The sequence below is a fragment of the Mustela putorius genome, unplaced genomic scaffold (assembly GCF_011764305.1).
Source record: "Mustela putorius furo isolate JIRA1106 unplaced genomic scaffold, ASM1176430v1.1 tig00003962_pilon_pilon_pilon, whole genome shotgun sequence".
Classification (NCBI taxonomy): Eukaryota; Metazoa; Chordata; class Mammalia; order Carnivora; family Mustelidae; genus Mustela; species Mustela putorius.
In genome coordinates this window covers 15,079,075-15,634,931 of record NW_025422106.1, presented here as the reverse complement: position 1 = coordinate 15,634,931, position 555,857 = coordinate 15,079,075, and the positions used below count along the sequence as shown (strand labels likewise).

The 555,857-nt window shown below is 40.9% G+C and overlaps 7 protein-coding genes, 1 long non-coding RNA gene, 2 other non-coding genes and 3 pseudogenes across 38 annotated transcripts; 7 read left to right on the top strand and 6 right to left on the bottom strand.

Moving 5' to 3' along the window:
• Positions 1–8,042: 8,042 nt before the first annotated feature.
• LOC101678033 lies at positions 8,043–8,428 on the bottom strand (annotated as a pseudogene).
• A 5,384-nt stretch (positions 8,429–13,812) lies between these two features.
• On the bottom strand, positions 13,813–14,322 carry LOC101692778 (DNA-(apurinic or apyrimidinic site) endonuclease-like). Its single transcript, XM_004747392.3, has one exon. The coding sequence runs from the start codon at positions 14,320–14,322 to the stop codon at positions 13,813–13,815; it is 510 nt and encodes a 169-aa protein (XP_004747449.1).
• A 5,791-nt stretch (positions 14,323–20,113) lies between these two features.
• On the top strand, positions 20,114–20,220 carry LOC123389216. Its single transcript, XR_006603814.1, has one exon. It is a non-coding gene; the product is annotated as a U6 spliceosomal RNA (small nuclear RNA).
• Positions 20,221–30,549: 10,329 nt separating this feature from the next.
• Positions 30,550–31,294, bottom strand: LOC101693077 (annotated as a pseudogene).
• A 14,623-nt stretch (positions 31,295–45,917) lies between these two features.
• On the top strand, positions 45,918–67,891 carry DDX52 (DExD-box helicase 52). 2 transcript variants are annotated; one of them, XM_004747168.3, is made up of 15 exons: positions 45,918–46,042; positions 47,352–47,550; positions 50,324–50,454; positions 52,020–52,205; positions 54,157–54,300; positions 54,898–55,009; positions 55,876–55,948; positions 56,457–56,660; positions 59,227–59,317; positions 61,707–61,829; positions 61,963–62,113; positions 62,312–62,387; positions 63,850–63,921; positions 64,474–64,566; positions 67,427–67,891. In XM_004747168.3, the coding sequence occupies exons 1-15, from the start codon at positions 45,956–45,958 to the stop codon at positions 67,482–67,484; spliced, it is 1,800 nt and encodes a 599-aa protein (XP_004747225.1). In that variant the 5' UTR covers positions 45,918–45,955; the 3' UTR covers positions 67,485–67,891. The 2 variants fall into 2 exon arrangements, with proteins under 2 accessions (XP_004747225.1, XP_012909063.1); XM_013053609.2 differs by having other exon boundaries at positions 45,959–46,042; positions 47,386–47,550.
• Positions 67,892–70,750: 2,859 nt separating this feature from the next.
• SYNRG (synergin gamma) lies at positions 70,751–155,578 on the top strand. 15 transcript variants are annotated; one of them, XM_004747160.3, is made up of 23 exons: positions 70,751–70,939; positions 78,721–78,761; positions 81,841–81,962; positions 97,286–97,416; positions 98,060–98,165; positions 98,687–98,798; positions 104,208–104,510; positions 105,424–105,657; positions 106,587–106,664; positions 109,029–109,225; positions 109,828–110,076; positions 111,780–111,913; positions 118,107–118,225; positions 118,445–118,507; positions 124,068–125,015; positions 134,051–134,509; positions 136,072–136,235; positions 137,018–137,071; positions 137,581–137,677; positions 139,165–139,313; positions 153,416–153,526; positions 153,888–153,923; positions 154,908–155,578. In XM_004747160.3, exons 1-23 carry the CDS (start codon positions 70,863–70,865, stop codon positions 155,037–155,039), a joined length of 4,116 nt encoding a protein of 1,371 aa, XP_004747217.1. In that variant the 5' UTR covers positions 70,751–70,862; the 3' UTR covers positions 155,040–155,578. The 15 variants fall into 15 exon arrangements, 14 of the variants coding, with proteins under 14 accessions (XP_004747217.1, XP_044926119.1, XP_004747212.1 ...); XM_045070184.1 differs by having other exon boundaries at positions 70,752–70,939; positions 81,844–81,962; positions 104,208–104,417; positions 133,916–134,509; XM_004747155.3 differs by having other exon boundaries at positions 70,752–70,939; positions 81,844–81,962; positions 133,916–134,509.
• Positions 155,579–158,848: 3,270 nt separating this feature from the next.
• DUSP14 (dual specificity phosphatase 14) lies at positions 158,849–187,629 on the bottom strand. Of its 3 annotated transcripts, none has more exons than XM_004747171.3 (3): positions 187,502–187,629; positions 162,695–162,783; positions 158,849–160,169 (listed from the first exon to the last, which is right to left on the bottom strand). In XM_004747171.3, the coding sequence occupies exon 3, from the start codon at positions 160,076–160,078 to the stop codon at positions 159,482–159,484; it is 597 nt and encodes a 198-aa protein (XP_004747228.1). In that variant the 5' UTR covers positions 160,079–160,169; positions 162,695–162,783; positions 187,502–187,629; the 3' UTR covers positions 158,849–159,481. The 3 variants fall into 3 exon arrangements, with proteins under 3 accessions (XP_004747228.1, XP_044926125.1, XP_004747229.1); XM_045070190.1 differs by lacking the exon at positions 187,502–187,629 and adding an exon at positions 186,723–186,849; XM_004747172.3 differs by lacking the exon at positions 187,502–187,629 and adding an exon at positions 185,070–185,646.
• Positions 187,630–198,422: 10,793 nt separating this feature from the next.
• TADA2A (transcriptional adaptor 2A) lies at positions 198,423–248,171 on the bottom strand. Of its 3 annotated transcripts, none has more exons than XM_045070188.1 (16): positions 248,073–248,171; positions 244,709–244,833; positions 237,684–237,790; positions 236,318–236,377; positions 227,973–228,064; positions 225,900–226,057; positions 224,523–224,611; positions 223,235–223,307; positions 213,435–213,498; positions 212,047–212,090; positions 209,240–209,350; positions 207,060–207,131; positions 203,947–204,079; positions 202,793–202,836; positions 200,640–200,713; positions 198,423–199,296 (listed from the first exon to the last, which is right to left on the bottom strand). In XM_045070188.1, the coding sequence occupies exons 2-16, from the start codon at positions 244,731–244,733 to the stop codon at positions 199,111–199,113; spliced, it is 1,332 nt and encodes a 443-aa protein (XP_044926123.1). In that variant the 5' UTR covers positions 244,734–244,833; positions 248,073–248,171; the 3' UTR covers positions 198,423–199,110. The 3 variants fall into 3 exon arrangements, with proteins under 3 accessions (XP_044926123.1, XP_004747226.1, XP_044926124.1); XM_004747169.3 differs by lacking the exon at positions 248,073–248,171 and adding an exon at positions 247,589–247,795; XM_045070189.1 differs by lacking the exon at positions 209,240–209,350.
• Positions 199,292–213,433, top strand: LOC106005322. The gene is made up of 4 exons (XR_001178595.2): positions 199,292–199,569; positions 200,661–200,731; positions 201,728–201,823; positions 213,180–213,433. It is a non-coding gene; the product is annotated as an uncharacterized LOC106005322 (long non-coding RNA).
• Positions 248,172–248,545: 374 nt separating the features above from the next.
• ACACA (acetyl-CoA carboxylase alpha) lies at positions 248,546–532,456 on the top strand. 8 transcript variants are annotated; one of them, XM_004747174.3, is made up of 56 exons: positions 248,546–248,722; positions 309,444–309,490; positions 313,151–313,403; positions 342,759–342,891; positions 344,151–344,289; positions 352,125–352,234; positions 353,042–353,123; positions 354,308–354,406; positions 355,883–355,989; positions 359,962–360,072; positions 365,605–365,814; positions 369,535–369,705; positions 370,597–370,758; positions 371,123–371,286; positions 375,577–375,727; positions 376,938–377,041; positions 379,749–379,830; positions 380,250–380,395; positions 381,239–381,389; positions 383,097–383,231; positions 383,595–383,741; positions 384,076–384,264; positions 384,979–385,079; positions 385,831–385,919; positions 390,550–390,674; positions 398,222–398,335; positions 399,536–399,649; positions 400,677–400,766; positions 402,330–402,448; positions 413,608–413,631; positions 416,254–416,397; positions 417,186–417,282; positions 418,202–418,309; positions 422,426–422,482; positions 422,729–422,773; positions 429,568–429,609; positions 430,685–430,900; positions 431,690–431,845; positions 434,170–434,373; positions 439,529–439,684; positions 441,442–441,588; positions 456,253–456,522; positions 460,070–460,167; positions 464,534–464,654; positions 465,237–465,347; positions 490,541–490,684; positions 491,224–491,344; positions 494,901–494,997; positions 498,292–498,388; positions 499,257–499,392; positions 506,196–506,373; positions 507,956–508,068; positions 520,848–521,002; positions 521,675–521,845; positions 528,179–528,315; positions 530,132–532,456. In XM_004747174.3, exons 1-56 carry the CDS (start codon positions 248,685–248,687, stop codon positions 530,253–530,255), a joined length of 7,152 nt encoding a protein of 2,383 aa, XP_004747231.1. In that variant the 5' UTR covers positions 248,546–248,684; the 3' UTR covers positions 530,256–532,456. The 8 variants fall into 8 exon arrangements, with proteins under 8 accessions (XP_004747231.1, XP_004747232.1, XP_004747233.1 ...); XM_004747183.3 differs by lacking the exon at positions 248,546–248,722 and adding an exon at positions 295,299–295,465; XM_004747182.3 differs by lacking the exon at positions 248,546–248,722 and adding an exon at positions 295,322–295,470.
• Positions 266,702–286,168, bottom strand: CUNH17orf78 (chromosome unknown C17orf78 homolog). Of its 3 annotated transcripts, XM_013053610.2 has the most exons (8): positions 285,956–286,168; positions 283,349–283,545; positions 281,800–281,886; positions 280,849–281,094; positions 271,723–271,875; positions 270,637–270,761; positions 269,902–270,018; positions 266,702–266,846 (listed from the first exon to the last, which is right to left on the bottom strand). In XM_013053610.2, the coding sequence occupies exons 2-8, from the start codon at positions 283,404–283,406 to the stop codon at positions 266,769–266,771; spliced, it is 864 nt and encodes a 287-aa protein (XP_012909064.1). In that variant the 5' UTR covers positions 283,407–283,545; positions 285,956–286,168; the 3' UTR covers positions 266,702–266,768. The 3 variants fall into 3 exon arrangements, with proteins under 3 accessions (XP_012909064.1, XP_004747241.1, XP_004747242.1); XM_004747184.3 differs by lacking the exon at positions 266,702–266,846 and having other exon boundaries at positions 269,592–270,018; XM_004747185.3 differs by lacking the exons at positions 266,702–266,846; positions 285,956–286,168 and having other exon boundaries at positions 269,592–270,018; positions 283,349–283,548.
• LOC101685949 lies at positions 307,454–308,952 on the top strand (annotated as a pseudogene).
• Positions 514,037–514,228, top strand: LOC123389208. The gene has a single exon (XR_006603806.1). It is a non-coding gene; the product is annotated as a U2 spliceosomal RNA (small nuclear RNA).
• Positions 532,457–555,857: the final 23,401 nt, after the last annotated feature.

The window sequence follows — 555,857 nt, the reverse complement described above, 5'->3', positions numbered from 1 at the left end:
TAGTCTTGATGTGGAATTCTCCAAGCCGCACATTCACTTGCAACTGAAAACCCCCATTCTTCCTCCATTCCATCCATCCCATTCCACTGACATTTCCACGTTCTCTCCATATACCTGGAGCCTAGACTAACAGACCGATGGACCTCTTTTTTCCATGACCTGCTGTCATTTTCTAGGGTGAGCCCCGGGGAAGTAGATACCATTTTAACACCCATGGACAAGGAACAAAATCGGTAATGAAGACCTGCCTTAACCTATTCCATGCGGAACAGAGGAGTATCCCCCACCCGAAGCAGAGATAACTGGGGGGTTAGCTGCTAGATTCAGGTGGATAAGAACACAATGCAGACACCCAGGGAATCCCAGCTCTTGGCCCCCAGCTGGTGGGGGGGCAAGTCTTTGATATTCCTTTTGGAGCCAGAATGCCTTGATTAGAATCTCTAACGCCAGCTCTTAGCCTCATCCTCATTGTCCCCCTGCATAAAATTGAGTGATGATAATAGTTCCTCCTGTATAAGGTTGTTTGAGGAGTAAATGAGTGGATACCTGCCCAGCCCTTGGAGGCGTCTATGCCTGCTACATTGCCTTAGTATCCTGTCACCCCGCGGTGCCTTCTCCTGCAGGCTTCTGGGCTTTGTTGCTATTTCCAGATATTTCTTATCACAAATTTGATGCTTGGTCAAGAAAGCCACCAAATTCCTGGGAAACTGATGTTGTTCCTTTCTGTGGTACATGGCAAATCCAGCAGGGAACCAAGGATGAGTCCAGGTGGGAGGTCTGAGGAGAGGGCGAAGGCTTGACTGGGGGGAGTCTTTGTCTCCTGAGGGAAAGAAGAAGGTAAAATGTGGTGACTTTGCAGGAAGTGTGAGAGCCAGGGGGCCCAGACCAAAGGTGGGTGGGGGCCTTGGAGGAGGACTGCCCAGAGCAACGAATGGCGTGGGTCAGGAAAAAACAGGAGCAGACACCTTCCCAAGGAAACTCAGGGCTGATGTGGCCCCTTTGAATTAGGAATTCATTCAAACACATTACACCATCGAAATCTCCCAAACATAAGATGGCCAATGCAGTGCCATAGGACATGACCATGTTTTAAAACTTTAGGGGCGCCTGGGTGGCTCAGTTGGTTGGACGACTGCCTTCTGCTCAGGTCATGATCCTGGAGTTCCGGGATCGAGTCCCACATCGGGCTCCCAGCTCCCTGGGGAGTCTGCTTCTCCCTCTGACATTCTCCTCGCTCATGCTCTCTCTCACTGTCTCTCTCAAATAAATAAATAAAATCTTTTAAAAATAAATAAATAAATAAATAAAACTTCAAACACACCCCAATTGCCTCAAACAATTGGGTGTTGAATATTCATTCACTATTCATATTGGCTGAATATTCATGAGAAGCTATAATCTGCTGAAGCAAATTGTATAAAGCCTGCCCCTCCCACTTCAGCTCCCCCTTCTTCCTCTCCCCCTCTCCACTGCCTCCCCTCCCCCTCCCTCCTCTACCTCTCCCTCCTTCTCCCTCTCTTGCCCCCTCTCCCTACCCCCAGTTATGGTGCAGAGGTCATTCCGACTAGGCAAATATTAGATTGTCAGCCAAGATTTATAACATGACCGTATTTTTTAAATGAATCTTTGGGGTATGCAGGACTTCACACACACCTGAATGACCATTTTTTCTTGGGTGCGTGTACAGTGCTGTGCTCATAGAGAGGAAACACATTCTAAGGGAAAGCAGTGCAGAACAAAAGGTGGGGGGTGTTTACCATCAGGAATCATCAAAGTGGTTTTCCCACAGTCTGCATGTGTATGTTTACGCCAACAGATCCCACAACACAAACGAGATATTTCTTTACAGTCTTCACCTATTTAATGTTCTTAATACTGTTGCATTCCCAAAAGGCAGGTTTCTCTTCTATGCCCTATTATGCAGACAACCTTAATAAGTCAATTATATTCAATTAGTCTCAATTAGAAAAGGTATAAAAAGAGAAAGCTAATTTTTTTTAAGACAAATTCCAGTATAAGGAAAACCTGCCTGATTTCCTGAGCTACCGTAAGACCTTTCGCGTATCCCTTTGCTTTTGGAAACATCCTCTAGTCCACAATAACGTCTCTCGTTTATTTATCCAAGAAATATTTACTGATACCCTTGTGTGCCGAGCACCATTGTTCTGAACCCTGAAGATACATCAATGAATCAAATACATAAAAATCCTTCCCCCCTTGGGGCTGGCTGGCTCAGTCGGTGGAGCGTGTGACTCTTGATCTCGGCGTCATGAGTTCAAGCCTTGCTTGGGGCGTAGAGATTACTTAAAAAAAGTCCTTCTCCTCCTGCAGTTCATTGTGGTGGGGGAGACAAGCAGTAACTGTGAATGGTGCGTGATGACAAAACCAGGAAAGATCCAACAGGGAGGCTAGAGGAGCTGGAGCTGAGTGACAGAACTATGGGTCAGGGAAGAGAGCAGGTGTGAGGCATGACAACAAGTGACAGAGGGCCTTGTCGCCACCTGAAGGGACTGCTGTAAGTTGCCGTGAGGACCTGGCTTTTACCCTGAGGGAGCTGAAAGCTGTCTGTTATGAACGGAGCAGAGACAAGATGGAACATCTGTTTTCAGAGGATCCCTCTGGCCGCTGAGTTGTAGGGAGAGGCCAAGAGTGACAGCAGAATACCAGAAGCTGCTGCTGTTGTCCGCCTGAGAGCCCGGGTGGTGGTGGAGGTGAGCCGGGGTGGTGGTGGAGATGAACAGAGGTGGTCTGATTGTGGATGTCCTCTTGAAGGGAGAGGATTTGGAGGCACTAAGATTTCCTGGTGGTTTGCACGCAGAGTGTGAGAAAGGGAGGCGCGGAAGGCGGTTGCTAGGTTTGGGGGCTGAACAAAGGAGGAAATAGCAACTGATGTTGTAGAAAATGAGACAGGGTTGCCAGACCATAGACTCTACCTCAGATATTTTTTATTTTTTTTTAAAGATTTTATTTATTTATTTGACAGACAGAGATCACAAGTAGGCAGAGAGGCAGGCAGAGAGAGGGAAGAAGGCTCCTCGCTAAGCAGAGAGCCTGATTCAGGGCTCCATCCCAGACCCTGGGATCATGAACCGAGCCGAAGGCAGAGGCTTTAACCCACTGAGCCACCCAGGCGCCCCATACCTCAGATATTCTTTAAAGTGGCACTTTAGGAAGCAACTTGGTAGCAGGTCATGGGGTTGTGCCTGCTATCATCTGACCCTGATGCGATGTTGGAGCTCTCCAGGGGCAAGAAAATGACATTCAGGCATTCATCCTACCGATGTTTATTGAGTACTTACTATGTGCTACATGCTCTTCTAGGCATGGGGGAGGAAAACCATGGAGAAAAGGGTCACTTTCAGGGCATCTTGGTGGCTCAGTCAGTTGGGTGTCCAACTCTTGAGACATTACCTAGGACCTCCATCTTTTATCTATTTCCTCCCTTATCCCCATTTATAGAAGTAATAACTGTGAGGAATGTCTGGGTGGCTCAGTTGGTTGGGTGTCTGACTCTTAGTTTTGGCTCAGGTCGTGATCTCAGGGTCCTGGGATCGAGCCCTATGTTGGGCTCCTCACCCAGCAAGGAGTCTGCTGGAGATTCTCTCTCTCTCCCTCTCTCTCAAATAAATACATAAAATCTTTAAAAATAATTTAAAAAATGACTTGATCCTTCCTCAGAAGTTTGAGGAGTTTGGGATTGTGGTAGTGGTAGGTGAACACTGGGTCATTTTCCAGACATTTGACTAGTAAACTCCATGACATACATGCACACATTCATTCATTCCAACATTTACTGAGCACCTAATAGGTGTCAAGTGCTGAAGGATGGGGTCCAATTGGTGAACAAAACACCAAGTCTCGGGCACCTGGGTGTCTCAATGGGTTAAAGCCTCTGCCTTTGGCTCAGGTCATGATCCCAGGGTCCTGGGATTGAGCCACATCAGGCTTTCTGCTCAGTGGGGAGCCTGCTTCCTCCTCTCTCTCTGCCTGCCTCTCTGTCTACTTGTGATCTCTATCAAATAAATAAATAAAATCTTAAAAAAAAAAAAAAAAGCAAAAAGCACCAACTCTCTGTGCTCATAGAACTTAGATCCTAGTCAGGGGAAGACAGTCAGGGACAGTGGGGTTGGGGCCCAGACTGGAGGTTAATAATGAACAATTATTTCATTTTCTCTATACCAGACAAAGGGCTTGAGGCACCCTGCATCTCCTTTCATCCTTATGACAACCTTATTTGCAGATATGGAAACAGAGAGCCTAAGTGGACGTCCCAAGATCACACATCTAGTAAGTGGCAGAGCCAGGATTTGAACTTAGATTTTTACTGTCCTCCAGCCTGAGCTCTCCACCACAACTTTATACGGCAGTAGCAAATGTTTATTAGACGAACAAAGAAGTGGGTGAATGGTTAACCCTAACTACAGTGGTAGCCTGTTGCTTTGCTTCCGTGATACAAACGTGAGCATAAGTTTTTCATTTACTTATTAAGTCAAGCTTCTCCCAAGTATGGCTCCTGCTGAAAACAGATTTCCTGAAGATTGAGAAACAAGCACCTTTCTCCTGACCATTCATGTTTCCTGGGCAAGGCAATCTGTTTTAGGGATAAGACTTTTTTTCTTTCAGTTTTATTGAAAAATAATTGACATATAAAACTATATAAGCTTAAGGCATGTAGCAATGTAATTTGATTTATACATATTGAGAAGTAATTACGAATTAAAAAAATATTTATTTATTCGCAAGACAGAAAAAGAGAGGGCAACCAAGAGCGGGGGTAAGGGGAGGGGCAGAGGGAAAGGGAGAAGCAGACTCCCTGCTGTTCAAGGAGCCTGGCGGGACTCGATCCCAGGACCCAGGGCATGCTGGGATCATGACTTGAGCCAAAGGCAGACGCTTAACTGACTGAGCCACCCATTCAATTAAAATCATGAAATTTAATTGAAAAAGTTGTACAAAAGAAGCTATCACCTTAAGTTCTCTTCTGGGTTTGTGGCAAAGTCTCTGTATTTGGCTATAGGATGATGCCCAAATATATCAGATCTTAATTCCTGGAAGCTGTAAATGTTACCTTAAAAGGAAAAAAAAAGTCTGTGCTGATTTAATTTAGGGAGACTTAGATAATCCAGTGGGCCCTAAATGTGGTCACATGAATCCTCATGAGAAGGGGAAGGGGGAGATCGGATGCTGTAGAGAAGGAAATAGGACCTCGGGGGCGAGGGCTGGGGACGCTTCCACCAGAAGCTGGAAGAGGCAGGCAAAAGAGCCTTCCCTACAAGCTCCAGAGGGTGTACAACCTGCTGACATCTTGGTTTTGGCCCAGTGATACTGCTTTTGGACTTCTGGCCTCCAGAACCGTGAGAGAACATATTTCTGGAATTTCAGACAGACACAGGAGACAAATACAGTATCTCACAGGGATCCCTTGACCAATGAATCCTCCTCCTTCCCCACCCCCTTTCTTAGATACTTGTTTCGTCCTAGTACCCATCCACACCGGGCATAGTGTATGTCTGTGTATCATCATTGGCTCCTCCCTGAGGACCCTGAGATCACGACCTGAGCCAAAACTAAGAGTCAGACACCCAACCAACTGAGCCACCCAGACATTCCTCACAGTTATTACTTCTATAAATGGGGATAAGGGAGGAAATAGATAAAAATGGAGGTCCTAGGTAATGTCTCATGGCTAATGTAGTAGTTAACTAGGGCTAGTTAGGCCAGCTTGGAACCCCTTCTGACTCCTGACTGTGGCACTCAAGAAGGAAAACCAACAACAAACCCATTTCCATGGGCCCAATCTCTATACCCCATCTGCAAATATTCCTGTCGGCCACGGGAAGATGACCAGACTGCAACCTTCTCAAGCATGGAACTCCTAGGCTATGCCTTTCTTCACAAGCCCAGCCTAGGTCTTCATTCCTCTAACTATATTCTTTGCACGTTTTCATTACCCAAAGCATCTAAGTATGGTGGAGAGACATGTCATAGATTCCCATTCACTCATTCATTCAACAAACCTCTTGCACACTGACTTTGAGCCAGTTTAGTGTGGTGGGTACCAGGGGTTCCAATGTGCCCTGAGGGTGTTCTCAACATGGCAGGGGAGACAGACAATTAGTGTGATTAAACTGCAGTGTGTAGGTGTGAGAGGGCAGAGTGGTAGGACAATGGAAGCAATTCTATTTAGATAGAAATCAGAGAAGGTTCTTTGAAAGACACTTGAACTACGTCATAAAGAATGAGTGCCAGTTCACCAGATGGAGGGGGCGTGGGGGAGACTTTCCACATCGAGGGACGACAACATGCAAAATGAGTGTCCAAATCAATGAGTTCCCAGTGTTGTCTGAGCCCAGACCTTCTGTCTTCTGCATGCCTGGGACACCTGCCTGAACTTCTCTTGCCCTGGTTCTGTAAATGATGATCTGACACTGTGAAATATGTTCTCCAGGCTGCAAGGTCCTCAGGTCAAGGTAATGGGTCACTAGCCAGCCAATGCCTCCAAGGAGTGGACCAGAGTCTGAAAATCAAATATGCGGACCCCACATCTCAGATGAGCAGAGGGAAGGCATGGGGTAAGACATGTGATGTTTACGTTCAGAAACTGCACAGCCACTAGCTTGCAAATTGTCATTACGTCTGCAGGTGGAGGGTAATTTTCTCGTTACTCAAGGACTCTTGATCAGGCTCAGATTGGTCTCTGGGGAATTGCTTTATGACCCAGAGCCGGGCAGCGGTAGATAGGAGATGTGGTTTGCTGGGCAGAAGTTTACAAGGCAGGAAATTGCTTCACTGGGCACAACCATTCATAAGAAACACCTCTGGGAAAAGGAGACTGGGCTCCTGGCAGGTCTGGCCCTGGCCATGTGTTTACATCAGCAACAGCCCATGTTCCTGGTTACACAATGTGGCAGCGTCACTTCGAGTTGGGGGATCTTTGCCCCATGGAGGAATAAACACATTCCTCACTCACGGTGTAATTAGCAGACCTCACAGACTTTGTAGGGACTCTCCTAGAGGCCCTAATGTCATTGGTAGGTGACCCTAAACATGATTAGCTAGACACCCAAACTTGAGTCCAAATTTGGTTGAATTCCCCTGTAAGTGGTAGCACAGGTTCAGATGAAGATACTGCAGAACTGAAGGGTAGAAAAGTGTGACACTCTTTTGTCAGGCAGTCGCCAAAGCCACACTGGGTGTCTTAGGAACAATCCAGGTGCTGGCAGAGGGGTCATTGGTCAGTCTTTGGGGAGGAGGGAGACAGGGCTATGGCTTGTTTGCATACATTCCAAAGCCCATGTGTCCATTGTCGCACGAGCTCGGAGCTGAGGTTTGGAGCCCAGAGCTTTTCTGCACAGGAGCCATCAGATCTGCACCTGTCATGGGGAGGGAAGATAAGGAGCAGTGACCAGTGTCTCCAGAACCGTGGGGGTCTGTCTGGCAAGTTGCTGGAAGCCTCCAACCCAGCACTGCTCATCAGAATCAAGGGTCACACCCTCCTCGGCTCTACTCCTACCCACCCCCTTGGTGACCCCATCTCAGTCTGGTTAGGGGAGCACCAAGGAACTGCTTCCCTTCTCTGAGGCCTCAGTTTGTATATCTGTGAAATGGGGGACTTCTGGTGCTACTAAGTGTTGCAGCTTCAAAGTGAAGATCCAGTGAGACTGAATTTCCTTGCTCTCAAGTGTGTTTGCACACCCAGGTTTTGGTGCATTTTTCTGGCACAGCTGGGCAGGCAGGCGGACTTGGAGGAGAATCTTGTATTATGTTTTCTTACCTTCATAGGAGAAGGTGAGGATGGTAAATCCGCCGTTACCTCTGACGTAGTCCAGAACCCGCTATTCGTGTACTTATCCTTCCAGACAGAACATTCCAGGGCAGGAGCAGCTAGCAGGCTGCAGAAGACCCTGGGCCGGCCCTCTCTGAGGTTCTTTCGCTTCCTTGGAGATTATTTGTTTAATTCTGTCTGCCATTTGTAAGTTCCTCTTTTTTGTAGCTTTATGGTTTTATTAACATAAATATGACATGTACATAAGATAAGCTGTCTATTCATTTTCTTGGCTGCATAGCCTGGCATTGGGATTAGTGACTCTGATGGCCAGCTGGGCTTCTCTTTCCATAGTGGCTTTGCGGTTCTTGGAGGAGACGTTGTGAGCAATCTCTGCACAGTAAAATTTGTTCTGCGTGATATTGTGGAGTAGGAACTTCAGGAGCCACTGGGCAGTATGTGCTTTGTTTTCCTGTTGCTCCCATTACCATCATTGGGCATCAAGATCTGGTCCTTGAATCTTCTGTGCACCCTATTGTCAGTGCCTCTGGATTTCCACCAGTTGAACTTAATTTTGACATATTGGTCTGACTGGTGCCAGACAAACGGCTTGGTCCTCTTTCTAACAAGCTTGGGCTTCTCCAGAGGTCTGAGGGTAGCCATGTCACCCTAAAGAGGCCCGGACCATGTCCCTCTTAGTCACTGTTCTAGCTCCACTATTTCACGTGTGTAAATGCAGGTATGAATAAATCAATGGGCTGTATTTTTTTTAAATCTGAAAACTACTGATATCCTGAATCCATAACAACGTACAGCGGACTTCGGATCACCTAGCTTCTACCTTGTCAGATGAACAGCAGCCTTGATTCCTGGTTCCCTTTTACAGACGGAACAGATGTGTCAGGGAAAGCAAGGTGGGGTACAGAGCTAAAGCCCACCAAGGGCACAAGGGCAATTCTAAGCCCGTTGGGTAATTAGGTACTGAAGTATCCACTTTAGGAGTTGTTTTCAAGCCCCTCAGGATCCCACGCAGATGTTGCCTGCCCTGCCCATTCCTGGTGAAGGACACTGCAAAAAGGTTTAGAGCCACTGTCCCTAGATATTTGGGGAAGAGTGTTACAGGGCACCTGACCTCCAGATCCTGCAAGAAGAACCAGGATAAGTCCAGAAGGGAAGGGATGATCCTATGGGTCAGTCCAGAAGAGTATGTGGCCAGGGCAGCATAGGACAAACTCAGAGGAGTGTTTTGGTATCAAGGGCATGGCCATGCAAGTATGTCAGGGACCCACTTCAGGATGGTACCCCTGAATCTGGTGTGTGTGTTTATGGGTCTGAAAAAAAAGGCATGCTTCACAAACTGGGACACAGGGAAGTGAGCCATAGGGAGTACAAAAGGCCTTAGGAAAAACAGCTCATCTTCTCCAAGCATCAATTTTATTCAGAAATAAGTAATTGTAACTGCATTTTTTTTATATAAAAGCAAATGCATGATCATGGTGCAAAATTTGCACACAATTTTGAGATAAAATATGGGGCTTCAAAGAAATCTCCTGTTCGCAGTTACCTGAAACCCCACACTGCTTGTGAAGCGCAAATTTGCTCTTTTCTGCCATTAACAGGGCTTCAGTAGAAACAGTTTCAGAAGCACCCCCCCAAAAGAGCTGTGCAGAAAATGTCACCCATTGATGATAGCCCCACCATCCATGCATGATGCTAGACCCCCCTCCAAGCAGAGAGGGTGACCATGATGAGACAATGGCATTGCTACAGCAACAGCCTCTCCCATCATCTGGGCTGACCCTCGGATTCCGAGAGATCAGCTTGCTGTCCTTCTTCTCCCAGGTTCTCAGAGACATACATCGCCTGTTCTAGAAGAGGAGTTACACTCCCATTATCGTTGCCTCTCTTTCCCGAGGCCAGCACGGATGAGCGACCCCATTAAGGTGGGTTAGGATGAGCTGAACTCCAGACTGACACCTGCACCTCCTCCTTCCTTCCTCCTGAGGGCAGTGGCAGCTCTGGCTGCAGATCCATGGGGAGCCCAAACCAAACCGCAAGGCCCACCTAACATGTGGTGGGGGCAAGTTTTACTTCCTCTGTGCCCAGGCTACCAGATTAAGGAATTCATTACAAATAGAGACACTACTTTTTTTTACTTTTATTCACCTTTTTGAGACGAGGACACTGACATGACACAGGAAAAAGCTAGACAGGCAGATAGCCAGTGAGTTAATATCTCTACTCCGAATATGCAGAGATCCCCAGTGAACCGGGTCTGGGTCTGGGGTTATCTGCTTAAGTTTACTTTTTGTCAAACTTTGGTTACCAAAGCAGATTCCCTTGGGCTCCCAGCTCCAGCTCCCTCCTGTGACCTCCTGGCAAGTGAACTCTTCTAGGTCTCCCTGACTCCGGGGCACGCCCCTGAAAGTGGGAATGATGTCTAATTAATCCTTGTGCTGCCTCCTGCTTAGCAGGGCCTTTGCACATGAGACTCCCCCAGTAAATATTTCCTGGTGATGAGTATGACAGCAATTTACCAGATAGTTCTGAGTCTTTTACCAAGTAATTGTGTTCTGCGCAGTCTGCTGGGCATAGAGATTCAATGACAAATAAGAAACACTCTCTTCCCTCAAGGGGCTTGTGGCTTAGCAGGGAAAGCTACCCTCCCAGACAGTACAAGCACTTCCTGCGCTGTAGCCAGAGCACCCAGCAGCTAACCTGGAAACTTCTAAAGCCATTGAGGTGGGCTTGGCCTGGCACCATTGTAATCAAGGGGGAACCAAAAGGAGAATGGCTTCAGCCGCCCTTCCACAATCACAGGTATGCCCAGAGCGGGTGGGCTAGAGGGTGACCTCCCCATCACCCTGTAGAAAAGTGAGACCAGGCTCACACCTGTTGAGACAGGTACCTCCCATTGGCTCATTGGCCCATGTTTGCAGAGGACAATTGGAGAATGCCGGGGAGGAAGGGGATGGGTCACAAGCAGGTGAGCCTCCTTTCTGTGGCACCACAAGCATCAGCATGGAGATAGGGCGGCTGTGCTAGAAGGATTTATAACTCCAGATTTCCAGGTCTTATCAAAAAGCTCTTTCTCAATCGTGATATTGGGGGGAGGGGCAAGAAGGCAGCGACAGACTGGAGAGGGGCATTGTGGGGAGGGGAGAATCTGGCAGAAGTGTGCACATCTGGATGTAGCAAATAGAGGAGTTCAGAAGGGAGGGAGAGCAGGAAGAATGAGGAGAGAGGCAGGGGCAGGGGAAGCTGTTCATGGCCAATATTCATATGGGATATTGAACCGGTTAATAATAATGCTTGATCCCTTGTCTTGTTTCCTGTGGCCCAGGCCTGAAAGGCCATAAACCTGCTTTGGAACGCAGTGAAATCCTGAGGCAAGCCCAGAGAGCCAGCCCAGGGGGAGCACTGTCTTACCCAGGTTTCTACTCTCCAGAAGTTTCTCCCCACCCCCCAGAGGTCCTCACTCAGTGCATTTTATTGCTTGGGGGAGGGGCCAGGTGGGCAGGGTCTCTGGTCATACCTGTAGCTTCTGAGGCAGAGGCACAGCAGAATGGGGAAAGGCAAAATGGCCACCTTGTTCTCCTTTGGTGGTCAAAGGGGGAAGGGAAGAAGGAGACTCTGTAAGTGGCAATGGCGGGCCCGAGGCCACTGAAGGGACCAATGCTCCCTTTAGGTGCCTCTTTCTCCCTCCAGTCTTTCCCCTGCTGTTCATTCTTACCTGATGCCACCTGAATAAAAACATGGCCCAAGGAAAGTAGCACATTCTGCGGTTTGCCCGTGGCCGCACCCCAGCTGACTGCCTCGAAGGGCAGGGACTTCCCTGGCAGGCCTCCTCTGGACTCAGCCCCTAGTCTGCATTCAGCTCCCAAGTAGGCCCACAGGCTCAGCAACACTTGAAAACAGCCCTCTGAGGACTCCGGGAGTAGGCCTCCCTCCTCCGGCTTCCCCACTGAAAGAGCAAATGCAGCAGACCTGGGTGGGAGGGTGGAGTTAACAAACACAGCCAGGCTTGGGGGAGGCAGCGCCTTCAGACTCCCCATTCCAGCCTGAGCACATCCCCCCTGGGACTTCAAAGCCATCGGCTTGTTTGCCTGGCCACAGAGCAGCAATAATGCTTTCCCTTTTGACCTAAGAAGGCATCCCTCCATTGTTGCAAGAGGACGGCTGGCCAGAGGGGGCAGCAGAGAGCACCGGGACCCTTCCTTGGGGGCTGAGAAGTGGGCACTGCTGCTGCCTGACCTGCAAGTCCCAGACCAGGGGATGTGTTGAGAAGGCCTGAAAGGACCCTGGATACACCTATGGAAGGACTGTCCCAGCCAGGAATGCGTCTGAGAGAGCAGGCTCCACCCCACCACAGGCTGGTGGGACTGGCCATACAAATGTCCCCCGGAATGGAGACTGCAGCCCCATGCACTAGCCGCTCACTTGAAGGCAACCCTTGGTTCCAGGAACTGCTCGCCACAAACGTGGTGGTATAGTGTGTATGTGCTTGTTCATGCCGTGTATACGTGTGTCCATACACATATGTGTGCTCAGGAATGTGCATAGCCCAGTGATCCCAGACACCAGCCTGTGGTTCTCTGGGAATCAAGCCCTTGACTCACATTCTGAAAGCAAACATTTATGCTTGATCTGAATGCAAGACCAGAGAATGGTATATGAGAAACAGTAAATTAATCCAGCCAATCAGCTCAAGAAATGGAGAAACCCATCTTAGGACTTGCTGAAGCCTTACTTACCCTTTAACTTCCTTCTGCCAGGTCAATGATGAAAGGTCAGGGATCCTCAAAGACGCGTGAAAAGTCTTCCCAGACTGTAGCATCTAGCATACTGGTCGACCTTTAACAAGATGGTAATAATAATGACAAAGATGATTTTTGATTATAATGATCACGGTGATTATTTTTTTCCTGAAGAATGCCCCCCACCCCCACATTCTCCATCCCCTATGGAAGAAGATACTGAGAGTGTCTAGGCTCTTTCTGAAGAGATGGTCCCACAGTAGACACACTATAGTGTAAGGGAAGTTGAGGGGACACTAGAGTCACCCAGAGCTGAGTTCACATCCTAATTCTGTCACTTATAGCCTGCATGACGCTGAGGTCATGATTTAACACTTAGATCTCACATTTCTTCATCTATAAAGGGGCTGAAGCCTACTGGAAGATCTTACCCTTGGAAAGGAATTTCGCTGGAGATTATGACTACAGGAAATTATTTGGTGAAGGAACCAAGGGTGGGAACTCAGGTCTGAAGCTGCAGGTCCCATGCATGGGGCATCCACAGCAGGTCCCTTCCCCATCTAAAGACGCAGCACCTATGGTGGTTCAGAGCCCAGACACCACAAAGGGGCTGCCAGAGTCCAATCCCACACACGGCTTTCAGCTGAATGACCTTGGGCAGACACCTAAACTCCATGCCTCAGTTTCCTTACCTGTAAAACAATGATAATAGTGTCTACCACAAAGGATTGTTGCCAAGACAAAAAGAGTTAAGATGTATCAAGTACTTAGTACTTAGAAAGTGGATGACAGGTACCTTTTTTTCTTTGAAACTATGGCTCTCTGTTTTCATGTGGACAGTTCAAAGGAAGTCAGCAATAGTTTTTGTTTAAGGCAAAAAAAAAAAAAAAAGAAAGAAATAAAAGAAAAGAAAAACTGGGGGTTTAAAGAAAAGCATTAGTAAGAGCCTGGTTGAAGGATTTATATTTTTAGAAGGAAATACAGTGCAGATATCTATATCTTTTTTTTTTAATATTTTATTTATTTATTTGACAGAGAGAAATTACAAGTACACTGAGAGGCAGGCAGAGAGAGAGAGAGAAGGAAGCAGGCTCCCTGCTGAGCAGAGAGCCCGACGCGGGACTCGATCCCAGGACCCTGAGATCATGACCTGAGCCGAAGGCAGCGGCTTAACCCACTGAGCCACCCAGGCGCCCCATCTATATCTTTTTTTAAAGAAGTTTGGGAAGGTTAAGTTTTAAAGCTAGCTTGGGGCTCATTTCCCAGGTTTAAAGTAATTTGGGGGTGGTGTCACAGTGCTAAGTGTAGGGTGATAAGACAGTGGTCACTGCTCAGGGCCTTGGAATGGATCTTGCTGTCACACAATGCAGGTAACAGAGAGTGAGACAACAAAAAGTAATGAAGGTGCCAACTGACATTTTTGAATTGAGCATTCATCATGTAGGTCCAAAAGGTATAGGCATAGGCTGTGTTGGGGTAGAGGTGCCAGAAACTGTCAACCAGTGGCACAGCCTGTAGTAATGCCCCAAAGCCTTGACGCTCTTGTGGAGTGAAGCCAGCATTCTTTTTGTTTCCCTTGGGGTTGCGAAGGTCGATTTCTTCATGAGCCACATTGAGGTCCCCATATGGCACAAGGGGCTTCTGGGAAGCCAAACCCTTCAGGAACTTGCGAAAGCCTTCATCCCAGTGCTGCCAGTACCCCAAGCGTAACAGACCTTGGCCTGCATTAGGTACATAGACTGTTACCAGCACAAATGCGTCAAATTCAGCCACAATCCCTGAGACCTCCTGCCATCTCATGTTTGCAGTTTTCACTATTGTATTGTCAACACTGGAGTCACATGATGCTGTCCTTGTAAATACTGTCTAGGCAAAATTACAACTATTTGGTGAAGACAAGGAACATATATTGGGGTAGGAGGAGGCTTATTGATTTGTAAGTACGGGTTTGTAAACAGGACAGGAGCAAGGGAGATTTGGGCAGCTAGAATTTCCATTTCAAAGGCATGTTGCTGAAATTCATTTGTGTTAGATAGAAGGATAGATGGATGGTAACCCCACTAAACCAATGTTGGGTATTGCATCCATGAACATGGTATGTTGCTCTATTCATTTAAACCTTCTGGCCTGTCAATAAAGCTGAGCAGAGAACTCTGATTCCTGCTGTCCCTTCCCTTCCTGGGGTTCTTCTATCATCTCTTAAGAGGTTTTATTTTTTTTTTAAGATTTTATTTATTTATTTGACAGAGAGAGGATCACAAGTAGGCAGAGAGGCAGGCAGAGAGAGAGGGGGTGGAAGCAGGCTCCCTGCTGAGCAGAGAGCCCAATGTTAGGCTCGATCCCAGGACCCTGAGATCATGACCCGAGCCGAAGACAGAGGCTTAACCCACTGAGCCACCCAGGTGCCCCTCTTAAGAAGGTTTTTAAAAAATCATGAGATTTCTGGTTTCTTGTAAGAAATTTAAACTCTATAGCAAAAATCTCAAAGTACTGATGCTCTGAAATTTGACTTTTATTCTGTACCAGGACAGCAGCTCCAAATGAATTCACCTATTCCTGACTAATCAGGTGTTTCTGGGTTACCTGTTGGCAACCTCCAAATTGCAGATCCTTCCCCTTTTGTCCCTGTCACAGAGTAGATTTCTGTCCTAGCTGCCTCCCCACAGACCTTGCCCTGACCTAGAGAGCTCTGAAGCTACAGGAAAGGATACAGGGGATGAAATGGGAAAAAAGCCAAAAGGGGAACCCTAAACTTAAATCAGCAATGTGCCATAATTACTAAGAAGACAAAAATCTAGAGTGCATCAATAGAAGTGACTGTGTCCAGATCATGTGACAAAAGAGCCCCACTTGTTTGCAATCAGACCCCACCTTAAAGTCTGGGTGTCAGTTTCAAGAGGGACAGTGAGCAACTGGAAAGCATGGAGACGAGAATAATCAGAAGAGTGAAAAGTCTGGAAATAATCTCATGTAGACAATAGCAAACATTCTAGAGATGGGTAGTCTCATAGGGAAGATCTAAGGAGAACAAATACTTGAAGAGGTATAATGTAGAGGAGAAAATGGATTGCTCTCTGGACCAGACTGTGGGGAGAGTGTGGATCCACACGACCATTATTCAACTGTTTGTCAAGGAAGCAAACCTACCCTAGCAGTAGGTAAAGGCTGGAGGGTGATTTCAGCTATGGGGTATAGGGATAACTACATTAAATAGGAGGTTGGAAAAGATAAGAAGCCATTCAACTCTAAGAGTCTGTGAGGTTTTATTTTTTTATTTCTTTGCTAAGTTATAAGTAGGACAAGTCTTCTGTTTAGGCAAAACAGTATCTGTCCAACACTCCCACTATTAGAGGCATCTAACTGGGTAAAAGCATTGTTTGTTCAGAAACAATCTCTTTTAAGATGCAGTGTGTTGTCTGAGAAAGGTGACACATTAGCACAGATAGGGAGACAGAAGGAAGTTTGGAATCACGGAAATAGCGTTTCACTGTGAATCAGAAGAGTTTGGTTTGAATCTTCCACTTATTAGCTATGTGGTCTTAAGCAAGTTATTTACCTCTTTGAGTTTCTGTTTCTTTGTCTATTAAGTGAGAATAAAAATGCCTATTCTCAGATACCAAAGACATATACCTTTTGCTGGTACAGACCCACCAGGCACAGCATAGTTTCAGAGCCAGCGGCTCTAGTGACATATCATAGTAAAGGTGACATGTTCCTTTAACTAACATCTATCAAATTTCACCACTTTCATCCATATTCTACTGGCTATTCCAGGCAATGCCACAAGGCAAGAAAAGAATTAAAAGGTATAATGATTGTAAAGGAAAAAATAAAGTTGCTATTTGTTAACAATATGATTGTCTTCATAGAAAATCCAAGGAGATTTATACACCGATTATCATAACTATCACAAGAATTATGATTGCTGATTTCAATCTCAGCATATCAAAAAATCAAAAGCATTCTTATATACCTGTAATCTTTAAGGGTTCCTGTCACCATATGTATAAAAACTAAAAGGTATATAGGTACTAGCAATGGATCTAATAAAAGAAGTGTTGATTCAAATGGAGAAATTATAAAACCTCATTGACAGTCAGAAGGTCTAAATGAATAGAGCAATATACTATGTTCATGGATGGAATACCCAATATTATTTTTTAAATCCCAAATTGCCCTATAAATTCAATTGAGTTCCAATAACAATCTCAACCTGGCCATATCTGTGTATAGGAAACTTTCAAGCTAATCCTAAAATATGACAGAAAAGAGCCAAGAATAATAAAGACAATTTTGAAGAAGGATGAGGCAGTTGCTTTACCACAAGTGAAAAATTTAATAAGGCTATGGTAATTAAAATAGTGTGATTCTGACACAGAAAGCAAAAAGTAACTGCGATGAAATGGAATAGAGAGCTCAGAAATAGACCCATGCATTTAAGAATTATAGCAATGGCATCACAGATGACTGGAAAAATGATGGATAGTCAATAAGTGATGCTAGAACAATTGATTATCAATATGTAAAAATAACAATAAAATTACCTTCTTATCTTATACCGTAGATAAGGAGTAACTTAAAGGCTTTGGGTTCTTTGGCCTTGGAGTAGGGCAGGATTTCTTAGGTAAGACCCTAAAAGCCAAGAATACACTTGACTATATTAAAATGGAGATTTAATATACTAAATGTGCTTAATATATTAATTATTTATTTTTTAAAGATTTTATTTATTTGAGAAAGACAGCATGAGCACAAATGAGTGGGGGGAGGGGCAGAGGGAGAGGGAAAAGCAGACTCCCCACTGAGCAGGGAGCCCAACAGTGGGCTCAATCTCAGGACCCTGAAATCATGACGTGACATGAAGGCAGATGCTTCACCAACTGAGCCACCCAGGCGCCCTATATTATATTGAAATAGGGAAGAAAAAAAAAAAAAAACCACACAACAAAGTGAAAAGCCAAGCTCCAAAGTGGGAGAAAATGTCTTCAAAGAATATTACTAACAAAGGGCGAGTACCAGGTTATATAGACATTCTAACAAATCTATTTTTTAAAAAGGACCCACAATCTAAGAGAAAAAATACACAAAGAATATGAACAAGCAGATCACAGAAAAAGAAACACAAATAGACAAGAAACAAATGCAAAGTTACTTGACCTCACCAGTATTTTGAGAAATGCAACTTAAAATTACAATAAAAATGACTTTCCGGTAAAGACGTGGCATATTGAGCATTCTGCCATTTCTCCAAAAACCTCACAAAGATGACAGCAGGTTCTTCTTATAAAAGGCATAAACTCACAAGGATAATGGGAGAGAAGGCTATAGTACTAAAACTTTGGAAGCCAGAAAGCAAACAAATGGGAGATAACTGACTCAGAAAACCAAAGAAAACTGAATCTCAATCTATAAGTGGAGAGAACGGGGAAGTAACCCAATTTGGTCTACCAGATACCTCGGGCAATGAGGATGAAGATGGAGTGGTAAATAAGACTGAATAGAAACCTTTAAAAAGCCAATAGGTTCCTAGATTTCCTTTCTTGCTTCATGCAGCCAGAACTTTTAAGAGATTAAAAAAAAGAGTCTGTGGAAAAGAAAAAAGCAGACAAATGTGAGAGCAAGTGGGTTAAAGCCTCTGCCTTTGGCTCGGGTCGTGATCCCTGGGTCCTGGGATCGAGCCCCACACTGGGCTCTCTGCTCAACGGGGAGGCTGCTTCCCCCCTCCCTTTCTCTGCCTACTGTGATCTCACAGAACAAGAGAATTAAGTGAATGTTTATATATTAAATCCTGATAAAGTGAAGGGAGCCTGTACCCTCCTTCCCGGGAAGGCAAAGCATTGGGAAATGCTTCTAAAGGATTCTGACTAGTCCAAGGGGAAAATCTTGGTACTTCTGACATCAGGTTTCCCCAAGGACATGGCCCAGCCCAGCCAAGTGAGCACCATAATCTCAAACTCAGAACTTTCAGTTTTTTAGTGCCCCATGTTTAAATATCAGTGAGCATTTAGCATCACCAGACTCCTAAGGAAAGACCTCTAACAAAGACAATAAAGACGAAAAGAAACAGGAAAAAGGCAACCTGGAGAAAACAGATTCTAAGCAGGAAAAGAAAACTAAGAACAAACAAAAAAAAATCGAAACAAATAATAAAAGGACTGTAATTACTATTCTTAGAGGGGTAAGAGTAGATATTACTACATCCATAGAACAAGATGGGGGAAACATTAAAATGAACAGTTGAGGAATAAAAAAAGTTAGAAATTTAAAATTAAAAAAAGAAATTAAAAACATATGACAATTTCAATGGAAAACTTAATAAATTGATTGGAAAATAAAGCTGAGAAAATTCCCAGAAAGTTGAATTAAAGACAAAGAGAAAAAAAAAATAGGAGAGAAAATAAGACCAATGCAGGTGGCCCAATATCTAAATTATAGGAGTTCCAGAAAGAACCAAGAAAGCAGAAGAGAGGAAATGCTCAGATAAATAATCCAAGAAAAATTTCCCAGAAGTAAGACCTGGCCCTCTGGATGGAAAAGGCCCACCAAATGGCCACCACATTAGATGAAAACAGATCGAGCCATACATGCATATTCTTAAATACATAAAACCACAGAATGAATTCAAACCAACCTCAGAACAGTGGATACTGGTGAAGTATGAGAGGGGTGAAGAAGAGTGGGGAGAAATACAGAGTGGGTTTCAACTAAATCTATAAACTTTCTTCAAAAAAGAACGGGCTATGGCAAAATGTTAACTTTTATTAAATACGGGACATAAACATGAGTATCTGTAATATTCTCTAAACTGCTCTGTATCTGTTTCATAATTAAAATATAAATGCAATGAGGCTCAGGAAAATATATAAGAATATTCATAGCAAAAAAAAAAAAAAAGAGGGACACCTCAGTGGCTCAGTGGGTTAAAGCCTCTGCCTTTGGCTCGGGTCGTGATCCCAGGGTCCTGGGATCGAGCCCCACACTGGGCTCTCTGCTCAACAGGGAGGCTGCTTCCCCCCCCTCTCTCTTTCTCTGCCTACTTGTGATCTCTGTCTGTCAAATAAATAAATAAAATATTTTTAAAAAAAAGAATAATCATAGCAGCCAAAAACTGGAAATAAACTAAATGTCTATTCAAAAAAAATAGATAAGTTGTGGTATATTCATACGATGGAGTATTATTCAATAAAAAGGAGTAAACAGCTAAGTCATGAACAATGTGAATGAATATCAAAAATATGTTTAAAGGAGCCAGATACAAAAGCGTGTGGAATCCAATAACAAGCAAAATGAATGAAGGGTGATAGAAGGAGTAGCCTAAAGAAAAGAGAAGGATTAGGGATTGACTGGAAAGGACAAAGAGAGTGATAGACGGTCCTATACCTTGCTGTAAGTGAAAGTTACATGAGTATATGTAATTATTAAAGCACACTGAGCTGAATACTTGAGATCTGTCATATTATTGTCTGTAAGTTGTACTTCAATGATGAATGAATGAATGAAGTGGGAAAACAGGTGACCAAAGGGAGCTTCAAAGTTAAATTTTGGGTTGAACCAATGGAATACTAGTCAGCAAACAAAAAATGAAAGTTTGGTGCTCACTTCGGCAGCACATATACTAAAATTGGAATGATACAGAGAAGATTAGTATGGCCCCTGCACAAGGATGACACGCAAATTTGCGAAGCATTCCATATTTCAAAAAAACAAGAAAGAAAGAAAAAAATGGAAGTTTTCCATTTGCAATGACATGCATGGAACTAGAGGGTATTACACTCGGCAAAATAAGTCAATCAGAGAAAGACAATTATCATATGATATCACTCATACGTGGAATTTTAGAAACAAAGCAGAGGATCATCGGGGAAGAGAGGGAGACAAACCGTAAGAGACTTAATCATAGGAAAAAAACTCAGTTTTGTTGCAGGGGAGGGGATTGGGGGGATGGGGTAGCTGGGTGATGGACATTAAGGAGGCCACGTGATTTAATGAGCACTGGGTATTACATAGGATTGATGAATCACTGACCTCTATCTCTGAAATCAGTAATACATTGTATGTTAATTAATTCAATTTAAATTTTTAAAAAGGAAAAAAAAATAAAAAATTTTTAAATTTAAATTTAAATTTTTTAAAAAAGGAAAAAGTAAATAAATTTGGGGTTGAAGCTCATGGTCTGCATTCTGTGACTCCAGATGTTCCTAATGTAAAGTCCCAGGTGGGGTTGGAGAGCCCATTGTTTATAGAAGGTCCACATCTCTCCTGTATTTTCATCTCTTAACCTGCTCCAGAATCCACATGTAATGGTATCAGAGTGATGGTCTGCTTCAGAGCTCTGGGAAAGAGGTAGGCAAAAAGGCTACGAAGAAAATTCACAAAGCTCAGACCTCATCTTGGCCAAACTTCCTTCCCATCTGTGAAGCTCCCTGACAACGTTCCTGACCACGGGTCAGCCAGTCTTCACGCTTGAACCTCTAGTGACAAAGAGCTACCCACCTCCCCAGTAACAACATCCATAGTAACCACAAGCCAGCTTGAGTGAGTCCTCTCCATGTGCCTGGCGCTCTTCTCAGCCCTCAGCCTCAGCATGTATTGACTCACCGCAAGTCTGCTCGATCCAAATTTGGACAGATCTGCCTGCAGAAAGTTCAGACGGGTCCCCCCAGTTTCCCTCTGATCCTCATGAAGTCTCTTAACTGAAGGGGAATGAGGAGTTCCATGGTGGAACAGGTTGCCGTGGAGACCGCAGGGGAGGACAGATGGGTGTGCAATGGGCTTCATGCTTATCATTGCAAGCCCGGTCTATCCTGGGCTCTCAAGTCATGGCAGTAGTTATAGTAATAGTTAACTTTTATTGAAGCACGTGCTTGCTTTACATGCATTTGCCTCATTTAATCCATAGAACAACCCTCTTTTTCTACAGATGGGCCACCTAATGCTTTGCAATGCTAAGTCACCCTCTGAAGGCCCCAGAGCTGGTTGCTAGTGTTCTAGCCCCGGCTGTTAGCAATACCCGTCCGTACAAGTTTTCAAAGTTAATGTGTTTCTGCGAAGAATGTGATAGAAAATCGCTGAACAGCGTGAGAAGGCTGCGGCTCTGCTCCCCCTTCTGCTACCTCTCTGTGAGCCTGAGCAAACTGCTGTCCCCTGTTCCTTCGGTATGAAACATGAGAGCGGTGTCAGATGATCCTGAAAGCCAGGCCTCACTCTGATAATCTGTGTTCTAAACTGTAGGTGTCTACAGTTCTTTCCCGTCGGGAGTGTGTCCTGAGACACACTCTAGTTAACTAATGTCTAGTTAACATGTGGAGGTGAGGAGGAAGGGATGAGTGGTCAGATGGAGTAGAATCTAGCATTTTTCTTTGCAGAAGGCTGTTCCTGGTCAGCTGATCCTGGAGAAAAAAAAAAAAAAAGAGGGTCCTTATCTCACTTTTCAGTTTCATTGCTTTCCTCCAGTCAGCTTCAAATCTTGGCTGATGAATAAAGCCCGCTTCAACCCCAGGGCTTTCTCTCAAGACCCAGCTGTAGGCTAGAAGCAGAAAGTGAATATGCACAGAGTCACCAATTAGTTCGCTCACTGCCCTCATGACCTCTGACCCCTGCTGGGCCACCCCATCCATTAGCTGTCCTCTTCCCCTCTGCCCTCCTCTCTCCCAGTTTGAGCGGTTGTCGGGCCATTCTCTTTCAGCAAAGAAACATGCTCAGGCATTCAGCCAGCCGTTTCCACTTGTTGTTCTTTTGTCTCCTCCCTCTGTTGCCCTTGTTGCTAACCTGGTCACCACTCCTTGACCCTTGGCTGGGCTCTCGCCCCTCCTGGGGACAGGGAGGGGCAGTATTGCAAGGCAGGGCTCTCTGGGAAGAAGAAGGCAAGTCCTTGCTTTTCCTTTTTGTTTGGATTTCATTCCACATGCTTGAGGTTTTTTGTTTTGTTGTTTTAAAGAATTTATTTATTTATTTGACAGACAGAGATCACAAGCAGGCAGAGAGGCAGTGGGAGAAAGACAGAGAAGCAGGCTCCCTGCCGAGCAGAGAGCCCGACTCGGGACTCGATTCCAGGACCCTGGGATCATGACCCGAGCAGAAGGCGGAGGCTTTAACCTACTGAGCCACCCAGACACCCTCACATGCTTGAGTTTTAATCCTAGTCCTCCTCACAAGAGAATCCCTGTAATGCTTTCCCTGGGATGATGGTTTCTTTTAAAGGTAAGTGTTTTGAAGGTTTCTGTGAGTTGGGAAGTCATCAATATGTTCCTTTGAGATGCTGGCTATTCTATGAGTTTGGGGGGAAAAAACTATATTAAATACACACACACATATATATATATAATTTATGTGTATATGCATATATATAGATAAGACATATATATAGTTGATCAGGACAGGAAAGCCTAGTTCAAGATTATGGGTGTGCAGATGCAATGAACACCTATTTGTGAAATAAGGTAAAGCAGTCATCAAAAGAGGAATATAAGCCCATTTTATTGCACTTGAGAAAAGCCTTCTAAATGTTCATTGCATCTGTTAATTCTTTAGAATTCTAGCTCAGACAGCGAGGGAGCTGGTAGTGAGTTTTTCTAATGAAAAGCCCAAGGTTGGTGGAGTCCAACTCATTGCATTTAAATCCAGGTCCCGCCACTTGTCATCTGGGTGACTTTTGGTGAAAAATAGTGGCTTTCAATTTTCTGAGAGCATCCCATGTGCCAAGCTCTTCACATCCATCATCTCCTTTAATCCTCATAATGTAAGCAGTGGGACAGATGTTTGAAGTCACCATTGTCGTCACTGCACACACAAAGAAAGGAAGGCTAAGAAAAATGAAATGATTTGTCTCAGGGTTGTCTACATCGTAAATGGCAAGAAAGGAATGTGAGAGAGCAGGGCCATACTTCCTCCCCATTATAATGCAGCTATGTTATGGAAGCTTCATGAGCTTTGGTGTCCTCATCTGTGAAGCACCTAACAGTAATGACAAACTGCTCCCAAATGCTTCTTATTATATTCCAGGCACTTTTCTAAATAGCGACACACCATATCTTGTTTCATCGTCACAAAGTTCTAAACATAGGAACTAGTTTTATTCCCATTTTACAGAGGAGTAAGTGAGTCTTAGAGAGGTTGAGAAACTAACCCAGATTACATGCGGCTGATAAGTCGTGGAGCCAGGATTCTATTTTGAGCCTGTTTGGCTCCAAGCCCAGGCTCTTTCTACTTTCTGCCCTAGGACGGTGACCTCCAAAAGGCCTGCTGACGGAGATACGGTATGTACGCAAAGAGAGGATGACAGGAATGTGAGAGGGAGGAGGAAACGAATTCCAACCGAGAGGAATACAGACAGCTTTATGGAGAATGTAGAGGAGAATCGCTGGATGGAAATTGACTTTAATGAGGCTCAGAAATCCATCTGTTTTACAAAGGGAGGCACGCCCTCATTACGGACCAGTGTTTATGCTAAGGGCTGGACAGAGTCCTTGCCATAGACATGTCTAATAAATCTAAGACAGGTCCTGTATCTTATCCATCTCGGTCCTACGTCCCCCCTCCCTTCCGCCTCCCACTCCAATAGCATCTAGCATGGGTGCTTGGACTACAGTACATACTACACAGTGGAGATGTCCTTGTCCCTATCATACATTCCCTAAATGAATAAATGAATAACCTCAGGAAGGATTTGGTTGGGAGCAAGTGGCTCTCCCGGTTTGGGGGACACTGCCGCCCCACAGTGGGAAGACCCTATCCCTCTTCTCTTTCTCCCTGTAGCTCCTCTGACAAGAAGCCCACAGGCTGAATGATAGGGGCTCACTGCACCAGAGATGATTTATGGTTCTTTGTTCTACTAACCCTTTCACATTCCTCTCCATCCTCTTTCTGCAACCAATTCATCATGATTTAAATGAAACTTTGGATGGGGAACTATGGCTCAGTCCTGAGACAATTGTTCAAGACACTTGAACAACAATAGGTCTAGCATTTGAATCTATAAAAGATCACTTCTCCATGGGATTATCTTAGATTTCCCTGCTTTCCCCAAGGACCCAGGGAAATGCCTTTCTTTCTATCCTAAAGAATCCCTGGTACTCAAACTGAACAGTGAAAAGAAAGGGGCGACATGGAGCTAAGTGGCTGTTGAAGGCAAGGTTCTATAATTTCTCCATAATTAGAATAAAGGAGGCCCCAAGGAAGATCTCAGTCTGGGCTGCAGAATAGCTTTGTGAAGATGCTTCGGAGTTCTTTTACTCAGTGCTCTGGGAATCCCAGGCTTGTTGGGTCAATCTGCCATCAAAATGATGATAGCCCAGTGAAGCGAAACTTCCTTGGTTCTTCATGCTATTAATACACTCTGATGTCACACTAATCAAAGTAAACTCATTATCATGGCTCTAGGAGTGATCTAACAGTGAACATTTTGCTCCTCTGTCATTAAGCATACGTCAGTCACATCATTCATGAGATACCCAAGGCTGGTGTTACTTTGACTATGTCAGCATAGTCAGAATCAAGAGTTAAATTATTGAGCAAAAAAACCCACATATACTGAGTTTAATAGAAAAATCATTATAAAAATGGGCATTTAAAATTTTATTGATTGTTTCATATCATCACCTTATTGTGAAAAGAACTATGATGGTTAGAGACTAAGATCCTAACATCATTTTTTATAATACAGATAAGTAGGTGATGCCTTCTAATTTTTTACTGCGTGATGCTTAACTCTTCTTCTGTGTCTCATTTTTTCTTTTTTGTACACAATTAGGAGATAAATGTTTGCTTCCTATCCTCCTCAAGACAAAACTCAAATGCAATACAAACAAGATATTTTCTATAATAATGTGTTCAAAAAAGTTAAAAAACATCTTAATTTCAGACTTTAAAAGCACAAAGGAATGTCAGGGAACCTGGGTGGCTCAGTTGGTTAAGTGTCTGCCTTCAGCTCAGGTCATGATCCCCGGTTCCAGAATAAAGCCGCGCCCCGCCCACCACTCCCCCCACCCCCGTGCACCCCCGCAACCCCAACCGTCAGGCTCAGCAGGGAGTCTGCTTCTCCCTCTCCCTCTGCTCCTCCCTCTGCTCATGCACAGGTGCACTTGTAAATAAATAAATATATATAAATAAATGAATAAAATCTTTTAAAAAATATAAGTAAATAAACGAATAAAAATACTAACTTCATATACAATTTGTTAACATTCACACTAAGTAATATAAAATATGAGAACTGGGTTTTATTTTTCCTCAAGAGTTTTGTCCCTCAAAATAACTGTCCCTGAAAATAATTCTGTGTTAGATCCATAGTTCTCAAACTGTGTCCCAAGGCACCACAGGGTACCATAGCAGCAAGCCTATGGAGGAAGATAGAATATTTTATTTATTTATTTTTTAAAAATAATATAGTTAACATACAGTGTTATATTTGTTTCAGAGGTACAATATATAACATTATTATAGTTCAATAATTCCACAGATAAGTCAGTGCTCATCACGACAAGTACACTCCTTGATTTCTATCGCCTATTTCACCCATCCCACTACCCACTTCCTCTCTGGTAATCAACAGTTTGTTCTCTATAGTTAAGAGTCTGTTTCTATTTGCTCATTTGTTTTGTTTCTTGAATTCCACATATGAGTGAAATCATATGGTATTTGACTTTCTCTTATGGACTTATTTCACTTAGCATTATATTCTCTAGTTCCATCCATGTTGTTGCCAATGTCAATATTTCATTCTTTTTCATGGGTGCATAATATTCCATTGTATTTGTTACCATCCCAGCATCTTTATCCATTCATCTATCAATGGACAGCTGAGCTGCTGCCATACTTTGGCTGTTGTAAATAATGCTCCTATAATCATAGAGGTGTATATATCTCTTTGAATTAATGTTTTTGTATTTGGGGGGTAAATACTCAGTACTGTGATTACAGGATTTTAGGGTAGGTAATTCTATTTTAATTTTTTGAGGAACCCCCATACTATTTTCCAGAGTGGCTGCACCAGTTTGCTGGTGCAACAACAGTTGCAAGAACTTCCCAACAACAGTGCAAGAAGGTTTTTTTTTTCTCCACATCCTCACCAACACTTGTTTTGGTTTTGATTTTAGCCATTCTGACAGGTGTGAGGTGATATCTCAAGGTGGGTTTGATTTGCATTTCCCCGATGATGAGTGACATTGAACATCTTTTCATGTGTCTGTTGGCCATCTGGATGTCTTCTTTGGAGAAATGTCTGTTCATGTTTTCTGCCCATTTCTTATTTGGATTCCTTGTTTTTCAGGTGTTGAGTTGTATAAGTTCTTTATATATTTTAGATACTAATCTTTTATTGTATATGTCATTTGCCTCAGGAGACATATCTAGAAAAATGTTGCTACAATCAATCTCGGAGACATTACTGCCTGTGCACTCTTCTAGGGTTTTTATGGTTTTAGGTCTCACATGTAGATCTTTAATCCATTTTGAGTTTATTTTTGTGCATGGTGTAAGAAAGTAGTCTAGTTCCATTCTTTTGCATGCTCCTGATCAGTTTTCCCAACACCATTTGTTGAAGAGACTATCTTTTCCCATTGGATATTCTTTCCTGCTTTGTCAAAGATTAATTGGTCATATAATTGTAGGTTTATTTCTGGGCTTTCTATTCCACTGATCTATGTGTCCGTTTTTGTGTCACTACCATACTGTACTGATTACTACCACTTTGTAATATAAATTGGATGTCTAGAATTGTGATACCTCTGGCTTTGCTTTTTTTTTTTTTTTAACTGCTCTAGCTATTCAGGGTCTTTTGTTGTTCCCCACAAGTTTTAGGTTTGTTAGTTCTAGTTCTGTGAAAAATGTGTTGGTGTTTTCATAGGGATTACATTAAATCTATAGATTGCCTTGGGTAGTATAGACATTTTAACAATATGTGTTCATTCAGTCCCTAAGCATGGAATAGCTTTCCATTTCTTTGTCTCATCTTCAGGTTTTTTTCACCAATGTTTTATAGGTTTCAGAATACAGGTCTTTCACCTCTTTGGTTAGGTATATTCCTAGGTATCTTATTATTTTTGGTGCAAGTGTAAATGGGATTGTTTTCTTAATTTCTCTTTCTGCTGCTTCATTATTAGTGTATAGAATATGCAGCAGATTTCTGTACATTGACTTTATTATTTTATAATTTTTAAAAAATTTTTATAAACATATAATGTATTATTAGCCCCAGGGGTACAGGTCTGTGAATCGCCAGGTTTACACACTTCACAGCACTCACCATAGCACATACCCTCCCCAATGTCCATAACCCCACCACCCTCTTCCTACCCCCCTCCCCCTAGCAACCCTCAGTTTGTTTTGTGAGATTAAGAGTCTCTTATAATTTGTCTCCCTCCCAATCCCATTTTGTTTCATTTATTCTTTTCCTACCCCCCAAGCCCCCCGTGTTGCATCTCAACTTCCTCATATCAGGGAGATCATATGATAGTTGTCTTTCTCTGGTTGACTTATTTCGCTAAGCATAATACCCTCTAGTACCATCCACGTTGTCAAAAATGTCAAGATTTCATTTCTTTTGATAGCTGCATAGTATTCCATTGTATATATATACACCATATCTTCTTTATCCATTCATCTGTTGGTGGCCATCTAGGTTCTTTCCATAGTTTGACTATTGTGGGCATTGTTGCTATAAACATCTGGCACAGGTGCCCCTTCAGATCACTACGTTTGTATCTTTAGGGTAGATACCCAGTAGTGCAATTGCTAGGTCTTAGGGTAGCTCTATTTTCAACTTTTTGAGGAACCTCCGTGCTGTTTTCCAGAGTGGCTGCTCCAGCTTCCATTCCCACCAACAGTGTAGGATGGTTCCCCTTTCTCCGCATCCTCGCTAGCATCTGTCATTTCCTGACTTGTTAATTTTAGCCATTCTGATTGGTGTGTGGTGGTATCTCATTGTGGTTTTGATTTTTATTTCCCTGATGCCAAGTGATGTGGAGCTCTTTTTCATGTGTCTGTTGGCCATCTGGATGTCTTCTTTGCAGAAATATCTGTTCATGTCCTCTGCCCGTTTCTTGATTGGATTATTTGTTCTTTGGGTGTTGAGTTTGCTAAGCTCTTTATAGATTTTGGATACTAGCCCTTTATCTGATATGTCATTTGCAAATATCTTCTCCCATTCTGTCAGTTGTCTTTTGGTTTTGTTGACTGTTTCCTTTGCTGTGCAAAAGGTTTTGATCTTGATGATGTTCCAATAGTTCATTTTTGCTCTTGCTTCCCTTGCCTTTGGCGATGTTCCTAATAAGAAGTTGTTGCGGCTGAGGTCGAAGAGGTTGCTGCCAGTGTTCTCCTCCAGGATTTTGATGGATTCCTTTCTCACATTGAGGTCCTTCATCCATTTTGAGTCTATTTTCATGTGTGGTGTAAGGAAATGGTCCAATTTCATTTTTCTGCATGTGGTTGTCCAATTTTCCGAACACCATTTGTTGAAGAGGCTGTCTTTTTTTCACTGGACATTATTTCCTGCTTTGTCAAAAATTAGTTGACCATAGAATTTAGGGTCTATTTCTGGGCTCTCTATTCTGTTCCACTGATCTATGTACATTGATTTTATATCCTATGACTTTACTGAATTCACTTATCAGTTCTAGTAGCTTTTTGGTGGAGTCTTCTGGGGTTTCCTATGTATGATATCATGTCATCTGCAAATAGTGAAAGTTTTACTTCTTCCTTACCTGTTTGGATGCTTTTTATTTCTTTTTGTCATCTGACTGCTGTGGCTAGGACTTCTAGTATATTCTGAATAACAGTGGTGAGAGTGGACATCCTTGTCTTGTTCCTGATCTTTGGGGGAAAGCTCTCAGGTGTTTCCCCATTGAGTGTGATATTTACTGGGGTTTTTCATAGATGTCCTTTATTAGAAACATAGAATATTTTAAAATTTTAAGGGCATCACAGTGAAACTCAACATCTGTTAGAAATTATGTGAACTTACGGGATGGGGTGCCTGGGTCTTACAGTCAGTTGGAGGTCCAACTCTTGGCTTTGGCTCAGTTCCTGATCTTGAGGTTGTGAGATTGTGCCCCATGTTGGGCTCTGTGCTCAGCATAGAGTCTGCCTAAGACTCTCTCTCCTCTGTCCCTGGCCCCCACTTTCTCCCTCTCTCTCAAATAAATAAATCTTTCTTTTTAAGATTTATTCATTTGAAAGAAACAGAGAGAGAGAGAGAGCGCGCACAAACAGGGAGGCAGCAGGCAGAGGGAGAAGAAGGCTCCCCACTGAGCAGAGAGCCCAATGTGGGGCTCTATCCCAGGACCCTGGGATAATGACCAGAGCTGAAGGCAGATGCTTAATTGACTGAGCCACCCAGGCACCCCAATAAATAAATCTTTTTTTAATTATGTGAACTTCTTTAAAAAAAAAGAGTTAAAAAAAAAAGGGGGTGCCCAGCTGGTTTAGTCAGTACAGCCTGATCTTGGGGTTATAAATTTAAGCCCCACATTGGCTGTAGAGATTACTTAAAAATAAAATCTTTAAAAAAAAAAAAAAAGAAATTGGGATGCCTGGGTGGCTCAGTTGGTTGGACAACTGCCTTCGGCTCAGGTCATGATCCTGGAGTCCCGAGATCGAGTCCTGCATTGGGCTCCCAGCTCCACGGGGAGTCTGCTTCTCTCTCTGCCCTTCTCCTCACTCATGCTCTCTCTCCATGTCTCTCTCTCAAATAAATAAATAAAATCTTTAAAAAAAAAAAAAAAAGAAATGTTGTCACCTTCTAGTATGAGGTGGATCATGGTTTTGGTGTCATATCTTTGCAAAGCTGGGTTCCCTGCAGTTGCTCTGATGAAATCAAGAACTGCATGCATATCAGGACAGAGCACTCTCTCTTTCTCAAATAAATAAAATCTTAAGAACAAACAAAAACCAAGGAGGCTTTAAACAAAACAAAAACCAACAAGGAGGCTTAATAAACATAAGCAGAGAAACTATTTTCTGTTCTTTCTCAAACCCCCAAGACATAAGGAATAAGGCCTAATGGGTCCCCAACCCCAACAAGTCTAGGATCACTCAGACAGACAGCCCTACACAAAGCACAATAACGAAGGGTATGAACAGAAACCACGAGTATATTTTTCTGTCACCTTTTCTTAGGGTACCAATGCATTTCAAGAATCTTCTGTTTCCTTGCAATGATTCGAAATCCCTAGAAGACAAATGGCCATTTGCAGCAAAAATGTACTCCATGTACCAAGCTTCCACACTATGTCCCTTTTTTGTTTTTTCAACCTCAGAGCTTGCCAATGCAAGAACCTTGTCTCCAGAGCCAAGGTCTGGAGATACTTTCTCAAACTGGCCAAGTAGAGCAGCTGCATTTGCTGACAAGAAGGCCTCGCCATCTGTACTCAGCTTCCCTCCACATGTCCTGAGAGCTGTTAGTATCTCCCCCTTTCTGTTGAGAGTAGAGGCCTCTTTCCAGCTTTACCACCACGAGATCTCTATCCATCTCTGCTAACCTTGTCTGAAGCTGACCTGTTTGTTTCTTTCAAGTAATCTGATGACCTCTGGGGTTTAAAAGGCCTGGTTAGCCAGTTGCATTCAGCTTGGCTCATCTCCCGAAGTCATATTTCCAGGCATAATTTTCTTCAGTAAATCATTAAATTCACTTAGTTGCTGCAGTTTCCTTTTTGGTTTCTTCATAGTCATCGGTATCAAGTTCCTCTCTGCATTTCCACCAAATCTTGTAATTGCTGTCTAACCATTCTTCTAAATTCTCCTTTAATTTGCTTGTCTCTGTCTTTCCATTGAAAGCCATTTGGATCTCTTGCCTCCTAGCACTTTGAACTCTGCACAGTGTTGACTGGTCCCAAAGTGCGTAAACCTCCAACTGTTGAAGTTTCGGGTGTCATAAACTTGAGGAAAGTGAAATTGTTCCTCAGGACTACAAGAGGCTCAAAGTTCAAACCATTTGGAAGTGCAGTGGGCTCCTCAGGCCCTCAGGGTCCCTTGTCCCAGGACAGTTCTTTTTAATGATCTTATATTTACTAATATGTAATAGAATAGTATGTAATAGGAAAAAAAACAGTTTTGGAGTATGAATATGCATCAGTCACATGAAAACTTTATAACTGCCATAATAATCATAAATTTCTATTTAAATTTACCATCTTGGAGGAGAACATAAACTATTCCATTCCTTTACTGTTTGATATCTTTGATTCTTAGGTCTCCTGGGATTGAAATCTTCATCCAACTGTTTGGTTTTTTTTTTTTACTAACTAACTAGAAATAAATTTGTACCTGGTACATAACAGGGAGTTTTAAAAATTGCTATAAAAAACTCTCTTTGAACAGACTTACATCTTTTTAAAAACAAAATACTTTTAAGGATGTCTGGCTGGCTCAGTTAGTAGACCATGCAACTCTTGATCTCGGGGTTGTAATTTCAAGCCCCATGTAAGGTGTAGGTAGAGGCTACTTTAAAAATATAGTAAAAACTTTTAAAAAAAGAAAAAAAATTAATTTTATTCAGGAAACATCTAATAGAGTTTTTGACCTCGCACTACTCCCTTCCCCCCAAATGATGGCTTTTCATAAGCTATTCTGCTAAGGAGGCAGGCAGAATCAACTCACTATACATCGATGACAGTTTTGTCTTGCTGTAGCTTAGGAAACTCCTTAAATACCACTTCCTTTTAATTTTTAATTTTTATATAATTAAAAATTTTATATAATCTCAAACTTACCAAAAATTGTAAAAACAGCACAAAAGTATTCTTGTACACCTCTCACCAAGATTTCCCATTCATATTTTACCACTATATAATTTACTACTTTTCTTTTTGTAATTAATAAATATCTTGTGAGAACATACTTTGTGACTATATATATATATCCTGTTTCTCATCCAAATTTCACCCACTAGCTTGGCAAAGCTAAAAATCACCCACTTATGATTCAATTATTACAATGATAGTTGCCAAATCATGATTTTATTTTTTAAAAAATATTTTATTTATTTATTTGACAGAGAGTGAGAGACACAGCAAGAAAGGGAATACAAGCAGGGGAATGGGAGTGGGAAAAGCAGATTTCCTGCCAAGCAGGGAGCACAATACGGGACTCAATCCTAGGCCCCTAGGATCATGACCTTAGCTTAAGGCAGAAGCTTAACAACTGAGACACCCATGAATTCTGCCAAATAGTGATTTTTCTAATCCCATCATTCCTTATACATTTATTAGCTGACATTCTAGTGTTCGCTTTGGCAGCACATATATTAGCTGACATTCTACTGTAAAGACTTACTTTCCCTTCTCACACATTTCTTATTTATTTGTTTGTATATTTTTATTTTATTCCACGGGTTATAATGCATTACTATCATTTTTATTTTTATGCTTAATTGTCCCAGATTTGGCTGGTAGGAGACTTTCAGTATGACTCTTTTTTTTTAAGATTTTTTTTTAAAGATTTTATTTATTTATTTGACACAGAGAGAGTGAGAACAAGTAGGCAGAGAGGCAGGCAGAGAGAGAGAGGGAAGCAGGCTCCCCACTGAGCAGAGAGCCTGATGTGGGGCTCGATCCCAGGACCCTGGGATCATGACCTGAGCCGAAGGCAGAGGCTTTAACTCACTCACTGAGCCACCCAGGCACCCCTTTTTTAAGATTTTATTTATTTATTTGATAGACAGAAATCACAAGTAGGTGGGGGGGCAGGCTCCCTGCTGAGCAGAGAGCCTGATGTCGAGCTTGATCACAGGACCCTGGGATCATAACCTGAGCCAAAGGCAGAGGCTTTAACCCACTGAGCCACCCAGGAGCCCCTCAGTATGACTCTTTATCATCTGGACATATCCCACCATTCTTCGAGCATTTGCTAACTTAGCAGCTTAATATGAGGCATAATATGACATTAAACTTATTCTTTCCCAGCTCTAGCTCTGGAATCAGGCAATTCACCAAAGAGCAAATGGAATTTAGAAACCATGTTCTGGGTTCTAGGTGTGCTTATTGCTCCTGGGGTATCATTGCTTCTGCACTTTCTCAGTAGACAGGGATAAAAATTATATGCATATATACACACACCCATATCTATCTATATTAAAAGCCATGAGTTCAGGGGCACCTGGGTTGCTCGATGGGTTAAAACCTCTGCCTTCAACTCAGGTCATGATCCCAGGGTCCTGGGATCGAGCCCCGCATTCAGCTCTCTGCTCAGCGAGGAGCCTACCTCTCTGCCTACTTGTGATCTCTCTCTCTGTCAAATAAATAAATAAAATCTTTTTTAAAAAAGCCATGAGTTCATACTGTCTTGTCCAATTCTAATCCAGTACTATAGAATATATTCCACTCTTCTCTCTCTTCCTATTTGTACCCCTTTTCTTTCAGTGAGAAGTTTGAATCCCATTGTCTATTATATTTTTACTTATTTACCCAACCCCAGAATACACAGAAAGTAGTTATAGAATTGCTACCAAAAACAAACAAAGACAAAAAACAACCACTGTTGGTTTTATAGTTCTTTTTTTTTTTTCCTTTAGTCTGAGAGTATATAGTTTAAAAAATATATATTCATGGCCGCCTGGGTGGCTCAGTGGGTTAAGCCACTGCCTTCGGCTCAGGTCATGGTCTCGGAGTCTTGGGATCGAGTCCCGCATCGGGCTCTCTGCTCAGCAGAGAGCCTGCTTCCCTCTCTCTCTGCCTGCCTCTCCATCTACTTGTGATTTCTCTCTGTCAAATAAATAAATAAAATCTTTAAAAAAAAATAAAAATAAAAAATATATATTCTCAAATTATTTGGCTTGAGTTATCTCCCCTTCCCTCCCACCACACCTGCATTTCAGTGTCATTATATTATTCATTCAAAACTTAGGTTGATTTGTTCATATTCCATTATTAGGATTTTCCCCTAGTTGTGTGTGTATATGTGTTTTTTAAATATATGCATCATTAACATGGCTCTAAAAGATAGAACTGTACAAAAAGTAACATGCAGGAAAAACATCACTTTCCAACTTCTTCTCAGTATCCACACCCTTCACCCTTTCAGCCACATTCCCACCCACCTCCTGTAAATAACCAGTCTCTTAGTCTCTGGTTTATCTTTGCTGTTTTCCTTTTTGGTCAAAAAGCAAGCTCATGCCTACTTTCTCACTTCCCTCCCCCCCCTTTTTTCCTTACAGAAAAGGTAGCATACTATATTCTTCTGTTCTTTGCTTTTTTCATTAAACAGTATATCCCTGGAAATCATTCCATATCAGTTTGCAGACATGTATCACATTCTTTCTCACATAGGTGCTCTGCTATGTGCTTGTACCAGAGTTGATTCCACCACTCTTTTCTACATGGGCATTTAGATGGTTCCCAATATTTTGCAAATACAAACAGTGTAGCAATAATTGACCTTGTGCCCACGTATTTCCATATTGTTGGAGGTATAAATTTAGGGTGAATTCTTAGAAGTAGGATTACTAGGCCAAAAGTAAACACTTTTGAAGTTTTTAGAGAGCTAATAAGTTTTTATTGTAGAGATTTAAAGTCATTTTTATGATAATATTCATTATGTACTTATCCATATAGATATTCTTACGTTAGATTCTGGGCTACTAGACTTTTATGCCTTTTTGCTGCACAATTATATCTTAACAAATGTGTCCTAGAAATTATAAGCTATTGAATGACAACATTCTTCTTAAGTTGTATTAGATTTTGTATGTGTGTATTTAATTAGATATTTAGCACCAAGGGTAGTGTCAAAAATAATCAAGGAAAAAATCCCTTAGATCTGAAAAACAATAGGTATATAAGGATAGATCACATTCTGTCGATGGGGGTGACATAATATTTTTACATCACTAAGGAGGAGGGGTTTCCTCCCAGCAGAGTTGATGATCTGAAGTCACTGGGAACATGATGAATCGTGAGGGGAGCCAGTTTGCTGGTGCTGCAAGGCTGGTTAATTACACTGTAAATCATGCAAACACCGACATTTTGAACAAAAAGCTCTTCAGACACCATTTCCTTCTCACTAGAAGAATAGTTCTTTTAAAAGTAGGCAGATTGGTAATTATCTTAGACTAAGAATACACAAAATGTGGGCATGAATGCTCAGAGATGCAGAGAAGCTTTACAGCTTTGAAGTCTGTAAGGCATTTTAAAAATGCTTTAAAAATATGATTTGATACTCTTGATTAAGCACTGTAGAAGTCAGGACAACCAACTCCCACCTCTGTAGTCTATGGTCAGTATAAAACCATTATTCTGGAGTTTTATTATTTATGTCTTTCTTTTGGGAGTCTTCCTTTATATAGAGTCTAGGATTCCCCAATAATTCTCTACCCCTTAAAAAGGTAAATGTTTCATTTGGAAACCTTTGTGGGATCTGAGCTTTCACAGATGAAGATCAAAGATAGAAATTATTCCTCTGCTCCACTGCTGACTGATGTCAACAAATCCTCCCTTGTCCCCCCTCTTTTTTTCCACTATAAAAGGAAAAGAATTTCTTTATGGCACAAATATTGGTATTTTACCACATTTGCTGAATCATTTATACTTTTATGGTTTTGTTGACGTAGTGTCCACAAGGATTCTCTACAGTAAATTTATCATTTGTCTCTTTGTAATTAATAAGTACCTTGTGGGACACACGTGTGACTCTAAATATCCTTGTATGTTTCTCATATGTGGGGAAGAGTTTCACGAAGAGGCTTCAGATTCACAACAGGGGTCCTCACCAGACCCCCTTAAATAGGGTATCCCTGAAATCACCTCGTGCCAAACATCTATACCCAAAGAAAACCACATTTCATTTGTTATTGCTCTTATCTTGGCATCACTAAGATGAAGGAATGCAGACTTGCTTAAAGAGCACAGGTTTTGGAATCACACAGATTGGGTTCAGATCTGGCTGCATACTATCTATAAAATTTCAGATGCCAGCCACTTAACGTCTTCGAGCCTCAGTTTCTTCTTCAGAAAAACAAGAATAATTATTAATCTCATAGGGTTGTTGTGAGGCTTCAGTGAGCTCTTCTAATATGCAAAGTACCAGACCTGTGTGCAGCCTACAATAGGCACCGATCAATGGTAGCTATTTAAAACGGATAATGTGGATATTATTTTGCTTTGTCGTAAAGTCTGATGGAATTTCTGTTTTTGATGGCTACCTTCTGCTACATTATACACCTATAATTATTGATTCAACCTGAGGTCAGAGCTGATTTAAAACCAGAAAAGCAGGGGTGTCTTGGTGGCTCAGTCTGCCTTTGGCTCAGGTCATGAACACAGGGTTCTGGGGTTGGACTCCCCAGAGTCCTTTGCACCACCCCTCGCTCGTGCGTGTGCACTCTCTCTCTCTCTTTCAATTACTCTCTTTCTCTCAAATAAATAAAATCTTAAAATCAGAAAAGCATATCCTCCCCTGTAAATTCTCCCCAGGAAGTTTGACTGGGGAGTCTATGGACCTAGTGTTTATGCCAACTCTTGACTTCAATGGGGACCATCCATTTACATGTTAGTGACATGATTCCAGAGGCCTTTATTCTGGTAAGTCTGGAGTGCCACCGTGAGGTCAGCTTTGGTCCTGGTGATATTTACTTGAATTCTGTCCTGCTTACAAGAGTATTTGAGTGGTTGCATTTACATCGCATTATACTTGCATTAAAGACTGAAAAGTCACTCCGTTGACTCTTGATGGCAAAAAAAAAAAGTACAAAAAGTATAAAAATTTGAATTTCTTACAGTACTTGATTTGGATTTCCTTCCTTCCCTCCTCTTCCTCCCTCCTTCTCTCCCTCCCTCCCTTCCTTCTTTCCTTCTTTCTTTCCTTCCTTTCAACTAGGCTTCAGTCCCAGCTTGGGGCTTGAACTCACAACCCTGAGATCAAGAGGTCCATGCCCTACCAAGTGAACCAGCCAGGTACCCCCTTGATTTGGATCTCTAACCTGCTATAGTATTGTTGAATCTTGAGAATTGGACATCGAAAATTTAGCTCCAGGGAAAGTGAGATTTTCATCTAAGTGTGAGTGGCTGCTGATTTGTTATCTTTCTCCAATCACCGTCTCCCTAACTTTTATTTTTTTTCTTCCCCCACCCCAACTTATGTTTTAATTAAGCCCCTGAAGCTGTGATTTAGAAGTCTCTAGTTCCCTTTGCAAAGAAATAATTCCCATTTCCACATGACCTTTAGAAACTCCACTCAGGTATCCCACAAAAATCTCAAACTCAGCCTACTCAAAATTAAACTGATTATATTGTCCTTACACAAACCTAGCCAATATATCCAATATTCTCCATTTCCACAAACAGAACCATCCTCACTCAGTCACAGAAATTTGAGACATGGAAGTTATCTTAGGTTTTTCCCTCTACCCATCTGCCTACATCTATCTAGTCACTAAGGGATTCCTATCAATGTTACCTCCTTATTGTCCCTTCGTTCTGCCCCTTTAACCTCTTCCCTTTTGCTACTGCCTTAGCCCTTCACTAGACTAACTATAGCAATATTCTTCTGGTCTCTGACTTCAGATTTGCCTCCCTTCCATGTTGCTGCTAGAGTGATCTTGTAAAATTAAAAATCATTTATATCACTTGGTTAACATCCTTTAATGGCTCGGTGCCTACAAGATCAAGTCAACACTCCTTGGTATCCTATAATGGACATGGAACCAAGTCGTTACCCACCATCCAACTCCATCTTTTGCTTCATTATCTGCTTCCACCTTTTGTACTTAATACAAATGCATGCAAATTATTCATATGAACTTCTTCATAATTAGAATTTATAACCTCATGTTAATAAGTGACTTATGTCATGTGTCTTTCCATCCAGAAGTAGGGCAATTTAATATATTTTATATTGATAACAAAAAGATTTGTTGTTTGTCTTATTTTGGTCCCAACTATGAAATTTCTGTGAAGGATATAAAGAATGAAAAGACTTCTAGGATAGCCTTACACTTGAGGTTCATTAGAGGAGGTGTATTAGAATGTAATAGGCTGATCACTTTCTTCTGTGTGACAAACCACTAGATCTCTGCACTAAGCTTCTATTTTTTTATTCCAGTATAATTAACATACAGTATTATATTAGTTTCAGGTATACAATATAATGATTCAGCAACTTTATATGTTACACAATGCTCATTATGATAGTATAGTCTTCCCATTCACCCGTCCCCCAACCCACCTCCCCTCTGGCAACCACGAGTTTGTTCTCTGTTTTTATTCACTTCTGGCTTTGTTGAACCACTAGCAGATCCCCAAACACAACAGGATTTTTTTTTTCATACCTCTTTATATTTGTTGCTTCTGTTCCCCTTACTTAAAATAACTTGACCTGTCTTGTCTAAGGGTCGGCCAACTTTATCTCCTCTATAAACCTTTCCTAACTTTCCAGAAAGCCCGTGCCATCCTGCCATTACAAAGAGGCTACTCCCTTACCTGCTATAACTTACACTACTGTACCTACAGAATCTTCTTGCTTTGTCTGAAAAGAGCTCTCTACCCTTAGACTTGAAGTTACCGGAGAGCAAGGACTGTGTCCAATCCTTCTATGTATTATAAGCCCTTGTCCATGCCAAGCACACTGAAAACAACAACCACAAAATTTGGGGTATGATAGGTGGGGAGTGGAGAAGAAAAAAAATATTTTAAAAAACATAATTTTAAGGCATGGTGTGATCACGCTGTTCATAAAAACAAGATATCCCAAGTAGCTCCTACTATAGTGCTGTCCAGACTTCGTGTTCTCACTTGCTACAGTTGAGAAACCATGTGTGTCTACCAGTCAGACCATACTGGTTTTTGGAGAAATTCCAGTTATACAAAACATGATTCAATTTCCTTGCCACTTTTATTGACAATGGTTCTAAATTGTTTTGTTTTGTTTTTTTCCCAAGAGGAAATGGTCCCTTAATGAGTCACCTGGACATGTCAAGATCAGAATTGATAGAAGTCCAACAATTTCCATTTGACTTTATTTATTCAACCCCAATTTATTACAAAGCACCAAGCAAAAGACATAGGTCCACTCATAAATCCGCAAGGTTGGCAATTTCAGGGATATTTGTCTATTTTATTTCATCTCATTAACTCAACAAGATTTATTGGGCACTTAATATGAAATAGGCTGCATGCCAAGCAAACATAATATGAGAATAACTGAGATACAGGCCCAGTCCCCCCAAAAGCTTAAAGTCTGATGTGGGATAGATGTGGAAGCATAATTACAATGCAACAAGAAAAGAGCTAAAATAGAGGTATTTATGAAGTAGCATGAGAACTTCTGGAAAGAAGATAGACTATGTCAAGGAGGGGACGTTCAGGGTAAGCTTCACAGAGGGGAGGAGATATAAAACTGAGTTTTGTTTTAGATATAAAACAAGGAGTTTGTCATGGAGGAAAAGGAGAAAGGACATTCCAAAAGGAAAGAAAAAATACACACAAAGGTTCTGAGTTAGAAGAAGCAAAGCCAAAATAAGAAGATAAAGTTAAAACTTAGAGAGGATAACTTGCCTAAGGTCATATGGCTGGTAAGTAAAGGGGGGGAAGGGAGGGAGCTGAACCCAAGCTGAAATTATTCATGGGAGTGTGTCCTATTTCTTGAGAGGATAGAGAAGCATTGCTCAGGGCCTGGCATACAAGTTACAGGAGTACAGACTACATTCAGTAGACAATGGGCAATTATGAGAGGTTTTTAAGCAGAGAAACTACATGGTTGGGGCACCTAGGTGGCTCAGGTTATAATCTCAGGGTCCTGGGATTGAGCCCTGCATCAGGCTTCCTGCTTGGCGGGGAGTCTGCTTGTCCCTCTCCCTCTGCCCTTCCACCTGCTCATGCTCTCTCTCTCAAACAAGCAAATAAATAAATAAATAAATAAAATCTTAAAAAATAAAAGGAAACAACATGGTCCCATTTGGGCTTCAAGAAGATAATTCTAGCAGTGATTACTTTTTCAAACATTAAATGTAAATTTATTCATTAATTTTTTTGAGCAGTGCTATTATGAACTTGTATATATTTGAGTAGCTGTTTAAGTACCTGTTTTCAGTTACTTTAGCTATGTATCTAGGGGTAGGATTTCTGGGTCATATGGTAATTCTATGCTTAGTGTTTGGAGGAACCAACAAATTTTTTTCCACAGTAACTGAATCATTTTTATGTTTTTATTTTTAAGATTTTATTTATTTATTTGACAGAGAGAGAGAGAGAGATCACAGGCAGGCAAGCGGGGTGGGGGGGCAGGAAGCAGCCTCCCCACTGAGCAGAGATCCCAATGCGTGGCTCAATCCCATTGAGATCATGACTTGAGCCGAAGGTAGAGGCTTAACCCACTGAGCCACCCAGCACCCCCATTTTTATGTTTTTAACACAAATTCCTATATTTTCAACACAGTGCATGAGAGTTCCTATTTCTCCACGTTCACTAATTTGGCAAATACATACTGATTACTTTAAATGTTCAGAATAAAGTGTGGAGCTATAAAGAGAAAAGAAGTGGAACTGGTATTTTAAGACATAATGAGACCAGATGTTATCTACTTGATTGAACTATGAATGTATAAGGTATTCGATTATATTACATATATTAATATTTCTTTAGATATTTTAATATATGTTATATATATATTAAATTCTTCACATCTCATGATTTTAAAAAATTTCTTGAAAATAGTTGACACACAATATTATGTTAGTTTCAGATATAAAACATAGTGATTCCACAAATTTACGTGTTACCCTATGCTCACAAGAGTATCTGCCGTCTGTCATCATACAGCACTGTTATAGTATCATTGACTATATTCCCTATGCTGTACCTTTTATTCCCATGACTTACTCATTCCATAACTGGAAGCCTGTATCTCCCACCCACTTTCATGCCTTGTGCGCATTCCCTCCACCCCAGCAGTGAGTCTTAACCCTGACTGCAATTAGAATCACTTGAGGAGAGGGGAACCTGGGTGGCTCAGTGGGTTAAGCCTCTGCCTTTGGCTCAGGTCATGATGTCAGGGTCCTGGGATCAAGCCCCACATCTAAGCCCCGCATCAAGCCCCGCATCAGGCTCTCTGCTCAGCAGGGAGCCTGCTTAACCCACCACCTTTCTCTGCCTGCCTCTCTGCCTACTTGTGATCTCTCTCTCTCTCTCTCTCTCTGACGACAAAAATAATAATAATAATAATAAATCACTTGAGAAGCTTTCAGAGATTATAGGCCTGCTACACTAAAACAATTAAACCAGAACTTCTGGGACCTTGTTTTCTTTTGTTTTTCCTTTTCCTTCTTTTTTTTTTTTTTTTTTTTTAAGTAGGCTCCCAGTGAAGCCCAGTGTAGGGCTTGAACTCATCACTCCAAGAACAAAAGTCTGACGTTCAACCAACCAAGGCACCCAGGCACCCCATCTTTTGTTTTGTTTTTTAAGCCCCTCAAAGGATTCTAATGTGCAGTGAGGGTCAAGAGCTACTCAACTAGGAGAAAGGGCCAAAAGATGGGAAAGAGCTAATATTTACTAAACACCTACTGTATATGAGATTTTGTTCCAAATGCTTTATTCAATGGCTATAATCTCTCTATATTAGGAAATGTATATATATAGTATCCTGACCCACTTCTACCATGTTAAGCCCTATGTGGTGAACAATCATATTATTCCTAGCCTTCAAGGTAGATATTATAATTGTATAATCCCTATTTTACCAATGAGGAAACTGAGGCACAGACCAGTGAAATAACTTGTCTAAGATTATCACATCAGTAACTACAACTAGACTCACCTATAAGTCTTTCTGATACTCCCAGTTCATGCTCTTTGCACTATACACCATTGCCTACTAGCCTAAGTTAATTCTAGAAGAATCCTGAAGTAAGTCTCATGATCCTCATTTAACAGATGAGGAAATGAGTTCTGGACAGGTTAATTTGAATAAGTCACAGCTATTAGGTGGAGAGGCTGGGAGGTCTTTAAACTCAGACTTGTTTAACACCAACTACATGCTCGTGAATGTAAAATATATAGCATACACTCAACATTCTATACAATTCATTGCTCTGCAAAAATAGAGGTGTGAAGGATTATTAATATAATCCAGAATAATATTTTTTAAAAATATTTATTTGTTTGTTTGTTTATTTATTTGATAGAGAGAGAGACAAAGAGAATGGGGGAGGAGCAGAGGGAGAGAGTCTTAAACAGACTCTGGTTGTGGACCCTGACACTGGGCGTGATCTTACCACCCTAGATCATGACCTGAGCAGAAACTGAGAGCTGGAGGCTTAATGATTGAGCCACCCAGGTGCCCTCAGCTAAACCTTTGTAAAGCGTTGGCTTCATCACAGTTTCCCCCCACCACCATTATCAATTCAATCATCTCCATCCACCATGCCATTAAAACTGATATTATCAGGGTCACAAGTAACCTTCTCAGCCTCTCAACAGCCTTTGAAACAGCTTATCACTACCTTCTTCCTGAAAGTTTCTTCTGGCCTTGGTAATACAATGTTCCATGTCTTCTGTCACTGATTGCTTCTTCTCAGACTTTTTTTTTTTTATAGGTTTATCCTCCTCTACCTGATCTCTAAATATTGGAGTATTCTTAAGGGTCAGTCCTGAGTCTCCTCCTCTTCTCTATTCACACAATATTTTTAAGTGATTGCCTTTTCATGATTATGCTTTTTTTTTTAAAGATCTTATTTATTTATTTGACAGAGAGAGATCACAAGTAGGCAGAGAGGCAGGCAGAGAGAGAGGAGGAAGCAGGCTCCCTGCTGAGCAGAGAGCCCGACTCGGGACTCGATCCCAGGACCCTGTGATCATGACCTGAGCCGAAGGCAGCAGCTTAACCCACTGAGCCACCCAGGCGCCCCATGATTATGCTTTTTTATGTTTTATTTTATTTTTTCATCATAACAAGTTTACTCTTTAATCCCCATCCCCTATTTGTGCCATCCCCCTTCCCTACCAACTCCCCTGTGTTAACATCAGTTTGTTCTCTATAGTTAAGAGGCTGTTGGGTTGCCTGGCTGGCTCAGTTGGTAGAGCATGCAACTCTTTTTAACTAAAAAAATATACCCCCAAATTTAAAATATATATTTAAAAAATAGAGTCTGTTTCCTGCCTTATCTCTCTGATTTTTTTGCCTTTGTTCATTTGCTTTTTAAAATCTAGCATATAAATGAGATCATATAGTATTTGTCTTTCTCTGACTGACTTATTTTGCTCAGCATTATACTCCCTAGCTCCATCCAATGCTGCTATAAACAGGTGCATGTATCCCTTTGAGTTAGTGTTTTTGTATTTGGGGGGTCAATACCCAGTAGTGAATTCCTGGATCATTGGGTAATTCTATTTTTAATTTTTTGAGGAACCTCCATACAGTTTTCCACAAGGACTGCACCAATTTGCATTTCTACCAAAAGTGCAAGAGGGTTCCTTTTTCTCCACATCCTCACCAACACTTCATTTCTTGTGTTTTCTATTTTAGGAATTCTGACAGGTATAAGGTAGGATCTCACTGCAGTTTTGATATGCATTTCCCTGATGATGAGTGATGTTGAGCATCTTTTCATGAGTCTGTTGGCCACATGATCATGCTTTTAGATATGTCACCACTGACATAGGGATTGGGTTCTTAAGTCAGCGCATAAAGAGAAGAAAACTCATGAAGTAGAATTATTCTTGGAAATTCCTTAAATCACTTACAAAGTCTGGTAGTTGTGGTTTCAAACGTGTTGATTTTATACATGATTGTCGCCATATTTATGTGCTGAACTGCCAACACTTCATTTCCTAATAAGCTTTAAGTCAATTCTTTTCCTCCCATGTTGAGATAAGCTGTTTTTATGAAGCAACGGGTGAAGTACTTGGGGCTTTCACTTAGGGACTGTGTTTCATGAAAAATACTTATTCTTCAGACTAGACACAAATGGAACAGCAAGATTCTCCCACTAGGAGAGGGAATCAGGAGTTGAATCCACCTGAGAATACAAGAGATTTACATTTCCCATCCTGCACTTACTCCACACTTTTCTTGAATGTAAAGGAATTACGCACACTATTTAAAGTATTTCTAAATTAAATGCCTTTTAGATCGTATTCCATTGTACCATTTATATTTTGACAGCTCCTCAATTTATTTCTCCAGACTTGACGTTTTCCCTTGGGATTCAGACTTATAGAACCAACTGCCTGCTTGGACTTCTCCATATCACATCAGCTAGGCATCTTCACATGTCCAAAACATAGCAGTTGATTCCTCACCACCACCACCACCACTCCCGTGCCTCATCCTCACCAAAAAGCTGTTCTTCCATGATGGTTCCTAGCTCAGTAAATGGCATACCATCTACCCGGAGTTTTAAGCAAAACACCTAGGAGTGGTCTGTGTGATTCCTGCCTTTCCCTCACCTCCACTTAAAATCAATCTGGTGCATTTAGCTCCACCTCCAAATATTATCCCAAATCTATCCATTCATTTCCATCAGCACAGAGACCCACCCTAAACCAAGCCAACATCATAATTTTCTACTTCAACTAGCTTCCCTCTTTCCACTCTTAGCCTTTCTACAATTAATTCCCCAAATAGCCAGAGTAAACTTTTATAAAACATTCACTCATTCAGTCACCAAATACTTATGGAAGAGTGTGCAGAAACTGGGAATACAGCAGTGAAGAAAATTAGATCCCTGTGCTCATAAACTTTCATTCTAGAATGGGGAGAGGCAATGCCTGAGTGAATAATTTTTTACAGTACAAATACAGTGAAGAAAATAAATATTTAGTGATATGCTAAATTATGTTGTTCTCTCAGTACAAAAATAAATTAATACCTTCATAGTGAGCTTAGATTAAAATCCAAATTCCTTACCACGACCTTGTTATTAGATTCTATGGGATCTGATTTCTATTTGCCCCTTCAACCTTATCTGTACCACACTTCCTCATTAGAACTTGGCTCTGGTCACCTTGGCCTTCTTTCTACTTCCTCACTGTTCCAAACTTTTCCCCCTCTTATGGGTTTCCTCTTTGTGGAATGCCATTTCCCAGATGTGGGAAAGGCTTGCTGCCTTCTCTTAGCTCAAATATCACTTCTCCAGAATGGACCTGACTAATCAACCTCAAAGTGGATGCCCATCCTTTCTCTATCAATAACACCGTTATTTGTTTCAAAGCACTTTCCTCTTTCAGAAATGATCTTGCTTAACAGTATCTTTGTCTCCACTAAAATGTTAAGTTTCTTCAAGCGAGGAATCTTAAGGTGTTGTTCACCGCAGTACAGAATAGTGCCGAGCATAAGAGGATCTTCATAAATATTTCGTGAAAGAACAAATGACAACAGGGTAAAACCGTCCGGTTTCTCACAACCGCCAGACTCCGCCCCCCAGAACCACTTCCGCCCACGGTCCGGCCCCAGACCTTCTGGGGGAGGAAGTCCTCTGCGCAGGCGCCGTGGGACCGCGGTGCTTTCTGGGTAAAAATGGACGCTCACGATCTCTTCCGCCGGCTCGGCGTGGGGGCCAAGTTCGACGTGAAACGTTTCTCTGCGGACGCCGCGCGATTCCAGGTACTGTACGTAGAAGTCAGAAGCCCGAGTAACTGCGAGGCGCAGGAGCCAGAGAATGACCTGGCTTCTGGGAGAGCCGGCACTAGGAGACCGTGGCCTAGTCGTGGGACATGTTCCTCTGCGGTTGGGCTCGTGCGCAGACCTACCTGGTCCTGTCCTACCTTTGGAGTGAACTCTTACCCTTGTTTTGTAGACTTCGGTGGGCCTAGCACAGAATTCTTCTCCCTGCCCGCTTTTTAGTTTATTCAAAGCACAGTTAGAATCCTTTCGAAAAGGACCTTTTTCTCTGAAACAGGTAGGAAGGGATCTCGAAAACAGAATGAACCCAAAATGAAGAGAACAGATTCTTTCACTGTAGTGTACCCAGTTGGCTTGGCATATACATATACCTTTAGTGGGCATGGGTCTTTTTATTCCTGTAACCTCATGACATGTGAAGTAACCAATGAGAAGAGTGACTTAGAAATGGAGACTCTTATATAGGAAAATAGTGGGTGAATGATAAACCGGGAGAAGTTAGTTGGGGCCCAGTTATGGAAAAATCTTCAATATCAACCCTGATACTGAGCAACACGTCTGTTTCTCCTTTCTCTGGCGGTAGGTGTAGTTGTTAAGAGTCTGAACTCTGGAGCCGGATTATTTGGGTCCAAGTACTGGGTCTGTCAGTTACAACTTTGGAGACCTTAAATAAGTTATTTGACCTTCTAATGCCTTGATTTTTTTCATCTGTAATATCCATATTTTTTTTTACTTTTTTTTTTTGTAATTTTTTTTCAGTGTTCCAAGTTTCATTGTTTATGCACCACACCCAGTGCCCCATGCAATGCTAACCCACCACCAGGCTCACCCAACCCCCCCCCACCCCCGCCCCAAAGCCTCAGTTTGTTTCTCAGAGTACACCTTCTCTCATGGTTCCTCTCCCCCTCTGATTTCCCCCAACTCACTTCTCTCCTTCTCCCAATGTCCTCCGTGTAATATCGCTATTTACCCCCTAGCACTGTCGGAGGACGAAGTAATTTAATATATATAAGCAAGCTTAGAAGTCTGCCTGACAGCATGTAGGTGTTAACGCTAATAAGCATATAGATGGTAATTGCTTTCATGATTATTACTGCTTTGAAAAGGTCAGAAAAGTTGTCGTCTTATATTTCATTTACTCAGACACACTTGGCAGCTCAACAAATACTTGGTGAAAGGGTTAAAAAAAAGGTGGAGAGTTATTAGATTCATGCCCCTACTGCCAGTACTGCTTGGGTGAAAGCAATGTCAGTCTGTCAGTAGATTGCATTTTAAATTTTTTGGGTTTTAGGTAGGAAAAAGGAAACATGATTTTGATTCTTCAGAGATTCTGCAGGGACTGGACTTCTTTGGAAACAAGAAGTCTGTCCCAGGTGAGTGTGGATTATCAAGAACTCATCAGGAGCTTCAAGATGAAGAGAAAAAAGAAGAGAGTCTAACTGAAAAGAAGAGGGAACAGAACAAGAAAAAGAGGAAAATGATGTTATCAGGTTTGTTCTTGGGGTTTATTTTCCTTTTTATTTCCTTTTTAATTACAAAAATAATACAGGCTTAAGGTTACAAATCAGACAGTATTCTGTCATTCATTAGTTAATGGCATTCAGATTGTTTCTAGATATTTGCCGTTACAAATATAGCTACAATACAGATAGATATTTGTGTATATATCCTTTTGTACAGGTCCTCTTATTTCTGTAATTAGCATCCCCAAAGTGGAATTACTGGCCGAAAGGGTATGCACGCTTCTGTCTTTGAACAGATAATGAAAAATGACAACCTAATGAATGAAACTAATTTTTGTTTATATTTTCTTGATAACTGGTAAGGTTGAGCATGGTTTCATATGCTTTAGTCGATATTTACATCTCAGCATTTGTGAATTGTCTATTCTTACTCTTTACCTATTTTTCACAGGGTTTTTTTCTGTACTTTAGGGATATTGATCTTTTACTTTGTTTTATCTATTAAGTTTCCATTTGCCATTTTCAGTAAAGTAAATACTTACACCCTGTTTTTAAATTATAAAGTGGTAAAAAGCAAGTTTTCTTCCTACTATTTCTAGTCCCTTTTTTCTCCAGAGGCTACTGCTGTTAATCATTTTCTTAAATATTTTTATTAGCACCATGCTCTAACCAACTGAGCTAACCAGCCAGCTTTCTTAAATATTTTTAGAAAGATACCTATTCACTGTATTTATACCTCCCTTAAAAAACCTGAACCATAGCATACAAATATGTGTTGTTCTATTCTGAACCTTCCCTCCTCCTCCACTACACACACACACATATCTTGGAGATTGTTTGGAATCAGTAGGCAGTGCCCTGCCTTTTTCATCTTAACACTAAATATATCCCATTATACATTCCATAATGGATTTAACAAGTTCTAGAAATGGAATTTCAGAGTTAACCAATAAGTTTATTTTAGGTTTAGGTATTTTAGAACTGTCCATCAGGAACATTGTATCAGTAGGAAGTCCAGTGCTTTTTTCATTGAATCATAGTGTAGCATACCATTATACATTATAAGAATGTTCTGTAATTGACTTGACAAGTCCATGTGTTATGGACATTGACTTCAGTTCCACACTTTTGCTGTTACAGTGTTTCACATTTTACTTCCCTGACTTTAATAAAGCCTTCCACCAAGATTAGGGGAAAAAAAAACCAAACAAAAACCTGCCACAAACTCTGGAAAAGGATTCAACTGTTGGGCAACCAGAAACACACAGATATGTACTATAATGTAGCACATACGTGGCATAGAACAGTAATGTGGCATACCATGTTTTGATTGGTCAACTTTTCTCCCTTACGTGATCTGTAGAATCAATGCATATCAAACTCAATTAAAATTCCAGAGGCTTTCAGAGTAGAAATTGACAGAGGATTTTTTTTAAAGTTAAGACATACACCTACCATATAACCCACGTATTCCATAAGAATGTACCTAAGAGAAAGGAAACCCTGTGTCCTCACAAAGACTTCTACACAGGTGTTGATAGCAGCTTTGTTCTCAGTAGCAAAAACTGGAAATGACCCAAATGTCCTTCAGTAGGTGAAGGGTAAACAATGCATATAGCCATACAGTAGAATACTACCTTTAAATTAAAAGGTAACTATTGATACATGGTCCAACATGGATGAATCTCAAAATAGTTATTCTGAGTGAAAGAAGCCAAACTTAATTTAGTATATACTACATGATTCCATTTATATAAAATTCCAGAAAAAGCAAATTGATCTACAGTGACAAAAAGCAGATAGGTGGTTGCTTAGGGACGAAGAAGTGCATTACAAGGGGCCACAAGGAGATTTTGGGTGGTGATGAAAATAAACTTGAATGTAGTGATGATATAATAGATGTATACATATGTCAAAATTCCTCAAGCTGTATGCTTTAAATAAATGCAATATATTGTATATCAGGGGTACCTCAGTGAAGTGAAAGAAATTTTAAAGAAATATCAGAAATGGTCTTGCTTATTGTTCTTAGAATTTTTAAGGTTATTCTTACATATTTACTTTGCCGCTTGAACTTTATTATTTTTTTTAAGATTTTATTTTACCCATTTTAGAGAGAGAGGAAAAAAGAAAAGTGTGAGTGGGGAGGGGCAAAGCGAGAGGGAGAAAGAACCTGAAGCAGACTCCATACTGAGTGCAGAGCCTAACTTGGGTTTCAGTCCCACAACCGTGATATCTGAGCTAAGACCAAGACTTGGATGCTAAACTGACTGAGCCACCCAGGCGCCCCCTACACGTGTACTTTTCAGGTCAGCTAGTCTGGTTTCCAAAACAGTCCAGCCATGACTTTTCATTGAACTAATTTATAGCTTAGTAAGAATTGCTATCTTTATATTAGTGACTAGTCCTGAAGTTCTGTGCTATGTTTATCACTATTATAAGTGAAATCTATTCTTTCATCATACTTATTTTATAACTGGTTCAGTATGGAAAAGCCAACTGCCTTATTGAAATCTATTAAGTATTTTCAGTTTAATCTGTTACTGTTTTCAAGTACACAGTCCTCTACATATCACACAGCTGAAATAATGGACAAAAAGAAGAGAATGAGCTTCAGAGCTTTGATTTTACCAACAGGGAACTTGCCTCTCCTTTTCCAATTGTTATTCCTCCTTTTATTTTCTTTTCTGTATTGTATTAGTTAGTACTTTATTTTTGTTTAGTGTGATGCTATGGCCTGTTTGCTACTCTCAAGAATGTTGCACTTAAAAATCTTTTAATTTTTTAACATATATTTTAGAAACTACTTCTCAAGAAGAAGGTTCTACTATACAGTGGATATCATCTGTGGAAGCAAAGATTGAAGATAAAAAAATTAAAAGAGAAAAGAAGCTAACTTCAGGAAAGTTGGAGAATCTTAGAAAAGAAAAGGTTAGAAAAATGTCTTAGCCCCAGTTGCTTTTCTGACCTACTGAATTTTTCCTTGTCCTTGGGTTATTCTCTTGGTAAAAGTGAATATAGTTTTGTGAAGATAGAAGATTAATTGTATTCATTTAGATATCACTTTAATGAAAAATCAGGTATTTGCGCTGTGGCTAAAAATTTTAAAGTTTAAAAATTTTTTTCTTAAAGATTATTTATTTATTTATTTGAGAGAGTGAGTGAGAGAGAGAGCACAGGAGTAGGGGCAGAGAGAGAGGGAGAAGCAGACTCCCCTGCTTAGCAGGGAGCCCAAAGTGGGGCTCGATCCTAGGACCAGGATCATGACCTGAGCCCAAGGCAGATGCTTAAGCAACTGAGGCACCCCTTAAGTTTAAAGTTCTTGAAAGTATCTTAAAACTTGAACAGGTCAAAAGAGGGGTGTGTGTGTGTGTGTGTATACACACAATTCTCATATAATATATAGTGTGAATTTTTGACCTGTCCAAATTCCAAGATTGATGATTTACTTGGAATGAAATTTTTTAAATAATCCTATCCCCCTTGATAAACATAAAATTTGCCCCCTTTTCTCCTCTTTGTTAAGCTCACTGGTTCATTTATTCATTTTTTTAAACAATTTTATTTATTTGACAGAGAGAGAGCACAGAGAGAGGGAGAAGCAGGCTCCCTGCTGAGCAGGTTGCTTATTGGTTTAGAAAGATTTCCTCTGACAGGGATTTGAGAGTTAGAATGTTTTTTTTTTTTTCCTTTTAAGATTTTATTTATTTATTTGAGAGATCGAGAGCAGAAGCCAGGTGGAGAGGGAAAGGGAGAAACAGACTCCCTATTGATCAAGGAGCCTAACTCTGGGCTCCATCCCAGGACCCGGAGATCATGACCTAAGCCAAAGGCAGATGCTTAACAGACTGAGCCACCCAGGTGCCCCAAGACTTACAATTCTTAAGAAATCTATGTTATACCTTGGGGGAGTAGAATACAGAAGAAATAACAAACACATCATTGTCATGTCTGCTGCACACCTGCTGTGTTGCAGTTGGAAAAGTATTGTTCAGCTCCCTTCAATAACCCTCTATCCAGAATTTGGCTGTCACTCACACAGAATAGGAAAATAAACCAAATCAGCCCTGGACTCTGCTTTTGGCCCTCAATTCTAATAAACAGAGTGTAGAGTAAATCATCAAGAAGTTTTGACACTTGTGTGCTACGTGTCATATAAAGAAAAAAACCAGATGGATTCAATGTCTGCCTTGTAGAAACTTATATAAAATTCTAAGTTATGATTATCATCGTGGCACATTAATATAAATAACCATTACTCGTGTCATTGACAACATTAATGCAAGGAAGTGCATAGATAGGTTTTATTGTTATGAAGGTCTTCTGTCTATGAAAGGGCATGAAGTGTATTTAATATCTGTACCTTTTAGGGCCTGGGATTTAACCAGAAAGTTTCATGTTATTAAAGCTTATCCTAGAAACTGTTACTTTTACCTTATAACGTCTGACAATGTATGTGACCATATCTATGGGGACCTCTTTATCTCACTTTTCAGATAAACTTCTTCCGGAATAAACATAAAATTCACGTCCAGGGAACTGATCTTCCTGACCCAATTGCTACCTTTCAGCAACTTGACCAAGAATATAAAATTAGTTCTCGACTGCTTCAGAACATTCTGGATGCAGGCTTCCAGATGCCTACACCAATCCAAATGCAAGCCATTCCAGTTATGTTGCATGTGAGTATGAAGGTCTAGAATGCCTCTAACGTTCCTCCTCTATGTGTTAGCTCATTCTCTTCCCTGTGTATGAAGTCTTCTTTTTTACCTTATCTCTCCCTATTGAAACCTACCTTTGCTTATAAGGTCCATCTCACATGCCTAGGGCCTCATATCACTACAATTAGATGTGATCTTTTTCTTTTACTAACACTCTTTTCTCTATTACCAGTTCTCCAAGGTATTTAGTGTGTTCTTTTTTTGTTTGCAACATTTATCTTGCCCTTTATACTACTGTGTAGTTAGACTAGTTGTGTTTACCTTTTACATTATACTAGCGTGTAAACCCTCTGAGGATAGGGACTATGTTCTGTTTATTCATCTGTGATTTAGCTTATTATTCCTAGGAACTATTTCAGAAATATAGAATTTTTGCACGTAGCCTGACTTCCCCCTCCCAGTACTGTTTGTAATTGATGTATGCCTTATATACAGTGAAATGCATAGATTGTAAGTTCACAGTTCAGTGGATTTCAACAGTGCATACCCTATATAACCATACCCCCAAAGGAGACGTGTTACATTTCTATCACCCCAGAAAATTCTGTTGTACCTTTTCCATTCAGTCCTCACCTCACCCCTGTCCAGAGGGAACTGCTGGTCTGAATTCTATTGTCATGCATTAGTTTTGCCTTTTCTATAGAATGTCATGTAAGTGGTATCATCCATTATTTATTTTTTAATTTGTGGTTTCTCTCACACTGTGTATTGTTTTTGAGATTCACACATTTATAGTAGTTTGTCTGTGAGTAATATTCTCTTGTTTGAAAATACCAGAGTTTATCTACTGTTGGTAGAGGCATGGGTTAACTTAGAGTTTTGAAAATTAAATTTTTCTGAGGTTTTTCTTGTCCTAATGAGAGCGGAGTTTTTGTCCCATGTAGCCAAAGTATAGGAGTTACATCTTCATCCATACTAGTTCTTTTTGTTTTCTTTGGGAACTGAAGTAAGAATATCTTTTTTTTTTTTTTTAAGATTTTATTTATTTATTTTACAGAGAGAGATCACATAAGCAGAGAGGTACGCAGGGGTGGCGGGGAGCAGGTTCCCCAGTGGGCAGAGAGCCCAGTGCGGGGCTTGATCCCAGGACCCTGAGATCACGACCTGAGCTGAAGGCAGAAGCTTAAGCCACACGGGTGTCCTGTAAGAATACCTTTGAATGATATTGTTGCCTCACGTAATAGTAAATTTGCTTTTAATTTCCATCTAAGATTGTTTCTGTTACAACTTCAGCTTAAAACTCTCAAAATCATAGTGATGTTTTGAAAGACTGTCACCTATAAATTATTGTCACTCAAGTTATTGCCACTTTTTATTATCTGTAGCCATTCTGTTACTTATTAAAACCATCCCTAGGGATTGAGCAGTACAGATATCAGCGGGAAAAGGTTTAATTTTGCTTTGATAAGGGAGTTTGGTGGGAGAGAATAATGGAAATAGTTGAGGTTTTGAATTATCTTTGCATTTTAGTTACCCATATTCTTTACCCAGGTCAAGTGATGTTTGGTGGCAGTAGTCAGAAACTCCTTTGAGGGGCGCCTGGGTAGCTCAGTGGGTCGGGCCTCTGCTTTCGTCTCAGGTCATGATCTCAAGGTCTTGGGATCGAGCCCAGCATCAGGCTGTCTGCTCAGCAGGGAGCCTACTTCCCCCTCTCTCTGCCTGCCTCTCTGCCTACTTGTGATCTCTATCAAATAAATAAAATCTTTAAGAAAAGAAAAAGAAAAGAAACTCCTTTGAGGCACTGGTGGCAGGGGTAGATGATATTAGAAAAGCAAATATGGGAAAAGTTAGACAAGCAATGAGAATATGAAAGATTATATTCATTATGTTTTTTCTGTGGCTGGTTGCATTACTTAACCAGGCTCTGAAAAGTTTATGTACTTACCTTATACTTAACATACCTTGTTTTTAGGGTCGAGAACTTCTGGCTTCTGCTCCTACCGGATCTGGAAAGACTTTGGCTTTTAGCATTCCCATTTTGATGCAACTAAAACAGCCCACAAATAAAGGCTTTAGAGCTCTGATTATATCACCAACACGAGAACTTGCCAACCAGGTATGACATGTAGCTTCGAAAGAGGATATATTTGATGTTTCCTTTAGTCATTTCTTATTTGAGGGTAGCAAAAGGGTCTCAAAAAGAGTAAGGCCCATGTATTTTGGCCTAGGCAAATATTCTGTACTATATCTTACTCTATTCTGTAACTTACTGCACGTGGGCAAGTTTTTTGAATCATTTTATAGTTTTCTAAAACAATGATTTAAACATTAACGATGTGTCTTTGGCAAATGCTCTAAGATCTTTTAAGTTGAGGCTAACTGAGGCTCCCGGAATATATAGTCCGTCTTTAAAACATAACCTTATCTCAGTTTTTGAGAAAGAAGAACTAACACAGTGACCTGCTTCACACTTCCAACGTGCTTAATAAGAATACGTGCCAAGCCTGAGACAGTTTTCTAATAGCACTGTATTCCAAAAACAGTATGTAACAGATTGCAAAATGCTGAGATTCCAGGTTAGTGCACATGGTATTATAGGTTTAATTTCAGTTCTTTATGGGTTGGTAATAGGTTTATTTTAATAATGTAAACAAGATTATATATCTTTTCTAAGTATCTTAGCAGCTAATATTTTTGTCATTTGCCATTTTAGATTCACAGAGAGTTAGTAAAAATCTCCGAGGGAACAGGATTCAGGATACACATGATCCACAAAGCAGCAGTGGCAGCCAAGAAATTTGGACCTAAATCATCTAAGAAGTTTGGTAAGGGATTCATGTTTGACATACAGAGCATGTAAGGGATTTGCAAATTACAGATATCCTTAACTGCCACCTAGGAGTTGTTAAAAGTGTAGTCATACATACAACTAATTTGGTTTTTAGAGAAACTGAAAGAGATCTCTTCACTCCCACTTGGTACTTATTTAAATATATACCAGTGATTCTCATCCAGAAGCAGTTTTGCCCCCACCTCACCTACCACCCCAGGGACATTTAGCAGTATCTGGAGATACTTGAAGTTAGCAAAACTGGGGTGCTACTAGCCTGTGGTAGGAAGAGGTAACAGCATCCCACAATGCGCAAGACAGTTGCCTACAGCAAAATGTTATCTAGACCAAAATGGCGGTACTGCTAAGGCTGAGAAACCCTACTTTATACTGTTGATTTTTAATCTGCCATGGAAATACTCTGCAGATAAGAATGGCTTACATCCCTACCCTTGTATCAGTTAGGAAATCAGCTTTTACCTGTCTTTCATTTTGAGTTTCTGAGTAAAATTTCATTTAAAGAAAGGATTTCCCCCTCCCCCAAAAAACTAAACACTTGAAAATAACACTGCTGTATTATAGTCTTCTTACCTCTTAGAAGTTGAGAAGGCAGATCAAACATAATAAAAAGAGAGTAAGCATATAGTAGTTTGTGCTATGATGGATTAAAAAATACGTACATATATTAGCTTACAAATAAGAAAGAACTTTTGTGGGGTTGGTCTAGTAAAATAGCAAGTATATGACCTGCCCCTCCTCTCCCCTCTTCAGGTTCTTCACTGACATTCAGGAACCTTAATTCCCTTGTTTAAGAGAGATGAACCTTGCTTTTGCAACGTGTACCATTTGTTTTTCCTATAGATATTCTTGTGACTACTCCAAATCGACTAATCTATTTATTAAAGCAAGATCCTCCAGGAATAGATTTAACAAGGTACAGATAATATTTTAATCTCTTGTGTATTTTCATTTAGTTGATTCTATTTTGTCCTTGACTGCTTATATTATGGCCCATTGGAGCTTGCTATCTGCCAGCTTTCAGTCAGTGTTGGTGCTAAGAATAATGGTTTTCATCAAATTCATAGGAATGTTACCATCTGGTCTGGAAGAAAGTTACACATTCTGATAAGCAGTTAGTACAGAATTCCCCTAGATATTTTCACTTCTTTCAACAATGGTGATGGAGTTTATAAGGTTTATGTGAAGCTCTGTTGTTGCTAATGGAATCTCATCTCTTTGAGGCTAAAGGAATAGAACATTGCTTTATGTTTATCTTGTTTTTACCTTTTCCTGCTGATTTTTCTTTTACCTTTTTCTGGTATAATGTGTAGATCTCAGAAGTAGCATAATGGCTTGACCACTACTTCATGTGTCCCTACAGTTCAGTGAAGTGTCTTGGGTCTTCCAGTTCAGTACCCACAAGTTGTTATGTTATTTCTCAGTGTAGAATGGCTGGTAGTAGATGAATCAGACAAACTGTTTGAAGATGGCAAAACTGGGTTCAGAGACCAGCTGGCTTCCATTTTCCTGGCCTGCACATCCCATAAGGTCAGAAGAGCTATGTTCAGTGCAACTTTCGCATATGATGTTGAGCAGTGGTGCAAACTCAACCTGGACAATGTCATTACGGTATCCATTGGAGCAAGGTAATAATAATTGTTATTCTCTGTTATCCCCGATTTTTTTTAATACAAGTCTTTTTTATTTTTTTTTTTAAACACTCAAGGAGATAGGTTGTTTTGGCCTTAGATTAATAACAGGGAAAGTTTTACTGAAAGACATGTATTCTTTAAAGTCAAGATTGAGTAAGGATTTTCCATTTTAATTTATTTTTTTTAGAGAGGGAGAGAGAGAGAAAGATGAGGGGGAAGGACAGAGGCAGAGGGTGAATCTTAAGTAGGCTCCATGCCCACAGCAGAGCCTGACCTGGGGCTCGATCTTAAAACCTTGAGATCATGACTTGAGTTGAAATTAAGCTTTGGACACTTAACTGAGCCACCGAGGCACCCTAAGGATTTTCTATTTTAGAATAATCCAAATTGAGATTTTTCAAATTGTCATGCTAATATTTCTGTCATTGTTTTCACCTGATTTTTCCCATCTATCCACAAAGTGACGTGAACTGTATAGCCACCCAGAAGATTTAGTTTCTTTGATGGCTTAATTAAGGACCATCGTGGAAAAAGCTTATGTTACTGAGCCGGTTGATTTATAATCCTTTTTAAAAATTTGGGGGGGGGGAGGATTTTATACTAAATGAGTGTGCACTAGTAGAATAGTGTGTTAGGAAAGTATAATATAGCCACGTGATAGAATAGTATGAGACCCATGAAATGATAAGTATGAAGACTATAGCTACATGAAAAAGTGCTTGTGGGCACCTTAGTGGCTCAGTTAGTTACGTGTCTTCCTTTGTCTCAGGTCATGATCCCAGGGTCCTGGAATTGAGCCCCTCATCGAGTTCCCTACTTAGCGGAGCCTGCTTCTCCCTCTCCTTCTGTGCTCCCTCTCTCTTTTTTCCTGTCTCTCTCAAATAAATAATTTCTTTTTATTTTTTTTTTATTTTTTTTTTTTATAAACTTTTTTTTTTTTATTCCTTTGACAGAGACAGATCAGAAGTAGGCAGAGAGGAAGGCAGAGAGAGGAGGAAGCAGGCTCCCTGCCAAGCAGAGAGCCCGATGCGGGACTCGATCCCAGGACCCTGAGATCATGACCTGAGCTGAAGGCAGAGGCTTTAACCCACTGAGCCACCCAGGCGCCCCAATAATTTCTTTTTAAAAAGTGCTAGAAATACCATATTAAATAAAAAAAGAAGCCAAATGGAACAATAAAAAATACTTTAAACTCTTTAAACTTAAAACTTCTGTTTATAAAAGGAAAGAACAAATATACCGTAAATATGAAGACAGAAGGGAAAAAAATATTTATGGTGCAGTGTAATGTACTATAACAACTTTTTTTTTTTTTTTAAGGATTTTGTTTATTTGAGACAGCACAAACAGGGTTTGTTTATTTGAGACAGAAAGCACAAACGGGGAGGAGGATCGAGGGAGAGGGAGAAGCAGACGCCCTGCTGAGCAGGGAGCCTGACAAGGGGCTCATGCTCAGGACCCTGATATCGTGACCTGAGCTGAAGACAGATGCTTGACCGACTGAGCCACCCAGGCACCCCTGTACTACAGCATCTTATTAGTGTTTATAAAACGTCTTAAGGCTCACCCCCAACTGTCTATTAAAAAAACTCTTATTAATCATTAAGAAAAACTCAGACCTATAATATCCTTAAAAATATTCTCATTTTTTTATCCAGTAATTTTATATTTAGAAACTTCTTTTAAGTAAATAATTAGATACAGGAAAATGACTTAGACTACAACAAAACATCACAATTTATTCTAAAATGGTAGAATTATGGACAACTTGTTTTACTATTTACATTTTTCCATATTTTTCAAATTTTATTTAGATAGCATTTTTATAATTAGAATAAAACATTTAAAAATAACTTTGGGGGGGCACTTGGGTGGCTTAGTCAGTTGGGCATCTGATTCTTGGTTTCAGGTTGGGTCTCAGGGTTGTGGGGTCAAGCCCTGAGTCAGGCTCCACGTGGAGTCTGCTTGTCCCTTTCCCTTTGTTCCTCCCCTTGTGTATGCATGCACATTCTCTCTCAAACAAATCTTTTTAAAAACAAATAAAAAATAAAAATAACTTTGGGGTGTCTGCCTGTCTCAGCCAGAATACGCGACTCTTGATCTCAGGATGATGTGTTCAAGCCCCATGTTGGGTGTAGAAATTATTTAAATAAATTCAGGTTTAAAATAAATAAGTAACTTTGTCTTCATATTGAAGTATAAATGATTAAATGCTTATAATGACAATGGAAAACTTGATTCTTTTTTTTTTTTTTTAAAGATTTTATTTATTTGTCAGAGAGAGAGGGAGTGAGAGCGAGCACAGGCAGGCAGAGTGGCAGGCAGAGACAGAGGGAGAAGCAGGCTCCCTGCCGAGCAAGGAGCCCGATGTGGGACTCGATCCCAGGACGCTGGGATCATGACCTGAGCCGAAGGCAGCCGCTCAACCAACTGAGCCACCCAGGCGTCCCGGAAAACTTGATTCTGTTGGGGTTATGTGTAAATTTTTTCATTTATTTAGAATTTGGGAGGAAAAGCAAAAATTGGCCCTTGCAATGTGCAAAGTATGTTTTCTTTTCAGGAATTCTGCAGTAGAAACTGTAGAACAAGAGCTTCTCTTTGTTGGGTCTGAGACTGGGAAACTTCTGGCCATGAGAGAACTTGTTAAAAAGGTATATTTGGGCTATCTTCTTGAATTTTGATGAAGTTCATTAAATCTTATATGACTATTCCTATAGCATATGTAGTAATCTAGAGGTAAATTCTTGAAAACATTGAGTCATCTTTTGTTCCAAGTGGAGAGACTCACCACTTAGATTATGGTAAGTTTTCTGTTCTAGCTCAGGGTAGGCTAGGAAAAAACCTACCTGATGCCCTAAAAGCCTCCTTTTTCCACATCTCCATTTGTATTGGTTCCCTTAATCTCCCCCAGTCCCTCTGCTGGTTTCTTCTGAAACTCTAGGAGCATTGTAGAATAATTTAAGACACCGAGTGTGGTTTTCTGTTTTTTATACCTTAAGTAAATATTGAGTAGAAGCCATAATCAAAAGTTAACTGTGAGGGGTTAGGGCAGGGGAAAATAAAACAAATAGAAATCTTGAGCCCTGCCCCTAGAATTTAGTCTTTTTTAGGGGATAAAAGAAATAGACTTGTGTTAACATAGTTTGCAGTAAAGTGTCTGTCATAAGAGGCTATAGAGTATTTCTCTTAAGCACCCTCGTAGCATAAGTTAATCAGTTGGGGAAAGTCTTCCGGAGGAGATGCTGCTAATCTGGGCCTTGGAAGGATCTGTGAAAAGTTGATGGTTGGAGGAGGAGCTGGAATATTCCAAGCAGTAGAGGGAAACACAGTGGGTGTAGAGACTCATGAAGAGGTTACCTATTTAAGGCAAAGAGTTTATGGTGAGAATTAAAGAAGATCAGGTTGGACAGGAAAGTTGGGGGTCACGTTAAGAGAAACCACTGGACATTCGAAGAATTTTAAGGAAAATTACTTAAATAGTGATACATAAAATGTAATGGCAAGAGACTGAAAGTAAAGAAACCAGTCAGCAGGTTGTTAAATTAGGCTGGTTAGAGGTGAAGAGGAAATAAATGAGAGAAATGAGGGTGACAGCCTCAATGGTGGAATGTTAAGAATAGTTGGGAGGATGAAAGGAAAAGGTGTTTGCAAGTACCTGGTGACTACAGAAGTGGTTAAGAGCTTGAACTTTGGAGCCAGACAACCTGTGTTGGAATTCTAGCTTCAGGCAAATTAACCCCACAGCTTCCTCATCTGTAAAATGGAAATAATATCTCTCTCATAAAATTATTTTAGTATTAATGATTAATACAGACATAGTACTTAGAATAGTGCTTGGCACACAATGTCATATACATTTGTTTCATTAATATTCTTTTTTTTAAGATTTTATTTATTTGACAGAGATCACAAGTAGGCAGAGAAGCAGGTAGAGAGAGAGAGGAGGAAGCAGGCTCCCTGCTGAGCAGAGAGCCCGATGCAGGGCTCGATCCCAGGACCTGGGATCATAACCTGAGCCGAGGGCAGAGGCTTTAACCCACTGAGCCACCCAGGCGCCCCTGTTTCATTAATATTCTTAAAGGTGTCATTTGGCACTAGGAAATTTTAAGGCTTTTTACATGGATACTCACATGGAGATTATACATGAGGGATTTCTGTCTAGCCTTAGGAGGTCTGTGAACCCTCTGAAGTTGTGTGTTAGATTTTGTGTGAATGAATGGTTGCCTATTAGGAAGCTTCTCAGCTTTATTAGATTTCAGAAGGGGAGCTTGTAAACCAAGATTAAAAAGGTTAAACCCTAATAGAGCAGTTGAAAATAGAGAAAGCCAGTTTGAGGAAGAGGTAGGGTTTGATGATAGAAATGTAAAAATCATCTGCTTGGAGAGGGCAGCTGAGATTATATTTAAAATATTAAGATAATGACTATATTGAGAGAACGGAGAACCAAAGACTAAGCTTTGGTGGAATATCCACAGTTAGGATAAACAGTGAATTAATAAAATTTACTGCATTTTAGCGGAATATAAAGATCTCTGAGGCACAGAAGCCAAGAGATGATTGTTCTAGGGACTGAGCATCTGTCATTACAGAAAGGTAAAGGGGATTATTTAGACATGGTTGTTGGAATTAGCAAGGTGGAAATTAGAGTCAAGTTGTGTAGAGAATGGATGGTGAAGAAGATGGAGGCAGATATAGACCACTGAGAAATTTGGCAATAAAAGGTACACTAAATTGAATTGAGTTTTTTTATGAACTAAAATCATATGAAATACTGTGATTGTATTTTTTTTAATTATTCTTTTTATTTATTTATTTGATAGAGAGAGATCACAGTAGACATAGAGGCAGACAGAGAGAGAGAGAGAGGGAAGCAGGCTCCCTGCTGAGCAGAGAGCCCGATGCGGGACTCAATCCCAGGACCCTGAGATCATGACCTGAGCCGAAGGCAGCAGCTTAACCCACTGAGCCACCCAGGCGCCCCCTGTGATTGTATTCTTGATTATGGGTTATATGTGCTGATTTATGCCTTCTTTCTTGCAGGGTTTCAATCCACCTGTTCTTGTTTTTGTTCAGTCCATCGAAAGGGCTAAAGAACTTTTTCATGAGCTCATATATGAAGGTATTAATGTAGATGTTATTCATGCAGACAGAACACAGCAACAGGTAAAGTCAAGTGTATATTTTCAAAGTGGTAAAGAACTATTAAACTTTAAAATATTGGCATGGGATTTATGAAGTACTTGTTTTCTGTTCCCAGAGTAGTACTAAAATATTTAATATGTGTTTTATTCACCAGAGAGATAACACAGTCCACAGCTTCCGAGCTGGAAAAATCTGGGTTCTTATTTGTACAGCCTTGCTGGCCCGCGGGATTGATTTTAAAGGTGTGAACTTGGTGATCAACTATGATTTTCCAACCAGCTCAGTGGAATACATCCACAGGATAGGTGAGTTTTCTCTTCTGCTGCTTACCCCTCTGCCCACTGACGCCTCGGCACTACTCCTCTGTCTTGCACTTATTCCTTCCGTTCATACGTGCTCATTTTGTAGTGCTCATTTTAGTGAAAAGCCAGTGACTTACATGTGAATCTTGATGTTTCCTTTCCCCAGAAAAGTGTTTTTTTATGGTCTGGGTTTTTTTTTAGGTCGAACTGGAAGAGCGGGGCATAAAGGAAAAGCTGTTACATTTTTCACTGAAGATGATAAACCATTATTAAGAAGGTAAATTAGGGGGCACCTGGGTGGCTCAGTCATTAAGCGGCTGCCTTCGGCTCAGGTCATGATCCCAGGTTCCTGGGATTGAGCCCAACACAGGCTTCCTGCTGAGCCCTCACACCCCTGGTTTGTGTTCCTCTCTTGCTGTCTCTCTTTCTCTCTCTCTCTAATAAATAAAATCTTTTTTTTTTTTTAAGGTAAATTAGGAAAAATAACTTATTAAGATGGCAAGACCACTTTATGTTCTTGTATGCAAACACAGTTAAAATGGACAAGTCCCAAATACTGTTATAGCATTAGTCAACCAGATTTTAGCTGTGACTAAAGGAAAAATCAGAGGGCTTTGTTTTTGCCCTTTCATTACTAGAATTTAGAAGTATTCATAATGGAATGTTCATTATTAAATTTCAGATTCACAGGATTCTCCCAATAGCCATTGGTTAATATTACTGGCAATGTAATAGTGAAGTTTTTGGATTGGTTAATAAAGTTAACCCGAGTCTCTTTAGCCCAGTCAAAATTATCTCTTACCCTGGTGCATCCTTCTCTTTACTCTTCTGGGCAGATGGAGTTTTATATTTAGTCCTAGGAAATCTGTTTCAGTAACACACTCCCCATATTATTCAGTTGTAGCTCTTTGAAGCCTGGGTAACACATGCACTTTTAGAATCTTGGGTCTTAATTTAGCCCAGCATCATAGATCTTAAAATAAAAGCTGAGTTTCCTACATTTTGGCTGCCTCCAGTAATTTTAGACTGGTGATAATTGATAGTACTTTGCATTTCTAACAAATGAAATTGAGTTATGGTCAAAGGCTGTTTGTACTTTGATCTGTTTATCAGTTTTGGCAAAGACTTTGATTTGTGCCTTCTGAACCTTGGCTTTGTCATCAGCCTTGGGTATCCTTTCAGCAGACTTTTACACATTCATGTGTAGGGGAGTCTATTCCAAAAGCCTAGATTGACTTCCATCTCCTCAGTAACTCCAAGCATGTGAATCTAATGACCTCCATGTCAACATAACCATGCCTCTCATGGTTTTTCCATCCAGGCAAGGAGGATAAGGATAGTATTTCATTAGTGAAGGGTTTTTGAGTGGATCGAGTAAGTCACTACACGTAAAAAGCCCAAGACAGTGCCAGGTGCATAGTAAGCTCTATCATCTAATAATTTCTGATTAGTGTCTTCATCCAAGATTGGGTTAGCTTTTCAGGGCTTGGTAAATGTTGAGCAGAAATAGCTACTAGGTAAAATTACTCATCAGCAAGCACATCAATTTCAGTCTAGCAGACAGTCCTCTCTCAGCAATCCAGTGTTCTTACATCTGGTGATCATTTATAGCAGAACACTGTACTGGATTACTTTCTCATATGTGTAGTTTTCATTCCTCTTGAATTTTACAGAGGGTTTAAGTGTGTAAACATCAATTTGATCAGATACAAATTTATGTTTATGGGTTCCTTTTCCAGTGTTGCCAATGTTATACAGCAGGCTGGATGTCCTGTGCCAGAATACATAAAAGGTTTCCAGAAACTACTAAGGTATAATCTTTAATTTACTTAGATCTCCCCCTCTCTTTCTCTCCCTTTCCCCCCACATATGCTTTCTTGCTTTCACACTCTTGAAATTACAGTTCTAGCAATACCACTACTTTTAGAAATTCTAAGATAAAATTTTTCCTTTTTAAATACCTGTGAATATGTCTTCCTTGTCAGTTTTTTCATTCTTGAAATGTTAAGTATTCCGATTTTTTTAAAAATTACTCAATATAAGTGAAATAAGCTTAGAATTTATTTTAGTTCATAAAACTGATAAAAAGCCATTAATTGCCCCAAATCAAACCTTAATGTTTGTTGGCACAGGAGCTAAGTGTGATACAGGACATATTTTAATCATAGTTAATACCTTTTTAAAAAATTGATCAAATTTATAATTCCCTGGGGTTATCTCTAAATGCTGTTGGGTAATCAGCATTTTAAAGTGGTTGTAGTGTCACCTAATTTTGTGATCAACAATCAAAACTAGTTTTAGCTTACACTCTTTTCAGGTAAGTTCTACTGAATTTCATTCTTTCCTCTTTTTATAATTTTCAGCAAACAAAAGAAAAAGATGATTAAGAAGCCATTGGAAAGGGAGAGCATTAGTACAACTCCAAAGTATTTCTTAGAAAAGGCTAAGAATAAACGGTAAGTATATACGAGAAAAGTGACTGTTGACTCTGTCATATGATTATATTAGGCTTTATTTCTCCCTAGGATGAATTTTTTGAGGTAGAATTGATAGGTTCAGTCAGTTATAGAATATAATAAAAGTAATATATTTTAGGTTGCTTATGATTTGGGATCTTGTAATGATCTGTTTTTTTTCCATCTTTGAAAGAATGATTTCAGTTCACTTTGAATTAATATTGCACTCCCCACCAGCTCTACACAGCCTACATCAGTACATACTGCTGAGATGGTGAGGGCTCTTAACTCACATTGATGGAATCTTCCCTGAAGCTCCCCATTCTAGGCAGGATTTCAGTGTAGTCTTAGGCTTATCCTGAAGCACATTGTAACACCTCTAGAAAGTATGACTTGAGTAAATTTGTAGTTGTTCAGCTGAGTTTTAGGAGGATGTTAAAGCATTGATTTTTCTTTTTCTTTTTAGCATACACACAGGACTATCTTTTAATACAGGGAATCAAGACAATGCTAACCTGTACTGCTCTTTACACTATTTAAGGAAAATAACACTCTTCAAATTCTACCAGTACCAGTTTGTATATAATATATATAAATTGTAGGCATTTACCAAGTACCTTTTCTCCTGCCAGGTGCTTTGGTATGTGAATGAATCTAAAATGAGACCCATTTAAAGTCAGGGAAAGGTATGCATTAAAAAACAGTAGAGAATAATTTTTAAATAAAATATAAGTTTGGAGATGACAAATATTCTTAATTGGTATAGTTACAAAAAGCTTCAAGGAGTTAGAACGATCTTTAAGTATAGGTAAAATTTAGGGATATGGAGGGGACACAGTGAAGAAAGTCATGAAAACTGGCATGCACTTTCCTTCTAAGTGGAACAAGAGTCTTATTTGACATTTTGTATTGACTATGAGAAGTTCAAGGATATAGAGTGTACACAGTGTCCCAAAGTTTAGTGCAGTTTTAAGTTTTAATAACTTGGGAAGAATAAATGCAACAGGCTTAAAAAAAATCATTTGAAAGCTTAAAAATTTTAATTGTGTCTATACATACTCATTTTTGTTAGTTCTTAGTATTAAGAACATTCTTTATTTGAATTTTTTTTTTGTGGCAACGGTTTCTGGCTGACACGTATATCAGTGGGTTGGTAAGAGATGGTCACCCTGCTTGGACACCTGATCTTTCTCATTAGACTTTTTCTTTCTTTTTTTTTTTTAAGATTTTATTTATTTATTTGACAGAGATTACAAGTAGGCAGAGAGAGAGGAAGGGAAGCAGGCCCCCTGCTGAGCAGAGAGCCCGATGTGGGACTTGATCCCAGGACCCTGAGATCATGACCTGAGTCGAAGGCAGCATCTTAACCCACTGAGCCACCCAGGTGCCCATCATTAGACATTTTCTTGCGGCTGTATCAGAACTGTTGTGTATTCATCAGAACCTTACTATGTCTGTGATCTTAAAGCTAGAATTGGAAGTCTAATCTCCTCAGGCACTGACCAGCAGCTGATGAAAGTTTTAACAAAAAATCAGAAATCTTCTATAGTATTAAGATGGGGCTATGTTGAATTTTAATAAGAAACAACAATATTTTAAAGAATTATAGTTTGGATGTTGATTTTTATAAGTTTGTAGTATTTACACTTTGAGGTGTTTAAACTTAGCTGCACTTAAACTTTGAGGACACTTGATAAAAATCTTGTCACTTCAGCCCCCCACTTAAAATGCTGTGGTCATCTCCATTGTTTCACACTTCAAAGCCAGCCTTCTCAGGGCATGTGGGTGGCTCAGTGGATTAAGGCCCTGCCCTCAGTTCAGGTCGTGAACCCAGGGTCCCGGAATTGAACCCCACATTGGCCTCTCTGCTCATCAGGGGGCCTGCTTCCTCCTCCCTCTCTGCCTGCCTGTGATCTCTGTCTGTCAAAAAAAAAGCCAGCCTTCTCTATAGAGCACGTAAACAACACTTGATCCAACTCGAGCTTACCCTTTTACTCTAGATGGTCCTTTAATGATCCTACCCATACCTTGCTGAGAACTCTGATGTCCATATGTCCAGGCCTAGTTTTCCATATAAACCTGAATCCTGTTGCCTGGTGGACCTCACATCAGTCACTTCAAACTCAGCTTGATAGAATGGAGGGAAATATTGGATTTGAAGTCAGAGGATTGGCTCTCATACCACCTTTTCCTGTGTGACTTTGGACAGGTCATTTCCCCTTGTGTATAATAGAAATAAGTACGTAAATCATGCCAACTCTGCTACTTCAAGGTTGGTTAAGGATTAAATAAGTTAGTATACATCCAGGAACTTTGCCTTACTAAATTGTAGAATGCAAACATTAGTTATTTTCTCCCAACATTCTTCCTTTTCCTCCGTTAATTAATGGCATTCACTAAACTCTAAAATCATACCGTTAGGGTTCATATCTCACATTTATTATCAGTGTGTGATGATCAAGTTATTCAACCGCTCTGCCTCATTTTCCTCATCTGTCAAATAAGGGTAATGTTAGAATCTTCTTCCTAAATTGGGAAGATTATCTGAGCTGATACATAAGAAGCACTTATAACGGTATCTAGCGCTTAATCAATGTGAGCTCTTACTATTAGTAATGTCAGAGTCAGACTCCATCTTTTATACCAGGCTGTAGTGAGTTTACGGTGATAAGTTTCTGTCTCACTTAGGTGATTGTGGTTTCCTAAAGGGCAGAAACCATGTCTAATGCATCCTCATGTTCCTAGTGCTTCATATACTTGATTAGACAGGTTTCAGGAAATGTTTTTTAAACGGCAGAGCTTTAGAAAGTACATATATCTAGAATTTTGGATTCAACTTTCTTTAATTTTCTTGTCACAGGAAAAAGGTCCCTGGTCAGAACAGCAAGAAGAAAGTAGCTCTGGAAGACAAAAGTTAAAAGCAGACTTTTTAAAAGACTGTATCAGAAATGGAACTTAATGACCCCAGCATGAATGTTGTTTTCATGAAATACTTGAAATCCTATAATCACCTGTAACATTTGAAATCAACTACAACAAAGTGGGACTGATGAAAAATGATCCTAAACTATCAATGCATCATGTCAAATTTCAATTTATAGGTGACTTTTAAATGATGACACAATGGAAATAACATTCATTCACATTTCTGTGGTGTGAATGCAGAGAGATACTTCTTATAGAAGAACAAAAGCTTATGCTAAAATTAACAACAGCCAAATGTGGTGAGCTCTGAAGGATTTTTCCCTTCAGTGTGAAGGAAGGTGTGATATATGCTGTGAGGAGGCATCTGGAACCAAATTTTAAAATAAAGCCTTGAGATTAAGTGCTCCTTTTCAACACCACCCTCAATTTTTTTTTTTTTTTTTTTGAATGGACAAGAAGCAGCACAGGCTGTCTACCAAGAAGATACCTATTGTTTGCTTTATTTTACTATTAATTTGTTGATGGCCTTTTGTGGTATGAGTCACAACAAAGAGCCTCTTCTGTGGCTGGTTACTCAAGTTCCCTAGAATTTTAAATTCTTTGGTCTATTAAATATCCTTATACCTCATCGGTAAAAGAGCTCATCTCATACCCTAGGTCCTAATGTTGCAGCTACAAGATTATGGTCAGCCTTTCCCTTTCTTACTTCAATTTTCCATCATTTAATCATGCTCTTTCCTGTCTCTTTCCATTCAAGATGACTTTGCTCATAAACCGATAAACACTTTATCCTGATAAGAAAGAATGTTCCTGTTACTTGATACACCTGAGGCTGCATTCTCTTACAGGTTGTCTTTCCTGAGGCTTTATGACCCTGCATCCATTTAGGAAACCGGTCTCTGCCAAAGGTAAAGAGTTCCGCTTACACAGTGATGGAGACTATTCACTGTTAGCAGATTGTTCTTAGTTGCTAGTTTTTATACATTTGGAATAAAAAATTGACTTCAGGGACACCGGGGTGGCTCAGTCAGTTAAGTGGCTGCCTTCAGCTCAGGTAATGATCCCAGCATCCTGGGACTGAGTCCCATATCTCCTTGCTGGTGGAGAACCTGCTTCTCCCTCTGCCTCTGCCTGCCTGTACTCGCTCGCTCTTTCTCTGACGAATTAAGTAAAATCTTAAAAAAAAAAAAAAAAAAGCCTGCCTTAAAAAAAAAAAGTTTACTTCATACACGTAAGGTACTTAGAATGGCACCTGACATGAATGGTAGTTATTATCAATGCTATTACAATACTGGGATATAAATAATCTTAGTAGCATTTGAATTAAAACATTAATTTCCTTTATTCTCATCCTTTTGTTCTAATGTCAGGGCAGATAGGCTCCAACTTGAATATTTTAAGTGAAACACATTGTTCAGCTTCAGAATTTATGTAAAAGGAGAACTTTTGCTACATGGTGCAAAAAAACAAATACAAGCATGTGATTTTTCTTTGTTCTTGTAAACAGATCCTTGACTCTGTTTATCCTGGAGGTAGTTGTGATGGTGCCACCTCTTGTAAGCTTTACGACTTTGAATAGGTTCTTTAATTTCTCAGAGCTTCTGTTTTTTCATGCATGAGATTGGGAGTAATAACAACCAACTATGTCCCAGTATCAGAAGTGCCTAGCTCTGTGCCTGCCATGTTATAAATTAATGCCAAATATTCCTTAAACAAACACGATGTATTTGGTTAGGAATACAAGGCTTAATAACATAGTCTGTGCCCTTAGAGCGTAGTGGTGGGTATAGAGTAAAGGAACAAATAGTGTAGCAGGCAAATGCCATGTTAGACATAATGCCAAGATGCTGAAGCATCAGAGGATGGCGCCTGACACCATGGAAGGCTGACCTGTGCTGAGTCTAGCAGATGTAGGAATCCACAGGCAAAGGAAAACAAAGTATCATGGCAGAAACAAGATCACATCTTCTGTGATCCTGAAAAAACACTCCCTTCATTTGACTTTATTTCTTTTTAGTATTTTCTCCTGTGTAACTACCCATCCTTAAATAACAGTGGCTATATACATCAGTATTAACTTGCCTTGTCAATGGATTAATACTGAATTTAAGCACTTTTATGCCAGTTGGGACTATATACTACAGAAATTTCAGTTTCACCTAAAGAAGAGAAATGAAATTAGTAGACCGTTGTGAGAAGAGAATACATGATAATTGAATTATTCACTAGCAGCTGCGCTAATGAAATGAGTAAGGATTTTTATGTGAAACACCTGGGTTTGAATCCTGATGCTGCTGCTTTGCAACCCTATGAGCAGGGCAAATTACAACATCTTTTAACCTTGGTTTTCTCATCCGCAAAATGCCAATACTCACTCTTAGGGACACTGAAGATTTGAAAAAATTCGGTATGGTTCCTGACTAGTGATTTGTGCCCAATAAAAGATAACTATTATTACAAATGGTTTCCATGTAAAAGCCTTGGGGCTAGAGTGAAAGATAAAACTAATTATAATTAATCCACTACTCGCTAATAAGCAAACTGCTTGAAGGCTTGAAAAGGTTAACCTTGGACTTTTGTATTTTACTTACAGTAGTTCGAGTAAAGGAAAAAAGTAAAAATGTGCCCAGATTTTATATATATGTGACATTATATATCGGGATAAGTTTAGAGTAATGAACTGTTTTCCAAACACCATTTTGCCCCTGCTTGTAAATATAGGAAAAGCAGGGATTATTGGGTAGCGTGATGGCAGAACCAAACACATGAATGGTGCACGTTGAAAGTTTTGTATACGGGTTATAGGTTTACTTGAGCTAGGCTGCTTTACCGAATTTTAAACACCTTCATCTTCTGGGGTGGGTGCCGAGAGGAAGCTGCCGAGTTCTCGGGAAAAAAGTGATCACGGATCAGCTCTGTGAAGCTATCAAAGGAGGGTCCAGGATTCACCTATTCTTTACGTGTAAAAAGAATAAAAGAATACCCGTACACCATCATTGCAGTTTTAAAAAGCAGGATTCGCTCTCCTCTTTCCACCAGCCAACATGAGGGTTTTTCAAACCGAAGGACATCGCTTTGCCGCTCGGCCCCCAGCCGTCCCTCCGAGACCCTTGCCAGAGAATGAATCAGCTCTCCTGGGCCGCCCGGGCAACCCCAGAACTAGAATCGCTCTCGCAGTACCCTCGGCTGCGGTCGGGCCACGTGACGAGGGTGCGCCACTTTACCCCTCCCCGGGGCGCGGGGGGTCACGTGGGCGCACGGCTCCGCCCCGTCGCCCAGTCCGCGGCGTGGAGGGGCTGGCGTTCGCCCCGGAAGTGGCTGTCTTCAGCTGACAGCTGCTTGTAAGGTGGCGGCGGCCGGCTCGGAGCAAGATGGCGCTGCGGCCGGGAGCGGGAGCTGGCGGCGGTGGGGCCGCGGGAGCCGGGGCTGGGGCCGCCGGGGGAGGCAGGTGAGTGTCAAGAGCCGGGCCACGGCCCCAGGGCAGGCCCCGCGGGGCCGAGGGTTGTGTGGCGGTTATGGCGGTTTTCGCCCGCTTCGACCCCTTTTCGTTTGGTACTGGGTTACAGGAGAAGGGGGTCCTCCGGGGACCTAGGCCGAGGGGGTGGGGGAAACCCGGCGCCCGACTCCTGTCTCCCAGGCTCAGAGGCACTGGTACGGGGGCCGAGCAGCAAGCGAGAGCGTCTCAGTGCAGGGAGGAGAGGGTCCGCTTGGCTGGGCTGGCACCTGGCCGGGGCTGGGGAAAGCGACCTCTCGCTTCTAAGAGCCCGAGCGACCAGACTTCTCTTTCCCAGGGCTTTCGGGCTTGACCAGGGTTAGGGTAGTGAAGGCTCTGAAAAATCTGGCCACAAAACTGAACAGCCGTTTGCAAGGTGTGTGTGTTTGTTGTGTGTGCACTATTTGTCTTCCCCCGTTTAGAATGTCCTGTCCTTTTTATCACCTCAGCAACACAAAAGAAACAGCAGGAAAAGCTAGAGACCTTTGAATTAATAAAGTTCTTGTAGACGTAACTCTTAAGACTTGTCACCTTATTAAAATCAAATCACTGTTAAACAATTACGCAGTTATTAGAACAAAGCTTCCAGACTTTTACTTAGTCCTTAAATGATTCTGTCCTCTGTCATATAAAAATTGCCGTTGTTCTCATATCCAGAATGATAAAGAAGAACGTCTGCAACTTGGCAAGTTCATCATTTAAGGAAATCCTTTAGTCGGGGAAGTTTTCACCCCACTCCTGTAATGACCTAGTCTGAGTTTGTTTTGTTAACCAACACATAGTACATACACATTTGAAGATAAAATTAGCTTTTCATCTTAAGCATCCTAAATTATTTTTGGAAAGCAAAGTGATGGTGTTTCCATAGGCAGTGTTTTAATTTTGGAGTCAGGAACACTAAGAAGTGTAAAGTCTTTAAAGTTACCACCTCCTGCAAGTGCTTATATATATGCCAGGGGAAAAGGGCTATGGCTGTTGAATGAACCACCTGTGTGCAGCCCCATTTCCTATTTCCTTGACACATCTTTTACTTTAGATTTAAAACTTATGTTTTCTAATCTACACTGTCTCATTAGAGTCTTTCATGAATACTTGATATAAGTCAATTTCTGGCTGCAGAAGACAAATATGTAATCCCTTTTCTCTATGTGATGACAGTTTCTAAAATGTTCTTGAGTGGCATTAATTTGATCAAGTATATGATTAATTATGGCACTAAGTTCTGAAAAAATATAAATTTGGTATTTTAGGCCTGTGGATTTTCTTTCGGTGGTTTGGCTTGGTTTCTGTTTTTTGTGCGTGGGGAGGACCTCATCTGCAGAAAGTTGAGTGGATCATTCCCCTTAGTCTACAGTGTTTTAATGTCACCAGTCCATGAACATTCATTTTTTTTTTAAATAAGTATGGCCTGAATTGTGATGGAAGTTAGAATGATTGATTTTAAAATTTCTTTCATCTATAAAAGTTGGTTGGAGTAACATCGAATTCTCAAACCCTACCAACCGGTTCAGTAGGTTGGTAGCTGTCTTGGGCTTTAGTCATGATCCTGGGGTCCTGGGATCCAGTCCTGCATTGGGCTACCCTCTCTGCAGGAGCCTGCTTCTCTCTCTGCCTGCCGCTCCCCCTGCTTGTGTGCTCACTCGCTTGTGCTTTGACAAATAAATAAGTAAAATCTTTTAAAAATAAATAAATAAAACGCTAGAGGATATATGGGAGAGAAAAGTGCTTTAAATGTTCCTTACCTTGTAAAATGTATGGTAAATGTTACATATATTGGAAACTTTCGGAGGCTGAAAAGCTGTATACTCGATACAGAAAAAATATTACAGTTTTTAGAGAGCAGTGGTGAGGGCCAAGGTTATTTTATAAGGAAGTTATTTTATAATTTTATAACCTTTATTTTATAAAGGTTATTGTAAAATAACCTTTATTTTACAAGGTTATTTTATTTTAACATTATGATAGCCTGGGTATGTTTTAAGGGAAGGAAGAGAAAGGCAGGCAACCTTTCTCAGTGTTTAATGGAGAAAATCCAGGAACTATAAGGTACCATATTTCTTAGATACTGTTCCTGTTCTAAGAGACTAAACAAAAAGCAATGGCTTTTTCCAGCTTCATTAACATTAGCCTACTTTTGATGGATATCCTGGTTAGGCTACTTTCAAATAAATGATAGAGTTATATAAAGAACAAAATTTACCCAAGAGATAAGTATATATTTTTTTTTAATTTTTTTTTTTTTTTTTTTTTTTTTTTTTTTTTGAGACAAGTACTGCAGAGAAGAAAGAATTGGAAGATCTTGATTAGTCTCTGTCCTTCTGGGATATTCTCATTTGTGAGCTTGTCTATGTTTTTCCTTCTCTTTTCTAAGCTCCTGAAGGACTTCCTCATCTTTGCCTCTCCCACTGCTTCTAGTACATTGTAACATAGAAAACATTCTATAAATATTTGTGGCTTTAAGCTACATTGAAAGCAAAGGAGGTATTTCAGCTGGGTCTCATTTGGAGGAAGAGGAAGGGGTCAAGGGACTGTCATAAGAAATGTGAAGGCCTACTGAACATTAAGGGAACAGTAGGTAAGGCCAGATGGATCGTGGCCCTAAGTGGGAGATGAGTTTTGTGAGCCTAAACTGAGAAAGTTGTGCTCAAACTGGAGGGGGCCTTGGATATAAAGTAAGGCAATTCAACTTAAGGGGAAATCACTAAATAGTTTTAATGCCAGGAGTGCCTTATCAAATGGTCCTTTAGGGGCGCCTGGGTGGCTCAGTGGGTTAAGCCTCTGCCTTTGGCTCAAGTCATGGTCTCAGGGTCCTGGGATTGAGCCCCTCATCAGGCTCTCTGCTCAGCAGGGAGTCTGATTCCCCCCACACCGACCCGCTGCACCTACTTGTGATCTCTGTCTGTCAAATTAATAAATAAATAAATACATCTTGGGGCACCTGGGTGGCTCAGTGGGTTAAGGCCTCTGCCTTCGGCTCAGGTCATGATCCCAGGGTCCTGGGATCAGGCCCCGAGTCGGGCTTTCTGCTCAGCAGGGAGCCTGCTTCCTCCTCCCTCTCTCTCTGCCTGCCTCTCTGCCTACTTGTGATCTCTGTCAAGTAAAATAAATAAAATCTTTAAAAAAAAATAAATAAATACATCTTTAAAAAAAAAAAAAGACAAATGGTCTTTTAGGAAGACACACCTCACCTGTGCTCTATAAGCTGTATTAGAAGTTTGAGAGTCTGGAGGAGGGAGATGCTTGAGGAGATTTTGTTGGAGTCCATCCCTGCGAAGCGAAGTGTTAGCAAAGGTAACTGAAAGGGAAGGATGAACCAGATAGACATGTGACAAGTAGACCTCCCGGTTCTGCTTTCGTGTTCACATATTGGTAATAAATAGTGGTTTTACCTTTGAAATTAAAGCATTGGTCATCTTGCTGTCCAATGTTTGGGTTTGGGGTTTTTTTTTTTTGTTTTGTTTTTTGCCAAACTTTTGCTGTCTTATCAGTGTCTTAGCTGATTGTTGATGTTAGTTGTCTAAATATTCCGGAGAATCATATGAACGGTGCATCGGTCACTAGTTTGGGTTGCTTACTGGAATAAATCATGTTTGTCAGTAATATTCTTAATATAGTTTTTATTGGCTTTCAAGGTAGCCTTTATACATCCTTTGTCTATTTGGTTATGTTAGTTGGGACCTTGGCAAACTTGCAGTTCTGTGTCGTTTGACAGAGGGGGAAATAGGACAGGGTAGTGAAGGGGTTTGCATAGAACTTTACACTTAACTTATGGCTGAATTGGAAAAAAAGAAAATATAACTTGAGTTTCTAGTTTTTATTTAGCCACTAAGCCATATTGGTAATTGTGATCTCTAAGACTATTTGGAGAAGTCTTGACAAGTTGATACATTGTGTGTGACTGGCTTTTTAAAAAATTGATACTACTAAATTTCAACTTGCAGTTTAAACATCTTATCTAGGTAACACAGCTTAGCTAATACATCTTGTGTGCAGTTCAGAAAAGCTGTTCGTTACTGAAGCCTCTCTTTGGGCATGGGCCTCCTTGTCAGCAGTAGAATTGCTAATAGTTCAAATCCTCTACAGAGCTAGAAATCACATATAACTAGATAGATATCCAACTAGAACTTTGTAAACCACCTTACACTGTTTGTTTGTTTGTTTGTTTTTAATTTAAAATATTTCAGAGCTAGAAGACCCTAAAGGTTGGTTTTTAGCCTTTTTCCTGAGAAGAGGATATTAGGCAATAGAAAAATGCAAGAGCACATAAGTTTGGCATATAATTCCTGGATTTCACTAGATTCTTTAAAGATTATCCGAAACCCCCTTCAGATAGATACTTAACTCCCAAATTGAGTCTTTTCCACTCCGTCTTTTTCTTCCTTGAATTGTCCCATTTTCTTTCCCTCCAGGCTCATAGAAAGAAGTCCCTCTTCCTTTTCAACGCAGATCCTTTTTGCTTCCTTCCTTTGTTAATCTCATTCCCTCAAAAACTTTGTTTTATCAATTACTAAGTATATCTTCTTTTTTTTTTTTTTTAAGATTTTATTTGTTTATTTGACAGACAGAGATCACAAGTAGGCAGAGAGAGGAGGAAGCAGGCTCCCTACTGAGCAGAGAGCCCAATGTGGGACTCGATCCCAGAACTCCGGGATCATGACCTGAGCCGAAGGCAGAGGCTTCAGCCCACTGAGCCACCGGGGCGCCCCTAAGTATATCTTTTTTATCCTAAACCTTTCTCCCTGCAGAGTCCTCTTGACATTGTTTACTCAAAGATCAGAATTTCCAGGAAACCGCTTTTTTGTTAATCCTCATTCTGATCACCTTTTCTAAAGCATTAGATACTGGTAACTACTTCTTCCTGAAATGTGGTCCTTTCTTAGTTATCACTCTAAGTTATTACTAACTCTCTTGGTTTTCAGCGGCCATTCCTTACTCAGTTTGCATCCTAAGAATTCTCCAAGTTGCCTTTTGGTGTCTTCTCCCTAAATATGCAAATTCCCTTAGCTATTTCATCCACAACTAGGGCATAATTTTATTATTTTTTCTTACCTAGCTAGGGGCATCTGGGTGGCTCAGTTAAGTGTCTGCCTTTGACTTCGGTCATCATCACAGGGTTCCTGGGTTGAGCACCACATCGGGCTCCCTGCTCAACGGGGAGCCTGCTTCTGTCTCTTCTTCTGCCTGCCGTTCCTCCTGCTTGTGCTCTCTCTTACAATAAATAAAATCTTTAAAAAATAAAATCTTGGCTGGATTGATCTAAACCCTTCTCCTGAGCTTGAGTTACTTTTTTGATCCTGCTGGATTGCTCCTCAAAGAGGCACTCACTCCTGCCTCCTTTCTCACCAAACCTACTCAACAGTTCCTTCTTTTAGGAAACAATATCACCATCCTTGCCATTGCTCAGGCTCCAAATTCTCAGCATCATCTTTAGCTCTGTTTGCTTCTTCTCTGCTTTTCTCCATCCTGGCAATTGCCAAGTGCTCTTGTTGCTTCCTTTCGAATAGCTTTCATTCGCCACTTCTTTTCTAATCCCACCACTCTGGTTATGGCCGTTTTCCTCTTACTAAGTTTATTGTGGTAGTTTCTTGACTGATTCTTTTTGCTTCAAATCTTCTCTGCTTTACCCTGGTTCCTTGAAAAACCTAAACCACATTTCTGATGATTTCACTTAGAAACCATCCCTACTTGTAAGTTCTGACATCAGGGAAATGCAGATCAAATGATGGTGAGCTAATACTTCATACTCCTTAGCATAACTATCGTTTAAAAAAAAAAAAAACCACAAAATAACAAGTGTTGGAGAATATGTGGAGAAATTGGAGCCCATGCATTGCCAGTGAGAATGTAAAATGGTGCCAAAGGTGTGGAAAACAGTTTGGCAGTTTCTCAGAAAATAAACACACAATTACTGTATGACCCAGCAATTCCACCCCTGGGGATGGGGTGTTGTGTGTGTATGTGTGTATGGATGTATGTGTGTATCCCCAAAGGAATTGACAGGGGGGCTCAAACAGATAGTTGTAAATCAATGTTCATAGCAGCATTATTCACAATAGCCAAAAGGTAGAAACAATCCAAGTGTCCATCAACAGATGAGTGGATAAACAAAATGTGGTATGTACATACAATGGAGTATTTATTATTCAACCATAAAAAGGAAAGAAATGCTGACACCTGCTACAACTTGGATGAACATGGAAAACATGTTAAGTGAAATAAGCCATATACAGGAAGGACAGGTATGGGACACCTGGGTGGCTCAGTTGGTTGGGCATTTGCCTTCAGCTCGGGTCATGATCCCGGGGTCCTGGGGTCAAGTCCTACATCGGGCTCCTTGCTCAGCCGGAAGCCTGCTTCTCCCTCTACCTGCTCTGCCTGCAGCTCTCTGTGCTTCTGCTCTCTCTCTGACAAATAAATAAATCTTAAAAAAAAAAAAAAGGACAGACATATTGGGGCACCTGGGTGGCTCAGTCATTAAGCATCTGCCTTTGGCTCAGGTCATGATCCCAGGGTCCTGGGTTGGAGCCTCACATGTGGCTCCCTGCTCAGCCAGGGAACCTGCTTCTCCCTCTCCCACTCCCCATTTGTGTTCCCTCTCTCGCTGTCTCTCTCTCCCTCTCTATCCAATAAATAAGTAAAATTCTGGAAAAAAAAAAAGAGAGAAATGGACAAGTATCCTATGATTCTACTTAATCTAAGGTAGCTAGAAATAGGCAAATTCAAGACAAAAAGTAGTGACCACCAAGGGTTGGGGGAAGGAATGATGGGGACTTATTCTTTAATGGGTATAGAGTCTTTATTAGAGATGATAAAAAAGTTTTAGAAATGGATAATGGTGATAGTTGTACAACATCGAGAGTGAACTTAATGCTACAAACTGTACACTTAAAAGTGGTGAAAGTGGTAAAATTTGGGGATGTGTATTTTATCACAGTTAATGATCTCTGCCTTCATATAGTATTCAAAGGAAAATAAAAGGTCCTCCATAGTCTGCTTCTCTAATTCTGTATCTTATAGTCAACCTTAAATCATTTCTCTAGACAGACAGCTCTGCCCTCAGCTTTTTCTCAAACTGCAGTGTGACTTTGAAAGGCTCTCTGAGGTTCAGCTTAAAAGATGCCTTCACAAAACTCCCTGAGCTATTACCTTCCTTCTGGAAGGAAAAAGATTAATTTGATAGAAAAAGATGAATTTGGTAACAAATTAGAGACGAGAGTTTTCACTGTGCATACTTTCATGCCTTTAAATGTTGTACCAATTTGATAACAAATTAATCTTTTTCTATCAAATTAATGTTTTTCTTTTCATCTCTGTTAGTATTTTGAACTTCTCCCAGCACTTAGCATGTTCTCTCTGACATTAGAGTTAGTCGCCTACAAGCATGTCTTCAACAAGACCGTAAGCTGATTCAGTTCCTCCATGTAGGAGGTACTCAATAAATGTTCGCTGAATTGAATCTAATCTAGCCTTCCCATATTATGGATGCAGAAATTGGAATCTAGAGAAGCCACACAATGACAGGACTGGGACCAGTTTCAAGGTCTTCTGTTTTCTAGTTCAAAAATATTCTCCCTGTGCATGCATGTGTCTTACAGATGTTCATTCTGTGTTGATACCATCTATTATAGAACAAATGTCAGGACCCTGTTTACATTTCTTTTGTTTATTTAAAAAATTACGTTTTATTTGAAATCCTTGTACATGTTAAAATCCTGATATTTTTCTTCTGTTTTCAGCTTCATGTTTCCAGTTGCAGGTGGAATGAGACCCCCTCAAGGTATGTGAAAGCTGAAGTTTTAAACTTTGCACTGTCATGTTTCTGAACTTGGGAATAAAGTGGATAAAAAAGTCTTGTTGCTGCCAAATAGAGTAAAATTTTCCTAGTTTTGAAAAAAAAAATATATATATATATTTGCTATTCTTAAAATTTCTCAAAAATTACCCCAAAATACAAAAAAAAATTTTTTTTCTCAAAAATTGTGTAATTGTAGGGGCACCTGGGTGGCTCAGTGGGTTAAAGCCTCTGCCTTCAGCTCAGCTCATGATCCCAGGGTCCTGGGATTGAGCCCCAGATCGGGCTCTCTGCTCAGCAGGGAACCTGCTTCCTCCTCTCTCTCTGCCTGCCTCTCTGCCCACTTGTCATCTCTGTCTGTCAAATAAATAAAATCTTTTTTGAAAAAAAATTGTGTAATTCTAGATTGTTAGCCCCATAGGGCAGAAGCTTTGTCTGCCTTATGCTCATCGGTATCTGCAGCTCCCAACATACTGATAGAAGATTATAGGGTTTCTGTGGGTGTTTGTTGAATGACTAAATGAACCCCTTTAATTATTTTATATTACCATGTTTTCTCTATATGAATTTGGTCTTATGTTTGTAAGAAATCATATGTTCTGGTGCAGTATAAATTCTTTTCTTTTTTTTTTTAAGATTTTATTTGTTTATTTGACAGAGAGAGAGAGATCACAAGTAGGCAGAGAGAGAGGAGGAAGCAGTCTTCCTGCTGAACAGACAGCCCGATGCGGGGCTCCATCCCAGGACCCTCAGACCATGACCTGAGTCAAAGGCAGAGGCTTTAACCCACTGAGTTACCCAGACTCCCCAGTATAAATTATTTCTTAAGTCTCAGTTTTATTCTTTTCAGTTTCTTTACTGGGTATATCCCTTCTCTCTGTTTCAGACAAGGGCCTACCAGTATCAATTCTAGCTGTATCTTTAGGGCAACTGTAGTAAAGGGATACAATCTTGATTCATGCAGCTGTGCCACTGGGACATAGCACTGAAGAAAGAATATGTCTGCCTTTCTCTTCTTTCTGCTCACACCCTCTTCGTTGTACCCCGGACACATACCAGTCTGCTTCTAACAACCGTCCCTTCTCACAAAGCCAGTGTTGATTGCTTATGGTAGAATTGCTAGAGAAACAGAGACTCCCAGGTCACCAATAGAATGAAAGATAAAGAGCGGCTCAGTAGCAGGTGGTCAGTGGCTCATACTGACTTTGTCTCCAGTCGGAATCAATGATGGAGGTTGAGTTTCAGGTAAATTTTTCCAAGGGTCAGTTGTATTATTTTCATTGTGCTGACATTTATGCATTATTTAAGCTATCTGTAATTAGATGTGTCCCAGATTTAGAGCGAGTGGTTTGAGAGCTTTTGTTCTTTAGGAGGGTGTTACAGAGTTATTCATTATTGTGGCTCAAGATTTTGCATTTTTGTAAAACTTTCAAGTAAAAATCTTCATATGGAGCAAGAAGAGAGCCCAAAAGCTTGCCTAGTATTTTTTCTTCTGGAATTTGGAATTGCTTTTGATATTTTTTTTCTTTTTACAAAGTATGTTAGCGTGGACTTTTTGATCATTAGAAGTCTTTAAATTATGCATGGATTAACTGAAAGCATATACAAGAAGCTGACAGCAAGAGTAGCCACAAGATCATGAGTGGTAGTTGAACAGGAGACAAGAGAGAGACGAGAGTTTTCACTGTGCATACTTTCATGCCTTTAGATGTTGTATCAGATGCCTGAGTTACCCACTGAAAAATTAAATAAAACTAATCCAGATGAACAAAGCTTTAGGTGCAAAGGGGCAAGAGGGAAAACATGTAAGTTCCATGAGGGTAAGGACCTGGTTTGTCCTAGAATGGTGCCTGATGAGGATTCGGCCCTCAAATCTTTGATTAAGTGATTGAATGAATAAGTGAATGCTACTTCTAATGTACTTGTAAATATGGATGTTCATGCTTATGAGATTAAATTGTGTTTAAATAACCTTTAAGGTTCCTGGAACTCACAAGGTAAAGCAGTATACTTTACTGGACTTTTAATTTTTTAAAATCAAAATTTGATTAAAAGCTCCTTGTAGTAAAACAAACATAAATGTAACAAAGTCATAGTCTCAGGGTCCTGGGATTGAGCCCCTCATCAGGCTCTCTGCTCAGGGGGGAGCCTTCTTCCTTCTCTTTCTCTGCTTGTCTTTCTGCCTACCTGTGATATCTCTCTCTCTCTCTCTCTCTCTTAAATAAATAAATAAAATTTAATAAAAAAAAAAAAAAAGAAGAAGAAACCAGCCTTGGAAGTTACACATACTCATTTAACTATATCCTGTTGGTTGTACTGGTCAGCCCTATTCAGTATGGGAGGAATGACAAGGGAATGAGTACCAAAATGCGGAAATTGCTGGGGTCCTTCCTAAAGGCCAAATACCACAATTAGGCCATCCTGTCCATTTTTTAAGTATGCACAAAAATTCTGTAAAAAGGTTATTATCTTCACTTTACAGATGAAGTTTTACAACTTGCCCAAGATTGCATAGCTAAGTAAATGATGGAACTGGAGTTTGTACTCAAGTCTGTCTCACGCCACAGCCTGTGCTTTTTCCACTAAATTGTGCTACCTCCCAAGTAACAAGTCTTTCATGTACTTACGGTTTTAAGAAAATAAACTTTAAGATACATTAACTTTATTGGCACCTGGGTGGCTCAGTTGTTTAAGCATCTGATTCTTGATTACAGCTCAGGTTGTGATCTTGGGCTCATTTTATCAAGCTCCATGTTGGGCTTTGCCCTGTGTGTGGAGCCCACTCTGCCCCTGCCAAGAGCATGTGCATGTGTACACTCTTCCTCAAAAAAAAAAAAAGTTTTTAAGTAAAAAATAAATACATTGGGGCGCCAGGGTGGGTTAGTGGGTTAAGATCTCTGCCTTCAGCTCAGGTCATGATCCCTCAGCAGAGAGCCTGCTTCCTCCTCTCATTCTGCCTGCCTCTTCTGCCTACTTGTGATCTCTGTCTGTCAAATAAATAAATAAAATCTTAAATAAATAAATAGATAGATAAATTGACTTTAATGACACCTTTGTTTTTCAGCAGGACTGATGCCGATGCAGCAGCAAGGATTTCCTATGGTCTCTGTCATGCAGCCTAATATGCAAGGCATGATAGGAATGAATTATAGTTCTCAAATGTCCCAAGGACCAATTGCCATGCAGGTACTTGCCTCTTTAACCAATTGTTTACAAAGTTATTATTCGTTGTTTTGTGTTACATACTAATTACATGCTAGGAGCTTAATGTTCTATTTGGAAATAAATGTCTGCATCTCAGGTGGCTTCCTTCAAAATAAAATAAAGATATGTTCATAGGAGTTGGGGGAGAAAACAAGATAAGTCATGTAAGGAAAATCTGGTGCCTAATTACTGGCTTAGAAGAATTTTAGAATGACATCTTAGAAAGTTCAGGGACCTGATACCATGAAGAAGTATTGTTAGAAATAACATTGTTCTCATGAAAAGGAGCAGTGTCATTGTTTGGAAGACTTAGAGCCTTCTTTATATTGAATTATTTAATCCTCATAATTTTTTAAAGAGGTGGCATCTCCATTTTTCTGAGAAGGAATCTACAGGTTTGTGAAGTTGCTCACAGAGCATCGGAAGCCAGAATTTGAACCTAAACAGAGTAAGTCTGTTTTATACAAATTCTACATTGAATTCGCTCTCAATTGAATAGTTTAAAGCAGTGGAGTGATATAGTCAGATTTGTATTTCAGAAAGGTCATCCTGACTACGGACTAGAGAAGGATTGGAGGGAGAGAGGAGGGCAAAAGTAGATAGAAGGAGAATTATTAGAGGGCTGATGAGTGAGAGCAGGTGAGATGTTGACTGATTAAAGCAAATAATGTTACATTTTGCTTTTAGAATTGGTGAATGAAATTAATAATATCAGGATTTAGTAAGCACTAAGATAAGATGGGCTTCTTCCATTTTGGATCTCTCTTTGTAAATTATCTTCTCTAGCTACGATATCCATTTAAACCAAGTAGCCAAATAAACTGAATCCAGGAGTCAGGTCTTTGAATGGCTGAATCCAAAGTGTTACAGTATTTTTTTTTTAAATAAACATATTGGGGGCACCTTGGTGTCACAGTTGGTTAATGTCCAACTCGGTTTCTGCTGAGGTTGTGATCTCAGAGTCATGGAATCAAGCCCTGTATTGAGCTCCATGCTCAACATGGAGTGTGCTTAAGATTCTTTCTCCCCCTCTGCTGGCTCTTTAGAATAAATGAATAAATCCTTAAAATAAATGTATTCCTTCACAAATAAGCCAGAACCAAAAAAGTTTACTTACTCTTAATAAGTATTATAATGGCCTATATTTTGTTTTTGCCAATTATTTAAAATTTTCTATGACTGTATTTAATTATGTATACAGTATATTAGTACAGTAACACATTGTATTTGCAAAAATGCATATAATTTATAAATAAGTAATAGTCAGCATTTATGAGCAGAATTTAAGTTGAAACTATTGTCGTGTTGAAGTTATATAAGCAAATAAAGCTTTTGTTCTGTATGTAAAGATTGGAGAGAACTTCTGGAATCATTCTTCATTCCTCTCCAGTAAAAGAAATGGGACTAAATTGAGCTTTTGTAGGTTTTAAATCCATGTTACTCAGCTTTTGCTAGGTTATGTTACATAAACAGCAATCCCAAAATCTCTGCCTTAAGAAAACAGTTTATTGGGATGCCTGGATGGCTCAGTTGGTTGGGCCGCTGCCTTCGGCTTGGGTCGTGATCCCAGGGTCCTGGGATTGAGTCCCGCATCGGGCTCCTTGCTCGGCAGGGAGCCTGCTTCTCTCGCTGCCTCTGCCTGCCTCTCTGCCTGCTTGTGTGTACTCTCTCTCTCTCTGTCTCTGGCAAATTTAAAAAAAAAAAATCTTAAAAAAAAAAAGGAAAGAAAACAGTTTATTTTTCATTTGTGATGGGTGTCCTTTGTGGTCTGGCTGTGACTCCAATCCATGTTCTCTTTATCCTGAGACCCTGAGATCCTAGGATATCCCAGATCCCTGACATAGGAAAAGAGATGGCCAGACCCTGTTACAATGTTTAGAGCTTCCTCTCAGAAGTGGCATTTATTAGTTACTTCTACTCACCTAAGTAATGTGTCCAAAACAAACAGCAGTAGGGGAAGAATATACCAGGAAGAATATACTAGGGATGTGTATCTTAAAGACACAAAAGAGCTGGAAAGAATCTACCATAGAATGCAGTGTTGTTGTTTATTGAAGTATAGTTAACACACAGTGTTATATTAGTTTTAGGTGTGCAATATAGTGTTTAACCAATTGTATACATTACCCAGTCCTTACCAAGATAACTGTACTCTTTCCTTTTTTTTTTTTTTTTAAAGATTTTATTTATTATTTGAGAGAGCACATGCAGGTAGGCAGAGCAGCAGGTAGAGGGAGGGGGAGGAAGCAGGCTCCCTGCTGAGCAGGGAGCCCTATTCCGGCTGGATCCCAGAATGTAGGGATCATGACCTGAGCTTGATGACTGAGCCACCCAATTGCCCTGATAAGTATACTCTTGGTCCCCTTTTTTTTCATCCACCTCCATCTGCACATGCTAGATCTCTTAAGAGTCTGTTTTTCGGTTTTTCTATCTCTTTCTCTCTCTCTCTCTTTTTTTTTTTTTTTTCAGTTGTTCCCTTATTTCGTTTCTTAAATTCCACATATGGGTGAAATCATACAGTATTTGTCTTTCTCTGAGTGACTTATTTCACTTAGCATTGTACTTATACATTATATATATATATTAATAAGTACAATTATAAGTATAATGAGTATTATATGTACTTATACATTATACACTTATACATTATACTCTCTAGGGTCCATCTGTGTCATGGCAGATGGCAAGATCTCATTCTTTTTTATGGCTGAGTCATATTCCATTATGTGTGTGTAGGGGTGTGTGTGTGTATATATGGAGTACATTCATCTTTGGATAGACACTTGGTTTGCTGCCATATCTTGGCTATTATAAATAATGCAGCAATAAACATAGGGGTGCATAGTGTTTTTATTTTCCTTTTTTTGTTGTTAAAGATTTTATTTATTATTTGAGAGACACCGCGAGAGAGACAACATGGGCACAAGTTGGGGGCCGAGGGAGAGGGAGAAGCAGACTCCCTGCTGAGCAGGGGGCCTGATGCGGATCTTGATCTCAGGACCCCAGGATGCTGACCTGAGCCAAAGGCAGACACTTAACTGACTGAACCACCCAGGTGCCCCATGTTTTCATTTTCTTTGGGTAAATACCGAGTAGTGGAATTCTACATAATGGAATTCTATTTTTAATTTTTTGAGGAACCTCTATACTGTTTTCCACAGTAACTGTAGCAATTTTAATTCCACCAAAGATGCATGGGGGTTCCTTTTTCTCTACATCCTCACCAACACTTGTTATTTCTGAGTTTTTGATTTTAGTCATTCTGACCAGTGTGAGGTGATATCATTGTAATAATTGATTTCCATTTCTCTGATGATGAGTGATGTTGAGCATCTTTTCATGTGTCATTGGCCATCTGATGTCTTCCTTGAAAAAATGTCTATTCAGGTCCCATTTTTAATCGCCTTGTTTGTGCTTTGCTGTTGCATTATATATACTGAATAGATACTGAATTATTTTGGATATTAACCCCTTGTCAGATATTATTTGCAAATATGTTCTCCCATTCAGTAGGTTGCCTTTTCATTTTGTTGATGATTTCCTTTGCTGTGCAGGAGCTTTTTATTTTGGTGTAGTCCCAATAGTTTAATTTTGCTTTTGCTTCCCTTGTCTGAGGCGACATATCTAGAAAAATATTTCTATGGCCAGTGTCAAATTACAACCTGTGTTTTCTTCTGGGAGTTTTATAATTTCAGGTCTCACATTTAGGTCTTTAATCCATTTTGAGTTTATTTTTGTGTAAGGTGTGAGAAAGTGGCCCAGTTTCATTATTTTGCATGTAGTTGTCCAGTTATCCTAGCACCGTTAGTTAAAGAGGCTGTTTTCTCCCCCATTGTATGTTCTTGTCTTTTTATTGTAGGTTAATTGACCATATTTGCATGGATTTATTTCTAGGCTCTCTGTCCTGTTCCATTGATCTAGTTTTGTGCCAGTACCATATTATTATTATTGTTGCTGCTGTTGTTGTTGTTTTAGATTTTTATTTATTTACTTATTAAAGAGAAAGAGAGCATGAGCAGGGGGAGGGGCAGAGGAAGAGGAAGAAGCAGACTCCCCACTGATCTGGGAGCCCAATGCCAGGCTCAATCCCAGGACCCTGAGATCATGACCTGAGCAGAAGGCAAACATTAAACCCACTGAGCCACCCAGATGCCCCAGTACCATATTGTTTTGATTACTACAACTTTGTAGTATATCTTGAAATCTGGGGTTGTATACCACCAACTTTCTGAAGATTGCTTTGGCTATTCAAGCTCTTTTGTGGTTCCATACAAATTTTAGTATTATTTGTTCTAGTTCTGTGAAAAATGTTGTTGGTATTTTGATAGGGATTACATTGAATGTGTAGGTTGCTTTGGGTAGTATGAGTATTTTAACAATATTCTTCCAGTCCGTGAGCTGTCTTTCCATTTGTTTGTGTCATCTTCAGTCCCCTTCATCAATATCTTATAGTTTTCAGAGTATAGGTCTTCTGACTCCATCGTTCAGTTTATTCCTAGGTATTCTATGACTTTTGGTGTAATTATAAATGGGATTGTTTTCTTAATCTCTGTTTCTGCTACTTCCATTACTAGTGTATAGAAATGCAACAGAGTTCTGTATATTAATTTTGTATCCTGAAACTTTACTGATTCATTTGTCAATTCTGACAGTCTTTTGATAGAATCTTTAGGGTTTTCTATTTATAGTATCATGTCATCTGCAAATACAGACAGTTTTACTTCTTCCTTATCATTTAGGATGCTTTTTATTTCTTTTTCTTGTCTGATGGCTGTGTCTGAGACTTACAGTACATGGAATGTTGAAATGTTGAAAAAAGTGGTGAGAATGGATGTCCTTGTCTTGTTCCTAGTGTTAGAGGAAAAGTTCTCAGTTTTTCACTATTGAGTATGTTAGTTGTGGGTTTTTTATATATGGATTTTACTGTATTGAGGTATGTTCCCTCTAAACCCATTTTGTTGAGTTTTTAATCATGAATGGATATTGTATTTTGTCAAATGATTTGTCCACATCCACCGAAATTATTACACAGTCCTTTCTCTTGTTAATGTGATTTATCAATGCTGATTGCAAATATTGAGCCACCCACTCTTGCATCCCTGAAATAAATCCCACTTGACCATGGTGAATGATTTTTTTAATGTATAGTAGGATTTGATTTGCTAATATTTTGTTGAGGATTTTTTATGTCTATGTATCTCGGAGATTTTGGCCTATAGTTTTCTTTTTTTGTAGTGTCTGTCTAGTTTTGGTATCAGGGTATGATGGCCTTGTGGAATGAATTTGGAAGCTTTTACTCCTGCTCTGTTTTTTGAGAAGACTAGGCATTAACTTTTCCTTAAATGTTTGGTAAAATTCATCTGTGAAAGCATCTGGTCCTGGACTTTTGTTTTGGGGGAATTTTCTTGATTATTGATTCAATTTCATTGCTAGTAATCATTGTGTATAAATTTTCTGTTTCTTCTTCATTCAGTTTTAGAATGTTACATATTCCTGGGAATTTATCCATTTCTTCTAGGTTGTCCAATTTGTTGGTATATAATTTTTCATTGTATTCTCTTAGAATCATTTGTTTTTCTGTGGTATTTGTTGTTATTTCTCCTTATTCATTTCTGGTTTTATTTATTTGAGTCTTTTTTTCTTGACGCATCTGGCTAAAGGTTTATCAATTTTGTTTTTCTTTACAAAGAACCAACTCCTTGTGTCATTGGGCTTTTTTTTCCCCGAAGTTCCTTCAGGTGTAAGATTAGGTTCTTTATTTGAGATTTTTCTGAGATAGGACTGTATTGCTGTAATCTTCCCTCTTAGAACAACTTTTGCTGCATCTCAAAGATTTTGGACATTGTGGGGGTGCCTGGGTGGCTCAGTGGGTTAAAGCCTCTGCCTTCAGCTCAGGTCATGGTCTCAGGGTCCTGGGATCGAGCCCCACATCGGGCTCTCTGCTCAGCGGGGAGTCTGCTTCCTCCTCTCTCTCTCTCTGCCTGCCTCTCTGCCTACTTGTGATCTGTCAAATAAATAAAATCATTTTAAAAAATAATTTAAAAATTAAATAAATAAATAAAGATTTTGGACATTGCGTTTTCATTTTCATTTGGCTCCATGTATTTTGAGTTTTCCTCTTTGATTTCTTGGTTGACCCATTTATTGTTTAATATCATGTTATTTGTGTTCTTTCCAGATATTTTCTTATGGCTGATTTCTAGTTTCATACTGTTATGGTTGAAAAAAATGCATTATACGATTTCAGTTTTCTTTAATTTGTTGAGACTTGTGGACTAAGATGTCATCCATCCTGGAGAATGTTGCATGTGCACTTGAAAAGAATGTGTAGTCCACGGTTTTGGGATGGAATGGTCTGAATATATCTGTTAGGTCCATCTTGTCTAATGTGTCATTCAAATATCTCTCCATTGATGTAAGTGGAGTGTTAAAGTCTTACTATTACTGTATTACTGCAGTTTTTCTCTTTATGTCTGTTCATGTTTGTTTTATGTATGTATCCTATGTTGGGTGTATAGATACTGTTAATGTTTATATCCTCTTGTCCTTTTGTCCCTTGTTAGAGTCGGTTTTAATGTCTGTTTTGTCTGATGTAAGTATTGCTACCCTGGCTTTCTTTTCACTTCCATCCGCATGGTAACTGTTTTTATATCCCTTACTGTAAACTTTTTTTTTTAAGATTTTATTTATTTATTTGACAGAGAGAGAGAGATCACAAGCAGAGAGAGAGGGGGAAGCTGCTGAGCAGAGAGCCCAATACGGGGCTTAGTCCCAGGACCCTGAGATCACAACCTGAGCTGAAGGCAGTGGCTTAACCCTCTGAGCCACCCAGGCACACCTCTGTTATTACTTTCAATCTGCATGTGTCTTTAGCTCCAAAGAGAGTCTTTTGTAGGCAGCATATAGGTTGTGGGTCTTGTTTTTAATCCATTCAGTCTATGTCTTCTGGTTTGAACATTTAGTCTATTTACATTTAATTATGGGGGCGCCTGGGTGGCTTAGTGGGTTAAAGCCTCTGCCTTCGGCTCAGGTCATGATCTCAGAGTCCTGGGATCGAGCCCCACATCAGGCTCTCCTCTGCTTGGGGAGCCTCCTTTCTTCTCTCTCTCTCTGCCTGCCTCTCTGCCTACTTGTGATCTCTGTCAAATAGAGGCAGAGAGAGAGGAAGGGAAGCAGGCTCCCTGCTGAGCAGAGAGCCTCATTCGGGGCTTGATCCCAGGACCCTGGGACCATGACCTGAGCCGATGGCAGAGGCTTTAACCCGCTGAGTCATGCAGGTGCCCTGATAATCGTGTTCTTATTGCTATTTTCTTACTTCTTTATGGTTGTTTTGTCATTTTTTTTTTTGTTCCTTCTTGTCTTGCTGTCTTTCCTTGTGGTTTGATGGCTTCCTTTAGTATTATGTTTGAATTCCTCTCTTTATTTTTTTGTATCTATTACAGGTTTTTTTTTTGTAATTACCATTAGGTTCATATATAATATCTTATGCCTGTAGCAGTCTATTAAGTTGAACTTAATTTGTATTAAGTATTATTTGTATTAAGTTGATAGTCACTTAAGTTTGAACTCATTCTAATAGCACTAAATTTTTACTTCCTGCTCCCATATTTTATGTATATGATGTCATACTTTACATCCTTCTATTTTGCAAATCCCTTGGCTAATTTTTATAGATATAATTGGTTTTACTGCTTTTGTGCTTTAACCTCCATGCTGGTTTTATAAGTAACTAATCAACTACTTTTAATATATGTTTGCATTTTACCTGTGAGATTTTTTCCTTTCATCATTTTCTTATTCCTGATTGTGGCCTTTACTTGCCAAAGAATTCCCTTTAACATTTCTTATAAGGCTGGTTTAGTGATGAACTCCTTTAACTTTTGTACATTTGGGAAATTCTTTATCTCTCCTATTATGAATGATAACCTTACAGGGTAGAGTATTGTTTGCAGGATTTTTCCTTTTAGCACTTTGAATATATCATGCCACTGCCTTCTGGCCTGTAGTGTCTCCTGAAAAGTCAGCTGATACATTGTATCAGCTGTCCCTTGTACAAGGAAAATCCCATAAAGCTATCAGCTGGCTTTTCTTTTTTCTTGCTGCTTTTAGTATTCTCTCTTTATCACCACTTCTTATTTATTGTATGTCTTGATATGGACTTCCTTGGGTTTATCTTGTTGGGGGCTCTCTGATTCCTGGATCTGGATGTCTTTTTCCTTCCCCAGATTAGGAAGTTTTCAGCTATCATTTCTTCAAATAAGTTTTCTGCCTCCTTCTCTCTATCTTCTTCTGGGATCCCTATAAAATGAATATTGTTATGCTTGATGCTATTGCATAGTTATCTTAACTTGTTCTCATTTATTATTATTCTTTTTGTTGTTGTTGCTGTTCAGGTTGGTTGCCTTTCATTAAGCTGGCTTCCAGATTGCTGATCCATTCTTCTGCTTCCTCTAATCTGTTGTTGATTACACCTAGTGTATTTTTAAATTTTAGTTATTGAATTCTTTAGCCTTGACTGGTTCTTTTTAATATTTGCTCTTTGTTGATGGTCTCACTGAGATTCTCCACTGTTTTCTCAAGTCCAGTGAGTATCTTTGTGACCATTACTGACCATGTCTGAACTCTTTATCAGGCATATGGCTTATCTCCATTTCATTTAGCTCCCCTCCTACACTTTCTGATGTGGACTTCTCTCTGTAATTAGCTGTGGAAGGTCTATTCTGCCAGTCTTCAGGTTGTTTTCAGAGTTAGTCACATAGATGTAATTCCTTTCTCAATGTGTCCATGGGAGGAAGTGAGTTCAGGATCCTCCTACTCTGCCATCTTCCCCAAACTACCCTCCTTCTGTTTTTTTGTTATTGTTGTTTTTGCTTTTGTTCTCTTAAGTAGGCTGTACACCCAACATGGAGCTTGAACTCATGACCTGAGATCAAGAGTTGCATGCTCTAGCTCTACCAATTGAGCCAGCCAGGTGCCCCTGTTTTTTTGGCAATAGCTGCTTTAATGGGTGTGAGGTAGTGTCTCATTGTAGTTTTGATTTGCATTTCTCCAAAATATGATGTTGAGTATCTTCTCATGTGGTTATTGGCCATTTATACATCTTTTTTAGAGAAATGTTTATTGAGGTCTGTTGTCAATTTTTGAATTGAGTTTTTTGTTGTTGAATTGTAAGAGTTCTCTATATATTTTAGATTTTAATCCCTTATCAGATGTGTGATTTGCAAATATTGTCTTCCATTCTGTGGGCTCCTTTTTCTCTGTGGATAGTGTTTCTTGATGTACAAATATTTAAGGTTTTCATGGAGTCAAGTTGTTTATTATTATTGTTTTTTAATGTTAGTCAGAATTTACCAGCAAAGCCATCAGGTCCAGGACTTTTCTTGTTGGGTGATTTTGATTACTCATTAAATCTCTGTGGCTATATGATAAGCCTTCTCAAAATTATTTTAGCTATTCTAGTTCTTTTATCTTTCCATTCATGTTTTAGGATAATGTTGTCTGTATCTATGAAAAGTCTTCTTGGAGTTTTGATAGGAATTATGGTAAATCTTTTTTATTAGTTTGGGGGAGATTGACATCTTTAATATGTGGATTCTTGCATTATATGAGCAGTATATTGTCTATTTACTTAGGTCTTTGATTTCTGTCATCAGCATTGTATAGTTTTCACCATATAAATTCTTTAAATGTTTTGTTAGATTTACATCTAGGCATTTCATTCTTTTGAGTAATTATAAATGGCATTGTGTCTGTATTTCGGTGTCCTATTCATTGCTAATATATAGAAATGATTGATTTGGGTATGTTCGTTTTGTAAAAATTATAGGATTTTTTTTTGTAGATTCCTCAGGGTTTTCTATGAGATAGTCATATCCTTTTATCAAATTTTAACATACATATTTGTCTTATATTTTTTTAAAGAATTGAACAAAACAGTTATAATTCCATTCTTCTACTTCCCCAGAGATGGTTATCACTATCAAAAATTCAATGCTTGGGGTCGCCTGGGTGGCTCAGTGGGTTGGGACCTCTGCCTTCGGCTCAGGTCAGCATCCCAGGTTGCTGGGATCGGGCCCTGCGTTGGGCTCTCTGCTCAGCGGGAAGCCTGCTTCCCTTCCTCTCTCTCTGCCTGCCTCTCTGCCTAGTTGTGGTTTCTGTCTGTCAAATAAAAAAACCTTAAAAAAAAATTTCAGTGCTTATTGTTTTCATTTGTATTCTTATACTTCTACTATTTTACATGTTTGAATATTCATGGACATTATATATTTTCTAGATTGTGTGCCCTTCTGCATTTGATTTTTTTAATTGGACATTGTTTCTCCCCTAGACTTATCCCTGTTACAAAGTGAAGCCAAGTTTGTTCATATAGCTGCTGTGTAGTATTCCAATGCATGAGTATATATACTTCGGTTGATGGACATTTAAGTTGCTTCCAATTTTTTGCTGTTTGTTCTAGTTTTATTGATTTCTGAGAGTTCATTGTATATTCTGGGTTCTTGCCTTTGTGGTTATTTGTGTTGCCACTATCGCCTCCTATACTTTGGTTTGTCTTTTAATTTTGGTGGTAGCGTCCTGTGTTGTAAAAGTTAAGACAGATGGATAAATCATTTCTTTTATGGTTTTGAGTTTTATGTCTCATTAGATATAGTCCTACTCTGAGATCGTAAGATTTTTCTCCTGTATTTTCTTATTAAACCTATCTGAAGTTGATCTTTGGTATCAGTATGAGTCTAAAGTTCTAATTTTATTATTTTCCATTTGAGTAGACAGTTGTCTTCAAATCACTTATCAGTAGCCCATTCTTTACTCATTGATTTCTAAGATTACTCCTACACTATCCAATTTCTTTATATGCTTTGGGTTAGTTTATGAGCCCTTCTATTTATCCCACTGGTATCTCTATCCCTGCATCAGTAACTATCTTAGTGTCCTAATTTTTCAAGCCCAAGATAAGCCTTAATAACTGCTTGTGTGGATCTTCTTTTAAAGAATTTTAGCCATTCATATTTCTTTCCTTTGAAGTATGAATTTTTAAGATAATCTTGTGAAATTCCACATAAAATCTATTGGGATTTTGATTGAAATTGCTATTTTTACTTTTTTAGTCTGTTCTGTCTCTCCAGTTACTCAAGTCTTCAGTAGCCTTCAGTATTCTGCATCTGTGAGTGAACTTCTTTATCTTTAGTGTTTTTAGCAGTTTTTTGGATACATCTCAGATTTCTGAGTTATTTCTTTTGTCATGTGATCCACCCAGTATATAACTAAAGTTTAGTATTTTTTGACCTTTTGGTATATCTAGATTTCAAAAGAATGAATTAAGAAACTGTATAAATGTATAAAGTAACTTTTCAGTAGTAGGAGAAAGACAAAATATCATTCAGCAAGCTTGAATCTTCTTGAAGAACAGAATTTTGTAAATAGGAAGGCAATGTGCAAGAAAATGCCTTGTTTCATTCTTTATTATTTTTGTGGAATGTCTGGTCTTTTGACCTATATGAGTTGAGTAGGGTTTTGGGAGGGGGGGTTGCATTTTATGTGCTTGCGTAAACTAAGTCAATTTTTTTAAAGATAGTTTTATTTATTTATTTGACAGACAGAGATCACAAATAGGCAGAGAGGCAGACAGAGGGAGAAGGAGGGAAGCAGGCTCCCAGCTGAGCAGAGAGCCTGATGTAGGGCTCGATCCCAGGACCCTGGGATCGTGACCTGAGCTGAAGGCAGAGGCTTTAGCCACCCAGGTGCCCCAAACTAAGTCAATTTAAAAAGGAACTTAATTTAAAAAGGAACTTAATTCCTCATTGCAAGAAAGAAATGATGAGGGGTGCCTGCATGGCTGTCTTCAGCTCAGGTCATGATCTCAGGGTCCTGGGATCAAGCCCCACATCAGGCTCTCTGCTTCGCAGGGAGCCTGCTGCCCGCCCCACTCTCTCTCTGCCTGCCTTTCTGCCTCCTTGTGATCTCTGTCTGTCAAATAAATAAATAAAATCTTTAAAAAAAAAAAAAAAGAGAAATGGTGGTTATGTGACATGATGGAGGTGTTAATACTGCAGTGGTAATTATTTTGCAGTATATAAGTGTATCACATCAACAGGTTGCATACCTTAAAATTACACAGTGTTATGTCAGCTACATCCCAGTAAAGCTGGAAAAAATAGGAAATTGATTTAGTTATTATACTTAAGTAGATCTGGAAAAAATAAATAAATGTAATCCTAGGACTACAGTGCTAATTTTTAGCAGCAAGAGAACCACACCGTGACTAAAAGTAAGTATACATTGCCACCCTCACCCAAAATTTAGAATAGACAGTGTTAGAATTCCAATATGAATTATTTGTAACTCCCGTTGTAAGGTCCTAAAACCATTCATAAGCCTTCCAAGCTGCTACTCTTCATTGAGCAATTATATGACTGATCATATGAATAAACACACAACAAAACACATTATAATTGTTTTTAAGTCTGAATCTGTGGTAGCTGGTAATTGGAGAGGCAGCATGGCCTAATGGTGGAGAACATGGACTTTGGAACCAGACATTTCCTTGTTCTAATACTGGCTCTGCCACTTACCCACAATAAATAAAGTAGTTAACTATTTTGTACTTCAATTTCCTCATCTATAAAATGAGAATAATAGTAGCACCTTCCGCCTCATTTTGTTACAAGAATTAAGTCTATTAATATAATATGTAAAGCCCTTAGAAAAGTCCCTGGGACATATGAGGAGCTTCATAAGTGTTAATATTAAGGTATTCTTGTTGATTGTTATCAGAAATATCTCTAATTCTAAGGATCTTACATATATTGAGAATAGTGTATGTAAGTGCCTACTTATATAGCTGGCATATGGCATCAACACAATAAAATGATACATATATTATAACTATGAAGTGTTCATTTTTCTTATTTAGTTGCTTTGACTCTGTTTTTGCCTGCAGAATCCTACTTTGTTCCAGAAAAAAAAATGGGGTCATCATTGTTTTTGAGAGTGTATTACTTTATCAGTATAATTATACTTCGTCAGTATAGTTTTTAATAATTATAATAACGGCTATTTACTCATATATGCTACACAGTGTTCTAGGTGCTTTACCCACATTATATTATTTCTAGGCCTTAAAACAATCCCCTACTGTTTCAATGAGGTGCACTTTTTTCAAAGTTCAGAATGAGGGGATATTTTTGATAATTTCTAAAAGGAGTACTTTGAGGAAAACCCTAACATGATTTCTTCAACAAAAAAACAAGATCTTAAATGTTGATCTAAAATCAAGATCTTAGTGTTGTTTAAAAAAAAAAAAAAAAAAAAAAAAACCCCAGGCAGCTCAGTTGGTTAAGCGACTGCCTTTGGCTCAGGTCATGATCCTGGAGTTCCAGGATCGAGTCGCCCATCGGGCTTCCTGCTTGGTGGGGAGTCTGCTTCTCCCTCTGACCCTCCCCCTCTCATTATCTCCCTCTCTCTCTTCTCTCATTCTCTCTCAAATAAATAAATAAAATCTTTTAAGAAAAAAAAAAAAAAAACATTAAAAATGGGGCACCCAGCTGGCTCAGTCAGCAGAGCATGTGACTTTTGATCTCAGGGTTGAGTTCAAGCCTCTTGGGTGTAGAGATTACTTAAAAGTAAAGAATCTGGGCACCTGGGTGGCTCAGTGGGTTAAAGCTGCTGCCTTCAGCTCAGGTCATGATCTCAGGGTCCTGGGATCGAGTCCCGCATCGGGCTCTCTGCTCAGCATGGAGCCTGCTCCTCCTCTCTCTCTCTGCCTGCCTCTCTGCCTACTTGTGATCTCTCTCTGTCAAATAAATAAATAAAATCTTTACTTTTATTTTATTTTATTTTATTTTTTTAAAGAATCTCTGGGGCGCCTGGGTGGCTCAGTCGTTAAGCATCTGCCTTCGGCTCAGGTCATGATCCCAAGGTCCTGGGATGGAGCCCCGCATTGGGCTCCCTGCTTGGCAGGAAGCCTGCTTCTACCTCTCCCAGTTCCTCTGCTCATGTTCCTACTCTCATTATATCTCTCTCTGTCAAATAAATAAATAAAATCTTTTTTAAAAAAAAAGTAAAGATAAAAATCTGACTATTATTAATTCCCATAGTGTGAAAATAATCTTAACCTTAAAGTAATTTAAATTTCGGTAGTTTACATTAACCAAGTTTGTGTAAGTCGGGGAGTTAACCATTATTACAAACACATCCTTCATCCACTGTAACTGAAAGTAACCATCCTCAAATTAACAGACTGGGCAATTTGGGTGACTAAAGTAGTTAGATGCATGTATTTTGGTTTTTGAAGGAAGAGAGGATAAAAGGTTTAGAAGAAGCAAGGAGGAATATTTCCCTTAGTTACAGGAAATGTGGAAGAGAAGCAGTAGTCTCCAAAGGAGAGCGCTTCCAGAGACAGCCAGGTTTCCATTAGGGAAGAGAAGGGAAGCCTGTCAGGGAGAAGGCTGAGAAGTAGAATTTCCACTCAGTGTAAAATAAGCCATTTTCATCATTATCAGTGTCTTCATAATCATTATTAACATTAGATTTTGTGACTAGCTATTGTGTAATACTATTCTTACTACTGAATGCTTGAATAAACTTTATACTGTGGTATTGCTATATCACTTATTGCTGATTGAATATATTTTGTTTTCTGTGGAAGTTTGACTATCAGGCCTGTGATAATAAACATCAAAATATTTATTATCCTATCATACTTACTGGGAAAGCATGTTTAATCTCATCTTTGGAATAACTACCATATGGCAAGCTCTAATCTGTTGCTGGAAATACAAAGACATGTAAGATATGATACCACTTCTCAAAGAATATGGGTTAGTGAACTGACCAGAATATGGGCTTCCAAGCACACACGCCCTCAGACTGTTAGCATTGGGCACCTCTGAAACAAGGAAATGAAAGGGATGAGATAGTAAGGGGAGCTTTCCATTTTTAGCCTGTGTTTTTTGACTATTATTTAAAAGAAAATCATATGGTTCATTAATAAAAACACTAGGTAAGAATTTATGGAAGTCATTGTTTTCCTGTGTAACAATTAAAAGGAGGAATTGTGGGGACGCCTGGGTGGCTCAGTTGGTTAAGCAGCTGCCTTCGGCTCAGGTCATGATCCCAGCATCCTGGGATCAAGTCCCATATCGGGCTCCTTGCTCCGCAGGGAGCCTGCTTCTCCCTCTGACTCTGCCTGCCACTCTGTCTGCCTGTGCTCACTCCCGCTCTCTCTCTCTCTCTGACAAATAAATAAATAAAATCTTAAAAAAAAAAAAAAGGAGGAATTGTGTTTTTCAAGCCTTTGTTTCTTTCAGGCAGGAATACCAATGGGCCCAATGCCAGCAGCAGGGATGCCTTACCTGGGACAAACGCCTTTCCTGGGAATGCGTCCTCCAGGCCCACAGTACACTCCAGACATGCAGAAGCAGTTTGCTGAAGAGCAACAGTAAGAGACCTCAGGAATCAAGCATAAAGACGCATGATAGCTGCTATTTTAAGAACAGTTCTTTAATGCAGATTTGAAACCAGTACAGTCGTGTCGCATTTAAGATACTTGCAATACATTTTTATATATAAGTTTTAAGCAAGAACAAACCTTATGGATCTTCTAATTCAACCCTATAATTTTACATTTAGGGAAAATACAGTTCAGAGGATGCAGTTTCTTGTCAGCCCCCATCAAATAGTTACTAGCAAAGCCTAGACCCAAATGTAGGCCTCTTGATGCCCCAAGCATTGCTCTTTCTCCTGTACAACACTGCCTTCCCAAGTCAGAGTTTCTTTTTTGTCTACCTCCCTGGCTGTTTTTTGAGGTTATTTTTGAATGCAAAAAATTGTCCCTTTCTTTTGCAAATTAGAAAAGAAATAAATTCATATCTGTAACTTAGGTAAATCATTTTTTGGACTCATTTTGTATATTTCAGAATTAATGGTGAAATAGTATTGTCTTAAGAAAATCAGATATAATTAGCAGTGAGGGTTTTCATTCTAGAAGTATAAGGTGATCTTGCTGAAACTGTTAGAAGTATGACTATAACACAGTTGCTAATCTCTGAAGCTAGTTCTTTACTAGATTGTTTTTCCTTCAGAAAACGATTTGAACAGCAACAGAAGCTCTTAGAAGAAGAAAGGAAAAGACGCCAGTTTGAAGAGCAGAAGCAGAAGCTCAGACTTCTGAGTAGTGTGAAACCGAAGGTAATCTATTCCACCACCGCAGCCCACCTTCGCCCTGTGTGTGCCTCTCACTCATTCAGGGGATTCTGTCACCTGGGCACCAGCCCAAGCTGAAGCTATGGTTGATTCATTTGGGTCTAAAAGTGAGAATTCTTCTTTTCCTGTAAGACACTATTATTGAACGGAATGGGATATCAACCATCATCATCTCAGGTCTTTTTTACTACCACTGGAATGTTCGTGATCTTTTCTTGGGAAGATTAATAATCGATTTTAATATTAATATAGGATACTGAATATCATTTGTGTCCTGAAGTATTTATAAATGAACCCTTTAATATTTTTGTGTTTTATAGATTTGTCTTTTTATGCATTTGTATACTTACACACTTTTCAGTGTTTTTCTGACTTGCAGAATTCCCTATCAGAAGTCTGTGGTAAAAATATTGAAAACAGACAAATATCTGTACTTTCAGTTTGGGAGGATCTAGGATGAAGTAAGCCATAAGTGAAGATATATGCATATATCTGTTGTCTCTTAGACAGGTGAGAAGAGTAGAGATGATGCTTTGGAAGCCATAAAAGGAAACTTGGATGGATTTTCCAGAGATGCTAAGATGCACCCTACTCCGGCATCACACCCTAAGAAACCAGGTAATTTTACTGTAAAAATTTCCTTTTATTGGAAGGTGATTTTCTGTGTGTTTCATTGACCATTATGTGTGTGTGGAGAGTCACTGCTCATCTCATCCTTCAAGCTGAATAAAGATTTGGATGTTTTAAAATGTATAGGGGGTTAAGAATAGCATATCATTAATAGATGAAGAATTGTTGAATCATTCAGCCAACCAAGTACTCTTTTCTGCTGGCATATATTACGTTGATAAATTTTCCTTAGACCCTTGTATTGTAGTACCTTTTGTAGGTGATATCAGTAGGGAATAATATAACATTGGCACAGTTACCAGTTCTTTCTGGGACAGCTTTAACTCTGTCTTATTAAATTCACTTGATAGATTATATACTCAGATTCTCATTCCAGATGTTCCCCAAAGTAAGATATATAGCAAGCTTGAAAAGAAAATGGATGTAGCAGTCAGAATGAGTTCAGAAAGGAAAAACGTAAATAAAAATGAAAATTATAAGCTAAATAACTACTTAGGAAGTAATTGAAAAATAAATATTGGAATGCTTAAAACTGGAACCTGTGTCGAACTTAGAAGGAGGAGAAGGTGGCGATGAATGGTCATTGTTAGGGCAAACACTGTTCTGTCCATATAGAACGCCCTCTTTCGACAACTAGGTGTAGTTTGACAACCTCATTGATAAATAATAAATTGTTTTGGCATTTAAGAGGTCTCAGGAGTTCAGTCAACATGCATGCAGTTAGCTGTTTCTAGTTAATTTTGCTCTGTACTTATCCAAAAAAAGATTTTTGAAGCAAGCTCAAGAAGTTTCCAGAGCTTCTCCAGTTAGGGACTTAACATAAAGTACATTAAAAAAGTTTCCAACCTTTTACCCACCAAAGACATCTATTAATACCCCTGCCCCCACCGACTGTTTACTTTAAGATATGGAATATACAAACCATCACATAATTTTATACTCTTCTTAATCATATATATCACTGTTGAGAGTTTATAAGCCAAAATATATATGACACATAGATTAACATAATTCCAGTCAAATGCAAAGAAACATTGGTTTAACATTTGCAGACTTACTTCTGGTAAATAGGGTCCATTTAAAAAATACTCATAGTAGCTCTCAGTTTTCCATTATTACCATTTTCTACCAGTGCTGGTCTGAGAACCCAAATTAAGAACTTAAATCCAGGGCACCTGGGTGGCTCAGTGGGTTAAAGCCTCTGCTTTCGGCTCAGGTCACGATTCCAGGGTCCTGGGATTGAGTCCCGCATTGGGCTCTCTGCTCAGCAGGGAGCCTGCTTCCCCCTCTCTCTCTGCCTGCCTCTCTGCCTACTTGTGATCTCTGTCTGTCAAATAAATAAAATCTTTAAAAAAAAAAATTAAATCCATACTTGTGTAACCATTCTTAGGAGGGGTTGGAGTTCGTTGGGTCATGGCTTTTTGGGTTTTTTTGTTGTTTTTTTTTAAAGATGTTATTTATTTATTGGACAGACAGAGATCACAAGTAGGCAGAGAGACAGAGGAGGAAGCAGGCTCCCTGCTGAGCAGAGAGCCCAATGCAGGGATGCAGGGCTCAATCCCAGGATCCTGGGATCATGACCCGAGCTGAAGGCAGAGGCTTTAACCCACTGAGCCACCCGGCACCCCAGCTTTTTGTTTTTTTTTAAACAAAATTAAATAAGACAACAGTTTTGAATATTCATTTTGCATCTTTCATAAAACCTAGAAGCATTGAAGATTCTATTTTATGAATCCAAAAGAGAAGTGTCCAGAAGAGAAGCACGTGGTATCCCCATTTTTCAGATGAGAGCCTTTTTTAAAAAAGACTGCTCCTGTGGCATTAGACTTTAGTAAATATTAAAGCAATTTAAAGTAGTTAAAAATGTGAAGAAGCTTTACATGTAGAAAACCCTAAAGACCACCAAAAAAATGTTAGAACTAGTAAATTAATTCAGTGAAGTTATAGAATACAAAATCAATATGTAAAAATATGTTGCACTTCTATACACTAACAGCAATCTATCAGAAAAATAAATTAAGAAAACGATTTCATTTACACTTGCATCAAGTAGAATAAAAAACCTAGGAATAAATTAAGCCAGGAGCTGAAAGACCTGTATACTGAAAACTTGAAGTCATCGATGAAAGTAATTGAAGAAGACACACACAAAAAAGGAAAGATACTTTGTGCTCATGGGTTGGAAGAATGAGTAAAATGTCCATGTTACCCAAAGCAATCTACAGATTTCAGGACAATTCCTATCAATATTCTAGTGGCATTTTTCACAGAAATAGAACAATCCTAAAATTTGTGTAGAACCACAAAAGACCTCAGAGAGCCAAAGTGGTCTTAAGAAAGAAGAAATCGGGAGCACCTGGGTGGCTCAGCCGGTTAAAGCCTCTGCCTTTGGCTTGGGTCATGATCCCAGGATCCTGGGATGGAGCCCAGCATTGGGCTCTCTGCTCAGCAGGCAGCCTGCTTCCCCCGGCAACCACCTGCCTTTCTGCCTACTTGTGATCTCTCTCTTTGTCAAACAAATTTTTTTTTAAATCTAAAAAAAAAGAAGAAGAAAGAAGAAAGCTGAAGGCATGACATACCCTGATTTTCAAAGTATATCACAGAGCTGTAGTAATCAAAACAATATGATACTAGCATAGAAACAGAAACATAGATCAGTGGAACAGAATAGAGAGTCCAGAAATAAATCCAACATATATGGTCAATTAATTTATGACAAAGGAAGCAAGAGTACACAGTGAGAAAAAGACAGTCTGTTCAATAAATGGTGTTGGGAAAACTGAACAGCCACATGCAAAAGAATGAATCCAGATTACTGTCTTATACACAAAAATTAACTCAAAATGGATTGAAGACTTGAATGTAAGACCTGAAACCATAAGACTCTTAGAAGAAAACATAGGTGGTAAACTTTCAACATTAGTTTTGGCAGTGATTTTTTTGGATCTGATTCCAAAATCAAAGGCAACAAAAGAAAAATAAACAAGTGTAACAACATCAAGCTAAAATGTTTCTGCATAGCAGAGGAAACCATCAACGAAATGAAAAGGCAACCAACTGAATGGGAGAAAATATTTGCAAATCATATATCCATAAGGGTTGATATTCAAAATATACAAAGAACTCATACAGCTCAATAACAACAACAACAAAAATCTGATGGGAAAAAATGGGCAGAGGATCTGAATAGACATTTTGCCTAAGAAGACAAACAAAATGGTCCACAGGCACATGAAAAGATGCCCAACATCACTAATCATTAGGGAAATGTAAATCACATTGCAAACTATAATGAGATACCACCTAACACCTGTTAGAATGACTATTATAAAAAAAGACAAACAATAATGTTGGCAAGGATGTGGGAAAAAGAGAACCCTCATGCCTTGTTGGTGGGAATGTAGGTTGGTACAGCCACTGTGGAAAACTGAAGATTCCTCAAAAAATTTAAAATAGAGCTACCGTATGATCCAGCAGTTCCACTACTGGGTGTTTATCCAAAGAAAATAAGAACACTAACTCATAAAATATATACACACCCCATGTTCATTGTAGCATTATTAAAAATAGCCAAGGTATGGAAGTAACCTAAGTGTGCATTGATGGATGAATTGGTAAAGAAGATATGGCTGACTACTACTCAGCCATAAAGAAGAATGGAATCTTGCCATTGGCAAAAACATGGATGGACCTTGAGGGTATTAGGCTAAGTGAAATAAGTCAGAGAAAGACAAATACCATATGATTTCACTTGTGCCTGGAACCTGAAAAACAAAATGAAAGAAGGAGAATAGAATGGTAATTGACGGAGGAAAATGGGAGGTGGGTGAAATTGGTGAAGGTGGTCAAGAGGTTCAAACTTCAGCGTGAGGACTACAGTCAATATATAGTGCATATTTGAAAGTTGGCTTAGAATTCTCATTAAGAGGGGCCTGGGTGGCTCACTGGGTTAAAGCCTCTGCCTTCAGCTCAGGTCATGATCTTAGGGTCCTGGGATTGAGCCCCGCATTGGGGTCTCTGCTCGGCGGGGAGCCTGCTTCCTCCTCTCTCTCTGGCTGCCTCTCTGCCTACTTGTGATCTTTGTCTGTCAAATAAATAATGAAAAATCTTTTTTAAAAAAAGTTCTCATTAAGAGAAAAAAATTTTTTTGTAACTTTGGTGACAAATGGTAGTTAGACTTATTGTGGTGATCATCTCACAGTGTATATACTGTTATGGAATCACTGTGTTGTACACCTGAAACTATGTAACTATGTAGTTATAACTACCTGTATAACTATGTAGTTATATGTTAACTATGTAGTTATATATGTAGTTATAACTATACAATTATAAACTATATAATATATATTAGCCATACCTCAACAACAACAAAAAAGGCAGGTTGAGAGGCACATGGTTCAGTTTGAAGCTGGCTGTGGATGATGGATGGGCAAAGCTAGAGATAGTCAGGGCTGATGTTACTTACCTTCATCTGTGTATCTGTGTGTGACTCTAGTTTTTAAAAGTTGATTTATTTAAAATAAATTTTTTGGATTTTGAAAAAAGAATGTGAAGATGCAAAACCAATATTATTAAATGAAGTCCCTATAGGCAAGGCTTATTACATAAGTAAACCTCACATTTAACAGTAAAGAGCTGCAATGATGTATAGACTTTAGAGCCAAAGATCTTTTAAACATAGTCCTCAGTTGGGGTTTATCATCTTAAATTGACCTTTGAGTTGTTTGACTTAGCACTTTATGGTGTCCTGATTTTGGCTTTTTACGGTACCACCTCAGTATTTTGTTTACAATGTTCTGTAATTTTCATTCCTCAAGTGGTAACTTCACTGACGTGAACTATGTATGCAAAGTATATGGGTTAGGCGTGGTATATTTAAGATGACAAGAATGTATTATGCATTGTTTCTAACTGGCATAATGAAATTTAATCATCAGAGTACATATCTGTCCAGAATGTATTCAGCAGCATGAAGGAGGTAGGTTCTCTAAAATGTGGCACATACTGGTGTGAGAAATATTATCCAAACAACTGACTTGGGTGTCAAAAGTCATCACCACTTTGATGTAAACTGTTAGTGGTCTCGGGGACAAAACTGGTATGAACCTAATAAAAGAAGGAAGGGAATTTTGAGTTTAAATTTTTTTGTTTTTGAACAAAATGTGAAATACCTATAAAATTGCTTTTTGAAAGAAAAAAATTGTGTGTAAATAGACATCGAAGTGTTTTTCATTCATTTAATAATTCCATTTGACTCTCGTTGCATGTTAGTTCTTGTTCACCTCTGCTATTCATGTTTCAGTATATTCTTTTGGAATTGTACTACATCTTAATTTCTTTTTTCCTTGTTGATTTTCATTTCCGTGTGTTTCATTGCCATTTTCCATTTTGCAGATTATCCCACATCATCTCATTCTACTAAAACTGTCTCCCCATCATCTGCCTTTCTTGATGAAGAAGAATTCAGTGACTTTATGCAGGGGCCTGTTGAAGTGCCCACATGTGGTCCTTCTTCCACTTCCCAGCCTTTTCAGTCTTTCCATCCCACCACCCCACTTGGCCAGTTGCATACACAGAAGGCTGGAGCACAGCCTCTCCCTCCAGGTCAGATTCCAGTGTCTTTTGCCTTACATGGTGTCCCTGGGCAAATTCCTTCTTTCTCTACTGCTGCAGCCTCATACAATGTACAGAAAGCAGGTAACTCCTAGAATATTAATGGAACCATTCTTAAGATAATCTTGGGTAATTTATTTCTCTTATGTAAGTAAAATGATACACTGTTGTTGGTAAAGAAACATGTACCTGAATGTATGACTACTACTCAAATTCACTAAAATAAGAATCTAGATTTTTTAATTCTGGGGGCCTCACATTCTAGAAAAATGTTTTAAAACCCTTGCTCTTAAATAAGGAGCTATTTAAACCATCTTTGAACTTTAAAAACAAATAGATTTCTACAGAGTACTCTTGTTTGAGAAAATCGCCAATATTGAGAAAATCACCAATATTAGAATATTTCACTTTCTAAAATGAAAGTGAAGTTACTTTCACTTTAGAAAGTGTTCTCTCTGGTTCAGTGGTAGAGCACTTGGGGGTCAGAAGCCTGGGTTCCCTATTTATTGTCAGTGTGTCCTTGGACAAATCTTTAAACCTACCTTAGTTTAGCACTTGTGAAAAGATGGGGAGGGTGGGGACAGTTAAACCTTCATTTCTGAGACATAGATCCTAGCAGACATATACTTAGTCCAAACTTCCTCAATAGGCAGATGTAGAAACACACCCAGAGATGACATGATTGGCCAGGGGCCCCCTAGTAGTGAGTAGAAGTGTCTCTATCTTGTGTAGGTCTCCAGAAGTAGCACCCCTTCCACTCTACCATTCTACCTGCCAGCCCATAGAATTCTTGAGAACTGAAGTAGGTAATGATATTTAAGTTCTCTAAAAAGCTCTAAAGTCTTTCAGGTCCTATACAAATGTGTAGTGATTGAATTATTTCAAAATTTACACTATGTGTGGCAGGGCCTACCCTTGAGAATCTGGGGATGGAAATGGATGGTTGAAAACAAATTTGCAATTATATACAAATTAACCCTTCATGCTGTTTGTTTAGGCCCTTCCTTGGAGGAGAAGCTCCTCGTATCTTGTGATATAAGTACGTCTGGGCAGAAACAAATTAAATTAAATACCTCTGAAGTTGGGCACAAAGCCCTAGGCCCAGGTTCCAGTAAGAACCATCCCAGTTTAACGACCAAAAACAGGGGTGCTGTAGATGGACGTGTAAGTGGTACCACCACTACAGAGGCAGAAAAGACTTCAGACCAAAACCTGTCCATTGAAGAGAGTGGTGAGCTCATGAAATATTCAGCAAAAAGTTGATTTAACCAAATATCGCTCAAATGCTAACACCTTAAGCATTAATCTTCAAATGAATGCTGCTTGATTTTGCTAATCAGTATTTTGCTTAAAATACTTCTAATGCATTCCTTTCTCCAATTAACCCCTACGATTTTGCTCTGAATTCTTTTGGCACAGTTATTCCTTTTAAAAATTTTGTGATAACCAGTTTTTCAAAATCAGAATCCTTCCTCATTTTAAATTTCTTTTCCTTTTATTTTATAAAAACTCTTTTTCCCGTCTTACACTTTCTGTTCTTCCATAAAGGTTGAAAGTTAAAATTTAACTGGAAAAGTCACCAATGAGAAATAGTTTTGTTTCTCTGAAATAAACCATGCACACTGCTGTCTAAAAAAATCCAAGTTTTTATAAACTCAGCTTGTAGAGATGAATTAGAATTTGCGTGGCCTAGGAGACAAACTTTTAGAGGATTTTTCTGAACAAAATAAAAATTAAAAATCCTATACATCTAAGGCAGCAGTGTCATCATATTCAGGTAAAAAAAAAAAATCAGACTTTGCAAAGAAATATTATTAAAAGCTGCAAGGAAAGCTTGAGCAATTACATTTTTTTCACGTGTGTAATTTTTAAACTACCAGATGTTATGTTTTCTCCTTTAATTTATAATACATGTGAAATGTTGCAAGCCTCCTGTGATTCAGAATATTGGTTTGGTACATCTTAGTTTTTTTTGCTTTCTCTTTAGGACATAGTTAATGTACAAGAGTTGTTTAGAAACCAAATCTTTTAATCGTATTGGTGACTTTTTTTTAGTATCTTCGGCCAGCACTCTTCTTATATAAAAGGGTGACTCAGTGCAGTTTCCCCATCTTCTGCATGGATTGTTAGGTACGTTAAATAACGTCTCTTATCTCCTAGGTGTGGGAGTATTTCCCTCACAGGATCCCGTTCAGCCCAGAATGCCTCCTTGGATTTGCAATGAGAGTTTGGTTCCAGGTAAGAAAGCTGCTTTGTTCAGCATTCCCATCTGGATATTTTACTTTAAGTGTTGAAAACAGAGTTGTGGATATTTACTCTTGTGGTTACAAAATATGCAGAAGGAATTTTAATATTTTTCTTGTTTATTTTTTTCTGAAAAAGTACAGAAAATTTAAAAGATCTGATGTTTAAGACAGCCTTATATGTAAAATAGCTATATAAATGTGGGAGAAATGTTTTGCATTAATATTTTATTGACCATCATAGACTTTTATTTCTAAAAGCTTTGCTTAGATTTATCATGCTTTAAAAGATATTTTTATTTCATAGATTATTAATAACCTCTCAAGAATAGTACCAATAAGGGTGCCTGGGTGGCCCAGTTGGTTAAGTGTCTGCTTTCGGCTCAAGTCATGATCCCAGGGTCCTGGGACTGAGTCCCACGTCAGGCTCAGTGTTCAGTGGGGAGGCTGCTGCTTCCTCTTTTCTGCTGCTCCCCCTGCTTGTGCTCTCTTTGTCTCTCAAATAAATGTATAAAATCTTTAAAAAAAAAAAGTAGTACTAATACATTTAATGTAATTTTCTGAACTCATGGTGATTTTATATTTTAAAGTATATTTGTCTTATGATATATGATATTATATGAAGGGGCGCCTGGGTAGCTTAGTTGTTAAGCGTCTGCCTTTGGCTCAGATCATGATCCCAGGGTCCTGGGGTAGAGCCCTGCATCAGGCTCCCCTGCATCAGAGCCCTGCAGCAGGGAGCCTACTTCTTTCTCTCCCATCCCACTCTCCCTGCTTGTGTTCCCTCTCTTGCTGCTGCATCTCTGTGTCAAATAAATAAATAAATAATCTTTTTTCTTAAATGTGAACTAAAAGACCAACTGGCATTTTTTTCAACATTGGAAGGTGGTGTTTACTTTTTACTTTAGGTATATTTTTACTGCTGAGCAAAAAAAAAAAAAAAAAAAAAACCCTTAGGTGCATATGTTGTGATTGCATTCAGCTGCTATGAGGAAATAACTCTATTGAGCTGTGGCTGATGCACCCACAGTAATGACGATTATAGGAGCATGTGTTAATGGGTCTTAATATATTGTAACATGTGTGATTTGCTCTATTTTGCCAATCCCTGAAAACTGCATAAAAGTAGGTTTTCTTCCAAGTGCCCATTAGACAATCTGCATCTTCTTCCTCTCTGTGTTCAAGCCAAACAAACAGAACCCAGATCCATTATATTTTGAGTTCCTTCCATTTTCTGCCAGCTTGTATTTCTTTCTCCCTCCTTCCAAACATACATGCACATATTATTTCCTAGCCAAAATATGTGTTTTTATAGCCAGCCTACTAACCTATAATCCATATTTAAATCCTGGATATAAATTTTTTGCTTTAAACATTTTTTTTTTCTGTCTGCCTTAGCCCTACCCACTGTCATCCTCCAAAATGCCTCTTAAGTAGGATTGCCAGATTTAGCAAATATCATATACAACATCCATTCAATTTTGAATTTCAGATAAATACTAAATAACTGTTTAGTATAAAAGTATGTCCCGTGTGATATTAACATCCTTTATTTTATATGGCAACCTCATCTCTAAGAACCTTTCTCATTTTGTCCTTTGGAAACCCCATTTGTTGTGGAAAAATTCCTCAGCAATCCCTTCCCTTTTTTCTTTTTTATTTATTTATTTTTTAAGAAGATTTATTTATTTATTTATTTATTTATTTATTTGACAGAAAGAGATCACAAGTAGGCAGAGAGGCAGGCAGAGAGAGAGAGAGGAAGAAACAGGATCCCTGCTGAGCTGAAGCTAGACTGGATCCCAGGAGCTTCGGACCACAACCCAAGCCAAAGGCAGAGGCCCCAACCCACTGAGCCCTCCCATCCCTTTTTTTTCAAACATGTATTCTGCTCTATCAACTTAACTGAAAGTTGCTTTCTCTGAAGGCTCTATTCCCGTAGTACCTTACCCAGTGCTGTTTTTGCTCAGAGCCTCTAACCCACTGGGGGAGGAGACAGGTGGTACTGGTCTAGTTCTCGCCTCCCCACTGCTATTTGCAGACTCTTCCCAGCTCTGTTGATACTGCCTCTGTCTTAGTATCGTTACTGTCTTCTCTTGAGCACTAAGACTTTTTCTGACTCTTAGCCCCAAATCTTCATCTTTGGGACCAAGTTCCAACCTGTCTTCTAAGCTGCAGACTCTCTTTTTATGTTGGATATTTCTGCTTGAATAATCTTTACAGCAGTTCAAACCCTGACATGGCTTCGGTTCTGTTAAAGCAGTTTGACTAAGGATTATTCTTGTGTCAGCAACAAGGGCAACCAAGAGCAGTCACCTTTAATATGTTTACATTTGTAATCTGGTCTTTCCCTTGATAGATGCCTATAAGAAAATTTTAGAAATCACAATGACTCCAACTGGAATAGATACTGCTAAACTTTATCCCATTCTGATGTCGTCTGGACTTCCCAGGGAAACTCTTGGACAGATATGGGCCTTAGCTAATCGAACTACACCTGGCAGACTGACTAAGGAAGAGCTTTATACTGTTCTCGCCATGATAGCGGTAACACAGGTAGATGTTGTTTCTTAAGTTAGAGCAAAAACTTTTCAATATAAATCCTATTGACTACAATGTTGAAGAACTTCCTGTATGTCAAAATTTAGATTATTTTTAGGATACAGTACTTCAAAATGTATAGTTTTATATGCACATTCTAGCAGTATATTCCTTTGTTTAAAGACTGTTTAGTGTATTAACATTCTCTGATCTAACTGTACCCTTTCTGAACTTGAAAGTTATTCAGTAATAGATGAAATTACGCTTCTTGTTTTTGAAGGCCTTGTTTAAAATTCCTTAAATATAAAGTATTCTTGGTCTGGTAGCAGTTTTTCTCATAATACAAAATCATTTTAAATGATTCGATTATAATGAATCATCCGAACTTGTCAGAGAGTACAGTGTCACCATTGAGCTGTGTTAACCATTTCTTTGCCTGATACTAGGTTTACATGACCTTGTAAGTTATTTTCTTGTATCAAATTCATGAGTTTTGGAACTCCCGGTTGGAAAGCTTTCAGAACTACTTGTATATTTAGGTCTCCCTTTGCTGAATTTAGATTGTATGTGGTTTGCAATCCCCTAAAATGTTCCCATTTTCCTTCTATTCTGTATAGAGGGGTGTTCCTGCCATGAGTCCTGATGCTTTAAGTCAATTTCCAGCCGCTCCTATTCCAACTTTAAGTGGCTTTCCTATGACTTTGCCTACTGGGGTGAGTCAGCCAACTGGGATGTCTTCAGGCCCTGCAGGCTCCATACCCCTCAACCTCGGACAGCCAGTTATGGGCATTAACCTTGTTGGACCAGTTGGGGGAGCTGCAGCCCAGGCTTCTAGTGGCTTCATGTCATCTTACCCTGCAAATCAGGTAAGTGGAGAAGCTGTGTATATTCCAAATAATCCCTGAAGGTGAATCTGGACAGCTTTTTTTCCAAGGATGCAGAGAAGATTGTTGTATTATAATGGACACTGGAGGTGAAAATTAAACAGTAGTAAAACAATACAAAATTTAATTTCTCATTGTTTTAAAAAAATGAAGAAATTTCTTGCACCTTAAGGGATTTGAATTTTGGCTAAAAGTTTATATAGTTCTTTTTAGTATATTCATTTTAAACATCAAGCTTAATGAGGTTAACTAAATTCCTAGACTGTGTCTTTTGGAAGAGCTACTAAACCTGAAATTCAAATGTTTCCATTTATTTTTCACTTCTCAGATTAGCAAAAAGTTTAGAAAACATAATAGTGTCAGGGAAAATGGTTTGCTGGTACAGCCTTCTTGGAAGGCAGGTTTGGCAATAGCTACCCAAATTATAAATGTCTGTATTTTCTGACCTCGCAGTCACACTGTTAGGAATCTGTCCCATAGAAATAGTAACTCAGGGGCGCCTGGGTGGCTCAGTGGGTTGAAGCCTCTGCCTTCGGCTCAGGTCATGATCCCAGCGTCCTGGGATCGAGCCCCACATCGGGCTCTCTGCTCAGCAGGGAGCCTGCTTCCTCCTCTCTCTCTGCTTACTTGTAATCTCTGTCTGTCAAATAAATAAATAAAATCTTTAAAAAAAAAAAAAGAAATAGTAACTCAGATGAACAAAAATATGCAAGGATATTTTCCACAGCATTGTTTGTTAGAGTAAAAAGTTAGAAATAACTAAATGTCCCTCAGAGGAAGGAAGGTTAAATAAATTTGGCTTCATCCATATAGTGGTAAACTATTTTATCATTAAAATGAATGAACTACTACATGTACAACATGCAAAAAATGTCCACGTTATAATTGCATCTTTTTTTTTCAAGTGCAGAACAATGTAGTATAAGCTCATTTTTCTGTAAAACAAGTGAACTGTTCACAGTTCTTAACTTTCAGAGCATGTGATTAGGAGTCAGTGTTCATTGTTGATTTTATACATATTTTAATGGATTATAACAAGCTTGTATCACTTTTGTAATTCACATCATGTATAAAATGTTTTTTAAAGATGGCAGGTTCTCAGTAATAAATGTGATTTAGCTGTTTTTATAATTTTTTTATTAACATATAATGTATTATTAGCCCCAGGGGTACAGGTCTTTGAATCGCCAGGTTTACACACTTCATAGCACATATGATTCAGCTATTTTAAAATTGTGTAGATTAGTTCGTTTGCCAGAAAGTTAGTTCTTGTCTTGTATCTAAAAATACAGGACGGGGGTACCTGGGTGGCTTAGTCAGTTAAGCTTCTGACTCGATTTTGGCTCAAGTCGTGATTTTATGGGTGAGATTGAGCCATGTGTCAGGCTCCACACTGGGGGTGAAGTCTGCTTAAGATTCTGTCTCTCTCTCCCTCTCCCTTTGACCCTCCCACCACCCCACCCTGCCCCCGCAATAAAAAAATACAAGACAGATTCTTGCTTTGGATACTGGAGTTGTGTTATATCTAAAGTGTGTTCTTCTAAAATTAGATAGTCATGCTTACCTAATTTAGGTACCTAAACTGGGAGATTTAAAAGGTAGTTTTTGAGTTTGACAGTTGTAAATTTGTTATTTACTCTTGTATCAATTCAATCTCTCTATTTAAATGTCCTCTATAAACGTAGGTGGTAAAACCAGAAGAAGACGACTTCCAGGATTTTCAAGATGCTTCTAAGTCAGGATCCCTTGATGACTCATTCACTGATTTCCAGGAGTTGCCTGCTTCTTCAAAAACAAGTAATTCCCAGCATGGAAACAGGTAGAAAACAGTTGGATATAGTTAACATTGTGTTTAATAATTGAGAAAGGGGCATCTATAGTGAGAAGCCTACGTAAGAAAGTTAAGACTTCTTACTCTCGTGCTTTCCTTGATTATTCTCTCTTTATTATTGTTTTACCCTTGAAACTTTTCTCCACATTGTCCACCCAAAACTTTAGCACTACCATTTCCTCCCAGTACACACCACTTGCCAATATTTTTTTCTTTGCCTGTGCTATAAGTCTGATTACAGGGGCGCCTGCCTTCAGCTCAGGTCATGATCTCAGGGTCCTTGGATTGAGCCCTGCATCGCATCGCATCATCAGGCTCTCTGCTCAGCGGGAAGCCTGCTTCCTCCTCTCTTTCTCTGACTGCCTCTCTGCCTACTTGTGATCTCTGTCTTTCAAATAAATAAAATCTTTAAAAAAAGTAAAATTTATAAACCTGATTATAAAAATAAACCTGATTATAGCCAAGTGTACCTGTATGGTGATGACTTCATGTTCTCTTATCAGAAGCAAGTCGTTGGCTGTTGAAAAGTTTTTTAGACAGGGCCACATAATATGATATTTTTACAGTATAACATGCTGTTGATTTTCCACAGAAATAATAATTCAGAAATCTAAATGTGATTATTTATTCATTTCTCCTTTATGTTTGATATCAGTGACTTTTAGGCCTTCAGATTTCTGTTCATTTTTTTGCATATATAGTTACATAACTGTTTCTGTAATGCTTGTGTACTAGCTTCACTTTTAGGTTATGGTAACTGACTCAATATGTTGCCAGCACCTTTCCATTATTTTTTAAAAGTTTTTAGGGGTGCCTGGGTGGCATTGGGCTCCCTGCTCAGAAGGTTGTCTGCTTCTTCTCCCTCTCACCCTCCTTGTTCTCTCTCTCTTTCTCTCAAATATATAAAACCTTAAAAAAAAAAAGTTTTTAGATACTACTTCTTCCATAGAGTAGAATATACCAGACTTTGAGCAAGCAGTTAGGAATTTCTCTGGTTATTTTTGGAACTTGTTTCTGTTTGGATACGTTTACCATTTCTCTTACGTTCCTATTTATGCAGTATCATTTATCTTTTCCATTTTAACCAATTGATTATCTCTTAATGCTTCCTGCGTATACACTGTAACAAGAACTAAGGGATAGGCTTTGTAGGTAACTACAAATTAAGAAAAGAGGGGTGCCTGGGTGGCTCAGTTGTTAAATGTCTGTCTCCGGCTCAGGTCATGATTGCAGGGTCCTGGAATCAAGCCCCACATCAAGCTCCTTGCTCAATGGGAAGCCTGCTTCTCCCTCTTCTACTTCCCCTGCTTATGTTTCCGCCTCTGGCTGTCTCTCTTTCTCTCTCAAATAAATAAATAAAATATTTTTTAAAAATTTAAAAAACAGATTAGGAAAAGAATTATTATCCTGATTTTAAGAATTTGTCAGGTAACCATAAGTGCCACAGAGGAGAAACATTTGAAGGGTGGGACTATAAAATAACAGTGATTTCCAAACCCACTACAGTGGCACACAGTTAACCAATAGATACATAATAATACTTCTTTTTCCTGTCTCTTCCTTCAAACAAAATATATATGTTCTACTCTCTAGAACCTACCTGAATGACCCAGGGCATCTGCTGTTACCTGCATAACATTAGATTCAGTGTTTTCCTACTCAAAGCTAAATAAAAATGTGTTAAAAATCACTGTTCCCTTCCTTGGTGAATCAGGTCACCATATCCAGTCACCAAATCAGAAACATGTCCTTTATCTTTAGTTCCATGCTCTCTCCTTTACCACCACCAACTCTGTCAGCTCTGCTTGGCATGAAAAAGGCTGGATGTGCTCTTGCCCCTGCCTGTCCTCTCGACCGTTGCTCTTCCCCCACAGCTTATGCTCCAGCCGTGCCATGAGGACTCTGCACTGACCGTACTTTTTCAGGTTTCTGACCTTTACCCTTCTTCAATCTGAAATTCTCTCAAGAGTTCTTTCTGGTTCTACTTCAAAAATCAGTTTAACATAGGAAGTGTTTACTAACCTCTCTGCATCAGTTGGCACCTCAAAGATGAGGGCCCTCCCTCTTTACTGCCCTGGTGCCGCATAGATGTCTGGGCCCCGATGACTGGTTTATCTGTTTCCCTTACTAGGCTATTGTACTTGATGAAGGTCTTTCCTGGCAATATTTGTAGTCCCTAGCAATATTATGTAATTAATAAAGGATTATTGGGGCACCTGGGTGGCTCAGTGGGTTAAAGCCTCTGCCTTCGGCTCAGGTCATGATCCCAGGGTCCTGGGATCGAGCCCCGCATCGGGCTCTCTGCTCAGCAGAGAGTCTGCTTCCTCCTCTCTGCCTGCCTCTCTGCCTACTTGTAATCTCTGTCTGTCAAATAAATAAATAAAATCTTAAAAAAATAAATAAATAAAGGATTATTGAATGAAGGTGTTGCAGTATGTAGGTTATAAACCAAATTAGTGGTTTACTCCTCCGGGGAAAGAAAAAAAACCCTTAGTGGGTGAAGTTGAAGTTTGGGCATAGAAAGCTTTAAGATGTTGGCCTAGTCCAAGATTCATGGGATATTAGCAATTTTGTGTGGCATTATCTCCACATAATAGTTTACTTTCATACACAGTCATACTCTGTAGGCTTTTTTTTTTTTTTCAGTTCTGACTTGATTACTTCCATGCTTACATGAAAACATTTTGCTCATGTCTAAGAATCCACACTCATTGTTTATTTACACATTGAAAAACATTTACTTACCATCTGCTATATGCCAGACATTGGGGTAGGCACCAGAACTATAAAAGCAGAAAATGCAGTTCCTGCTATAAAGAAGCTGAGTTTTATCTGGGTATTTATTATATCTGATAAAAAATTCTCTTAGAATTGGTCCTTCAGTCTTTTTGTGTGTGTGTGTGTACCTGTATAATGAATTCCCTAGTTTATGATTTATATTCCATATTATGAGTTTATTTTAAAGAGTTGTTTGTTAAATGATGATATAAATGGCTAAGGCTAGGTGAGCATTTTTTTTTTTTTTAACAGGCTCCATACCCAGTGTGGAGCCCATCACAGGACTTGATCTCAGGACCCTGAGACCAAGACCTGAGCTAAGACCAAGACTTGGACTCTTAAAGGATTGAACTACCCAGACACCCCTTGGGCAGCACTTTTAAGCAAAAAATGGGCATTATTTGTCCGAGAAGATGAAAAGCCAAGTAAGGTGTTAGAAGTAGGCTGGGGTGGAGACTCCTGTTAGTCTGTGAAAAAAAAAAAAAAATCTCAGTTAAGGGCAGCACCAATGTGGGATGGCTTATGATTTATGACGTAATTTGTAAAGTATTTTAGAGATAAGAAGTGGCCTGAGGAAAGGGATCCCGGCTACTGTGTGGGGTAAATTCAACTGCCATAGTAATCCTATGATGAGATAATGAAAGTACTCTGGGTTTAGAGTCAGGCACTGAAAAGTGTGCGCTTGAGAAATTGGTCAGACTCAGTGTCGAACTGAGTGTCAGAGGAGAAATAGCACTTGAATCAGCATGAAAGGGAATGTGGAAGTCAGCAGTGTCGTTCATTTATCCATTCCCAAAATACTTAACTGTGAGCCAGCACTGGGGAGCCTGGAACAGGAAACACCACAGACCAAGGATAAAAGAGTTCAAAAAGGATTAAGGTGGAGGGGTTTTGAATTGGTTAGCCTCATTTTACTTTTTAAGTGACAGTATTTAGTGTGGTGTCTGTCCGATCATATTGGGGTTGGGGTGTCCCCAAATGTGAGGTGATAATCAGGTGGAGGCCAGTGTACGGGCGGTGAAAGGATTCCCCCCAGGCAGAACAAAGGAAATAGAATTTATTGAATACACTGCAAGGGAGCAGCAGGCTGGAGTGCAAAGGAGAGACCACCAGGCAGTGGATAGGAGCTGTTTTTATTTATGGGTTTTTTTTTTTATTTTTAATTTTTTAAAAGGTTTTTATTTATTATTTGACAGAGATCACAAGTAGACAGAGAGGCAGGCAGAGAGGAGCAACAGGCTCCCCGCTGAGCAGAGAGCCTGCCGTGGGGGCGGGGGGGGGGGCACTCTATCCCAGGACTCTGGGATCACCACCAGAGCCGAAGGCAGAGGCTTTAAACCACTGAGCCACCCAGGCTCCCCATGGGAGCTATTTTTGAAGGGGGAAGGTGGGGTAGTGTAGCCACAAATGGAATTTTCCCTATTTAGTGATGTTGCCAAATAGCCCATTGGTCTGTTAGGGCCTGTGGATGTTTTCAGCAGAGGGCTTGTCTCTACTCGGCCAGGTGGTCACTGTGGGCCCTTTTGCCTTGATTAAGTTTCCATGACTCAAGCCTGTTTAGCAGGCTTGCATTTAACAGGGTAAGCAACTCAGTAAAATCATCAATGACAGCCACATGCAGTGAGTGTAAAACAAATGGACACACTGAGAAAAAGCAAAATACTTTTTTTTTTTTGGTGGCCAAATTCTAAGTCTTATCTTTCAACAGAATGCCTCGTCTTATTAAAAGAATGTACCTCTCTCACTGAGTATCTTTCACTAGTATTAAAGAGTAGAAAACAGTTTTCATATTTGGAATAGATAAATACTTTATGTAATTGGCCTAAACACTGTCATGGTGATTACAGTTTGGTTTTTTTTTCCCCTAAGAATTTCAGATAATTAAAATGAATTATTCATTTGTAATATGCAAAATATTACAGTCTGAGTCAGCAAGTTTTTTTTTTTTTTTGAGTAGAATTTTATTTTGTTAACTTCAATCAGTATTTCATTACCTTGAAGGTCCTCTATTTTTTTCCAATCCTGAAAATAATTTTAAAATTAATAAAAATCAATTATAGGTCATATTTAGTAGATCTTACCAGTGGGCTTTACAAGGCTGTAACTGAAGTTGGCAGTTCAAGAAAAACAAATAGGTTGTTCAACTTTGTGATTTTTTTCCCCCTCAAGCATTAATTACTTTTATTTATATGTAACATTCTGCTCAATGAGTTGTAGTTTAATTGTTTATGGAGCTTAAAAAATCCACCTATAATGTATAGATGATGACCTGTTTGTCAAGATCAAATACATTGCAGCTGTTTGGTAGAGGTGTGAAATTATAATATTTCATAGCACTAAGTCCTATAGCACTGTGGACCTTCATTAGCATGCAAGTGCGGGAGCTGGGTTTTTTACCTTGCTTGTAGGCCGCTGATAAGACGATTTAAATGACTGTGGAAGATTTTTGCTTCAGGGCAAAGAACTCAATAGAAATCCATTTATATAACTTGTGTGTGTGGTATTGAATGACACAAACTAGTGGTGGAACGTAGTCATTCATATGTAAAGTTGTTCTTCCAGGGAGCTGTCTGGGTGTGATAAGAAAAAAGGGGGGGCAGTGCTTTTATAGTGTGTGTTTAAGCCATCCAAGAATTACCCACACAGATAGTACTCATTACACTATTTTTCCATCCAGTGAGAAATATGTCCACAGGCAAAAGTATCTTTATCTAATTTTAAGTGAATGTTGTTTTGCTACAAAGATAGCTTCTGGAAGCGCTGATGTGATCCTTGTAAAAATGTAAATTGTATTAACTCTACTGCTGCTTATCAGATGTGTGAACTTCTGCCAGTAAGCAATGCAGTAAGATCAAATAAGAACAATTTACATCTTGGCCTGAACATTTCATAAACAGATGTTTATCTTAACTATTCTACCTCTGCAGTCTGAACTCATTTCAAAGAATAATTTACATTAAGGTTAACAGAATTTACTCTAAAATATTGGGTGTACATATTTGGAACAGTTCACTTTTGCCACTTTACGGACCTTAAGTTAAAATTCTAGGAGGTCATCATTCTAAGAGAATCTATTCCCAGTGCCATTCCAACTGTTTTTGTGGCTTACGGAGATGATTAGATGGTCAGTGTAGGTCTGACCCCACTTCAGATAATCAAGCAAAGAATTATCACATGGGTGGTGTGTCAGTATATTTTTCCAAGAAAAAAGGATGTTTAAAAAAAAAAAAAGAGCGTTCTCCCTTCTGTGGTGAATATAAATAGTTTCTAACTTTTAAAGCAAGGAGCCATGAGTTTTAACCAGGTAGTACCTATTTACCATTTCAATCCTAAGCTTCTACTTGATGATAAGGGAAGGATTCAGTGTTCTTGTCATTAAGAAACATTTCATTTTCCCTTATAGTGCCCCTTCTTTGTTGATGCCACTTCCTGGAACTAAAGCATCAGCTTCCATGGATAAATATGCTGTGTTTAAAGGAATTGCAACTGAGAAGTCCTCTGAAAATACTATTCCATTTGGAGGTAAAAACACATTGTCAATTCATAAACCTATGAAGGTAAACCCATTTTAGTGGTGACCTTTTGTGAGAAATGTATAAAATGTTTACACCATGTGTCAAGTATGTATGACTAATCCAATCTGCCTTACTTACTTCCTTGAGTTTTAATATCAAGATTCCTAAACTTTTTTTTTTTTTAAAGATTCCTAAACTTAATGGACTTTTTGTCTTTTCATCACAGAGCCTGGTGATAAATACAGTGCTTTCAGAGAACTCGAACAGACAGCAGAGAGTAAATCTTCAGGTAAGCTTTTGATTCCTTAAATGGATAAATTACTTCTGGGTTTTTTTTTTTTTTTGTTTTGTTTTTTTATTTTAAGTAACCTCTACACAGATTACAAGTAATCTCTACATGGGGCTTGAACTTATGGCCCCAAGATCAAGAGTTGCATGTTCCTCTAAGCCAGCCAGGTACCCCTCGTTTTTTAATAAAAGATATTTTTAAGTTATTTTATTAACATATAATGTATTATTTGCCCCAGGGGTACAGGTATGTGAATCATGGTTCTTTCAGTTTCACTTCTGAACATGTCTTTATTATATTATGTGTAAGAGGATTTTTTGGCTTTGTGCCACTACAAACTATAAGAAGCAAAATATGGTTCAGCTATTGGAAATTATTTTCTAAAATTAAGGGCAAACCCCCAATTGAGGCAATTTCTTTTTTCTTTTTTTTTTTCTCAAGATTTTATTTATTTATTTGACAGAGATCACAAGTAGGCAGAGGGGCAGGCAGAGAGAGAGGAGGAAGCAGACCCCCCACTGAGGAGGGAGCCCGATGTGGGGCACCATTTGGGGCTCTATCCCCTGACCCTGGGATCATGACCTGAGCTGCAGGCAGAGGCTTTAACCCACTGAGCTACCCAGGCGCCCTGAGGCAATTTCTTTTGAATCTAGTGTGTTCTCTTTCACTGGAAGCCTTCAAGCCAAGTTAGACTTCTGTATCAAATGGAGGGCTCTGACTGGTCTCCTTTATTTTAATGTTTAACAAGAACTTGAACTGTTTTCAGTCTGTGGACTATGCAAAAGTAGCAACCAGTCTTTTTAAGATTTTTCAGAATTGGCTATAATTTAATAAGATAAGAGGAATTTATAGATGGGCTTAGAGTAGAAGGGAATATAGAATGATAGTTTGAGAGCCATATGTATAAAGACTGGAAGTTGTATTTGTGGTTAAAAACTAACCTGATATGTAGGGTTTAGATAATCCATAGATAATCCATAATGGACATAATCCATTATGTCCTTCCAAGTTTAGCTGCACATGCTATGATATCTGTATACTCTCAGGAGGATTTCTTCCTGAGTACAGTGCCATCCATATTCTACGTTTGTGTACTGAGTGCTCAAATTTGGAACATTCTTTGATAATCATTTGTTCTCACCCTTCTGTCCAAGAGGGTGGGAGTGGGCAGGGGAAGTGAGAGGAGATAATAGGAAAGGTAATGTATGTGTGAAAGTTCAAGGAATAAGTGTACTTCTTAGGGTGCCTGTAGATCAGTCTTTTAAGTGTCTGCCTTCTGTCCAGGTCATGGTCCCAGAGTGCTGGGATGGAGCCCGGCATCAGGTTCTTTGCTCTGCAGGGAGCCTGCTCCTCCCTCTCCCTCTACTGTCCCCTGCCTCACTTGTGTACTCTCTCTCTCTCCCTCTCTGTTGCAAAAATAAATCTTTTTTTTTTTTTTTAAGATTTTATTTATTTATGTGACAGACAAAGATCACAAGTAGGCAGAGAGAGAGAGAGAGAGGAGTAAGCAGGCTCCCCTTGGAGCAGAAAGCCCGATACCAGGTTCGATCCCATGACCCTGGGATCATGACCTGAGCTGAAGGCAGAGGCTTTAACCCACTGAGTCATCCAGGCGCCTGCAAAAATAAATCTTTAAAAAAAATTTTTTAATGTACTATTTAAGTATCTATAAAAGAGAAACCCACCAATTCTAAAAATATTCTCTCTCTTAGGCTGTTAGGTTCCAAAAGTGTTTCCTTGTTTCATTCTAGCCTTTAGGATGTAATAACTTTTTTCCTCAGTGCCTGTGTTAAGCACTAGGAGTACAAAGATAAACTTTAGAGGAAACTTGGGGCACCTGGGTGTTTCAGTCTGTTGAGGGCCAACTCTTGATTTGGCTCAGGTCACAATCTCTGTCCTGGGGTTGCCCTCAGCCGGGAGTCTACTTCAGGATTCTGTCTCCCTCTCCCCCTGCTCAGTCACATGCTCTCTTTCTCTAAAATAATAAATCTTTTTAAAACGCAAAAAAAAAAAAAAAATCCGCAAAACCCTAGAGGAACTTGGGCTTGTTAGTTGGGTTTGACTCCCAGCAGTGCTTTCCTCACCTACCTCTCAGGCCAAGGTGAGTTTGGAGTAAAGAGCAAGGTTTAATATCAGAGTTCTTTGCTTAGGGTGGTAGTAAAGATCTTATCATAGGTGTGCTGTTCCTGGGAAAGACAGTGGTGCCATCAGAATGGAAGCAGTACCTTCGTGCTGCTCTTAGAGAACTGTAGTAACAGAACCCCATACTGTTACTGCCATGTGTGCTGGCTTGCTTTCATTCCTGTATTAACTTTAACTCAGAGTTAGAGAGTTCCAGGTAGAGCTGCCAACTCTTTGTTCATTTTAGGAGAATATATTTTATTCTGTTCTCGTTAAAAATACATTGGCCCAGGGGCACCTGGGTGGCTCAGTGGGTTAAGCCTCTGCCTTCGGCTCAGGTCATGATCTCAAGGTCCTAGGATCAAGCCCCATGTCAGGCACTCTGCTTAGCAGAGAGCCTGCTTCCCCCTCTCTGCCTGTCTCTTTGCCTACTTGTGATTTCTCTCTTTCTGTCAGATACATACATACAATGGCCTGAATGCATCAAGTATGTTAGTATCATAGAATTTATGAAAAATCATGTAGTATTGTGTTCAGAACTGTGGTTTTTATAGGTTACTAAGTGACAGATTAATATTATTTCCTTTTTTCCTACTACTACAGTTTAAACTGTAAATTTAAAGAGATGAGGAAAATACTCTATATGGAGAAGTGACCCTTCTTATTGAAGTTTTAGCAACAAGTGACCTCTTTTGAAATGTTTTCAGGGCCTAAAAAGTGACAAGTAGAGAGGGGAATTTATGAGGATTCAGAGAATTAATGTATCCTCTGATATGCAAGTTGCAACTAATTTATTTGCCCCAAAGTTCCCTTTGTTTTTGAGCTTATAAACCCACCTGTTTTTCTTTCTTTTTGAACCTTTCACCCAGCTTCCATTTCTAATGAAAATATTTACAATTCATCAGTAAGTTTAGTTTGCTGTGGTGATTTCTTTTTAAAAATAACAAAGCAAAACTTGTCAATTTCACAGATATTTCAAAGTAGCACATCAAAAATTTAGACTGTGACAAAATTGGCTGCTTGTTACATTTTCATTTACAAAAATGATACAAGTATTATCGGTAACATACTTATCCAAAATTGTGGGTGATTTTTTTTTTAAGTTTTACATATGCTTCTCCTGTCAATTTGTGAAATTGACTTTAGTTTTATTAGTTGTATGTCTTAAAAACATAAAATACAGAAATTTTGAATGCTGTTCCTCTCTTTCTAAAATTTCCCTGATAATATTAAGTAGATTTCTTTGTGTTGGTGAATTATGCTGGTGAATTGATTAAATCAGCTTCCATTGTTTTTTCCATGCTTTCTTATGATATATCAAAGCATATATCATGTTACAAACACAATATATTTAAAGTTTGTTTTATTTTAATGACAGTTTTAAGAATTAGATTTTGGTTTGAAATACAGTTTTTTTTTTTTTTAAGATTTTATTTATTTGACAGAGAGAGATCACAAGTAGGCAGAGAGGCAGACGGAGGGGATGAAAGAGAAGCAGGCTCCCCACCAAGCAGAGAGCCCGATGGGGGGCTCAATCCCAGGACCCCAGGATCATGACCCGAGCTGAAGGCAAAGGCTTTAACCCACTGAGTCACCCAGGCGCCTCTGAAGTATACTTTAATAGCTCATTTGTTTCTATATCTCATTTTTAGGGACAAACAGAATTTTAAACTGGACAAAGAAATTAAAGCCTTTATTTTAGTTTATAACTTTCCAGAAATAGCACTCACATTTCCAAATAAGTGATGTTGGTATAGCTATATTTATATTTGGTCTATCTTTTGGTTTTCATTATTTGGTAAACCTAGTGGATTTTAGGGAAGACCTTTAGACACCACTAGAAAAACTAAGATCATCTGCATCCTAACCTCATACTTATGAGTGATAATGTTACTCTAATAATAAAGGAACTCTATTTAGAATCATGGGTCTAGGGGCACCTGGGTGGCTCAGTTGGTTAAGCAACTGTCTTCCGCTCAGGTAATGATCCTGGGCTCCAGGGGTAAGCTCCCTGCTCATTAGGCAGCTTGCTTCTTCTCCCTCTTCCTCTGCTGCTTCCACTACTAGTGCCCTCCTGCTCTCTCATTCTGTCAAATAAGTAAATAAAATCTTTAAAAAAAAGATAGAATCATGGGTCTAGATTTTTATCAACATCCTAATTGAGTCTATTTAATTTTTTACTGAAAATTCATTGTACTTGTTTTCTCTAAAAAACGATAACAAAAAAATTTTCAATAAATCCTTCCTCAGAGTAGCACAATATAAGGTTTAAATCCTATCCTTTGAAATTTTTAATAATGCAGTTGGTACTTATTTAAATGCCTCTAAATTTTAATAAATAAGAACAAGCACTGATTGGTTTAGTGGGATGGCTGATTTCGAGAATAGCCCAAGTACTCAGAATTTTTTTTTCCATGAGGTCAGCTTATTTTTTGTAGGGTATAGAAAAACTACCACTTTAAAATGTGTCCTTAAATAAATAAAATCTTTTTAAAAAGTAAAATAAAATGTGTCCTTAGCAGGGGGCACCAAGTTGGTGCAGTCAGTTGAGTGTCCAATTCTTGGCGTGGGCTGGGGTCTGATCTCAGGGTTGTGAGATCCAGCCCCATATCAGGCTCCCTGCTCGGGGCAGAGTCTGCTTGAGCTTCTCTGCCCCTCCTGCTTACGTTCACATGAGCACACACGCTCGCTCACTTGCTTGCTTGCTCTCTCCCTCTCTCACATAAATAAATCTTTTTTTAATAAATAAATAAATCTTTAAAAAAAAAAAAAGTGTCCTTAGCTAGAATGCTTTGCAAGTAAGTAGATACCTTTTGAAAAATTTTCGTTGAAGTTCCCTTCCAATTAATGCCCCCATATACTGGAGGAAGACCAGTGATACCTAAGAATATGCTTAAAGTGCCTAGATGAACAAAGGGTTTCACATTCTGAATATTAGATGCAGGATTTTTCGTAGTATTTCACTGATATCTGTGACATTTTTTGCCTTGATTGATCACCATGTAAAGCATTTTATCTTTAAGGGATCATTATTTCAACGTGTCTCTCGTCAGGAACTTCGAGCACCTCTTTCTTCTTCCCTTGTGTGCTGTGCTGGCTACCTGTAGTGACCTGAAGCCCCGAGAGCTGCGCTTTTGGCCAGCTGAAGGACCTGGCCTTAGGAGACCCAGCACACTTAGATGAGCAAATAAAACTGCGGCTGTTAGGTGCTCTCGGTTTGATTCGTATTTCTTTTGGTATCACTAGCCTTCAGTGTGGAAACAGATGTGTAGTTTCCAAAGAGATGTTTTGATAGGGTTTCAGCATGGTTAAATAATGTCAAGCCAGTGAGGGAAAAGTCTCTAAAAGTATGCTTGTAATTTAATATGCTGTGCACCATGTGGTTTTCAGCTCAGCATTTTTATTTATTTGGCTGTGTTGTGTTTTTTTGTTCTTTCAGGGGAAAACTTTGCAGAATTCAGAACTGCAGGCACAGATGATGGCTTCACAGATTTTAAAACTGCCGACAGTCTATCACCACTAGAACCACCAACAAAAGACCAAACTTTTCCAGCGGCCTTCCCCTCAGGAGCTATACAACAGAAACAACAAACACAAGTGAAAAACCCTCTGAACTTAGCAGATCTAGACATGTTTTCCTCAGTTAACTGCAGCAGCGAGAAACCCTTGTCTTTTTCAGCTGCATTTAGTGCATCCAAAGCCGTTTCCACACGACCACAGCCAGCAGTGCCCGCTACAGCCACAACAGCATTGGCAGCCACGAAGATGTCTAGTTTGGCTGATGATTTTGGAGAATTCAACCTTTTTGGAGAATATTCTAGTCCAGCATCTGTTGGGGAGCAGGATGACTTTGCAGATTTTATGGCTTTCAGTAACAGCTCTGTTTCAGCTGAGCAAAAGGCCGATGACAAATACGATGCCCTTAAAGAGGAAGCTAGTCCTGTACCTCTGCCTGGCAGCTCGAGCAGTGCAGTGAAGATGGGACAGGGCTCAGCTGCTGCGTCTACCAAATATGATGTCTTCAAACAACTTTCTCTGGAAGGATCTGGACTAGGTGTTGAAGAAATGAAAGATAACACTCCTTCAGGAAAAAGTGACGATGATTTTGCTGACTTCCACTCCAGTAAATTTTCTTCCATGAACTCAGACAAATCCCTGAGCGAGAAATCCGTGGCTTTCAGACACACCAAAGAAGACTCTGCTTCGGTGAAGTCCTTGGATCTCCCTTCCATTGGTGGCAGCAGTGTTGGCAAGGAGGACTCTGAAGACGCACTCTCTGTTCAGTTTGACATGAAACTGGCTGATGTGGGAGGAGATCTTAAGCATGTCATGTCTGATAGCTCTTTGGATTTACCAACAGTTAGTGGCCAGCATCCTCCTGCTGCAGGTGAGGAATTGGTGAGATTACTCTGGTGATGGTGATGTAGATTTCAAAGATGGTGTGGTGGGTGCCAATTTCCAGTAGAGTGAGGCTCTGGCTCTTAACCTTTATGAATTTCTAATAACCTCTTCATTGCCAATCCCATTAAAGCAGTGTTAAAGTTGATTCTGTAGGTATTTGGATGTATGGATCCCCTGAATACCATGGAACTTAGATTGGATTGATTAATTTATTTTCAAAATCAAACACGAACTTGGTGTTAGAGGCACATAAAAATCCACTGCTGAATGAATCCTACATCACCAGGACTTTTTATAAAGACTTCTGCAGTGTCAGTAATGTTCCTCTATTTCGGTGAGTGAGGTCGGTGTTTCCCTCTCCTTCTCTCTTCTCTTGGGTCTGTTTGGCAGCTACCAATATATTATTCTGTTCAGTTTACAGAAACTGACTCTTGGTAGGCCAAGAAAGTAAAAATGTCTAGCCGGTTGTACTGCAGTTTGCCACATCTCCACAAGGGAGGAGGGAAAGAGCTTGTCTGGATGTCGTGTGTGCCAGAGTCTGGCAAGGAGGAGGGCACGAGTTGTAGTGGAATTCAGGTACAGTGTTCGGTGTGAACTCTATTGCTGGAAGTATTAAATTGTAACAAATCTGTAGATGGTAGAATAGGGTAACTACTAACTTTCTCATAAAATGTTTGAAAACATCTTACAAGGAGCCCTCTCTAAATTCTATATGGATTTACTTGTAGCAGTTTATTCTGTAGTCCAGCTTCCTGTCATAAAAACTAGATTCCCAAGTGTCCTCGTTTTTATTTTGTTTTGTTATTTGATATGTTATATAGAAAGATAAACCCATTTTGTGGCCTTTAATAATGAGAACTATCTCAGTATTACTGTATTATTCTAGAAAACATATTATACATTCGAAGGGTTTGTTGTGTTTTAACTAGAGAGGGACATACAAGACATTTCCAAGTTTACAGATTGTGGCAGAAATGTCAAAGTATTATGGCTTTTGCATATATCAAAATGGTAAGTCAGAGAACAAAACCTCCTCTGTCCTTTGGCTGCTGGAGTAGTCGAAGATATTCTTAAACAGTGTGCTGGATCAGGAGTAGGTTCTCAGAGAGAGGATACGTGTCACATGGCAGCTGGCTGGCTGGGGCATTGTCTGAGGGTCGCAGACTCTGCATAGCTCCTTGCGCCCAACTGTCTACTTCCTTTTTTTGTATTTCTTCCTCAGATGGTTTCCTTTTTTTTTTTTTTTTTTGCTGCTGTTTGTTTGATAGAGTGATTTTGTTTCTCTTTTTTGTATGAGCTGCTTGAGCCACAGTAGTCGATTGCAAAGTGCTCTGTTTTTTGAAAAATATTTGATTTTTATTTAAAAATCTCATGACATGTATACTAGCCTTTTGAACTCTGAAGTTATGAATTAGAAGCTATTTTTTTTTAAAGTGAATCTATATTCTTTCGTAGTGCCAAGCTAGATGTCTTTATGAGATGACTCTAAATCAGGTTTGGGATATCTTTTTCTTTTCCTTCCTTTAAAATTTTTTCATTTTATTTGGGGAGGGGCAGGTTCTTGTGACCAAGCTTGTTCTGACTGACCTGTTAAAATAATCTTCTGTGCTCGTGTTCTTTTATGTATGTTTGGAACATTCTCAGCTTGGAACCTGTAATGTTCAAGCCAAGTCTCTTAAGTTTGCGGATATTCTTAAAAGCAGATTGTTTCCTCTTTTTGACCTGTAAACCGCCTGTCGGAAAGGAGCAGTATCCCTTTAGAGCGGTTGGTAAAAGGGGTTGATGCCTGACCCATGAGCTATATTGTTGTTGAGCAAAACTGCTGCCTACATGTACTGTCGAAGGTAAATGGCAGGGACCTCTTCAGTGCACTTTGGTTTGACTTTAACCTCACGTTGACCACAGTATCTCTTGCTCTCTTAGTTTGAGGGTTAAAGGTACTTCTTGTTGGAGAAATAACAAGTGAGCCGATGAAAAGAGAATAAACTAATAGATTTCTCTCTCTGGTCCTTAATCTTGTTTAGAAACCCCAACTTAACTCTGAAGGGGATACTGTCTCTTTTAACTCTTACTATAATTCTTTGTATGGAAGGTAGATAATACTAATAACATTGCCTGATTTCTCTGCATACTATTACATTTAACCCTTTGAGCCCTTGCTGCATATAATTTCAACTAGGCTGCTTTTGTCCCCACCACCAAATTTAATCTCTCTGGCACGGAACCATCTTGATGTGCAGTCATTTCGATCATCTGGTTTTGTTGGCAGCAAGAGCTTACCCTCATTTGTGACACTCTCAAAGGGTTAGCAAGACTTCTGTAGCTAGCTACCTACCTACCTGTAAAGTAGCTCTTCTTTGACATTGAAAATCGTTGTATTTTAATCAGCACCTTATTATTAGTATTTTTTTTTTTGGCTGCTTTTCTGATGTCTTTTTTTTTTTCAATTTAGACATTTTCTGTGTGAATGTGCCTTTTCGAACTTGCTTTGGTATATTCCTCTGCAAATACTGATCTGCATGCTTATTCTGATGACTTCTTTTCCAGCTCTTCTGTACCACTCTCTTTTGTGATCTGTAAGTCCTATGTTAATAAATAATTCTTTGGCATATTTTGAAAGTGTGGGGATGTGTGTAATTTGTACTATTTAAGTGTTAGACCAGAGAAATATCTGGTCCGTATCAAGTGTAAAGCTCTAGCATCTCCTGTGATTAGAGGGCCTTTCCCTTTTGTTGTTTTCTTCAAATACCTTTTTCCTAAGAAAGTATTGGCTTAGCCTTTCCCTCTTATAATTCCATTGATAGAAATTTTCAACATGGCACTGAATTAAGATGTAATTTTAACCTTACACTATGTAATAGGAAAAGTTTACTCCTTTCTTCTAGTGAGAAAAAACAGAGTAGGTCTTACCGCTTAGTAAACATGACAGAGCCTGTCTCCACTAGGAGTTACGGTGTGAAAAGAGGGAGCGGCTGAGGAAATAGATCAAAAAGTTGAGTGTTGGGGACAGGGGATACATCTGTTAATAACTAGATATCTGTAAGTTTAACTTAAATCATGGAATAGTATTGAGATGGACTTCTGAGCACAGTGCATGCAAACTGAGCTTAAATTGATAATCTCTGTAATGGAGTGTTCAGTGTTAATATCAAAATGTCTTCAGGACTGAATTCAGTGTGGGTCTGAAATGGCACTCGGGCTCTAATTGTAGAGCATGTTATCTTTCCAGCTTCAGAATGTTTCGTGAAGCCACCCTGAGTCTTTTGGGTTTTTTGTTTGTTTGTTTGTTTGTTTTGTTTTGTTTTGTTTTGTTTTAACTCAGAGTCCATAAAGCAAGTTCTTAAAACAGCTTTAGGGGAGGTCCTCAAATTAAGCTTTAAGCCACTTTCCTTTTTAAGAAAATAATCCTAGAAAGACATACAAAAATTAGCAATAAGAGAATGCTAAGTTTGGAAAATATTTGTTTCATTTTTGAGTATATAAATAGCAAAAAAACCTTGGGAATATTACTGTTTTTTAGATTACAAACCCAAGACCAATAAAAATCTTGGGAAAAAAGGATTATTTCCATGGTTGACATTTTTTTCCTTATACTTTGAGATTTTAGTTCTTTGTTCTTTAAAAATTTGAGATAGACAGGAAATTAAACCATTAAAGATGAGGATTTTGAATAGGATTCCAGAGAGATCACTCACAGTATCTGAAGTAGGCCATTTGAAAAGCAAAAAAGTTGCATATTGGGGTTTGGAATAATTCAAAGAAAAGCTGAGTCTGCCATTCAAACTACTGTGTTTGGATAAATATATTACGTTTTAATTATGATGTGTTCTGTTTACTCCTATGCCAAGTAAAGTAATACAGTTACTGCTTGAAGTCATACGTCAGTGCCTGAGAAATTATACAAGTGTATTCATATTCTGCAATTATACAAGTGTATTCATATTCTGCCTGAGAAATTATACAAGTGTATTCATATTCTGCAATCATATTCTGTGATTGCAGAATGAAGTCGCAAATGAACATGAAGGGGACACTGACATATCGGTGAAGCTGGGCTAAATCCTAATATATCAAAATCAAATTATTTTTTTAAAGAGCTTCTTCTAGCTTTGTTTTTCCATCAGTTGAATTCTTTTGATATGTTGTTTTGGAAAGCATTGGCCCAATGGCTTTGAGAGCATTATAAGGTCACGGGCATAGGAGGGTCTTCCAGGTGCTGCCCTCTCCCTTGCATGGCCAAAAGGTCCCACCTACAGCTCATCTGGTGGTTTTTTTAATGAGATTTGATTTTTCATGATGACAATGAGCAGTCCCCCTGTATGGTTGACCCTTGAACAAAACGGGGGTTAGGGACATTGACCTAGTGTGGTCCAAAAATCCACATACAGCTTTTGACTAATAGCCTACTACTTACTTTGACAATAAGCCTACAGAAGCCTTACTGATAAAATAAAGTCCGTTAATTCCTGTTTTGTATGCTAGATATATTATGTATTATAAAGTAAGCTAGCAAAAAGAAAATGTTACCAAGAAAATCACATAGTAGAGAAAATACATTTACAGTACTAAACTCTATTTGTTTTTTTTTAATCCATATATAAATGGATCTGTGCAATTCAAACCCATACCATTCAAGAGTCAGCTGTAAAGCCTGACACCATTCCTTGACCTTCCAGTCTCTTCGGGCTTCACATATCTCCAGAAATAGCTGATTTTCTTTGTTGAACTTTAAAGTACTGGCACAGAAATCTGGGGGGCTTACAGATAGCGTGGGTATCATTTACACCAAAGATTTCTTTGTGTCAGGACAAAAAAAGAATGGGAGGTTTCTAGACAGATTAGGGAACACTAGAAGGCAGTTAGACCGCAGCATTTTGCCTGTCAGACTCACAGTGTGGTCACTTTCATTCTCTTTTCTTGAACAACTATCCAAGCATTTGAGACTTCTAGGCCACAGCCCAAGTTCTATAGTTAATAGAGCATGTGAAGGTAGAATAGTGTCAGGGGTGGAAAGAAGTTGAGATGTATCAATACTTCATGGTTTGCTTTGGTAAGTGAAGTTTGGATTAAATCAGTATTGGAAATTAAAAGAGATTTCTTCCTTAGTCCCCTGAACATTTTTATTGCTGTACAAAACCCTGAAGAATGATAGACTTCGCGCATGTATCCTTTTCTTCTTTGTCTAAGCTCCCTTCTCAAAAGCCAGGAACTTAATCACCTGGGCATATGCTTACTGCTTTAGAAAACTTCCATGGAAATCAGTATGGTCTTCACGTCATGTAATGGCAACTCACGTTCTTTGTTCCAAGAAATACCTTGTTTTTGTCTTCATCTGTTCCGGGGGGATTTGAATAGAAGTTATGGAAGAGACTGCTAGGGTTACTTGCCAGCGTAAGCAAGAAATCCATGTTTTGATTTGAGCTCCATGATGGAAAGGAGCTCGCTAGTTCATTCCCCTGGCCTTTGTAATAGGACATTCCTGGTTGCCAACAAACACCTGTATTACAGCACACAATTTGGCCTATTATCTGTGTGCAATTGCTGTTCAACCTAGCACAGCCACAGAGCTCTTCAAGAGAACTAGAAATGCAGTAGTGATTCTCTTTTCATTTTATTGCATCCATTCTCTGTTTTCTTTTTCCTGTTTCTCCCGCAATTGTCAGAATTCAGCTATTGAATGGAAAACCCATCTATAGAAACTTCAGTGATTACAAAATGTGGGTTATTCCACATCATTTTTTCCAGACAGGGCTTCCATCACTGATGTTTCAGGTCTCACAGCATCTTTAATATTTTGAAAACCATCATACAGTAATACATGTAATTTAACTGCTTAGAAAAGGTAGAATTGTTAACATGGGAAATGAGAACTTTTCTTGGTTTAACCTACCCTCCGTGAACTGATTTACCACATTTTTCTTAGAAAATGGTTTACTAAATATTCCCCACTCCAAGAAATACTACTCAGCTTTTATATTACTTATAAATGCAAAGATTTAGAAAGACAGTGTTCTCATCTTCCTTACCTAAGTCAGTTAGTGCTTCCTTTTGTGTTCAGATGCATTGCACTTCAGTAATTTTTTTTTTTTTATACTCTAGTAGCCAATGAATAAGCAAAAGTAAAATTTTAAAATCAACCTCAAGCTGGATTTTGGCATATCTTGTATATTTACTCATCTTTTTTTTTTTCAAGATTTTATTTATTTATTTGACAGACAGAGATCACAAGTAGGCAGAGAGGCAGGCAGAGAGAGAGGAGGAAGCAGGCTCCCTGCTGAGCAGAGAACCCCGATGCGGGGCTTGATCCCAGGATCCTGGGATCATGACCTGAGCCGCAGGCAGAGGCTTTAACCCACTGAGCCACCCAGGTGTGCCCTCATCTTTTTTTTTATCATAAATTTTTTTAATCTTTCATTTGGTCATTTCCATGAGTTACTCCAAAAGACAAAATGCTATGCCTCTCATTTTTAATAAAAGTAAGGTTTGTTGAAGATCTGTAGTATTATAAGAATATTTAAAAGCTTTTCAGCTAATTGCTGAAAAGCTAATAAGCTTTTCCCTTATTGCTTATAATGTTTTTTACCTGATTATAATACAATCATTTCTGGTTGTTTTTTTTTTTTTTTTTAAACACCTGTTTTTTTCTTACTGCAGAATTGCACAAAAGGGTCTTTTTATTACCATAACAACTGGGTTGTGGTTTTTGAACTAGAGCCTAAGTTTTCATTAAATTTGCCTTTGGTCTTTAGGAAGACTGCTAAAATTGCTACCCTTGTAGTAAATGAGATTCTTGGAGTAGTTCATAATACATTTTCCCCAAAAAAGCTTTCTGGTAGCATCTAACAATAACAAATACCCTGTTGTGAGACTTTTTTTTGCATGTACCCCTTGAAGACAACTGTCCTAAGGCACCTGCCTCAGGGCAGTTCCCCTCTCTGAGTCAGGGCACCTCCTGATCCCTTTCAATCTTTGGGAGGAACAAAGCACTGCAGCCAGACACCAAGAAAGCATTTTGCCTGAAGCCTTGTTTTAATCATTCTAAACTGTACATTTCTCATCTGAATATTTTGCCCCCCTCCTGTTCGACAAGCCAGATTTGAAGAGGACCATTTACACCACAGACGTTTAACATACATGTTTCTGTGGAAGTTATCTACTTTTTGCTGGTTTGCCTTTTGTGTAATCCAGGATTTTCCACTCCTGTTACTAATTTAGTGCCCTTTTGCTAGTAGAGTTAAAGGAGAAGGCGAGACAGGTTTGGAGTATACCCTTCAAAGAGCTGTGGAAATGTCAGGAATCCCTTAACCGAAAGACACAGCAACCTAGTGTGGGTCACCTATCAACTTAGGGAAACCTGGATCCCAGAACTGTGGAGCATTTGCCTTGTCAGCCATGTCTGCCATTGTGAGAGAGAGGAAGCCTTGCACCTGGCTGTCCGGCTGGGCCACCAAGACTAAGATGACATTTGGCCAGACTGAACGGCCGGCATGCTGGGGGGGAGGGGGTGCCGCACATCAGCGGTTATCAGCCTCGGTGGCTTTTGGTCTTTGAAAGCAAGCAAGAAACTTCCCCTAGTTAGGACCATTACAATGAGGAGTTGACATTTCATCTGTACTACGAAATAATTCCATTTTAGGCCCTAAAGCAGCAACTAAATGTCCGGTGGAGGCTGGCGGCAACGATGCTGTGCCAATCCGGCCCTTACGGGTTGCTCACCAGGCGCTGAGCCCGGTCCTTTGCACGTGTTTCCTCCAGCGCCACAACACAGCCCTTCCCAGGCCATGGCCTTCTCAGCTTACAGGGAAGCAAACCAAGGTTGTTAAGAACTGTCAAATAACTTGCGTTGTGTCACACAAGCAGTAGGTGGCACCATTGAGTTGAACCAAGATCTGTCTAAATCAAAAACCTACATTCTTGGGCGGCCTGGGTGCAGGCAACTGATCTCAGCACAGGTCTTGATCTCCAAGTCGTGAGCTCCAGCCCCACATTGGGCTCCACATTGGGCTCCACATTGGGCAATGGAGCCTACTTAAAACCTTACATTCTCTCTCTACGTCTTAAATTATTTTTAAACATATATTAAGAATGCTTATAAAATGAGTCTTCTGCCCCAGCATTTCTTTCTTTTCCTTTTTTCTTTTCTCTTCTTTTTTTTAAAAGAGGGGCTGGTACATAGTTGAAGGAGAAACAGAAACCCACCCAGGACCCAGAACTTTGATTCTATTTTTTTAGAGGCTAAAGTAGATTAGATTAATTTTTCCCCCCTCATACTCCATCACAGCAGTGTGGCGTCCATATTGACAATAACAATTAGGTAAGTAACTGCTTCATTAAAATCTTACCTTTGATGTTGCCTGAGACAGAGACTCCTAAGAACTGGTTAAAAGTTAGGTAACATTATTTTTGCCTTACTTTACTTTTGAGAAATTGTCAGTTTTCAAGTAGTTTGTCTTGTACATTTCATAACGTCCATGTGTTAAAGGAACATTTCCCAACCAAGTCAAGATGAAAGGGCCCAGTTTTAGGCAGGGAGTATTGTAAGTACATTTTAAAGCTTATAAGTGAACAGTTTAAGTGATCCGAACCATGTCATACATTGGTAGATGGTACTCCTCTGTCTTTTTATAGTAATCTTTACATGCAAAAAAAAAAAAAAAAATGCTTCTTTGTAACTAAATATAAATGCCAGCTCAAAGCTAATGTGGGTTTTTAAAGATCAGATCTTACAGCCCAATTCCTTTAATTTTAGTACAAGCTCTAAATTTAGTTAACTTCAACATAATATAAAACTAATCAAATATGCTAGACATTTTACTTCTGCAGAGTTTAGGGCATTACCTAAATCATGAGCTTGCCTCTAATTGTGGGGTCTTATTTCCCTTTCAGATATAGAGGACTTAAAATATGCTGCTTTTGGAACCTACAGTAGCAATTTTGCAGTGAGCGCACTTACGAGCTATGACTGGTCAGACAGGGATGATGCGTCTCAGGGCAGAAAACTCTCTCCATTTGTCCTCTCAGCAGGAAGCGGGTCCTCCTCAGCTGCCTCAGTTCTTCAAAAGAAAGAGACATCCTTTGGCAGTTCCGAAAACCTCACCATGACCTCTCTTTCCAAAGTAACAACCTTCGCAAGTGAAGATGCTCTTCCAGAGACTGCTTTCCCAGCTTTTGCCAGTTTTAAAGATGTCATTCCTCAGGCCAGTGACCAAAAGGAATATGAAAGCGGGGACTATAAAGATTTCACAAGACAGGACTTGCCGACAACGGAACGGAGCCAAGAGGCTACCTGCCCAAGCCCAGCTTCCAGCAGCACTTCTCATGACACCCCCAAAGAGTGTTCAGATGACTTTGGAGAGTTTCAAAGTGAAAAGCCCAAAATCAGCAAATTTGACTTTTTGGTGGCCAATTCACAGAGCAAAATGAAATCCAGTGAAGAAATGATCAAAAGTGAGCTGGCGACCTTTGACCTCTCGGTTCAAGGTGAGTAGCTATCAGTGGCCATGATTGTACTGTGGTGGTTTCTTCCACTAAGGCGATAGATGTTCTTTCATACGAATAAAAAGTTGGTCTCTGGTTTAGGGGGAAGTAGATTTTGCAGCCTCTGAAGTCAGGGTCGATTATAGATAGATATAAAATAGGTTTGCAACAAGACTGAAGTCAAGCCAGTGTCCCTCAGATAATTGCTTTTGGGGCTAACAACAAACATAGCACAGAGTCTCTTGTTCATTAGCGTGTTGGCTAGAGGGGAGCTGTGTTCAAAGAGCCAGGGAGGGGCACCTGGGTGGCTTAGCTGGTTGGGCCTCTGCCTTCAGCTTGGGTCATGATTCTAGAGTCCTGGGATCGAGCCCCGCATCAGGCTCTCTGCTTGGCAGGGAGTCTGGTTCTCCCTCTCTCTCTGCCTACTTGTGATCTCTGTCTTCCAATAAATAAATAAAAACCTTAAAAAAAAAAAATGAGCGAGGAAAATGGATTTGATCCACTTGTGGGCAAGTTAGCTCTGCTCTTACTTCCTGGCTGTGGACTGTATTTTTTAGTTCAGAGACTGCAACATGGTAGCCATGGATCTGCATCTGGTCTGCAGAACTGTTTTGATTGGTCTGCACAGAATGTGTTGTGTTTTTTTTTTTAAAGATTTTATTTATTTATTTATTTATTTGACAGAGAGATCACAAGTAGGCAGAGAGGCAGGCACAGAGAAAGAGGGAAGCAGGCTCCCTGTGGAGCAGAGAGCCCGATGCGGGCCTTGATCCCAGGACCCTGGGACCATGACCTGAGCTGAAGGCAGAGGCTTTAACCCACTGAGCCACCCAGGCTCCCCAGAATGTTTTTAATGGGTGGAACAGTTGCCAGTAGATAAGAATCATGAGATTTCACAATCTGGATTTCTAGCTTTTCTTGAAAAGTTGTCATATCTGGCACTACTAGGCCTGTATGTCCCCATCTGACAATCCAGTGTGCTGAGTAGCACTTTGCAGCACTCTGACAGATGGGACATGCTGGCCCAGTGTCACAGGCCCACCACCTCTTGTCTCTGGCTGTCCTACTTCAGTCATTTACTTGACCTGCCTGCTCTCCAAAGGCATTTAAGCGTGCCCCTTCTACTTCTACTTAAGCCCATCCTGACTGAAGGTATCATTGATTTCTGTTGGATTGAGAGTAGGGAGGAGCTCGGTGCAAACCCATGACTAATGACTGGAAAAGAACCCAATTCTTATGCACTGATCTTTAAAATGCTATTTATTGCACACTTACCAGATGGCAATGTAGGGTAAACATCACTTTTACATGCACTAGGAAACCAAAAAAAATCCATTTGACTCTCTTTATTGCAATACTTGCTTTATTGACATGGTCTGGAGCCAAACACACACTGTCTCCAAGATACACCTGGATAGCTTGCCAGAGAAGAATGAACGAGGACTGTGTTTCTGAATGCTTCGTGGCATAAGCATCTAAAGAAGAGGGTCTCATAGCAAGGAAAAGCCTTGGCTTGAATTAAGCTGAGTATTGAGAACCTTTGACTGTGCTGTCCACTTCTCCAGGATCACACAAAAGGAGTTTGAGCCTTGGCGATAAAGAAATAAGCCGTTCTTCTCCCTCTCCGGCTCTGGAGCAGCCTTTCAGAGACCGTTCCAACACTCTGAGTGAGAAGCCAGCCCTGCCTGTCATCCGTGACAAGTACAAAGATCTGACAGGAGAGGTGGAGGTGAGTCAGGGAGTTTCCTCCAGGGGGCGCATCTAAGACCATCCAGGCACTGAGGGCCTCAAGAAAAAATGCTTGTGGGGAAGTAAGGGCAGAAGGTCACAAGGAACCAGACATAAAATATTTAATTAGAGGGAGAGAATGGCAGCATTAGCCCTGGATAAAAATACTCGCAGGTGCAACATCTGCTGAAAGTTTTCAGCGACCCTAAAATTGAAATGATTCATGAGACTTCACAAGGAGGGAAGTGTTTGAAGGAAGTTTTCTTTGGGCACTTGGAATTTATCATTTTGGACTTAGCGAATGTTAAAACATCAAAATAGAGGAGGGGGGGATCTTTCCGGATCTTTGTTGGCTGCGTCTTAGTCCCACGCTGTTTTTCTCCTATAGCCAATGCTCTTAACTCTCCGCCCTGCCCCTCCTTGTCATTCATTCTGGTGCCTATTGGCCTAGCTGTAGGACTGCCGGTGGGTTACTGTTTACTCTTGTATAAAACATCTGTGTGGTTAGCACCTTTGAAGCAGTTTCTGCTATTACTAGAACAAATGAGGCAACATTAATAGAGGGAAGCTGCTACAAAACATACCTCTCAGATTAGCAAGTCCAGGGCTCAGAAGTTACACATATCAATAATTTTGAATAGTCATTAGTGGTTTCAAAAGGTAAACTGTGCTTGAAGTAGAGTGGTTTTAATAAAAAGGAAAGTCTTCCAGTGCTTTTTAAATGGACAGAAATCACAGAGGATTCCAGGCTTCCCAGTTTAACCAGTTCTTAAAATTTCACAGGAGAATGAGAGATACGCGTATGAATGGCAGAGATGCCTGGGGAGTGCCCTAGATGTGAGTATGTCATTTTTATGGTGCTCACATGCATGTAAGTGCTGTCTTGTGCCATTTTGCCTTCTTTCTGTGGTTCATTTGAAAGGACAGAGGAAAACCTGAGGAGAGCCCTCCCTCAATGGCCTTATGCAAAGGGCAGCTCTATGGAAAGTCACACATCATAAGGGAGGCTTCTTTCACGTTTACTATAGCAAACACTGGTTCATTTGTCACTTGTGCCCTCACCTATCACTGTGTTTAAAAAAATAGCAAAATGATATCATTAATGCTGCCTAAATTAAAATAGCATTTAAACTTAAGAACCTCTCTCTTTTCCAAAGAAACGGAGAATTGTTTCTTTAAGGTTAAAATTAAGTTCTCAGATTTGGGTCTGTGGAGTCATATACATCTATCAGCCCATCATGCTTTTTCAGCCCTCTGGCTTCTCTATTGGGTTTTCTCCTAATAGGAAATTGATTTGTGGTGACTATTCTCCATTATATGAGGTGGTATGATTTTGTTTCTTGTAGGTCATTAAGAAGGCAAATGATACTTTAAATGGAATCAGTAGTAGTTGTGTGTGCACAGAAGTAATCCAGTCAGCTCAAGGCATGGAGTATTTATTAGGTATGTTCTTTTGTGTTTTACTTATTCAGAATCTTGAAGTTCACAATATTTTCAGTTTTCCCTTATGTTAAGTATTTTAATGTAGATCTTTCAAGCTACATATGACTTTCTAGGTAAGATACTTGAGTCACAGAAACAACTGTTCAACTTAAGGTACCTATGGTGAAGTTTCTCAGTCCTTACATACATCCCAGTGTAAAACTGGGTCTGTGTTACTGGTTTATCAAAGAATCTGACCCAGATGAGGCATTAGCATGAAACCCTTGCGGGGGCGCCTGGGTGGCTACATTGGTAAAGCATCCAACTCTTGATCGCAGTGAAGTTCTTGGGCCCCCAATTAATGCCTTACCTTGACCATGCTCTGTCGGTTCTTCCTCTCTGCCCCTTATTGACATCACAATTCCTTACCTTCCTGCCTGTCTTCAGCTATTAAATGTCTCAGTCCAGCTTGGGACCCCAGCCTCTGTCTAGTTCAGTATTGCTCTCCTCCTGAAGTTTACACTTGGCCCGTGACCAGAGCCACTGGTCTTGGACCCTAGTTGTTTTCAGATCTCTGCTCAGGTGTCACCTTCTGAGTAAGGTCTTCCCTGGCCTCCCTTTCTCAGAACTGTGCCCCCACCCCACCCTGGCACCTTCCTGCCCTTCTTCTGGGGAAGGAAGAGGAAAAGCAAAGCGCTGTACCTCAGCTGATGATGCCCTAATCTGAGGACCACCTGGAATTCCTCCAGTCCTCTCTTCTAGAGGCTCGGAGGAAAGTTGGGGATGTGTCTGGTGGCTGTCCTTAGAAAGTGAAGAAGCTTGGCACCTTTCTTCCTGGCTGGAAGAATTCAGCCACAATTCAGAGACCACAGGAGAAGCACATGTGCTGTTCTGCTAAGTGGATATAAAAGAAGAATGAAGCCACAGAGTTTGTAAATCATTGGGCATTCAGAGAAGTGAGATATTTCTTAATTACTTTGTGATGATATTGACAATCAGATTCTTTTAGGCTTTTGATGTTCCCATTTTAAATGGGAAACATTGAATGTTCAATCCCAGTTTAATGGAATTTCCCAAACTTAAACAGATGAACTTACAAAGAAGCCAGGAAAAATGTGCTAATACTTGCATAGTGTCTCTTTTTCTACAGGCATTGCTCTAAGCCTTTTACAGTATTAACCCATTCAGTCCTCCTTGGGGAAGTGGGTTTATCCCCATTTTACAGATGAAGAAAGTGAGGTCCAGAGAGGTTATGTGACTTGCCCAGAGTGACACAGCTAGGAAGTGGCAGAGCTGGGATTTGAACCCAGGTATTGTAGCTGTGATTCGTGCTCTTACCAGGAAGTTACACTGCAACACTGTGTAGACTGGTCCCAAGGAGTAGTCCATTCACTTCTGTGCAGATACAGTCCGTGTTTCCCACAAAGACACCAGCAGGTGGTAGTGCAACCCTGTGCTACCCATCGTCTCTGCACTTCCTGCCCTCACCCCGCCCTCTCACCCTCCAGGTGTCGTTGAGGTGTACAGAGTGACCAAGCGCGTGGAGCTGGGCATAAAGGCCACCGCAGTGTGCAGTGAGAAACTCCAGCAGCTGCTGAAGGACATCGATAAAGTATGGAATAACCTCATTGGCTTCATGTCCCTGGCCACGCTCACGGTAAGGCCGCTCGGTGCTTAGCACTTGCTTTCCTTGCCAGAAACCTCAGCAGTAAAGTGACGTGTACGCCCCTGTGGCAGCACCTTCTGCAGGGTGAAGGTGAGGTGCCTCCTGGATTGTGGGACATTCGAGGAAGGAGATCAGTGTACAGTTAGCCGAAGGCCCCAGCTCGGCTCCTCGACAGCCCCTGGACTGGCGTTGCCCACATAAATCCAGAGCATAGGAAAACATCTGCTCTGGCAACATCCTGGGGCTGCTTCCTTTTTTTCAAATTTTATTTATTTAATAAATAACCTCTCCACCCAACAGGGGGCTCAGACTTACACCCCCGAGATCAAGAGTTGCACGCTCTCCTGCTGGAGCCAGCCAGGAGCCCTGCCCGCATCCCTCCATCCACACCTGTCACATACACAGACCCTCATTTTGCAGAGTGTTGCTGTGTATTCCTCTGCTTGCTCCTCTAGTTCCCTATGGCCCCATGTGTGTCCTTTTAAAACGCTGGGCAACACATCTTGCTGCCGTCCTGTGGTTCATTTAGTCTTTTTACTTTCGTAGGCCCTTGGATTATTTCCACTTCTTCCTGTTATGAATGGTTCCATTCTGAATATCATTAAACAAATGATTACTCACCCTTCCAGGGATATAGTTCCCCCAAGTGAACTTACAAGGTCGGAATGTGTGTTTGCACACACGCTTGTGTTCATATATATATTATTGTGTGGCTTTCTAGAGAGTTTGGGCTAGTGGGCAGTGCTTCCAACAACATAGAAGTATACTTTTCTTTACACTATGTTCCAGCTTTGTTTGTCTGCTATTTCATTTAGCAAGTGCATAGTGAGTCCCTAAAGGTGTTCTGTTTTGTTTTTAAAGACTTTATTTTTAAGTAATCTCTACACCCATTGTGGGGCTTGAACTCAAAACCCTGAGATCAAGAGTCACCCTCTACTGACTGAGCCAGCCAGACACCCTGCCCCCGTAGGTGTTTTTATATTTCGTTCATTTTGTAGAGGCTGTGCAGTATTCCTAATGATAATTTACTCTATTTTCTTTATGTGTAAATTGATCATCTATCTGTTTTGACTATTTGACCATCTATTCGGTGAAATATGTTATTGACCTTACATATTTCATATTTGTAATAGATTTATATATACACACAGATGTAGACTGGCAAGTTTATACAGTTATTTTTGTCATCTTCTATTTTCCCTTCGTTTTCCATTTCATTGGGCAAAACTATTTTATTTTTATATATTCATGCCTATTCAGTTTGTCTCTGATAATATCCTTTATTTCACAATAGTCAGAAATTTATCTTCCTTCCACAGCTGGAATAAATATGCTATTCCATTTTCTTCTTTTCTTTCTCTCCTCCTCACATGTAAGTGTGTGACCCATCTGAGTGGGCCCGCCGTCATGGGGTAGGAAGCGGTCCTTCCTGCGCTGTGCTGATAGGCAGGTGGATACCAGCTCTCCCAACAACATGCCTTCAACAGCAGATCTTCTCACCATTGTTATTTTGCTTCTGATTTGTAATATTAAGTTCTTAAAGAGTTTAAATCATTTCCAAAATCTCTATTTTGTTCCCTTGGGCTATTTTTCAATTTATAACCTAAAATCATACAGTTTAGGTAATTATTTTTAAAAAAACACAGTTCTGGCCAGTATAATAAGAAATAAAGTATAAATATTTGAAAGGAAGAGATAAATTATGTTTATTTGGTGATATGAAATACTTATAGAAACCTGAATTCAAGAGGTTAAATCTATTGAGTTTGGCAAAAAAAAAAAATCTTAGCATTCTTACATATATTTTTTTAATATATTAAATCACTCCAGTCCTTATCACTTCTGACCACATAGCTAGAGTTGCTGGTTCATTTTGTTATCCCCAATCAATCTGTTCTGCACACCCTCGAAGCCCGTTCTTTCTGAAATTCAAGTCTGGTTATGTCATTTAAATCCCATTTAAAATCCTGCAGTGGGCTCTCCATAGTCTTCAGGATCAAGTTTTAACTCCTTAGCTCAGTGTTTAAGGCCTTTCCCATCCCCTGGGCTACCTTTGCCTCTTCCTATGTTAGACTTCTTTTCCCTCTGGACTCTGTATCGTTCTCCCAGAAGTATCCCACAGAGCCCTTCAGTCTGAATTTGATGCCCTTCCTGTGTGTATCCACAGCACATTCTCTCTGTCTGAGCACTTAACACGCCTGTTGATAATTGTGTGTTTGCTTGGTTTTTGCCGGCTAGGTTGTTTGCTCCTTAAAAGCCAGATCGTGTTGTTTCTTTCTTTATGTTCTAATGCAGTGTTTGGTGGGACTTTGTACTTTGTTTTATACCCTTTTGAACCTACCAGTTTTTTTCAAACTAGATACACATTTTTATACCCCATAATGTTAATAACAGGTTTCAATTTTTTAAATAAGTGGATAAGAAAATGAAACAGGGAAAAAAGAAAGGAGTGGAGATAAAATAAAGCCAGGAATGAAGTTAAGTATACAAAAGTGTGTGCTTTTAAAGTGCTTGCATTCGCTAGTGGTGAGCTGTAGTTAGTTGACTTTACCCTTTCTAGGAATTGACATAAAGAAGACATGATGAGTTCCATGATTCACTGTGGTCATAATATAAAAATAAATCCACTATTGGGAGATACATAATTTTTCCAGTACTGATACCAGAAAACATTTCTTTTGTGGGCTTTTATAAAGAGGAAACTAATAACCTATGTTATTTTCAACCTCCTTTCAGCAAATAAAGCAGTAGGTTTCACTGAGTCATTTCTTCTGAAACCTCTCATATAGGCCAAATGGCGTAGCTCCAAGTACAAGTTAGTGGAAGTTAATCTGAGTGTGGGAAAACAGACTGAACGGGAACTGGGCAGTAGCCCAGCAGGGCACATGGATGGTTGGCTCACATCTTTGATCTGTAAAGAAAACCTGCAAGTAGATGTGAACTAGACCAGCATCCCGGTAAAATCTGAGCAACACCATAAAGTGATTCGTGAAAGGGAGGCACTGCTAATGAGTAAACATTAATTCAGACCCAAGCAAGATTTCATTTTCTACCTACTAATAAACCCAGATTTTGTTCGGTTTGCCTCTTAGAATCTTAATGGGGTCAGTGTGGTAAAATGGGAACTCTTCCTTAGGGAATTTATTAGGAACTATAAATTGATATCACCAATATACTTTCCCCTCTGTCTGTGAACCCCTTGAGGACAAGGACCAAGACCACATTTTGTTTGTTTTCTGTTCTCTATCTAAGCACGGTGCCAGGCACTGCATAAACACCCAGTAAAAGGCAAGTGAATGGAAGCACTTACATTCCAAGTAGTTTGGCTCAGCAGTTTCACTTACAGGAAAACGTCCCAAGGCAACGGTTCTAAATACAAGCTCACAAAAAAAGGCAAGTTAGGGGCACCTAGGTAGCTCAGTCGTTAAGCATCTGCCTTCAGCTCAGGTCATGATCCCAGTATCCTGGGCTCCAGCCCCGCATCAGGCTCCTTGCTCTGCGGGAAGCCTGCTTCTCCCTCTCCCGCTCCCCTTGCTTCTGTTCCCTCTCTCACTGTGTCTTTCTCTGTCAAATAAATAAATAAAAACTTAAAAAAAAAAAAAGAGTTAAATGCACAAGTTGTTCTTTGTAAAAGTCTAGAGGATCTGTCAAGTCAGTTGTGTTGTGAATCTTCATATTATGATGCTCTGCTCTAAAAAAGGAGCCCCAAGTTTGAAATAACACAGAACTGTCACTCCAGGACTGGAAGGAACTAAGCTACAACAGCACGAGGATTGTGTTTGGGTGATGAAACCCTGGGTTTTCTAATGTTTCTAAGCACCAGCTACATACCAAATAAGTTGGCTGATGACATATTCAGGGGTGGCTGTGGGACAGGAAAGGACATGTTACTGGTTGTTTATTCTGGAGTTCACTGTAATGTTACCTCTGCTTCATCTGAGCCTCTCTCACCGGTCTTAAGTCTTACGTCAAAACTCATTTATGGCATGTTTTATAGCAACAAGATGTCTAAGACCAAACATTATAATTTAGAGATCAGTATGCGTCTGGGTCTGTCCTAATTCACCATCTTTTGCTTCCTAACATTATGCTTATGTGAACCAGATGAAGCGGAAATATCTTCTTCATCATCAGCCGACTTTTACTGAGCGCTAACCATGTACTATACCCCGTTCTTAACTCTTAACTTTTTAATGTACTTAATACAGAACTTTCAAGGATAGATACTGTTATTCTCCCCCCTTCACAGGTGAAAAACTGAGGCACCAAGATATCACCTGGGTTCAGTCTCAAAATCAGAAGTCTGCTTTTTAGCCACTATCCTCTGTTGCCTCCTTGAAATGGGCAAACTGGATGGGGAAAACCAGAGATGTGCAGAAGTCTTTCTGGGGAAAGATGATTGTTACTTAGCATCTGAGTTAATGAGGTGAAACACCAGGCGTCTCTCCTAACAGCAACTTGATAGAAAAAGTTAAGTTATTTCCTGTACATTTTCCCCCATTTGTAGCCCAGGACTAGTTTGTGGGACACCTGGGTGGCTCAGTTAAGCCGCTGCCTTTGGCTCAGGTCATGATCCCAGGGTCCTGGGAGTGAGCCCCGCATCAGGCTCGCTGCTCAGCAGAGAGTCAACTTCTCCCTTTCCCTTCTCCCTGCTCATTTTTTCTTTCTTTCTTTCTCACTCTCCTCTCAAATAAAATCTTAAAAAAGTAATAATAATAACCTCACCCTTTCCATTTAGATTATAACATTCTTTGTTTTGATGGAAGTCAGTTTCTCATTTAATTAATGTTTTGAAAACTGGATTTCTGTACAGACCCTCCAGTCAGGGGCACCTGGGTGGCACAATCATTTGAGAGTTTGGCTCTTGGTTTCTGCTCAGGTCATGATCTCTGTGTCATGAGATGAAGCCCTGCATTGGGCTCCGTGCTGGGCATGGAGCTTGCTTAAGATCCTCTCTTTCCTTCTCCCCCCAGCTCCACTTGTGTGTGCACTCTCTAGATAAATAAGTGAATAAAATCTTTATTAACCCCTACACACCTCAAATCAGCTACTCATCTCTTCTCTCCTGGTGTTGGTAGAAAAAGATGGCTGTGATACGAAGCATCTGTCCTTGTCCTGAGCTCTTTGCAGAAAAATTATCACGGAAGACCAATTGCCTTAACCAAGCTCCTTATATATTCATTCTTTTCAGTTTGGCGCCAGAGATATTCAAGGCAAACCCTGGCGTGGGTTGCTATCATGTAGTGACTTCTTGAGGTTGCCACTGTCACTGAATGAGGTGGAAGCCACTTTCATCCTTGTACATCTTTTCAGACTTCTAGACTCCCCCAGTGCTACAGCTGCTGCTTGTGAGAAAGGCTTGCCTTCTGGACAGCTTCTCCAGGCCTTCCTGCCTGCCTTCCTCTAGTAAATACAAAAATCTGTTATAGCATTCAATAAGTTGTGTTACGTAAACCACTGAGGAACTTAGACAAGTGCTTAACCCAAATAACTAATGTGCCTGTAAAGATACAGGATATCCCATCATTCTAAAAGGTTTCCTTGTGCTCATTCTTTGTCATCATCCCATTCAGAGATTGTAATCCCTATTCTGATTTTTTTTATACCAAGGATTAATTTTGTTCAGACCTTTTTAGAGAAGCCATAGAGGGGCACCTGGCTGGCTCAGTTGGTAGAGTATGCATCTCTTTTTTTTTTCCCATTTTTTTTTTTAAGATTTATTTATTTATTTTAAAAAGCATGTACACATGTGAGTTAGGGGGAGGGACAAAGGGACAGAATCTTAAAAAAAACTCCCTGCTGAGCATGGAGCCCAATGCGGGGCTTGATCCCTGGACCCTGAGACCTGAGCCAAAACCAAGAGTCAGATGCCCAACCCGCTGGACCACCCAGGTACCCCGAGTATGTGACTGTTAATCTTGGGGTTGTGATTTGGAGCTTTACGTTGGGTGTAGAGATTACTTAAAACAAAAAAAAAGCTATAGAATTTGCTTTTGTGATCTCAAAGAACACTTGTTGGTTCTGGTTACCCATCTAACCTGGGAAATGTTGCCCTGTTCACATGTGATGATTCTAAATCCGTCAGTGTGGCAGAAAGTGAGGTAATGGGAAGAGTTGCCAGTCATTTATGTCCTCTCATCAAGCTCCCGTGAGGAACCTCCATATCTACCATCCATGTCTAGTGAGTGATGCTACCTAACATTTTTTTTAGACATGGGCTGACTGTATAGGGATTAATTAGTCTGCAGCTAGAGAACCCAGGAATGCATGTGGATTGTACATGAACTCAGCTGAGTCTTCATTTCCTCTAATTACCCATGCTTTCCCAGTTGTGCCTTTTTCACCTAGTTAGGTATGAGAGAAAAACAGTCCTCCTCTTCTTGGCTATTATTCCTGATTATACCATGTCATTTCCTTTTGGTAACTAGTAGGTCTTTGGTCTGTAAAACTGCATGAAGAATAGTAGGCATTCTCCAGAGGAAGTATGAGCTAGGACTTGTCGCAAAGGAACTTTGACTCTAAAAATAGATATGTGAATGTAAATGACCCAAACCAACATCTGTATAGTTTGGTTGGAACAAAACTCTGCAAACTCCAGGGACTCTGGCTGGGAGACAATACAGAGAGCTCATTACTAGAGAGAAGCAGGACTGAGGTTGTATAGGAAGCTTTTAACTCTTCATAGTTGCTTCATTTTAGGTAGAATTTAAAGTTCCTTAATGAACCAAATTGCCATATTCCTATTTTTTTTTAATGTTTACTTTTTATTTATTTATTTGACACAGAGAGAGAGATCACAAGTAGGCAGAGAGGCAGACAGAGAGAAGGGGGGTAAGCAGGCTCCCTGCTGAGCAGAGAGCCCGATGCGGGGCTCGATCCCAGGATGCTGAGATCATGACCTGAGCCGAAGGCAGGGGCTTAACCCACTGAGCCACCCAGGTGCCCTGCCATAGTCCTATTTGATTCCAGTAATATAATAGTTTATTTTGTACCCAGAACCTGTCAAGCATCATGCTGTATGCTTTACATTCATTCTCATTTAACCCTTGTACAGTCCTTTGAGGTCAGTAAGATCATCCCCATTTGCAGCTGAAGAAATTAAGGCTCAGAGATGAACCTTGCCTGAAACTGACAAATCAGGGACTTGAATGCACATCCTAGCTTTATTTTATTTTAATTTAATTTAATTTATTTTATTTTTAAGATTTATTTGCAGGGGGGGCCTGGGCATCTTAGTGGGTTAAGTATCCAACTCTAGGTTGGACTCAGGTCATGATCTCAGGGTCGTAACCTACATCGGGCTCCGTGCTCAGTGCAGTCTGCTTGAGACTCTTTCTTCCTCCCCACTGTTTGTGTGCGCTTTCTCTTTCTCTCTCTCTCAAGTAAATGTTTTTTTAAAAAATAAAGATTTACTTATTTGAGAGAAAGAGCACCAGTGGAGGGCGGGGGGCAAAGGGAGAGGGAGAAGGAGGAAGCAGACTCTGCCCAGAGTGCGGAGCCCCAAACAGGGCTCGATCTCACAACCCTGAGATCATGAGTGTCAAAAGTCCATTCTTCTTACTGTGTCCATGGCGGCTTCCAGGATGCTTTTTAAAAAAAAAAAAAAAAAAAAGATTGTTTCTTCCATGAAGACATCATGAAACTCTTACCATCAAGAAGCAGCTGTATTACCTTTCTTGAGGGAAAAGGGCCTAGCGTGTTAGGGCTCCATCACAGTAGTAGTGCTTGGGCTGAGGAAAGCAAAGCACGCGATCACTGCGGCTCCCTGGCATTTACTGAAGTTGAAGTTCTCCTGTCAAGCTTCGGTGCGTTCATTGCTCACGGACGAGAGCTCCCTCTTGTGGTGGGAGCTGAGTGAATTGTTACCTCAAAGTTGAAGTGCAGTAGGTTTGGAACAAAGAAAGACTCAGCCCTGGAAATCAAAATGGATCCATAAAATCTATAGAAAGAGACTGGCCGTTATTCTGCTAACCTCCAGTCAGCTGAAAATCCCACAGGCTTTGATTCCCTTGTCACCCTCGGTATAGAGCAGGTTCTTGGGGGCTTCCTTTCAGTGTGGCGTATGCAGTGAATTTCCGAGTTCTTACTTCCCGTTACTGTGGCAACGGAAGTTGCCAACTATTTTTTTTATATGGCAAATGTTATTTTTAATAGTTATTAGTTGTTATTAATAACTAGTAGTTAATAATAGCTACTATTAAAATATTTTTAATAAAGATATTTTTAATTTTTTTAAGTTGCCAACTATTACTTTTTTATATGGCAACTATTATTTTTAATAGTGGTAGCATTTTGTCATCTTGGCGGTGCACACATTGTTTTATTCTTTTTTAAAGATTTTATTTATTTATTTGACAGAGATCACAAGTAGGTAGAGAGGCAGGTAGAGAGAGAGGGGGAAGCAGGCTCCCTGCTGAGCAAAGAGCCCAACGTGGGACTCCATCCCAGGACCCTGAGATCATGACCTGAGCCAAAGGCAGAGGTTTAACTCACTGAGCCACCCAAGCACCCCTTCACACATTGTTTTAGAGATCGAATCTTCATTATGTTTCTGCATGGCTATCCTCAGTTGACGTTAGGGGAGAGGGTAGATGGAATAAGGCACACACACACACCCAAAGATGACCATGTCCTAATCCCCGGAACCTGTGAATTTATTACCTTATGTGGTAGAAGGAACTTGACAGATGTGATTAAGTTAAGGGTCTTTAAATGGGGAATTTAATCAGGCATAGAGTGAGCATGAGAAAAGCCAGTATGACAGTTGAACCAAAGAGAAAGATCGGCAGATTCTGTGCTGTTGGCTTTGAAGATAGAAAGTGGAACCATGATTCAAGGAATATACAGGTGGTCTCTAGAAACTAGACAAAGGAACAGATTCTCCCCTAGAATTTCCAGAAAGAATGCTGTATTGCTGGCTTACTTTAGAATTCTGACCTCCGGAACTATAAGAGAATACACTTAAGTTATTTTGTTTCTTTTTTAAAGATTTTTATTTGTTTGGCAGAGAGTGTGCATGCACAAGTAGGGGGAGTAGGAGGGAGAGGGAGAAGCAGGCTCACCACAGAGCAGATGGAGCCCGATGTGGGACTCGATCCCAGGACCCCAGGATCATGACCCGAGCCAAAGGCAGTTGTGTAACCAACTGGGCCACCCAGAACTCCAACTTAGGTTTTATTTATTTATTTTTTTAAAGATTTTATTTATTTACTTGACAGAGATCACAAGTGGGAGAGAGAGAGGAGGAAGCAGGCTCCCTACCAAGCAGAGAGCCTGATGCGGGACTCGATCCCAGGACCCTGAGATCATGACCTGAGCCGAAGGCAGAGGCTTAACCCACTGAGCCACCCAGCTGCCCTCCAACTTAGGTTTTAAACAACTAAATTTTTGCTCCTTTGTTAGGGCAGCAGTAGGAAAAAATAGACAAAACAGTGAAACTGAGAATCAAAATGGTTACATTATAATCCAAGCCAAAAGTCTAGAATTACTTGTGGAACTGTGTTTAGATCATTGTTTTATATTAGCCAAACTAGGCCGGGTTTGTTCTATGGGAACAGCTCCCCCCACCGTCTTAGTCATGTAAAACCACAGAGCTGTGTTGCTCCTGCCACATGTCCATCTCAAGTTGGAGGGGTCCTTATGGAAGGTCCTTCTCATTCAGGGACCTAGGGTGACAAAGCCTCCACCACATGGAACATAGCTGATCACTGTGAGAGGGTCAAGGGAACATGACTTCCTCCCAGAAGTGACACGTGTGGCCAAGGATCTGCTTGCTGTATGGCTGTGCATCATTTCAGGGGCTAGGAAGTGCCCATCCTGCTATTTGCCCAGAAGAATTATAGTGAGGATATTTGGAAAGAACACTAATTACTACCAAACTCTCCTTTGATAATGATTTTCTTGCTGTTTATTATTGACTAAAGACTCAGGATTATATATCCCAGTCTCATTTTGGGACTTACTGTATGTAGGTCATTTATACTGTAACTACTTTTTTAAAATCTTTACTAAATACATGAAACACTTGCCAGTAAATGTAGATGATGTTCAATTTAAAATGGCCTGCAGAGGGCATACCTTCTTAAACAACTACGGCCACGGATCCATGTCACACTGCTGCTAAGTACAACAACCCCCCTCCCCCCGCTTATAGTTGTGTACTTATAAAGGTTAATGTTATCATTTGAAAGATTAATTTGACCACAGGGTAATTTATGAAGAGCCTTGTGATTTTTCACAGGAGATTGCAATATGACCTTTTCATTTGCTTTCTTTATGCCTTTGGAAAGCAGATATTAAAGGGCTTTTCTTAATTGGATTGATTTCAAGATTGGTTTTTCCCAGATTCTAATTATTTCTCAAATAGCCCTTGTGTAGTAACATGGTAAGTATCTATAATGTAGATTACAGAGGGCTACTGTATTTTTAACCTCTTAAAAAAGCTTGTTCGATTTTGTCAAAATAAATAATTTTAATAATCATTTAGAGCACTTCAGAGAACTTCTTATATATCTCTGAGGGTCCCAGCAGCTACTGAGAAAGGAAGGTAGGACAAGTGAAATCGTTAATCGTTTTATAGATGACAGAACTGGACAGCAAACAAATAATAGTACAACCTGCTTCTGAATTTTTTTTTTTTTTAGATTTTATTTATTTATTTGACAGAGAGAGATCACAAGTAGGCAGAGAGGCAGGCAGAGAGAGATGGGCAAACACTTTCAGAGAAAGCACTGTGAGAATCAAGTGACTCTGGAATTTGTAGTAGAGATGATTGTCTGCTATACTTTTGGTAAACTTTGCTTCACAGTCTTTATATAATAAGATCATGCGTGTGTGTGTTTCTATGTGTATACGTATTTGTATGGATGTGCGCTTTTTTTTTCTCTCTTTGGAAAGTCCATTTTTTTAAAGATTTTATTTATTTATTTGACAGACAGAGATCACAATCAGGCAGAGAGGCAGGTGGGGGGGGTGGGGAGCAGGCTCCCCACTGAGTAGAGAGCCTGATGCAGGGCTCGATCCCAGGACCCTGGGATCACGACCCGAGCCGAAGGCAGAGGCTCCAACCCACTGACCCACCCAGGCATCCCGGAAAGTCCATTCTTAATGGTGGAAGAGGGGGGCAATTTTGCCCCCAAATTGGCCGGGGATCCTGTTTAGCACTTCCAGTGCAGAAGATAGGCCCCACAATAAAGAATGATCCAGCTTAAAATGTTAGTAGTGCCAAGTTAGAGAAATCTCTGCTGGGGCACAGAAAATCAAAATAAATTGATTTAGGCATATCTAAAACTTCTTCACATTAAGAATACAGCTTTTTGGGGCACCTGGGTGGCTCAGTGGGTTAAAGCCTCTGCCTTCAGCTCAGGTCATGATCCCAGGGTCCTGGGATCGAGCCCCGCATCGGGCTCTCTGCTCAGCGGGGAGCCTGCTTCCCTTCCTCTCTCTCTGCCTGCCTCTCTGCCTCCTTGTGATCTCTGTCAAGTAAATAAATAAAATCTTAAAAAAAAAAAAAAAGAATACACGTTTTCTGGGGCCCCTGGCTGTCTTAGTCAGTACGGCATGTGACTCTTGATCTCAGGGTTGTGAGTTCAAGCCCCACACTGGATGTAGAAATTACTTTAAAATCTTTAAAAAAAAAAAAAAGTACAACTCTTCCGAAACTTTTTTTTTCTTTTTGCTTGTTTTGTTCTGGTTTTAAAATTCAAGTATTTTTCTTAATTGAAGGATAACTTAGTGAAATGCACAGATCTTAAATACATAGTCGAATCGGTTTCGACAACTGCATTTAGCCATGTAAGCCCACACCCCCTCCATATATGCAGTATTTTCATCACCTTTTAAAGTTCTCTCTTGCCGTGATCTGATTCCAGAAATAACCACTGATCTATTTTCCAAAGACTTCTATCACCATAGAATTGCCTGTTCTAGAACTTTATATAGAATTACATAGTATATATATGTTCTTGTGCCTGGCTTCTTAGCATCTTTTAAAAATTCATCTGCATTGTTGTGTTTATCAATTTGATCCCTTTTATCAGCAAGTACTATTCCATTGTGTTGATATACCATGGATTTTTAATCCATTTTTTTACTTCTAGAAACATGCTATTTCCAGTTTGGCTAACCTGAGTAGAGTTACTGTGAACACTTCTTGTGCAAGACTTGGTTCACATGTTTTCATTTCTCTTGGATAAATATCAAGGAGTGGGATTGCATAAAAGTTCATATATTAGATATGTAGTTTAACTTTTAAGAAATGAAGAACTCTGGGATGCCTGGGTGGCTCATTCGGATAAGTGGCCAACTCTTGATTTCAGCTCAGATCTTTGTCTCAGGGTTGTGAGTTCAAGCCTCGCACTAGGCAGCATGGAACCTACTTTAAAAATAGAGAGAGAGAGAAAGAGAGGAAGGAAGGAAAGTGAAGAGCATTCCAGGACCACCTGGCTGGCTCAGTAGGTAGAGCATGTGACTCTTGATTTTGGGGTTATGAGTTCAAGCCCCCTGTTGGGTGTAGATATCACTTAAATAAATAAATTTTTTTACAGAAAAGGGGTAACTCCTTTGGGTCTCCTTCCTCCCCGGGAGCCTTGTACTATCACTTTGCTGTCCCTCAATAAATCTTACTTTGCTGCCCACAAAAATATATATATATTTGAAGGAAGGAAGGAAAGAGAAAAGTTAATAGCTTTCCAAAGTTGGAACCTGCCATATTAAGCGTTGGGCTATCTATACGCCATACTTCATAGATTTGTTGTAAGGAAGAAATTAGATAATGCATGTGAAGAGCTTAGTGTGGTATGTAGCAAGTAAGGGCTTGACTGATAATAGCTGTCTTTATATTTACTCTCTCTAGCTGGTAACTTCTAAATCTCACAGTCTTGAGTGCTAGAACTATGTATGTGTCTTACTGCTTATGTAACATCAGAACTTGGCTGCCCCACAGGCAGTTCTAAGTCAGCATATACAAAACTGAATTTTTTTTTTTAAGATTTTATGTATTCATTTGACAGCACAAGCAGGGAGAGGGAGAAGCAGGCTCCCTGCTGAGTAAGGAGACCAGTGTGGGACTTGATCCCAGGACCCTGAGATCATGATCTGAGCCAAAGGCAGGTGCTTAACCAGCTAAGCCAGCCAGATGCCCCACCAAACTGAACTCCTACCCCCGGCCCCAAAGGTGGGTCTCATGTGCATCCTCTCATGTGCCTTATTGTAAATCCTGTTGGCTGCCCAGGGCCTCTCCCCCTCTTGCACATCTCACACATCACCCAGGCTTTTTCACATGACCATATGTCTCCGTCCCCCACTGTCGCTTCCCCAGTTCTAACTTGCTTCACTAGCTGTCTCCTGGATCACTTAAAATAATGCATAACTGAGGCCCATAACTTGAGGATTGCCATCCACAGTTCATTGCTTAACACTGCAATCAGAGGGATCTGTCCATAATACAGACCTGATCTTGTCATGGTCCAGTTAGAACCTTTAGTGGCTTCCCAAGGTAAAGTCTCTTCTCTTCCTTCCAAGGCCTTCATGCTAGAGTTCAATCTCCCACCTCCTTTCATAAGCTTGGCTCCCACCGCCTAGATTTCTTCCCATAGCCAGTCTCCTCCTTAGAGGCCTTTGCCTGTGCTGCTTGTTCTATCTACACTGAATAAATACCGTCGCCCCTCTTACCTCCCCCCTCCCATCCCATTCACCTAGCCTATACCTCTTGAAACTCAGCCAGGATGTTTGAGAGCTAGGAAGCATCCTCTGCCATCGGGCTCTTTTTCCCTTGGGTTGGAGGAAGTGCCGCCCCCCCCCCCAGCCCATGTGCCCTAGTGTGGCTATTATGGCAGTGTTGCCTGGTACCCACCTGGCCCCCACCCTAGACTGTGAGTTCTCAGAGGACAGGGACTATTTTTCACTCATCCTAGCATCCCTAACACCTAGAACAGAGCGGGTCCCCAGTAAATGTTCGGGAAATAGAATAGTTGTATTGTTGGTATCAAAATTGACTTAATTTGCTTTTAGACCTGTTGGGGATGAGTGATAGGGAGTGAAGCCAGCAGCATTTGGAATTGCTGTTTCCTTACCCATTTGTCCTGTCCTCACAGCCTGATGAAAATTCACTGGATTTCTCCTCTTGTATGCTACGGCCTGGGATTAAAAATGCTCAGGAACTTGCATGTGGGGTGTGTCTTTTAAATGTGGACTCCAGAAGCCGGGTAAGTGACAAGCCTTCCCCTACAGCTGGCAAAGCATTTCCCTCACATGACCTCCGGGGACCCCTTCCCGTTTGGCCCCCTCCCCTACCAGGGCTATGACCCCAGGAGGGCATTTTGATGAAGCCCTGAAATCTGACCACAGAAGGACATCGGTTCTACAAAAGGGCAGTGGGGGGAGAGGTTGCGTGAAGGGGGGGAGGTCTTCCCTTCCCGGCAATGCAATGCTGTCTGCGCTGTGCCCGCAGTGCCCCAAGCACAGCCAGGTGGGGAAGAGAGGAGGTAAACCCAGAAGGCTTTGTTTGGAGGCATGAGGCCCTGCTCTGGGAATTTTGTTGACCTTATGGTTTCAACATTATTTCAGAAAGAAGAGAAGCCTGCAGAAGAACATCCTAAAAAAGTATGAACCAGTCACACATTATCTTAGCATCTCCATCTCAATTTTGAGTGTGGAAAGCAAATCCGATGATTCCACTGTCATCCTGAACTGTTCTGATTGTGAATCGTTTCCCGAGTCATGTCTGTTCCCATAATGTTTGATTTAACCAACTAGTGCGTCTGTGTGGATCTGCTTGTGTCTTGTTTGCACGCTTGTAGCTCATAATTGGCTTCTGGTGTTGCAGGCATTTTTCCCTGTGATGAACAAGGTAACAGATTGAGCAGTTTCTGGAAGACTGGAAGTTGTGACACAGAGAATGAGATCAAAGAGCAGCAGGATTTGGCAGTTATCAGACAAAAACAAATAGGGATTCAGAGTTTTATTATTTGTAGCACTTTAGAAAAACCCCCCAAGGAGTCAAGGGTAGGACTGGCTGAGTGGGACTTACCTGCAAGCATTAGTTGTCTGGGAATAATTCTTAAGTGCTTTAATATCTCTTTTACAAACCCTGTACCTGGTTGACTTTTTTAATTACGTTGATTCAGTTATCAGGTTCCAGTGGCCTTAGTCCATGAGAGTTTTCGGTCTTTTTTTTTTCCATGAGAGGACTGTAATCAGTCCCAGAAACGTGGAGATCGCAAGTATAAAGGCCAGCCTAGGGGAAGGCTTCCTTCGGCACAGTGAGGGATAAAAGTCAGCTACAGCCTTAGCTATTTTAGTTCCCATATAATGAACACCTCCCCCCGCCCAGCGTCTGTCTGCCTTGTCTGTGAAAGATTTGGCCTTCTTGTGCTAAAACTGGGTTTAGTGGTAAAGATTTTTTTAGACTTTTAATTAGCAGCAAAGAACTTTCTCACTTGAATTCCTGTAGCTCCCTGCTCAGGCTGTGTGTGTGCCACGCGGCCTCAGCCTGTGGCCTGGAGCGGTGTTCAATGCGGGTCGCTGAGCCATGCTTAGATGCCGACGCAGCCTGACTCGCCCCACATCTCTGCTTATTTTTGGCAGGCATTCAACTCAGAAACCGATAGTTTCAAGCTGGCATATGGAGGACACCAGTATCACGCCAGCTGTGCCAACTTCTGGATCAACTGTGTTGAACCAAAACCTCCTGGCCTCATCCTGCCTGATCTGCTCTGAAAAGTTCCTCAACAAAGGACCCACTGGGTTTTGTTTTTTCCCCATCACACCCCATGAGGTGACGGGAAGCCAGAAGCAGAATGCAGGTACTGTGCAGTGCACCTCCGTGAAGCTGTACGAAGATTCCCCAAGCCATAGCGGGGACAGAGGAGCTGCCGGGTTCCCAGTCCTTCCTACAGATGCCCTTTGTCCCCTGGGGTCCCGCTGCCAGTCTTGGGGGTTTGAGGTAAAATCACCTTGCCCAGACTGCACGTGGTACCAGAAGTTTGCTAACTTACCTTTAGTTCTGGTAAGATGTTTGAAGACACGGACCACAGTTTTCTTTCTCTGAGGAATAACTTGCTGCTGCAGTATTGAAACTGTGAAGAACTGATGTTTGAAGAAAAGTCAGTTGTTGTTATAGGCCTAGAACTGGCGAGCATGTGTTGAGCCAGTGCTTGCTTACTTACATCTGGAACACCGTTGCCCTGTGTGGTAGAAGGCACTTACCCACATTTAATTTGTTGATATCTGAAATGAATAAAAAGGGGAAATTGTGATGCAGCTGTTCTTTTTATAGAAAAACTGCTCGTCTCCATGGGACAAGGGCAGGTAGGTGAGGGTGGATTCACCAACTTTACTCTCACAACCGAACCAGTTCTGCTTTTGTTCATTTATAACCCTCTAAACTTTCAAGACGGCCTTTCCTCCAAATATGCCGGGGCACTTTGCAGTGAACTAAATGTTCGCTCTGACAGAGGCCCAGATTCTCATCTGTCGGATGAATAGCCTTCCCCTTAAGAGCCTCCACAGAAAACTTCGTTTTTCTGCTTCCTCAAAGACTGTGAACATGGTACTTTTGTTCAGATGAGATTTGGAAAGGCAGCTGGATGAAACCTCCTTGCAGTGGCCTTTGTCCAGATTTCCAGAAACAATGGCACAGGGACCATTGCTACCTGACTTGGCAGTAGCTATGTGAGGGACCTAAAAATGAGTTTGGTTAGAAGCTGGAGCTCGTGGCCTACTGAGGCAGGCAGTGAGATGGCTGTTTACAGTGGAGGTACAGGACATAGAAGCAGTGGAAGAAAAGGGTTCTAAAATAGATGGAATTCTAGAAGGAAGAGGCTCATGCTCGCTGTCTGGTGTGGGGAATTTTCTTTGCCACTTAAACTGAATGGATAAAATCAGTGGGGAGAGAAAAAGCCAAATCGTTAAGGATTGTGAAGTCCTGGGAAGAACAGGCCAAGCTAGGACATATTTTCCTCTGACTTGTGAAATTTGTGCTTTATGAAGAGATTCTGAGTTTTGTGTTTTACATTGTAGGCTCTCTGGCTTCAGTTAGTTTTATTTATAAACTGGACAAGTTAGTTTTGTCTATAAAATTGCTGCTTTACATCACTAATTAGATTGTTTTTCCTTCTCAGGACAAAACTTTAGAAGGGATTCTGTTTTGTTCCATCTTATCCTTTTTAGCCTCCATCTCCTCCGAGAGGTACAGAATGTTCTCTTGAACAGCTCCTATTGACACTTCTGCTTTCCCTTGCTGTGCTCGAGTGCAGACAAATGAGGAGGTGGATCTGTTTTTCTCTTTTTCTCCACATTCATCTCCAGCTCTCACAGCTAAGTTACTACCCTCAAGGCCATTGTCCTCCATGGGGCTCGAAGAGTGGCAGTAACCACACGAGGGGGCTGCTTCCTCAAGCTTCCCTGAGGCCTCTGTGCTCCATGTCAGCCTGAGCAGCACCCGGCCTCCTCATGGCACCAGGATTCAAGCAGGCCACTGACCTGTCTTTACCTTCTTAAGAGGCCAGGCTGACAGACTGCCTTTGCTGGCAGTGCCTCCCAGTTAGACTTTACATTGCTGAGACAGTTTGGGGGAATGCCATATGGACTGTCGTCGCAGTGGCCTATGACAATGACATTTTTAAAAGTATGTTCACCTGCTAACTAGGATGGTTCCATTCCTAGATTTCAGAATCTAGGAATGCTGCTGGCCTTACCAAGTATGAGGGGTGTAGTCGCCCCACATGCAGGAGGAGACAGCGGACGTCACCCGGAAGCCTTGGCCATGGAAGCTGTCCCAGCCCGGAGCAGCTGGTTTAGCGACGGCGGTGCACGCTCGCGTGCCCCCAGTAAGGACGTGGGGAGCGTGGGATAGTAGACACCGACGCTGTGTGCACAGCTTTATTCCCATGGCTCCACCTTGCGTTCCACTTCACCTCGCCTCTGATTAGCCAAGAGTCCAGTGTCCTTGGAAACAGTAACCAAGGTTACTTACTTCCGCAGTGCGAATGGTGCAGGCGGCTTCAGCCCCACTGCTTGAGTGGCGATTAGTCAGCGCTCTTCTCTTTGGTATTGTATTTTGCTTTTCACCATTCTAGGGCTGTGTGTAATTTAATTTTTGTCTGGACACACTTGAGGTGGAGGCACAGGGTGTGCTACTGGCCGTGCTTTATTTTTTCTGTGGCTCCTAGTTAGCACTATGGGCTTCATCTTTTAAATTATTTGAATAGTTTTGTATGCACGTACATATTTTTGTTGGTTAAAGATGCCTTCTCCTTTTATTTGATGACTCGTGTGATCTCAAGCTTTGGTAAGATTATAGGACCTTCACAATAGAGAAATTTGCAGTGCTCGCTTGGCGCTGGGGATCACTACAGAAATCCCCCATCACCCTCTAGGTCACACACCTCCCTTTGGGAGCAGCTAATAAGCTCTGACATTTAGATTACAAAGGTGTTAGGCTTCTTAAGTACTAAGAATGCTTAGTTAATGTCCCAGTCATGGTGTTGGCCAGGATTTCTGCAGGAAATTTTCCTACCAAGAACATCTGTCACCAAGTGTTCCCTTCCCCTAGTACAGTGGTTATTTTTGAACTCTCGTCCACAGACTACAAGCCTTACAGTTTGCCTTCATCCTAGGGAAACCACAGCCTCCACAGCCATGGATTGTTTTGTTCTTTTGACTGATGTTTGACCATGTGCTGATGTAGCATTTATGGGTTCCTCTGATTTTCCCATCGAACTATTAACTTCATTTTAATTTTCTTATTTAGACAATGGTGCATGTTTATAGAAGTAAATGGTATGAAACGAGGTAGAATTTGGATGGAAACCATTGCCACAGACCAGGTAAGATCCAGAATATATAATATATGTAAACATGTAACCACAGGCATTACATTTATGGCTTCTTGCCAAAATCGGGCAAAAATCTAGAAAATTATTCCACAAATAAGCAAGCTGCCACCTACCTGGCTGCTGAAGTAAAAGCATCGTGACCAAGCATGGGCAGCCTCCTGGCTCCCAGGAGTTTGTCGGGAGCGTGGAATAGGGGCGAACCGAGGAAAGGGCCGCCCAGTCCCTGACGAGGTATGTTGTCATATTTATTAGGAGCAGTGAACTGGGTGTCATTTTTAAATTCCAACAAAGGAAGCCATTGTTATTTGCTTAGCACTTGAGGTTTGGCTTAGGGCATTTTGTGTTCGTTAATAATCCAGCAGAAGCCCAGCTTTTGTTCAGCAAGGTCTTTGATGGAGGACTCATGGCTTTGGGGCATTCCAGTTACTGAGAGACAACTGAAAACGGTATGTTTTATCAGAGTGTACACTCTGCTGTTTTGCCACTGTTATGGCACGGTGAAGGGTATTAATAATCTGTCCATTTGCAGGGAGGTCAAACATTGACACAGTTCAGCTGGGAGATCTAGTTTAAATAGCATTCATAGTTGTCACAGGAACCGTATTTTAATGTAGGGGAGAGCATCTTTCTTCCAGCATCAACACACGCATACACATACACACCCTGACATTCTTAGTAAAAATTCTAATGTGTTATGCAGATATATTTATTAAAAATAATGCTAATATAGTCCTGGGGCACAATGATTCCGAGAGGGTGTTTGCAGCAGATTTCATTATAATTAACAACTAGATAATAAAGGTTTAGCTTTTTAACTTACAGAGTCACTAAATAATAGGAAAGGAAAGAGTAGGGCTAATCCAGTAGAGACTGAAGCTGGTATCAATCCTCCCTAAGCATTTGTCTGGTCGGCAGCCTTGGGCAAAGCTGGTTTCTAGAGGGTTAATCAGGACCCAAAGTGATTTTTGCACTGAGCTCCTCCTGGACCTGCCATGATGCCTAAAGGCATGGGATTCAGAATACAGCAGAACCAAACAGTTTATTCAACTGTTCAAATTGTTAAAAATGATTAAAAGCCAGTTAAAGATTTTCATAAACGCTATTCCAAAATGTTGGTTTTAAAAATGTTACTAGCAATGTATGCATTCCCCTGTGTTCTTCCCCTCCCGCCCTATCTTTTAAAATAAACGAACACCCAGTGTAAAAAACACTTCAGGGAGAACCAAAAGTCAACCATTTGAAAAGAAGGTGAAAAGGGGAACAGACGGTGTGCAGCAGATGCTGGTACTGCTCAAGGGGCTGCTGATGCAGGCCTTGGTGGCATTATAGCCCCCAGTAAGGCATCAGGTGTCGGGACTCTTTCTCATAAACGTCTGGAACTATGCCATAAGGCGTCTGTACCATTTTAACTGTCGACTTCCCAAAGAGCTGGCGCTCGTAGTCTATCAGCTGCCTCCAGAAACCTACGTTGGGCCTGATGACAGGCCTGCGGGCCTTCACCCAGTTGTAAGCCTCCAGCAGGCACACACTGTGGCATTTCATCAGGTAAGCGATGCAGAGAGTGGCCGAGCGGCTCACCCCTGCGGCACAGTGCACCAGCGTGGCCCCGTGCTTCCTGCTCACGCTGTGGATCTTGTCGGCCACCGTGTCAAAGTACAGTCCAATGGGGGCATGAGGCATGTCAGCCAGAGGCACTTTAACATACTCAAACTGGGGCCAGTTGAAGTTGGGGATCTCGATGGTAGCATTAACGATGCAGGTGATGCCACGAGCCTGAAGGAGGTGCCGGTTGGAGGCCACACTGCCTCTGCCCAGGAAGAGAGAGGAGGTAATTTGAGCGATGCCTCCTACGTCACCCTCAGAAATCATCCGAGGGGCCATTAGAGTCCGTGGAAGTGTGCTGTGACCTCTGGAGCTCATGAAGATGCTAGCGATCACACTTGCATCGTTGGAAGCAAGACCAGAGGGTTGAGTTTTCCTCCACCAAGGAATCCGAATCACCTTCTCCTTCCTGAAAAACACAGGGATCTGTCAGTCAGTACTTTCAATGCTCCCGATTCTGGACTCATCACGGCCCTCTCTAGTTTTGTGGAAGGGGAAAGTAAAAGGATTAAAAATGCTTCATTTCGGGGTGCCTGGGTGGCTCAGTGGATTAAGCCGCTGCCTTCGGCTCAGGTCATGATTTCAGTGTCCTGGGATCGAGCCCCGCATCGGGCTCTCTGCTCAGCAGGGAGCCTGCTTCCCCCTCTCTCTCTCTGCCTGCCTCTCTGCCTACTTGTGATCTGTCAAATAAAATAAAATCTTTAAAAAAAAAAAAAAAAACTTCATTTCTATAATAGAGTTCTTTCAAGGATGTAAACTAAATCATTTTCTATTGATTAACAGGAAGAGTATGGGCGCCTGGGTGGCTCAGTGGGTTAAGCCGCTGCCTTCGGCTCAGGTCATGATCTCAGAGTCCTGGGATCGAGTCCCGCATCGGGCTCTCTGCTCAGCGGAGAGCCTGCTTCCCTCCCTCTCTCTGCCTGCCTCTCCATCTACTTGTGATTTCTCTCTGTCAAATAAATAAATAAAATCTTTAAAAAAAAAAAAAAAAAAAAAAAAAACAGGAAGAGTAACCTAAGACTTTGACATATAAAATCAATGTTAAAACTTAGCTCCCTATTAGGGGCGCCTGGGTGGCTCAGTGGGTTGGGCCGCTGCCTTCGGCTCAGGTCATGATCTCAGGGTCCTGGGATCGAGTCCCGCATCGGGCTCTCTGCTCAGCAGGGAGCCTGCTTCCTCCTCTCTCTCTCTCTGCCTACTTGTAATCTCTGTCAAATAAATAAAAAAAATCTTAAAAAAAGCACAGGTGTAATTGGAAATAGTCATCCTATTCCTATTTGAGATAATTCTAAACTCAGAAACATGCACAACTGGTTCCTGAACAATGTGGCAGGGCCTTGCTCTTATTGAAGGGGGAGTAGTGCTCCTTGGTAATTAGGAAGAAATCAGAAAAGCTGATCGCTTCTAGAGCCATGTTCTTTCATATACCTGTTGGCTACTTCAATAGCTATGATCACTACATTTTCCTAAACCTAATTCTAGACATAGAGAGCTTACAAAGGTATAAAAATGATACCAGATTAGGTAATATATTCAAGGAGCTGCCTTTATAAACTGAAAAGATAATGAATTCAGAATGAGTTACAGAAAAGCCAAGAAATACGGTCACCTTAACCCTTTATTTTTTTAAGATTTTATTTGAGAGAGTTCACAAGCAGGCAGAGAGAGGAGGAAGCACACTCCCTGCTGAGCAGGGAGCCCAATGTGGGGCTGAGATCATGTCCTGAGCCACCCAGGTGCCCAGCCCTTTATTATTTAAAAAAAAAAAAAATAGCTAAGGGGTGCCTACAGGGCTCAGTTGAGCATCTGACTCTTGGTTTTGGCTCAGATTGTGATCTCAGGACCATAAGATTGAGCTCTGCTTCAAGCTCTGTGCTTGGTATGGAGCCTGCTTAAGATTCTACCTCTACACACCGCCCCCTCCATTGGCCCCATACTCTCAAGCTCTGCAATACATCATTCATAAATCAGTCAATTGATAAATAGTAACATGCTGTGGCATTTCCATGGCAATAATCCCAGGTACTTTGAAGGCCATGATCTTACATTAGTCTACTGGGCACCTGGCTCGCTCAGTCAGTACAGCATGTGAGTCTTGATCTCAGGGTTGTGAGTTTGAGCCCCACATTGGCTGCAGAGATAAAATCTTTTTTTAAAAAATTAATTTATTTATTTGTCAGAGAGAGAGAAGGAGGGAGAACACAAGCAGGCAGAGTGGCAGGCAGAGGCAGAGAGAGAAGCAGGCTCCCCGCTGAGCAAGGAACCCGACGCAAGACTCGATCCAAGGACCCTGGGATCATGACCTGAGCCAAAGGCAGCAGCTTAACCAACTGAGCCATTCAGGCATCCCCAGAGATTAATTTTTTTTTAAATATATTAGTCTAGGGGCACTTGGGTGGCTCAGTCAGTCAAACATCTGCTTTCAGCTCAAGTCATGATCCCAGGATCTCCTGTTTAGCAAGAAGCCTACTTCTCCCTCTGCCCCTCCCTCCACTCATACATGCATGCTCTAATAAAATCTAATAAATCTACTTTATTAATAAATAATAAAATCTTTAAAAATATATTAGTCTAAGAACATGAGCAGTTTAGTTAACCTGGGTGTGGTTAAACGAAACCATTACCATCCTCAGCCAATTCTCAGTTCTGGACAAATTCCATTAGCTTCAGATGCATGCTGGAATTAAAATTCAATTTAATATTTGAAGATCTTTCTTCTCTAATAATGTCTATATAGGACACCGGTAACAAAATAGAAAATACTGGTTTCTTGAGATTTTAGACCAATCACTTCCTCACACTGTTGCACAGTCTGGGCCTGCTGGGCAATGTGGTCCTCCCCACCCAGGGTGCCGTAGGGGCCCCCGAAATGACTGCAGTTGGACAAGAACACCCTCAGTGCCATAGACAAAGGTGGGGCTGGAGCCAACTCACTTGTGAGGAATCTGGTTACTCCGCAGTCCTGGGTCAGGATCTGGAAAGTCCTAATTGGAAGTGCTGATCACAGTGGCTACAAATCAGATCTGCAGAAAGACAGGAGGCAACAATGTGGCCAATCAGGAAATTCTAAAGCATTCCTCCTGGGTTTTATTACTAAACTGCGTTTGACTAGAATAAAACTAGCAAGTGGAAAGCAGGCTAACTAAAGGATGTGCCAGTGAGCAGTATCAACCTGAGTCTCATGTTTGTGTTAACTCATGGTGTAACAACTCTAAGTACAGTTCTGGCTGTAAGAAAGACACATTTTTCAAAGGAAATGCAGTAAGACACTGCTCACAGAGCCTGAGAAGGATGCAGAACAAGCTAGAGTGTCTTCCAAGGTGCCCTCAGTCCACCCAGCAGGGTGGAGGGCCGTGCGGTAGGACAGATGGCTCAGGAGGCTCAGTGGACCAAAGCCAGGGGATGCCATCTTTGCAGGGGGAGCTCCACGGGCGCCAACTACCAGAGCGGCGGCGGGCGGCACTCAGGGAGTGCATCCTCCTTCCACACGGGATCTCTTAGCTTTTCGTTTATGTAAGCGTTCCTAAAATGTGTTCCTTCCCTACCCACCCCTCCGCTTCTCCCAGGTAACCATCACACTCAAACACGTAGATTTTTTACAGGCCTGGTGAGACGTGACTGACGTAGGAGCTCATACACCATCTGACCAAGCGTCCGTCGGGATGAGTGTCGAATTCTGTGCATGTGCTCGACATACAGTGACTCGACATAATAAATCTATCCCTCCCCACCTCCAGATTCCTCATGCTCCTTTAATTCATCCCTCCCAAACCTTCTAGCCCCACTGCCAAGCAACCACTGATGTTCTGTCATATTTTTACATTTCCTAGACTTTCTACACTGGAATCCTCACGTAGGAACTTGGTTTGGGCCCAGCTCTCACTCAGCATAATTATTCTGACACTGCCCTGTGCTGCTGCACACAGCCTCTGGTCGGCTCCTTGTCGTGGCTGAGCACTACTCCCTGGCCCACATCCGTCAGGGGTTATTCACTTCCTGAGGGAAACTGGGCTGCTTGTAGTTCGAGACTATTCCTGGGAAAGCTGATGCATGACATGACATAAAGCCTTCATGTATAGTATCTGTGTGGACACACACCTTCCTTTCTCTTGGTTAAATACCTAGGAGTGGAAGGGCTGGCTCCTAGGACATGTTCATATTTAACATTTATTAAAAGCTTTAAAAATAGTTCTAGTATGGGGCCCGAGGCGCAGGCTTCTAACTAAACACACAGGGATGTAAGCATCCACTGCAGTCCTCTCCAGAAAGCCAGTATTTCCCAGAGTGGAGCTTCCCAATGTGTCTGCCCTGGTTTTGGTGGCTGCCACCCAGGGCCCACCTACTGACTGCCAGCCCTGCGGGTCAGCAAGGCTGGTGTCCCAGGACACGTGAGACTAACAAATGAAGAGACCGTTCTCACTGGCTACCACCCCAAGGGCACTGCACAGCCAGACAACTGGAACAGACCTTTTCTGTGAAAAAGCCTACTGCTTGTCCTGGAGCTTTAGCATCAGGGGCACGCTTCTGCCTTGGCACACGTCTGGGGGCCTACTTAGGTTCACACCAGGGACCAAAGCCAGGGGACGCCATCTTTGTGCTTTCCCTCTGTCCCACTCCAAGTTTCCAGTTATCTCCTGGAAAGGAACTTGTACACCCATCTGGTATCCTGATTTTTGTGACTGTTGCCCGGGAGACACCTCTAGATGACCAGGCTCTGCTGGCCAATGAGACCCACACTTGCAGCCCCACAGGATTGTTTATGTGCATATATTAAAAGCTGCTAAGTGAGATCCTCACTGACAGGCCTTGTCACACGTGAAACAACTGGGAGCCATTAAAAATAGGCTGCTTGGACAGTCACAAAGTTTCTAGAGAAAACCAAAACAAAAGCAGTGCTGAACAATAAGGTTCATCTTCTACCTGAGGCCACTCTTTCAAGCCTGGGAAAGGTGGCTGTTTTGTCTAATGCACAGAAACAAACACCAAGTAGAGGAAGATAAAGAAACAGAAAAATGTGTTCCAAATGAAAGAGCAAGATAAAATCTCAGAAGTCCTTAAACGGAGATAAGTGATTTACTTGAGGAGTTCAAAATAATGGTCACAAAGATGCTCACTGAACTTGGGAGAAGGGTAAATACAGTGAGAGCTTCAACAGATAGAAAATATAAGAGGGACGCCTGGGTGGCTCAGTGGGTTAAGCCGCTGCCTTCGGCTCAGGTCATGATCCCAGGATCCTGGGATCGAGTCCCGCATCGGGCTCCTTGCTCAGCGGGGAGCCTGCCTCTCTCTCTGCCTCTGCCTGCCTCTCTGCCTGCTTGTGTGCTTTCTCTCTCTCTCTGACAAATAAATAAATAAAATCTTAAAAAAAAAAAAAAAAAAAGGAAAATATAAGAAAGCACCAAAGAGAAATCAGAGAGCTAAAGAACATACTAACTGAACTGAAAAATTAACTAGAGTGTTTCAACAGAACTACCTGACACAATAAAAGAACAGAACAACAAAAGAATAAAGTGAAGACAGCTTAAGGTACTTACGGGACATCAAAGGGACCAACATACACATTACAGAGTTCCCAGGAGGAGAAGAGAAAGGAGCACAAAACGTATTTGGAGGGCGCCTGGGTGGCTCAGTGGGTTAAGCCGCTGCCTTCGGCTCAGGTCATGATCTCAGGGTCCTGGGATCGAGGCCCGCATCGGACTCTCTGCTCAGCAGGGAGCCTGCTTCCCTCTCTCTCTCTCTCTGCCTGCCTCTCTATCTACTTGTGATCTCTCTCTGTCAAATAAATAAATAAAATTAAAAAAAAAAAAAACAAAAAACGTATTTGGAGAAAGAATGGCTGAAAGCGTCCCTAATCTGGCTGGCAAAGGAAACAGACACCCAGGGAAGCTCAGAGAGTTCCAAATAAGATGAACCTGAAGGGACCCACACTAAAACACATCATAATTAAACTGTTAAAATGTTAAAAGACAGAGACTCTTGAAAGCAGCAAGAGAAAAATAACTTGTTACATACAAGGGAATCCCCCCCCCCCCATAAGACTCGGATTTTTGAGTGACTCTGCAGGCGCACAGGGAGTGGCACAACATATTCAAGGCAGTGAAAGAAAGCACTTCAAAGAACACTCTACCCAGCAAAGCCATCATACAAGAGTGAAGGAGAAAGAGTTTTAAACTACAGGAGTTCATCAGCACTAAACTGGCCTTGCAAAAATGTTAAAGGCATTTCTTGAAGCTGAAAAGAAAGGGTGCTAATTAGTAACAGGACAACACATAAAAGGATAATCTTACTGGTGAAAGTAAATATAGTAAAATTTAGAATAATATAAAAAGGTGGTAGATTAATCACTTATAAAGCTACTATAGGGATGCCTGGGTGGCTCAATTAAGGGGGTGCCTTCAGCTCAGGTCAGGATCCCAGGGTCCTGGGATGGAGTCCTTCATTGGGCTCCTTGCTCAGCAGGGAGTCTGCTTCTCCCTCTCCCCCTGCCCTTCCCCCTGCTCGTGCTCTGACAAATAAAAATTTTTTTTTTTAAGATTTTATTTATTTGACAAAGAAAGACACAGTGAGAGAGGGAACACAAGCAGGGGGAATAGGAGAGGGAGAAGCAGGCTCCCTGCTGAGCCCGGAGCGTGATTTGGGGCTCAATCCCAGGATTGTGGGATCATGACCTGAGCAGAAGGCAGATGCTTAATGACTGAGCCACCCAGGTGCCCCTATCAACTAAAATCTTAAAAGGCAGAAGTAATAAAAATAACTATAACTACAATAACTAGTCAAGGGATATAAAAGACAAAAAATGTAAAATAGGATATCAAAAGGGCACCTGCGAGGCTTAATCCGATAAGCACCTGACTCTTGGTCTCAGCTCAGGTCATGATCTCAAGGTTTTGAGATCAAGCTCTGAGTTGGGCTCCACACTCGTTAGGGAGTCTGCTTCTCCTCTCCCCCTCGCCACACTCACACATGCACTCTCTAAAAAGTAACTTAATAGGGCGCCTGGATGGCTCACTCAGTTAAGTGTCTGCTTTTGCTTCAGGTCACGATCCTGGGATCCTGGGATCAAGCCCTGCATCTGGTTCCCTGCTCAGTGGGGAGCCTGGTTCTCCCTCTCCTTCTGCTCTCCCTCCCCCGCCCCCACTCCACTTGCTCCTTCTCAAATAAAATCTTTAAAAAATGGGACATCAGAAACAAAATCAGGGATGTATGTAAAACTATAGAGCTTTAGAATATATTCAAACTCAGGTTATCAACTTAAAATAGATTCTTATAACTTGTTACATGTAAACCTTATGGTAACCACAAAGCAAAAGCCTACAGTAGGTACACAGAAGATAAAGGAATCTAAGCGTACCACAAAATCAAATCACAAAGAGAGCTAGAGAACAAAGCAACAGAGGAATTACAAAACTGCCAGAAACATATATTTTTATCCCCGGGGTACAGGTCTGTGAATCTAAAAAATAAAAAAAAATTTAAAAAAGAAAAAGAAAAAAATAAAAAATAAATAGCAGAGAAGAAAAAATACAGAGTCTGGAGCACCAATGACTTATGGAGACATCATGCTATTCCTAAAATGCCTGTGTATTTCTGTTGTGGAATAACAAACTAAATGTCTAGTGTTTACGCCACTCATTTTCTAACATACAATCTAACATATAATAAACTACATATACTTGTAGTATATGTATACATATACATATACTACATAAACTAACTTGAAAAAAAAAAACTGCCAGAAAACTGAACAAAATGGCAATAAGTATGTACCTATCACTAATTACTTTTAATGTAAATGGACTAAATGCTTCAAACAAACAACAAAATGGCTGAATGAAAGAAGACCCATCTATATGTTGCCTACAAGAGACTCACTTCAGATGTAAGGACACTCCCAGACCGAAAGTGATGGGACAGAGAAAGATATTACATGTAAATGGAAACCAGAAGAAAGCTGGAGTAACTATATTTACATCAGACAAAAAAGACTCTAAAATGAAGACTGTAATAAGACAAGGCAGGCATCACGTAACAATAAATGGCTCAATTTAACAAGAGGATATAACATTTGTAAATAATTATGAGCCAAACAGGTGCCTGGCTGGCTCAGTCGGCAGAGTGACTCTTGATCTCAAGGTAGTGAGTTCAAACCCCACGCTAGTGTAGAGATTACTTAAAAATATTTTTACAAGGCGCCTAGGTGGATCAGTAGGTCAAGCTGCTGCCTTCGGCTCAGGTCATGATCCCAGCGTCTTGGGATGCAGCCCTGCATCATGGTGGGAGGGGGGTGCTTACCCAGCAAGGAGCCTGCTTCTCCCTCTCCCTGACACTCCTCCTGCTTTGTGCTCTGTGTCAGATATGTAAATAAAATCTTTTAATAAATAAAACTTTTTTTTAAAAGATTTTATTTATTCATCTGACAAAGAGAAATCACAAGTAGGCAGAGAGGCAGGCAGAGAGAGAGAGAGAGAGGAGGAAGCAAGCTCCCTGCCGAGCAGAGAGCCCGATGCAGGACTCGATCCCGGGACCCCGAGATCATGACCTGAGCCGAAGGCAGCGGCTTAACCCACTGAGCCACCCAGGTGCCCAACAAATAAAACTTTTTTAAAAAATTATGCACCCAGCATCAGGACACCTAAAAATATAAATCAATATTAACAGACCTAAAGGAAGAAATAGACAGCGGTACAGTAATAATAGGGACTTTAACACCAGTAATGGATAGATCATCCAAGTCAGAAAATCAATAAGGAAACATCGGTCTTAAACAACACCTTGGACCAGATGGACTTAACATATACATTTCATGGCTCAGGTCATGATTCCAGCATCCTGGGATCGAGCCCCACATCGGGCTCCCTGCTTCGTGGGAAGCCTGCTTCTCCCTTTCCCACTCCCCCTGCTTGTGTTCCCTCTCCCACTGTGTCTCTGTCAAATAAATAAATAAAATCTTACAAAAAAAAAAAAAAAAACTCTCAAAGGATTTAACTTTAAACCTCAAGGAACTAGCAAAAGACATACAAATGAAGCGAAGTTAGAAGGAAGGAGGTAACAAAGGTCAAAGTAAAAATAAATAAAATAGAGACTAGGGGCACCTGGGTGGCTCAGTGTGTTAAAGCCTCTGCCTTCGGCTCAGGTCATGATCCCAGGGTCCTGGGATCGAGCCCCATGTTGGGCTCTCTGCTCAGCAGGGAGCCTGCTTCCTCCTCTCTCTGCCTGCTTCTCTGCCTACTTGTAATCTCTGTCTGTCAAATAAATAAATAAAATCTTTAAAAAAAAAAATAGAAACTAAAAAGACACTAGGAAAGATCAATGAAACTAGGAGTTGGTTCTCTGAAAAGATAAAATTGACAACCTTTGGCTAGGCTTACCAAGGAAAAAAAAAGGACTCAAATTAGTAAAAGCAGAGGGGCGCCTGGGTGGCTCAGTGGGTGAAGCCGCTGCCTTCAGCTCAGGTCATGATCTCAGGGTCTTGGGATAGAGTCCTGCATCGGGCTCTCTGCTCAGCAGGGAGTCTGCTTCCTCCTCTCTCTCTCTCTGCCTGCCCCTCTGCCTACTTGTGATCTCTCTCTGTCAAATAAATAAATAAAATCTTAAAAAAAAAAATTAGTAAAAGCAGAAATGCAAGAAGAGAAGTCATGACCAATACCACAAAGAAATACCAAGGATAAGGGCGCCTGGGTGGCTCAGTGGGTTAAGCCTCTGCCTTCGGCTCAGGTCATGATCTCAGGGTCCTGGGATCGAGTCCCGCATCGGGCTCTCTGCTCAGCAGGGAGCCTGCTTCCTCCTCTCTCTCTCTGCCTGCCTCTCTGCCTACTTGTGATCTTTCTCTGTCAAATAAATAAATAAATAAATCTTTTAAAAAAAAGAAAAGAAAAAAAAAAGAAATACCAAGGATAAGAGACACCAACAAATGTGACAAAAGAAATGGACAAATTCCTAGAAACATACAATCTGCCAAGAATGAATCATGAAGAAATAAAATAGTCCAACAACTAGTAAGAACACTGCATCAGTGGGGCGCTTGGGTGGCTCAGTGGGTTAAGCCACTGCCTTCGGCTCAGGTCATGATCTCAGGGTCCTGGGATCGAGTCCCGCATCGGGCTCTCTGCTCAGCAGGGAGCCTTCTTCCTCCTCTCTCTCTGCCTGCCTCTCTGCCTACTTGTGATCTCTTTCTGTCAAATAAATAAATAAAATCTTTAAAAAAAAAAAAAAAAAAAAAAAAAGAACACTGCATCAGAAATCGAAAACCTTCCAGCAAACAAAAATCAAGGACCACTCACCTTCACTGAATTCTACCAAACATTTAAAGAATTAATACTACCTCTCTAAAGTCTTCAAGAACATAAAAAAGGAGGGAGCACTTCCAAACTCATTTCACAAGGTCAGGATTATGTTGATACTAAAACCAGGACTAAAACCGTGACAAGGACACGAGACAATTACAGGTCAATATCCCTGATGAACATTACGCAAACATCCTCAACAAAACATTAGTAAGGTAAATTCGACAATACATCAAAAGATGCATACATTACAATCAAGTGGGTATTTGTTCCAGGGATGCAAGAATGGTTCAAAATCTTTAAATCAGTGCATTACACCACAGTGAGATATCACTGTATACCTGTTACAACAACTGTTACAAAAAGACAAGAAATAACAACTGTTGGCAAGACTGTGGAGAAAAGGAAAGCCCCCTGCACTGCTGGCAGCAATGGAAACTGGTGCAGCTGCTGCTGAAAAGAATATGGAGGTTGCTCAAGAAATTAAAAATAGAACTACCAGGGATGCCTGGCTGGCTCAGTACATGTAACTTTTGATCTTGGGGTCATGAGTTCAAGCCCCACACTGAGGGTAGAGATTACTGAAAACAAAACAAAACCCTACCACCATATGATCCAGCAATCCACGGCCCTGTGCTTATCTGAAGAAAACAAAAACACTAACTTGAAAAAACATATGCACCCCCATGTTCACTGCCAAAACATGGAGACACCTAAGGGCCACTGATAGATGGAACACATAAGAAAATGTGGTATATACACAACAGAATATTATTCAGTCATAAGAAAATCCTACACTGAGATAACATGAACAGATCTTGAGGGCATTTTTCTAAGTGAAATAAGTCAGAGAGAAAAAGACAAAAATATTCTATCAGTTATGTGTGGAATCTAAAAAGAAAATGAAAATGAGCTCACCAATACAGAAAACAAACTGGCAGTTGCCAGAGGTGGTGGAGGGGGCACTAAAAGGGCGAAGGAGGTTAAAAGACACAAACCTATAGTCATAAAATAAATCATAGGGATGTAATGTACAAGTTAATATTACTGTATTGCATATCCGAAAGCTGCAAAGAATATATATTAGAAGTTCCCATACAAAAAACATTGGTAATTACATAGTGATGGATATTACTGGACTTATTGTGATGATCATTTTGTGTTAATGTAAGTATCAGATCATTATGTTGTATACCTGAAACATGTTATACATCAACTCCACCTCAATAAAAAAATAAATGAAACAGTAATAGCTTCATAATGCAGTGGTTCTCAAACTTCAGCATGCACCAGAGTCTTGTTAAATTTCTGAACCACACCCTAAGAGTTTCAGAGTGGGGCTCAAGAACTGGCATTTCTGAGGTGATGCTGCCAGTCAGAGGACACACTTTGAGAACCACTGTAGAGGTCGACGCTGGGGTGAGCCACCAGTTCCCTGCTTCACGACTGAGGCACTCAGAGTGCTGGCCCTGATAAGTCGCTAGTCCACCCCAGAGTCGGCCCTTGTCTAAAGGGTGTTGCCTCACCCAAGGCTAGAGCCTTCTCTGGGGGACTGGCATCGGACAGCAGCACACCGCAGTATTTAGGTGAAATCACACCATGAAAAGGAAGAGGAAGCAGTCACCTAAGGAGAGGTGTGCAGATGTGTGCATTAGATGGAAGTGGAAATGGGCAGAACTTACAGAGGAGAACATCCCTTCCTGCTGCAGAGCACAGTCTCATGCCACTTCCAAGTCTTTCCCTGGCACAATCCTAGTGATTTTAAAAGCAAAGTCACTGATAGGGGCTCCTGGGTGGCTCAGTGGGGTAAAGCCTCTGCCTTTGGCTCAGGTCCTAATCCCGGAGTCCTGGGATCAAGCTCTACATCAGTCGCTCTGCTCAGCAGGGAGCCTGCTTCCTCCTCTCCCTCTGCCTGCCTCTCTGCCTACTTGTGATCTCTGTCTGTCAAATAAATAAATAAAGTCTTAAAAAAAAAAAAAGAAAAGAAAAAGGCAAAGTCACTGATAAATACAAAATTGGGCTCTCAAACTGCTGGTGAGAACTCCCTCCTTACTGGAAAATCTGGAAGATGCTGATCAAATTTCCAACCAGATTATTGAGTCACTGTCTAACTAATAGTAATTCAGCCTTGTGGTCTCCCAAATTATCGTTCTGTTTGGGAGGCCACTTGCCCTCCTCAAGTGAAGGTCCCAGACTCACTGGTCTTTGCAGCCCAAGTGTCGTCAGGGGTGAATAATGGATGGCCCGGAAGCCTAACTTACTCCGTTAACTCTCCTCTGTTGGGCAGTGATAAGGTACTTGGTACTGCAGAGAAAACAGACTGTGAGTCCTCAGGGCAGAATCCAAGTGAGACAGACATGATGCTCCCTCCCTGCTGCTGCTAGTCAGTCTCATGCCAACAAACCTGCTGCAAATTGTCGGAGCTGGCTCCGCGGCTTCGAACTACAGCGTCTGCCAGAGAGCACGCAGAGGGCACAAATATTAGCGATGCTCCTCTAACAAACACTCCTGACCCCTTTTACAGATCGGAAACTATAAGGTTCAGAAAGGGTGAGATGATTTCCACTCAGAGAAGATCCGCAACAGAACCAGAAAAGACCCAAGGTGTCTGGGCTCCTAGCTCAAGCCCACACGCTGCCTTTCAGCACGACCGTGGGGACTGGCTGTGTCCTCACTGCCTGCCTTGCGGCACTGTGATACCAGCAGCCAGCACCTACGGTGCGGGAAAGGGGTCTTCGATCTGCCAGGAAACACGGGGCTGAATGCTGCTTAAAGAAAAGCCCAAAAGGGCTCAGCTACTCGGTTTCTCCTGTCGCCCAGAATAGGGAAATATTGCCACAGACCTGTATACCATCCGGGACACAGGCCCCGCCCTGAGAGCAGCAGTACCTCAGCAAGGGGTGGTTCCACAGTAGGCACAAGAAGCCCTAATGTGCTCCAGTGCCAGGACCAGGAGATTCTGATCATAAAGGAGAAAAGAATACATGTGTATGACATCCCAAGTTCGTCAAAATCATCTTAGTCAATGTGTACTAGAGGACAGAAGAGGGGACTGTATTAGCGGAGTAAAAGACAGGCATGTTTGAGGGCTCCAAGACAGCAAAGTACTCTCTGAGTCGCCACACCCAGGGCAGCCCACGTGTCTCCAAGATGACCAGAGGCAGTGCCAAGGCAAGTTCATGTCGCTGTCCATGGTGGTCAACTCAGTCCTTCCAAGTTGCTCTGACAGCTGCATTTACTACTTGGAGGGAAAAAACACTTTCCTGGCCAGGAGAATGAAGACGGGATGGGGTGGGCTGCAAGACAAAAAGGAGGAGCTGGCCTAAAGCAACCCCAGAGAGGTACTTTTTTTCCCCAAGTTCTAAGAAACATCTTGCAGATGATGAAAGCACTAAAGTGCTAAGAAAGGATACAGAATTAGTGTCCGTCCAAGTGGCCCGTAATCTCGATGCAGAAGCTGGTAACACATGACTGCTCCCTGCACTGCAGAAGCCCTGGGATGTGGACACCGGCTTTGAGTTAGCACTGGCATCCGTACGGGAGCAGCCTTGGACCTACTAGCTGGTGTCCTGATGCACTCAGAGCATTCATCCCAGTGCCATGGAGGCTAGTTTTCTTTCTCACTTTTTTTTTTTAATCATAGCAAATGACCACTAGAATAGACAGTTAGAAACTGAAATTCTACCTACTGCTTTCTCTCTTCTCACATTGAATACGCAGAAAATGGCCATAATGATGCTAGAAATGACCATGTAAAATGACTTAAATTATTTTTAGCTGTAGCAATTTCAGAAGGACACAGTATATACTTGAAGCCTACACTGTTATTTTTTTAATACCTGAAAAGCCTATATAATCACATTTTCTCTTTCTGTTAAATAAGGTTTTTTTAAGAACTAGATAAAGTTACCCTTTTTAAAACAGAAGCATGTTAGCCTACATTGCCATAAATAAATGATACTTTTCTCATTAATTTTCATTATTAAATCAGAAATATGTTCCATTGGGGAAAAAATTAAAACTCTTAAAAATAAAACTCATATGGACACCTGGGTAGCTCAGTCAGTTGGGCATCTGCCTTCAGCTTGGGTTGGGATCCCAGGGTCCTGGGATCAAGTCCCACATAGGGCTCCTTGTGAAGGAGTCTGCTTCACCTTCTACCTCTACCTGAAGCTCCCCCTGCTTATGCCCCCTCTCTCTGAACAAATAAAATCTTAAAAAAAAAAATTCAAACAAATGTTGAGTTATATTTGTATTAAAATGAAAAGATGCAAATTGTTCTTGCTTTTCTGGAAAGCTTTAAAATTTGGCTAAAACACCTCAACATCTTACTTCTGCAGGAGGGGTTGTTGTTGCTTTTCCCACCACATAAGTGAACTGATATGAAGAGGTCCTGGGATGAGGACAAACAAACATAATACACATAAAGCTAAGGACAGAGTCACCATTCTGGTTTGGCCACAGATATTCCACAGGGTGACACAACATGCTGTACAGCAACTGCCTGTGTAGTTGTGACCGGACTGGTCCTCAGTGTCCTCATGTGCACCACCATCCCATGAGCTGAGCCTAACAAAGGATAGTCATTTTAAGACTAACGAGCTGCGGGATGAAGAACACACCACACTCCAAAGAATGACACAGGCAGTCCACTTGATGAGAGCAAGGAACAAAGTATGGCCCTATGGTGACATATATATAGAAGCACAGACTTCAACAAGTTTACTTCCATATGATAAGTTCAGAGATTCCCATGTTGGAAGTAGAATGAGTAGAATACTGAGAAGAGACTGTTAATAACTATAAAAGGTGAAAGCACTTATTTATTTGGGTATCAGGGTAATCTGTTCATATCAGGAACTGTATTTTTGAATTTGTTCCTCACCCACCTAGGTACTAAAACTACTGGCCACTCATTCACACAAGAGTCTTCACTGAGTTCAACACTACTCTAAGTGATGTGGGGATTGTGGGAAAAGGTCTTTGCCACAAACGACCATAATATCTCCTATCCCACTTGACCTTACAATGTGACCAACTCCACCAAAGAGTACAGCAGAAATAATGCTTCTGAGGCTAGATTATAAACATGTCACACACTTCTACCTTGCTGTCTTGGGACTTGCTCTTAAAGCCCAGCTGCTATGCTGTGAGGAAGTTCAACAGAGTTACCATGGGGTGAGGTCAGATGCAGGTGGTCCAGAGAGCCCAGCTGATGTCCCAGTGGGTAGCCAGGATCAACTGCGAAATATGTGAGTAAAGACAAATAGATGATTCTAGCTCCCAGCCATCAAGTCACCTACAGTCTTTGACTGTCCCACCACTGGCCCCAGACATTGTGGAGCAAAGACAAGTTGTCCCCACTACATTAGGTCCAAATTCCTGATCTCTACAGGAATCTGTGAGCAAAATAAAAATGGTTATTTTTACATCACTGAGTTTGGAATGGTGTACTATGCAGTAATAGCTAGAAAGGGCTCTAAAGATATAACATAAACCATCATCCTGTGCTAGCATTTTATCACCCTAAATTGATAACAAGATACACTATAAAACAGCTGAATAACATATAACAATGGGAGATCGACTAACATTAAGTGACTCAAATGAGGGGTGCAAACAGTGGGTACCTTAGCAATTCTGAGAAAGCACAGGCTAAAAGCAAAGTAAAACAGTCAATGGGGCTGAAAAACAGAGTTGTCTGTTTCTCAGGGAGGAGTCTCATAGATGATACTATCATGCTTTTTCTCCAGTCCATTTAAAACATACTGCCATTTATGGGCACCATTTATGGGAGGCTTAGCCAATTAACTGTCTTCAGCGCAGGTCATGATCTCAGGGTCCTGGGATTGAGCCCCTTGTTGGGCTCCCTGCGGGGAGTCTATTTCTCTCTCTTCCTCTGCCATGCCCCCCTCTCTGCAAATAAATAAATAAATAAATAAATAAAATCGTTATTAAAATTTTTTTTAGTAATATATGTCTCAAATAAATAAAATCTTTATTAAAAATTTTTAAGGACACCTAGGTGGCTCAGTGGGTTAAGCCTCTGCCTTCGGCTCAGGTCATGATCCCAGGGTCCTGGGATCAAGCCCCGCATCGGGCTCTCTGCTCAGCAGGGAGCCTGCTTCCCATCCTCTCTCTCTCTCTGCCTGCCTCTCTGCCCACTTGTGTTCTCTGTAAAATAAATAAAATCTTAAGAAAAAAGGACATACTGTCATTCTTGACATTCAAGAGCTTTCTTACTTTCAGATTCCAAATAGAGAACACAAACCCTTTTCTATAACCCCTCACTACTCCAAGTGTGATCCAAGACGCAGCAGAATCAACCCGGAGCTTGAAAGAAATGCATCATCTCAGGCCCCATCCCAGACCTATGGAATGGTATTCCACAGTGAACAATGTCGCAGGTGATCTTTATACACAGGAAAGTGGAGAAGCATCACTATCGATTAGCCTCAGGCTGTCCCACAGGACTTGCTGGGAAAAAAAAAAAACTCGAGTGCGTATTTCGTTGACGCTCCATGAACACACTCAGCCTCACGTGGATCAGTACTGCTCTGCTGTCATGGTCCCCAGATGAGGAACAGAGGTAATGGAGGTGAAGAGGCCTTCCCAGACTATACATAGAAAAAAAGTAGGAACCCCACTGGGACCGGAACCCCTTTTACATGAGTTGTGCATTTGTTGATTAGTCATACAATCTGACCACGACAGGTCAACTGATCGAAAAACTACCAAAATGTCCCCATTTCATTGAGGAAGAAAACAAAAACTGCAAAGAAAAGAAATTAAGGCACACAAGGTCAATCTCATTGTGCTTTATCTATAATGGGGATACGAATCTAAAAAATTCTAAACTGCTATGAGGTATGAGATGGTCTTAGGGAATGAAAAATCTGATAAGCCTAAACTAAGAAAATGCTGGCAAAATCCCACAATCACATTTGAATTTGTTTGGTGACAACTAAAAACCAATTTGTGCCAGAGCCTATGTAAATACTTCAAAATCTTCAAGAAGTGGTAAAAATTAAATATGAATCATAGATTCTTGGTTAAGCAGTGAACTTTGATTTATATAGGTCAGAACATCTAGAGGCGGAGTACTTTAAAAACCACACACAACAATTAAACCCAAAATAGTTTAAAAATGTGCCTCAAGGGGCGCCTGGGTGGCTCAGTGGGTTAAGCCGCTGCCTTCAGCTCAGGGCATGATCTCAGGGTCCTGGGATCGAGTCCCGCATCGGGCTCTCTGCTCGGCGGGGAGCCTGCTTCCTCCTCTCTCTCTCTGCCTGCCTCTCTGCCTACTTGTGATCTCTCCATGTCAAATAAATAAATAAATCTTTAAAAAAAAAAATAAATAAAAAAAAATAAAAATGTGCCTCAAAACTGCCAAAGTCACTACCACCCTCTGAGAGGCAAGACTATGAAATCTCAGAAAATGCAGATTTTTTTTAAATAAATGAGATCTCTTAAAAGTTCATTATGGGGGTGCCTGGGTGGCTCAGTGATTTGAGCCTCTGCCTTCAGCTCAGGTCATGGTCTCAGGGTCCTGGGATCGAGCCCCGCATCGGACTCTCTGCTCAGCGGGGAGCCTGCTTCCCCCTCTCTCTCTGCCTGCCTCTCTGCCTACTTGTGATCTCTGTCTGTCAGATAAATAAATAAAATCTTTAAAAAAAAAAAAAAGTTCATTATGACTTTAAGGAAGGCAAATAGGAATTTTTAAAGTTCAGAGGACTAAGAGCTCAACAGTGAATAGCTGACAACCTTCGATCACTTACTCCACTGTCTGACTGCGTGCATCAACACCCATAAACCCCAAGCAGTGAGCCTCAACCTTCTCCCTACAAGGATTTCTGTATCATACCCATGACCCAATTCCACATTTTTGGTGATTTCATAGCAAAGTAACTTCACTTATAAAGTATTGATAAATTAATTTCCCACTTGTCTTTATAAATCAAAAACATCTAATTACCCACGTAAGTTTCTGAGCAGAGTAAGTCTGGTTAACTAGAAGGAGAGACCCTGACGAAGCTCCATACCCTTTCCCTGATGGGACAGCAGCCCTACCACGCTCTGAGGCCAACTGGGAGCCTGGGCCCCCTAAATCAAAGGGAGGAATCAAGTTTTGAACTAAATGGCAGTGCAAAGGCAGAGATTCCTGAAATTTTTTCCCTTGTCTCTCATTGTCTCCTGAAAAAATAGTCTAATACAATAAGAAAATACACAAAATTCTTTATGACAATTCTTTATGTTACTATATTAGCATAATTTATACAGATTGTATCACTGTTACTCACATGCTATGAGAATGTGGTCGTGCCAGCAAACCTCACACTCCAGCAAACCTCACTCTACGCTGGTACACATCAGGGGCTGGGGCAAACCACGGCAGGCAGACATGTCTAGCCCGCCAAGTGTTTTCATACAGCCCATGAGCTTGGAATGGCTAAAAATTAAATCACAAGAACAGTACACTTCATGGCATATAAAAACTGTATGGAACTAAAATGACAGTGTTCATGGGGGCGCCTGGGTGGCTCAGTGGATTAAGCCACTGCCTTCGGCTCAGGTTATGATCTCAGGGTCCTGGGATTGAGCCCCGTGTCGGGCTCTCTGCTCAGCAAGGAGCCTGCTTCCCCCTCTCTCTCTCTCTGCCTGCCTCTCTGCCTACTTGTGATCTGTCAAATAAATAAAATCTTAAAAAAAAAAAAAAATGACAATGTTCCTGAATGAAGCTCTATTGTAACACAGCTGCATTCAGTGGTTACACATTAACAATGGCTGCTTTCTTGCTGTGAAGTTAAGTAGTTGCTGCAGAAACTGTGTGGCCTGGAGCCTAAAATATTTACTACCTGGCCCTTTACAGAAAACATATGGTTGAAATTATGTTCCAAAGCCATCATCTTATGGCAAAGGAATATTTTCCAAGTGTGGACCTAATAACCACTGCATGAGAATCACATGAGTTGCTGGTTAAGATGCACATTCCTAGGCCCCACCTCAGACCTAATAATCAGGATTTCCGGGGATAAAGGCTCAAAGATTTATATTTCTAGCAAGTATCTCTGCAAAAATAATTTAAAATAATATTAAGGGTCACCTGGACAGCTAAGATAGTTAAGTGTCCGACTCCTGATTTCATCTCGGGTCTTGATCTCAGGGTCCTGAGTTCAAGTCCTGTGCTGGGCATGGGGCCTACTTTAAAAAATAAGTAAGCTACTGTGGAAAAGATAAACATTATTTACTGTAATTTGTAGGAGAATAAGTGGAATAAACTCCACAAATGTACATTTTTTAAAATTATTTTTAAACAAAATAATACAGTAGTTTCTTGGATTTAAGACATAATCCAGTACTGGTGCACCTGCATGGCTCAGTCAGTTAGGCATCCAACTCTTGATCTCAGCTTAGGTCTTGATCTCAGGCATGTGAGTTCAAGCCCCATACTGGGCTCCATAAAAACAAACAAACAAACAAAAAAGTAAACAAACAAAAAGACATAATCCAGGGATGCCTGGGTGGCTCAGTGGGTTAAGCCTCTGCCTTTGGGTCAGGTCATGGTCTCAGGGTCCTGGGATTGAGCCCCGCATCGGGCTCTCTGCTTGGCGAGGAGCCTGCTTCCCCCTCTCTGCCTGCTCCTTTGCCTACTTGTGATCTCTCTCTCTGTCAAATAAATAAATCTTAAAAAATAAAAGACATAATCCAATATGAAAACAAGTTTCACTTAATTTATATTTTGGATCATTTTTATCTGAAAGTTTAAACCAGGTTATTGAAACTCTGTAAAACATTAAATATGTCTCTTAGGGGCGCCTGGGTGGCTCAGTGGGTTGGGCCGCTGCCTTCGGCTCCGGTCATGATCTCAGGGTCCTGGGATCGAGTCCCACATCGGGCTCTCTGCTCAGCAGGGAGCCTGCTTCCTCCTCTCTCTCTCCCTGCCTGCCTCTCTTCCTACTTGTGATGTCTCTCTGTCAAATAAATAAATAAATAATCTTAAAAAAAAAAAAAATACGTCTCCTATTTTTGGCAAGAATCATGTGAAATGATGTACAACCTCTAACCCTGGAAGAGTTCCGTCCCCTAAATACAACATATTTATGTTACAGTGCAAATTAAAGGCTATTGAAGATTTGTGTCCTTCTGACATTCATCAAAAATGCACAATAAACAGATATTTAAATAAATCAAGTGGGCTGGAGAGAAACCTATCAAATTCATGGGGCATGGTGGTCTCAGTAGGGAAGGAAGGGGAGGGGCCCAAGGAAGATTCAACTTTATAATCCTCATCCTGCTTTTTTTAAATAAAAGAGAGAGAGTATGACCAGTTTGGGGTGGTAATGATAAAAATTTGTTCTTTGTAATTTTCTTTTTTTAAAAGATTTTATTTGACAGAGAGATGGAGCACAGGCAGAAGGAGAGGGAGAAGCAGGCTCTTCACAGAGCAGAGAGCCCAATGCGGGGCTCGACCCCAGGACCCTGGGATCATGACCTGAGCCGAAGACAGAGGCTTAACCCACAGAGCCACCCAGGCACCCCTGTTCTTTGTAATTTCCTATATGACTGCAATTTATTTATTTATTCATTTATTATTATTTTTGAGAGAAATAGAGAGGGAGGGAGAGAGAGCACGAGCAGGGGGAGACAGGGAGGGAGAGAGAATCTCAAGCAGGCTCCACTCCTAGGATGGAGCCCAACGTGGGGCTCAATATCACAACCCTGTGATCATGACCTGAGCCGAAATCGAGTTGGACACTTAACCGACTAAATCACTCAGGCGGTGCCCCAGTATATGATTGAAATTTCTAAAAATAAAAATTATTTGGAATTGAAGAAATTAACTACAACAAATGGCTGTCAACACAAACGCCCCCTCCAGGCTCTGGCCTGCACCTGCTCCTCACATGGGAGCCAGACTCACAGCTGATTTGGTAAGAGAACTTGGCAAGGACACCAGAGCAGCACAAGAGCTAAATGAGTGAAATTCTTAATTATAAATTTTGATTTCAAATTTGTGTGTGACTTGCAATGCTGACAGTCCTCTCCTGGATTTTATTTTTACCAGTAGTACTTCCTCAAAACTTCAAGCAAGCTCACCTCATGGGTGTCTCTCTTCAGTGGAGGAAGGCTGGTGCTTCATGGGCTCTTATCTGCCACAGAAATGTTTACTAGTTCAACAGAAGCAGCATGCTCAACCTGAAGAGTCCTCTGTGTTATCCACACACTCAAAGAACTAAAGAGTCAAGAAGACCCGCTGCCCTAGGCTTTTGATACTGAAACTATTCTGGGACAAAGAAGTTAAGACCAGCAGTTACATGTGAATTTCAAAAGGGCCCCTTTGTCCACAGAGACTTCGAGAAGACAGGGGGGAAAGCTGGCCAAACTGTCGGTGCCATAGTAGAGGTGGCTAAAATTGGGTCAGTGCTAAGAGCGAGGACAGCAAGTGGCAAGGTGGGAAGGCCATGGGCATATGTGACATTGTGTGGCCGGTATGGCCACGAACTCAGCACCCACACTTTGCCCCCTTCCCGGTAACAGGTGGAATATGGAGCTCTTCCACCAACTACTACTGCCCACCACAAGGGATACCAGAGAACACAAATACGACTTCTCCCAGCAATCACTCAGATTAAGAGGCTCTGATGCTCCTTTTGATCCTTTCTTTAAACTTTTAATTTATATATAAGTAGGTTTTAAAGTTATGACTATTTTAGAGAATCTGAAGAAAACTTTTATAAGTGAAGAAAGTACTCATGATTTATGGAAAGCCAGAAAACAGAGCACATAACCATTTTCTAGGATGCCTTACAGAAGAAATTTAAAAAGAACTACAAATCTCACAGTCGGATTATTCTTCCTTTACCCCTCCAGCTAAGAAAAGGGATAGCCCTGAGGGTATTTTCTAAACCTACAGAACTGCAGAACATTCTACTGCAAGGACAGAAGCAAACTGTGAGCAAATACCAGGCACTGTAGGTACTCAGCCAATACCTGTCCTGACACAACCCGCCACCTCTGCCTCTCCTATCTCCCTTCCCCCTCTCCCCTCCTCCCACCTGTCTCTCCCCGCACACACTCCAAACACACCTAGCTTTAAATCCAGCTACAACACCACACACAGGCAATTAGAGTTAATCTGGCAACTGCCTCCTCAAAAGCAGAAATTCTGTTTCAAACCCAGTTTTAACTCCTTTTACTATGGTACACTAAGGAAAACTGGGGGAAAAGTATGTTTTAAAGATTGTAAAAGAGTACTTTATTCCCATAGTGAAGAAGCTGTGGTTCCTCTGGAAAAGCCAGGGAAAGAGGAGCCTTCTTGGTCTGTGCTCAGCGCCTCCTAAAGGACCCACACATGCACACGAGCATTCTCGGAGGGTCCTCTGAGGATCCTCTAACAAGGACTGGCCTGGGTTCCTGCACACACCACACACTAAAACTTTGCGCTGCCGGCCTACACATTCAGGGCTGGGCACACGGCAGGCATTCACCAGCACAACACAAATCACCACATCAAGGCATCGAGCGGCCCCAGAAGTAGGAATCACCCAAAACCTTTATGAGACTTTAGGTAGGGGCGTCTGGCTGGAAGACTGCGCAGCTCTTGATGCTGGGGTTGTGAGTTCATGCCTGACACTGTGGGTGAAGATTACTTTAAAAAAAAAAAAAAAAAAACTTAAAAAAAATCCTCTCCCCCCCCCCCAAAATCCTTTAAAAAATATAAGACTTCTAGGTAACTAGACACTTTTATTCTTCACTTTGCATATTTAAATTTTCCTATAACTACACATCTGTTTGGGGAAAAAAAAAAAAAAAAGGAAGAATTTTTCTTTGGTATTTGTCAACCCAATAGAGTGGAAAACCATCTCTGCCCTTTAGGTAGCATGTTGGTCCAACCCATACAATTAAACCTGTAAGTATATATAAATACACTAGTACATAAAGGCCCAGGGATCAGACCACTTCATTCATTCACACTGTGGTTATCCAAACATACTGTGATATCCAAACATACTGTGGTTCAACAACAAATACAATGAATTATAAATTCAAGGCTGACACCACGGGAGGAATGTAAATTGGTACCAACCACTCTGGAAATGAGGCATCAGCTAGTAAAGCTGCAGATAAACACACCTGTAGGCCCTGTTCTTAACTGCCCCAGACCAGAAACGACCCAGCTATCCATCAGCGGATGATGGGTAATTTGTGCTACGTTCATACAAGAATGAACTAATTACAGTCACAGATAACAACATGAATGAATCTTTAAAAAAATACTGTGCTGCAAGAATTTAAAAAAACTGTGTGCATGTATGTACATTCCTATATACACACATGTATACACACACACTTATACGTTGTTGACCCCCCCAAAAAAGTATTTAAAAGGATACCTACTTTGATTCCATGTGCATAAAGGTGAAAACAGACAAAATGAAACTTGTTTAGATATTAATATTTAGGGGGGAAAACGAGAGACAAGAAAAGAAGCGATTTCCACAACAATGAAGCTAGGTTACTTCTGGGGTGAGGGGAGAGGCTGTCCTTGGGAAAGTATGGAAGGAAGGTGCTTCTTGACCTTCTACAGCTGTGCATTCTTAAATCATTAATTTATCCATTTGTTTTATACGCTTTCCTGTGTGTTACAATTCGTAATAAAGAAGTTAAGTAAGTGAAATGTTGACGTCCAGGAATTCAGAACCATTACAGTTCTGGCCAATGTGGGGAAAGAACACTTCCTCTCTAAATGTCACTATTCTGTGAAGTGTGTAAACCTGGCGATTCACAGACCTATACCCCGGGGGATAAAAATATATGTTTATAAAAAATAAAAAATTAAATGTCACTATTGACTCATCAGTTTCATCAATTTTCAGGGACCTTATCTGCCTTCCCCCCAATATTCAACACTGGGCCTTCAGCATGGCAAAAGTCCTCTAATATATAAACTCTTTTTTTTTTTTTTTTTTTTTTTAAAGATTTTATTTATTTATTTGACAGACAGAGATCACAAGTAGGCAGAGAGGCAGGCAGAGAGAGAGAGAGGAGGAAACAGGCTCCCTGCTGAGCAGAGAGCCCGATGCGGGACTTGATCCCAGGACCCTGGGATCATGACCTGAGCCGAAGGCAGCGGCTTAACCCACCGAGCCACCCAGGCGCCCATAATATATAAACTCTTGATGTGAATTCTGTTTGAACTCCCGTGTCTCCTGAAAAGTACTGATTTGAACTGCATCCACATTAACACTTCCCTGTTTCTCAGAGCAGCTTTACATAAATAAAGCTACTACCTTAAATGCTCACCCTGTAAGTTTATACCCAGGTGCTGTTGCTCTAGCAACTCTCCCTGCCTTCTGCTCCTTCTTATGCTTCCTTATAAGATAAAGACACTAGTAGTCCTAGAAAATTTCTTTAATGGAAAAGTTTTCATTTTTAACCAAGAGTAACACCTAGGATCTTAATGATTGAAGTGCTCTGAGGCTGTTTAAGAAGGGGTCATTTGCCCATCATCTTGAGAAATACTACTATGCAACAGAGGTAATGAACCTTTACAACCAGCTGTACTTAAAACGCATGCTACCTGTTCTAGACAGAAGCCAAATCTCTACGAACAGGACTGGTTAATTTTATTATTCATTTCAATTAAAAAATCGCTTTGTGCAGATATTATAAAAATGCTTAGAAAAGTCTAAGAGGATACACACGAATCGATAAAGATACACACAGCAGCTACTTTTGGAAAAGAAACTAAAAAGAAGGCTTTAACATTATCTGTAAAGTTCTAAGTTTTACAGAGATTATTAATGAGCATTTTCAATCCACCCAAATCCCAAATACAAAGGAATTCCCCGAACACACATTCCTCTCTAAAGACCATCATTTAAAAATGTTAAGGTTTAAAAAAAAAAGTTAAGGTTTTCATGCTAAAGTTTTAAGGGACTTCCTGGATTTATACACCTGACCAGTATATTTTATATGAATACACATTTATGCCGTTCTATTAGGGAATATTATAGAAATCATACCTGCATTCAACCAATATGAAAGATTTCAGATGAGAACTCAGCATAGACACGTTTGACACTGACGTTAAAACGACTTGGAATGAAGGAAACCGTCTCCTGCTTTATGGGGGAAAGCCAAAAATATCAAGCAACTACCTTCTCCTCCCCCAAGCGTCAGAAGATGAGTCAGAGCTGGAGGCAGGAATAGGGCCCATGTGTCAAGCCGCCTGTGCAGGGCGCCTTCCTACCTCCACCCGACAACACTCTTCCCCCACCCAGGGTCAGGGTTCCTGCCTCAGCCTGTCCCTGACGTGAATTCTCAGGTGTCCCCAGGAAAGAAGAGACAGTTATTCATTCCGGGGGCACCTCATTCTCTGCATTTCTAAAGGGAGCCCAAGAATGGGTGCCTTTATGGGTCCACAACAACTAACAATCACCAAATGCAGCTCAAGGGAGTGGAGCTTCCAGACACACACACACAACTTTGCAAAGAAGGCAGCACCTTTGTTCCCCTCATTTTAAACAACAGGAAACATGGAGGGAGCAGCTGTGACTTGTCCAGAATCACTTAACTTTGTGACAGAGCTGACAGTCTCAAGCACAGGGCTGCTGACACCTGGCCCCAGCCTCTTTGACTTTTAACTGATCTGTACAACTTCAGGGAAGATGTTCCAACATTCCATTTTACTTCTGTAAATGTAAGGAATCAGGACCTGGTTCTTTGCCTCTGTTTTTACATCTGTAAAACGGGATGGCAATGCTCTCTGCCTACCCCTCCTATAAAACTACAAAGAACGGCTAGTTAACACTTGCCAAATGCCTTGAGGTCCTGCTGGATGAAAAGTACAAGGTAGATTGTTTGTTTCTTTTTTAATCCCTAGACAGTAAAACTGCAATTGTAAGTCACTCCTCCTTCCCTTGCCTCTGGGACGCCCAGTTACCATAACACTGGCTGGTACCAATGGCAACATCCACCTAAATAAAATATAGTTATACAATCCACTAAGGCAGCTCCAGCAGGCGACTCCTCTCACAAACAACTCAACTTGCTTTGAAGCGAGGGTACTTAGGAGAAATAGAGAGACACGTTAGCACTGTGCACCCCAATCTACCACCGCAGAGAAACACTCAAGTTGAATACTTGGCATTGCTGAAAGTCAAGTTGCTTCTATCAATGCACCAAAAACCTATGAAAGATGCAAAGGGCCGCCGACAGCTCGAGAGGCTCGGAGCGAGTGGATGAGGACCGCCGGCTAGGAGGTGGAGAGACCGTGGCGCGGCCGGAGTGCAGAGGGTCAGGAAGAAGGAGGAGGGGAGGGGAGCCTACAGGACGCCGGCCAAGGAGCCCGAGGGCCGGTACGCGGGGCCGGGGCGTCGGTCGCACCAGGGCGCAGTCGGGGGGCGCGCACCCACAGCCGGCGAGGCGGGGAGGTCGGGCGGCGAGGAGGGGGCGCGGAGGAGTGCCCCGGGCCTCGCCCCTCCCGGCCGCCCAGAGGATGCGAGAACCGCCCGAGAGCAGGTGTGGGGGCCGGCATAAAAAGTTTCCAGAAACGAGGGTCGCGCGGGGCCCCGGCCGCCGGGTCCCGCCAGTGTCCCCCCAAGAGTCGCGTCAGAGCCAAGTCCCGCCCGCTCCGCCCCCCGCCCCGGTCCTCGCCGGGGCCCGCGGCCCCCTACCGGCTCGGCCCCGCGGCGACTGGCACTCCGTCCTCCTGCGCGGCTCCCGGCTTCTGCGGGCTGCCCGCCGCGCGTGCCCCTCCTTCTCCCCCCGCCCGCGCCCGGGGCGGGCCGCGCGCACGCTCCCTGCGCCCCGCCGCCCTCTCCCGAGCGGGGGGCGGGCCCCTCGGGGCGGGGGAGGGGCTTCCGCGCAGGAGGAGCGCTGCGGGGAGGTGGGGGGAGCCGGCGGGGAACGCGCGGAGCGGCGGGCGTAGCGCGTGCGCACTGCTCCGTTGACCGCCGAGCCAAGCCGCGGGGCGCGCCCCCTACTCTTCTGGGCGCCCCTCGGGCCGGCGCCCCAGGAGTCTCCTCATGTGTTTCACAATATACGACCCCTCTCGTCGCCACTTCAGCGTTGGGGCTGAGACGCAGGGGTGGCGTAGTGGGGTACTTCCTGGACGCGAGAGGGTTAAAGGCAAGGCGACAATACAAATATAAAAGGTGTGAAGACTGCAGTAAGTGACTAATCACCGCCTCTCACCCCACCCCCACCTTATATCCAGCACGGGAGAGCCCAGGAGTTGGGACCAAAGAGTAAAGGGAAAATAAACCTCACGGCAACTGTTGGGTGAATTTGCTTGGGCAGGGTACAGGCAGTTTCTAGAAACTCTGGAAGGCTAGTGCGTCCGAGACTCCAAAGTAGCTACAGATATGGCCATCTTCTGCCGGCCCCGAGACCGCCGACCCACCACCCTACCCCGCAGGTGCCCTCGGACTTTCAAAACACCGGATCCACAAACCGTGCCTCCCAGGTAGAGCTGCAGCGTGTCCGAAGCCCAGGCTGAACCCGTGGATTCGCGGAGGGCTTATTTGCTGTGTCACTGTGAGGGGCTTTTCAAATTTAGGTTTGCCCATCTGTAACATGAGTAGATGCGAACGGACTTTTTGAGCACGACCTGCCCTGGCAGGTGAGGGGGGAGGTATAAAGGACTTCCTCAAGGCTCTGCAGTGAGTCAGACACTTAGGAGTCCTGACCAAGCCCAGCCCCTTTACTCACCAGCCCCCGCTCCTCGCTCCTCACCGTTGTAAATCGTTGGCACCGAACTGCTCAACAGTCTAAACAGTAGTCCTAGGTTTGGGGGGAGGGGGTGGGGCGCGGTGGGAGGGGGTGGAAAGGCTTTACATCTCCCCAGTATCTTCAACCAAAAGCTTCGAGGCTTTTTCATGCTCTTCCTGATCTCTGACGGGATTCAGAGTCATCCCGTGGGTGCAGGAATGTCTAAAAGTTCTGTTTTCCAGACAAAAATATAACATGAAGGCATTTTAGTGATAATCGTATGGGAGCTAAAAAGGCCTGGACTGGAGAGATTTATTTTTGCTTTCATTAAAGAGGAGAGTTAAAGCTTTAAAATTCGGCAAAATTAATCTTTCGGCAAGGGAACAAAACAATCCGATTCAAGAAAAAACAACTAGGAGTTCAAATCTTGCTGGGAAAGGCATTTTTTCCGGCACTAAATTGCTCCACCATCAATTTGTCTAGTGACTTATTTTGACATGTGAACACCGAAATAGCAAAAACTCTAATAGAAACGATCGTATGCAGCTTCGTTTCTCCCCCGCCCCCCAGACCTTCCTCAGTCAATTCAATGACTCAGCAACACAAATAGATACATTCCTCTTCGGATTCAAGCTTGTTTGTTACACAAGACAGGTTTCCAGTACAGCTCTGGTTAGTAACAAGGAGTTGGGCATTTTCACGCATTATAGGAACTAAGTCTACCCTAAGAACCATTATCCTCATCAGTGAAAAGGAGGGAGGAAGGCAGGCTAAAATAGAGTTTGTGTTGAGTGTGATGTATGTGCAAAGATCTAGAGAATAAGGAAAGTAGAAAGAAGTGCTAAAGTCTGTAAGACCATTTAGTGATTACATATATGCCGGTGGGCAGGATGTGCTTTACACCTTTAAGTGCAGGCTGACCTATGCCTCTACAAAAATGCAATTTGAAAGTGTTACCTTCTAGACTGTCCAGTAGAACTTGGGGTGATAGAAATGTTCTGTATCTGCACTGTCCCACACAGTAGCCACTAGCCTCACATGGCATCTGAGCACTTGAAATGTGGCTCTAGTGCATCTGAGACACTGGATTTTTTATTTAATTAATTTTAATAAATTTAAATAGCCACATGAGGCTAGTGACTGCCTTACTGGACAGCACATTACTAGACTGTACACAGATATTTTTATAAAACTATGTTATATGCAGATACATCTTAGAGGCCATCTGCTACAAAAGTAGGACTTGTCTATGCCCAGCGAAGGGGTGGTTGATCCTGACTACGTCTGAATGAACAAGCAGTGCCTGACAGCAGTGGGGCTTGAGTGCAGAATGAGAGCTGATCTGATTAGATGCAGTAAGTAGAGGGTAGAAACTTCTACTCTGCTTGGCTTCTGAAGTTTGCTTTTCCAAAAATGTTCTCCTAATTGCCTGGGCAATGCCTTAGATTAGGCTAATCAGACCTTTATGAGTCCCTTAGAAAGAACAGTTGCATCTTCCATTCGTATCATTGCCTCTGGTTAACAAATTGGCAACAGCTTTCATGTATCTGTCAGCACTGGGAAACAGCTGTGATCAAGGCTCCTCTGATCTACAGAAGTTTGCAGAAGTCTGATTTCCGGATGCCGTCAGGTCCCAAGGCTCACAGATGTTTCGAACACCTGCTTGCTAATGCTCCTAATTCCAGAGTATCTTTAAACCCAGAGAATCTTTAAACCCACACACACACACACACACACACACACACACACACACACACAATTTTATCTACTACAGATTTTGCTGAAGGCTTGTGCTATTTTGTAAGATGTAAGATACCACCTTATATGGCTATCATAAGGATTAACTAATTGTATTACATGTAGAATATTCCAAACTTTTATTTTTAGTTTTCATCATTCTCATAAAATATTTTTCCATTAATAAGGAAATGTCACATTACCAAAAAAAAAAAAAAAAAGAGAGAGAGAGAGAAAGCATCACCCATAATTTTACAACCTTACCAAAACAACAGTTAGCAACTTTTCTTTCTGGTCTTTTTTCTATACATGATTTTTTAGTTTTATTTATATAGTTACAATAGTGTATGTACAGTTTTGTAACCTGACTTCAAGCTTCTTGAGGTAGATAGGCATTATATAAGGGAATATTACAACATACCCATGATAACTAGGTCATTTAATATCTGTGTCTGAAGTTTTCTGCCCTTAATTCAGCCCTGGGGCAGTTAACAATGATGCACAGTGATGAGAATTCCAAAGAAACATCCTTGAAAAAGGCACATTTGCCTGTTTTAACATTTGCTCTTTGTCTTTTAGATCTTACTGTCCCTCTGTGAGACTTTAGCGTAGTATGAATTGTGTGGTAATGGAAAATCAAACGCCGTTCATACCTGCCTGGAGTTGCATGAAAATATCAAAGGTTTGATGGGAAGGAAAAAAGAAAGGAGGTGCCAGGTGCATTATCCCACTTCTTTTTCATCACACTAAGTCAGGTAGGTATTATCAACCACACATTAGACATGAGGGATTAAGAAACTTGCCCAAGATTGCATTATTATTTTTTTTAAAGATTTTATTTATTTATTTGACAGACAGAGATCACAAGTAGAGAGGCAGGCAGAGAGAGAGGAAGGGAAGCAGGCTCCCTGCTGAGTAGAGAGCCCAATGTGAGGCTTGATCCCAGGACCCTGGGATCATGACCTGAGCCTAAGGCAGAGGCTTTAACCCACTGAGCCACCCAGGTGCCCCCAAAATTTTTGATTTTAAAGAAAACTTTAAGGAATGGTAAATGAAGAAATAAGATATTTCCCCCCAAGAGTGAGTTAATCATCTCTGGTAGTAAAAATACCAGAACTGCTAAGAGATCCACTTTTTTTTTTTTTTAGATTTTTTTTGTTGTTGTTGTTATATTGGGCAGTATATAGTATATCATTTTTTGGTGTAGTGTTCAGGGATTCATCAGTTGTGTATAACACCCAGTGCTCATCACCACACATGCCCTCCTGAATGCCCATCACCTGGTTACCCCATCCCACATCCCCCTCCCTTTTGTAACCCTGAGTTTGGTTCGAGTCCAGAGTCATGGTTTGTCTCCCTCTCCAATTTCTTCCCATTTTTCCCTCCCTTCCCCTGTGTCCTCCACACTGCTCCTTATGTTCCACATATGAGTGAAACCATACAATAATTGTCTTTCTTTACTTATTTCACTTACATCACTCAGCAAAATCCTCTCCAGTTCCATTCATGTCAATGCAAATTGTAGGTATTTATCCTTTCATGGCTGAGTAATATTCCATTGTATATATGAACCACATCTTCTCTATCCACTCATCTGTTGAAGGGCATATCAGTTCCTTCAACAGTTTGGCTATCATGGACATTGCTGCTATGAACATTGGAGTGCATGTACATCCGGGGTAACTTATGCCATTCTGCATAATTACTACAACATCAAAGACAAAAAAAACCTGATCCCACTCAAGGGGAGTAAATGTCCATGTCAACTCAAGAGCTTGAAGACTTCCCCTCTAAGTTATAAATTGGTACTTAGGCCAAGCCTTTGACTTTGTAAATGAAAGAGTGGAATGTGAATGGGGGAGGGGGTAGCAGAGGTTCCCAGATGGGTTAAAAGGCGCTCTCTAGGGACGCCTGGGTGGCTCAGTTGGTTAAGCCGCTGCCTTCAGCTCAGGTCATGATCCCAGCGTCCTGGGATTGAGTCCCACATCGGGCTCCTTGCTCCGCAGGGAGCCTGCTTCTCCCTCTGACTCTGCCTTCCACTCTGTCTGCCTGTGCTCGCTCTCGCTCGCTCTCTCTCTGACAAATAAATAAATAAAATCTTAAAAAAAAAAAAAAAAAGGCGCTCTCTAACCTACTATGTTGTTCACCAGCTCTCTGCTTTGTCAAATAGTAGCAAATCTCTGTTACAGGAAGTTGGATGCCTCAATTTTTCAACAGACCTAAGATATACAGACTATAGTTGCAAACATATCTTGACAGCAAAGCGTGTCCCTAGAGCCCTGGAGCAATGTGTGGTTACATCCTGGATGCTAATCAGGGGTATCCCCTTTCACCGGAAAGCCTCTAAGCTCTAAGGCCTATATCCACCCCATCTTGCCACATCTGCTGGAAATCCATGGCTTGCTTTTATCCCTCTCCTAGTTTCCATGGAGACCCAACAGTTTACTTTTTCCCCCAACTCTAAGCCATGGTTATTTTTAACTGTAAAACTCTGAGCCAGGTCACAGCTGGGATCTGGAAGATGCAATGACGTCTATAGCCACCCTTCTCTCCCACAGACGCCTTCTTTTCTGCAGTTGCTGGGGGCGGAGGCACTCCTGGGAGATTTTGCTCTCAAAAGCATTTTGCTTTGCATCATGAAGTTAAACCTATGCTGACTTCGATCTGACAGGTGTCCTGAATCTTGAAACCATGCACGCCCGAAACAAGGCAAAGGTTTTCGTGGGGTTGGGGAGGAGGGCTGCCAGGTAAGCTTGACGTTGCTGTCACAAATCTGTGGCCAAAGCTTAGGTAAATACCCTCTGGTAAAAATATATCAGAGTGCTCTCCTCTGGGGAAAAATAAGGGCTCTGGTTCCTATCCCCAGTAGAGTGGCTTTTTCTGCTGCGGCCTGCCCCTGGTTAAAAAGAGGCTCTTGAACAAGATACTGTACGGAAAAACAGTTCTACCTCTCCAAAGCCGGCAGCAAATTCCCATGGGGACAGGGTTGGAACCCTGCTGCTCCCTCCCCCTCTATGGAGAATTCAGATCAGTCCACCCACTCCTCAGGCCCCTTGTACTAGGGAGCTAGTGTCTTCATGGCTTTTTTTTTTTTTTAATTATTTGACAGATCACAAGTAGGCAGAGAGGCAGGCAGAGAGAGAGGGGGAAGCAGGCTCCCCGCTGAGCATAGATCTGGATGGGATTGGGGGCTCGATCCCAGGACCCTGGGATCATGACCTGAGCCGAAGGCAGAGGCTTTAACCCACTGAGCCACCTAGGTGCCCCTCTTCATGGCATTTCTGAACTCTTCAATCCATTTCAATATTTTTTTGGGGGGAAAGCCCTGGAAATTGCCCTTCTCATCTTAAACAACATTCTAAGATTGAAAATGGGCATAAAACACAAGACACTTAGCTCCAATTCAGTATTTTTTTTTTAAGGTTTTATTTATTTGATGGAGATCACAAGTAGGCAGAGCAGCAGGCAGAGAGAGAGGGGGGTCCCAGGACCCTGAGATCATGACCTGAACCTGAAGGCAGAGGCCCAACGGAGCCACCCAGGTGCCCCCCCCCCAATTCAGTATGTTTCCTTACAGGACACACTGACTGGGAACATTAAAAAATTAAGCACCAGGGTACCTGGGTGGCTTAGTCGGTTAGTGTCTGCCTTCAGCTCAGGTCATGATTCTGGCTGGGGTCCTGGGATCAAGTCCCACATTAGGTTCCTGCTTAGCAGGAAGTCTGCTTCTCCCTCTCCTGTCTTTGTCAGATAAGTAAATAAAATCTTTAAAATTAAGCTTCTCAGTGCAAGTCCCATTAATTTTTTTTTTTTTAAAGATTTTTTCTTTATTTATCTGACAGAGATCACAAGCAGGCAGAGAGGCAGGCAGAGAGAGGAGGAAGCAGGCTACCTGCAGAGCAGAAAGCCCGATGTGGGGCTCGATCCCAGGACCCTGGGATCATGACCCGAGCCGAAGGCAGAGGCTCAACCCACTGAGCCACCCAGGTGCCCCTCCCATTAATTTTTTATTTCTTAAAATAATACATTTTTATGTTTTTAAGGAATTCCCTAAATGAGGGGTGATACTAGGGGAAAATCCAAATCAGAAGTTATCTATTGTGGGAGGCCTGGGTGGCTCAGTGGGTTAAGCCGCTGCCTTCAGCTCAGGTCATGATCTCAGGGTCCTGGGATCGAGTCCCACATCGGGCTCTCTGCTCAGCAGGGAGCCTGCTTCCTCCTCTCTCTCTCTCTGCCTGCCTCTCTGCCTACTTGTGATCTCTCTCTGTCAAATAAATTTAAAAAATCTTAAAAAAAAAAAAAAGAAGTTATCTATTGTTTAATGGGAGAAAAGAGAAGGTTAGGTCATTGCAAACAATTTCAGAAACAGAGTATATACTTGGCAGATAGCTCTCCAAGGAGGTGACACGTATTGGAAGTGTGATGACTTGGCACTTGGCTGTCAGTTCACTGAAGAGGGGTGATAAGATGACAGCATTTCAACATTTTTACTTTGATTAATAAAGTGCTGGTTTCTTTTTTTTTTTTTTAAGATTTTATTTATTTGTCACAGAGAGAGAGAATGAGAGAGCAAAGCAAGGGGAGTGGGAGAGGGAGAAACAGACTCCCCGCTGAGCAGAGGGCCCAATGCAGGGCTCAATCCCAAGACCCTGGGATCATGACCTCAGCCAAAGGCAGACGCTTAACCCACTGAGCCCCCCAGGTGCCCCTAAAGCCCTGGTTTCTTAAAACAACTATGAGGTCTCCTCCTTTCCATATTTCCTAAGATGCTACTTCTGTTGAACACAACTCTGGCCCAGGGCAGGATGATTAGCAAGCTTCTACTTGGAGGCTTTCTACCATGGAAGACCTCAGGGGAAACCAGAACAAGCCAGAAAAAGTGTTGCTTGGTTAAGAATGAGAGATTAATTCAACCAAATAATTAGTGTGGTGCCACAGAAATCTACCTCCTGTGCTCCAAAGTAGAAAATAAGTGCCTCAGCCTTAATTATACAGTCCTGAAAGACACTAAACAAGTCTGGGCTGGCAAAGGTTAACTACAGGGCTTGCAGAAAAGACAAAGGGAAGTACATCTATTAAATTAAAAAAAAAAAAAAAAGTTTTTTTGGTAACTCTGTTTTGGGTTTAAACCTTTTGATGGTCAATTTCTGGATTCTTATCTCAACTTCCCCATTATTCCTGCTCCTAACAGGAAAGAGGCCCAGTACACAATACATACCAAGCAAGTAACTCATCCTGACAAAGGACTTTTAATGTCAGATGTAAGACAGTCACCCTTCCCTTAAATACCTGTCTCTTGACTTGTAAGCCTGGTCAGTCAAATCAAAGAGCAGTTGATACTCTTATCATAGCACATCTCAACTGACAGAAGCTGAGGCAACTGGCAAAACTGAACCAAAAAAAAAAAAAAATCCCATTAGTTTTAGAAACTGGCCTTCCCAGCTTGTCTCAAATGATTCACCTGTCCCTACCTCCCAGCTCCCAACACCTCAAAAGCAGGAAACTATGTTCTGGTGCATACTTCGATAGGCCACTTAGGTTCCAAAATACTCATTAAATACTCAAGTACTGTTCTCACAAATTAAATGCCTATGTCGGCATGCCTATTACTATCCTATCCAGGCTGCTTTGACCCTGTTGGGCAATCAGAGATCCTGCTCCATCTCACATCGCACTCAGAAGAGGTAGTTATTGGGTCTGATTGAAGAGGAAGTCTTTGTCTTAGTTTTTACACAAGTCTACAGGAATAGCTGTGTCCCTTTCTGGGAGGTCAGGGAGAAGTGAACCACATCTGGCTAAGCACACTGGAAAGGAAAGAAAACTTCGAGATCAGTACTTCCAGAACCAAACTTTAATTTTTCGATAAATTCAGACAAATGAAAAAGCAGGTACATAGGCGTTGTGGGAAAGCTTTTTTTAACCGTAATACAGTGTGTATCTGGAAGGTACTGACAAAGACATCGTTCAAAATGGATGGGCAAGGGCGCCTGGGTGGCTCAGTGGGTTGAGCCGCTGCCTTCGGCTCAGGTCATGATCTCAGGGTCCTGGGATCGAGTCCCGCATCGGGCTCTCTGCTCGGCAGGGAGCCTGCTTCCTCCTCTCTCTCTCTCTCTCTGCCTACTTGTGATCTCTCTCTGTCAAATAAATAAATAAAATCTTTTTTTTTTTAAGATTTTATTTTATTTATTTGACAGACAGAGATCACAAGTAGGCAGAGAGGCAGGCAGAGAGAAAGAGAGGGAGAAGCAGACTCTCCGCCGACGCGGGGCTCGATCCCAGGACCCTGGGATCATGACCTGAGCCGAAGGCAGAGGCTTTAACCCACTGAGCCACCCAGGCGCCCCAATAAATAAAATCTTTAAAAAAAAAAAAAATGGATGGGCAATATTCCAGGATGCAGTCTAGAACCAGTACCACTCTCTCGCCCAGAGTTAAGTGGAAGAGTGTTCCAGATGAGTTTTTCCAAGCTTCTCTTTACAACTTGGGTCTCTGATCCTTTACACTGGCTATTTTAGTTCTCTTATTACCTATCTGCATAGTTCCTAAAGCTGGAATGACTCACCAACTGGAATTTTGTTGTTGATCAATGTCATTGGTCTTCGCTCCTTTCTGGCTAACCACAAGCTGGTTTCATGACTCAAAACTAGGAAGCCTGTCCTCACCTCTCAGCAAGGACTGGTTAGTTAGCTGAGTTTAGATTTAATTGGGGGGTGGTGGTGCAGAGGGGATATTGTAAACAAAAAAGGTGAAAACTGGAACCCCAAAAGAGATAACCCATGGAGTTAGTTGGTCTCCACACAGTCTAGATCTTTGAGCATTGAAAGGGTCATGACATGGGAAGAAATTTGATCTCTATTTCCCACCCCTGGCAGAGAAGGACATACCTAAAATCCCAGCAGAAACCTTTAATTTTTTTTTTAAAGGTTTTATTTATTGGACAGAGATCCCAAGTAGGCAGAGAGGCAGGCAGAGAGAAAGGAAGGGAAGCAGGCTCCCTTCTGAGCAGAGACGTGGGGCTCGGTCCCAGGACCCTGAGATCATGACCTGAGCCGAAGGCAGAGGAACTAACCCACTGAGCCACCCAGGTGCCCCAGAAACCTTTAATTTTAAATGGCAATAAAATTCCTGACAGCAAAAAGTACTAAAGTCACTGAATTTGAGTAAATGCCTCCTCTTCAGAATATGGACTAAAAGAGACCTCGATTAGTATAGGTGGTTAATAGTGAACTCTGTCTAGCAGCAAAGGGGAAGGATGGAATATACTTTTAAGGCCCTTGCTAGCTCTGAATTTTGAGTAACAAGATGGGCCTCCTTTGGTGATAAGAACATGGAAGGAAATAATGTACTTGTACCAACCTCGTCAAGTATCAGCAAGTGATTTTCTATTTTAAGTGCAAAAAGATGGCAACTCAATGACTTTAGAGTATCCCTTACCCAAAATATGGCCTGATCTCTGAGAAACCTACCAGGGAGTCTAGGTCATAAATTTTGTACAGTTGTGCTTGCTACAGTAATAATCCTACTTCCTAAAATCTAGTCATTTGAAATTATAGCCTTATTTTTGTTTTTTAAGATCTTATTTATTTAAATGTCAGAGAGAGAGAGAGAGAGCTTGAGAGGGAATACAAGCAGGGGGAGGGGCAGAGGGAGAGGGAGAAGCAGGCCTCCCACTGAGCACGAAGCCCATTGTGGGGCTCCATCCCAGGACCCCAGGATCATGACCTGAGCCGAAGGCAGACGCTCAACGACTGAGCCAACCAGGCACCCCTACAGCCTTATTTTTCTGTTTTCAACCATGCCATTTTCTTCATCAAATCTAGATCCCCACCCCCATCAGTTTTTTCGGAGTTCGGCTGGTTCCAAGGTTTCTATCAGACTGTCCTCCCATCCGCCCACTCCTAACTACCCCAGCTGCCCTCTGTGTCCTCGCCAACTGAACCTTTTGGCATCGTTTTCCTCACTCCCACTGCTGCCTCCACCTCATCCTCCACCCACTATGTCTGCAACAGTCTCCCACTTCCATCTGCCACTTTCTTTCTCTCTCCTCTCAATCCTATCATTGCCTAAAGAGCTCACCTCTCCCAGGGAGCCTTCCTTAATCAAGACTAAGGACTTTGGGGACTATCAGGGACACCACCTAACCTTGGTGTCTAATGCATCCCTGATTTTTAGAACAGCAATTACCTTTCAGGAACAAGAGGCAATCCCTTTATAACCAAGTAGGGGTGATGGTGATGACAGAGCCTGTTTTCTGAGAGATATGACAATGCAAAGAAAAGACAGAATTTCCACAGGCCACCTCTTTTCAAGGTTGAAGTCTTTTATTCTAATTCCCTCAGATCCTGAGTGTCCTTTTCATCTGCAACTGCCAGATAAGCATGCATATTTACAGGAGTCAAAAAGTTTGAGCAAATACTTCCAACAAAGCATAAGATATTTGAATTAGATATATTGGATACTGAAAGAATTAAAGAATCATTCAGCTACTGGAGGCAATTTATTGCAGATTCTGAAGTTATTTCTACAAAAAACTTTGCTTCTAACAGAAATGGGATAACCATGACTCCACGTTTGGCTTCTTGTTTTGTGGAAAGGTTTGAGGATCAAGTTTCAGATGTGGTGGGGTTACTCACCCTCATACCTAGTGAGTCCCATATACAAAACTGCTTTACTTTTGTTTTAAAAGTAGCTTTTATTGAAGGCTAGCCTGTCACCACTGAGAAATTAGGGTTCAGGTCTCAATCCAAGCAAAGCCGAGGTTAGCTGTGTCATCTCCATCCTCAGGGGCCTGGAATCCTGGGAAACCCAGGGCAAGAACAGGGTGACGCCAGGACACACATGTTAGCAGAGACAGTGCAGCGTGATGAGGCGGGCATTTAACACCCTAAGTGTGCTTTAGTTACCAGAATACTTGACACACCCACAAATTAAGTAGCAAAACATTTTAATCCATTAATTCTAAAAATAACAGAGACATTTTATATCCGGTGCCACCTCCTCAAAAGTCTACTGCACATTAGACAGACTGCAAAGTACAAAGCCAAACATTAAAAGGGAAAGACGTAGTTTGGGACAAGACCATCACGGAGAGATTTTTTTTCCTCCCATTTGCTCATAAACGTTAAGTCGTCAGCTTAAAAAATCCTCAGAAGGGAAGAGAAAGCTTTCTCATGCTCTATAACCTTTCCCTTTATTTTAGATCTTTCTGTAATGTTTGAAAGCAAAACATAATCAGAAAACCAGCCTTCCAAGTACAAAGATCTGAGCTGGACTCCTGGGACCACAGCCTGGTTCAGTTCTATTTCTACCGACACTCTGATGGGAGGTACTATGGTTCTTGTTTTAGTTACAAGAGGTGTTGGGAATAAAGGCCCACTCAAATTTAATAATAGCTTATCTAGCACATAACTCTGCAGCACAACACCAACAACAGGAGTGTTTTAAAGCAGGGTAGAGAAGAAAGGAGATATTAATACAACGTAAGGTTCCCTTTGTCCTTCCTCTCTTTTTACAATGAGAATTCAGCTCAGCAACGAAACGCTCCAGAGCGCCTGTGCTGTCCTTCGGCCCACCGCATTCCAAACTTGTGATTTCTGATCCCAGGCCCTCAGAGCCTCAGGCTTTAGTGATGTATCCTTCTCGGATGAGGAAATCATAGATTTTTCGGGTTTTGTTCACATCTATCTTGATGAGTGCTCTTGCCTGCGCCAGTCTCAAGCCTCCTTGCTTGTTACATTCGTTCAATAGAGCAGATTTGTATTCTAAATAGGCTCCTGGGACCAACCTCACCATCTGACAGAGCTGCAAGACATGGCAAATTTAATAAACATTAACATCTGTCATTCTCGTAATTTAATCCAGTAGGTATAGCCAAAATAAAATTTCAAAAAAGTGACATCAACCTCCAACTATTTATAGGAGCTGCTGGGTAGCTGGACCACATTCCATTTAGTCTCTTTCTTGGAGAGAATCCTTCCTCACGACAGACACTTAGGAAGAGAAAGCCAGAGTCTAATGCTGGGAGCGACTTCAGCACATGTCAGCCGGCTCACCTGGGTCTGTCAAGGAGCACAAGTATGTGTCCTGAGGAACAGCCTGGGTCCACACAGCTCTCGGCCCAGCACATTCCAACACAGCCAGTCAGGGAAGAGCCATAGGGCACAGTAGGGGCGGGGGTACAGATACCTGGATTCCCAAGCCTGAATCACAATATTTTTAGTATCAGCATAAAGCACTGGTCCCTGATTTTGTGTTTACATGTCCTACTTTGAAGGAGGAGACAGAGACCTTGCAAAGAGGCTACTTCAGCTGCTAAAAATCTAGAAAGCTGGCTCAGTCCCAGCTCCCCTGCCATGGTACCCCACGGCAATGAGCAGTTGAGAGGTCACTGCTTGTGGGTAAGGATAAAACTGATTGAAACTCCAGGCCATTCAATACTTGACTTAGAAAGGCCTGTGACCTTCTTCAGCAATGCTGAACTAGAACATACACTCCTCTCTATTCCCAAACTAATCTTTACTGTTCCTGTGGCTGAAATTAAAGACTAACAAGTCTACTCCAAGACTCCCCTTACTGTCTGACCTGAATTAATGATATGGAGTGGCAGATGGGGAGACTGATCTTGGGAACAGTAAAAGGAGTGCATGAGGAACAGAAGACAGTTTCTCTTTTGGAATGGACTTCAGAGCTAGGCACATTTTTTTGAAAATGCTTGAGGATGACTCCTTTGAGGCTGGCTTTAAATTTTTGAGACAGCCAAAAGTAATATGAAGATAAATCTGATGATTTTAGTGGAAAAGAAAAGTAGGTCATGGCATTTTTAATCAAAATTAGTCTTTGACTCTATGTGATGATGAAGTCCCTCCTTTATGGCTACATACATGCTGTGGGGACAATCTTTTATGTGATGGTTATAGTGATGGAGTAAGTGTAGAGTAGAGCTCATCAAAATGGCCATTCCATCAGGAAATAACCATTTTCATATATGAGGTATTTCATATATGAGTTAAACAATTTCATTCGTATGAAGCCCTCAGTACAGTATCTGATACACGGTAATGCTCAGTAAATGACAGCTGCCGTTACTAGGATTTATGTATCATCAATCCCACTCTTTCTCCTCTAGCTCTCCGTCATTTTGTTACCTCCTTTTCTTTTTCATTCAGCTTTTCGGTGCCAGGAAGGCCAGTGAGGTTCAAAGGTGGTGCACTTCGTCGACCTACAGACAGAGAAAAAGGTATGCATTTCATAGGAGTGACAATTCCTCAGGTATGAAGTAACACAGTCCACTGTGGCCAGGCCAGTGAGGTATGAATGAGGTCATGATGTCCAGCTCTAAGAAATCTCTACCCATCACCTCAGGCCTCAATCTAACTGGCAACGTGGGCACCGCAATGTTCACCTGAAAATATAAGTGGTAATTCCTGTGCCCTTTGCTCTGCTAAAATATACAATCACACATACCCTAGCAACCCAAGTGCTACTCTTTTCAACCCAGTAAGATGCTAAATTCTAAAGCCCAGATGTCACCCAGTGAAGAAAGGTCATATGCTGCCCACCCCGACAGCTGATGGATGGAAATAACAACTCCACAGGAGAGACACTTCCCAGGCCTCAGCACTCTGCCAGGAGCTCGAGGCAAACACGGTAATTAACCAAGTACCATTTGCCTTCAGATCAAAGGCAGACTGTTAGGCCAGCAAAAGGCCCTTCTTATTTATTATGTGAGGGAATATCTGTTCCTTCCAAAGAAGCCCTGTTTACCTGAAAGACCCGCACAGAGGAACAATGAGCCATTATAGGGCAAACCAGAAGCTGGGGTGAACTCACATACTGAGAAAGAAACCCAAGTATGAGGTCACTACCTAGGATGGAAAGTTTCATGTGCAAAATTTTTTGCTTTTGTTTTGAATACATAATTGGAATTAATGCTCAGTTGGAAGATAAGTGGGCTAAGTTAGGCAAAAGAAAATGTGGAATAACATATTAACAAGTTTTATGGGGGCTGCCTTTTAGGAGGTGGGGAGAAATAGGGGCTGTTATATGCCGCTTTGAGAGAAAACAGGCTTCTCTGCAGTTTCAACAAGGGGATAAGAGCCTTTCCATAACCAACAGGCTTAGCCTTCCCCTAAATGCTCAAAAAGGAAGACTAAAATCATTTGGTACCTCACCAAAGTTACTGCAGGCTAGGTTGTAATTAATGATCCAGGCTTTCTACTTTGCACTGCCTTAGGAGCAATGGAGAGCATGAAGAAGAACAACGGGTCTCCCAACCTAAATATAGGGGGTGAGGAAGCCTAACACCAGCCTAGGAAGCAACAAAGAATAAGTGAGTACAGATGGTTCAAAAACGCAAATACCAAATTATTAATTATCACTGTTCTATATTTTTATTATATGTATCTCTGTATCTAGATTCAGAGGGCAGGGTTAGAAGTAAGAAATTTATAAAATATAATTTGGATTTAGATATCCTGACTACTCTCTAAAAGACTCTCTTTTCTCTTTTAAGTGTTAAGAAATAATCACCTGAAACAAGGGAATCAATTTTTTTTTAAAAAAAGTAGCCCTAAAGAACCCTTTTCTAGGCTCTGTCTAGATCCTGAATCTGAGAGATTTTAAATGGGATCACAAGGTCTATTGTTTTAAGCTTCTGAAGAATGGTAAAACTGCAAATGGGTCATCTTTTTTACTAGTCCAGTCTCTACAGGGGCATGGTCTGTATGTTCTGATATAGGAATGCGACTGATGTAGCATATGGAGCAGGGGTGAATAATAACAAGAGAACTGGCAAAAAAAAACACCACAATTTGGATCGGAGATCTATAAATCATATCACCTCAAAGTGCACTGAGGATTAGCAGATAACATATGGCTTAAGCTTGCTCTGAAAACTAATCTCAAAATAGAGGACATACCCAAAGAGGTAAAGGTAACAAACAGAAATACCTCATATCTCCAACTTATAAAGAAATCCTTGTGTTTCTGCTCAGGATACAAAGACTTTAAGTGATCTGTGAGACAAATCTCAAAATCGTGGTAAAGTTAACTGCTCGTGAACACTACAGAAATCACCCCTCTGGAGCTCCTTCTTCCCCTGCTCTGTACTCAAACCCAGAAGATAATCCCTATCTGGCCATGAAGATTCTGAAAGCTTGATGTTTATAAATTGGGATAACACACTTACTTACCTCTCTGCCTAAGCACCCTCCTTCCATAAGGGGTAAGAGACTACTGCATGAATCCCTAGAATGAAAACTTCACAATCAAGACTTGCTCCAGCCTGAAAAAGAATTACCTGAATTTGAAGCCATCGGAACAGAAGGGCTCAGGCCAGAATCACTAAAACAAAGAAGAGGAATTTAACTTAAGTCACACCGAAGAAGGCAATTTTCAAAAGCCCGTGTGGGCCTGCGTGTCATTTATCAGATTGCTTAGTTTATTTATTTAAATTTTTTTTTAAAAATATTTGAGGGCCATCTGGGTGGTTCAGTCAGTTAAGCAGCTGCCTTCGGCTCAGGTCATGATCCCAGGGTCCTGGGACCGAGTTCTGCTTGGGGCTCTCTGCTTGGCCAGGAGCCTGTTTCTCCCTCTCCCTCTGCTTATGTGCTCTCTTTCTTTTTTTTTTTTTTCTCTTTTTTTAAAAAAGATTTTATTTATTCATCTGACAGAGAGAGGTCACAAGTAGGCAGAGAGGCAGGCAGAGAGAAAGGGGGAAGCAGGCTCCCTGCTCTCTCTCTTTGAAAGATAAAGTCTTTAAAAAAAAAAAAAAAGTTTTTTTTTTTTTTTTAATTTGAGAGAGAGCGCAAGAACAAGCATGAGCAGGGGGAGAAGCAGCTAGAGAGGGAGAGGCAGACTTCTCTGCTGAGCAAGGAGCCCAATGTGGGACTTGATCCCAGGACCCTGGGATCATAACCAGAGCCAAAGTTAGCCACTTAACTGACTGAGCCACCCAGGTGCCTCAGGTTGGTTACTATAAATGGATATAGAGACAGACGGTACTGTTTTACAGCATATCCCACTATACTAACCAGGAAGGGTGATTTGTTCTATGGGGTGTAAGAAATCGCCTGGATTTGTTAAGAAGAGCTCTTAGTCTGGAACATCATGAAGACTAATCATGGGGAAAGGACAGCGACATGATTTGCCAATGGAAATCATTCCAATAGACAATGGGGTGGAAAGAGGAGGCATGGTGGAGAAATTTACTGTTTTTAAAAAGAAGATCAAAGTAGCAAAGTAGGATTCTAGGAGGCCAGCTATGTTTCTCAAAACTATCAGTACTGCAGTGTTTCTGAGACAGATGGCTAAGATTAGAATTCTGAGTTTTTCTAGCTACCCAATTATTACTACTTTGCCACGTGGGTAGGGTACCCATGGAAATATCTGAAACTACACATAAAAGCCAGAGCACCCGAGAAGCCACTCCTGCTCACTGGACTAAGCACTCACATGTCAGCTTGCCGACGGAGCCACTGCTGGCAAGCACTGCTGTCCTGGATGTACTGGAGCACTTCAGAGAGCATGGTGCGCTTAAGGCGCTCCTCCTCCCGCGTCTTCTTGAGATGGTCATAGGTTCGGGCACCTGAAGGTGGAGAAAAGAACGTGACTGCAATAACAACACAGCAGAACTAACTCAAAGGCTTTCTAACCGACATGCAAACAGTTTGCCATTTTGGGGTTTCTTGTGCAAAACTGCTTCCATGGCACCTGGGTGGCTCAGTCGGTTAAGCATCTGACTCTTGGTTCTGGCTCAGGTTATGATCTCAGGGCTGGGAGCAAGCCCTGTGTCGGGCTCTGCACTCTGTGGGGGGTCTGCTTGAGATTCTCTCCCTCCCCCTTAGCAGCCCCCCAAAATAAAGAAATAAATTTTTTTTTTTAAAAGATTTTATTTATTTATTTGACAGACAGAGATCACAAGTAGGCAGAGAGACAGGCAGAGAGAGAGGAAGGGAAGCAGGCTCCCCGCTAAGCAGAGAGCCCGACACTGGGCTCGATCCCAGGACCCTGGGATCACGACCCAAGCCGAAGGCAGAGGCTTTAACCCACTGAGCCACCCAGGTGGCCCAGAAATAAAATTTTAAGAAAAAAAAAAAAAAAAAAAAAAACAAGATTGCTTCCACAATTATTTTTTCTTTTTTAAAAGACTTATTTACGTATGTATTTGTTTATTTATTTTTAAAGATTTATTTGAGAGAGTGTGCTAGCAAGAGAGAGAAGGAACAGGGGGAGCAGCAGGCAGAGGGAGAAGCGGGCTTTCCGCTGAGCAGGGAACCTGACGTGGGGCTCGATCCCAGGACTCTGAAGGCAGACACTTAACCAACTGAGCCACCTAGAGGTCCCTACTTATTTTTTTTTAAAGATTTCTTTATTTAAGAGAAAGAGAGAGAGAGTGAGTGAGCATGAGCAGGGAGAGGAGCAGAGGGAGAGATCTCAAGCAGACTCCATGCTGAGCACAGGACACCAGGCTTGATCCCAAGACTGTAAGATCATGACCTGGGCCGAAACCAAGAGTTGGACCTTAACGGACTAAACCACCCAAGTACCCCTATTTATTTATTTCAGAGACAGGGAGAGATCATGGATGGGGGACAGTGGGGAGAAAGAATCTCAAGCAGAGTCTGTGCTGACTGAGTAGGGAGCCCGACACAGGGCTCGATCTCATGACCCTGAGATCATTATACAAGCCAAAGCCAAAAGTTGGATACTCAACTGAGCCACCCAGGTGCTCCCCACAATTATTTTTTTAAAGAGCAACGTGATTTCCTTTAGTTTGAAATCCCTTTTTGGACAAGAAATAATTTTTTATTCTCTTCCCAGCTTTAAGAAATTTGGAGGCAAAATCTCCCCAAACAGAAAAATACAAAGAAAGTTAGTCACTTTTATGTTTCCACCACCCCTCCAAAGATAACTAACTACAATATGGTCATATTTGCTTCCTGTTCTTTTTACTATATTTTTTCAAAGTTACAAGTGCTATATGCATACACTCTTCTTTAAAAACCAATTAAAAGGGGCGCCTGGGTGGCTCAGTAGGTTAAGCCTCTGCCTTCAGCTCAGGTCATGATCCTGGGGTCCTGGGATCGAGCCCCACATCGGGCTCTCTGCTCCGCAGGGAGCCTGCTTCCCTTCCTCTCTCTCTGCCTACTTGTGATCTCTCTCTGTCAAATAAATAAATAAAAATCTTTAAAAAAATAAATAAATAAAAAATAAAAACCGATTAAATGACGAACAAAGATCCTCATTGACTAGTGCAATTCCTTTCCCCTCCTTCCCAGATGCAACCAATAGCAGGTAATCAAAACCTGGTATCAGTGTCTTGTTAAACAAAGGTTGTATGGTGTTTTCTACACGTTAACAAAGGTGTACAGATTCCAAAGTAACTACAGTAGTGAGTTTTAAGCCACGTTCATAAAACCCCAGGATTCCATGAAACTATCTCAAGGGTTCCTGTGAAGAACAAAGATATCACCATGTACACCAGGTGGTCCTGGGTTCTATACGGGATCTGTACCAACAGGCTTCAAAGTAGTTCCACTTTCCTTTTATTTACAGACCAGGGCTCTACATAAAATTTCATTTTGAAATGGCTTCCATCATTAAAAATAAAGAACCATTATGCTAGGCTGAACAAGACTACTTCTCATGGGTAGTGGGTGATAGCTTTCAAGCAATAGGAAGGAGGGAATGCTAAAGATCTTTCCCACAAAAAAGAAACTCTCATTTATTGAGCATTTACTGTGGGCCAGGTACTGGGCTGTTTTCATGCATTATCTCTAATTTAATCTTCTTAACTAACTCTAAGAGACATGGAAAATTGAAACCCAAACAGAATTACAAATGTGATAAACAGGAGAGCCAGAATCCAAACGCAATCTGTGCAAGTTTAGACCTCAACCTCTTAACTACTGTAACACACTGCCTTCCCTTACGTCCTGGCTCTATTACATGTATCTCTTCAACCATATTAAACCTTGTTTCTTCATTACGTGGAAATAACACTGCCTATCTCCTAAGTTTGTTATGAGAATCGAGTGATACCATCCAGGTGAAGTGCTTGGCATAGGGCCTGGTGTATGATAAACTGTTGCTATTTCAAGGTTGGCTGTTATTAATATAATTATTATTACTACCTCAAGTAACTGAGATGTATGCACGTAAAGCCATTTGAAGCTTAGTTAATACAAATGATCAGACCACGCACCACAAAATTTTGGAAGGCCGATGCTAAAAATTAGCATACAACAACTAAATTTCCCCACTCTATTAATCCTCTATTAATAGGTCTATCCACATAACCAAATACAAAAATCCTTTTTTTTTTAAGAGGCCACAGCAGATTCCTGAATCTAAAGCAGCACCTCTCTCTCTTGTGTCATCACTTTTTTATTATCATGGCATTTATAAGGATTAAACAGACAAGACTTCACTGGAAAGATCAAACACTCACTCCAAAAAGGGAAAGCTTGTTTAAAAAAAATCCACATGGTCTCAAACAGAGACTTCCTCTATGTGTTTAGAAGACACCTTCCCCCTGATACAATGTGTAGCTTAAGCATACTTACTACAAAAATTGGTAATGCCTGCTGTCCTGTATTCCTGGAGCCTCTTGATTTCCCTTCGGAGTTCAAATTCCACTGTTTATCCCAAGAAGAAATGAAGGAGAAAAGTTGGGAGAACAAAATCATCGTCAATGAGCACTTTGCTATTGAGTATTTTCAGTAATTCTGCCTTATATAAAAGACTGGGGAATTCCATTTGAGGAATCCTATATATTTGTAATGTCTCACTAGAAATTTTACCCAAAAGCTGAGAAAAACTTAAGCTAGCCATCTTTTGACTGCCATCCCCAACTGGAAAAAGCAGCTGGAACTATCTCCCAGAAAACACGGTGAACCAGCTGAGTTCATTTAGCTACAGAAGTAACAAATATAATTTTTTTAAACAACTAAATTTCCCCACTCTATTAATCCTCTATTAATAGGTCTATCCACATAACCAAATTCTTTTATAAAACCTGCCTCTGCTAGTACTTGATGTGGTCCTTTTGGAAGCAAAGGACAAAAGCTCTGTGCTCAAGTCCCAGATAGTTTCTTTACAGCTTTTCTCCTATAGGAACAAAAAAGAGCATTGTTTTCCATAAACCAAAGATTTCTGCCTCCTCTGAGTGCATAGCTCAGGTTGCAACTGCTTGGATTATTATGTGATAGAACATTCAAATTTGAGTACTTTGAAAAAAAAGGATGAAGGAAGAGCCTGAACAATCCATGGGGTGTAGTTTTTTGGAATGACACATAAGCCAAGGATGGCACAAACTGGAACAGGAAGTAAAAGATCAGTCACCAGTACAAACCACATGAAGAATGCCAACCAAACAGGGTGCTTGATGAGGACAATCAACCTGGCTCAGAGAAATGCCTACAATGACATGCAAGAAATATTTGCATGATGGGAACAGGGTGAGAGCCTTGGTAAAGCATTTTCCCAGAACTAAATTTGAGGGTCAAGTACATAAAACTTGTGATGAAAGGTGTAGCTTAAGCTACCCAGTCCAGCTTACTGTAAAGTGTAGGCCTTAACAACTTCAATTTTTTTGTTGTGAAAAATTAAATGGTAACTGGGTAGAGGTCTCTCAGAAAGCCAGGCAAAAGAATGGTGGAAGTACTGGGGAGCCTGGCTGGCTTGGTCCATAGAGCATGGGACTCTTGATTGTGGGGTCGTGAGTTCAAGCCCCACACTGTGGGGGCTTGAATTTAATTCCTTAACTCTTTAAGGAATTAAAAATATACATATTTTTTAAAAAAGAGAGAGACAGAGAGAGAGAGAATGATGGGGGCACCTGGGTGGCTCAGATGGTTGAGCTTCTGCCTTCGGCTCAGGTCATGATCTCCAGGTCCTGGAATTGAGCCCCACATCAGGTTCCTAACTCATCAGGGAGTCTGCTTTTCCCTCTCCCTCTGCCCCTCCCCACTGCTTGTGCATTCTCTCTCTCAAATGAATATATCAAATCTTTTTTAAAAAAAAAATTAAAATAAAAAAAAAGAGAGAATGATGGAAGCACTATCTCCATGAGTCATCCAACTCTGTCCCCATTTTATTTTATTTTTTTAAAGATTTTATTTATTTATTTGACAGAGAGAGATTACAAGTAGGCAGAGAGAGAGAGGAGGAAGCAGGCTCCCTGCTGAGCAGAGAGCCGGATACGGGACTCGATCCCAGGACCCTGAGATCATGACCTGAGCCGAAGGCAGCGGCTTAACCCACTGAGCCACCCAGGAGCCCTTAAAAACTAGTTTTAATACTAAAATATTTATTAACAAAATTATCTGATGTCTGGGATTTGCTTCAAAATAATCCAGCTGAGGATGAGAGAAGAGGGGGTGATAAAAATGAAATAGGATTGGCTATGTGTTAATTGATGAAGCTGGGTGATGGATACATGGGGTTCATTATACTATCATCTCCATCTTTGTATATATTTGAAAACTCCTATAATTTACATATAAAGTGGGGGAAGAAACTACTAAACTACTGCTTTGGTGGGAAAAAAGAAAGCTACTAGCCTTTTTAGCCTCTTCTGTCCACCCCCAACGTCCCAAATTTAGTTCATTGTAATAAAGGGGAAGAAAAGATAAAAATACCCATTTATTTATTTATAGAACCTTACCTAAAACATACCATTATCCTTCCTATTTACATGAACACACACACACAAATACTTGCGCAAGGTTTAAAAAGAACCTACGTGCATGGCTTTCAATGAACTTGTCGTGCTCCACTGGCCCCACTATCCTCGCAAATCGCCTCATTGTTTCATAAAGGTCTTGGACTTCCTTGGGATACCGCCGTTCCATTACTACAGTGAAAACAAAGCACAACCATGCCATAGAGAATATAAAAATCTCTAAGTTCTCTACGCTTCTTTTATAAGAAGTTAATTGGAAGGAACCATTCCTAACCTCACATGACTGATTTACCCATGACAGGAAGCAAACAGGAAAGCCAAGAATGCAAAACACTAATCCTTAAGATAAGAGCATCACAGTGACTATCACACAGGATGTTGTTCTCCCTGGAGAACGGAAGACCGTCTGCATCACCAAGCACGCTGGTGATGATAATATAATCACCTCCACACCTCAGGCTCGTCATCTGTACAGGGGCAGGGACTGTTGGCAGTAATGGGAAAGATGATTAAAGGCAGATCATGTATTCTTAGGAACAATGTTGGGCAAAATTTCTAGTATTAACTTCTGCAGGAAAACAAGGAAAATGCAGACACAATAATCCATCTAGAAGAGGTAGACTAGCCTAGAAAAAAATGTGTGATAGCTTTCATGCCCCACGAGAAATGTCCCTACCAACAGAGCCTCAAATGAGGTACTTACTTCTTCACTCTCTATCAGGGCCATTTTGCCTTCCTCCAAACTAAGTATCACAACTAAATTTACTACTAATGGAGTTATATTTGGATAACTATCATCCATCTTAATGGTCACATACACAGGGTAGCCACAGTCAATAACTCTGAGGATTACTAACGATCCAATTTCTACTTTTTAGTAGAAAAAAAAAAATTAGTGGCATCGGCAAAGAAGATAAGGAGTAAAACCTGCCAACAGTACATGGTAGGCTGGAGTAGCCAGAACTGCTACTTGGTCATTTCAGTCAGATGGACTAGGCTGAAACTAGGTGAGTACACGAGCTAAAGTAACTAAGCCAGCTCTGCTCACTTCTGGAATATAGATACAAGCTTTGCATTATGACAGTTATGTAGATTAAGTCATCTCCTCAGCTCAATCTCCTCCCTTGAGGGAGACATTCTTATCCACAAATTCCAGGTGCTAACTTGACGGGCAGCCACAGACCAATTATTTTCGCTACCAGCCCCCACCCCCAAACCAAAACAAAACAAAAACACCCTACATGGATAGTACAGAAGAATTAGGAGTAAAAACTTTAAATTTGTTGTAAAAAAACCCCTCTGCCTACAATATTAAGGTCACATACACTCAGTATAATGGCAATTGAAACCTCTGGCACAACACTGTGAAGCAACAGGGCCTCCTCTCAGCTCTTACGCACAAAATACAATTAAAGTAATCAGGCTAAACTCACTTCTGTTTACCAGCTGAGAACAGAATTTATATGAGTCAGGATCTACTATGAGTAAAGGTCAAAATGCTACTGACCAATTACTGAAAGCCCAAGCATTCAGACACAGGAACCCACTACTGTGGCTACCAGAATATGACCAATAATTGTCTATAGAAAGGGCAATGGAAATCTGATCCTAAGTTATTTTTGCAAACCCACAGTCCTCAGTGAAGGATGAGGTTAAACAAGCAATATCATCCATTGCTAGAAGGAATGTAAATTTATACAATTATCTTTTGGAAAACAATCTGGCAGTGCAGGTCAAGCATTTTTAATGATCACATTCTTTGACCTATTAAGTCCACTTCTGGGAACCTACCTTAAAAAAATTCTAAATATATATAAAGATTTATTCACAAACTCATCACAGGATTATAATGATTCAAAAAATTAAAAATAAGCTAAATAATAAAAGTTTAGCATATTATATACTTATTTACATACACACAACATATTACATAACTATTAAGAGGTACATCTTCAAAACACCACAATCACTTGAAAAAGAGTATCAGAAAGTGAAAAAAAGATGTAACATACTTATTTATGATCATAACTGTACTAAAAAACACTTAACCGGTGACTGGCTGAAACGGACCCTACAATGGCACAGAGTGTCAAGCTCTATAAGTTTCTATCAACTAGGATGAGAAGCACATGTGACATACAAGTATTGTAACATTTCTATATAAATACTGTAATCATTGAGATTATCATTCTTATTTGCTGAATAAACTCTACATCACAGAAGAAGAAAAAGTACAGGGCCTTTTTCTGCTCAGCCCAGGTATCTCCAATATTTAAAATAGTAAGGTCAAAGTGTGCATTCACTTAGAAGTCATTATAGTTTTACTATCATACAATACTAGATGTCTTATGCAAAATAATGGTTGCTTTTCCCATAAAAATGTTTAACAACCTGATGATCAAGGTTATGTTAACATATAGTTCCTACCCAGTTCTAGAAAATGATCCATTAATATTCATGCTGCAATTACTATACTACTTTAAAAAAAAAGGAATTATCATATAAGTGCTGATGATACATTAATGGTTCTGAACTCTCACAATGTAACGGAATTGCCTTGAAGATTTTCTAAAAATGCTCTTGCAATAACCCTCAGAGATTCTGACTTTATTAGTCTTGGGTGATACCCAGGCCATCAGAATTTTTTTAAAGCTTCCGATATGCTGGTGCACCAAGGTGGCTCAGTTGGTAGAGCATGTGACTCCTGATCTCAGGTTCATGTGTTCAAGCCCCGGACTGTGTGTGGAGATTAAAAAGAAAAAAAAAAAAAAAAAAAAAAAAAGAACTACTGCCATAAATGATTTGTTGAAGACTGTTTAATAACGCTGGAAGAAATTTTTAAAATAAAGAAAGCAGCTAATACTTACACTGAAACTTTCTAAGGTTGATTAATCCATGGTCTCTTATAATTCTAGGATGAAAACCACAATAATGTATATTATAATTAGTTCCACATCTAATAATGTCTCCCACATGCAGCTTTTATTACACATCTGAAACACTACGAGGAAGAATACTAAGGTTCAAAGACATCACTCCCCACAAAGTTCTAGAGGGTAGTGAGTCTGCTAACACAATTTTAGGCTTTCAAAGATCATTTATTTTTCCTCCCCTTGAACATAACTCCCAGTAACTATTTGCTGGATGAATGAATGAGCACTCAAAAATACTGAAAACATGTCGATACCCTGGAATGAAACAGAAGGGGGAATCTGTGTCTGTCATAAGAATTAATCTGTTCAATTCAGGGAACTGATATTTGAAAACAGTCTTTTCAGGGAAACGGCTAAACCATAAAAGGGCGCCAAGATCACACATCCAATATTTAAAACTGTACCTGTGTACATTCACAGAACGCTTTACTGTGCCTGTTTAACACAAGGGCCTCAACATAAGATCTAACAGCATCCTCAACCCAAGTTCCACGATAATATCTAGCTCGAATTCTGTGTTTTACGCAAAAACAGTATTTAGGTAAACCATGCAGAGTTGTGTCTGGAGCCTCTGCTCTTACACTGCAGGTGTGCATGACGAGTGATGATACCCCTCACAGGGGCCACTGAGTGATCTTCTCCAGCACTTCTCCAAAGCTAACTCTAGGCACGCTTTACTTTAGGTGACATCTTGGCCCCACAAGAGTGCCTCCCAAGTCCTATTCCTCTCTTTTTACTGTGATGCCACTGTGTTTCTAGTCTGTAACACCGTGATAACACACACACATGCTCATACATCCGGCATACCCTTCCCTGAACTGTTAACAGTCTTTGTAATCTAGAGTGGGTCTGGGATCCATAATTTCTCAGTCTGAATATATGTTTTTTGTTCTGCTGCAAAAAGCAGGAGTAACTGAGACTGTCTGAAACTTGTTCAGAATTTCTTTGAAATCCTTTTAGATAAGACTTCTCATTAAAAAATGAGCAGTTAGAATGAAAGCATTAAAAAAAGCTTAACGATTTGATAACACCTTGAATTTATTTTGTTCCTTTTCTCCTTAAAACAGTGCACCCATATTATCAATGGTCATCATAACATCAAGAAAGGGTAAGAAAAGAAGAAGTAAAAAAAACAAAACAAAACAAAACAAAAAAGGACAAGTATTATTATCTGCATTTGACAGATGGAAAAATTAAGGACCAAGGAAGATAAGTGTCTTTCTCAAGGTCACAAGACGAGCCACAAGTATAATGTTCCTTATGGGCTATATGTGGTCGATAGTCCATACCTGAAAGAAGGCTGGATGGTTTTCTGTACTTACTTTTTTCGCCTTTGTCTCTCCTTTAACCTGGAATGATAGATATCTACGACAGCCATCTTCAGAGCTACAAACAAACACACACAAACAGATATAAAGTCTAGACAAAAATAAGTCTTTTACCCAAACTATCTTAAACTTTGAACCTCATATTGCTAACTATTCCATACTCACTGGTCTAGGCAATTTGTCTCTTGGAAACAAAAATATCCTAGGATACTAAATTTCTTTGACAGTAAATCAGAGAGATCTTTTTTCCTATGTATATATTTATATGGCATTACCCTAAAGGTAACAATTTCTGTTTTCTACTGAACACCTCTTTTGACCATGCCTTGTTACGCATATTACCAGGTTTCATATAATGGGAGTCTGAACTTTGGTCATACACGGGCTAGAAACTGCATCTATTATAGTAGTCATAAAAATGAATATTGACTGGGGTTATAACCTCATAGGAGTAAGTTCAGGAGACATTATCAAAAAAGACTGAAGTGAAATAGGGGCAGCAGAGACATTTTCTCAGAGGAGCACTGTGTAGTTGGGGAGCAACAAGTATTTAGGGGATGGTCTTGCATTCAGTAGCGAAAAGTTCCACTAACTGGCCTAACAACCCCCAAGATATGCTCTGCTTTGTTGCCCATGTCCCAGTCCTTTCCTGGCTTTAGCTTCATGTTCAAGACACGGGGAATTAGGAAAAAACCGCAGACAGCAAAAGGTTTCATCAATACAATAGTTCTGGTTCTCTTTCTTTCCCTGGCCAATTTTTCCAGCTTCAGAGTTCCTCAGGGCTCTGTTCTCATCTTTCTTTTTACCCCTCACCTTATTCCTGTAATCTCATCCACTCCTATGCTTCCAAGTACTATCAAAATATATAATCTCAAACCCACATATTTATTTTAAGCTCCAGACCCTACCTGGCTATCTCTACTCACACGGTCCTCAGTTACAAACTTGTACTCGACCTCTTTCCCAAAACTGTTGTCCAAGACAGAAATCAGCCTGAAGAGGCACCTGAGTGGCTCAGTTGTTAAGTGTCAGCCTTCAGCTCAGGTCATGATCCCAGGGTCCTGGGATCAAGCCCCCCATCGGGCTCCCTGCTTGGTGGAAAGCCTGCTTCTCCCTCTCCTACTCCCTGTGCTTGTGTTCCCTCTCTTGCTGTGTCTCTGTCAAATAAATAAAATCTTAAAAAAAAAAAGAAGAAGAAAAAATCAGCTTGACGCTCCCTCCCCTTCCTCCATATCCAGTCAGTCAGTTAATCTTATCTATACTGAATGCTTCAGTCTGTCTTGAATTCATCTCTTCCTCTTTGTTCCTAATCCTATTCCTCAGCTCGGGTATCCTGTCTCACCAGATCACTGAGTGTACTTTTTTAGTAACTCTAGGAATAAGGTAGGCCTTATTCCAATTCAAGCCTTCAAATGGTACCACGGTAATGTTTTTAAGTATAATCTGATGATGTATTTCCCCTGCTGATAATTTTTCAGTGGCTTCCCATCCACTTATGGGAGTTCAAACCCTCGCATATTATACAAAACCCCTTATTGCCTTCAGTCTCCCTATCTTCCCAGTCTTGTTTCCTGCCATTCGTTCACACGCTCTATACACCATGCGCATGAAACAATCTGCCCTCACTCACACAGCTGCTAAGTACAGAACAGGGATCCAAACCCAGTCTGGTTCTAGAGCCTTGGAGTAGGAAAGACAGTGAAATTGTCCAACATGTTTACTTTTTCTGTGAGTAGAGAAATCTTGCTTAACTAAAAATGAAATGAGTGTTTAAATTAAAAAAAAAAAAAAAAAAACCAAAAAACAACAACAAAAAACCAGCAACAACAACAAAAATACCAAAAAAAAAAAAAAAAAAACCCCTCAGAAGTAAACAACTCCCACAGGCTTTTTATAATCTGAAGCCCCTCTAAAGTTAAGAAATAAAGACCTACCATTAAGAAGAAGAAGAAACTATGAAGACTACTTGGCACTGGGCTACACAAACCGTTGTTAACTATAATCCACGGATTCTGAAGGAATATATATATTTTTAAGATTTTATTTATTCATTTGAGAGAAAGAGAGTGAGGGAGAGAGAGTACAAGTGGGGGAGGGGGCAGAGGGAGAGAGAAAAGCAGATTCCTGGCCAAGCGGGGAGCCCAATGCGGGGCTCAATCCCAGGACCCTGGGATCATGACCTGAGCCAAAGGCAGATGCCCAACAGACTGAGCCACCCAGGCAACCTGGATTCTGATGGAATCTTAAAATTTTATGATTTCAGTAGATTCTGCAACTATTCAATAACATCTTATTTCCTTAGACTTTGTGTAAGTTGAGAGTTTTTTTTTTTTTAAAGATTTTATTTATTTATTTGACTGACAGAGATCACAAGTAGGCAGAGAGGCCGGCAGAGAGAGAGGGGGAAGCAGGCTCACAGCCAAGAAGGGAGCCTGACTCTGTGCTCGATCCCAGAACCCTGGGATCATGACCCCAGTCGAAGGCAGAGGCTTTAACCCACTGAGCCACCCAGGCGCCCCTGACGGGTTTTGTTTTAATTACTGAATGTATTCACAGAAGAAACAAGCTCTAGAGCACAACATAATGACCTGACACGTGTCCTTTGAAAAACTAAAATATGTTATTCAGATGTTAGGTAATAAAATTTAACACCCCAACCGTGCAGCAAGGACTTTATTTTGTATGACAATCACGTCTTCCAAAATAGTGAGCTTCACTGAATCAAAATAAGAGCCTAAAGCCTCTGTAATACTGATAAACAAAAAAGGCAATATAATCTCATTGCTCACAAGAAGGATGTGAGGGGCACCTTGGTGGCTCAGTGGGTTAAAGCCTCTGCTTTGGCTCAGGTCATGATCCCAGGGTCCTGGGATCGAGCCCCGCATCGGGCTCTCTGCTCCACGGGGAGTCTGCTTCCTCCTCTCTCTCTGCCTGCCTTTCTGCCTACTTGTGATCTCTGTCTGTCAAGTAAATAAATAAAATCTTAAAAAAAAAAAAAAAGAAGGATGTGAGATACAAATTTAAGTTTAACCCATGGGGGCAATGAGTCAACACAGATTTGCATGTTCTCCTATAGTAACTTTCAAACGTTATTTTCAAATAGGTTCTTATTTGAAATAGACAAGTTAGATCTGCTTTAGCTGAACCTCTTCTCTCTATTCTACCTCCAGCTACCTTTCCCAGTAGTATTGCCTGAGGGTACCACCATGGAACAGTTTGAAACCCACACTTTTGCTTCCTGAAACTAGATTTTAAGGCAGGAAAAAAAATGCAACCTATCAAGCAAGAGAACAGTACACAATCGCTCATTACAATCATGAATTTCTTTTGCTATATAAAAGCAACAGAACTTGAGCAACATACAACTCTGAGGCACTATCAGTATGGTATCACTGACAAGATGATAGAAATAAATTCTGGACACTCCATGCTGACTCATTACTGTGCATCTCACTGCCACCTGCCCTCAGGATAGTCTCAGATTAGAAGGAAGGAACACCAAAACCTAACACGCAGGGCTATGAGCAGATGCACTATATATGTATGTAACTTCAATCCCTGGGAAATGACCAGGAATACTTAATCTAGGCCATTCTGCCTTGAGTCTGAGATAAAAATAATATAAATTCTAACTGAACGAATTGAAGAGGTAAATGGACGCATTATTTTTTAAAGTTTAAGTATAAAGGAAAAAGTATTAGTCACTATAGGTTTTCTTTGTTCATTTCTAGTAAATTCCAAATTTTATTTATTTAGGGGTACCTGGGTGGCTCAGCCAGTTAAGTATCTGCCTTCATTTCAGGTCATGATCCTGGGGTCCCGGTTTAAGTGGGGGGCTTCTTGCTCAGCAGGGAGCCTGGTTCTCCCTCTCCCCACCCCCTACTCCTGCTCTCTCACTATTGCTCTCTCTCTCAAATAAATAAATACAATTCATTTTTATTAAGTCATTAATAATGAGAGAGATACAGAGCACACAAGCAGGGGGGAGCAGGAGAGGAAGAAGCAGGCTTCCCGCTGAGCAAGAAGCCCAATGTGGGACTTGATCCCAGGACCCTGGGATCATGACTTGAGCCGAAGACAGACACCTAACTGGCTGAGCCACCCAGGCAATCCAGTAAGTTCAGAAATTTAAACAACACTGCTTTATTTTTCCTCACAACTGTCCACAACTAAAAATAATTCAAGAATATCAGGTTCAAGATTTAAGACAACAGTTTTCAAACATTTTTTTAGGTAGCAGAACGCTTTCTATACGTCAGTGCTCTCTTTCTTTTTTTTTTTTTTTTAAGAGTTTATTTATTTGTCAGAGAGAGAGAGCACGCACAAGCAGGCAGAAGCGGAGAGAAGCAGGCTCCCTGTGGGGCAAGGAGCCTGATGTGGGACTCGATCCCAGAACCCTGGGATCATGACCGTAGCCGAAGATAGCAGCCCAACCGACTGAGCCACCCAGGCATCCCAAGTCAGTGCTTTCTGGATGTATGGGGTTGTTCCATAGAAAAGCCCAGGTACCATGAAATGCCCCCACTGCTTTCTAATACCCTGCTGTGGGATGATAAGCTCTAGATTGCTGTGCTGGTGGAGATACACTTGAAATGTCTGTGTGGTGGGACAGGCAGGTACGAACAGGGGGGAGAGGATATGTCTCTAACCAAACACAAGTTTTACAGTGGACTCTAATTCTATTTCAGATGAGTAACAGAATTAGGTAGTCAACAGTTCAAGGCAGGAGAAGCCAAAAAAGAAGGGGGGGGGGGAGAACTACGTAAACAGCTAATACAAGCTGAGTACTTATCATGTTCCAAGCTCTTTGTGGGTTTTATATCTTATTTACCTATCCAATAACAAGATGAGTTCAACAGGGGGAAAAAAATGACTTGCAGATCCAGTGGAAATTACTGCTAATTCTAAAACGTATTTCTGTAATTTTTCTAAGATATTAACTTATCAGGTTGTTTCCTGAGATTTTTGTGGGAATGACTTCACACAAGAAAAAAAAAAAAAAAAAAAACTGAAGAGACTACAAAAAAAATCAATAAATACTGGTTCCACTGCTTGATCATTTCAATAGTCTGAACTGCGCAACTGGCTCTGGAGAACAAGGGGAAGGAAAGGCACACACAGAAACAAATGGAAGAACTGGAATTCTCCCAGAGGAAAATGCATATTTGAAGCTGTCTCTTTTCTTTATAAAGCACACTCAGATAGCAGCAACTGATTATAAAATCTTAACTGCATGAATAACCCAGGGAGGACCACAGCACAGCAGGCAGAACAGAAATAAGAAGGCAGACACTGAAAGAACGAGAATCACTGGCTCACATTCTACTTAAAGTGACTGGAAGTTCCAGGAAAGCGGGCAAACAAAGAACCAGAAATCATTAAAAACAAACAAACCAAAACCACCCATAACCTATTCACTCCTGAAATCTCAGCTTCGGTGGCGGAGAATTGTCTCCGTGTGATTACACTGGGGACTAATCACAAAGTTTCTAAACGGTTGGCCTTAAAATATTTCAAGAAGTGGGCAGAAGTCAGAGGCAGTTCCTTCCCACTGCAGTGTATTTCTAACATTGTTCAAAATAGCTGGCAACATGTCTCTGTTTTCCTGACAGAAGGCACTTACTGCTCGCTTGGCAAGAAAACCAACTAACTCAGAGACCTTAACTGCAGGGAAGCCAATCAAACCCCCTACTGCAAACACACAAGCACAAACCTGTGACTCAGGTATTCCCCAGAAGCAAAGCTTTTTAAAAGTCATTTCTCCCAAAAGCTTTTGGTCAAGATGTACACAATTAATTCTGGGAAGGAGAGATGATGAAGTGACCTAATGGTTAAAGTTAGCAAGTAGCAACCCATAGTCACTTAAGCCCTCTGTGTGCTTCCCTGAATGAAAAATGGGAAAATATCTACCCCTACTTCTCGCAGTGTGCTTAAGCTGTAGAGGATAACATACGTGACATCTCACAAACACACCAAAAAACCCAGCAGTAAAAATGCAAGACTGTAAAGATGATCGATATTGTGCAATATTAACAACACAGATCCCAGAGACAGCTCTGTCACTAGCAGGTTATATGACCTTAGGCAAGGTACTTGATATTTCCATTTTTCAGTTTCCTCATCTATAAAATGTGGAGATGGATGATGACGATGATCATGACAATAATGCCGAGCTCAAAGAGTTCTGTGAGGAATAAATGAGGTCACATGTGTGAAGGGCATAGAATGGTACCTGGCAAACAGTAAGGGCTGTAAGTATCAGCTACTATTACTAATAGCATTTATGTCTACAATGTCCTAAGCAGGGGTGCCTGGGTGGCTCAGTGGGTTAAAGCCTCTGCCTTCAGCTCAGGTCACGATCCCACGGTCCCGGAATCGAGCCCCGCATCAGGCTCTCTGCTCCGCAGGGAGCCTGCTTCCCCGCTCTCTCTCTGCCTGCCTCTGCCTACTTGTGATCTCTGTCAAACAAATAAATAAAATCTTGAAAAATAAATAAAATGTCCTAAGCATAAAACTTTACATGCTTTACATGCCTTTACAGGGAAGAGTATTGCCAATGGGTAGCTAAGTATACATAGTAACAACGCCGGACCTCTTGTCTACTAACCATTCAATCATCTAAAGGCTGACAATATGAGCCAAAGAAGTTTAAAAAGAAAAAGAAAAAGAAAAGGTGGGGGAGTATCCATGACTGGCCAAGAAATTGTGCTAAAATTAGCTTTCCAAATAGAGGAAGAGTAATCTGTCCTAATGGGCAACCCCATGAAGTGTTGAAAACACCAACCCAACACACAGGAAGGAGCACACAACGCCTGTTGCTTGCCTAGGTTATAGGACAGTGATGATTAGAAAATGCTATTCTCAGGGTTTCAGAACCTGTGAAACTCTGGGAAAAGGGATCCCACAAATCTACAAGCGATTCTCCCAAATGAGAGCACATTGGGGAGGGATGGCCCACAGGAAAAAGGAACACTACTGTGCATCTACACTGAGATCCCAAATATACCAGGACACAAGAGTCTTCTGCATCACTCTTTCTGAACCAGTAATTTTTGCTTATTTCAATAAATACACAGTGTGTCATTTAAGGATCCCAGAACTTCCTTATTTTCTTTCTCAGACACTGCTTCACTTGCAATATCCTTTCCAGGCCCATTCTGGAAGCCTCTAGTATGGCTGGAATGCAATCAATTATCCCTCCATTGTATCCCAGGCCTCTATAATGGACCATTCAAACCCCTCATATTAGACAAATTCCATGAATCATAGCAAAACTTTTGGGTGAGGAAAAGAGCTTGGTGGCTTCAGCCCTAGGACAGAATATAAAACCCAGCCAAAGAGTTTGTTTCCTTGCAGTAGTTCTATAAAGTGAGGGAACATAAAAGGAATGTTATTAACACCCAGTAATATTAAGAGTATAATGGGTGTAATGGAATGGTAATAACACCAATCTCAATTACATATCATCTTTCATTGGAGACACTCACATTCTGACTAATCAACCCCTTCTACTGGCAGTGGACACACACAGGAAAAAACAAAACAAAACAAACCAGCAAGCAAGATTGCAAGGACTTACCCAAGATCACACAGTGACTCAAAAGCCTGAAGTAGAATCAGTGTCCTAATTTGCATAAAATATGTGTCCCTCTCTGTTCTAGGTGTGCTCAGAAAGCTCCTTCTCATTCCTTCCTGAGCATCTCTGGCAAGAAAAATTCTTGCCACTGGGAGTGGGCTCCCAGGCCCTCCCCCTCACTGAGTATTCTGGGAGAAAGTGCTCAGCTCAGGGACCATACACGTGGCACACTGGACAGTGGGTCATGCCACGAGAAGAGCTACATAAGAACTCTAGACCATAACAAAGCCTCCTTTTGTGGCACCAGCAAGTCAGCCCTTTGATCTCAAGCATGGTGATATCTCTTGCAAATGTTAACATCTTTTAAAAAGCACCCACCTGAACATCTTACAGTCTGCCACTAAGACTGGGAGGGAAAAGGAAGGCAGGGCTTACTATTCACATTCTGTTAAAGCTGCTTGCTGTAACAGTAACTGATGCTTGATTCTAGTTCAAACTAGAATCAAGCAACTTACAAGGCTGTATAAATTGTAGGAAGCACACAAACTGAAGTATGGTCTAGGTTTGAAACAAAAGTGAAACAAAAACTGCTAATCAATAGCTTCTTTCTGATTTTTTCCTGTTGTTCCTACTTAGTTACAGAAAGGACCATAGTGTACCAGAAGAAACTGCAACTCTTGCTTCTACAAAGAATGAAGAGTGAAATAAAATATCAACCATTACCACCGTTTTCTTGATAATGTTGAGGCTGAGGGATGAAGACCTTGGGAAGAAGTGATTTCGGCAAGTCGCTGACATGGCTGGGAGCCATTACTGACATGAAAAATCCTGACTTTTGAAAGTTGGTACTTTCGAACAGTATCTAAAAGGGTGATATTTATGGAGCTACTTTTTTTTTCTTTTTGAATTCTGAATAAGAACGTTACAAGTCGGGAAACAATAGCATTTTAATTAAAGCTGGTGCGCTGACAGATACCAAGCAGCAATCCGCACACTGCAGTCAAGGAACCGCCCTCAGAGGGGAGAAGGACCAGCATGTGAGTTACTGGGCTGGAAAAGAGGAGGCTGATGTGGAAAACTGAACATATATAGTCTATCTAGTGAATGCTCAAGTAGTTTGTTTTCAAGCTTTCCTCTTTTAGTAGCATCTGCGTCACTTCCACTTTCCTTAAAGTTGTGTGGGAGAAAAGGGGAGGAATGAAATTTTGTGAAGAAAACGGCTCAAGAAATATTTCGACAGAAAATCCTAAAGGTAAAATTTTAATGAGGACTTTCTCAGTCCCCTATCTGGTGTAACAAATACCTAAAGAGCGCTTATAAGGAGAGAAGAATCAAGAGCCCTTCTTAGTGACAGAATATCAGTTAATGCAATATAGAAACTTGATTTACAATTCCACAAGAATTCTACATGCTTTTCCTGCCTGGGATACAGGTTTTAGAGAAACAACAAAAATGTTTGGGAAATACAGGAGAATCCAAGGAGGCATTATTCACCTATTGTATCACATTCGATTCTAGACTAAAACAAAAGGTGATCAGGGATTATTTTAAATAGATAGTTCAATGTAAATGGAAGAGGGGGAAAACAAGAGATTCAATGAAAGTCTAACCTCCCACTTGTAAGAACTCTGCTGGCATTAACTACTTATGCTATAACACAAGAATGGACATAAATCCTTAGAGGGCTAATCTTAGGTGAGAATTCAGAAACACCAAGAATTCAACAGTACTGAGAAAGAAGAAATTCCCAGTCTTGGTCTAAAAATGCTTGAAGAACTTCCATTCTATTTCTCTTCTAAGAGAAATTTGGGGTTAACAAATTATGGTGAACATCTAGCATGAAAATCTAGCATCATCAGTTGCTACTGAAGTTCCAAGGCATTTGCACAGACTCCCTTCTATCTAAGGAGGCAGAGAGAGGCATTCAACCAACTGCTTCAGTGTAGGCTTACCCCAGCCAAAAGGAAGATCACACAGTCCAAGACCGGGATACCAACTACCATTACATGATCCACATTCTCACACTCATCACAAATGACCTTTTTCATTGTTATTAAACACAACAACAGGTAAATGCAACAACTTATCCCACCAGGTTTTGAGTCCCGTAAGAGCAGAAAACATATTTTACTCATCCTTTCATTCATTCCTAGCACCCAACACAGTGTCACTACACACTTTACAAGCAATAAAAACCTGTGCTAAAATAAAATCTTACCATGTAAAATGTCAGAGTCATCTTCAACAAAATCGATGTCTCTCAAGTCCCATTCTGCATAATTGTCAAACTCCTGTTTGGGGAAAAAAATTCCCACCCCAAATTCATCAGCTTTGAGTAATGCCTTCACAGTAGCCATGCTTTAGAAGCAAACAGAAAAGAAACAAATGAACAAACACTTGTTAAAAAGTACTGAATGGAGTAGTACCTGGTCAGGATATTACTGTAAGAAAGAGATCATCATCAGAAAAAGTTTGAGAGGTTTTCAGGCAGTAGAGACAACAAAAATATGAGAAAGTTATGAGTCCAAACTTAGTGTTCTAAAAATTAAAAGTAATTTGTTCATAAAATCTAAACTGAGAAATCTCTGAATAGGTCATCAAGTATTTTGATAAGAACACTGCCAACATTAATTAATTTACCTTTCACTACCTTTTGACGGTTCTATTTGATATTTATTTGATATTGCTTATATAGTTCAATAGGTAGATTTGTTCATATTCAACGCAGTACAATTTACAGGAGCACTGTCTATGGGGTAGCTCTACAGTATAAGCTGCCAGAAACAAAATGCGACCTGCCTGTGGCTGTCAAAATTATTTGTAGTTTGCTACACTTTCAAATTATCTCCAGGAGCATTGTGATTGTGGATCCAATGATAAATCAAGAGACTTAATAATTACTTTCCACATGGTTTTTAACTCCATGGATGAATGAGGAACATAGAGTTTTTATACACATTCATCCTGCTTTATGTATTTGTGAATACAGAACAGGGATCAGCAAACTACAGCCTATGGACAGATTTCAGCCCACTGCTTGTTTTTGTAAATAAAACTTTATTGGAGCACAGGGATGTTCGTTTGTTTACACATTATTTATGTTACTTTTGCACAGTAATGGTAAAGTTTAGTTGCAACGGAGACTTTTTACGGTCTACAAAAAATATTTACTATCTGGTCCTTAATGGAAAAAGTTTGCCAACCCAATACTGTACAACTTTGAAATGCCTAAGGGGTGGAATGAGAACCAGACTGCAGAAACCCCATATCAACTGAGGAAGTGAGAGCCAACATCTTTGCAACTTAAGAAACAGGTTCTTGGTACGGAAAACTTCTGTATTTTATATGTGAAAATGCTATGAATAAGAAAAAGCACTCAAATAGAAGGAAATGTGGCTGCCGAAGGCTCTATAAATCACAGTGTTTCAAAAATGTCCTTTTAGCAGTATGGAACCTACAGGCAAAAGATATGAGTCTCATGTGAAACAAAAACAAGTTTCTCCTACCTCGATGAAATCTGCTCGAGCTGGCATGTATCCTGCCATGTCCCGAGAAAGCAAGGAGTCAAAAGTAGGTCGCGGAGGGTCATCTGTAGCTGGAAGAATTTAGGTTCTTAGTTAATAAAATACTGGCATGAAAAAGTGACAGAGAAATAGTCCTCATTTATACTCTGAAATATTTTTGTTTGGAAAAAAAAAGTGTCTGAGAGAATAAATAAAATTCAAAACATTTTTATAAAGAGAAAAGTGAGAAAAATAAAGTATTATGGAAACAGACTGATTTCTTAAAAAGGAAACTAAGACTGAGGGAATTCTCTAAATAAAATGGGGAAATTCCTTCTAATTTGTGCTTTCTTAACATAAGAAAACCAAGTATCTTCTCTTTAATACTACAGAGAACATAAGCATGTACCCTGTCTGCTTTAGTTTCCTTACCCCTTACGTCTGATAACAATTTACAAGTCTCAAGCAACTGAAAAGCAAAAAAAAAAAAAAAAAAAAAAAAACCAGGGGATTTGGAAGTTAGCTGGAACTGGGTCCCAGCTCCAATATTCTCTAGTCCCATGAGGCACAAATAATTTAACCTTTCTGAATCTGTGTTTCCTCATGTACAAAGCAAAAGCACTTCTTCTGCCTATATCATTGTGTTGCTATGAGGAACAAATGATCTAATGGATTTGAAAACAAAATGCTACCATCCAAAGTGTTTTCCAAATAGGTATCATCAAGCTTTAAGTTAATCAGCTCTGAAACTGTTTCTACAGAGTCTGAGGAAAGGGGTGGAGAGGGGAGGGTGGCCTGAAGAAAACATTCGTTATCTCATTATTTGTGCTCTGGGAGTCATTCAGCCAAGATGTCTATTTACAATTCATCATGGTTTTAGTTATGTTTTGTTAGAAGACCCAGGAGTTCCTTAGCCACAGGAGATTAAAAAAAGGCTCACTATTACTACCAAAACTAAATAACTAAATTGCTTTGAACTAAAATAACAAATTGCTTCTTAGGCTCAACATCAGGATGATTAATAATAGTGAATCAAATACTGGACTCTCTTAAGTAATTCGTATCTACAACCGTAAACCCTCCAAAGCATGGAAGTTTGGTTCAATCTGGACATCTTATCCACAAAAGCATTAACAAACACTGGTATGTTCCTAAGCCTCAGAGTGGGTGGGACCACACACCATTTCTGGGCACTGGGATTTCCGGTATGGAACTCTGACTGTTCCCTGCCCCATTATAGCCCTGACTCTCAGTAACTGCCATGCCAACTCCTCCCATCTTCCATAAGCTCTTCAGTTGCCCAGACCACTGTTTATCTGCTCCTGCAACAGGGCCTGAAGATGAGCTAAGCATCTCTCAGCAATACAGGGAGGCACTTACAATGAAATGGAATGGCTGTATCAGTAGTTTTTGCCTCCTCCGCCTGCTTCAGGTTCAGCAGGGTAGATGCAAACAGAGGGTTATTGATGAAATGCTTCATATAGTGCTTCTCACACTCTTCCTTGGTCTTGGTGCACATCTGATTGGCTACATCCTGCCTAGGATTGTGAGCAAAAGAGAGAACTCTGACCATTTATACAAAGAGGTCAAAACATGGTTTATTCTTTCCATATTTTAGGTCCCATCTAAATAAATATCTGGAATTTGATGCCTCCGAACCAGTCTCATGAAGGTATCAGCTGAACGATGAGAGAAACAGAAGACTAACATTGGTGTAATCTGGTGTGCCAGATCCTGCTATTCCAAGATATAGAAATGATATCCAAAAAGTGCTTTCCTTTCACTAAAACAAGGAACATCACTAAAAAAAATCTGTAAATTTCCATGTGGGCTAGGCCTGAGGGAAAGAATTGCTATAATAAACTACTTCAGAACAGTCAAAATGTACATAAGTACAGTTTTATATTTGCATCATGTTTTATAGTTTACAGAACATTTAACATGGACAAACATATCTTTACCAGTGCCAATAACAGGCCAAGCACTAAGCCAGAACATTCACAACATGTGTAAGTCAATCCTAGTATTATCCACGTAGTTTCAGTTTCACAGATGAAAAAAAGAGGCCCAAGGAGACTATGAAACTTGCTTGAGAAAATAAAACACATAAGTGCACAAAGCCAGAATCTGTACTCCAGACCTCTGAGTCCTAAGGCCCGGGGATGGAGGAGTGGAGAGGAAGCTCGCCAAGTTCCCTCTTGACCTCTCTCCTTTACAGTACTTAACCTGCCCATCTCCTAAGGCATGATTATGCTCTGCTTCATGTACTCCCATCATTCCTATATATATTTTGATTTCCCTAATGGATTAAAAGCTTCTTGAGGGCAGGATACATCTCATAATTTTTAACTCTACAACCCTCATCAAGTTTAGTGTCTTACTCACAGTTGACAGACAAGTAGTCTCTTTTTTTTTTTTTTTTTTTTTTTTTTGTGGTCTTTACCAACGGGGAAGGGGAACAGGGAAGATTCGTCCATTTTAGAACATGAGAATGGCAAGCAAAAGATGTAAAACTAGTCCTAAGATGACTAGCAAGCTCCTCACAAGTGATCACTTTTTCTGTCTTCTTTAGTATTCCCTATAGTACTTTATGATGGTTACTAAATGCTGAATAAATACAAGCATATGTAAACTGAACTCAAGCTTCCTCCTTCAGGGCCCTGGACACAATGGAGGTAGCACAGTATATTCTATGACTACCAGGAGAGATTACTTATACTAGGAAGTCACGACAGAGAGAATCTAGTTAGGAATCCTTCACTAATAAGCTATATGATCATGAAAAATGATCTTAACTCCCTAAGCTTCAGATTCTTCATGAAAGAAATATAATTTAATAATGTCCCCCCTTACCATCTATTTCACAAAATGAAATCATCAGTGTGAAAGTATTTTATAAGTGAAAGTGGTAACATTATTATTAAGCGGCACTTCCTCCTAGGGCAACAGCAATGAGTGCTGTTCAGTTCTGCCAGGCTTGGATTTATCTACAAGCTAAAAACAGGGAATGCGAAGAACAGGTCTCCCAAACTCAAGTCTCAAGTAAGCCATGGCCATCTACCTAAAGTCTGACTCACTTAAATGGTGAGGGTATCCACAGTCAAGAAAAATTCCTAAACTCAGAAAGGAGCAATGACTATTTAACTCTAAACTTCCCCAGTATTCAGAAAGATATAACCAACCTTCCCTGTGTTGATCCGTCCAAGGTGGCCTTTTAGAACTGCCCAGTCATGGACAATGAAACATACCGTATCTCTGTGAGGCATTTCAGCCATGGAAAATAATATGCAGAATGGAAGAGAACAAATCTCTAAGTCATGGGTCAACAGAGAAGTAACATATGTACCCCCCCAACCAAAACTCCTCTTTCTGAAGCTCTTCCCTTTACCCTTCAACAGCACCTTCTTCTCTAAGCCCCCTAGGGCATGACAAACCTTAACACCAAGCTCTTACCAATTTCCAAAGCCACAGTCCATCACAGCTTCTAAAAGGGCCATTTCTTCTTGAGCAGTCCAGCTGGGGTCAAGAACAGGAAAATCTGAGGTCTAAGGAGGAAAAAGTTTTGCCTAAGAACAGATGTCGAAATGGAACCCAGCAACCTGAAATGCAGTGCTAATTCAAATGACTGTCATTCTCACTTTTTTTTTTTTAAAGATTTTTTTTATTTGAGAAAGAGAGTACAGCAAAAGAAGAGAAAGCTTGAGTGGGAATGAGGGGCAGAAGGAGAAGGAGAAGCAGGCTCCCCACTGAGGAGAGCCTGATGTGGGGCTCGATCCCAGGATCCTGGGATCATGACCTGAGCCAAAGGCAGAGGTTTTAACCCACTGAGCCACCCAGGTGCCCCAAATCAGATTTTTCTTCAAAGAACCCTGTTTCCTTTAGCGGGAGATAGTGTTTAGTGACTGCGTACTGGGCGTTAGAAGTGTTCATTGCTACTGGGTTGGTCGTTATTTCTAGTCTTTCTCATCGAACAGTGTTAGGAAATTATTCTTTTGAGACAAAATACATTGTAAGTTCCTACTAAAACTTTCAATTCAAATATAAGACTATCCAGTTTTTACGTAATCATAGATGTTATATCTGTATCTTTCTAAACTCCAGGCCAGAAATCCCACTGCCCAATGACACCAGCAAGATTGCTTATTTGCTTTATCCCATAAGACATCTGCATACAATGACCTCAGAATAACTATACCAACACTCCAGAAAACAGTGTAATTTTTTTTTTTTTGGCAGTTTTTAATTCAAAGGTGTATTCAAAAGTAGCGGGGAACCTGCTTCCTCCTCTCTCTCTGCCTGCCTCTCTGTCTACTTGTGATCTTGTGATCTCTGTCTGTCAAATAAAAATTAAAAAAAAAAAAAAAAAGACCTGATTCTAGGTTCAAGTCAGAAAATGTAACAGATGAGACTAGAACATTTTGTCATAATGGAAAGCAAAGAGGCTCTCAAAGCCTGTACAGGTATGTCAAAAGGATGCAGAGGCCAATTTGTAGAGGCTCCCACTAACCAAAGATGGAACATTTTGAGCATTAACAAGGATAATAATTGCAAAGAACTGAAACACATAAAATCTAAATATCTAGAGGACACCAGGGAACCAACTCAAATTTTCAAAATTAGTAAATAAAGGGAAATAATCAGGTATTTATCCTGGCTTTCCTGTACAAACTTTACCTCAGGGTGACCACAGAGATGAGACATTTCTTTTTATAGAATTATTTTAATTCATAAAGAGTTCTGGGGGGCCCTTGGGTGGCTCAGTCGCTTAAGCAACTGACTCTTGATTTGACTCACAACTTCAGGGTCATGGGATAGAGCCCTGTGTCGAGCTCTGCACTGAGCATGGAGTCTGCTTAAGATTTTCTCTCTCCCTCTCTCTCCACCCCTCTTCCCTCCCTACCTCCCTATTGTGCATGTACTCTCTTTAAAAAAAGGAGTGCTAGTGCTAAGGTTAGAAAATAACTATTTTGCAATCCCTGATGAACAGATCTATACCATGATCATAAATGAATCTGAGATAGCTGTTATATTTAACTACCAACTTATAGGAAACAGAGAAGACCAAAGAACATGTTAACAGCAAAATTCACACTGTACTAATATCTGTAAGACAGAGAACTTATGTTTTTTAAAAATCAAATAAACTATAAGAAACAAGAGAAAGAGTGAGGGAAGGGGGATAGGTAGAGAGAAACACCCACAGAACAGAAAACATGTAAGAAGCAACCAATTGGAATGTATGGACCTTATTTATATCCCAATTAAATTGTAAAAGTTAAAAAAAATTATGATACCACTACACACTCATGAAACCCATAATAGCTAAAATGAAGAAATCAACAATATCAAAAGTTTGCAAGCACAGGGAACAATCAGAACTCTCGTTCATTGCTGGCAGCGGTGTAAAATACTACGACCACTTAGGAAACTCTGTGACACTTCCTTAAAAGTTAAATATGAGTAATCACTTATTCTATGACCAAGCAATTCTACTCTTAAGTATTTATCCAAGGACAAAAAACGTATATCCACAGAAAGCCTTATACAGGAAAGTTCACAACAGCTTTATTCATAATAGCATAAAAACAAAGAAAAACCCAGGTGTCCAATCAACAGAATGAAAACTTATCATATTCATACCACAGAATATTATTCAGTAACAAAAAGGAATCAACTACTATACACAACATGAATCTCAAAAGTATGCTGAAAGACACCAAAAATAAGAGTACATACAGTATAAATCCATTTATATGCAGTTCTAGAATATGCAAAACAGATCTATGGTGATAAAAATCAGAACAGTAATTATTTTCAGGGGTAGAGAAGAGAGCAGAGATATTTTTAAAAAGCTCTTATGACACGACTGGGGAATAATGAAAAAAGTGACTTGAATTAAATTTTTGAGAGATCTAGTAAAACATTTATAGAAAAAAATAAAATGTCTGGGGGATTTGCTTCAAAATAATCTGGAGAAGTGGGGGTTTAGATGAAACAAGATAGGCTATGAGTTCATAATTTTAAGAGCTAGTAACAAGTATATGGGACTTTATTACACTGTATTATATGTAGTAGTTGGATTACAATGGTAGCTCCCCATTAACTTTCAGAATCATCCTGGTGCAATCTTGTTCCATTTGATACGGGCTGGACCTGTGACTTGCTTAAGGCCTGGCAGCTTCCATTTTTGTGGTTTCGGGAGACCTGAATGACCATATCAGAAACCTAACCTCCTTGCCAGAGAGACTATGTGGAATAGCCTTAGGGAGAGGGAGGAGTGCTAAGGACAGTTAAAATATTCCCACTGGGGGTGCCTGGATGGCTCAGTTGGTTAAGTGGTCAACTCTTGGTTTAGGCTCAGGTCACCATATCAGGGTTGTGAGATCAAGCCCCACACTGGGCTTTGCACTCTGAGCGTGGAGTCTGCGTCAGATGCTCTCTCCCTCTGCCCCCAGCTTGTAGGCTATCAAATAAATAACATCTTTTCAAAGAAAGAAAAAAGAAAAACTCCAGCTGTCTCCCAACCAATTCAAGCTGTTCTGAGGTACGAGAAGTATGAAAAAGGTTCAGTGGACTTCTAGCCTCTCCGCACATCATGTGGACGTGAAAGCCACCCTCGCTGTGCCCAATCGGAATTCTGACCCGCAGAACTATGGGAGACAATAAAATAGTTGGTATTTTAAGCCACAATGTTTTGAAGTAGCTATTAGGTAGCAACAGATAACTAAAACATATTCTATTTTAGTGTATACATAAAATTTTGGTTTTTTGAAATTTTCTACAAGTTGTTTTAAAAAGGTAACAGGAGAGACCTTCAGATTACATAGTCATTTAGCAATTGTTATACCTCTGGTTGATGACAAAAGAAAAAAAATGTCCATGATTTGTGAAATTATACTAATAAGCTAATAAGCAACACATTTTAATAAGCAACATATACACAGTATGTATGACTACATACTATGAATATGACCAGCACATGAGGTATGATGAGATCCAAAAGAGAAGTCTATGTCATATATTCTGTCTAAGTCTATATTCATAATAATCTGGTAAACAGCATAAGTACAAATAATATAAAACTCATAGTTAAAAAGCCTATGTTATCTCTAAAACTGTACTTTGGGAAATTAATTAGTCCTCACCAACTTTACAGTGAGGTAAATAAGAAAGACCTTCTACAAGGGCCCCTGGGTGGCTCAGTGGGTTAAAGCCGCCTTTGGCTCAGGTCATGATCCCAGGGTCCTGGGATGGAGCCTCGTGTCGTGTCAGGCTCTCTGCTCAGCCGGCGGCCTGCTTCCTACTCTTTGCCTGCCTCTCTGCCAACTTGTGATCTCTGTCTGTCAAACAAATAAATAAAATCTTTAAAAAAAAAAAAGAAAAAAAGAAAGAAAGAAAGACTTTCTACACCAAAAAAAAAAAAAAAGGGCATAAGGGAGTTTTTCTTAAAGTTTAATCAGTGTTGTTCAATTCCTGGACCCAATCTCAGCCTTACTAACCAGAATCTCTAAGAATAAGGACTAGGAATCTATAATTTTAAGAAGCTCCCAGGTGATTCTTAGGCACTAAAGTTTAAAATCACTGGTATAAAGGGTGTGGCAGAAAGAGGTGCCTTGACTTGTTCAAGGTTCTAAGAATTATAAGATAAAAAAAGGCACAGAACTCAAGAATTCTTGATTAATGCACCACCCACCACAGCATGAGTAACTTCCAAAAATACAGCACTGTGAGATGACAAAAGTACAAAAAACCATTTAAAGTTTTCTGTGGCTTCATATGCAAAGAAAGAAAGAAAAAGAAAAATGAAGTTTCTAGTGGCTTCATGTGTAAAAAGCCAAAATTTGGTCATCATTCCTACAGAAGGAAGGATTCTTCTTTCCCTAAAAAAGAGAGTATTAGTAACCTCCAAAAACTCCCCAAAAGACAGAATTCTGAAAATGTGCTCATATGTGTGTTGAATATGTGAGAAAAAGATGATGTAATCAGAAGACTTAATTGGCCTTGGAGTGAAACTAAGTGCCTTCAGGATTATGCGGAAGACACGGTGCCCAGAACAGCTAGAGAGAGCACAGTTTTCCTATAGTGGCTAACCATCAACCTACCCAGCCTATACAGAATTAACCTAAGGAATTGTGAAAACAATTCAAAGGAAAATAATCTGTGTTCTGGTTCTAGGCATTTTTGTGTGAATTCGGGAAGAATCTTCAGTTTTCTGAAGATCTGATATATTGGTGAAATGAACTCAAAGTCATACATAATTTGACCACATTTCCCCAACCCTTCATTCATTTTGCAATTGACAAAAGAGAAAAAAAATATTAATATGAAAAGATATTTCACATCCTAACAGAGAAATGTCAATCAAAATGAAGAGATACCACTACATGCCTATTAGAATGGCCAAAATGCAGAACACTGATCTCAATGCTGTGAAGATGTGGAGCAACAAGAACTCTCATTTGTTGCCGGTGGGAATGCAAAGTGGTACAGCCACTTCGGAAGACAAGTGTGGCTGTTTCTTGCAGAACTAAACAACCTTACCATGTGATCAGCAATTGGACTCCTTAGTTTTTACCCAAAGGAGCTGAAAACTTATGTCCACAGAAAAACCTGCACATGGATGCTTGTAACAGCTTTACTCTTTAATTCCCAAAACTTGGGAGCCAATCAACATGTCTTTTAGTAGGTGGATGGATAAATATAAACTGTGATATGTCCAAATAATGGAATATTAATTAGTGCTAAAAAGAAATGATCAATCAAGTCATGAAAAGACATGGAGGGAGCTTTAATAAATATTACCAAGTGAAAGAAGCCAATGTGAAAAGACTACATACTGCATGATTCCAATTATATGACATTCTGGGAAAACCAAAAGTAGAAATTGTAAAAAGATCAGTGGTTGCCGGGGGCGGGGGGCGGCGGGATGGATGAACAGGCAAGGCACAGAGGATTTTTAGGGCCATGAAACTATTCTGTAGGATACTGTAAGGGTGGATACATGACATTATATATTTGTATAAACCTACAGAATATACAACACCAAGAGTAAATTCTGATGTAAATGGGGACTCTGGATAATAATGAGGTGTCAATGTAGGTTATTAGTTAAAACAAACGTACCACTCTCATGAGGGATGTTAATGGGAGAGACTATACAGGTGTTGGAGCAGGAGATATGTGGGAAATTTGACTTTCTACTCAATTCTGCTGCAAACCTATAATTGCTCTCTAAAACAAAGTCTAATATAAAAAGATCTTATTCCAAATCTTATAATTAGTGGAGAAACTACAAGACTGAAGGTGTTTAGAGAGAAGGAGAGGAAGGCTAGTCATTGGTTGCCAAGAACTCTAAGGAGCATTTTCTTTAATTATGGACCAGGATCTGACTCTCAGCATTATAGGCCCAGAAACTCATCTTAAACAGGACCCCACAAATAATCAGACTCAGAGATGCTAATTCACCCTTTCTAAACTTCTAACAAACTGAAGTAGATATATTACGGCACTGTGGTAGGCAGAATTTCAAAGATGCACCCCTTTACCCCCAAGATTCCTGTCCCCTGATTATTCAATCAAATAGTAACTAGATATTACTATGAGGGGAGGCTGCTGATGGGATTAAGGCACTAATTAGCTGATCTTAAAATAGGGATAGCTGCCTAGATTAATTTGGGTGGGTCCAATGAAATTACACAAGGCTTTAAAAGTAGAAAAGGGAGGTAAGAGAGGAGAATTTGTCTGGCTTAGTCAGAAGAACATGTGACTCTTGATCTCAGAGTCATGAGTTTAAGCCCTATGCTGGGTGTAGAGATTACTTATATAAAATTTCCTTTATTTTTTAAAAGATATTTTATTTATTTGACACAGAGAGAGAGAGCACAAGTAAGAAGAGTGGTACGCAGAGGGAAAGAAGCAGGCTCCCCACTGAGCAGACAGCCTGATGTAGGGCTTGATCCCAGGACCCTGGGATCATGACCCGAGCCACAAGCAGACACTTAACCAACTGAGCCACCCAGGCACTCCAATAAAATTTCCTTTAAAGAAGAAGGGGGGCACTTGGATAGCTCAGTCAGTTAAGTGTTTGCCTTTGGCTCAGGTTGTGGTCTCAGGGTCCTGGGATCAAGCCTCAGCAGGGAGCCTGATTCTCCCTCTCACTCTGCCCGCTGCTCTCCTGCTTGTGCTCCATCAAATCAATGAATAGTCTTTGAAAAAGTAAATAAGAGGAATGGAGGCAGGAGATTCAGCACAAAGGAAGTAAGAGAGATCAGAAAGACTCCAGGCATTTTTCTTCAATCACCCTCAAGAACTCCTGATCCCTGCTAGCTTTGAGGATGAAGAAAGGAGGTCTCTAGAGGTTGAGAGCAAGCCCTGGCCATCAGCCAATAAAGGAAGAGTGGCATCAGTCCTATAACCTCAAGGTAGGGAATTCTGTCAACAACCTGAATGAGAACAGAAGCAGACTAGAATCAAGACTCTCTCCTGGGACCTCTAGATAAATGCCCAGGCAGGCAACACCTTCATTTTTGACATTATAGGAACTGCAGCAAAGCAGGTGAGCCTAATGGTCTTCTGACCTACAGAATTGTGAGACGATAAATCTGTGTAATCTTACACCACTTAATTTTTGATAATTTGTTGTGGGAGCAAAGAAAACTAACACAAGTATAAGTCGATTAATTCACAATGTGAAATTATTACTGTTAAAATGCCCAGCCAGTATTTTTTCCTGAAAAAAACAAAAAACAAAAAACAAACTGAATGGAAGGCCAAATGTAAGAAAATGACTTGGTGCCTTGTTATTTCTGTAACCGACAAAACTATCTCTAAGAAGATATATACACCTGCCAAGCAGACCAGATACTGATTTTGGCTTATTAAAGTGCCCATTCGGGATGTCTGGGTGGCTCAGTCAGTTAAGCATCTGCCTTTAGTTCAGGTCATGGTCTCAGGGTCCTAGGAGTCCCATAGTGGGATCCCTGCTCCATGGGGATCTTGCTTCTCCCTTTCCCTACCCGCCTCTCCCCTGCCCTCTGTTCCTGGTCTCTCTCACTCTCTCAAATAAATAAATAAAATCTTTAAATAAATAAATAAAGTGCCCATTCCTCTGACTAGAGCTTGGAAGGGATACTACCAACACCTGCCTCTCATTCCTTCTTTAGAGGCAGCAGTACAATCAATCAGGTTCCAGTCAAGTCTTATTCTGGCCTATAAGCCAGTCTGTCATATCATTCACTCAATGTCATTTTACAACTTCACCCTCAGAGGGTAACTAATTTCCCCAAGGCAGGATGTAAACTTCACCACTGCCCACATGAACCACATAATAATATCATTAGCCAAAACAGCAACAGCAACAACACATTTACTGTATGTTTATCAGTGAACCTAAAATGCAGTGTACCTCTTATTGTTATATCAGTAAATTTCAACAAGTCCTTTTTTTTTTAACCTTCAAATTTTTTTAAAGGGAACTCTACCCCCAACATGGGGACTGAACTCACAACCCCGAAGTCTAGAGTCACATCATACTCTACTGACTGAACCAGCCAGGTGCCCCTCAATAAGTACTTTCAAATTCCTTCCAAGTTTGAATTAAAAATCTGAGTATATAAAATTATTTTTGGACTTAATGACTTAGTAGGTCCATAAAACCCTAAAACACTTACTAGGAAAAGATTACCTAATTCAGAAGAGGAAGAAAGAAAAGGGAAAGAGATACTTGAAGATGAAGAAAAAGATATTCCCAGTACAATACTTGACAAATGAACGGAAATTCCTTGCAACTTCACCATTACCATGATCTCGTAAGTATGATCACTTTGATGTTTCTTGTACTCAAATCCTCGAGTGAAACACTGCAAAAGAAAGGAAAAGTAGGTTACCAAAAAGCTACTTTCTGAAACGCTTTCTTATAGGATGAAAGACGGTTTGGAGGTACTCTACTCTTAGGATGAGTTTTTAAGAATTCATTTAATCTTATCTGCAGCCACAAGCGGATGGTTAACATACCTGATCACAGCTCTTCAGTGGCCCTCACAGAGGAAAAAATAATCTGAAAAACTGACTTCTTCCTAGGACATCTCCTCTTTGGATAAGAGCATAAGCCCTGGGGTGCCTGGGTGGCTCAGTGGGTTAAAGCCTCTGCCTTCGGCTCAGGTCGTGATGCCAGGGTCCTGGGATAGAGCCCCACAGTGGGCTCTCTGCTCGATGGGGAGCCTGCTTCCTCCTCTTTCTCTGCCTGCTTCTCTGCCTACTTGTGATCTCTGTCTGTCAAATAAATAAAATCTTTAAAAAAAAAAAAGAGCATAAGCCCTGGAATCAGACTAAGAGTAAATTTGAAACCTGGTTCCAAACTTAAAATATTTAGGCAAATCTAAAATGTGTATTTTTCCATATTTTATAAACTCTAAAATGAGGCTTCATCTTATAATAAAAAGGGTATTAAAATTTCCATCAGCCCCTTGTCATTTTTAAAACTGGGATGCTTCTTACAATCAATAGCATCTTGGATCCAATAAAATATGGTATTTGCTCTGTGACCTTGAGCAAACTCTCTTTGCCTGAGTTTTCTCTATAAAATGGGGATGCTAATCATACCTACTTCATAGGGTTATAATGATGAACTAAAGGTTAATTTACGCAAATTACTCAAAAGAGTGTTCGACAACAAAGTTAGCACTTGTCATTAGTATTATTACTATCATCATCCACAGAATGACTTGTTCCCTTGTCACCTGCCCAAAGATCACTCTTCAGTAACAGTGTCATTGGTGCTACCAAAAGGAATAATCCTCCAATTCTGTTTCCCAGAGTCCCAATACTTTATTTTTATTTTTTTTTAAAGGTTTTTATTTATTTATTTGACAGAGAGTGAGAGAGCACAAGCAGGGAGAGTGGGAGAGGGAGAAGCAGGCTGCTCGCTGGGCAGGGAGCCTTATGTAGGGCTCAATCCCAGGATTCTGAGATCATGACCCAAACCAAAGGCAGACACCCAACCAACTGAGCCAACCAGCAGTCCCTTTAGTCTCAATACTTTAAATCTGACAAAAGCAATGTTGAGCATTAAGCTGATATAGAGATGTAGAATATTCAACAGTCTATGTCATCCAACTGCTCTGTTCCCCAACTTTTCACTGGTGAACTGTGTAATGGAAAAGTTACCTGTAAGCACAGGAAAAAAGGAGGCGGCCCACATTCAGCACACTTGATATAAGGCTCCATGAGGTAGGAGGAGCAGCCTCGGCAAGGTGGCTTATCAGAGGGATCATCTAGAACAGAAAGAAAAACATGTTATGATTACCAAAGGGTAAGAAGGTGAAAACCTGCAAATAACTACATAGGTGGTGAGCTCTGCAGGAGACTCAGCTTGTCTTGGAGACAAGATGAGCTCATTCTAAATAAGAAAAAACAAAAACTACATTTTTCTTTCAAGGCAGCTTTGTTCCTTCCTGTAGTAGGATCTACTACTATAAATGGCATTTAAGTAGATAGGACCCCTGCAGAGAAATTTACAAACATAAGCTTTCCCTCCTAGTTATTTTTCCAGGAGAGAAAATGTCACATACTTACACAACACACACATATATTTTTAGATAAAGCAAATGTGACAAATGTTAATGATTGTTGAATGTAGGTAGTGGCCAACTGTACCGTTCTTTCGACTTTTCTGTAAGTTTGCAAATTTTCATAATAAAAAGTTGGGGTGAAAAACTCTTTTAAGTATCTGTTTGCAATATCCTACTACATATCTGACTTGAGACTTAAACCCAGGAAAGCTCCCTTTCTCTCATGGTAAGTAGAGAGTTTAGCTCACCTTCCTATAGTTTCAATGATTGTTACTGTATTGTCTCTAAAATATTAAGGCAAGAAGTAAAATCTAAATTGTCTAAAGTGATTAAAAAACAAAACAAAACAAAAAACAGATACTGTGTGCCTCTCTAGAGCCAAGGCAACCTAGAGAAGTTGCTCAGGAGGAGTTAGGCTCCTGAACAGCAGGAGTCTAAGAAAACACAGGCTTTGAAGGTAGATTAAAGAATTTAATCTGCTTGGCCTGAGGCAGGATTTCTCACATTCTGTAATAGCACTTTCCTTCCTAAAGCCCAAGAAACACTCTTCAGGGCACCTTTCCCTCCTTCAAGTGATGATTATTGTTCTTTTCATTTGTTTCCTTTTTTAAAAATTTCTTTTCATTTGTTTCTAAATGAAGATCTGGAGGAAGACAACAGGGGAAAGAAACATAATCCTGGCAATAGCTTCAAAATAAGTATATAGAACAGCAACTACCCCGCTTCTCCCATTTTAAATTTTGACATGGAAGAACAAAGTTGTTTTAAATTAAATGCCCGATGACAATTTTTACCAAATTACCTTCTTCCTTACATCCTTTTAATGATATAAGCTGTTTTTCTTTCCTCAAGAAAAATATCCATCACTGACCAAAGCAAAGAGCTTTTAAACCCTTACATCAAGAAGTAATTATTTTGTAAATGTAACCCAATTTATAGTTTTAAGAATTTTAGACAACAAAAGCATAAAATCATCCTTATTAATGTTTTGAGTTCCAGCCTTTCTTCAATGGATATGTATGTACATATTTTAATAAAAGTGATACTATACACAATGTTTTGTAGGCTTTTTCACTTGATGATATACTGTCAATATCCTTCATGACCTTACATGTACATCTTCCTTGTTCCTTTTAATGTATGAATAATATTCCATTGTACCCATCAGCTAACCTAACAGTTGTTCCCTAAGAAGGCATTTTGGAAATCTAAGGAAATGCTTTTTTTGTTGCCACAAGGACTAGAGAGTACTACTGGCATTTAGCAGGTGAAGACCAGGGTTGCTAGATGCCCTACATGGCTCAAGACATTCCTACACAATGGGGAGCCTGGGTGGCTCAGTGGGTTAAAGTCTCTGCTAAACTTAGGCCTGGGTCATGATCCCAGAGTCCTGGGATCCAGCCCAGTGTGGGGCTCTCTGCTCAGTGGGGAGCCTGCTTCCCCCTCTTTCTCTGCCTGCCTCTCTGCCTACTTGTGATCTCTGTCAAATAAATAAATAAAATCTTAAAAAAAAAAAAAAAGACATTCCTACATAACAAAGAAGTGACCCATGTCCTGTACAACTTTCAAATATCCTACCAGACATTCAAAGTTGGTGAGAAACCCGTTCATAATTACATAACCGAGAACCCAATTCCATGTTACCTATAAAACAAAATGTTTTTGACAGTTTTAATATATATTGAATTTTCCAGGAAGGCAACTGCATCTACTTCTACAGGAGATTATATCTTGTTTTGTTCAGAACTTTACCAAGAGTTATTCAAGCTTGTGGGATTTCTGAGTCACCAATACAACACACATGAATCACTGTGCTTTTGTAGTAAGATTCACAGTGATTCAACATATGGGTGCAAGCATCTGACTACTTAAGTCATTATGTCTTCTACTGAAATCGTGTCTAAACATATTGAGATACATATTACTTTATAATAAAGTACATTAGTTCATTATTCTCTTTTGTTTATCCTTTGTATTATAGTTAGGGCATTATTATTTGTTTCTTTGACATCATGGGTATAGATGTGTTATATTATCTAGGCATTTTGTTTCCAAAGAGTAAATGGGCTCTAAAAATATTATAAAAGGAAAACATGGGGTCTCGTATGGTTGAGAACAACTAATCAAATCTGTTTTCTACTGGTGGGCATTTATGTTGTTTCTGATTTTTCACTATTATGAAAAATGCTGTTGTGTTCCTTGGAATATGTATTTTTCTAGAACTAGAACTGTTGAACATACCTATTGATACACACAGCCAAACTATCCTTCACAAAGATATTCTAGAGTAAGGAAAGGCTTTTTAAAAAATCATCATTCAAAATCTAAAGGCAATGAAAAATTAATAAATTTGATTACACAACACAAACAAAAAACTTCCTTGGCAAAAAAACACCATATGCAAGATAAAAGGGCAAATAAGCTATAAAAAAATATTTGAAAGCATATTACAGATAAAGGGCTAAAGTTCCCAATATACAATGATAAAAACTTAAAAACTGAGGGGAGAAAAAAAAGAACAAAAATCCTATTGCAAAAGAAATGAAGAGATAATTAGAAAAAAAGAGAAAGACAAAAAAATGGCCCTTAAACATATGAAAAGACACTCAACTTCACTCATAAGAGGCAGTTACACAGAGATATAACTTCTCACCCATCAGACTGGCAAAAACTCCAAGTCTTAATAATATTTTCTTTTTTTTTTTTTATTTTATTTTTATTTTTTTTAAAGATTTTATTTATTTATTCGACAGAGAGAGATCACAGGTAGATAGAGAGGCAGGCAGAGAGAGAGAGGGAGGCAGGCTCCCTGCTGAGCAGAGAGCCTGATGCGGGACTCGATCCCAGGACCCCGAGATCATGACCTGAGCCGAAGGCAGCGGCTTAACCCACTGAGCCACCCAGGCGCCCCTTAATAATACTTTCTTAAGTAAGAATGTAGAGAAAGAGGCATTCTCATATACTGCTGATGGGAATGCATTAGAACATTACCTGGCATTAAAAAAGACTACCTAAATATATCCAAGCCCTGGAGAGTAGTTGAACAAACTATGGAGTACCCCCACAATGTAGTACTACACAACTATTAAAAAAAAAAAGGAATGAGTACAACCTTTACAAACTAAAACAGTATTTCCAGAAGATTCTATTAAGTGAAAAAAAATTTTTTTTCAAAAAAAGCACACGTAGCATGCGCTATGCGCTCACCTCATCCTGTACAAAATGGGAGGAAAACCCCCAAACATAGGTGTGTCCGATTATCTTTGCAAAAAGAAATATAGGACAGTTAAACTAGAGAACAATGAAGTTGGATACCTACAAGGGTTTGGGGGAGAGGGAATGGAATGGAGTGAAAGAGACATAGGAAGGAGTAACAATTCTCCAAATACATCTTTTTCTACAGTTTTGGCTTTTGGAAGTGTAGTTATGTTCCTTGAATTTAAAAAATTGAATTAGTAAATATAGAAAGGAAAAACTGAAAGCAGTATGAACAGATGAAATTAATAGTATTTCAAAAGAACACTATAATCACACTAAAAAGGAAAAAAAAGTCTAAACAGCTTATGGACATTTAACAATATAACTTCAGTCTTCAATGATGCTAACAAATCCTGAACTTGTTGAAGGAGGTCTGTTTCATGTAGTGGTATGTGAAAAGCAACTCTGACACAATTCTGGATGTATTAGAAGACTGTGCTGATGTTGGGTGTCAAGGTTCTCACCAAGGAAAAGACATACAAATAAGGAATGGAGCAAAACAAGAAAAAAGCTTATGAAGATGAACTGGAGGTATCAATGGGAACTCACGATTTCTTACAAGTGTATGTATGGGTAAATATGTATGTATGTTGGTGTATATGTACATAGCATGTATCACAGATATTTCACAGCTCTGTAGGTCTAAGAGCCAAGATACAAAACATGCTAGTAGCAATGACCAGATCTTGGTCTCTAATATCAGTCCTCATTAAAATGAACCAGGGCAGGGCGCCTGGATGCCTCAGTCGGGTAAGCGTCTGACTTTGGCTTGCTTGGTGATCCCGGGGTCCTAGGATTGAGCCCTGCATCAGACTCCCTAACTCAGCAGGGAGCCTGTTTCTCCCTCTCCCTCTGCCTGCAGCTCCCCCTATCCGTATTTGTGTGCTCTCTCTCTCTGTGTCAAATAAATAAATAAAAATCTAAAAAAAAAAGGAACCAAGGCTCCTCAGGGGAGTGGCTGATTCCAGGGCTGGGGCAAGGAAGATAAGAGATGTACCCAGAACATGCGGCCAAAAGGTAAGGAGATGCTCAAAAAAGTGATTGGTGTTATTAAGGACGTAGGAGCCAGAATAAAGGAAATTACAGAGGTCAAACTGGGACAATCTGAGAACCAAAATAAGTATGATAATGAATTATAAACCCTTGAAAAAATAGGAATTCGCATGTCCACACTTACAATAAATACATCAATGAAATAAGGGAGACTGGTCTCTTGATTATATAATCAAGAAATTATATAATATGTATTATATATATTACACGTAATACATATAGCTGTATAACATATATAATTCTGTAAGTGCTAAGCAGGAAATGTGGAGAGTGCTGGATTTGAAAAAAATCATCATTTTGCATGACATTAAAGACTGGATTAAGGGAAAATCATAATGGATATTAAATCCTGGGAGAAATTTTGATGAGGAATGTGGTACTTAATGGCCTGAAAGTGTATCCTTACACTTTTTTTAAAAATTTATACCCAAGGGAAAAATACAAATTATACAGTGAAGAACTCAAAGAGACACCATAACTGGGTCTTCAAGATGATTATCACCAATGAGGTGTAGAACAAGACCAAACAAACCTCAATAAAACAACAACAAAAAAAGAAACTTCAATTTAAAAAAGGGGGAGAGAGGAAAAGCCTGTCTTCTTCAAAAGTGTGAATATCACTAAAGACAAAGGCTGTGGAAATGTTTCAGTTTAAAGGAGGCTAAAGAGGGCGCCTGGGTGGCTCAGTTGGTTTAAAGCCGCTGCCTTCCACTCAAGTCGTCCTGCATCAGGCTCCCAGCTCTGCAGGGTGTCTGCTTCTCCCTCTGACCTTCTCCCCTCTCATGCTCTCTCTCTTAAATAAATAAATAAAATCTTTAAAGAAAAAAAAAGGAGACTTAAGGTTTTTTTTAAAGATTTTATTTATTTATTCGACAGAGAAATCACAAGTAGGCAGAGAGGCAGGCAGAGAGAGAGGAGGAAACAGGCTTCCCGCTGAGCAGAGAGCCCAATTAGGGGGCTTGACCCCAGGACCCTGGGATCATGGCCTGAGCCGAAGACAGAGGCTTTAACCCACTGAGCCATTCAGGCGCTCCCGGACTTAAGGTCTTAAGGCTTAAGGTAAGACCTGACTCCTGACTGTGTCCTGTCTTAGAAGGAAAAAAACACCATAAAGAACATTGCTGAGTCAACTTACAAAACTGAATGAACTAGATGGCAGATCGGATAAATCTATTTCATGTTGATGTTAAATTTACTAGTTGGTAACCCTACTGAAGTTAAGAAATAGAATATCCCTATTCTCAGGAAATAAACACTATAATGCTTAGGGGTAAAGGACCATGATATATGTCCCTTACCATTAAAAAAGATTCTGGAGAAAAAAAAGGGGGGTATCCATATCTACTTACACATAAAAGAACATATAAATACATATTATATACAGTCTATATATTTACAGAGAAACAAAACACAAAAACGGAGTAAGAAGTTAATAAAGGGCCTATGGGGATTTTTTTGTATGATTCTTATTCTTCCAACTTTCTTGTAATTTGAAATTATTTCCAAATAAGTTAATTTTTTTTTTTTGTATTTTAAAAAAGGGAATGAGAGTGGTTTCAGTTTACATTTTTAGCATCAGGAAAATTCATTTCGGTTTTCTCCATGTGTAAAATGAGAGATTTGAACTAGAGGTTTTGAAGACTTCATTCTGTCCTAACTTTATATAGATATGTGTGATGAGAGAGTAACTATGAGGTTCTTTAAGAAATTGGTGAAAAGGAAATACCCTAAAAAGTGGCTTTCTGTTTCTTCTCATTGGAACACTACTAACATCTAACAATAGAATTTCTATTTCTGCCAAATCTCTTATCATCAGAAACAAAAAAAAGGCAGTGTATTTTTTTCTCCATAGCTATGGCTGCCTGAATTTATTTCACATACACAGCATAATTTTCTGCATTACTATTATAATACTGTGGTTCACTCTTAGAGCACAAATTCCCCCTAAAAGGGAAAGAGTAGAGAAGCATGTCTTTTGTTCTACCACTTACTTAATTTTTTATCAAGACATCTAAAATGTGTTATTGGTTCTAAAGAGAAATTCAACTGCTTTCTTAAATTAAACTGTAGGTTAATCATATTATGCCTGAGCATAGTTTTCTTACAAGACCTAGGATTATATGTTTGTGTCATGTGCTTAGTGGGCAATCAATTAAGTATTGGTTAATTTTATTTTGATTTGATATTCTTATTCCTTTAGGATTAGATTCACAGGGCTTTAACTTCAAAGTGCTTATTTTTCTTCTTTGATTAACTTCCACTTGAGTTTGCTGTTAATATTCACCTGGGACTTGTTCCCACTATACTTACTGCTAAAGGAACCCAAACGGTCCATTCCCTAAAATTTGCAAACAGTCTTGCTTTGATCTTCCTCAATGCAGCGCTTCTTCAAGATGTCAAAACTGGCCAACACATACACCAAAGTTTGATGACCCCTGTGAACAAACCAAAGTGGTATATAGATCAGAAAATAAATCAAAGGGACAAGATGCAGAGAAGACAATGCAACATATTCAGAGCTACCACATCCTAGCTTTGTAATGCTAAGCAAATTATTTTATCTTTTTAAAAATTTCGTCTTATGGGTTTTTTAAGATGTACTTATTTTAAAGAGAGAGAGAGAGAAAGTGTATGGGAGAGCAGCAGGAGGGGCAGAGGGAGAGAGAAAATCTCAAGTAGACTCCCCACTGATCACAGAGTCCGACACAGGGCTGGATCCCAGGATCCCAAGATCATGACCTGAGCCCAAATCAAGAGTCAGACACTTCTGCCGTCGACTCAGGTCATGATCCCAGAGTCCCAGGATCAAGCTCTGCATTGGGCTCCCTGCTTGGCAGAAAGCCTGCTTATCCCTCTCCCACCCTCCCTGTTGTGTTCCCTCTTTCGCTGTGTCTCTCTCTGTCAAAAATAAATAAATAATTAAAATCTTAAAAAAAAAAAAAAAGAGTCAGACACTTAAATCAACTAACCCCCCAGGTGCCCCTGTTTTAAGTAATCTCTACACCCAATGTGGAGTTCGAACCCATGACTCTGAGATCAAGAGTTACATGCTCTTCCGACTGAGCCAGCTAGGCTCCCCAATTATTATTGTCTTTATAAACCTTGTGTCTCCCTCTGTAAAGTGGGGATGAAAAATAGTATCTAAGTCCTTATTAAGATTAAATACCAAAATCCATATAAATAAGACACAGTGGTACCTGGCTCTCTATAAAGGCTACATACCTCTAACAAGCAACAATTGTTTTTCTCTATGCATTATCACTTCTCTCCTTAACCCTCTTTCCCTTGAGAAACTGACTCACCCACATTTCATATGGTTCTGGTAGGTACTGTATACCTCACCCTTATAGCTAAAGTAGCCAGATCTCCTGTGAAAATCTTAATCATGGAGCGCCTAGGTGGCTCAGTCATTAAGCATATGCTTCCACTCAGGTCATGATCCCAGGGTCCTGGGACTGAGCCTTGTATCAGGCTCTCTGCTCAACGGGAAACCTGCTTTTCCCTCTCCCACTCCCCCTGCTTATGTTCTCTCTCCTGCTGTGTCTCTGTCAAATAAATAAATATTTTTAAAAAAGAAAATCTTTTTTTTTTAAAGACTTTATTTGACAGAGATCGCAAAGAGGCAGGCAGAGGGGGCGGGGTGGGGGGGGGGAAGCAGGCTCCCCTGTAAGCAGAGAGCCTGATGCGGGGCTGGATCCCAGGACCCTGGATCTTGACCCAAGTCTAAGGCAGAGGCTTTAACCCACTGAGCCACCGAGATGCCCCAATAAAAGAAAAATCTTAATCTTGTGTAAGACATACAAGGACAGAAGTCAATTGGAACCCAGTCATTCATTAATCAAAGAATTTGGTCCATGAGCTCTGGCTATTGAGATCCTCATCCCCAAGGATGGCCCAACTGTTTGGATTTTTTTCCCATTTCTTTATCTTTCTAATAATACTTTAATACGAATGACCTTCTATTACTAGAAACCAAGGAACCCTATGACGACAAACGTTTGGTCACTTACTCTTTGAACAAATACTTAATGTTTAAACAACAGTATAAAGTATTTTCTTGAAGGCAGAAATGAAGTCATACTTCACTCTAAGTCAAGAAAACATTTCTCCTTCTATGGTCCCACAGCTTCTTGGCTATCTCTTTTCTGGCATCCCATTCTACTTTGTGAGGATTACTTCTGAATGCATATTTTTTCCCATATCTAGACTAAATGAAAGCAGGGACTACTATCCAATACACATCTGTATGCTTCAAAGTGCCAAACACAGAGAAAGAACTCAATAAAGAAAACGTAATGGACAAATGTTAATTTCACAAAAGGTGAATTCATCTTTAGTTCTCCTGGAGTGACTTCTTCCACCAGGTACTCTGAGCTTGGGGTATAATTCATCCTTAAGGCTATATGACATTCAGATAACATGGCTATCAATAAACTTGTCTTTTCTTAAGTGGGCTGGGATAGGAATGGTTCTCCCCCTGCTCTAGTCCCAGGAAAAGTTAGTCTCTGAAGAAAAATGGGTTTAGCAAAAGGTATTATGCGCTCTGTAATTTTAAAAAAAGCCAAAATTTGCTGAACTTTCCTCATTTACTCTGGTACCGCTTACTGTATGTGGAATATCTCCAATTCTTCACAACCTTCAGGCCTGCTGCTTTTTTAAAGAAGAAGTGAAGTTCTGAAAGACTGCTACTTGCACATGTCTTAAAAGTAGTGAGCAGCAGCGACACTTCAACAAAGGTTAAAGAGATGGTTAAGGGGCGCCTGGGTTAAGTTGGTTAAGCAACTGCCTTCAGCTCAGGTCATGATCCCAGCGCCCTGGGATCGACTCCCACGTCGGGCTCTCAGCTCCATGAGGAGTCTGCTTCTCCCTCTGACCTTCTCCCCTCTCATGCTATCTCTCGTACTCTCTCTCAAATAAATAAAGAAATCATTTTTTAAAAAGAGATGGTTAAGTAAAAAACGCATAAACATTCCATATCATAAGCACAATATTCCAATAAGCAGATTCTTCTTCCTCTCCTTTCTTCTCACGAGAGACATTTCTGACACTGACGTTCATGAAAGGATGGGTGGTAGCTCCAAATTAATCTGCCAAATTCAGAGCCACTGGGACGAGGAAGACAGGCATTCGCTGTGATGCAGGGGACAGGTGTAGGGTTTGGAGATTTGCAGACAAAGCGGAGCTCCTCACCTCGTTCCTTAAGCTGTATGATCTTGGGCAAGTCATTTTACCTGAGTCTCAGTTCGGCCTCAGCTCCAAAATGGAGGTGAACTACCTAGTGTGTAAGGCCGACTTGAAAACTCGAAAAGTAACGTCGGGCAGGAGCAAAGACACCAGGGCGTCTGTTCCCAGCGTAATTAGGCGCGCCACCGCAGAGACAAGAATCCCGGGGCTGGGGCCGCGCGGGGCCGCGCAGGGCCGCCCAGGGGGCGGGGCGCGCTAGGCACGCCGCGGGGCGGGACGGACGGGTCAGGCCGAGCCCGCGCCGCCCTCCCCCAAACGCGGCTTGGCCCAGCTCCGCCAGCTCGCCCGCCCGCGCGCCGAGTTTTCCCCCGAGCCCGGGGTCCGCAGCCCGCCCCTGTCGCCACCGCCCCTCGCCGTCCACATCACCCCCTCGGCCGCTAGAGGGGCTCGCGCCCCGTCCCCACCCGCCCCACAGCACCTCGTGCCTCACCTCGCCGCGTCCCCCGCCTCCGCGCCGAGGAGCCGCCAGCCGCGCGCGCGCCCGGGGGTACGTGCTCGCTCTCGAGCGGCCCAGGCGCGAGCGCGCCGCCGCCCCTCCCCGGCCCTCGCGGCCCCGCACTGCCGCCCCCTCGGCCCTCGGCCCTCGGCCTTCGGCCGGCGCCCCGGCCTTGCCGCGCGCCCGCCGCTGTTCTCTGGCTGAGGCCCGGGGGGTAGGGCGGATGGAGCAGCCTGCCTGACTTGAGTCCGGGCAGCAGTCCCTTTGGCGTGAGGCGCGTTGCCGGTCGCCAGAGGCTTGCCAGTGCGTGGCGCCGCCGTTCGATCCGCTCCAGAGCGCGGTGAGGTGGAGCGGGCCGGTACCGTCCTGCTTTTGTGTTTCTGACATTCCCACTCCCCCCTGCCCGCCCCTGTGGCCGCGAAGGCAGCCGAGGCCGAGCGGGTCTTGTAGTGGGGCTCGTGGATTAACCAGACTGACTGAACGGTGTGAGGGTAAACAGGGTACGTTTTATTCAGACGCTTCTGGAACGTGGAAATTCTCTTCTTTGGGAAGAACCATCCCCTCTTTGGGCTTCAGGGGCCCAGACTGAGGCGCAATGATGAGAGGATGTGGTGGTCCACTCTGATGTCAATCTTGAGGGCTAGGTATGTCCCAGCATCTCTTATTACTACTACTAATTACTGTAATAGCTACCATTTGTCGAGTATTTATTGCATGCCAGGCATTGTTACAAAGGAGGTGACATCCATGGTGTCATTGAATCTTCAAAAACAACCTATGAGGTAGGCACTATTATTGTCCCCATTTTCCAGGTGAAGACATTTCGGCTGGCTTATGAGTGACTTGGGAACACACGGCTGGGAAGTGTGGGGAAGGGCACTGAAGCCGTGGTTATCGTCCCCATGAGGCTCCTACATCTATTTAGAAGTCTGTCTTTCATAAATTTTGCCCAACTTCTCTTTAAATTCATTTGCATTTTCTGCTGGTGTGGCCTCTTGATTGATCTGTTAATATATGAAGGCTACAAATTCGTTCTGAAAAATAATCAGAAAATTCACACAAGCGAAAATTCACCCCAGCTCCCACTGTATTGATTAAACAGTTAACGTTTTGGTATACTCTTCCAGACATTTTACTATGCATCATGTCAGTAGCTCTATTATAGCGTAGTTTTACATTTGCTGTATCCCGAAAGTCTATTTCGTCATTTAGTCAACAAATATTTAAAGAACAGACCCTGTTCTAGGTGCTGAGGACTCAGCAGCAAACAAAACAGTCTCTGCCTCATACCATAGTGGGGGGGATTGACATGAAGCAATACACATACTACTAAATAAGAGGTAATTCCCCGGTAATGTGTTAAGTTTTATGGGAAAAAAGATAAATCAGAATAAAGGAATAAGAGTGATGTGGGCCTGGTCTTTTAGATGAGGTAGACAAGGGAAGCCTCCTAATTGAAAGAGTTCATAACCAGAAACCTAATCGTTAAGGGAGGCAGCACGTGGATTTCCAGAGGGAAACTAGGAGAAGAGAAAGAGGAATTGCAGTGGCCCTGAGATAGGGACTTGCTTGGCCTGTTGGGGAAGAAGTAAGGAGACAAGTGTGACTTCAGCACAGCAACATAGTGAAATAAGTTGCGAAACAGGCAGAAACCAGATCATGCATCATCTTGTAAGCCACGGTTGGACTTTGGATTTGGGGGGAGATATGGTAGAGTACCTCACAAGGGTTGAGAGCAAAGGAATAACCAGATTTCTTTCTTTCTTTTTTTTTTTTTTTTTTTGACTGAAGGAGATTTGGTTTTAGGGTTTACCAGTTTGGAAAACATTTTGCCAATGAGTGTGGATTTGAATGTTAAATGTTTTAGAGTAGGTTCCTTGCAGAGATGGCTCATGAAAGATTCCTTAGTGTGTGGTGAGAGAGGTAATCAGATTTATTTTAAAAGGATCACTCTGGCAGCTGTGTGGAGAATAAGATGATAGAAACATTAAAGTTACTTTTTAAAGAAATACTTGTCCTTTTATACAGCCATTGTTCAACAGTCAATCAACACTGATCTTTCACCTACACCTTTACACATCTGCAACCACTCACCTTCTTCACAAAGAGGAGATAGGGTCAGACTCTTGAGGACTTATCTTCATGTCTTTCTCACCTAAACTGAAGTTTTTTGAGACAGCCTAGGGCATATATCTAGATCTGGATGTCATAATTGTCAACAAATTGAATATGAGTCATCAATGTTGTACTATTCTGGAAAAAACAATCCCACATTAACACTGGGATCTATTTGTTAAAAACATAGCATTTAAACACTTGAAAATTACCCTTCTGCTTCAATTGATCTTGGGCCCTCATTAGAATTCTAAGCCCCAATTTAGTCATTGTGCTTAAGAAAGGTGGAGAAATTAAAATGCATAGTGAGAAGAAGGATAACACTGTTTAGGGCAGTTTATAAACTTTATAAACTTATAAACTTTATAAACCTTATCTCATCTGCTAAAGGCTTTTGCCTTTAGCAATGTAGTGGATAGTGGCATCAATTTTAAGACTAGCTACAGGAAGAACAGATTTGGAGAAATTAAATGTTCTGTTTTGGACTTGTGTTTTGCAATTTGAGTGGAAATGATAGATGTAAGAGCTCAGAGGAAAGGCCAGGACGAAAGTTGTATAATTGTATTAAAATTGTTTCTTTGGATGTGTGTCTTTAGACAGAGCATGAGGGCAGGCACTATGTCCTTTCTTCTTTGTAACTTCTGTGCCCATAAGTTCATCCTGGACAAATATTTGTGAAATGAGCAAGTAAAGGCAAAGGTATGGAGAAAGTCACTTAGGCAAAATGTATAAAGTAAAAAGTGAAGAGATCCCTGCTTTCACTGGAGGTCAAGTACCTGAACATGATTTATAAATAGAGTAACCAGAAGTCTCAATTTGCTCAGTAAAATCCTGGTTTATTCTTGTTGTCCCTTACAATTAGTAATATTGTCTCGTTTCACTCTCAGAAATGTCTCAGTTTGGGGGTGCCTGGGTGGCTCAGTTGGTTAAGCGTCCGACTCGATTTCGGCTCAGGTCATGATCTCGGGGTCGTGAGATCAAGCCCTGCGTTGGGCTCAATGCTGGGCTTGGAGCCTGCTTAAGATTCCTCTCTCCCTCTCCCCCTGCCCCAACCTCCACCTCTCTCTGCCTCTAAAAAGAAAAGAAAGGGAAGGGAAGAGAAGAGAGGGGAAGGGAGGGAAGCGGAGAGAAGGGAAAAGGAATGGAAAAAAGGGAGGGAAGGAAAGGAAAGGAAAAAGAAAAAGAATGAAATGTCTCAGGCCAAGGTACCTCCACTTTAAATTAACAGAGACATCACTTCCTCAGGAACATCTTTCGTGACTGCACCCTCTCCCCAAACTCTGGGTTAAGTAACTCTCTGATATGCTTCCAGAGCACTTTGTACTTAACTTGTCATAGCAGAGATGACCAAGTGCCTTCTTTCTCTTCTTTCTAAACATCTATAAAGGAATCTAAAAAACATCTTTTTAATACATAGATAGATAGATACAGGGATATATATAGGTTTGTTGTTTGTTTGAGAAGGAGAGAAAAGGGGGTGGGCATAGGGAGAGGGAGAGAATATTTAAAAATTTTTTTTATTTATTTATTCACTTGAGAGCAAGAGACCATGAGCAGAGGGAAAGGGAGAAGCAGACTCCCCACAGAGCAGGGAGCCCTACATGGGACTCCATCCTAGGACCCTGAGATCATAACCTGAGCTGAAGAAAGATGATTACCTGACTGAGTCACCAAGGCATCCTTGGAGAGAGAGTCTTAAACAGGCTCTATGCCCATCACAGAGCCTGATATGGGGCTTGATCTCACAACCCTGAAATCATGACCTGAGCAGAAATCAAGACTGGGACACCTTAACCAACTGAGCCCCCAGGAACCCCTGAAAAAAACATCTTAAGAGAGAAATTTGCCTTAATAATGTCCCAGATCAGTTTATGTTGAACTAATATTTTGAAGATTGACCTTCAGGACAAATTGATATCACATTCTCCAAGCCCTCCTATTCTTTCTTTCTTTCTTTCTTTTTAGAGAGAGAGCACATGCAAGGGGGTAAGGGCAGAGGGAGGGGAAGAGGAAAGAATCTTAAGCACACTCCCTGCAGAGCGCCAAGCACCATGCAGGACTTGATCCCACGACCCTGAGACCATGACTTGAGTGGAAATCAAGAGTCAAATGCCTAACTGACTGAGCTAGCCAGTGCCCCAGGCCCTTCCATTCTTAATGGAGGAGGTTGGCCTTTGAACTTGAAACCCAGTAGGGAAAATTGTATCCTACTGCCAGGGTCTGTAAGGTAGCTGCCATTGACTGAGTCCAGAATATCCCAACAGCCCCTCTTCAACTGTTAAGCTGCTGTGTTTAGAATCAGAAATGTAGTTTCTAAGCTTCCCTTCCTATGGAAATGATTCTTTATCATTTCTGCTTACTCACTTGTCCTGAATGCTGAAAGAGTTTATAAACTTTATCTCATCTGATATTTATTTTTCCTCTAACCGAGGTGGTTCTTTGTTGTTTGGTATACAAATAGATATAAACAGAGAGTAAAAGTCTATGCTTTCTTCTGGATTTCAACTTCTTCTCCTTTAAGCTCTGAGGTATAACTAGTGCATGTAAGTGAGCCAGAAATTTGGGTCCTAGAGCACAGTCCTTTGCCAATTACAAGGGCTCTTCAAGGCAAGGTATCTTCCTATGATGCGCTCAGAAGAGAGGGTTTCACCCCACAGAAGGCGAGAGCCTCAAGGATTACAGCTCTTAGCTCACAGCTCTGTGAGTTCACACACATGAAGTCACTTTCCCAGAAGCACAGGGTTCCCCTGTGGCCCAGTTCGGAACTGGTTCCAGCCTCCCCAGGTTCTGCTGCTGCCTCATACATTCGAGACCAATTCCTTCCTCCTTCCTGCACTGCCCCCCCCCACCCCATACTCCACTCTTCTTTATCTTTCTTTGTGATCACCCTCGTCCAAGGAGTTAAGGAATCAATCCTTTTCTTTGCAGAAGGTTCCTAGACTGCTTATTTAACCTGATCCCCCTCAACTAGGACCATTCTGCAGAGGAAAGGTGGAAGCACTCCTGCTAATCTATTTACAGAAATGTAAGGTCTATATAGCCATTTCTCCACATGGTGGCATGTCTGGCTTGCTTCTGCGTTAAGGAAAAGGGCCCTAAAGATCTCAGAGGTGAATGAGAGGGGGAAAAATTTCCTAAAGGGTCCTGCAGATCCTACATTACAAAAAAGGAAAAATAAGTCTCAGAAAACCACTTGCCCCAATTCAGCTAATTATGGGGTAGCACAGCCAGAATGAAATGAAAACCAGATCTGACCAAATGTAACTAATAAAATGCCTCTGACTCTTTCAAACTGAAGAGTTAACAGATGTCAGGATTTTCATAATGCCATAGCCATTTAGCAGAGTGTCCATGAATTCAGGCTTTTGCTACCCATCTCTTCTCCCTCTTCCTTATGACTTCTTTTTGATCTATACAAAGTGTAGAATATCTGCCCGAGTCATTAGGCAGGCTTTGGATAGAATCCAAAACATTAGGTGAACTAGGAATGTATTGTTGCTGTGTGGCTTCTGTTTATCCAAAAAATTTAACTACAAAATCTAACTACTACCCTTTACCACCCTCAAGTACTTAGGTGAATTATTATTTTTCTGTGCCTTTTTTTTTTTTAAGATTTTTTATTTATTTATTTGACAGAAAGAGATCACAAGTAGACAGGCAGGCAGAGAGAGAGAGAGAAGCAGGCTCCCTGCTGAGCAGAGATCCCGATGCGGGACTCAATCTCAGGACCCTGAGATCATGACCTGAGCCGAAGGCAGCAGCTTAACCCACTGAGCCACCCAGGTGCCCCTTTCTGTGCCTTTTTTCTCCTCATGTGTAAAATGAAAATTATAATAACTAACTCAAAAGAGTTTTGTGAGGATATGACTATATACATATATGAAATATTTAATTCGTGGTGGGGGTCAAATAAATTATAATTGTACTTCTAATTCTAGAAGTGCTCCATAGGATGACCCTGGGGCTTGTTTAGAAGTTGTAGGGGGCAGTGCTCCACATTAGAATTTTTTTCATTATTTGAATCATATCTACTTACTAGAAACCTGTTTCCAGAAGACTGAGCAATTAAATAGAATTTCTTTTGCTGCTTGCTTCTTTAGTACCTTGGTATACATCAGTAAGGAAGTGTACTTTATCTCACAGGTCACAGAAAAAAATGCATAGTTGCAATCAAGGATGGATAATCCAGCTTTACCTCCAGTGCAGAGCAAACTCAGGAGCCCGTGTCCCATTTACTTAATGTAAATAGTGAACAGACGTAGGCATTGTGAGCAATTAACTATAAGACCGTTCCTTACCATACAGAATGAGTACTTTACTATTATAATCAAATAAAATTTACGAGGTTAATCCGATGCATATTTAATGATATATGTAATTGTTACTCTGCTGCATGATAATTAGGACTTAAATGTTAAGCTGTATCCCTAAATGACTGTAATTGGTTATGTTTACACAACAAAACACATTTTTTAGTGTTTGTCCACTCACTTTATTAATTTTCTAGAATCTACCATCATGCCAAGGACAACAGTTTTCTCTGAGTCTTTACTGTTTATTTATTTTATTTTTTTTAAGACTTTATTTATTTGGCAGAGAGAGAAAGAGACAGCGGGAGAGGGAACACAAGCAGGGTAAGTGGGAGAGGGAGAAGCAGGCTTCCCACTGAGCAGGGAGCCCAATGCCTGGCTTGATCCCAGGACTCCAGGATCATGACCCTAGCTGAAGGCAGACACTTAACAACTAAGCCACCCAGGCATCCCAAGTCTTTAGTGGTTTTTTTTTTTGTTGTTGTTGCTGTTGTTGTTTTAAATTTTATTTATTTATTTGACAGACAGAGATTACAAGTAGGCAGAGAGGCAGTCAGAGAGAGGAGGAAGCAGGCTCCCTGCTGAGCAGAGAGCCCGATGCGGGGCTCGATTCCAGGACCGTGGGATCATGACCTGAGCTGAAGGCAGAGGCTTTAACCCCCCGAGCCACCCAGGCGCCCCCAAGTCTTTAGTGTTTAATCATGCATTTACACACACACAAACACACTTTCAAAATGACACAACAGAATCTCATCCCAATTTGGTACTAAAAGTAGCTATTGCTCAAGGCTTTTTATATATGTTTTCTCATTTTAGTCCTTAAAAACCCATTAAGGGAGGTGTTGTTACTCCCATTTTACTGATGCTCACTAGAGTGTAAACAGGCAGCATAGTAGAGATTCAGACTTCTGTCTCCAACTTGTAGCCACTACTTTATAGAACCTCAGAAGGTGATGAATCCCAACCAAGATATGTAAAGATTTTCCAGGAAATGGACTGGCCCCCGATAAATACTGAGTATGTATAGTATATCCAAAAAGAAAAGGAGTCATTCAAGAAGTAATGGAAGGTTTGAAGCCAATGGAAGCTGACTTTCTGAGTGCCCATTCAAAGAAAAGAGTCTTAGCCAATGAATTTCATGCATAATCACCCTGTTATAGGCTCTGATATTATAGAGACACATATCTGCCTAATGCCATCAAACATCTGAATTTTAGAATTAACCCTGCTAATTCTGATTCCTTAAGAAAGAATCAGTATAGGAGTTAAACTAGTATGCCTCAAGCTTTTTACCATTACTGTCAGCCCTAAGGAGCCTTTTAGACAGTCTTTTTCCGAATTGCTTCCCCCCCGGGAAGTTTTAATACTACAGATATGCCAGATAGCTATCTGTTTATATACTATATGTCTACCTGTAATTTATATATAAAGAGAGTAAGATTTTTTTTTTTGCCCCTCTATAATTAGGTTTGTTTTATTTCTTCCATGGAGTGTGCAAACAATTATGCATGAATAATGTATCTTCCCATACAGGCTTACCTTCAGGTTCAGGATAGGCTAGTTACACATAAAATAGTATTTTTGTACTTATGACAATTGTATTACTAGTTGTAATTAATAAATTGTTAAATTTGTATATAAGCTTGGTTAGTATGAATCTGCTCCTAAATAATGGGACCATTCTCTCTGTGTGGAAAATTTGGGTTTCTAAGCCTGTAAAACAGCCTGAAAGTCCTTCTGACAGATAGCCTACTAGTCTTCTACAAGTCAAACTATAGAACATATCTTTTTTTTTAAAGATTTTATTTATTTATTTGACAGGCAAAGATCACAAGTAGGCAGAGAAGCAGACAATAGAGAAGAAGAAGCAGGCTCCCTGCTGAGCAGAGAGCCCAAGGTGGGGCTTGATCCCAGGACCCTGAGATCATGACCTGAGTCGAAGGCAGAGGCTTTAACCCACTGAGCCACCCAGGAGTCCCCAGAACATATCTTTTTATTTGAAACTTCTAGAACCTTCTTTTTAAAGATCTTATTTATTTATTTGTCATAGAGAGAGAGAGCACAAGCACAGGGAGCAGCAGGCAGAGGGAAGAACAGGCTCCCCACAGAGCAAAGAGCCCCATGTGGGACTCAATCCCAGGATCCCTAAACTGAAGGCACATGCTTAACCGACTGAGCCACTGAGGTGTCCCACTTCTAGGACATTCGTATATGTTCATTCCTTTACCTTATAAATATTATTTGGCCCTACTCTAGGACAAGGACTATGCCAGGTACTAGAGATTCAAGAACTAATAAAATAGTCTCTGCTCTCAAAGAGATGCTCACTGTCCAGGGGCACCTGGGTGGCTCACTTGGTTAAGCATCTGACTTCGGCTCAGGTCCTGGGATCAAGCCCAACATGGAGCCCAGAGCAGGCTCCGCACTCAGCAGGGAGTCTGCTGGTCCCTCTGCTCCTCCCCCTGCTCATGTGCTCACATTCTTTCTCTCTCTGAAATAAACAAACGAAATATTTTTTTAAAAAAGGATGCTAAGGGGTGCCTGGGTGGCTCAGTGGGTTAAAGCCTCTGCCTTCAGCTCAGGTCATGGTCTCAGGGTTCTGTAATCAAGCCCTGCATCGGACTCTTTGCTTGGTGGGGAACCTGCTTACCCCTTTCTCTCTGCCTACCTCTCTGCCTACTTGTGATCTCTCTCTGTGTCAAATAAATAAATAAATAAAATCTTAAAAAAAAAAAGGGTGCTCACTGTTCAGTTGGGAAGACAGATTTGCCTGAAAATGATTATAATACAAGATAATATGTGTTGTAATAGAGATGTTTTGGGTACACTAAGGGCTCCAAGAAGAGATTAGTCAATTGTAGGGAGAATTAAAGTGTAAGTCTCTGGGAAGTGATGAGTTAAGTCTTGGAAAAGAGTGGGAAGGAAATTCCAAGCAGAAGGAACAAATTATTCAAAGGACAGAAGCATGAAGGAGGGTGGCCAGCTTCTCTATATGATTGGAGTACAGAGCACAAGAAAGAAGGGCCACTGTACATGACACCGTACGGGTAGACAGAGGCCAGACCATAGTGGGTTTGACACTTTATTCAAAGGCCATGGAGAGCCAGTGAAGCATTTTGAGTTGGGGAGCAGTGTTATCACTCATCTGAGTTTTAGACCTTAATCTCTCTGGCAGTGATGTGGACTGAAAATAGCAAACTGTGAAAGGCCAGGAGGTTCAGCAGTCTAAGAAAGAAGGTGATGAGAGCTTGAATTAGCATAATTGGAATAAGGATGAGGAAGAAGAAATAGATTTAAGGTGTTTAAAAAGCAATTAATTAGGGCAACTGGGTGCCTCAGTTGGTTAAGCATCTGCCTTCGGCTCAGGTCATAATCCTGGAATCCCAGGTTCGAATCCTGCCTTGGGCTCCCTGATCAGCAGGGAGTCTGTTTTTCCCTCTGATCCTCCCCCATCTCATGCTCTCTCTCTCTTTCTCAAATAAATAAAATCTTTATTTTATTTATTAACAATATTATTTATATGTGTTAATATATTATTAATTATTAATTTATTAATAATGTTATCTATTAATGTCAATATTGTTGATATTAATAGATATCTTATAGATACTATATTAATATATTATTAATATATAAATATATATTAATATAAAATTATATAATTAATGATTATAGATAAATTATTTAGATATTTATTTTATTTGTTAATAATATTAATTATTAATTTGTTAACATTATATAATAATATAATAATATTGATAAATAAAATGTGTTTTATTTATTATATATTTATTAGCGATTAATTAGGGGAAGGGAAGTGATAAATAAGAGGTAAAATTAAAAATGATTTTCCAATGTCCAGCATAGTTGACTAGAGGGACTACTCGCTAAGAGAGGGACCTTCAGGCAAAGAGCGGACCTGAAGGGGAAGGGGCAGATTTTGTTCTGGATATGTTGAGTTTGAGGGTCTGTAGGATGTCCAGGTGAGAGGTCTAGATCAGATATGCAGATTAGGGAATTAGCACAAACTGGTGGAAATTTTTGAAGCTACAGTCTGGCTCAGTCAGTAGAGCATATGATTCTTGATCTCAGGGTCATTAGTTGGCGCTCCACGTGGCGTATAGAGTTTATTTAAAAAATATTCTTTTGGGGTGTCTGCGTGGCTCAGTTGGTTAAGCTTCTCACTCTTGGTTTCAGGTCATGTGATACGTTATGGGATCCAGGTCATGGGATCAACCCCCATGTGGGACTCCACTCCAAGCACAAAGTCTGCTTGTCCCTCTCCTTCCCCTTCTGCTTCTCCTCTCTCTCTCTCTAAAATAAGTAAAATCTTAAAAAAAAATTTTTTTTAATCTTAAAAGTATTACAAGATATGAAGTATGTGTAGGGACAGCCAAACAAATGTATGATTTTTTTCCTGTGGTGACCTCTGAGATTATATCTTCATCATTAACATTTTGTTGCCCCTGGCTTACTAGTGCCATAAGTACATGCTTATTCACCTACTCAGTAACCTAGCAATATAGCACTGAAAGTACATCAAAGAAGATGAATTAGTCAACAATGCCAAATACTACAGAGAACCAAAGATAAAAGTTAAAAAAATGCTCATTGGGGAAAAGAAAAAGTACAAATTATACAAGCATGTAACAGAATAGAATGTATAGAAGAAAACCAAAATAAATATAGGAACTTAGTATATAATAAAGGTGTGCTATTCAATAAATGGTGTAAACAATTGAATAACCATGTGGGAAAAAAATAAGTGTCAATTTGTACCTCACACTGGGATAAACTCCAAATGGATTAATTATTTAAATAAAAATATAAAAATTGAAAACAGAAAATATGAGAAAACTCCTTTAGCATCTTGGCACGGGAAGGAAAATCTAATTATGATTCAGAGTACAGAAGGCATAAAAGCAGAGGTTAATAATTTGACTACACAAAGCTCACAATTTCTGCCAAACAAAATAACACCTTAAGCAATGTCAAAACATAAGTGGCAAAATAGAAAAATTTTTGCAACTTGTATCACAAAAGGCTGATCCTCCTAATAAAAAGAAGTAGATAAGGAAGAGGTCAACCAGTCAAGAGAAATATCAATGAAAGATGTAAATTGGCAGGGCTTATATGTGGTGGTTAAGAGTATAGAGATTTTGAGGTCATCGACCTGCACTGGGATCCGAGCTCTGTCACTTACTAGCTCTGGGACCTTGGGCAAGTGGTTTATCCCTCACTTTTCTCCTCCATAAAATGCAGATAATTGTAGTTCCTTCAGAGGGCTAAGTGAGATGGGGGCCAGGATATGACTCATAGTAGAAGGAGTACACAGAGAAAATCTATTATAAATTTCTAGGATTGGGTCACCTGGGTGGCTCAGTCGGTTAGTCTACCTTTGGCTCAGGTCATGATCTCAGGCTCCTGGGATCCAGCCCGTGTGGCCAGCTCCCTGATCAGTGGGCAGTCTGCTTCTCCCTTTCCCTCAGCCCCTTCCCCTGCTCATGTTCTTTCTCTCCTCTCCCCTCCCTCAAAATAGATAAAATCTTTTTTAAAAAAAAAAAAGAAAAATAAATTTCTAGGATTTGGGAACCTTGAAGGGAAAAGAGTCCGGGAAGAGAACCAGCTCAGCCCCCATCTGTATCACCTTTCGTGAAGGGCAGTTACTTAGGAAATGCCTGCTTATGTCAGACATAGCTCCGGGTCTAGGGACACAATGTTTAAAACAGGCATAGTGCCTACTCTCAATGTAGCTCACCTCTATGAGAGAGGCCTCCGTCAAATGCCACAGGAGAACAATTACAAACAGGTGAATTCCATGGATGAAATTTACACTATTAACCTAGTGGAGTTTAGGAAGTCAGGGAGGACTCTGTGAGCCAATATCTGAAATATGAGTAGGAATTAAATAGGCAAAGAGTAGTAAAGGAAGGGGAAGGTGGGGTGTGGGGATGGAAATGGTGTTGGAGCCACAGAGAACAACATACACTCTGAGTCAAGAAAGAAGGGAGCTAGCCCACTGTGGCCGAAGCTAGAGTAAGGGAACAGTGAGGGGAGATGAGACTGGAGAAGGAGATAGGCTAGACTATTCAGGGCTTTAACAATCTTGTTATGGATTTGGAGCTTGATCCTGATAGCATTGGGAAGCCACTGATTGTTTTTTTAGCAGAGGAGTAACACGATCAAATTTGCATTGTTGAAAAGCCCATTCTGGCTACAGTGTGGAGAACTGCGTATAGATTAAAGAAAGGCAAGAGAGCAACTATGGGGAGATAGAGGCCCTCGTGGTAGTTTAGGCCAGCGACATGCTCCTTAACCTATTTGTTTTCCTAATGTTACTTTAGCAGAAGACAAAGCTTTTGTTCTTACATAACAGATGTGCTTGAAATGTTAGCTATTACTACTATCTACAGTTAGAGGACAAAGGTTGAAACTTAATCCAGTAGGAAGAATGAGCAGGTGGAGGGGAAAGGATTTCATTGAGAGGGTATGGGAATCAGATTATTTCCTACCGGAATAGGAAGGAGGGAGCTGAAGGGGTAAACAGTGGCATCACAACAGAGAGAAAAAGAGGCCATGGTTCCCTAAAGAGATGTTGCTCTGGTACATGGACTGTCTGTTCTGCCAAAGTTCATCTTCCCTGTGCTTAGACAAGTGAAAATGTTGGGCAAATGTACTTTATGGCTTACCCTTGGCTGCTCTGTGTTTCTTAATGGAAAACAGGCCCAGGAGGTTAGCTATCCGTGCATGTTGCAATTCTCTTCAACACATGGAGGCGCGCCTGCGTGGCACAGTCGATAAGCGTTGGCCTTCAGCTCAGGTCATGATCCCAGAGTTCTGGGATCCTGGATCCTGGGATCGAGCCCCGCATCAGGCTTTGTGCTTGGGGGGGAGCATGCTTCTTCATCTCCCACTCCCACTGCTTGTGTTCCCTCTCTCACTGTGCCTCTCTCTCTGTCAAATAAATAAATAAATAAAATATTTACCAAACCAAACCAAACAATCAAGTCATCACAAATGCCTAGGGGAAAAAAAAATCTAAATCATCTTTTTTTTTTTTTTTAAGATTTTCTTTATTTATCTGACAAGATCACAACCTGAGCCAAAGGCAGAGGCTTAACTCTCTGAGCCCCCTAGGTGCCCCTAACTTTTTTTTTTTTTTAAAGTAGGCTCTGGAGCCCAGTGCAAGGCTTGAAGTCTTAATCCTGAGATCAAGACCTGAGTTGAGATCAGGAGTCAGATGCCTAACTGACTGAACCACCCAGGCACTACCCCCTGTCCCCCGCCCAGGAAGATTCATCATAAAAGAAATAAACTGCTGGGGCGCCTGGGTGGCTCAGTGGGTTAAAGCCTCTGCCTTCGGCTCAGGTCATGATCCCAGGGTCCTGGGATCGAGCCCCGCATCAGGCTCTCTGCTCCGCGGGGAGCCTGCTTCCTCCTCTCTCTGCCTGCCTCTCTGCTTACTTGTGCTCTCTCTCTGTCAAATAAATAAATAAAATCTTAAAAAAAAAAAAAAGAAACTGCTATCTGGTATTATAATGTATATAGTTTATAAGTCTTCAAATTCATTGTCTCTTCTGTTGAATGTTTGGTTTTTCTAGAGGACTTTGTAGTATAAGTCGCACTGTTTATTCTTCTTTTCTAGTACATTAGGGAGCAATCATGACCTGAATAAATCCTTGGAGAGTCTTCGGGACATCAACTCACTCTGTAGAAACCATGACACTATACTTCTGAACATATCCTTCTGCATCCCGTTTTAAATTTTAGAAAATAGACTTAAAATAGGACATAATTTTGCTGTTATGTATGTATTTTCCCCCTTTGGGCCAGTAATACATAATGGACTTCACATTTGTTTACATTTGCTTATTTTCATTTATTTTTGCCCACTTTTTTAGAGGCTGAAGTTAGCGACTTTGGCCACTGGGTGGCGCAAATCCACAAGCATCTGACAAAAGTTTGTATATTCCAGCCCAAGGTGCGCCCATTGCTACACTCTACCACATGAAGGAAAATTAGAAAAAAGGCTTTGGGGACCTGGAATCTAAATATAGACACAGATCCAAGTTCTCTAGGAATTCAGATTAAAGGAAATTTCTGGTATTGATGACTGGTACACCAGGTCACTGAATAAGGAAAAGGAAAAAGGAAAGTGTTAGAATAACAAGAAGAGAAAGATGAAGGGATAAAGAAATATGAGAGAGAGGGAAAAAAATAAGTCCAGAGAGATAAATCCAAGTGTTACCAACAGTTCCAGGAAGGCCTCTCATTGGTTTGCATTTACCTGGTGACCAATAGCAGCTTTGATTTAAAGTAAAGCTTACCTCATTTTCTTCTAGGAAGTCAGTTATGCTCCCCTCAGCTATCCATTTAGTGGAGTGACATTATCAGCATATGTTCTGAGTGTCTGCTGTGCACATGGTGCTTTGTCAGGTTCAAAGTAATATAGACGTATACAATGTAACACAGCAACTACAGGCTTCAGGACTAAGGCAGTATACAGAAAGAGGTAATTGCCAAATCGGGGCAGGATGTGTGAACTCCAGAAATAAAATCCCATCTGAGTGTGAGGCAAGGGGGAGTCATAAGACTGTCAACCTGTCCAAAGCAAAGAAAAAAGAAGGGTTCCTGGCTTCTAGTCATAAGTACATATAGCAAATGTACATAAGTACATTTTCCTTGGAAAATGTCTATTTCTGGGCATAAACATAGGGAAAGTGCTTTGGGTCAGAATCTGCTGAACACTGCTCAAAGAGGCTCTAAAATAAGAAGGATAGGGGTAGATGATGATTAGGAGAGAACCATCCTTAAGTCCTCTCTCTGATTAGTAACCCAGAAAAGGAGGGATGCTAATGTCCTCCTCAGGCCTTCAGAAGTCCAGACTATCCTTGGTTGCTTTGATTTTTGAGATCACATGTATATAAATGAATCACAGGTTAAAAATAAAGAAATGGCGGGGTGCCTGGGTGGCTCAGTGGGTTAAGCCTCTGCCTTCAGCTCAGGTCATGATCTCAGGGTCCTGGGATAGAGCCCCACATCTCTGCTCAGTAGGGAGCCTGCTTTACCCACCGCCCCCCCCCCAGCACCACCTGCCTCTCTGCCTACTTGTGATCTTTCTCTCTGTGTCAAATAAATGCATAAAATCTTAAAAAAAAAAAAAAAAGCAATGCTCTTTAAAAAATAAAGTAATGGCAAAACAGAATATAAAACTGTTTTGTATTTTAAGTCTTTATATTGAAGAAAGTTATGCTTTTAACACACAATCGCAATAATTAAAGTGATTCAGCAATACCTTTAAGAGTTTAAATTAGAGGGTTCCTGTGAATGTGCCTTTTCTGTCCTAAGCAATTACCCACCTTAATCTTTGGGCCTATCAGAAAGTTTTAGGATGACTTAAGCCTTTCAAAAAGATAGAATGACTTCCAAGTTTCTCAATGCTAAGAATTGGAAAAAAAGCACAACTTGAAATTTGTGCCAACTGGGGGCACTTGGCTGGCTGTCAGTAGAGCATGTGACTCTTAATCTCAGGGTCATGAGTTCAAGCCCTATGTTGGGTATAGAGATTTCTTAAAAAATAAAGAAAGAAAAATTTAAGGGTGCCTGGCTGGCTCAGTCAGTAGAGCATGCGACTCTTGATCTTGGGGTTGTGAGTTTCAGCCCCATGCTAGGCATAGAGATTACTTAAAGTTTTTTTTTAAAATCTAAAAAAAAACCTTACTTGTGCCAACTGGAAACACAGCAGTAATGTATTAAACAAAAAAGGACAGGTTTAAAATGGTATGGAGAATATGATGTGATTTGTGAAACGTGTCTTTACAGTGTCTATAAAGAGATTCATCCAAGTATTAACAGTGGTTATCTTTGGAAGGTGGGGTTAGGGATCCCTTCTTTCTTGTTTTTTCGTTTATTCTTTACACCTTCCAGCATTTCCTAAAACTTGTTGTAATGAGAATGTCCTTTAATGATCAAAAAACAAAGTGTGGTAACTTAATGAGAATAAATTTGCAATAAAAATCTTGCTGGCTTGTCACTTCCCAGAGGACTAATTGGCACTCCTTAGAAATTGTTTTATCAAGTTGAATCTGTGGCTGAGTCTATGGTGGTGACAGGGAGAACTGTGTCTTGCTGTAAAGGGATCTGCAGGCTAAAAGTTCACATCCCAAACTCCATGTAAGAGTTCTCCCTTCCCTTCTGCTGTCTCTCCAGTCTCCCAGTTTTCGAAAATCCCCTACCAGTAAGTGAATGTGGGATTCAAAACTGTTAACTAATTAGGGAGTCAGAAAATGCTCCATCAGAGGAAACAAGTTGTCCACAAAGCAAAATACTCACTTTTTAAAAAAATTTTTAAAGATTTTATTTATTTATTTGACACAGAGAGAGAGAGATCACAAGTAGGCAAGAGGCAGGCAGAGAGAGAGGGGGAAGCAGGCTCCCTGCTAAGCAGAGAGCCTGATGTAAGGCTCGATCCCAGGACCTTGGGATCATGACCCAAGCTGAAGGGAGAGGCTTTAACCCACTGAGCCACCCAGGTGCCCCTAAAATACACACTTTTGATTCCTTCAGTGAATTTCTGTAAAATCAGTACAAATGTTACCCAAATTACAGTCTTGCAGAAGATTTAAGAAATGTAAACTTTGCCACAGTTTTCATCTCCTGGGGAACCTCATGTTTCTGGATTAAAGGACATTCTGTGGCGGTTGAAGCTGGGAAGGGTGGAGATGAATGTAGGCATCAGTCCTAGACCAAGAGCTTCTAAGTATAGAATGTTTGTAATCATCCTCCTTAGTGGTCTTGGGAAGGAGCAAGCTCCCCCCCCCCCCATATCATGGTTAGACCCAACCACAGATGGCAGGATAAACTGGAGGCAATGTTGTGAATCCGTGTGAGGTGAAATAATATACTTATTTATCCAAATGGCACCCCCAGTGCTCTGTCCTTCCCACCTCCTGTATTTCAAAACTATCATCTTCTATGCTTTGTATCTATTTCATCTCTTACAGGCTTAGCTTGATAATAAATTGGGTCTTGGAGCAAGATATTTTCCCCTGTTGGTATAGTTTTTAGAACCACTTTTTGGGGACAGTACCTGATGGGAAAGGAAGAAGGGTACAACCCGCATTTGGTTTTTTAAACACTTTTTTTTTTAAGATTTTATTTATTTATTTGACAGCCAGAGATCGCAAGTAGACAGAGAGGCAGGCAGAGAGAGAGGAGGAAGCAGGCTCCCTGCTGAGCAGAGAGCCCGATGTGGGGCTCGATCCCAGGACCCCAGGATCATGACCTGAGCCGAAGGCAGAGGCTTAACCCACTGAGCCACCCAGGCGCCCCCCATATGTGGTTTTTACAGAGAACTAAGAAAACAGAATCAGTGACAGTTACATCTTGCCAAAATGAAATGGAATGGTTTCAAGACTCTAATACTACGAGCAGGACGAGTCTTATCCCACCTGCCAATCCCTTTTCCTAACCTGTTTCCTTCAACAACCGCTGTTTCTGCTTCTTCGCCAAACTCTCACCTGAGCAGGTCAGACTTGACTCAGAGTGTGCCTCTGTAAGAAAAATCATCCATCATCATTTTGTGTGGAATCCTTGTTCAAAATGTATGCAGCTACATATTGTGGTTTAGGGTGTAATGTCAGGCCCACTTGAAGAGTTGTGAGTTATAGGAAACCTCATATTCTATGCAGTCCCTTCTGGACTGCATAAAAGTCCAGAAGTCTGGACTTCTGGAATGCTTAGCGTCATGTTTCCCTCACCAGTGTGTGGATAGCTCCATGTAGGGCAGAGGCTAAATCATAAAGTGCTAGAACATCAGCCTGGGAAACAGGAACCCCTACCCTCAGCCTGCCGAGAGCCAGTGGGAGTGAATTCAGCTGTGAGGAGACAGAGGAGCTCGTAAACGGTGCCACACCAGTGGCTGCTTTGCTCCTTGGAGGCTGTGTGTGAACCGTTTGTCAAAGAGAGCAATAGGTCCATTCATAGTGCTCAGAGGGAAGACTTTTTGTTCTCATTAGATGGGATGCAAAGATTCCCGTTTTCCGTGATGGGTGAAGTGAATCTCAGAGGCATGTGGCTAAGACAGTAGTAGTAAGCCTGACTGCTAAGCCCAGGCTCTTCCTAAATTGGCCTGGCATAGTGTTTGATTGTAATGTCCCTGCTGAAAATAATGAGTGAATTCACAAGAACCTGCCAATATTGGTTAATAACAGGGAAAAGACAGTGCGGTATCCTTTATTCAATGTGTGAAGCAGAGAAGAGCTTTTCAGAAGTATGTCTCGTGGATGATAGTGATCCTTGCAGCTTTCCTTGGACTTGAGGAGTTGGGAGCGTCTTGTCCAACCTAGAGATTGAAAGGAAATGAGTGATAAAGAGGATGCACATGGGTATTCCTTCATGTACCAACCCCATTTAATTCCAAGTACATATCATTTTGCCTCTTTGTTATCCAGAAATTCTAGGAAAAGTTATTGTATTTACACAGAAAGTATCAGCAAGGTACACTTATTTATGCATGAGAACCTACAATTGGTTGGACCCTATAACCCAGTAGCAAAGAGCCCATCCACCCCTTGATTGACCCGTTTGCCTTGAATGGAAAAGGCGCTGGGTATGCAGGTACTGTGGATCCCCTTAGTACAGGGATTCTGTTTCATTTCTTGAATCCGACCCACACAGTCTCACTATGTTTGAAAAGAGATGGAGATCTGAGTCTCTGTGGACCAAATGTTTTTTTACTAATCCTGTTCTACTCTTTGTGTATCTAATTCCACGTCCCATCTGATTTTCTGTGTTCTTTCTAAAGGCTTAAATTATGAACATAGAATGTTCATAATGTTCATAGAATGTCCTTTACCTCTTAAAGGTAAGGAACTGGATGTATAGAAGGCTTTCAGTAAAATTTTAGTAAGGAATGAAAGATCTGGGTTTCATTTCTGTTTCTACCAGCTGTTGTTACACAACCTCTCTGAGCCTCAGTTTAAGTATCAATAAAATGTGGATACCTGCTGTAGCTACCTCCCACAGTTTTTGTGGGCTCAAACGAGGTAATGTCTATAAAGTTGCTCATTATTCTTTTTATCAATTCTTTTATGATTTGGTAGTTTCTTTTGTTGGTAGGAGGAATTCAATCAGTGTTGCTACTACATCGTTATCTCTAATTCTGGTTTTTTATTCCCCTTCAGGCCTATTTCTTCCAGTGTTCAGTAGAAATGATAAGGCAGAGTGGAGTAAAGAACTAAACATACGTCCTGTGATTAAATCATACCAATTTACATGAGCTCATTATCCAATATTAGCAGAAACCAGATTATAGAAAATAGTAACCTAGACCAGAGATGACAAATAAATTGGCATTGGATACCTGGAACAGTGTGATAAGAAATATTCTGATGCTGTGTCTAGATAGAAAGAGTGCTATGCTTCGGTTTCAAAAACTGAGATATAATTCACATATAACATTGTGTAAGTTTGTGTATAGCATGTTGACTCCATACATTTTTTTTAAAAAAGATTTTATTTATTTGAGAGAGAGAGAGAGTGAGCGAGCATGAACAAGGATGGGGGGAGGCAGAGGGAAAAGCAGATTCCCCACTGAGCAGGGAGACTGACATGGGACTGGATCCCCGAGATCAGGACCTGAGCAGACACTTAACCAACTGAGCCACCCAGGTGCCCAACTGCATTCATTTATATATTGCAATATAGTTATTATCCTAACACCTGTATCATGTCATAATAATTACCAGTTCTTTTGGTGGTAAGGACATTTAGGATTTAGTCTCTTAGCAGTTTTGAGGTCTGTAATACAGTCTTGTTGACCATAACCACTATTCTGTGTGTTGGATCTCCAGAACTCAGCTTCCCGTGTACTGTGCATTGATATGTGCAACCGACACAGAATTAAAGAGTAGGCGCATATACCATCCTGGACTGGATCATCTTTGATGATCCATTCTCATGGGTCTCATTTGAGACCCATTCTCAGTGCTCTAATGCTGCAAAAGTGGATTCCTTCTTTAATTTAATTTTATTTTTTCTAAGATTTTATTTATTTATTTGACAGAGAGAGAAAGAGAGATCACAAGTAGGCAGAGAGGCAAGCAGAGAGAGGGAGAAGCAGGCTCCCCGCTGAGCAGAAAGTCCAATGCGGGGCTCGATCCTAGGACCCTGAGACCATTACCTGAGCCAAAGGCAGAGGCTTTAGCCCACTGAGCCACCCAGGCGCCCCTAATTTTATTTTTTAAAAATATTTTATTTATTTGTCCATTTATTTTAGAGAAAGAGTGCAGCTGCAGGGAGGAGGAGCAGAGATGGAGGGAGAGAGAGAAAGAGAAAGAATCTCGGGCTGACTCGGCTGAGTGAGGAGCCCAGCGCGGGGCTCAATCTTACAACCCTGAGATCATGACCTGAGTCAAAACCAGGAGTTGGTCACTTAACCAGTAGTGCCACTGAGGTGCCCCCCTCGCTGCCTTTAATTTTGAAAGTATTGGAGGCCTCATCTTAGTGAGTGTTGCGGATGTTGTAGAGAAGGCACACTTCTGACAGGGAGACTGGATTTAAGGGATCTGCGCTGTAACAGTGGTGTTGTGTCTGTTTTAAACACCAAAGGGCAACATGAGCTTAGGACGCTTGGGGAAACCAAGGGCCAGAAGGAAAGAAGCTAGTTGGCTAACTATTCAAACTTTGCAGGGCATTGTAAGAGTTAGCCAGGGGCAAGGATGGGTACATATTCTGTGGGCTCTGAACTCTGACATTTTGACAATTTTAAGAAAAAGACAATTTTAAGAAAAAGAATATGAATTTGAAGAATACAAAATTTAATACAAGCTTCATACAAGTCCCGTGGGTCCTGAAGTTTAAACGTCATTAATTTCTTTTTTTTTTTTTTTAAAGATTTTATTTATTTATTTGACAGAGAGAGATCACAAGTAGGCATAGAGGCAGGCAGAGAGAGAGGGGGGAGGAGGAAGCAGGCTCCCCGCTGAGCAGAGAGCCCGATGCGGAACTCGATCCCAGGACCCTGAGATCATGACCTGAGCTGAAGGCAGTGGCTTAACCCACTGAGCCACCCAGGCGCCCTAAACATCATTAATTTCACAGTAAATCCACCTCTACTTAGGGTTATTTAAAAAATCTTAAAAAATAAGTTTCCTGGTCCCACTCTAGACATTTTGAATGATTATAGCTGGGTCTCAGAAATAATATATTTTCAATAAATACTCTATTATGTTAAGGCTGGGCTGATGTGAGGAAAATAAAACAGTAATACAAATACCTGACTATTTCCTGACACATAAAAGAAACACTGATAAAGAAACTTCATAATTGAAAGAGCACTTATATATGAACCTCATTTTCTCCAAGCAAATGACATAAACCATACAGAGACCACTTTCCTTCTTGGGCTGAGACTCAAGCTGGGATTCAGCTGCCCCAGGTTGCTGGCCTGCCTTCCTTTGCCTTCTCCATAACCGCTGGCCTTGGCATAGTTTTCTGGTTCCCCGGCATTGACTCTGAAGGAAAAAAGTGACTGGTGTTAATTTTAGGTAGCTGGTATGCATTTGGTTACCTTCCAAACCTCCTGTCAGATCATTTAAAGAAAAGTGTCATTTCTAAAGAAAACACTCTGTCTCATTGGATCCATCCTCTGTAGAGAATGTCCAAGTACAGCAGGGGTCAGGAACTCACATTCAGCAAGCTACACCAATGTGCCAGGTGCCTTTCACTCAGGATCTTAATTAACCTTCAAAAGCACCATAAGAGGAAAATATCATTAGTCCCATTTAACAGATGAGCCAAATCTTATTGGAAAAGTCAAGCAACTTTCTCAAAGCCACTCAGCTAGTGAATGTGAGTGGTAGTTCTATCCAAACCCCAAAGTCTGTGCTTTTTTCATTATGTGAACCTGCCTCTGGAACAGAAGAAGAAAGTTTTTATAAACATTTTTTTTTTTTTAAACTAAGCTCCATACCCAGCATGGAGCCCAATGCAGGACATGAACTCTCGACCCTGAGATCAAGACCTGAGCTGCGATCAAGAGTTAGGTGCTTAACCACCTGAGCCACCCAGGCAGCCCCAGAAGAAAGTCTTTATAGATCAAATCCAGGGACCCAATACATCCACAGACTTACAGGGCACGGGACTTCAAAAATGACAAACACTATAATGGCAACTCCACTCAACAACAGGGTGATAGCAATCAGAAATTTGGCCACAATGCTCCATTTCTGCCTCTTCTTTAGGTTCTCATCTGTGTCTAAAAGGAGAGAGAGGAGGAGAAGAAGGAGAAGAGAGAACCTGAGAGAGGGAAGAGATTGATACTCTGACTTGAAGTTCCTCTAGATCCCCAGACTAACAGGGGTCCAGCCTGAGGCAGAGACAATAGGCTGAATTTTCAATTCAGACTCAGAGTCAGGGGTGGGGTGGGCCTCATGGGCTCTGCTCTAACCTCCTTTCAGCCTCTTCCCAATGAGTCACCCTCCCTGGGATTTGGGATTGGCCATGATCAAGGAGGAGTGACTCTTGCATTGCTTTCAGGGGAGGAGGGGGATGGGTACGCAAGAAGTTCTGAACTTGTCTTTCACCAGCAGCACCCTCTCGGTCTCTCCCCTTGTGCTCAGACAGACATACTCTGTGGGATCAGAAAACCACCTTTCCTGTGCTTCGCTTGACTGTAGTGTGGAGTAGGAGGAACAAAGGTGATTTGGCATTTCTTTTGGGTCAAAAGGCAAACTTAGGGATAAATGCCTTACATGCATCTTGTTATTAGTAATCTTATATTTACATCTCTCCCATGAGAACTGGGATGTAAGCTAAACAGAATTCGAGTCCTGACCAATTTAGGGAGAGCCATTTCCTAAAAACAGTGCAGATGAAAGCATGTACTTGGTTATTGTCCTCATTGTGATGATACTTAGTGTTTAAATGTTGTCCGTCTATACACACAATGGCTAGAATCCCCGCCACACAAATATGATTCATTCTGTCCCCAAAAGTGGCCACAAGCTCATTTGTGTAAAGGAGGTAAAAGATTATTAATAGTGCAAACTACATACACTGCTGAGACCTTGTTTAGAGAAGAAATGGAATGATTTTCTGATGTAAAATCCATGTAATTTCTCAGCCTCCCAGAAAATCCTAGAAAACCCAAACTCATGTTGAGGCTAAAAGTGTTTCTTTTCCTTTCTATTCTTGTCTCACCCCTGTTTATTCTGTACCTTCTTTCAAAGGGCTAGAAAAATCATCAGTACTTGTAGTTTTCTCTCCTTCTGTATTCCCAGGAGATATGGAGGGGACGGTGGTAGAAAAAGTCTCCAGTGCAGCCCTCATCACCACATAGACCTTACATCGGGAGATCCCTGGTAAAAAAGCTATAAAACAAGAAAGAAACAATGAAAAAAACAACTGAGAAAATGTCATCCTGCCTTTGTTTTACCTGAAGAAACCCTATTTCTACCGAGCTGATATTAAACTTCTAATGTGGCCCCATTGATCTGTCCATAGGTTTAGGGAGTAGGCACAAAATATGCCAAAAGTAAATGAGGATAGAGATAATAATAAGAGATATGGATTAAATCCCCAAGGAGGCCTTGACTAATGTAGGTTCAAAGTGAAGGAGTAGACCATATCGTGTTTGTTTATCATTTTTAAGACCGTAATAATAATGACGGAGGTTGTAACACTGTTGAAAGTTTCCTTCTTTAAAAAACTTGGCTCCAAAGTCCAAGGAATAATGTGAAATACCATAATTTGCCTTAATGCTTGCTGCAGGTCTATCTAACTGAAGTCTTAAGTCAACTTCTTTGAGAGATGTTTGGGGAAAGCAAGAGAGGTGGAGGAAGGAGAGACCACCCAGCTTCATGCGCTCCTCAATTTCATTCTTTTTTTTTTTTAGAGATTGTATTTATGTATTTGACAGAGAAAGAGACAGTGGTAGAGATTGATAGAGAGAGAACACAAGCAGGGATAGTGGGGGAGGGGGAAGCAGGCTTCCCACTGAACAGGGAGCCCAATGTGGTGCTCAATCCCAGGACTGGCCTGAGCCTAAGGCAGACACTGAAGAATTGAGCCACCCAGGCGCCTTGTCAATTTCATTCTTTCAGAAAGCAAATTTTTTTTTTAAAGATTTTATTTATTTATTTGACAGACAGAGATCACAAGTAGGCAGAGAGGCAGGCAGAGAGAGAGAGAGAGGGAAGCAGGCTTCCTGCGGAGCAGGGAGCCCGATGCGGGGCTCGATCCCAGTACCCTGAGATCATGACCCAAGCCGAAGGCAGCAGCCCAAACCACTGAGCCACCCAGGCGCCCCAGAAAGCAAATTTTTAAGTAGGCTCTGCCCAGCATGGTCCCCAACATGGGGCTTCAACTCATGACCCTGAGATCAAGACTTGAGCTGAGATCAAGAGTCAGATGCTTAACTGACTCAGCCATCCAGGCAACCCAGAAAGTAAATTTTTTTTTTTTTAAAGATTTTATTTATTTATTTGACAGACAGAGATCACAAGCAGGCAGAGAGGCAGGCAGAGAGAGAGGGGAGGAAGCAGGCTCTCTGCGGAGCAGAGAGCCCGATGCGGGGCTCGATCCCAGGACCCTGGGATCATGGCCTGAGCCGAAGGCAGAGGCTTTAACCCACTGAGCCACCCAGGCGCCCCAGAAAGTAAATTTTTAAGTAGGCTCTGCCCAGCATGGTCCCCAACATGGGGCTTCAACTCATGACCCTGAGATCAAGACTTGAGCTGAGATCAAGAGTCAGATGCTTAACTGACTCAGCCATCCAGGCAACCCAGAAAGTAAATTTTTTTTTTTAAAGATTTTATTTATTTATTTGACAGACAGAGATCACAAGCAGGCAGAGAGGCAGGCAGAGAGAGAGGGGAGGAAGCAGGCTCTCTGTGGAGCAGAGAGCCCGATGCGGGGCTCGATCCCAGGACCCTGGGATCATGGCCTGAGCCGAAGGCAGAGGCTTTAACCCACTGAGCCACCCAGGCGCCCCAGAAAGTAAATTTTTTAAAAAGATTTTGTTTATTCACTTATTTGAGAGAGCGAGTGAGCATAAGCAGGGGGAGGCACAAAGGCAGGGCAGGGAGATGCTCAGCAGGGAACCTGATGTAGGACTCCATCCCAGGATGCTGGGATCATGACTCGAGCCAAAGGCAGACACCTAACATGCTGAGCCACCCAGGCGACCCCCTTTGAATATTTTATTTAAGAAAGTAAATATATATATTTTTAAATATTTTATTTATTTATTTGTCAGAGAGAGAGAGAGAGTGTGTGCGCACGCACACACAAGTAAGGGGAGTGGTAAGAAGAGGGAGACCCAGGCTCCCTGCTGACCAAGGAGCCAGATATGGGACTTGATCCCAGGACTGCAGGATCATGACCTGAGCCGGAGGCAGACACTTAACTGACTGAGCCACCCAGGTGTCCCAAGAAAGTAAATATTTGTAAATGAATATCCATTCAGTACCAGGGACTGCTTCAGTACTTTGGATATATCTGTTTGATACATTCTAGCAAGGGGACAAGGAAGGCGGAAGCAGGGTTGAGCAGGGACAAGGAGAAGCAGACAACTGTAAATACAGTAAACTTTGTTTTTTTCTTTTTAATATTTTATTTGTTTATTTGAGAGACAGAGAGAACAAGTAGGGGGAGTGCCAGGGGAGGGGGAGAAGCAGACTTGCTGCTGAGCAGGGATAGCCTGACACAGGGCTTGATCCCAGGACCCAGGGATCGTGACCTGAGCTGAAGGCAGACGCTTAACCAACTGAGTCACCCATGCGCCCCAACTTTATTTTACTTTAGAAGGGGGCAAGTGTGGGCGCCTGGGTGGCTCAGTGGTTAAGCCGCTGCCTTCTGCTCAGGTCATGATCTCAGGGTCCTGGGATCGAGTCCCGCATCGGGCTCTCTGCTCAGCAGGGAGCCTGCTTCCTCCTCTCTCTCTCTCTGCCTGCCTCTGCCTCTCTACCTACTTGTGATTTCTCTCTGTCAAATAAATAAATAAAGTCTTTAAAAAAAAAAAAAAAAGAAGGGGGCAAGTGCTACTGAAAACAAAAACAAAAACAAACTAAAACCAGAGCAAGGTTAGGGAGCAGTCTGGGGGTGTAGGTGGGCGGTGGCTGGGCAACCAGCAATGCAAGCTGGTCTCCTTGAGAAAATGAGAAGTGAGGCAAGGCTTGAAGAAGATAGGGGATTAGCTAAGCACAGGCCTGAGAAAGCAGTGATGTAGGCAGAAGGGGCAGCTCTGGTAAAGGCCCTGAGGCAGAGTGAGTCTGTCTGACATGTTACGGTTTTAGGGGAGAAGCCAGGAGGGCAATGAGACTGGAATGGAGTGAACACAAGGTAGTTGGAGATGAGGAAAGTTCTAAAGGAAACAGACCTGTATCAGGAGCCTCATAGGCTAGTTTAAGGACTTTGGTTTTTGTTCTGATTAAAATGGGGATCCAGGGATGCCTGGGTGGCTCAGTCAGTTAAGCGTCTGCCTTCAGCTCAGGTCATGATCCCAGAGTCCTGGGATCAAGTGCCACATTGGGCTCCTTGCTCAATGGGGAGCCTGCTTCTCCTTCTCCCATTCTACCTGCCTGTGTGCGCTCACTCTCTCTCTCTCTCTCGTTATGTCTCTCTCTGTCAAATAAATAAATAAAATCTTAAAAGAAAAACAAAAACGGGGATACATTGCAAGGTTTTGAGCAGAAAGAGTGATGGATGGCTTTGTTTTGAAAGGACCAGGGCACCTGGATGGCTCAGTTGTTGAGCATCTGCCTTCAGCTCAGGTCATGATCTCAGGGTCCTGGGATTGAGCCCCACATCGGGCTTGCTGCTCAGCAGGAAGCCTGCTTCTCCCTCTCACATTCCCCCTGCTTGTGTTCCCTCTCTCTCTCTTTGTCAAATAAATAAATAAAATCTTAAAAGAAAAAAAAAGATCACTGAACTGCTGTGTTAGAAACAGACTGTAGCAAGGCAAGGGTCAAAGCAGAGAAACCTGTTAGGAGGCTATTGCAGAAATCCAAATGAAAGATGCTCACGGCTCAAACCAGCTGTGGAAGTGTTGAGACACAGTTGGATTCTGGCCATAGTCTAACTAACTAACTTCACTTAGCTTGAGACTTGACCTAATCCAATTCAGACACTGATTCGTATTTTGTTGCTAATGATCTCTTAATCATTGCTTATTAAATCAAGGTCTGTAAGTCCTACTTGACTTGTCTAAATTACTTTCCCAAGTCTTAAGTCCATGTGAAATGGTACTTCTTGACTTCAGAGGCCAACGGCCACAGTACCAGGCACTGAAAGTGAAATTACAGAGGAAGAAATAGTTCCTGCCTTTAGTTTAATCAGGAAGACAGTGTTGGCAAAGATAGGCAGAGATAGAGAGCCAACAGGTTGAAAAGGAAAAACAAGGAAATTATATGAAGTAATTTCCAGTATGGTGCCAGTCAGTTCTCTGAAGTAAAAACATACGTGTTTCTGAGACAGATGAGATGGAAGATAAATCCCATTTTGGACAAGTCATAGAAGTTCTCTGTATTTTGGCTTCCTTATTTCTAAGATGTTATAATGAAGTAATTCTTGGCCTACGTATTTCACAGGGGGTAAAAAGAAGATCAGAAACAAATAAAAATGAGGAAGCAGGTGTGAAAACACTTTGCACACTGAATGATATTATGATTGAAAGAAAAGGAAAAAACCTAGTGATCCTCTAGTAGAACTGTGCCCTCGAGCCACAGGGATAATGGTATTTCAATGTGGCATGTCTTCCCACCTCCTGGGAGCCACTGTTTCAAAATCTCCTTAATAGGCTTCCTCTGTCAGTGTATTTTCAGTTCTGCCTAAACTTTGAAATTAATGTCCATCTATGTTGGCAGGTGTTTTAGGTCTCATCTGCTAGGTAACTGAGCATTAAGGTGGAGCACATCTGTAATAGAACCACTGCATTCCCAGTGACAATGGAATTACAATATTAGTTTTTTGTTGGCTAAGGATATTTGAGCAAGAATGCCCCCCTTTCAGGGGATGTACAAACTCCAAATCTATGAAATGAATAACTTAGCAGATGATGCTTTGCTTTATTACAAAATAATGTATTTTAAATAGGGAACATTAGGTACAGTATATTTGAGTGGAAATCTCCCTTGGAGATTATTCTGTACTAATACCAGCAGGTTGAAAGCTCTTATTTGAGTCGCCTTACATATTGCTGTTGAGTTTGTGCTTCCGATCTAAACCTCCCTTTATATATGTAGAAATAATGTCATCTAGTCAAATCTCTGGTTTGTAGCTGTAGAAACTGAGCACTGGAGAAATTAAGTAACTTGTCAGAGATGATAACTAATATCAGAATAAACACTCATTTGATGTTACTCCTCCTACACCCTAGTTTCATATGGGGAAATCAGTTCGCACTCATCATGGGGCATCTGGGTGGCTCAGTGGGTTAAAGCCTCTGCCTTCAGCTCAGGTCATGATCTCAGGTCCTGGGATCCAGCCCCGCATTGGGCTCTCTGCTCATCGGGGAGCCTGCTTCCTCCTCTCTCTCTGCCTGCCTCTCTACCTACTTGTGATCTGTCTGCCTGTCAAATAAATAAATAAAATCTTTAAAAAAAATCAGTTTGCACTAATCAAATTCCAAGGAGCCTAATCTATATACTAAAATGACATTTAAAAAAACTTACATAGGGGCACCTGGGTGGGTCAGTGGGTTGGGGCCTCTGCCTTTGGCTCTGGTCATGATCCCAGGGTCTTGGGATTAAGCCCCATATCAGGCTCTCTGCTCGGCGGGGGAGCCTGCTCCCCTCCCCCCGCCTGCTTCTCCACCTATTTGAGATCTCTGTCTGTCAAATAAATAAATAAAATCTTTAAAAAAACTTACATAGGAGAATGTATCCATCAAACAGATCAGGTAGGATTTTTTTTTCTTCTAGGTACCCTGTTCTAAACATATGCATTCTTTTGAAATCTAATTAGAAATTCTAGATTTAGGGGAACCTGGGTGGCTTAGTTTTTAGCTGTCTGCCTTCAGCCCAGGTCATGATCCCAGGGTCCTGGAATCAAGCCCGGAGTTGGGATTCCTGCTCAGCAAGAAGCTCGCTTCTCTCTCTCCCACTACCTCTGTTTATGTTCTCTCTCTCTGTGTCAAATAAATAAAATCTTTAAAAAAAAGAAATTCTAGATTTACATAGAATCTGAGCAATAGGAACTAGATGGTATAAACTATACCATAAGTGAAAAAGACCCAATGAATCATCTCTGTCCACCAGAAAGAAATTTGGGGATATTTATAATAGAAGATCTTTTCATTGACCTAATTCCATAAACAGTAACAAATAGTCTCCATCTGACATTTTTCTACATTCCATGTTGAACCACATCTTCTTTATTTTTTTTTTAAGATTTTATTTATTTAAATGAGAGACAGAGATCACAAGTTGGCAGAGAGGCAGGCAGAGAGAGAGAGAGAGGAGGAAGCAGGCTCCTCGCTAAACAGAGAGCCCAATGCGGGGCTTGATCCCAGGACCTTGGGATCATGACCTGAGCCAAAGGCAGAGAGAGGCTTTAGCCCTCTGAGCCACCCAGGTGCCCTTTGACCCACATCTTCTGATGACTGTTGTAGTACATTATCATCCTTCCAGTTTCAAATTCCTACTTTGCTCTGGGAACATTTTCATAAATTGTCTTCTGATTGCTTCTGGGACATCCTCTTGTGCAGACTGAGAGTGTGGTATTTTCAGAGGGCATCTCATTTATGACCTTGTGTATTTGACAATTTATTTAATTTGTATTTCTACGCTACTTGGTATCTCTCACATCCTGGTATTCAGTGTAAATTTAAATTCAGAATGGGAAGTTTCAAACTTATAAATGGAATGATATTTCAAAAGTCCATTCATAAGTTGGTTGTTTGGAATTCATCATTATTCCATAGAAATGTGTCATGAATGTTGATTAGGTCCACAAACTAGCCAACAAACATCCATTTAATCTCTTTGCACAGCTCAAGTAGTACTGGGTATTAGCTTACATTCTGCATTCAGGAACCAACCACCATGCCATGAAGGAAGGAGGAAGAAACGTGCCCATAGCAAATTTTTGAATTAGGTCAGGTTGATCTCTGGCATCCCTTCACCTCTTTAATCACCCAGTTTCCCTTGTCCCAAATTTCTAAGAACTAGTGTCCTTAATTGTCTGGACTCCTACAATGCATAGCACTATATCCAAGAAAAATCCATCCTGCACAGAGTGCTCTAGACTCCAGAGTGACTTAAATTCACTAATATTGACACCTGCCATTGGTGCTTCAAAGGGGGTGACTCCGGGGGTGTGTGTGTCATGTGTTAGGTAAATAATCTGGTTGAATTTCTTTATATTAATATTGGGTAACCAAAACCCCCACATGCTGTCAGAATTTTTTCAGTTTTTAATAAGAGTTTGTTTTTCTTCCCCACACAAATTGTTACCATATGAACTTTAGAAAGTACAATAAAGGGAACAAAAACATTCATACCATGCGAGGATATATAATTTCCTATACCACACATCCCAAGAATCTATCCACTTATTTCCCAATCTCTAAACATACTGTAGTTTTTAAAGTTTTTTTCCCCCCATTATTCTGCCTGGGAACTCCCCAGTTTCTCTAAAAGTGTCAAGTTTTATTTTATTTTTCCAGCAGTGTAGCAATAGCATCTAGGGGATTGCCTGTATATAAAGGGAAACTGCCAAAATCTGCTTGACAGAAAGAATGGGTAGGGGGAGGAAAGGAGGGTAGAACAGAGAAATTCACCTGATGTCAAGAACCATTGCCCTGGGGCGCCTGGGTGGCTCAGTGGGTTAGGCCTCTGCCTTCGGCTCAGGTCAGGATCTGAGGGTCCTGAGATCAGGCCCCACATCGGGTTCTCTGCTCAACAGGGAGACTGTGTCCTCCCCTCTCTCTGCCTGCCTCTCTGCCTACTTGTGATCTCTCTCTCTGTCAAATAAGTAAATAAAATCTTAAAAAAAAAAAAAAAGACCATTGCCCAGCCGCTTAGGGGGAACAGGCATTCCTTCCCTGGGTGGAAGGGCAAAATGGAATCACTGGGATGGAGGGTAATATAGCAGTAGCTGGCAAACCTTTGATGCAGAAGTTCTACTTCTTGGAATTTCATCAGGTTGATAACTTGCAGGTACACAGAGAAGAATGGATAAGGTCATTGCTTGCAATATTGTTTGTGTTTATAGATGATTTGAAACCGGGGCGCCTGGGTGGCTCAGTGGGTTAAGCCGCTGCCTTCGGCTCAGGTCATGATCTCAGGGTCCTGGGATCGAGTCCCGTATCGGGCTCTCTGCTCAGCGGGGAGCCTGCTTCCTCCTCTCTCTATCTCTCTGCCTACTTGTGATCTCTCTCTGTCAAATAAATAAATAAAATCTTTAAAAAAAAAAAAAAACACAGTTTGAAACCAAAATATCCATCGATATGGAACTTGTGGAATAAATTATAGTACAGGGGCACCTGGCTGGCTCAGGTGGTAGCATGGGACTCTTGTTCTTGGGGTCATGAGGTTGAACCCCATGTTGGGCTTAGAGATTCCTTAAGGAAATAAAAAAATATAGTACAGGCATATAAAAGGAGTACTGTACAATTTTTGAATAAGACAAAGTTATACATACTGATATGCAACAACCTGTACAATACATTGTTAAATGGAAAAAAGGTATAGAATGGGGTGTATGGTATGATACCATCTAGGTTTTTAGATATGTATATTCATATGTGCTCAGAGTAGGAAGGAAATTCAGCAAGTTGGTAATAGCGTTCCATAGAAAACTAGAAGATTGAGAGACTGGAGTAGGAGGGAGACCGACTTTTCACTATAAATCTGTGCTGTTTAAATATTTTACTGTCTGCATTCAAAATTAATTCAAATAACCATTATCAAAAGAAGACCCATCAGAAATGGAAATCACATGAAAATCCCAGCATTGTCAGGGTTAGAGGGCCCATAGAGATTAAAAACTGACTTTCAGGGTGCCTGGTGCCTCAGTGGGTTAAAGCCTCTGCCTTCGGCTGAGGTCATGATCCCAGGGTCCTGGGATCGAAACCTGCATTGGGCTCTCTGCTTAGCAGGGAGCCTGCTTCCTCCTCTGTCTCTCTGCCTGCCTCTCTGCCTCCTTGTGATCTCTGTCTATCAAATAAATAAACAAAATCTTAAAACAAAACAAAACAAAACTGACTTTCAGAGAAGACCCAGGTTTGCTCAAGGAGAGGATAATCCATATCCTTGAGTCCGTAGCTACTACTAAGCCCCACCCTGCTTCAAGGATGTCAACTAAAAGTCAGTGCCTATCTCCATCTCATTTTCCAGTCTCACCTTGGCCTGTGAGAAGGGATCCAGTCTGAAACTTGGTTGTGGAGGTTAAGTGACACTTTGGGGAGGCAGTGCTGTATCTGCGGGGAACAGCGATGACTCTCAGGTTCTTCAGAGTCTGCTTGACCTTTGACCCTTTCTCTGAATACACAAGGTTGACTTTGACTTTGCTCCCAGACCCAAAGCACTGCAGCGTAGCCACAGTCTGATTTTGAATGAAGGTAGACATTTTGGCTTGTGCCTGAGCCTCTGGAAGGAGAAAAGCCAGATAGAAAAATGAAGCTGGTTGTTAATCTGAATGGTACCCAGCTGAATATCTTCCATTCGTGACCCCTGTTAAAACTCCACTGCTGGGTGCCTGGGTGATTCAGTGGGTTGAGCCTCTGCCTTTGGCTCAGGTCATAATCTCAGGATCTGGTATCAAGCCCCGAATTGGGCTCTCTGCCCAGCAGGGAGCCTGCTTCCCCCTCTTCTCTCTCTGCCTGCCTCTCTGCCTACTTGTGGTCTCTGTCAAATAGATAAATAAAATCTTAAAAAACAAACTCCACTGCTGTACTTGCTTCTCTTTAGTTCACTTCTTCCTCAACATTTGGTTTTGGTCCTAAGTGTAGAAGCCCTGCCTTTCCTCCTTCCTGCCATGGGTCTCATGAAGATAGGTGTCTGCAGTAAATTCAGCCCAGGGAAAAGCTTCGAGGTTGTCTTCTCCAATGCAGAGAGGGTTACACGCTGCCTCCTTCTCTTTCTTTGCCCTCAGCTGTTTGATTGGTACAGCCATGTCTTAGTTAATAAGTATTAATTTAAAAATTGGTTTCCAGAAACCCTCTGGAGGGGATACATATCTTTAAAATCGGATATTCGAGATCTGGGATAGGAACTGGGGAAGACAGTCCTCTTTTAGGTGTAAAGATTTTCTAGAATGGCAAGGTGATTTTTCAGGCAGGGCCCATTCCCTACCTTGCGTGAGCACATCCCCGGTTCTTCTCGCATCCTTTGGGAAGAACCCAGGCAGCTGTTCCACATGGCAGCTGCTATCTCTGAGCCCTGGAAACAAAAAGAGGAAAAAGGTCAGGACTTACAATTTATTGGGTACGTTTAGAATTCCAGGTACTGGAGAAGGGGGGTGCAGAAGAATGCAGTCTTTTCTCATCAAGCTGGCAATGGGGCAGCTCAAACACTATTTAAAAAAAAAAATTTTTTTTTTAAATATATACAAGTAGGGGGGTGCCTGGGTGGCTCAGTGGGTTAAGCCGCTGCCTTCAGCTCAGGTCATGATCTCGGGGTCCTGGGATCGAGTCCCGCATCGGGCTCTCTGCTCAGCGGGAAGCCTGCTTCCCTCTCTCTCTCTCTGCCTGCCTCTCCGACTACTTGTGATTTCTCTCTGTCAAATTAATAAATAAAATCTTAAAAAATATATATATATATATATACAAGTAGGAGTTAACCTTGTACAAGGAAAACTGAGTACCAATCCATTACACTTAGGGGGGAAAAAGGTGAATGCGAGTTAAACAGAATTATAAGTTAATAAAAAGACTAATCAACCCAATCCTTCAAACGCTGCTTGTTATCTCTTTTCCTTCTTGTTCTATCTGCCTTCTTATATTAGAACTTTTGAAAATTTGTTCAGTGTAACTCTTAACAAGGTCTCTTCAGGTTTCCATGGAACCAAGGACTTAGATTATTTATGCTTTTTGGCACATAACTCACAGGATGTTGTGAGTCTTCTTCATCCATTAAATTTGTTATTGCTGCCCCTTGAGCTGTTTGGCCATAACTCTGATTAGCTAATTTTAGAGATGAACTGTTCGGACGCCTTGAAAAAGCATGTTTTAAATAAACAGTTATCAGAGAGCAGCAAATGGTGCCATTCCAGCCTACCCGCCCCCCTTACCCCTCCTTACCCAAGAGCAACCCCATCTGTTTGGATGTGCTACCTTAAAAAAGGAAGACAGCGTCTTATGAGGGTTATGAATTTGGGAGTCGTAGGTGTTGATAATACTGAAACTGTGACAGCACCCTCTGGTAAAGAAAGCCATCTAACAGTGAGAGCACTTTCAATGTTCCTTACATGAATAAGACAGAAGAATGCGTCACATTTTCTGTAGACTCTCACCATGGGGTGCACTTGGGAGGCCAGTCTGTTACGCTCAGGTCATGATCCCAGCATACTGGGACAGAGCCCCACTTCCAGGGGAGTCTGCTTCTCCCTCTCCCTCTGCTCCTCCCCCGGCTCATGCTCTTTCTCACTCTCTCAAATAAATCGTAAAAAAAAAAAAAAAAAAAAAAAAAAAAGTGTGGAAGGGGGGTAGAATTCTCATCACGGAACAGCTATCTCTGAGTTGAAATAAGTTATAATCCTACCTAGAAGCAAGAAAATTCATGGGATGACTTCTTTAAATCATCACCTGCTGAGTATTGGCTGTATCTCAATCTGGTAGAATAGTCCCCCATATCCTAGGTCTTTCTTTGGATTTCTAAGATACTAGACTATTGAAGTACTTACCTTTCTTGCTGACATCATAGGACGTAATGATTAGGCTGAAGACCAAGATGGTATCCATCTTAGCTGGAGCACATGCTCACAGCCCCTTCGTCTTCTTGCTAGGGGCTTGCACTGCCCTGGAACGAATTTTGACCCTGGGAGAGTCTGGTTCCACCCTAATTATTTTTGCCCCATTTCCTGAAGACCTAGGAATAGAGCTGATTGGGGAGAAGACCAAATGAGCTTGTTAATGATTGACTCAAAAAGTCTTCCTCCGACTTCATAGCTGGTGCCGACATAAGGAACTGTAATTACTTAGAGGTTTCCCTAGAAGGACATAAACACCCAGTGATATGCTTTACAAACACTTGTACATGGACACGTAGACATTCACATGCATGCTTGCTGACACGAGCACATAGATTTATTCACTGACATAAAGAGATGTAGAGATTGGGGCGCCTGGGTGGCTCAGTGGGTTAAGCCGCTGCCTTTGGCTCAGGTCATGATTTCAGGGTCCTGGGATTGAGTCTTGAGCATTGGGCTCTCTGCTCAGCAGGGAACCTGCTTCCCTCTCTCTCTCTGCCTGCCTCTCCGTCTACTTGTGATTTCCCTCTGTCAAATAAATAAATAAAATCTTAAAAAAAAAAAAGAGATGTAGAGATTTCTATTAAGGGAAGTGACTCAAGAATAGAGCGCGCTTGGGTGGCTCAGCTTATTAAGCATCTGCCTTTAGCTTATGATCCTAGGGTCCTGGGATTGAGTCTTGCATTGGGCTCCTTGCTCCACGAGCGTGCTTCCTCCTCTGCCTGTCACTCCCCCTAGTTGTGCTCTCTCTCTGACAAATAAATAAATAAAATCTTTATTTTTAAAATTTATTTATTTATTTATTATTTTTTTAAATTTTGTTAGAGAGAGAGAGACAGAGCACAAGCACAGGCAGACAGAGTGGCAGGCTAGAGGCAGAGGGAGAAGCAGGCTCCCTGCCGAACAAGGAGCCCGATGGGGGACTCGATCCCAGGACGCTGGGATCATGACCTGAGCCGAAGGCAGCCGCTTAACCAACTGAGCCACCCAGGCGTCCCTAAAATTTATTTTTAATTTTTTTATTTATTTACTTGACAGAAACAGAGAGGGAACAAAACTTAAAAAAAAAAAAAAAAAAGAATGGAGCAGGAAACTAGGACCGAATGAGTTAGTGGACTACACTGGAGAGAGTACAGGACTAGGAACTGATAGACTTGAGTTCCAGCATAAGCCCTGTTATTAATATCACCTCGAGAAAATTCCTTGACATCTCTGAATCTCTGTTTTCTCCTCTCTAACTGGAGAATTCTGATCATAATCTCTAGAATTTATTCACAGCTGTACATATAAACTTTAGCTTAGATGTATCTACCTAGTTTTGCAAATTTTCACACCCACGAGTAGACCACATTGCCATGGCTATTGCACTAGGTAAGTGATACTGTCTGTGATTTGGGAAGGTTTTCCTAGACAGATAACCATTGTTGAAGAGTTTTCTAACTTTTACCAGAGAGTTTACATCTAGTGTAACACTCTGTAGACTTTGTGATTGCATAACTAGACAGATCATACAGCAGAAATGAATATCTTTTTAAAAAAAATATTTTCTTTATCCATTTGACAGAGAGAGACAGCGAGGGAACACCAGCAGGGGGAGTAGGAGAGGGAGATCAGGGAGCCTGACATGGGGCTTGATGCTAGGACCTTGGGAGCATGACCCGAGTTGAAGGAAGACGCCTAAATGACTGAGTTACCCAGGTGCCCCCAGAAATGAAGATCTACGCAGATCTGCTGCTGAAGTCACGAACCTCTGCAGTCTTTCTACTCACTCTAAATTTTCTTCATTGGAGCCAACATAGGTCTGGCTATGCATAAGAAGGTCTTGGAGCCTGACACTCTGATAATGATGTGAAGGGAGCTTGACTCAAGGGATTTTTCATGAGGGAGTTCATGAGATCTGAGTCAAATTATAATTTATTTTTAGAAATTTTTTAAAAAGATTTTTATTTATTTATTTGACAGAGAGCACAAGTAGGCAGAGAGGCAGGCAGAGAGAGAGGAGCAAGCAGGCTTCCCGCTGAGCAGAGAGCCCAATGCGGGGCTTGATCCCAGGACCCTGGGATCATGACCTGAGCTGAAGACAGAGGCTTTAACCCACTGAGCCACCCAGGCGCCCCCAAATTATATTTTTAAATATTACCTTGTTTCTTGGCATTTTAATTCAGGTTGAAATCTGGCTAAATTGAATTCAGGGGAAATCTTGATGGGGAAACAGAATGGAAAGAGATGTCGCCAGAGGACAGCATGTTGCCCAAAATGTGGAAGGGCTGAGCATTCAGTCACAGTGCCTTTCACCCTTTTGCTCAAAAGTATTGTGGGCCTACTGTGGGCCAGCCGCTGTTCTAGCAGTGAGCCAGACCAAGCCTATGTTCACATGAAGTGATGGGAAGCAGACAATAAATATAACTGGAAAGAAAATAGTGCAGAGGGCTAATGATAAAACACAAATGCAAATACAAGATAATTTAAAGGTTATGGTAGTTGTGGTGGAGCAGCAAACAGGTGGTGAGGTGAAGGACATCCGGCAGAGGTTACACTTACAGTGGTCAGGACAGACTTCTCCGAGGAGGTGACATCTGAGCTAAGGAAACCAGGAGAGTGGATGGCTTAGAAGCCAATAAAGAAGAGTCTTCCTGGGAAGGAATTAGGTGGTCAAGTGCAGAGAGGTTATGTAGAATAAAGACAGTACCAGTGGGTCTGACAGGCTTGTGACAGCAGTTCCAGCGGAGTGGCGGAAGCCTGAGAGGGCTGAGAGGGAATTGAAGCTGAAGTAGTGTACATAACTTTTTCAAGGTGTTTTGCGGCGGAAAGGAACAGAGGAGCAAGGCCACTGAGTGGAGGGAGGCTAAATGCCTCAGATCTCTATTGGCCCAGGGCAACCCTCTCTTATTCCTTTATTCCCTCCTACAACTGCCTGATTCTCTTAGCAGGGCAGGTTGTTAGGGGAAAGAATAAAGGGCTTCATTGCCTTTCATGATTTTTCCTTACAATTTCCTTAACATGATTACATGACTCTCTGCTCCCTTATGATATCAGACAGTACCCCCCTTCTGCTTATTTGAAATATTCTGTAGATTCTTTCCTTCCAAATGCCACGTTACGTTGCTGCCCCTTTGGAGCAGGGATCAAAACGGATCTAGGGTTCACTATTGTCATTCTGTGTCACAAGGTGGCAGAAAAATTCACTCTTCCCAAAGGAAACCTTGTGCTTGGACAAAGAAAAAGAGGAAGAGTTTTCTTTTATCAATTTTCAGACACTTCCCTTTTCCTTTGTGTCTCAAAAGCCTAAAAATCAGCCTGTGTGTTGGTGTGGCTATACTGTGGGATACAGAAAAGCAAGAGAGCTGCATTAACAAGGCAAAATATCTGTGTCTCTTTCTGTACTACTAGATATTTTGACTGGTTTTCGAAGTGTTTAGAGTATTTGTAGGGGAGAGGATTATCTCCCCTGATCTCCTTTCCCCACAGCAAAGGTTTCTAATTTAGGAAGGAAAAAAAGAAAGGCTATAACATAGGTGAGTTTTCTAATTGTGCAGATAAGAGATGTGACTTGAAGATAATTAGAAACTAGGACTGTGGCGCCTGGGTGGCTCTGTCGTTAGGCGTCTGCCTTCGGCTCCGGTCATGGTCCCAGGGTCCTGGGGTTGAGCCTCACATTGGGCTCCCTGCTCAGTGGGGAGCCTGCTTCTCCCTCTCCCACTCCCTCTGCTTGTGTTCCCTTTCTTGCTGTGTCTCTGTCAAATAAATAAAATAAAATAAAATAAAATAAAATAAAATAAAAAAGAAACTAGGACTGGATGGATTAATCAGGGTGGGTCTGTGGGAGGAGCACTTAACAAGCCAGGAGGTTTACCTAGGTTCTAGATTATGCTCGGTAATTGACTGAATCCCTTTGGGTAAGTCACTTAACTTCTCTGGCCTCTATTTCAGTTTCTTGAAATGGTTAGACAAGTTGAATTGAAGGCCTCCTAAGCTCGAAAATTATTATCTTTTAAAAAATGTGTGCTTTGGGGTTGGTTGGTTTAGTTTCCTTTAAATTCTTTTATTGTGGAATGCATCACACATATAGAAGAGTACATATAACATAAATATATTTTTAATAATAACAGTAATAATAATGGGAACACTATTCAGCCATTACCCTAATGTAGAAATTGAACATTACCCTAATGTAGAAATTGAACATTGTCACTGTCCTATAAGCTGTTTATCTTCTTCTTCATCTTCTTTTTTTTTTTTTAAGATTTTTATTTATTTATTTGACAGACAGAGATCACAAATAGGCAGAGAGGCAGGCAGAGAGAGAGGAAGGGAAGCAGGCTCCCCACTGAGCAGAGAGCCAGGACCCTGGGATCATGACCTGAGCTGAAGGCAGAGGCTTTAACCCACTGAGCCACCCAGGTGCCCCAAGCTGTTTATCTTCTTGTGATATACAAGTGATTACACTTTTTTCCCTCCTCCCAATCATTATTTACCCAAGCTTTTTAAAAATAGTGAACAATAGATTTTTTATTTTTGCCTGCTTGAACCTAAATAAATGTAATCATTTTTTATGTTTTTTTAAAGTAAACTGTTTATTATGTACAACACAAAATGGATTTTACCTCTCTTCATGACCTCTCCCAGTCACTACCTCCTATCAGGAGTAACCGTTATCCAGACCACACACGAGTTTTGCCTATTTTTGAACTCTGTATAGCAGGAAACATACTTTTTACCTGGATTTTTTTGCTCAACACTGTACTGGTAAAATTCATCCATACTTCATGGAGCAACAGTTTGTTCGCTCTACTTGTTTTGTAATAGTGCATTGTATGAATGCCTCACAATTTATATACCCGTTCTACTGCTGAGGCACATGGGGTTGTTTCCAGTTTGGGGTCATAATTAACAATGTTCCCGGGCACATATAAAAGTTTCTCCAGAGTATAAATTCAGAAATGGAAGCTGGGTTATAGGGTAGACAGGGTATGTTCAGCTTTACTAATTAATGCCAAACTCTTTTCTAAGACGTTGTCCCCGTTTACACTTCTGTCTGCAGTACATGAAAGTTCCTGCTGTCCCATGTCCTTGCCAAAGAGGCCAAAGAGCCTCTTCAGTGCAGTACAATCATAGGACTGAACAGGGCTCAGCCCGCTGACCCTTCAGCTGGTTTTCAGAAGCCCAGGCCACAGTCACTTCTCCTGTTTACTTGCTCCATCCAAATGAGGGTAAAGGATTCAAATGATTGCTAGTTCTCTGATCACATGCTCTGTTACTGGGAATATGGGCCTCGGGTGAGTGGGGTGGTGATTTTAATAACATAGTCATTCCTGAATGAAGTGAGCATCCATAGGATACTTTATTCTTATACGGAGCACTTGTAGGGGATGGAAGGAGGCACAGAAGGGAAAGGGGAAGCAGTATCTTCAGCGAGCTTGTTATGTTCCAAGCTCTGTGTTAGAGATTTTACATTTTGGCTATAACATTTCATCCAAAATACAACCTTCCAAGGTAGCTATTATACCTCAGTTTTACAGACAAGGAAACTGAGGCTCAGTTTCATTTGCTCAAGGTCACACAGCTAATTATTGACAGAGTCAAGATCTGATTAAAGAGCCCAAAGCTCTTTATGATATAGAACAAGTCCCTGCTGCTCTTGACGTATTTTGGCTTAGGTTGCCAGTTCTCATTTCTGCTTGCCTATATTGACTCCCAAAACTATGCTGTTTTGTTTATTATGGCCATTTCACTCCCTAGTTGATTTATTTTTTAAAAAATATTTTTTTTTAGGGGCGTCTGGGTGGCTCAGTGGGTTAAGCCTCGGCCTTCAGCTCAGGTCATGGTCCCAGGGTCCTGGGATCGAGCCCTGCATTGGGCTCTCTGCTCAGCCGGGAGCCGACTTCTCTCCTTCTGCCTGCCTCTCTGCATACTTGTGATCTCTCTCTGTCAAAATAAATAAATAAAATCTTTTAAAAAAAGATTTTAAATCTTTTAAAAAAATCTTTTTTTAAAAGATTTTATTTATTTATTTTAGAGAGCCAGGAGGGGCAGAGGGCAAGGGAGAGAGAATCCCATGCTGACTCCCCACTGAGTGCAGACCCTGATGCGGGGCTCAATCCCAGGACTGAGCAGATCATGATCATGATCATGACCTGAGCAGATATCAAGAGTCGGCCACTTAATGGACTAGGCTCCCCAGGGGCCCCCTATTCATTGATTTTAATTTTTTTTTTTTTAAAGATTTTATTTGTTTGACAGACAGAGATCACAAGTAGGCAGAGAGGCAGGCAGAGAGAGAGAGAGAGGAGGAGGCAGGCTCCCTGCAAAGCAGAGTCCGATGTGGGGCTCGATCCCAGGACCCCGGGACCACGACCTGAGCCGAAGGCAGAGGCTTTAACCCACTGAGCCACCCAGGCGCCCCCATTGATTTTAATTTTTTAAAAAAAGTTTTTTTAGAGTTCTTTCTTTCTTTCTTTCTTTTAATTAGACAGAGATCACAAGTAGGCAGAGAGGCAGGCAGAGAGAGAGAGGAAGGGAAGTAGGCTCTCCGTTGAGCAGAGAGTATGATGTGGGGCTTGATCCCAGGACCCTGGGATCATGACCTCAGCTGAAGGCAGAGGCTTTAACCCACTGAGCCACCCAGATGCCCCATTCATTGATTTAAACTACATTTTATTTTCGTTCATTTTTTTGTTTCCCTTATCCTTTCTTCCTTTTCATTTTCATTAAGAAAATTCAGCATATTGGCAAGATAGCAGGTCCACTGATGAACAAGGCTTGTGTTGGGGACTTGGCTTTCTACCTGCTGGTCTGATGTGTTGATCAGAGGTGAATGTAAAAAAAGGACAGGAATATTGCAAAATCTTCTGCTCCAAGTTATAATACAGGAAAACTTTAAGACTGAAGAAAAGGATGAAAGGTAGTTGAGTGATGGCTCACTTTTCCTTGAAAGGAGAGGCTTGACAAAAGTTACTAATGTTGTATTTTATTATTTATTGTGTTGCATACAGAATAATACAATGAAGAGTGGGGGTAGTTGAGGTAGACAAGTGGAAATGCAAGAAAAAGCCTCGTCTGATATGTAAGGAATAATGGAAATACTGGAAAAATCTGAAGAGGAGGTGAGGACAGGAATAGAAAGTAAACTCATGGGGAACATTTTCACTGGTTTGCAGGAGAGTGAGGTCATAGATGAGAAAAGTAAAGCTGATCAATATAAAATGTGAAAATCCTAGCACTGGGCAAGACCTAAATGAGTTATCTTGTCCATTTTTCTGCCTTTAGATAAAAGGGCTCTTTAAACGTCAGCTGTTTAGTTGTGAGGTATGTAGGACTTAGAAATATTAAAAAAAAAAAAAAAAGACCTTGGAGGTGTTATGGAAGAAACAGCTTAGGTAACCACCAACTAAGGATAGGGACTAGGTGTTCAGGATTAAATAACAAGGAGGGAGGGAGTACTGAAATGCCTTGTGAAAACCTAAGTATCCATGTGAAAACCCAAGTGTCCATGTGAAAACATTGTGGTGAGTCTCCACTATGAACTCTGTCCTTCATTGTGTAATTCTACCTTTCATCATCAGGACCAGACTTATAAAGTGACTTCCCTGGGGACATTTTCTGACCTTCTGGTGTGAAGTTCCCTCAGGGACTTCACTCTGGACAAACCTGAATGGCTGACCCGAGCAAAGAAGCCTAGTGTTCAGATAAGGTCTTTATGTCTTTTTCCCTTATTTCACAACTGGAGCCACAATTTTGGTCAAGGCGCTGACTTTCTTGATGAAGTCTATTCATCTATAAAGCAGCCAAATAGCCTACTGGCATCTTTGCCTCCCAGAGGTGACATGAAGACGGATAAGCAGACATCAAGAGCAGAGTGGCCTCTCAGGTACTGAGCTAATCTTTATTTCAGTCAGTGAAGCACTTACTAATATCCATACCTAAGCCTACTCCAAGAGCTACAGAGGGGAGTACCAAACTGTAAGAAATGCTCTCTCTTTAAGATTATTAAAATTCAATTGGAGAGCTAAAACCAACATACACACAAAAAAATGGTAGCCTAATAAATGCTGAACCATGTGGTGGTGACCAGATTGGTACAAGAATACGGAGGAGAGGTAGATCAGTGGAACCTGGAGAAGTAAAAGAGTTCTTCTTAGAGAAAATGGGACTTCCAAGGACTAGAAGGATTCAGAAAATAAGAGGGAGGAGGAACGAGTTTGCTAGCATCAGCAAAGATAGGAATAGGCATAGCAATACAACCCATTGTTTCTTCTATCCTCTATTGAGCTTGCTACCTAAGGAATTTGGAACCAGGGGCAACCACCGGGATAGGGACCTCTTCACGGTTCCTTTTCCTATTAAGGCATTTTCTTTCCTCCCTTGGTTTAACTCTGGCCTGACCTGAGACTTTCCTGTCTTAGAAGTGCAAATGTAGGAGGCACAGGCTGTTTTACAGAAATACTGGCTGCCAAGAGGGAACAATAATGATAAACCCTAAACTATTGTTCTCAAACTTCAGGGCGAATAATTGCTGCTTTAAAAAGTCTGCAGTGGGGCTGGGAATCTGAATTTTAAACAAGCACCTAGTGATTCTATTTCAGGTGGTCAGTGGAACATTGAGAAAGACTGCCCTACACTAAAATAGAGTGGAAAATAAAGTGCCAGAATGGCTTGGACATCGACCCACATACTGTTATGTATTTGAAGGCTTACTAATTTCTAAGAATTTATCCTCTCCCATCTGTGGCTTTTGTAAAATCCACATGGCTATCATCTAAGGAGCAAGACATGGACACTGTTTTGGTGTTTAGTTTTGTCTTCCTAACTAGATTGCCATCACCTTAAAGACAGACTGCTTGGGAGTCTTCTTACTTTCCCCACAGTAGGGTGAGAGACCATCTTTAAGAGGGTTTTAAGATTAGTTTTCTAGGGCTGCCATAATAAAGTACCACAAACTGGGTGGCTTAAACAACAGAAATTTATTTCTTCACAGTTCTGGAGGCTCTAAGTCCGAAATCAAGGTGTCTGCAGGGTTGGTCTCTTCTGAGGCTTCTCTCTTTGTCTTGTAGATGACCATCTTCTCCAGCATAAGAGCCACCATCCTGGTAAGTGCTTCATCAGTTGTGATTCACAGATGGTCTTCCCTCTGTGCTTGTGTCCTAACCTCCTCTTCTTATAAGGACACAAGTCATTTGGAATTAGGGCCCACTTTAATGACCCCAATTGAAATTTTAATTTCTTCTTTAAAGATCCTATCCCCAAGTAAACTCACATTTTGAGGTAATAGGGGTTAGGACTTTCACATATGAATTTTGGACCACAATTCAGCCCATGAGAGCCGTCTAGTTTCAGCTTCTAGAAGTGTGCCACTCCATTCACTCTCTTTTCTTCCACCTGCTAATCTTGTATAGTAAGTTCTCTCCACCCTTTGGCTGTCCTCCTCCGCTTCTTACAGATGTGTTGGCTTGTGTGGCAAGAACTCAGGGAACAGCTCTGAAGAGCCCATATAGAGATGGGCAGGTTGTGGCACGCACCAAACACAGCGCTGAGGAGCTGTTGGAATTGTAGAAGTATTGTTTTAAAGACGTAGTTCTCTGCCCATTTATCTTAACATTTGATGATAACTAGACCTTTATGTAAGCAGTCTGGGGATGTTCTAATTCATCCTTTGTTTTCTTCCACTATAGTTCTTTCATCAGACCTTTCCTTGGCTGGTTCTTCTCAGGGCCCAATTACTTCCAATATTCAGTGAGGACAAAAGCAGAATAAGGGCTTGCTGAAATTTCACATAAGGACAGTTTCTGAGAGTAAGGCCCCCTGGTTTTGCACTGCTCCTAAGGCTGGTAAATAGCAACACCACTAAGAAACACTTTGGGGGCAAAGTTCCTATTATTTAATAAGAAATAGGAAAGGTATATGAAAAGTAAAAGAGGCAGTCTCAAGATTTTTAGTTCTTTCCGAAGTCTTTTCCTGCCAGGTTGAGAGAGCACTACTAGAGAGAGGCAAATCTTCCCTCTTCTTGGGGCCTTTTTTTCCCCCTAGTCAGTCAAGCCAAACATCTTGTTAAACCAGGAAGTTATGCTCAATTATCTTAAAAAGTTTTTTTTAATTTAAAAATTATTTTTTAGGGATTTTATTTATTTATTTGACAGAGAGAGAGAGAATGAGAACAGCAGAAGGAGAGGTAGAAGCACACTTCGTGCTGAGCAGGGAGCCCTACACAGGGCTTGATCCCAGGACCCCAGGATCATAGCCTGTGGCAAAGGCAGACACTTAACCAACGGAGCCACTCAGGTGCCCCCAAAAATTAAAAAAAAAATTTTTTTTTGTATCATTTAAAAATTCTAGTTAACATATCTGTTCATTGACAGATGCATCCAATGTCACAGTTATTGTGAAATGTATAAATATACATATTTATATTTATATATAATGTGAAATGTATAAATATATATTTATATATTAAGTATATTAAATTTATATAATATATATATTTATAAATATATAAATAGTTCACTGCTCTGTAAAGTCCAAATCTTTCCAAATTTCTGTTCCAGTCCCTATTAAAGTAGGTTGGTAAACTCAGAGAAGCCACCACCAAGATATTATGAGTCCTAGGTGAATATTATTCTTGTTGCTCAATCTTCTCATCTTTCTGCCTCTGCTTCTGCCCAGGAACTTCTGACCTTGAATGTGTACTTCTACCCTAGTCACTTTTCGCCCTCTGGCATAGAACTTCTTCCCACCAAATCATCATTCACCGTACCTCTTCAGACCCTTAGCACAAGCCTGTGTAAAGATCAGGAAAGTACTCAGGGTACTTCATTAAATTTTTGTAGGGGGTTAAACTCACCCCACTTTTCTGAAGCAATTTTCTTTCTTTTCCACCCAAGAAATGTACTATAAACTGGGACTCTCTCCTGTTACTGTTACTTCTCAACAGCCACCACGAATGTCTTACTATGAAGTAACTGGCGAAGCTAGAGAAATTGGCTGGCTCCTGTTCAATGACTTGGTGTAACTACAATGGAGTTTGGGAAGCAAGCTCCATTCCGAGAAATCAGGAATTTACTGTCCTCTTATTTTACCTGCTCAAGGCAGAAGGGACTGTTGTCCATTGGCATTCTGCCCTTCTTCCTGAGCTTCCTTTGCTGAGGCTTCCCCTCAGTGCTCCAGGATCCTGCACCTCAGAATCCTTTGAGGAGGGCTGCTTTGGAGCTGCTGAGCTAGCCAGGGGGCTGGTGGTGTTGTTCCAGAATAGGGGTTCTTTAGCCTATACCAACTCTGAAACCAGCCTGTGTGATCCTGGGCAGGCAATTCATGGGTACAGTGCCCAACTCTTCAAGGGGCTAGTATTGAAAATGGTAAGGTCTTTGCGTGCCAGAACACTGCCTATTCCCGCTCAGTCCTCTTTGGTTCTGGACTCCCTTCCCGTGCTGCAGGCCTGCTGGCCCCTCACTTTCTGCGGCCCGGGCGCCTCTCTACCTCCTGGGAGGTGCACGTGGGGCCATTTCCCTCACCTCACCTCTCCGCGGGAGGGGAGGAGAAGGCCGCCCGGCCCCGCCCCCGCTCCTGGCCGAGTGGGCGGCGAAGGCCGAGCCGGGGGCGCCGCGACCGCCCGGGACCCGCCCGCCCTCTCGCCGCTGGGCCCCGAATGGCAGAGCGGCGCTCGGACCATCCGCATCGCCTCACGTCGCCCCGCCCCACGCCGCCCTCTCATTGGCTGTCGCTCGGCCCTCGGGGCCCGCGCCTCCCCTCGAGGCCGGCCAGACCGCGCGGTAGCCGGCAGCGGGGTCGGAGGTGAACGGCCCGGAGTAACCCCGGACGTAGTCACCTCATGGTGCTCGCACGCTGAGGTGGGAGGCAGGGGCGGGGGCGGGGCGGGGGCGGGGCCGCCTTCCGTGAGGCCCCGCCCCTTCCCCGTGAGCCGGGCCGGCCTGGTGCTGCGCGCCTGTCAGCCATCGCCGGAGCTCCCGGCGTCTCCTCCCGCCCAGCACTGCCTCTGCACAGGGGCTGCCCGGCACCGCCGGACCCCGGACGCCTCCGGACCCCGGACGCCTCCGCCCTGAGGTGAGGTGAGAGCCGCCCTAGAGCCGGTAGTCCGGGACCTGGAGAGGCCCGGGGCACGGGGAGGGGCGGTGGCAGCGGGAGGGCCGCCTCCCATCTTGCGCCCGCACGCGGCCCGGGCTCCATCCCGTCCGGACCTGTGCGGGGCAGCCCGGACCTCTCCGCGGCTCTGGGCCCTTGAGTACCCACTCTGGGCAGACGCACAGGGGTCTAGGGTCCCGGAGTGGGGGGTGGGAGTTCAGACCCCGGAACTGGGAGTCGAACAGCCCAGGGCCTCTAAGGAGGGACTGGGGTGTCTGCCGGGAGCTGGCCACCATCCCCCTCCCCAGCCTTGGCGAGGGCTGATTCCTTCCAGACCTCTCTCCAATCCGACCCGGCGCTCAGAAGAGGGGGAAGACCCACGTGGGAGAGGGACGTTGAGGATTAGGTCCAGTGGCATTGAAAGTCGTCTTCCTCTCGCAGAGTGGGGTGTGGGGTGCAGAGCCCCTGGCTACTCTGTCTTTGTACCGTGGAGGGACCTAGGGTCAGGCGAGTTTTCCTTTGCCAGTTCTTGCTCCCAGGATTTTATGTTTTCTGTGAGGGACGTAGTAGATGTACACGCCTGTTGTTACTCTCCTTCCCGTTTGCTGTACTGATCCAGGGAGGCTATTGGAGATAGAACGTAGTAAAGTGTTATGTGAAAGTAACGATTTCCCAGGGAAAAGTGCGTGAAGGCCCTGCCTGCGTCAGCGCCAACATTATTTTGGATTTGAAGACGAGAAAGTAGACACTAGTGTACACTTGGAATCAGCTGTAAATATCAGGGACTTCTGTAGGCCTTGTGGGTTTTATAGAAGTATGTAAGAATATAACTACTGAGGTAGGGGAAATACTTTAATTTCAGATATTTTTTTGTTTGGGGTTCTAACTTTAGAATGGAAATCAAAAGACCCTAGGACTTCCTGATTTTTTCTCTACTTAAGCAGCCTTTCTATAATTTCCCAGCGTGGGGTGGAATAAACCTAATAATTTGGTCTTCAGTCTCAGAAGTTGGTCCCCTTGACTCTCTCCATTCATTTTTTTCTCAAGCCAAAGTGCAGACTAAGAAGCATGCTTGGGTTACCTGGTTTCTTCTTCCTCAGGGAGTAGGAATTCTGATTTGCTTCTTTTGGGGGATGCCTTGGATGCCTGTGATGAGGAATTCTGTGTTATTTGATAGGCACTTCCCCCCCCCCAAGATTTTATTTGTTTATTTGATAGAGAAAGAGAGAGCACATGCAGGGGAAGCCAGAGACAGAGAAGTAGGCTTCCCATTGAGCAGGGAGCTGGTATGGGGCTGGATCACCAGGACCCTGGGATCATGATCTGAGTTGAAGGCAGAGGCTTAACTGGCTGAGCAACACAGATGCCCCTTGACAGGTGCTTTTAAGGAAAGTATTGTGGTCCAGTAGAGTAGGATAGCAGCTGCATTGTCCAGGTGGGTGCCTACTTGCTACTCTTCCCATTTCTCTTGCCTCAGTTTCCTTTTTTCTAATTGCAGGAGGACTGTTGTGAATCCAAAAATAATTAAACATTGTAAAGTGATCATATGAAAGTTGTTCATGGCATAGTATTAATTTACAAATCTGCCTGTGTTTTTGTGTTGCAGTTTTGTTTTGCTTTTAAAGATTTTATTTTAAGTAATCTCTACACCCAAGTCACACGTTTCACTGACTGAGCCAGCCAGGTGCCCCACAAGTTTTGTTTTGAATCACCAGTGCAGAATAGAAATAACATCGAGCATAAGATTTAATTGTTTTAAAATGAGAGGAAGGGTAGGGAAATGATGGCATTTGGATTAATGAACTTACAGTTCAGATAATGACTAGGTTATGTCAAAGAACTGGCATTTTGAAAGCTAGGCTCAGAACTCTCTCATCTGATATTGACCTCTCTTAAATGCTGTGAACTGGTTCAGGTGTAGATCACTATGTAACATTCTATTTCCTTTTCAGTCAATGACTAGGAATTTTTTTTTTTTTTAAACCTGTCACACAGACTGGTTTAACAGGTCTGGGGCTAGTGTTTTTCTTTCTTTAAAAAAATTTTTTTTGATAGCTAATATCCTAATAGTCTTGGTTGAAGAAAGAAGTAAAATAAAAATTGTTGGAATTAGAGATTTTTTTTTTTTTTTTAAGATTTTATTTATTTTAGAGAGAGAAAAAGTGCACTCACATAGGAGGCGGAGGGGCGGAGGGAGAGAGAGGGAGAATCCCAAGCAGATGCCCCACTGAGCACGGAGCCCAACCCCGGGGTTGAACTCACAATTCTGAGATCAAGACCTGAGCTGAAATCAAAAGTTGGATGCTTAGCCAACTGAGTCACCTAGGTGCTCCTACTTTAGGAATTTTCTAGTCCAGTTTTCTACTCATTATGAGAGTTTTTATCTGATAACTACTGTTGAAGACTTCCAACTATAGGCTAACTTACTGCATCATCTAACCTAATGCATCACAGGGCAACTAAATTTTCAGAGTTCTTCATTATTTTCAACTTAAAACTATCTCCCTAAAACCACATAGGATGCTGTAATTTCGGGCGCCTGCCTGGCTCAGTGGGTTAAGCGTCTGCCTTTGGTTTAGGTCATGATCTCAGGGTTGAGATGGAGCCCTGTGTCAGGCTCCCTCTCTTCTACGGCTCCCCGCTCTCCTTGTCTACTATGCTCTCTCTCTCAAATAAATAAAATCTTAAAAAAAAAAAAAGCAAAGATGCTGTAATTCCAAGAGGATTAGAAATGTCTGTCTGTTTTTTTTTTGTGTGTGTGTGTTTTTTTAAAGATTTTATTTATTACTTGACAGAGATCACAGGCAGAGGGGCAGGCAGAGAGAGGAGGGGAAGCAGGCTCCCTGCTGAGCAGAATGTCTGATATGGGCTCAATCCCAGGACCCTGAGACCATGACCTGAGCCACCCAGGCATCCCAGAAATGTCTGTTTTAACCTATAAATTTCTCCATCTTTGCTGGGTAATGTAACCTACACTGCCTTAATACATCCAGAGGACTTGGCGGAGTGGGGAGAGGTGCAAAAAAAATTAAGCAATATTTCTTCAAGGAAGAAATTGTTCTTATCTTTGAGACTCTGGAAGGCTGCTGACATACTTCAATCATGGCTCCCGCTTTTTCTGAATGTTCTATTAAATAATATGAGGATGAGGGGCACCTGGGTGGCTCAGTGGGTTAAGTGAAGTGTCTGCCTTCGCCTGAGGTCATAATCCCAGGATCGTGGGATCAAGCCCTGTGTTGGACTTCCTGCTTGGCGGGGAGCCTGCTTCTCCCTAGCTCTCTGCCTGTCACTTCCCCTGCTTGTGGTCTCTCCCTGTCAAATGAATAAAATTTGTAAAAAAAAAAAAAAAAAAAAAAAAAAAAAAAATTAAGGATAGATTGGTTCATAATCCCAGAGCTTTTTGAATTCACAAAATGGCTTTTTACCTAGAGGCCTCCAAATGTTTATAGGGGATAATATTTGAAATAAGCATGTGGCTTCTGTCTCCTGGTTTTGTAAATCCAGTGTTCATTTTAATTCCTAGGGAACACTCAACCAGCAAAGGCCTAGTGTTTACACAGCATTGTGTGGGATTGAGGGTGGTGGATCTAAAACAATCAGAAGAGATAATAACTTTCCCAGCTTTATTGAGGAGGTAACTCATAGTCAATTATACAGTAACACAGAGTAAGAGATAAGTGAATGACTTACCTTTTGTCTACTTAAATGCTCAGGCAGATATGAAATAAGGTATCAGAGTGGCATGGAATTTGGTAAAGTTTTTTAATAAACTTATTTGAAAATCCTCAGTTGCTAACGTATGAGTAATACATGTAAAGATGTACAGTTCAGTATTAAATATGTTTATAACCTTGTGTACCTGTTACTACCACCCATCTCTAAAAATTTTTCATCTTGTGAAACTGAACCTCTGTACCCATTAAACAATAGTTCCCCATTCTCTGCTTCCCCCAACTCCTGCCAGCTACCATTCTACTTCCTGTCAATATGATTTTGACTATGTACCTCATGTAAGTAGAATTATACAGCACTTGTCTTTTTGTGACTGACTTATTTCACTTAGCATAATGTCCTTAAGATCCATCCATACTGCATATTGCAGCATTTCCTTCCATTTGAAGGCTGAATAACATTTCTTTGTATGTCTATATCACATGTTACTTACCCATTTATTCCTCGGTGCAAACTTGGCATTTTCCGTATTTAAGCTATTATGAGTAATGCTGCTATAAACATGGATCTACAGATATACATTTGAGAGCCTTTATTCAGGTTTTTGGGGGTATAAATCTAAAGTGGAATTGGTGGATTTTATGGTAATTCTACTTTTAATCTTTTGAGGAAGCACCATACTGTTTTCCTTAGCAGTTGTACCACAATACATTCCCACTGATGGTCCCCAAGGGTTCCAGTTTCTCCACGTCCATGCCAACACTTTTTTCTGCTTTTCTGAGAGTAGCCATCCTTATGGGTATGGGTTGGTATCTTATTGTAGTTTTGATTTGCATCTCCCTGATGAGTAGTTATGTTGAGCATATTGATGTGCTTATTAACCACTCATATCTTTTTTGGAGAAATTTCATTTTAAGTCCTTTGCCCATTTTCCCATTGGGATTGAGTTTTAGAAATTCTTTATATATTCTGGTGGGATGCCTGGGTGGCCCAGTCAGTTAAACGTCTGCCTTCAGCTCAGGTCATGACTCCAGGGTCCTGGGTTCGAGTTCTGCATTGGGCTCCTTGCTTGGTGGGGAGCCTGCCTTTCCCCCTGCTTGTGTGCGTGCTCGCTCTCCCTTTCTCTCTCTCTTTGACAAATAAATAAAAATCTTATAAAAATGAAATATTAGGAGTTCTTATATATTCTGGATATTAATCTCTTATTGAATACATAATTTGCAAATATTTTCTCCCATTTTTTTCAATGTCTTTTAGTATCAATTTATTTTTTTTAAGATTTTATTTTTTTTTAATTTTTTATTTGTTTATAAACATATAATGTATTATTAGCCCCAGGGGTACAGGTCTGTGAATCGCCAGGTTTACACACTTTACAGCACATACCCTCCCCAATGTCCATAACCCAACCACTCTCGACCCCCTACCATATTTTCTCCCATTTTTTGGTCTGCCTTTTTACTCTGTTGATAGTGTCTTTTGATGTACAATTTTTTTTTTTAATTTCCAAGAAATCCAATTTGTCTGTTTTTTCTTTTGTTAAGCTAGCTCATATCCTAGTGTCATATCCAAGATATCTTTTCCAAATCCAATGTTATGAAGCTTTTGTCCTGTTTCTTCTAAGAGTTTTATTGGTTTAGGTTTTACTTTAAAGCCTTGATGCATTTTGAGTTAAATTTTTAATATGGTGTTAGGGAAGGGTCCAATTTCATTTGTTTGTATATGGAGATCCAGTTTTCCCAGCACCATTTTTTGAAGTCTGTCCTACATTAAATGGTCTTAGCATCCTTGTCAGAGATCATTTGACCGTATATGGGAGGGCTTATTTCTGGGCCTTCTTTTTTTAATTGAAGTATAATTAACATACAATGTTATATTAGTTTCAGTTGTATAATATTATTCAATAATTCTAAACATTACTCAGTGCTCATCATGATAAGGTACTCTTAATCCCCCTTACCTGTTTTACCAATTCCCCCACCCACCTTCCCTCTGACAACCATCAGCTTCTTCTCTGTATTTAAGAGTCTGTTTTATTATTTGTCTCTTTCTTTTTTTAAAAGATTTTGTTTACTTATTTGACAGATTGAGAAAGCACAAGCAGGCACGAGTAGCAGGGAGAGAGAGAGAAGCAGGCTCTCTGCTGAGTAGGGAGCCCGATTTGAGGCTCAATCCCAGAACCCTGGGATCATGACCTGAGCTAAAGGCAGCCGCTTAATCAACTGAGCAACCCAGGTGCCCCCTATCTCTCTTTTTAAAAAAATGATTGATTCATTTTAAAGAGAGAGCTTGCAGGTGAGCCAGCACCGTGGGGGGAGGGGCAGAGGGAGCGAACCTTTAGAGGACTGTGTCCTGAGCCTGGAGTCCTACTTGGGCTTGATTTTAGGACCCAGGAGATCATGACCTGAGCCAAAACCAAGAGTCAGATGCTCAACCAACTGAGCCACTAAAGTGCCCCTATTTATCTCTTTTTAAAATTCATTTGTTTTGTTTCCTAAATTCCACGTGTGAGTGGAATCATATGGTATGTGTCTTTCTCTAACTTAATTTTATTTAGTGTTATACTCTCCAAGCCTGTCCTGTTGCTGCAAATGGCAAGCTCCTGTTCTTTTTCAGCTCTCTGTTCTGTTTCCTTGGTCTATATATCTGTCTTTATGTTAATACTGCAGCTTTGTAGTAGGTTTTTTGTTTGTTTTTGAGATTTTATTTATTTGAGAGAGAGAGTGCATGAGTGGAGAGGGGCTGAGGGAGAAGCAGGCTCCCCGCTGAGCAAGGAGCCCGATATGGGACTTGATCCTAGGACCCTGGGATCATGACCTGAGCCGATTAACAACTGAGCCACTCAGGTGCCCAGACCATTAACTTTCTTATAGGGTGAACTGGTGGGTCATCTTTTTTTTTTTTTTTTTTTTAATAAAGATTTTATTTATTTATTTGACAGAGAGAGATCACAAGTAGGCATAGAGAGAGAGAAGCAGGCTCCCTCCTGAGCAGAGAGCCTGATGCAGGGCTCCATCCCAGGACCCCAGGATCATGACCTGAGCCGAAGGCAGAGGCTTTAACCCACTGAACCACCCAGGTGCCCCAAGTGGGGCATCTTAATTAGTGAACTACAGTGTTACTTTTTGAGGTCTTTTTTCTCTTGGTCTAGTTAGATTCGGCAAAGAAGGATCTTCTTACTTCCCTCCTGGCTGGTGAAAACTGGGGAAAGAAGGCTGGAAGCTCTTACTCAATATGCCTACTTAATTTCTTCATTTTCAACATGGTGCTCTCCCCTTTACTGTTGTTGGTATCCCCCAGTCTAGAAACCTCATGTTTAACCCTCTCTAGAGAATAATTCTCCAGTCTTTTATCAGGATGGTAGAACAGCTGGCACCTGGCTTTACTAGTTGAGAAGAAAATCAAAGCATCTGACGCCTCTTGAACAGGATTTCAACCAGATCCTCTTTATTTTAGCTCCATCATTCACTTTCATTTTCTGAACATTTTCAAGATTCTTTGATATAAAGTGTATTGATTATGAGTTTACCACAGATGGTTTATGATTTAGTTTCCCAGGTTTGTGTAGTCATTTATCATGTTTCCATCTGCTTTCCAAGAAAAGTATCTTGCTGTTGTCTCCCCTGACTTTCTTTGCGGGGAGAGGGGCAGTTGGGAAGCAGATGGAGGTCTTTTGTGAATTATACCTTTTTAAAAATTCCTTTACATATGTATGTATTTATTTATTTAAAGATTTTATTTATTTATTTGACAGAGATCACAGTAGGCAGAGAGACAGGCAGAGAGAGGAGGAGGAAGCAGGCTCCCTGCTGAGCAGAGACCACCCCATGGTGGGGCTTGATCCCAGGATCCTGGGGCCAGGACCTGAACCGAAGGCTTCTAGAGGCTTTAACCCACTGAGCCACCCAGGTGCCCCACTTTTTTTTTTTTTTTTTTTTAAGATTTTATTTATTGGAGAGCGAGAGGGAGAGGGAGAGAGAGAAAGCACAAGCACATGTATCAGTGGGTAAGAGAAGCAAAAGGAGAGGCAGACTCCGCACTGAGCAGGGAACCCAAGGATGTGGAGCTTAATCCTAGGACCCTGGGATCCTGACCTGAGTGACCTGAGCTGAAGGCAGATGCTTAACAGAGTAAGCCACTCAGAGGCCCCTTTACTTTTGTTTTTTTAGTAGGATTTTAGGCGGGAACAAGATGGATATGTGTTCAACCTACCATCTTTATCCAGAAGTTTGGCAAGTCTTCTTTAAAGTTTTCTTGGAAGATACAGAAACTTTAAAAAAAAGAAAGATTTTATTTATTTATTTGATAGAGATCACAAGTAGGCAGAGAGGCAGGCAGAGACAGAGGCCAGGGAAGCAGCCTCCCTGCTGAGCAGAGAGCCCCATAAGGGGCTCAATCCCAGGACCCTGGGACCATGACCTGAGCCAGAGGCAGAGGCTTTAACCACTGAGTCACCCAGGTGCCCCGGAAGATTCGGAAGCTTTTACCAGCTTCTTCCTTGAAAAATATTCTCTATCCCTCGCCTGAGAAATGAAGAATAGAATAGACAATTACACAATGTTATTTTCTCTGACTCTTTTACCCTAAGGAAATATACTCTTGTTTAAAAACAAACAAACAAACAAACCCAAAAAGTCTCCAGCTGGCTCTTGAAGGAAATTACCTCTAACTCTTGAAGCCATTCAGGTCTGGTATTCCTCATAAGTCTTTGTATTCTACCATCTGGATGTTTATTTGATGGCTCCTTCTGCATGGAGTGCTCCTTTCTGTCCTTTTTTATATCCCAGTTCTTCATCATCATTAATGTGTTCCCGCTCTGGGAAACCTTCCATGATCCTTGTCCTCACCATTACTACCTCCAAGTTTGGATAAAGTATCTTTCTTTTTTGTGTTTCTTTTCATTTTCTTTTATCTTTTTTTTTTTTTTAAAGATTGTATTTATTTATTTGACAGAGAGACAGCGAGAGAGGTAACACAAGCAAGGGGAGTGGGAGAGGGAGAAACAGGCTCTTCACGGAGCACGGAGCCTGATGCGGGGCTGGATTCCGGGACCCTGGGATCATGACCTAAGCTGAAGACATACGCTTAACAACAGAGCTACCCAGGCGCCCTCTATTTTGGGTTTCTACACGAAGCAATTATTATACTACTATTATTGTCTGTATCTTTAGGTATCTATAGTATTTTTGCTAGGGACCAAATCTGTTTTATCCTTTAGTATACATCAGCCATCTCACTTAGAGACTCAAGTACTTGTTGTTTTAAGGTTTAAAACTTGGGGCACCTGGGTGGTTCAGTTGGTTAGGCATCTGAGTCTTGGCTTTGGCTCAGGTCACGATCTTAGGGTCGTGGGATTGAGCCCGGAGGTGGGCTCTGTGCTCAGCTTGGAGTCTGCTTGAGATTCTTTTCCCTCTCTCTCCCCTTCCACCCCTTCTCCAGCTCAGGGACCTGTATGTTTCTGTATGCATACACTCTCTCTAAGTAAATAAATAAATAAAATCTTTAAAATTTAAAACTTGTAGGAAAATAACATGTAGTTTTAAAAAATCTCTCATGGTTATTGAATTAATACTAAAATCCATTTAAAAGTTCATCAGTAAAATGACAAAAATGAAAAAGGCAAATTGAGTGATTGTTTTTGAAGGAATTTAAATGAAGTTACTATGAATTAAAAGGTAAGGACATGTCTCATCTTGGATACTTTTTTTTTTTCTCCAGATTTATTTATTTGTCAGAGACAGAGAGCCCACAAGCAGAGGGAGAAGCAGGCAGGCAGAGGGAGAAACAGGCTCCCCACTGAGCAAGGAGCCTGATGTGGGACTGTGGGACTTGATCCCAAGACCCTGGGATCATGACGTGAGCCGAAGTTAGATGTTTAACTGACTGAGCTACCCGGGTGTCCCCAGCTTGGCTATGTTTTTATCAGTGGTTTTTATCAGTGGCTATGGATGTTTTTATCAGGGTCCTGGGATTGATGCCTCTTTATTAGAATCACTTGGAAGATGACGTCACTTGAGTTCAAGGGAAACATCTTAAATAAGTTTGGTAAAATCTGTTCTGTTTTATTTAGAGGAATATCCCTGGGTGAAATGCAAGCTGACTCTTAAATAAGTACATTAGCTATAATTAGCTTTATTTCATTTTCAGGCACATAGGGTATAGTTTGGGAGCCTTCTGCAGATAGACTGGAGTTTCTAACAAAGTTCAAGAACGTTTTAAACACTTTTTTTTAAAATGAAGGAGAATTTGACAATTTGATCTAATGAAGAAAAGTTTTATTTGGATAAGCAGAATGTACTACCACTCTGGGGAAAGGCCTTCTTTTGGAGATGGTAAGACAGGAACTATATGACCCTCCCCCAGAAATCATCTTGATTCTTTGTCTTCTTTCTAGAGATAGAAGGATCTTAACCTGATTCATGGCGAGACTTTAGGGGTCCTAAACTTGTATGCAAGCAGAATTTTGTGTGAGGGTGCATTTTTGTCAGGAAAAAGTCCATACTTTTATCAGATTTTTTTTTAAGATTTTATTTATTTATTTGACAGACATCACAAGTAGGCAGAGAAGCAGGCAGAGAGCGAGAGAGGGAAGCAGGCTCCCTGCTGAGCAGAGAGCTCACAGATTTCTATACATAATTTTTTTTAATTGTTATTTATTTATTGATAGAGAGAGAGATCACAAGTAGGCAGAGAGGCAGGCAGAGAGAGAGGAGGAAGCAGGCTGTCCGCTGAGCAGAGAGCCCGATGTGGGGCTTGATCCCAGGACCCTGAGATCATGACCTGAGCCGAAGGCAGAGGCTCAACCCACTGAGCCACCCAGGCGCCCCGAGAGCTCACAGATTTCTAATAGTGTCTTGACCTAAGAAAGTTTTAGAACCATTGGTCTAGGTATTAAGTCACTGTGTTTGCTCTCTAATGAGAGCATAAAGTGGAGGGGCCAAGAGAGCAAGAATTCATTGTGGCTCTAAGACCTTTTTTTTTTTTTTTAAAGATTTTTATTTATTTATTTGACAGAGAGAGAGAGAGAAACAGGCTCCCCACTGAGCAAGGAGCCCGATGCGGGGCTTGATCCCAGGACATTGAGATCATGACCTGAGCTGAAGGCAGCCGCTTGATCCACTGAGCCACCAGGCGCCCCGGCTCTAAGACTTTTTTGATGTACATATAACTGATACAAAAATTCAAAAAACAATATTCGTCCGTATAAAGTACAGTGTACTCTTAACATCTTCTGTTCTATTTCAGTTTTTTAGAAGATTTTATTTATTTTTGAGAGAGAGAGAGAGATCACCAGCAGTGGGGAGGACTAGAGGGAGAAGCAAGATCATGAGCTGAAGGCAGACGCTTAACTGACTGAGCCACCCAGGTGTCCCCTGTTCTATTTCATTTTTAATGACTTTTTAACAGAGAGATCACAAGTAGGCAGAGAGGCAGGCAGGGCAGGGAGAGGGGGAAGCAGGCTCCCTGCTGAGCAAAGAGTCCAACATGGGACTTGACCCAAGGACCCAGAGATCATGACCTGAGCCGAAGGCAGAGGCTTAACCCACTGAGCCACCCAGGCGCCCTTTAATGACTTTTTTATTTTTTTATTTTATTTTATTTTATTTATTTATTTTTTAAAGATTTTATTTATTTATCAGAGAGAGAGAGGGGGAGAGAGCGAGCACAGGCAGACAGAATGGCAAGCAGAGGCAGAGGGAGAAGCAGGCTCCCTGCTGAGCAAGGAGCCCGATGTGGGACTCGATCCCAGGACGCTGAGATCATGACCTGAGCTGAAGGCAGCTGCTTAACCAACTGAGCCACCCAGGCGTCCCTAATGACATTTTTTTTTTTTAAGATTTTATTTATTTATTTGAGAGAGAGACAGTGAGAGAGAACATGAGCGAGGAGAAGGTCAGAGGGAGAAGCAGACTGCCCATGGAGCTGGGAGCCCGATGTGGGACTCGATCCCGGGACCCCAGGATCATGACCTGAGCCAAAGGCAGTCCAACCAACTGAGCCACCCAGGCACCCCCCTAATGACTTTTTTAAAAGTAAATTTTCTTAATGCCAGGCTTGAATTATCAACCCCAACATCAAGAGTGGCATGTTGTACTGACTGAGCCTGCCAGGCGCCCCTTCATTTTTATTATTTATTTATTTATTTTAAAGATCTTATTTATTTATTTGACAGAGAGAGATCACAAGTAGGCAGAGAGGCAGGCAGAGAGAGAGAGAGGAGGAAGCAGGCCCCCCGTCGAGCAGAGAGCCCGATGGGGGACTCGATCCCAGGACCCTGAGATCATGACCCGAGCCGAAGGCATTGGCTCAACCACTGAGCCACCCAGGCGCCCGCCCCTTCATTTTTAAAATGTTGGTTACAACCTTCTAAATGTATTTCTTAGTATTCTGCTTGGTGGTAACCCATAGTTTGAAAAACACTGGTCTAGTACATAGTTTACAGAATACTTTCATATACTCTTCAGCTTCACAGCAGTCCCCTAAGGTAGCATATAACCTATTTATTTTTACAGATGACGAGAATCAGAGATGTTAAGTGACTCACTCAAGTTTGCACTGCCAATATTTGGCAAAGTCAGAATTTGATCTTGAGTCCTAGGGTTTAACTCCAGCTCCACTGCACCTTGTTTGCATCTGATCAAAACTACTTCCTCTTCTCACCCCCGCCTTCCCTACCACAGTTGTATTTAAGGATAATATTAGCTTAAACTACATAATTGGGTAAATCCTGTTTCCCCAGTTAACATGTCTGCCCTGTCCCTAATCCAATTCATTTGAAGTCTTCTCTTAGAAGTTCCAGATTTCTTTTCCATCCTGTACCAGTGGTTCTCAAGCCTGCATATATATCAGTGTCAGTCAACTGTGGAACTTAATATTCAGATCTCTGGGCCTCCAGCAGTGATTCTGATTCAGTAGATCTGGGGGAGAGTTTAGACATACATGTTTTTAAAAAGCACCATGGGGTGATCCAAAATGGAGGCCAGCGCCTGCCAGCATTTCCTAAAACTCTGTGAGGAATGGCCAGTGGAGGAGACCAAACAGTCAGGAGTAGCACAGGCCTTTCCGGAGGGAAAGGGTACTCAAGATTGTAGAGCCTGAGGCCTGTGATCAGAGGTATGAGAGCTTAGCATGACTCCATTCAAACTATTACAGATATAAGAACCCTCACCCCAAAGACATGAGCCTCACTGGCCTGTCCCCAGAGTACAGGCCAATCCTGTCCACAGACATCTTGGAAGAGTTTAAGGAAATGAATAAAGAAATGTGGAAGAAACTGCAGGAGAAGTTTGCTCCCAGGAATCCCAAGGAGAAGCAGAAGGCATGGGCTCAGCCCTTATCTCACCCACGCTACTAAACGTGGAGTCTTCTAGCTGCCATCATAAATAAATTGCCTGATCACCCCCCACCAAAAAAAAAAGCTCCACAGACCTGAAACTAATGTAACATAACAAATTAAAAATAAATAAATAGCTCCACAGGTGATTGTTATACATAAGTGAAGTTGAGAATTTTTACCCTGGATACATTTAAATTGTTGGGCATGGAAGGAAACCTAGGATTTGGGAAGTAGCTAGAGACTTCTTGATCCTTTAGAGTTTTAGGGATCTAAAGGGATTTAGATTTAGTTTTTAGTTTAATTTTATGGCAAGATCTATCCCCTTCCTGGTTTCCAACCTTCTATGTGGGTATATCCATTTAGAAATGTAATCAGAGTCTAAGTTCCAAGGGATCTAGTGGTTCTCTTCTCCCCGCTGCCTCTTTTTTTTTTTTTTTTAAAGATTTTTATTTATTTATTTGACAGACAGAGATCACAAGTAGGCAGGGAGGCAGGCAGAGAGGGGAGAAGCAGGCTTCCTGCTCTGCAGAGAGCCCGATGTGGGGCTCAATCCCAGGACCCCAGGATCATGACCCGAGCTGAAGGCAGAGGCTTTAACCCACTGAGCCACCCAGGTGCCCCCCCACTGCCTCTTTTTTGATGAAATGTTGGATATCATAGGGTTGGAATATGTTCACCGAAGTACGCAGTTGGAAAAGGCACCTTGTGAAATGGTAAGCTTGGATTATTGTTTAACATTCCCATGAAAACAAAGTCCTTATGTAATGCTTTTGATTTATAGATTTGAATAAATAGTGAAACAACTGAACTTTATGCTTCAAGTTAAATAATAGATTTGATCAGAAAAATGATACTTTGAGTACTATCAGTTTTGTATTCTGAGCAAAACAGGAATTGCTAAAATTTGGGTTTCTTAAAACAAACAGTTCAACTCTCTCTCTTTTTCCCTAGTTCTTTTTGGAGGTGGATATCTGCTCAGACAGTAAGAATTATAAGAGGTCAGTTACAAATAATATTCTTTCATGTTTACAGTATGATAAAAATTTTATGTTCATGTGCTAAAATATTAAACCATAGGCATTCATGCTAAAAGTTGCCTTCTACAAAAAAAAAACATAGGCAGGTTTGGGGGGTTGGGTAGTCTGAAGTGAATGGTCTGACAGTGGTAGTATTCCAACCCCTTTTCTCTTTAATTCAGGACTAGAATCAATGGAAATGGGACAGGCTGTAGATTAGCTTCTAGAGTGTCTGGAGAGCTACTCAGTGATTTTCCATAGATGACCTCTCTTTTCTGGTGCTTTGCAAGCTTGTGCCCAAAGATACCATTCAGTAGATTTGCTGGTTGGTAGATAAGCTCTCAAGCTGCTGACAACTGAGCTGCTTCTGATCTTTGCAGCACTTGAAGGAAGGCTGCCTTCATGTTCTTCTTAGCTAGGAAAGAAAAATTTGAGGTTGACTTTATGGAGCCTCTCATTTATTTATTAATCATTTCTTCTTCTCCCATGGAATCAGAGAATTTTTTTTTTAAATAAACATATAATGTATTTTTATCCCCAGGGGTACAGGTGTGTGAGTTGCCAGGTTTACACACTTCACAGCACTCACCATAGCACGTACCCTCCCCAATGTCCATAACCCCACCTCCCTCTCTCGATGCCCCTCCCCCCAGCAACCCTCAGTTTGTTTTGTGAGATTAAGAGGCACTTAGGTTTGTCTCCCTCCCGATCCCATCTTGTTTCATTTATTCTTCTCCTACCCCCCTAACCCTCCACGTTGCATCTCCACTTCCTCATATCAGGGAGATCATATGATAGTTGTCTTTCTCCGAGAGAATTACTCTTTTCTCATGAATTTTATTTTTTTGTGTAGTCACCCAATTTCAGTTCAGACTATAAACTAGAACATGCCCCTGAATGCTTTATTTCTCCTGTAAAGAAGGCAACCATTATCTTCTGTGTTAGTAGAGATGGAATTTGGTATTCTGTGGGGGGTGGGAGAAAATGGGAGTCTTCTCTTATTATTATTTTTTTAATTTGATTATTTACTGATCTAAAATGTGAAAGAAGTAGACTTTTTTTTTGCTGTACCTTTTGATGGTGGTCTTCAGAGTGCTCTGTTAGAATTTTACCTCCTTCCTTCCCTCACTTTGTCCTTCTCTCCCTTTTTATTTCCTCCCTTTTTTTCTCTTTTTAAATGATTGGTTTTCTTTTTGCTTTCTGGAAGTGACTATCTTAATAAAATTTGGAGACATTTAAAAATTATTTTAAAGAAACCTAATATTCCAAGGGAGGAATGTATAGTAAATTTAGATGTCAAGTTTTTCCTGTTGCATGCTATTTTTATATTTGATTCTACTTTTTTAAAATAAAAGTTAACAGAAGTAATCTCTAACTCACTCTTGGGAAATACCTAGAAGTAATTTTTTTTTTTAAACATTCCTGGCAATTTGTTATTATTCTTTTATTCTTCTAGCAGAGTGGTTCTCAGAGTTTTAGGACTTGTTAAAATATAGATTACTGGGTCCCAACCTGTAGGTTCTGATATGGTTAGTTGCTCTGTGGTAAGACCCAAGAATCTGTACTTTTTATTTTATTTATTTATTTATTTATTTGACAGATCACAAGTAGGAAGAGAGGCAGGCAGAGAGAGAGGGGGAAGCAGGCTCCTTGCTGAGCAGAGAGCCCGATGTGGGGCTTGATCCCAGGATCCTGAGATTATGACCGGAGCCGAAGGCAGAGACTTTAAAGTACAGAATCTGTACTTTAAAGAGGTTCCCTGGTGATGCTGGGGCTAATGCTGCTGGTCTGGAAACTACACTTTCTGAGAACTACTGCTCTATCATTTATACTGTTTTTCTTTGTATATGAATAAGCTCTGATCCACAAATAGCATAAGAGTGGTGCACTTATTATTTTAACATGTTTAATGGTGATTTCCCATACATTTAAAATCTTGATGTTTTGTTATCTAGTGTCAAAGAACACTGCTTTTTACCTACTCTTGTACTTTATTTATTAATATAAATTTATTGTCTATTGATACACCATCTCTTACAGCGCCTTGAAATCAGTATTGGGAATATTGCTTTCTAAATTAAAGTTGCTAGGCTGCAAGAGGTTCAATACTAAGTTGACATGTATTTCTAAAGAGTTTTCTTAATAGGATTTTTTGAATGACAGAATAAATATTATTTCTTTTAGCTTTGTTTTTTATTGTTCTTATAGACTTTGCACTGTTCTGGTCTTTGTTAATTAGTTTGCTAATAGTTGGAAATATTTAATTCTGGTTTTTTTTTTTTTAAGATTATTTATTTATTTATTTGGCAGACAGAGATTATAAGTAGGCAGAGAGACAAGCAGGGGTGGGGGGAAACAGCCTCCTTGCTGAGCAGAGAGCCTGATGTGGGGGCTTGATCCCAGGACCCTGGGATCATGACCTGAGCCGAAGGCAGAGGCTTAACCCACTGAACCACCCAGGCGCCCCAAAATATTTAATTCTGACTAATAAGGCCCTATACCTAGAAAACTAATACTTACTGAGACTGCTCCCTTATTTTAAGTAGAGATCTTGAATTTGATAGTACATTCATTTTCTCCTTATCGATGTCAGCACATTAGGGCCAAGAGCAGACGTTATTGGGTGAATTTTTAACAGGACAAAGATTTTCTTTTTCTATTAAAAAAATACCTATCTGGGATTGAGCCCCGTGTCGGGCTCTCTGCTCAGTGGGGAGCCTGCTTCCCTCTCTCTCTCTGCCTGCTTGTGATCTCTGTCTGTCAAATAAATAAATAAAATCCTAACAACAACATCAAAAACCTATCTGGAGTTTAATTTAAAGCACACACATATATATATGTATATCTCAATGTCGGCATATGTATCAATGTCAGTATATTTTATGTGTATATATTTACATAAAAATACACTTCTGTAGACTTCACAACCTGTCAGTGTACTGTTGGAATGAGGTGATAGTTATATAGTTGACTCTAAATACCTAGTCTGAAATGACCGTGACTCTCTGGAAATCTTTTCCTGCATTCTCCCCAGTACTGACAACTGAAGTCACAGTATCATGAGTATCAGATGAGTATCAGTCACAGTATCAGATTTCACCTACTGCAGAGGTCTTTCCCTTGATCATAATTATTTTTTGGACATTACCAAATTGATAAAGAGATTGGGAATGGCTTACAGTTTTGTTTTGTTTTTTTTAGATTTTATTTATTTGACAGAGAGAGAGACAGTGAAAGAGGGAACAAAAGCAGGGGGAGTTGGAGAGGGAGAAGCTGGCTTCCCGCCGAGCAGGGAGCCCAATGCGGGACTCAATCCCAGGACCCCAGAATCATGACCTGATCTAAAGGCAGATGCTTAATGACTGAACCACCCAGGTGCCCTTTGGCTTATAGTTTTTTGAGAGAGATTCCTTTGAGGAAGAGGAAGCTAATTTTAATTTTTTTTTAGGCATGGTTATCATGATCTGTATTTTCCTTCCTTGTAGAAAACAGAAGCTGTGAAATAGAATAGCCAAAGAAACTAGTTCTCAAACTACACATTGCTTCCAAGTGCCAGCTGTAGTACATTAGGTATAATCTATGGTTGTCCTTTGATATAGGTTATTATCCATAACCTGCTTTTCTCCCTCATTTTCCTCATAGCTCTGAGAGCTCATTTTGAAGGAATAATGGATGAACCATCCCCCTTGGGCAAACCTATGGAGCTGAACCAGCATTCCCGATTCATAATTGGTTCTGTGTCTGAAGATAACTCAGAGGATGAAATTAGCAGCCTGGTGAAGCTGGATCTGCTGGAGGAGAAGGAGGGCTCTCTATCACCAGCTTCTGTTGGCTCAGATACACTCTCTGATTTGGGGATCTCCAGCCTACAGGACGGCTTGGCTTTACACATGAGGTAAGACAAATTTAATGCTTTCTTTATCTAACATGACCTTTTGGTTTCACTGATTCTGTTCTGGAAAGAGCAAGCATAATTTTAGCCAAGATTGTGCCACCTTTTCCTGCATCACTGGACTTGAAGCTTTGATGAATAAATGTACTTTGTATGAAGTGCAGTTTTCTTTTCTTTCTCTCTTTCTTTTTTTTGGAAGTGCAGTTTTCAAAGTGTCTTTTCCTAAACGTTCCTCTCAGCTTTTTCCTGTTCATTCTACATACTTGGTCTTTTAGTGACATCTAGTCAGTGAGAGGTTGAGGAATTTGGTTTCTGTACTACTTTGACTAATGTCATAACTATCTTAATGAGTGATAGGACTTTTTGCAGGATTGGGCAAATTTATAGTAATCTATCTTTGAAGTGCTTTATCATGTCAAAAAGATATATTCTATTTCTGGCAGGGTCAGTCCTCAATAACAACCTGTGGCAGGAGCAAAGGGTGATTATAGACCTGTCCTTTTTCTCTAAAAATGGAATTCTTTACATGTAATTGAGAATGTCAGTAAATATTAACACTGGATTATTCTTATTTATTGATGTTTGATTATACAAACAGTATGGGATATATTGACCTTTGGTCATTTGCTTTGCATTTCTTGAAATAAAGGGCCTGGATTAATGGTTCTTGGTTTTCACTGTATGTCATAATCACTTGGTGGGGCCTTAAGAAATGAGCGCCATCTCCAAAGGTTCTGAATCATTTGATATTGGCTTGATTTGGAGCTGGGGCCTTTTCTTTTTTTTTAAAACTATCCAGATCATTCTAATATACAGCCAGGGTTGAGATGATAGTTCTGGCAGAGATAAACATTAATTAGAGTGGCTGTTGGTGTTATTATCTCGGTGCTTCTATTATTGATGGATCATAAAATAATTAAGCTTCTTTTAATATATTCAAGATATAGACTGTATAGTAAAATCCCACACTGGCTCTGGCTGAATGTGACTCTCCTGGGACTTTGGGGTCCTTGCTTCTGAACGATGAGGTAGTAAGTTGGTGGTCACCCCTTTTAGCTATGTGGAGGTGAGAAGAAAAGAGTTAAGCCAGTTAATTATGTTTTATGTCATAGATTCCTAGAACTGCAATGAACCAGAGAAATAATGTAATAGCTTTTCTTCAAGTAGATGAGAGAACTAAGGCTTAAAGAGGGGCAATAACTTGCCTAAGAGTGAATAGCCAGAAAACTGAAATTCAAAGTCAGGTGCCCTGATTCCATTTCAGTAACTTTTCTACTCTATTTCCCTAACAACAAACGTGTCTTAATTATTTAGCTATTTCAGACAAAGTTGGTTTTCAGGAGTTGATGAATGAAGGATTTTATCTAATCTCTGGGCTCAAAGGGGAATAGAGGGCAGTATTTAGTGGCAGATAAAAAAGGTCAAGTCTTTTTTTAGAGGTCAAGTCTTTATGTAAATATTTCTTATAACTTTATAGTTCACTTAATGGTTGACCTGAAGGCTAGTACTAGTGGTGATATCTTACCCTTTGAGGTCTTTGTAAATGTGTGAAGGTTGTGACTGGTGGAACTACAGGGGATCCATTCCAAGACCCCAGTGGATGCCTGAAACTGCAGGTAGTTCTGAATACTACATATACTATGTTTTTTCCCTACACGTATATACCTATGTTAAAGTTTATTATTATTTTTTTAAGATTTTATTTATTTATTTGACAGAGAGAGATGATAAGCAGGCAGATGAGAGGCAGGCAGAGAGAGATGAGGAAGCAGGCTCCCTGCTGAGCAGAGAGCCCGATGAGGGGCTCCATCCCAGGACCCTGAGATCATGACCCGAGCCGAAGGCAGCGGCCCAACCCACTGAGCCACCCAGGCAGGTGCCCCCCTATGTTAAAGTTTAATTTGTAAGTTAGGCATAGTTAAAAGATTAACAATAATAACTAATAGTAAAATAGAACAGTTACAATAGGCTGTAATGTTATGTGAATGTAATTTCTCTCTCTCAAAAATCACATTATACCAATTTCACCCTTCTCATCAATCTTATCAGTCATGTGAGGATGTGAGAGGACAAAATGCCTAGGTGATGAGATGAAGTAAGGCGAATGATGTAGGCATTGTCACATAGCTTTAGGCTACTGTTGACCTTCTCATGCTGTGTCAGGGGAAGGGTCATCTGCTTCTGGACAGCGGTTGACTGTGGGTAAATTAAACCTTGGAATGTGAGGAACCACGGATGAGGGAGGTCTACTCCTGTTCACTTGCATTTGAAGGACAGAGGACCGATGATTCTAAACCTTCTTCAGTATGCTAGATAATCTCACATAGCCAAGAGTTGTCCTCAAAATGTCATAATGTCCCTGTTGAGAAAGACTGGGTTAAATCTAAATCCTTAAAGTCACACAGCAGCTTGAGAAATTTGTCCAGTCTGAGACCATGTGAAACATACTGTCCATTCATTGGATTAGGAAATTGTGTTTGGCAATGGTGACATAAACACCATTATAGGAAACTCAGCCAATGATTTGCAAGGCAGCCTGTAGTTGCCAAGTTGTTCTCAAAGTCAATGTTTCTTATTGCAAAGACTGTGTGGTCTATGGTATGAGTGCCTGAGAATTTTCTTGCTATCACTACTGTTGCAAAACTCATGCCAATAGCTCATGGAGAAGCAGTGGATTGAAGTGTGTTCAGTGGCCTGGGGAGGAGTTTGCGCCTGCTTCTCAGCTACCAAATGTTCCAAAATAGAACACATGTTTTCCACTGATCCATTTCTAAGTCATTTGTGGATGTAGTATCCTTGGGGTTAATTTAAATTGAGTCAGATTCACTTGATATTGGAGAGATCTCTATTCTTGCATCTGCCACCAATTAGATATGTGACTACAGATAATTCATAAAAATTACCTCTTTGGACTCATTTTCCACATCTGTGAAAATGAGGATACTGGTTAAGATATTCTTTTTCACTCTTTGAACCCAGAGTTAGAGATTGGTTGAGTTCAAGATTACCTTCCTGAATGAATAATCTAATCTTTTACAGACCTTGTAGATTAAAGGGGCTGGTGCATTCCTAAGAGGTGTTTACTAGAGGTCATCTAAAACCAAGTAGCATGGGGTGCCTTGGGGTGAGATCAAGAGTTGGACGCTTAACTGTCTGAACCACCCAGGTATCCCCTGGTCATAGACTTTTAAAAAAAACACAGAGGGAGGTGGGTGGGGGGATGGGTGTAATAGGTGAAGGAAATTAAGAATATACTTACTGTGATCAGCACTGAATAATGAATGGAATTATTGAGTCACTGTACACCCCAAACTAATAGAACACTGTACATTTAATTATACTGGCATTTAAAAACCTATAGAGCTGTATCGACCTTCATCCGGAGGAAATAGCAATGAGGTGAGATTCTGAGAGGATCTGTGAGAGGCTTTCAGCTTTTGCTCCCTTTGGATTAAGAAGGGAATTTAGAAATTTAGGGGACAAGAATAGTGAGAGAGAAAGCTGATGTATTGCTGCTACATCCTATCTTATTTTTCACATTATCTGTGAGAAATGGCAATCTTGTTTTCTCAGTGACTAATTAGAATAATAATAGTAATAATTGATAAGTTCATCAAGTGCTTTACTGTATGCTAGATGCCTGCTCTTCTTTATGTGGAGTACCATACTTAATTTTTACAACAACCTCATGAGCTGAATAATGTACTGCCATTCTCCACAATTTATGGATGGGGAACTGAAACACAGGTTAAATCATATGCCCAGGGTCACACAGCTAACTGTGTACTGAATCCAGTCAGAGCCCATACTGTCAGTCACGATGCTAAACTGGAACCTTGGGTGTAGTAGATGCGCTTTTGTTCTCTTTGAGTGGTTTTCCTCTAATTGTTAACCTTATTAAAAAGAGAAGTTAGGGGTGCCTGGGGGAGTTCAGTCAGTTAAGCATCCGACTCCTGGTTTCAGCTGAGGTCATGATTTCAGGGTTGTGAGATCAAGCCCCTTGTTGAGCTCTGCTCAGTGCAGGGTCTGCTTGGGATTCTCTCTCTTCCCTTTCCCTTTGCCCCTCCCTCTGCTTGCATGCAGGCTCTCTCTCTCTCTCTCTAATAAAATTAATAAATAAAATCCTTAAAGATAAAGAAGTCAGAAAATATTGAAATTAGAAAATATATTTCTAGGGGCGCCTGGGTGGCTCAGTGGGTTAAGTCTCTGCCTTTGGCTCAGGTCATGATCTCAGGGTCCTGGAATCGAGCCCCGCATCGGGCTCTCTGCTCAGCAGGGAGCCTGCTTCCCCCTCTCTCTGCCTGCTCTCTGCCTAGTTGTGATCTCTGTTTGTCAAATAAATAAATAAAATCTTAAAAAAAAAAAGAAAATATATTTCTAAATACTGCTTTATTAAAGAAGCAGTAAAAAGGGGCGACTGGGTGGCTCAGTGGGTTGAGCCTCTGCCTTTGGCTCAGGTTGTGATCTCAGGTTCCTGGGATCAAGCCCCGCATTGGGCTCTCTGCTCAACAGGGATCCCGCTTCCTTCTCTCCCTCTCTGCCTGCTTCTCTGCCTACTTGTGATCTTTCTGCCAAATAAATAAATAACATCTTTATTTTAAAAAAAGAGAGAAGCAGTAAAAAAAACCCTAGAAACAAAACACAAGAAGGCAAAAATAAAGCTTTGTATATCCCCCACCCAGAAATTACTCCTGCTAATACCATTGTTTAATCTTCTGGATCCTTTTCTATGCATATATAGATGCATATAATATATATATGCATATAATAAAAATATGCATCTCTTTCTACTGAAATGGGATCATCCTGTATACACTGTTTTATAATCTGTGCTTTTTTGGGGTCAATAATTCCCAATTTTCAATTTCAATAAATTTTCATCTCTTTTACTATACACACCATATTCCAGTTTCTGCAGTTGACTCCAAAATGCTGGTTTATCCAAACAGTATCCAATCTAAGACCACAAGGGTGTATTCTGTCTCTTAAATTTCCCAATATTGTATTGCCACGCCCCCTCTTTTTTTTTTTTTTTTTTTTTTTTTGTGACAGTGCCTAGCCATTTGTTTAAAAGGAAATCATGAAAGTATATAGCTACTGGTAAGAGTTTGGTGGTATAGAGAGAAATGGAAGCAAAAGTAAAGGATAATTTACCACTTTGCATTTTTTATAGTTATAGCACTTATAGCAAAGCAATGTAGTCTTGCACAAATGATATTTTAATGATTTTTATAATCAAAATTAAAGTGGACATTATAAATTACAGTGTGATTTGATCAAAAGCTATGAAAGACAAAGCTTTTTAGTTTTAGCTGTGTATGTTTCTAACCTGGCAAGAAATTCTCTTTCCATTTTAGTCTCTCACTTTAAACTCCTGAGTTTGAAGTGATTCTGTTTAAATCCAATAATAGAGGTGAAGTTAAATAATATCTGCAGAAGCTTTTGGAAAAGTAAAATGTGCCATACTATGTAATATGATATTATTTATTATGAAGAAATGCTCTCATAAGGTAAAATTTTTTGACAGGAAAAACCTTTTCAAGTCTTTTTTAGCATTTAAAACTTAGATATTTAGTTTTGAATTTGAAATTTGAAAGGCTTTAATTATAGTACACATATAGTGTCAGTGTTATAATTTAGATGTTAAGAATAACCATTATTGAGAAGGTAGGAAATTTTATTTTTCCTTCCTATCTTTGGCTCATCTATCTCCAGGCCTTTGGTTCTAGTTTTGAGTTTATATTATAGCTTTGCTTGTAGTTGGGCCTGTGAGTGTTCTTATGGTTTGGCTTTCTTCACATTTCTCATTCAGCTTTCCTGAGCTTTCTCCCTTCCCCCAGCAGCTTTCCAACCCCTTTCCTCTCAATGCTCCTTCCTTGATATTCTGAGGTTCCCAGTTGCCATGGTGCCTCAGAAGTGAGTAGACAGAGAAGGTCATTATGAGATCAGCAACTTGCTACTCTTTCTCTGAAGGCAATAGTTTGCTCTGTTTCCCACCCACTCTTTCCATTCAGAAAACAGGAGCTGTCTGTGTACGTATTATAATTTCCCAGAGTTTGTTCTGTAAACGTAGCTAATTGTAGAAATGAAATTATGAATATGGTAAGTAGGGCTTAGGATGGCCACTTGACAGTGTTTATTATTTTTATTCTTCTAGTGTAATCCACACATTTCTCCCCTCCTTTCTTCTGTGAACATAAATTTACAAGTAAAGTTTGCATTTACTACTCTAAAATTTTAAAATTGTTAGATATATACTTATAGAAAAGTTGGATATCCAGAAAGCATGTAGAAATACAAACAATCCAGAATATGATTGTCCAGTGATAATTGCTATTAATATTTGATATTTCTTTTAGTGATTTTTACCCCATAAAGATAAATTTCATTAAAAAACACATACATGAATATCATAATGAATACACAGTCCTGTTTTTTGCTTTTTTCGTAGAACTGCACTTTCTCACATCATTAAAAGTCTTTGTAAGCTTCATTTTTTTTCAGCTTTTCATTTTGAAATAATTTTAGATTTATAGAAAAGTTACAAAGACTTAGCAGAGTTCCTATGTATCATTCACTCACCTTCCACTACTATTAATATTTTCCATAATCATAATACATTTATCTAGAGTTGTCAGATGTAGCAAATAAAAATACATGGGGCCTAGTTAATTTTGAATTTCAGATAAATGATGTATTAAAAAAAATTGCTGCAAATACTGCATTAGACATTCTTTCGTAAAAAATTATTTGCCTGAAATGCAAAATTTAAGTGGGCATCCTGTATTTTATCTAGCAACCCTATATTTATTAAAATTAAGTAGTTAACATTGGTACGATACTTTAAAGCAAGCTACAGATTTTATTTGGTTTTCAGCTCTGTCTTCACTCTTGCTAAGAGAGATCTACTGGAAGATTCTAATTCCTGTGCTTTTCCAGTGTGCTAAAGTGGAATCATCCTTTTTTTCTAAGTGGCTTTTCCTATAGTAGGCTCTTTGGTCTCTGAGGTGGTTACTTCTTGACCATCCACTTTCTGTTTTCTGCAATTTTTTGACACCTGTATCTGTTGGGGATTCCTCTTTCATTTTCTTTGTTCTTATGTCTTTATGCTTTTTTTGTTATTTTATCATCATTTTTGTGTGTTTTTAGACAGAACAGTGGACCAGCTCAGTTTGCTACTGTCATCTGGTAGTTTCATTAGCTTCTTACTCTATTGCCATTGGCTTCTGCTCCTACCACTTCTCTGAAACCACGCTTAGAAAACTCACTGGTGACCTCCTCATGGGCAGATTTAACAGTGTTGACTTTTCACTCATTCTTCCAACTACTTCTTATGTTTTATTAACACTCTCTCCCAATTCACCTTTCTGACCCTTCCTTCTCAGGTTCTTGAATAGGGTTGGCTTTTTTCACATGCCTCTGAATTGTTGATTTTCTGCAAAACTTCCTGGCTGTAGCCTTCTTCTCTTGGGCTACATCCTCTCTTGATCTACCTTAATTAACAACACTGCCTTTCCTCTCGTCTCCCCACCCAGAAATATGGGTGTTATGTGAGAGTCCTCTCTCCTCCCCACCTCACACCTAATTAGGTATGTTTATTGATGCTATACCCTAATAAATTTTTAAAAGATTTTATTATTTATTAGAGAGAGAGAAAGAATGAGCGGGGAGAAGGGGAAAAAGGAAGAGGGAGTTGCTCAGTAGGGGAGCCCATTGTGGGGCTCAGTCCCAGGATCCTGGGATCATGACCTGAGCCGAAGGCAGACACTTAATCAACTCAGCCATCCATGTTCAGTAATTCTTGAATCCATGCCCTTCTTTCCATTGCTACTGCCATTGTTCTTTTATTATTTGGATTATCACAATGGTATTTTAGCTCTTCTCCAGTCTCTTTCCCCCGTCAGTATAATAAGCCCCACATGACCATTGGAATCTTTCTGAATAGTAAACTGATCATCCTTAGCATTACTCATCTAGCATTACTTCAGTTGGTCCCTTTTACAAGTAGTATATTTTGGTGTCTAGCCAAACATCGTGCCGGGTTCTTAACAATATTTCCAATACAAAGAGTTTTCATCATTACTATGGTGGGCTTGTTGAGATCTGTAAGGGTGAATAATGTCTCAGATTTGTTTGAACTGGGTTTCAAAGGAATAAAGAGAAAACCGGCAAGCAACAGACGTAAGTACATATATGTAGCAGGAACACTAGTGATGGTAGGGTTGGCAACATGTGCAAAGCTACCAGACTGAGATATCTAGCATGTTCAGGCGATTGTAGGTCACTGAGTATTACCAGAATGTAATAGACAGGGTGTTGAGTGTCGCTGAAGAAGAGGCAGGTAAGAAAAAGGTGAGATCATTAAGCATCTTGCCTGTCACACTAAAGACATATATAAAATGGAAAACAGTATTTAGATTTGGCTGTGCAACAGAGTCATCTGTAGAGCTTTAAGAAGACCTGTTCCAGACTGCATAAATGACTGTTTCTGGTCACTAAGCTCAACAGTCTACATGCTAATACTCTCCCGGTGAATCTGATATGAAACCTGAGCTGAGAAATTTCTCAGAGTTTAGAACAGTACCTGGCATATAGAGTATGCTTAGTAAATGTTTGTAGCATTGAAATTAAAGTTGTGCAGGTAGATTAGATCACTGTGAGGGAGAGTTTATAGGTAGCAGGGAAATGTGTCTTATGGAAATCTCTGGTTTGAGATGGAAGGAAATGGGAAAAAGAAGACAGAAAATGATCTGTAAGCTAGAAGGAACATGCAGGAAAACCAAGGAAAAGATCATTTTCAGGTGGAAGATGTAACCTGTAACCAACAGTGTTGCAAAAGCTTTAAGAGATAAAAAACCGAGCAAAAGCCCTGGAGTTAGTACACAAGAGGATCTTGGAATGAACAGTTTAGTAGATGGCAAGAGATTAAGTCGGGAATAAATGGTGAAGGAATAGTAATGTCAACAGTGTGTACCCTTTTAAGAAGTTGATGGCAAGGAAGAAAATAAAGCAGTTACTTGAGGGCATAGTAGGATTTCTCTCTTGTCCTCCCCTGCTATGTTTTCTTATTGGAATGCCCTTGCCCTGACCGTTGAAATTCCATTCATCCTTTCAGGTCATCACTTTTAAGGATCCTTCTTGAATGCAATCTGTGCTGTGAAATTTTCCTTACTCCTTCTGCTATTTTGTTTTTCTCTTCTGGTTATTCGGCCTTTCATTTTTCATAGCAACAATTGCATTCTTTCTCCATTGTCCTCAAACCGTAAGTCCCCCTTAAGTTAGCCCCTGTCCCTTCTAGACATACTTTGAATTTGTAACTTTGTGTCCTATTTTCTAACTTTCTGTTACACCACAAATTCTTCCTTCCAACACCTAATTTCAAATTTACTTGTATATTCACTCATATTCTCATGTTTCCTTCTTGTTACAAGGACTTCTCAACATCCTTTCTCCTTTCTCTTCTTCTTTACATTTTTTTTTTAAAGCAGTTTTTAAAAAAAAAATTTTTTTTTTTAATTTATCAGAGAGAGAGAGGGCGAGAGAGCGAGCACAGGCAGACAGAATGGCAGGCAGAGGCAGAGGGAGAAGCAGGCTCCCCGCTGAGCAAGGAGCCCGATGTGGGACTCGATCCCAGGACGCTGGGATCATGACCCGAACCAAAGGCAGCTGCTCAACCAACTGAGCCACCCAGGCGTCCCTCTTCTTTACATTTTAAGTATCTTTTTTTCTACTAAATCATTCCCATTTGCATTCAGGCATTCTCTGACTCCCGTCTTTATAAAATCCTTCTTTGATAGCCATACTCCCTTTGGACCACTTCTGTAATTGCCCCATGTCATGGCCAACATTTTTGGAAGAGTTCTGGGAACTTCCTTGTCTCTCATTCCTTCAAGCTGCGCTAGTCTGTACTCTGCTTCTAAAACAGCTCACACTAAAAATCGTCAGTGGCTATTATATTGCTAAATTCAGTGGGTACTTCTCAGTTCTCATCCTCAGGCCTCTCAATAGCTCTGTACAGGTAATTACTTTTTCCTTGAAACACACTCCTTCTCTTTTCTGCTGAAGACCATGCTTTTTTATCTTTCTTCCTTTGTTCCCCGGTACTCTCTCTAATCTCCTTTGCAAGCTTTTCCTTTTTCTTTCTTTCTTTTTTCTAAGATTTTATTTATTTATTTGGCAGAGAGGGAGAGAGGGATAGCACAAACAGTAGGCAGAGAGAGAAGCAGTTTCCCCACTGAGCAAGGAGCCCAGTTGGAATTAATCCCAGGACTCTAGAATCATGACCTGAGCCAAAAGCAGATGCTTAACGGACTGAGCCACCCAGGAGTCCAGGGCTCTTCCTTTTTCATGTTACTTCCAACAGTTAGTCCTGCTTGGTCTTGGACCTTCTTTTCCTTTCATGTGGTATACATTTTCTTCCTATACAATCTCTTCCCTTTGCTATTGTCTATATGTCAGTGACTCCCTTTATTTATGATATCCATCCCATACGTTCAACTGTTTATGTGAAGTCTTTACTAGAATGTGAATCGACCCGAACTTTTTCTTTCAAAGTAAGCTATATGTGCAGTATGGGGTTTGAACTCCCGACCCTGAGATCAAAAGTTGTGTGCTGTATTGACTAAGCCAGCTAGGCACCCCTTAGACCTGAATTCTTGATTTCTCCCATCCTCAAAAAATTTGATCCTTTTGTAATCTTCCCTATCTGACTTATAAATATTGCCTCTGGTCACTCTACTTAAGTCAGAAACCTGGGGAATTGCCCTTCAGTTCTGTTGATTCTGTCTCCAATATTTACTTCAATACATTCACTTGCCATCACCTTAGTTTAAGCCTTAGCCCGTTAACTCTTGTTTGGACTTCTAGAATGCTTGCTTAGCTGGATTCTCTGCTTCCTGATTTTCCATTGTTGCACTCAGCAGAAGATACTAGAACTCTTAGCTTGACTTCCTGGGGCCCTGAGTGATCTGACTGACTTGTCAGCTTCATTATAACGACAGTTCTTCACCCATACTGGTCTTTCAGTTCCTCTGGTGTGCCATTCTTTCCTGTCTGAGGGCCACACATGCTTGTTTTTCTGCCTGGATTCTCTTTTACTCTCCCAGTGATTACTTGAGACCCCCCCCCCTTTTTTAAAAGATTTTATTTATTTATTTGAGAGAGAAACAGTGAGAGAGAGCATGAGCAAGGAGAAGGTCAGAGAGCGAAGCAGACTCCCCATGGAGCTGGGAGCCTGATGCGGGACTTGATCCCGGGACTCCGGGATCATGACCTGAGCCGAAGGCAGTCGTCCAACCAACTGGGCCACCCAGGCGTCCCCCCCCCCTTTTTTTAAAGCTTCAGATTAAATATCACTTCCTCAGAGAGGACTGCTTTTATTATTCATACTCTTTCTGTTCTTCTTTCAAAGAACTTATCACAATTTCATTGGCATATTTATTTGATTGCTTGTCTCTATCACACTGTAACTAAAATGAAGGCAGAGATCATAGGTGTTTTGTTTGAAGTTGTATACCCAGCACTTTCTATAGCATATAGTAGGCACTCAATAGGTATTTGTTGAACACGAGGGAGAGATAGTAAGATTGGTCAGGGGTAGTCACAAAGGTAATAGTATTTTATTTTTATTTTTTTATTATTTTTTAAAATTTTATTTATTTGACAGAAAGAGAGAGATCGTAAGTAGGCAGAGAAGCAGGCACAGAGAGAGGGGGAAGCAGGCTCCCTGCTAAGCAGAGAGCCCAATGCGGGGCTTGACCCCAGGACCCTGAGACCATAACAGAGGCTTAACTCACTTAACCCAAGGCAGAGGCTTAACCCACAGAGCCACTCAGGCGCCTGGTAATAGTATTTTAAATCCTGTATATATAGTCCGTCTTTTTAGTAGATTAAGATAGTTCAGATTTCTTTTTCTTCTGGGTGGAACAGAAAATTATTTTTGAAAGGATTTATCAATTCAAATTTTCAAATTTATTGGCATAAACTTCGTAATGAGTTCCCTCTTCATCATTCCTGATACTGAGCTAGCATTTTCTCTTACTCTTTTTTTTCTTTTTTTAAAGATTTTATTTATTTATTTGAGAGTGAGAGAATACAAGCGGGGTGGCGGGGGTGGGCCACAGAGGGAAAGGGAGAAGCAGCTTGACATGGGCTCCATCCCAGTACCTTGGGATCTTGACCTGAGCAGAAGGCAGGTGCTTAACTGACTGACACACCCACGTGCTCTGCATTTTCTCATATTCTTAGTAAGTCTTAATAGAAGTTTATTAGTTTAATTGACTTTTTCAAAGAACCAACTTTCTTTTCTTTTTTTTTATTGTACATTTGTTTTCTCTTTCACAGATGTCTGCTGTCCTCTTTATTCTCTTCTTTATACTTCCTTCAGGTTTAATTTGTTTTTGTTTTTTTTTAAGATTTTATTTATTTATTTGACATACAGAGATCACAAGTAGGCAGAGAAGCAGGCAGAGAGAGAGGAGGAAGCAGGCTCCCCACTGAACAGAGAGCCCGATGCGGGGCTCGATCCCAGGACCTTGGGATCATGACCCGAGTTGAAGGCAGAGGCTTTAACCCACTGAGCCACCCAGGCACCCCAGGTTTAATTTTTTTTTTTTCTAGTCTTTTGACAAAGGTGATTATCAGCCCTTTCTTTTCTAAGCTATGTACTAAGGATTACAAATTTCCTCGAAGATCATCCTTAGCTATATCTCACGTTTTTTTTCAGCATTTTATTATGAACAATTTTAAGCATATAACATAGTTGAGAGCATTTTACAGAGAACGCCTAGATTTTACTCATCATCTAGATTCTACCATTAACATTTTCTATACTTGCTTTATTATTTACCTATTCATTTCTGTATCTCTGTATCCATTCATCAGTTCATCTTATTATATCCCCTAAGTTTTGTTTTTTTTTTAAGATTTTATTTATTTATTTAAGAGAGAGAGAGCATGAGATGGGGGAGGGTCAGAGGGAGAAGTAGACTCCCCACTGAGTAGGAAGCCTGTACCCAGGACTCCTCCTGGAACTCCAGGATCATGACCTGAGCCCAAGGCAATCACTTAACCAATTGAGCTACCCAGGAGTCTGATATCCCCCAAGTTTTTTTTTTTTTTTTTTAAAGATTTTATTTATTTATTTGACAGAAAGAGATCACAAGTAGGCAGAGAGAGAGAGAGAAGAAAGCAGGCTCCCTGCTGAGCAGAGAGCCCGATGCGGGACTCGATCCCAGGACCCTGAGATCATGACCTGAGCGGAAGGCAGCGGGCTTAACCCACTGAGCCACCCAGGCGCCCCTCCCCCAAGTTTTGATGTGACATATCTTTATTACCATTCAGTTTAAGATATTTTCGTTTTTTTTTTTTTTTTAAAGATTTTATTTATTTGTCAGAGAGAGCGAGAGCGAGCACAGGCAGAGTGGCAGGCAGAGTCAGAGGGAGAGGCAGGCTCCCTGCAGAGCAAGGAGCCCGATGTGGGACTCGATCCCAGGACGCTGGGATCATGACCTGAGCCGAAGGCAGCTGCTCAACCAACTGAGCCACCCAGGCGTCCCAAGATATTTTCGTTTTTTAAAAAAATATTTTATTTATTTGTCAGAGAGAGAGAGAGTGAGAACAGGCAGACAGAGGTAGAGGGAGAAGCAGGCTCCCTGCAGAGCAAGGAGCCTGATGTGGGACTCGATCCCAGGATGCTGGGATCATGACCTGAGCTGAAGGCAGCCACTTAACCAACTGAGCCACCCAGGAGTCCCGATATTTTCTTATTTTCATTGTGATTACTTTTTAATTTTTTGAGATACGATTGACATACAACATTGTATTGGTTTTAGGTATATAGCATAAAGATTTTATATTTATATATTATATATTTGTATATATATGTAAAACTTATATACTTATATAATGAAATAATTACCAAAATAAGTTTAGTTAAGCTCCATCACCACACATAGTTAGAATTTTTTTCTTTCTTCTTGTGATGAAAATTTAACATCTACTCTCTTAGCAACTTTCGAATATATAGTAATACACTATTTGTTAACCATGGTAACCATCCTGTCCATCATATCCCTAGGACTTATTTATCTTATAATTGGAACTTTGTACCTTTTGACCGCCTCCACCTATTTTGCTCAACTTGATTGTGATTTTTTTTTTGACCCAAAATTATCTCGAAATGGAGTCCTTAATTTCAAGACACTGGCTATATAGTAAAACCACTTGGACCTATTTTAATATCTTTGTCATTGGTTTTTAGTTTAATCCATTGTATTCAGAGGATATACTCTAGGTAATTTCAAATCTTTGAAGTTTGTTGATACTTTATGGACTCACTTGAATCAGTTTCTTTTATATTTATTTATATTCATTTTTATATAAGCTCTGTGCCAATGTGGGGGCTTGAATTTACAACCCTGAGATCAAGAATCACATGCTCTCCCGATTGAGCCAGCCAGGTACCCCTAGCATATGGTCAGTTTTGATAAGGTTTTATAGCACTTGCAATGTATGTGTATTTTGTGGTTGTTATAGAACTCTCTATATATGTCATTTAGTTTTTCACTTGTTTTTCCTCAGTATATTGGACCCCCCCCATTTGTCAGTTGGTGAAACCAGAATAAAATATCTTGCTTCTAGAATCTTGTACATCAATAAGAAAAAGGTATTTTAATGTCTTCTTTTTAATGGAACTATAGTTAATGTACAATATTACATTAGTTTTAGATGTGCAACATAGTGATTCAGTGTTTGTATATATTATGAAATGAACACCACCATAAGTCTAGTTACCATCTATCATACAAAGTAATTACAGATTATTGACTCTGTTCCCTGTGCATCCCTGTGACTTACTTATTTTGTAACTGTAAGTTTGTACCTCTTAATCTCCTTGCACTTATTTTGCCCTTCCCACCAATCTCCTCCCCTCTGGCTACCACCAGTTTGTTTTCTGCATTTATGAGTTTGTTCTGTTTTATTTGTTTTGTTCCTTAGATTCCACATATAAGAGAAATCATAAGGTATTTGTCTTTTTCTGTCTGACTTATTTCACTTACCATAATGCCTTCTAGGTCCATCCATGTCATTGCAATTAGCATGATTTCATCCTTTTTTATGGCTGAGTAATGTTCCATTGTCGATGTATATCGCATCTTCTTTATCCATTCTTCTGTTGATGGATACTTGTTTCCTTATCCTACTGTAAATAGCACTGCAGTGAATATAGGAGTGCATATATCTTTTCAAATTAGTGTTTTTGTTTTCTTTGGGGAAATACCCAGAGGTAGAATTACTGGGTGGTATGGTAGTTCTATTTTTAATTTATTTTTAAAATTTTCAATCTATTTTTAATTTTTCGAGGAACCTCCATACTGTTTTTCCATTTTCCATTCCTCCCGTCAGTGCACAAGGGTTCCCTTTTCTCTGTACCCTTGTCAATACTTGGTTTTATAATAAGAGGCATTGTAGGGGTGCCTGGATGCCTCAGTTAGTTAAGTGTCGGCCTTTAGCTCAGGTCATGATCCCAGAGTCCTGGGGGTTGAGCCCTGCATCAGGCTGTCTGCTCAGCAGGGAGCCTGCTTCTCCTTCTACCTGCCGCTCCCCCTGCTTGGGTGCATACGCTCACGTGCGTGCACGCTCTCTCTCTCTCTCTGTCAAATAAACAAATGAAATCTTAAAAAAAAAAAGTCATTCTGACAGATGTGAGGTGATAATCTCATTGTTTTGAGATTTGCATTTCCCTCATAATTAGTGATGTTGATGATGATCTTACGGGTCTGTTGGCCACCTGGATCTCTTCTTTGGGAAAATCTCTATTCATGTTCTTTGTCCACTTTTTAATTGGATCATTTGGGGTTTTTTGGTGTTGAGTTGTACAAGTTTTTTGTATACTTTGGCTGTAATTACCCTCATCAGGTACGTCATTTGCAAATATCATCTTCCATTCAGTAGGTTGCTTTTTCATCCTGTTGATTTCCTTGATATTTCCATGTCTTATAAAGACATTCCAACCCAATAGAAATATGAGGAAAAGACTTGAATTTTACAAAAGAAGATATCCAGATGGCAAGTAAGTTATTAACATTGATCATCAGCGATTTGTGAATTAAGATTCTAATGGATTATGTGCCACCCCAATTAAAAAGGTTAATATTGGGATGCCTGGGTGGCTCAGAGTGGCTGCCTTCCGCTCAGGTCGTGATCCCAGCGTCTTGGGAGGAGTCCCGCATTGGGCTCCTTGCTCAACAGGGAGCCTGCTTCTCCCTCTACCTGCCATTCTGTCTGCCTGTGCTCGCTTGCGCTCTCTCTGAGAAATAAATAAATAAAATCTTTAAAAAAAAGTTAATATTGAAAGACTGACATGGAATTCCTCCACTGCTGGTAGGAATGTAATTTGGCACAACCACTTTAGATAACTGTTGGAGGGGGGTGCCTGGATGGCTCAGCTGTTTAAGTATCTGGCTTTGGCTTGAGTAATCATACCAGAGTCCTGGGATCAAGTCCCACATCTGGCTCCCTGTTCATCAGTGAGTCTGCTTCTCCCACCTGGTCTTGTGCTCTCTTTCTCATTCACTCTCAAATAAATAAAATCTTTAAAAAAAAAAAAAAGTAGGGAGCTATTTGGTAGTATCTTTAATTTTTATTATTTATTAATTTATTAAAATTTTTTAAAAAAGATTTTATTTATTTATTTGACAGAGATCACAAGTTGACAGAGAGGCAGGTAGAGAGAGAGGAGGAGGCAGGCTCCCTGCTGAGCAGAGAGACCGATGCGGGCTTGATTCCAGGACCCTGGGATCATGACCTGAGCCAAAGGCAGAGGCTTTAACCCACTGAGCCAGGCGCTCCTGGCAGTATCTTTTACAGTTAAACATAGACATACTCTATCAACATCTTTTTTTTTTTTTTTTTTTTTAACAGCTTTCAATTTATTTATTTTTTTTTTTTAATTTTTTATTTTTTATAAACATATATTTTTATCCCCAGGGGTACAGGTCTGTGAATCACCAGGTTTACACACTTCACAGCACTCACCAAATCACATACCCTCCCCAATGTCCATAATACCACCCCCTTCTCCCAAACCCCCTCCCCCCGGCAACCCTCAGTTTGTTTTGTGAGATTAAGAGTCACTTATGGTTTGTCTCCCTCCCAATCCCATCTTGTTTCATTTATTCTTCTACCCACTTAAGCCTCCATGTTGCATCACCACTTCCTCATATCAGGGAGATCATATGATAGTTGTCTTTCTCTGCTTGACTTATCTTTTAAAGTTAAAAGTTTTAAAGTTAAAGTGTCTTTTAAAGTTAAACATACACATACTCTATCAATAAGCAAGTTCACTCCTAAGTATTTACCCAAAAGAAATGAATGCATTTGTCCACCAGAAACCAACTACAAGGATGAATATGATCAAGAGTCATAAAAAACTCAAATGTCCATCAGTAGTAGAATAGATAAATTATGGGATAGGCACACAATGGAATACTACACAGCAGTGAAAATGAGCAAGCTACTGGTCTGTCACAAGGATGAATTTCATAGACCCTGTATTGATGAAATACATTCAGACTGACCCTATGTATGTGAAGTTCAAGAACAGACAAAACTGATTTGTAGTGATAAGAGTTCAGAATAGTGTTTATATTGGGGAGGATGTTGACTGGAAAGGGAGCCATCTGAGACTCTGGAAATAATCTGTATCTTTTTTTTTTTTTTTTTTAAAGATTTTATTTATTTATTTGACAGACAGAGATCACAAGTAGGCAGAGAGGCAGACAGAGAGGGTGAAGCAGGCTCCCTGCCGAGCAGAGAGCCCGATGTGGGGCTGGATCCCAGGAGCCAAACGCAGAGGCTTTAAGCCACTGAGCCACCCAGGTGCCCCAATATTCTGTATCTTAATGGAGTGTTTGGTTATGCAGGTATATACATATGTAAAATTAATTGAGTGTGTACTTAAGATTTTTGATCCTTATTGTATGAAGTTACATCTCAAAAACTAAAACAGGCAGGACTTCCAGTTATAGCTGAGTAAGGATCAATAAATCCTTAACTCAAAAAGCAGCTGTTAGGCTTGACAAAACCATTTCAGCAGCCTTGAGATCAACCAAAAGGCATACAACAATCTGAGAAAGGGTTGTTTGAAAAACTGCTGAAATTCAGTAAGAACAGGAGGCGTTGGTGGTGTTCTTGCCTAGGCCTGTTCCCCTTCCCTTCCCTGAGTTTGGTTGGTGTAGAGATTTTGCCAGTGGTGGACTGTCAGTTTTGATGCTGTGGTTGAAGGGAGCTTAGTCACTTTGGGGGGTGAATGATGCCCATGACCACTGCTGTTGTCAGTGGAAACGATTATCTTGGCCATGGCTGTGTCCAGCGGGCCAGTGGCTGTACTAGACTGAGGTGTTTTATAGTTGGAGCAAGCATACTGCTGGTTGAGGTTGTGTGCATGCACAGAGTAGACATGATAACACCCAGTAGGAAGTAAAAGCCAGAGCAGACTTGAAAATGCCCTGAACTTTGAATGTGCTACCCTACCCTACACACAGACACATGAACAGAGTACAGAAGCCTTAATGGCTTCAGGTGTTTAAACATAACCCCTGCCTAATCACTGGGAGATCGTGAAGGCAGGTTTCAACGTAAGAACAAGCAATATAAAGAAAATAAGCTGAGAGAACCTCAGTGGCTGCATACTTAGGGGTAGACAGATTTCACAGATTTTGCCCTGGCAAGTTATTAAGCCAAGGAAGGAAGGGATGTAGAAAGGAAATAATAGTAACAAAACAACTTTCATAGGTAAAAGAAAGCGGAATCTAGACTTGTTACAATACGTTATTTGATATGTTGAGGCTTCAACAAAATCATGAGACATGAAAAGAAAGATGAAAATGTGACCAGTATTTAGGAAGAAAAGTCAGTAGAAACTGTCTCCAAGTGTCCCTAGATGCTGGATTTTGCAGATAGAATCTTCAAAGCAGCTATTATAAATGCACTTAGAGAATCAAAGAAAAACATGTTTAAAGAATTTTTTTAAAGTATGACAACAGCGAATCAATTAATAAAATTCTCAGTAAGAAGAGAGAAATTACAAGGAGGCCAATGTCATCAAAGAGGATATACAGATGGCAAATAAGAACCTGAAAAGATGTTTGACATCATTAGCTATTAGGAAAGTGCAAATTAAAACAATGAGCTAAACACACCTATCAGGTTGCCTAAAATAAAAACTAGTTGGTGACACCAAATGTTTGCAAGAATATGGAGAAATGGGATCACTTGTACAAAGTTGGTAGGAATGCAAATGATACAACTACTCTGGATATATTTTGAAAAAAAAAAAAAAAATTGTTTAAAGACACCCAGCATGGAGCTTGAACTTAAAACCCCGAGATCAAGAGTCACATGTTCTACCACTGACTGAGCCAGCCAGTCTGGCATAAGACTGGCAATTTTTTATAAAACTAAGTATTTACCATATGATCCTCCAATTCCACTCCTAGTTACATACCTATGAGAAATGAAAGCACATGTTCACGTAAGAATTTGTGCACAAATGTCTACCGCATAATTATTCATAATCATCACAAAATGGAAGCAGTCCAATATCCATCAACTGATGAGTGGATAAACAAATCATAGTATATCCATACAATGGAAAATTAATTACCCTTAAAAAGAAATTAAGTATGAATACTTGCTACAGCACTGAAGGCATTACACTAAGTGAAAGGAACCAAATACAATAGATCATGTATTTTATCATTTAGTTTATGTAAAATAACAAGAATCTATACGGAAGAAAGTAGATTAGTCGTAGCCTAGAACAGGGAGGGGTTACAGGGAAATAGGTAGTGACTGCTGTTGGCTAGGAGGTTTCTTTTTGGGGTAATGAAAATGTTCTAAAATAGATTGTGATGGTGGTTCATAATTGTGAACATATTAAAAACCATTGAATTACATGCTTTAAATGGCTGAAATATATGCTATGTGAATTATATTTCAATAAGGTTAAAAAAATTTCAAAGTGAGTTTAGCAAGATCACAAGCTATATGACCCATATACAAAAATCGTATTTGTATATACTAGCTAACAATAAGCAAAAAATGAAATTAAAATAATCAAAAGGAATAAAATACTCAGGATCAGCATCAAAAGGAATAAAATACTCAGGAATACATTTAACAAAAGAAGTATAAGAATTGAGTATAAAAATAATAAAAAATTGCTGAGAGAAACTAAAAACATCAATAAATGGATAGACCGTCCATGTTCAGGGATTGGGAAGCTCAGTGTTGTCAAGATGGGAATTTTCCCTAAACTGATCTATAAACTCACAGTCTATAACAAAATCCCAGCAGGCTTTTTTTTTTCTTCCTTTCTAGAGTTTGACATGCTGATCCTAAAATTTATATGAGAGCCCAAAGGACCTAGAATAGACAGTTTTCGAAAATGAGTTGGAAGACTTAACACTACCTGGTCTCAAAACTTGGCTCTAAAGCCGTAGTTTTCAAGGCACTGTGGCATTGCTGCAAGGACAGGCATATAGATCAGAAACACAGGATTTAGAGTCCACAGCTTTTTATATCTGGTGAGTTGATCTGCAAAAGACGACTATCCTTGATCCAAGCTCTCTCTCCCTGGAACAGCACAGTGTAAAACAGTCTCTCGCAGTGTGTGCTGCAGTGTAACTCAGCCGGCATTGCAATCACGCCAGCTCATGCATCACTGTCTGCTGGATAAACCGCTACGTCATCCTTGGTGCTTGGCATGTTACAATGCTGGGATCACTGTGGGCTTCTAGTTGGATGTTGTGCCAGGTATGTGTCTACTTTGGACACTCTCTGTTCGTAGATGAAAATGGGGATGCTTTGAATTGGGAGGAATGAATGTGGCTTTTTTATTTCTTGTGCTCTAATATTACAGAAGGATGGTGAGCAGCATCCACAAAAGATGAGAGATTCAAGCTTTGTTTTTGGATCTGGGTGTGCTGTGTTAGTGTTTGGTTGTTTTAGAAAGATGCCTCTGGCAAAAGGGAGCACAAACTCAATCATTCAGTGTACCTTTTTAGTGTATTTTTCTGATATAATCGAATGCCAAGTAGCCTGCTTTACTCTATATTCTGGGCTTTATTTGTTTTTTGGATGTTGACCTTATATAACAGGCAGAGCATGATTCTCTTTTGGGAACTGCCTACATCTGGAGACACTTAGATGTGTTTAAAATCAAACTGCTTCTGCATCTGTGGTCACTGTATTGTTCTGAACAAAGATCTCCGTGTGCTATATTTTTGAGACACATTATTCTGAAGAGTCCTAAAGATAGGAGGGCCCTCTGCATCAGCTTGGCTGTTCAAAGGAAAAAGTAAACTTGACTAACTCTATCGGACACTGGCATAGCATGTCAGAATGATGCGAAGTGCTGCAGACCAGAGGGCGACCCGGGATGCAAATTTTCTGTTACGACTGGTGGTCATGTTGAGTGGCCTGATTGAGTCTTTTCTGGTTGGGTCATCTGAGTGTCCCAAGGATTAGGGTTTGTTTGCCTTAATCCTCTCTTTTCTGTTTGATCATTTACCTTCTATGTCTGCTCCAGTTTATTTGTACACTTCTGTTTTAGAGGGTTTTTCTGGAAGATTAATAGATTCTTAGCATAATTGGCATCAGATGATTAACTATTTTTATCCAGCATTTTGATGGGAAAGAATTTTTCTGTGGTGCATAAATCCAGTTACCACGTGACTTGGGTGAATTATATTTTTCCCGAGGACCTATCATAGGAAGTTGTGATTCTATAGATTCTAGATTTGGAGTCTCTCCCATTACAAGGAGTCTCTCCCATTACAAACCTGAATATATCGCATTCAGGTCAGTTTTATTAGAAGCTGAAGTAAGACTTTGTTATTCAGCCACTGTTTATTTAATTTAAGGGATCTATCTCTGGCACATTTGCTTTTATAACAATATACATTTCCCAGTAGCCTTTCTAGGCAGGGTTTTTTCCTTCCCTACTTAATCTGGGTTAGACCTCTGTGTCTAAAATATTTCTCTGGGCCCCTTTTCCTTTCAAGGATTTTGTGCACATCTTCTCTATGTCCCATTTGTCCGAGCTCCATTCTTACTTTCAAGTTTGCATGAAGAAAATCTCAGATTTTGTTACTTTAAAAAAGGTTTTTGCATGCATGTATCACTACTTTGGCCTGAAAATTAGAACTGTGGCTCCCACTTTATTCAAATTTTCTTCGTAGTGGCATGTCCTGTCCTTTCTACTTGCTTTCTTTGCTGCCTGACCTGCTTTCCCCCTTCTTGCAGGCTGATAATCAGTATTTGTTTTGATTGGATCTCAGAAATTACCTACTTAGACTGTGTGCTGTCGTCCTCCCTCTGGATTTCATGACCCCATTATTCTCTTGACTTAGTTGTCCTTATAAACGTTGTCTTCTTTTTGCCCGGGGCCCTCCCTGTCATATGCTGCTGGCAGCCAGGAGAGGCTGTGGAGCTTTTCTCTGGTGACTGTCAGAAGAAAGTGACCGTTGTTGAAACATGTCTGCTGTGGTTAGTGCAGAGCTAAGATCTGTCTTCTAGTTACACAAGCTTTTATGTTCCTCCCCCTCTCCTCTTAGTCCCCTTGGGAAATCAACCAGTTCTTTGTGTGAACCAGGTTGAGGGAGAAAATACAAAAAGGAGGAAAGGTGGGGAAATACAGAAATTGGGAACTAAATAGACAAAATGACTGTAGTTTGAGGCCATCAGGAATACTCCCATCTGCCTGAAGCAGGGCCAAGAAGTAGGCAGAAGGCACAGGATCTCTTGTCCTCCTGGGTTTTAAGCACCTGCAACAGGAGGACGGACTGCAGCTTGTGTTTACAAGGCTGAAACCTGAAGAAAAAAATCTTCCATTCCTTTGCCATCTTGATATGGAGGGTTCTGCAGAGGAAATTAAGGAGATGAGATATTACATGCTTCAAAGGTAAGTTTTAGGGTGCTGTATTTGGGCCATATATTCCTTTAAAAACCAGTAAGGCATTGACTACTAAGCCCTGGAACTTAGGGGAAATTTGATTTGATGATTTTTTGTATCTGTAAGAAACCTTTTTATTTTAAAGGAAAGGAATAAAAACTCCCATATTTGCTCCTGGATTTCTAAACCTTTCTTTTATACTCAGAATTTGAATCAAAGCTACCCATGCACGTGTGTGGTATTTTAACCGCGTTGCAAACAAGCACCCCTGGGAGGAACTTGCTGTGCTTGCTGTTCTCTCGTTAAGAGATCTCACTCAGTCTGTACCAGATTTGCTCCCCGGCTTGGGCTGGTTTTTTAAGAGTGAAGTCTCTTCCTCTGCTGCAAAGGGAGATATCAATTCTGCATAGTTTTTATGTAGTATGAACATCCTGTGGAAGGTAGTTTTGAGAAAACTTCTTTAAAAAATGTGTCTCTGGGGCCCGGAAAGGTACCTGACGCCATTGCCCTGGAATGAGACGGTGGGCAGCCAGACTGGAGTTGTGGAGGGTGCCACACTCTCTCCCCTGGGGTCTTTCTTCCCCCTGCCCGTAGAACTTGGGGCTCAGGGGGAAATTAGTCAGGCTTTTTTGGCCTTCTTCAAGCCTCTTGCAGATCTGTACCTCTCCATCAGAGGATTAACATTAATGACCGGAATGATGGCCTTTAGCAGTCAGTAAGGGCTCCTCCAATATCTGTTTTATTTGTTTGTTTTTGCAGTCTTAGAGTTCTTAATCTGAAAAATATTAACTGAAAATTAAACTGGACCTTGGTGGAAACGCAAAACAAGCAATAAACCCTGAGTTGACAAGATTCATCTCTAGAACAATTATCTTTTCCTTTTCCTTTTCACTTGATCTCTTTTACCCTTTAGGGGGAAAACCAAGCAGAACTTCCATTGAGTGTCAAATAACTAAAAAGCTTTTGAGCTATTTTATGTGTGTATATATATGTATATATGTGTGTGCATATATATAATGATTTTTATGTATATAAATACATTTTATATCACATTGTTTTACTTTTATATATATGTGTGTATATATATGTATATGTATATATAAAACAATCATATATATACATACATGTGCAAACAAAACATACATAGATATTACACACCCAAAGTTTTGTTTTTCTGTGGGTAAATACAACAGGTGATCTATTTTCGTGGAGGCATCCATCCTGGAATAATCTGTCCTCTGTTTTGAACTCTCATCTAGGGAATCCCTTTTTTTCTCTTTATTGGCTCCTTTGTTTCTTTTCCTTTTTCTTGGTTTACTCTATCCTTTTGGAAGACAACATTCTCTAATAGCTTCCTGAGAAAAGATAGATGAGTGGTAAAGATTTTGAGATCTATTCTGTCTTTATACCTGATCCCCTTGTTTTCAGCATGGTGCCTTACTTCAGAATGTAACTATGTAAGGATCCCTTCATTAAAAGTAAGACAGATTTTCTTTTCTTTTTTTTTTAAAGTATTTTTTTTTTAAGATTTTATTTATCTATTTGACAGAGAGATCACAAGTAGGCAGAGAGGCAGGCAGAGAGGGGGAAGCAGGCTCCCTGCTGAGCAGAGAGCCCAATGATGCATGGCTCGATCTCAGGACCCTGAGACCATGACCTGAGCTGAAGACAGAGGTTTAACCCACTGAACCACCCAGGCGCCCCCAGATTTTTTTTTAAAGATTTTTTTTTATTGGGGCACCCACCCTGTATTCTCTCTCTTTCTCAAATAAATAATTTTTTTAAAATGTTATATTTATTTGAGAGAGAGGGAGCCAGCATGAGTGGGGGTGGGGTGGGTGGGAGGGCAGAGGGAGAGGAGAAGCAGACTCCCCGCCGAGCAGGGGGCCCAATGCTGGGCTCCATCCCAGGACCCTGAGATCATGACCTGACCCAAAGGCAGATGCTTAACTGACTGTGCCACCCAAGCTCCCCAGTAAGACAGATTTTTGTTTTTCTCTCTTTTATTCTCAGAGCACTCTTCACTATTGATTAAATCTTATGACCAGTCCCTTCTCCACTGTAATTTCATCAAGGCTTTGCTTCCTTTCCTATCTTAAACTTAGGTAGCTCCTTATTGATTCTTTTCTTTTTTCAAGATTTACTTTTTATTTTATTTTTTAAAGATTTATTTATTTATTTTAGGGTCAGGGGCAGGGCAGAGGGAGAAAGGGACTCTCAGGAAGACTCCTTGCTGAGCGCAGAGCCTGATGTGGGCTCGAGCTCAGGACCTGAGCCAAAATCAAGAGTCAGACACTTAATTGACAAAACTGCTCAGGTGCCCTTATGAGAGCAAGCGGGAGCGAGAGGCTGAGGGATGAGCAGAGGGAGAGAAAGAATCTCAAGCAGACTCCCCACTGAGTGCAGAACCTGACATAGGGCTCTATGACCCTGAGATCATGACCTGAGCTAAGAGTCAGTTACTTAACCAACCGAGCCATTTAGGTTCCCCAGCTCCGCAATGATTCTAAGTTACAAAGTGCCTGGGAGGCTCAGATAGTTAAGCATCTGCCTTCAGCTCAGATCATGATCCCAGAGTCCTGGGATTGAGCGCCACGTTGGGCTCTCTGCTCACCAGGGAGATTGAGACTGTTTCTCCCTGTCCCACTGCTTATGTTCTCTCTCTTAAATGAATAAATATAATCTTAAAAAAAAAACAAATGATTCTAAGTTATAACTTACCTCTCCCTTTGGTCCCTTCCTAAGTAACTTACAGCTGATCTCTGAGGAGTGTGTGTGTTTGTGTGCGTGTGTAAATTTAGGTGTATAGAATTATGTAACATACTCCTTCCTGGCACACTCATTGGTCCATTTGTGGTCTATTATTTATTTATTTGGTCAGTTATTGGATCATTTAAAAAAATAATGTGAAAAGAATTTGAAAACCCACCACCTAGACCAAAGATTGGTCCCTGGCCGTCATCTCATCTAACTATGTGATCTCTCCTTAGTGCTTCTTCCTGGCATCTCTCACGCACATAATTGTTTTCCTTAATCACACGTTCAGCATACTCTTTTGTTTATATGTATCTTCCAGAAATGCATATAACTTCAGTTGTTTTAATTTTATGATATGTTTTCAATTTATAATCTGTTACAGTCTTCTTTATGTAATATTTTTGGAGTTATTGTATATTTATCTGGATACTTGCCTGAAGTCTCCCATTTCTAATATTTGCAAAAATTTTGTGTTTTCTCTGTAAACGATTATATCACTCACAAATAATGACAGTTTAACTTCCTCATTTGCAATCCTAATGCCTCTAATTTATTTATTTATTTTTTTCATTTTATTGCACTTACTGGGAAATCTAACAGAGTATTACATTTATGGACCTTTAAATTTTTAAAAAGATTTTTTATTATTTTTGAAGATTTTATTTATTATTTATTTGACATAGAGAGAGAGGGAAGAGCACAAGCAGGGGGAGCAACAGGTGGAGGGAGAGGGACAAACAGGCTCTCTACTGAGCACAGAGCCCAACATGGGCCCTGATCTCAGGACCCTGAGATCATGACCTCACCTGAAGGCAGACACTTAACCAACTGAGCCACTCATAAAGGGGCAAAATGCCCCTTTATGGACTTTTAAAAAATATTCTTATTTATTTATTTGAGAGAGAGAGGGCATGAGCAGAGGAAGGGGGACAAAGGGAGAGGGAGAAGCAAGCTCCTCCTGAGCAGGGAGCCTGATGAGGAGCTTGATTCCAGGACACTGGGTTCATGACCTGAGCTGGTGGCAGATGCTCAACTGTCTGAGCCACCCAGGTGCCATTTATGGATTTTTCTAAAATTGAACCAGCCTCACATACCTGGGACAAATTCAACTTGGTCATGGAGTAATATTTTTTACTAATATTTTGCCTATCCTTGCACCAGTACTCTACTATTTAGAATCTTATATTTAGGAATTTTACGTTTGTAGTCATGAATAAAATGCATCTGGTTTTTCCTGTTACATGACATATTTGTCTAGTTTTGGTATTAATGTTACTTTAGCTGAGGAGTTTAACTTCTTTTTTTTTTTTTTTTAAGATTTTATTTATTTATTTGACAGACAGAGATCACAAGTAGGCAGAGAGGCAGGCAGAGAGAGAGGAGGAAGCAGGCTCCCTGCTGAGCAGAGAGCCCGGCATGGGGCTCGATCCCAGGACCCTGGGATCATAACCTGAGCGGAAAGCAGAGGCTTTAATCCACTGAGCCACCCAGGCGCCCCTTAACTTCTTTTCTTATTGTCTGGAAATTTGGTAGACTACTGCCCTTACAAGTTTGATAAAACTTATCATTTAAAACTATTTGGACCTGGTATTTGTGGGAAGATTTTAATTATACCCTTTTATTTTGAAAATAAATTTTTAGAAAAAGATTTTTAAAATCTGTCGGAGAGAACAAGCATAAGCAGGGGGAGTGGCAGGCAGAGGGAGAATCAGTTTCCCTGCTGAGCAGGGATCCTGATGAGGGACTCCATCCTAGGACCCTGGGATCATGACCTGAGCCGAAGGCAGACATCCAACTGACTGAGCCGACCAGGTGCCCCATATGTTGAAAAGAAATTATTGCAGCATAGAGGTCAGAGTGCAGGAGAAAGGAAGAAAAGGTGGGAATAAGAAAATGGCTGTCCACTGAACAGCTGTTACCTCATTGAACCCCCAAAACACCTTTTCAAAGAGGGTCTGTCAGTCAAGGTCCAGTCAGGGAAAGAGTAACTGCCTTAAGTTTTATAAACAGTGGACATTCAATAATGAGGACTGGTGACTTGGGTGTTTTCTGAAATAGCCTCAAATTAATACTTCCACGAAGCAGCTACCAACCCCCTAGGGATGGGAGAACAAAAAGGAAGAGGTGGGGTTACCAGAATGTAGGAGTTTGAAGGAAGGTCCATGGGGGCCAGTACTTGCACCTCTGAGAGGGAGCTTTGAGTAGCTGGTGCTCAGAGAAGGTGGAAGCCTGGCTGGACAGACCCTTGATTGATAGGCCCAGGCGTAGCCCAGAGGATGAGTGAGCATTGCAAGGCTGGGACTCTGCCAAGGAGCCATAATCTGCTGCTGCTTGTACCTCTAATGGATGCAGTGAGGCTCTCACCAGGAATGTTGAAAGATGCTAGAGGCCAGAATTAACTCTCTCTTACTGTGGAGCACTGATGATAAAAGCTAGAAAACAAGAATGAAATCACTATTCTTACCATCCTGCCTTCTCATTGGTAGAACTAAACAGGTTTGCAGAGTCTTAGCTCTGTTGTCACAGAGCAGAGAATAAAAAGATGAGCTTGGAGCAGAGAGACAGTAGGTAAATAACCAGAACATTGTATACTATGTGTATTCTGCAAAGAGAAAACTGAAGCTGAGCAAGGTTAAATTATTTGCTTAATGTCATTGGAGCTATTAAGCCGGGTGGGTCTGGGTTTAACCGCAGGCCTGGGTTTCTACTGCATCTTTCATCTATCCTGAACACACTATTGATTGTTAAGGGACCATTATGGTATGTGCCACTCAGAAAAAAAAAAAATACTGCCAGTTAAATAAAGCACACCATCACTTGTAAGATACACATCAATTTCAGATATATATATTTTTAAAGATTTTAGTTATTTATTGGAGAGAGCATGGGCACAAGTTGGGGAGGAGAGGCAAAGGGAGAGGGAGAAGCAGACTTCCCACTGAGCAGGGAGGCCGACATAGGTCCCATAGATCCCAGGACCCCGAGATCATGGCCTGAGCAGAAGGCAGATGCTTAACCACTGAGCCACCCAGGCGCCCCTGATTTCAGATATTTTTTAAAGTTTTTTTCTTTTCTTTTCTTTTCTTTTCTTTCTTTCTTTCTTTCTTTCTTTTTTTTTTTTAAAGGAGGAATGTCTTGTAATTGAAATACAATCTATTATGCTGCCTTATATTTAGTTTTGGAGTTACTAATTTTGAAATACCTATGTAATACACAAATAAAACACTTAGTAGATAGTTAAAAGTTTAGCCTCCTAAGAAAAATGGAGGCTAGAGATACAGAGATGAAGGTCATCTGTGTGCAAAGATCGTAATCCAACAAGAGCCTTGCTGTTTTCTCAGCTTTCCCAGTCTCTTATCTCTACCATCTCATTTCATCCTGTCCTTGACCTGTCTCTTTGTGATGGCATCTGTTGGTAAGCCTTAATATTATCCAAGAACACTTAATTTTTTTTTCTTAAATTTCCATAATCAAAGATCTTTTTCTCTTCTCTTTGTTCAAAAAGTATGTGATCTGTACGTGTGCAGTCTTCACAAGGGTGCTGTTGGAAGTATGGTCGTGAAAAGCAGATTTCCAGGGGAGATAGATGGTGTGAAAAAAATCCTATCTATCTTTAGACTTCCATGGTTTCTCTATTTTTACAGGTCCAGCATGTCTGGCTTGCATCTAGTAAAGCAAGGTCGAGACCGAAAGAAAATAGACTCTCAGCGAGATTTCACTGTAGCTTCTCCAGCAGAATTTGTTACCCGTTTTGGGGGGAATAAAGTGATTGAGAAGGTAAGTTATAACTTGCTGAATTATTTTTTTCAAAAGCTCATGAGATTCAATGCCTAGACTCGTCATCTAGATTTGCTCAAAACCGGCATTTGGATTTTCAGAGACTGCCTCTTTGTGCAGAATTAACCTCTCTGCCTTCATGATGTCCTGTGAATTTCACTGTTTTCTATGTATTTACCATGGATAATTTAGGCAGAGCTAATTAAAAAGTTGAAGTGGTGGTCAAACGGTTCTTTTTAAAAGGTCCTGCGATTTTATGGGGTTGGGCTGCCCCACTGTGAGAGGGTCTGAGAAACAGATTAGCTTGTGGGGTAGTGGTGAAGAGATATGTCACTGCATTGGAGTGAGAGCTAAGGGAGTGGAGGGATTAGAACAGAAGGCTTGAATAGTTTGATGCACTGTGATTTAATGGCTTCCAGCAGATATTTGAGGTGTTTAGAGGGAATATACCGTATGAAATACTTAAAGAGATTACAAATATTTTGAAACATTAGGAGTAATTCTGTGTCCCTTTTATCTAAACCACGTCCGAGCTGGCAGGACAGCTTGGCTGAAAGAGATGGAGGTGATTATAAGAATAAAGCGTGGGGACCTATACTCCCACTTTAGCAGTGTTGCTCCAATGCTTCTGTTAATCTTCCAATAAAGACAGATGGTGTTACCTCCAGCCGCCCTTATCCCGGGGCCATGAATGCAAGACAGGTCGAGAGGTTTGTTTACAGTGATGTCTCAGGATCATTGGTTATTCTTCTCTTTTTCTTGTGACCATTCTTTGTAAGGCAGTCTCTACAATTCTAAGGCATTTAGGGCTCAACATTTTGGGGAGAGAGAGAGAGTGGTTGGTGCCAGTGTTCTTACATGTGTTCAGAGCTCTGCGCCTTGTTCAGTATAACAGTCGTCCTCCATTCCTTAATACATCATCCCTCTGAAGTTTGTCTTCTGTTCCCCTAACAGGTATGGTAGAGTAATTCACAAACTCACAAGATTTGAAAAATTGTGAATTTCCCCTTTCAAGAAATGAAGATAGCATAACTTTTAGTTGGCACATATTAAAGTATTTGCTTAGCTAACATTTTAAAATATCCCTTGATCATGTGGGAGCTGGTTCCTAAATGCCAAGACTAGCAACATAAATTCCTAATTGAAAATCTGGCTTTCCAGAGAAAGCCAGAGATCTACAGAAATGGTCTCATTTCTTCTCCTTTGTCATTGCCTGCCTTTTCTACTTTTCTCCAATTCCCATCCCACCACTCTCCCAGGTTCTTATCGCCAACAATGGCATTGCAGCAGTGAAATGCATGAGGTCCATCCGCCGATGGTCTTATGAGATGTTTCGAAATGAACGTGCAATCCGATTTGTTGTTATGGTAACACCTGAAGACCTGAAAGCCAATGCAGGTGAGTGATTAGCATTAAGAAGGCATCACCCTTGGGTGCCTGGGTGGCTCTGTTGGTTAAGCTGCTGCCTTCAGCTCAAGTCATGATCCAGGGCTCCTGAGATTGAACCCTGTGTAGGGCTCTCTGCTCAGCAGGAAGTCTGCTTATCCTTCTCCCTTTGCCCCTCTCCCCACTTGTGCTCATGCTCTCTCAAATAAATAAATAGAATCTTAAAAAAGAAAAAAGAAAAGAAAGCATCACCCTTGAGCATAAAGATTGGAATAGCAAAGTCTTAAGTAGGAGTCTATTAACTTAGGAGGATTCCCAAACCCAAGGATTTCTCTTTTAAAAAGTGTCAGTAAGGGGGCGCCTGGGTGGCTCAGTGGGTTAAGCCGCTGCCTTAGGCTCAGGTCATGATCTCAGGGTCCTGGGATCGAGTCCCACATCGGGCTCTCTGCTCAGCAGGGAGCCTGTTTCCCTCTCTCTCTCTGCCTGCCTCTCCGTCTACTTGTGATTTCTCTCTGTCAAATAAATAAATAAATAAAATCTTTAAAAAAAAAAAAAAAAGTGTCAGTAAGGGGCGCCTGGGTGGCTCAGTGGTTTGGACTGCTGCCTTCGGCTCGGGTCATGATCTCAGGGGCCTGGGATTGAGCCCTGCATCGGGCTCCCTGCTCTGCAGGAAGCCTGCTTCCTTCTCTCTCTCTCTCTCTCTGCCTGCCTCTCTGCCTACTTGTGATCTCTGTCTGTCAAATAAATAAATAAAATCTTAAAAAAAAAAAGTGTCAGTAATAGGCATATACAAGTGATTCTACTATATTGAACCTCAACACAGTCTCCTGTGTTCTAAGTAAAAATAAGTAGAAATTTAACCAGTGTTGATTGCAGTTTCCAGGTGTATGCTCTTCTAGTGTCAAGTATTTGCTAAGCTACATACTTTAGCATGTGTAAGTAGAAAGATTTGGAAGGAAATGGCTATTTCCCTAAGCTAAGCTACATTGAATTTTAGAGAATCTTAGGATTAAGGTTCTTTTTTTCCCCCTCTTGAGGGACCCAAGTGGGTTTTATCCTGCAACTTTTCTACATATTCTCTCTCCTCAGATGGCCCTCCATCTGAGAGTTGTAGATAAAGACTATTAGTATAGGTGAGAGGGTATGGCTAGTCTTTGCTCTCTGTACTTTTTATCACTAAAATATAATCTCTAAGGTAGAGTACCCACAGATAGCATTAGTTCCTTAAAGAGCTATCTTTTTAAACCTATTTTGGTCTGTGTATGTTCTCTCACTATTGAGACTATGATATTAAGACTATTCTTAAGGAGTAGGGATTATTATATCATCTTATTTAAAAACAGATAAGGTACCATTTTATTGGAAAGCATATGTTATTATGTGGAATCATTTAGTTTGACCCTTTAACTTCTCTGAACCACAATTGTATCTGTAAAAGGAAGATCATAATGTCTAATTCACAGTATAGTTATAAAGATGAAATTGTCTGTAATAAACATTAAACTACCTTGTGTTTTTTTTCCCCCCATCTATTTCTATCTGGTACTCCTAATTCATTTATTCATTTACTCAGTGAATATGGAGACCCATAGGTGAATAAAATGTAATCTTGTTCTAGGAAGCAAATAATTTCAATACAGTGAGATAAGTGCTAAAAGAAATATGAACAGGGTACTGTGAGAACAGAGCTGAGGCATCTTACCTCTAACCTTTGCTTTTGGTAGCAGGGTTAAGAGAATGCTTTCTGAAAGAAGTTATGCCTAGCCAAGAATGGCAAGAGTTAGTGAAGCAATCAACAGGACATTCCAGGCAGGGTGTTGCAGGAAGAAAGAACAGTCTATGCAAATGTATGAAGGCATGACACAATGGTTTGCTGGAAACTACAGGTATACTTGTTAAAGTACAAGATGTGATCTATTTCTCAAGAAGGGTCCTGATTTTCATCCTTAGGAGCATAGACTTAAATTTTTTAGGGATGTGTGTGTGTGGTGTGTCTGTGTGTTAGACATTAAAGGGTTAGCATTTTGAATGGATTAGTTGTTGTTTTTAACAATTCAAAAGTAGAAAAGTACAATGAATCCCTTCCCATTTACCTATCATCCAGCAGCAACTCGTGGCCAGTCTTGTTTCAATAGTACTTTCACCTCCCCACTCCACACATAATTTCTGAAGCAAATCCTAGATATATTATTTCATCTGTAAGTATTTTAGTGTGTATCTCTTAAAGGTACTTTTTCTTTGCTTGAAACATAGCAGTTAGATGGACAATTTGTATAGCGTCTTGGAAGATTCATTTGTGGAAGGCAGTGCTACAGAACATAATGAGGCTGAGATGGCTTAGAGGCTGGGGAGGTAAAATTGGCAAGATATGGTGATAGAGGGAAGAGTTGATTATTACTGTTAGGTTTCTAATTTGGTTGACTAGGCAGATGATAGGATCATCAACAAGAGCTAAATAATAATGGAGCCAGAAGAAGAAGGTTTTTTGCAGGGTGGACAGATGAGATTGGGAGTACTTCTGATATAAGCAGATCCTATAAATCCTGTAAAAAGTTGAATATATCCTTCCAGAACTTAGAAATAATGAGAGCTGGAAACTAAGAGGCTACATTATCAGCAAACATATAGTAGTTAACACTACCCCTGCCCCGCCCAAAGAACTGATGGAAAATGAAGAGAAACAGGGCTAAGGATGAAATTTTATAGAAGAGTTAAAATTTTAGGTACAGACTCAGGAAGATTGGCCCATAAACAGTGCTGAGAACAGATGACTGGAGACAGAAGAAACAGAAGATAGAAAAAAGAGAATTTCCATAAGGAAGGGCCAAATGAGTTGGCAATCCAGTGAAGTAGGAATAGAAAACATTGGTAGCATTTTTGAGAATAGTCCAGTGGAACAATGTGAGTGTGCAGACTAAGGAATGAGTAGAAAGTTACATGGAGATAGCTAATACAGACAAGTTTGTTTTTTTTTTTAAAGAATTTTTAATGAGAAGGGAAGAAGAAAAGGTAGTAACTAAAGAAAAATTAAGGGTCAGGGAGGATTTTTATTTTTTAAAAAAATTAACATATAATGTATTATTAGCCCCAGGGGTACAGGTCTGTGAATCACCAGGTTTACACACTTCACAGCACTCACCATAGCTCATACCTTCTCCAATGGAGGATTTTTATTTTTATTTTTATTTTTTAAAAGATTTTATTTATTTATTTATTTATTTGTCAGAGAGAGAGAGAGAGAACACAAGCAGGCAGAGCGGCAGGCAGAGGCAGAGAGAGAAGCAGGCTCCTCACTGAGCAAGGAGCCCGATGCGGGATTCGATTCCAGGATCCTGGGATCATGACCTAAGCTGAAGGCAGTGGCTTAACAAACTGAGCCACCCAGGTGTCCTGAGGATTTTTATTTTTAAGAGTAAAAGAGACTTGGGACTGTTTAGCATTTGAGAGGAAGGAGCCAAAGAGGGAAAGGAATGGAGGCATACAGGGACCCGGAGGAGGCGGAAGTGGGTGTAGTCTAGAGCACAAGTGGACAAAAATAAGCATTATTCCCTGCTTTTTATTCTGAGGAACAAAAAAGTCTAATGTGGTAGATGTATTCATACAAGGATGTATATTCATTGTAGTGTTATTTAAAGTAATGAGAAACAGGGATGCCTGGGTGGCTCAGGCAGTTACGCCTCTGCCTTCAGCTCAGGTCATGATCTCAGGGTCCAGGGATGGAGCCCCACATTGGGCTCCTTGCTTAACAGGGAGCCTGCTTCTCCCTCTCCCTCTGTCTCCCAGCTTGTGCTCTCATTCTCTCTCTGTCAAATAAATAAATAAAATCTTAAAAAAATTAAATAATGTGAAACTAGGAGTAACTTAAATGTCCAACATGGGTGCATTAGTTGCATAAAATGTGCAACACTAATAATGTGAAGTACCATGCAGACATTAAAAAAATATGTTGTGGAATTAGATTTCTTGGTCTGAAATGCAGTTTAATATTGCTACATTATTTATTTTGTGTGACAACATTACCATAAACTTGGCAACAGTCAGCAGCTCCCAGTTTCTGTAGGTCAGAGCATGTCTTATTAGCTGGGTCTTCTGCTTCAGGTTATCACAAGACTGCAGTCACTTGTCAGCTGGGTTTGCAGTCTCGTCTGAGGCTTGACTTGGGGATGGATCTACTTTCAAACTCAGATGGATCTATTTTTTTTTTTTTAAGATTTTATTTATTTATTTGACACAGAGAGAGAGATCACAAGTAGGCAGAGAGGCAGGCAGAGTTGGGGGGAGAAGCAGGCTCCCCACTGAGTGGAGAGCCCAATACAGGGCTTGATCCCAGGACCCCGAGATCATGACCCGAGCCAAAGGCAGAGGCTTAACCCACTGACCACCCAGGTGCCCCAGCTGGATCTACTTTCAAACTCAGCTTTCAGTTTTCTATGGCCTATCAGATTGAGGGCCTGAATGTTTAGCCAGTCATTAGCAAAAAAACTACGCTTGACTCCTTGTCATGTGGGCCATCCCAAAATGACTGCCTGCTACCTTAAAGCCAGCAAGGCAAAGCCTTTTAGTAAGATCAGGTATTTTCTTATTGTCCTTGCCATATTCTCTTGGCTAGAAACAACTCATAGATCCTGGTCACACCCAAGGAAAGGGGGATTCCTTAAGGTATAAAGACCTAGAAACTGGGATCATGGGAACAGACAGTGTGTCTGTCCATCACTATTGCAAAGAAAAAAGTTAGCTACAGGGTGATACAATAATAGGGAAAAAATACATTGCATATAGTTAGGAAAAGGGATAATGGCTTATACCAACAGCAATACTAGCTGTCTTTCAGGGTGGTATTTTGGGGTGTTTTTATTTCTCTTTCTGCTTTTTTCAACTTTTTTACAAAGATTTTATACAATTTTGGCGTGCCTGGGTGGCTCAGTGGGTTGAGCCTCTGCTTTTGACTCAGGTCATGATCTCAGGGTCCTGGGATCGAGCCCCGCATTGGGCTCTCTGCTCTGCAGGGAGCCTGCTTCCCGCACCCCTCTGCCTACCTCTCTGCCTACTTGTGATCTCCGTCTGTCAAATAAATAAATAAATAAATCTTTTTAAAAAAAGATTTTATACAATTTTATAATTTCTTTAAAAGTTATTTGAAAATTAGATCTCTGGAAAGGATTATAATACTAGTGTTATTGAATTAAGGAATTAATATTTTGGATAATTTTTCCTTTTTTCTAACCTTTCTATTATGTTAATTATTTTAGTACCTTTACTAAATATAATTTATATGCCATAAAAAGTTCACATTTCTATGAGTTTTAGTAAATTTGTACCATTGTGCAGTCATCATAGGAATCCAGTATAAAACACACATTACTTTTGTAATTTAAAAGATTATGAAGAAGGAGCCTTAGATGGAAGAGTTGGTTTTTCACATGAGGAGAGGACTTCATCATCTGAGACCTGGAGTTGGGGGGAGCAGGCATGCTTGACAGTGAGGGTGGTAATAATCAACCCAGTTGCATATTTTTTATGTTGTGCTCATTATTGGGAAAGTTGGAGATGTGGATGATTAGTGCAATCTCTGGTAAAGAACCAAGTGTTCTCTTTTGAGGTGAGTTTTGTTCCTTTGTGACTATTCTCTAGAATAGATTCTCTTGTGGTAATTACGGCAACTGGGAACCAGGAGACAATGGAGAGAAGTCCAAGCTGTGTGGATAAGATAAAATGCTTTCTTCTACTTACCAGGGCATGAAAGGGAATTTCATATCTGCAGTAGTGATACCAGAAAACTGATTGGTGTAGAACTCTGAACTGTTGCTGGTTGGTGACCGTAGTACATTCATGAGCATGTGTGATGTAGGTCAACAATTAATGTAACTTTCTTTTCTGTACCCACGGCTATGGAACTTCAGAAAAGGCTAAACCACTAGAAAAGTTGGACGGATTTGACTATATAAAAATTTTTATTTAGCAAATAAAAAGTTAAAGACAAATCGTAATCTGGAAAAACACTTTGCAGCAAAGAGTGTCTACCTGTAATAGAGAAAATGACACCCTTCAGTAGAAAATGAACCAAGAACATGAATTAGGTAGTTGATAAAAGAATGAGAAAGGAACAATAAATATACAAGGAAAAATTTGATACTAATGGTAATCAAATGTAAAGCAAAACAATGGTCGATTGGGATTTTTTAGTTTATAAGACTAGTAAAATTTTAAAGAGTGATAAGGGGCACTTGGGTGGTTCAGCCTGTTAAGTGTCTGCCTTGGGCTCAGGTCATGATCCTAAGGCCCTGGGATGGAACCCCATGTTAGGGTTCCTGCTCAGTGGGGAGGCTGCTTCTCCCTGCCCCCTCTCCCTTTGCCCGCTTTGCTCTCTCTTGCACACTTTCTCTCAAATAAATAAATAAATAAGTGAGTGATAATATCTAATATAGGTTAGAGTACAGATAACTTGTCACCCATGTTGCTAATGAGAGTCTAATGTGGTTCAATCTTTGAAAATGTGGATACCATTTGATTTAGTAGTTGTATTTCTAGGAATGTATCTTGTGGGTATAATTGGACAGTAGTACAGGGATATTCATCATTGCATTATTTTAATATTTTCCAAATCATTAATGACCCATATGTTCAACAATAAGTTAGTGGTTAAATGAATTATCAACTGTTGTGACATTATTGGAATGGTAGATATCCATTGAAATATCAAGTGTATATTAAATATATCTAAAATACTAAATATCTATTAATATCTCTCTATCATGTATGGGAAGATACCCACAATATATTGTTAGATTGATTAACAGTTTATGGTTTCTAGTACATCAAATCATAAACTGATTATCTCTGAATGGTGGGACAATAAGTGATTTCAGCTGTTAAAAAATAGTATTATTACATCCTGATATATTACCTAATTTTTGTTAATGGTTCACATGCTTTCCCTTTTATTGTCAAAGAGAACAAAAAACCTGTTTCTTTTGAACAAACTTCAGGCCTTTGTATCTTTGGAATTTTTTTTTGGAAGGACGTGAAACCTTTAAAAATTAATAACAAGATAGAAGAAACATAAATATGGTAGAGATGGACCTTGAGCAAGTTCTTTGACTGCTCCAAGCCAATTTCCTGTAAACTAGGTGACAATAATACCTATCACTTTTAGGATTTTTGAATATTACATAATATATGTAAACTGCTTAGTATAGTTACTGCGCGCTGTAGTGGTCTACTACATTTGTTGCCAGAGTGGGAAGAGAGAGATGTCAGGGAATACTGAGGAAAAAAAAATGCAGGGAGGGAAAGAAGTTATCTTTTAACAATGTCTTTCAAATAGCTGCCATCTCCAGCATTCCAGATCAACTCTCTTCCAGCACTTTCTAGTTGCCTGTAACTGACCTTTCCTGTTCATCTAGTCTACAAACCTTTCTTTAGGCTCTACCCTCTTTTCCCAGTTCGTCTGGCTCTACACCAGAAAAAGGGCTTTCTTGGAGAATAGTGTAAGAGATAAAAGGTGTCGGGATTGAAACTTTTTATCAGAATAGAATAATTGTACAGGGGTCTCTAAGTGACATGTCATCCTTAATACATAGATCTTAAAGACCCTTCTCAAAGGTTACATAATGAAATGTTTGAGAACAGCTGTTTTAGTACAAGAGCTTCCTGAATATGACATTAGCACATGTTAGTGCCCGTGATTTAATAAAGTCAGAACCTCTAACTAAGTGGTCCTGGGACTTAACCCTGTTAATGCAGTTTGTCCTGTTACCTGTGATGGTATCTGTCCTTTACAATGTTTTGCTCTTCTGTTACATTTCTGAAAATAAATCGTGTGTCTGTTAATTTGCTTGCATTTTCAGAATATATTAAGATGGCAGATCACTATGTACCGGTGCCAGGAGGACCAAACAACAACAACTATGCAAATGTGGAATTAATTCTTGATATTGCCAAAAGGATTCCAGTACAAGTAAGAGATGCCAGCGTGTCCTTTCAAACCAGGTTTAGCCATCTGACTGTTAAATGCAAGAGGCTATCCAGAGAAGAACTTTAAAATTTTATATAAAACATCTTTGTTGAAAGTTTGATAAAAGCTTTTTTTAAATGTGGGATATAACAGATCGGGAAAAGAGAGGTGGAAAAAATGAATGAGTCAAAGTAAAATAAATATAATACAGACAGAAGGTTTTAAGTGTCTTTCAGAGATTAAGTTATCCATTGCACCTTCAAACTATCTCAAGTAAGTAAAAGCTCCTGTTTCCAGTGGAATATTCTTAGCTCAGAATATGGTGATATAGAAGCAGATTATTTCTTCCCTATTATATTGTGTTAGGAAATTTAGGGTAAATGTCCTAAAGCCCAGAGAGAAAAAAACTAGAGATTTATATGGCAATATAACCACTGGATATAAATGTGGAGTTGGGTGGACAAAGTAATTGAATCTGTGAAAGAAAACCAATATTTCTAGAAAGGGCTCTGTAGAGTCTACTGGAAAGGCTATGCATTGAGTTTCCTAAAGAGCAGCAAGACTAGCTGAATCTTAATATCAACTTCAACTTATTTTGACCTCTTCAGAGGTTGTGCCATAATGGACTGCTTATTTTTATTCTCTAAAAAGTTTGCCAAGAATCAAGCATAGAAGCTGAATTAAGTGTTAGGATCTTGTGGAGCTATTGTACCTCATGGAGTAGGGCGAGTCTTGTAGAGAGTAACACAGTTTATCATGGTTTTTTTTAGTGTGAATTTTAAGAACAAATCATATTATCTTCCCTTATAGGCAGTGTGGGCTGGCTGGGGTCATGCTTCTGAGAATCCCAAGCTCCCAGAACTTCTTTTGAAAAATGGCATCGCCTTCATGGGTAAGCCTTTCTGACATACTCTTCTTGTCTTTCTGGTTCTGTCAGTTTTGCCTGTGTTCCACTCCATGTTCTGCTTTTCTTCTGTTTAACATGCACTGGGCTCTTATTTTTCATCAGTTAACAACTCTCAGAGTAACCTTCTTCATTTCTTTTTCTTTCTTTTTTTTTTTTTTCTCTTCCTTATTTCTTACATCCTACTTACCTTTCTTCATTTTGATTGTCTTTTCTGTCCTCAGGTTCTTTTCCATGATATATGGAAAAGGCTCTGATTTCCAAAACACTGGCCTTTTAAACTTTGCCCTTAATTTTAAGAAAATATGTGGAGAAAGGGCCTTTTTTATGTAGCAGAGATAATTGAGTATTAGGATACCCTAGCACTGTGCCCTTAAATATGAATCATCACCTTCACATTTAGTGTATAGGTAACATTCTTGTAAGTGAGAGCCTTTTCTTCTGATTTTTTGCTGTGCTATATAGCAGAGAGAGAAATCAAGAGTATATGGCTCAAAGGGTTTCTCTCTTTATCTCAGAGATCTTCCACAACGATGATTATGTATTGTAAACCCTATTAAAGATAAATCTTCCTGGGGTGTCTGGGTGGTAGTGCGTTAAGTGTCTGCCTTTGGCTCAGGTCATGATCTCAGGGACCTGGGATCGAGCTCCCCCATTGGGCTCCCTGCTCAGTGGGCAGCTTGCTTCCCCCTCTCTCTCTGCCCGCCTCTCTGCCTAGTTGTGATCTCCCCCTTGCTGTCAAAATAAATAAATAAAATCCCTAAAAAAAAAAAAAGATAAATCTTCCTTTTGGGTTCCCCTAAGACCAAGGAGGGCACATTTCAGACTTGAACCCCAAACTTTTTAGTCCTTATTTTAGGATTGGTTAAAAAAAAAAAAAAGACCTTTATAACCTGGTGAAGTTGGATCATGAACAACGATAAAGTCAGATTTTTCAGGAATTTAATTCAGTGTACATACCGAACTCTGCTTAAGAGCTCACTACATTAGGTTCTATAAAGGGTACAAAGATAAGTCATAACATAGTAATCCCCCTAATCAAGATCATGATCTCCATAATATGTAATGTAGGGGAGATAAGACAAATACAAAAATAATTACATAGAAGACAAAATCTGTGTGACAGAGATGAAGCCAGAATATTGCAGTCATGGTTCTTTTCTTGTTTTTAGGTCCTCCAAGCCAGGCCATGTGGGCTTTGGGGGATAAGATTGCATCTTCCATAGTGGCTCAAACTGCAGGTATCCCGACTCTTCCCTGGAGTGGCAGTGGTAAGAAACTATTTCTTGTTTGTATTTTGAAGTACGGAAAATCTCAGTATGATGTTTGGGACTGTGGCTTAAGTCTTTATTTTAAGTGTATTGGGTGATGGGCATAAAGGAGGGCACATGATGTGATGAGTACTGGCAGTTATATGCAACTGATAAATTGCTGAACACTGCATGTGAAACTAATGATGTGTACTATATGTTGGCTAATTGAATTTAAATTTAAAAAATTGTATTCTGATATGTGATAAGAAATAGAATCGAGGTTGATTTCTGGTACCTTGTATTTCCTAGCTTAATCAATATACCTGTGATTTTATGATGTCTTAGGAATATAAATTTTATACCAGATGCATAGATGCTAAGCTGTGATTTAAGTGATCTGGGGACTTAATTGGAATTTGGAGAAACTCTAGGAAAACTCACATGGTTCTGTAGATTGGGATCTGCTCTGGGTAGGCTAGAATCTTCTTCAGAGGTGGACTTAGGCAGAATTAGGCCTTTGAACCTGTCTGAGGGGTGACCTGGATCACTAAGAAAAACCTAAAACCAGCTTATTCAAATGTTTGCCTGCCAGTGTTTTCTTAATGCCAGCCCACTATCTATTGGTGATTTGCTTTGCCTGTTTAATACCATTCAACTTCTCCTTTGCCCTTGATGCAGAAAATGAGGGCAATAATAAACCTTTCTTCCAGGCATACAGAAGAATAAAATTTTTCTTGAAATGATTTATAGTTGACTAATCCCTTAAAGAGTGCCATGTGAATCATTATAGCTGATTGCAGTATGAACTTGCCTTTTTTTAGTACTCCAGCAAAGGGAGCAGACATACTCTAAAAGCTCTTTCAAATGGGAATGACCATTGTCTTGAGGCTGAACAGATTTGAACTCTTGTTACTCTGGCTCTCCAGGGGGATTGCAATATCCTCTCCAGAACTGCTGGGTCAAACAGTTTAAAATAAACGTTTGAATTTGTTCTTGTTTGAATGGAGAGACTGTAGCATTCCCCTTGTGGCTGAGTACAGGGACGTTCAGGGAGCATGGAATCATGACTCTGCTGAGGCCAATAAAACCGCCATTTCCATTTCCAAGGGCTCATAAAGATTGAATTATTTCCCAGACCTCTGGCCCTGGAGCAGGCCTGAACACACAAATCGAAGGTATTTTGCCTGCGGAGTTGCTGTGAAAAGTCCGACATGGGTTTTTTGTTTTTTTGGTCTTGTAGGTCCTTGCATTTTTACAAGTTTGCTCCCTGTTTGTTCTCTTGGCTTCTTCTAGGGTCAGAACCTGAGTTGCCAGGTCCTGCAGAGCTAAGTGCCGTTAACCCCAGGGACTGATGAGGCTTTTATGGCATCCCTCTTTCTCACATATACCCTCAATTTTGGAAAAATATGAGAGCATTTGAAAGAAGGAATAGCAGAAAATTGACAAGATCAGAAGCTTTTATAGCAGCTTTCAAGTCACTGTTATCTGTTACAGGTCTTCGTGTGGACTGGCATGAAAATGATTTTTCAAAACGTATCTTAAATGTTCCCCAGGAATTATATGAAAAAGGTTATGTGAAGGATGTGGATGATGGGCTGAAGGTAGGTTACAAACTCTAGGGAGTGATGTCTTTCAACTGACCAGTTAGAGTCACAAAGTAATTTGAAGGCTGGTTCATGATATATACCTGTGATGGCATTGGGATTGTAAGAACATGAGATATAGTTTATAGAGTAAGGAAGTGACCTAGATTTAACAAAAATAATTAAAAATTTTTTTATAGCTTTTTTTTTTAAAGATTTTATTTATTTATTTGACAGAGAGAGATCACAAGTAGGCAGAGAGGCAGGCAGAGAGAGAGAGAGAGGAGGAAGCAGGCTCCCCGCCGAGCAGAGAGCCCGACGCGGGGCTTGATCCCAGGACCCTGAGATCATGACCCGAGCTGAAGGTAGTGGCTTAACCCACTGAGCCACCCAGGCACCCCTAATTTAAATTTTTTTTGAAGCAAACTGCTCCCCCCGGACAGAACATTTCTTAGGTGGCTAATTCAGCTTTAAGGGACTACCAACTCTGCCCTCTACCACCTGTTAGTGTGTGTATGTGGGGGTGGGGGTAGGGGAAGGAGTAACAAACAATTCACATTTTCCCCTGCTTAAATTCAGAACCAGGAAGCCAGGCAGACAGAGAAATGTCAGCTTTATTACAGATAGGTTGGTGAAAATGGCTTCAGTTTGTAGCAACAATCAGATGTGTAAACTGAACATCTGAGTTCTGCCTGCTCATTCACTGGGTACTGGCGGTGCTGAGTAACCCCATACTTTCCTCTGCAGGAACAGAGCTTTTACCATCCAGCTTCTTTGTCACTGAGAACTGACAAAGAGCATATGTTCTGTGCAGTGGGCTGATCCCAAAGGGGAAGAGGTCGAGCTGTGCATGCTCAGTTCCTCCTTCCAAACTGACCAATCACACAATTCACTTTTTCCCTTGGGGAGGGGTGAGGGAGGGAGCCAAGAGAGGCTGGAAGTGTCTAATTTCTGTCCATCCTTGTAGCAACAGGAACCCATGCAAAAGGAGATCCTTTCTCCAACATTGCGGTTCTTTCTTTTATCGTTCTCTCCTGTTTGTTCCCCTTTCACTTTTTAAATAGTTGGAAGTGTCAGTTACGCATGCTTCCAAGTAGATGATGAAAGAGGCTATTTTAGAAAAACACACTACTCGTGTTTGACTTTGTGTGTTATAAATTCAAGAGGAAAACTGAATGCTCAACTAATTTTTCTCTTTTGTTTGCATTTCAAGTTAAGCCTCTTATAATCTCCTTAATAAGAATAACTAATATTTCTAATTGAATTGCAAACGCTATACTCTATGTGCTATCATTTGCCAAAGAGTAGAAGCCCTTTGTAAGGAACTAGCTATTTTGCTCATCAATTAAAATTCCTTTTTTTCCTGGTCATAATTTTAAACGAAAAATTTCTGGTAGAAAATTTGGAAGGCTAGAAAAGAAATGATGATAAAACTACCCATAAACCTACCATCTAGAGATAGATACATATTCATAACACATTAATGCATCTTCTTTCAGGATTTTTTGATTCATAGTTTGTTATCATAAAATGATCATCTTTATTAATAGATTCCCATATTTATAATTATTATAAGTATAAAATTAGTTTCTCAGTATGTATATATATAATGTGTATCTATATATATATATTGCTTAGTAATCCTAGTTTCTTTTCCTGTTTTTATTAGGTATAAGCATTTTCCTTATGATATTAAAATTCTTCTAAAATATCCTAAATAGGAGCACCTGGGTGGTTCAGTTGGTTGTGTTTTTGCCTTCAGCTCAGGTCATGATCCCACCGTCTTAAGACTGAGTCCCGCATCAGGCTCCCTGCTCAGCGGGGAGCCCGCCTCTCCCTCTCCCTCTGCCTCTCCCCCTCCTCGTGCTCTCTCTTTCTCACTCTCTCTTTCTCACTCACTCTCACTCTTTCTCTCAAATAAATAAATAAAATCTTTTTTAAAAAAGTATTCTAAGTGGATGACCTGTGCCTAGAGCCTTCATATCTTTTTAAAAGACCTACCTTCTTACTGACATCCTATGGACTACCCTATTTTTTTTAAAGTTTTTCCACACTTGTGGCTGATTCTTTGTGGTACTTATCACTCAGAAATAACTTGCTTTTATAACACTGTTTCATCAGGCTAACTCTGTTTATAAGCTTAGAAGTGATTAGAGCCAAGAGAATTTTAGAAGAGATGGAACTGTGCATAATCAACTAATTCGACATTTGAAATTACCCTTCTTTCTGTTGGTACATGTTTAGATATTGTTATGATGGAAACTAAATCACTGGGATGTTTCGACAAAGGAATGACTTAGTTATTCTAAATTTTGGCTAACTTTTCCCCACTCTACTTTTGCCATAACAATACAATCTAGACATCTTCTCTATTGTTACATATAAAAGCCACCTCATCCCTTTTAATAATTGATAGTATTCTAATAGATGGACATATTTTGATTTAACTACCTCCCTCCTTAACAGATACATAATAATTTTTAGAAAGTTTTAGGATTGTTACCTGATCATTATTAAATGTCATGAATGCAAAAACCACATGAGTATGTGTTGAAAATTAGTTTTCCTAATTTTTAAAGTACTTTAGTATCTTGTTATGTTTATCTTTTATAAAAAGTTGAGTGAGAAAATAACTTCTGGATATATGAGAGTTCTGTTGTCAGAAGCTGTCAGCATTTTACTAAGTGAACTTATTACACCTTTTTTAAAAATAAAAATTAGTGGTAATACATGAATATCTATATATTATAAGAAATTCCAGTAATATAGAAATAAATACAGTAAAAAGTGGAAGTATATCTACCCATCTTCCTTTTATAAATTACCACTGGTGTATTTCTAGACTTTTTCTTTCAATACCCTGATATGTGGGTGTATGAATGCATGCATAATCATATATAAACTTTAAAAAAGGATATCGGTCTATAGCTCTCTTTTTTGGTGGGATCCTTGTCTGGTTTTGGGATCAAGGTGATGCTGGCCTCATAAAATGAGTTTGGAAGTTTTCCTTCCATTTCTATTTTTTGGAACAGTTTCAGGAGAATAGGAATTAGTTCTTCTTTAAATGTTTGGTAGAATTCCCCCGGGAAGCCGTCTGGCCCTGGGCTTTTGTTTGTTTGGAGATTTTTAATGACTGTTTCAATCTCCTTACTGGTTATGGGTCTGTTCAGGCTTTCTATTTCTTCCTGGTTCAGTTGTGGTAGTTTATATGTTTCTATAACTTTAAAAAAGATATAGAAGCTTTAAAAAAGATTTTATCTATTCATTTACTAGAGAGAGAGAGACAGTGCAAGCAGGGGGAGGAGCAGAAGGAGAGGGACAAGCAGAGTCCATGCTCAGCATGCAGCCTGACATGAGGGTTCGATCCTATGACCCTGAGATCATGACCTGAGCCAAAATCAAGAGTTCGGTGCTTAACTGACTGAGCCACCCAGGTGCCCCGTAAACAAGTAGTTTTATTTTGTTTTTGTTTTTGTTTTTTTTGATGTATACAGGATTGTCTTAAGTTGAACAATATGAAAATGCCAGTATTCAACAATTCCCTTTTTTTTTTTTAACCTACAAAAAATGGTCACTTTATTTTGGTTCAACCTAATGCTACAAATACTGTTAAGACTTCTTTTTTCACCTATGTTGCTACTTTTTTTTTTTTTTTTTGGCCTATGTCTTTAGGACCTTTCTATTTTACTACTTTTGGACCTACCAATGACAGCATTTTTTTTTTTAAGATTTTATTTATTTTTATTCAGAGAGAGAGAGAGGGAGAAAGGGAGAATGCAAGCAGGAAAAGGGGCAGAGGGAAAGGGAGAGAGAGAATTCTAAGCAGATGCCATGCTGAGCACAGAGCCCAACATGGGGCTCAATCATGACCTGAGCTGAAATCAAGAGTGGGTCACCCGGATGCCCCCAATGACAGCATTCTTAAAGGAAGAAGGTGCCAGTTTTCTCCTTCACTGTTAATAATAATACATTTTTCTCTTGTTCTTGAAGGCAGCAGAGGAAGTTGGATATCCAGTGATGATCAAAGCCTCAGAAGGAGGAGGTGGGAAAGGAATCAGAAAAGTCAACAATGCAGATGACTTCCCCAACCTCTTCAGACAGGTAGAATACAAGTTGTTTTTGTTTGATTGAATTTACAGGTATATCAGAGATACATGATTTAACTCACACTATATATACAAAGTGCTATGTTGTACACCAAAAACTAATGTTGTATGTCAATTATACCTCAATAAAATAAAAGATAATAATAAGTCATTATATAATTTGGATGTCCAGAAAATATTTAATTTTTAATTTTGTCTGTAAGTACTCTAGTCTTTCTCTCTAGCTCCTATCTGCTTATTAGTGATGTCCAGTTCAGTGTAAGGTTTTTTCAATAAGGAAACTCAAACAATAGTCATTCACTCTTCTGTAGAAGTGCTCAGTTTCTCAGATAGCTCTTCCCTGTATAGTGTAGTGGTTCATAGGACCTCATAGTGATAGGGAAGAGTCAAAATGCCTTTCTACATATTTGTGTTCCCCTATTGCTGGCACTGTAAATAAAGTATGTGGTTAACTCCTGATCTGGATGCTCTTGGCTTGGCCAGACTCAGGCTCTCTGATTGACTTTACCTCACTTTAGTTCAAACTGGCTGCAGGCTCTGCAGTTTTTGCTGTGTGTCCCATCTACCTGGCCAGCTCCCCAGTCTACATCCTAGTCTGTGCTGCATGGCCACCACACGCAGATGCCCTATGGCAGGTCCACATCCTATAACTGAGGAGGGCTAGGAAAAAAACCTCAAATCTCTGTCTAACCCTCTGATTTGCAGCCAAGAGATGTGGCCAGACTAGAAGTTACTTGTGAAGGCCAAAAAAATGATCTTGTTTCAGAATCTTAGAGAGATAATTTGGAGACACACGTCTCCTTCTTTACTGCCCTACAGCTACCCTCACATACTTGACTCACTTTTTTTCTCCTACCAGAAAAAGAGGAATAAGAAAAAGGAAAATTGGGACACATTCTGGCCTTTCACTCTCTTAGCTTCCCACTGTTTTTATTTTTTCCCAGCATTTTTTACTTTGCATTACCCTTTACTAGTGTCTCTAGCCACCTTCTATTTGGCCTTTTTCTTTTTCTAAAGACCATTCAACAGCAAACTGATAGGTGTTATTTTGTTGCACTGTCCTATTTTGAATGTCAGAATTCAAATATTACCCTTCTTTTTCTTTGTATACCTTTTGTATTTTGCCTAATTTCATAGGTAGATCAATGCCTCGTGGGGTCTAAAGAAAAGGTCTTTCACTCTTAGAAGTGAAAGAAAAAAAAGTTTAATTTTTTTAAAAAGTATAACTAGTTGATTCTTCTAGTTGAAGAATCTAGAACACTAAGATTAGGAAGTTTTACGTGAAAGTCCTCAAGTTCAAATAATGATTAACTAAATAACAAACCAATCCTCCCATTGAGAACAAACTAGAATAGCTGGACAAAAAATTTTTTAAAAGTCTATTTCAAAGCATTAGAGACTTTTCAAGACAGTGAAGAGTTAGGGGGCTAAAGTATAAGAGAAGAAGGAAACATGAGGAGGTGGCATTTGAAGCCACTTTTTTCCTAGAGATATCTTCTAGTTTGAGAAGAAGCAGTTAAAAAGCTGATTGGAGTTTTCAACAGTCAAAGACTTAAAAGACAAAACTTAGCCTTTAGAGTTTGCTAAGGAAGGTTCCCTGCAAAAATCTCCCAGATTTTAGGTTGGGATCTTAAAGACACTATACCTTAGGAGTAAAAATAAACTGGAAATAGACCAGCCTTCAGAGGGACTAAATCTCAGCTTCAAGATACTCAAACTTTGATTCAAGCAAGGGGTTCTAGGTGGTGTTGTCACTATCCACCAGAAAGAAGCACATTTAATAACATCCAGAACCTCAAATTATTTTTTTTTATCTTTCAAATGCTGTTATCAAATACCATTTCAGAGTAAGCAGGCATATCAAATTACATGACTGAAAATCAAGAGAAATAGAAGTCAGTTTTAAACAGACCTGCAGAGATTTTATATAATGGATCTTTCAGACAAGGATTTTGAAGTAACTATACTTAATGTATCCAAGGAAATTAAAGACAAGAATTTGGTTGGAAAACTGGAAACTAAAGAAGAAACAAATTCTAGAACTGAAAATACAATAAAAATAAGTCAATAGAAGAGTTTAATAGTGTATTAGATGCAGTTGAAGAGAGAATTAGTGACCGGAAGATAGCTCAGAAGAAAATTCAGACCAAAGCATGAAGAGACAAAAGGATGAAAAATACAGAAGAGAGCATGTAAGAGATTATTTGCAAAAATGATCATGATAACTCCTCCCATCTCTCTATACACACCCCTGTGATTTTTGCCTTTCCTCCCACCAAGAAAGACCCCCCCCCTTTGAATTTTGACTAGCCTTGTGACCTGTTTTAACCAAAAGAATGTAGCAGAAATGGTATATAAATTCTGACGTCTAAACCTCAAGTGGTCTTGTAGTTTCTGCCCTTGCCTCTTGAATTGAGCCTCAGACTGACAAGTGAAGAAATCACTCTAGCCTTTTGGAGAAAGAGAGGCCACATGATGTATAGATGAGTAGTCCCAGTTAAGACTTCCTAGACCTGGATGCTGACAGCACTGTATTTGGGACATACAAGTGAGACCCTATTAGACCATCCTACCCCAGTCCAATTGCCAGATTACTGCAGCTGCATGAGCAGCTCCTGGCCAGGATCAGCAGAGCTACCTGACTGTGTGCCCTGATCAAATTGCTGTGAGCAAAAAAATAAAATGGTCAGTGTCCTAGGTTACTAAATTTCTGGTGGTTTGTCAGGCATCACTGGGTGACTGCCACAGAAATTGATACCCCAAAGGTGTGATGCTGTCATAACAAACAAACAAACAAACAAACAAAAAAATTAACATTGACTTTAAGACTAGCTCATAGGTGGAGGCTGAAAAAATGATGAGATAGTTAATGAAGCCCAGAGGAATGGAATGGTGAATAAACTGTTAGTGGAGCCTGGATAGGCAGTGAGGAAATTGTTAGTAGAGTCTGACAAAAAGGTTAACACGTGTTCTGTAATGATGGAACAATTGCCTGAGGTAACTTGGAAGATAATGTATTTAATGAACTCATGGACCTAGTTAAGGAAATCTCTAGACAGTGTTGAAAGCATCTGTTAATTCCTTCTGGTTACTTATGCTAAGGAACTATATAAGAGAGATGAGCTAATGAAGGTGTTTCAAGCTTGTTGAGTTTGAAAATAGAGCTTTTTCTCATTCCCAGTCTCCACCTGGCAAAAGAATCTCAAAGTAAAAAATGACCTCAGGGTAAAGGCCAAGTCAAGAATACCTGTGAGATCCTTTAAGGTCTCAGAAATATTCAAGATACTCCTGGGTAGATTACCCTCTCAGTTAACAGGAAAGAGCTTCAGAGAATCTTAAAGGTGTTATTCCACAGCAGCCTGATATGCCCAAAGTATAGAGATATGCCCAAAGTATAGAGATATCTTTTGGGGCAAGGAGTAAATCTCCCAGTGTGATTCGTAGGAAACCCACAACATTTTCAAGAAACTTGTATTGATGATTATACCAAAGGGTCTGAAAGGGTAGTTCAAACTTCATAGAGGCTCTGTGTCTTCAACTTCTATCAACAGGAAGCAGACTGAGAAAGCTATTCAGCTGTAAATACCAGTCATTTCTAATAAAAAGATTTGTCAGAGAACAGGGCTGGGAAGAGGGCAGAGCTAAAAGCAGAGAAGAGCCATGGATTAGGGAGATCACTCCCTAGTTGCAGAACAAGGACCCTAACAAAATTTCCCTGTCCCTATAGTCAAGGAGCCCAAGCTGTACCCATGTGGATTTCAGAGTCACTGTGGAACAGTGACTGCTATGTACTTCCCATCTTCTCTTCTTTGAACAGGAATATCTTTGACAGTTATCCTTTCCCCATCTCATCATTAATTATTGGGGGTGTTGGGGCAGATAACTTGTCTTTTTAGTTCCCAGATCGTTGGATCAAGAGAAACTGCACCTGGAGGAGCTGCTCCCAAGGAGTCTCATTCGCATCTGGACATGATTCATGAGAAAATGGACGTCAAGCCTGATGCCATGATTGGATGACTTTGGGGGTCTTGGGAGGGGGTGAGTCTATTTTGCATGTGGGAGGTATATGAATTATTGTGGCCAGAGGGTGGACCACAGTAGATTGTTTGCAGAGATGGCCGCAATAACTCCTCCCATCCTTGTATGTATATTCTTTTGCAATGTGATTGCCTTTCCTCTCATCAAGAGGTGGCATCTCTTTTCCCACCCCTTGAGTCTTAGCTGGCCCTGTGGCTTGCTTAAACCATTAGAATGTGCCAAAAGTGGTGTCGTGTACATTCTAGAGCCTAGAGCTTGTGAAGTCTTGCAGCTTCTGCCCTCACCCTCTTGGAATGCTGCATTGAAGAAGCCTGATCTAGCCCACTGGAGGATGAGAGTCCACATGCTATAGAGATTAGCTGTTCCAGTCAAGGCTCCCTGGATCTCTCCACCGATAGCGCAAGTCACCAGACATTTGAGTGAGACCATTCAACCCCACTTGAACTACCAGGTGATGATATGCATACAAGTGACCACAGGCAAGTCCAGAAGAACTGTCCAGATGAGGACAGTATCATGAGCAAATAAAATGATTGATGTCTTCAGCAATGATGTCCCCTGAGTCTTGGGGAGACTTGCTACATAGCAAAACAGCATAAAAGACATATGGGATACAGTGAAACAATCTAACATCATGGGCTTTGACTCTCAAGAGGAGAGAGAGGATGGAACAGAAGCAATATTTGATGACATCATGGAGCAGAAACAGTATTTGTAGAGATAATGGCTAAGAATTATCTTGAACTTAGGAAAGATACCAAGCACAGATTTAAAAAATATATATTGTGAGCCCCACAGGACAAATACAGAGAAAACCACATCTAAGATAACCGGAGTAACTCTGCTACCTCACCACCCCCGTAAAAAAAAAAAAAAGAGAGAAGATCTTAAAAAAGAGAGAAGATCTTAAAGCAGCTATAAAAAGATTACTTGCAAAGGAGTAACAATATGATCAATAGCATGACGTCTCGGTAGAAGCAGTGGGAGCCAGAAAACATTGGATGATCTTTAAAAGTGCTACAAGAAAACACCTGCCAGGGTAGAACTCGATCTCCGGTGACAGTGTGCCCCAGCGCTGAATATCCAAGTCCTTTGAGCACAACACTGTCCGTGATGTAATGCGAACCAAGAAAGCACCTCGTCTGGAGCAGGGTGTTCATTTGGCTGTCTACAGTTGATGGCAGGATTTTACCCTTTTGTGGGATTTGTGTGTGTGTCTTTCAAACTATTTTGTTTTTTTCACTTTTGTAACACATCGGTGTTCCTGTGTTTCCTAATCACCAAGTAGTGCTGGTTACATAACAAAGAATGTAGGATCTTAAAGATAGATGAGGGCATGAACTATGTTTTATTCATTGCTGTACTCCTACTAATTCACGTGGTCCCTGACACTTCTAGGCATCTGCCTGTTGAAATTGAAGCAGCTTATCAGAATGGAAAAAAAATGCTTACCACTTAAGAATTTGTTTTATTTCCTTTCCTAATGTAGGTTCAAGCTGAAGTCCCTGGGTCTCCTATATTTGTGATGAGACTAGCCAAACAGTCTCGTCATCTGGAGGTACAGATCCTAGCAGATCAGTATGGCAATGCTATCTCTCTCTTTGGCCGTGACTGCTCTGTACAGCGCAGGCATCAGAAGATTATTGAGGAAGCACCTGCTGCTATTGCTACTCCAGCAGTATTTGAACATATGGAACAGGTGTGTATATGAAAAGCTGTCTTTTTTTTTTTTTTCCTTAAACAGGACTACTGCTCCTTCAGTTCTTATACCAGTCTGCAAATAGTGAAATTTCAAACAGTGGTTCTAGATAATTGATAAGATTATATCCTTTTCCTAAAGGACAAATGATTCTGCTGTTCTCCCTCTAAACATTTCAGGCTCTCAATCATTTCACGTTTTGAAAAAAATTTAGTGTACTTTTTTTTTTTAAAAGATCTTATTTATTTATTTGTCAGAGAGAGAGAGAGAAAGCGAGTAAAAGTGGGAGGAACGGCAGGCAGAGGAGCAGGTTTCTGACAGAGCAAGGAGTCTAATGTGGGACTTGATCCCAGGACCCTAGGATCATGACCTGAGGCAAAGGCAGATACTTAACTGACTGAGCCACCCAGGTGTCCCTAGTGTACTATTTTGAGTAGAGGTAAAGAAAAGAAATTTTGGGATTTTTAAAATCTTACTGTTTTATATATATGTAGTTAGATTTTATTTATTTGAGATAGAGAGCACATGCACAAGTGGGGGAACAGACAGAAGGGGAGAATCTTTTTTTTTGCCCAGATTTTATATATTTACTTGGGAGAGAGAGAAGGCATGAGCAAGGGGAGGGGCAGAGGGAGAAGCAGGCTCTTTGCAGGGCTCGATCCCAGGATTCTGAGATCATTACCTAAGCCACCCAGGCACCCCTACAGGAAGAGAATCTGGCAGACTCAGCACTGAGCATGGAACCCAACATGAGGCTCAATCTCAAGACCCTGAGATCATGACCTGAGCTGAAACCAAGAGTAGATGCTTAACTGACTGAGCCACCCAGGCACCCCTGATTTTTTTTTTTTTTTCCAACAAGCTCATGATAAGTGGGTAATTCCATTTTCTAGTTGATTATCTTTGAATCTTCAGATGTATTTATTCAAATCCATTACCTCTTGAAAGGTCCTCTACACATCTCTAAAGTTTATATATTCTATATTTTTGTGTAGAAAAGAATCAGCAGTCTTGCTGGATCCCTTGGAAACAGTTGTAGTTTATGGGTTTGAACGTGATCTTTTCTGGAATAGTGACTGAGTCATCTTACTGGAAATATATTTTCCATCTCTTTTCTCATGAATTTCAAACAAGCTAAATATATGGTCATCTGTGTTAGAAGTTTAATTCCTACACTGTGTGAATTTATTAAGAATCATTCTTTAACTGTTATAAAAAAAGAGGCCTCCAAAATTCAGTGGCTTAAACAAGATATAAATTCTCTTTCTCATTCTCACCATCATTGTGAGATGAATTGATACCAGGGTTTATTGCTCTGCCATTCACTAGGAACAGGGTCAGCAAACTACAGCTTCTTAGCCAAATCCAACCTGCCAACTTTCTTTGTAAATAAAAAGTTACTTCATCACAGCCGTACTAATTGATTTATGTCTGATCTGGCTGCTTTGTTGCTGCAGTGACAGAGTTGCGTGGTTGTGGCAGAAACTCCATAGACCACAAAGCTGAAAATAATTACTATCTGGTTCTTTAATGAAAGTGTTTGCCAACCCTTGCCCTAAGCTGTTATTATCTTCATGATTAAAGCTTCCTCACAAGATGAGGTTCATATGGTAGCCTGTGGGAGGAGGAGACAAAGGACTAGGAGGACAAGCATGTAAAAATGTGATCTAGAAGTTACCCGCATTACTACTTCTTTTCATATCCTTTTGGCAAAATTCAGTTACACAATCACACCTAGCTGTGAGGGATGTTGGGAATTGTAATCACTAACTGGGTGGCCATTTACTCAGCTGAAATTGAGGAGATGCTATTACTAGATGAATGACACACAGAAAAATCACTGAAGGGCATTTAATAATCTGCCTCACTCTGCTCCTCCAGCTACCCATTATCTTTTCACACCCCTTTTCTCACTGTACTTTCTCACTAGCATTCTTAGTCTTTCCCCAAAGAAGATAGCCCAAAGTCTCATCAGTCCAGAGTTACTACAGTCAGCTCGGAGTCCAAGATCTCTAGGTCATGTACAGTTCTCTGCATTAAATGTTCATGTGGCTTTTCATGGGCCAGTGGCCTAAAAATACAAGTTATCTACCCCTGGTCACCTCCCTCCAGCATCTACCCAATATACAGTGGTGGAATATGAACAGGATAACTCCCATTTGAAAAAAAGAAGAATGAAAAATATACAGTAATCATTGGCCCATAGCAGTTAGCAGATCCTTCTCGGCAGGAATTGTGATGATTTCAGTTAGCCCTTTCTCTGCCTCTGGTTCTGCTCTCTGGCGGTAAATCCCTAGCCCATCATCCCTGAAGTACCTGGCTTTGCTCCCTGTGAAGTTCTTCCTCCTTGAGTTTTCTGTGTGATTGGGCCTTGGAGACTATGCCTTCTTTGGCAGAGTTGGTGCAAGAGTGGAGTCACAAATATTACTCCCATTATCAATCATAGGCTTTTCAAGGCCAGGTTTGTGGTATGTTTAGAAATACAGTTCCTTCAAAATTTAGTTTTCTGGATTATTTGCATCCAGCCAGCTTCAGAATAGGAGTAACCATACTCCCAAGATTTCTAGATACATTGTTTTCCTCTATTAGTTGATCTTTGATACTGGGTTGCTTTAGGGTGAAAATCTAACCTGGTTTTGGGGTACAAAAGCAGTTGGTTTTTTCACAGTCTGGCTTTTTCTAACTTTTTCTTAGGGCTTATTTGGTGTGTTATCTGCTGTCCAACTTATTATGGAAAACAGCTTACCGAATGTATCGTTATGCCTAACAATGAGGCCCTAACCTCATTGTTGGAATCAAACACTTGATTGTTTTGATTTTTGCTTGATTTGGTTCAAGCTACCCACTTTGATTCCTTGCTACCCACTACTCTGTTGCTAAGCTAACATCCCATATTTTAATTTTTTTAAATAGTAGCATCCTACCTGTATTTTATAATTTCTGTATTGATTAGTAGACCGGTTAAGCAGTTTAATAAAAGATCTAAAAAATAAAATGGCCTAGATGAGGTAGAAGTTTCTCTTCCCTTCCCATCATAATCTGAGGTGAGCTCTCCAGGGTTGGTAGGACAGTTCTGCTTCCTGAGGCCATCTTGCAATTCAGGTTCTTTCTGTTTTGTTCTGTCATTCTTAGTATGTTTTCATCTGCATGGTGGAAACTGACTTGAACTGTTGTGACTGTGTTCCAGAACACAGAAAGGGAGAAACTAGGAACAGAGGAAAAGTACTTTCCTTTCCAAACCTGATTGAGGGCTTATGCATATTACTCACAAATGTTGACATTACGTATGTCAAAACTGAGTCACTAGCTATAAGAGAGGTTACAAAGTCTAGTCTATAGCTGGACAGCCATGTTTCTGGGATGATTACTAGGAATACTAAAAACCAGGACACCCTGAATAGTCTGCCATGATGGTGTGTTTTTTGGTTTTGGGTTTTTTTTTTTTTTTGCCAGCATACACTTACAGCTGAGAGGGTGAGGTTGCCTGTGATCCCAATTGAGAAATGGTTTTCCCAACTCTGGATTGAGTTTGCCATCCATGTCTTAGGGGCCTTATTTAGTAATCAGGGAGAGTGAAATTTACTCTTGTGTGGCTCAAAGCCTTTGGAGGCACTTAAAAATGGTGAACATTTGAGTCAGGGAGAGAGAGAGGGGCTACAGTGGTCTGGCAGCTGGTCAAGATTGAGATATACTTATGTCGACTTACATTTCTTCTTCAAGTGTGCAGTGAAACTTGCCAAAATGGTTGGTTATGTGAGTGCTGGGACTGTGGAATACCTCTACAGCCAGGATGGAAGCTTCTACTTTCTGGAGCTGAACCCTCGGCTGCAGGTGGAGCATCCTTGTACAGAGATGGTGGCTGATGTCAACCTCCCTGCAGCACAACTCCAGGTGAATCACCCTGATCTTGGCTGAGTGAGTTGCCTGCAGGAGTTCTGAATGTCCAGGATGCCTGAGAAACGGGTTTAACTGGTGTCTGCTAAGAGAGAAGCACCTCCTATTAGAATCTCATCTTGTGTTCATCTCATGCTGTATGGGTTGTGATGTGTGGGTTGGTTTTCCTGATGTGGCACAAATCTAGTAGTACTACCATGTTTTTTAGGCCAGACTTGTTTGGGAGAAACTGTCATATTTTAGAAAGAAATTTTTAAAATAATTTGCTTTATTCAATTAATTTAATTTTAAAAAACCTTATGACTTTGTCCTCTTCTCCTTTTTTTACTCACGTTCTGTAATGAAGCAGAGTGGTGGTGAATGTTTTTCCTGGCAAGACTCTGGCGGCACTTGTTTATTTTTGTACTGTTTAAAGTGCGTGTTGTTAATCTTGTTTTCTCCATTCGGCCCAGGAAACAAATGTTATGGGAGGCAGTAATGGCCAATGGTGAGGTTTGATATCATTTGTATTGAACATGTTCTTTGCCCACAATGGGAGTGCCTTCTGGGTTCCCATTAAGTACAAAAAATTTATATACTTTCTCCGTGGTTTGTGGGAATAATTATGAAATAATTATGACACAGGACTTTTCAGTTGTCTGAACTTCTTGGATAGTCATGTACGCTGACTCTCCCATTATGTATTTTAATCCTGTTCCCTTAATGGAGTGATGTCAGCAGACACACAGACAACTTGGGTTCCTTACTTGATTGTTGTAGAATACAGGCTGCAACAAAAATAGAACATTGTAGGTGGTGGCTACTAAAATGAAAAATCTTGTAAGTAATTAACCTCCACATTTTAAGGAAAATACCCTTGAAAAAAATGAGTGATGTTTTTCTTTTCAGATTGCTATGGGGATCCCTCTATACAGAATCAAGGATATTCGTATGATGTATGGGGTATCTCCCTGGGGCGATGCTCCCATTGATTTTGAAAATTCTGCTCATGTTCCTTGTCCAAGGGGCCATGTTATTGCTGCTCGGATCACCAGTGAAAATCCAGATGAGGTAACTCATCACTTAAAAGTTTCACACTTTTGTTTTTTCCTTGTGAATTTTAATATCCATATGGTATCTGAAGACCTGCTTCTGTAAGAATCTTGGGACTTCCTCTGGAGAGGGAAGTTTACAGAAGTCTCAGCCAAGCAGACAAATAAGTGATCACTGCTTCATTGACCATTTCATCCAACTCTGTCATTACCGAGTCTTCATTGGATCTGTAGTCCTGAATGTTGGCTCTCGAGCCTTTCTGATTTTTGTGCATCATTTCTGCTTCCCTCTGTGATTAACACAGAGCCTAAACAATGAATATATAAATGCTCTCTTCCTTAGAAATATATTATGGTTTCTCCTATTCTTCATTCTCTAACAGGGTTTTAAGCCCAGCTCAGGAACAGTTCAGGAACTGAATTTCCGTAGCAATAAGAACGTTTGGGGTTATTTCAGTGTTGCTGCTGCAGGGGGCCTTCATGAATTTGCTGATTCTCAGTTTGGTCACTGCTTCTCCTGGGGAGAAAACAGAGAGGAAGCGATTTCGTGAGTATAAGAACCTTTGATTGCATTTTTTTTTTTTTGAAGATTGTATTTATTTATTTGTCAGAGAGGAGCAAGAGCGAGCACAGGCAGAGTGGCAGGCAGAAGCAGAGGGAGAAGCAGGCTCCCTGCCAAGCAAGGAACCCGATGTGAGACTCGATCCCAGGACGCTGGGATTGTGACCTGAGCTGAAGGCAGCTGCTCAACCAACTGAGCCACCCAGGTGTCCCTCTTTGATTGCATTAAAAAAAAAAAAATTGTGTTAATCTGTGAAGGTATGAGCTTGGGAATGAGAATCATTTTTCTGCTACAGAAGTACTGATATGGACAATGTTTTAGAAGAAACACATCTTCAGTTGTCCCTGCATTCATGTTGTGTTCAATTACACAGTGTTTGGCAGATGGTTTTCCATTCTGAGTTTCTTCAAGGATTTCACATATTTCTGATAAATTTGTAAAATTGATTGCTTTAAAGAAATCACATTTTTCCAGAGAAATAATAGTGTTTTGGGGGGGGGGTAGATTCTTGACCAAGAGCTTGGCACCATATAAAATCATAGATAAGATCTGTTATTTGTCATCCAAATAAAGGTATGGCTGTAAATGCCCTACAGGCTTAAGTTTTTTTTTTTCTGATCCAGACCATTTATTTGCTTGTGAAATTACATACATTAAAAATGCAAAATAGTTATGAAACATAGCTATATATGTTTTCAAGAACAGAAGGCTTATGTCTAGTTTCTAGATAAAATTTATTCCTTTTCCCCTTTATGTACATTACTAGAGTTATGAATTTGATGAAAAAATTAATGTACTGGTTTTGAAAGTCTTTTTTTTTTCTGAAAACAAAGTTAAATCTCAAAATTTCTTCAAAACTTAGGACTCAGATGTGTAGTCCCCTTTCTTCAGTGTCCACTGCTGGCTGTTTGTTTGTTTTTAGATTTATCTTTTTTTCACATTGAGGGAGTGGGTAACTACAGCTTCTCAGAATTAGAGAAAGATTGGCCATCTAGATAAAATCTAGCTGGCAAACCTTATCCTAGGTAAAATGAAATGGGTTTATGGCTAGGTGGGAAGATTTGAAGCAGCCTACAGTCTTAATTTAAAATACTAAAGTTAAACTGCTTGTTGCATGAAAACGAATAAGGGAACTCTCCACATTGTTTATATAAGAGTCCTCGGTGTACTATGAACTGTACACACAGCTTGTACACATGTAACTTGTCTATAGTGTTACTAATATATAAATATATTAAACATAAATATAATAAATATAAAATATAAATACATCAAATATAAATATATTAAACATCAATATTGAATATTAATTTTATTTATTAATTAAACACAAAATATTAAAATTAATTTTGCTTTCCTGAAAAGTAGGGTTCTAGGAGATAATTTACACTTCAGATATTTTAGAATATCCATCAAAAATTGAACTAGTACTTACTATTTTTTCTATATTCTTTTTTTTTTTTAAATTAATTTATTTATTTGTCAGAGAAAGAGAGAGATAGAGCAAGCACATGCAGGGGGAGTGGCAGGCAGAGGGAGAAGCTGGCTCCCCACTGAACAAATAGCGCAACGTGAGACTCAGTCCCAGGACTGCGGGATCATGACCTCAGCCAAAGGCAGACGCTTAGCCGATTGAGCCACCCAGGAGCCCCATCATTGTCTGTTTTCTTATACCATGCATTTATAACCATTTCTTTGACCTTTAAACTAAACACACGGACTGTGTAATCAAGAGTATTTATTAAGAATGTTGAGAGGTTTTTTGTTTTTGTTTTTTTTAAAGATTTTTATTTGACAGACACAGCAAGAGAGGGAACACAAGTAGGGGGAGTGGGAGAGGGAGAAGCAGGCTGCCTGCTGAGCAGGGAGCCCGATGCAGGACCCAGGACCCTGGGATCACAACCTGAGCCAAAGGCAGATGCCCAACAACTGAACCACCCAGGCGCCCCAATAATGTTGGTTTTTTAATAACTTATTTAGAAGTAGGGAACTCTTAATTTTTCTCTGTTTTGCTCTCTTCTGTTCTTCCGATTTATTCAAAATTGGAAGTAAAGTTTTTCAGAATTAAAGTAACACTACCAGTAAAACCATCTGTTATAAAGCTGCCCTTTTCTTTCGCAGCCATATCCTGCTTTGCCAAAGTGAAGAAAGCTTACACTAGAGCTTACAAGTTGGTGGCTTGCCGACTACTCACAGCCACAGATGTGTTTTGATTGGCTTGCAGAGTGTTAATTTTCAAAAAATTGCCAGTATTTAAAAGTTGGGAGATTGAAATAGATATATGGATTTCTGCCTTCTCTTAAAAATGGGATGATAATGACAACAGTGGTTTTATATTCCACTTGGCAGAAGTTAACTGAGGCTGTTTGTATGGCTGCTGCTTTTAGAGGAAACATGAACTCTCTTGTTCATCCAGCCCCCACCCATTCAGCCTTACTCATTCCCATTCCCAGAGAGGCCTCTGATGATATTTAGGTGTCCAGTCCTAATTAAGGAGACTGCTGAATATTTTCTACAGGCCATGTCCTCTAATATGGTTCAGAAGCCTTGCTTCTCACCTTCTGACCTGATCTGTATATTCCTCTACGGTGTAAAGCTAACTGGGTTAACTTTCAGCACATTAAAAATATGGTATCAAGGGTGCCTGTGTGGCCCAGTCGACTCTTGGTTTCAGCCCAGGTCATGATGTCAGGTTCCTGGGATCGAGCCCCACGTCATGCACTGTGCTGGGCGGGGAGTCTGCTTGAGATCCCCCTCCCCCACTTTGTTCCCCCTTCCCCACACTCACATCCTTGAATACACTCACATGTTCTGTCTCTCGGATGAATAAGTAAATAAAACCTTTAAGACATACATGGTCTCTATAATAAGCTTGCTTCTTGACAACATGCTCACCTCAGTTTGTTTCTCCTCTCTTAATAACATTAGATCTATATTCTTCAGCTTGGTGCTCATATTCTTATCCTCCAGAATAGCCTCACTGCCCATTTTCAGCATTATTTTCCATAGATGGTAATCCAGATACCATGAGAACAGGACCATGCATGCTTTGTTGCTATTGATTCCCCTGAACATAGTATGTACTCAGTCAATATTTGTTCGTTAAGTGGCTTTGCCACTGGTTCCTGTCCTCATAGCCTCTGCTTCAGTCATAATGTTCCCTGAACATAACCCATGTTTTTGTCCCTCTTTCTTTGTTCTTGCTATTTCCTTTGTCCATTCTTTTATTCACTACATTCATCAGATATTTTTTTAATATCTGTTGGTGATGGCAACATAATGAGGACCCAGGTTAAAAATCTCTGTCTTAATGGAGTGTTCTAGTCCACAGGAAGACGGGCAATAAGTGACAAAACTCAATGTAGCAAATGTTGTTTATGATAGTGGGATTACATCAGTGTGTTACAGGAACATACAGCTGAGTCAGCTGACTCAGCTGAGAGAGGGTCAGGGAAGGTTTCCCTGAAGGAGTTGACCTCTAGACTGGTGGCTGAGTAGCATATAGGAATATGCCAGGCCAAGAGGGTGTGGAGAAGGGGATGGAGGTGAGAAACAGAATAATTTTCTAGGCTGAGGGAGTGCCTGGACCATTGGAATGATATTCCTGTCATAGTCATAATCCCGCCTGTACTTTTATCTCATGTCAGATTCCACATTCTTCATGAAACCATGGGGAGGGGGATTTTCTCTCTTCCTAAACCTACTCCAGCTCTTTGCTTATATCTCTACTGGCATTTATGATATTCTGCCATATATTTTGAAAGGGTTATTGTATCTATATTCTCTTTCCCTTATGAGTCTAATAATGTTGTGAGTCTCCGAGGTACCTAATTAAATATTTGTGGAAGTAAGAACCTACCCCGTGCAAGATAGACACTGAGCAGTATATTTAAATGTGTTTTATTATATGTAAATTATACTTTAATAAAATAAGGTGTAAGGAGGGGAAGATTATACCCTAATCCTAGGTAGCCAGAAACGATGGAAACCCAATAAGTGAAAACGGAGGGTGGTTTGCACATAATTTGTTCTGTATTCTACGTAATGATATGTGTGATTTTCTGATGCTCTTATGCTAATAGCATTCAGGACTCCTAAATTTACTGACTTACAGACTCCCTTGTCTGGAATGCATGTGAATGAGCACACTTACAAGTGCACCCTCATTTTTTTGTCCCTCCTCAGACTCCAAAAGATCGAAACGATTCTTTAAAATGATTGAAAAACATGTATATGTTTGTGGCTGAAACAGATCTGCTTCTGTTCTTCTCCCAGAAACATGGTGGTGGCTTTGAAGGAGCTATCTATTCGGGGCGACTTTCGAACTACAGTTGAATACCTCATCAAATTGTTGGAGACTGAAAGCTTTCAGCTGAATAGAATAGATACTGGCTGGCTGGACAGACTGATAGCAGAGAAAGTACAGGTGTGTGTTTTCCCACTTGCCAAACAGCTTTGGGGACTGGGTTTTTACAGGGTTGTTGTGTGATCAGTCTATGTCACTAGAGAAAATGTATTTGATTCTAATGTAAATGATGCTTGATCTACTTGGAAAAAAACTAGGAGTCAGTGTAATTTTAGCACCATGGAGTCCTCGTGCCTGTGTTACCTGGTCATTTTATGGGTTCTAGTATTACTTCCAGGGGTGTATCTGAAGAGAGGCATCCAGGGATTGAAATACGTCTGTCCTCATTTGATGTTAAGTCTGCTTCAGAGTTACCAGCTTTTACATCCATCTATCAAGTCCTGATGAGGGGGTCTCATTTAAATCAGCAGTTACCCCTTGTTTCTGAATCACTGGGCTGTTCTAAATAAGACTGTATGTAAAATCCTTAGATTCATCTAAATTATCTGAAGGTCCAAATTTCAATTATGTACCATATTTCTTTGAGATTATCATTAGCCAGATCCTTGTACCTTTTTAAATTCATTTATGACAAAATCTTGTTTTTGAATTCCTCTCTGATGAATTCAGTGGAAATCCTTAGGGAGAATAGAGAAAAAGGTGTTTTTTATCTCTATTCAAATGAAGCCTTTATTCAATTTTTTTTTTTTAAGTTTTATTCAGGGGTGCCTGGGTGGCTCAGTCATTAAGCATCTGCCTTTGGCTTGGGTCATGATCCTAGGGTCCTGGGATAAAGCCCCACTTCAGACTCCCTGCTCAGTGGGGAGCCTGCTTTTCTCTCTCATGCTCTCTCTGCTTGTGGTCCCTCTCTCACCATCTCTCTTCTCTGATAAATAAATGAATAAAATCTTAATTAAAAAAAAGATTTATTTATTCATTTTAGAGCGAGAGAGCACAAGTCAGGGAGGGCAGGAAGAGGGAAAGAGAATCTCAAGTGGACTCCAGACTGAGCATGAAGCCCAATGTTGGGCTCAGTCTTACAACCCTGAGATCATGGCCTGACCTAACACGAAGAGTCAGACACTTAGCTTAGCTGTGCCACCTATGCACCCTTGCCTCTATTCAAGTTCTAAAATTAATGTGTTTTTATCTCAAATATCAGTTGAGTAATAAGGATAGAGGTTCTCAATGCTAGCTGTTGCTTCAGAGCGAATTTGGACCTGATTTAAATTGAGGAGCCATGGTGCTAAGTGACCATGCTTTTGATCTGCCTTCTTTTTCTTTCCTTCAGGCAGAGCGACCTGACACCATGTTGGGAGTTGTATGTGGGGCTCTCCACGTGGCAGATGTGAGCCTGCGGAATAGCATCTCCAACTTCCTTCACTCCTTAGAAAGGTAGGCTTTGTTTCTCATGGGCATGTTAACCAATAGTCCTGCTTCAAAGATCGATTTATTCTTCTCTCTATTCCTGCCAGCTTGTGAATGCTACCTCTTACTCGGTGATCATGGAGGTGGGGGAGAGAAAATATGCAGGAGGTTTTGTTTTGTTTTGTTTTAAAGATTTTTTTTTGAAAGAAAGAGAGCAAGTGCAGTGGGGGGAGCAGAGAGAGAGAGGGAGAGAATCTCAGCAGACGCCTGTTGGGAACGGAGCCCATCTTGGGGCTCAATCTCATGACCCTGAGAACATAACCTGAACCGAAACCAAGAGTCAGACGCTTAACTGACTGAGGCACCCAGGCGCCCTGATGTGGGAGTTATTTTTTTTAAGATTTTATTTACTTATTTGACAGAGATCACAAGCAAGCAGAGGGAGAGGGAGTAGCAGGTTCTTTGCCAAGCAGGGAATCCAATACAGGGTTCTATCCCAGGATCCTGGGATCACAACCTGAGAAGGCAGATGCTAAACTGACTGAGCCACCCGGGTGACCCCGTTGTGGAAGTTTTTATGGCAAATTATTTGGGGACTCTAACTTTAGATTCTAGAAATTAACTTCTACCACAGTTAGAATGGGTTGCTATTCATTCATTCATTCATTCATTTGAGAGAGAGAGCAGAGGGAGAGAATCTCAGGCAGATTCCCCACAGAGCAGGGAGCTTAATGCAGGGCTTGATCTCACAACCATGAGATCATCACCCTGAGATCTGGACCTGAGCCAAAACCAAGAGTTGGGCACTCAACCAACTGAGCCATCCAGGTACCCCAGAGTGGGTTGCTTTTTAAAAACGAATTCAGCTAAAATAAGCATTTTCTCCGGTACAAGTATTAAATCTCTCGAAACCCACCCTTGTGATGAAAATCTGGTATTTCTCTCTAGAATCAAACCCTGAATATTTCATATATTACCTGTAACACCTTTCAGAAATTCATAATTGAGGGTGATATTCAGGATGACCTCATGAGTCTTGCAACTAGAGGACCAGGCCATATGGGGCTAAACTAATTTTTAACTCTGGTTCTAGAGACTAAGCTCTGCCTTTGAGTCCTTGGAGGAATGGCCCAAAGGGCTAATCATTTTAAAGCACTTTAATCACAGGCACTTTATTTCCTTCTGTGTTGTTAGGCTTATATCAGCTTTCTTTTAAGGTGTTTGAAAGGGAGAAGCAAAATTTTAAAAATTGAACTGAGATTGCACAGTTACTCAAGTCTTACGATAGGTATCTTTCATTGTGTTGCTCTCATGCACTAAAACCTTCAACAGCTCACATTACCCTCGTGTATTAAATCTAATCCCTCAGTGTGACTTTCAACTCCCTATATACTTTGACCCCTTTTTTACCAGTCAAGTTTTACTTACATCTGTTCCTCACCATGTAATCTCTAAATTAGTTAAATGGCTTCCCTGCCAGTGTACATATGTGTCATGCGTAATCTCCTCTGCAAACTTCCCTTCATCTTTTTAATGTTAGTTATTTTTTATTTATTTTTCAAACTTGTATTTTGAAGTAATTTGTTTAAAAGAAAAAAACAAAAAACGAGTGGCATGAATCGTACAACTTCTATGTATTCTTCACCCGGATTCACCAGTTATTAACATCTTGCCTTGCTTGCTTTATCACTCACTCCCTCTTTCTCTTGTGAGAAGTCTTTCTTGATAATGTTTCCCTCCGAGGCAATGGCCTTCCCTTTTGCTTGAACCCAGCCATGGCCAATTTTTTTTTTTTCTTTTACTACTTCAAATGAAGTCCCAGTTGATAACAGTAGATGGGGGTTGATTTTACTGGGGCATTTCTCTCTCTCTCTCTTTTTTAAAGTTTAATTTTCTTTCTTTCTTTTTAAAAGATTTTCTTTATTTGAGAGAGAGAGTGTGTGTGTGTGAGAGAGAGCATGAGAGGGGAGAAGGTCAGAGGGAGAAACAGACTCCCCATGGAGCTGGGAGCTTGACGCAGGACTCAATCCCAGGAGTCCAGGGTCATAACCTGAGCCACCAGGTGCCCAATTTTATTTATTTTTAATAACAAGTAATATATTCACATGGTTCAAAGTTCAAAAGGCACAAAAAGGTAGTGAAAATTTCCTTCTTACCTCTGTTCTTTGATCACCTAATTTTTTCCACTATGTCAACTCATGTTACCAGTTCTTCTGTAACCTTCCAGACATATTTTAAATTTATATAAGCATGTACATGTAATATTTATTTCTTCCCACCCCTTATTTTTTTAGAAACACAAATGGTAGCATACTCTGGAACTGTTCACAATTTCACTTGCTTTTTTCACTTAACAGTGTATTTTGGAGAGTAGTCTGTATTAGGACATAAAAGCCTCCATCTTTCTGGGTGCCTGGCTGGCTCAGTCAGTAGACCATACAACTGTTAATCTCAGGGTCATGAGTTCAAGCACCACACTAGGTATAGAGATTATCAATAAGTAAACTAAAAATATATATATACATAAAAGCCTTCTGCTTTCTTTTTAATGACTGTATAATTTTTCATTATAGGGCCTTTTCGTAATTCATGTATCAGTCCTTTACTGATGGTCCTTTAGGCTGTTTCCAGTCTTGATAGTCCAGGAAGTGCTACCATTAATAACCTTGAGATTTCCTGACAAACTTCTGGAACTTTCTAGAAGTAAATATGACTTATGTTTTTGTTCTTTCAGGGGTCAAGTCCTTCCTGCGCATACGCTTCTGAATACAGTAGATGTTGAACTTATCTATGGGGGAGTCAAATATGTACTTAAGGTATGCCGAACCCCACAGAAAACTACACCTTACTTTTTGTTTTTCTTTGTTAGCTTGCTTTCTTTAGGTTAAGGGATGGGGGAAATGTTTGGTTTACTTCAGGGTAGGGTATTGGTGAAATTGCTGTCATTATTTGTGTCAGTAGCCTAAAGTAGTATTTGATGTTTCTATAAAAATGTTTCAGTGTTCTTTAATGTGACATAGGAGTCAGAGAACAACCAGACTAGGGGAAAGCATCTAAGGTTGCCCTATTCGCTTGTAGCAGGACTAAGCCCTGCCCACAGACATTGATGCTAGGAGCACCTTCTTCTCTGGGAGATGTTTCTTACCTATATTTTTGAGGTAGTGTCTTTTTTTTCCTGGGGCTCCACCTGGAAGGGACACACTGACTTGTCCCTTCTGGTTCTCATTCCCTGCAGGTGACGCGGCAGTCCCCTAACTCCTATGTGGTGATCATGAATGGTTCGTGTGTAGAAGTAGATGTGCATCGGCTGAGTGATGGAGGGCTGCTCCTGTCCTATGATGGCAGCAGTTATACCACGTACATGAAGGAGGAAGTGGATAGGTAAGGGGCTGTGTGTGGGCAATTTGCTGGTCTTTGTGGCAACCTTTCTTCTCGGTAGTCACTAGCTCTGGGGCTTTTTCAAGGTCTTTTGGATATTCTTTTTTAAACAAAAAGAGTACATGTACTTAACAAAAATTTTAGGAATACAAAAGTGTTTACAGTTAAAAACATTGTTTCTCTGCCCCTCCAGTGTGAGTAGGCCATGAAAAATAAGTTTCCCTCTCTTTAAGCAACCACCATTAACAGTTTATTTTTGCAGAAGTTTTATACATGTAATTTATGTATATGTACATACTGTGTTTTTCTTCTGACTACATTCACAAATAAAAATAATGCTTAGACACTGTTCTGCACTTCATTTTTTTATTATAGATTTGTTATAGATATAACATAGATTATAGCCTGTTTACCATCAGTCATTTAGTGTTGTTGTGTCAGTGAAATGAATTAGTACATGTAAAATGTTCAGAACATTGTCTGGTACATAGTAAGAGTTCAAGTAAGAGTTCAAGAAAGCTGCTATTATATTGTCATCATCTTCATGTTTGTTTTTTTTAAGTAGAGGTGTCTATTATTTTTAATGGTCATATAGTATTCCATTGTATGGTTGTACTATAATTTATTTAACCTGACCCGTATTGAAGGAAGTTTTGGTTACTTGGCATTGCCAACAAAGAGAAAATGAGTGTTCTGTGCGTCTGTGTGTGTATATAGGTAAAATTTCCAGTTTTGGCCTGTGTGTGTATATATGTGTTGTGTTTTTCTTTTATTTAAGATTGACATCATTCTACCATTCTCTTTTACAACCCAAGGTGCTTTATTGGCTTCCTCTTTATCTCCTAGGTATCGTATCACAATCGGCAATAAGACCTGTGTGTTTGAGAAGGAAAATGACCCTTCTGTGTTGCGCTCGCCTTCTGCTGGGAAATTAATCCAGTACATTGTGGAAGATGGAGGCCATGTGTTTGCTGGCCAGTGCTACGCTGAAATTGAGGTCAGGGTGGGGACGGGACACTCAGAGTATGGGAGGGAAGATAGGAAGAGTGTGTGCTGGGGTGGACTAAGACTGAAGAGTAACAGAAAAGAAATAGAAAATAGAAAGTAAAAAGCATTAGTTGGTTTAATTGGCTTATGAATACAATTTTAAAAACAAATAAGAGGGGCACCTGGGTGGCTCAGTGGGTTAAGCGTCTGCCTTCAGCTCAGGTCATGATCTCAGGGTCCTGGGATCGAGCCCTACATCAGGCTCTCTGCTCAGCGGGGAGTCTGCTTCCCCCTCTTTCTCTGCCTGTCTCTCTGCCTACTTGTGGTCTCTTTCTGTCAAATAAATAAAATCTTTAAAAATAAATAAAAATAACAAGAAGCTCACAGTTTTTCTTTGACAGATGAGCAATCTTTTCCTCCGAAGATAGATACTGAGCAGCAGCACTTACTGAGTCAGGAATCATGCTAAGTGCAGGTTATACAGAAAAGAAATATGATAGGTGGAGTGGGGCCGCAAAACAGACAAGTAATGAAATATGGATTCTGAGTGAGCTAAGCACAGAGTTCAGGGGCCACTTAACCCAGACTGGGGTGCAGCTGGTTTATGTGATGGGTAGTAGGGGAGGACTTCTGAAAGAGAGAGGACTTCGATCCTACTTTTGAAAGGTAGATGGTATTACCAGGTGAAGAAGGGCACGGTGAATGTGGAAAGGGAAGTGTGCAAAGGCACAGAAGAGAGTGTAGTATATTTAGGGAACTGCAAGGGCATATTGTACTGCTTGAGAATGGACTAAGGTTAAATGGGAAGTGGCAAGCCAAGATGCTAAATAAGTAATCAGAACTTGGTCATTAAGGACCTTATGAGACATACCAAGATGTTGCTACTGTCCTGGAGGCAGTAGGAGTCCCTGAAGGATTTTATACAGAAGAGTGACACACTGAGATTTGGACTCTAGAATGATTGCATTTAGTGACCTTGTTGAAGATGTGTAGCAGGTAGGGTATTCTGCTGGGAGGTTTTTCAAGTACTCTAGGCCAGACATGGTGAGGGCCTAAACCAAAGAGATGGCAAGAGAGGAAGATATTTCTGAGAGATATTTAGAAGAGGTCCTTGGCTGGCCTCAGTAATTGGGTTAGGGAGAAAGAGGAGTAAAGAATGACTCTCGGGTTTTGGCATGGGAATCTGAGGTGGACAGACTGAGCACCTAAATCCATGGGTATGAGGAGGCTAAATCGTTAATCAGTCTAAGAATAAAACAAGTAAAACAGAGGCACCTGGGTGGCTCAGTCATTAAGCAGCTTCCTTCGGCTCAGATCATGATCCCAAGGTCCTGGGATCCTGCATCAGGCTCGTCGTTTGGTAGGAAGGCTGCTTCTCCCTCTGCTTGTGTTCCCTCTCTCACTGTGTGTGTGTGTGTGTGTGTGTCTCAAAAAAATAAATAAAATCTTAAAAAAATAAATAAAACACAAACTATGGCAAAATCAGTTTCAACATTAGAAATAAGAAATGTTAGTAGCTGTCCTTAATCCCTAAAACTAGGTACTGAGAGCATTTTCTAATTGCCTTCCTGTGTGCTCTTGGAGGTTTCAGGTTTCTCACTTTTCTGGACTGATTTAGAGCTAGTATGACTTAGATGCTGAGGGAAAAACTAGCTTCTCTAAATCATTCATCTGTGTAAAGAGAGGGTAAACTCTAATTTTATTTTTTTCATTATAGGTGATGAAGATGGTAATGACCTTAACAGCTGCAGAGTCTGGCTGTATCCATTATGTCAAACGGCCTGGAGCAGCTCTTGACCCTGGCTGCGTAATAGCCAAAATGCAGTTGGACAACCCCAGCAAAGTCCAACAGGTGAGTAGGAAGGTACTTTTAATTTTGCTCTCCAAGAGCTGATTACATGGTAGGGGTAGCTTGGAGGGGCAGATGATTTCAGTGCTTAGTTTTCTTAAGCTTTTCTTTTCTTAAGCTGCTTTCCCTCTGATCTCCTGCCTTGTATTTGTGCCTGTAGTGTTATGGAATTAGACTTCACAAGAATTACTACAATGCTAAGATTCTATGATTTCTTCATGACACTCTGTCCACTGACTTCTCTCCTTGTAGCTGCATACGATAAAGGGACTTCTTGATTGTGAATGATGAATCTGAGTTGTAGTGGTGTGTGTGTAAGCTGCATAGAAGGTAGTGGGTGACTTGCTTTCTCATTGGCATTGGCAGGCTGAGCTTCACACGGGTAGTCTACCACGGATCCAGAGCACGGCCCTCAGAGGCGAGAAGCTCCATCGAGTGTTCCACTATGTCCTGGATAATCTGGTCAACGTAATGAATGGATACTGCCTTCCAGATCCTTTTTTTAGCAGCAGGGTACGAATCACTTCTGTTGGGGAAAGAATGTACAAATAGGGTACCTGTTCTCCAAGATAGTTTAAAAATCACATGAGGATTTAGAGGGAGGGAAAGAAAGTTGTTTGGCCTGAGACCATGATTTATGGGATTTGAAGTCTTTAAATCCTTGCTGCTTATCTGTGTTACTGACTTCACATTTAATTGGGATTTAAACCAGGGAAAAAGGGCAGTGTTAGATGCCTGTATTAGAGTTTCACAGTAAATACTGTATGGTACTGAATTCAGATGTATCACTTTATTTGAGGGATTGTGTTAATTTTGTCTGGATCTTACTTTATTACTTTCTTCTCAGGTAAAAGACTGGGTAGAGCGGTTGATGAAGACCCTCAGAGATCCCTCCTTGCCCCTCCTAGAATTGCAAGATATCATGACCAGTGTCTCTGGCCGTATTCCCCCCAACGTGGAGAAGTCTATCAAGAAGGAAATGGCTCAGTACGCTAGCAACATCACATCAGTCCTCTGTCAGTTTCCCAGTCAGCAGGTATTTAGAGAGTGACACTGTCATTCTCTACTAGCTACTACACAACATTCATTCTTCTCATAGCTACCAGTTCTGGAGTTCACGTTCTAAGATTCCTTCCTGGTTGGATCCTTTCTCTGGAGCTTGTGCTTTTGAAGTCTTGAGTGTTGTGCCCTTCACAAAAGTGTCTCAGGATATAAGCCCAATAACAAAAGTACTAGATGTAAAATGTAAAGTGTTTGTGGTTATGAGGAAAACTTATTGGCGATGTATTTCATAGAGGTTTATTCTTGGGCCTGTGCTCTAATCAGAAGAATTTTGTGAATGTAAAGTAGAGGGATATTTGTAGTTTTATTAGCAGTGACTTCCTTACCACACTGGCAGCATGCTCCTTATCCTTTGCTAATTTACATTAGGGAGTTAAGCTAGGCAAGTAGGGGATAAAGTACGGACCATGACCATAAGTATATCCTGCCTATCAAGGGCCTCTGGTAGGGTGGTAGCTTTTGTGATACACTCATTAGTTCATCTGGGAAAGGGTGAAAAGAAATAAAAGTTGCTCATTTAACACAAGCCTCTAAAACTATGCCCAGTAACATCCAGCTATTCCCAACACATTAAAGATAGACGTGATCATGTTATAATTGAGATTACTGGTGGCGATCCTACAAAGGCTAATACTTTGGGTCCCTTTGTTGGGTTGGGTTCATTTTTTTCCTCTTTTTTCTGCTTTAGATTGCCAACATCCTAGATAGCCATGCAGCTACATTGAACCGGAAATCTGAGCGGGAAGTCTTCTTCATGAACACCCAGAGCATTGTCCAGCTGGTACAGAGGTAGTTACATGTAACTCCAGAAGAAAGATTCCTTTCTTCTAAGTGGTCACCGAGAGATTTACCTCAGGTTTGACTAGAGAAATTAGCACTTGTATCTTAGAAAATACCTTGTATCTTCTACATCTTAGAATTGTGAGCTAAAATATTCCTGATGACTTCTTTCTAGTCTGCATCATTCTGTTGAGTATTAAGTCACAGAAATTTCAATCGCTTTCTTTTTCCTTGCAATTTTGATGAAACTCCCGATTTTTCTTCTGGCATAGGGTTGAGTACAACATTCATTCTTCTCAGCTTATGGAGCCAACTGTTGGACTGAAGGAACATTGACAGAACATTTTCAACTTTGAGATGCTCATAAATTTTTCAGATAGCCCTTAGCCATTTCAGGAGTGTAGTGATCATTTCTACTTAGCAGTGGGAACTGAATCAAGTTCTGTTAGGTGGGGCTAGCAAGTGGTTTGGGGGGGTTGTTTTGTCCTCCTTTTTTCCTCTCTCTCTTAATTAAAAAAAGCAAAAACAAAAAACCTTGTCTAGACAGATATCTCAGATATCTTAGGCTTAGAATTTAAGTTGATCCAGTTAGTTGATTTTAGGCTGGCCCCTGCCCTGTTCTAGAATTTAGAGGGAAAACGGTGCAGTAGAAAATCTAGAAGGTGAACCTGGACTCTGGGCTTATTATTTAAATAGTCTGTTATTTAATCATGTTGGTCTGTAGGGTTTTTCAGTGGAGACTTTTTTTCCGGCTGCCTAGGTACCGAAGTGGCATCCGAGGCCACATGAAGGCTGTGGTGATGGATCTGCTGCGGCAGTATCTGCGAGTAGAGACCCAGTTCCAGAACGGTAAGCCTGTTCCTGAGGACTGTGTTTCTGAAAAGGCTTCCCTGTAGGACTGTGCAGCCGCTGAGCCAGTTCTCCCTGTCACTAACACCCGGACATGAACAAAACTCGTCCTCCTGTCACCCTTTCCTTAAAAACTAAACCTCCACATCCCACTAGTGCCCAAGAAATGATAACAAAACAGTTTGATGAGATTGTGACTCTGGTAGTGCTTCTGGGAAAGAGCGGCAATAATTTTTCTAGTAGAGATTAGTATTCCCTGTTGATGTCATCTTGACCTTGTTTAGCGAGAGTTGGTTGAGTCATGACCAGGCTGAAATTGAAAAACTCTATCTGAAGAGCTTGCCTCTTGGCAGCTAATCCACGGATTGAGCCACAGTCATCTGAAAAGGGCTCAGATTTTCCACTACTTTTCAGTGTATCATTTCAGTGGAATTTATCCCTGGCTTTCTCTGAAGAGCTTCATTAAATGATGTATAAAGTCTCTAAATGTGAAACTGGGATTTTAAAAGCGGCGTGCTGCTGATACTGCTTCTTGCCACAAGGTGGCAGTGAAACATCATAGAATTTGAAATACTACTTCATGTTTTCTCACAGGTTTTGCTTTCTTTTGCATCACCCGTAAACAGCAAAAATACTCAAGTGAAAATTAGCAAACTAAATCCATCAATGTATAAAATAATACATCACAACCAAAGTTTCTTTATCCCAGTACTGCAAGCTTGATTAATATTGGAAAACCAACTACTATAATTTATCATCTAGGAGATTCAAAGAGGAAGAACCATGGTCATCTAAAGATATTGGGGGGGAACATTTGACAGAATTTAATATTCATTCATGATAAATAAACTCTTAGCAAATGATGAATAAAATGGAACTTTTTTAAACATGTGAAGTTCCCCCAGAAAAAAATCCATAGGAAATTTTATGCATACTGTTAAAATTAAAAGTATTGTTGAGAGCATACCCTTTGAGGTAGAAGTAAGACAAGGGCACTGGCTTTCACTGCTGTTTAGCATCATATTAAATGAGCTGGTGCAGTAAGATAAAAAGCACTTAAAGCTATGAGAACTAGAAAGGAGTAGGGAATATATCTGCCACTATTAGATATGATGTCTACCTGAAAAACCTCAAAATATCCACATATTTATTATTAGAATTAAAGTCTAACAAGGTTGTCAAATGCAAAAGCCAATATATAAAATCCAATATATGTTTGAATTTTGTATATCTCTATAGTACAACAGTTGCTTGGAAGAGCAGTTTAGAAAAGTAGGCCATTTAAAATAGCAACCCAGAATATGGAATACTAAGGAATAAGTCTAACAAAAAATGTACAAGCCTCTTTGGAAGAAAATTATAATGAGTAAACAATAATAAAGATCTAAATAAATATCACAGTCTTAGATTAATATATACTTACAAAGTATTGGTTCTCCTTGAATTCATCTATAGATTTGTCGATGTTCCAGCAAAAATCCTAGTAGGGAATATCCATGGAATTTGTTGAGCTAATTTTAAAATGTGCATGAAAGATAAGTCTGACGATAACCAAGACACTTCTAAAGAAATACAGGGTGGGGGATTTGTCCAGTCAAATATCAAGAGTTAATATAAACTCATATTAATGAAGAGATTGTGATACTAGTGTAGGGACAGCTTAATAGACTGATGGAATTAACAGCGTAGAAATAGGTCCACACGTATATGAAAATTTACATTATAACACAACAGGCATTATAGATCATGAGCAAAGGATAGACTTTTCAGGAAATGATATACTACTGCAATGTCTTATTTATTTACAAAACCAAAAAAGAAATTGAATCCCTACCTTAAATCATATACACAGAAATCAATTCCAGATGAATTAAAATTAAAGACTTAAACATGTTCTATAAAGGCAGAACTACTAAATTTTTAGGAGAATAGTCTCATGACCTCAAGGTAGGGAAGATTTTGTCATAGAAGGCACACAAGGTGCAAACTATGCAGGAAAAAGCTGATTATTTTGACCCTACTTAAGAGCTTCTATTCATGAAAAGATCCCAAAAAGAGACTGAAAAATAAGCCACAAGGTGGGAGAAGGTATTTACAAAACCTGCACCTAACAAAGGGTGTTAATAAAGGACAACCTCATAGAAAAATGGGCAAAAGATAATTCACAAAAGGGGGAATACAAATGATCCATAAATGTATGAAAAGACGTTCAAGCTCATTAGTAATTAGTGAAATGTGAGGAAAAATGAGTCTGGCAAAAATTAAAAAGTCAGTATCTTCCACATCTTCTATGAGCGACAGTGCAAATTTCCAAAGTACAAGCCACTTTGGAAAAGTTCAGCAGAACCTAATAGAGTTGAACTTTTTAAAATACTCTTCAACCGGGTGCCTGGATGGCTCAGATGGTTAAGCATCTGCCTTTGGTTCAGATCATGATCCTAGGGTCCTGGGTTCAAGCCCCCGACATCAGGCTCCCTGCTCAGTGCAGAACCTGTTTCTCCCTCTCCCTCTGCCATTCCCCCTGCTTGTGCTCTCTGGTTTTATCTCTCTGTCAAATAAATAAATAAAATCTTAAAAAAAAAACACGAAAAACTCTTCAACCTAGCAATTTACTCTTAGATAATAAGACTCTAGAGAAACTCTTACGTATAAGGCCTACTCGTGGTAGCATTGTTCATAATAGCAAAAAAGACAGGAAACAATTAGAAATTAGATAAGTAGGATAGATAATTGAGTTCTAGTATATTCCTACAATGGATTACTGTACAGTGAAAGTAGATGAACCAAGTTACACATAGGAACAAAAGGATAAATTTCAAGAATGTAACATTGAGAGATAAATAGAATAAATGTAAAGAAAAGTCAAAGAGGGGCGCCTAGGTGGCTCAGTGGATTAAGCCGCTGCCTTCAGCTCAGGTCATGATCTCAGGGTCCTGGGATCCATCCCTGCATTGGGCTGTCTGCTCAGCGGGGAGCCTGCTTTACCCTCTCTCTCTGCCTGACTCTCTGCCTACTTGTGATCTCTGTCTTTCAAATAAATAAATAAAATCTTAAAAAAAAAAAAAAAGGAAAAGAAAAGTCAAAGAATGAGTAACATGAAATTCAGCTTAGTTATTTCTGATGGGCGCACATAGGATCCTTCAAAGATCATTAAAAATGTTATAAGATAGATAGTAGTTACCAGGGTGTTTATTCTTCTGCATATATGTTTCGCCATAAAAATTTTTTAAAAAGATAAGTTGGTATCATTGCTTTCTTTCTGCTTAGGGTCTTTGCTGTCTCTTCCCTGGGTAAATAGTTTTTTTATTTCTCCTGGTCCTAGTAAATCCCTTTACCAAGACATATTTCTGTTGTCTCTTCACAGCTGTCTTGGTTGGAGAAAGTATGAATATGGATAGGCCAACCATTTCTTAAATGGCCTCTATTTGTTCTCAATGGGTCTTGTAGGAAATTTTCAGCTCCTAAATATTGTAGCCCACTGTTATTCAAATACATTTAGTTTCATTTTGGGGAAGAAAACAAAACAAAACACCTCATGTCAGTCTCTAATATTTAAAACACAGCCAAGTTAACCCTGACTGAATGTGCTCAGTATTCTAGGAATCCATGGTATTACAGTCGAACTGTTCTGGTTTGTAACTTAACATGGAATCTGAACTGAGGTAATTAATCCTTTAGTGTTGTCACGATTTCATAAAATTCTGACCTTGAGACTTTTTGAACGCTAATTCTCCTTTACTGAGGTAAGCTGTTTTCTGAAGAACTGATATTGTATCCCATGGTGGATATCACTATAGTACAGCTGAAGCTTATGCTTCTGTTGCAAAGCATAGCTTTTCTGGCTAGAACTAACCTGCCCCTGGTGGCATTATGAAGGGCCAGTGAAAATATGCATAACCATACCCTCCCTACAGACCTTTTGACTTAATTCAGGGTTCTCCTTGATCTCTGCCTTAGTTTGGATTTGGAAGCCTAGGCATTGCTTAGCTGTTTCATGTATTTACGGGGAAAAATGTTGATTTCAGAGGTAGCAACTGTCCCCTCTTGTAGATATTGACAGGTTAGTATGGTCTTTATTTTTGAGCTAAAACTGTTCCTTATAGGTAGGGTGAAACATTTTCAGTGAGTCAAACATGAAACCAGAAACTTAAGCTGGGGGCTGACTTTAAAGATCATCAAGCTTTTTAAGCAGCAGAACCCTTTCTGCTAAGGAAATCATTTCAGGAAGCTAAATGAGTGAGTTTATAGTAAGGATGGGGGTTGGAATTATCACCAGCCACCCAGACTCTAAGACCCACTTTTCCTCCACTCCTTTTGAGGGCGGGGGGTGGGGGTGGGTGGGTGGGGCAGGATGAAAATGAGACTCAGAGAGGTAAAGTGATTTGCCAAGGAGCACAAAGGAAATTGGTAACAGAGCTAGGTTATGAGCCCCCATCTTAGACCAGATTGCTGGACTCCTAGTCCAGCGTTTCTTTTACTAAACCTCACTGCCAATTCTGTACAAATTCATCCAAGAAAATTCTTAGGATGTTTCCTCTCACTGCTTATCAGGTGAAGGCTATAAAAAAATAGCAGGTAACTGTGAAAATTCACCCAATGGATGAGGACCAGTTCTTTTTGCTGCTTGCAGGTCACTACGACAAATGTGTGTTTGCCCTTCGAGAAGAGAACAAGAGTGACATGAACACTGTACTGAACTATATCTTCTCTCATGCCCAAGTCACCAAGAAGAATCTTCTGGTCACAATGCTTATCGTGAGTACCGTTTTTCAAAACCTGTAAGGATGGTTGATGTGAAGAAAGCATTTCTCCTCCTGAGGTTCTGTGGTCAGAGGAAAAGCTCCTTGTCTTTTTGTAATTGGGGGATGAGTGGTGCTTGGGTTGTCGGTGAACCATTTTCTTACCCTCTCCCTCTGTCCTTGACCTGAAGGAACCTGCCGTAGTCAGGAAAGGATTGTTCTGGCTATTGTGTATGGAGTCACACATAGGAACTCTGATCTCTTGACTCTGTTTAGAGATGCCTTGTGCTTCCCCATTCCTGCTGTCACTTGTGACAGTAGCTTTAAAATGTACTCTTACCTAGCCAGTATACTTTTTTTTTTAAAGATTTTATTTATTTATTTGACAGATGGAGATCACAAGTAGGCAGAAAAGCAGGCAGAGAGAGAGAGGAGGAAGCAGGCTTCCTGCTGAGCAGAGAGCCCGATCCCAGCATCCTGGGATCCCGACCTGAGCTGAAGGCAGAGGCTTTAACCCACTGAGCCACCCAGGCGCCCCTAGCCAGTATACTTTGTCATGATAACTCTTGTTTGTTCCATGGATATCTGCAAGGGCTCTTAAGTCCCCAAACTTAAGAACAAAGCTTAAGAACAAAATGTAGTGTTAAAATTTCAGTACTGCCCCTCCCACCAAAGAAATTTAAATTTACTCTGCAACTTCTTTGGGTCCCTTTCTCTTTTACTTACATGGAACCCTAAGCTCAGATTCTTGTACTGGTAATGGATATATGCTTTTGTCCCCATAACCACATAATACGAGAATTAGTAGAAAGTGGCAAATAGAGGTGAGACTAGTAAATGTGATTAGAATTAATATACATTTGACCAATGGGTAAAAGTTCTGTGGACTTTGAACTTAAGGATTTTAAAAGATGGTTTGTAAGTCCTTCACTCCTAGAGTTTTCCAGTTGAGTTAGTTCTAGGAATCAGAGAACAATAGGACTGACTATTCTTAGAGTCCCTACCCCATGAACAATTAACTGCCTGGCTACTGTCTGTTGGTCTTTTGGGGGGACCAAAGTACCTTTTACTCCTAGAATTTCCTCGCTTGTTCCTTTGTGGAATTGGCATTCTTGGTACCTTGATTCCATCATTCTTCTTGGAGGGAAAAAAAAAATAAAACTATAAATCGTCACTGTGGTTTTTTATTTCATAGTTCAGAATAAAGGGAAACTAATTAGCTCACATTTCTGGTTAAGAGCAGTGCCACAACTTCATATATGCCTAGCCTGGTTAACTCTCGAGGATATAACATTTTTTTAGAATAGCCACTTCTAAAAACATGTAATTATAGGGAGAGTTCATTACCTTTGCTACCCTAGAATGGCTAGATGGTGGGGAAATCAGAAGACACATTTGAAAGGAAAAAATATGTATCAGCACTATATAATACTTCAACTCCCCTAAGTGACGGGTTTTGACAAAGAAGTGCTTTTATCTATGGCAATTTGCTGATTTTTTTTTTCTCCGTCAAACGGAGGAAGAAATCTCTGACCAGTTAGTTGGTTGTTGTTACTGTTTTTGTTGTTTTTTTTATTTCAATACAAGGATTGCTAATTTTCATTTGGATAAAACCAGACTTTCTGGCCAAAAAGGGTAATGAGGGAGTGGAAGAATCTCTCAGTTTGGACCTAAAATGGGGCATATTTGCCTTTTTAGGGAGCTAATGATGGTGAGTTTTCATTTTATTATGATTACCTTTTTAAGGACTTAACAGTTTTCTGCACTAAAAATAGACCAAAGCCCAGAATCCTTGGAGCAGCAGAAGAGTAATGATCGTCCAAGACTGTCGCTGGGTTTCTTAAATTCTAATTTGTAAGATATAGGGGCTCGGCTCGCTCCTTTTGCGGAGTGATTGTAAGTAACGCTTGCCTTAAGAATCTCATTATTGGAACACGGAGCCATATTTCCTCTGAGAATTCTGGAGTAGCTTTGAGCCGGGGCTGTTCATTTCTCAAGTAATCACGCTGGTGTGATGGAGAGAGAAAATGGCAGCTGTTCGGAGCTCAGGCCTTCAATTTTCTTCAGAGTCCAGTCACTCAAGTGTGTAATTACACGGGGGGTGCTGCAGAGGCGTTGGGCCCTGTCAGAGAACTGGTTTGAGGCTTTGCTTTTTGCTTTTGCCAGTCAGGACAGGCAGAAGCCAATGGGACTCTGACTTGCTGCTGTTCTTTTTTCCCCACCTTGTCATCCTGATTACTTCTTACCTGCATGGATAGTGCCCCAACTTTCTTTCCAACAGGCTGAGCTCTTTGGAGAAAAGAGCTATTGTTAGTATTTGGGTTTGGATGAATAGGGTGGATGCGAAGGAGTCAGAGGGAGGAGGAAGAGGAGGAGGAAAAGGTTGAAGATGTGGACCAGAAAGATGGATTTGTCCTTCTCTTTATTTCGGCATTTCACATTTTTCTTAAAACAAAAACAACAAACCCAAACTCAGTAAACAAAGTAGGATCTGTAGGCTTTCATATCATTGAATTTCTTTTGAAATATCAGCTGCTTTCATCTTATCCTAGAGATTTGGAAAACAAGAAGTTAATTGATATGCTCGAGCTGAGGGTCAGCTAGCCATGTCCTATGCAGCAGGAACGAGAGCTCAAAAGGTACTCCCTTCTGACCTGATACTACTGAATACCAGATGTGGGTCTCCTCATTCCTTCCCTGGTAATGGTCAGGTCTCACAGCCATCACCCCGCCCCATGTCTGCATTAATGTTGGTGGCTGATAAGAGCTATTTTACTGGCTTGGCTCACTCTTTCTCTAGGTCTGTCTTTTACAGATATCACCTGCACATGGTAGCATTTGAATTCCCTAGCTTGTGTTCTCTACCACTTCCCCTTTCTCTGCTTACCTTGGCTTCCTGATTGATGGTTATGTGCCCGGCATTTCAATCTTTGCTTTCTAGAAGTAGAATTGTTCATGGTGTGCTTTGCTGAGCTAGATGATGATTTCTGGGCTTTTGAACCTAGAGGGAGGGATCAAGACAATCAGGTTTCTGTGAATCAGTGTTAGAAAATGTGGGCTGCTCCAAAGAAGCCCTCATCGCCTCCAGGCATGTATTAACATAGTGCCTAGTACTAACTTGCTTCAAGGACTCTGGAGCAAATTTGTTCTAATCTTCCCCCTATCTGGAAAGTAGAATACCAAGTAAAATGCTAGTCTCATCATTTTTTTGTCCATTTGGAGGAACATGGTGCCTTGTTTAAAACTGAAGGCTGGAAGACCAAATTTATTTTTATGAAAGCTTTACTTAAGAGGTTATTATGATTTTTTTTTTTTCTTTTTAAGAGAGAGCTCAAGTGGGGAGGGGCAGGGGGAGAAGAGAAAGAGTCTTAATGAGACACGGGGCTCTATCTCACAACCCTGAGATGGAGACCTGAGCTAAAATTAAGAGTTGGTTGCTTAACCAACTGAGCCACCTAGGTGCCCTTATTTAAGAGGTTGTGTAGCCAAATTAAGCAGTTTGGCACCAATAAAAAGTATCAACATCCTTGTAGCAGCGGTCGAGATGGCGAAGTATCCAGTAGTCAGCCACCTTGATGCTGAGTAGTCCTCCCCTCACTACTTATTTGTTATTTCTGGAATGGTCCACATGAACATGATACAAACCATGCTCCTCATGAGTAATGCTGGGGCCTGTGAGCCTCTGATTTGGTTTAGATGAGGAGCCTTGCCTTCTTCCTCTTAACATGACTGCAAATAGTTTTATCCAGTGTGTAAATAAGGAAGTCGTCATTCTCTGTGAACCCAAGTTTACTGAACAAGGGTGATATTAACAATGTCTTGTTAAACCTGTCCCATGACATCCTTGGAATGTCAAAAAGTCTACCTGTGACTGGAAGAAATTACTAGTCCATTGCTGATTTGGGGGTTAGTGCCTCACCCACCTGAGCAATAGTGTCGTGAGAGCATTACACATCAGTCACAATCGGTTTTTAATTGCCTTAGGATGCTAAGATCAAGTTGGATTATGTTGGGCTGTCCTGGCAGTCAGCTGCATAACTTGGATGGTTTTGACACTTAAGCATGCTCGTTAAATTTCTGTAAATCTGAAATACTCCCTGTTGTTAGCCATCATCCAGGTTAAGAGTAAATATAAGAAGTAAGTGTGTGATACCAGTCTTAACCATTACTGAATAATTCTGTTAACTTTGGCCTACAAATTTATGCAAGTAACCTGTAATTCCAGAACCAGCAGGTAGGCTCATTAAAAGAACCTCTTTATATTGAGGAAACACGTCTGCTGACATAGTCACTATTTAATGTCATTGTTACAAAGTGTTCACCAGAATTAGGTGATGATTTGGGGCTTCCCATTTGGAAGGCTGTCTCTAGGCTAGAGGGCCATAAACTATTAAAATGGCCTTTAGTCCCTGGCGGTTTCTTTTAGGACCTGAACATTGTCCAGGTCAAGGACAAGAGAAAGTTGAGAAGGTTATCTTATATGTGATTTTCTAATGTCAGTCTTTTACTAAGTACTCATGATGACAATGGAGAAAATAGTATTTGAATGGAAAATCCAAGTCAGGATAAACTAATGGAGGTAATGGTTTATTGATACTGTATTTGCTGCTTCTTGTCCCTCTGGGACAAGAAGGTTTGGTTTCTGTACTTTATTACAAGGACCCCAGGAGGACTGTGAGCTGGTGATTGTGAATGAATAATTACTTCCCAGTTACTTTTTAAAAATCTCCATAGTTCACTTTTCTTTTGGATACTGTTTCTTTTTTACTACCCCCTTCTACTTCCTTTTCTCTCATAGAGGAAAGAGGAGACCAAAAAAAAAAAAAAAAATTGGTTTTTAAAAAAAGGTGGTTTTCTGTGTTAAGTTAGAACAGGATCTATAGTTAGACAAGAGGATAGCTTCATTTTTGGGTATATATTTTAGTTTCATCTCAAAAGGTAAACCTAGGTTTCCTTTCAAGGGAAAACATTCCATATCAAAGCTGTTGTGTCTGATAAAAGTAGGTAGCTAATGTTCTTATTTTGTCGTGTTTTATTTTGTTGTTAGATGTTGAGACTTGAGTCTGGCTGTTTGCAGAGCAGCGGAGTTTCATTACTGAGGACACCTGTTAGGCTTTTAGATCTTTCAGTGGGTCTTTCTGATGAATGCAGTAAGAACCTCAGAAAGGAATATTTTTCTCTATTAGGAATATTAGGAAAAGAGGGATTTCATAGGAAAAACTTGCCTTGGTTTCCCTATCTGCTGTTTCCTGTCTGTTCTTCTGTCTTCCTGTGGTCTGTCCCTGGTCATTTTATGTATTCCTTTGAAATTCTTTTTTGCTCCTTTGTTCTCAACAAAAGATGCAACTTAGCTGCATTTTTCTCCCTCCTTTGTATGCCCTGCAGTAGGTGGAGAGGCCCTCTGGTCTCTGACTCCATGCTCAATTGAACCCTGGATTTATAGTCACCTATTAGCTGCTTCTCTCCTCCCCTCTCAGGTCAGTGAATTCCCTGCACTAAACAGGTGGAACTTCCCACTCCTATCAGTGAGTTACCTGTGATTAGCAGGTGAAAACAATACTTGCACTTCCTTAATTATAAATCCCATCATGTGTTTTACAACTCTGGACTCTTGGAGCAACTTCTGGTTGGTGGATTGGAGAACCAGAAAGTATTTCATGTTTCAGAATGTTTGAGAAAGGGAATCTGGATTGCCTGGTTGGGTGAGTGTTCCACCCTTGGTTTTGGCTCAGGTCAGGACCTCAGGGCTGTGAGATCGAGCCCCCACTGGGCTCTGCACTCAGTATGGAGTCTGCTTGAGATTCTTTGCACATACACTCTCTCTCAAATAAATAAATACATAAAGTCTTTTAAAAAAAGAAAGAAAATGTTTGGGAAGCCTTTTTCCCAGTATAGTCATGCTGAGTACTCTAGAACTGTTTACCCTGTGATGTGGAAGGCAAGTAGGGAACTATCAAGAGTATGCCCTAGATGAGGAAGTTAAGTATGACATAGAGATTCTTCAGAGAAGACGCTGATAATCAGGGTAGGAAGAAGATCAAAAGGCAGCAACAGCAAGCCTTTCAGGGATCTGGTCATCTTTCATATCCTGTTGGTAGTAGAGGGAGAATAAAAATTCACTACAATATAAAGGCAGTTAATTTCAAACTCCAAGTAGAGGAACTAGGTGTAAATATGTATATTTTATATGTGGTGTGAGGAACTTCTATAAATAGCTCTGTAAAGTTCAGAAAAGGACAGACATTTCTAAAAACCGCATCTGCACTTTTCTCGGCTTAAGTGAAAATTATGTGGATAACGGATGAATTTAGGGAATAAATTAATATTCCACTGAAGAAAAAACATTTTCCTCAAAATATGATAGAGATATTTTCTTAAGAAATTTTAACTTTTAGGGGGTGCCTGGGTGGCTCAGTTGTTAAGCGTCTGCCTTCGGCTCTGGTCATGATCTTGGCGTTCTGGGATTGACACACGCATAGGGCTGCTCCTTGCTCAGTGGGAAGACTGCTTCTCCTTCTCCCACTCCCCCTGCTTGTGTTCCCTCTCTCATTGCCTCTCTCTGTCTGTCAAATAAATAAAATCTTAACCCCAAAAAAAAAATTTTTTTTTTGTAACTTTTAGGAGTTTCATTAGGAAGGACCTAATTGAATAAACCCATGGACTGTATAGTAGGAACTTGGTTTTTCCCTCTAATCCAAGGATTCACCATGTTTAGTTATCCTGGAATGATTCCTGGCATAGCAAAAGGATCAATGATTTTGGGTATAGAATTGTCAGCATATGAGATGGTGTTTTTATTTTGTGTGTTTTTAAATGAATAATTTGTTCTTGTGCTTCTGTTTTGCACCCTCCTGGGATGCTGAACATTTGGTGTGTGGAACGAAAACCACCAGGAGTGGTTCCTGTTGCCTTATTCTGCCTTCTTTCCAAAAGTGGGAGAGGAAACAGGAAAGCCTTTAGTCCCCATATTATTTAAAACCTCTTAAAACTCTGAGGCCTCATCTGTTATGTTTTACTCCGAATTCCCTGACCCCTTTAAATGGTCTCCGATGATTTTTTCTTCACATTAAAAGTACAGTGCGGATTTGTGAAGAAATTCACTAGGATTTTGAATACGAATGACTGAGAGATTTAGGTTTCTCCTTAGCAGTGGCTTCCTCTGGAATCTTCTTGACTACATTGTTTGGGATAAAAATAACAAGTTCACATTTTCTTTCTTTCTTTCTTTTTAAGATTTTATTTATTTGTCCGAGAGAGAGAGAGAGAGAGAGAGAGAGAGTGCACACAAGCAGGCAGAGAGGCAGGCAGAGGCGGAGAGAGAAGCAAGCTCCCTGATGAGCAAGGAGCCCGATGTGGAACCCTATCCCAGGACTCTGGGATCATGACCCAAGCCTAAGTCAGTGGCTCAACTGACTGAGCCACCCAGGCATCCCAACAAATTTGCATTTTCTCATTAATCTAGCTATGTTCACTTTGTTTTTGTCCTCTTTTCCTATTTCAGAGTTCTAGCCATAATTCTTTTTAATGTGGTTTTGTATATGTTTTTTTCACACTAACAATTAGGACCAGTTGTGCGGTCGGGACCCTACTCTCACCGATGAGCTGCTAAATATCCTTACAGAGCTCACTCAACTCAGTAAGACCACCAACGCCAAAGTGGCACTTCGAGCACGCCAGGTAAGGACACGTGTTGGCTATCTGGAAGGAGAAATGGTTTTCATAGATTGGATGGTCGTAGAAATAGTGAGCTTTTACTCTGTCACCTGACAAAGATCAAACAATTTTCTACATATGTCTTCTCATTGCCCTCAGAACAAATGTTTTCAAGTGATATGTTTTTTAAAGAGAAAGGAAAACATTAACATTGAGTCTCTTTGAAATAGAAGTCTTTTTCCCCCTTATAAAATTCTGTTACTGTTTCCTGCTTTTGCTAGGAGCCATGAAGTAGTAAACCAGAGTCATGTGGAGGAAAGGAAGCTAAGCTCCCCAAAGAGAGCTTAGAAGCAGGTGAAAACTTTTTAAGTGTGTAGGGAAAAATTGAGTATGGGAAGCAGAAAGATAATGCAATGAATCCGAGGTGCTAGCAATCAGAACAACCCTAGAGAAGTCCGGTTAGTTTCACCCTGTAGTTTGCATTTCCATTCCAAAAGGTTTCAGCAGGGAAGCCAAGAAGTGGCGCTCCCTTTGTGTTTCAGTGCATGGGCATTGAAAAGGAAGCGGCATTTGAAGCTGTTCAGTGACCTTCTGCTTTCTCCACAATTGTATCCATGTCACTGAGCTACTCAAAGTTATTGAACCTCTCAGTGACCTGCTGAGACTATTCAGGTCCCACCGTGTCCCTGTGTGTTTGTGACACTGCCCCCACATGCATTGGTGTTACATCCCGACACCTTCTCTTTGATACTAACCAAATACCTGGGGCTGTCAGAGCAGCTTTCGCTAGTCCTCCTCCTATTTCAGATTTGCAGAAGCCCAGCTCTGTTGCCTCCACCTTCCCCACAGCTGCTCCCTGCCAGACCCGATTCCCAATTAACAGCTAGTCATGCAGTCCCCAGGACTAGCAGCTTTGCAATGGTAAATCACATGCACTGAGGGAACTTGATTGAAGCTGTTTTCTCTCTCTCTCCCTCTGCCCCCCCCCCACATGGGAAATTGCCCACAACGCAAATCATGGTGAGAGTCAACCGAGATGCAGTATTTGGTGGCATTGGCTTTATGTTACAGGACCTAGAAGTTGTTTTACTTGGTCTCTGTTTTATCTTTGATGCCTGCACTTACAGATTTATATTTATTGCTTTTGTATCAGAGCTGCCTAATAGGAGGCTAGAATAATCACTCCCTCAGGAACTTATCCCTCTTATTTTGCTCTCACTCTAGGTTCTTATTGCCTCCCATTTGCCGTCATATGAGCTTCGCCATAACCAAGTAGAGTCCATCTTCCTTTCAGCAATTGACATGTACGGACATCAGTTTTGCATTGAGAACTTACAGGTATACATGTAGTCCTTTTCTACCATTGTGCACTCTTGTCCTCTTTATTCCTAAGCATGATTTAATTAATCGATCTATTTTGATTTTCTGTGTAGTGAGGTTTCATGCCTTGACTTTTTAAAATGATGTATAATTACAATTTTTTTTTTTTCATAAAAATGCTATTGGAATTGTGGTTGAGCTTAAAAATCCAATAGACCAGCCTTGATAGACGTGTCCTGTTGAAGTCTTTACCTCTTGTGCTTTTTATCCAGAAAGTATTCTGGGCTAGAATTAAGTGGTTGCACTGGTTGATGTCTGGTATTTGAATTCGTTGTGTAAATAGGTAGTTGTTAGTGTTCTAGGGACAAAATTACTTAAGTCATTTAAATTTCATTTTATTATAATGCTTACTATTAAGCTATATACAGAGCCACTTTTATAGAATAGTATTGGATAATTTTACTACTAATTGGAAGGATCTTGACTATCACTTTTTGACAACATCATTTTCTCAGGAATGACATTCTATTTTTCTACCTGTAAATAAGTAATACTGTTCTGTCCAGCCAAGGGAGTCTTCAGGCTTTCTGTCAGATTTCCTTCTGGGGAACCTAGAGAGGGGGAAAGGATGTTCTTGTTTATTTGGTTCAGAGTGGAAATAGAGGGTTTCAACTGGGGTCCTAATCTGTGGTTTACCATAGTGGAGGATTGAGACAGTATTTGAGAGGTTGAGTACAAATATATGTCAGGAAGGATATTAATTATGGTCATTAATAAATGTGTTGTTAGTGTATTACTTTTAAGAATTTTACATATATTAATTCTTCTGATGCTCACAACAGACCCTTGAGGTTAGGTATCATTATTTTCCCCATTCTGTGGCTAAGGAAGCTGGAGCACAAAGAAGGTAAATTTCATACATGACACTCGTAGACAGAATTCTTGGGTTACTCTGAGTGCTTCAAAATGCTAATTAAGTATTATACTAATTAAATATTGTTCTCTTTTGGATGTAGTGGTTTAAGCTTGTCTCTGTGCCTTCCAGAAACTCATCTTGTCTGAAACGTCTATTTTTGACGTCCTACCAAACTTCTTCTACCACAGCAACCAGGTAGTGAGGATGGCAGCTCTGGAGGTAAGATTTCATAGTAACACGGTGTGACCTTTTTTGGTTTCTAGCAGGTTTCTTCTGTCCACTTGGTATTGTATCAGTTCTTTTTTTTTTTGGCCTTAAGGTTGGTGTTTTAGAGTCTTTTTTCCCTCTGAAACAGACACTTGCTTTTACTCAAGTGTTTCAGCTGAACTAATCACCATTCTGGGCTCCAGTCACAGGAAAAGAGCTGCCAGCATTTTTCAATAGTCTCTACTTTCCAGATAATTCGGATTCACTCATTTCATAATAAATTAGGATTCCCTAAAAAATAATAAGTGAAAAAACATATGGCTGACCAGAGCATGTACCATTTTTGTGATTTGGGCCAAAAAAGAGAGATTTTAATTATCGTCTGAATTTTCAGGCAGCGCTTAGGAAATATTTTGTCATGAGAAAGAAAGTATTAACACTGAATGAGCTGTGTGTGTTTAATATGCTTTACTCTTTTTCTCATTTAACCCTACCATTACTTCATGAAGTAAAAAGAAAGTAAGACTGAATTTGAGACTCGTCCATGTTTATGTAGATAATAAGTGGAAGGGTTTGTATTTGAATCCAGATCAGGCCAACTCAAAGCCTTTTCTGTTCCCACTACAGCACTCTACCTCATTAAGCACAAAACTTGCAGGCCCTGAATACTGCTGTAAAATTGCCAAGTCGATGTTTTTTTGAAGATGAAGAAGAGGAGTGTTTTAGATGATCTTATGTAACACGGCATCACTACAATCTGTTGCAAGCTCCTTTGGCTTACTTTTTATTTGTATTCTGTGGATAGATTGTAATGTATCCTACTCCCTAAATACCAAATTTTAAAAGTATCTAAGTGTCTTAGAGTACTTTCATATCACTTAATGAGAAGTCTCCTTATGTACCTCCCATGATAGAATCCCATGCAGCATTTCATGTGCCTGGCAAATTGGCTGTAAAGTGCACAAGGTCAGACTGATGGTTTTTGCTGTGACGGAGCCTGTTGCTGTGTTTTTTAACTCTTGAGTCAAGTTAGTATGTGTGAGATCATCATGTCATGTTATGTCGTACCGCTCTTGCCTACGGTTTGGGGAGTATGAGTAATCTAAAATAATTTAGGGGAGTGGGAAGACAAAGATACAGGATAGTCAGAGAGTTGAAGTGTACAAAAATAGTTTCTGTCTTTTGCTCTCACTCTGCAGGTGGCTCAGAACCAGTACCTCTCATTTGTCTCGCCACTTGCTTTTATCTTCTGTTGAAATAATTGTGCGCCATGAATTAATGGTTGCAGTTCTGTATGCTCGCTTTTACTAAGATCAAAACTTCTCCTGAGTTTGGGTTAGTCTGAAAGGTTTATGGCCCAGCCAGAGATGTCCAGCAGAGGCGGGCTAGTTTTATTTCCGTTTGTAGTCATGGGTATAGTTTTAAGACTTGAGCTTTATTAATTAAAGCAAGTTATTTATGTTCAGAGCCTTCTTCTCATTACATTCCTCTTCTCAGGACTATCCTTTTCCTGGGCTAAGCATCTCTTAGTTTCTGTTTTCCAAGTGTATTTACTGAGGATTACTTTTTAAACAGGTTTATGTTCGAAGGGCTTATATTGCCTATGAACTTAACAGTGTACAGCATCGCCAGCTTAAGGACAACACCTGTGTGGTGGAATTTCAGTTCATGCTGCCCACATCTCATCCAAACAGGTGAGTCTGAACTGGGATGTGCATCTGAGCCAGCCAGAGATGTATCAGGGGAGTTAAGGGGAGTAATGTATGCACCAGCTCCATGTGGTTTTGGGTTTGGCTAGAAACATAGAGCAGAAAATGAACAAATTTAAATCATGAGAGAAGAGCCTCTTGGTACCCACTTTTTTTTTTTTTTTTAATTGTTGATCTGGAGAGATGGAGTACAGTCTAATTAAGATAAAAATTTGAGGGTTGCCTGGGTGGCTCAGTTGGTTGAGCAGCTGCCTTTGGCTCCTGTCATCATTTCAGAGTCCTGGGAACAAGCCCGCATCAGGCTCCGTGTTCAGCAGGGACTCTGCTTCTCCCTCTGCCCCTCCCTGCCACTTGTGCTCTAGTGTGTGTGTGTGTGTGTGTGCCCTCTGTCTCTCTCAAATAAATATAACCTTTTTAAAAAACATAAAAATTTGAGGATTAGTTCATCATCTGTGTTTCCTTGTATTATGTCACTGAGGAAATATAGTTCTTTTCTTTTTTCAAGTCAGAATTTACTGGCATTTTATTTGCTGGAATCTTGCCGAAAATCACTTTTTCTTTTTTTCTTTCTTTCTTTCTTTCTTTCTTTCTTCCTTTTTTTTTTTTTTAAGCAGTTTAAGTCAAACAATTGGAACATGAAAATATCTTGGGTGGGGGCGCCTAGGTGGCTTGGTCGGTTAAGCATCTGAGTCTTGATCTCAGTTCAGGTCTTGATCTCAAGGTCATGAATTCAGACCACGAGTTGGAGCCTACCTTTAAAAAAAAAAAAAAAAAAAGAACTCGGCTAGAATGCTTTTCTATAAATTTGTTATAGGTTAATTGAAACTTCAATCAGGTGTTAAAAATCACACTTCAGAAGGAAACTGAAATTTGACTGAACGGTATAATTAAGCCATGCTAATTCCATTATTTTTCCCTTCCTAAGCCCTTTAGGAAATAAAATGTATATACAGAAATTTGTTTCAGTACTTCTTTGGTTTTAAGATGAAAATACTTTATCTTGTACACTGATTTGTTTTTAAAGTATTCTGAGGCAGTGAAAACCGAGGAATCCCACCCACACATACGTTTATCCCCTCCTGTATTTTCATTCTTTTTAGTAATACCATAGGAAATATAAATACCACAGCCAATCTTAAGCAGCCCCCCTCCATTTCTTCTTTATGGCCTTTGGTTCTTCACTTCTTATTACAAAGTACTGTGTCTTCGGGGATCCTTGGTTATAGACAACAGAAATGGTTTTGTTCTGAATTGCTACTTCACCCAAAGCAATAGAAACCCTTCCTAGAGACAAAGAAGTCTGTGCTGAGACTTTTGGCCACTGGATGCCACTGTTGATCCAGCAGAGGTCAGCAGCCGAGCAGAGGCATCTTCAGAAAAAGTACTTCTCTTCTTTGTCTCAGAAGATCCTTTCACATCTCTACCTCAAAAATACCTCATGGCTGGCAGAGAAAAGCATATATCCTTGATTTAGCAAGCATATCTCGGTACATTTTTGCCTCCATGGATTTCAGAATCTCATTTTCTAGAAACGAATGGTTGTCCTTCAGCGAGCGGCGAAGTGCTCACGGCACACATGGGCTCAGCACTCTTTCTTTTCCTGCATTCCTTGAATAATTGTAGGGAACTACACGCTATACTTAATGCTCTTTGTGATTCTCAGGACATTCTCCTTTTCTTCCTGCTTTCTACTACCTCTTCCCTGTGGGCAGTGATTTGTAGTCAGGCTGCACAGCTGCTTCTGATTTCCTTCCCTCCTCATTGCTCCCCTTGTCTTTCTGAATTGCTCTCCCTGTCCTACCTTTTATTTGAGGATACGTGTCCAGTTTGGTGAAGGAAAATGAGAGAAATGCCTCTTAACTGTTTGTTAAGAAATCTTATTCACCTTTCCATCTCAAGGATATGAATCTTGGTTATTCCTGATACGGCTTCAAAACTTGGATGCTTGTCCCTTCCAATGTCTGAGGTATACACATCCCTGTGGATAAAGACCAGACTTGAACAGGGCTGTGATCCCATTTTCTCTCTCTGGTCTTCCTTGGTTGTGTGTATATAAAATTATAAACTGCTAGTAGTAGTAGTTGTTGTTAGTAGTAGTAGCAGTGGTACTAGTAGTATAGATATAAAGGTGAAGAGAAGGACAAGTAAAAAAGGAAAGGTAAAATAGTCTTTGTGAAAACCAGAAAAATATTGAAATTGCTTTAATGTCCTTTTAAAGCTAAGTCCTTTTGTTAGTTTGGGAATGTAAAATGTGCTATCAGATTTAATCACCGAGTGATATATTCAGTTATAGAGTATAGCTTTTTCACTGAATTATACATTTGCTACTTGAATTTAGTTTTATAAGATTTTATATTTTTCTTAACAAATGTTTTTGTTACAATTTGAAGTTATGACCTCATTCTGACACCAGCTGGTGTACTGCAGTTCAGTTCTGAAGCTAACCACCTTGAGCTAGATCAGATAACACCAGTTAAGGGCTCAATCCTTCACAAAACGATCCCTACTTGAGATGGGGCCACGAGTGGTGTTCCCAAGCCACCTGCACCTCTGAGCAACTGGCTACAAACTTGGGGGTTCCCAGGACTCCATCCTGCATAATAATTCACTAGAACAACTTAAAAATTCTGAAAGCAGTATACTTATGAGCATAGTTTTATTAGAAAGGACACAATGTGGAATGAGGAAACATGTGGAATAAAGTCTGCGTGGGTCCTGAACACAGCTTTCCTGTTTTTTCCCTTTGGATTCAGATACTCATCCTCTATATGTTCACCAACCACAAAATTCTATTAAATTTTAGTGTCCAGAGTTTTTATCAGGGTTTCATTATAGTGGCATGATTGATCGAATCACAGATCACATTAAACTCAATCTCTAATCCCTCTCCCCTCCACAGAGGTCCAGCTGGCTCAAAGCCCCCAACCCTCTAATCACACGGTTTGTCTTTCTAGTGAGCAACCCCTGGGCTGAGTTATCTCATCTCTTAGCATAAACTCAGACGTAATCCAAGGGGCACATGAATAATGAAGATACTTCTGTTTCTTTTGAGAAATTACAGGGATTTAGAATTTCTCTCCCAGGAACCAGGGACAAAGGCCTGTCAAATTCTTTATAAAAGGCCAAAGAATTCTAGGTCTCCTCTAATTTTAAAGGTTTTGTTTATTTTTACTTTGGAGAGCGAGAGTGCACACAGCCTTGGGGGAGAGGCAAAGGGAGAGAGGATCTCAAGCTGACTCTGTGCTCAATGCAGAGCCTCATGTGGGGCTCCATCCCAAAACCCTGAGACCGTGGCCCCCCACCAAAAGCAAGAGTCAGACACTCAACTAGCTGAGCCTCCTAGGCACCCCAGGGTCTCTTAATTTTAACTAGTTTTAAGGCAATTTCCAACTTTTTTCCCAACTGTAGTACTATCATTCTTTCCTATTATTGTTTTGAACAAGCAGGCAGTGAGCATACTGGTCTTTATTCTACAGAAGTAAGTTATAGGAGATGATCTACCAGCATCTGTTCCACTCCCAATCTCATAAGGCTCAAGGACACACTTATGTCCACTAACCTCTAGATTAATGATTATCAGAATTATTTAGGAAATATTTTTAAAATACTGACTGCCAAGATTCTAATTCATTTTGAACCAAACTCCAGGGGACCACTCTTTGAAAATTGTGACAAGCACCTGCAGTTAAGGATTACTACAACTAGGCCAGCACTGCCCACTAGAAATAAAGTGCAAGCCACATATGTTAAATTCTAAGTTTTTAGTTGGCCATATTTAAAAGGGTAGTGAGAAACAGATAAGGCATGCTGGGTGGCTCAGTCGGTTAAGTGTCTGCCTTCAGCTCGGGTCGTGATTTTGGGGTCCTGCATTGGGCTCCTTGCTCAGCCAAGAACCTGCTTCCCCCTCTGCCTGCTGCTCTCAGTGCTTGTGCACTCACTCTCCCTCTGTCAAATAAATAAATAAACTTAAAAACAAACCAAAAAAGAAACAGATAAAATTACCTTTAAAAACATTTTCTTTAACCCATCATATTCAAAATACCATTTCAGTATGTAGTAAAAAGTTATTAATGAGATATTTTTCATTCTTCCTACTCAGTCTTAGAAATTTAGAGTGTATTTTATACTTATAGCGTGTCTCAATACAGATTAGCCGTATTATAAGCACTTCTTAGCCACATAGACTGCTCAACTCTAGACCAAAAATTAATTAGGACAATCACACTGAGCCCTCTTTATTTTATGTCAATGGGAGTGCCCCTGGGATGGATTAAAAAAATTAAAAAAAAGGCAATAAAAACCTCTTACGTTTCTTGTTCTTAGTAGTTACAGGAATTATCCACACCTTATACTGTAGGTATTCTACTATAGTATCTTATGCATCCTTTAAAAATTACTCAATGAGAACAGATAGCAAGCATATGAATATACATATTTTACTTATCAATGCAAAACAATTTTATAGTATTTTTCCCAGTTAGGGTTAACAAACCAAAAATTCTTGGGGGAGAAAACAGATCCATTCTTAAGCCAGTTTTTTTGCATTTTCTTTCCTGGTTTTCATATTCCTACTCAGACATTCGTTTGAAGTAGACTAAATTTGTCCAGCAATCCTTAGAAGCAAGTATCTTTCTAAGTGCTATCAAAGCAAGACTACAGTCTCTTGTTGTGTACAGGGTCACCTGGTGGAATTCCATTCCTGCAGTTTATATTTGACTAGTGATTTAGCTCTTGTGGGTTGGGATGAAACACGGCTCTCTGCAAACTGAAGACAGTAAGAGTATTTTTTCTGAAAAATGCCTTAGGTACTGTTTGAATTGAAGACCCATGCCATTGGGACATGTTTTGATTTTTAGAGAAGCAGGCAAAACAGGCAAATTCCATTACAAATGAATGGAGCCCCCTCTAAGAAGGGAGAAGATACCCTTTTGGGCACACGTTTGGGCAGTTAGTATGTGGACAGCGTGTTTGGTGCCTTTTTATTTTTGTTTAAATTTATCGTGGGACTTTGTATTGCTTGACATTTTCAAATACCTTTAAAACTTACTGTGGGAAAAACACTTAATGTGAGATCTACCCTCTTAACAAATGTTTAAGTGTACAATATGTTACTGTTGACTTGTAGTTCAATGTTGTACAGTAGATCTCTAGTGCTTATTCATTTTGCTTGACTGAAACTTTGGCTTGGCGCTTACTTACTGTATGTTTCAGTGTAATTGGACAGTGAGCTTTTTTCTAATACTCTGCTCAATATTTAAGAAAAGAAAAAGATAACTGAACCGTTTTTTGCTAACCTCTCTGACTCTCTGCATCATCCTTCCTGCTAGGTAGGCCTTGGTCAAGGCAAGGTGTGTTATCTTCCTGATCTTCTACCCAAGACTTGTAAGTTTTTTTCTGGGAGCTGCAGTTGCAGCTTACTTGACATCTCCAGCTCTTGTTCACCAGAAGATCCAGTTATTAGAGCTTCAGTCAGGGAAGCTCCTGGTATAGATAGATCCTTCTCTTCTTAAATTACCTTCATTTGAGAAGAAAATGTGGAGATTTTCCTGACTTAAACATAATAGAAAACCTATAAATGTATGTTATGTGTGTGTGTTTGTGTTTCTTCTGATACTTAAATGCTCTTCCCAATTGCATGAGAATTTTTTGGATGGAAGGGGATTTGGGGGGTTTTGTTGTTATTGTTGTTGTTTAAAGATTTTAAGTAATCTCTGCATCCAGTGTGGGGCTCGAACTCGACCCCAAGATCAAGAGTTGCATGGTCCACAGACTGAGCCAGCCAAGAGAGCCAGCCAGTCTCTCTTGTGGTTTTTTTAAACACGCCTTGTAACCAGTTAGCAATTGTCTTTAAAATAGTGAGTTTTTTTCAATAATTTTCTTGGTGTAGGAATAGTTAAGACAGCTGGTCTAAAAAAAAGACACCTGGTCTGCACTAAAAGAACAGTTTATTATTATCCAGGCTTTAAGGATTTATTTCTCTTGTCTAAGATTCCCTCAGCCCAACTCTTTGGTGAATTCAACGAATATTTTGCATGGGTTGATCCTTGAGCTCAGACTAGATCATTCAGGGCTCCTTGTGTACAAGGCTCTCATCCTTGCTCTCCAGTGAAGCTCAGGGCTTAGTACCCTAGGGTGTGTGTGTGTGTGTGTATTTGTCTTTTCTTCTCCATCCCCAACCCCTAGTTGGTCACTCTCTGGTGCTGGTGATGAAAAATCTTGTTAAAAGCATCGTTCTGAACGTCTTTATTTTTGACAACTCAGAATCATTTGACGTTTAGGATTTCACTTGGCTTTGGGCACATTTAAGTAACTCAGAATAATCTCAAAACAAGTAAGTTATTTAGTCAGTCTACATATTTGGTCTTTTAAATATAGCTATATTCATACAAACACATGTAAAATATTATCCCATAAACTCTTTGGCTATGCATATTATGATAATTTGGGACTGTGAAATTTAAAACTCCAAATGATTTTCATAAGTAATACATATTAGTGAATATAGTTGTGTTTTTAACTTTTAATCTGTGATTCAGATAAGAAGCATCAAAATTGATGCAGGAGATAGAAGTGTACTTTGTTGTATGTTTCTGTACATGTATAATGGGTGAGGACCTATTGGTGTTTATTTCCACCTATTTCTTAGATGGAAATCCACGTTTCAGTTGAGTCAAGTTGCATTGCATCTTCTCTACTGTTTGCTCCTTGTGAACTTGGCCTTCTATGTTAAAATGTTTTAATCAAAGCCCTTTCCGTTTCACATGTCTCATATCCAGAAGAGGTTGGCTGTGTTCTCCCCTGATGGCACATGATTTGTTCATGACTGAGTTTAGGCTACTTGGCACCTTCAGTGTTTAGCTGTCGGTGGGTGGCCTGTGGACTTTCTTTTTGTGAAGATGGTTTTGAGGAAGTTTAGAAATCAGAAGCCTTCCATGTGACTCCTGAACATCCTGCTGCCATTCTTGAGAATTCTGATAATCTCCGACACCCAGAGATTAGGGCGTTCTTTGGGTCGTACTGAGGCACTCAAAAGTCATCCAACTTGTAGCATTTTTTAGCAGTGGGAGCACTTGGTTGTAGTTAGCAGGCCAGAATGAGCTATAAATAAATAAAGTCCTGCAGTGCTCGCTTCCTTCATTCAGGGTAGTCTGCTGATAAGATGCAAGCATCTGGCAGAAGAGAAGATTCTCAGCAGGTTTAAGTGCTTACCAAAGTGCTTTCCTGTATCCGTGGCTCAGCTTCTAGTCTCTGCTGTGTTATTTTGGCACTCTAGACTTGTAAGATTGGAGAGCCGGGTTTAAAACTCTCAATATATCATTAGGGTAGCCCAAGGTCCCTTCTTGTCAAAGAAGACTAGCTGATTCCAGGGGGAAGGAAAAGCAGAATCTGGGGCACCTGTAAATCCCTGTAGTTTTGTGCTGTGGGTTTGTAGCTAATTATACAGCAGGCAACAGTAATATGCTGTCGCTCTGTTGGCGTACTTGTTTCAAAAAGAGCAAAACCTTCCAGCAGAGCAAAGAAGGGGCTGTGAAGGAGCTGCAAATGAATGAAGCAATGATCATTTTATTGTAAACCAAACCTCTGCAGTGGAATTGGGGTATCTGAACTGCAAGGAGGTGGTGGCAGAGATGCCAGTAGAAATGCGTGGTTCACGTGTGCTTTACAGCACTTGGACTTTCCTGCAGAAATACAGTCACACAAGGAGACCACCACTGGTCACAGCCAGCCAAATTGCTCTTTCTCCTATGGTAGTGCTGTTAGCGACTGCTAGGAGGTTATTCAGCCAACCTCTTCTGATTCTGCTTTGCTGCCTTATTTCAAAAGATTTGCCCTACATTGGCTTTCAATCACAGCTTGATGTAACCACGGCCTTTTTTGCATGCCTCCCCATCATTTTCATATAGGGTCTTTTTTTCCCCCAAGTTAGAAGGCGAAAGAATTGGGAGCATATTTATATGATAAAAGATTTATGTAGGGCCAGCTAGAATCGAGCAAAATGAAATCCAGCTAGAAGGGATGGTAAAAGGCTGAGAGAACTTGTGACTGCTACAGAAGTCAGTATTCCTTAAATAAGGAGGGTTCAGCTAGCAGGCAGCAACTCTGACTTTGCATTCATATTGAAGCAGGCTCTCCAGTCATTCTGTGCAGGCAGATCAATAAAATCAGAGGTGACTTAATGCCAAGAACCTCAGAATTCAAAGGATTTCTCTTGTCCTTCTTTAAATTTAGTCTGTATTGATGTGGAGTGCTAGCCTCAGGAACAGAGATGAGAAAATACTAGGTCTAGAATCTGGTTTATGATATTGCATTGAAGCAGTGTCCTTGGAAAACATTCCCTTTGCTTTCTCAGTTATCACATCTGTAAAATGGAGCTAATCTGCTGGAAGGAAAATGATTCCAGTATTTATCAAAACACTGTGAATAAAGATTCATTATGATGATAAGTGCTTCTGATAGTTGAAGCAGCAAATGTCTAATAAGAAGTGAATTTATACCCCATGTGCCTGGGTGGCTCAGTGGGATAAGCCTCTGTTTTCTGCTCAGGGTCCTGCTTAGCAGAGAGCCCGCTTCTCCCTCTCTCTGCCTGCCTCTCTGCCTACTTGTGATCTCTCTCCGTGTTGAATAAATAAAATCTTAAAGAAAAAATGAATTTATACCATGTATGTACCTGAAAATGCAGTTGCCTGCCTTACCAGAGGTTGAGCAGTTTGGCTGTTTTTGCATGATGATTATGCAGTGAAATATGGTAGATTTGATTTTATTAAAACGTCTATAAATGGAATATTAGACTCCTATACAGTTTCTACCTTGGTTCTTCATCCTTATGCAGTCCATGGATCTAGTTTTCTAGTGTCTCACAGTAGTGCAGATCCCACAATGGTCACATTCTTAAACTGAGCAAAGAGCCCCTGTCTAGGGCAACAAAATATACAGATGATCATTGTGGACATGGTTAAGTATTTACCTGGTGATGGAGTTGATCCTTCTTTCCCTGCTCATATCCTGTGCAGCCCCACAGGTTCTTATTCTGCCCAAGAGGATAAGCTGCATCTAAATTCACGTCTCCTGTGAATGATTTGGGGCCATTCTGTTAAACACTGAAGATGTTGGTTCTTACCCCATGCTGTGTAGATGGTGCCGGTTCCAGTAACACAGCAGCAGGGGGCTCCCTAAGAGAGCTTTGACAGTTGCTGATGAAGAAGGGCCAGCTTTTTGTTGGGGAAGATCTTTTTAGTCCAGCTTCTTCTGGGCTGAAAACTTGGCCCCCATCCTGTAAAGACTCTCGAAGGGATTATGGTGCAGCTATAGACATGGTGGCACCACTTTACTCATTTAAGAAATTGGTTATCAGTTGAGAGAGATTATATTGGTTTCCAAATTCCAGAAACCTGAATGAGTGGCACCTGAGATTGCTTTGGTTGTAGGAATCTTCTCTCTGAACTCCTGAGGTTCATGGTAGGAGGCTGTACGGGTGGCTTCTTTCTTTAGAATCCTTGTTATCTGAAAAGGAAGACTTTCCTATATTCTTGTTCATGTTTACTGTTTTCTGCTTAGCTACAACTCCCTCTGCCCTAGAAACTGTGTATACTTTTTGTTTGTTGAGGATGGCTACCGGGCATTGTGACTAAGGAGCTCTTATAAAATGAAACCCGTTCCCCTGAATGAGAGGCTCAAAGAATCCAAACAGCAAAGGTGCAGGTTTTTGCACTCAGAGGTTGCTCTTGCTGCCTTATGAATTTGCTGCGTGATACAGGTTTGATGCAGAGAGCGTTGTTACTCACAAATCACACGAGGTATACAGTTTGTGTGCAGTGATATGTCACAGCTTTTTATTTATATGACCAGCTCAGTCTATTCTGCTCCTTTCACTGCCATGGAAAGTGCATCATTTTCCTCCCTCTCTCCTCCTCCCCACATATCATCAGCACCACCCACTACGTTCTGCCCATTAAGTCCTGTGTGTGCCAGAAAACCCCAACAGTGATTAAATGCTGATAAAAGAATGTTGGAAGGTTAAGATATCAACCAATCAATGCCCTTATAGTACTCTTATAGTACTCTTTATATATATATATATATATTGCCCTTATAGTACTATGGTAAATTGTGAGTGATAAGTATAACTTTGCCCTTTTCACATTGAAAATAAAGACTTTTTTTTTTTAAGTTGAGGAAATGACTTATGTCAAATTAAGGAGAGGGGAGGGAAAGCCTTGGTGGCAAAGCCCAAAGAGAATGCAGGAGACTTGCTTTGCAGTTTCCATTCTTACTCTAATCTTTCTTTCATGATTTTGGTACATTCTTGGTCAGGAAACCCTAGGGCTGGCCAAATTGAGGCCTACAGTTTTTGTGATAGCAACAATATTAAAAAGTCATTATCACCCTAAGATCGTTTAATTTTAAAAAAGTACAAATTACTTAATTTTAACAAAGTATATCGCTTAGTCATAGAAGTGTTTATCATTACATTCCTATAGGATTTTCAGGTTTTTTTCTAAGCTCCCAGAGTGTGGAACACACCCGTTACCAGCACCACCACCTCCTCTTACCGCCTCCCTGGTCTGTGGGAGGAGGAGCATGGATGGGTAAAGGGGCTTAGAAAAGGTAGCTGGGAATCCACATTCCAGGCTACTTTTCTTTGGAGGAGACTGTGAGTCCACCTCATAGCCTAGATAATCAATTGAGGTGGGAGGGGCTGTGAAATCAGCTTCTCTGGAGTTCTTTACTAAATTTTCAGTACAACAGGAGCAAGAAAGAAGGTTCTGTAAGAATCTTGTCAAGAATGACATTTCATGTTGAAGCTTAAGATACTATACCACATCCCTATAGCCTAAAATAATTTTTGTGAGGCTGCGTTTTATCACTATACTGCATTACTTTTTGTAATAGAGCTATTTTTAAAAATCCATGGTAAACCTGTTTCAACCCTTTCCATCAACAGTTGCTGTGGTGAGTTGGGTCAGGAGGCCTGCCTCTTTGGAGGTGCCCTGGGGTTAAAGGGTAATGAGCACTTAATTATGTCTGCTGAATGTCAGAGTTGCCAGACTGGAGCGCCTCCTGACCAGTCTGGATCTGCTCTGACAATTCTTTTATTATGGCTTTCACTAACCGAACAGTAACTAACTGTGGTTGTTTAATTACAGAGGGAACATCCCCACGCTAAACAGGTACCGTATGTTTAGTTTCTTTTCCAATTAAAAGCACCTCTTTTGTAACTTAGAATAGTGAAATCAGGATAAATTATCACACCATGTTTGACAAGTAATATGCTGTCTTCTGCTAGGGAGTCCTCAGCTCCCCTTTGGACATACTAAATTATTCTTTCTTTGGAAAACATGTCTTCAGCTTTTCTTCAGCTGTTCAAAAAGCAACACTTGAAAAGCCTCAGTATGAGGAAGCCCCCCCACCAGCCATCTAGCTGTAAATGATAGGGGAGTTGTCTGCCTGATGTTCAGCTTTGCTGTAAACATCTTCTTCTACTATAGTCTCTGTCTAGTTTGGGGCGTTCGGGGGAGAAGCCTTTAAGGTTACTCCTACCCTGGCAAATTGTTCACAATTTTTTTCATTTTTTAGTTTCATGAGTTTGCTCCTCCTTTTAAGAAGAATGCAAACGCAGGAATAGCTGATCTCATGTTTTATCAGTTTGTTAGCTTTATTAGTTTGTCAGCTACTTCTCTAAAGTGTTACAATGATGTGAGAGTCTAATTTTATTTCAGACTCATGAGATTAACCTTCGGAAAGTGTATTTAAGTTTTGATGTGTGTGGTCCTGTGAAGAAGTTTCCAGGCCAACATAATACATTTTGGTATTTTGAGTTCTTCCTGCTTCTGAGCCAAGCAAGGCAACACGATGCAAGTTTGAGAGGATAGCTGTGCTGATTGGAGTTGAATCTATAAAATGCCAAAGCAGTAATAAGTGGGTGGCGAGCTCTTTGTAGATGATCAATTATACATTGAAATATTTATAGGCTTTATGTTTAATTTGTTCCTCTCCCTTTCAGTATTAAGTAATTGAAGCTGATTATAGCTTCTAGAGTCCAATTTGGATGGGGAGAGAAAAGGGAAGTGCTTTGGTTTGGTCTTTGTGTCTGCCCTTGGAGAGTGGGCTTGGTTCATTCCTGCCTGCGAGGGCAGCTATGTCCTGGCCCCTGAGCGAAGGAGAAGGAGAAGGGGAAACGGAATAGTGGCTGTTTCCCCTGGGGTTCAGTTGAGTGAAAAAGACACTTAACCCCATGTTTGCCACAAATGCAGCCTCTTAGCTTATTCAGAGGGAGTTCCTTTTAAGTGCTATCTGGAACCCTTTTATCTTTCCTGTCGAATGCCAGGCAGGTAGAAAAGATACAATGCCTCACAAACTTGCTCCTTTAGTAAATATATTTGGTGATCCTAGAAAAGAGGATGGTAGCATTTCTGAGTTCATACAACTCCGAATCCCAGTTTCTAGTGAGCACCATGTGTAAGACTTGCTTGATGTGTGTTTCACTTATTTGTTTCATTCATGGTATCAATTGTTTCCTCTCCCACTCTGCCTTTCCATTCTCTAGTACTGTCAAAAAGACGAAGTGCCTTTTTCATAGTCATCATTTGCCAAAGGAATAAAAACTTGGAGTGTTAGTCTTTATAGTCTGTGTGAGCAGCACTCCCATCCCCTGAAAAATTCCATTGCCTTTTATAATCACACTTTGAATAGAGTACAGTCTGTACCCAGATCTTAAGTCTCCATTGCCGCCTCTCTCCCACCTGCAGCATGGCAGGTGCTGCACTTCGAGGAGATTTTTGAGCAGCTCCCCAAAATTCAGGTGTCATTGCCTTGCTCTGAACTTGCTTCAGATCACTAAGGTGGTATCATGTCAGGCAAGCCTTATTTGGTCCTTCCGAACAGGCTGCCCCGACTGGGCATTTCGAAATAACTTCCCAGTATGACTTAATGGTACATACTGCCAAGGTGCAGTAGACTGAAAGCTTAGTTCTCCTTGAGCATCTCCATTTAGCACCTGTTTGTCATGCTTACACATACTTTGAGACCCACGCTCTGCCCTTTTGCCTCTTGCTGGGATTTATTAAGGGCTTTCAGTTGAAGATATGTTTCCTTTGATACAGAAGTATTTAAATATAAAAAAGGAAATTTTGCTGTTTCGAGTTTTTAAAAGTCTCTTTTTCAAAAGGGGAGGCGCTCTGTTCCTTATAACTGCTATCCCCATCAGCCCAGTAAAGGAAGAAGTAAATAACGTAGTAAAGCTCCTTTTCTAGACTGTGACTTGTTTCTGTATGATAAATAATGTTTTCTACAATGCCTTACTAAACTATTCCAAATGACTTAGTTGTTGTTATACATGCATATATGTATCTGTGACTACTTAAGGCATTTTTCTCTAGGAGTTCTAATAGATTAAGTGTTGCCTAGTTACAACCCACTTGGCTTGCTTCCTTCCTTTTTTAAGAGGGAATGTTTTAGGGAAGGGGAAGATGCAGGATGGTTTTTAACCCCTATGTCCTATTCATTCATTAGATGTATCATGGCTTCGTTGTATTAAAACTGTCACACAGTTCTTGACTATCCTTCGATTTTTATTTGGAGAAATTTTGGGATGCTAGAAATAGCATCAATAGGTGTGGGGTAAATTCAGATGAAAGGGATCATACGGATCCATCAAAGACAGTCATATCCATAGTGGGTAAAAAACCAAATCTGCTCTGCAACCTGACCCTACTTCAGAGTTTTCTCCTGTTACTCTCCCAGTCCTATTTCTGTTTTCCTTATCTAATGCACTTGATTGAATTACCATTTAGAATGTCCTTCTCCTCCAACCTCAACCACTATGGCATGACTCACGTAGCTAGTGTCAGCGATGTGCTCTTGGATAACTCATTCACTCCACCATGTCAGCGGATGGGCGGAATGGTCTCTTTTCGGACTTTCGAAGATTTTGCCAGGTAAGACACTGAGGAACTGTGTCTGTGCAAGGGGAGCCATGGGCATCTCTGTTTTGGGGACTCTGATTTCTGCCAAGTAAATAAAGGCCCCGAGAATAGCCAGGAGCCAGTTAAGGAGATACAGCCCTTGCTGTATAGGTCCTTGGAGAGGTATATGTTCTTCCATTTCTACTTCTTATTCAGACTCTACAAGCCTCTACTTGTTATATGAGCCTGGTCAGAAAAAGAGAAACAAACAAAAACCATCTTTTCCTTAGGAGCTAACAGAAGAAGCTGTCTGCTCTGTGATGAGTGAAATGTCAGGAGAAATTAAACACAACACCAGAGTGAGCCCCAGCAGAGACGATACATCTTTTGATTAAATGCATTCAGCATCTATCTCTTGATGTATACTGATGCATTACCCTAGGGGGAGGGGTAATTACATTGGTCTGTCACTGCTCTAGTCCCAGGCTCTTTCTGTTACTTTAAGACCGATGATGACAGCGGTGCTTATAGCTTACATATGAAAAAAACAAAAAAGCTGTAGATCATTCTTTTTTTCAAAGAAAAAATACATATTGTTTATTAAAGTTTAAACAATCCATCCTCCTAATTTCTGCCACTTGGTGAAATTTTGCATGTCACCTCGAGCCCCTGGTGATTCTGTCGGTTGACTATTGAGCCTGAGTGGGATAGATTCTTCTTGTGGACTGGGCTGGCAGTGGCAGTGGCAGCATTCGTTTCCTGCCACTTAGGTTTTCTGCCATTTGGGTTTTCATGGTGGGTCTTTCCCTGGTATTTTTCAGGATCTTTGATGAAGTGATGGGCTGCTTCTGTGATTCTCCACCCCAAAGCCCCACGTTCCCTGAGGCAGGTCACACGTCTCTGTATGATGAGGACAAGGTATAGTGTGCCCTTTGGGAAACTGCTCTGTTACTTTAGACACAGGACTTGTAGTATATGCTATCTTTCTGGCTTTGGAACATTACAGGGAAGAATTCATCTTTTCACCCTGCTTTGTATTATTTAATTTTATATGCCTCATCAAAGTATTTTGGGGAGCAAATGGAATATAAATTCTAACTTAAAAAAAACAAAACAAAACTGTGTTAATTTTGGAATCCATAGTGAGAATAGCAAATGGGCTCAGCTAGATCCATTGCAGCTGCCTCTGAGTTTCTGAATGTTGTTTTGAAGTCTTGAGCTGTGGTTGCTGTCTTAGCCATGGCTTTTATGCTCACAGAATGCTGCTCTCGTAGTATTCCGGGAATTGTAGACGTTAGATAGCAGGAAAAAAGGAGGCATTTTGTTTAAAACTTTGTCACCCTTGTATTAAATCCCTTTTCATTTCTCAGTGAACAGATGGTTTTGTTTTTTCTCTATGAGGTTATTTCCCCTTGGTTTGATACTTCCACGATTTGATACATGTTAGGAAATATCGTATGTGGAAATATGTTCAGATGGCTTCTTTCACTCATATTGCTTTACATTCTGTGAAGAAACGTGGCCAATGGTTTCATTCCCATTTTATTGGTGAAAAAGTTGAGTGGCCTTCAAGTTCATGTCAAGTCAAGATTTGAGGCCACCTCTAATTAATGCCTTTACTGCATTATCTTTGAAAAACTAGGTGGTTTACTTAATTTACTCTCTGTTGTGGATGGTGGGCAATGGTTTTAATTTGCTTATTCATACTCGTGGGCAAACCAGAATGTCCCATGGGGTATATTTCTTTTTCAGGTGTTCTACCAAGTGCTGTAACTTCTCTCTGCCTCTGTATTAGCCGGCCTCCTAAATTTCTTTGTCTGGTTTTTCTTGAGTTAAGGTCCCTAGGGATGAACCAATTCACATTCTGAATGTGGCTATCAAGACTGACTGTGATATTGAGGATGATGGACTGGCAGCTATGTTCAGAGAGTTTACCCAACAAAACGTAAGTCCTTGGTTGGGAGGAAATGGATGGTGGCCGCTTTCTTGCTGGTGTATCCTATCTACCCTTTAATCAGTCGCTACTTACAATGCCTATCACTGTTAATTGCTATGTCTTTTACATAGTTCTGCCTATAGAGGTAAAATTCCAAAGTGATTTAATAGTACATAATGAATGTCTTATGTCAAGAAATATAGACCTCAAGTGTTCAGAATGTTTTAAAGAAAGTAAGTTGTGTTCCTAAATCTTTCCCAGAGCTCTGTCTTGAAGTTCCATTCACCTGCTGAATATTTATTTACCTTTGGTGACTTTACTCCACATGTCCAGGCGCAAACTCTCCTGAGTTTCCTTCTGTGTCCTTCCCTCCCCTTCCTTGAAAATATCAGTTACACTTCTATCCTCCTTTTGATTTTGTGTCCCTGGGATATCTTGTGTTGACATCAAACATCCTAGTTTAAACCGAAATTTCCATCTTTTTCCTTCACCTCTATATGACTCCCCCAGCCCCCCTCATTCTCCCCCACCTTCCCCTCCAAAAACAAAACAAACCCAAATAACCAACCTTTTACTCCTGGTCACTCAGAAATCATTGACCTCTTCCTTTCCTTGCTATTCCATTGATCTACCCCCTCTACCCACAATCTATGCTTGTTTATTTCTATCTTGGTTAGTCACCAGGTCCGTGAGGGTTTTCTTTGCCATGTCTATTACCCTTTCTCAATTTCTTAATTCTGGACCACCATCATTCCAGTATAAACTCTTGCCTCACATCCGAGGTACAGCAACAGGTTTACTTGCGATCCACATGTATTCTCGTTCTCCTCCCAGTTTCCATTCTGCTCAGCTCCACAAAATTAGACATCCAGAATGCCCCTTACCAAGTTATTCTCCCACTCAGCAATGGTTCTCTCACCCTCAAGATACCTGACGTGACAAGCCTTAAATTCTAGTTTTTGTTATATCATCTACCAGCAGGTGATCAGGGGGCCTTAATTGACTTGAGCTTGAGCTTTCCCCCGTGTACAATAGAGTAATTCCTGACTAATCCAGCCCCATGGGATTGTGATAAGGTGCAAACGAAAAGCATTTACATAGAAGTTCTTTATAAATTAAAAGTGTTATGACTGCTAATAAGTGTATGCTGACCAGTTAGAAAAGCAAAGAAGAAAAATACATTTGAGTGAGGACTACTCAAAGAAGTCCTCATGAAAGATAAAATTTGAGATAGCTCTTAAAACAAGCAGGAGGAGAGGAAGGAAGGAGGGGAGGCTTTGTGATACCAGCTCTAGGAGGCACAGATCTGGGTGCTTTAGTAAATAATACATTCTTGGCCCTGAAGTTGCTTATAGTCTAGTTGGAGGGAATGGTTAGGCATGCTCAAATAATAACCTGCAATTCTAGATCCTTGTGACACGATAGATGCCAAACCACCCCTCTTCTTGACAAGCTGCCCTTCATGACAAGAAAAACCCATGTGTTTTCTTTGAATGGAGAACTCCTAGCTCGTCATGCTTTTTATAAAGAAAGAAGTCAGGAGATGTTTTTTAAAATTTGATTTCTCCGTGTAAACAGTTAGTGCCATAGGCATTCTAATGGTATCATTAGAATGGTACCATTCTAATGGTAGGTACTTAGGAAGAGATGGTCACTTTGTGTTTCACATGAGTCTTAGCATTTAATCCCTTATCCTCTCACACCCATAAACTGACTGGGAGACCAACACGAGTTGGCCAACACAAGGAAAAGGTACTTTCACAGAAGTGAAGGTACGGGACAGGCCTGGGAATTTTTCTTTAGAAATTTACTTTCCTTCTTGTCTGGGACTAGTGACTGCCTCAGATTAACCTGAGACCAGTGACCAAGGTAACGTCTGCTGACTGTACTGCTTGATGAAATGATCTAGGACCATTTCCTCCCAGGTTTTGAGGCACTGATTGCCTATATTTGATTGATCTGACCTCAACTTTAAGCTTTTTATTACCCTCAGATCCAGATCTTCTAACCATTACACGTTGATTTACAGAAGCAGTTTCCTTATTTTCACTACATATAATTGTAACATTAACTGGCAATAAGAAATTGACTTTTCCCTTTACCGAACTTTCAAACTGAGGCACAGAGAAATCCAGCATTTTTGCATATGGCTTTTTGGAAGGCTAGGGGGTACACTGTGCTGACATTCTAAGCCTAGAAAAGCTATTCACTGCATCAGGTACTGTGCTTATCTATGAATATTTGGCATTTTTCACCTCCTTGTTTTGAAAAAAATAAAAAAATTAAAAGGGAGGAAAAGCAATTAAAAAAAAAACTGAAGTCATAACTAGTTTTGTTTTTCAGTTCTTGATCATGCTCCTAGCAGTTCAGAAAAAGTTTTTTTTTTTTAAGCACACATTAAACTATCAAATAGGTTGATCCAAATTGTCCAAATAATCTTCTAGTCCCAGCATGTCTTTTTTTCTCTCATAGAAATTAGGATCATATATTTGTAAATGACTTGTGGAGGAGATTGAAGCAGTCAGTGTAAATGGAGTTTCTCCAGGTGCTGACGCCTAATCGCTGGGTAATAGCTGTGGACTTGCTGTGAGACCCGCATTATTACAATGTAATCAGAATCCTGTTGCTCTGCTGTTATTGTCAGCCACTTGTGGAATTTTAAAAGCAATAACAATTTTGATTTTAAATCATGGCATTATTAAAGTTATTTTCTTCCCTTGCCAGAACATAGCTATTGATGCTTGTCTTTGAAGGACCTGGCTGTAGTGGAATTCTTTGTTGGTGTTGTTGAAAAAAAAAAATGTTTCTGTTCCTGGGCATGCTGAAAGATGAATAACCACTACAGCCCCCACTCGGCTCTGTTCTTTTAAAACAGTTTTTTCTTATTTTAGTTCAATACTTGGTTATTTACACTAATGGGTATGATGCCAGTACAGAGCATTTTTAAATGTTATTAAGCCAAAATTTATTCATGTTTGGCCTGGGGATTTAATATTAGAAAAATAATTTTGCCAGTTATCTTTTATTTATGCTGTTAATTTTATGACTAAGCAGTGCCATAGTAGAAATAGAGAAGTAGGAGGACAGTGGCTCAGAAATGTGCTTATTTATAAGGGGAAGCTAATTTGGCTGTAAAAAAATGCATAATATCATGAAAGCTAAGGACTGACTTAGGAACATAGCTCTTGGTTCGAGTTATAGCAGGGAACATGATCAAACTAAAGCCTGAATGTAGGTGGTGAAAGTCCACATATTTTTTTCTGTTTGTATTCTTCGTATATTCTCTCAGGCCATTCAGATGGTGGAATTGCCTTTCTATTTGTTGCATGTAGCTCCTCTTCGTTAGGGACCTTTAAAAGCACGTCTCTTACTTAATTTATTAACGTGCTTCTTCATGTCTACTTTGGAGGTAAGTGAGCTGTACAGTATAAAGGAGGCTTAGATCCAAAGGCCCTAGACTTATGGAAGGGTCTGTCTTGAAACCACTGGTCTCTCTTCACTCCTGATGTACTGCTTGCCTCTGCCAAGTGTAGCTGTAAATAACCACTAAGCTTAAAAGCCTGTTAAACATTTGCTTTTACCGATTTTTAAAGAGAATCTTAACAAAAAAAACCTTCATGTAAAGCAGGGGGTAAAAGGTCAGGACTTGTTATGTTGAATTCTAGGAGTGCAGTATCTGATGATGGGTAATATCTGGAAATAACAGTGTAACACCTGAGCTTTCTGTTTTATGGGAATTTCTTCTTTTCCCTCTACTGGATTACATTTAGCTTCTGTATCCTTATTAATCTTCACAGTTGAATACAGGCTCACCAGGTATGATTTTATGAGCAGAAATTGTGTTAAGCTCCACCTTGAGGTAAATCAGTCTTTAGAGAATTTAGGTGACTTCATAAGATCCTTCCCTACAAAGTTGTCCTTCAGTTTTGTCCAGATTAATATCTGAAACCTATTCCATTGGAGCCAGGCTGAGATTTGTTTATTTGCAAGTTGAAGGTACTGAGGTAAGACGTAGAGATCCAAAAAGGATTCTTACCCTGTCAGAGCTTTATGAAGACCAAGTGGGATAAAATTGAAGATGAATGGAGATCTCATCTGTCTTCTCTTTCACATGTTTGTTTGTAGAAAGCTACCCTGGTTGAGCATGGGATACGGCGCCTTACTTTCCTGGTTGCACAAAAGGTACTGGCATGTGAATAATACCTCCCCAATGTGTCTTATGCTGCGGCTAGAACTTATAAAAATAAAATACGGGAATATAATCATATACTTATGTGTAGAGTCTTTGCAAATAGATAACATTCTATAAATTTAATCAGGAAAAATTAATTTAGCTCATTGCCTTTTACTTATTACTTAACTCGTTTTTAATTTTATTACTGATTGCCAGCTTCTGTTTTTCCTTCTTTTCTGTCGTTCATTTGAAAGGATTTCAGAAAACAGGTCAACTGTGAGGTGGATCAGAGATTTCATGTAAGTAAAAGGAACCACAATGAAAGATTACTTATTGTTTTATCTGTTTGCCACTGATTATTTAAATATATAGAACATGTGTGAGTTATTTAGAAGGGCTGACCTGATGTTTGGTTCTTATTTTAGAAAGTGTTAAAATGAATCTTCCACTTCGGTAAGGTGTGTTCAAGCTGGTGGTGGTTTTTTTTTTGTTTTTTGGGGTTTTTTTCTTTTTTAAGCCTATAATGAATTCTCAGTATCATCTGAGAAAAAGTTAAGAATGAACATCTGTGTTTATCCAGATGACTAAGGAAGAAGCAGGAACTAACTAGTAATTTCTTCTGTGTATGTAGTGAATTTAGAGACTCGTTAATCAAGAATTGTCGGTTAAGGGGTGCCTGGGTGGCTCAGTGGGTTAAAGCCTCTGCCTTCGACTCAGGTCATGATCCCAGGGTCCTGGGATGGAGCCCCACATCGGGCTCTCTGCTCAGCGGGAGCCTGCCTCTCTGCCTACTTGTGATCTCTGGCAAATATATAAAATCTAAAAAAAAAGGAAGAAGAATTGCCGATTAAAGGGCACTTGAGTGGTACAGTCAGTTAAGCATCCAACTCTTGCTTTTAGCTCAGGTGGTGATCTCAGGATTGTGATATCGAGCCCCCTGTCAGGCTCCAAGCTCAGCACGGAGTCTGCCTGGGTTTCTGTCTCTCCCATCCCTCCCCTCTGCACTTGCGTGCTCTTCCTCTCTCTCCCTAAAATAAATAAATAAATCTTAAAAAAAAGAAAAGAAGAAGAACAACAACTGCCGGTTGTACTTTGGGGTCTTGACTTCTACCAAAGTTGGATTCCAGTTCCATTATGGACAATTCTCAATTCTCAATTCTGAAAAATACTCATTTATTACTTAAAATGTTTTAACAGAACCCAAGTTGGTGTTTTTGTCTTATGTTAATTCTAGGAACAGGAAATAAATAAAATTAAGCATTAAATTTCTTATTCTCCCATTTATCTAAATTAACTGGCAATATTTATAAAATTAACAATTTTGTTGAAAAGAGAATGAATAGTCTGGCATCTAAACTGTGGTATATCCATGATCATACCTAAGGTCAAAAATCCAATTTGCAATCAGGATTTCATTTTCTAAGATTCTAGAAGATATTAGGTTGGAAGTCTTAATTTTCCTGATAAGAATTTTGTTTTGTTTTGCTTTAACAATTAAGATAATCAAGTTAGTTTTTAAGCACTACTCATTTGCAATAATGAAGCTAGCATTTGGGATTCTGGAAAGGACTTTCTAAATTCAAGGACCTATGTGTGATTACTTTTACCACTTTGTTTATTAGATCTGTAGTACTTGACATTTTGTTTTCCTTCTCACAGTTCACCTTCTTGGTTTAGTCTAAAGAGAAACAAGACAGACTATCCTGCAAGCTAAAGAGCTAAGATACTCTGAAATGCTTTAGGAAATGTTGTGGACTACACAATTCCCTTGTGTTATTGATGTCAGGAAATCAAGCGGAATGCAGATATATATCAATCAATAACTTTTGATAGGAAACTGGAGACAGTGGAGAAGTATGAGGAGCTTAAAGAGAACCCTGGGGCTTTAGGAAGAAAAGTCAGGAGCTTAGAGTATAAAATTGATACTTGGGATAGAATATGGAAGCCCATGAATAAATAGTATGGTTGGGAAATGCTGACCAGAACTAAGGTAGATATGCCAGAGCTGAGACCTGGGTTAGGGAAGAGTATTGGACTAGGTTTGATTGATTGATTGATTTAAGATTTTATTTATTTCACGCACAGAGTGTGAGCACAAGCAGGGGATGCTGCAGGCAGAGGAAGAGGAAGAAGCAGGCTCCCCACTGAGCAGGGAGCCCAATGTGGGGCATGATTCCAGGACCCTGGGATCATGATCTAAGCCGAAGGCAGACACTGAACTGTTGACTGAACAACCCAGGGACCCCTGGGCTATGTTCTTAAGTCTTAATGTGGTATTTTGTTTCTCATTGACTTTGGAGTAATATAAATAGTCCAGGAAATAATAGTGAACTTGTAAAATTATTTTCCTTTTCCCTAATAGTTCAGACAGAGTCTTCATGTCTATAGCACAGTAACTGGTTTTGTATAATAAGCATTCCATGATAAATTAAAACCCTCCATTAAAACTTCAAAAAGCCAAAGCGAATAATTCTCATGGGCATTATTTTTCTTTTGTACTTTCTTACCTCTGAATCTGTGTCATGTCCTAGAGTGTATCTACAGCTTTAAAACATTCTTCTTTCTCTGTGCCATCCAATAGGTTAAATAGGGACATGTATAGGCAAAATCTTCTAGGAATTAAGCCCAGCAGCTGGTCTTCCCCAGGAATCATTGTCCAGTTCCTATTTATAGTGGCTTGTCAAGTGGGAAATCCGTTAAATTATCAAGTGTTTTGTCACGAGTGGGGGAAATGTTGCTTTAGGAGGTAGAAGATGTTAAGGTCTAGGTGTGGACTGGATTTTCTCCAAAGAATTGAATGACAGAGGAGTTGGGGGTGTTTTTATGTTGGGCTCCTTAGAAATGATTAGTGGTTATGCAGGGGGCAAGGGCAACTATTACTGAGCTCCATCCAGGATCTGCAATAGCCAGGAAGCCTTGGCAGGAGTCATACAAATCCAGGGCTCACTCTCATGGTACTGCTGTGAGATCCTCTGCTGGTGGTAGCTTGCCATTCATGAAGGATGCTTAGCCTCTCTCATGTCATCTGATGTGTGCTTGCCCCGTAGTTAGTGTAGTGTGAAAAAGAGGAAGCTTTCTGGGAGTGTTAGAGATGAATCCCTTGATCTCTCTGGCTTTTTGGTAATCCACTGTGATGTATGCAGCCTCCCCTGTTCTACACTGTGAAATCCCTATATTATTGAATAGAAGAGAGAAGGTGCACATGAGGGGGCAAGGAGACGGGGAAGGTTACCAGGGACAACACTGGCTGGTGTGGAAAGAGGCTGCTGTGCTGTTGTATGGTCCTCTGACTGCTTCAGAACCAGAACCAGCCCATGAGGGCCAGACGGAGGAGACATTCCTAGAGAGTCTGTATATTGTTAGGGGCTTATGCAGATGCCAGCGAAAACTTCCTTGTCTAATAGCCACAGTCCCCAGAGAGCCGAGCACTGGAGTCTGCTGCTGCCTTAGTCTCTTAGAGACTTTCTTAGAATAGGGGAATGTATTTTTCTGAGGTGGCCCTGTCCACCATTAGTGAGGAGACTGGGTCTCCACACTGTTTCCCTGTTCTTTAATTAAATCAAGTGCCCGAAAGAGGATGCGAATAACTGCTTAACATGAATATTTAAACAAAGTTGGAGGGAAAACAGACCCATTTTTGGAAATCTCTCCTTCATGTTAAAAAATATGTCTATTGAAGCCTTTAAAGCCAAAGAACAGGGTCTTTGAGTTTCTGCAGCTGAATAGGCTCTCCAGTTTTATGTAGTATTACTTAAGTCTCTTAGTTTCACTCGAATTTCCGATCTAGAGTTCCAAACAACACAGCAGAAGGTGCTGTTTGATTGGGATGTAAGTATTATGCTTTTTGAAGTTTGCCATCATTTTTTTCAGTGCAGTTTTGTTAAGGATACTAAAATACAAATTTTCAGGATTCTTCTGATCCTTTGCAACCTAAACAAGAGCATTAGGTCCAAACACGGTGATAAGATTCTAAAATCAGTTTTGCATCTGAGTTTCCTTTTGCTTCTTGTTTGAAGCAAAGATTCATGAGATTTTTAAAATGCTGCTACAAGTCTCCTAGGAGATAGTTGTCGTTCTACCAGTTTTTTAGGAGCCATTCCCGCTTTAAAATGGTTTGGATTATTTGGGCCTGAAGGAAGAACCAACTCACTATCAAAAATAGTTATCATGGTTAGTAGCTCATTTCTTTAAAAAAAAAAAATTGGTATGTCAATTATATCTCAATGAAGCTGGGAAAAAATTGGTAGTTTTATTTGCTAGTGGATCAACTGTTAGTTTTTCAAAAGGTTTGGTTTGGGTTTTTGTTTTAATTACAGTCTATATAATTAGTTCTCAGCATGTTGAGGTAAAAGAGAATTGCACCAGCAAGTTTCCAATTTCTTCATCTCATTAGGTTTTTAACACGATTATTAGTATCATAATCAGCTATGATGTTTTCTGTTGCAGGTTTTCACATTCTCTGATTTGCAGGGTGTCTTGATTGGCTAATTTAGGCAAATTATTTTGATTGTCTTGATGATGGTTGGCTGATTAGAACACAGCAGGGGTATAATTTCTTCCTGAGAAATGTTGCATTCTTTTGGTTTTTGGTACCAGAACACTAAGAGGGTTTTTCTTTGTGTACATTCAATTATGATATTTGCCCATAACACTACTAGAATGCCTGGGAAGCAATTACATTAGTGATGGAATAAGCATGAATGCTGTTAGTGGAAAAATTGGAAGGATGAGGTAGGGTGAAGGAATTTACTACAACTATAGGTCCAGACTTCTGCATTTCTTCTTCTCTTTCTGTGAATTTTTGAGCACTGAAAGAAGTGACTTGCTATAAAAGTGTTCAGAACTTGTATAGCTTTCCAAGGACTACTCAATAATCCTGGTTTCATCGCACAGAACTTCTGGCCATCTCTTGTTCTGAACGCTTCACGCTTAAATTGAGGACCTCACTAGGGAACTAAAAATTTGCTCAAAAGCTTAAAAAAAAAAAGTTTGCCTGTATCATCTCATAGCACTTTTTCTTAAACTTAGTGAAACTGCTTTTTTTTAATTTTCGTAGTCTTTGCCTGTCTCTGTCAAGAATTAGCTTCTTTTATTATTTGTTGTAAATTCAAACAGTTTTTTTTTCCCCATGACTTTCAATTACTACAAATTTTCTTAATTGGCTGAGTAGTAAAGACAAGTGTTTTTTGGCTATGATTACGAGGTTTTTGAAGAAAAATTATTTTGATCCTGCATATATACACATTTGAATAAATGGTACACTAAATAAATATTTTAATTAATTAATAGTTGTGGCAGAATAGGATGTATGCTTAAGAGACTTTATTATCACTTTTCTTGACTCTTCTTTCCGAAAATTGCATGGAAAGATTTTATTATCTTTTCTTTTTTTTTTTTTTTTTTGGACCTCTGTTGCTTTTTTAGCTAATGCTCTGAAAGCCATACCTCTCAAAAATAAAACCAAAACGAGGCTAAATAAAGCCATGAGCATGAAATCTACTGACAATTCAGCTGAACATCTTCCTGCTTAACCTTGAAGTCATCCCCATGTTCTTCACTATCATTCAGGGGAATTATTTAGAACAAAACATCATCAGTAAAAGATCAGTGCTGTGTAAAACCCACTTTCAAAGGGCTTTTAAAGACCCAAGCCTGGACAGGGGATTTCCTGGGCTTGCTAAACAAGCTCCTAGAAGTCTGTTAAATGCAGTTTTACAGTCAAAATGCCAAGGAAATGTAAAATGATTTATTGACTGTATAAGCTTTAGCTAAGGTGTGAGGTGTAAATACCTGTGGAAGGTATTCAAGAAGCTCTCAGTAAATTCAGGAACCACAAGTTTTCAGCAGGAGTTTTGCTTTATTTGTTTTTTTTTTTTTCCCTTTAAAGCCCCAATTTGTTTTTTTATCTCATTAAGGAGAAGTTCTCTGAATAAGGAATTTGGATTATGACAAGAGTCATAATAAGAGTCAGTGTCCTGCACTTGAAATGGAGTGGTAGAAATGAAAGGGTGTGGGCTCTGGCATCAGAGAGACTCGAGTTCATGTTCAGGTTTTATGATCCTGGGCATATCACCTGGCCCCGGCTTCCTCAGCTATAGAATAAGTCCTCATTATTACCTGAGAGGTTTTTGAAAGTGTTTGGTGGGACAGCACGTAAGAGCTCCTGCCACCTAGAAGGCTTTTGGTTCATGTTTCCTTCATGCTTCCTAAAGCTCATTGAGGGACATTTAGGCAGCTAGCTAGTCCTGGTCTGTCTGCCTTGTACCAGTAAGTGTTTGATTATTGCACTCATAATGAAGGAGATACCTAATGAAACCTCCTATGGAGGCAAATAGTAATGACTTGATTCCAACACTGCCAGTAGAGTCTCCCATCCGAGAAGCAGGGGTATTTGGTGTTAATAAGTTAAATTTCAGAAACTAATGGACTCTGCTAATTGAATTCATCTTTGTTAATTAATAAGGTTCTAGGAAATTGGTTGCTTTGTTGTGTAATGCCCTGCAAAAGAGCGGTAAGACCTAATGACTACAAGTTCACTAGTTCCGTCCCATTCTCTTATACATAAAGTGGTAGTGACCAAAGTAACATCTTATGCTTTTGCTTTGTCTTAAAGTATTATTGTTTAAACCCTTGGAGTTATTGACTTGAGAGCGAATGTGGAAAAAACATGGATTGGGGATCCTGTGCTGTCTGGCTGGTTTACATTTTAAGAGTTTCTTAAGGAGAAACTTGGGAAATCAGTCTCTTAACTACTGTTGAAATGCTGCCGCATAAGTGTGTATTGGTTTTATTTGCCAGGTTATGCCAAAAGCAAAACCTGGAAAGATTTTTTTTTTCACTTGGGAGATGAAAAAATACTAATTTTTTTTTCCCATAGGAGAGGATAGCTATTAAAGTGAGGGTGATAGTGTGGTGATTTCAAATTTGGAAGTGGGGTCAAAGTGGTAGTTACCCAGAGGATCATTCATATTCCCCAGGCTAAGCTTAGGTAAGGAGCATGTTTTCTAGGAACGGCCTCCTAGATGCGTGACTGTTTATCCCCAAAGAGTCATATCCATGAAAGACTGAAACATTTCCCCCTTCTTTTACACAGAGAGAATTTCCTAAATTTTTCACCTTCCGAGCAAGGGATAAGGTAAGGACTAATTTCCTTCCTGCCCCCCCCCTTTTTTTAATCTTCATTTTGTTCTTAAAAAAACCCAAGAGTGACTTATCTTTGTCATGTGCTCTTCTTGCCATTCTCCTTTCTCTGACTGAACTTGTGCTTTCCCTTGCCTTATATGTGTCTTGGCACTAAAGAAGACTCCTTTCTAAAAGAATTTGGTTTAGGAAACAATCAAATGTATTGAGCTATCCGGAGAAAGCGATAACTTCTCACAGTCCTCCCTATGGTTTAGGATGATCCTAATGATATATTAAAGCACTGCTATACTTACTAGTAGTATTCTTGTCACCCACAGGCAGCAGTTCATTTATACCCAAGTCTATGTGCATTTGTTTATGTGCATTTGTTTTTCAATTTTAAAATACAGAATTTCAGACCGCATTGGTTTCTTCCTGTAACTGGCTTTGGATCTCCCCCTCCATTCAGTCAGTTGACATCTGCACTGGATGAACAATTTTATTTCAGCAAAACATGGAGTAAATGTAAATTGAACTTTAAGAAAAAAAAGAGAGATAAATAATAATATATCTATAGGGACAGTGAATATTCCAAAGCCAAATATTTTTATTTTAAAAAACTAGATGATATTTATTTGTTGAGTATTTACTGTGTCATCTGTACGGTGCCAGAAATAAGAGTATAAAACGGGCCCTGCCTGTAAACATTTGGGTAAACCCAAAACACCAGTATGTGAAGTAGATATTAATATGAAGCACTCTGTGATTAATTATAAAAAATGAATTGTATAGACGGTAATGCAGTGGGGATTGAAGGAATTGGTGTTTTCGTTGACTTGTTTTTAATAGAGAGCATCACTGCTTGTAAAAGCATAAATGATAAAAGCTTGGGAAGTAAATAGGCACTTTAGTCCCTAATCTTACATAAGCTATAGCATTATCCTTGAATGTAGCTCATTTTTGTTGCTTATTTGCGCATGATCATTTATGTTTCTGTTTTTAAGCATCTCTTCTATTTACATGTTCTTCATAATATAATTTTCTAACTGCCTCTTGTGAGCTCTTTTGTTCTCCACTTTTGTGCTCAGTTTGAGGAGGATCGTATCTATCGTCACCTGGAGCCTGCCCTAGCTTTCCAGTTAGAGCTGAACCGGATGAGAAATTTTGACCTTACTGCCATTCCATGTGCGAATCACAAGATGCACCTGTATCTTGGGGCAGCCAAGGTGGAAGTGGGCACAGAAGTGACAGACTACAGGTTCTTCGTGCGTGCAATCATCAGACATTCTGATCTAGTCACCAAGGTGGGTCCTGTACTTTGGTGCGAAGTCATCCCTGAGGGAAGGGGGAAAAAAGCAGGCATTGTTGAAAATCAGGTTTTCATGTTTTAAATCATTTTTTGAATCATTATTTTCATTCTTCCCACTCTCCAGTAACCAGCAGAAGTCTGACAGTCCTTTCTCTCACAAAAATAAATACTCCATATTATAAAGGGCAAATAAATATTCCATATTATAAGGGGCTTTAAAAAATTTTTTTTTTAGGTAGTAGAAGCATGAAAGCACTCACTTGAGAAGAGCAAAAGCGTCTTAATGGAAAAATCACAGCTAGAGTTAGGTGACGATAGAAGATAAAGTTAGAGTTGGCCCCGTTGTAAGCCCATCTAGACAGGGTAGTTTCTGTGTATAGCAAGGCACTTCCCTCCATGTTAATTACTGCATCCCAAAGCTATACCCTTTTCCAACTTTCACTTTCCAAATAGATTTATTTTCTAAACTGCTCCATATGCCATATGTCATATGTGAAATGTAATCCTATTGGAGGTATAGCTCTGGGGATGCCCAGCATGTCCAACTATTGGAAGGAAATGGCTTGCTAGGGGGCAGGAGGAAGGGCTGGCAGAAGCTCTTTATCTGACCTTTGCCTGCCTCTAATACCCACAGTTGTTGAGCTACTCTAGGGAGGAAGGTAATAAGCAGGCGCCTTATGATTCATGATATATTACTACTCAAGTCATTACAGTAGCCAGTTCTTTATTGATATTGACTCTTCTGCAACACACTAACATGGATGTTGATTTTCTTCTTGCATAGGAAGCTTCTTTTGAATATCTACAAAATGAAGGGGAGAGGCTGCTCCTAGAAGCCATGGATGAGTTGGAAGTTGCTTTTAATAATACAAATGTTCGCACTGACTGCAACCACATCTTCCTCAACTTCGTGCCCACAGTCATCATGGACCCATCAAAGGTACATTTCTCCTTAGCTTCTCTTCCAGCACCACCAAACACAAGCAGAGAGATTCATCCATATTTATTTTCACTTGGACCTGGAAACGGGTACTCTTGGTCAGCTAGTTGAGCCCTTAATCTTTAAGGTTTACAGAATGCTTGTGAGACAGGGTTTCCAGAGGGTGTCAGAAATTTGATATAGCCCTTGAAAGCAGACCTCAAAACAGAAGATGGTATGCTGTTATCTTGCTGGTAAGCAGTACAAAAACATAAAATCCCTTTCTGTTAATCCATTGGTATCTGCTCCATGATATTTGTCATCGCAGTGGTCCTGTTTTTATATAATTCCCTAGGATTTCTCATCTGGAATAACTTCAATATTATTGGGCCTTTTGGCAAAACTGCTGCTGGTTTGCACAAAATGTTACTTACCTGGTGGCCTTAGTGAGGCAGTGCACCTTACCAATGTGTCTAACCTGTTTATCTTAAGTATTTTTCCACAGGGAGGGGATTTGTTTGATAAGGAATTTTCACATGTATTATGTATGTTTTCTATCCTGAGGTTCTATTCTAAAATCCATTCCATATAATTTAGGGAAGGAAAACAGGGTGACTCTGTACTTGACCTTCTATCCCAGGTGTAATAAATACAAGCCGCTCTCTGTTTGTATTCCCTCTAACCTTGTTCTGCCGTGGTATTGTGGAATTTCGTTAGGAGAATCAAGTATCCCCCTTTCTCAAGATCATTTGTAGGCATGGACTTTTGCTTTTTTGAACTGTCTAAAACCTGAAAAATCATTTTCTGCTGTTTTTCTTCAAGACTCCGAAACAACTGATAGGTTGCTTTAGCCTATCAAGAAAATCAAGGACCACTCACTGAGTATCAAGTTTCATCATCTAGTTTAGGTAAAGGTCTCCTAAGCATTCTGGGACTGATGAGGCTAGAATCTGAGAACATGGCCAGGTCGCTGTATAATTATATATATTTTCAGATTTGACTTACCATTTCTCAGTAAGTTTTTTTTATATCTGCCTCTCTGCTTCCACTCTAAATACTCATACACCCTAACTATGCCTTTCCAGTCATAGAGAGCTGTCAGTTTCCTCTATGTAGAGAATGTTGGCTTTTTTAACCTCAAGAAAAGAACAGATGATACCTTTAGGTTAACAAGCAAGTCAGCTCTTTGAAATCCATTCTTTTTTTTTTATATGACTTTATTTATTTATTTGACAGAGAGAGAGAGAGCAAGAGGGGGAACACAAGCAGGGGGAGTGGGAGAGGTAGAAGCAGGCTCCCCACCAAGCAGGGAACCCAATGCAGGACCCCGGGATCATGACCCAAGCCAATGGCAGACGCCTAACAACCGAGCCACCCAGTTGCCCTCGAAATCCATTCTGATCTAAGATTCTGTGAAGCAAAACAGACTGCAAGGGTAGCACATACTTCTGAAGGACCATAAGAGAAGTGTGGTAGAAGATATTTTTGATATTTTCTAAGTTGAAGAAGCATTTTAGAAATATACTTCATTTAAGAAAACATTTATTTTGAGTAGCATGTCCTAGCTGTCTACAGCTGTATTGGGAAAACAAGATTTCACTTTAGAATATCAACAAGGAAAAATCCCATCTGAGGCCATTTGGTTAAAACAGCTTGTCTAAACCTGAAAACTAGGAGCAGTAAGCTGCCTTTGTATAAGCCTTAGAGAAACTATGGAACATCTGCCTCATCTACTTAAATCCCAGTTGGACTTGGCAATGACCAAGGTTCAGAGCTCTGTTTAGAGAGAGCATTCTAGCCCCACCTACAAATCGCCTCTTTTTAATTTGTGCAATTTACCAAGCAGCATATATTATTAAGTTTAATAAAATTGTATTGGAAAAAGCTCATGGTGGTAATTGCTATGATGATTTAAGGTCCTGTAAGTGCAATGAAACATAGTTACCATGCATATAAATGCTACTTAATAGCTGTTTAACTAGAGATTTTATTCTTATTTGGGGCTTTTTCTTAAATCCCATGGCTTGTAATTTTAGATATTGCAGATCTTTGATAGAGAATATGAATATAATTGGGAAAGGTGTAGGGAGTTGCATAGATTTGGGTGTTGTGAGCCAGAGAACCCCACTCCCATGCTGGGCTGGCATGAAATTGTCCCTGACTTGTTCTAAGCAAGAGTAGGGTTGGGAGAAATTATCTTTCCTTTCATAAGGAATACATGTAGTCCACATCTCCAGAAACCAGCACCTTTTTCCATCCCTTCTTTCCCAAAGATGGGCAGACCTGAAAACAGGTTCTAGTTACAAAGTGTTTAAGTTTTGTGCTTGGTGATGTGTCTGTGACAGATTGAGGAATCTGTGCGGAGCATGGTAATGCGCTATGGAAGTCGGCTGTGGAAATTACGTGTCCTCCAGGCAGAACTGAAAATCAACATTCGCCTGACGCCAACTGGAAAAGCAATTCCCATCCGCCTCTTCCTGACCAACGAGTCTGGCTATTACTTGGACATCAGTTTGTATAAAGAGGTGACTGACTCCAGGACAGCACAGGTACAGTGGTCAAGCAGGCTCCCCAGAGTTTTGATTGGGTCCTAAAGATGAGCTCCCTGTCCTTGTTATGGAAGATGCAGATTCACGTTTCCCATTGGTTTACATCAGGGAGTTACCCCCTGTCAGCAATGGTCACATAAATTTGAAAAACTTCATTTGCCTTATAAGATGTGCCTGTGTTGTTACATACTGATGAGCCCTAACAGACGCCAAGTGAACCTGATTCCAGAGGTAATTCTGCAATTTAGGGTTCTTTTTAGGAGGGCTCTTGAGCTACCTGAACTATCTGGTATGGTCTGGTCTGGTCTGATCTGTCCTGTTTTCAGCCCAGATAGTCTACTCATTGGGAAGGAAAGAAAAGAGAATTGTTGAAGTGTGTCACCAACTTTCATTTTAAAAAAGGAAAATTTCATATAATAGCTTGAACAAGGTCAAGCCATGACTTTATCATATTTACCCATTGTTATTCCATTTACACTTTTCCTTCAAAGAGCTCGGTGTATTATATATCTATAAAAGAGCAAAGTAGCAAACTTTAACCACCTTTTCAGGTAGGAAAAACAAGACTGTGAAAATGGAGGATGACTCTGCAGTAGATTGATTCTGTCATAATAGAGAATTCCTTTTTTTTTTTTTTTAATTAACATATAATGTGTTATTTGCTTCAGGGGTATAGGTCTGTGATTCATTGGTCTTACACAATTCACAGCACTCACCATAGCACATAACCTCCCAAATATCCATAACCCCACTACCCTCTTCCTCCCTCCCAGCCCCCCAGCAACCCTCAGTTTGTTTCCTGAGATTAAGAGTTAGAGAATTCTTCTTAATCTATGTTACCACCTTCATTTCTAAATATTTGTGCCATTTGCTATGATACTGGATTTAGATTGGTTTGCCCATGGCTCACATATTCTTTTTTTTTTTTTCTTTTTAAAGATTGTATTTATTTATTTGGCAGATCACAAGTAGGCAGAGAGGCAAGCAGAGAGAGGAAGAGAAGCCGGCTCCCTGGTGAGCAGAGAGCCAGATGTGGGGCTTGATCCCAGGACCCTTGGGATCATGACCTGAGCAGAAGGCAGAGGCTTAACCTACTGAGCCACCCAGGTGCCCCATGCCATGGCTCACATATTCTTAAGAACCAGGATGTTATTTTAGGTTTTTGGCCTAAACTTGGGAAGTGCATTTCTTCTGGTTAAAGGATGGCCTTGCTCCAGTGTGTGTATGCCAAGATCTCTGTTTGTTCTATGTATTAGGTACTGGGAAGAGATTGTAGGTCTCTTGTTTTTATCTATGTCCTTTTAAGTCCAGGAATAGCAGCAAGAGAAGACATTTTTGCCAGTATTTTGAAGGTGAATTTTAAAAATTTGAGTTTGGATAGTTGTCAGAGTGACCTTTCATTTTGTGCTTTGATTCCCAGTTAGATGGCCAGAGAAATCTATCCAGTGAGAAGTGAACAGTTAAAACAGAGAGAGAGAGAGAGAGCACAAGAGTGCACGGGGTGAGCAAGAGAAAGAGTATACAATAATTTTTGCTGCATTTGATGTTTTTCAGGACAACCTTAAAGACATTTTCAGTCAAAGCTTTCCGTGGTCAGGGATATTTTTAATTAATTTCTACAATGGCTTTAAGGCAGGTCTATTCTTGTGAAAAATAAGATGGCCACTTGAGATTTTAATGTTTTTGGTAAATAGGTTTGTTCTTCATAACTACCTTTTTTTTCCTTTCTTTCATTAGAAAGCTCTTAGATTTCCCTCATTCTGGCTTATGATGGCACAAGGGCATGAAAGGCTCAGACACCTTCAGTCATTATTTAGTCCTATGCCTGGCACAGAATAAGCACTCATTAAGTATCTGAAAGAATGAGTGAGCTACCTTTTGCCTGAGGGAAAACCCCTATGACCTTGGGTCCTGCATATTAGGAAGCCCTGAAGGAAGAGGTCTCCCTCAGGCTCTTCAGCTGAGGGAGTCCAGCAGCCACTGAGGGGCCCAAGAGCCCCTGGCTAGAGGAAGAAAGCAACAAAAGGAACAGCCTCCTGCTCTGCTTTGGTGCTTTTAATGTCTGCCTGATGCTTATTGCCAATTTGTCCCCCCCCTCCCCGTTTTTGTTCTAGTGAGTCGTTATGGAAATCTAAAATAATGTAGAACCCTGTGTATCATTCATTCATTTGTTCATTGGTGTAACATTGATTGACCACCTATAGTGTGTCAGGCAATAATGGACTCAAAGATAAAAACTAATCTCTACTCTTGAGAAATTTACATCGGGGGGAAGAAGACAGATAACTAGTTTGTCTGTAGTATGATTATGATTTATGCTATCATAAAACAGGTATAAAGTTCTAAGGGAGCAGACTTATAGGATCAGAGATCGTTTTCCAAGAGAAGCCCTGTGGATGGCTCCTGGGGAAAAGTGTATGATATATAAAATGTATACATGTTTTCATGAACTTGTAAACCATATACTTACTACCCATTTTTAACTCCTGTGTCCATTATAGTAGAAAGTGGAATTATTGTAGCTAGCTGATCATTCAGTAGCATCCGTTGCCCTCAACCTCTTGCTCAGCACTTCGTTTATTTTTTATGACAACAAGAAGCAAGGTTGACTGGCTTGAGCTTCATTTTGTTTCATTTGCCTGGTAAAGTCTTTATGTTATTAGCTGTCAGCCAGTCATAGTGGGAGAAGAGATTTGGGTAATCCATTGCCTATGTCAGTTGATTTCCAAGTGTAGTATAAGGGAGAAAGTATACATTTTTAAATGACCTTTATTAAGATACAATTTACATATAAAATGCACTTATTTAATGTATATACTTCATTCTGAAATCGTATACACCTGTATAACCACCATCACAGACATTATAGAGAACATCTTCATACCCCTAAATGGTCTCGTATTTTCTTCTGCGGAGTCAAAGATAGAGTCACTAGCTCCAGCTCTAGGCAACCGTATTCATCTGCTTTCTATTGTTATAGGTAAGTTTTGCCTGTCCTAGAATTTCATATAAATGAAATTAGACACTGTGTACAATGTATCTGGCTTCTTTTGCTCAGTATAATATTTTTGAGATTCATCTATGTTGGGTAGACAATGGGTGGTATGTTCCTCTTCATTGCTGAATGGTATTCTGTTTTATGGATATACCCTAGATGTACCCAAATTTTTATTTGTTTACCTCTTGATGGACATTTGAAGTACTGTTTTCCAGTTTGGGCTACTGTGTATAAAGCTGCCATAAGAACATTGATTTACAAGTCTTTGTGTAGATACATATTTATTTCTCCTGGGAATATAGAAGAGTGTAATTACTGGGTCACAGGAAGGGTATGTTTAACTTTATAAGAAAATACTAAACTGTTTGCCAAAGTAGTCCTACCATTTTAAATTCCCATCAGCAGTGAGTCTACCTAGAGGGCTTTCTCCAGTCCCTTTTCTCAGTCCACATAATTATGTTGCTTAACTAATGACCAGCCTCCCTTCATTCCACCTTGGCAAAAGTGAGTCTCAAACTCTGTACCCATGGCTCTTGTCTTTGCTAATAGACAGAAGCAGCAAGAACCTGCTGCTTTTACTCATTTTTCTTATTTTGATTCAGTTTAATTCCTCTGAGTCCAATTTTCTTTTTTTTTTTTTTTTTAAGATTTTATGTATTTGTCATAGAGAGAGCACAAGCAGGTAGAGTGGCAGGCAGAGGCAGAGAGAGAAGCAGGCTCTCTGCTGGACAAGGAGCCTGATGCGGGCCTCGATCCTAGGACCCCAGGTTCATGATCTGAGCCGAAGGCAGTGGCTTAACCGACAGAGCCACCTAGGAGTCCCCAATTTTCTTATTCTAACACACTGACCTCACTTAACACTTTGCTCTCTTAAAACATTGCCATTTCTACCGAAGACATTGCTAATTCTACCTCCTACCCAGTGACTTTGACCATTAGTCATGTGGAATAGGACTGGAAGCTCCCTTCTTGGGGTTGTAAGCCGCCCAAGACAATTTTTGCCCACTATAGGACCTGACTGACAAGTCAGTAGAATATACTTGTTCCTCTGAGGGAGGAGGCTAAGGATTCACTTACCTAAATGTTGTCCAGGGTTTGGGAAAGTACTCAGTTCTGTTGTTAAGCCTATATGTTATGTTCACAAATCTGTTCCTTAATGGTCTATTTTAGACCAGCTTATCTATTTTAGATCAGAATAGATATGTGGGTTTACATGCATACCCTTATTTCCCACATTTGTATTCACTGTGTTGGGAGTCTATATTTTATGTATTCGTGCATAAAGTGCCTAGTTTAATGTCATACAGCGCCTGGGCACTCAATAGAGATTAACTGAATTGAAATAATGGCATCCCTTGTAAATATTCATAAGCAAATAAAACTACCTAAATAAATGGAGTATGAAGTACTCTTCTAGAAATGTTTGAGTTAAAGTGATTAAAAACTGGTGTGGCTATTTCCTTATGTGACAATATAGGTATTGCAGGAGCGATTCAGTAGTTGTGGACATAGTATATTGGGGAGATAAATATATATATCTGTATTATATGAATATATATAATAACACATTTATTTTACTATAGGCTATATCTTATGAGCTAACAAGAACAGACTAGCTAGATGGATGGCTGAAATCCATTTCTGGCAGAAATCTTTGAATCCTTTCTGTGGCTAATAACACTTAAAAAGCACCTTCTAATCAAGTAGACTAAGCACAGATAATAGGTTAGAGCCTTGATCTGGCCTTCTGCTGTTGGGGAAAGAGCAGAATTCTCTTCAGTGCATAGCTGTTTCTCAACTTAAATGTGAGGACTGCTCAGACTTGTTAGCTGACATACTTCCATTTCTGAGTATATGAAATTCAAGCATTGTCATTCTGTCTCCTGAGATGTGAAATTTACACTGTGCTTTCTTGTTGATTTCAACTAATCCAAAATCGAGAGCAACCCATGGTGTGTCATTGGTTTCATACCGTTTTTTGGAGTTGGATCATCTGTAGAGAGGTGAGAACACTACCCAATGTGTAAAGGCATGTCTTAGCTACTCAGCCCACCAAAAATGTGTTTCAAGAAATAACATCTATGAGAAAAGCCCATCTAGGCAGCTGATTTTATTCTCTGTCTGTTAACTCCCCATGCCATTCTCTTTCTTCTGCAGATCATGTTTCAGGCATATGGAGATAAACAGGGACCATTGCATGGAATGCTAATCAACACTCCATATGTCACCAAAGACCTGCTTCAATCAAAGAGATTCCAGGCACAATCCTTGGGGACAACATACATATATGATATCCCAGAGATGTTTCGGCAGGTAAAGGGGGCTACCTGAAGGCAGCTTAGCCTGGAATGGGGGCACTCACAAAGGGCAGGAAATATCTTAACACTACTCTCATTTCTATCTCGTTTGGGATTTGGTGACCGCCAACTCCAATATTGGGTAGTTCTTTATGAATTAACGGGGAATTGTGAGGATAGAAGCCTCTGTTGAGTAGAAGAAAGTAAACTGAGATAGCATGCTTCTGATGGTAATTTATAATGACCTGTGTGAGGAGTTATGTTCGGGTATGTATCTCCTAAGCCCGTAATCAAATTATGGATGTTAAAAAAGAGATTTGAAACTCTTATTCTCTTTTTCCTATTTTCCAAGATAACCCAGGTCTTTAGCTGATAGCCTAGGTTAATATGATGAGAATCAATACCAATAACATATACAAATGGATATAGTGTTCATGATGCACAGTTTAACATATCAATTCTTTTGTGGGAGATATATTATAGCTGAATAAAAACTAGTGTGAGAAAAATACGACATTATGATTCTCATCCTTTATATGAAAATAAATTCCTTTGATCTGTATGGTGAATCATCTCTGTGCTGCAGATTTTTCTTCCATCAATGGAAGGCAAAAAAAGTACATCCACAGCAGAAAATGCAACATACAAAGTATCAAAAGAATATTGAATTTGTCCTTAAAAAAAATCTATGAATATAAGATTTTTCCACATCTCCTAGTCAGTACTACCAGTATTACCACACTTGAATTTTAATAAAGTAATATATGTGGCCTTGGTAAATAGACTGTCTGTAATTTCTCTATTAGTCACAAGTACAAGAGATTTCCTTTATGTAGTCATTTGTTTACAAGTTCTCTCTCTAGAAACATAGCTATCTTCATTTAGTATTACCAGCATTATTAGCCTACAAGTTGAGTTTTGGTTCTGTTCCCCAGTGTTGGAACTATAAATAGAAATGTCATTCTATATAATTCTCCCTATAGAATAGACATAAACACTGTGATTGGAACATGTAGGTATAAATGCATCATATTGCCTTTAAATGTTGCTTTGAGACAAGCAAAGAAACAACTAGTTGCCACTTCAGGAGGTATTTGTTTTCTTAGTACAGAAGTTAGAAATGAAAATTATAATGGTTTTTAAGTGGATTGGTGTGTCTATTTTCTCAGCTTTGAGCAAAATTGATCTGCACATTTACAAATAGTCCTATACCCTTCATGAGGGCCGATAGATCTGAAAAGGCATTAGAAAGAGGATACTTCCCCTGAACCGCTAGTAGAAACTTTATTATTGCCTTCTTGGGTTTTCTTTGTTATTAGCTAACTGTCATATCACTTTTCCTAGAAGCTAAGGATTTCTTTCTATTTATTTATTTATTCATTTTTCTATTCCATTTTTCTTCCATTTTTAAAAAAGAGGGATTAATGCTATTTAGTTTTTTATTTTAATTTTCCTGAGGGGGTGGTGGTCAGGTCTGTTTGTTAGGTCTGTTGTGTTTGTTAATGCTATCATGCTGATTCAGTATCAATCAGCAATTTGACTTTGTTGGAAAAGTGCCTGCTTTTGACATGTGAAAACATTATGTGAAAAATAATTACAGATCTGTTTTTTAACTGAGACTGAGAGCTGTAGAATTTGGCCTAATGCTTCAATGCTCAGCAGAACACTGGGAAAGGAAAGAGCAAAATTAGAATGACTAAAACTTAGCATTTATTTTTGTGTATGCTGAATTGCTCATTGTCACTGATGAGTCAAACTTTTCTCCTCTGCTAGTCTCTGATCAAACTCTGGGAGTCTATGTCCTCTCAGGCATTCCTTCCATCACCACCCCTGCCTTCTGACATGCTGACATATACGGAGCTCGTGTTGGATGATCAAGGTCAGCTGGTCCACATGAACAGGCTTCCAGGAGGAAATGAGGCAAGTAGCTGAGTTCCCTTCCCCCTTTCCTTATCTCTGTGACCACTGGTAGCAGCTTTCCATGGAGGTGGTCATTAAAGAGCATTAATTTAGATGCTACGTAGGTAGCACGGTAGAGGTAGAGGTCTTTGGGGAGAGAATATTGACTGGATATCAAGGAATTATTAATTTTTAGGTGTGATAATATTTTTTAAATGTTACAGTTTTGCTTTCTAAAAAAGAGTGATGTGTTCTGTTGGACATACCTATTTAGAATAGGTACAGATGAAATGATCCAATGTCTAGGATTTGCTTCAGAGTAATGGGGGGTGAGTGTGGGACTATAGATGAAACAAGATTATTCATGAGTTATTAATCAAAGCTAGATAATATATCCGTCAGAATAGAGCGTTTTCTCTATTCTTGTATATACTTGAAATTTTGAAATTCATCTACAATAAAAACAGTTAAAATATTGTTTTGGTATACTAGTATACCTTTTTTGGCATGTTTTCTGTGCTTGGGTAAATTGATCTGATGCTGTTACGATCATGGTAAATATAATCTTAAAGGGACTCAATCAGAACCAGGGATTTAAACATAAAAGAAAGTAGCAGAAGCCCATTTCTGATAGTTATCTAAGAATGCATTTTCTGGTATTGGAATCCTTTCTCTTATGGTACACTGTTGATAATGATATAAAGTTGTATTCTGCCCGAGGGCCTATGGTCCTCTTCGTCCTGATTTTTACTAATCTTTCAATGTGCAGTTTAATCCAAATAACAAAAGTAATACACCTAAAAAGAGATAGGTTTTTATTTCAACCTTAGTTAGAATCCCTAGATAAATCTCATTCTGTAGAAAGAGTAATCTTTACCTGGGTATTATTCATAAACAGACTGGGTAGACTAGACCTTTGGAGGTGATATGTGGTATTTTCCATTTTGTGCACTATCTTTTTCAAAAAATGTTACTGTATATATACAAGGTGTGTGCTGTTTCAGTAAGTACACCAATGGATGCCAAAAGTAGATGAATTGGTATTAAGATGGATGCAAGCATTGGACCAGATGGAGAATGTCAGACTCCAGGAGTCCTTCTAATCTACCGCCTCAACAAATAGCAAAGGCAAGAGGTGAAGGAGGAAAGATGCATAGAATTTTGACGAGAATAGATATATACTCGTTAACACACAAAGTTGAAGCAGAGGTTTGTGCCATGGGGTAGCTTCTCTGCAGTGAGCCCCTCAACAGCAAAGAAAAGCTTCATTGTGCTAGACTTACATTCTGATTCATTCAACAGTGTAGTCTTTAGGAATGGAAGGCACCCTTGTGAACATGGGGCTGGGAGAGAAAGGGTTTTAACTAATGTAATTAAAACAAAAAAATGAGATTTTTGGCCACGTGAAAGCTAGCAGCACTGCTATGTGAAACCTCTTGCCATGATCTTTCTCTTCTGCTTTCTCTCTGTTCTCATTCTGTGTTTGAGCGAATGGAGACTAGGGGAATAGTGAAGTCCCAGAGGGACAGAGCTCTGTTCTTGCTGAAATTACAAGCACAGAGCTGCCTGGGCATGAACATGTAGTGTTTACTCTGCCAGTATGAATACAAATAGTCTTATTATACGGGACTCTGTACCCAAAGACCACACACACACACACACACACACACGAATAAAAAAAAAATTAAAGGTTTTTTTTAACCCTTTTAAGACCCAACAAACCTGGGTGGAAAAGGGATGTCTTAAACAGCTGCGCGGTAGTCAGTCTGGGGGCCTGATGTTTCTCTTTGCCCAGGGCTTTAATAATCTTGAAATCGAGAAATCTGATTGTATTTGAATTTTTTAATTTGTTTTTATTTATTTATTTTGCTTTTTGTTGGTTTTCCCTTCTTGTTCTACTCTTTTCTCTCCTTAGTTGCCTATTTTCTTTGTTCTCTTTTCCTTTTCTTCAAAGGATTGACTTGGATTGAGGTGGAGTGGTTAGCTTGCTGTTTCTGAGTCTAAATCAGGAGGAGTGAGACTGATGTTCTTTGGTGAGCATTTAGTAACTAATGCCCGGGACGGCTGGTGAAGTCAGTCGGTGGCTGTAGCTAGATTATAGGGCATTGCGCAACAGAAATGAGGTTGGGGTATTAGTATCAAGCTCCGTTACCAGTAGCTTGCGCATACAATGGTGCATGTCCGCTGAGAAACTGACCAATCTAAAAAAGGAGTTTCAGCCCTCTGAACTCTGAGGGACAGCTGGCCCTAAGAGATGACGAGGTGTCAGTGGGATGTATTTCCTCATGCTGAGCCCAGTTTTATCAGAGCAAGTTGACTTTCAGCTCTTGCAGTTTAATTTTCTTTGGCCAAAGAGACAAGTTTGTCATGAACCTGGCACTCTCTGTATTACCCTGAGAATGATGTGAAGGGAAAGAAAAGAGTTCATGCTGATGAGATTTGGAGCAAATCTGTCCTATCCCAAAGAGAACGGGCATCTGAACAGAGCCTTGAGAAATAGTTTTATTAAAAAAGGAATAAAAAATTGACCTGTTAATGTTCTGAGAGCCAAGGCTCCATGTAAATGCATTGATGCTACATGGACATTAAATCATCATAATGTGGTGTTCTCCAAAGGTGACGGCTCTACCAGGTCATCATTGTGGGGATACTGCATTACTTTGAAGGATTGGAGTTGCTGAGTTTAAAACCTAGCACATGGATATAAGGAATGAAGGTAAAACAAGAGCTTCCTGCAGAGTTCCCCCATGAATCGAGATGCTTTTCCCCATAATCAAACGGAGAAAACCTGTACTTATCAGACCATCGACTGTATGGGTGGCCAGGCTTTCTTCCCTGTTTTTTTTTCCCCCCCAGGACAGTAAATAGGTAAGATGGTGATGGGACCAGGACTTGGAACAATTGAGTTCCATTTAGTTTTAGGTAACTTGTTTGCCATTTGAGAAAGAATATTGGCTGTTTCAGCAGAGATGTGACCTGCATTTTGAACATTGTACCCATGTTAAAAGCACACGAAAGAGAGATTTTCTGATGTGGTGTTAGCCACTTTCTCCTCTCTGTTTTCCTAGTTGTCCCTTCCCCATCAAGAAAGATGTAACTGAAGGCATGCCACCTTATTCATGATGCAAGTATAAGAGAACACATTTTTCTCATTGTCAGGTTTGAATGGCATTGCATTTAGTATGAATTTAGAGTAGGAATAAAAGAGATGTAGACCAAATCTGTGAACTGTGTTACTTGCAAATAGCTCCAAAGATGAGTTGTCTAGGGCTTTTTTTTTTTTTTTAATAGTTTCAAGTAAAGATGAAAATTGTGAAAAATGTGATTGCAACATGGACTAAACGTATTTCAGCTCTAGCGGCTATGATGCTACAGTGATGGGCATCGTATGTAAATACACAGCTAGATGAATGTGTGCTGTTGAGCCTGGATGCAGAGGAAATGCTGCTAACCAACCGTTCTACTTTTACTGCTTCTCAATTTTGGAGGAATTGTTTTCATTTTCCTGCCAGTTTGCTAACCTGTTTTGATCATTTGGTGGAAGCTGTAATTGCAGGTGGGAACATCTCGAGTAACAGTTCACAATCCACTGCAGCTGCTTTTCACGCTAAATCCTGTTATTAAAAGGCTCAGGCTAAGATCAAGCCAAAGGTGGTAACGGACTTGACAGAGAACAACTTAACTTTGCCTGGTATAGGACAAAGAAAACACTAGCCTCCTTGAGACCATGGGGTTTTTTTGTTCTGAAATGTCACTAATATTCCTTTATTATATTTCCTTTAACTCCTGTGTGAACCAGATCATGAATCTCTAAATGGGGCAGTGATGGAAAGATGTGATAGGCAACTTGTGTAGCACTTCTGGTGTGGACAGAAAGTAGCATCTTGTTTTCCTTACTTTTTCAGCATGTGGGCTTTTTGACAACACAGACCCTCCCTCTCCTCTCTCCTGTCGTAATGAGTAACTGAGATGAGAAGAGTCTCGGTTTAGAAGCAGTTTTAATAATTAGGCACAGGGCGTGAATTCCAAAAAGGACCAGTAAGGAAGGACTGGAATTCTTGCGTGGTATTAATTTCTTTTCTTAAAGTTTTTCTGGGAGATAAGTGTATTCCAAATTGAATGCCATTTGATGATCACCTTCGCGCACACTACCACGCTTAAGAATTGTAGTCACTGCCAGGCTTCATTTCTTCAGATGGGCACTAGGTGTCAGGGTTTTTCCTTCTCAGCACCTTGGCATTTAGACAAGCCTCTGGAATTGCCCTCTGTGGTGAGGCAGATCCAGTAGTATTCTAACCCCTTTTTTTCAGTTGGTATGGTGGGCTTGGCCTGGTGTTCCTCCAGTATGCGATTGCATTTATAACTTGTCAGGCAGAGATCTGGTGAACACCTTACTGTATCATTGCTTTACATATTTTTATAGGAAACGTTTTTTTAGGAAGAGGGTGATTGAGGAGGGAAAAAATAGTGTAGATTAAAGTTTAAAGACTGATTGCCATCATGACTGGTATCTTTTATGCTCTTGGATTGGAAGGGTAGGGATGGTGGGAATTAGGAATTTGGTTCTAGAACTGCTCAGCCCTGCCCATAGTTAATTGTTGGCAACGTTTTGATGTTCAGTTTTAGCAAGGTGTAAATGTCTGTAATTTTTGTATTATAAAATATTTCAAACTTATAGAAAAACATGGAGAGTGATATGACAAAACCCCCTGCATCTACTGACTGCTTAAACAGATTTTATCATTTTGACACTGCTTCTCACTTTTACGTTGTTGTAATCCTTTGAAATCTCTCATCGGAGTATAAAAACAAAAAAAAAATTTAGGAGTTAGTAGGGAAAATAAATTGGTAAGCTTATAGAAGCCTAAAAGATTGGAAGAAATTAATTAGTAGATCTATTGTGACAGTTTTTAGGCTGGAGCGCTTAACCCAAAGGACCTCTTATTTTAGAAAAAACACCATAAGCCTCTGTCTGAATTCAGTTGGTTGATGTTTTCTATGCTCTCAAAGGAATTGTTTGGGTTTTCCTGGACTCAGATTCTAGTGGAACCTATTATTCTTTGAAACTGTGACTGGAGAAGTGTGTGTATGTTAGTGGGCTTCAGTCCATTCCTCATGCACACAGAACCCAAATATTTTTCTAGCTTAATATTAGACTTTTGTATATTGTTTTACTCAATTTAACCTCAGAATAGCTCCATGAATGTGAAGCTAATTTGGATGTGCTTTTGTTTCATTCTTTGGAAATCAGTTTACCTTTTCATGCTGGGTGTAGAAATTGAGTCCGTGTCAATCTTTTAGATATGTGTTGGAGAAGAGGCATATTTGTATTGCGGTATGCTGAAGGTGAGCTTTGAAATAGACCTGAAGAAGGCAGATCTGAAAAACAGCACCGTGGTCTGTGCACTGATTGTTCAAGTTATGAAAAGAGACTAATGGTCCTTGCCACCAATCTATCGCTGAAGATGGGGAAATGTTTGCAAGTGCTTTGAGATCCTCCGCAGAAAAGTATCACACACCGCTGATTACATGTAAACATTCATAATTTGTGCTTGTCTTATTTTTCATCAAGGGCTTCCAAAAAAAAAAAAAAAGAAACCCCACACTTTAATCCTCTTTAATTCTTTTAGGCTTAACAAGATAGGAATTTCAAGTACAGAAAAAGACAGGTTATGAAATATGTGGTTAAGATAGTTCTGTTTAAAATTACTATTTTACCCTCTTTCTAAGTGAGCATGTTTGGTTATGAGTCTTTGTTTAAAATAATCCTCACAACCAGAACTGAGCCCCTCATTAGAAAAATATTGAGGCTGGGGCGCCTGGGTGGCTCAGAGGGTTAAAGCCTCTGCCTTCGGCTCAGGTCATGATCCCAGGGTCCTGGGATCAAGCCCTGCATCGGGCTCTCTCCTTGGTGGGGAGCCTGCTACCTCCTCTCTCTCTCTGCCTGTCTCTCTGCCTACTTGTGATCTCTCTCTGTCAAATAAATAAATAAAATCTTAAAAAAAAAAAAGAAAGAAAGAAAGAAAGAAAGAAAAATATTGAGTCTAATTTGGAAAGCTATGTTCCTGCCACGAAATAACTTCTAATGAATTTCTGACACTGTTCTTTTGGGATCATATCCTTTGTTTTTTTTCCTTCAAATTTTTATTAAAATTCCAATTAGTTAACCTAGAGCGTAGTGTTATTTTCAGCATACAACACTCAGTGCTCGCTACAAGTGCCTTCCTTAATCGCCATCACCTATTTACTTCGCATAGAACTTTTCTTAGAATTCCTTCTGAGTGATTACTATGTACTGGAGACTTTTCAACAGGTGGATTAGTTCATTTGACTCTTTTCATTATTAGCAAACAAAGGCCCAATGAATTCGACTGACTGAAAATCCTAAAGCATCCATTGGCCGACTACCGCAGATCTCATGGAGGGCTCCTCAGTCCCCTTCAAAAGTCAGTCCTAGAGATAGCCTTGAACAAAAGAAGGTAATTGCCAGCATTTTTACCCACTTTAAGTTTTAAGATTTTACTGAAAAAGGATGTGATATAGTACCCTATGTCAAGCAACTTTACAGCTCCAACTATAGGCAATGATGAACATCAGGAAAGCAACAGATGATACCAGAGGATGAGGTGTAGCATGGAGCATCAGAGTTCGACATCTGTTTATGTGATTAACAGGCCAGCCTTCTTGAACTGTAGTCTGCCAGCTTTCTTAATTCCCTTATCATCCAATTACTCCTGTGCTCCATTTTCAAATACCACCGACTGGTATGTGCTCTATTTCATGTTTTTTTTTTTTCTTTAAATTGGTATGTTTACTAAAAGCATTGTGTGTATATGCATAAAATTACTATAGCCTCATGTTTATAAATATTGCAGGGAGAGATAATTCCCCTGTTCAAAATTATTGTTTCTAATCTTCAGTAATATTTTCAAGAAATTACCTCAGGGATGAAATTTTTTTGCTCCAAAAATGGTATTTTTCTTACCCTTTTATCGCTTTTTCGAAAGGTTGAGGTAAGTTTGTTCAGCCATTTTTGAATTATCCAAGCATGAAAAAGAGAGTTTTTCAGCTGTTAAGAAAATTGTTTTCAGCTCTTTTATGTGATCATACAACGCTAGGCAAGAGAATATGATATCTAGCAGATAATACAATATGGAAAGGCATTGACATTTTTTCAGCATGGTTTTTCTGAATGGCACAAATTATGTCAAATATCGTATTGCCTTGTGGTTTAAAAAGGCACATTTTAACACCCATACAGTATTTTCTACTATTCTATCAGATATGTTTTTTTTCGTGAAATTCTAACATGAGTTAATATTGTAATTATTTTTAATAGTATCTAACTAAAAGTGAAGATTTAATATTCCATACAAGATACAAAAGAGAAAGAGGTTAGGGCACCTGCATGGTGCAGTCGGTTTAACATCCGGCTCTTGGTTTTGGCTCAGGTTGTGATCTCAGGGCCGTGAGATCGAGCCCTACATTGGGCTCTGTGCTTAGCACGAAATCTGCTTGGGAATCTCTCTTCTCTCCCTCTAACCCCTCCTGGTCATGCTCACTTGCAAGTGTGCATTCTCTCTCTCTCTCAAATCAGCAAATAAATCTTTAAAAAACAAAGAAAAACAAAAGGGGGGTAGGTAACACTTTATTATGTATCTATAAGGGAACTCAAGTTCAGATTATTTCTCACTGGCTCTTAATTTTCTCATCTTCATGATGCAGATAATGCTTAGGTCCATTTCAGCTCTAACGCTCTAGAATTCTTTGTATTGCTGCTTCAGGGCCTTGTACGATGGTCCTCTTCCTGGGGCATTAGCAGTAGTGAAACAATAGTTACTGGAGGCTTTGCCAGAAAATTTCAACTTTTAGACATTATCATGGAAAATAAAGCTTTAACGTATCAGCCAAAGTCTAACCTATATTTAAGTCCACATAGAAAAATACTATTACAGCTGAACTCAAAATGAGGAGATAGAAGAAAGGCAACCATGGCAAAGATATTCTTTTACTGCTTCCCACAGCATAGCTATAGTTGATGGATGCTTCTTACATTCTTAAAAACACCATCCTGTCCTCTTTTGCCCCTTAGCTTTCCCTTCAAATTTATTGCTTGAGCTTAATATTAGTATTTTATTTTGTAGTAACAGCAGCTTTGGAAATTGTGCATGTGTGTGTGTATGGATGTGTGCAGTTGCACATTCTGTTCACACTGATAGTACAATTAATGTTGATGTCAATTTTGGTGTTAATTTTGGGTCATGATTAGTGTTGACACTTTGTGTCAGACTAATGACATTTATGGGCACCATCAGAATAAATGTTAATATTGTCATGTTTTTAGTATCTGTTATAGTAACATTAAACCAAGGTCCTCCCAGGAGAAAAAATACATGTATGGATAGATAGATAGATAGATAATGCCTTTCTGTGTCGCTGGTGTTACTCAGCGAGAAAATGACATCTCAGGGCAGAATCCTAATCACTGTTTGGAGCATCAGAAATAATGATCACCTCTGATCGGGGGTTGTGAATAATTCATTCGGTTTGATTTTCACATCCTGTCCAGTGATACTTTTCAAACCAAATGTGTTTCTACAGGAAAATAATGGTCCCACTTCTTATGGAAATACTGTGGCACAAATCATTTTACCCACATAAAAACAGTTAAATAAGACTGTTCTCTTCTGCTTGCTTTCTCCTCCCCATTCCCTCCTCCCTCACTTGTGTGTGTTTATTCCAGAATCAGACTGTGGCCAAAGAAATATTTTCTCCCTTAGAACTTGCATAAGGCAGGCGTTTATTTCTGCTCATCCTTCACTTATTCACACTAACTCTTTTGATCCTCTTCCCTTTTTTCATTTTAATTAGCTTAGGTTGTTAACCCTACACCTAAGAAACCTGCTAATCAGAACATCCTGTTATCAAAAGCCATCTGAAATTACATATTTTTAAATGATTTATGGCTATATTAATGAAAACATAATTGGCAGTAAGTGGCTGGAACCACTTCGTAAGTCAGTGGTTGGGAAAGAAGCTCATGCATGGCCATGGCCACGTGCCACAGAGCCCGAGTCTGAACCTCCTTGGGCCAGAAACCCTCTCTGGCAGGCCCTCTTAGGCTGCCACCCTCAGTCCCGGAGTGTCATTTTCCCTGGGTGTCACCTACACCAAAGCACTGGAGGGAGAGAGAGAAGCTGGAGCAAGGAAATTCAGCGATGGAATTTCCTATGGTTTTTATTTTTCAGTTAATGTACTAGGCAATTTGGGCTTAGGTGAATTCAGTGAATGTCACATTCCTAACCACATTGTCACACTTGTGTATGCTTTTATAGTGACTGCAGAATTCTCAACATAAAATCTCCATTGTGTGTATAATATAGATAGACCCATCTCTGTAAAGTAATTTGACTGAAAAACTTAGTGTCCCAATTAAATAGGGGGAGAATATGACTGTCTTCTGAAGTAATGACCCAATCCTCTGAGACCAAGCTATTCTTAGATAGCATATTTTGAACCATTTCTCCTGAATGTTGTGACCCCCGTCCCGCCCCTCTCTCTCTCTAAATCTAACAAGGGCAGGGGAAGTGTTTCTCAACCTACTTCTCATCATCAGACAGAAAGTATTTTGCATTCAGAAACCATTTCCAGTATCAAATTCAATTTTGTCAAGTGATTAGTTGAGTTTGGTAGAGAATAATTTAAAAACACAAAGCTGGAAGTGGCCGTGGTGCTTTTGCGTGGAAGGAGAGCAGTTGCTATTCTCGAGTTGCAAGCCCTCTTCCAATGACTGTGCGTCACAAGGTGGATTATTGTGTTACACATCTTTGCAGCTGTTACAGACCTGCATCTGTTGACGCCATGTGTTCCTATCCCGGGCTGCTTGTAGGAAGACTTAGGAGAGTGGGTGAATTGATACCTTGCCTGCCTATCAGTGCAAACGTCCTTTTATGTACATATGTTTGTAAAGCTCTTTAGCCCCCTTCAAGATGAAAGGCTCTGTATAAATATAAGCTTTCGATTTTAGTACATGTTTGTAATACATGTGGTACAGTCCTAAATATGTATTTAGCTGATAGGCACTGTTCTTGTCTATTGTACAAATATTGACTTTAAAAGTATAAATATGTATTTAACCATCAGACCAGAAAAACACTGAAGCAGTTACTTCTCAGGTAGAGATATTAATATTGTATAAACCTATATATACATATATTTACATTCTACTATATCACTGCAGAGCATTTCATTTTTAAAAATGAAATGATAGCCTCAACAAACTAAGGCAGTTCTTGATATTCTTCTCCCTTCGAGGTGAGTCTTGATTTTTAATTTTCATGTGTTTCTCTCTTTCCTTCTAACTTTATATAAATATGATCTGTTGCCATAAGACTTAAAGTCAGCTTTTATAAAGTGCGAGAAATCCTTAGGCTGGTGAACTATTTTTCCCTTAAAAAAGTTTTTTTTTATTATGGGACATTAAAGTAGGGACAGTAATTTTCACATACCTGTCACTCAGTGAAGAGACCACTCCGTGGTCTTCTCTTAGTTCCTTTTTAAACTTACATCACATTGATAATTTTATAAACACATTAAGGAGAATTTAGAAAATAGAAAAAAAAAAGACCCACACAATCCCATCTTTCCAAAAATAATTACCATCTCATTTTGCTGTTTTTTAAAAATTTTGTAGATTAGATACAGTGTTGTAACACTTACTGTGCCCTTACTATGTGCTAGATACTGTTCCAAGGCTTACCATGGATTTAATCCTTACAACAAACGTTATAGGAGAGGTAATTATTACCCCATTTTACTGATGAGGAAGCTGAGGCACATAGAGGTCAGTAACATACTGCAGTGGCTAGAAAACTGACTGAGTCTCTATTATGTCAGAGTCAGATTCTATTAGATTCACATTCTCCAAATCTGACCAAATCTGGCTTCTGAGTCTCTGCCCTTAACCACCACACTGTTTTGAGTCTCATGGTTACTACGGTATATAGACAAGTTTGTTAAACCTCTTCCTTAAATTTAGTATCATATCATGGATATTTTAATATGCTATTTATAGGCTTCATACCTATAATTTTGTAAGGCTGCAAAGAATACTAATGATGACCTTATTAGCCAGTATACTTCCGTCCAGAAGAGGGAAAAGTTTTTATCATGACATTTTTTTTAACTGTTTATATTAAAATATATTAGATTTACAGAAAATTACAAAGATAGTACAGAGAGTTCCCATAACCTAATATTAACTTCTTACATTATTCTTGCTTAAATGATCTTTTCTGCTGAAAGAGGTGTGTTAAAATGTATTTAAGTGAAACCATTGATTTTTCTAAAGTCGACATTTTGCATAAGCGTAATATAATTATCAAAACTTAGAACTAACGTTGGTACAATATTAATAAGTAAAATACAGGCTTTGTTTTGAATTTCACCAGTTTTTCCTCAGATGCCCTTTTCTGTTCCAGAATACCACACCGCATTTAGGTGTAAATGACATTTATGTTTGTGTTGTATTTGACGTTCATCTTTCCATATTGTTTCCACTAACTGCAGTGGCACTAGTCTGGAACATGTTTCCTTAATTTCTCTAGTAAAGGCAATTATGTGAATGATATTTTAAAAAATAAACATACTAGCTATAAGGACAAGTTACTTAATTCCTCTATATCTTAGTTTTCTTGTGGCAATAATAACAGATGCTTCTGAATTAATAATCTGAGCACTTTTTATGATTGGAATAATTGAGACTATATGAAGTTAAGTGGTTGGTCCAAGATTACACAACTAGAATAAAGCTGAGATTTGGACCAAGATAGGCTGACATTCCCCAGACTAACCTCTTAACTCTTGTCCGTATTTGTCCATATTAGTATAGTACAGCATGTGATAGATGTTCACTTAATGATAGCTATTATTCTTGTTATTTTTAAAAAAATAAAATAGTTGAATGATGTTTAGGACTGTTATTCTGTGATCCCTAGAGATAAGTCATAGACAGTGTTCTAAGCCCTTGGTGTTGACTATTTTCCAAGAATCGTTTAAAAAATGAAATGACTATAGAACCAGCAAATATTTATTACTCCCATATTATGTGTAGGGACCCTGCTAGGCACTGGAGGAGATGATATAATGGTTTAGGCTGGCAAGCTAAAAAACGATCCTAGGCAATATATGATTAATTACCAAATGAATTCTCTACATGAATTCTCCTACTAAGGTAGGAGATCGGAGAAGAAAGAGGTCACTTGAGGCTAGGCAAAGCTTTACTGAGGAAATGGAATTTGAATGAATCTTTTTGGAATGGGTAAGATTTGAATAGATTGAGAGGAGAGAAGGGGCAAATTTTTATGTTGGAGTCAATATAATAGACTACTGTTTGGAATAGTTGATTTGTCAAACCCATAGGCATTGTTAGTTTTGTATGTGGGGACATTGAAGCTCAATGAAGTTATTTTTCCAGGGTCACACAATTAGCAAGTGATAGGACCTATATACGGATCCAAGTTAGTTTGACTCCAAAGCCCATCTTCTCCATTATGTGCCCTATTGTTCAAATAGCAATAAAATCTAAATTTCAGTATAAGTTGAGCAATAGGTGCTTTCTTGCATGTTTGTCCATTATGCTTCCTCAAAACAGAATCTCTGCTTTAGGGAATCTGACTCTACGAAGACTGGATAGCACTCTCCCTTCTATAATGGTACTTGTTAAAGGAGGAGGGAGGTGGTCGATGAGGAACACACTTTGGAAAGACATTGATAAAGAGTAGTGTGTTCTTGGTGCTGCTGTGTTGACACCTAATTAGAAGTCAATATTGCAAACATAATGACCTAGCCAATTGCTGAACTGACTGCCCAAGTGACACAGTTAGAGTCCCCAGGTAATAACAAAAGAAAAGAGTATTATTTGCTTGCCCAGTGCCACACAGACACAATGTTTGCATTAGCATGCAAATGCTGAAGTAGATTCTTCAAGGCTTGTTTCTAAGCTACTTCTAGCCTAGGTGGCTAAGGTTAATATATCATAAAATTTGGTGTAAAACCCAATCTTCCTAACTACAAATGCATTTAGAAGAAATAGCTTTTCCTTCCTGAGAAACAAAAGAGATGTTAGGTTAGAGGGCCACGTGGGAAAGCAGGTGTAAAATATTTCTCCCCACACAGGCATTATATTAGCCAGCTTCTTAAAAACCATGACCAAAGTTATCCCGATATTTGCAGTTTCTCTGTGCTATATTTTGGAAGATCTGTTTCTCCTTCCTATCTGTGTCTTTAATGAGCAGATAGAGTAATACCTTATCTCAGAAGGTGATTGGATTTTTTTCTGTGTATTATATCCATTTTGATTTGTATTTGGCCAATGGTATGATATATTAAATAGCTTATATTTATCTGTGGGTGTTTCATATATATATATATAAAATGCTGAGAATCACAAATAGCTGTGTGGAAAGCTTCGACCAGCCTGATTATAGTGGATGTGCAATTGGATTGAGGAATGTGTACTCAGAGCTTATGATCACTGGCCCGGTTGAGTCTGGGTGATGCATGTGGCTTTCCAGGGACGCTGCTATTTACATCTGTTAATGGCCCTTCTTGATGGCCAGCTCCCCAATGAGGTGATATGCAGCAGCCTGGGGATGAGGGACCAAGGCTGCAGATGTGGCTGGGCTCCATTAAGCAGGACCAGGAATGCTCGTTCATCTGGTAGGCTTTGTGTTTGGGAGCGAGTGGAGGGGGTGGGAGTGTGGGGGAAGCCAGAAAGAAATGGGGGGGAAAAAAAGAATGGAAAACATTACTTATCCGGGTATAGAGAAACAGACAGGCAGGCATGAAAAACTGCTGCTGTAACTGGGGTGTGAGTGAATAGAAAAGAAATGGAACTAGCAAATAAACAAGTAGAAGGATTGACTAGATCTCATATAGAAGGGGATTAAAAGAAGAGAGGGCTGGGAGGGTTTGGGAAGAGACATGTCACCCCTGCCTTCTGAGTCAACATCATTTATTTTGTGGCTGGACAGATGCTCCTAAACAGAGAGTAGAGATTTACATATATCGTTCCTTGCGTGCTTTGGTTTTCTGGTGCTGGGAGAAAGTGGCAAGAGTTGCTTACAAGCATGTAGTGTTGAGCTCTAGTGAATTCTTGCAGAAATGGAAGACACCTAAAGCAAGCTGGTCAAGAATGCTGCTATTACTCCTGTCAAATGCTAGAGAATAGTAAAAGGATCCAGGATCACAAAAGTGGTATAGTTCGTGACAGGTGATTCTCTTTCTGCTCTCCTCACATGTGTAAGAAGTTTCTCAGACAGACTCTCAGAGAAGATGGAGCTAGTGTCTTAGTAGACAGGGTAGGAAGTCAGGGAGTTTGGGATTTAATTCCCTGCACCATGGCATTCTTCCACATGTATCTTGAGTACATTTAGACTTGATTTTTCCATCTTTAAGCAGATTGAAATAGCTGGGCAATACATAGTAAACCAGCTAGTCTCACCACAACCCAGGGAAGTATGCTAGAATGTATGTTTTAGTTTCCCCAGGAAACTTGGCTCTTCACCACTACGTATCTTTACAGGAAGGCTGTGTCTAAGGTATAGTCTGATACCTTCAAGGAACTTGAAAAATATTCTGCATGTAAGAAGCTTCTATTTATTTGTTTCTCTGGTGCCTTTGCAGATTGGCATGGTAGCTTGGAAAATGACCCTTAAAAGTCCTGAATACCCAGAAGGCCGAGATATCATTGTTATTGGCAATGACATCACATACCGAATTGGGTCCTTCGGGCCCCAGGAGGATTTGCTCTTTCTCCGAGCTTCTGAGCTTGCCAGGGCCGAGGGTATCCCACGCATCTTTGTGGCAGCCAACAGTGGAGCAAGAATTGGACTGGCAGAGGAAATTCGTCATATGTTTCATGTGGCCTGGGTAGATCCTGAGGATCCTTACAAGGTACAGACTAAGCAAAGATAAAACTGCAAGACAATGTATGGTTCTCTTGCTCTATGTGTGTATGTGTCTACACAAATAAAGAGGTTGGGGAAGAGGTAGAGGTTTCGGTTCAAAAGTCAACAGTTACAAGTGAGCCATAACCATAAAAGACAAATTGTCTTTTAGTATATTCACCTGTTTTTTTCCCTCTAGCTTGGAAGTAGATTGCTGTTTCTTGGGTTGAACACTAGAGGAGATAGATACGCGTTCAGCATGAGACATGCTAAGCCAGGAATATCTATCTTTAAACCTTTCCACTGGGGCTTCCAGGACTTATGGTCAGTCATTTACAAAAGCTCTTGTATCCTCAGCTTCTTCTCTGATTGTTCTCTTCTTGAAATCTGCCTATCCTCTGAAGATTCTGCTTTCCCTGTAGCCCTCTTACAGAGTGACTGATCTCTCTCTCCTCTCTTTCCCTTGTCTCGCTGAGCCTGCAGAGGAAAGAGGGGCTTCTTTGTGCCTTATTGCTACTTCCAGACCCTTCTCACCCACCTTTCCCTCTGAAAAATGCCCATCTTTGAGTCTCATGGCATCAGACTGTGCCACACCACCACTTATCAGAGAGGTCCCCACCACTTTGGTCACTCCTTCTCATTCTTTGCATGTTTCAGTTGCCGGCATATTGTCACTCACTCCCGTACAATGAGCCCTGTTATAATTCTTGGTAACTTCTATATCCATATACATGATCCATCCCATAATCCAGCCTCATAAATCCTTGACTTCCTGTCCTCCACCCCAGCTGAATCTCTTCTTCCCCATGATCTTAATTTCAGCCCTACCTTTCTTTGCCACCCCTCCATCCTCCTTACATCCTCAGCTTACATTCTATGGTCAGTCATAGGTTAATCATTAGAATTGTATAATTACCATCTTCCCTACACCCTCAACTCCTTTGGTTCTTTCCTCTTTCTGCTTACTCTGTCTCTTTACAAAAACCTTGTTTAAATCCAATATTCTCCATCAACTCACATACGTGAACCTGCATAGCTGAACACTGATAGAGAGAAATATCCAGTGCTATAGACTGGTCTTACTTTAAATTCATTTGCGAACCTCCTGAATGACAATTTCACATTCTTCTCCTCTCTCCTTCAACTTCCAAAACCCTCTTGCCCCATCCTCCCTCTTAGCGGATGACCTTGCTCTTCAATTCACTGAGGAAATAGAAGGAACAAGAAAAGAGAAGAGAGCATCTACAAGCTCCCACATGTCTGCATCTGTGCCTTTATTCCCTGCCATCTCCCCTGTACTTTGGATGAACAGTCCCTGCTCCAATCTAAGGCCAGTCACTCCTTTTATACACTTAACCCTTTCCTTCTTACATCCTCGGGTTTTTTTCCCCTCTACTGAATCTACCTCTTAGTTCACAAATACTTAGCCCTCCATTCAGTATCCTTATTGACAGTAAAGCTTCTTAAAAGCATTGTCTCTTCCTGCTCTCTCCAGATACTCTATTCCCATTCCTTTGGAACCCACCTCAGTTAGGCTCGCACCCTCACCAGCCCACTGTAGCTGCTTTGTCAGGGTCACCGTGGGTTCCACACTATGAAATTCTGTCACGACTCTCAGTCTTCATCTGAGTTTTTCAGTGTCTTAGTAGCCTTTGACACTGTTGATAATTTCTTCATCCTTGAAATATTTTTCTCCTCTTGGCTTCTAGGACCCCAGGGTCTCCTTTTTTATCTTCCTATCTGCTCCTTACCCGTTTCCTTCACTGAGTCATCTTTTAAATGTAAGAGTGTTTCAGGGGATGATGGAAATATTCTCTATTTTGATTGTGGTGGTGATTTCCCAAGCATCTATATTCCAGAACTCATCACACTACAGTACTTAAAATCAGTGACTTTTATTGCATGTAAATTATACTTCAGTAGAATTCATATTAAAAGTGTATGGAAATTGTTGGTGACTATGTTTCTTTTGGGGGTGATGGAAATGCCCTAGAATCAGAGAGTGGTGATGGTTGCACAACATCAGAATATACTTAAAAACTACTGAATTGTTCATTTTTAAATGGCCAGTTTTGGGGCACCTGGCTGGCTTAGTTGGTGGAGCATATGACTCTTGATCTCAGGGTCATGAGTTCAAGCCCCACATTAGGTGTAGAGCTTACTAAAAAAAATATGACCAGTTTTATGTTACATGAATTTTAAGCCAAGGTCCTACATAGCCTGGCCTTACAGTACCACCCTGCCCTCTTTTCTTGCTGCGGACAGTCGCATTCCATGCTAGCTCCACAGGCCTGCTTACTCTTTCTGGAACTTCATGAGGCACACTCCTGTCTCCATGCTTCTGCACCTACAGTTCCTTCAGCCTAGAATTCCGAACCCCAACCCCATCCTGATAGCCTCATGTTTTGTTTCTTCTGTTCTTCAAGACCTTATTCAAATGCCACTTTCAATGAAGCCTTCCCTGGGCTCTCCTTCCTAAAGGTTCAACTCTTGCAACACTCTTTTTTCTTTTCCTGAAACGTTATTCTCATTAATAGTATATGTTTTATTTATTGGTATATTTTCCGTCTCTCTCACTGGAACGTAAGTTCCACAAGGCCAGGAAATTTTGTCGGTTTTGTTCATCCCTATTTTTCCAGTGCCTAGAACAGTACCTTGCCCATAAGAGGTACTCGGTAAAGACATGGTAACTGACATAATAATGATCCTCAGCACTATAAGATTCTTGTCAGAAGTCACACAAATTCAGTGGCAGATTCAGGTCTCTTCCGTGTTGTGCTCACTGTGGGTGAAATTCATTGAGTTGAACACTGGCCTAATTTCTCACAGTATTTAAAACGTCTCCTCTGCTTACTTTATTATTTTTTTTGACTGCATGACTAATTCACGTAATTTAAACACATGTATTCTATAACCCTACCTTGTGAGTGTGTGATGTATTGCAAATGTAAATAATTATGAAAAGTTAGTGTGATTTTTTAAATGTAAATAGGAATTATGAGTTTACTGAAAACAGCAAAAGGCATGAATTCAGTGTTCACTGGTGATTATCACTGCATAGAGTTCTGATTTTAATATTACCTTTCCAGTTTTGTGATCCTTTCAATGATCTCTTACCCATTTATATTTTGATGGAACTATGAATTTGAGAAAGTAAAGAATAGTAATCCACACAGTTCTTTAATTTTGTGCTGATGTCTTTAATAGAGGTGTCACAAAAGATTGGAAAATGACCCTTTAACCCTGATGAAAATGAAATGGATGGAATATACTTGCAGTTGTAGCTACAAGATATCTTGTTTCAAGGATAGTCAGTGACTAGAGAAATAAGAACCTTCCACCTTTCAAAGGAGGACTGTCTATTGCTGGTATTCTGTTAGTCAGAAACTTAAAGAAGTGATGTGGCAATTTTTTTTTTTTTTATACTACTGGTGTTTTTTTAGCCATGTGGCAATTTAAAGTTAGCTTGGGAACTGTGTTGTGCATGCTCTGCTGTGTCTTCTGGTTATGTGCTGATAGCAAATAATGAGTTAAAAACTATTTGTGCTTCACAGGGATACAAATATTTATATCTGACCCCTCAGGATTATAAGAGAGTCAGTGCTCTCAACTCTGTCCACTGTGAGCATGTAGAGGACGAAGGAGAATCCAGGTGGGTATATATGTCATAGAATAATTTGACCATGGATTAGAGAAAGGAGAATATGATCATTTCTTCCTCACTGTCCTGCTGATCATGACCTTGAAGAGCAATCCAGATTGCTTGTTATGTAATCAGGGAGTCTTAAGTTTGAATCATAGCTCTACTACTCAGTAGCTGAAAGAACTTATTGATTGATGGGAGGTTTTTAAATTATGTTTAAAATATTTCTTCGTTTTAGAAAAAAAGTTGGAAATTGTAAATAATTATGAAGAAGAAATAAAAATCAGCTATAATCCTACCAAGATAGTAATTTTTTTGAAGGTTTATTTATTATTTTAGAGAGGGTGAAAATGCAAGCAGGGGGAGGGACAGAAGGAGAGATAGAGAGAGAAAATCTCCAGCAGACTCCCCACTGAGCACTGAGCTTCACATGGGGGCTCGATCTCATAACCCTGAGATCATAACCTGAGCTGAAATCAAGAGTCGGACTCAACCAAGTGAGCCACTCAGGCATCCTGAGAGAAACTACTATTAATGTATATTATATTCTTGCTGCCTTTTCTGTGTATATATGCCTCCTTTCTACATAATCAGAATCATAATGGAAAAACTTTTGTAATTTGTTCTTTTCACTAAAAACTATTTTGGGGGAAATTTTGTATATTCTTAAAATATTATATAAAAATATGATATTTAATGGCTTCATAATAATTTATCAAAATAAATATATATTTTTTGAACATTCAGACTGTTCCTACTATTTACTGCTACATTCCTGGGCTAAATGTTTTTTTGTTTTTGTTTTGCTTTTTAAAGATTTTTGTTTATTTATTTGACAGAGATCACAAGGAGGCAGAGAGGCAGGCAGAGAGAGAAGGGGAAAGCAGGCTCCCTGCTGAGCAGAGAGCCCGATGCTGGGCTCGACTCCAGGACCCTGAGAGCGTGACCTGAGCTGAAGGCAGAGGCTTAACCCACTGGGCCACCCAGGCGCCCCTAGATGTTGTTTATTTTTATAAAAACTTTTAGGAATCTCTCTCATTATTCCCTTTGGACTAATTTCTAAAAGTGGAATTATTGGCTAAAAATAATGGCTGTTTTAAATATATTTTTGATAAATTCAAATTGCCCTCCCAAGATCTGCAGTCCCACCAGAAATACCTGATAGTTTGTTCTTCCCCCTTAATTTTCTGTACCCTTGCCAATATTGATTTTGTCAATTAATAAAATAAGATTAAAAGATCAATTATTATTATTATTATTATTATTTTAATTTGACAGAGAGAGATCACAAATAGGCAGAGAGACAGGCAGAGAGAAGGTGAAGCAGGTTCCCCGCTGAGCAGAGAGCCCAATGTGGGGCCTGATCCCAGGACCCTGGGATCACGACCTGAGTAGAAGGCAGAGGCTTTAACCAACTAAGCCACCCAGGTGCCCCTATTTTAACTATTCTAATGGGGCAGATTTCCCTGCATTGTTAATTTTTTCCCCCGCGTTTTACTAGCTATTTTTATCTTTTTATATTAGGCTCATTTTTTTTAATAACCAGAAACTTTCCATAATGATTTTAATTCAAATTATATTACATTTATCAATTAATTTAGGAAGATCTGACATTTTCATAACATTAACTCTTGCCAGCAAGAAACATGGTATATGTTTTTCCATTTATTGAGGTGTATCTTCTAAAGTTTTGTGCTTTTTTTCATATAGGTTATGCCAGAAGTTCCCAGTCTTTCTTGATTCATAACACCCTTACTGACTCAGTAACCTCAGTAAAGGTTAGCACCTTTGGGCTAAAAGATATACCCAGTATTTCTGTTTATTAAGTAGTCAGACCCAAACAACTTCATAAGTACTTATACTCTAACAATAATTATTTGGGAGGTATCATATACATAAATGAAAAGGGTTTTTAAAAAATTTTTTAAATAATTACAGTTACTTACTAACGGGATATCTGCATCTATACGAAATCTCAAGACTTGGATTAATCTTGGATGTAGCCACCCTTATTTCTTGTTCTGCGTTGATTTTTTGTGCAGAACTTGGTTTTTTTTTTCCCACAGAAACTGAAAACCCAGCTTTGCAAAGATAGGACATTTTCAGAGGAATGTAGTATTATCTAATGTTTAATTATGAACTACCTAAATCTAGTAGTTCACCTGGAATCCAACAGGTACTCCATATCATAGTGTTTCTCTCAGGTATTCAAAATATCCCACAGTATCCCTGGAAGTTCACCTTGACACCGGAAGCACTGTGGTGCACCATGTGGGTATAATGAGGTTTTGCCATTTTTTAAATGTTTATTCCTAAATATTTTGCACCTTTTCTTGCTGTTCTGAATGGGATTCCCCCTCCCCATTGTATTTTTTAACTCTTTATAACTGATGTTTTAAGAAGCTGTTAATTTGTGGAGCACCTGGCTGGCTCAGTGCATTAAGCGTCTGCCTTCAGCTCAGGTCATGATCCGGGAGTCCTAGGATCAAGCCCCACATCGGGCTCCCCATCAGCAAGGAGTCTCCTTTTCCCTCTACTCTCCCTTGCTTCATGCTTTCTCCCTCTCAAATAAATAAATAAAATCTTTTTAAAAAATATTGATTTTGCATATTGCTTTTGTTAAATTAGCAAGTCCTTTTTCTTCTCTCAGCTACAGTTTCCTCATCTATAAAATGAAGATCAAGTAAATTAATATATGTAAAGCCCTTAGCACAGGACTGAGTACATAGTAAGCAGTTGAAAATCCTGGCCACTATTACCTGTAATGAGAGGACATTACCTATCACACTGGATTGCTGTGAGGATCAAAAATCATATATATTTATGGATGTGTTTTGTTGATTGTATTATACTATACAAAGATTTTTATTACAAATAACATTAAATTTAGTACTGCTTCAAAAAATGATAGTCTTAACACTAGAAGACTCAGACCATAGAGGAGAAAATCGGAAATTTGTGTTCTTTTTCATGTAATACAAAGGGAGAAGAAGCCACTTAAGTCATGAATCCCTGTGAAGCACTATGCAGTCCTTAGGAGGGAAAAGATCTGCTTTGCAGGAAAGGCTGACTGGACCCAGGATTGTTTGTGACTGCATGGCATGTGAGCCTTCCAGAAAGGACACATTAAACCCCCCCCTCCAATTATTGTGGCTTATTAACCCCTTAAGGGAGATTAGCCCTACCTGCAACGTACCTCTAGCATTTAGTGCCTAGATACAGAGCAAAAGGAAGAATTGGAGAATTCCTAGGAGAGGCTAAAAATAGAAATGCAAGGGAATCTGGGAAGTAAAGATGCAAAGCCAGAGGCCAAAGGCAAGGGCAAAGGGAAGGATTTGGTAGAAGGTTAGAAGTAAAGAAAGAAGGGAACAGAGAACTATAAGGGTAAAAAAGTACTTTAAGAGCCACCGTGGGATATTTATTTATTATTTCAATTTATTAAACTATGCCCAGTGCCAAACTTTCTGGATACACACAGAACAGTAAATAATATACGCCCATCTCTACTTCCAACTTTGTATTTTTCCTTTCTTTTATTAGTTGCATTCCCCATCTCCCATTTCCCATTATTAGCTATCACTCCAAATCCCCTGCCAAGAAGACAGATGAGTGGCTCCCACTGGATTCACAGGATGCTTTCTGGACAACTTGGCCAGTATTTCATTTCCACACACATTCCACTTGCCCCTCCAGAACACTCGAGCCAGGACCCCTCCGTGTATGCACATGATATTTATGAAAGAGCAGGAATGGGCATGTACTGTTTTGATCTTCCTCTTAGTCCTGTCTTGAAAAGAGAAAGGATTTTTTGACTTGAGAAATTGGGCTAAGCATTCTCACTCGGCCTCTGAATTTTTTTTTTAATTCCTTTGTAACATTTATCTAAAATTGTTGATTTAATGGCTACTGTTGATTATAGGGAGATCTACATTGACCCCACTTTTAAGAAACTTGTTCTAGAAAGTAAGACAGGGCCTCTAAAATCGGAGCGCCATCTATGTGTCAAGCCCTTTCTTTGTTGCTTTAATTTAACTCTCATGTCAACCCTTAGAGGTAGACATTATCTCCATTTTACAGAAGTTACTATTATCTCCAGAGTTACATGGCTGCATGTGTCAGAGCAGGGATTTAAGCCTGTCTACTTAATTTCAGATTTTGCTCTTTCTGCTATACTATATTGCTTCCAGCAAGAATAGGCACCAAGCTAAGGAGGAAAGATACTTGAATGAAAAGTATAAGAAGAGTATATAAGACCTCTGGCTTTAAATAAGCTTGCAGGATGCTTTTAGCAGCCTTTGAATGGCTATTACTGTTTTTAAATGGATTGTTACTTTTGTGTTTAACCTTTATAATTTGGCATGGCTGTATCCATTAGGTACAAGATAACTGATATTATTGGGAAGGAAGAGGGACTTGGAGCAGAGAATCTTCGGGGCTCTGGAATGATTGCTGGAGAATCCTCATTGGCCTATGATGAGATTATCACCATCAGCCTGGTAAATCTTAACAGAATATGACCTTTTTGAAGGACCGACTGTGTGACTAGGAGTTATTTTTGTCCCATCTCTGCTATTCAGTCCCAAATGAGAACATTTCTTAAAAATTATATATCTACAATTTGATTTTCACTCTGCATCCTAATGTAAATAATTGAATATCCCAGATAAACCTAGCACCTCATTTTAGCCTTTAACTTTTTTCTCTAAGCATTCTAACATACCTATAACAGCTTGAATTTCTTTTCTTTTTTTTTTTTTAACTAATTTTCCTCTTACCTCTAGTGTAGATGCCAACCACCTGTGAAACGGGCAAAAATATAAGAGAAGTAAAGAGCCTATGAACCTTTAAGGGTCTAATACTTGAATCATTCATCGAATTCTGTACCATCTTTTCTTTACCAGGGAATTGTGAGGCTTAATATTATTAATCAAACTTTTCAAAAAGCAGTATTTTTTTCTGTTAATGTGGATTTTATACATCTGTGCCTTAGTTCTTACAGCGGGGGAGGGACATAAATATGTGACATGTAGAATTTATTCTTTTCTTTCTTTTTTTTTTTGAATTTATTCTTTTTGAAGGTTACATGCCGGGCCATTGGGATTGGGGCTTACCTTGTCCGGCTGGGACAGAGAACCATCCAGGTTGAAAATTCTCACTTAATTCTGACCGGAGCTGGGGCCCTCAACAAAGTAAGTTTCTAGGGTCTGGGAGAAGTATGTGAAGCTGTTTGGAGATGATTGTGAATTCTTAATTCAAGACCCTGATTGAGGAGAAGCCATTCAGGCCATGCCTCCTTCAATCTTGTTTCCCTCTCCCTCCATCTTTCCTGCCCGTCACCTTGCTTACCTATTCATTCATTCATTTATTGTATTCAGCAAATAATTTAAGGACCTGCTATGTGCCAGGCACTGTTCCAAGCCCTTTGGATATGTTCATGAACAAACCATATAGAACTCATGCTGTGAAGGATTTACATTCTAGTGTCTTTCTAGAAAGAGAATTAATTGAATGCTTTTTTTTCTGCTCTCCTTCCCTTTTTCTCATCTATGAATAAGTGAAGAGATCTCTTCCCAGATGCGGAGCTGTCTCTGAAACATCTTCTGAACGTATTGACAATATCAAGTTTTAATGTTCTGAGAAATTTGTGAATGTACCTCTTAAAAAGGACAATTAACAGTGGTCCATTTTACATAGAGGAAGTAATTGGTAAATACTGAATGGAGAGATAGGTGGACAGAAGCTTGGATGGATTGCTGGAAAAGAGTATGACAGAGATTTATCATGCCCGAAGAAGAAATTCTTACGCAAGATGCCTGGGTGGCTCAGTCAGTTGGATGTCTGACTCTTGATTTTGGCTTGGGTCATGATCTTGGGGTTGTGGGATCAAGCCCTGCATCAGGCTCTGTGCTCAGTGGGGAGTCTGCTGGAGGTTTCTCTTTCTCCCTCTGCCCCTCTCCCCTGTGCTCATCATCTTTCTCTTCCTCCTCTCTCTCTCAAAATAAATCCTAACAAAGAAAGGGTGGTGGGAGGGAGGAGGAAGGAAAGAAAGAAGGAAGGAAGGAAAGAAAATCTTGTGCCTTTTTAATCCGAGCTCATTGGGGCTTTTCCAAGGCGGGGGGAAGAAAAAAAGTTTGTGAGGTCACTGCTTGTAAGAGTGAAAACTATCTAAGAATACCTGGATGTACAAAAGGCGATGTAGTTCTGATTTCTCTGGAGACATAGGAAAATTATTTTCTCTCCAGAGCCAGGAATATGTAATAGTCTAGGACCGGCTGGCTCACCTTGTACAACTAATGTAACCTCTCAGCTCCTCCGATTTCTTTGTCTGTCAAAGGGGGCTAATAATTTACACACTTAAATGATATGGTGGACATCAAATGGGAAAACATGAGTAAAAGTACATCGTACCTGGCACAAAGTGTTGATCCTCTTTACAACTTCAGTTCCCTATTCGTCTTTCTTACATGATTTGCTGATTTATCTTGAGTTATATGCACGCTGAATTATATCAGATACTGGGTTTACTAGACTTGCACAGACTTTCTCAAACCTTGACTTTCCAGGGGAAAGATAGGAATCAAATGTCCTGTTATCTCCTTTTTGAAAAGCTGATATATCCACTGGTCCAGTTAGCTTTTGGAGCTGTCAGAAATGAGGAGAATCGTTTGATGTGATCAGTTTGCTCTCTACATTCATATGAGGTCTGTATCCTTGCTTTTCCCTCCAAGTAAAGGTAAAAGCAGAACTACCAATGGCAAACTTGGATACCCCGCTCCCTTTTTGGAAAGTGGCTTAGAAATAAAGATTGGGAACTGCCACTACAAAGGAGACTATTACTGTGGGAGTAACTGCTGAGAATCTTATTTTATTTTATTTTTTTTCAAGTTGCTCTTTTGGATACCTTCTTAGGATGAGATATTGATGACTATAGAAAAGAATTGTAGGTGTGACTATCTGTAAGGGTAGAATTTTAAAAAGACACATGTATTCCCTTAATGTTCCCATCCTTTCCCCTTAGCAAAAAGCTAATTTCTGAAATGTATTTCATTACGTTTTCTTATTTTCTTCCTAATAATATGTTATACGCAAAGAGTAATACAAAAAGCAAAGGTGCTTTTGCTGCTGCTGGGGGTTTTTGTTTGGTTGGTTTTTGGTAAAAACTTGCTAGTTGCCTTCCATTTGTGCCATAAAGAAAGCACTAGGGAATTTTTCTTAAAATCTGGTTGAATTGTTCTGATCAGATTTATTATGTTCCCCCCTCTTCGTAGCCTGCAGGGCTGCTTGTTGAAGGAGAAGTGTAGTTGCAGGGGGAAAGACAGGGAAAGCTGCAGCCGTAACTTACCAGACAATGCTCCTTTTCAGAAGGATGTGATCATTTGTAGCTGAAGGGAGAGATCAAGTTATAGAGGTTACCTAATCCTGCCCTGCCTGCTTCACTGTCTTCATGTCAGTGCCTCTTCAGTACATAGACATGTTGTTGGAAGACACCCGATTTCATGCAAATTCATTCAGAATGTCCTGTGTGCCCCTTCGCCTATCCAGGATGAAAAAGGACACTATACGGAAGCTGTACGCTTAGATTGCTTCTTCCGACTCACTCCTTTTGCGTGTTCTGTCTTTGTGTATAAGTGGTGCTTTCGACATCTCTGTTTGCCTTTCTTTCTGTAGGAATCTGTCTCTGTGGGTGTGTGCAGGTCACTCTGAGGGCGAGTCTCTTCCTGGGTGAGTGCTGGTGTCTCTCTTTGTGTCTGTATCTTGCTTCTAGGTCCCTCTCTTTCTCTCTGTATGCCTCCCTGAGTATCCATGTGTGAGGAAGTCTTTGTGTGTGTCTGAAAACACTGTAGAGCTTCCTTAAGCCTTAACCATTTTGCTCGGGTGTGCGTGTACCTGTGCAAAGTGGAAATGTAGGTAGTATATGCAAGCTTTGAGACTGTAAACATTTGACCCCCACCTTTTTGAGTCTTCATCCTTTATGTTAAACATTGGGGTGAAGAATAGGAAGGGAGGGGGTGTGCAGAGGTTGTAGGAAAAAAGAAATCTGTGTGTGCAAGTGCCGATCCCGTTGACCCCTTTGAAAATTGAAATAATGATAATGCGCGTCTCCTGACTGCATCAAAGTATCAGCACATCAAAAGCCAGGAGGCATGAAATGCAAATGATAAAGTGAAAGCAGATGGATTGTGCATGATCGCCTGATGCCCAATGAATTTTAAAAGGTGCCGGTTTGCAAGGGGGGGTATGGTGGGGGTTGGGGGTGAGGGGACTGAAATAAACACGTTATCCCTGCAATTTTTTTTTGTTCTTGACGCTCACTCCTGACAATATTTTTTCACACTTGAGTGAACACCCACTCCATCTCTCTCTCCCTTTCTCCCTCTCTCTTTCTCTCTCTCTTTCTCTCTCCTCTCCAAATCCCCCCCACCCCGCCCCCAGCTCTTACACGTCTCAGGTCATGTCGCTGCAGCTCCGGTGGAAATAATAAGATATAAACCACGAGGTTGTTATTTGCATAGAAATAGCATGGAGCCCCAGGCAGCAAGGGAGAAGGACACAGGGATCATTTGTCTAAAATTTTAATGAAAACTTTTGCTGAGGCAGAGATTTTTTTGGAACTTTCTTTCTCCCTGCTTTTCTCCTCCCCTCCCTACCCCACCCCCAAGCCCCATCGCTGATTTGACTTAACATGGTTCAATTTAAAGAGAAAGGGTTGACACACCACCTATCATATTCCTGTAATACAGCAACATGTAAATTGTTTGTTCCTTTAATAGATATGAAGCTGGAGAGACACACATTCCCAACTTAATACATTGCATGTATGCGTCAAGCTTTTATGGCCACACTCCATCTCAGTGCACACGTGATGTTGCCTGTCGTTAGCCGACCTGTTTTTAATTAGTTTAGACCTTCCTACCTTTTGCTTCCAAAGACTCTTACTTTTTAAAGGTTTTCTCTTTGTAGCCAACAGTAGTAACCTGCAAATAAAAAATAATATTCTGGCAGTTTCCTTTTTTTTTTTACTTTCAGTGGTTTTACTGTACATTTACACATTTTATTCAGGGGCACCATCCTTTGCCACTGTGTCTTTTGTTCCAAAACCAGAAAGTGCTTCCTGCATTTGTATTTTTATCCCTTTACCCTTGCCTCAGTATTTGTATAATCTCTTTTCTTGTCTATCTTGCTCTCTGTTGCCCATAGTTATTTGTAAAACATTGAGAATATTACCAAGTTGAGAAGTGCAGTATCTGTTTTTTTTTAAGTGCCGCAGAAGCAGATTTGCCATTTAAACTAAAGACAGTGGACTGGTCATTAGAAGCAGTCTGGATGACTTTATTTGAAACTTAAAATCAAGAACATGAGTCTAGCTCCTTGCGACCTTCTGGGGTGAGCTAGTGGTGTCAGGGCTGTTTTACAGATGGGAAGACTAAAACAGAGGTAAAGTGACTTGGTTCAATAGGCAGAGATTAAATCAGCATGAGAACATGAATTTCCATGTCTCCCCCAAATTTCATTCAAGATGGGCTCAGTCCCCTGTGTTTAGTGTCCACAAAGCCTGAGAAGAGAAGATGGTCTGATCATTTTCCTTTTTGTGCAAATGTCATGGGCATGATGACCTAACTCAGAGAGGCTTCCAAGGGTCTGCTATCTCATGTTACCCAAGGTAGAAGATCATGGGTTTCTAGCTCTACAAACTGTAGGCTGTAGGTGGCAGATGGCTTAGAATACCTCACTGAGTGGTAAGACAGATCTGGTGGATGGGACAGACTAGCTGGCTTGAAGGGTGTCATGCTAGTCTGGCAGAGACATCAGCCTGTCTGCTCCGGGAACTGGTGAGATGGACCCTTATAGGGCTGGGACAGTTTTTAGTCATAAACTCCTAAGTCAAGGTGCCACTGGATATTTCCAGGAACTTTCAGATTTACTTCCCCTACCCCAGCACTCCTCTCTGTTTCTACACAAGATCTTGAACATGACATTAGGTGGTGGGTAGGCTCAAAGGATGAGTATTGTAAGGGAACACTGATATAAATGAGACCTGCTAGTTCTCAGTCCATCCCCCAGATTGGTGAAATATACACAGACAAATCAGAATTTGCAATTTATAGCCTATCCTAATTGTCTGTGGAGGTAGGCATGTGCCAATGGCTGTGATAGATGGATTTTAGATTCAGGAGTTGATATGTGACATTTTAAAGCTTCTCCTTTAAGGGAAAAAAAAAACTCCCATAATCTCATCTCCCTTACCCTGTCTCTACTGAATCTGCCGGAAAAGAAGAGATTAGATGGTGGTGTGGCTAGGGCTATATATGTTAGGCCAATAGGGCCCTAATTCTAACCTTGCTTTTGAGAGTTGATACAAGTCCTTCTCTGGATCTTAGTTTCCAAACATATTTTTATGTGTCTGTGCAATGTGAAATGTGAAGTTGTTGCTCATTTTGTCAGATACAATATCAGAGTTCCTCCCATGAGCTTGTGGGACTGGGGACTTGTATATTCTCTGTACTCCCCCGTGACTCTGTGACACACAACATGAGAGAGTCATGGAGGCTCAAGAAGGGAAGGAGAGAGGAGTGCCTGGCTGGCTGGCTCAGTCAGTAAAGCATGTGGCTGTTGGTCTTGGGATCACGAATTCGAGTCTCACATTGAGTGTAGAGATTACTTTAAAGAATTATAAATGAAAATAATTTTTTTAAAAAAGGAAAGATAATTTGGCTCTCACCATGAGTGAGCATTATAACTTTCATGTAACTTAAAGAGCTGGAATGGTTAAAAGCATGGACACTAGACCCAAGCTACATGGGTTTAATTCCTGGCTCTACTACCGACTAGTTGTGTGACCTTGGGACAATAACTTTGCTGGGTCGCAGTTGTACTAACTGTTAAATGAAGATAATAATAGTACCTGTTTACCAGGTCTTGTGAGGATTAAATGTGTTGATACAGGTAAATCACTGACATTGTTGCAGTGGTCCCTGAGATGAATATGGAGTCCTTTCTTGTTGCAACTCATGATTCAGGCCCTGGAAAGGAAATAAAAACACAACATTCTCTCTACTTTCTGATCCTTTGAGAGCAAAAATTCCTTTTAAGAAAATGTTAGGTGTCAGTGCCTGCCGTAGCAGTGCATTCATGTATTGACTTTCCCAATAGATGTTATCTAAAGACAATCACTGCACTTTGGAAAGCCATTAACGTCAGAGACGCCATGTTCAGTCCTGATAGGGTAGTATATGTGTCAGTCATCTGTCTACAGGAGTCCCCAAGGACTTGTTGCTACAATAGCCCATAATCACTCTAAGGATCAGACCAGCAATTTGCATTTTTAAAAGTCCCTAACTACCTATTTTCACAATAGACAGTCCCTGTACTCCGGAAGCTCCAGATGGGATCACTCTCCCTTTAAAGAGGGCATTTGAGCTTCCTTTCTGAGTAAGCCTGGCTTTAGCATTATGAATGAATTCTCAGAAAGGATTGCAATGGGCACATCTTGGTTTTCAAGCCCTATTCCCCCATACCCCAAACATACACACACACATACACACAAACATGCACACATGGAATGGGCAAACCTGGCCCCATTTTGGGGGTTAGTCTATGTTTCATTTGATGTTCCTCAGGTTTGGTAGTTCCTCAAGGAGTTGTTTTGTGTTTCACCTTGGTTCTTCAGGTATGTTTGACTCCATTAGGGAATCACTGTGACCTGCCCTCAGCCTGATCGTCCGGTTTGGAGATCTTGCAGGGTAGAATTTCTCTTTAGAGCTCCTTTAGACATTGCCTCTGACTAGAGAGATCTGTGTAGGTATGGTGGCTTGGAGACTACTGAACTTCTAGATGAAGTGAAAGCTCTGAAGCACTGCCTGAGGCTTTATTTTTTTTTTTTAAAGATTTTATTTATTTATCAGAGAGAGCGGGGGAGAGAGCAAGCACAGGCAGGCAGAATGGTAGGCAGAGGCAGAGGGAGAAGCAGGCTCCCCGCTGAGCAAGGAGCCTGATGTGGGACTCGATCCCAGGACACTGGGATCATGACCTGAGCTGAAGGCAGCTGCTTAACCAACTGAGCCACCCAGGCGTCCCTGCCTGAGGCTTTAAATACAGACTCAGGAATTGCCGTGTTTGACAGCCTCTTAAAATTTGCTCAAACTTCTTGAAGTTACAAAATCTGTAGATTAAAAAAAAAAAAAAAAAGCAAATAGAAACTATTGATTATTCCCCTCCCTGCCATTTAAAAGTAACTTTGGGCTTTCATCTATTTCAGTCTCAGTTTCCTCTTTACAAAACACATTTCCCACTTCAAGATGAAGACCAGAGGATCTCTTGATCTGAAATACTCTTTAATTTCTAGTACTCTGTTATGCTGTGAAGATGTATATTAATTTGTAGCCAGGAAATTATGTTAGGCTGGAGCAGGGGGAGGGTAGATTGGGGATGAGGGTGGGTAGGATCTAAAATAGTTGCTACATATAAGGGTGTTATATACTAGGTAGATTACATATTAGTGATATGTGAAGTTACTACATAGTAGCAAGATTAGGAATGGGAGTTGTAAAGCATAATTACTGAAAAATGTGTTCATCTCATTTCTTGTCCATATTACGAAAAATAAATGCCACATAGTAGTTATGGTAGTACTGCTACTACTGACGACAGCAAGTGGCCATAGAATTATAATTATTGGAAGTGGAAGATCTTCAAAAGCCCAACCACCCAACCATTGTTTGAATTTCTTCTGTAACACCACTGCCAAATAATCATTTGGTTCTGCTTGAAAAAACCCAGCTGAAGGGGAGCTCGGTACTTTATGAGCCAGTCCCTTTCATCTATATGAAGTTCTTTCTTACATTTAGCTACAGCCTGTTCCTTTGCATAGACAGGCCAATTCCTTTTTTAAAATAGTGTTCAAAATTAGCAAAGCAGCTCCTAGTGTGGTGGTGTAACCATGTACTTTGCTTTCAGAGTCTAGCCTTGTCTTAAGAACAAACACAGCAAAGATGAAAATGCTATCCAAAGATAGAAAGGAAACTGGTTTCATAAATAACATTCTTGCCAGCCAAAACTGAAATGAAGGATTACAGGAGAAACAGCTCAAACTTCCACCATTTGAAAGTACTCTGTAGAATGTTGGGGGTCTGCTGTATAGTGTCCCATAAAGCGTTTGGAGCCTGATTATCTCCTGTTTCCCCACCACTGGCCTTGTTGACCCTATACACAGAGAATGATTTCTTGGGTCTGTGTGTTTAGATACTAGTTAAAACTCATTGGGTCCAATGGTAGGTAGTACTTATTTCAGGAATCAGTAAAGATGATGTGGACTGAGGTACGCAACCAAATCTAAAATCTAAACCAAATCTAAAATCCTAGAATCAGTACCCTCTCACCTCACTGAGAAGCCTCCAGCTCACTTTCTATATGTGCACCTTTGTCATCTCTCTGCCATAGCTCCAGAGTGTCCATTTCAACTTCCAGGATTGTGCTGCTTTCTGAGTGTTGGGAGGGAAGAAGTGCCTCTGTCTCGCAGGCTCCGTGGCATGCAGGGTCTCTGCACTTTCTGCCTCTAACAAAACACTGTCCCTGAACGCAAGCTAAGTGCCCTTGTAGGACTGTGAGCATGATCCCATAGGTAGAGCTGATCAGCTTCTTCATTTTTCAGGCAGTCATATGTTAGACCTTCTTATGCTGGATTTTCTTCACCTTTCTCTCTTTCTATAAATGTTCATAGCTCTGTCTTTGCAAATTAGTGTTCACTGGAAGCTTTGCTATTCCATTTACCCTACTCTTCTCCCTTTAACCTTTCTTCTCCCCAGTCCCAGCCTGAAACCCAAGTAAATTAGCTTCTCACCCCTGGCCCCCAGTTTAAAAAAAAAAAAAAAAAGAACCATGCTCCTCCAACAGTGTCTGTTCTTGGATTTGCAGTCAGCAGCCATCTCCAATAACCATCAGGCTGTCAGCTTTGCAGCTCCCCACTACCTCCCACCTCCCCCATCACTCACCAGAGGAAAAAGAGAACCAGAGCAAGAGCTTGAAATATATCATGCAATAGTGTATCATGAATTTGTTGTGAATCACAGCGGTGAAGCAGGTTTATTTATTTCTGAGACCTTAAATCAATACAAAGTAGGTCTCTTAGTTCTGAAGCTGGGATGGAGTGTGAAAAAATGAGCCCATTGTACTCTTAAAACTTTGGGGAAAGGAGATGACAGCTATATAATTCCATTTACCAGGCACTAGGGGCTTTAATGTGAAGGTGACAGGGAGCTCTTTGTGCATTTAGAGCACCATATCTTCTAAATAAAAGATCTGTAGACTTGATAGTGGAGCATAGCTCCAAGTTTAATAATCTCCAAGCATTAGACCGAGCCAATATGTTCCCAAGTCAGAGAGTTCCCCCCCAAACACTCATAAATTAAAAGTGCAAGAACTGCACACGTTGGTATATTAGGAATGCAAGGACTCCAGTCTTTCCTAGGAGAAAGACAGACCTGGGCTCTGGCTGTGCACAGGCTGCTCTGTGAATATGATAAAGACGCATAAAATGAGACTATTTAGAAACCTGGCTCCTGGCTGTTCGTCATTCTAGGGAATGTCCCCTGTGCTGGATCCATATCTAGCTCTGTCCTCTCTCACTGGCCATCTTCATACATCTAATCAGCTAATGTACACAGTCAGGAGTGTTGAATTATGAAAGGAGAAGCTTTAAGAGCTGGTTAGATTGAACTACAGATTACCATGCCCAAGCGTCGAGTTTTTCTGGTTGATTCTTGACTGGTTCCTAATTTTAATAATGTCTCAGTGTGTGGAATTTAAGCCTTTTGAAATAGTATGTTCATAAGAGAAATTGACAAATCAGTGTTATTAAGGAAAAGGACCCACCCAAATTTCACTAACAGCATACAGTTCAAATATGAGAAGTGAAGACCATTGGAACATATAATCAAGTTTTGAGTATCTTCATTTTCTATCTGACCCACTGATAAAATATGCCTTTTCTCAACAGATAAAGCAGGTTTATACAGCTCAGTAGAGCAACCCTAATATAATATGGCTTGATATTAGATAGAGTTACTAGCTTAATTCAGGCTCAGGTAGAGAATTTTGAAAGAAAAACCCAATGTCTGCACTGGGGAAAACTTAAAGGATGGGAAAATTGAACCACTCATTTTGCTTAAGAAAGCTGCTACATTTATAACACTAATATGGAAGTTTTCTTTTGCTTATAGTAGTTCAACTTGCTGAAAATATAAATCAAAGCTGAGTTTTTATAGAGCACTAAGCATTATGGCAGTTCACATGCATTTACTGCATGCCAGTTAGGTGTAAAGTTCTGTTCTTGTGCTGTGGGCATACAAAGATGATTTCTGCTTTCATGGAGCTTCACATTTAGCCTTGAAAGACAGTAACAGGCATTTCATGTGTTCTAAGGGTAAAAAATAAAATCGCTGCCCACCCTATGTAAATAAGAAAACACAAACAAAAAGGCTGCTGGGATGAGCAGCTGGTGCTACTGCATGAGAAATGGGGCCCCGGTGAGCATGGAACTCTTGACCTCACCCCCGGTGGGCCCAGGAGGTCAGTCACACAGCCCTCTGCCTTCCACACCAGCCTTATGTCTTCTGTCCTCGTCAGAAACCCACTGGAATTTTTAAAAAACTTTCCATCTTTTGAAAACATCTGCTAGAAGAATGTTATTGAGGATATGTGAAGACTCTTCACAACTCAATTATAAGAAAACAACAGTCAGTTTAAAAATGCTTAACTGGTGGCTCCATCAGTTAAGCATCTGGTTCTTGATTTGGGCTCAGGGTCGTGGGATGGAGCCCTATGTTGGGCTCCACGCTCAGTGAGGAGTCTGCTCGAGATTCTCTCTCTCCCTCTGCCCCCTGCATGCCAACGCTTGCTCACTCTTTCTAAAATAAATAAATCTTTTAAAAATTAAAAAATGATTATTGACATTGGGGAGGGTATAGTGCTATGGTGAGTGCTGTGAAGTGTGTAAACCTGGCCATTCACAGACCTGTACCCCTGGGGCTAAAAATACATTATAAGTTTATAAAAAAAAAATAAAAAGATTTTAAAAATTTAAAAATGGGTTTAATTTAATTTTCTAAAGAAATTTGAACAGACATTTCAGCAGAAAAGATAGGAGGATGGTAAATGAGCACATGAAAGGTTGCTTATCATTAGGGAAATGCAAATTTAAAACCACAATTAGGCATCACTAAAACAAAGGAAAAAATGTATTTAATAAAGGAAAATTTTAACTGACAATATTAAGTATTCATGAGAATGCAGAACAACTGGAACTCTTGTACATATTGGTGGGAATGTGAAAGGGAACAGCCACTTTGAAAAAATGTAAACAAGAATGAGATCTTGCTATTTGAAACAACATGGATGGATGTAGAAGATATAATGCTAAGTAAAATAATCCAGTCAGAGAAAGACAAATACCATATGATTTCACTCATATGTGGAATCTAAAAACAAAACAAAGGAACAAAGGAAAAAAGACAAAAAACCAGACTCATTACAGAGAACAAAATGATGGTTTGTAGAGGGGAGTTTGATGGGGGTGATGGGTGAAATAGGCAAAAAGTAAAAGAAAAAGTACACTGATCTAGATGAGCCCTGAGTAATACAGGAAATTTCTGAACCATTATATTGTATACTTGAAGCTGGTACAACACTGTATGTTAATTGTATTCCAATTAAAAAGAAAAGTTTGGCACCTTTTTAAAAAAAGACAAATTTTTGTATACAATCTGCAGTTCTCTTCCTGGGAGAAATGAAATATACATCCACACCAAAACCTGTCCACAAATGTCAGTTGCAGCTTTATTCATAATATCCCCAAACCAGAGATGACCCACTTACCTAAATGTCCACCAAGAGACAAACAGATGAACAAATTGTGGTACTTCCATAAAATGGAATATTATGTCACGTGAAAGGAACTTCTGACACCTATATCAGCATAAATGAATCTCAGATGTATTACACTAATTGAAACTAGACTCCAAATACTAGGTAGTATATTTATATTTATAGACATCATAGGAAAGTAAAACTTTTGAGGCAGAACACAGGGAAGAAGGGAATTGATTATAAAGGAGATAAGGGAAATTTTTTTAATCCAAGTGTAGTTATTGTACAGTATCATACTGGTTTCAGGCATACAACATAAGTGCTTCAGCAGTTGTGTACATGATGAAGCGGTCACCACCATACAGCTAGCTACCACCAGTTATCTTAACAAAGTTGTTACCATATTGGGTTTTTAAAAAAGATTCTATTTTTTTGTTTGTCAGGGAGCAAGAAAGCACAGGCAGGGGGAGTAGCAGGCAGAGTGAGAATCAGGCTCTCCCCTGAGCAAGGAGCCCAATGCAGGACTCAATTCCAGGACCCTGGGATCATGACCTGAGGCAAAGGCAGCCGCTTAACTCACTGAGCCACCCTGGCAGCCACCATATTGTTGACTATATTGCCTATGTTTTACATTACATTCCCATGACTTATTTTTTTTGTAACTGGAAGTTTGTACCTTTTAATCTCCTTCCCCTATTTTGTTTACCCTCCCCCCAACACACTTCCAATGGTGGCAACCACCATTATGTTTTCGGGAGTCTATTTGGTTTTTTAGATTCTGCATATAAATAAAGCCATATGGCATTTGTCTTTCTCTGATTTATTTCAGTTAGCATAGTATCTTTAATGTCCATCCATGTCATCACAAATGGAAAGATTTTTTTTATGGCTGAGTAATTCTCTATTATACACACACATCTTCACTATCCATTCATCTGTTGATAGATACTTAGGTTGCTTCCATACTGTGGCTATTGTACATAATGCTACAATGAACATAGGAGTGTATGTATCTTTTTGAATTGGTGTTTTCATTTTGTTTGGTTAAATAGCCAGAAATGGAATTGCTGGGTCATATGGTAATTCTATTTTTAATTTTTTTGAGGAACCTCCATACAGTGGCTGGTCCCATTTGTGTTCCCATCACCAGTATATGATTGTTCCCTCTTCTCTTCCTCCTTGTCCAAAATTTGTTATTTCTTTTTTCTTTGTTTTTGATACTAGCCATTCTGATGGATACGAGGTTGTATCTTACTGTGGTTTTGGTTTGCATTTCCCTGATGATTAGTGATGTTGAGAACCTTGTCATGTGCCTCTTGGCCATCTATATGTCATCTTTGGAAAATTGTCTATTCAGGTCCTGTGTCTGTTTTTTAATTGGATCATTCTTTTTTTTATATACTGAGTTGCGTGCATTCTTTCTATATTTTGGATATTTACCTCTTATTGGATATATCATTTGCAAATACTTCCCATTTATTAGGTTGCCTTTTCATGTTGTTGATGGTTTGATTCACTCTGCAAACCCTTTTTAGTTTGATGAAGTTCCATTGGTTTATTTTTGCTTTTCTTGCCATTGCCTGTGGAGACCAATCCAAAAAAATATTGCTAAAACTGATGTCAAGAATTTACTGCCTATATTTTCTTCTAGGGATTTATGCTTTCTAGTCTTACATTTAAGTCTTTAAGCCATTTTGAGTGTACTTTTGTGTAAGTACGGTGTAAGAAAATAGTCCAGTTTTATTCTTTTGCATGTAGTTGTCCATTTTTTCCAAAACCATTTATTGAAGAGCCTGTCTTTTCCTTATTGTATATTCTTGTCTCCTTTATTTAAAATTAATTGGCCATATAAGCATGGGTTTATTTCTGAATGCTATATTCTGTTCCATTGATCTGTGTCTGGTTTTGTGCCAATACCATAATCTTGAATTACGTATAGCTTTGTAACATAGTTTGAAATCAGGGAGTGTGATACCTCTAGCTTTTTTGTTCTTTCTCAGGAGTGCTTTGGCTAGTTAGGTCTTTCATGGTTTCATAGAAATTTTAGGATTATGTATTCTAAATCTGTGAAAAATACCATTTTGATAGGGTACTTTGATGGGGATTGCATTGACTCTGTAGATTCCTTTAGCTAATGTGGACATTTTAACAATATTAATTCTTTCAGTCCATGAGTATAGATGATCTGTCCTTTATTTGTGCCTTTTTCAGTTTCTTTCATCAGTGTTTTACAGTTTGAGAGCACATGTTTTTCACCTCCTTGGTTAAATTTAATTCTAGGCATTTTATTCTTTTTGTTTTAAGTGGGATTGTTTTCTTAATTCCTCTTTCTGCTAGTTCATCGTTAGTCTATAGAAACACAACAGATTGGGTGCCTGGGTGGCTCAGTGGGTTAAGCTTCTGCCTGCGGCTCAGGTCATGATCCCAGGGTCCTGGGATTGAGCCCCACATCGGGCTCTCTGCTCAGCAGGGAGCCTGCTTCCACCTCTCTCTCTGCCTGCCTCTCTGTCTACTTGTGATCTCTGTCTGTCAAATAAATAAATAAAATCTTAAAAAAAAGAAAGAAATACAACAGATTTCTATATATTATTTTTGTATCCTGGAACTTTACTGAATTAATTTATTAGTTCTAATAGTTTTTTTTTTTTTAAGATTTTATTTATTTGAGAGAGAGAGAAGGAGTAGGGGGAACGACAGAGGAGAGGGGAGAATCAGACTTTCTGCTGAGCAGGGAGTCTGATATGAGGCTTGATCCCAGGACTCTGGGATCATGACCTGAGCCAAACAGGCAAACACTTAATGGACTGAGCCATCCAGGTGCCCAAGTTCTAACAGGTTTTTTGGTGGAGTCTTTGGGGTTTTCTCTATAGTATCATGTCATCTGCAAATCATGACAATAAAGAGGTATGCTCTTCTTGTCTAAATTGGATGCCTTTTATTTCTTTTTCTTGTCTGATTGCTGTGGCTAGGACCTCCAGTACCATCTTGAATAAAAGTGATGACAGTGGGCATCCTTATCTTATTTCTGATCTTTGATGACAGTGGGCATCCTTATCTTATTTCTGATCTTAAAGGAAAAGCTTTCAGCTTTTCACTGTTGAGTATGATGTTAGGTATGGTTTTGTTATCTGTGCCTTTTATTATGTTGAGGTATGTTCTCTCTATACCCATTTTGTTGAGAGTTTTTTATAAATGGGTATTGATTCTTACTAAATGCTTTTCTGTATTTATTGAGATGACCATATGATTTTTATACTTCCTTCTTTTTTTTTTTAAATGTGGGGTATTACACTGATTGATTTGCAGATATTGAACCATCCTTGCATCACTGGAATAAATCCCACATGATTATGGTGTATCATCCTTTTAATGTATTGTTGAATTCAGTTTGCTAATCTTTTTTTTTTGTTTTTTGAGGGTCTTTGCATTTATGTTCATCAGGGATATTAGCCTGTAAGAGTGTGTGTGTGTGTTGCTTTGTGGTTTTGTTATCAGGGTAATGCTGACCTCATAGAATGAGTTCAGGAGTAATCTTTTCAATTTTTTGGAATAGTTTGAGAAGGATAGGTATTAACTGTTTTTTAAATGTTTGGTAGAAAAAAAAAATAAATAAATGTTTGGTAGAATTCACCTGTGAAGCCATCTGGACCTGGACTTTTGTTTTTGGGGAGTTTTTTTTTGGTTACTGACTCAATTTCATTAATAGTATTTGGTCTGTTCAGATTTTTTTATTTATTCCTGATTTAGTCTTGGAAGATTGTATGTTTCTAGGAATTTATCCATTTTTTCTAGGCTGTCCCATTTGTTGACATATAATAATTATTCACTGTAGTTTGTTATGATCTTTTATATTTCTGTTGTATTGGTTTTAACTTCTCTTTCATTTCTGATTTTATTTATTTGGGCCTCTTTTTTTTCTTATGAGTCTGGCTAAAGGTTTATCAACTTTGTTTTCATTTCTAAGAACCAGCTCTTAGTTTCATTGGTCATTTCTGTTGTTTTTGTAGTCTGTTTCATTTTATTTCCACTCTGATCTTTATTATTTACTTCTTTCCACTAATCATGGGCTTTGTTTGTCCTTTTTTTAGTTTATTAGGTTTAACGTTAGGTTGTTATGTGAGTTTTATTGTTGTTGTTGTTTACTGGAGTAGGCCTACATTGCTATTGAACCTTACCCCCCTTAGAACTGCTTTCGCTGTATCCTGTAGATTTTGGAATGTTGTGTTTCCATTTTCATTCATCTCAAGGTATTTTTTTTATTTCCTCTTTGATTTCTTCAGTGACCCATTGGTTGTTTAGTAGTGAGTTTGTTGTTTATCCTGTTTATCCTCCACATGTTTGTATTTTTTTCCAGTTTTCTTGTAATTGATTTCAAGTATGTACCATTGTGGTCAGAAATGATGCTTGGTATGATTTCAGTCTTCTTAAATTTATTGGTACTTGTTTTGTGGCCTCACATATGATCTGTCTTTGAGGCTGTTCCATGTGCATTTGAAATGAATGTGTATTCTGCTGGTTTTGAATGGAATATTATACACATACAAACACACACGCACATATCTGGTAGGTCCATCTGGTGTAATGTGTCATTCAAAACCACCATTTCTTTGTTGATTTTTCTGTCTGGGTGATTTATCCATTGATATAAGTGAGGTATTAAAGTCCCCTGCTATTATTGTATTACTGTCAATTTCTCCCTTTATATTGGTTAATATTTGTTTTTTTATTTATGTGCCCCTATGTTTTGTGTGTAGATATTTGAAATTGTTATATCCTCTTGTTGGATTGATCCCTTTACCATTATGAAATGCCCTTCTTTGTATTTGTTTTAAAGTCTATCTTGTCTGGCATAAGTATCGCTACCACAGATTTCTTTTATTTCCATTTGTGTGGGATATCTTTTTCCATCCCTTCACTTTCAGTCTGTGTGTGTCTTTAGATCTGAAGTGAGTCTCTTGTAGGCAGTATATAAGTGGTCTTTCTTTTTTTTTTTAATCCATTCAGCCAGTCTTTTGATTGGAGCAGTTAGTCCATTTATGTTTAAAGTAATTATTGATAGATATGTACTTATTGCCATTTTGTTGATTGTTTTCTGGATATTTTTGTAGATCATCTCTGTTACTCTCTTCTCTTGCTCTCTTGATTTATGATTTGGTGACTTCTTTAATGTTATATTGGCATCCCTTTCTCTTTATCTTCTGTGTATCTACTATTGATATTTGGTTTGGGATTATCATGCTGTTCATATATGATATCCTGTGTATATAAGGCTATTTTAAGTTGATGGTCACTTACGTTCAAGTGCATTCTAAAAGCACTGCGTTTCCATCCCCCAACCCACATTTTATGTTTTTGATGTCATCTTTTATATCTTACTATTTTGTGTATTTTTTTAAAGATTTTATTTATTTATTTGACAGACAGAGATCACAAGTAGGCAGACAGGCAGGCAGAGAGAGAGGAGGAAGCAGGCTCCCTGCAGAGTCCCATGTGGGGCTCAAACTCAGGACCCCTGGATCATGACCCGAGCCAAAGGCAGAGGTTTTAACCCACAGAGCCACCCAGGCGCCCCATATATCTTACTATTTTGTGTATCTTTTGACCTCTCTTGTAGGTCTAGATGATTTTTATTACTTTTGTCTTTTAACCTTCATACTAATTATGAAGGTAGTTGATCCACTACCTTTACCATATTTTTGCCTTTACCAGTTAGATATTTTCCTTTATAATAATTTTAATAATTTTCCTATTTCTAGTGATGGCCTTTTCTTTTCCATTTAAAGTCCCTTTAATATTTCTTGTTAAGCCTGGTTTGGTGATGATGAACTCCTTTAGCTCTTGCTTTCTGGGAAACCCCTTATCTCTTCTATTCTGAGTGATAACCTTGCTGGGTGAACTGTTCTTGGTTGTAAGTTCTTCCCTTTCAGCACTTTGAATATATCATGCCACTCCCTTCTGGCCTGTAAAGTTTATGCTAAAAAATCAGCTCATGTGTAGATGGAATTAGAGGGTATTATGCTGAGCAAAATAAGTCAATCAGAGAAAGACAGTTATCATATGATCTCTCCGATTGGAGGAATTTAAGAGGCAGGGAAGGGGGTTGTGGGAGGTAGGGAAGGAAAAAAATTAAACAAGATGGGATCAGGAGGGAGACAAACTGTAAGAGACTCAATCTCATGAAACAAGCTGAGGGCTGCTGGGGGGGGGGTGGTAGGGATAGGTAGCTGGATTATGAACAGTGGAAGAGGGTATGTGCTATGGTGAGTGCTGTGAAATGTGTAAGCCTGATGATTCACAGACCTGTACCCCTTGGGCAAATAATACATTATATGGTAATCTTTAAAATAAAAATAAAAATTTTTTAAAAATCAGCTCATGGCCTTATGGGGGTCTCCTTGTACGTAATAAATTTTTCTCTTACTTCCCTTAAGATTCTCTCTTTAACTACTGACACTTTGATTATAGTGTATTATAATCAATATAGTGATGTATAGTATAGTATTATGTCTTGGTGTGGCTCTCTGTGGGTTCATTTTATTTGGGACTGTGTTTCCTGGACTTGGATGTCTGTTTCCTTCCCCAGGTTACGGAAATTTTCATCCATTATTTCTTCAAATAGGTTTTCTGTTCCTTTCCTTTTCTCTTTTCCATCTGGGACCACTACAGTGCAAATGTTAGTATGCTTGCTGTTGTCCTAGAAGTCCCTGAAACTATCCTCATTTTTTCATTCTTTTTTTCTTTTTGCTGTTCTCGTTGTATGGGTTCCACTACTCTTACCTTCCACATTGCTCATCCACTCTTCTGCATTATCTAATCTGCTATTGATTCTCTCTAGTGTATTTTTCATTTCAGTTATTGTATTCTTCTGATTTGTTCTTTTTTATATTTTCTCTCTCTTATTGTGTTCTTCCATTTTCTTGAGTTTAGTGAGCATCTTTATGATCATTACTTTGAACTCTTTATCTGGTAGATTGCTTATCTCCATTTCATTTAGTTCGTTTCCTGAGATTTTCATGTTACTGTTTAATTTGGAATGTGTTCTCTTGTCTCATTTTGCTTAACTCTCTGTGTTTATTTTTATGTATTAGGTAGATCACTTTTATCTCCTCATCTTTAAAAAGTGTCTTTATGTAGAGTCTATCCTTTGGAGCCAGTAGCACAGTTAGTGCAGACTTGCTAGTGTGTGAGGCTGGCCCCTCAGGGTTTTACTCTGGTATTGGGGGGAATGAGGAGTCTACGGGTGAATGCTGGAGTGTGGTGAGTAGTGCTAGCACAGGAGATGGAGAATGTCAGAACTGTCTCTCACTGCTACCGGGCCAACTAGGTAGAAGAGGGGATGAAATTGGTGTCTGCTGATGCTTCCTTCCCTGGAGAATATTCCAGCAGATCTCTGCCCCTCTAGCACATGCCTTAAAATTAGTCAGTGAATCTCCTTCACATGTAACTCCCATGCTTTTCAATCTACTGCCTCTACACTGGGATTTGGAGGTAGTAAAATTATGTGAGCCCTTCATGTACAGATTGTTTCCTGCTGCCCTCCTGGACATAAGCCCTACTAGATTTCAAAGCCAGATGTTATAGGAGCTCTGCTTGCTGCTGCAGGTCCCCTGAACTGAGGAGCCCGGTATGGGGCCGGGACCCCTTATTCCTCAGGGAGGGCCTCTGTAGTTGCAGTACCCCTCCCACTGTAGGTCACCGTGCCAGGGGTGTGAGTCCTGACTAGACCTAATACTGCCCTGCCCACTCATCTTGATGTGGCTTTTTCTTTATATTCTTAGTTGTATAAAATCTCTTCTGTTAGTCTTCAGTTCATTTTCAGAGATAGTTTTTCTATATGTAGTCGTTGTTCTGATTTGTTCGTGGGAGGATGTGAACTCATAATCTTCCTGTGCTGCCATCTTGATCCCGCCTCCTAGAGGGAATCTTTTGAGGTAATCTTGATGGTGGTTGTATGAGTGTATATATTTGTCTAAATTCATAAAATTCTACACCTAAGAATGATTTTTCTGTATGTAAATTATACCTCAATAAACTAGATTTTTTTATAAAAATTTCCATATTTGGAAGCAATTTATTTTCAATACATTCAAGTCTATAGATCAATGAGCAGTTGTTGGATCCCTGAGAGAAGTGATTTCTCTTTGGCAATCAGTTTTCACTCTGGAAGCCTATGCCTTTTCTCATACGTTTGACAGGCAAACAGTCATATGGCTCTTCTCTACCCCCATAATATTAAAAATGCATTTCTTTCCTCACATAGTCCACCTTCAAATCCTTGTCATCCTTCTGCGTCTAACTCATGACTCTGTTTGCCCCACTCCTCAGTAAGCAGAGGTCTTTCAGGGGCCTATATCTCAGTCTCCCCTTGGTATATCTTCTCCCCATCACTGGTTGCCCTGTCCCTTTCTTTACTCCCAGTTTACCCATCAGCAGACCCAATCACTTCATAATACTGCTGTGTGTGGAGAGGGTTTTGGTCTTGCAGTGGATGGTCTTGAATCCAATTTGGGCTCAGGTTGGAGGCTCTCCTATCTTGTGCCAGCAGTCGTTCACTGTGTCCCTTCTCGATCCCCAGTCCTAGACTACCAGCTGCCAACCAGCACTCCAGTTTGCCAGTGACAAGTGGCAATGAAGAGGGGAGAGGGAGTTGTAACCCTTAGTCCGTGTATCAAGAGACTCTGTTTTGGGAACCCCCAAACGTTCTTGGTTGCATAGGCTCCAGTTCTGTCTCCCTAGGGATTTAATTCCATTCACCCTTGGATATATTCCTGGAGAAACATTTACACAGTAATATGTGCTGCACCACTTAAAATTGTTAATTGGAGATTGAATTACTTGTCAGCTTTTAAAAATGTAGTCCTCTCAGGTCAGAGAGGAGGGTGTTAGCAGCAGAGTAGATGAGCTATTGCATTTTTTCCTCTCCCTTCCTCTTTTCTCCCCCCTCCCTTTTCCTCTCTCATTCTTCCTCCTTTCTTTTGTCCCTATTTTACCAATTTTTTCCTGCTTCCACTTATTTTTTTCCCATCTCTCTTTCTGCCTTAGCCAAACCTTTATCCATAACCTGACAGATCCCACAGTGACTTTAATATCTAGAATCATGAACAAAGTCCAGTAATGATAATTACCCGGGAAACGTACAAAACCCCGCCTTACATCCTCTTGAGGATGGAAATACCGTAAGGAGAGGTAGGATTGCAGCAAGGACTCAGTTTGTGTAGCCTAAATTCTTAGATGCAAGAGGAATTTTATACTTCCTGCTTCTTTAAATAGAAGCTTGCCCTGACCCAAGAACTGTTTAAAGGGGGGAAAGATTGGCTAAAGGGAGAAAAGCAGCAGTAGATTTCATTTTTTATTCCACCGATATGCATCATTATTTTTCACATCTTCAGCACACGATTGCAAATATTTGCCTGTAAGTCTAAAGGCCCCCAACCTAATGTGTCTATCAGGACAAAGGCAGTTTTTCTTAAAAAATTGAGCTAAGTTGCATCTCTGAAACTTGGAAATCTCCATGCCTGTGCTGACAAATATCCTGACAAGTAAATACTATACTCATTCAGTATTACACAGTGATTTCATTTGCACAAAACCTCACAATGCTCTGCCACTTCAGTCAAACGTCTGGAGCACTGGGGAAAGGAAGAACGTGTTTATCTTGATCTCCAAAAAGGGATTTAAGGGAGAGAGCAGGCGGTATATTAGCCTGTTTTCATTGCCTGTCAGCTGTGGTAAACCTGAGCTGTCTGCGGTGTCTCTAGATAAGCAGCAACAGCAGCAGCAGCCTTAGCATGTATGTATGACTGCGTTCATTTGTACTTCTTATGTATCTCGAAATTTCTAGAGGCCGTGTTGCATCTTCGGTGGAGCCTTTAACAACTGTGTCTCTGCTAATCGCTGGCTTTTAGTTGGGGCCCTTAATTCTCAGGTCTGCCCCCCGCAATGAATGGAGAGCTGGATGAGGCTTACATTTATATCGAGTGGATGAAGATCCTCTTTCCCCTCCAAGTCACCCCTTGCTCAGTTTCTGTGCATGTGGGCACTCTTTAGCGGACGGCCCTGAGGGGCTGCCTCCTCCTAATCTTTTATGGTTCTGCGTCTCCACCTAAACCTGGGGACCAACAAAGTGGGGCCTCGGAAGCCACCCCTCTTGGAGTGGCTCCTGTGTTTAAATATGGTTACTGATGCTTGATGGGAAGATAAAAAGTTTGCATCACGCAGTAGAAGATGTGAGACAAGTAATTTGGGAAAGCTGGAAATCCAGCAACTGGATTTGTATAGCTATGTCACGGCTGAAAAACTGACAAACAAAGCTCACCTCCTTCATGAAAATACTAAGTCAGTGAGGCTCGTTTACCTCCCCATTTTTCTGTGAAAGGTTGGTAGGGCAATACTGAAGCATAAAACAGTGGTCCTGCCTCTGTCAGGCTCTTCTCTTTGCCTTCCTAGATGCCGATCAGGGTTTGCATAACTGCTCTGGCGTGATCATTTCAGAGTTAGGCAGAATGGATTTGGTCCTCGCCCAGATTCTGCTTCTTTCGTTGGAGCTTTTGTGGTGAAGTATTCTAAAATCATTAAAACCACTTGAGTCAGCAACGACCCCTGTAAATCAGGAGCTATTGTGTGCACCCTCATTCTCCCGGTGCATGCTCCAGGCATACGGTCACTGAAGATGAACTGAAGGCTCCTGCTTTCTCTTCACCGACTGTAAAGTAGCTATGATTATTAGCATTTGTTTGTGATTACTGAAGCAGGTTTCATTTCTGCGTGTCCTTCCCTCCCCGCCCCTACCCCCTAAGATAAGGCCAGTCACAGAGAGCCATTTGGAGACTCTATTAGTCTAACCTATAATTTTTCCTTTTAATTTTCGAAGTAAATGAATTTTCTCACATGACAAACATTTCTTTAGTCCAGAGATGGTGTCCTCGGTTGTGGTAAGCCCTTGTGAGGCTTTTTTCTGAATCAACACTACCTTTTCAGAACAACGCCAACACGTCAGAAACTGAGTTTTGCTTGTAAGGGGAAGATGTCCTAGGTGATTAAACTCTTGCTCCCTCCAAGTTTGTCTCCTGTTAATTTATAGGAGTATGGAGTGGAATGGGCAAGTGGCAGAGCCTCCAAGGGTAGTGCCAGTTCTGGATGCTCTTGCCTTTCGAAATGAAGGACAAAGATGGTGTGAGGAAGGTGTATTTGAACAGCCAAGCAGCTCTTGGTCCACTTTGGTCCCTTTGCCAAGATTGGTTCTTCTTCTGTCCATCATTCATTTTGGAAGGATGTGAGGTTCTAAGCAAGTGGACATTAATAAAGTACTAGAAATAGTGTTTCCAACGAAAGAAAACCATCTTTCTGAGTAGGAAGCGGCCCCAGCTCTCTTCTAGGCGGCAAGGAGTTCCTGGCTCACACAGATTGTGAACATCAGATATTCAGGGTCAGTGCAGTGTCTCCTTTTTATTTCTTTTCCCCCTTTCCAATTTTATTTTAATAATTAAAAATACTGCTGATCACACTGAATGACTTCTGGCAGAGAGGCAGTCTGTCCCAGAAGGACCAGTTGTGGGCCATCGGGTTTATGACGTCCATAAAACCAGAGCCAGATCAGAGCATGGCCTCCCTGAGTGACAGGGGTTTTGCTTCCACCAGGGTCCCCCCATCAACTGACTGCTTTGGGCATTTGTTTTGGGTTGGTTTTTTGTTCCGTTTTGTTTCCTGATGCATGTGTGACTATACATGTGTGCACACATTTAAAGATATAAATGAAACAGGTATGTAATGCCCTCTGCCTGTTAGAAAGACTAAAGCCATCAAAATAACAAACGGCATGTATTTGCTAGAATGTCAAAGTTATGAGTTTATTTTGTAATGATGTGCTCCTGCCTTCATGAGGTAAACTGGCCGTGGCAGAGGTGTTATTAGTAATATGGACTCAGTGGAGCAGAAAGCCGAGTGACCGAGAGATCAGTGTATCAGTCAGAGAGAGGGCAAATGGAAAGAGACAGCAGGAGAATGAGAAAGGAGCCACAGTGCCTGGGCTGAGATTAAAGACAGACTGAGAGGAGGAGGGGGAGCCCAGTGGTCACATTCGGTCTCCCCTGTTCCTGGGGCTCCTTCAGAGGAGTTGCCGGTGTGTTGCTCAGCTCAGGGCTGTCTGCAAAGACTGGTTCTCTGCACTTCCTCACCAAGGAAAGCAGTTTTGCTCTCCATATTCCTTTCCAAAGAGTCTCTTCCTCGCTGCCTCACTGAAGTTAAGAGGAGTGGAGGCCAGCTGGGTCACACTGAGGTGATGACTTTGGTCGCCAACTTCCTCATCCTTTGCAGGGACTTGATGTCAGGGCTGACCCAGCATGGGGGAAACATCTCAAAGCTCTTATCAGGAAGGGGCAAGATAGGAATATACAGGTAGAGTTTGCTGGTCTTCCCTTTATTAGATTCTTCCCAGAGACTGAAAATGAATAAAAGCTACTAAGGAAGCAAATTTGTGTTGTGGTTATTTTCTGAAGGAGGAGGGGAGAGGAAAGAGAAAAGGTAAAACACAGTAAGTGCTCCACAACTGCTTCAAGCTCTCCAGGGCTACCCCCAGATGACTGGCAATTACTACACACTCAGCAGTTTGCAATAGTCAGTGATCAGGCTGCCCAGCTTCCATTGCTGGGTCAGAAAACCTCCCTCCCTAAAAGAAATTATTAACCAGTCTTCTAGGGAAAAAGAAACCCTGCAATTTCTAAGTCTATGAATATTTTTTCTTCCTGTATTTTTTCCTCCTTCTTTAAAGGAAACTTCGTGATTTCCAGTTGCACGTGCCTTTCAACCTCATATGGGTTAAACTCCTCCAGGGATACACCAGGGATGGAGGCCCTCTGTATTTCCTAGAACCTTGGAAAAGAAGGACAGAGGAGAGGCAGGCTTGGGTATAAATCACTGCGCTCCACCCAGCACACAAAGACGTTTAGACTCCAGGGTTCATGTATGGATGAGTTGCTTCAGGATTTTGCCAGCCTTAGGACTTGTGTGTGGGGACCAGCTTTAAAAATCAAATGTAAGGCGGGGAAAGTAATCCTTTTAAAATATTAGGGACCCAAACCTCACAGCATTTAAGTGAGACTTGTCACTAAAGATTGTCAGAAGACCGGCATGTTTCCTCTCTGTGTATATGTGCAGCAGTTCGCTGGCCTGCAGATGTGGGGGTAGCCCACCCTTCCGGGTCACAGCCTCTGCTCCCCACCACAGTTCTAGCTGACTTAAAGTATGCTAACAGCTGTCTGTGGCAGCTAGTTGAGAGAGGGAGAGGCTTGCTGGTTTTTGAATTGCAACAGTATTGTGTTTTTAAAAAAAAAAAAAAGCCTTTTTTATTTTCTCAGCTTTCTTTTTAAGACAAAGGACCAGACAATCCCTCCGAACAACACATAGAGGCTGGATGGAATCTGTGTCTTGTGGAGGAAAGAACCCATTTTAGTGAGAGTCACAAAATAGACTCTGCCTTTATTTCTGTCAGACAGACAAATGCCTTTTCTCCTACTTGTCTCTCCAGGTCCTTGGGCGGGAAGTATACACCTCCAATAACCAACTTGGGGGCATCCAGATTATGCACAACAATGGGGTGACCCACAACATCGTTTGCGATGACTTTGAAGGGGTTTTCACTGTCCTGCACTGGCTGTCTTATATGCCCAAGGTGAGCCCTTCCCATCCAGCAGACAGAGCCCCCAGAACCCGGCCTTTCCACCACAGCTCACACGGCCTCTGTGTTTGGGGTCTCTTCTTTATGGTCGAGAAACTGTTTTATGAAATACTCCTCTGCAAGTTACCGGTTTCTTTTTCTTGCAGCCATCTTTGGGCTTCTGGCTTTAAATTGCCTTTGGATTTCATCGGTTAGGTCCCTTTCTGATATTTTCCCCAGTCAGAAGCCTTCATGGTCCATCTGGGCTCAGATCACTGTGGGTTTTTTTCTTTGTAATAGCTATCCATCCCCCAGGAAGCCTCCCATAAAGTGTGGGTACATGGAAATCAAGAAGCAAGAATATACAGGGGTTTTTTTTTGCCAGACTCCTACGTGAGACTTGAGACCTGTCCATGTTCTCAGGGGTTGGCTGGGGCAGACGGGTATGATTCTGTTTCTGGTCCCTACTGTCTTTGTAACGATCATGGCTAAGTCAGGACCTTGGGCCTGCTATTCACTAATTGCTGTGCTCTTTCCTCCCAACCACCTTTTAGAATGTGCGCAGTTCAGTTCCTCTCTTGAACTCCAAGGATCCTATAGATAGAATCATCGAGTTTGTTCCCACGAAGGCCCCATATGATCCTCGATGGATGCTAGCAGGCCGACCTCACCCAAGTAGGTATATATTGGTGGGTCCATTAGTACCCTGGCCCTCGGGCTGTCAGTCTTCCATTTAATCACTAACCAATTCCTGCACGATAGTACGTGACAAGTACATGAGACATATCTTTAAAACAGCTCTCTGAAGATCAAGGTGGAAAATCCTTCAAGAACAAATGAGAACCAAATGAAATTAGGTGTATAAGTCAGTCACTGACGCACATGCAGGGCAGTAACTAATATATTTCTTCTGTTAATTCTGTTATTAAAGCACTTATTACTTAATGGGTTCAAAGACTTTAAAACAGTTAAATCTAAGCAGTAAATGCATAGAATCTTTGACCGTCTAGTCTATGTAAACAGAGATTAATCAGATCAGTTTTAGAAAAGATATTTGACCCTCCAGTGTGGAACGTGACTACACTCTTCTCAGCAAGCTATTTCCAAGCATCCATCCTGCGTGTACCCTTCTTTTCTTACGATATTGGTGAAAGTACTGGTACTTGCTTTAGTTATTAATGTAAGGTTACCTTATAAGATCATTATTCATTAAGAGATTGTCTAGAACTCTTAAATTTATAAATAGATCAGGTAAGAACAAACCTTCCTCCCATGTTCATCTAATATATCAATCTGTCTTATGGCTGATTTTACCTATTTTTAAAACAAAAACACAACAGAAAAAAAGTAGGGGCTCCAGGTAAGGTGAATGTACATTCTTGTTTGTTGGTCTATTAGGCTGATTTAACAAATTTTACTTATCAGGTGGTTATTTTGTGAAGCTCCAAATCCCCCTGCTACATTTTGAATCTATTTTTTTCAGGGTTTTTGAGAGGGTGTTTGTTCTTTTTCACATGTTTATTGCAACTCTATCAAAGAAAGTGAGTGCAGAAGATAATTCACTAAATTTAAGAGTCACTGTGATTTTTTTTTTTTTAAGATTTTATTTATTTGTCAGAGAGAGAGCAAGAGTGAGAGAGTGAGTGAGCACAAGCAACTGGGAGCAGCAGGCAGAGGGGGAAGGAGACTCCCTGCTCAGCAGGGAGCCCGATGTGGGACTGGATCCCAGGACCCTGGGATCCTGACCTGAGCTGAGCCAAAGGCAAATGCTTAACCCTCAGGCACCCAGGCATCCCAAGAGTCACTGATTTTGTTAAAAGAAAAAAGAAGTCTGCATAAGGGAGACTTAAACCTTTGTCTGTACCCACTCTGAGCTAGGTGGGGCTGCAAAGCACTTCCATATACATTATCTTATTGGGCTTACTACTTCTCAGAGATAAAAAGAGATTACCACTTTACAAGCTCAGAGAAGTTAAGTGATTTGTGCAAGGTCACACAGCTATTACTTAGGAATTGGGGCTTAATCTATAGCACAACTACAGATAGTACAGAAAAATCACCAGAGGAATTTTAATTTAAAATTTTACCTGTTGTCTTTGATGCCTTTTCTTGTTGCTTTTAATAAAACTAGTTTTTCTACCCAGAAAAATCACCATAATCCCTATCTCTCATTTGTATGCCATGATTACAGTAAGAACTGTGATCGTAAGATACCTGTCGGCCTTAAAATCCAGGACTTTTCTAGGAGAATTCAGAACAAGACTCTGTGAGTCTTCTCCTGGGAATCATGGTAGGGGGTTGGGGGTATATCTTAGCTGGCTTCTGAGTTCTACATCTGAACTGAACGCAACCTGCTCTTTGGGGGTTGGGGGATGAAATCTAACTACACCAGCCATGGCCCACCAGTGAGTCCCCTCCCCCAACTGACACACAAGGCAGGAGTTTTTTTTTTTTTTTTAATTTTTAAAAATTTTTTTTTAAGATTTTATTTATTTATTTGACAGACAGAGATCACAAGTAGGAAGAGAGACAGGCAGAGAGAGGAGGGAAGCAGGCTCCCTGCCAAGCAGAAAGCCCAATGCAAGGCTCCATCCCAGGACCCTGAGATCATGACCTGAGCTGAAGGCAGAGGCTTAACCCACTGAGCCGCCCAGGCGCCCCAAGCCAGAAGGGTTTTTAAAGAAGAAAGTCTTTCCATTGTTGTTCCAAATCATTGTTATTGAAGTAAGAATCATAAAATGACCCAAGCATATGAGGTTAAGATTTCAGTATCCTGATCCACTTAGAAGTTTGATTTAGAACCTTCATCAGAATGTGAGCCCTCTTTCTTGGGGTGAACAGATGTGTGTGTATGTAGGTGGGCATTATCCCGGCCATTATTAATGAGATCTGCAGCATAAAATGAAATTTGTGATAAACTAAGTTTTCTGGTTTTTTGGATAATATTTTTTCATCGACTCCCTAGCAATTCATCCTGCTGTCTCTGCAGCTAACATTCGCTCCCAAATCGAGTGACTTCAGATTTTAATTTAGTGGAAGCGTTAAAGAAAGCAGATGATTCCCTGTGATAAGTTAAAGCAGATATCTTCTAGGTGAAAAGTTAAAGTCATTTATTAGAGGAGATAGTGCTGTGATATTCTTCAAACTGACGCCCAACACGAGACCAGAATCTAAACGATCAGCTTTGGGCTCGCGATAGAGAGATAATTTTGAAATGGATGATCACATTTTACACTGGGGCCATAGAGGCAAGGAATGTAGAACACAGTAATTACAAATTTAGTCTTGATAAAACACTCTCCATCCTGTTTAAGTCAGCAGAGGTTAGCTTGCTCGGATCTCCACTTTTAATTGGTTTTGGACTTGAGTTTTTAGGGGGCGGAGGGCCATGTTCAAATTAGAAGGATCACTGAGGAACCGTGAGCTGAGGGGCAAGCTAGGAAACAGTTATTTGCAGAAGCTTTTATGGGGCCTTGGTCAAACACGGATACCTGTGGAACAAAAGTTTTTTTCTTAACCTAAGATGTCCAAAGTTACGTGTCTTGCCAATGAAGGAAATTCTGTGTTCAGGGGAGGTTAATGACATTAGGTGTGTGCATCTTAACCATTATATTTTTGCTGTGTGTCAAGAGTATATGGGCATGGCCCTTTCTTATAGGAAGATTATACTTTTTCAGCTGTAAGTAAAGTGGATGTATCTTTCTGCTTTTCTAACAGAGAAGCCAAGTCCCTTTTCTTTTCTGCAAATTTGGGTCCTTATCTGATCGTTAATAGTTATCATTGGCTGTCTTCAGCTTCCCACTTTAAAAAGCCAATGGAACCAAACAAAATTGTAAGCTAAGTTTTAAAATAGAAATAGACATTTTGAAAACACTTTAATGACTTGGCTGCCTTTTGACAAATGTTTGTAGTGTTTTGAAAAAAGCAAAGTTATTTATTTAAAAACATGCAAACTCTCTGCTAGCTGAACCCCATCGTTTAACAATAAATGATGCTTTTGCTGATAAATGATTCTTTTTATGCAGACTAGCAAATGAAATAGGAGATGATGTCTGAAGGCAGATGAGCATTCATTGCCTAACGCCTGCATCTATTATAATATGGTTAAAAACAACAGCAAACTCCCCAAAACAATCCCCCACATCCAACCTCAGATTTGCCAGTTCCAGTGCATTTTCAATAGATTGATGGTCTTTATTCTCTCTTTGTTCTCTTTCTTTCTCTTCTGTAGCCCAGAAAGGTCAGTGGTTGAGTGGATTTTTTGACTATGGATCTTTCTCGGAGATCATGCAACCCTGGGCCCAGACTGTGGTGGTTGGCAGAGCCAGGTAAGAGCTCTTCTGTTTTGGAAGCTCTTCTTCCTCCCAACTAAAAACAAGAAAGGAACAGGCCATGACTATAGAGATTTGCGGGGGCAGGTGGGTTTTTTTTTTTTATGGTGGTGGTCGTCGTCATTGTTTTTGTTTTTGTTTTTAACCAATAATGTTCTCTTTGTCTAAACTTCCTAAGAATATTGAATTATAGTCATGCCCAAGGCAGCATAACTGGAGCACTGGTTCCCAATCGTCATTTACTGTGTCACTTCAGCGATGCGTTTGATCTGAAGTCTGGTTTTGACATTTCCTTTTTACAACACTGAAAGAAAAGCTCTTCGAGGGCTGTAAAGCCCAAAGACAATAGCCATAGCCCACTAGTGACCTTCCCCTTCCCCAAAGACCATTTTCTTTCCAAGGAAGGTGACAAATGAATCAGACTCATCTACCTTGCCATGTAACCCAAAGATCTATGTAACCTAGAAGAAGTTCCTTCCTGGCATCAAGATTATTTAAGTATAGCAAATGCACATGATACTGGCTTATCATCAGATTTGAATTGCAAAGAAAAAAGTTTACCTGAAACAGAAATGAGTAAAATAAACTGGAATAGATTTGCCGGGCTACCTATATTTTTCAAATGGGAAATTGAAGTTTCTATTAAATTTTAATACCCACTCTAAGAAGTGCTTCACTCAACAGCCAGCTCTGCACGAAATAATCTGTAGCACTCGCTGTAACGAGCACCTGCCAAGACTGATCTTAATCTCGTTCTGCACTGCAGAGACATGCTGCCCTAGGGATCCACATCTGGAGCTCACCTTCCTCTCGGGGGCAATCAGTTTTCCTTATCTTGGTGAAAAGTGGCACCTGCTCAAGATTCTCAAACATGCCACATTGGGTTGAGATTTAGATTCTAGCCTTGAAAATAATTCTAGGCTTTGTGGTTCTCTCAGTACAGCAGGTCAGCATGTCTCATGCTGCCAATGACAAGGAGCCATCAGATGGCGAATCCAACAGACAGGATCTTCCACTGTGACTCTGAGTAAGAGTCAGGCCTGGAGCCAGCCCAGACCAAAACTCACAGGGGCTAGCTCCCGTTTTCTCTCGCATTTCAGGTCTTCTACCCTCACCACAGGCTTCTGGGGCTTCTGGGGCCCAGGAGAACTATTCTTTGTGCCTCATAAAATTCCTACTGGGAGTGGGGGTGGGGGGTGCACTAGGGAGAGAGCCCTCCTACCCAGGATCTATCAGTTTGTTATGGGGGGCCCTGACATCACATGCAGACCAACTTTTTTGAAAATTTGTCTGTTACCTATGCTGCTTCAGTCTTCCTTCTGTTAAAAACGTGACAGATTTTAAGCCTCTGAAAGCGAAACCTTTGTTAAGGTCTTTAAGATCCTCCCACGGGAAACAAGAGAATAATGCTTTACACTTATGATTGGAAGAAAAGGGATTGTTCTGTGAGCAAAATCAGTCAAGCTTGGCTTTAGTTAGCTCTGCCATTGTTTATTGTAACACTCACTCGGACTTCTTCCTTTCTTTCCATCTGATGAGTTCTGGGCTTCTTACTTCAAACACATACACATGCTCACAAGTATATAAAACACAAATGGAGCTAGCTTCTTTCAAAAGCAATGGCATTTCGAGAAATAAATATAAATGTATTCTTCTGGGATTGTTACTGTAAGTGCTGCCAAAACTCATCTTTGGTATGTATGTTTGGAATATGTGTGCTATTGGCTGTAAATTGTCTTTTATTATTCCATGGCACCTTGTCCAGGGACACACTATAAAACAAGATGTAGCATCTTCATGTGCTAGCCTGATAAAATTTATATGAAGTATAATAGAAAACAGAAGTTGTTCTGAGCTGTTTTCAAGTTCAATAAATAACTGTAATACTCGGATAAAGATGTTCTTTATTAGGTCACATGGGCCCTAATATATAAGTTATAAGTTACCGATTTAGGGTGGCTTTTGCAATTACAAGTTTCCAGTTGGATTGTTAATCATTGTGAACAGAAATATTTCTAAACCCTCCTGTGTACCTCATGCTCGTTGTCTGGTTGTCTAGAGGGCTTTTGATTCTGATTCAGTGCAGGCAAGTGACAAGGGGGTGGGTGGTCCCCACTCAGGCCCCTGTCAGGCCTCTTGCCATGACAAGAATACATTTCCAGTAGCCAGTGTGACAACCAAAGACCATCCTTCATGGAAAAGTTTGTTATGGAGATGCTGGGGGAATGAGAGACTATAACCCATCCCAGCCTCGGTCCCAAGGAATGCAGCTGAGAAAGTGAAGAGTGAATCACATTTTCCAGAGTAAAGACTCACTGACTCACCCTGTACCTGCAGCTACTGCCACCCCTCCCCCCACTTTCCCCTCTCTCCCATTCTTCCTGATTTTTACCAGGAAATCTTTTTGAGGACCAAGCTGAGAGGGAATCGTGCACCATCTGTGCAGCAGAGGCTTTGAGCTCCTGAAGAGTTTTTTAAATTAACATATGTTGGCGATTAAATGCATACTTTCAATACAGATCACCTGTTTCACCAAGAGTAATGACTGCAGGTTATCCCTGTGCTACTGCTCTTTTCCAGTGAAAGAGAAAGTTGAGGGCTTATTTAACCACCTCTGTACCCTTGGCACATATTTTTCATCATCCCCATAACACACCTACGCAACCCCCCCCAAAAAAAATACTCTGGACTTTTTATTAAAATAAAACTACTATTGTGATAATAGTATAGTGGTCTTTATCTTTCAGATGCTGAAGTATTTATAGACAAAATTATACACTTAATATTTCCTTCAAAATAACATGGGACTCACGGAGGGGAAAGTAGTTAGAAATGAAGATGAAACAAAACTGGCCAGGAGTTGATTAGTGAAGATGGGTATTGGGTATATGGGATTCATTGTATTGCCCAGTGTAATTTCAGGCACCTCCCACCTCTCAGACCCTTTCCCTCTGTCTTCACCAAAGAGATGCTCCAGAGTGAGCTGAGAAATGTCATTTGGGATCCACAGAAAAAGATGTGTGCGTACGTGCATATGTGTGCGCACACACACATCTAGCCTGTTGGGTCTAAATGCTGAAGCTCCCCTGGTACAACTCTTGGTTTGAATTGATTATGTGATGGAGGACAGGAGTGATTCTGAGGGTAGAAGAGTCAGATTTTCCCGTTCTCTGTATTTGCAGTTTCCAGACCCCCCACACGCACCCCAATCTTTTGATATAGGTCTGGAAAAAAAATGACCAACTGTACTATTTACATGCTTTCAGTTCTTCTTTGGCTCATTTTTTGTAGGCTAGGAGGAATACCTGTGGGAGTAGTTGCCGTAGAAACCCGAACAGTGGAACTAAGTATCCCCGCCGATCCTGCAAACCTGGATTCTGAAGCCAAGGTCAGTAACCTCAAGTACCCTGTGCTCCTGTGCTCGGAGCTGGCTTTCCTTTCTGCACAGCCTGTGGATGTACTGGGGGTATTGCACACCACCATGTGCTCACTTTTAAGATGACTCTAAATGGACTACAAGCTAAATTCTAACTGAAAAATTACTTAGGTCTTTATAGTGGTCTTGTTGATGCTAGAGAACAGTCTGGGTTCCTTGGGGAGGTAGTCTTCTGGAAGGCAACTGCGGGCTCTTTGGTCCCAGATACTCTGAACATACACATGGATGAGTTATTCTAGAATTAAGAAGTCTGCCTTAATGGCAAATGTGAACACCACGACTCATCTTTGTTTTAAAAGAGTAGATTATATTTTTTACATCCTGACAAGGGTCAGAAGATGAGGGGTGGGAAAGACCAGGAAAGAGGTTACTCAGCAATGTCACATCAGGTGTCTGTTGACCAACCATAGTCCAGAGAAAGCTTGTACTAAGCACAGAGGAGAGAGGACTGGAGACTGTGTACAGTTAGGACTGTTCTGAGGACTAGTGTAGTTGAGTGACTTCACGTTGCCTTCAGGAAGTCTACAATGAGTATTCTCAAGACTGCATTCTTCCATTAGAAGCAGTAAGGTTTCCTCCTTCTGACTGAGGAGTGGTGGTATAATCAGGACTAAAAAGAAATATTCAACAAAGTCAAAGATCCATGATCCTTTCTTCTTTTTGAATTCAAAGATGATCCTCTTGATGAACAACAGCGGTTTTTGGTTGGTTGGTTTGGTTGGGTTTTTAAAGTAAACAGGTAAAACCTTGTTCACCTTGCAGAAATTCCCCCTCAAACTCTGTTGTTAATTGTGTCTTCCTTTTTGACTTTCCCCAATAGATAATCCAGCAGGCTGGCCAGGTTTGGTTCCCAGACTCTGCGTTTAAGACCTATCAGGCTATCAAGGACTTCAACCGTGAAGGGCTGCCTCTGATGGTCTTTGCCAACTGGAGAGGCTTCTCTGGTGGAATGAAAGGTAACTGGCCTGGCTCTGGGCTGGAGGGGCTGAACTGTTTCCCCAGAACTTTACAGACGGGGAGGGAGGGTTTATACTGGGCAGAACCAATGGGTATCCTTACAGCCCGTCACGCTAGGCTTTTTGGGGATTATACTTTCTCTGAAACAAATCTTCTGAGTTGCAGCTTGAGTGGAGAAAATACTGCGTGCTTTTCAGTTTGGTGCAAAATTTCAGAACAGTCTACTGATGTGATCTAGATGGGCTGCTGTTGTGGATTTAGCTTTCACAGGTGAACGATAGACTGTTCTGATGGTCTGGGGAACTGTGATAGTGCTAGCCTCTGTCCCTCTTTTCTCGGCATATTCTTTGTTGATGCTAATGCTCTAATGCTCTGTCGTGACCAAGGTAGATACTGAAATTAGCTTTCACCAGAAGAAAACAAACAAATTCTGTCTGAGAAGCTGTTCTTTGTGGTAATTTGTGGTGTATTTTATTCTTATCCAGCAATAGCCCTGGGCCTGTGGCTCCAGCATATTAAACCATCATCACACAGGCTCTGTTCTGTGCCACGGGAATTGCTTAGTGATGTAGGGAGCTACCATTTACTGAGAATCCTCCCTGTGCAGAGCCACTGTGGATGGTTCAGGAGAGCCAAAAAACCTGTTCTCCCTCTTATAGCAGCGAAGCTCTCTCTCCAATGGCCAGAGCTTCATGACCATGTGGAGACCAGAGACTACCTACCAGTAGGGGATGAATACACTGATCAATGTTAACTTTGTTCACTGGGGGAGAACTCAGGGTTCTGAAGTAATAGAATGAGTTAGGGGAATGGAAGGAGGGAGGAGTTGGCAATGTTGGAGTAGAGTGGTTAGAGATAAGGATTTATAAAATGTGAAACAGTGAACCCAGAAATAGCTTGGGGCAAGAGCACCTCTCCCTCCGAGGGAGGAGAAGCCTGAGACAGTTACCCTTTTATAGATTATCAGCTGTGTGTGGAGAAAGGTTAGAGCCTTGTGCCAATAACTTTCCTTTAATCTGGCTTGGGAAAGCCCTGGACCGCCAGGCTTCCCTGGCAAAATACGGAAGACTAAGGTGGTTTTTCTTTTCTTTTTTTAAGCTGCAAAGTTCCCCTTTGACCATATTTGCTGGAGAACTACCACATTTTGCACTTTTCTTGAGGGAGACTTGGACTGTGCAAATTAATGTTTATGTACTTTTATAGACTCTCAGGTGGATTATTTTATGATGAAGAGAATAAATCAGTGAAAATGCTGTGCGATGTTGAAAATATAGGTTAAACGAGTCAATCCTGCACATTTTTATTGAGTTCCTATGCGCAAGGAACGCTGCTAGCTACTTCTGAGAAAACAAAACTGAGTCAGAGACAGACATTGCCTCAAGGAGTCAAGAAAAAGGTTTTGAACAAAATACTGCAGTGTTCAAAGAGTATATTATACTGAAGTGTTTTTTTTCCCCCCGGAGGAGGCGCGTGAAAGCCCTTTCATTCATATATGTGAGATTTGTTTAACATCCAATTTCACTTGATCCCAGATTTCTTAGCTGTAAGATTTACATTAAGGCGGGGCACCTGGTTGGCTCAGTCGGTTAAGCCACTGCCTTCCCCTCTGCCTGAGATTGAGGCCCACATTGGGCTTCCCGCTCATCAGGGAGTCTGCTGCTCCCTCTCCCTCTGCCCCTCCCCCCAACTTGTGCATGGGTGCCTGCACATGGCTTTCTCTCTCTCTCTCTCTGCTCTCTGAAATAAATAAAATCTTAAAAAAACAAACAACAACAACAAAAGATTTACATTAAGACTTAGAGAAGGCAATGCCAGTACTCCTTAGTTACCTCTCTTCCCAAGGGCTGTTGAGCTTTCACTCTTCCTGACATTGCTTAGGAGTAAGCCAGCCTGGATCTTTTGTCCTAAGGAGTCCAGAGTTCAGAAGTTTGCTGCTTGTAGGAAAAGCTTCAACTGCTGCATGTTCTGGCTCAGGCCCATATTGGCTGCTAGCCATGTAAGAATAACAACAACAATTAAGATTTGTTGAGCTCCTTTCACCAGAAACCCTGCTAACCATTTTATATGCATTATCGTACATAATCATCACAACAAGCCCTTCTAAGGGGTAAGCTATATTATTTATCGGCGTTTTACAGACATTGAGACTTAGGTTAAGTAAATTTTCCAAGATCATTAAGCTAAAAAATGACAGAGCTGGGAGAGGAACGCAAATCTGTCTTGTCTTCCTATAACAGTTGGCAGAGTTTAGAGCCTAGGACCAAGCCAGCTCTACTAGAACATCTCTAGAATAGACTGTATAGGAAGTTATTAGCCACCTACATGCCCTCTGCTTTGAAGTTGTCCTTGACTATTGTGACAAGAAATGTTAAGAGTTAAGATAGGAGTTGTTTATTTTTTTTTTTTTACTGCTGCAAAATACACATAATATTTATCATTTTAACCATCTGTAAGTGTATAATTCAGTGGCATTAAATATATTCACAGCGTTACGTAACCGTCAGCACTAAATATACCCCAAACCTTTTCATCATCCCTGACATAAAATCTGTACCCATTAAACAATAATTTCCCCCATCCCCCTTCTCCCCTGCCCCTGGTCAAAAATGAGTTACTGGCCCGATACAGACCAGGGCCAGTTCTGCCTTCTGAATTTTGTTGCTGCTGCATCCGTTCACACATCACTTAAGATAAATAAGCTTTAGGGAAGATAGAGATCAGTGTGAACGTAGGAGGGGGAAGAACATCGCCTTTCACATTTACATACAGGTCAGGATGTTTTCTACGTATTATCTCATGTAAAGGGACCTAAGCTGAGAGTCATTCCATATCCCTTGGGGAGATGTTTGCAGTTTTGGTTTCAAAACTGGCTGGGGATTATGCAGGGAGGGAAAATAAACAATTATGCCATCCCTCAGTGCACACAAACACACAGCCAGGAGCCGACTGCACTGTGGGTAAAATGACTCCAAAATTGTGTGTAATGAGTAGGAAAAGATTAGAGACAGCTCTTGCTATGCTGAAAATTGACATTAGTGGAGGGAAAAAAAAAACTCTTTACTAGTCAGCCTAGGAGGTCTAATTCGAGCAGTAAAAATATAAATAAATAAATAAAAGTATGTCAAGATGGTATTGGTGCTTTTTTCCCAATGAGTTCTATCTGGCCGGAAGGCTATTCAGCATAATGCAAAATTAAATTATAAAAACTGGCTGAATATTTAGATGGAAGAGCCATTTGGAAGCAGTTTATTTAGACGAACCGGCAATGACCCACAACAGGGAGACATCAAGCGTGAAATTTACTAGAAATTAGCACCAGGGTCCCAGCCTCAGCATGAATAGCTTGATAGCAATGCAAATCCCAGTGATATTAAGCTGCTTCACTGCTGGTGCTACAGGGTCACTCTCAGTTGGCTTTTCATGTTATACGTATTATTTTTTCCTGGGACAGGTTATAAATAACAATAAAAAAAAACATTTATTGAAAACTTTAACTGGAATGAGAGTCTATTTTAAAGTCTCTGATTACTTGGTTGTCGAAATACTGTGTCAGCTGGCCATAATGAATGATGGGACACGCTATGTATATGCAGCTTGTGTATGTCTAATGTTTGTCTGCAGCTTCTAACGGATAATCTCGCCCTAAGCCAATAAGATCTGTTCCAGTTTCCAGAGTATGGGGCACTGTGGAAACACCCTACCAGCCTGCTCCCTTGTTTGGTACATGTGGCTGCCACGGTTTATCCGTGTTGTGTAACAATGAATTCCCTAGGCAGGGTGGGCGCCTGGATGCTGAGAACACACTGGAAAGGCTGTGTGAGCATATGCAGATGTGCTTTGCTCCTAGTGCTTAGGAAGTGCCAAGCCCCCACCTCTCCACTGACGAACCTATCAGTATTTTCCATTCTCAGTTGCCTTTCTCATGGCCTGAGAATTGAGAGTAAGCTTATACATAGCTTTAAAATTCCCTAGACTGATGTCTATCCTAAACCCTTGGGGATACACTCTCCCCTGCTACTCTTGGCTGTGCTTTTGCTCTGTCTCAAAGAGGGGATTTCAGACAAATGCGTGTCAGAGTGTTGCCAGGTGCATCAACCTGCCTTTCAGGAGGGTGGTTTGGGGCTGCTGGGATTCGTCGTGGAGCATGTTATTTGTATGGTTTGTTTCGTGTGTGTCTGTTTATATTTTAACAGCCTTTGTTGCTTTTTGGGTGTTTTGATGTTTGGATTGAGGGTGTGTTGGTGTTGCAGGTTAGATGGAGGCATTGTTTTCAGTCCCAAGCTTGTTGGCTTTAATGAAGCCTGATGCCCCTTCACTCCTCACAGTGATGGGCCCTGGAGATAATTGCTTAGCAGTCAGATCCAAGCCCTTCGCATAGCTGGTAGGGTCATCAGTACAATTTCTGACTTTTCTAAACACACAAAAAAAATCCAGACAAAATTTACAAATCTTCAGTCATTTATTCCAGTCTCTCTTCTGGTTTTTATTTTACTCAGCCATTGTGTCAGATGCTGGAAAGCAGGTTTCCTTGGCCTCATACTCTTCCCTCCCAATGAGAATGAGGTCACAGAAAGTGGACTTCAGACCCAAGCGATCTGGGTTCGAATTTTACCTCTGCCTTTTATTTACTTATTTAACTAAGCCTCAGTTTACTCAGCTATAACATGGATATAAGAACATGGCTATCTGATGATTAAACAAGTCATCTGTGTGTGTATGTGAAATCATGCTCCAAGGTACACAGCAGACTAGCCATGGGGATGAAAAGGAGAGACCAAGGTTCATTTCCCAACAGCAAAAGGTACACACACACTCAGCTTCCTCCCAAACAAACTGCATATCCTACGAACTTGAGTTTTTAGAACTTAAATAAGTGGGCATACATTTCAAATAAAGTCCATCCTTGCTTTCTGGGGGCTGGATCTGTTCATCATAGGTAGTACAGTCAGATTTCAGTATAGATATATCTTCAACAAACAGAAGTGAGGGAAGAGGCTGGAAACTGTCTTCATTTACCTCTACCTTACTTTTTCCTCTTCCACACAGGATGACTTTGTGTGCTGTTTTCTACTGTTTTGCTTTCTCCTTTTATCACCTTCCATTTCTTTATGCACGATACCACTGAGGGCCACTCCTTTCTGTTACTTGTTCTGAGACTGAGACTGTACTCTTGGCAGCACTGAAAAATGTACTGCTAATTACACAATTATTTTATTATGTAGCACTGGTTGAAATATCCACTAAAGAATTAATTTAGTTAAAATAATTTGAACTGAGCAATTATTTTCATAACTGCAGAATTAGCGTAAAGCGCTTAAAGTCCTTTATTCCCTGCTCTTCATACAGCAGTTGTGTAATTAGCAGTAAATTTTTTTGGTCTTTGCTTTCCTCCCAAAGGAATAAATGTCTTTGCTCTGATCATATATACAGAGTATGTGACCATACACATTCCTCATAGAGAAGGGAATTTTTCCTTGGAGCAACTTCTGAGTTTTTGGAGTTTCTGAAGTCATCACAGAGAGTCCAGGCCCGGCAATGGAGAGAGGCACATACTTTGGGGTGAACTATGTTCACTGATGGTTTGTATAGAGAGAGCCATTTTTACTTTGGAGAAGGTGGCAGTTTAATTTGCCAGTAACTACAATGAAAGCAATTTCTATTTGGGTTTGCTCTTAACTTGCTGAAAAATGCTTCTTTGCTTTGGATTTCCAGAATTGATTTATTCCAAATTGAGATCCTTGCTTTGATAGGAAGGTTTGAACTCCGTTGAACCTGCTATTTGGTGTTTAGAAAGGAGCCATTGTGGTTCCACTAAAGTGGTCATTAAACATCTGGAATCATAAACCTAAAACTTTGGCCCTGTGTAGACTTCAGAGAGCTAGGAGATGGGAAGAAGTCCATAAATTGTTGGGAAATAAGTAATAACTGGCCGTACTTTCCAAGGACTTGCTTTACTTACGCACCAGGGTGCCTTTTCTTCAGGCTGCTCCTGGCCTTGGGGGGATTACAAAGTGTGGCTAATCTTTAGCCAAATGAAGAGGTAGGTCTTCTTTTTTGGGGGGGGGGGTAGGTCTTCTATTTATGTGGCTGTGTGATATTGCCATTAACTACATATATATTTTAAGGTGTTTTTTTTCTCTCACTGATGCCCTGATAAAAATGCAACTGTTAAGGACTTTGTTGTTCTTTCTAGTGATGTTCCTTCCAAAGTGAGTGTGTGCTCATTCTTTCAGCATATGCTTACTGAGCATTAAGTGTGCTTGAGGCACCGGACAAGACATTGAGAATACAAGGAGAAGAGATGTGGTTTTTGAAGATAAAATTTTTGAAGGCTCCATTTCCATTAGCTGCGCATTTTAAGAGCTTAGCATATTCTAAGTATCATGAGAAGATTCGAGAAGAGCTTGAATAGTTCCTTCCTTCAGAAAACTTAATGTAGTGAGAGAGATCACATATTGACATGAAAAATACTCAGCATTTGTAGAGCAAGTGTGAATTAATGTGATGAGACCTGAATCCAGCAATTCAAAAAGGCCATCAAGTGGATAGGCAATCCGTTGGGCTTGCACACTGTGTCTTGTGAAAGACAGTACTCTTCTCTTGTGCTTCTGAAGATCCCCTATAGTCTTGTACAGAAGACAGGTGGAAATGCCCATCCTGTCAGTCTCCAGGGTGGCAGGGCAGGACCTGGGGTAGCTGAACCCCTCGGCCTGTCACCTGTGTTATTTTCTGTGTGTGCCATGACATGAACAATATTTGGAAGCACTGTTTCACACTTTCTCATTTGTCTCATTCTCCACAGATATGTACGATCAAGTGCTAAAGTTCGGTGCTTACATCGTGGATAGCTTACGGGAGTGCTCCCAGCCAGTGATGGTGTACATTCCTCCCCAGGCTGAGCTCCGGGGGGGCTCCTGGGTTGTGATCGACCCCACCATCAACCCCCGGCACATGGAAATGTACGCTGACCGAGAGAGCAGGTAGCATTTCTTCTTGATTTCCATTCATTGTCCCTAGGGATCCTCTAACGTTTGGTTTCCTCCTGGAGAACATTAGAACCAAGAGAACTTCATTTGAATCTGTCTATTCCCAGCGGGCTGCATGGTCAGAAAAAGAGATATTCCAAATAGTGTCTCGTAGGACGAGGAGGAAAGTAGTGGGAGTCAGGCTTTCCCAGTGTGATCCCTCAGCCCAGATCCTTTTACCAAGACGTCCTCTATTCCAGGCACCAGGAGAGACTTGGAGGGTTCTCTCCCATTTGTTGTGCACATAGGCCTGTTTACTGTCTCTTTCTTAGATATGTGACGGAGGGAGCTCAAGGCGAGTCGGAGTGGAAGGACTAAATTCTTAGTCTGTGGAGTTCTAGCCTCTTAACCCAGCTCTGCCCTTGGCTGACGAGGAACCTGGAGCGGTCTTACTTGCCCTGAACTGCTGCTGCTTGTCTGTGGGCCAAGCTGCTGGGCACTGAGGGGCACCACAGCAGCCACGTTCTGGGATTTCAACCCAGAGCTGCTCACTCTGGCCTCCTAGGAGGTTTGGAGAACACCGTGCTCACGGCACCCAGAGAACCGCAAGAGAAAGTCCCAGGCTTTTGTTGGGAGGTGGTCCTTGAAAATACTTAAGTAAAACAGACCACATTCAGCTTCCTTCCACAATCTGTTTTCAACCCGTTCCAAAATAGGTAAATTTCACATTGTGTTTCTTTGACATTGTCCACGCCAATTCCTGCCTCCCATCATTCTGTTAGAGGACCTGTTTCTCTCTTTGTCCAAGATTTTAGCCTTCTACTCTTAATAGCTGCTTGGGAGAGCCCAGTAGTTTTATGGTGAAATCCCTAGGCTAGCAGTACATACTGAGAGACTATTTTTAAATCCAAATCTAGCCCCTGATCTGACACCAGATCACAGATAAGTCCTCTTTATATGTAAGGACTTAGTGCAATGCCATGTGTATAGTAAGTATTAGCTATAATTTTTTTTTTAAGTGTAAAAGGTGGTGGTGGTTGTTTTTTAATTTGTCTAGAGTAAAGTTCCTGGTAGTAGAACATCATCAGCACACACTAGAAACTAGAGACCACTCTGTAGTGGTAGGCCGAGTGTTTTCTCTCCTGCTTGGCCTGGCCTCATGTGTGGGAGTCCCGCCAGCAAACTGACAGCTGTGTGTGGGACCAATCAGCATCGATCCCTCATTGTACAGACTAAGTGTGGAGGTTGTTCCCCTGCCACTGTGCCCACATCATCTTTTTTGTGCCCCCTGGAAAAATATGTGATTCCTGTTACCCTTAACTAAGGCTATAGATGGTGGAATATGGATTCCTCTTTGGAGATGGAAGTAGACTGGTATGGTCATGAGAATTATTTTAATTGCTTTTGCTTGGCCTTTTTCACAGCCCACTGAGACACTTTCTGATGCCTTCTTCCCCCCTGAGGTTACTTCTGTGAGCCATGGGTGGCCAAAACCATAATGAAGCTATTTCCTGGTCTGCACATTGTAACTGGCCTCATTCTGTTGTCTCCTTCCTTTAAAGTGCCTCTATTTCTGTTTTGTTTCTCTCTGATCCAGGGGATCAGTTCTGGAGCCAGAGGGGACAGTAGAAATCAAATTCCGCAGAAAGGATCTGGTGAAAACCATGCGTCGGGTGGACCCAGTCTACATTCGCTTGGCTGAGCGATTGGGTATGTCTGCTTGTCCTCCTGGCAAATCAATGAGCCATTCAGCTGATTTGTAATGAGTGCATTCATAGGCCAGAGGAGGAGGCACTGAAGCATTTGATCAAATTCATGATAGTCTTTATTTACTGTCCTCTATATGGTAAGAGCCCTGGTAGGATGAAATAGTGTATATAGTAGGAGGGAAAGTGGGACCTAAAAAAAGCAAAAGTCACCCAAGTTTTCTTCTGGTATTTTCTTATAATTCACAGAGCTCATCTTTCTGGCCTTGTGGATGTCCTTGTAAAGAATGATTAGCTAGAAATTGCTGTTGGGGAGCAGGCTAATCAGGCAGAGAATATCCTAGGCTTCAGTGCCCTGTTTCTGTCTGTGTCTTTGGACAAGCCCGCCTCATTTCTGAAGGATTTGAGTCAGTGTCATGGGACAGAGAGGCTGAAGACCTAGCCAGGTGGTGTTCTGGGGCCCTCCCAAGCCAGAGAAACAGAAGTAAAGAATGCCCACTGTGTGATTCCGCACAGAGGCCATGGCGGCAGTAGCCCAGTCCTGGGCACATTTGCGCGCGTGATGCTTCCAGCCACAACGCCGTTGCTTGTTTTCTGAGAGCTTCAGTTTGCATGCAGGACTCAAGCCTGGGAGCCCTGAGTTGAGTCCAGAGACTGGATGAGTTTCAGCTCCTTTAAAACACCTCTCTCTGCCCAGATCTCCCATCTAGCCCCAAGATGTGTTAGTGAAGATAATTGCTTGAGGTTCTTGTATTTGTTGGTCTGTTTTGGTTTTGTTTTTCTAAAGGAACACAGTGATTGTCTTCAGAAGGTAGTGAAACTCCGTGAATGGAATGCATAAAAGGAGAGATGCTAGCTCATTTATGTTTCAAATAGTAACTTAGTTAATACAGTACCATTTGCAGACTCCTTATATGCTCACCATGTAGAGACACAAGAACTTCCTAGTGCTTGCCTGCACTCTGGAGACTGTGCATCCCAGCAGTTTGGAGCCCTGAGCCAAGCACAGTGACTGGGGTTCTAATAAACCCTGTGTGCGTCCCATTGTTTGCCATTAGGTAACAACCGCCAATAACTCTAACCCATCTTGGCCTGATCCTTTTATGGGAAGTGCACACATACAATGAGAATTGGCAAAGCTGTTTCTAAAATCTATTGCCACCCAGAATTGTTGAAGTGGTGTTTTTCTCTTTCTTCTCCAAACAGGATAATTACTTCTGACCAACCCTATACACTTTAATTAAAGTAACTGCAGCTCCAGAGCAAGTTACTCACGACTGTATAGAGAAAGAGCTCTAAAAGCTTCAGCCACTGATAAGCATCTCACTTAGATGGCTCATAATTGTTCCCAGCATCAGGCAATCCTCGCTGCTGTTTTTACCACTAATTCTGTACAAAGGTAGCAGGGCCACAATTGCATATGGTGAATTGCATAATTTTCTCTCTCTCTTTCTCTTTTTTTCCCCATTTTTTCTTTCTTTCTTTCTTTTTTTTTTTTTTTCCCCGTTTTTTGCTGGTTTTCTTTCTGGCCAATTTAAAATTTGTCAAAGTCGGTCTTCTTCTGGATCACTGCCCTTTGATATTTCGCGCACTCCATTTGCCACAAACAAGCCGCAGGGCCGCAGTTCATGCTGACTCCAGCAGAAGCAGAGAAAGCTCCATTTATCTTACACTGCCTGCTGAATTCCTACTCATTAACTGGGGGTTCACTGCCTCTTTTTAACCCCCCAATGGCTGTTATCATCCTTTCGGAGTAACTGGGTGGTAGGAAGAGGGATCCTCTCTGACATCTGTTTGCAGAACCGCTGGATGGTGAGGGGTGTGGGGCCGAAGCTTCTTTCTCTTGAAAGTGATATCGCTCCCACCTTCACCCAGCACCTTTTAACTTTTGAAATACAGGAAGGGGAGAGGGAGGAGATTCCCAAGCGATGGCCGTTTAATCATTTGTTACCAATCATCTCATTATCAATTTCCTCTCTGCATTGAAGAAAACCGTATTTATTTAACCTTGACCAAATTGGCACTAGAGAAAGAATCCTTAGTCTGCTAAATGGGAAGCAGGCTCTGGCCCAGGGCAGGTCAGGAACACAAGAGTGGATCTAGAATAAAAATCAGTACAAGTTTAGGTTAGGTTGCATGCAGGTAAATTGTTGTAAGTCCTCCAAACATTGGCTTCTTCATCCAGAAGTGGGGATAACGCCCCCACCCAGCCACTCTGAAGATCAGATGAATGTGCGTTGGCTTTAAATCTATGAAACATGTTTCAAGCATGGGGACTGGCATCGTTTCTTTTCCACATTAATCATTAGAAGAAGCAGACAGCCACGTTTGGTATCTGTGTGGCATAGGTCTCCTTTTGGAACAAGTGGTATAGGAAAAGAAATACGAAAGAAATAGGAGTGGTCATGCCCCTCAGGCAATTGCGGTTTTTCAGGAAGATCACACATACTAGGTGTGTTTGTGGGGTCACGGGCCAGCGGGGGTGGAACAGCACATGCTATGAACTCAGCTCCTTTGGGGTTTGCTCTGGCTTTTGGCTCCTTTCTCAATCAGTGCCTAAAATCAAAGACTGCCATGATGCTTTTTCACAAAGTGGGTGAAAATGACCTCATTTTCCAGATTGAGATTAAGGCCAAAAGAAGACTTAAATCATCCAAGACACAAATTAATGTACATCAGAGCCCAGAATGGAACTGTGGTTTCCTTTGTTCTACTTTTTTAGGATTTCCCCAGATTTTACCTCAGCTGAGTACTGAGCCTGAACAAAATTAAACAGGAATTCTTTCCCTTTGTTGTCTAAAGCCAATTCCACTGAGAAAAATCTGATTTAGGAGAAAGCCTGTAGGAGTGGATGTTACCTTATGTTCCCAATCTCTTCCCAGATTGGCCCCTACACTGGGGAGCACGCTGTCAGATCACTTAGATGAACCAATGCACAGCAGATTGACTGTGTTCAAAAACAGAATTATGATTTATTCTCCAAGGATAATGAGTAATATTTAATTTCTGAACAGTTAATCTCTTTCAGATTTCTTATTTTTAAAAACTGACCTTTCTTCATTTTATATAGTTCGTTTGGGTAGAAGGTGAATTACTAGTTTGTAGTTCATGATTATCAAAAAGCATGAAAACAGCACATATTCCTGATAGAGGTAAAGAGAGAAAGAAATGTGATAAAAGGCCAAATACCATGGTCTTACACTGCCAGATTCTTAGAACAGGCTTGGTAGAGTCCGTGCAGGACAGATAACAACCTACCAGTCTGGATCCCTTAAGGAAATTGAATTTCTTCTCTGGAAATAGAGCCCCAGCCTTCTTCATGTCTCCCTGACATCCTTACCTCCTCAGCGAGCAAGGAGTAGGGAGTGGGTGTGGGGTAGGATGGCCTTCCTGGCCTTGTGTCTTGATGCCAGGACCTGAGATTTTCTCCTGGATCCTTACCCTTGCCTTGTGCTTAGAAGGAAATGATATATCAATTGAGAGAGAGAGCTGTCTAGTCCAAGTATGAAGCAAACATAAGGTCCCCTCCATCCCTCTTCCTCAACACAAATAGTCTTTAGGCAAAGGAGCTACTTCCTGAAACACACACACACACACACACTCTTCCAGACACACATTTCGAACGTGGGCCTCTTCCCAGCCGGCTGGGCACCTGCCATGCAGCAGCCCAGCTGTTCCCACATGGAGCCCTGAGAGGGACGGTCTGACACAGGCAAGGGCAGCTCTGGCTGGGCACTGTGCTTGCTCATGCCTGGCCCTTCTGCCCAGCATACCCCTCTACCCAAGGCTTCCTGGGGGCAGAGTGAGTATTGTGGCTTCCCATAAGTATTTAACCAGAGAGGGTTGCTGTTACCCCGTGAGGGTAAATGTGCCTGGAGACATCTATGGGAATGCCTGCCTCCCAAGCCTTTTCTTTTAAGCAGCCAGATAACAGGAAAAGGACACTTCCTTGGGTTAAGGGGATTCAGGGGTTAAGCTGGTTTTCTGGCAGAAGTGATCAAAGTACCTGAGCTATGTATGCTTTTCCATCAGTTGTGTCCATCTTCAAGATGTTGTAAGCTGAAAAGAGCTAGAGTCGCTTGTTTGAGTCAGAAGGCAGCATCCTTGCCTGCAAAGTCAGAAGGGAAATTACTTCTGGTCCTAATGCGTGGGAAGTGGCCTCTTGCCCAGTCACCTCTTGAACACACAGTGTCCTCACTTGGCACCATCGCCGTCCAAGCCCTGGGCCCTGGGGTAGACAGGTGCCTCTTTCCCTGAATGAGCAGCAGCTTACCACCCACCTCATCACACTGATTCGGAAGTTCTTTGGTTTGATGCAATATGGTGTAGCAGTGACAGCGTTTTCTGGGGAGGAGAAGGGGCTCTTTTGGTCTGTTCCATTCATCTGGTTGTATTTATCAAAGCACCTGGGCTTGCCTCATCCCAGGAAGCAGTGGTTCACAGTTCTGTCAGATGGAGAGACCTGGCTGGCATTTTGTTGGACTGAACCTAAGCTTCTTTCTGCCTCGGGGCTGTCATCAGAATATGTCTGAGAGACCCTGTTCCTCGCCTGTCCCCAGCTGACCCAGAGCCCCATTCCTTGACCTGCTAGAACTGGAGGGGCAGGGGGTCGGGCTGGCGGAGGGAAAGGAGCAACTAAGGAAAGGAAAATAGTAAAGACTTTGAGACTTAACTGCCTCGAGAATTCAGAGAATTCTGTGCGGCTTCCTGACTCTTATGTGGACTGTCTGCATGGGGGCACAGGGCTGAAGGGGGGAATAACAGATTCTTTGATTCCTATTTGGAAATCTTTGGGTTTACTGTAATGATTTTTAAAAATACGAACAGCAGAGCACTAACACCATTGCAAGGAACCTACGGTTAAACATCCCAGAGAGGGTTGCTATTAAAATCAATATGCAAATGCAGCTGTATATTTAGATAGGTGTGGTCCCTTTGAAGAAAAGCAGATATATGAAAATGGGATTTAAAAAAAAAACTAGATACATTGGGAGAAATTATTCCCATTACAAAAGGATTATTTGCTTTACCAAAGGATTCACTGCAGGGTTCCTTCTAAATAGCTCCCTTAAGGCATTTAAAACAGGATCTGATTTACACAGTTTTTCCAGAATGCTTTTGTGTAAAGAAAGGCACACCTGTGATGGATACAGAAATCGTTTTGCAAGGTTTTTTTTTTTTTCTCCCTATCTTACCATCTTTACAGAGGAATTTCTTTTAACGTTGAAAATGTGATTACACAGATCTTTTAAACAGCTACTTGTGTTTGTACTTCTTAATCTTAATAAGATTCCAGTCTTTTTTATGCTGATTTTTCAGTCTCAAAATTGAGGTACGGGTCTGAGATATTCTGGAGCTGAGTGAGGAGGGTGGTCTCATCCTTTTCTTTAGCTTCATAAGTATTTAACCAATCAAAGCAAATTGCTTTCTTAAGAGAAGGAAGAAGGGCCCATAAAAGTTGAAATTGGGTTTAAATTTACATAGGCTTCTTAGTATAACTAAAAAATAAAAAGCACTTTAAAATCATATTCTTTTATAAAACAGTTTCCCTCTTCACCAGCTTAGGATTGTTGTTACATAAATGAGAAACTGAGCACAGAAAAGAGATTTCTGCAAGGTCACCTAGTGCCTTTGGCTGAGTAGAGAATTTTCAGCCTACCAGCCTGATTTTTATTCTAAGCTTTGAAGGTCTCACCCCTCCCCCCAAATCCTCCACCATGGGATGTGATGTGCCTGTCCACAGGGTGAGGCTCCCCTCCTGCCCTCCTTCAGAGTCATGGCTAGGTTAAAAAAAACACCTCCTGCTACAGAAATCAGCTCCCTCCTCGGAAGCTTCTCTCCAGCTTTGACCCCATGGAGGAGAGATGTGGCTTTTCATTATATCCTGGCCCTGGGAACACCTGACAGGCCAGTGCCCTGTGGACACTTGTGGGTCAATTTAACTTGTTTCATTTAAAGGGCATTGGCTCTACATTGCTTCTTGGCCTTTTGGCTAAGATCAAGTATAGTATCTTTTCTTATCAGTTTAATATCTGATACGCCCTCTATCCGAGGACAATGTATTAAATGGATTTTTGGAAGTAGGAGACCGAAGAGGAGCTCACTCCCATCCACTGCACTTGTCGACCTGCTGTTGCCATACTTCCAGGAACCGTGCACCCCACTCTGGGGGAAATTTTAAAAATAAAAACTGATGGGTTCAGAAGCCAGAGTCTCTAAGCCCAGATCCCCGCTCCACGGTGTCCTAGCTTCAAAGCCTTGGGCACGTTACTGCCCCGTTTTAGTGCCTCAGTTTTCTCATCTATAAGGCAGCCATCTTGGAGGGTGTTTGCGAGGATTAAAGGAGAGAAGAGGTACTTCAACATTTCTAGCAGAGTAACAGCTCTCATTTGATCAGACTAGTACTGCCCTTCTGGATTCAGCTCTTTAAAGTGTTTTTAACTCTAAGGTTGGATTTTTAGGAATTCATGGGGACTTTTTATTTTGGGAGGGAAGAGATGGGAGTAACCTACCTTTCTTCTCCCATTTCAGCCTTTTCCTAAAGTAGGATTCTAGAAAAAGAATGACTTTCCTCCCTGTAGCATATTCTTAAACACACTCGCACATGCACACAACGACTTGCTTTCCTAAAAACCCTGAGGCCCTGCAATCTGGCCAGAAAAGAAAGAAAACCATTCCAAGATATTTAATTGTACAGGGAGCTTACAGGATTGATCGAGAGCTTAGCTTTTTACAATAGTCCAGTGAATAAGAAATGCTCCTGACAAACGATCGATGATAGGATAATCACTCTTTATCCCCCTCCTCATTCTTACCTTCTTTCTTTCAGGAGAACAGGGTTCAGAAGTCAAAAATCTTTATAGACACCGCTTTTAAATTAAGCAGAAAATAGACATTGACATATTTGTTAATCTCCCCTAAATCATTACCAGGGCTGGCTGCTTTGCTGTACAAGGAGAGAGGGGCCTTCAGTGTGCTATACAAGGGTCTAACTAGCTTAAGAGCAGCCTTTTATTTTTAGAAAATAAAATTTAGCAAACCTTTTCTCCCCCAACTTAAAGCACACATATCCTTAACTTTCTCATGTGCTTTTTAAAATACACACATCCTCTACTTCTGTTCCTTGCTTTGATGCTTTTTTTAAAGGCAGGTCTTGAACTGCGATCAGAGGCATTAAGGAAGGAATCAAACAAGGCAAACTTTGGGGGAATGTTCTGTGATCTTCCTAGTCTCAGGAGGGCCAGAGCATTGCAGGTGGTTTTTTTGTTTGTTTGTTTTTGTTTTTTAAAAGATTTTTAAATCTATTCATTTATTTGAAAGATGAAGATCACAAGTAGGCAGAGAGACAGGCAGAGAGAGACTGGGAAGCAGGTTCCCCGCTGAGCAGAGAGCCCGATGTAGGGCTCTATCCCAGGATCCTGGGATCATGACCTGAGCTGAAGGCAGAGGCTTAACCCACTGAGCCACCCAGGTGCCCCATCATTGCAGGTGTTTGTTGTTACTCTTTTAAAGCTCTGGAATAGCTTGTCTGGGTAGACAAGACCTTTGTTAGTCCAGGAGCCAGCCCTGTTTCTCCCTCCAACTTGGTAAAGCCAAGACCTTGTTTCCAGGATGCTGTACTCCTAAGCCCAGAAGTCTTCCCCCTTTGCACCCAGTGCTGAGCTGTGCTTTTTTTTTTTTTAAAAGAAGACTTTATTTATCTATTTGATGGAGAGGTCACAAGTAGGCAGAGCAGCAGGCAGAGAGAGAAGGGGAAGCAGGCTCCCTGCTGAGCAGAGAGCCTGATGCAGGGCTCGATCCCAGGACCCTGAGATCATGACCTGAGCTGAAGGCAGAGGTTTAACCTACTGAGCCACCCAGGTGCCCCCTGAGCTGTGCTTTTAACTACTTTCCTCATACAATGAACTAAACTCTCCAGCTGATCTGCCCATCTGTGGCCACTGCCAGGACACCTGCTTGAGCTGCTGTTGATGCCATTTCATGTGGAAGAACACAAGCCTTGGAGATAACCAAGTGTAAATCCTGACTTTGCTACATAAGAGCTGGATGCCTTTGGGCAAGTAACTTTACATTTCAGAGCCTTGGTTTTTCTCATTTGTAAAATAGATGCCCTGTCTGTAAGGTTGGGTTGTTATAAAGGGTTAGAGGTGATGTATATGAAGCAACTTGGAAAGCGCTCAGTGACACTGAGGCCTGCAGCTTGGCAGCAGTGTTAACAGCTGGCCAGACCTAGGTCTGAATTGTGCATGGTGACTTACAAGCTGTGTGATCCTGAAAGCAGTAAGTGTGGTGCCTGGCACATAGGAAGTGCTCAGTAAACGGTCTGCATTGTATATGGTACAGGTATACACATATATAAGCATAGTGTTGGTTGTTTACCCAGAGAGAGGATGTTCTAAAGGTCTGGAACTTCCTATTCATCCGTATCCTTGGTCCTGCCATCCCCTATCCCTGGCTGGGAAAACTGCTACGGTGTTCATTTGATCTCACAGGAACACGAGGAGCCACCCTCAAATTTTGGGCCTGCCCAGCAGGTTTCAGGGACCCAGCAGGTTTTAGTGTTGGGAACAAGAGTGGCCCGAGTTCCCAGGGTGGGAAGTGATTGCTCACAGTGCTCAGGACCGTGACTGCTTGGCAACCAGTACAGAAGTGTTGCAAAACTAGTCCCACCGCACAACTGGTCCCCTCCCTGAACAGCACCGCACCTGAATGTGGCTCCAGACTTAGAGTCTGGCCTATTGCTACAACCCAAGAGTGAACAGCATGCTCTCCCAAGTGCAGATGTACTGTTTGATTAAGGAGTAAAACATGCATTCAGGTGACTCTCAGAGGACACCAAGCACTCTGCCCTTCATGAGAAGTGTGCATAATTTCTAAGTCATGGGCCGCCTTAGACTAAAGAGTGGAAAACAAGGTCGGGGAGGGGGGCAAGGGCTATGGAGAGAAAGGCTGTGCCTGTCAGGTCCCATGTCAAAGAAACCATCTACATGAACTTTTAAACACTTCCCAGTAGCATCAGAAGGACAAGTTCTTGGATCACTGTAATGAATGAGCCTAAAGTCACTGCTTTCTTGTTTGATAGAGAGATGACTGCTTACTCAGAGTGAAGTAAACATTTCTGTTTCACCCTGGCAGTCAAGGAACCAGGTCTGGCCTCATGTAACAACACTTCATTTGGGTGTTCTGAAACAGGGCAGCCAAATCTGCATGACACTGTGTTCATATCAAGTGGAATGTAAAGAAAGTCAGAGGAGGAATATTTAGTGAGTAATGCTATAGGCCACACTCTGTATTAGGGACTTGGGGTATAAAGAAATGGTTTGACAGACATGACTGATTGAAGAAGTAATCTCATAAACAGACACTTTAAATGTAATGTGGTAAATATGATCAATGTTTACCAAAAAATTAGGACAGGGTGCTTGGGTGTCTCAATCAGTTGGACATCTGCCTTCAGCTCAGGTCATGGTCCCAGGGTCCTGGGATCAAGCCCCAAATCAGGCTCCCTGCTCAGTGGGGAGTCTGTTCTACCCCTGCTCGTGCTCTGTATCTTCTTTCAAATAAATACATAAAATCTTAAAAATACTAGACATGCCCAGGAAATTGATCCTACAGAGCAGGCATTGTTAGAAGCGTTGTCTTGGTATCAGTTATGGAATGGGACTAAGATGGAAATTCAGCTGTATCAGCCAGCCATCTGCCATCATCATTGAGCCTTTCCTGAAATGAACGAGATTCTGCTACTGAAGCACTTCCTTGTCCTCTGCCCCAAGTCTTCAGGGTACCACACTGCTGTACCTGAGACCTGGCTCTGCCCCTTCCTGGTTTTGTGACCTTGGTGAGTTACATAAATTCTCAGTGGCTCAGTTTGCTCACCTGTAAGATGAAGACAGCAAGAATACCAGCTTTGAGGTTGTGTAAGGATTAAGCGAGTTAATAGATACGAAGCACTTTAGAATGGTGCCCTGTACCCCACAAATATTAACTTTGGCTTCTGATTTTTGGCATCAGGGAGCCAGGAAAAACTTTTTTTTTAGCTTGGCTTATTTTTTAACTTTCCATTTGATACAGTTTCACCGAACAGTGACTAGAATAGTACAAAGGACTTCTGATGCCTTTTTCTCAGAGTTACCTGTTGGTAATATCTTGTCCCATTTGCATTATCATTTTCTGTGTGTTCATGTACATGTGCTTGCCTCTGCACTCTATACACATACACACACAGTTTCTGCAAACCCTCTGAGTTGAGTAATCTTCACACCCAACATGGGGCTTAAACTCACAACCCTGAGATCGAGTCACATGCTCTACCAACCCAGCCAGCCAGATACCTCAGGCCCCTATTCTGTAGCATGGTCCTCAGTCTAGGTTTGTTTTGTATTTCCCCATGGTTAAATCCAGATAATGTATTTTTGGCAGGAATATTGCCGAGTGTTATTTATGGTCAGGACATCATATCAGGAGGCATATGTCAGGTTGTCCTATTCTTGGTGATGGTAATTGTGATTACTTGTTTAAGGTTTTGTTCACTTATAATTTATGAGGAGATACTTTGAGATGATGTAAATATTCCATTCCTCATCAAACTCTCACCCAGTAGTTTTTAGTACACATTGGTAATTCTTGGCAGAATCAATTGCTGTGATGGTGGTGAAATGGTGATTTTCTTTTCTTTTCTTTTTATTCTTTTTTATTTGACAGAAAGAGATCACAGTTAGAGAGGCAGGTAGAGGGGGAGGGGGAAGCAGGCTCCCTGCTGAGCAGAGAGCCCAATGTGGGGCTCGATCCCAGGACCCTGAGATCATGACCTGAGCCGAAGGCAGAGGCTTAACCCACTGAACCACCCAGGCACCTCAAAATGGTGATTTTCTAATTCCATCATTCCTTCTATGTCTATTAATTATTATTCTGCTGGAAGGGAGAACTTTCCCTTCCCTTTTCCCCCATTTAATTATTTATATTAGAATGGACTCTCAGGCTATTTCATTCCATAAATATTCTGGTAATTAATATCATCATCCTATTTTGATAAATTTGATGCTCAGACTGTCCCAGATTTGGCCAGTGGGAATACGTTCAAACTGGCTCCTGTGTCCTTTTAACTTGAGTCAGTCACTTGAGTGCTTTCTTGCTTTTTATGGCAGCCAGGCTCATCTTCTGTTTTTCCTGCCCCAGCTTCACAGCCCCAGTTCCTCTTACTAGAGAAGGAAAAATGTTTGCTTCCCTGTCTAGGAGACTACTGAGATAGTCTCATCTCCGAAGGCATCAGTTGGCGCTCCTCCCGTCGGCTCTTTAGGCAGATCCACCCCAGAATGGATGGGCCTTCATCCTATCCCACAGCCCTGCTCTGCATGGCATGGAGAGAAGGTTGCTGCATGTTAGGGCCCCAGTGTGATTGCCCTCTATGGGAGCGCCCAGGAAGACATAGCCATCAGCTCTCTTCCTTGTGGTTTTCAAGTAGTGATGGGCTTTAAAAAAAAAAAAAAAAGGAGGTGGAGGTGGGCATCTAAAAAACCTCATAAAACTGGGTGCTGTGGCTTCATCCCTGTTCTATTAACATGTGTTTATCTAGAATACTTACGGCTCACTCAGCAGCCCAAGGCTGTTTATGTCATATGATTCATAGTGGCATAAAGAGCAAGGCCTGTTCCCAGACAGACATGCTTGAAATAGACCTTTCTCTTCTCCAGCCCATCACCTGTGGTCATGTATTTATTTGTCAGCTTTGGTGACAAAGCATTTCAGGTTGTCGCCAACACCAGGGGCTGTCACCTATAGCTCCTTCAGCTAGACTTATTCCTCTTTACTAGGCAGGCAGCTAAATTTGTGGTATTGATTACAAGTCCCATTCAGAGAGCAATTAGGAAGAAAGCCTAACATGGCAGCACCTCTACTGGGAGACCACTGATTGAAGATGGGGGGGGGGGGGGGAGGGCGGGCAGGCAGGGGTCCTCCCTGCTACAGGGAATTCCAGATTCCTTAGAGGAATCTGTTGAGTGAGGGTGCTGTGTGCTTAGAAGCTCAGTGGTCCAGATGGGATTTGCGAACTAGCTTTCTCTTCTCCCCTCTTCCTTCACTTTTAGCCTAAGAACTAGAATGTCTTTATCAGTCTGGTCAGGGGTTGGCTCTGGAAGTAGGAGCCCAGGTGTTGACTAGGAAGCTGGCTAATCTAATCTGCTGAGCTGGCAGGAGACACACAGGTCTGGCTCTCATTAGACTATATGCTACTGATGTCAGTTGAAGAGTTTTCCAGCCTGAGATTAGAGATTGTGCAGTTATAGCAGCTGCCACTTTAGGAGTCCTTGGGTGAGTGGACATGGGAGAAGGCGCTGCTGGTCTGGACCTGAAGGTGTAGGGACTGCTCCCCTCCCCTGTCCCACGTGCAGAATGGTCCGGCTGCGCAAATGCTGGTCAGTCAGGCCCAGGCATGGAATCATGTGTGGGAAGGAGGGGCCTGGCCATCAGGCTGTAAGACGATGCAGGAGACATGGGCCCCCATGCAGTTGCTGGTGCCCGCTCAGAGAAGGACCTGGAGAGAAGGGACTCCTGTGGCTGCTTTTACAGTTGTGACCTCCACAGCAAAAGGAGGACATGTGGTTTCCCCATGGCAAGATAAGGACCAGTCTGGCATCTCACAGAGTTCTGTTACTCAGTAAAGCGGTGGTGAAGAGCATGGAGAGCCAGGCCACAGAGGGAGGAGGGGTGCTTCCGAGCTTCCTGTGACCGCGGAAGAGAGACTCCGGGTCAGCACAGAGTGTGACGGGCAGGTTTGCTTAATTGCAGGCACCCCAGAGCTCAGCCCAGCAGAGCGGAAGGAGCTGGAAAACAAGCTGAAGGAGCGGGAGGAATTCCTAATTCCCATTTACCATCAGGTAGCCGTGCAGTTTGCTGACTTGCACGACACACCGGGCCGGATGCAGGAGAAGGGTGTTATTAACGTAAGTACGGTGGCTGCCACTTCTCCTGACATGTCAGAGCCCTGCGAGCGGCGGGCATGTGTCTCCTACACACTGGCTCGCAAGTAGAAAGCTGTTAGGGGTGGGTTAAAACAGCTGGTGCAAATCAAACCATTTTCAGGTTTTTTTGGAGAGACTTTTCCCTTTTTTGTGTTATCTGTTATCCCAAAACAATTTCTGATTTACATGACTCTACACTCCTCAGAAGGCAAGTTCCATTTCACTGGTGGGAGACTGCGTCTCATGACCCTCTTCTACGAACAACTGCTCCGGTGGTCATCAGGCTGCGGACCCGGTGCCTGGGTTCCAGCAGCAGTCAAGTCACATTGGATCTGTGTGCAAGTTGTTGGAGCCATTCTGCTCCAGACCAGTTCCTCACTGTCTCATCATCTGGAGAGTCACAGGTCCTCCCAGAACATCTCAGGCACACGTGGAGCTCACATTAGTGAGGCCCTTGGCCATGTGCTGTGCTCTGGGTAGGGAACTGTAGCTCTGAGCTGGGGAGACAGTGGCAGGTGCTACAGTCCTGGCCAGTGTCAAGCCTCTGAGGGCTTGCTAAAGAATAGGTTTTTGTGCCTGTGGAGCTCCCTCTGGAGTGGGCACTGAGCAGGGATTAGGGCTGAGGTGACTAAGCTTATTCTTATCTGAACATAGGATATCCTGGACTGGAAAACATCCCGGACTTTCTTCTACTGGCGACTGAGGCGTCTCCTGCTGGAGGACCTGGTCAAAAAGAAAATCCACAATGCCAACCCAGAGCTGACCGATGGTCAGATCCAGGCCATGTTACGGCGCTGGTTTGTGGAGGTGGAGGGAACTGTGAAGGTAGGTAGATGCCTTTGTGCTCCGCTCCTTAACCCCAACGTGAGGACCCCTAGGCCTCTAAAGGCAAAAGTGGAAGGGAAGCCTATAGGCTTGAGTCCTGTTTCCTCCCCACACAGTGAGTGAGCTTGTCCCTGGTGCTCTGGCCCCAAGATGGGATGGGTCTGAGCCCAGGTTGACCAGATACCAGCATTTGCCCCTGGAATTATAGGCTACACAACACAGTCCATGAGAGGATGGGAGGAAGGAGTTGGAACTTTTATTTCTCTGTTTACTTATACTAAGAAAAAGAAATGGACCTTTATTGGTAGTTATTATATGGGTTAAAAGTAAATCATACATGTCATATATTTATTTTATCAAAATATTGGTTCTATGTGCCGAAACTGTCTTTTCCTGGTGGCTGTTCTGGTCAGAACATTGGGTGCCTCCTGGGTTAGCGCGCTGAGGGAGGGCGGGCCCTTCAGCCTCTTCCTGCAAAGCGTTGCTTGACGCCTCTGCTGACTGTTCTCAAGAAGGAACTCCCAAGATCTGCCGTCATTGTTAAAGCCAGTGAATCTGGGTGCTTCTAAGATTCACCTCTGTGTTAAGCCTCCCCACTTCTTTACGACTGAAAAGCTTCTTTAGATAAATATTTCAGATGTGCAGCGGGCAAGCGCAGCCTTATGTGACACCTGGTTCAGGTTAAGGTCAGTCTGTGGCATCATAATTGAGTGAGACAATTTTGTCAGTGGCTACTGGCAGCTTCTAGTGGAAGTTGGCATTGAAAGTCACGCAAGTGTAAAATAAGAGGTTGTTCTACAGTTAAGAGTGGCCGGCTAGGTAAATGGAGTATGTGTGTGTGTGTGTGTGGCCAGGAGAGGCCCGCACCGCCTTCCTACCACATTAGTCAGTAATGGACGTGCACGGCCTCAGTAAGCACAAGGATGAGGAGAAGGAATAGCTTCTCTCCGAACATGAAGTGAGTGGCTCGGCCCTTCAGTGGTTCCTTAGCATCCCAGAGCCAGGGGACGGTGCGTCCAGAGAAGCAGGTCCTTGCCATCTCTATGAGATGGAGAACAGTGGGCTACGTACGTACCGACTCTAGCTGCCAGAGACAGCCCCAGTCCCCGAGGGCAGGCGGAGGCTGCCTGAAGCCCTGGGAACCAACCCTACCCAGGCACTAAGGCTATCCCCTCCCTCCCATCCACAGAAAACCACATTCTCTTGAGCTCTTTAGTCCAGGAGGGCAGCCGAGGAGGGAGGAAGGGCAGTGATGCTAGGATGTGGCTTTGAAACCTCCTTCCATATTCTGCAGGCTCAGCAGGACGAGTGGAGCGCGGGGTGGCTGATAAGATCTGTAGCGCCCTTGAGAGAAGAAAGTGTTGCACAGTTCACAAGCCGTCGGTGTGGCCTCTGTAGGGCAGGCACAGAGGCAGCTTTGTACGGGGGACTGGCTGCAAACCTTAAAAATGTCACACACATACACACATGCCTTGGTTCTTCAAACAGTGATAGATACTGTGCACGGGGTCTCAAGTGCAAACACCGGCAGAGTCTGGACCTTGGCTTTACACCAGGAAGTGACCCTCTGATCCTCACCACGGTTACTAGCAGGGAAAGGTGTTTGGTGATAGGAGTCTATGAGCCATGCTGTGTGTTTTGTCCCAGAGAATTTGTGTTTTTGTTTCTCTCTTTTAAATCTTAATCCTGAAGAAAGAGATTGAGGGACAGGAAATTTGAAGACACCGTGATGCTCTATAACTTAGCAAGGCAAGTCTTTTGTTTCCCGTAGAGGAATCTGTTCCCAGGAGTCACAGGACTCTGTTGGAACCCACTGGGACAGTCCTGTTGTAGGAAATCGTAAGGTTTATGGTTCAGGGCTTCACTGCAGACGGAAGCAGAGCATCACTGCAGCTCGCCGGAAATGGTACCAAGAACTTGGGTTTAAGTCGGGTCATAGGAACACGGTGTGCATCTGTTGTGTGTGTAGGTTCTCGGTCTTGATTCTCAGACCCATAGTCTGAGTATGTGGTATTTCAAAGACTGATCCCCCCCACCACCAAGCCTCAGTAGTAACAACTGAGATGAGACTCTGCGTGGCGTGGGGCCTAGAGCAGAACATGGTATTCAGAATGTCACGAACATGGCACATCCCAGCCTGGCCGGCTTGGACATGATACTTATTTAAGCCTCGTCCCTTCCTCTGTAAAATAGAGATAATGTTTCTTTCACGGGATCCAGTGAGTTTTAAATGACATGATAAAGAAGGCATGGAAGCCGATGCCTAGCACTCAGTAAACACTCAAATGATGCCCATTTGCTCTTCTCAGCTCAGTTTACCCTCTGATGTGTGCTGAGCTAAGAGCTATAGATGTGTGACTTCCTGATTGTGGCGGGAGCTGTGGGCACGGTCCATTCTCAGTACGTGTCCTCTGATGCGACTTGCTCTGACTTGCCCACAGTCTGGGGTGCCAGCATGTTCTTACGATCCAGACCCTTCACAACCCCTTCACTCTTACTCTGGATTTCCAAACGAGATGGTCAGTCAGTGGAGGCCTTATAAGGATGACAGAGGTAAAAGCACCATTGATAGGGTTGTTGGATTTCCCCAGTCCCCAAAACCCGGCCTCAAGCTACCCCTGGACAAGTCTTGTACACCAGACTTCTAATTTCAGGCCTGGGAAGGAGGAGGGAAGGCAGAACCTGGAAAACACTTTTTGGCCCTGGTAGGGCTGCGCCTGGAGCCAGCTGAGGAGACGGGGTCCACAGGCCGCCCCATCCCACATGGCTGTTTGCTGTTTTACTCCAAAGCCTCAGAAAAAAAGAATCACATTGCTGGAGGGGTCTCCAGCTAGCCCACAAGATGAGTTATTTACAGGGCATGGTAATCGGGACTCACATCCATCAGACTGTGCCCTGGTCACTCTCTGGCCCTCCTGTACACTGAATAAGGAGGACTTAACAGCTATCCAATACTTTGAAAGGAAACTTTCTAAACAGGTCATTTAGATTTTGTGCGATAGACTAATTACTACATACAATTAGTGAAATGGCGTAGTGCCTGAGATACTTATCCACTGATGCAGAGAAAGATAAAGCATCCGCTGAACATGTATTGTAAGGCCAACATTGTGATGTTTAACTATCAATACTTTATTGGTATTAGAATGTTCTGATTGGGAGGAGTGTGAGGCAGGTGACTTATGAGCCCAGGCCTGTCATGAGATTAGCAGCCCAGCATTTCACACTGGCTTTTAAAATCCACACTGGAATGCTTGGAATAATCAGCCATGATTTTATAATTTTAAGGAGGAAAATGATAATGGCTTTCTTTCGGGGAATAGGGTTGGCCTGTCCTTCCGGATGGCTGGAATGATGAGTCTTACATCTCTGTTCTAGGAGGGCAGACAAGGACCCATAGCCTCCCTAACTCCTTGGTTGGGAGCCTTGCTGTTCCCGGTGCATGTGGTTAGGCCTCGGCGTACCTGAAACCCTCCTAGCCCGTTAGGAAAACCCCCTGGCACCGTGGATGCTTCCATTTGTTTGTTTTCGCTCCAGGTGCTGTCAACTAGGAGTTGTGACCACTTCGCCTTGGTGTACTACGCCGGGAGGGAAACTTTACTGAGCTTTGGCTCAGTGGCTGTCATCCAGTTGTCCTATTTTGAGCAAACAGCAGATCTTTCATGCGTGGAGCCATGTCTTCAAAGAGGAGATTTTAGAGCAACAATTCCAAAACTTGGAATGTGTTGCCTTAATCCTGTCTAGGAACTTTTTAAATGTTTCATTTAAACACCTAGCATATTCTGTGGCTGTGGGAGGGGAAGGCAGAAGAGTTCTCTCTAGAGGGTAGCTGGCTTTCCAGCATAGTGTCTGAGCGCCGTTAGAAGCAGGCATCTCGTTAGCTAATACATTACACCAATCAAGGAGAGTTATCTTAAGCCACAATTAATCTGCTCCCTGGCATATGTTGATAGGAAAGCATCATGCTGTTTCTTAATTAAAAGCAAACGGATTAAAAATGATTAATAAGAGTATTAAATATTCTCCTAAACTAAAGGCTTTGGGATTCTTGGGTAAATCTAGTTTTGTTTTTTTGTTTTTTTTTCCCATTCTGAAACCCAAGAAGCATTCACTATTTTTTCCAACGCCCAAAATCTGCATAAGTGAGGGCATGTGCATAAATCCTCAACCTGTGAAGAAGTCTAAATCACCGACGACAAAGTTGGAAGGGTCCGAGTTCGGTGGCAGCGGGTCAGAGGACCACTGTGTCCAATCCATAGTGGGGTGCACAAGTGCTGGGGTGCCAGAGAGAAGACCACCGCATTATGGGGAAAACATCACCACCCCCCGACTTTGTCCATAGAGATTGACGTAGCACCTCCTTTCCTCCATAACCAGACGCTTCCCTGCCCTTTGCCATGGGGACGGCAGCACAGTCCTGACCGGGGCTGGGGCTGACACCCGCTTGGCCATCCCAACCCTGATGAGAAGAGCCCATCTCCGTAGCCACTACGCCAAACAGAGCGGCCATGTTGGGGGCCAGAAAGAGAACTGCATACCAGAACTAGGAAGGGCGCGCTGCTGACCCTTAATCCTGGGCTCCTTAATCCTTCAACCGTGAAGGACTGCGTAAAAATTTCTCGAACTATGGAAGTCAATCACATGATGTAGTAAGCGAGGAGTCACAGCTAACTCACCAGCTAAGTCAGAGATGAGCAAGTGAGAATCTGCGAGAAAGCATTCTTTTTGAAGGCATGAAACAGAAAGTCAGAAAACCGCACCCCACTGCCCTTGACGGGTGTGAAGAAGACAGTGTCCACCCCCCTACCCCACCCTCACACCCCACCCACCCCTATGCCTCACGGATCCTGAAGCGGCAGCCATGGCTCAGGCGCCTTGCTTGTGTACAGGTTTCCTGAGCCACAGCTCAAGCCTCAAAGCCTCTGAGAGTCCCTAATGCACCCACCTATTAAATTACAGCGCCCAACTCATTGTCATTCTGACTTTGACTTCGTTAGTGATAACAGAGAAGGATAGCGCACCTTTAAATGACGAGCTTTGTGTTTAATTACCCAAACAAAATGACATAAATATGAATGAGCCCTAATGGTGGTACTTGGTTTTCCGGAAACCATTAACAAAACGATTCCTAAATGATTTGTAAAGAAAATGAGAGGAGAAGAGAGCAAGGAGAAGGCTATTAGGTTTCTAACACACTCCTGAATTATTATGTAGTCAACTACCTAGGAAATACTCAGCTAAATGATCTTGAAAAAAAGGAGGTTTGTTGAGATTTTCAGGGTTATAGACGCCTTGCCCCTTTGGAATATTCTCATAGAAAGTAAAATGGGGGGTCGGTTTCTGACCTCCTAGCTCTCCCCTAGCGGCAAGACCTCCCCCTCTGTGCCTTGTTGACACTTCCCCAACCAGACAACTCCTCTGCCAGCCTGGCAGGGCCTAGAGACATATTTTAAGAGCTCCTCAGAAAAGACACATTTCTTTTTTTTTTTTTAGTTTTTATTTATTGAGAGTGCATATACAAGTGGGGGGTAGTGCAGGAGGGAGAGAGAGACCCTCAAGCAGGCTCTGCGCCATGCATGGAGCTGGGTGCCAGGCTCGATCTCATGACCCTGAGATCATGACTTGAGCAGAAATCAAGTGTGGAGGGGTACCCAGGTGGTTCAGTAGGTTAAGCCTCTGCCTTCAGCTCAGGTCCTGGGATCGAGCCCCACAGCGGGCTCCCAGCTCAACAGGAAGCCTGCTTCTCCCTTTCCCACTCCCCCTACTTGTGCTCTCTCTCTCACCATGTCTCTGTCAAATAAATAAAATCTTAAGGAAAAAAAAAAAAAGGAATCAAGAGTTGATGCTCAACCAACTGAGCCACCCGGGCACGCCTTAATTTTTCCTTTAAACACATGTTGATTTTAAACTCTATACCCACATGGGTCTTGAACTCACAACCACAAGATCAAGAGTCACATGCAGGCACCCCTCAATCAGCACTTCACTAAACAATTTGGGCTTTTAACTGTTTCTCTCAAATCCATAAGCTGATTACATTCTCTCAGCCTTTGAGGGATAGGTAGAGCCCTGGAATGATAGAACCTGAGTCAGACTGTGAGCACGGATGCCTCCAGGGGCCCAAGAGGCATCTAGAACCAAAAGAAGGAAAGAGAATGAGGACTGCTCCTATCCTGGGGCCTCTTTCCACTACAATGCCAGCTAGAGTGGAGAACCATGACCAACTATTTTACAGTGAGCAAGCTGTTGGAATGAACTTTCCAGATCGTGAACAATCAGGGTGTCCGGCCTGGCCTGGCCCCAGGTGTTTGACCAAGAGTCGTCTGTTTGCAGGCCTATGTGTGGGACAATAACAAGGATCTGGTGGAGTGGCTGGAGAAACAGCTGACCGAGGAAGACGGCGTTCGCTCAGTAATCGAGGAGAACATCAAATACATCAGCAGAGACTATGTCCTCAAGCAGATCCGCAGGTGAGACCCGCAGCAGGGGACTTCTGTAGGAGAAATTGGGCTCGCTTCCTTGGAAGGAGCAAAGATTTAAGAACAAAACATGAGATGGTACCTTACAATCTTTGTGGGTTTTTTCTGTTTGGGACCACTGTAGTTGACCGTCCAATAAAAATAGAGCCTGAAACACTGTTCTTTGTCAGCTCCTGGTCTCTAGGGCACTTAGTAATCTCTGCTAGATGAAGGCTTAGTTCACTGTGCCCAACTCTTAGCTCCAAGTGCAGATCTTCAGACTGGATGAAGGATTCTGTGAGAAAAGCTGATGCCATGGCAGCGTCGTGGGAAACTACCTCCTCCCTTCCTGAGCCAAGAGTTTTCAGTTTTCTCCTTCCAAGGGGGGTGGAGGCAGCCGGGGACATTTGTAAATGTCAGTGCAGAAGACAAGTCTCTACCCTGATCGACCCATTATTTTACAGCTTACCCCATCTGCTTTATCACTTGAGTGTGCTTGCTTTCCCACAGATCCATGCTCCCATATACCTGCTAAGGATAAGTCACATAGGTCATGGCCATCATGGCCCTTTACCCCAAATATTAAAGTGTGTATTTGCTAATATGGATGTTCTCTTATGTAACCACAATAGGATCGATTTTAGTAAATTTAATATTCATAGAAGTTTTTGTTTTTGTTTTTCTGAGAGAGAGCAGAGGAGGAGGAGAAAGAGAATCCCAGGCAGGATCCACGCTCAGCACAGACCTCCATGTGGGGCTCACTCTCATGACCTGAGCCACCCAGGCGCCCCAACATTGATAGAAGCTTATATCTAATAAACCATTTTTCTTAAAACTTGTATTCATTCATTTGAGAGAGAAGGAGCACAAGCAGGGGGAGGGGCAGAAGGATAACCAGACCCCCCCCCCCCACTGAGCTGGGAGCCCGATGTGGGATTCGATCCCAGGACCCTGAGATCATGATCTGAGCTGAAGGCAGGCACTTAATGACTGAGCCACCCAGGCACCCCTGATCCACCATTTGTAAAACATTGCTCGTTTTGATTTTGTCTGATGTTTTCTCATGGTTAGCTTCAGGTTATATGTTCTCCATGGAATAGTACATACGTGAAGTTGCCTTCATGGGGTACCACATGCAGAGACAGCCTGTCATCTGCCCTTCCTGGTGTTAGAATCACCTGGTCAAGGCGTTACTCAGTTTCTCCACTGCATCATTACTGATTTCCCCCGTTGCTCCAAGTCAGTCTCTGGGGACACGCTTAAAGACCATGCAGATCTCCTGTTCCTCATCAGGATTTCCACCCAGATCTAGCATCCAAGGAGGGCTCTTGTCTGATCCAGTCTTTACAGCGAGGTTACAGAAGGATAACTTTCCAACTCTGTGTCCTCCCCAGTCCTCACTCCAGCTCTCCTGTAAGCAAAAAGTCTTCTGTCTTCCTCCATTCATGTAGGTATTCATTAATCTACACCAATAATGAATTTCTATTTTTTTAATAATTTGCAATTCTTTATTACACTCTTCGGTGCCCAGAATGTCCCAGATTTAGCCAGTGGAAACACCTTTGTGCTAGTTCCAATTTCTTTATGACATGCCCCCAATGCTTTTGTTGTTTTGTTTTGTTTTTAAGTAATTCCTTACTTTCTGATATAGCAAAACATGTCACGTCCATCTCGTATTTGCGTTGCTGCTGGGGACTTTTTCCACGTAGGAAGAGAAATGAGGTGTGGTGGGAGCCGAAATGTCAGCATGTAGTCAGACAGTTCATAAGCTCCCCTCATCTAGACACTGCTGGCTCTCTCCTTCACCATCCCCTCTCTTCCTCCCCAGCTTGGTGCAGGCCAATCCCGAGGTTGCCATGGACTCCATCGTCCACATGACTCAGCACATCTCACCCACACAGCGAGCAGAAATCGTGCGGATCCTCTCCACGATGGACTCCCCTTCAACGTAGAAAAAGCCTCCTGCCCATCCCCGCCTTGCCTCTGGAGAAAAGGGCTAGAGCTGCCTCTTCCAGCTGAAACCACTCTAATGAGAAGGCACAGGAGACCCAGCACTGGAATCCAAGTGGCATTTTGCTTCCCCTTGAACGTTTTCAGGTTATGCATGACATACTGGGATATAGGGTCACAAAGCCCCCAGCGGTCACACCCATCCCATTCAGTATTTATTACCTTATCTGTGACTACAGCCCTCTGTCCCTGCCAGGACCTGCGAAGGCAATGAAGGGTACAAGCCTGTACCATGAGGTCTCACTACACAAAAGCAGGACTGCTGCTCCTGGCCTGACAGCTCCTGGGCCCCAGCCCGGGGAAGTGGGAGTTGTGGTCAGGCAGTCAGCAGCCCTCCCTCACCCCTGGCCCCATGAGCCTGCAGCCATAGGCAGCAGAGGAGGGCTGGGCGCAGGAGGAAGCCTCAAGTCCATCGTTTTGTTTTTTACCTTCACGTTCAGCCCGGTACACACTAGGAGAGGAATAGTTCCCGGTTTAATCACATCAAGGTACCTGTTTCTTCTTCGTGGAGTGTGAAATCTTCAAGGTCCTTGGGACCTCCAAGATGAGGGCAAAACCCTGATCCAAGAAGAAGACCGAGTCACTGTTGTTGATTTAGGGGCCTCAACTGTGGGTTTGATTCTCAGAACAAACGGAAAGATGGTTGACCGACCACTACCTTGCATGTCCCTGCGAACCCAACTGTTGGATCTGCTGGGAGCCTCGTGGGAGGTTCAGCAGACTGAGCGGGGCCAAAGCGGAGCCTGGGGGATGGCCCTCTCCTTTGCCGATAAGTAGTTATTCTTGCCACGAGGGTGTGGGCCGGATAGTCTCTCTTTTTTAGGACTTGGAAGGTTATTATAACTTAACTATGAAGCCTGGAGCTTTGATCATTACAAAAGGTTACTAGTGCCTACAGAGTCACTCAGCTCTATATCCAGGGCATCTCTCCTAGCAGCGGACGTCCCTCCTCCCTCTGGGTCTCGTCTCTTCCTGGGGTGTCTGCAAGCAGCAGGCACAGCTTGTCTCCCCATAGCTGCTGAAAGGGACCCTGGTGACATCTCTGCCCTAAGCACCAGGGACTGGCCTTCCCCGGTGTGAGCAGGCTTCCAGGGAACAGAGAACCCACATGACCTTAAGATCATCTACAACTCTGTCATGGTGCTGCTGTCTTCCGGGCTCACTGGGCCCTTCCTGGCCAGCGGCAGGAGCCTCCGCATCAGTGGTAGAGACAGTTTATTTTCAACAACCCATTTACCCGAGGAGGAAAGAGTTTATGGATTCCCCTGTTGGTGTCCCTAAAGCCAGAGTGGCAGGTGATCAAGGCTGGTGTAGCCTCCGGTTCTCATGGTGCAGCTAATTGCACGTGTCCCTGATGACCAAGGAGGGAATGAATCACTAGGACATTTTAGTGCGGTGGTATGAATACTTTTGTACACACTACAGTTTTGAGCCTTAATGCTAGAGTCTGCGCACAATGAGCCCCGCCGCCCTTCCTTGGGAAGCGCTTGTGCAGGTGGCCCCGGGAGCGGGCTACGTCACTGGCTGCCCACTGGTGCGCAGAGCCTCGGTCAGGCGGCCCTGGTGCAAGGTGCCAGCGTTCAGCACCACCAGAGAGGGCAGGAAGAGGTGGGAACCACGTTCAGTCCCGAAAGAGGCATCCACTCCTGCTGGTATCACCTTAAGTAAAAACTGGATTGGCCTTTGATTTTTTTCCATAATTAGTAAAATTCCACAAACCCCTCTGTTTGCCCTGGTGTTTCTCCAGAGGCAGGTGGGTCACACTCAGTTTACGTCTCCCCCTTGACCAGATGATGATGATGCAGTAAGTGAATACAGTTCCTCTCTAGAAGCCTGCACGGCCTGCTCCCCCGTCCCCAGAGCGCCTCCCTGTGGGTCTTCCCCTGGACAGGCTTTGTCATACAGAGCAGCCGGGAAGAGCCACAGACCATTCCATGTGCAAGGTTACTGAGCTCAGAGGAGTAGAAATGATGTACTGACCAAGACTTGCTCGAGTTGAGATTGCCATAGTCCCTTCGTTCACAAAGCAGCCTTCACTGGTCTCATTGAGACTCGACGGACACATACCCTGATGAGCAAGGAGCATCAGTCAAATGTATTCTTTTCACATTTTGTTGAAATAAATGTCCACATTTGTAGAAGAGTCACTGTTTGTCATTTCAGCCCGTGCCCAGCTACCTCGTCCATGTTCCACTGAGCAGGGGAGCTTTCAGCAGGGGTAGGGGGAGCACCTGTCCCACTGCTGCAAGTGGAGCCCTTCCGGGGACAGAATGGCGCGCATGCAGCGCTCCTGCAAAGTGACGTTCAGAGACTTGGGGGCTTTCAGATAACCCCTGGATGGCCTGGGCAGTTTCTGGGGTGTTCTTAGAAGGAACCTCTTGGTTTGCACGATTTTGTGGGGTTTTCTGGGCCAGCTGAATAGCGAATCATTTTCAGAGCTCACTCAAGCCAGTTTTATGGGAAGGTTATGGATTCTCTTACTAATTTAGCTGCTTAATGGATTTTGAATGCTAACTTTGGGCACAAAAAGGCACTAAGGGCAGGGATCTCTTACTTGTGTGCCTTCAACCCTCTGCCTCAGTTTCTGTCTGTAAATCCATGTGGTTGAAGCAAAGAACAAAACACCAATCGCCCAACATTTGCAAAGAAAGGCAGGAGCCACAGACAGCGGGGAAGGGAGGCATTGGCCTTTGCTGAGTATTAAGCTTGGAATGATCTGTTGGTCTCCTGGAGATGTTTAGCAAAGGGTGTTTTTTCCTAAAATAAAATGTTTTATTTTAAATATGTTTTACATATATTTATTTTATATGTATATATACTATGTTGTGAATATACATCCATTTGAATCACCCTAAGGTGAATGTTCTTAGAGTAATAAGAAGGGATACCCGAGGGAAAATTACTCTTTGCCGCCAGATGTCGTATTCCGTGGGCAGGGAGTCCCAGTCGGCATCGACGCCGTGGGCCACCTTCCCTCCTCCCTAAACAGGCAGAGGAGAACCAGATCCCAGGATGTGAACTTGAAGTGTCCCTGCTCTCAGCCCACACCCGTTGGTGGTTCTGGGGAAGGTCAGCAAGACAAATGGGGAAAGGGTCTGCTCCTGCCTCCAGGGACTTTCCTGACACATCCAGTGCTTTCTTCTGTTGGGGAGTGATATTTCCTTCTTTTCAACGAAAGAAAATTTAACACAAGCACTGGTATTACCAGGATAATAAGTAAAGTTAGAACATTCAGGGATTCCGTGATTAACTGACAAACACGGACACGGTGATGAAGACAAGTGCCTAATACCATCACAGGGAGGATGCGTTCTGTGCTGCCTCCAATGTGCAAGGCTTGGTGAGAGGCCTAGAGAAGAACTGACCTGGGAGGCAAACTCAAATGCGGGCTCCTTCGGCTGGCTCCTCCCAAGCCAAAAGCTGAGCCTGCCTGATCCATACAGTGAGGCAGAAAGCACTAAGGGCCACATGAGTGGTACAGACAATTAAGGGCTGAAGCTTCCTGGCAGAGAATGGTTTCCAGATGGAAAAGGAAGCCAAGGCCAAGGAAGACGACATGTCCTGGAGAGAGTGGAGAGCCTTTGGTTGGTTTGGGAGCATGGGAAGACTGGGTACAAAAATTTAGAAAACAGGGGCACCTGGGTGGCTCAGTGGGTTAAAGCCTCTGCCTTTGGCTCAGGTCATGATCCCAGGGTCCTGGGATCGAGCCCCACATCGGGCTCTGTGCTCTGCAGGGAGCCTGCTTCCTCCTCTCTCTCTCTCTCTCTCTGCCTGCCTCTCTTGCTTACTTGTGATCTCTGTCAAATAAATAAAATCTTTAAAAAATAATAATAAATTTAGAAAGCAGCCCAATGGGATGAAAAGACCACTGCCATGTGTGCTGAGAAGTCTAGCTTCCAGTACGGCTCCATGTGTTTGGTCAGTGAGCTGGGGTCCCCTAGGATAGTCAGCCAGGCCACCCCAGGAGGCATAGAGATAATAAGCAACTGTCAGCTGTTTTCAATACTCGGGATCCCTGGTATGCCTCAGGCAGCTAAGGCTCATCATGCCATTGTCTTTCTGATGACAGTTTTGCCAACCCAGCTAGTACTGGCCACTGCCTGCTTGCCAGAAGTTCCAAGAGATAGTTAATGATAATAAATAATGGGAACAGGACATCATAAATGCAGTAGGCAAAATCTTCAAAAACAAGATTCCCTGAGGTGAGGGCAGGGGAGAGAGGCACAAGAAAGATGGGGTAGGAGAGGATAATGGTGTCTCAGCTCTGAGAGGACCTGGAACCATCCAGTGGGCTCTACCCATTGGGCACCATAAGGAGAGGAAATAGACTGGAGCTCAGAGATGGCTGAATGATGGGCCTAATCCCAAACATGCTTACCTACGACTGGTCTGGAGTGAGCAGGAAGGATTGGGGTGAGAAGGGACAAAGGATGACAGACATCCAGGCCCTGACTTGGGAAAAAGCTAACAATACTCTCATCCATGCTAACAGAGGTGGGTATCTTCAGAGCCACTTAAAAGAGCACTTTTGGGGGCGCCTGGGTGGCTCAGTTGGTTGGATGACTGCCTTCGGCTCAGGTCATGATCCTGGAGTCCCAGGATCGAGTCCCACATCGGGCTCCCAGCTGCATGGGAAGTCTGCTTCTCCCTCTGACCTTCTCCTCGCTCATGTTCTCTCTCACTGTCTCTCTCTCAAATAAATAAAATCTTTAAAAAAAAAAAAAACACTTTTGGAATAAGCTGAGCCAGGTTCAAATATTCTGGTCTCTCATTCCTGTTCTCTGGAAAAGTTCCTGCCTCCTTAATCTGTGAAAAATGGATAATAACAAAGAGCTCAAAGGGGTTTTTGAAAAATTACCTTAACACAAATCAAGAGATGGACATTAGTAGCAAATTCTCGATATATGTTAGGGTTCTCCATGTTCTAACCCTCCCTCACACCCATAAGATACAGGATCGGTCATCACTCTAGAGTATCTTCCTCATAAAGCTTTCAAGGAACCATCCCCCTCACCTGAGCAGAAATCTGGGGATTGTCTCCAGACACTAGTTACATGGACACAATGCAAAAGTGTCACTGAGGACTGCTATGGTCTGAATGTCCCCAAAATTGGGTGTGTTGAAATCCTAGCCTCCGCCAGTGATCTATATTAGAAGGCAGGGCTTTTTGGGTGGTGAGTAAGTCATAAGGTTGAAGCCTTCATAAATAAGATTTTGCCTTCTAAGAGGATCCAGACAGATCCCTTCCCTTTTTTATCATGTGAGGAGACAACGTGAAGTCAGGGACCCCGGAGAGAGCCCCCACCTGACCATGCTGACATTCTAGTCTCAGACTTCCATTCTGTTGTGGCAGTCCAAATGGACAGAGACAAAAAACAAAACAAACAAAAAACCAAAAAACAAAACCACAACGGTGCTGCTGTTAACAAACCTAAACATGTGGAAGCATCTGGATACGGAGGGAATGTACTGCAACATAATAAAGGACATAGATGACAAGCCTGCAGTTAACACCAAACTCAACAATGTAAAGCTGAAAGCTTTTTTCCTAAGATCAAAGATTAAGGATGAGGATGCCCCTTCTTGCCACTTCTGTTCAACATAGTACTGGAAGTCCTAGCCAGAGCAATGAGGCAAGAAAGAAAATGCATCTAAATTGGAAAGGAAGAAGTAAATGGGGAAGGAAAGAGTAAAATTCCATTTGCAAATGACATGATATATACATACACACACACACACACACACACACATACATATATGAAGAATGCTAAAGACTCCACCAAAAAATTCTTAGAACAATGAGTTCGGGGGTGCTTGGGTGACTCAGTGGGTTAAAGTCTCTGCCTTCAGCTCAGGTCATGATCCCGGGGTCCTGGGATTGAGCTCCACATCGGGCTGTCTGCTCAGCAGAGAGCCTGTTTCCCCCTCTCTCTCTGGCTGCCTCTCTGCCTACTTGTGATCTCTGTCAAATAAATAAATAAAAATCTTAAAAAAAAATGAGTTCAGTAAAGTTTAGGATACAAAATTAAAATACAAAAATCAGTTGCATTTCTATACACTAATAAACTATTAGAGAAATAAAATCCCTTTTGTGAGTGAATAAAAAAAAATACCTAGGAAAAATTTTACTGGAGGAGTAAACACTTTTTTTCAGTGTATAAAAGACACTGAAAACTATAAGACACTGATGAAAGAAATTGAAGCACAAATAAATGGAAAGATAATCCATGTTCATTGACTGGAAGAATTAGTATTGTTAAAATATCCGTACTACCCAAAGCAATCTACAGATTCAGTGCAGTCCCTATCAAAATATTCTACTAAAATGGTATTTTTCAGAGAAATAGAACAAATAATTCTAAAATTTGCATGGAACCACAAAAGACCCCAAATAGCCAAAGTAATATTGAAAAAGAAGAACAAAGCTAGAGGCATCATACTTCCCAATTTCAACTATATTACAAAGCTGCAATCATCAAAACATTATGGCATTGTCATAAAAACGGATATGTAGATCAATAAACAGAACAGAGAGCCCAGAAACAACCCCAGGCATGTAAGATCAATTAGTTTACAACAAAGGAGCCCAGAATATAGAAGGGGAAATGATAGTCTCTTCAATAAATGGTGTTGGGAAAACTAGAAAGCCACATGCAAAAAAATTAAAACAAACCCTTATACCATACAAAAAGAAAAATCAACTCAAAATAGGTTAGAAACTTGAGTGTAAAACCTGAAACCATAAACTCCTAGAAGAAAACATAGGCACTAAGCTCCTTAATATCAGTCCTGACAATGATTTTTTGAATTTCACATCAAAAGCAAAGGCAACAAAAGCAAAAATAAACAAGTGGGACTACATCAATTAATATGCTTTTGCACAGCAAAGGAAACCATCAACAGAATGAATGATAGGGCAACCTATAGGGGAAAGAAAATATTTGCAAATCATCCATTTGATAAAGGGTTAATATCCTCAATATATAAAGAACACGTAACCACTCACTAGCAAGATAAACAATCTGATTAAATAAAGAGGGACTGAATAGACATTTTTCCAAAGATGACCAACAAATAGTCAACAAGTACCTGAAAGTGGGTTTATCTTTCATCATCAGGGAGATACAAATCAGAATCACAGTGAGATATCACCTCATACTGGTCAGAATGGCTAAAATCCCAAACAAGAGATAAGTGTTGAGGAGAATGTGGGGAAAAAAGGAACACTGTGCACTGTTGGTGAGAATGTAAATTGATGAATAGGATCATTCTAAATGATATGTATGTATGTAAATTGATGCATATGGAATACTGTATGCAGTTTCCTTAAAGATTTAAAAATAGAACTACCAAGTGATCCACTAATCCCACTTCTAGGTATATATCCAAAGGAAATGAAAATAATGTTGATGAGATAGATATCTGTACTCCCTCATTTATTACAGAATTATTCACAATAGCCACCATAGGGAAACAAGCTGAGTGTCCATCAGCAGATGAACAGATAATGAAGATGTGAGATACACACATATATAATGGAATATTATTCAGTCATGACAAAGGAGGGAATCCTGCCATTTGTGACAACACAGATGGACTTTACAGACATTATTGCTATGTGAAATAAGCCAGAGACAAGCCAGAGACCCAAATACTGTGTAGTATCATTTGTATGTGGAATCTAAAAAAAAAAAAAAAAAAAAAAAAAAAAAAAAAAAAAAAAAAAAAAAACCTTAAACTCATACATAGAGGGGGAAAAAGTGATTGCCAGGGGCTTGGTGAGGGTGGCAGGAAAGGGAGAGGTTGGGAAAGGAGTACAAACTTACAGCGATAAAATGAATAAGGTCTGAAGATCTAGGGTATAACATGGTGACTACAGTTGGTAACACTGTATTACATAATGGAAATGTGTTAAGATGGTAGAAATTGTGTACATACATAACACACACACACACACAGAATAGTTAGGTGATGGATGTGTTAATTGACTAAAGGGAAGGAATCCTTTCACAATGTACCTATGTAGCGAGTTACCACAATATCCACTTTAAATGTCTTTCAATTTTGTATGTCAATTATGCCTCAATAAAGCCAATTTTTAAAAAAATGATACCAAAAGTGAGGTGCTGTAACCAATCTAAAAATGTTGAAGTAGGTTTGAAAGAGTTTGGAAGTTTGGAGGAAAAGCCTACATTGCCCTGAACAGACCTTTAAATGTGTTTTGGGTGAGGGCTCAGAGGAGGAAAAGAACTAGAGAAAAAGCTTCCATCTTCTTAGAGAATCGTAAGTGATGGCAAACTGAATGTTGATAGAAATACGGATGCTAAAGGTCATTCTGATGAAGAGTCTAACACAAATGAGGAATGTGTTATTGGAAACTTGAGGAAGGGTGATCCTTGTTAAAAAGTGGCAAAGAATTTGGCTGACTTGGATTCATGTTCTTGTGTTTTGTGGAAGCAATAAAATAGGATATTTGGTTGAAGCTGTTTTTTTTTTTTTAAGATTTTTATTTATTTATTTGCCAGAGACAGAGGGAGAGAGAGCGAGAGAGCACAGGCAGACAAAGAGGCAGGCAGAGGCAGAGGGAGAAGCAGGCTCCCTTGCCGAGCAAGGAGCCCGATGTGGGACTCGATCCCAGGACCCTGGGATCATGACCTGAGCCAAAGGCAGCTGCTCAACCAACTGAGCCACCTAGGCATCCCGGTTGAAGCTGTTTCTAAGCCAAACTTTGGCTGACCATCAAGTGACTGGCTGACCTTTAGTCACAAGGGTGATACCTATGAAGCTAGACTTAAAAATAAGAATGAGTGGGGCACCTGTTGGCTCAGTCAGAGGCGCATGCCACTTGATCTTGGGCTATGTGTTCAAGCCTAACATTGAGTATAAAAATTACTTTTATTTATTTTTTAATTTAAGATTTAATTTATTTATTTGACAGAAAGAGAAAGATCACAAGTAGGCAGAGAGGCAGGTAGAGAGAGAGGGGTAATTAGGCTCCCTGCTGAGCAGAGAGCCCAACACGGGGCTCGATCCCAGGACCCTGAATTCATGACCTGAGCCAAAGGCAGAGGCTTACCCACTGAGCCACCCAGGCACCCCTAAAATTACTTTTAAAATAAATTTTAAAAAATAAAAAGAATTTAAAAAAAATTTTTTTAAGCTTTTTTTTTTTTTAATTTATTGTGGGAGAGACAAAGTGCAAGCAGGGGGAAGGACAGAGGGAGAAGGACAAGCAGACTCCCCACTGAGTGGGAAGCTCAATGTGGGGCTTGATCCCAGGACTCTGAGATCATGAGTCAGATGCTCAAGTGGGTCACCTAGGTGCCTCAAAACAATAATTTTTATATTTTTTAAAAAGATTTTATTAATGTTTTTGACAGAGAGGACACACACACAAATAGGCAAAATGGCAGGCAGAGGGAGAAGGAGAAGGCTGGATGCGGGGCTGGATCCCAGGACCCCGAGACTAGGACCCAAGCTTAAGGCAGACATTAACCAACTGAGCCATCCAGGCACACCAAAACAAGAATTTTTTAAAAAGAAAAACTGAGCAGAGACATTAGCTTCTGCATATCATAGGGAAAACAGAATCCACAGATTTAGTCAAGTTACTAAACAAAACAAAAACAAAAGCCTTTGGGGAGAAAAGTCAGAAACCATAGTTGCTATGTTATACGAAGTGTACAATTTTCAAAAAAAATCATAAGACATTCAAAGAAACAGGAAAGCATAACCCATCCTCAGATAAGAAAAAAAATAGACAATAGGGTGCCTGGGTGGCTCAGTGGGCTAAAGCCTCTGACTTTGGTTCAGGTCATGATTCCAGGGTCCTGGGATTGAGGCCCGCATCGGGCTCTCTGCTCGGCGGGGAGCCTGCTTCCCTTCCTCTCTCTCTGCCTGCCTCTCTGCCTACTTGTGACCTCTGTCTGTCAAATAAATAAATAAATAAATATCTTTAAAAAAAAAAAAAAAAAGACAATAGAAACTGTTTCTGTATAGGTCCAGATGTTAAATGTAACAGATAAAGACTTCAGGTATTAAAGACATTTTTAAAGTAAATTTTGAATAAAATTCCAATATATGCTTTAATAGAGATAAGCCTTGAAGATATCACGTTAAATGACACATCACTCCAGACAAAAAACAGGAAATACTGTATGATTCCGCTTATATGATGTATCTAGAATTGTCAAATTCACAGAGACAAAGTAGAATAGTGCTTACCAGAGGCTGAAGGGAGGAGGAAATGGGGAGTTATCATTTTATGGGTGTGGGGTTTCAGTTTGGGATAATGAGAAAGTTCTGGAGAGGGACAGTGAGGATAGCTGTGTGACCGTGTGAATACACTTCATGCCCCTGGATTGTACTCTAACACTGTGAAATGATAAAGTTTAGGTTATGTTATATTTATAACAACTTTTAAAAATCAGGAGTTCAAAAGTACAATAACAGATGAAAAATTAACTAGTGGGACGAAATAGCTGATTCAAGAAGGCAGAAGAAAGTATCTGTAAACTTGAAGATAGAGCAAGAGAAATCATCCAGTCTGAAGAACAGAGCCTGAGAGACCCAGGTGACATCAGGTATGCTGATCTATTTGTGCTGAGAATGTCAGAAGCAGAAGAGAGAGAAAAAGGGGCAGAAAACAATATTTGAAGATATAATGGCTAAAAACTTCCCAAATATGATGGACAACAACCTGCAGATCCAAGCTCAATAAATCCCAAGGAGGTTAAACACAAAGAGAGCTATACCTAGACACATTATAGCCAACCTGTTGAAATACAAAGAGGAAATCTTAAAAGAGGCTGGAGAACTATCACATAAAGAGGAAAAACAAAACAAAAACCAAATGACAAATAACAGCAAGGGAAACGAGAAGGCAGTGGGTTGATATATTCAAAGTGCTACAAGGGTGTGGGGGTGGGGAACAAAGAAACAAAAAAACCTGTCAAACAAGAATTCTGTATCCAGCAAAACTATCCTGTCTTTGCGTCAATTTTTTAAAAAAAGATTTTAGGGGCGCCTGGGTGGCTCAGTGGGTTAAGCCGCTGCCTTCGGCTCAGGTCATGATCTCAGAGTCCTGGGATCGAGTCCCGCATCGGGCTCTCTGCTCAGCAGAGAGCCTGCTTCTCTCTCTCTCTGCCTGACTCTCCATCTACTTGTGATTTCTCTCTGTCAAATAAATAAATAAAATCTTTAAAAAAAATAAAAATAAAAATAAAAAAAGATTTTATTTATGTATCTGGGAGAGAGAGAGAGGATGAGAGAGAGAGAGAAAGAGTATGAGAGGGGGGAGGGTCAGAGGGAGAAGCAGACTCCCTGCTAAGTGGGGAGCCTGATGCGGGACTTGATCCTGGGACTCCAGGATCATGACCGGAGCCAAAGGCAACTGCCTAACCAACTGAGCCACACAAGAGTCCCCAGCAAAACTATCCTTAAGACAAAGATGAGAGTTGCCTGGCAGGCTCAGTCAATAGAGCACGTGACTGTCGATCTCAGGGTTGTGAGTTCAAGCCTCACATGGGGTATAGAGATTACTTAAAAATTATAAAAAAAAAAAATTTTTTTTAAAGTAGGCTTCATGATGGGTGTGGAACCCAACATGGGGCTTAACTCATGACCCTGAGATCAAGACCTGAGCTGAGATCAAGAGTCAGATGCTTAACTGACTGGGCCACCTAGATGCTCCAAAAACAAAACAAAACAAAAGTGAAATAAAGATATTCCCATGAAAAAGACCTCAATAATTTATTCCTAGGATTCCTGCCTTATAAGAAATATTAAAGACAATCATTCAAGCTATAAAGAAATAATTCCAGGCAGTAATTTGAATCTGCACAAAGAAATACATAGGCATTTGAAAAGGTAAATAGATAAGATTGCATAAAACATATTGTATGTTAATTATACTTCAATTTTTTTGTTAGTTGTTTATTTATCAGGAGAAACTATTCCATAACCCAATATTCACATTTCGTAGTTCAGAAACAGGTCAGTGACAAACTTCAACTGAACTCAACCCAAAGAAATTCTTTACATTCTAAAATCACTTTGCACTCAGAGATATCAGCCTTCTACATTTCCTCAAAATCTTTCATGGAATCCTAATTTCTGTAGAATCTGCATATGCCACAGCAAACTTACAGAAAGCTGCAACTGCCAGTGATACAGCAAACACTGAAACAATATGAAATCACAGGCGCTTGGCCAGAAGGTCTCACACCTGAGGTTTCATCAAAGCACTGGAAGTCATGGTAGTTACTGTCCTCAACACCAACCTCAATCCCAGCGTCCTTCCTATCTGACACAGAATTGGACAGCCCAACTATACTTCAGTTTGAAAAAAGGAAAACACAGTTGAATAAACAAATAAAAAGACTGCATGAAGCAATAATTATATCTTTGTATTTGGGGGGTTATAGCATATATAAATGTAATAAATATTACAACTACACAAAGGGAAGAAAAATTGATCTATATTAATTTCAAATATCCCTGGTGGTTAGGATTCAGTGCTCTCAAACAGACTGTAATGTAATCCCTGGAACCACCAAGAAAAGGACTTAAAAATATGTAGTAAATGCAAATCACGTATCTCGTAAAGGGTTAATATGCATAATATATAAAGAACTTCTACAATTCAACAACAAAACCCTAAATAACCTGATTTTAAAATGGGTATATGACTTGAATAGATACTTCTCCTAAGATTATAGACAAGAGCCAACAAGCATATAAAAAGATGCTCAATATCACTAATGATTAGAGAAATGCAAAGTGAACCACAATGAGATACAGACAATAATGTTGTAATACACCTATTGTGGTGAGCATTTTGTAATGCACTCATTGAATCACTGTGTATACACCTGAGACTAATTTTATATCCACTATACTTTAATTACCTTTTTTTTTTTTTTTTAATTTTAAAGCCATGGAAATGTCCTGGTCAAAGCAGGAGGGTTGATCATCCTAGTGAGAGAGTAGTAGCTAGAGGTCAGCATCCTGGGTGTGATGAACATTATGGAGAGTGAACTTAGAGGAGAAATCAAGAGATACACACTACAAGGCCATAGTAAATATTTATACATTTGAATAAAATACCATGATTATCTTAAAAATTGACAGATGTAAATGAAAGAAGAAATAGAGAAGTCAGCAAATTAAACTTCATCCTAAGAAACTGGGAAGAAAAAAAAAAAAGAACTAAACCCAAAGCAAGCAGACTGGAGTAAAAAATAAAGATGAGAGTGGTAACTAATGAAACAGGGGGAAAAAAAGCAATAAATAAAACCAAAAGTCAGTTATTTGAAAGGATCAACAGAAATCAACAAACAAGAAGAAAGAAGACACAAATTTCCAGAATCAGGAATGAAAGAGATCTTGCTAGTGATACTTTTGAAATTAAAGGAATTATAAAGGTATATTATAAACAACTTTATACCAATAAGACAAGTTACATAAAATGAACACATCCCTAGAAAGACACCATTTATAAAAACTGACTTGAGGGGCACCTGGGTGGCTCAGTGGATTGAGCCTCTGCCTTCGGCTCAGGTTGTGATCCCAGGGTCCTGGGATTGAGCCCCGCATCGGGCTCTCTGTTCCACAGGGAGCCTGCTTTCCCCTCTCTCTGCCTGCTGCTCTGGCTACTTGTGATCTGTCAAATAAATAAATAAAATCTTAAAAAAAAAAAACTGACTGGAGAAGAAACAGAAAATCTGAATAGACCTTAAAACAAGTGAAGAAATCAAGTTAATAATGAAAAATCTTCCCACAAAGAAAAGCCCAGTCCTGGAAGTCCTCATTGATTAATTTTCTTATCAAATATCTAAAAGAAGAAATACCAATCTTCCACAAACTCTTTCAGAAGACCGAAAACATTTTCCAGTTTTCTCTGAGGCCAGTATTAACTGGATACCAAAGCAAACAAAGACATCACAAGAAAGAAAAACTACAAACCAATACCCCTCATGAACATGGATGCAAAAACTCTTAGCAAATATTAGTAAACTAGGGCGCCTGGGTGGCTCAGTGGGTTAAGCCTCTGCCTTCAGCTCAGGTCATAATCCCAGGGTCCTGGGATCGAGCTCTGCATCGGGCTCTCTGCTCAGCGGGGAGCCTGCTTCTCCCTGCCTCCCTTTCTCTCTCTCTCTCTGCCTACTTGTGATCTCTGTCAAATAGAGAAATAAAATATTTTTTAAAAATTAGTAAACCAAATCCAGCAATATATTAGAAAAAAATTATGTATCATAGCCAGGTGGGATTTTGTCCCAGGAGTGCCAAGTTAGTTTAACATCCAAATCAATTAATGTAATATACCATATTAATAAAAAACAAAAACCACATGATCACCTCAATAGATGCAGAAAAAACATTTGGTAAAATTTAACACCCATTCTAAATAAAAATTCTCACCAAACTATGAAAAGAAAGGAATTTCCTCAACCTGATAAAGGGCATCTATTAGAAAAAACAAACCTAACATCATACTTAATAGTGAAAGATTGACTACTTTTCCCTCCTAAAATCAGGAACAAGGCAAGAGTGACTCTTGTCATTCTACTCAGCATCATACTGGGAGTTCTAGCCAGTGCAATAACTGCTAAATAAATAAGTATCACAGGTTTATAAACTGGAAAGAAAGAATTAAAACTATCTTCATTCACAGAGAGCAGGATTCCAGGGGAGGAATGGGTTTTTAAAAATGAGAGTAGACATATTCAGTAAAGTCACAGGGTACAAGATGAATATACAAAAAAAAAAAAAAATCAATTGTCTTTCTATATACCAGTAAAGAGCAATCCAAAAATAAAACTATAAAAATATCCATTAACAATAGCATCAATTGGGGCGCCTGGGTGGCTCAGTGGGTTAAAGCCTCTGCCTTTGGCTCAGGTCATGATCTCAGGGTCCTGGGATCGAGCCCCACATCAGGCTCTCTGCTCAGTGGGGAGCCTGCTTCTCTCTTTCCCTCTGCCTGCTGCTCTGCCTACTTGTGATCTCTGTCTGTCAAATAAATAAATAAAATCTTAAAAAAAAACCAATAGCATCAATTATGGTAGAATACTAATGAAGAAATTCAACAAGTGCAAGATTTGTACACTGAAAATTATAAAACACCATTGAGAGAAACTGAATATAAATAAAGTGACATACCATGTTCACGGATTGGAAGACTCAATGCTGTTAAGATCGCAAATCTCCCTAACATGATCTACGGTGTAAATGTAATCCCTATCAAAATCCCATTAAGCATTTTTATAGAAATTAATAAATTTATACTGAAATTTATATGGAATTGTAAAGAACCCAGAATAGCCAAAAATTTTTGATAAAAATTTGGCAGACTTAAACTATCCATTTTCAAAACTTCCACCAGTATAAAATCAGGCAAATAGTATGGAGTAAAATTAAGAGTCTAGAAATAAATCCTCACATTTACAGTCAATTGATTTTTGACAAAGGAATCAAGGCAATTCAATGGGGGCGGGGAGAAATAGTCTTTACAACCAAGGGTACAGGGACAACTGGATATGCATATGCAAATTTATATTTTTAGACCCTCACACCATAGACAAAAACTAACTCAAGATGGATTATAGGCCAAAATGTAGGCTTTAAGACTTTACAAAAGTTCTGGAAGAAAACAGATGGGAAAATATTTGTGACCTTGAGTTGGGCAAAGATTTCTTAGATACGACCCTCCAAATGCAAGTGATAATAGAAAAAAAAATTGATAAATTACACCATCAAAATTAAAAATATTTGTGATTCAAAAGTTAGCATTAAGAAAATAAAAAAAGAGGGGCGCCTGGGTGTCTCAGTTCCTTAGAGCCTCTGCTTTCAGCTCAGGTCATGAACCCAGGGTCCTGGGATGGAGTCCCGCATCAGGCTCTCTGCTCAGCAGGGAGCGTGCTTCCTTCTCTCTCTCTGCCTGCGTCTCTGCCTACTTGTGATCTCTGTCAAATAAATAAATAAATAATAAGAAGAGTACCAAAACTAGTCTAGGAGAAAATAATTTGCAAAACTTACCTAAAAAAGGATTTGCATTAAGAATATATAAAGAATTCTTATAACACAATAAGACAAGCAACTCAATTTAAAATGAGCAAAACTCAGTTGGTTAAGCTTCTGACTCTTGATTTCAGCTCAGGTCATGATCAGGGTTGTGAGTTTGAGCCCTGCATCGGGCTCTGTACTCAGTGGGGAGTCTGCTTGTCCTCTCCTTCCCACTCCCACCCCTCCTCCCATCCCCCCCCTCTAAAATAAATACATCTTTTAAAAAAATAAAATAAAAAATGAGCAAAAGATTTGAATAGACATTTTACCAAGGAAGGTAATATGGTAATATGGATGACTAATACACACGTGATAACTGTCTCACATTGTCAGTCACTAGGAAAATAGAAATTAAAGCCATTGGAGTCCATTGCTTACTAGAATGGTAAGAACCCTAAGACAGGGCTCCTGGGTGGCTCAGTGGGTTAAAGCCTCTGCCTTCGGCCCAGGTCATGATCCCAGGGTCCTGGGATCCAGCCCCACATTGGGCTCTCTGCTCAGTGCAGAGCCTGCTTCTCTCTCTCTCTCTGCCTGCCTCTCTGCCTACTTGTGTTCTCTGTCAAATAAATAAATAAAATCTTAAAAAAAAAAAAAAAAGAACCCCAAGACAGACAATAACAAGTATCCGCAGCGATGTGGAGCAACTGGAACGCTCACACGGTGCTGGTGGGAACGCAAGGTGGTACAGCCACTTCGGAAGACAGTCTGGCAGGTTCTTAAAAAGTAAAACATAAGTTTATCATATGGCCTCGCTATTCCGTGCCTTGGTATCTATCCAGGAGAAATAAAAACATGTCCCGCAAAGACTTGTGTTTGTTTGTATCGACTTTGCACACAAGAGCCGAGATGCAGAGATAACTCGGATATTCCTAACTGGGTGAGCAGATAAACCAAATGTGGCACCACGGCGCGAGGACGCAGCGGTCCAGAGAAACAAACCAGTGATGTGGGCTGTGATGAGGATGAACCTTATGCTCAGTGGCAGAGGCCAGGCACACGGGCAACACAGTGTAGGATTCTTCCTACAGGAGACACTCAGAAAAGACAGCTCCTGAGCTGCACAGAGCAGATCAGCCACCCTGTGGAACGGCACACCAGCATGGAGTTATGAGCTGGGTTGATGAAAATGTTCTAGACTCAAGTGGGTTGATGGCTGCAGAAACTTACTAAGAAATCACAGAATTGGGCATTTGCGGTGGGTGAACTTTATGGTACATAAATCACACCCCACCATGAAAACTGTGAAAGTCTATAACCCGCAAAGGGCAGGAGTGCACGGACCTCACCAGCAACACCCAGATGCCTGCCTCCTGCCTTTGCACAGGTGTCCACAGCTCCTCCTCCAGCACCCACGGTTCTCCCTGCAGAGATCCTTCCCGACGCCCGGGGCAGTGTTCACATTTAGCTCATGGCATGGCTCCGGAGAGGATGGTCTTCCTGCCTGTCCTCCCACGGGACCCAGCTGGATCTTGGGACCAGAGAACCAAGACCGCCTGTGTCCGAAGCTCACCCCACCCAAGCACACTGTGAGCTCCCACATGCGAATCGTGAAGTCTAAACTTCTACTGGGCAGCTAAGCACAGAAATGGACCCTGGCAACTTTTTTTTTTTTTAATTTTATTTATTTATTTGAAAGAGAGAGATCACAAGTAGGCAGAGAGGTAGGCAGAGAGGCAGGCAGAGAGAGAGGAGGAAGCAGGCTCCCTGCTGAGCAGGGAGCTGAAGGCAGAGGCTTTAACCCATTGAGCCACCCAGGTGCCCCTACCCTGGCAAATTTAATTGAGTTACAAAATGATCCTTTTAGGATCAAAGTCATTAAAACAGCTGCTTCTATGACACATCTTATTTATCATTACCTTTCATCAAAATCTACTCTGGTCTGCCACCCCCTGGTCTAGCCCAACCACACCCTCCCTGCGCACAAAAAGCCTGGCATAGGGGGTGATAAGGAGCTCGGTCACGGGCAAGCAACCCTGTCCGTAAGGATACCTGGCACTTACCCACAAATTTCCAAGTAACAGGGCAGAAGGCTCCTTGTTCTGGGGTCCTGCACGGTTTCTGTGGCCTTGAGTCCTGTGGGGAGACCCTAAAGTAGCCAGACTGTGGTTGGCCAGCGAGGAGCTCCCCTTGGACTCACTGCCAGGAGGGAGGGAACCGGGAACCACACGCCTAACGCTTGTCACAAAGGCAGAGACCCTTCCACCCTGCAACCAGGCAGCAGCCGGGCTTGTTTTTGGCAGAGCACCAGGCAAGGGCCACCTGGGTGGGGATCCTGGTTACTGGCCCCTGGAGCCGCACCGCCAGTGCAGGGAAGGCGCCTTCCTGACCACACGGGCTCTGGGCTCTGACATGGACTTCCGCCCGACACTGGGATGGCTTTGCACTGTTGGCAGCAGGCACTACCTCCATGACTCTCTTCACTATTCAAAAGTCACACACCCAAACCACGGCTAGGCACACACAGAAATGCAATTATGGGAGGCGGGAAGTCCTCAACTCCAGCGACAGCGACGCATCTAAAACTCTACCCTAAAATATCTGCATACTAAACTACCAAGGACAGTTGAGCTTTCAAAGGGAGAAGATCAAAGTGCTGTCATCTTTTAATTTAATCCTTTTGTTGCATCAATGGTCTTAAGAGGGATGAGAGAGATCAAAATAAAAATGGAAACAAACTATATCTTTGTGGCTGTTGTGTTTTAGTCTTTTTTTCTCAATTTGGGCCACAAAATAGGTCAGCTCCATTACTGATCAGCCTTCCCACAAATATTTAAAACAAATTGAATTGCACACCCAATACCCATCACAATTACACCAGGCACAATAACTAAATTAGCAATTCAACAAAATAATTGGAAATGCGATTCTCTCTATTCCACCAGTCTCCCTCGAGGGTTTAGCCGATCTATGGGGGAAAACTCAGCTTTCCTAATTCTGCAGCTAATTAGAGACACACTTGTAAATGAAGTTGTTTGTCTTAAAGTTGAAATTCTCATCTGGGGGGTGGGGGAGAGGGAAGGAGAGAGGAGAAAGTCCTTCCACTCTGGAGCAAGTGTATAAACAGGTAGAGGGAGCAAACGCCTGGGTTCGAATTAGCAGCTGTATCCGCAATTAATAAAACACCGCTATTTACCATCACTTCTCTGCAAGGGAACAACTTCAGAAGAGCCAGTCTGGCTGGAGAGAGGCCAGCACTGGTGACGGGCCCTGGAGCCCTGTGCGCTGCGGGGAGTGGCGCGCCACCAGAACGACGGGGAGGGTCCAGGACACAGGCTGCTCCTGCACGGGCTCTTCTGTTTGGCCCAACAGGAAGCAGAGGGGAGGCTCCCGGGCCAAATAGACTGTCCCCCGCGGGCATCCGGCCATCCAGAGGTGGCAGTCTACCTTGGCCCACTTGTTCAGGCCACTCTTGGAGAAGCAATCTTGAGGTTTCAATTAGGCTGTCCTTGGCCTCTTTTTGCTCCTTCAGGAAGGGAAATCTCCATTTAATTATGTAACGGAGAACTAGGGCTTCCTTTTGTCTCCTCTTACCCTCCTTCAGGAAGATCAGGATGTGCCTCTAAAACGCACCCCCTCCACAGGGCTCCAAGGTCTTGAGGTCACGGTCATGGCGTTGGGGGGGCGCTCGGTCCCCAGGTGGCAGCTGGGAGCTCCTCTCCCATCGCCAGCCTTGCCCGGTAAGTGCGCACACCTGGGCTGCGCACCCCGCTGGGAACAAAGGCCTGACCTTACCAGAAGGTCAGCCCACGAAACAGTGGGCCCAGGGCCTGGGGAAGCCTCAGTTCCCGAGATCCTTGGGGAACATCACAGCACCCAGGTGGGGGGTGAGGCCAGGCGAGGAGCCTGCTAAAATGCTGATAAGTAAATTCAAAAGCACCTGCTCCTTACTGCTTATCTCTTCCAACAATGTGAACTCGGGAGTTATCACATTTAAAGTGTTCCGTATTAGCCTTACATTTAGCTCTTAAAACCAAGTGCAGTGCGCTACAACTTTAAAGGACACAAGAGTCAAACTGGAGAGTTGAAGGCAGCGGGGAGTCCATTCCTCGCCTGATCCCTCGGGAGGAGGGGTGAGGCCAGGCTAGAAGCCCAGGAAACCCCCTGCCACTCTGGGCACCCAGGCAGGAAGCCACTGCCCCTTTTTGTACCCCAGGTCACGGCCCAGCCACCCCAAAATCTCAAGCAGGCCCTTGTGCTCCCGTACCTGGTGGGCGAAGGGAGACACTGGGCCGCTCTGTCCCAGGGCTCGCTGGAGGGCTCGCTGCCCCATCTGTTGACGGCGGACTCCCGTTTCAATGCTGGTGTTTGCTGTGACTTGCAAATGGTTGGGAGATAACTTGTCTAGACCTGAGCTCTTGGACGTAGTAAGCCATTAGCCACACTGCAAGGGCCCAAAGCTAATGACTAGTGTGTGCAGAATGATAGAGTTCCAGCCCCATCGTCCCAGAAAGTTCTACTGGGCAGCACTGGTTTAGATGTTCTGGACATAGCAAGGGCTAGAAGAGGCTTCTCCTGGGCGCCGCAGAACCCCCACTGGAAAGCGGGACGCTGGGAGCTCCACGCTGCCCAGGCTGCGGAGGGGCAGAAATCACGGGGCAGCGGGTTTATTGCTTTGGGCTCCGGAATCAGCCACACGTGCCTACAAACACGCACCTGGTCGCTGGAGGCAGCCCTCTGGACCAGACTGCGGGGCCACGGGGAAGTGCCCTCCTGCCAGGCTGCATTCTCACCTGGGGGAGTTAGAACCTTGGAAAGTGGTACCAAGCCTGGAAAGGAGCTGGGAGCCTGGCCTCCCGGGAGTGCCCGCCAGGATTAACAGAGCCGGTTCCGGAGGCGCTAAGGGCTTTGTCAGACCCAAGCTGGAGCACGCAGAGCTCTCCAGCGCGGGGGAAGAGACGGGCACCCAGAGACTGGGTCACCCGCTCCCACAGCCCTTCGCTAAGCCTCCACCAGGTCCTGGCACACGGTGCGAGGTCCAGGACGGCCGCGTAAATGGACGTGAACATCTTTGCGCCTTTGCTGAACCCAAGTCTCCGCAGCTGCCTTTACTTGGATACAGCGGCAGGAGAGAAGTGCAGCTGAGCCTCATTTTGCTGAGTAGAGCCGGAGGTCCAAGGTTAACCGGCTTCCCCAAGGTCAAACCCTAGCAGGTTTCATTTCTAGGCCAGGATTCTTTCCACCTCACCTTCTGTTCCTATCTGGGCTTTACTGGGAAAGTAAAAGTAAAAAAACCCCACTCCTGGACTAAGCTGTGCCCCCAAGTTTCTGCAGGAGCCGGTAAGCTGGGCCCCAGCTAAACCCAGCAGCCCCTATGGTGGGGAAGGACAGGCCAGGAGGAGGGGAAGTAGGAGGAGGAGGAGGAGGAAGGGCCTCACCACTGACAGGCGCCTGCCAGAGCGCCCCAGCTCATTTCCAATCCAGTCACAAACAGGAAGGTGGGGTGGGGGGCTGAGCAGGGACCCTTATGTGTTACTGTCACGGTGCCTGTTGGGGACCTTATATTCTTCCACCCTATCAGCGATGCGGGATTGTTGGTGGCTGGTTGGTTGTTGCTTTTAAGTTTTTAAATTTTCTCTCCCGAGAATTCAGTGTCTTTGACCTCGACAAATGAACGGAGGACCCTGAACCAACGGAAATAAAAGCAGCAAACTTCCCAGGAATATAAATTCTGGGGCAGCAGCACTCTAGAGGCAGACACCCTCCCCCGCCCCCCAACACCCCCCCAACGGGGGGGGGTAGGGCGCAGGTGGAGTCCGAGGCAGGTGGGGGCACCCCCTCTGCGCTTCCGCCCCCCTCCTGTCCAGAGCAGGGGCGTGGCCGGGACAGCTGTGCGCAGGGGTGGGGGATACAAATCTGCAGGGCGACAGGGACATCCCCCCCCCCCACACCGCCTGGACTCAACAGAGAAGGAGCAATTATTTGAGGGATGTTAGGAAGAAAGGGAAAGTAAAGAAAGATGGAAAGAAAATGAGGTAGATGAGCTTTAAAACGACGACTAGGCAAGCGCAATGTAATTAATTCCTCACACAAGGGCCCCCACTACCCAAGCACATACCTACATTTAAAAGTAAAAACACAGACTGAGGTAGAAAACAAGGTTCATCGGCTTGAGATGAGGCTCGCTGCTTGGATTTGGGTGCAGTAAGCACGGGGACACAGGGCCGCAGAGGCAGGGCGTCGCAGAGGGGTGGCCCACAGCCCGGCCCTGACACGGCTGCGGGTCTACACCCACGGCCCGCCAGCCTCATGACCTTTGGCTTGTCTGCAAAGTTTGCTGAGACGGGTGGCTGTGTCATTCTTGAGTCTGGCCCAGGAAGACTTGGATCTTGGCATCACCACATTCCATGGACACAGTGACTGCTATGTCCCTGGGGAGCGGTTCCAAGGGTGATGATGAGTGTCATGTTTGGATTCATTCAGTGCCTCGAACTCAGCTCCCTCTGGGTGAAACGGTGAGAGGTGAAGAGGCAGTGATCGTGGGAGAGCTTTTAGAAAGTACAGGGGAACCAGGAAAACCAACCTCTGAGAGGAAACGATGCTTCTAAACTGGGTATGCGGAGTGTGGTGCCGGTTGGCTTCCAGAGGACTATCCCCAGTGTTCTGCTGGTTCTCAGGGTTTCCGAATGATACCCCTGGTGGCGACCCCTGGAGGCCCTGGCTACCCAGCAAGGACCATACAAGCAGCGAGGAGGAGTGCACAGCCACGGGACGGGAGGGAAACCCACCTGAGGGATCCCCAGGATGAAGACCCCGAAAGCAGCAAGAGCCTAAAACTGTAGGGGAGAGTGGAGCAGATTATATTCCATCCAGTGGGCAAAAAAAGGTATGGGGGCGGAAGAGGGAGATGATGGTGTCACTTTCTGTTTCTCCATTTTTTTTTTTAAAGATTTTTATTTATTTATTTGACAGAGAGAGATTACAAGCAGGCAGAGAGGCAGGTAGAGAGAGAGGAGGAAGCAGGCTCCCTGCTGAGCAGAGAGCCCGATGCGGGGCTCGATCCCAGGACCCTGAGATCATGACCTGAGCTGAAGGCAGCGGCCCAACCCACTGAGCCACCCAGGCGCCCCTGTTTCTCCATCTTTCATGGGAGCATCTTCAAACACATTACAGGCTGCAGCTCTTTAATCCTCCCAGAGGAGGATGCTGATTTGCAGTGTTCCCTTGGGGGCAAGAAAGAAACCCCGGGATCAGGCTCCTGGGCCAGTCTTCTCTCTGCCTCTCCACACCCTTTGCTGCAGAACCACAGGGCCTACGGCGAGGCAGCAGTGGACAGGCTACTGAAATAAGCCTTCGTAATAGGGATCAAGAGCCTTGCCAACCGTCGGACTCTTTCCCCTGATCCATTTTATTCCTAAAAATATATGCCAAAAAAAAAAAATTTTTTTAAGATTTTATTTATTTGAGAGGGAGAGAGCGAGCATGCACACGAGTGGGGGAGATGCAGAGGGACAGGGAGCAGCAGACTCCCGGCTGAGCAGGGGGCACCAAGGCCGGACTCGATCCCAGGACCCTGGCATCATGACCAGAGCTGAAGGCTAATGCTTAACCGACTGAGCCACCCAGGTGCCCTGAAAAATAATTATTTCAAAAGACCATAAAGGAGCTTTATGCACAAATGTTAGACAGTAACATTATTCATAATGGCAAATAGTTGTTAACAATTAAACGTTCAACTACAGGGGATCTGGCTAAGTGCTAAAGATACAGGCCCCAAATGGAATTCTTAGTTAGCAATTAAATGACTTAAAAGGTATCTGTAAAACATGGAAATAATCTTTTACTGTATTATTTTTTTAAGATTTTTTGTAAGGTTATTTTTTAAAAGATTTTATTTATTTGATAGAGATCACAAGTAGCCAGAGAGGCAGGCAGAGAAAGAGAGGGGGAAGTAGGCTCCCCACTGAGCAGCGAGCCTGATGCTTGATCCCAGATCATGACCTGAGCCAAAGGCAGAGGCTTAACCCACTGAGCCACCCAGGCGCCCCTAAAGATTTGTTTTAGAGAGAGAGAGTGCACGCAAGTAGGAGGAAAGCAGAGGGACAGGGAGAGAGAATGTCACGCAGACCCCCTGCTAAGCACGGAGACCAACATGGGACTCAGTCGCAGGACCCTGAGATCATGACCTGAGCTGAAATCTAGGATCAGGCGCTTAACCGACAGAGCCAGCCAGGTGGCTCTGCACTAAGTAACCTCTACACTGAATGTGGGTCTCAAACTCGCAAACCTGAGCTCCACAGTCACATGCCCCTCTTTCACTAAACTATTAATATTAACATGCAGGATACCATGTACCTACCAGTGGTTTCCAACTGGGGGGGGGGGTGTTAGGTGGAGGGGGAGGTGTGCCCACTTGAGTATTTTCTTTTTTCATTGTTTTTAAAAGACTGAGTAGAAAATTTCAAATAGTCTAAAGTAAAAACAAAGTCTCCCCCGGCAGCTACCCGGGGCGGGGGTGGGGGGAGAAGAGGCAGGGCCCCTCCACACCACAGCTGCCCTGACAGGAAAGACGGCCCTGGAGTACTGAACTGTGAACACCGAGAGGTGGGTATTTCTGGGTGACAGGATATTGGCCAGGACTTCTTACCTGTCCCTTCTACTTTGCTGTAGTTAGTTGTTAGTATAAAATAATCTAAGGCAAGAAAGCAGCCTTCGTCCTCTGTCATGAGGGGAGGGGCCCACTGCCTGCTTCCCAGCCCATGGTGGGTGGGGGGCGCTGCCAGGCCCCCGCTCCCCGCAGCGAGCGTTCTGGGAGCTCTCTGAGGTCGGTGGCTCCCAGGCTTCCTGTGTGCAGTAGTCAGCTGGGCAAAAAGAAAATAAGCAAACTCCACACAAAAGGGAGGAATGCTTCAGTCAACACTGAAAAAGGGCCCTGGATGGAAACTCGTGATAACAGTTCTCACCTCATTTGAAAATCAGCATTAGCTACCAAAATGTAAAGTATTAGTTTTATTAAAATGCAAATCAATCAACTAATCTGTCTTTCTAGTAACAGTTGAATTGCAGTATCCGTGTCAATTAAAATAGTTTCCAATTTATTCTTGGCTGGAAGGAGGCTGGTCTTCTGAATTTTAAAATGCAAGCCTCTCTTTACTGAAAATTCTGTTCTTTCTCATCTCTCCTGATTTTAATTCATTTTAATTAAACACGTTGGACTCCAAATATCTTGAAGTGCCTGTTTAAATCTATTTCTTTATCAGGTCAAGAGTGACTGTGGCAAAGATTCAATCTCTTCAGGAAAGAGGTTAGCGGCAGGCTCACCGGAAGTCCCGTATTAGGAGGTTACTTACTGCTGCTCTAATGTGCACGATTCAGGCTCCTCAGGCTAGGTGGACAGGACTGGATGTTCTCCATTTTAAAAAGTGATCATTTTGAAGGGAGTAAATGTGGGGGAACTCTATTCCTGTTGATTGATCTTTTGGGTAGCTGGAGATAACACTGAAAATTAAACATTTCCCTGACAGTCAAGCCCAAGAGGTAAG

Bases quoted from the DNA above. Each gene is read 5' to 3' on its own strand.
- TADA2A (XM_045070188.1), bottom strand. From the start codon at position 244,733: ATGGACCGTTTGGGTTCCTTTAGCA. The intron at 228,065-236,317 runs GTAATGGTGAAG...TTTCCTCCTTAG, and splicing joins ATCATACTTACGAGATCATG to ACCTCAGATTTTCCTGTTCT. The intron at 209,351-212,046 runs GTAAGTATTAGC...TTTTCACTGTAG, and splicing joins CAACCTTAGAAAGTTTCAGT to TAATGGAACGGCGGTATCCC.
- LOC101692778 (XM_004747392.3), bottom strand. From the start codon at position 14,322: ATGAGATGGCAGGAGGTCTCAGGGATTGTGGCTGAATTTGACGCATTT.
- DUSP14 (XM_004747171.3), bottom strand. From the start codon at position 160,078: ATGAGCTCCAGAGGTCACAGCACACTTCCACGGACTCTAATGGCCCCT.
- ACACA (XM_004747174.3), top strand. From the start codon at position 248,685: ATGTGGTGGTCCACTCTGATGTCAATCTTGAGGGCTAG. The intron at 381,390-383,096 runs GTCAGGGTGGGG...TTTTCATTATAG, and splicing joins AGTGCTACGCTGAAATTGAG to GTGATGAAGATGGTAATGAC. The intron at 494,998-498,291 runs GTAAGAGCTCTT...CATTTTTTGTAG, and splicing joins GTGGTGGTTGGCAGAGCCAG to GCTAGGAGGAATACCTGTGG.
- SYNRG (XM_004747154.3), top strand. From the start codon at position 70,863: ATGGCGCTGCGGCCGGGAGCGGGAGCTGGCGGCGGTGGGGCCGCGGGA. The intron at 118,508-124,067 runs GTAAGCTTTTGA...TTGTTCTTTCAG, and splicing joins AGCAGAGAGTAAATCTTCAG to GGGAAAACTTTGCAGAATTC. The intron at 153,924-154,907 runs GTATGAACCAGT...TATTTTTGGCAG, and splicing joins CAGAAGAACATCCTAAAAAA to GCATTCAACTCAGAAACCGA.
- DDX52 (XM_004747168.3), top strand. From the start codon at position 45,956: ATGGACGCTCACGATCTCTTCCGCCGGCTCGGCGTGGGGGCCAAGTTC. The intron at 47,551-50,323 runs GTTTGTTCTTGG...CATATATTTTAG, and splicing joins GAGGAAAATGATGTTATCAG to AAACTACTTCTCAAGAAGAA. The intron at 52,206-54,156 runs GTGAGTATGAAG...CCTTGTTTTTAG, and splicing joins CCATTCCAGTTATGTTGCAT to GGTCGAGAACTTCTGGCTTC.
- CUNH17orf78 (XM_004747184.3), bottom strand. From the start codon at position 283,406: ATGGATACCATCTTGGTCTTCAGCCTAATCATTACGTCCTATGATGTC. The intron at 281,095-281,799 runs GTAGGGAATGGG...TTCTCCTTCCAG, and splicing joins CGGGGATGTGCTCACGCAAG to AGGCTCAGGCACAAGCCAAA. The intron at 270,019-270,636 runs GTAAGTCTGTGG...TTTTTCCTTCAG, and splicing joins TTTTTGAAGTCCCGTGCCCT to AGTCAATGCCGGGGAACCAG.